This window comes from Typopeltis vanoorti, chromosome 15, assembly GCF_054136105.1.
Source record: "Typopeltis vanoorti isolate ZY-2024b chromosome 15, IOZ_Tvanoo_1.0, whole genome shotgun sequence".
NCBI classification, from domain to species: domain Eukaryota; kingdom Metazoa; phylum Arthropoda; class Arachnida; order Uropygi; family Thelyphonidae; genus Typopeltis; species Typopeltis vanoorti.
Genome location: NC_143563.1, coordinates 14,966,478 through 15,543,193, shown reverse-complemented (window position 1 = coordinate 15,543,193; position 576,716 = coordinate 14,966,478). Strand labels below are relative to the sequence as shown.

General features: G+C 36.0%; 5 protein-coding genes and 1 non-coding gene across 9 annotated transcripts; 3 read left to right on the top strand and 3 right to left on the bottom strand.

The window, feature by feature from the left end:
- The first annotated feature begins 6,902 nt into the window (after nt 1–6,902).
- Nucleotides 6,903–9,912, top strand: LOC150098412 (uncharacterized). The gene is made up of 2 exons (XM_090405202.1): nt 6,903–7,493; nt 9,334–9,912. The coding sequence occupies exons 1-2, from the start codon at nt 6,903–6,905 to the stop codon at nt 9,751–9,753; spliced, it is 1,011 nt and encodes a 336-aa protein (XP_090261328.1). The 3' UTR covers nt 9,754–9,912.
- A 55,818-nt stretch (nt 9,913–65,730) lies between these two features.
- LOC150098411 (core alpha-(1,3)-fucosyltransferase-like) lies at nt 65,731–66,849 on the top strand. The gene has a single exon (XM_090405201.1). It carries the CDS (start codon nt 65,731–65,733, stop codon nt 66,847–66,849), a length of 1,119 nt encoding a protein of 372 aa, XP_090261327.1.
- A 49,517-nt stretch (nt 66,850–116,366) lies between these two features.
- Nucleotides 116,367–116,439, bottom strand: TRNAK-CUU (transfer RNA lysine (anticodon CUU)). The gene has a single exon. It is a non-coding gene; the product is annotated as a tRNA-Lys (tRNA).
- A 5,700-nt stretch (nt 116,440–122,139) lies between these two features.
- LOC150098409 (syntaxin-6-like) lies at nt 122,140–215,308 on the top strand. Its single transcript, XM_090405041.1, has 8 exons — nt 122,140–122,364; nt 133,620–133,786; nt 136,801–136,895; nt 181,763–181,810; nt 186,656–186,757; nt 186,884–186,990; nt 203,063–203,157; nt 214,158–215,308. The coding sequence occupies exons 1-8, from the start codon at nt 122,330–122,332 to the stop codon at nt 214,232–214,234; spliced, it is 726 nt and encodes a 241-aa protein (XP_090261167.1). The 5' UTR covers nt 122,140–122,329; the 3' UTR covers nt 214,235–215,308.
- A 29,378-nt stretch (nt 215,309–244,686) lies between these two features.
- Nucleotides 244,687–500,570, bottom strand: LOC150098408 (uncharacterized). Of its 4 annotated transcripts, XR_016549454.1 has the most exons (23): nt 500,459–500,570; nt 495,714–495,814; nt 472,726–472,890; nt 454,407–454,467; nt 448,500–448,648; nt 444,406–444,492; nt 432,211–432,325; nt 428,661–428,737; nt 422,287–422,377; nt 410,333–410,412; nt 398,167–398,304; nt 393,219–393,277; nt 386,450–386,579; nt 366,609–366,773; nt 339,623–339,713; nt 339,415–339,512; nt 324,865–324,933; nt 309,947–310,021; nt 299,606–299,691; nt 293,349–293,448; nt 277,817–277,963; nt 248,207–248,313; nt 246,385–246,458 (listed from the first exon to the last, which is right to left on the bottom strand). XR_016549454.1 is itself a non-coding variant. In XM_090404682.1 (22 exons), the coding sequence occupies exons 1-22, from the start codon at nt 500,532–500,534 to the stop codon at nt 246,270–246,272; spliced, it is 2,349 nt and encodes a 782-aa protein (XP_090260808.1). In that variant the 5' UTR covers nt 500,535–500,570; the 3' UTR covers nt 244,687–246,269. The 4 variants fall into 4 exon arrangements, 1 of the variants encoding a protein (XP_090260808.1); XM_090404682.1 differs by lacking the exon at nt 248,207–248,313 and having other exon boundaries at nt 244,687–246,458; XR_016549455.1 differs by lacking the exons at nt 248,207–248,313; nt 293,349–293,448 and having other exon boundaries at nt 246,333–246,458.
- A 60,621-nt stretch (nt 500,571–561,191) lies between these two features.
- Nucleotides 561,192–561,578, bottom strand: LOC150098407 (zinc finger BED domain-containing protein 5-like). The gene has a single exon (XM_090405200.1). The coding sequence runs from the start codon at nt 561,576–561,578 to the stop codon at nt 561,192–561,194; it is 387 nt and encodes a 128-aa protein (XP_090261326.1).
- Between the last annotated feature and the right edge of the window lie 15,138 nt (nt 561,579–576,716).

Here is a 576,716-nt window from a genome sequence, read left to right as displayed (position 1 = left end):
AGTCTAGCTGACCCTGCACGCAGTGCAAGACCAAGGCAACTCATGGTAAAAGTAGAATAAGCTCTGATCACTAATCTTAATATTTACCCTTAATGCAAAGCACATCTCCTGGAGGCGATGTATCATGCTTTGCATTAAAGGCAAGGGGCCACTACCCAGACCGGTTTGCTTATGAATAAGTAAAGCCGTCTCTAAAAATTCGGACGATCCCTAGGCCACTCAATTGTGGGCGAAAGACCGTCCATCTCAGTGATGGCCTTCCACCCGCCACCACCACCACCACCACCGAGCAGAACCGCTCATATTCCGAAGAGAAGCATTCACTGACAAAGCCCCTCACCGGGCCCTGCCGGAAAACACTTTCCTCAGATACTCAAATTGTTCTCTTAAGGCAAAAACCTTAAGAGAGCGAACTCATAATAGCCCCCAACCGGTTTCGACCTTTATTGATGTCTCATCAGTGGGATCCAGGCTAGAAATACCAAGATTTTAGTAATACAGAGCTTATAAGTATTTTGCCAAAACAAGTTACCATAAAGTGTTTTAACCTTATTAAATAAAAATATCAGGAGGAGATATAAATGTAGAAAGTATTTTTTATACCTTGGGTATAAAAAATGTTAAAGATACCAAGCAATTTTAAACCTGGTTTACTCCATTTCCCAAGTAAGCAAACAGACAAACAAGTCAAGTTCGCGCCTGCAAGTGTTGCAAGTCTAGCTGACCCCGCACGTAGTGCAAGACCAAGGCAACTCATGGTAAAAATAGAATAAGCTCTGATCACTATTCTTAATATTTACCCTTAATGCAAAGCACATCTCCTGGAGGCGATGTATGATGCTTTGTATTAAAGGCAAGGGGCCACTACCCAGACCGGTTTCGACCTTATGAATAAGTGAAACGGGCTCTAAAACTAAGACGATCTCGAGAGATCGCCCAACTCAGCGTTGTTCCACTCGATGACAGGCCTCACCCCGTCACCGAGAAGAACTTCTCAGCATTGGCTCTACCCAGTGGCAGGCTCACTCCACCACCAAGCAGAGCCATAATCTCAGCGGTGGCCCCACTCAGAGACAGGCAAAAACCTGTTCCCAAGCAGAGGAACTGCCCGCACCGGTTTCGACCTTTATTGAGGTCTCATCAGTGGGAGCCAGGTTAGAAATACCCAGATTTTAGTAATACAGAGCTTATAAGTATTTTACCAAAACAAGTTACCATAAGGTGTTTTAACCTTATTAAATAAAAATCTCAGGAGGAGATATAAATGTAGAAAGTATTTTACCTTGGGTATAAATGTTAAAGATACCAAGCAATTTTACCAAGCTCATGCAAATTGTCTTACTTTGGACAGACAGGTAGACAGGTAGTTCAGAAACCCATCTCGGAACATCAAGACCACATTCGTCTTTTTAAACCTGAGAAATCTGGTCTCTCTCAACACGGAATTGAAAATCCAAACCATAGGATCCATTGGGAAAAGTCTAAACTTTTAAATAGATCTCTATATAAATATGAACGTTTATATAAAGAAAGTGCTGAAGCCTTAGTACATAAACCAAATTTAAACGACGTTCTTACAATTCCTAAAGTATGGGAAATTATCATTCAAAATTGTATAAAATAATTTTATTTTTTATCATCACTGTGTGTATATATATATATACATTTTTTTTTTCAACACGTTACGCACGCTTATTGAGATTCTATTTAATCATGCGCCCTAACCGCATGTTATTCCTATTATTGTTTAAATGACTGTACTGATGATGTTCTGAGACACTTAGGATGAAATATTTACAATTAAATAATTTTGACTGTGGTTAATACGTGTATTTGTTTAGTTATGAACTCACCACAGGTTTCGTTATATATATATAAAAACACTTTGAACAAATAAATCCTATACTTCTGTGACTTGTGGACATAATATATGAAACAAAAGGAACTAGCAGACCCATTCAACTACTCCTTCACAAACACTATCACACAACTCAAAAAAGAAAATCTAAAAACGATCAACAAAAAATCACCAACACAGTCAACAGCAAACCATGTATTTTCCACCATTAACAAAACAGGAACTGAAGGAAGCGCTCTTACAGCTAAAAACAAAGACATCTGCAGGAATAGACAAAATAAGACTCACAGACCTTTTAGCACACTTTGAACAAATAAATCCTATACTTCTGATGCTCGTTGACATAATATTTGACACTGGTATTATTCCACAACAACTAAAAACTGCAATAACTACGCCAATTTACAAACACGGCAAAAGGAACGATAGCCAGAACTACAGACCAATAGTTCTGTAGTTCTTCAAATTTCTTGAAAAAATAACACACACAACACTACAGAACTATTTACAAAAGTACAAATTATCTCACACAACCAATACGGTTTCCAGAAAACAAAAAGCACCATCATCTTATTAGAAGATATTGCCGACGCCATAAACATAGCTCTCGATAAAAACAAGTTCGCTCTCCTTATACTTATTGATTTAACTAAAGCTTTTGATGCGCTTGAACATACTACTGACTAAACTATACTCAATAATAAGAATAAAAGGAACACTGCATACCTGTTCAGGAACTATCAAACAGAAGACAAGTACCAAAAATAGACATGATATAGCCGGAGTATACAAATAAAACGTGTTGTCCCACAAGGAACCATATTATCACTCACTCTATTCCACGTATACATTAAGATGTTCATAATATGGCCACACGAAGTTAAATATTTCGGTACGCAGGAGACACCGCGCTATTAGCAGTCCACACAGACACCAACATGGCTCTCTCAAAAGCACAACAAGACCTGAACGAAATCCCAACTTACTTCTACCAAAACTCAATTATAATGAATAGCACCAAAACGCAGATGTTAATCATACATAATCCGTGAAACATGAGCCCCGCACCACTATCGCTACTCTGTCACACATGCAAAATACCTTGGCCTTTACATAGATTGCCACTGTAAAATGATAGAACATATAGAATACCTACATACTAAACTCCGCATCAATGCTGCAAAACTTTTCCAAGTAAAAGACATGATTCCATATAATGTAAAAAAACTCCTATATCACGGTATTTGGAAACCCTACTCAGGTACAGTATAACAGTCTACGCAAACACATCAAACAGCCATCTACCGAAAATATAAACATTACATTGGAAAATCTTTTCAACAGCGATTTGGAGGCCTTATATAACAAGGACTCTAAATTATTTCAACACCTATTGTAACAATAGAGCCACGTATCGCATAACACGACCCGCAACAACAACTCTTTACACCCCTAGATCCTTCAACAACTCATACGGTTCTACAGAGATCAGATCTCTAACCCCACATTTCCTTCGTTTTTTTTTTTTTTTAAGTGATAAATATCCATGAAATAGTCCACGTTTAACTTTACTATTTCAACTTTGAATTAACATATCTAGGATTTTCGACTCTACGACCTCAGATTCTTATCCGCATGACGTTTTAAAATTGGGTAGTAAACTGATTATACTTGTCTAAAACACAAAATATCATCATCAGTGGTTCTAACAGACCTTTAAAGTACCCACGAGCTTCCAAGTAGCTTTAGATTTCATAACCATCATAAAGTGGTCAGCCCTATGCTTTAAGTATAATTCTATATAAATTGCGTGTGTTTACCTGGCTTGTTTTCATGTTTGATTAAGGATGAAAACCCAAGTTTTCGAGAGAAAAAAACGCTTTCACATAGTCATCAATGAAAACAATAATGTCAGCCAATCAGCCACTTTTAGATTGCAGTCGTCTCCTGTATGCTCTGTATTTGCTTTATATGTGCTTTGTTATGCATAGGATATTTTATGAGATAGCATAGGAAATTTTTTTAGATAAATAGGTAAAGAAATCAAGAAATAACTGGTCGAAGACAGTTTAACGATGATATACGACCCAGTAAGGTATTTTGCTTTCATCTCCTTCATTATATCCACGTCCTTCATTTTGATTTGATTACGTTGAACTTTCAGGTGACCTTAAGCAAAAACAACAATACAAACCAAACAAAAAATATAATATAATATTACGATATTCTTAACTGAAATAACATTGGCTTAAAGATGAGACAGTAGAAGGGTTATCGTAGAAAGATCCCCGTCTCAGCCTTTATTGAGTTGAATTTGTGAATATCTCAGCAATTTATCAGGATCATCAGCAACACCAGAAAGAACTATTCCAAAATAGGCCGAAAGGATTTTGTAGATACTTATTCATTATTTTCAATGTCCTCTAGTTCTTTTATTGTTTAGAAGGAACATCACAAATGTGGAAGGAATTTCATGTTGAATACCTTTGTGTCGAATGAAGGGGAGCATCGATAATATTCAACTTAGAACCGGATTTACATCAATAACGGATCAACAACAAAAGAGTTCTTGCCAAGCATCAGAAGCAGACTCCGGCTGAAAAAACACGCCATTTCTCCAGGTTTAACCACGCTACTAACGGGACATGGAAAATTAAGACACTACTTACAGAGATTCCATATCCTGGAATCACCATCTTGGGAGAAGGAATAAAAAAACCAAGTTTATAAAATTACTTGGTATCCTTAGTATATATATATATATATATATATATATATATATATATATATATATATATATATATATATATATATATATATATATATATATATATATATATATATATATATATATATATATATATATATATATATAAAGAAACCACACACACACACACACATCCAGTGGCGCGCCGGCAATATGTGCAATGTGTGCGACGCACACTGTCGCCAGGATAGTAAAGGCGCCAAAGATTTCAGGCTAGGAGGAAATACTTAAAAAAAAATATTATTCATTAATTATATCAAAATAAATTACAATTTTGTTTAAATTTTAATTATATTTTATAGATTGGTCTTAAACAAATTATTTATGATCACTTATTTGTTATTATTCCTTAAGATCTTATTTTATTCTGATCCTAGTTCTAACAAGTAGTTTAAACAAGTAAAAACTTGAACTTGAGTGAGTTTACTGTTCACAGGAATGACGCGCGTTTGAATTTGTTTAATCTTGTTCACACTCACATTTGCTCAAAGCATATATAAGAAAATCTGCTGCAGTTTTTAACTTTAGGTAACATATAGGCATATAAATATAGGAAACATCTTGCAATGGACCTGAATCGTCATGAGAAAAATTTAAATCATTTGAACAATTACAAAAAATGGACAGAATTAATTACATCCTTAAAAAATAAAACTTGTGTTGATCATTTGCAACAAACAGTTTTAGATAATGAAAGGAAATGTTGGTGTGAAGTTATAAAAAGAATAATTTTTGTAGTACAGTTTTTAGGCAAACAAAATCTAGCACTTTGTGGTAAAAGTAATCAACTTCACTATCGCAACAATGCCAATTTTTTAAAATACACTGAGATGTTAGAAAAGTTTGTTTGATCCTTTTATATCGGAACACACGCGACGTGTAGCTAATGATCCTGACTTTAAAAATATGCCCTCCTATTTAGGAGATAAAATTCAAAATGAAATACTCACTTTATTGACATCAAATATTAAAAATAACGTTTTTATGAAGTGTTTTTTTTATTGGGGGGGGGGGGTATAGGGGCGCCAACTAAAGTTTTACACACAGGCGCCGGACAGTACTGGCGCGCTCCTGCACACATACAGTACATCATAAAACAACTCCAGCGACTTCATTTTTCATGGAATAACTTGAGTGGCATCTTGAAATCAGAAAATAACTCTAAGTCTAACTGAAGTCAAACCCGGGCTGTTGGGAGGATTTTCGACAACTTTGAATCTGACCTCTTCGATTGCAAAAGCAATAACGCAACTAATCCAGTTTCAATTTTCCATCGTACGTCACTGTATAGTCAACTCTAGCGGACAACGAAGAAACGAAATGAGATTAGATTAAGACCATGCGGAAATAATATATGCATTGTGTGCATTCATGCATTACTTTTGGAAGGAAAAAATCAACTATAGACTTCACAATATTTTACACATTATAATACCTGTTAGATTTAGGATCATGAGATAAAGGCAGTTGTCGGCTCACACTTTACCCTGAAAGTCTTGATTCACTGATGTCTTGAGCTCAGCAGTGAGTGAAGGCGCTGCAGGGTTGAGATTGATTACCCAGCTAACCCAAAAAAAGTTGACTAAAGGAAGCTGTGCTTACTCCCTTTGATGAATCAAGGGTATTAGAGGATTGATTCATTTTTTTTATAAAGAGAGAGGGAGTTGTTGATTTTGGAAAGACGGTAAGATGGACAATATGGTTCAAATGACCATTAAGCCAAATACTGGATGCTTGGGAACTTGATAAAAAATTGGAAATAATTCAATTTAAATATACATTAAATTTTCATGAGTTTTATTTTCTAAACAAATCAAATACGGTATTAGCGGTATAGAGATAATCCATTTTTTTTTTTTTTTTTTTTTTTTTTTTAAATTTGCGAACGCGTATAAGATACACTTCTGCTAACTTTTGATGATTCGATTATTTTTCCAGAAAATGTCAGGGGGAATAAATTCAGGGGAATTTTTAAGCAAAAGTAATGATAAAAAAAAAGGGAATTTCCCTTGTATTGGAGTTGGGGAACTATTTGGATGTGAACATCGTTATCCTGTAATGCTAATCTATATGAACAAGATAAGATAACAAAGAAAAGAACACCGATATCCATGAGAATTGTAGGTATGTACTTCGATTTTTTTTAAGCTCCTGAGAAGTTTCGATGACGACAGAATTCTAGACATTGTCCGATGACTAATGCAAAGAAGTTTATCTCAACGTTATCTGCTTCTAACTATGTATAAAACCTGATGAGAAGTCGCTTATCGTTTTAAAATGGATTTGTTGAAGTGGCTGTGCGACCTGAGTGATTCTGAGCAAAAATGCTATCATCTGACATACAGTGATATCGTTAAAGCTTTGACTTATCTTAAAAAGCAATACTCCCTTGAGGCACTGCGAGCTGGTAATTCATCGGTGGATTTTTCCCAGCCAGTTAACCGATGTGCCTACCTCTATAGATATAGTCTGTGTCATGTGTCTCAGGTACTGTTCCATATCATTGATGCAAGGCAATATATTGCGAAGAATACAACTAACAATGGTGTACTGAAGATCTGTTCTCTTGGTGGTGGTCCAGGAGTGGATCTTCTTGCGTTTCGCTGGTGGCCGCACTTTTCTCATTCTATAGAACTAACGGTGATAGACTTCTACAAAGAGTGGAGTATAACCTTCGAAAATGTCTTGCGTACATTGAACGAGCACTATATACATCAAGAATTTTCGGGATCTTACGTGGCAACTGATCTTCTACAGCCATTGGGAGAAGAAGCAATCAAAGCTCTAAAAAATGCCAATGTTGTCTCCATAGTCAAGTTTCTGTCAGTTCTTGAAGGCAAAAAAGAATTCGTTTGCAAAATGTTACAGGTAATTCATTTTTATTATTATTATTAATGCACTTGACGTATTTAGTTGCGAGCCCCAATAGCTGAATTGGTCTCGACGGAGTCCTTTGAAAAGATTGGGTTCGAATCTGTAACGCGAAGACCCTTTACCGGGGCTTTTCATTTAGAAAGTGAGTTAGCTGATCCCATACGGAGGCAGAGGTGTTCTCTCTCTTGGAAGCTCTGGGTTTTCGTCCCTATTACAGGAAAGCAATTGAAAACCATCTCGTTCCATAATAATTCCCTAGTAAAGTGGGACTTTTGTAGCTCAGTTGGTTTAAACGCGTCCTTTTGGAAAGATCTGGATTCGAGTCCTGTCTATGACGTGAGGATCGTTTATCAGGGCGTTTTCAATTAAATGGTGAGTTAGCTGGTTTCATACGGGAGTAGAGGGCCTCTCCCAGAAACTCCGATTTTTCGTCCCTCAAAATAGGCGCACTGACCAAGTAAACACACGCAATCTACAGATAAAAATACAATCTAACAAATAAATGGGTATTGGTTTCATGAAGATGGTGCTTACTTCCCTGTAGAGTCCTCACGGCCGTGATAACATTCATCATCATCATACGCTAATTAATTATCCCCTAGTAGTTGCATTGCTACCGCACCAATAGTTAGGTTAAGTACAAAAAAACCGACATATTTAATTAGAGAGAAAACAGGCATGGGAAGCCGAAACATCCGAGATAGACTGAAGCTTATGCTGCTTGGCAAATAATTTTCCAGATGTAAGAAACATAGGAGGGAAGAGTTTAAAAAAATGCCAACTTGTTATCTGATAGGCTTTAGCAAGTTTTACGAACAGTATATTATCTGCCTCTTTGGTCAAATGGTTAGCATATTCGTTTTACCAGCAAACAGACTGTGCGTTCAAATTCCATACTGGATCTTTAGATGGGAAAATGAATTTCGTTGGCCGGCGTGAGACCACCGTACCGCTTACTGGACACGAGAAGGGGGATGAAAAAGTTTCACATTTGATCTCCAGATAAGAGGTCACGGATTATGTAAAAAATAAATAAATAATGTAAAAAAAATAAATGAATCCTCAAACGTGCTTTATTCCTCAAGGGGGGGATAGGCAGAACTTTTCCTTTTGAAGTTAGGCAGGCAGTTGGTATCCAGATTTCAGTGATTGTAATGTGGCTCGCACCCACGAAAGGTTATTTAGAAACCTGTAGTAGATTTTGTACCTTGGATGGGCTAAGGATTTGTTTATATTTCATTTTTATCAATTTTGCAAAGTCGAAACCCTACTCTAGAAGCCAAACATGGAAACTTCAGGCCTTCCAATAAACAGGGTAGTAGTCACACTTGCCCGGTGTGAGACCACTTTAGTGGGTCGACCCAATTGCCACCAACAAATCGAGCCAACGACTTGTTGGTCGCAATGTTCCCGGTGTTCTGTTACGGTTGTATACAAGTATTTTTTAATAGACGATTCTTCACTGAACCGACCAGTCTTTTTTTACATTTTTTTTGCAAATATTTACAAACAGTTACTAAAGAGTTCATCGTCGACCCCGTAACAACTTCCGCCCCTTTCATTCAGTCTATCACTGTTCTTTGAAATAGATTCACTCCTTGTGTTTATCCCAAGGACTCGACCTCCAGAGAGTCAAGACACAAATCAACAGGTTTCTTCCATCTCTGTAAACACTTGTCCATAAAACATTCTTGTGTTATTCAAGGAGCAGAAATAATGATGGCACATAGCACATTTATTTAGATAGTATTTAATTAGTTCATAAAAAACTATACATAATGAATTTATTTATTGTTTCGAGTAGAAATTGGAATATTGTTCTTTTTTTTTACAGAAAGTATTTGCTGCTATAAGGCCTGGAACTTTTGTGTTCTTCTGCGACAGTGCAGCTGGATCTGCATTCCCTTGCATTGACAAAGAAGCTAAGCGATGTAGACTGCTACCGATCTACGGTCCTGTTCAGCATATAAGCAGCAAAGTGGCATTAAATTCCACAGATTCTTTTGAGGCTTTAAAAGCAATTCTAAAAAATCTCGGTGTTCAAAATGCACCTATTTTAGAATCCACTATTTCTGTGGCCATTTGGATGAAGCCTGGACAAGTTCTAAGAAACATATATCTATTACCATCCTTGGCATCTCCATGGCAACCGAATTTCTCTCCTGATAGATCTGGTGCCATTCCCAAACAATTCTTGTTCTATCAGAATGCAATGAACTATTTTAATTCCAAAGTATTGACTCCCTATGTTTAAATGGAACTAAAAATCCACGATATTATAACCAAATAAAGAAATATATTTTATTTTACAATTTTTTAATAATAACTGTCTCAAATTGTAATTTATGTTCTGTTTTTGAATGTTTTAATTGAATGTGGCAAAATATTTGAATAAACTTTAAGAAACATTGTACCAATGTATTTTTATAACCGAACTTCAGCATATTACATGTGATTCAGTTAAATAGTGGTTGCCGCTAGAGGGATTCGTATTCGTTTGTATTTGTGAGAGCTCCTGATAAGATAAATGTTATTTTAAGTTATCGTTGATAAATTTACTTGAATATTACGTAGTTTTGTTTGCCTTGCATATCTTAGTGTGTCTGTTTGTGTGTTTTTGGTGTTTCATTTTAAAATTTGATAAAATACGTTAGAAGTAGCTATGGCTCCGTACGAAGGAAAATGGCGGCCAGTAATGATGGTTCGCCATCTTTATTCAATAACGGTAACATAAAGGAGATGATTCAGTGTACTATCTGCGAAATGTACGCTTTGCGGAGTGCGGTCAGATGATAATAAAGGAGTGAATGTGTGTAGAAAATGTAAGGAGAATGAGGAATTAAAGTGTATTTCAGGTGGTGAGTGTGATTTTTTTGTAAAACTTCAGAATGAAAAATATAGTGATATGACAAGAAATGGCGAGGTTGTACCAAAGAACTGTGAGGGCATGAATGTAGAAAGTGTGAAATGGTATTAATTCAAAGCAAATTAATGGTTTTACAGAAAATAAAAAAGATGAGATAGATGCAATGAGTGAGATCGCGTTGTTGAGCAGAGTGATACAAAGGGCAAAGTGGCAGCTAGAGCTTTTGAGCAAACGTCGACTGAGTGTACCAGCCAATAATAAAAAGTATGACAGGAAAAATAAGCGTATGAGTGTGAACGTAAACAAAATGAAGGAGAGAGTGCTGTATGGAGACTCGTTAGTACGAGGTGTGTTAGTAGAGGATTTGACAAAATCGAGCCAACCTGATGCGACCATAAAGGATGTAACTGAGAGTATTAAGAGAGCAAAAGGAAAGGGTGAAAGAAATGATTGTTGTTGGCAGGTACGAATGATTTGTAAGGAGATAAAATGGAAATGATAGAGGACGTGAATGAATTGTTTAAGGTAGCAAAAGAAAAGTGTGAGAGAGTTAGGATGATTAGTCTTTTCTTCTGCGGTATGACAGTGACGTGTTTAAGAGGAGGGCCAAAATTGCAAATGACTTTATGCGTGGGTAATGTATGACGAGTGGTGTGGAGTGAGTTCGATGGGCAAAAGGATCTATATAAGATGGATGGCTTACATTTGAATGGATATGGTGTAAGGAGACTTGAAAAAGTGTTGCTGAATGTAGTGGATGTGCAAAATCAGGTAAACTAGATTTATTAAGGGGGGGGGTAGATATACAGACTTTAGGGAGGTAGTTGAATATATGAATCAGTATAATATGCCCGAGCAAATAAGGACAACAAATCAGAATGGGACAGTTAATATAAGGCATCAAGGTAGGGATGGGGCTAATGGGGGTATTAAATTCATATACACTAATCCTAAGAGTATTAGGAACAAGAAGGAAGAGTTTTTGTCCATGGTTGGCACTTCCAGACCACAGGTTATTGGTATTAGTGAAACATGGCTGACTGTAGATGATATAGCTAGTGGGATTGAATGTGAGGGGTATAGTGTGTTTAGGAATGACAGGGAGAATAAAATGGGGGGGAGTATTGTTGATGATAGCTGATGAGCTGCAGCCAAGGAAAATAGAAGTTGAATTGCAGGATAGAGAAAAGAGCACATTTGAGGCCATTTGGTGTGAGATTGTGGCTAGCAGAACAAAATATACAATTGGGTGCTGCTATAGACCAGGTGATGGAAAAGATGGTGGAGACAGTATGCACCAGCAAATAGAAGAAATGAGTGGAAGGAGGGTAACTATTATGGGAGATTTTAACTATGGTCGCATTGATTGGAGTGAGGAGAGGACACACGGGAGGAAGGAATTGGATTTTATGCGGTTATTAAGGGATAACTATCTGCGACAGCATGTAATGGAAAATACTACGGGTCAGAGAGTGCTTGACCTAGTAATTACATCTCAGGATTTGGCTGTAACAAATATGACAACATTGCCACCAATTGGTAAGAGTGATCATAGGGTCTTGACTTGGGAGGTGGCTAAAGGTGTGGAATTTACAATTAAGACCGGGTACATGTAGAATTATCGGGCTGGAAAGTATGACAATCTTAGGAGCTTGATTGGTTCAGAGCCATGGCATGTACAACTGCAAGGACTAGAAGATGATGGTGCATGGAAGGCAGTTAAGAAGTGTTTGCATGAAGCAATGGCTGACTGTATACCTAGAGTCCGAATAATAAATCAAGTAGAGGTTAAATGGATGAATAACACCATTAAGCTTGAGCTTCAAAAAAAGAAACAACTATGGAGGGAATTTAAGGAGAAAGGTGACCGACAGGCAAATGAACGGTATAAAGCCCAGGCGAGAAGGGTAACGAGTGTGGTAAGAAAAGCAAAAAAGGATTACGAAAGAACATTGGCCATGCAGGCTAAAGAATCCTAAACAGTTTTTTTTAGATATGTTGCAAGTAAAAGGAAAAATGTATATGGCAGAATGATTTTAAAGAATGCCGATGGTAGGGAGGTAACTGAATCAGTTGATATAGTTGAGTTACTGAGTGAGCACTTTGCAAGAATATATCATCCAGGTGGTGACTGCAGAAATGAATGAACCAGTAGATTATACGGGAATTGTGGTGAATGAAGTGGAGGTGAGTAGTTTATTGCATAACCTCAATGTCAATACATCTGTGGGATTGGATGGTATACCAGATCGTGTCCTACGAGAAGCGAGTAAAGAATTGTCAGTACCCTTGACCATTTTGTTTAATTTGGGTCTCGGGTCTGGGTTAGTTCCGAGGGGGTGGAAAGAGGGGAAAATAGTTCAACTGCATAAAGGTGGTTCCAAGACTGCTGTTTTAAATTACTGACTGATTAGCATATCAGAAATCGTTTGTCAAGGTCTTAGAGAAATTAGTCAAGAAAATAATACAGGATTAGATAGATGAAAATGGGATATTGTATGGGGGACAACATGGTTTTGTGAAGGGCAGATCGTGCCTCAGTAACTTGCTAACGTTTTATAACACAGTGGCGGTTGAACTTGATAAGGGTAATGGGTTTACAGTGATTCTACTGGACCTTGCCAAGGCCTTTGACAGGATACCAAATGGAACCTTAATCAGTAAACTGGAGCAGATGGGGATGGATATAGGGTTGGTGAGATGGATAAGAGGGTGGTTGATGGAGAAATACCAGAGAGTGGTTTATTCAGGAGTTGAGTCTAAAAGACGGCTTGTGACTAGTTGTGTGCCACAGGGTTCTGTTCTTGCACCACTAGTTTTCAATTTGTTCATCAATGATATAGGAAAGGATCTGAGAGGAAGTGTTCACTTGTTTGCTGATGATGCAAAGTTGGGTAGAGCAATTGTGAGTGTACAGGATGTCAAAATTTTACAGGGTGATTTGGACAGTTTGGAGGACTGGGCTAGGAAAAATGGATGTAAATTTAATGTGGGAAAGTGTAAGGTTATACATTTTGGGGTGAAAAGAATAGCAACAGTATATCGCATTGGTGGAACCTACTCCCAGAGATTGATGAGGGTAGGGATTTGGGAGTGTTGGTGAATAGGGAATTGAAGTTTAGGGGGACATTGCAAAATTGGCTAAATCAGCTCATCAAATCACTTGGCTTGTGAAAAATACTTGAACAAGCAGAGACAAACAAGTTATTGTTCCTCTGTATCGAGCCTTGATAAGACCCCATCTGGACTACTGTGCCCAGTTGTGGGCGCCAGGGTTTCTTCGTGATGGGGAGGAAGTGGAGAGGATCCAGAGACGAGTGACCAAGATGATAGCAGGTCTGTGGATTGAACCTTATGAGAATTGGTTGAAGATTTGTGGGTTGCAAAAATTGGTTGATAGGCGGAAAAGGGGTGATATGATTGAGACATTCAAATTACTGAAGGGTTTCTATAAGATTAATCCAGAAGATATTTTTGAAAAAAGGACTGGTGGTGGGAGGACTAGGGACCATGCATGGAAGCCGGGTAAGAATGTGGTTAACAAAGGTGTTAGAGCTAGGTTTTTACTTGGAGAGTGGTGAATGAGTAGAATAAGCTGCCAGAGTCTGTTGTGGGTGCTACGACCGTGAATGAGTTCAAGGCAAGGTATGATAGATACTGTGATGATAGCAGGTCTGTGGATTGAACCTTATGAGAATTGGTTGAAGATTTGTGGGTTGCAAAAATTGGTTGATAGGCGGAAAAGGGGTGATATGATTGAGACATTCAAATTACTGAAGGGTTTCTATAAGATTAATCCAGAAGATATTTTTGAAAAAAGGACTGGTGGTGGGAGGACTAGGGACCATGCATGGAAGCCGGGTAAGAATGTGGTTAACAAAGGTGTTAGAGCTAGGTTTTTACTTGGAGAGTGGTGAATGAGTAGAATAAGCTGCCAGAGTCTGTTGTGGGTGCTACGACCGTGAATGAGTTCAAGGCAAGGTATGATAGATACTGTGTGAATGTCGAATAGTTGTTCTTGACATGATGTTAGGGCCTCCCTCGATGAGTCTGTCGATTCCTTGGAGTTGCCCGGGATAATAATAATAATAATAATACGACAGAGCACATGAATTATATTTTAGTATTTCTGCTTGCCAGATGTTGAACACACAAATGTGATCTGGATCGCCTCCAAAAATATTATTGAATCCCATAAAAAACCAACTGGATAAAGAATCTGAGTAACTTATGAGACTGGAAGTCAGCTATCCATATTATTAGTCAAAAAAACTAAAAGAATAAATAGCAATATGTTCTTATAATTTCTCTAAATATTTTCAGAATCTATATTTATGAATGTAATTTGCAAAGGTAAGTAAAAATATCCGGTGTGTTATATTTAATTTTTATGTTTAATAAGTCAGTTCCAATGCTCATTGTACTGGCAAGCCTAAATCCAAAACCTCGATTTTATTTGAAGGAGATTTCGGTTTTGGATTTTGATTAATTAGTTGAAGCGGTTTATTGGCCAGGTAAATATATTGTTCTGCTGACTATAGCAACGAAGAAAAATAGCGTACAGTGATTCCATTTTTTTTTTTTTTTGGCTGAAGGTGTAGTAGATGTAGTTTCTTGGCATAAATACGAATGAAAACATTTACAGGATGAAGTTAGGTAACTTGGGGAGACCATTATGCGGAGGACCGACTGGACATCTATCCTGATGTTCAATAATGGATATGCATGCCAGTTTGGACATTACCAAGTTAAAAAAGACCTGTTTTCGTCAAAGAACCAGGATGAACAATCAAAAGTCATCTACCAGAACAATCTCAACATCTGCAGAAATCACGATTACTACCATCAGCCAAAGAAGTATCAAAATGGCAAGAATGAGAGAAATAAACTCGATATAATTGGTGCTACCGAAACAAAGAAAAAATACGTGAGGTTCTATTGAATAAAAACTACAAGATGTTACATTCAGGCAATGATGATCAGGGAAAGGAAGGAGTAGCTATAGTTGTCAACAATAAACAAGAAGTCTTCTTGTATGGAAGGCGATTTCAGGTAGAATAATATGGGCAAACATGAAAATGGTGAATTGGACAATGAGACTTATTTGTGCCTGCTACCTCTTAGTAGAAGACTCTACTAAGGAAGGAGTGAAGACTATCTTGAAACACTACAGAAGAAAGCTATAAAGAAGAAGTCATTTTGGTCTTCTTGTAGATCTAAACATATGAGCAGGAAATGAATACCAGACTTGTAGAAATATTTTTGAAATATCTGGAGAAAAGGAAAAAAAACTAATAATAATGGTTATATAATGGTTATATAACTAATAATAATCCTGAACCTTCTAGATTTATGTTCAAGACATGGACTAGCCATTACTAACACAATGTTCCAACATAAAGATGTGCACAAATTCACATGGCGCGAAGACAAGAAAAATAAGGAATTGTGATTAACTATGCTATTACTTACAGTGATGTCTCTACCCCGGTTTAGGATATAAGGGGTCTGAATATACACAGGGTTTGAAATAGGAAGTGACCACCATTTAGTTTGGAGCAGGTTGAAATTGAACTATCCGTTGAAAAGAAAAATATGTACCAAAGTTTTAAAAAATAATAAAAGTCTAGGAGCTTTTAGAGGTAAACTGAGACCCTATATACAAATATTATTCCAGTAAAAATGAAAGAATTCGATAACAAAAAAGCAAACGTTAACGATTCAGTCATACATTTGGAGGAAACATCAATTGATTTGGCCAGAGAGGTACGTGGTGAAATTATCTTCAAGGTTAGGAAAACCAGTCCTGCCTAGGAGAGTCGGGAAGTCAAGAGGCGAGCAATTCTAGAAAAGAAAAAAAGCATATTGAAACTTCTTAGCAAATAATTCAGATTGGTGCTTTCAGAGAATGCCGAGAAAAGTGTAAAAAAAAGTGAAGCAATGTATATTAAAGTAGCTAAAGAAAACTAATGGGAAGACCGGTAAAATACTGAAAATAAATATCAGGATAGTGTCAAAATATTTGGAGGCTATTGAAAAAGTTTACAGAGATGAAAAAGGGCACCTCAAAAATGAAGATTAAGATATTCTACATCTGGAGTAGTCACTTTGAAAGACTGTTAAATGAAAGAAGTGACAGGGCAATGGTAGAAAATATTCAAGAGGCGTGTGTACTAATTATCAATACTTGAGGTTGAAAAATCCATCGAAAACCTGCAATGGGAAGAAATAGCCGAAGTAGATGTTATTCACCCGAAACACTCAAATACGGTTATAAAAGTCTTTATAGTGGCCGCATTGCATAATTTAGAGGGCATGGTCGCAAGTTCGAATTCGGGGTGATTGGAGTGGAGCTCTAGTAGTAACTCATCTATAACAAATGAGAATGCGAGAATTACAGAGGAACTTCCTCACCGAGTGTTTCACGCCCCAATCAAGATTCACGCCAGCATACTCGTGAAGAGCTATGGAAAAAACTGTGAAAGAGAAACTTGGAAAAGAACAAGCTGCGCTCGGGCCAAATTGAGGTTGTCAAGATCAGATTTTCGCTTTAAGACATATAGTTGAGAAATCTTCGAAATATAAGAACGATCTGAAAACTGTTTCAAACTCTGCATATTATACTTATATCACGGAAATTATATAGAGCAAGAAGTAATCAATATTTAAGTCGTAAATCAACAGATAGAATTAAAAGAGGTAGAGAAAGATGGTTTGATGTAAAATCTGGTTCAGGGCAATGTGGTTTAACAATCTCTACTGTTAATCATCGTCTATATGGATTACGTTAGGAATGAAAATGGCATTAAATTTGATATCAAAATCGGAAATGACAATCTCAGCTCTTTACTTTACTTTATTCAATCATATAATTGAATATAAGTCTGTAGGATTCATTAAGTAAATAAACAACTGCTGTAACAAAATTGGTTTGAAACGTAGCAAAAAATAAATAAATAATAAAAAAGATCCTCTGCGCTTGGCCGCATGAAGACAGACTTATAGTTCGAGTCTAGTCGCCGACTGGAGGAACTTTTTCCTAAGCCTTTCTTCGACCGGTTCCCGAGTTTGTCGATCACTAACACGGGCAAGCGGGTTTTTTTCTCCCGGAAACTCGGGCTTTTCATCCCGTAAACTCAAGAAAATCGACCCCAGAACCTACATTATTTCAGACAGCAACATATCCGGTTAGGTACCAAGAAATGGCAGCACTTGTTTTCTGGTCTCTTCATCGGTGGCCGCTTACAATTAGTGACTAGTCATGGACCAGTTATCTCTGATTGGCTACCGGTGGAGATTGAACTGCGCGCTCAATCCCCAAAAGCTAGAGACGGTTTAAAGGCCTCGACTGCTCTCTATAAGGTAGGCCTACACAACATACGACCCGCGGGCCTCATGCCGCCCGCAATGCTATTATTTTGGCCCGTCTGCCTGATTGCTATTAATTAATCATATGGGGGAATATGAAATTAGACGATTTGAATTAAATTTTTACTAAGACTCTGCATGTTTACGTCCATGCGATTAATGTCACAATCATGTTTCTTTCAACTCGACAATAAATTGCATTTGGAGTTATTCCCACTGTCGTATTTAATAACAAATTATTACAATCGCTTCGAGGTTTTGTTAGCGCAAGTGTCGCTGCGGGGAAATTCAAAATTACATCTCTGTGATAACGACTTGATATCTACGAACGAGAACGAATCGTATTACACAAAGTTGGCCCTGCCTTGACTGGCTTTGGCAGTGTAGTGGTTGGTTGTAGCTGGAGCAATATATTACATAACTGTTATCATAACCTGAATTATTGTGAGTTTTTCATCATTAGTATTTTGTAATTAATATTGTCAATCTCGACACAATGAGCTTAAGTAAAAAAGCGTAAAATAGATTCGAAACATCGAGCATTTAACTCTGAGTGGACAAACAAATATTTTTTTACGTTGTTTAAGGACAAAATAGTGTGCATTGTTTGCCGGGAATCTATCGCTGTGCCAAAAGAGTACAATCTGAGACGTCATTTTGAATCATCCTAACCTTGGCAAGTTGAATGCAAGTGAAAAGCAAATAAAAGCAGCAAAGTTATTGAAAGTCCTTAACGGTAAGCAACAAGCCTTTAAAAAGGTGACATCTGCAAATGAAATTGCCACAAAGGTAAGCTTAAAAATATCACAAGAATTAGTTTGTGCTGGCAAATCATTTACTGAGGGAGAGTTGATAAAAAAAGTGTCTGATGATTGCCATTTCCGAATTGTGTCCTGATAAGAAAAATAATTTTGAAAATATCAGTGTCCCGTATGACTGTTCAGCGCAGGGTGGCTGATATTGCTGAGGATCTTAAAGATAACCTGCAAAAATCGGGTAGTGAATTTGTCTATTATTCGCTTGCTATGGATGAAAGTACTGACCTGAAAGATACTGCTCAGCTTAGCTTTTAATATATGTAAGAAGCGTTAATAAGAAGTTATTTGAGGTCACAGAGGAGCTTGTTGGTTTGTGTTCAATGAAAGGAAGAACAAGAGGAAAGGAGATTGCAGAAAATGTAAAGATGTGTGTAACCAAAAAAACTATCCTTAAATTTCAAGAATTTAGTAGCAGTTTGCACTGATGGGGCCCCATCTATGTGTGGAAAAAATGTTGGTGCTGTAACATTTATTGAACAGTATACAGGTAAACCATTGACAAAATTTCACTGCCTAATTTCATCAGCAAGTGTTATGTTCAAAGGTTTTGCAGTTTGATCATGTGATTAAAGTAGTATTTGCTCTGCTCAGCTATATTCGAGTTCGGGATTTGAAACACAGAATGTTTCAGGCGTTTCTGGAAGAAAATGATGCCGGGTACGGGGATCTACCATACCACACTGATGTACATTGGTTGAGCCACAGTAAAGTTTTGTCACGCTTTGTCGCTCAAAAAATGAACTAGTTGAACTGGAATCTCAGGTGGATATGGAAAAATTCCCAGAAATAATGGATTAAGAATGGAATCAAGATTTATTTTTCTTGTGTGATATTTTGGGTCACTTGAATGACCTTAACTTACAGCTTCAAGAAAAAAAATAAGTTTGTTTTTCAGTTAATGTCTCTAATAAAGGCATTCGAAATGAAATTAAGTTTATTTGAAAATCAACTTTCTAAGGGGGATATGTCACATTTCTTAACTCGTCGACAGAATATTCCATCAGAATATCATTCAATGGTGGGTGGAAAATATAAGAAGCACATATCACTTCTAAGTGAGGAGTTTCAGAAAAGGATGCCATTGAGTAATGAAGACGAAGTCCGCATAAAAAGTGATTGAGGATCCATTTTCTGTCGAAGCAGGAAATCTACCTGTCGAACTCCAGATGGAAGTTATTGATCTCCAGTGTTCTGAAATCCGTGCGGTTAGCCTAATGGCTGTGCGCTTCGCAACCACATGACTGGGGAAGGAGTGTCCCAGGTTCAATCCCCTTCGAAGACGTGAGGAATTTGAGGATCTGCCATAGCCAAGTTAGCCGGTCTTGGGCGCGGGCAGTAGGGTTTTTTCCACTAGTTTATCTGGTGTTTTTCATCCCGCAAGCAGGCAAACCGACCCTGTGAAGACACACGAATCTACAGTCATAAATAACTTAATCCTCCACGAGGGGACTCAACTCGCCCCAATAGGGACGGGGGAGAAAAAGGGAGGAAATTCCATACGAATAAATATAAAAAGTGTTCTGAAAACTATCGGGTCAAGCATAGGGAGAGTACTTTACAAGATTTTTATTCTATTCTGGATCAGGATAAATTTAAAAGTTTGTTGGATACTTCCTACCAGGTATTTTGTATGTTTTGGAGCACATATACTTGTGAACGAACATGTTCGGTCATGAACTTGAACAAAACCAAACAGCGTTCATCTTTAAGTGATATCAATTTAGAGGCCATATTAAGAACGGCCACTTCGAACATGACACCAAACTTTGATAAAATAGTGGCAACAAAGAAATGCAATGTATCACATTCTGACATTCTGAATGTCACAATGTGACCTTCAGTCACTGATATTTCACTGAGAATAAGTGTGATATTCATAGTGAAATTATTAGTAAACTTTGTATTTATATTTAAGTGGTTTTCATTAAGAAATTTTGCAGCTATATCTGTTTGTAAATAATTTTGATTATAATTTTAATTGTAACTCTCTAAAAAATTTAAAAATGCATATTAATTAGTATTTACTGTAGACCTACTAACAAATTTACTTAAGTTTAGCTGCAGTGGACTAGTCTAAGATTCTAGGTCCGAAGTGATCTGGTCCTTGGTCAGGTAGTCCAAGTTGGGTTTGGTCCTCAAAGACAATCAAGTTGGGCAGTCTGCTGTAAGGGAATGAAAGGCGTTAGCTTATTATTTATTTATTTTTTATTTAAAAGACTATGAAAATGACTAGGAAATGGAAAACATAGCTGTCAAACCTATAGTATGGGCGAAATATTTCAACTATCTAGGCACTATTTTTAGTAAATAATAATAATAATAATAATAATAATAATAAGAAGAAGAAGAAGAAGAAGAAGAAGAAGCAGCAGATAAATCCTCTGACAAATTTTAGTGATAATGGCAAGCAAATTAAATACTAACCTATTGAGTAGAATAAGAAAAGTTGGTATCGTGGGGATCTCATGTTGGTATCTCAGTATCCTGTTCATCCCTTAAAGATATACATGCACTGGATGATTGAGGAGGAGGAAAGGTGAATGCACATATTTAAGAAATGGCGAAACAAGACCTTAACGAGAAATATCTGGACACTCATCCCACATCAGTGACTGTTGAGAACATTACCGAATGCAAATTATTTCTGGCACTATCTGTAGGGTCATTAATAGCATAAAAAATGCATATAAAAGCTTACATATGGTTTGTTACTTTCGAACATATCCTTGTATACAGTGCATCTGAATTAAAAGAGTTTATCTTATGGAGATTTACTCAGTTTTCTCAAGTTGGGTTAACCCTTCAATAATAACCCTTCTAATTTTGCAACAGCACTTAACTAAATTTAACAGCGGTAAAACGAAAATGCATTTTTTAAATAATAAGGAAGGACATCAGAGAAAAAAAGAAAGAAGAAAAACGAATTAGAACTCTGTCGACGTCCACTTCATGCAAATAATCAAAATGCTATTTAATTATGCATCAGTAGATTGATTATTTATACCACTGTTATTAATATTTCATATTAAGTCAAACAAGAAAAATCAAATTGACATTTATTCAGTAATATGGATCCCACTCGTATTCCTTATGCATTTATCTCAAATTATCATTTTAAAATATTTAAAAAATAATTTTCTTTTTCTTTTTTTGAAACTCACTTTCTTATCCCGCTAATTCTGATAAATCGACCGTACTCATAGTGCTTTAGACAATCTTACCAGTTAGATTTAGGATCACAATATGACGGCATTTGTTTTATGACGGCAGATTTCCAAACGGTTAATTTGGGCTAAACGAATTTTACCTCTTCCCTTCGGAGAATAAAAAGGCGTTATAGGATTGATTTTAATTATTTTTATTACATAGCGCCTCCATGAATTTCAAGAACTAATCACGGGAGGTCACTCCATTCCATGAATTTTTTTATTTATTATTATTATTATTTTTTTTTTTTTTTTTTTTGTCTGTGCCTGTTCTCGAGCAGTCTGTTTGCGTTGATTTCATTTTTAAATAAATTGAATTAATTACTGTGTATTTCACATATTGAAATAAATTTCTTTTTTTTTATTTTATTTGAAAAATTTGTATGAATCTAATAAACAGAAGCTTGGTGAGGTATTTGGCGAGTGTGGTGAACTTCTTCGGTATCCGTACTGAAAATTACAGAACTCGGTTATTCAATCGTTCTTCAAGCTACGAATTATTTTGTACTGTAAATGTAATTCCCTTTTATTGTTTTGTAGCTATTCAATAATAGTTTCTGAAGTATAATTAGATTCGCAGATCGAAAAGCATAATCACATCGAAATATAAACCAAATCTCTTCCACAACCAAGCATGCGCAAATGCTCATAACGAAAGTACAAAACAAAACTTTATTTAATAAACCAATATTATTTTCAGTGTATAATAACGGTGCCACATCACAGAGGCAATGTTCTCTCCTTCTTCTTTTTCGTTATGGAATTATTTAAGTGGGTACGGGACATTTCTACTCAAGAACAAGTACAGCTTGACGTCACCAACAGAGACATCGCTAAAGCAGTCAGTTTTCTCCACTGGCGTTATTCTAGGCATTCACTTGCCACTGGTGAAGCCGTGGTAGATTTTTCACAGCCTGCAAATAGATGTGGCTACCTTTACTTGCATTCCACCTGTCATTTAATAGTGGTATGGCATCACGTGGCAAAAGCAAAGCCGGATCTTCAACGGGAATTCCAATCCCTCGGAGGATTTCCTCCTAATGGACGCTTAAATATTTGTTCGCTTGGTGGAGGCCCGGGGGCCGATCTCTTAGCATTTCAATCGTGGCTGGAAAGTCGCCATTACAATCGCAAGCTCCATATGACTGTTGTTGACGTCTATAAAGAGTGGACCATCACATTTAGCCACATTGTAGATGCCGTACAGGCTACTATGGAAGCACCACAGAATTCCACCCTTTCAAATACCAAGGTAACTGGATCGTTTTTGGAGGCAGATCTTTTAAAGCCCCTTGAAGAAAAAGTGACTGATGCGATCACAAAAGCTGATGTTGTTTCTATGGTAAAGTTCCTGTCGGTGTTAGAAAAAAAAGAAGAATCCAAAATCAGAAGATTGTTGCAGGTAATAACTTTAATTTTTCATTAGATTTATTTAATGGTTATTATATATGAATCCTTAGTTGGTCCTATACTACCAGATACATAAAAATAATATACTTTGGCTATGGCCTCACACGTCCGAAGTTCCACACAATGATTTTAAAATACCAAGAGATTTTACATATATGAATTATGATCTGTTAGAGATATCGGACATATTTAGTAGCAAGACAGTAGCGAGAACATATAAATTGCTTTTCAGTTCAAGGTTAAATGGTCGGTATCAACGAAGTGGCATTATTTACTGTTTAGCAGAAGGTAAAAGCTCATTTACACCTTAAAAAAAAAAAAAAAAAAAAAAAAAAAAAAAAAAAAAACATAAGATCGCATCATTTAATGTAATAGCGCTGTTCTATTAAGCGAGGGTGTGAAGGGTACTACTACTGTACCTAATGCTGTAAGAAGCTAAACAATTATGTTACCACGCTAATATCATGAAATTCAAATACAGGTAACCCTCGTATAACGCGGTACTTATACAACGGTCTAAAATTGTAGTAACCCTTGTTGAACGCGGTACTTATACAACACGGTTCCATAAAAACACGGTCTACAAATTGTAGTAAATCTTTAGTATCTTTTCATATGTTTCTCAGCGCGCGACTTAAAAATCAAATTTTATCTTCGCGTTAAGTTTGTGTCTGCCTGTATCCCGCATGTAATGATAAGTAGCGAATTTATATTAGGGGAAAATACCCTTTAGCACGCATGTACCTCAATTGTTTACCGTATAAAACGTTTATTGTTGAAAATTGTCCTCGTTTCTGCTAGGAAAGTGCATTAAAAATCCTAAGTGTGTTCATCTCAAGCTGAGCACTTTATTTTCTGGTGAGTTACATACAATATTTAATGCTTGCTTTTTTGTGTAAAAATTTATTTTTATAGTAATGGCCTCAAACGAAAGGGAAAAACCAACATTGAAAACAAAATTAATTTCTTTCGAAGAAAAATATTCAAAATCTTGGATCGGTTGAAAAATAGAGAAACCCCAGGAGTTTTTGCAGGGACTTTGAATTTAAATGAATCAACAATTCGAACAATCAAACAAAATGAACATAAAATCCGAGAAAGTGTTTATTGCTGGGTCAACGATAAGTGCAAAGCGCGTTGCTCGTGTACGCGGTATTCTAATGGTAAAAAGGAGAAATCTCCAATGATTTCGATAGAAGATTGCACCTCAAAAGAAAATTCCTTTGGATGGAAATCTTATTAAACAAAAAACTCTCAAAGTTTATAAACATTTATAGTGCAGACCAATTCAATGCGGATGAATCCAGTATGAATTGGAATATTTAAAAAAAGTGCAAAAACGTACCTATTTCGAAAAATGAAAGATCAGCTCCTGGATTCAAAGTTTCCAAAGATAGAATTACTCTGCTGTTTTGTAGTAATGCATCAGGTGATTACATGACAAAACCAGTGTTTATTAACCAATCCTCAAATCCTCGTGCTCTGAAAGATTAAAATATGCACTATTTTATTTTGCCTACATTTATGCATTATGTGCAATGAAGTTAAGTACAATTTGTAATATTTATACTTTTATACTATGTATTTGTTTCATAGTTTATGTTTTCTTAACTTACATGAATTAAATAAAAATATTTTTTTTCTTGGATATGTCATTGTTATCTATATAATTAAAAAAAAAAAAAAAAACTACTTTTCCTATGTGATCCGAGACTCGCATAACGCGATTTATATAACGCGGCATTTCTGCGGAACCTAACATCCGCGTTATACGAGGGTTATCTGTATCAGATACCAAGATGTTATATACAATATTAGTTCAGATCGATTAATGAAAATCATTAACCGATGCGAGACCACGTCTGATCTCTAGATCTAGCTCTGGGAATCACATAACAAAATAAAAAAAAAAAAATCAAACTGTCATTCTAACTTATCATAATTTTCAGAAGTACTAGGAAGACAAAAAAAAAAAAATAAATAAATATAATATAATAATTAATTAATCGCGACACAGATGAGACCATAAATGCAGCAAAATGAGGGTTTGAACAATTAAAGTGCGCGGTCATTTAATAATTTAATTTTTATATTAAAAATTATATTTATTTACTAAATATTTCCCTCTCTAACAGTAAGATAATCGAGAAAGAAATATTTAGTAAATACCAATCACTTTTTGTGATTTTAGCGGGTACTGTCATGCAACTATTTTTAACCGCTGTTACTTTTCGTAAAATTGATAATATAAATAATTTGTAAAAAAAAAAAAAACTAATTGAAGTTTGTACTAAATGATTACCTAACACTCTGATTTGTCAGTTAAAGCATGTAGTTTTCGTGTTATTTTATTTAGAAAAATAAGTGAACATCTATTCTCAACTAAATATTTCAAGAGTAATTTGCTACTTTTTGTTACCTTCAGCGATTACTGAACCCCACACATAAGAAAAGAAGGAAAATAAATAAATAAAATATCTCTTACTGTCGAAATTTTTTCATTAATGATAATAAAAATTCTACTATGCTGTTCCGAGAGAAAAATGATGTAATACTGCAGTATTGTACAAATGTGTGTTATGCGACCGTTATTACCGATTTTGGCCACCGAGGTGAAAAAGGCGCTGCGGATCACAGATAAAAGAATTTTTTTCTCCTGCCTGCAAATAATAAATTAATAACAAGTTTAGGGTTCGTTGCTGCCAAGAATAAAATAAAACAAATTAATAATAATAATAATAATAATAATAATAATAAGAGATACTGAGGACAAAATTGACGTGAACAAGACAAGGCAATGCTTCAACACGGATACATTAAAAAAGAAACAGAAGGATTTATTCTAGCAGCTCAAGAACAGGCATTACAAACTAATGCAATCAAAGCAAAAATTTTCAACATCAATAATAACAGCAAATGCAGATTATGCGATCAGAAAGATGAGACCGTAGAACATCTAATCAGTGCCTGCATCAAAATAACTCAAACTGACTATAAATACCGCCATGATCAAGTGGCCAAAATAGTTCACTGGCATGTATGCAAAAAATATGGCTTTCCTACTTCTGATAACTGGTGACAGCATAAAATAGAGACTGTATTGGAAAACGAAATAGCAAAAATTCTCTGGGACTTTAGAATACAAACTGATCGGCATTTGGAACACAATAGACCTGACATCACAATTATCGAACATCGACAAGTTTGGATTATCGATATTGCAGTACCCAGTGATAACAACATCAACAACAAAGAACTGGAAAAAATTACTAAATATCGAGATCTGGCAATCGAAGTTGGCCGACTGTGGCTTAAACACACCAAAGTCATCCCAATAGTTATCGGTGCACTTGGTGCAACTTCAAGGAAACTGTCCAAATATTTACAGAAATTAAAAATCAATGAAGTGACCCCAAATGACCTACAAAAAACAGCATTACTTGGAACAGTCCATATTTTATGACGCTACCTGACAGACTATTCTTAGATTCTTGGATAGAATCTGAATTGTTCTGAATCACCAGTCATATTTTTGTTTATATGATATCTTGTTTTGACTGTGTATCAATTATGTGAATAAAATAATAATAATAAAAAACTATACGCTCAGCACAGCCTATATCATTTCAGTGAAGCTTCGTTGCAAACCGAAAGAGCAAAAGCCGAGGATGAAACAATCTGCACAATGGAAAATCCGGTTAGAACGAAAGGTCATCAGGCTTCGAGGTGATCTAAGCAACTTAAAGAGTTTTAAAGAAGGACGGCTGAAAAATAATAACATCAAAAACAAACTGATTAACACATATAATTTGGCCAACAAAATAATTGCTGAAGTTACCGAAGGGCTAAAACAAAGAATTACAGCGACTGCACAGAAAATTAAAAGATATGAAGCAAGAATAAACCAATATGTACAAAATATGCTATTTCGACAGGACCAACGTCAGTTCTTCCAGTCTCTCCAGAGAAATACAAATGCAAACTATCATTCACCCGGAAAAGAAGAAACACTCAAATTTTGGAAGTCAATCTGGGATAATCCTATTGAACACAATAAAGATGCTTCATGGATTAATAAAATAGAATCAGAAATGAAACAAAAACAAATGCAAAATGCCATTATCACTAAAGAAATGGTCAGTTCTCAAGCTGGAAAATTAAAAAACTGGGGTGGATCTGGCAAAGACGAACTGCATAGATTTTGGTTAAAACATCTAACCAGTCTACATGATCGAATGGCAGAACAGTTTAATTATTTGTTGTAGTCTGGCTCAGTGGAAGACTGGATGATATCTGGGCGCACTTTTTTTCTTCATGAAAGATAAGGATAAGGATGCAGACCCAAGTTACTATCGTCCAATAACATGCCTACCAACTATGCTTAAGCTGTTCACTGCAATCATAGAAAATTCCATATACCGCTACTTATCAGATAATCAGATTTATCCGATTGAACAAAAAAGCAATTTTCAAAAATCTAGAGGAACAAAAGACCAGATCCTTATTAATAAAATGATTCTCAGAAACTCAAAAAGACGAAAAACTAATTTAAACATGGCATGGATAGATTACAAGAAAGCATTCGATTTCCTCCCACACTCCTTGATCCTAAAATCACTACAAATATTTGGAATTAGCAAAAATATATGTTCATGTCTGGCTACTGCTATGAAATCGTGGAAAACAACATTAATAGTGAATAGTGAAGGATTTGGAGATATCAGCATTAAACTGGAATTTTCGAAGGCGATTCCTTGTCACCATTGCTCTTCAACATTTCTTTGATACCTTTGTCTATGATTCTGAAGAAAACAAAACTTGGATATGAAATTCCTAAATGTAATATTAAAATTTCCCATCTGTTGTACTGTATATGGATAACTTGAAGCTATATGGAAAATTGGCCCAGCAAATAGATTCTTTATTGAACATAGTTCGTATTTTCAGTCAGGACATCAACATGGAATTTGGTTTAGATAAATGCGCGATTTTATCTATTAAACGAAGAAATATTAATGACACTTGCAATTTTAATTTTGATCAAGAGACATATATAAAAGCAATTTTGGCTGACGAACACTATAAATACCTAGGAATATTAGAAGCCAATGATATTCTCCACTCAAAACTTAAACAACAGGCAGCATCAGAATACATCAAAAGAGTTAGAAATATGCTGAAAACAACACTAAATGGATTAAACACAATTAGAGCAATGAATTCTTGGGCTATACCAGTGATCCGATATATAGTTGGCATAATAAATTGGACAAAAGAAGACTTGAACAAACTAGACCGCAAAACTAGAAAACTAATGACTATGCATCATATATCACATCCACGAAGTGATATTGACCGGTTATACCTACCGAGGAGAATAGGCGGACGGGGTCATCTGTGAGTGAGACAGACTGTGGAAGAAGAAGAAATTGGTTTAAGAAATTACATCGACAATAGCTCTGAGCCAATGCTTCAAGCAATTACACAAGAGGGCCTTCTAAAAGCAACAGGAAACAAATCCGATTACAAAAAGGAACAACAAAATAACCGATATGTGCGCTGGAAAAGTAAACCCTTGCATGGCCAATTTCTTCGAGATACTGAGAACAAAATTGACAATTGGCAATGGCTACAACACGGATACATTAAAAAAAGAAACAGAAGGATTTATTCTAGCAGCTCAAGAACAGGCATTACAAACTAATGCAATCAAAGCAAAAATTGTGAACATCAATAATAACAGCAAATGCAGATTATGCGATCAGAAAGATGACACTGTAGAACATCTAATCAGTGCCTGCAGCAAAATAGCTCAAACTGACTATAAATACCGCCGTGATCAAGTGGCCTAAATAGTTCATTGGCATGTATGCAAAAAATATGGCTTTCCTACTTCTGATAACTGGTGGCAGAATAAAATAGAGACGGTATTGGAAAACGAAACAGCAAAAATTCTCTGGGACTTTAGAATACAAACTGATCGGACACAATAGACCTGACATCACAATTATTAAACATCGACAGGTTTGGATTATCGATATTGCAGTACCCAGTGATAACAACATTAACAACAAAGAACTGGAAAAAATTACTAAATATCGAGATCTGGCAATCGAAGGCTTAAACACACCAAAGTCATTCCAATAGTTATCGGTGCAGTTGGTGCAACTTCAAAGAAGCTGTCCAACTATTTACAGCAATTAAAAATCAATGAAGTGACCTCGTATGACCTACAAAAAACAGCATTACTTGGAACAGTCCATATTTTACGACGCTACCTGACGGACTATTCTTAGATTCTTGGGTAGAATCTGAATTGTTCTGAATCACCAGTCAAATTTTTATTTATATGATATCTCGGTTTGAATGTGTATCAGTTATGTGAATAATAATAATAATAATAATAATAATAATAATAATAATAATAATTAAACTTAAAAAACTTTCCAGCATATGCATTGCAAATGTGAATATTTGTTTAAAAACTTATAATTATTAAAACAATACTTTCAACTTGCTATAAATTTATATAAAAAGTTATACTTTTACTTACAATACCTATTTTTATGTGAGACGTGGTTGAATACTGTAACTGAAAATTATTAACAGAAATAATTGCATATTGACTATAAACGAAAGGCAAAGAAATAAAACTAGTGCCTCTGTAGCGCAATTGGAAGAACAAAATGACATTGACAGACGAAAAATGACATTGCTGTTGGTGGTCGTGTCTGTTGATGGTAGTACTATAACTGTACATAGTACTACCATGGAGAATTAAGTAGTGGAGATGAAGCGTTGTATGTGTGCTTGTAGGTTGAAGGATTAAGTAAAATAGGGAAGATGGGTGAGATTTGTGTGCAGCGGAGTAGAGTACCCTCTCGTGATAAGTCCCTGGACTCCTTGGAAGTGTCCCGGAATAATAATAATAATAATAAGCGGAACACCTTTAGTCCTAACTAGCTTTTTGACAATCGATTTTGTAGCCCGCCTCCACACTAATGAGGGTTTAGACCTAGAAGATAGCAGTGCATGTATACCATAATATCTCCTCTAAAAAACATTGATTCATTGATAGCTTCGAACCCATTATCAGTTATAGAAAGTGAAATAATTCAAACAATAATCGCAGCAACGTTTCCTTGGCAAACTCGATATTCAGTTTTCTGGGGGGAAAAAAAAAAAAAAAAAAGGAAATAAATAAAAATACATAATTTATTTTTTGAAAGAGCTTTCAGGGACTCAAATGAATTCGCACAATAGAAGTGTTAAATATATTTAAATATTAAATACTAATATAAATATTTTTAAATGTATCCTGTTTTCTTTGCGAAAACAGACCACGTAATCAACAATGGATGAACAATCAATGAACCAGAAAATAATTTTCATATGAGGTTCAAAAATATTCTCCGTAAAATTTTAGTGGATCCAATCCATTTCATATATAATTAAATATGGGGAAGCAATTTGTTAATACACTTAACTAGAATGTTGTAAGTATTTTTGCTACAATTTGCAACTCCTTTTGCAGAACTATAAGAAGATATTTTTGTCGGAACATGAGTAAGAAAATTAATTATAGTCACTGCTCGAAGAAGCAATGAACACAAATGAAAAAGAAGTGTAACAGTAAAAATGTTTGGGGAAAAAAAATAAATAAAAAATAAATGCCAATTTCCCAAGTAGAAGTTGAAACGCTCAAAAAAAAAAAAAAAAGCTTCAAGAAGTTAATATCTTTTACGGTCAGTAATATTGTTTGCAATAAACATTTAAAAATGTTTTTAAATGTTTACAAATTTAATGTTTAATGTTTATAAATTTAATGTTTGCAATAGACACTTAAAAATATAAATATTTCTTCATTTTCTTCTGGTTTTATTATATTCATAATTTTATAAAATAATACTTATTTGATAATTACGTTAAAATAAATAAATCTGAGGAAATAAACAAACACAAGTACATATTCGTATTTGATTATAACGGTTAACATTTTTAAAGCATCTTAATTTCATTTTTTTTTTTCAATATCTTAATTCAAAATCTTGATTTCAAATTCTTCTAACCTAGTAACGCACTTGATTGTAATTTTTTTCTACTTATGCTTTAATTGGTGATTGAATTTCAACTTATTTTTCTGTGTCAGCTCACGTATAAACCAAGACGGTTTGTAGGATTATATAATTACAAAAGATGTATTGGAAACGCCCCATACTCCCACAGTTAATAATAATAATTGTGGGAGTATGTGGTGTTTGTTATACTCATACTCCTCAGGATAAAAACATCTGTATATACAGCAATATTATTTACTATAATGTATATATTTATTATTGGTTTAATTAAAATAGTTCATGTGAAAATCCCATTACATTCATAACGCTAGGCTGCACAAGGAAAGACAGTTCTAAGTTCGATTCTAATCGCAAACTAGAGAAACCTTTTCTAAGCCTTTCTTCGATCGGTTCCAGGGTTAGTCGATCTCTAACAATTGAAATCACTGATAGTCTTGGCCGTTTTCTTCAGTGGGACCTCCCACGATGAGTCTTTGACTCCATTGGATGTTTTTTTTTTAATAATAATATTTCTTTTATACTTTACACCGTTTTAAGTCACTTCAAAAAAAAAAAAAATAAAATAATAACTCTCCGAAAATACGTATCAAATTCTAATTTTAAATAATTAATTGCTTTTTATCGTTTATACTTAAAAAAATATATTTTTATATTTAAAATAAAAATTTTAATTAACTATTTTTATGAGAAACAAGCCAGGATTGTTGGTTTGTGTTAGAACCCAATCCTACAACAAACAACACTGAACTTGATTAGAGAAGTTTAAGTTTCAAATATTCGAAAAGGATTAATTTTTTTGGATTCTTGCAGTGGAAGGAAAGATGAAGCGAAAAACCCATCTATCGTGACATGCAGAGAGCAACTACAGAGGAAACTGACTATATTTTCTATCTTTTCAAAAATAAAAATAAAATAAAATAATAATATTTATTATTATCTGAGACCTCCCGGGAGTCAAGGACTCAGAGAGGGAGGCTATAATCACCCAAACCAGCTGTCATACCTTCCCCTAAATCCATTCACACTAGATGCACTCATTACTCACTACTCACATAATATATGAGTGTAATTGGATGGTTTGAAACAACAGCATGGTGTATATGGACTGACAAGCACAGAGCTCCAGTCCAGTATAGTAACGAGGGTATGAAGCTCCTGTGGCAAGTGTTTAACTTGCGTCCCCAACCCAAAAATGACAAAAATTTTGAAAAATTTAAATGTAGCAAGTTAAATTTTACTAAATGCAATATGTTAAATACTTACTATTAACCCAATCAAAATGATTATTATTATTATTATTATTATTATTATTATTATTATTATTATTATTATTATTATTAGGCACCTCCACGGAGTCCAAAGACTCATCGAGGGAGAGTGTGCCAACAGCATCGAACGATTGGTCCCCCTTCCAACTACTAACAGAATTGCAGTGTTGCAGAATTTGTGTGTCTAAAGAGGAGTATTGCCGAAATTTAAAAATACAATATAAAATAGCTGACTTTTATATCTATTTATTTATTTTTATTTTTTACATTTTGCGCCCCAAACCTAGTTGCGCCCATGGCGGACGCCTCTTTCGCCACGCTCTCGTTACGGCACTGCTCGTCATACGCATTTGTGGGAGAACTTTGTAGGGGTGTGTAGAATATTACTGTGGATGTCATCTTTACTTTCTACATTAATATATAATTTGTCCTAGAAACAACAATACATTTTAACCGCTATTGTTGTTTTATTTGGGATTATGGTTGAAACGACTAAGGATATAAGTCCAGTTCTTAGTGTCATTACCCACTATAGTTTTGTTATTTTACCTTATACTGACATGCATTATAATTCTGTTTTTTTTTTTTTTTTTTTTTTTTTTTTTTTTTTTTTTCAGGTTACTTTCAGTAAAATGAAACCAGCAGCTTTGGTGTTTTTCTGTGATAGTGCTGGTGGCAAGGCATTCAAGTATATTTCCGAAGAGTCTGATAAAATGGGATTTCAGTCTATCTACGGACCTTTTTGTCACCAGAAACACGTTACGGATTTAAATGTGATACGAGACTGTAAAACGTACAAGAAGCTGTTTGGAAGTCTACCGATTTTAACAACCATGATTTCTGTCGCTATCTGGATGAAACCGTCTGATCCCCAGCCTACGGAAAGCAACGAACTAGTACCGATTAGTCCCGAAGTTAACTTGGAACATCTTTTTGCCGATTTGAATTTATAATCTTGGTACCAAAGCTTTTAAAATAACGAAAAAATATTCAGCATGTAATAATATTACTGTATGCTGTTAAGTTGTAAATAAAATAATTCATAATAAGGATAATGTATCACTTGCGATGGTCGTAATGTTTTTGGTACTTTCGCAAGAAAAAAAAAAAAAAAAAAAAAATATATATATATATATATATATATATATAGCTTGAAAGCAACGCCATTTATCTAGGTAAGTTTTACCGCGTCTTTATTATTTATCATCTAAACAAATGACAAATTAGGAAGCAGCCAGATTAGCTAATAAATCACAATTTTGCTCGCTGTTTGGGATTGCTAGTGGAAATTCAGGAAATGATAAACGAGGGCGCTGCAAGCGTAATATTTACCTCTCCATAAGCAAAAGCATTCCTTTCATTTAGAGAGACCCTGTCCAGCTCAGTGGATGTGGCGTTTGCACACCACAGCGCTTGACCGCACGAAGGAAGACCTCGTGGTTTCGAATCCAGTCGGCGACTAGAAGAAATTTTTCTAAGCCTTTTTTCGACTGGTTCCCGAGTTAGTCGATCTCTGGCAAGGGAAAGCGGGTTTTTTTCCTGGAAACTAGGGTTTTTCGTCCCGTAAACTCAAGAAAATCGACCGTAGAACCCGCATTATTTAAGACATTAAATATATTGTGTTAAGGTTAGGGACTACGAGATGGCGGCACTTGTTGAGCCGTCTCTCTTCACTGTGTGCTGCTTAATTAGTGATAGCCTTGGGCCAGCTATCTCTGATTAGGTACCAGTGGAGACTGAACTACCCACTCAGTCTCCAAAAGTTTGATTGGGCTAAATGGCCTCGCCTACTCCCTATATACAGGAATAAAAAGGCGTTAGCTGATTTTTTTTTTCATTTAGAGAGGAATATAAAAATATAAGGAATATAACAGTGCCAGAAAATTTCCAGCACTGTTAGTATTCGTGATACGTTAGTAAAGTTGATTTGAAAGATTTATCTATTTGTCTACATCAGTGAACATTTTTGTATTGTACGGATAACATATTATATATATCTACCCTATATATATAAAATGATAAGCCTTTTTATATCACGTTTCTATGTCACATTTATATGTCACGTTTTTTGAAACGTTTTGAAACTCAGGGGCTGCCCTGAGTGTCGAGTCTTCAAAATTCGAGTCATCAGCATTCAAGGAGAACCGGCCTACCAGTCCGGAACTCGGGGGGTAGGGGGGTTGGATGCCGTAGGCGCCGGGGGGACGTATCCCCCCTATCACAGACACACACACACACATATGTATATATTACTGCCAAACACAAAAGGAAACCTACAGCACATTTATGTAACGTGGGTCGGTTAAGGAATTTTTTTTTATCAGTTTTATACAGTTTTTCGGTATTTTTTACATAGTCTGGAAAACTCCTCTAGAGAACAAACATGGAATTTTTTCAAGCCACTTCAGGACTCCAATAAACGAGGAGGTGGTCTCACAGCGGGCGATGAAATTCACCGCTTATTTAAAGACAATCACAGACATCCATGCCCACGGCGGGATTCGAACCAGCAGCCTGTTGTTTGGAGAACGGGTACACTAACCACTCGGCCAACCAGATCTGCATGTAAAACAGTCCATACTGAAAGGAAACAATGTTTAGTTGATTCATTTTATTATATATTATATTACAACTATTATATATAGTTGTATATTACGACTATATTACAAGTATTCTGCTTATAAGAAAAAGCGTATCGTGTGAAAAAAAAAAAAAACTGTTAAACAAAGAACATTTATCATAAAAAAAACCCGGAATAAACACAGCTTCTAAATCTCAAGATATCCCATATATTTAAGTATATGCTTTGCTTGCATCGGTAATATTATTAACATTAACATTCACTGTCACTCATATAGAAAGTAACAGATGAGGCTTACAAATGCTCTCTTAGTTTTGATCAGTTCCAATACTCTCCGATCTGTATCTCTTCCCATTACATGCTATCTCAGGTAATTATCTCTTAGCAGCTGTATAAATATCATCTCCTTCCCCCCATGTGACCATTCTTTTTCATTGAATTCATCATACTGAATTCAATTTGACAATTCATGCCTCCTACATTCTCTCTCTGTACACTTGGCCTATAGTACAAACAACTATACACTCCATTCTGATAGTCTCTATCTCACACCAAATAGTCTCAAATGACTTGACCTCTGCATCTCTGTCCGCCTAGTATACTGCTACTCAGGGCCGTCGCCAGATTAGATCGCTCCCTGATGGATTATAAGACAAAAATATAAGAAAATCTCCAATTGCTATTTTTTTTTATAACAAGAGAGACATTAATGAAAAACAATTGCATAATAATATTAATTAAATGTTTGCTCTACGGGATATCGCACAATGAAACTGCTTATAAGGCCTTCTAAATTTAAATTATAAGCTATGTCCGCCTCTATCGATGTAGTAGCTAGACCAACCCATCTTTCTTTGGTCGTTGCTGTTTGCAAATAATTCTTAATCAGTTTAAGCTTGGAAAAACTTCTTTCTGCACTTGCTACGCTAACAGGAATTGTTAGCGTAGCGACGGCGCCTACCTCAATATGGCTGAACGGGCGCCCCTATGAAGCTGCGCCGTGAGGCAGGCTGCCTCTATGCTACACCCTGTGGACGGTACTGCTGCTGCTCTTTCTGCTCCAACTCTGCTGTCAGCAAAATCCATCCTTCCATCTTGTTCGCTCTCTCATCTGTGCAAATATCCTTTGTATTCTATCCTTATGACTATATTATCTGCAGTCAACCAAGTCTTACTAATGCCTATAATCTCTGGATATGTTGGGCTTACCATGTCAGAAATTACTCGCTCTTATTTAGAACACTTCTGGAATTAAGATACATAAACTGCAATACTTGTTCATCCCACAACCTACGTTGCATCTGATGTTCATTAATTCACTAAAGATAAGAAACTGTGCGGCTACATTCCACATCATCTAATCAATCTCACACTTGCTCACCTCTAAAGTTCCTTGACCAACATTCTATTTCCCCTGACTCTACATCCAAATTCACACTGAACAACACCTTCTCAGGAATCATCATCATTACCGTCATTAAATTTCTGATATTACTATTATTATTATTACTATTATTACGGGCAACTCCAGGGAGTCATTAGACTCATCGAGGGAGGCCCCAAATCATATTCATCACAACTATTTGACATTCATACATTATCTATCATACCTCGCCTTAAACTCATTCACTGTCACAGCATCCACCACAGACTCAGGGAGCGCATTCCACTCATTCACTACTCTAAAAGTAAAGAACCCAGCTCTAACACCTTTACTAACCACACTTTTGCCCAGTTTCCATGGATGTCCCCTAGTCCTCCCACAATGTATCTACAGTGGTGTGTGCAGGATAATGATGATAGTATTACATGAAAAAGTTATATCTTTACTAACTTCCAATCAGCAATTTATCTCTGAACTAATCCGTTATCTATAGAAAGATGTTAGAAGTTTTTTTTCCACTTGGTTAGACTATAATAAATTTAGTTTAATCCTTTATCCAAGTGTAAGCAAACAAAGTTTGCACCTGAAGTATCTTCAGGGCTGAGGCAACTCGTGGTAAAGGTGGTCCAAGCTCTCACACTCCTTGTCTCAATATCTGCCACAATGCAAAGCACATCTCCTTACAGACATGTGCAGACAAGGAGTGATGAGAGCTTGGTCCACCTTTACCATCAGTTGCCTCAGTCCTGAAAATACTTCAGGTGCAAACTTTGTTTGCTTACACTTGGATAAAGGATTAAACTAAATTTATAATCTGTTATCTGTCGAGATTCCAGGAGTCTTAACTACAAATTCTTTGAAATGCAAGCCATCAGACTTGTTCAAAGTATTCCTCCAACTCGAACTGCGCATGACTCATTCGAAAACATAGCTCTTTTTCTCTGCTCACCTATATTATACCTTGGAAGCAGACTCACAACTTTCATTTTCCCTCTCTTTAGTTGTTTGTACAAGCTAATAGCTTGTACAAACAACTCTTTCATATCTTCTCGCAGTTTAAGAAAGTTATGTTGAAGAAAGTGCGAGGGTAAGAAAGTACACAATATCGATCTGATACCAACCAGATCGATATTGTGTAATAAGCGGTTACTCTTTCAAAGAAAGGATTGATTTTAAAGTGCTACAAACATTACACAAAAGGAGAATAAGAGACGATATGATTGAAGTCCATAAAGTTTTTAATTAAGTGATTAAGTTAAATTATAAGATTAGTTTTATATTTTCGTAGTGATTGCATAGTAAACAGTTTAAACTAATGCAAGACTCTCTAGGTTAGATTTGACAAAATATTCTTTCATGCGGAGCATTCAACAACTACACATACCAGCCACGGAATTCGAAATCTTTATGCAGATACACGTAAATCTTAGGCAGCGTATATGGAACATATTTGGTCACTACGTGTTCTAGGTCACTATGACTGCTGCTCAGTGATAGTCATTAATGTTGATTACAATGGGGAAAAATGATCTGTTAGAGTTCGATAAAGGGCTTATTTTGAGTGCACGTCTGGCTCGCACCACGATTTTGAGAACAGCAGAGCTGATTGGTTCCTCAAAAGGTGAAATGACTAAGCTTTTAATTGGTAAAAAATAGCTCACATTGCTTTTCAAGAGGCATAACTGTGGTCCTACTCGTAAGACAGTCTGTCAGGTACAAAATGGCCGTCGTCTGAGAAGGCTTGTAATTATAAAAATGGATAAACAGACTCCCTATGCACAGGGAATTGAAGATGATCAGTATTGGCAGTCGCATGCCTATACGGAAATCACTGATTCTTGCGAAGTATTGGAAAGTTCGTCTACAGTGGTGTCAGGAACACTGTCACTGGAAGACTAGAAAAAATGACATGGTCCGACGAGTGACTGTAGGCAGAGAGGTTTGGGATTTCTATGAAGAAATGAACCCAGCTTGCCTTGTAAACACAATTTAAGATTCTAAAGGTGGTGTAATGGTGTAGGGCATGTTCTGTTGGTATGTAATGGGTCCCTTGATATTACTGGAAGGTCGAGTGTCCTCCAAGGAGTATCTCAACATTGTTGTCAATGCAGTTCATCCTGCAGTGTGTATTTTTTATCTAGCAGGTGACCTTTGTTTCATGAACGACAATGCTACTGCCCATCTCGCAAGAATTGTTTAGCAATGCTTTATCGAGAATGACAGCGACTTCCACCATCTTTCCTGTCCACCATAAAGCCTGGTTCCAAATTCCCACCGAGAATGCATGGGATATGTTAGAAAAATAGATTTGAGAGCAAAGTGCTCCTTTCACAAATCTGAGCTATTTAACGGACTGTCTGATGAACTGGTATGTCTGGATATAGATGCAATCCAACTCGTTGTGTATGCCAATATACCTACTAGCATCTTGGTCACTATGCCAAGAGGCAAGTGACCAAGATGCTAGTAGGTATATGGAAAACCTTAAGAGAAAAGGTTGAAAATTTATGGGTTACAGAAACTGATTGATAGGTGGAAAAGAGGTTGATATGATTGAGACATACTGAGGGTTTTTTATAAGATTAATTCAGAGGAAATGTTTTAGACAAGTGTGTTGGTGGGAGAACTAGGGGCTGTTCATGGAAACTGAGTAAGAGTAGTTATCAAGGGTGTTAGAAGTAGTTTTTTTGCTTGAAGAGAAGTGAATGAGTGGAATAAGTTACCAGACTCTGATGTGGGTGCCATGATTGTGAATGAGTTCAAAGCAAAGTATCATAGATACTGCACAAATGATGGATAGTGAAATGATCTTTCGATGAGTCTAAGGACTCTGTGGAATATCCCGCAAAAATAAAAATAAATAAATAATAATAATAATAATCTCCGCGCGGTTAGCCTAGTGGCTGTGCGCTTCGCAACCATATGCCCTGGGAAGGAATGTCCTGGGTTCGATTCTCGTTGGTGACTGAGGCATAGCCAAGTTAGCTGGTCTTGGGCATGGCCAGTAGGGTTTCCCTCAGTTTATCCTGGAGTTTTCATTCCCAAAGCAGGCAAACCGGCTTTGAGAATGCAACACTACAGGATACACTGGGGTGTAGGGTTGACCACATTATCCTGTGAACGGTTTGAGGTCCGATGATTAATAAACCCTCGACACCACAAGGTAAAAAAGGATATAAAGAAAATGAAATGAGATAATAATAATAATAATAATAATAATAATAATAATCTGTTCTACAGAACCACTCGTATATTTATATTATATCTTCTCTTTTCTGCCTTGGGACCAATTTTTTTTTTTAACTCACATATCCTCAGAGTAAGAATTCCATAGTCCTGTTACCATCTTTGTAATCAGCTCGACCTTTCCACCTTCAATGAAACCAAGGCGATCAAATCAGAACTCATCTGGACTTTCATATCTCTATATTATTATTATTATTATTATTATTATTATTATTATTATTATTATTATTATTATTATTATTATTATTATTATTATTTGACACCTCCAGGGAGTCCAAAGACTCATCGAGGGAGAGTGTGCCAACAGCATCGGACGATTGGTTTCTTCCACCTACTAACCGCGCTCAAAGTTACTTAACTGAGCCATTAGTAGTAGAGGCTCTACCAATTGATCAACCTTTGCGGGCTATATCAGTGTATTTTTCAACTTTTAATGATCCTTAATCATATGGATCAATTGCTTTCAATATACTTCAATTGGTATAATTTATAGCTTGTAATATCTTCAATCCAGAGTGCATACCTTAGATTGTGCAACATTAAACTGGCTCATTACCCTTTTGAACCTATATCCATCTATATCTGTCTATCTATCTATCTATTTATATACACATGTATATACACGCATACAAAGATAACTGGCCCAAGATTATCACTAATTTTAAGCAGCAACTGATGAAGAGAATGACAAACAAGTGCTGATATTTCGTGTTCCCAAACAGAATATGCTATTGACTGAAACTGTGTGAGTTCCAGGGTCGATTTTCTTGAATATACAGGACAAAAACCCGCTTCCCAGTGACATAGATCGACTAACTCGGGAACTAGTCAAAGAAATGCGTAGAAACAGTTCCTTCATTCGGCGACTACGCTTGAACTTATGTCTAACTTTAACCAGACTAGTGCAGAGGATGTAAATGCCATTTCCACTGAGATACATAAGCCATGCACCATGTACAGGGTGATCAAAGTTAAAATATCCCTGTTTAAGGTCTTGTGAACAGCCATCCATTGATCCACATGCTACACAACTTTTCAGGAATACATAGTGCATCATGCGGAAACGGTATCTGAGGCAATGTATGATATCCTGAATGTTGATGTAGTACTTTTTCGTCTGTGTACGAAGGTGAAAGCGACACAAACATAAATAACATATTTTTATACACTTCCATTATGCATTCATAGGCTGTACTGTTCATGTATGCCTCAAACTACAGGGTGGCCATAATTAAAGAGAATGTGTTCAGAGCCCTGTAGCGAAAAATGTATTGGACGAAATTCAACCAAACGTGGTGTAATTACAATCTGGAACATGGAGTTTTTTATATATAGAATGTAAAAAAATTGTATAAAATTCTTGAGAGGAGATTTGGTGCTATAAACGCGTGGTTTGGTATTAATTAAACAGCAATGGCTAGAAGAGACACAGAGAATCAATTTCGTATTCATATACTTACAGATGTGGTTCAATATGACCTCCGTTCAGATGTTCTAAGAACTGCATTCTGTGAATGACATTTTCTACATTGCAATGCAACAGATCTGCATTGATTTGCCTCACATGCTGGGTCATTCTGTCTTTCGCGGTTGCTAAATCAGTATGAAGGACATGTTCCTGTTCTTTCAAGGTTGCTAAATAAGGAACATGTCCTTCATACACCACACGTTTCAGGTAGTCCCACAACTAAAAGTCAGAGACGTTGATTTCAGGTGATCGAGGTGGCCATGCTGTGAGAAATGCATCACTAATCTCTCTGTGTTCTGTGTGAAAGTTATGAAAACACTTTCACTGTACTGGTGATCCAATGTGAGGTGGTGCTCCATATTGTATGAATATGGTACCGTCAAGGCATCTTGGCCTTCTTTTGCGCAATAACAAAGTTGCGCAGCATCTCTCGATACTTAACAGCAGAGACAGTACATGTCACTGGTCATGTCGGGCGAAGTTCTTCGAAAAAGTATCGACCAATAATAAACGATGCAGTGAAACCATACCACACTACGACTTTTGAGGAGTGTAAGAGGCCTGATGGAACGCATGAGTTATTCGCAGCCCAAATGCGCCAATTGTGTGAGTTAACACTACCATTCAGATAAAAATGTGCTTCGTAACTCCACAAGATCTTCCATGGCCATGAATATTCATCTCCATTCGAGCTAAGAATGTCAGGGCAAACTGCAGTCGAGTTTCCGCATGTCCATAAAAAAAATAAATAAATTCCGTGTGATGATACAGTGTTCGCCCTTTATCTGGGAGTTCACGGTACCATCTAGTCTCCCCAAATTTTATCCGGGCTCCGGAACCGGCATAGGCTGACGAATCAGACCTATGGCTGGGCCAGTATTCCTGACTGTAATCCGTGTGTGTCCTCGGACCAGTTTGCCTGCTTGCGGGATGGAAAACATCAGATAAACCTGCGGGAAAAATCCTGCTGTCCACGCCCAAGACCAGCTAATTTGGCTGTGGCTGAGGAAGATCCTTGAGTTCCTCACGTCGTGACGGGAATCGAACCTAGGACCGCATGGCCATGAAACAAAGCTTGAGTATGGGAGATCTTGTAGGGGAAGAACCTCAGCATTAGACTCAGCATTTTTTACACATTTGACTATGGCATGTCCAGTTGCCTTGATATTGTCCAATCAGTGCTGGACCCTTCTGCATTATTCATTCCGTGTTCCACGACAGCAGTTGCAACTTTTTCATCTTATTGAGGACTAATCCGTTTTCGCGCTCGTCCTGGCCTCACTGTTAAGCAGCTGCTATTTTCAAATCATAAACCATTTTTCTAAGATTTGCAAATGTCACTTGACCATTCCTCCTGTCCTTCAGATGGAATTCTCGAAGCGCGGCATTAACATCACAACGTTGTTGATAGTAAAGCTTGATTAGATATGCACATTCCAGGAAGGTGAGAACCATAACACTTCAGTCTTATCAGAATGACGCGAATTTGTTTCGGTCTTCTTTATATTCACCAATTCGTCAGTAGTAATAGTGAGATTATGTACATATCACGCGATTTGCGCACCAAATATCCCCTGGTGACATAATTGTGTACTATTTTCGAAACCACATGTTCTGGAGTGTGCGTACATCAAGTTTGGTTGAATTTCGTCCAATATATTTTTTACTACAGGGCTCTCACACTTGATCTTTAATCATGGCCACCCTGAACATTCTTTGCACAGTATGTTCAACCACAGAACGTGGCTGGTCAGGACTAATCTTGTGCACATGCTGCGTTATGCTATCCTTCAGTGCTGGAAGGTTATCAGGATTATCCAGAGACAAACACTGTCTTTGAGAAATTCTCAGAGCTAGAATTCACAAGGGATCAGATCTGGTGAATGAGAAGGCCATGCAGTGAGGACATACGGCTATAGCCGATGTCTGGAGAGGGGCCCCATCCTAAATCCATGCACATACGTTGCTGTAATTCTGGCACAACAAAATTATTTATCATATCGAGATACACTCCCAAGTAGGTCACAGGACCTATCTGATGAATGTCCTCAAAGGAGAAGAATGGTCCAATGACAGAAGCTGTAAACCTGCACCAGACAGTAACTTTGGGTGAATGAAAAGGAATTTGTTGGATTGCATGCGGGTTTTGCGTAGCCCATACCCGACAATTGTAGGTATTAGTTGCTTCATTCAGGTCAAAGTGAGCCACATATCCCCCACAAAATAATCCACTGCCATGGAGCGTCCAACTCTACTCGAGCAAAGAATGATAAAGCGAATGTCAGTCGACTTTCAAAGTCCTGCAGGTGAAAATTTATTCTCAGAGTTATCTTGAATGGGTAGAAATGCAGACTCTTCCATAGAATTTTCCAGACATCTGTGTAAGGCATATCCACGTGTTATGCCTTACACAGATGTCTGGAAAATTCTATGGAAGAGTCTGCTCAAGAGTCTGTAAGGCATATCCACGTGTTATGCCTTACACAGATGTTAAAGGTGTTTGTGACGCAACAGATACTGAGTCATCCACCACCAGCCTACAGAGCGATCTCCAGGATGTACAAAAGAGAAGAAAACTACAAGCACACGGGAGAAAAAGTCTGCATTCACTTGTAAGTACTTATGATAATATCATAAATTTTTGGCGATCAGAATGGGATATGTCAATGAAAATCAGCACAAATTAATTTCATGATGTACTTTGGGGCTCACTTTAGTGAGTACGTGTGTGGCAAACCCAAGGAACCTGATGCTGGACGATGCCTTACTTAATGCAATATACATCTATTATATTATCTGTAGACTGGTCCCTCCTCTTCCTTCCTTGCTTCTTTCTTTCTTCTCTTCTTGCTCCTTCCCCCGAATGCTATTGGGGTATTCGAGGGGAATCTTTCCTATTTTGCTGTGTCATTTCGTCGCGTACTAACAGGACATTATCAAACGCTGTAACATGATCAAGCCATCAAAAAATGTTCATACCGCATCGTCCGTCGCACGGGTTACCTAGGGACGCGTGCGGGTTTTAGGCAGAGGGACCCGTTCGAAAAATATATTACGGTCTCCCTTAGACACCACTCCTCAGCATAGAAGAAACTCCACCAATGGGCCCGCTTCCCGTTTGGGGAGGTGTTTAGGGGAAGCGCAAAGAAATGGTTCTGCAAAAGGACGGAAATAGCAACGACAACGGCACCAGACTATGGCTTTAGGTAACTGGAACATCTTCTCTCTGACAGGGAAGAAGTTGGAACTGGTCGAAGAAGCCAAGCCCTACCGGCCAGACTTAGTCGGGCTTTCTTCGACCAAGAGGAGAGGCTCACCATTGGATCCCATTGGGGAGACTGGTATGTGTGTTAAGGCTTCAGATGAAAAACGATGATTTGGCTGTGGTGCAAGCCTCTGCACCTAATCTGGAGTCAGAATACTCTGCCTTCCTAGAGGAAGTGGATGCTGCTTTTGACAGGGTGGCAAACATGGAATCAGTCCTGCTAATGGGTGACTTCAATGCACATGTTGGAACAGATGACCAGATATGGAGAGGTGTGGTTGGGAGGAACGGCGCCCCTGACCTTAACGCGAATGGGTTGAAATTATTGGACTTCTGCTGTACTAACAGCTTGTCCATAATGAATACCTTCTTCCAGCACTGAGAAGTCCATAAATATACCTGGTACAGGGATACACTAGAACAAAGTTCTCTGATTGACTTCTTCATAGTCTCAGCAGACCTATTTTCCTCAGTGTTGGACGTTCGTGTGAGAAGAGGGGCAGAACTATCAACTGACCACCACCTTGTTGTGTGCACTCTACAGCTTCAGAAACTAGATGCTCCCATCAGCGCTGGTGGATCTAAGCAGCCTCATTTTCCAATGCCTCCCATTTTACGCGGCTATACCGCGTAAAATGGGAGGCATTGGAAAATGAGGCTGTGAGGAGGAATTTTGCAGATGACATTTCCTCCAGGTTCAAAGAGATTCCCAAGCATACCGCATATGTTGAGGAGGAGTGGAAGCTGTGACTGCCTCTGCACTCTCATGCTGTGGCAGAAAGCGGCTCGGCGTGGCAACGGGCAGTGAGAAAAGGACACCTTGGTGTCCTTTTCTCACTGCCAAAAAAGAAGTCCAAAAAACTGTCCGGGCTAAAAAGGAGTCCTACCTAACATGGCTTATAGTCAGGCCACCTGAGATGCGTTTGCGGTATGCTGAGACACGAAAAGCTGCTGCTGAGGCAGTAGGCTTGGGAATTTGCAGAAGGATTCCCAAGCCTTCTGCAAAGCAGAAGGCTTGGGAATCCTTTCGAGAAAGATTAGACTCATCCTATGCAAATGCAAACAAAGTATTCTGGCAGACCATCCGCCGCCTTCGAGGGAGGAAATCGTGCACAGCAAGGGCAATTAAGGCCTCTGATAGTGCACTTTTAACAACCGAGAAGGATATCCTGCACAGATGGAGGGTATACTTTGAGAGCCTTCTTAATCCGGGTGGCCCAGCAGTTGTGGACATCCAAGAGGTGCAGAGCGGGGCAATGACTAGTCTCACAGCAGAAGAGGTCCATTTAGCAATAAAATCGCTAAAATCGGGCAAGGCTGCTGGCGACGATGAAATTCGGCCCGAAATGCTAAAAGCCTTAAATTGAGATGGTGCTCTCTGGCTGACTCGAGTGTGTCAGGCTGCTTGGATATCTGGGCGAGCACCAAAGCAATGGCAGACATGCATAATAATACCAGTCTTTAAGAAGGGAGACCAGAAGGATTTCAGTAACTATCATGACATCTCTCTGCTCAGCCTGCCTGGGAAAGTGTATGCTAAGTGCTTGGAAAGACGGTGCAAGAGCATAGTTTAGTCAAAGTTCCAGGAAGAACAATGTGGCTTTCGTCCTGGGTGAAGCACAACTGACCAAATCTTCACTTTAAGGCAAGTCTGAGAAATCTTGGGAATATGCCAAGAATGTCTACACATGTTTTGTGGACTTGGAGAAGGCATATGACCGGGTTCCTCGGGATAAGCTTTCGCAAGTAGTACAGGAGTATGGAGTGAATGGCAACTATTAGCTGCCATGAAGTTTCTGTATGAATGCCCAGAGTTTTGTGTCAGGGTAAACAGCACAAAATCTGAACCTTTCACAGTCTCCGTTGGCCTCCGCCAAGGGTGTGTTCTGTCACCCCTCCTTTTCATAATATTTATGGACTGGATTGATAAGCACAGTCGAGGCAGTGAGTGTGTCAGAAGTGGAAGATGTAGCATTGGACGTCTGCTTTTTGCAGATGACCTAGTTGTGCTTAGATCTTCCACAGATGACCTCCAGCGGACCCTAGATAGGTTTGTAGCTGTTTGTGCAGACGCCGGAATGAAGATCAGCGTGGCCAAAAGAAACACTTGTGGTCTCAAGACAATCATCCCAGTGCACTCTAAATGTAAGTGGAGTCCCAATAAGGCAGGTGGAGAAGTTTAAATACCTTGGGTCCATATTCACGGATGATGGAAAATGGAACATAGAGCTAGATTCTCGAATTGGCTTATCAAGCTCAATATTGCGGGAGCTTGGCTGTTCGGTAGTATTGAAGCGGGAGTTAAGTCAGAAGGCAAAGCTGCCTGTCTTCAATATAGTCTACGTCCCCATTCTCACCTATGATTATGAGAGTTGGGTAATGACCGAAAGATGCGGACACGAATCCAAGCGGCTGAAATGAAGTTCCTTCGAGGGGTTGCGGGGCTGACAAGACTCGACAGGGTCAGAAGCTCTGCAATTCGGGAAACCCTCAATACTCAACCGCTGCTTCTCCATGTTGAGAGATCACAGTTACATTGGTACAGGCACCTGGTCAGAATGCCACTTGAGAGGCTCCCTCAGCAGGCCCTCTTTGCCAAGCCAGAGAATGGGAGGCCACATGGAAGGCCAACGACTCGCTGGATAGATTATATCCAAAACCTTGGGTGGACACGTTTGGGAATCCCACCAGAACACCTGAGCTTGGTGGCAGAGGATCGTGACCATTGGAAGTTCCTCTTGCAGTTGTTGCCCCCACAACCCAATTAGGAAAGGTGGGCCTTGAAGATGTATGTATGTATTAATTTAATGATGTTTATGTTTAATTAATAAATAATTAATAAATAATTAATAATAAATATCAGCAAAATTAACAATTAATTATTAATTAATACATTACAAAATAACCAAGGTGTTCCGTGAAAATTTCAGCATTTGTAAAGCATTCTGTGGAAGCAAAAGTTTGGGAAACGCTGGTTTAGTTTCTAAACCAGCTTTTTCTAAACTTTTTATAAACAGCTTTTTCTAAACAGCTTTTTCTAAACTAAACAACGGTAATAGTATTACCGTTGTTTAGGTTATGCAGCTTCACGAGTAGAGGACGTTGGGGAGAGGTTGGTGCCATCACTGTGGACAGCATTAACCACAATGAAGGAAAAAATCTTATGCCCGTCTTTTTAAGCCCTTCTGTCACTTGCCAAGTTCGTTGTATGCGAATTCCATACATTTGGTGTGTTTACAACGCCCTGGTGGCAAATTTTGTAACTAATAGTCCTCTTCCACCCCCCCCACACACACAGATATCTTTTTCACATGGCGACAATGTATTCCTTCAAAGTTTCAGCGCATTTGGATAACTGGATGGCATCCCACAAGGCCTTAAACAAGGATAATTTAATTTTGATCATCCTGTATATCAACTGGATATTCCTAATTAAATTAGAAATTCGTCATCATTCTCAATTGTAGCGCAGTGAAAGTGATGTTCGCTTCTTGGGCTAGTGATGAGGACGCAAAAGGCAGGGCACCCGAGGAAAGGCTTATATTCAGTTATAGTCGCTGACTAGAGGAACTTTTTCTAAGCATTTCTTTGACCGGTTCCCGAGTTAGTCGATCTTTGGCAGATGTAGGTAGGTTTTTCCTTCAGTACACGCGGATTTTTCGTGACGTAAACTCAAGAAAATCGAATGTAGATCCCACACTATAATCCACAGAACCCACACAATAACATATTGTGTTAGGGTTAGGGACCACGAGTTGGAGATGTTTGTCATCTCGTGGTCCCTAAATGACACGTTATTCTTGATGTCGACACTAACGGCGACACTTGTCGCTTTGCTTTTGTCATCTGACCCTTATTACTTATGACCTGATGTACAAATTAAACAACCGAGAACAAAGTCCTGACCCCTGTTGCACACGACTAGTCATCTGCCTTCTCTTGGATTCAATTCTTCCATATGCCACTCTTTGATCTATCCATTTGCAGCCTCTAATTTAAGTCTACAAATTCATAAATTAAAGATACCAAGAAATTATATACCTGGTTTAATCCTTTATTCAAGTGTAAGCAAACAAAGTTTGCACCTGAAGTATTTTCAGGATTGGAGCAACTCATAGTAAAAGTGGTATAGTACGCCCACAGATACGAGACACTTCTGCGCATTTCAAAAGAAGGAGAATCCATTCCGATAATAGAGTAATCAATTCGTATCGTGGGATGAGTGTTTGTTATTACATGTCGGCAAATTAACTTCTCTTTTATGATCATTGTAGTTTTTAAAGTGGTAACTATTTTGCTCGTATAATAGTTGGGAAATTTTATCTATCAAGCACGTGATTTCGCGTGTTGGTGACCAATACGTACATCGCTTTAGTTCTTTCTCTCCTTCAGCATGAATTGACTCTTCTTAGCAGTCTGCCAACGACAGCTCTCGCTTATGTGAGTGGACTATATGAATTCATGCCACTTGCCTTTGTATCCCATAATGCAAAGCACTATACTAAGACAAGTATACTAAGTATAGCCTTAGACTAAATCAAGTCATACCACTTTTACCAGGAGTTGCCCCAGTCGTGAAAATACTTGAGGTGAAAATTTTGTTTGCTTATACTTCGATAAAGGATTAAACCAAGTACCAATATATAATTTCTTGGTATCTTTAATTTATAGTAAAACCAAGTGAACAAATTCCCATCAACAAATTCATATTTGTACTTATTTGTTCCAATTTACGCAACAGAGTTCTATTCGGAATACTGTCAAATACCTTTGAAAGGTTTAGCAGTATCAGGGAGTAGCAGTTTCTCTTATCCAACTCTATTGTCACTAGTATATTATAATTTACCTGTTTCCACTTCATTAGCACTTCGCAGAACTGATACGTAAATTAACACATTGGTCAGAAGAGCTGATATTCCTTTTCACATTCTTGTAACAATGGCCCAACAATCCATTTAATCTCATCCAGTATTTGCATTGAAGTTCTGAAAAATGCTAAACGCCTCAATTTCTTCGCCATCTATTTTTACATATCAGTTAATATGAAACCTGCATTGCAGTATCGACCTGTATGATGCAATCTTGTACAACGATTACGTAGTAATTCAACTAATTGGTTTGCTTCTGTTACCCCCCCACACCATGAAAAAATTTTTTTGAAGTCACACACCCACAGTCATTTGACTCTTCAGCTATATTTCTCTCATAATTATCTTTGAACTCCCTTACCATACACATCACCCTTCTTACCTATGCCTTGCACTATTCATGGGCATACTGATTACTGTTTTTCTTTATTTCCTATCCACAACTTCTTTATCTACAACTCCTGCTTAATGATAATCAGCCATGTAACTCATATTGATTTATTCTTTTCAGAGTGTACGGTCCAATGCTGCTTTCTTCAAATAACCCTTAACCACTTCACATGTACCTCCAGCATTTCTCCGAATTACTATGCTATGGCACTGCTGAACGCTTACTCCTTGGCATGTCATAGTTATCTGTTTAGGAATTCCAGATACATCTCGTCTTAATGGAAAATGTTGCATGTTTAGCAATATCTCAGTTCATTAGTACATTATCACTTTCTCTCCAAGTGGACGCAATCCAGATCCAGATCCAGCACTCTCGAACCATGTGTCCCATCCATTACATGCTCCCTCTCAGGTAATCATTCCTCATCAGCTGTACAAATTCAATTTCCTGCTCTCCCTGAGACCAATTCCTCCTCCCAGTCAGTCCCTATAGTTGAAATCCGCCACAATAATTACTCGACCGGCACTTGTGCTATTTTATCTATGCACATCGCCAACATTCACCCTCACCTCAGTCTTTGGATTATAGCAGCAAACAATTATATATGTGTTGGCCTCTATTTGTTACCAGATAGCTTCAAATGAACTTCCCTCTTGGCTTCAGTTGTACCGATATCATTATCCACCTCCCCAAGACCATTCCTCTTACCTTCTCTGAAGATGCTATATCCTTTTCATTTTGTTCCTGACTGTATCATCCTTTGTCAACCAAGTTTCACTAATGCCTATAACTTTTGAATGTTCTATTGTATTCTATCACTGCACACGTAAAACACTAAAAATATATAGCAAGCAAACACTGAAATATGTTAACTTATCCTTAAAACACTAAAAATGCAGCACATCTGAGATGAAAGCAAGACTGAGGAAAGCGTAAATACGCGCCGCGTGGTATATCCCTCTTGTGAAGACCACCGTTAGATTTTGAGAATAAAGGAGGCGGTTATGGAAAATTTTTTATAATCAGCTATTTTCTAGTCTTTTATTGGCCTGTGTAGACTTGCCAATAAAAGACTTGAAAATAGCATTTGCACTCATAGTTCTAGGCCCCTCCCATAAAAAAAAACGGTTCTCACTTTATATAGTCGCCGACTAGAAAAACTTTTTCTAACTCTTTATTCGACCGGTTCCTGAGTTAATTGATCGCTGGCAAGTGGGTTTTTTCTTCTCTTGGAAACGTGCATTTTTCGTTCCTTAAACTCTGAAAAATCGACTGTAGAACTCACACTATTGCAGACAATAAATGCACTATCTACCAATAATTGTCCGGACACTTAAGCAATTTACAACTGATACCAGCAGGGGAACGTTAATATCGGCCTTTGGCTTTGATCACCTCCTGTGCCCTTTGAGAGAGGCTTTCCACCAATGTGTGGCAGACATCAGGTGGAATTTTTCTCCAACAAATCAGCACTGAATTGAGCAACAGATCGAGGACGTGCTGCTCTGGACCTTAATCGCCGCTCCAATTCGTCCCACATGGTGTTCGATGGGTTCAGCTCAGGACTTTGCACAGGCGATGGCAGTCGTTTAATGCACATCTCTTCACACCATTCTATAACAGCTGCAGCTTTGTGGTATGAGGCATTGTTGTCTTGATAGTAACCCGGTTCCGTTCCATAAAAACTCCACAGTGTCGGCAGTACCCAATTATCCAGAATATCAAGTAGTGCCACGTTGAAACATGGAAAACGACCAGTAGTCCCACTCCAAACCAGCTGAATGCACCCAACACCATTACTCCTTCACCGCCAAACTTTATTGTGGGTACAACACACTGTAGTAACAAGCGTTCATCCGGCTGCCTCCGTACTCACCCCCTTCCATCACAGCACTCCAGAGTCCCGTTTATTCTCCTATCAATTTTTCCACTGGCCAATTGTCCAGTTCATATCCTCTTTGCACTAGGCAGACGAGCTGCCTTGTGCGTTGTTGTGATGTTCGGCTTGTGTGCAGCTGCTCTTCCATGGAAACCCAGTAAATGAAGTTCTTTTTCATACAGTATTCGTGCTCACCATGGTGTTACTGGCTCTCTGGAACTCATCACGGATGGCCTGTGTCAATTGTAGCTGGTTTGTGCATGCCACCCGACACATTCCTGTCCCTATCAGTCATTTTTAGCAGCCGCTCTAGGTGTTTTCCTGTACTAGTGATGACAGAATGTCTCCATTTTTAAACACATCGCCAGTCATTAATTTTGGATGTGCCAATTCAGTAGCAATGGCATGTATGAACATGCTACAAATATGACGGCCCACGATGACACCTCTCTTGATGTCGGTGAATTCATGACATGTTGCCATACCACCTGTATTCAACTGTTACAATGAAATATTGCTTTCTTCAATCTGTACACCGGTTTTTATGTCATTAAGATACCTGGAATGCTCCATAACTTCAAATAATAGAGGTGTCTGGATAATTATTGGTAGATCGTGTATATTGTTAGGTTAGGATTTGGAACACGAGATACCGGTAGTGTCTACCGTCTTTTCACAGGATTCCATTTATAATTAGTGATAGTCTTGGACCAGCTATCTCTGATTGGCTACTAGTGGAGACTGAATATTCCCTAACTCTCCAAAAGTTAAATGTGGCTAAATGGCCTCACCATCTCCCTATAGATGAATAAAAGTCGTTAACGATTTTTTATATTTATTTCTAGCCTTTTCAAGGACAATTTGGGTGAGATAGAATTTATGTAAGACAGAGGCAGCACATGGAAGCCTGTGTAGATCAGCGGAGTGACGTTTGCTATCAGAGTGCTAGTTAACCTGAAGAAATACCTCAGTTCAGTTTTCTACAAAGAATAAAGAATCTCTTTCTAAGCCTTTCGTTCCCAAGTTAGTCGATATCTGACACGGACAGGTTTTTATTCCCAGAAATTCGCGTTTTGAGTCCGTAAACGGAAGGAAATCCACCGTAGAATCAATACTATTTCTGACAATACGAGGGTGATCTGAAAAGTTCTCAGCCTAACAATGTAAAACGAATTTATAATTTCAAAATTATTTTTATTTTTCCAAATAATTTCCCTTAATAATTTCCCTTCCTATATCCTTTATTATACTTTTATTCCAGCGAAGCTCCAATCCCATTATCCCATCCCTGTAGTGGTTCTCAGTAAGATCTACAAAATATCCTTCTACAGCTGCAATCAGTGCCGACCTGCGAAGAAGAGATTTGGGAGAGATAAAAGTCAGAGGGAGCCAAAACTTGGGAATAGGGTGGATGTTCCAACAATTCATAGTGCAGATCCCTTAATTTTCCCATTGCCGAAACACCTTTGTGCACAGGTGTAAGGCTCTAAATAGAAGGTACGCTTACTTGCCGCCATTTTGGGACAAGGGTCGCCCACAGTCGCATTCGTTCGAGCTCCTGATTTTTTTCGACTTTATAGCGAAATGGGAGGTTGCTCTGCTCCAAATTGTATGTATGTATATGTATCTATATATATAAACATAAATAATTTATAAATTATCATTGACCTGCTTGCTTTTTAAAAGTTCATATTGAAAATATGAACTTTTATATAGTTCATATTTTATATAAGAAAAATCTTATGAACTTGCATACAGTACATATATTGGAAATACAGTACTTTATTCGATTACAGAGAATCTCCCCCCCCCCCCACCGTACTTGCCGCCATTTTGGAGCTATCTTGGCAGTTAGAGCTCGTTTCATTTATCAGTAAATATAATGGCTGTAAAACGTTCATAAGCATTCATTTTTCGTGAATTCGTAAAGAAAAGACTTCCTATGTCCTTTATTATTGGTTGTACTGCTTTATATGAATTAGCGATTTTGATAAAACTGTTATTCATTTTAGAAATTCTGCATTGTCTAAATCCGTACTTTAAAATACGGAACTGAAAGTTCTGAGATTCCATGGAGGTGTCATGTATTAATATTAATAATAAAATAAAACAAAACTAGACATATGACACGTAATTATCTTTGAAACAATGAAATTCATAAGTAATTTATGTTTACATATATGTATACATACATACATACATACATACATACATACATACATATATACGGGGGAGATCTGTGTTTCCAGTATATGCTGTATGCAAGTTCATAAGATTTTTCTTATATTTCAATATGAACTTTTAAAAAGCAAGCAGGTCAATGATAATTTATAACTTATTTATGTTTACATATATATATACATACAATTTGGAGCAGAACAACGTCCCATTTTGCTATAAAGTCGAAAAAATCAAGAGCTCGAACGAATGCGACTTTGGGCGACCTAGACCCAAAATGGCGGCAAATAAGCGTACTTCCTATTTAGAGCCTTAGGCAGGTGTATTGTCCTGATGAAACATGAGATTTTTCTTCTGCAAACCGTGTCTTTTCTCGCGAACGTTTTCGTCTAGTCTGGTTAAAAGATCGTATTAATATTCCCCGGTTATTGCTTTACCTTTTTCAAGATAATTAATAAACAAAATGCCTTTAGCATCCCAAAACATCGATGCCGTGACCTTTCCTGCTGATGGAACCACTTTGTCTTCTTTGGTGCTGAACAACTGGCTTCTGTACACTCTTCTGACAGCTGTTTGGATTCTGGTGTCTAATAGTGAATCCAAGTCTTATCCATAGTAATAAATCGACGCACAGAATCCGTTTTATTCTTGTTAAAACATTCCAAGCCACTGTTCAGAATTTTCATGGGAGTGCATTTTTGATATGCTGTGAGCAAGCGCGGCACCCATCTTGCGCAAAGCTCTTTCGTATGCAATTCTTCATGAAAAATATATCCTACTCGTTCTTTTGAAATGCCTATAGTCTCAGAAATTTCACGCACTTTGACTCGCCCGTCATCCAATACCATATCGTGCACTTGATCAATGATTTCTGGTGTTGTTACACTTTTTGGACGTCCTTCACGTGGATCATCTTTAAGGCTGGTACGGTTACGTTTAAACTCGGAAGCCGCATTTCTTAATTGTCGAAAACGAAGGAGAAGAGTGCCCATAAACTTTTATGAACTTCGAATGAATTTCTTTTGGCTTTAAACCTTTTATAAAGAATTTTATAACGCACGATACTCAATTTTATCCATTTCAAGGGATACAGACAACAGTTTTGCTCAAGTCAGCTTTATGAAACAAACTACTTGATAGAATGACTTGCAATTTCACGTGGATACTTATGACAGATATACCAACATAGAAAAAGAACATTTCCGATAGTTTTGCAATCTATAGTCGAGGCCGACAACTTTTTCAGACCACCCTCGTAAATATATTGTGTTATAGAGTTATGGACCACAAGATGGGCACTTCTCTGCCATGCCTTCACTAGATGCCAACTAAAATTAATGACAGTCTTGGGCAAACTATCTCTGATTGGCTACCAGTGGGAATTGAACTACTCACTGAGTCTCCAAAAGTTAGACAGGACTAAAAATATCTTTTTTTTTTTTTACTCCCTTACAAGGAAAAAAAAATAAGGTACTGGATATACTGTATATATATTTGATCTACATCCATTCTAGATAAATGAAAGTGACTATGAGAATATGACAGAAAACTGCTGCGATCTCAGCTTCTTAATCTAGACCAGTGATTTCCAACCTTTTTCTACTTGTGTGCCCCTTTTAAACCCATTTCTATAAATTGTATCCCTTGTTTTTAAAATAACTGTTTTTAAATACTGACACTTTTGTTCAGTGCCTATCTTAATGTAAAATAGTTTACTTTACTTGTTTTTCCGCCATTACTGATTATTTTTCGTGTACCCCTGAACGACCCAGCACGTACCCCATAGGGTACGCGTACCACCGGTTGGGAACCGACGATCTAGACTATGCTGATGTGATATCAATAAAGGCTTCATACAACATTTGCATAGCAGTTCTCAGGTACGTTTTTTAGATTTGAGTCTCTTTCAATGGCTGTGTAGACGTTTTTGTGTATGGTAAGTCATTGTTCCCAACAATTTTATTCCATAGGAGCAATATTACTGTGCTGGAAAGCAGTATGCTGGTGTTGATCTTATTGTTCCAGAGATAAATCTCATGTCTTGGTTGGACATGACTCAGTGGAGTCCATCATGGGTATCACTCAGTGAGTGTAAATACTATTAGCCACAGTGATGAACATTATTTTGATGTGGGAATAATGTTCGTGATGATGGAAATGGACTGACTTTGCATACCGTGACTGTAGCAATGTAGCCGAAGCCATTAACAGTAATGTTAGTAATCTTGTGTTATTTTATCCTGAAACTTATATGTACTTTGATGTTAAACCTGAATCTTTACTGGGGATCGAGAATATTACTGTTAAACTATGATTCCTTAATAGTTGTTATTGTTATTATTATTTGACACCTCCAGGGAGTCCAAAGACTCATCGAGGGAGGGCCCCTGCTCTACAACTCTGTCTCCACCACTCCATCCACCAACTGACAGCAAATAAACCAACGCCACCTACTGCGGACCACCATCACTACTATTTCCACAGAAAATCACAAACATCCATGCCCACGGCGGAATCGAGCCCGCAGCCCTTTGACTGGGGAGCGGATGCACTGACCATTCGGCCAGCCAGGCTGGCGGTATACCACCTGTTTATTCTTCTATCACTTTTTATATGTACATTATTTGCTAAAGAAAAAATTCCTACTAGTACATTATGAGGTGTTCTATTGCCGATTTTTTTTAAAGTTGTGGGGGTTAGAAATGCTCTGCGTTTCTTCAGAATAATAATAACAAATGTACTATTTACCTGTGCCAAAAATGAGCTAACTTTGGAACAGGCTGACACCAGACCTATAAAAAGTTCCTGTACTTTTTAATAGTATCGAACTTGTTAGGAGGATCTTTCTTCTGTCAATACAGAGTCATGGACATTACCATGAGGATATGCTGAAACCCTAAAGTAAATGGCATTCTACTGTCGAAATTTTTTTTCCAAGCTATTTTTCCCCCCAAGCAACATGACTGATCCTAACTACACATATCTTCAAGAGAAGAAAAATAAAAAAGAATCATTCAAGCCCATTTTAGGACTTATGTCTTAATTACAAAACAAGGAATTTTATTTAATTAACACATATATTATTTTATTCATGCGTTATAGGATTTGTCAGTTACTGAAAGGAAATATATATATATATATATGTTAAGAATACCAAGCAATTTTTAAACCTGGTTTTACTCCATTTCCCAAGTAAGCAAACAGACAAATAAGTCAAGTTTGCCCCTGCAAGTAATGCAAGTCTAGGTGATCCTACAGGTAGTGCAAGACCAAGGCAACTCGTGGTAAAGGTGGCACGAGCTCTGATCACTAATCTTTATATTTACCCTTAATGCCAAAACACATCTCCAAGAAGGAGATGCATGATGTTTTGTATTAAAGGCAAGAGGCCAAAACAAAACATCATGTATCTCCTTCTTGGAGATGTATTAAAGGCAAGAGGCCAAAACAAAACATCATGTATCTCCTTCTTGGAGATGTGTTTTGGTATTAAGGGTAAATATAAAGATTAGTGATCAGAGCTCATGCTACCTTTACCACGAGTTGCCTTGGTCTTGCACTACCTGTAGGATCAGCTAGACTTGCATCACTTGCAGGCGCAAACTTGACTTATTTGTCTGTTTGCTTACTTGGGAAATGGAGTAAAACCAGGTTTTACTCCATTTATATATATATATATATATATATATATATATATATATATATATATATATATATATATATATATATATATATATATATATATATATATATATATATATATATATATATGTGTGTGTGTGTGTGTGTGTGTGTGTGCGTGCGCGCGCGCGCGCGCGTGTGTAAATGCAACCTGCTTTAACAAAAACGAATAGTGCTAATGTGTGTGAATATAGGGTTTCCAGCGATTAGCCTTCTAGCTCCATGGAGACACCCGTATAATAATCGTAATAATATTAATACTAATATGCGTAAAGATCAGACAGAATCCGAAATCGTACTGTCCCGAGAAGCGCAAGGAAAAAAAAAGTTTATCCAGCTTTCCATGTACAGTATTTATTTTATTATTGATTGAAGTAATTGTTTCTAAAAATTCAGATATACTTTGTGAAATGGAAAAGCAAGTGAAAAAAAATTAAATGTGCTTTTTTTTTTATTTGATTTTTATAATTTCAACTCAAGAATCTCCTGGGCTACCAGATATGCTACCAATAATAGCTGTGTGAGGAAGCGGTATTCAAGCGTTAATGATAAGTGTTACTTAGTAATGGGTGTTTCAGGTATTCCTATCGCACGAAAACAAATCAGGTGACTGGGCGTGTATAACTGTACGGTACTAATTAAACTTCATCGTTTTTTTACTTCAAAGCACTTGATGTGAATTAAAAATAATGGATATCTCGTTAGTGCAAATAACTGACAACTATTTTGGATAGTGATATATTATACTTCATATTTCGAGAGAGTACGTAAAGCATGAAGGTTTACATCCTTAGCGGTAAGTTTTAAATTATTGAAGTTCAGTTGAGAAATAATGACAACATTGAAAAACATAATGAAAAGAAAGCAATGTTAACCGTGTCTATGAACATTGCAGAATGTGGTATAGTAAGTTTCTATGAGTGCGTGTTTTCTCATTCTCATATAATTGTGTTTTTGTCTGTATTGTTCATATTAATATCCGAATTTTTTATAACTCCTTGCAACGACATGTAAATTAAAAAAAAAATGCTAACATTTATGTTTATAGACCTGACAGGGTCCAAAATTGTACTACGAAAAACGTAACTGTTAATGTCAGTCTGCAGCCATGACCCTTTTGAAGGTCTATACACATTTCTTCCCTCTCCCCGTACTACGAAAAACGTAACTGTTAATGTCAGTCTGCAGCCATAACCCTTTTGAAGGCCTATACACATTTCTTCCCTCTCCCCTTTTTTGTTGTTGTTTTATTTTCTTTGTTTGATACTTACGGAGACACTAGGTATATTTTCGATAGGGTTTGTAATTTTTACCGCCTAATCAAAAAATAAATACCCATGTAAATAAAGACCTGGATTACAAGAATTCCTTTTGTTTTTGTTACTAGGAGACATATCCAGGAATGAATTACTTACCTATAAAGAGATATGTAGGGATTAAATGCACACATATAAAGACTGCAGGCCAATGTTGCCATCTGGTGGTAATTTATCATGCAAGAGCGGGAGGGCAGACCTAATTTCGAAATGTTGAAGTATCACATTCCTTTAAATTGGGTAGATTAATTATAACAACCATCCAATTCCACAAGATTGTTTGAAACTCATTTGATTTAAGTGCATAACTTTGGCCTATTTCCTTAGGATTCTGTTGATCTCTGTACTTATTGTAGAAATTTATTTTTGTATAATTATTGTGTTCTCTTCAGAGTACATTTTCATGTTATATCTTTTTATCATTGTTTCAGTCTTTCAGCACTACTTATAATCTAAAACAATTTGGCTCAAAATCTTTCCACATTATGGTCAGGTTGGCTTATGGGATGGAAGATAATCATTGTGCAATCATTTGTGAATAGCCATTGTTGATTAAATGTCAAAATTCTTAATTCTGAAATTTGTTGCTCGAAAAAATGTTTTTGGCTACAGACAAAGGAGATTTTGATAACACAAAATGTCTGAAAAAAAAAATACTACTAACAAATAATAAAAGCACATTCAAAATTTGGGTACATTAATGTTGTGCTTGACACAGTATTTCCAAAATCTCTGTTAAGTTATTTTCATCTCACATAAATGCAGAAAGTCTTATCCAGAAATGAAACACTAAAAGAAAAATATTAAGGAATACACTAGGGTTTTTGCTAGAGACAGACAAGCAGGCATTTGCCTCTGGTATCAAATGGAAATTTGATACCAATTTTCAACAAATAAAAAAAATAAAATAAACGAATAAACAAGTTACTCATTTATTATATTCAGATCTTCATGGGAGGTTTCATTACCAGTAAAATGAAATCTGTAGTATTATGCCCTAAACTCATTCACACACTTCACATGCAACATATTCCACACATCTATCACTTAAAATCTATAAAAAAATAAATCCACTCCCAATTCTCTTACCATATTCTAATATAACTTCCAGGAAGGACTTCTTGGCATCTTGTATGAATAATCATTTCTGTATTAATCTTCAAATCTCCTTGCCCACTTAAATATCTTTGTTTACCTCTCCTATTGCTAACATTGCAGAGTCCTGATCAACATTTCAGAAACTAGGCAATTAAATCTGCATAATAGTAGTTTTTAGCGTGGCCTAATCAGTAACACAACTGCTATTCTTCTGTATTTTTGACTTGTCTTCCTTATCATAGCAGAAATACTGTTGTTCGCACAACTCTTGCAATGTGTCCCTTAACCTTTCAAGCCTCAGTTGACCATCATCCTCAAATCTGGAATTTCATCTGCTGAACAGAGCTCAGTTCAGCTAATACAGTATAAACATTTCCCTTTTTCACTCTGCAGTTTAAAATGAAAATAGCAGTCATGTTTCTAAGATACCAGCCTATTTAAATCTTTCTGAAGGGACTTGTCATTACTGTCGTCATTGTCATAACTCTTTCCAACCTTTATACTACACAAATATATTATATTTGTGCAGTATAAAGTATTAGTATTAACAAATCCATTTCTGTCCACAGCATTTAGAAAAGATTGAAATGTTACTTTAAAAAAAGTAATAAATGGTTGATTTATGAGATGTGAAATTATCAAAAAACAATTACAAAGGTACCTAATTATTATTTATTAGAATGCTTAACAATTATCCTGGCTCACATCATAAGCAGAGAAAGTAGTCTTTAATTATATAACTCCTAGACTGTATGTAACTGGTAATTAGTTTATGGAATTAACAATGCATATAAAGTATATTAATTAAAGGCAACTTTAATGAATAACTTCTATATTTCGGCAACGTCATGTTGCCATCTTCAGGAACATAAAGATATGGTATGTGCACGCAGACACTAACAAAAGCAAATGAGGAAGAAAGCAAGAAACTAATATTGTTCCTAAAGTTCTAATGGTGCCCTCTGGCAGGCTAATTTGGTTGTCTTGGCAGTTGGGCTGAAATTCTCATAATGTAAGTCTTCCAAATTTGGAGTAGTTTCATGCACCCAAATTTGTTGAAGGTAGGAACGTTTTTTAGAGCTGCTGATGATTCCTTGAATAATCTTTCATATTTAAACTTGCTGCGGTGTATTATTTTTGTTTTCTTCCAACGAATTCTATGATGGATATCTAAGGCATGGTCTGCCAGCCCAGAGCGGCTGTACTGGTGAAACCAGATGTAGTCTTTGTGTTCTGAAATCCTGATATTTGCTGTCCTGCCTGTTTGGCCAAAGTAGGACAATTTGCAGCTGCAATGGACCTGGTATGCACCAGGTAGCTCTAGGGTAAGTGGTTGGTCTTTGGTAGAGCGGATAAGGGATGCCAACTTTTTATATGGTCTGTAACAAAAGTAAGGTCATATTTTTTGAGGATATTGGTTATTTTCTCAGAGGTGCCCTGGATATAGGGGATGGTAATAGATTTGATGTAATCTTTATTGTGGTAGACTGTATGTGTTGGGGTAGACTGTATGTGTGAAACTAACACACTTATGAACGATTTTTAATTTTGTTTTTGTCCCCCTTCCCCCAGAGCATTCCTTCTAAACTTGCAGTAATATATTGTCAATTCTTACTGCCTTATTAACCTCAAGTTTACTTAATTCTTCATATATCTCCTGCTTGCTTTCCATATATCTTCTACTCTCCAGCCTCTCATGATGTCTTCATAAGGATGAAATATGCTGATAAACTGATTCACTCATTGAAAATCAACTATATTCTCTGCATCAGTCAACAACTAACATCCTCCTTCTATAGTTATTCTTTTGTCTACTTGACATATTGATTCAGTTCACTAGGAATTTTTCTTGGCTCAATTGCCTAAAAATTTGTGCTCATATTGCACTTTTGTTGTCTTTACTAACCAAGTCACCTTCCTGTCCTGCTCCTTGTACTTTTCATGCAGCTGATTATTACCAACATTCATCTTATGTTGCTTCCACAGTGTCTTGTTCTAGATTTCATGCTTAATCTCTTCATTCATCATTTCACTCCTATCTTGGAATAGATATTGTTGCTGTTAAATAGCACTTGGTCAGTGCCCAAACAGCATCCATCTCATTTCACACAACTCCTCTTTCCATGCTATAGCTCCAGGTTGTTTACTTAGCTTTTCATAATCACCAGCTCTGTAGTTTCACATATACTCTATCTTCACAGTTCTTGTATGACTGGCAACAACCCTTCTTGCCCACCCACAGTACCTAGTGTACTAAATGTGTTCTCCATAAAAAGGTGATCACTTCATGGTTACTCTTGCCAGCTAGGTGAAGATTAGACACTTCATTCACAAGCACATGCTCTTGATGATATCATATATAAGACTCTCACTCCCTCATGTGTCTAAGATAGTTGTCCCTTCTGAAATCAAGAAATTAATACTCCTTATTATGGAGTATTATAATGCTCATTAATCCTTATTAATATTCCTTATTAGGTGCCATCTTTTCATTCCAATCAGTATTGTCATAATTAAATCACTCATTCCCCTTCTTTTGCTTACTAAGTCAAGTTGTCTATGCATTTCTTTGTTTCCACTCTCAACATTCCCCAGCCTATATCAACTAGCAACACTTGGCTGAATATCTCATCTTATCAACATCCACCTCATGCCATACTGCATCACAGTCACTGCCACTATATTCCCCTTGTATCTCAACCTTGTGTAGACAGTTCCCTATATATAATAATAATAAATAAATAAAAACATTAGTTGGGTCATTTGTTATCAATATTGTGAGCATTCAAGTCCTTGTTACAAGTTTGGTTTTGGATCGGTGTGGAATTTGGTGCATAATGTTAGCTGATCTCATACGGAGGTAGCAGGGTTTTCCCCTCCTGGAAACTCGGGTTTTTCATCCTGCATACAGACAGATCGGCCCTTCATCATGCAATTTACAGACAAAAAATACTAGCTGTGGTGATGGTTGTGGGCGGTAGATGGCGTTGTGTAGATGCTTGGTAGTAGAAGTTCGGTATAGTATTGGAGACAGGGAGTTGTACAGTGGGTGTCCTCTCGCATTGATTCTTCGGACTCCTTGGAGGTGTCATGAATAATAATAATGTGTCTTTCAAGAAAACATACACCTTCCCCCCAATTTCAATGTATAGAATTATAATATTGAATTTTTTTCATCTACTTCCCCCCCCCCCCCCACCACCTCCCTCCAAGTACATAATTATCAAATGTTTGCAACAATAATTACAGAATTCTTGTATATTGCTTGAAGAAGTAAAGATGCTTCTATTTGGGACTAGTCTCTGTAGCACCTTTATGAGGATATTGCAGCATTTGTCCTGTGGTTGGAAATTTGGGGGTTTGTTGGTTATCTTGCACAACAGTTATACTGGCCCAATAATACATGAAATTAACAGACATAATATGTTAGTCTTATCTCTAGCGCCTCCGTGGCGCAATTGGAAGAACGACCGTACATTGCGCCCTTCGATTGGAATAGGCCTAAGTTCGATTCTCGTCGCGACGGGAGGAATCTTTATCTGGTCGATTTCAATCGATGGTGAGTTAGCAGATCTCATACGGAAGTAGCAGGGTTTTTTCTCCCGGAAACTCGGGTTTTTCATCCCGCATACATACAAATCGGCCCTTCAGAACACACACAATTTACAGACAAAAATTACTAGTTGTGGTGGTGTTGGAGGTGGGCGGTAGATGGCGTTGATTCGTAGTAGAGGTAAGGTGTAGAGACGGTTGAAGATGTCCTCCCGCGATGAGTCTTCGGACTCCTTGGAGGTATCAGGAATAATAATAATAATAATAATTATATCCTTGGTTGCTCTGGCCCTTATTCAAACCTTCCAGCTATTTGGGACTAAAGCCTGCAGTATGTGTTCTGATAGTGTTATTTGCCCTCTTAGCTTATAAGTGTTACACATTCTGAAGATAGTAAAACATAATATGGATTTAATTTACGTAAATATTTTATTGGTGTAAAATATTTGCCCTAGTATCAAGGTCATCTTCAGTATGATTTTCAAATTGAACAACAAGAACAAACTGGTAGATTCAACATGCAAAATGTATGTACCCACCAGCCTGGTTGGCAAAGTGGTTAGCGTACCCACTCTCCAACCAACTGGTCACTGGTTTGAATCCTGCTGTGGGCACGTTTGTGATTGTCTTTAGGTGGAATATGAATTTCATCGCTTGGTGTGAGACTACCGTCCCACTTATTGGAGGCCTGAAGTGGCTTGGAAAAGTTCCATGTTTGGTCACTAGAGCAGGATTTCTGGACCATGTAAAAATAAATTTAAAAATATTACAACAAATATATAAAATTGACAAAAATGAAAAAAAAAAATCCTTAGCCCATCCACTGTGCAAAGTGTACTATACGGTTGGTGATAACCCTTCATGGATGGTAACCACATTAAAAAAAAATGATATAGGTATCATGATCAAAATACATTAAAGTTCTAGTACAAATAACTTTAACAAGAGATTTTTTAAAAAAAAAATAATAAATAATTAAAATAATAATTAGATCATTTCTGGAACATGTGGAGAAGAACTATTTCCCATAAGAGGAATAATTTTAGTCCATCAGTTCTATTTAGATTTGGTCAGTATAGCAAGGTTTCATAACTTTCTTTGTAAAGACATTCCAAGAGATTATCACTTTATGGAGAACCTTAATTTTCTTCCATAAGATTTGATGTCTGGTGGTGATAGTGTATTCTGGAAGTCCTGATTGTTCTGGATCATGGATCTTAATGTAGTCTAAATGTTCATCATTATGTGCAGCTGACAATCTACCTGTTTGGATCAAATTACAATAATCCACACTGGCAAGGAATTTGATACACTTGTCTTTATCAAATTCCTAGAAAAGTAGATATCTTGTAACAGATCTAAATAGTTTGGCAATGCCATTCAAGACATCTTTAACATATGAAATGGTAACACCATGGACCACCTCTTTATCACTATTATGATAGAAGAAAGTTTATTTTTCACTTGGTTAGAATATAATAAAAAATTTTGGTGTTGCGCTACCTTACCCCAGTCCTGAAGATACTTTCAGGCGCAAACTTTGTTTGCTCACACTTGGATAAAGGATTAAACTAAATTTATTATATGATAGAAGAAGATGGCAGGGAAACTATAATGATCAGTTATCTTGTTTTCATATAAGATTCAGTAAGCATTAGTAAGGATGGTGGACTTAGTGTGATTTATTTCTTGAGAAAACAGCATTTCAGTAGAGCAGAGTGTGTGTGTGCGTGCGTGTGTACACTCAGTGTACTAGTGTCTTAATGGGGCCAGGTTTTTGGCAATTATGATAGTGTGAATGAATGTAAAGTTCGATATGTGTTTTCTTTCTAAAAACTGAGAAATGAAGGCTACCATCTGGTTCATGAATAACAGATCTAAAAAGGCAATCCAGAGTTAAGTGAAATGAATTTTGAATGAAAGTATGTTGTATGGTAAATTACCAAGTAGTATTGCAAAATCTTACACAAATAAAGCATGTATTTTCCTCCCTGAGACTTCACAGTTCATTCTATGGTTATATTTTATTTATAAGAAATAATTTGAAAATAAGGCATGAGAGTATCTTTTAATGTTTGCATCATTTAACTTTCAAAAAATATCTAATATTGGTATATTTTTTTATAGGTTTCTTAACCAATCTTTGAAGATGATGACTATTGGAAACTTGATCTCTGTCAGCTATCCTTACAACTAAGAAGTTCTGAATGCCCTTTGTTTATAATTTTTTTATATATATAAAAATAAAAATTAATATATATTACGATATCTGAATTTAATCCATAATCACTTTTTTTCCTTTCTACCAAAATGAAGCTGCCTAGAACACTTCTTGTTCTCATTATCAGTGTAGCGCTGATCTCTTTTTTCATGTTCAAGTTAATTTCATTTTCAGATGTTGATACTACTAAGCGTGAGCTGCTTCGGCATACCTACCGACACCAAAAAGGAGTTGAAGTCAAAGTGAATATAGATAAAAAGAAAACTGCTTTTCACACCGAAAAAATAATTTTGCTTTGGACAGCATTTTTTACAAAAGTTGATTATATTCCTCCTTTAAAATCCTTACAGTGCCCATTATCTAGCTGTCACATAACTTCCAACCGTAGTATGTTATCCAAAGCAGATGCTGTTATTTTTCACCTGAGAGATATTAATCTAGAAGATATGCCTCCAACAAAATTTTCATGGCAGTTATGGATTCTTCTACATCATGAATCTCCACCACATACACCAAACATTCTGACACCATTGAATGGTCTTATGAATTGGACAGTAACATACAGACTTGATTCTGAAGTTGTATTAAACCCTGAAATCTTTCACAGTCCTAGTCCTGTTGCACAGCTTCAGAATTTTGCACTGAACAAGACCAGAATGGTGGCATGGTTTTCAAGTAATTGCCACACACCTAGTAACAGAGAAGGTTTTGTTGAAGAGTTCAAGAAAAGCATTCCAGTTGATATTTATGGCAGCTGTGGAGATAAAATATGTTTACCAAAAATGTCCCAAGAGTGCTATAATCAGGTTGCCAAAGAATATCGTTTTTACTTTTCATTTGAGAATTCCATCTGTAAAGATTATGTAACAGAAAAATTTTTCTTCATACTTGAAACAAATATGATTCCTGTTGTTTTTGGAGGAGCAGATTATTCAAAAGTTGGGCCACCAAACTCTTATATTGATGCTTTGGCATTTCATTCCCCTCGAGAATTAGCACAATATTTGTTGTCAGTTGCCAAAGATGATAAAAAATACAATAGTTATTTTGAATGGAAAAAACATTATGTGTTAAAACACACACATTATGCTTGTGAAATTTGCAGGAAGCTATATGATACTTCTGGACGTCCATCTGTATATACAAATCTTCATAAATGGTGGTTTGATGAAGCAAAATGTAAAACTTGGAAACCAAAAGATAACTGAGTTTTTTTTTTATGTATGTGTATGTTGGTCATTGCTTTTTGTGGAATGGTACACAACAGTACAGCATACCAGCACCTTTATTAACAGTGATATATGACATATGGATGTGGTATGGTTTTAATTGTCAACTTTTCTTGCTAGCAAAGAATGAATCACCTACTGTTTTACAAGAAAAGCACTGAATGTTGGTTAATTTGTGTTATTTCTTGAGGTGGTTTTATAACAATAATTTGTTCATAGTTTTAAATCATTTTTTGTTTTGTGTACATATCATTGCATCTTTTTTTTTTCCCTCAGCATTTCCAAGTTTTTGCAATAGTCTATATGAGAGTTATATATAGCCTACCCTGCTCCTTCCCAAATTTTTGTATTAAAACTGTTAAGGTCCATTCTTAAGATAGTGCCAATTTTGGTCGTTAATTACATAACCCAGTGGTTCTTAATCTGCAGGTTATGAAAAAAATATTCTAGGGATCACAACAAGCATTGATAAACATGAGTAAATTAAATATTTATTACAGAACTATTCAAATTATTGTACAATACAACCTGTCATTTTACGTTTTCTAAATTTCTTATTTTTATATGCATATGAAAAGATTCTAAACTATAATAATTGAATTATATAATATTAAATATAACCATGTAAAAAAAAAAAAAAAAAAAAAACACCTCAACTTAACCAGTACTGCCAAGGGTCGGTAATATTTTTTGTCTTATGAAAAGGGGTTGGGGATAAAAAAAAAATTAAAAACCTGTGATATCACTTTTGGGATTAGGGATGGGGACTTTTGTAAATATAGGTTAAGAAAACATGCAAAAGTTTTTCTTACAAAATGAATCACGAAAATTCAGTATGTTGAAGATTGGGAAGAATTCTTCATCCTCTACGTGTTTATCCCTCTTCCAATGCACGGTCTGCATGTTACATTTTGATGTGACTTTTTGTTAGTACAACCTCCAACCGGCCTGCCGCTGGGGTGGATGTATTTTTTGACTGTAGGAGCGTGTATTCACGTGGCCGGTTTGCCTGCTTGCGGAATGAAAAACCCCAGATAAACTGGGGAGGGGGAACCCTGCTGTCCAAGCCCAAGACCGACTAACTTGGCTATGGCTGAGAAAGATCCTTAAGCTCCTCACGTTGTAGACGGGAATCAAACCTAGGACACTCCTTCCCCAGGTTGCGAAGCACATAGCCACTAGACTAACTGTGTGGACTGAAGATTAGGAAGAATATAGTATTTAATTTCTTTTATTTGTAAATACTGTATTATATAATAGTAACTTTCATAGAGTCAGTGTCATTGTGGGAGGTCTCACTTATTTTTTTAATTGTTTATTTATTTATTTTTATGTTAGGCCCATAGATTGGTTGGTCAATAGGACTTATTGAGCAGCATATCTTACATTCTTAACCTTAAACTTATTCCTGGCATTCACAACACATTTTGGTAGTGCATTCACACTTTTGTACAACTTTAAGGAATTCCTCTCATTCTTATCCTCTTGCTCTGTGTATAATCCCTTCTGTATTAATCTGGTAAAAATCTCTTGGAGAGGTGATATGATTGAGCTTTTAAACTGTTGAGGAGGTAGTTACAGGGTTGGCACTGGGGAGTTCTTTCGCTTGGTGGAACAGGGGAAGGAAGCGAAGACAAGGGACCATCCTTTGGGAGTTACGAAAGGAAGCTGCGAGCAAGAAGGTGAGATTTCTTTGAATGGAGGATGGTTGAACCATGAGATGCCTTGCCGGATAGTGGTGAGAGCACGATTGGCCAGTGAGTTTAAGGAATTGTATGATGACTTTGTTTTCTAGGATGGACCTCCTACAATGAGTCTTTTGACACCATGGAGACCTGAATCATCATAATAATAACTTAAATGTCTTTATCATATCACCTCTTTTCTACTTATACACTTGAACTCTGCAGTTTGCATTTCCTCAATCCCTCCATACCCAACACTCCAGATATTGTCTTAGTCACTCATGTCTAGACCTTCTCCACATCTAAAATCTGATCTTCATGGTATGAAGATCAGATTTTAGCATAACAGGCCGTGTATGGTCTGATCAGTGCCTTATACAGGGCATAGCTGCCACTTTATCCTTACTTATCACTGTGCTCCTTAAACCATTGAAACAATGTGCTATGTAGTTTTTTTTTTTTTCAACATTCACTATATGCCCACTGAACTTCAGGTGACATTTTCAAGACTGTACTAGTTATTTCTGATGTTGGCTACTATGTACTTAAATTGGATGATGTATTCATTTTTCAAAACTGGAATTGAAGGATCCAGGGATGTCGTCAGTGGACAGATCTGAACATGTACTTAATTTAATTCAGTAATTGAATACTGTATTAATATCAGAGAAAGAAAGGATCTTAGTCTTTGATCACTTTTGTTGGTATAAAATATACCCATGTATAAAAACTGTGGGAATGCAATAAAAATGTAAGTGATGTATGACCATTTCATTTTCATACTCTAAAGAAAGAAATTGGAATGATTTTAGCTTGGTAATATATGTTACTAAACAGATCAAGCAAAGGAAATTGTGTAAGACTGGTGGCATTAGAGATTAAAGATTTGTTCCTGTAAGGGACATGGTTCATCTTTCATTATAGTGTTTAAAAGCACATTAATTTAATTGCTGTGTTGGATCTTATTTGAAAATCCCCATCAAAACCCTGTAGGCATCCAGAACACCTTAAGTGAAAAATGATGTGACAAAATATATGAGCTATTAGGTAAATACTATTTTTTGTGCAATCAAAAGGTTAAAAATGCATTTCATATAAATTAGATTTAATTGAATCGGTTTTGATTTATTTCATAATTATAAGCTTAGGAAATGGGTAGTGGGGAGGGGGTATCTTCTCATACGCTAATCAATTTCCTATTTGTAAAATAATTTTTAAATGCTTTTATTAAAACTGCCACAAGTGAAAATTGGAATAAAAAATGCTCCATATAGAAAAATAGATTCACTTTATCTGAAATTGCTCTCAAGAAAAATTGACTCATGAATGGATTTAACAGAGCTTAATGGACCTCCTACATTGAGCTCTAATAATTCGTTTTACTCTAATACAGTAAAACCTTGATATATCGGACTAATTCAGGCAAGGGGATGTCCATTAAATCCAAAAGTCCACTATATAATAAAGTAGATTTTCCGAATGCGTATGTTAAAAAATTGACAAATTAGTTAATTTACATGTTTTTACTTATGTAGAAACTTTTATGTAATTAAAATTAAGTACTGTATCTATGAAAAGTTTAATTTCAAAAAACTTTTCTATATGTGTTATTGCTTATAACCTCGCTGTGGTTTTGAGACTCTAAAAAACAATTCTGCGATCTATATTGAAATAAACAAATGAACATTTTTCCAAAAATAACCTTTAATAACAGGAAATTAATAATAAAAAATAACCTGTTAATTTAATTATAAGCAAACCTTGGTTAAAAGCATTTTAAAATTAACAGGGTGTCCATTAAATCGAGAGCTTACTGTATTATAATTTTCTTAAATACCTAAATAATTTTTCTTCTAATTAAGGCAAGTAATTATATGTAGGCCTTCTTATTTATGTTCATACTTATTGCTACTGTTTCCTCTTTTATTTAAAGAAAGGGTTGATTAGATAGTATTTATTATTAAAATGTATACTGCTGCCTAATAAGAATATCTGGAAACAGTTCTGTAGCACTATAGAACATTGTTTCAAGGAATATATTACAGGATACACTCTACAGCTGATATGTTTGTAATTTAAATCCAGTCTCTCTGAAAAGTTGGAATTATCTGGTGAATTACTGATGCCAAGAAAACAGAAGTTGTGCTGAAGGAATAGTAAGCAATATCTAAATTAATGTATATTCCTCATGAGGAGTATGTTTCAATTTCCACTAAAACTTGGACATGTTTTTTTTTTTTTTTTTGTTGTCTTTAATTGATGTTTACACTGGAAAAATATAATGTATAATTTATAATCGGGGATCTGTATTTGTGCTATATATTTTTCTCTGCTACATATATTAGTAGATTTCATTTGGTTAAACCAAGTAGTTTTTTTATGTGTAGCTGTTTGCTATATGAATATTTTTTGATTTTGATAATTTATTTAACATCATAATCAAGAATGTTTTATTTGGATTTGTTTTGGCATTAATTTGATTCTTAATGAACTAGTTGAAAATACAAATGTGGGTCAGTAAACTAATTATTATATGTATATAATAATTAGTTTATCAGTGAACTAATATGTATAATATACTCAAATGATAAGAGATTAGGGAAAAAAGTGAGTTATAATCATGAAAAGTTAGGGTATTTTTATGAGATGATTGAAATATAAGTCAGCATTCATCATTACTGTTTACTTCTATAATGCTTGTAATGGCAGCTCTGGAGAAACCGTATATCCTTCCATATACGAAATATCTTTGGGCATGATTAGTAATGCTGATTTAGTTGCCAGCTTTAATAATAAATTGGTCCTTAACACTATTTATTTTTGTAAAAAAATCTTTTGTTGATCGTGGCTTCAAATTTCTCTTCTGTCTTATTTCTAGTAGAAAATCCACGTTGAATTATTTTTAAAGTCTTTATTATAGTTCTTGATTAATTTATTGTATGAAGCATAATGGATGGACCAGTCATTTACTGTGTTGGGGAAATGAGTGAGACTGAAATAATTTAGTTTTGAATACAGTCATCTTTCAATAAAATCTTGTTTATTAAATAACAACTTCTGCCTTTCAGAGTTTAAATATTAGTGTTAAAAAACCTGATAACTAACTTGTGATTAAAAAGATCATTTATGATGATGCTTGAGCAGAACTGTGAGTCAAGGAGTATAAATTTAGAATTGAAGAAGTTAGAGATGTGGACAAATAACACTTCATTCACAACTCTTGGAAAATGACATCATAATTGCTAATGAATTTTTAATCGATCTTTTTTTTTATTGAGGTTTTGCCTTCTTATAGAAAAAAATTCTTATGAAAATTGACAACAGATACTTGAAAGTATAATGATAATTTAATATAATTTTTTTTATCTCCGCTTCATAGGCATCTTCACTATAAACTGATAGGAACCCAAGTCATGCACATGTAACAAAAAATTCAGCAGCATAATATCAGATCATGAGATTGAGTAGGACAACTCTGGTCAGATAGTACTAAAGTCTGGTAAGTGTGATATTTAAAAAGAAAAAAAATATATTACAAACAGACAATTTGGGAACACTATTTCCTTTGAAGAAGATACATTCAATCCATCAGACTTCATGAGGATGAGACTGTGTAACAGTGCCTGACAACTATGCTTGTATATTTTTTTTTCGTAAGGAATCTGCTGATGTGAATGACTGAAGACCTTTTTTTATATGCTTAGAGTTGATAGCAGATTCACTTGATGAATTTTTTGTGGTTTTGCTACAAACATTATTTGCAATGGATCAGATTGGTGGATGTAGGATAGACCACAGAACAAAGAATCTTGTAAACATCTGGGAAGATCAACAGGAAAAGTTTTGCTAATAATACAAGAGAGAAGCAGTTTATATGGAATAAGTTGAAAAGCTACTTGAATTAGAGGAGGCCAAGTATCTTCACAATATATTCAAAAACACATCAGGAATGCATATATAATATACTAAATTTGAAGGAATTATTTAACTAGAATAAAGTCACAGCTATTTCTGGGTGCCCTCAGTATCTCATTTTCCTGAAATCTAGGTGTCTCTAGATTTATACACATAATTTTGGTATAAAATCCATATTGTCATAGCATCTGGTACAGTTATTTTCATGCTTCCAATGAGAGTAATTAGCCTTCTTTTAGATCTAGATGTTCACGATCATTAGGCAGCTGGTCTCCACTTCTGACTAAAGTTCAGTGCGTTCCTATAGCACACAAGATAATAGGCACTCTGTTCTTAATCCTAACTGATATATATCTTTTGTATATGCTCAGTTCTCTTATTGATTTTACTAAGTTATGGGATTAAAAACTGCAGGTTTCATCTGGGAAAGGAAAAAAATCCTGTTTGCCTTTGCCAAATATGGAGTAATTCTGGAATTGGTTGACAAAAATAGCCTCAAATGTGCTCTTTTCTCTATCCTGCAGTTCTACTTCTATTCTCCTTGGCTGCAGTTCATCAGCTATCATCAGTAACACTCCTCCCCCATTTTATTCTCTCTGTCCCTTACCTGAACACACTATACCCCTCACATTCTATCCCACTAGCTATATCATCTTCTTTCAGCCATGTTTCACTAATGCCAATAGCCTGTGGTCTGGAAGAGCCAACCAAGGCCAAAAATTCTTCCTTCTTGTTCCTAATACTCCTGGCATTAGTATACATGAAATGCAGAAGCCCGTTAGTCCCATCCTATCCTGATGCCTTATACTAACTATTCCATTCTGATTTGTTATCCTTCGTACCTGTTTGGGCATATTATACACATTCATAAACTCAACTGCCCCACTGTCTGCATATCCACTCCCCCCCCTCCCTCCTAATAATTCTGCACATCCACTTCATTCAACAACACTTTTTCCAGTCTCCGCACACCAAATCCATTCAGATGCAAACCATCCATCTTATATAAATCCTTTTGCTCATCAAACTCGCACCACTCCTCTTGAATAACCTGCGCAAAGAGCCATTTGCAATTATGGCCCTCCTTCTCACTCTTCTCTGTCATACCGTGGCAACAGACTCACTATCTTAACTATCTCACTCTTTTCTTTTGCTGCCTCTAGTAATTCCTTCAGGTCCTCTCTCATAGCAAATTTATCATCTTTTAAATCATTTGTTCCTGCCACTACTATCATTTCTTTTTCGCGCCCGGTAAGTACGATTTTAACAAACTCTCGTCTATTACACCTCTTACTAAAGAATCACCGTACAACACTCACTCCTTCATTTTTCTTACACTCCCGATCATAGTCTTATTTTTCTTATCGTACATCTGACTTTCATTAGCTGATGCACATGGTAAACAATTTTGCAAATACTCAAGCTGCTGTTTTGCCCTGTGTATCACTCCATGCGATCTCACTCATTGAAACTAACTCTTCATCCCCCCCCTCCCCCCGTTAAACCTTCACTCTCACTTTCAACACCACTCTCAAAGCTAACTGGTACTACATCGCAAATCCCTATTATATCACTATTTTCTACATTCTCACTTTCAGCATCGACATCAATCTCACGACCTGAAACACACTTTAAATCCTCACTTTCCTTACACTTTCAGCACACATTCAGTCCACTATCATTATCTAACCAAATTCCAACCGCTCTCTGCAAAGCGTACATCTTGCACACGTTACACTGAACAAACTCCCTTACGTTAAAATTTTTGAACAAAGATGGCGATTTGGATGCCATTATTTTTCTTTTCATTGGTGCCATGTGCACACTATCTATTGTATTTTATCAAAATGCTAATTAACTAATGCAGAAAACACACCAAAATCACACAGACACACTAAGTTACCAAAAGTAAAAAATACTACATAAGATTCAAGCAGTATTGCCAATTTTTACTCAAAATAACACTTATCTTTTCAGGAGCTCTCTACAAACACTACATACTATGTAGCCCTCTAGTGGCCAACCCTTTTTTTTTTTCCCCTTACATAATGCGAGTAGTATCTAGCAGATGCTGGAGGTCCATTGCTTCCTCTTGTTCACTGACTTCATGGTCAGGTAGGGGGGCCATGGGTATGGGGTGTGCAAGCCTTTCCTTGCGAAGGCCTACTCGCGTTGAAGAAGGGTATCTCGAATCCCCTGAATGGCAGGGGCATCTTCTGCAGTAATGCTCTCGATGGTTAATGCTCGTTTATACCTAGCTGCCACCTCTCTAGCTGTTCATACATCAGCTTGTTGATCTCTAAGAGATAATTTGTTCCAGAAATCTGCATCATTGGGTTTTCCAATAGCCGTGAACAAACAACAGAGCCACGGGTTGCATACACTGCTATAGTTGCTCAGATATGTATAGTCAAGACTCCGGCTCCATTTCCATAACCTGCGGTCTGTGACATTGGCTCTGAGGTATTCTGTCAAAAACGTCGCAAGTCGCTCACTCTCGTGGCTTTTGTTCCCCCACCAAAGGTCCCCTACTAATTTTCCATCAACCCATCCTGTCATTGCCACTGCACTCAGGTAGCTCTCCGGGAAGTAAAGGCCATTATACTCTGTAGTCATAGGTAGCCCAAACTTCAGGACTGAGATGTCCTCTGGAAAAGGGCCTCCTGGGGCATTGTCAAAGAACCTTAGGTAGGCCTTTAACCACCTTACCGGCCGTTATGGATCAAATACGCATCTGCATACGCTTCGTATCCATCATATATTTCATTGTTGTAACAATGGTATTATAATTTTAATAAGCACTTCGCATCCATGATAACGTGAACGTCTATAGACGTCTTGGCCGGTAGCGTGGTTAATAAGGCACTATCACAGTCCTGAGCTTGATAGAGCCAGAGTTGAATACATTGCTAATTTGAACTGTATGGCCCACCTTGACGTTAGGAATTCCTGAGGAATGGGCTCTTGCCTGATAAAAGGCAGAGTTAGTTTGCATGTTAGTAATTATAGTCTCAGGCATTGATGAGATGGATCGGAGTGCACACAGGGCCATGAAGGAAAAGAACTGGACCATTTTGTCCATGCTGGCACTCTCTACCCATGAGAAGAAGTCCACTGAGGCCCAGCTGGCCGGATCATCTTTGGTTTCATGTAGGATATAGGCTCGCATATTTATGGCCGTGAAGGGGGTCCCCTGTCTCTGTGAGAACCAGGCGCTCAGGGTATGCACCTCAGGGTCAGGCAGGGTGGGGGTTGTCAATAATATGGCATAAGACACTGTGGTATCTGACCACAAAAGTGGTATAGTCAGTGAGGTAATCCTGGTGCAGGCCAATTGCGGGGGTAATGGCAGCTGCTGCACGTGGGATTTCTGGCGGTGTGTGGGAGTGACTGCTTGGGCGCAATAATCTGCAAGGATTTGTCTATGGGTGATGGGGCTATGGATCGAGAGAGCTAGTATCCTTGTCCAATTAGTGATGTTGGCAGAGTGGTCAATCATGAGTGAGAGGGCCCAAGCAGTCCCCCATAGAGAGAGTTCAGCATTTGTGGCCTCTGGGATTAAGAGTCTGGGGATTGTCTGGAGGCTGGTGCCGTGCCAGTCTTGATGGCCTAAAAGATCAGATCCACAGCTTTATAGTGCCCTTCTTTAAATGTGTCCCTAAGCCTTGTCACTTGTTCTGTCATAGTGTCTATGGCTTGGGCCATCTTTGAATACCGAGATTTCCGGCAGTCAGCTATCAGAACAAGAAACCATGAACTGAGGTCTTCAGTCTGGGACTCACTGCTGTCAATCAATTGCGATGATTCAATTGTAATAATAATAATAACTTTTTCATATCATAATTTATTATTGTTATCAGAATTTAGTAAGTGTAGTTCATCAGCTTTTGGATAGGATTAACTTTTGGACACCCTTAGCTTTTGGGTGTCCAAAAGCTAAGGATGAACTGCATTTTTACTTGTATATGAAAAAATTTTCATGACTACAGCCAAATGTGGATATGAATTTATTGCCAGCATATAATAAATTATTTACACAAAAATGTGTTATAAATTTCATACAAATTAAATTGCAATATTGTCAAAAGTTACAAATTTTCTAAGAATATAGTTGAGGAATTAATGTACTGTGCTTACAGAAAGCTGTGCAGAGAGACTTTCAGTATGGAATATGGCCACCCCGAACTGTGATTCAGCTCTCACAACATCGTACCATGCTTAACACCAAGTGATTCAGGAGTTCCTGAGGCAAACTGGCCGACTCTTCCACAAAGCAAGTATAAGGCCTTATTTGTTTTCTGGAGGAGAATTTCAAGCAGCAACACATCTCCGTATTGCATCCCAAACATGCTTTATGGGTTAAGATCTGGACAGTCTGCTGGCCACTTGATTTGATTATTATCCTCAGTCTCCAGAAGTATGCTCATGTACAATGATGTGGTGTGGCATCGTCATCCATAAAAACGAATTCTTCACCTAGAGCACCATCTAACAATCGGACATGACATTAAAGAATTTCGTTGTAATATCGTTCACCATCCCTTTTTCCAGCACTTGTAGCTCGATGCATCCATTAAGCATAATGCCTCTCCACACCATGATCCCAACACCATCCTGTCTATCCCTTTCAAGAATATTCTTGTGATGGTAAGCAACCACTTTCATGCCAGATCCACTGTTGTCTTGAATCAGAAGAAAGACGAAAATGATGCTCATCTGTAAAGAGTACATTAGCCCATCGATTCTCTTGTCTAATTTTTATGGATACAGCACCAATGAAAACATGCTCAACGAAACTTTGGATAAAGGGATGCATACTATAGGCCTTTGGACATATAGACCTACTTGTAGAAGTCTTGTCATAGTTTGTCAAGATATCCATGTTCCTGTGATTGAATAGAGATGACTTGAAAGCTGGTCTGCTGTGGTGCATCAATTACATTTTACTGTTATAACCAAAATGTCTTCATGCTTCATGGTAGAGCAAAGGTTACCTTTTAACAAAGGTTGGAGCACATTCCATTGTTTGAAATGCTGCGCAGATAATGGGTACAATGTCATGTGAGATTCCAAACTCCCTGGTAATATCAATAATTCTACAGCCTTCTCAAGCTTTCCAATAATTCTTCCTTGGGTGGTGATGTTTTTGAGACATTACGAGACAATCAAGTTTGCAACTTTACTTCTTTACAAAAAGAGCTTCCTTCAAGCACAATTTGCTTAGCATAGCTTATTGCCTTTTATCTTGTTGAGTGCTACCACATGATCCCTTTGCGCATGATTTGAAAATTTGAATGTGTACTCGCTTTCTACTGTTACGTCTGTTGTTTCTCTCTAATTTCTTATTTTATATACTTCATTAGCCTCTATTATCTTTTCTTGTGTGTAGCCTAACTAGATTCTACCTAGGGATATTTCCTTTTCAGATACTGGCAAATTTGTATTTATACTGCGCCAGCCAGTATCCTATAACAGGAATTTATTCAAGTTCAGGGAAATATTCCTAGATTCATTGGCATACACTCTAACACACACTTAAATAGATATCGGTACTTTGCAGTCGTGACTAATGATCTATTACTTAAACATATATATCTAAAATTTCTCCCACTATGGTTCTAATTTTATAAGTGGTAATTTGATATCTCGAACTCAGGCATATGCAATAAAACATGTTTATTGGAACTAAATGACAATTACAACTAAATTGAATCAAATTACTAAAACTTCTAAATCTCTTGCTAGGTTAAATCTCATGCTAAGATAATTAAATAATTCTAAATTAATCAAGTTCACCCAGACAGATCAAATTGTTAATCACACAGAACAATAGAAAGTAATGACAATATTATACTAAAATAAGATTCTCTCATGCATTCTATTCATAGAGTACATACTACATAACTTGTTTTCTCAGTTAAGGTTATCTACTAAACAAAATCCACTTATTACTTCAGTCACATACAATTAGATTCGTTCCTGACAATTCCTTGTCCAACAGAATTTTGCTGTGTCAAATACGAAATCTTATCCAAGTTCTCTAAAGGATTGTCCATATTACTTAATCAAACATAAATTTCAATTTTCTATCACTTCCGTAACATATAACAAACATTACCCAGTTCTTTCCGAAGGTCTATTAACTACCACGTGTTGTTCTGGTCATCCTTCGATCGGCTATCTCAGCGCCTCGCTTTTGGCTATGTCGTCCTTTCTACTGCTGCCAGACTTGAACTATTTTCTCCCCTGACTGAGGGCTATCTCTGCTCCCTTCCGATGGGACATCCAGCTACTGGCACAATTTCTGCATAGGCTGATGATTCGCGTACGGCTCTGTGTGGAATCTTGTTCAGCATAATCAGGAAAACGGCCTGCTGTCCAACATCATAGAATCCTGACTCGTCCTTTCTCCGACCACTGGTCAAAAATCCTCGAGATGAAATCCGGAACAAAAAGCCTCTCAATATGGTACGCATTGCCTTATATCCTATGTTCTAGCGCCCTCTTTTTGCTGTATCCTTTTTTTTGCCCGACCCTTTGTTTCAATGCTCTTAAGATGATCCTTACTCTCCCTATTGCTGTTAGGTGCTGTCTTCGAGGAAAGCGCGCTTACGTTATTTTCCACGTACGCTTAACCTCTGCCGTTATGACCCATACGTGCGTTTTAGATGCGACCTTTGCACTGTTATGCACTTACTGTCTGTTGATTTACGTTATTTGAGATAGCTTAATAGGACACAAATTTAACTTGTTATTCCTTTCACATAGAATCATTAATCTGACATAATTCTCTAGTTTAGTTTTTTGTTTTTGACTACAAATATTTCTAATACAATTCACATATTAATACACAGTCTCTTCTTCTAACTAATTTAAGATAATACCTGCACACCAGCAGAAAGTAACAAGGTCTTATTACTTTCTGCTGGTGTGCAGGTATTATCTTAAATTAGTTAGAATTTTCATGTTAGATTCTGAATGAACAACTTCTTAGAAAATCCTCCATTCAGGATCTAACAAAGGTTAAAGGGGATCTTAAATGGGGGGTTTTAGGAAAAAATGGTTTTCTGTTTCATCAGAGAAACCTCTTCCCCCCCCCCTTCAATTCTCTGGGGTTGACTTACACTCTGCCAGATACCAGCATAGTTAATCACCAGTATATTCTCATTTGTTTCACACACATCCCTGTCTGCAACACCTTCATCTGATTGTCTCCTTTCTTCTGCATGGTCTAATATATCAGGGTTCTTTGAGACCAATGTTGAAAAGGCATCACTCTGTTCTGAATTTGTGAACTCTCTATGCACACCACTCCCTCAGTTGGTCTGGGCCTTCTCTCTCTCTCTCTCTGGTGTTTTCCATGCATATAAATACCCCCACCCCTTTTCTGTGCTTGTGATCCCCCCCCCCTTCCAAGCTCTATAATTTTTTTCCTCCTTTTGAAGCAAACTTCCCTACTAGCATAATTACAGGAGAAACTGTACTTAGATAGGAAATCATTTCCCAGGATTAATCCAGAGGGGAAGAGTATTTTGGCAAAATTAAAAACTGTGCCAAACGCACATGCCAAATACAGGTAGGTTGATCTTCAGTCTTACAGATCTCGTAGCTTGGGTAGTTGAGGAGGATATTCCCAAAAGTTTAATGGGCTCTCTTAGAAACTTTATCCTCCCTTTTACATTGGGTTCTAATTCCCTGATACAGTATTCTGATATGATCAAAGCCTATGAACCAGTGTCAGTTAACGCTCTAAGTTTTCTTCCGCATACCCTTCCTTTAACCGTCATCTCAAGGTTGTCTCTAATCCCCCCCCCCTTTTCTCCCCTCTTCTTGCTTACTGCAAACACGTGACTTAGCCTCTGAGAAATCTGTATTTGTTTTGCCTAGTCTGACGAAACAGTTTCTGACTATAGGTCCTAGCTTGTTGCAGCCATAACACCTTGGGGCTTCTTGATGGTATCCCCTTGTATTCTCTCCGTCCGAGGACAAAGGAAGATTGCTTTTGCACTGTGCAGATAGCTCCGTCAGTCTATTCATTATAGAGTCCATTTTGCTAAGTAATGGTTCTTGCATCCTTTCAACCTCCCTACGAATTAAGATAGTAGTTCTTTCATCTTGGGAGTGAGAATTCTCTGTATTTTCCGTAGAGCCTGACTAGTCGGTTAAGTTAAGCACTGCATCAAGACGTTCCATTACTGGCTGTTGCAATCTCTCAACCTCCTGCTTAATTATGGAATGGATTTCGCCTTGATCGGGAATGCCTGTTGTGATCTGACAAACTGACTTACTCTCCTCAAACTACTCTTACTCTCCTCACTCCGTTTTTGTGCTTTCTGTTGCTCACCCTTTTTCTTATCTCCCTTTGTAGTTCTTATGTCTCTACCATTATCTTTTTCTTCCTTAATTACCCTGACATGCACATCAGCAGCTGAGGGACTAATGTCTCCTAGCGACTGTTCTCGTTCTGTTACAGCCTTGTAGCAGTTAGCTAAATTGGATATGCCTTTTCCAAAGGCTGCCTCTCTCAACTCCTGTCTCAGGCCTATTCGGAAATGTTGGAAGACTGCCCAGTCTAGGTGACGCTTGTCTTTACTGGGGACGTCAAAGGTATTTGAGAGAGTGAGTAGTCTGTTGTAAAAATCCGATACCTTCTCCCTATCCCCTTGTATCATCTTTTGCAGCTTCCCAAAGGTTTGGCCCTACATTTTTCACTCTGGAAAATTGTGAGATTAAGATCTCTCTAAATTTTCTGTAATCACGAGTTTCTTTCAGGATTGCCGATGATTGAAAGTAAGTCTTGGCCTTCCCTACCAACTTGCTGCGCAACAGCACAAGAAGTTGGAAGTCAGACCATCTGTCAATCCTTCTTAGTTCTTCTACAAAATCGAAAAACGTGACCACTTCATCGGTCTCTTTCCCAGAGAACTGTGGAATTACTTGCTGGGGATTTATTATTCAGAAAAATTCTGAATCGTCCAATTCAGAACTGGTCGGATGAGACATACCTGTTATTAGCTTACAATTTACTAAATTTAACCTTTTCTCAAATTTACAATTCCAATAACTGCCTAATGAGAGTTCCAGACCAACATACAGTGCTTTATAGGATCTATTCAATTAAATTTTAGGGGCCCTAAACACATCCTCTCGACAGCACCATTGTTATGTAGTTGTTTTCTCTCTAATTTCTTAATTTTATATACTTCATTAACCTCTATTATTTCTTGTGTGTAGCCTAACTAGATTCTACCCAGGGATATTTCCTTTTCAGATACTGGCACATTTGTATTCATACTGCACCAGCCAGTATCCTATAACAGGAATTTATTCAAGTTCAGGGAAATATTCCTAGATTCATTGGCATACACTCTAACACACACTTAAATAGATATCGGTACTTTGCAGTCGTGACTAATGATCTATTACTTAAACATATATATCTAAAATTTCTCCTGCTGTGGTTTTAATTTTATAAGTGGTAATTTGATATCTCGAATTCAGGCATGACTCAGGCATATGCAATAAAACATGTTTATTGGAACTAAATGACAATTACAACTAAATTGAATCAAATTACTAAAACTTCTAAATCTCTGGCAAAGTTAAATCTCATGCTAAGATAATTAAACAATTCTAAATAAATCAAGTTCACCTAGACAGATCAAATTGTTAATCACACAACAGTAGAAAGCAATGACAATATTACACTAAATTAAGATTCTCTCATGCATTCTATTCATAGAGTACATATTATACAACTTGTTGCCTTCTCAGTTAAATCTACTAAACAAAATCCACTTATTACATACAAAATCACATACAATTAGATTCGTTCCTGACAATTCCTTGTCCAACAGAATTTTGCTGTCTCAAATACGAAATCTTATCCAAGTTCTCTAAAGGATTGTCCACATTATTTAATCAAACATAAATTTCAATCTTCTATCACTTCCGTAACAGTTCTTTCCAAAGGTCTATTAACTACCACGTGTTGTTCTGGTCATCCTTTGATCGGCTATGTCGTCCTTTCTACTGCTGCCGGACTCTAACTATTTTCTCCCCTGACTGAAGGCTATCTCTGCTCCTTTCCGATGGGACATCCAGCGACTGGCACGATTTCTGCATAGGCTGATGATTCGTGTACGGCTCTGCATGGAATCTTGTTCAGCATAATCAGGAAAACGGCCTGCTGTCCGACATCATAGAATCCTGACTCGTCCTTTCTCCGACCACCGGTCAAAAATCCTCAAGATGAAATCCGGAACAAAAAGCCTCTCAATATGGCATGCATTGCCTTATATCCTATGTTCTAGTGCCCTCTTTTTGCTGTATCCTTAGTTTTAATGCTTAGTTTTAATGCTCTTAAGATGATCCTTACTCTCCCTATTGCTGTTAGGTGCTGTCTTCGAGGAAAGCGCGCTTACGTTATTTTCCACGTACGCTGTAGCCTCCAGCATTATGACCGATACGTGCATTTCAGACACGACCTTTGCACTGTTACACACTTACTGGCTGGCGATTTATGTTATTTGAGATAGCTTAATAGGACATAAATTTAACCTATTATTTCTTTTACATAGAATCATTAATCTGACATAATTCTCTAGTTTAGTTTTCCTTTTTTGACTACTACAAATATTTCTAATACAATTCACATATTAATATGCATTCTCTTATCCAACAAACAAGGTCTTATTACTTTCTGCTGGTGTGCAGGTATTATCTTAAATTAGTTAGAATTTTCATGTTAGATTCTGAATGAACAACTTCTGAGAAAATCCTCCATTCGAGATCTAATACTACTCAAAATTGTTAATTATACAAATTGCCACAAGCTGATTCATCTGAACTTGCAGTTGTAATCTTCAGAAATAGTGTTCATCCTTAGATTTTTGGACACCACTGTATTATGAATACCAGATGTCTATAGAGTCAAAAGACTCATTGTGGTAGGTACACACTGTTATACACAAAGCTTATCAAGTTGTACTTCATTCGATGTGTCCACATCCAATACTCTCTCAGGTGATGTATTCCACTACCAACTACTCTCCATGCAAAGAAGATGCTTCTTATGCCTTTGCTCACATCCTCCTTACATAATTTCCAGGGATGTTTTCTTTGTTCTCTCCCCATCTCATTTTATGAAAAATTTCTTCTACATTAATTTGGTAACAATCCCTTACCAACATGATGCAATTTAAGGGAATACTTACAGCACAAAGAGAAATAATCGAACAGTAGGTTTTATCAGTTCAGTACCATATTTCATCTCTATCACATAGACATCTTCAGGAATGCAATGTTAAAATTGTAATAACATAACCTTGTAATAACATACACAAGAAACAATAAGTAGAAGAAATGAAATTAGAATATGGGTCTTATGAGGCGGTTCACGCAATGGGTGCTGTTGGCTAGTCATAGAAGGCACTATTCTTAGGCCTCTTGCCCAACAATTAGAAAGTTTCCCAAATCTTGGGAAGTTGAATACAACCACTTATTAAGATTAGGCTTATTTTTAAAATCTGCCACTGATTCTAAAAAAAGTGTTTCAAGTTTGTAGTTACTGTGATGGAGCATGATGGTTTTCTTCCATCTGATTCTGTGCAAGGTTCTATCCAAATCATAGTCTGATAGACCTGACTGACCACAGTTGTGGCAGCAGATGTGTTTTTTTTGTGTTCATCCAGGTGGTTGTTAGCAGATCGCCCAGTTTGACCATAATATGATAAGTTGCAAGAACAAGGAACCTTGTAAACATCTGGGATAGAGAGGGAAGGAAGTGGATCCTTAGAAGAAATGAGAAGAGAAGTCCACATCAAATGAGATTTGAAAGCAGTGCAGAGATTATATTTCTTTAAAGTTCTGGCTATTTTTTCTGAAGTGCTCTGGTTATAGGGAATAGTAATGACATTACTGTAGTTTTTATGTTGAGAGGGTGTGTGAGGAGATGTATGGGACAGATAATTTGATTGGCATTGTAACCATTAGACAGGAAGGTTTGGCAAATAAAGGCACAAAGGGAAGCTTAAGAAAGCAGAGGTTGGAATATCTGCTGACAAGGGTTGTGATGACATCATATTGTTGAGAAGGGGGATGATGGGGAAAATTGATGTATGTATCTACCTGTGGATTTTTGTAAACTGCAAAAGAAAGGGTGCCATTGTGCATATGTGTAATTAGAGTCTCTACAAAAGGCAAACTGTTGTTATTTTCTTTTTCAATAGTGAACTGGATTCCGTGTTGTTGACTATTGAAGTGGAGGAGGAAAGAGTCCAATCCAGGAAATCCGAAACTTTTTGTCATCACACTGCCCCTAAAAATCCAAAAACTAAAATGAACATAAATGAACAATGAAAACAATACAGTGAACTTTATTTTTAATAAAGATATAAACATGTTCGAATGAAACAAAAGTAAAACAAAATCAAATAATTATATAATTATACATAACCAATTTAATGAGATGGATATTGCTGCTTTTGACCAGGTACAGAAAATCGAGAAACTGTTTTTGACAGTGCTAGGCGAATATCATGTCAGGCATCCAATCAATTTCTAAACTTTGTCTCACTGACTAATGTTGTAAATCCAGATTTGCATAGATAGGTTGTAGCCAGTGGTGTAGCTAGAACTTTTGCTGCCCCTCTCAATACACATCAAAAATACTACAAAAAGTTAAAAGGATGTGCAGGGAAATAAATTAAAGACACTGTTTATTTTTGAAGTAAAAGTTTAATTTCAACATTCTAAAATGTTATTTTTCTTGTCTTTCTGTTAACAAAATCGTCGATGACATTGGGGAAGTCTATTTAATAGTAATGTTGATAATTCTTAATCAATTTTATTTAGAAAAACTCCTCTCACAACTAGCAACACTTACAGCAATTGTGAGGAAAATTTGCAGTAGTATTGCAATATTTGGAAATGTTTGGAAATGAGTTCTCGAGACTGTATTTTAGAATTAACTGCAAAAATTCAAAAAGGTTCAAAGTGCCGTCTGGGGTGGATCCTCCCCCCCCTCCCCCCCCAGCTACGCCTCTGGTTGTAGCAAATGGGATTAAGGCTAAAAGAGCATCACCTTGCCAAAATTGTGTATGCAGCTGTTTGGGAACACCAGAATTCATCAAGATTTTGATTAATGAAATTTTGCCTTAGCAGAGATTTGCTTTCTAGTTCAATGTGATCATCCTTCTCATCAGCATCATTCATCAAATCCAAATTGATTTAATTTGTAGGTGTATGATTTTGATAAGCTCACTGTAATCAAAAGCAATGTTAGTGCCTCCTCCACTACTTGTTATTCAGTTGAAACTAGTAATTTTGGAAAGGTAGATTTATTGTACCAATGTACAATTAAAATGTTATTCATACCTCACATTTTGGGAAACCCTGGTGTAATGTGTCTGAGCCATGTTGCCAAATAGAGAACACATCATCAATGTATCTTAACCAAATAGAAGATTTGAGACTGACAGTATCAAGAGCATGTTTTTCAAAATGCTCCATTGGCTGGGGGGGGGGGGGAAGAGCCCATGAAATTTCCTTCTGTCTGTTGATGTAAGGTGTCCTTCTAAGAGAAGCAACCAGAAATGAATAGCAAAATTAAAATCATCTATAATGTTGGGGGGGGGCATTTTCCATAAATTTGGAGTGTCAGAAAGGGGAATGTTTGTGAATAAGGAGGGGACATCATTACTCACTATGATATCGTTATTGTTTAAAACCAATTCTGGATTAAGTATTTGAAATGTTTGGAATTTTTTGTATAAGAAGTATGGCTGCCAGTAAGTCGTATTAAAGATTTAGCTAACTGTTTGGAATTTCAAGGAGCAGGAGTCAGTAATGTGTACTATGGGACAAAGAGGGTAATTGGATTTATGAATTTTTGGCAATCCGTGTATTGGTCGGAGGGGGAAACGGAAAGATTTGAGTTTTTTTTAAATAACTTCAGAAGGCCAAGATGTGACGTTTTTTTTTTTTATGTTTTTTCCCTGAGATTTGGCAGGATCATAATCTAGCAGTCTCTGAACAGTACATTCATTTTTTGATTATAATCACTGAAATTGAGAACAGTAGCATCACCTTTGTCAGCTCTGGTAATGATTATTTCCATTAAATTGTATCATGAATGTAAACCAGCATCTAAGCCTAAATACTTATTTAACCCCTTACCAATTTAAGTCAATGTTAATTGTTGGTTGATCCTACTGTATCAATCAGTCATATCTCCATCAATCATATCACCTCTCCTCCTATTCATGAGGCTTTGCAAATTGCATTCCTGCAATCTTTCTTCACATTTCACATTCCAAGACCACTTACCAGTTGGTCTTCTCTGGACCATTTTTAATATATCCTCATCACTGTGGAAACCAGGGGACCAAATCTGTGCACAGTAATCCATATGAGGTCTGATCAAGGCCTTATGCAGTGGAACCATAACCTCTTTATTTTTGCACTTTAAGGTTCTTGGCATCATTGTCATAATCTGCTTTGATGACTTCACAACTTTTGCAATGTGACCTTTTGAACTGATAGGTCACTCACTTGTCTACTTGTACAATCTGTTCATATCCTCCTGTAAAGGCCACAACATCTATTTGCTTCCTCGTTGTTCTCCCCAGTTTTGCATCGTCCAGTTTGACTCATCCCAATATCATTAATATAAAAGTTAAACAGCAATGACCTCAAAGCAAATTCCTTTGGCACACCACTAGTGACTTTCCTCTTTTGTGATACCACATCCCCCATACACAACTTGCTGATACCTCTCTGACAGTCAGTTACCTATCAAACTCAGTAATTTGCATTCCAGTTTCATCTGCTCGAATTTAGTTATAAATTGTCTGGTGGTCTATCAAAAACCTTTGCAAAATCTTAGTATACCACTGTTCACTGAGTTAGATTTGCATTAGGAACCCCCACCTTGATTTACATATTTGGTACTATATCATGTGGTAATGAAGTACCACATGATAACGTCATGTGCGACTACTATAAATGGACACACCTATCCTCTGTATGTAATCAGTAAACATTTGCCAGTAATGGGGAAAACATGGAGATGTAAGCCAATTTGATTGCAGCAGATAGTTGGGCTCGAGGGGCAGGTACCGGTATTTTGGAAACAGCTACACTTGTTGGTTGCTCCTTTACTACTATATCAAGGGTCTGGATTAACCATGAACACACATCCAGCAGAAGAGCTAACATTGGTGTTGGCAATGTGTGGTTGATCCTAGATTTGATTGTTAGGCAGTTAGTTGGGCTCGGAGAGCAGGTGCCGGTATTTTGGAAACAGCCACACTTGTTGGTTGATCCTGTACTACTGTATCAATCAAGGGTGTACCAGTCCTGGTATACACCCTTGATTGATACAGATAACCATGAACAGACAAGGGCTAACATTGGTTGGCTATGTGTGGCTGATCCTAGAGGTGAGCTTCAGGTGTCATGACTGGTATCTCAGCAACAACATGCAACAGTTACACAGCTCAGCCACCAGTACAACAGTGGAGCACTTCGATCCATTTCCACATGCACCCATGTGCCATACCTTGCTTCACTTGGGGTTCCACAGCCGGAGACCAACAATGATGCCCATGATGGTGGGTATCATTGTTGTAACAGCCAGTCATCACAAATAACACCTTGCATGGATCAAGGAATGTCAGCAATGGACCCTCGACAGATGGAAGAAGCTTGTCTGGAGTGATGAGTTCCATTTTCTGCTGCACCATGCTGATGGCCAGGTTCGCATTTGGCATAAACAGTATGCAACCCTATCCTCTGGTTGCACAGTTGGGGTTTAACATGCTGATGGCAGTGATGTTATGATCTGGGGAGCTTTTTCTTGACATGCCCAAGATCTGTTGGTTATCGTACCACAAACACTGAATGGTGAGTGCCCAGAGACCTGTTAACTGACCATTTCTATCCATATCTGCTGGATGTCTATTCTGACTACAGTGCCATCTTTCAACAGGACAACACACCTTGTCATGAGGCTTGTAGAACTCTGAGTAGTTGGAGGAACACAATAAATTCGCCACATTGCATTGGTCCCCAAACTCCGATGACTGTAATCCAGTTGAAAATGTGGGATATGAGAACTGCTGATCCTCCTCCTCCACGGAATGAGTGAACTGATGGAGTTGCTGCAGTGGACATGAGTCAAGTTATGCATGGAGGATGTGTGTTCGACATCTGGTGGAATCTGTTCCTAGGCATCTGCGAGCCATGATTGCACAGAGAGGTGGACCAATGCATTATTAGGTGGGTCTTCCTAATGCAAAGCTATCATATCTCTTTCTTTTCCAGTACATTCATCACCTTAGTATTATTATATAAGTAAATTGGTAGAGCATGACCTCTCTTTAACAAATCTGTGCTGACAATCACAGAGAATTGCTGTTATCATCCCACTTCTATATCCTAACTCTCACCAACCTATCCAACAACTGAACTACAACTCCAGATATATAGATTGGCATATAATTTGTAACCATATCACTACCTTCACAAAGGTGGTGATAAAGCTGCACCATTTGTGAAGTGAAACAGTTTTGCTTTCCTTGAAATCCTCTAGGTTAGTTAGTTATTTTTGATTTTTATAGTACAAAGACATCAAATGTCATACTGCACCAGGACACAGGTTACAGTAGTACATATGGTAAATGGTTAGTAGGACAATTAGAAGCATCCATGCCTCTGGCGGGATTCAAACCGACAGCCTCTCGGCTGAAAGGCAGATATGCTAATCACTTAGCTACCCAGGCTGGCGATATCCTCTTGGACTTGGGCTTTTGTAAGACCTGTTAAACAAGTAAGCCAAGGGTGATGCCCACTCCCTGGAACATAGAACATTTCCAAGTTCCAGGGAAAAGTTATGATATGTAATGTGTCACCATTTCTTTAGAAATGGATATGCCCAAGAAAAAACTCTTGAGGATTTTTCTTGGCCTAATGAACCTGATAAATACCTTGACTATATTCTCAGTTACCAATTTCATCCATTAACATCATCTTTGCCATAATTGTACTTCTTTCTACTTGCCGCATATTGAAAAAACTCCTTAGGATTTTTCTTGGCCTTATTTGTTAATTTCTAGTTATGCTGCTATGCAATTGATTACTACCATTATTCATTCATCATGCTTACTTCCTAATTTCATGCTTAATTTCTTCATTCATCTATTTGACATCTACCTTATTCAATATTTTGACCTTTGAAATACATTCATACATCAATGCAGTTAAATATCTCTTTGTCATTGTCCAAGCAGCACTTATTTCCTTTATGCTTAATTCCTCATTCCATGCTATATCTCCAAGCTGTCACCTAAGCTTATAAATCACTGACCTTGTAATTCCACGTCCTTTCCTCACAGAAGTACTTCGCTCATGTGGCTAGCTGCAACCCAGGTGACCACTTCATGATCACTCTCAACAACTGGAGAGAAGTGTGACATCCCAATCACAATCACATCCTTTGATGAGATGACTAGACCTAAACCTCCCAATCCTCACATGCCCTCCTTTGCATACTGCCTAAGACAGTTGTCTTTCATGAAATTCATTTTCCTTATTTTTGAATGGTATCTCTTCCTTCCAGTCTATATTACTATAATTAAAATCAGAAATTAGTTATAAATAGTTATCAGAAAATCCATATGAATTTAAAATAGCAATTATAGTAGCATGTATACATTCCGCGGTGGTATTTTCTAGTTCTACAAGATTATTAAACAAGAAGAACGAGGGGCTCTCAAATTTGAGAAAAATTTAACAAAGGGCTCGCATGAGCCCTTTGTTCTCCCTTCTTGTTCTTTCTATCTTTGCAAATTGTGTTTCACTTATTCCAATATAATGCCACCGAAATATTGCTCTTCATACATCCAATTGACCTTAATCTTCAGATCTCTGTCTAACTGGAGTGTTAGATTCTGAAAAGTAATTTGGCATCATGAACAAACAAACATAGCCATTCTGAGTACAGAAACTAAAAGTATGACAGAGTAGTTATAACATATTAGTCTCATAATTAGGTTTAATGAAAAGTAACCCCCCCCCCCCCCCGAGTTCCGGACTGGTAGGCCGGTTCTCCTTGAATTCTGATGACTCGAATTTTGAAGACTCAAAAGGGGCCGCCCCTATGGTGCCCAACCCCCCGAGTTCCAGACTCCAGACTAGTGGGCCGGGTCTCCTTGAATTCTAATGACTTGAATTTGGAAAACTCAAAAGGGGGGTTCCACCTCCCCTTCCAAGTTTTGAGCGCCCGACCCCCGAGTTCCAGACTGGTAGGCCGGTTCTCCTTGAATTCAGATGACTCGAAAGCGGGGGGGGGCTATGGCACCCATCCCCATGAGTTCCGGACTAGTAGGCTGGTTCTCCTTGAATTCTGATGACTTGAATTTCGAAAACTCGAAAGGGGGAGGAACCCCCTCCCATAGAAATCGAGTGAAATTTCTTTAGATTTGAGAATACATCTCTCAAGTTCATCATAAAATTTATGCATGTTTGAAGTTTGAGACTAGTCTATAAGATGCTGGTGGCCTTTGTTGAGAATAGGACTTGGCTGGAGAGAGCGCTAGTGTGGGTTCTGTTGTAGGAAATATCTCTTTTGTGTTCCTCAACACGGAAAAGGATAGATTTATCAGTCTGTCCATAGTAAGGCTTTCCACAATTACAAATAATCTTGTGAACTCCTGGGTACTGAAGTACACACACACACACACACACACACACACACATACAATTTTCCATTTACATGGTAGATTGGTTCCAGAAAAAATCGTGCAAATGAAAACCATGTGAAAAAGAATACAGTGCATATGAAAAAATAGAAGATGATTCCAGATCTGAAAAACCAATACGAACAATAAGTTATTTTCAAACAAAACACACACATACAAAACAACCGAGACAAAACACATTGTCTCGGTTGTTTTGATACATTTGTATAAAGAGAATTTAATGACTGAAACTGAGAATAATTGTAAGGTTTTAATGGTATAACACATTACTAGTTTTGGCTTCTGTCAGCCTTCCTCAGGTGTCTTTTAAAAATAGGAAACAGCAATAAAAAAAATTAGAAATATAGGAAAAAATTGCAATACATAATTAACATGAAAAAAAATGTTGTAGTTACATTTAAGTTGTTCTTTCAATCGTAACATTGTTTGGTGAGTTCTGTTGTGATTGAAAGAACAACTTAATCATAGCATTGTTTGGTGAGTGTGTGCTTGCAGTCTCTCGTGAATGCCAGTACTGAACAACAGCAGAATGAATGGCTATCTGGGAGGTTGCAGCTCAAATTGTTATTTAAATGTTCATGATTAAGGATGATTTCTCTGGACTCCACAATTTTTCTTCCAAACTCATCATGGCAACGAAAGATGTTTTTGGATCTATCCCAGCAGACTGAATGACCCTGTTGTTCATCATCAGGATTGTTCAAGAAAAAAACATGAGTAGACAAGGCACTGGTGCATGTTCTTTTGTAAGATATGTCTCTCTTATGCTCCTCTATACGTAATTCAATAGATTTATCTGTTTGACCAAAATAAGGGATATTACAGTCACACCATATCTTGTACACACCAGGATATTTGAGATTATGATGATGAGGCTTCGGATGGCTTATTAGAGAGCAGATTTTTGGAAGTGTAGTAAATAAAGACCTGATGTTGTATTTCTTAAGAACTCTAGCTAATTTTTGAAAAACTGAACTAATGTATGGGATAGAGATATTACCCTTAATATTGGTTATTTCTTCAGTGCGGTGGCTAGGAGGATCTAGAAGGAATTTTTTAATGGTTCTATAAGAATATCCATTTTATCTAAAGACATGAGAGGTCATTAATTTCTTTTTGTAGTTCATCCAGGTCATTTAGAAGAGAGCGTGTTCTATATCCTAAGGTAGAAATAGTTCCAAGTTTTTGTGGAGGAAAATGATCGGACTGACTATGACGATATCTATTAGTGCGTGTAGGTTTTCTATACATTGAAATTCTAAATTTTCCAGAGCAGCGGGACAGTTTTATATCCAGGAAAGGTAGGGAATTGTCATATTCAAGTTCAGCTGTGAATTTTATATTAGGATGTTGATTATTGAGATGATCAAGAAAATCCATGACAGAATTGTGGCCGTGGCTCCAAATAATAAAAATGTCATCCACTTAACGTTTCCAAAGTTTAGGTTTAAATGAGAAGGATGATATAGCTTTCGTTTCAAAATCCTCTAAATAAATGTTTGCAAGAATAGGGGATAAAGGATTGCCCATCGCTAGACCTTGGTTTTGTTTGTAGATGTTGTCTTGTTATCGAAAGTAACCAGACTTAATGCAATGGGTCAGTAAAGCAAACATTTTCTTGGATAATTTGTCTTTTAGTAATATCAGTCCTTCTTCCTTAGGGACATTTGTAAATAAGGAAACTATGTCAAAACTAGCTATGATGTCATTCTCTTTGATAGTTATATCCTTAATGTTTGATACAAAGCCCATGGTGTTGTTGATGAAAGACGAAGACTTGTTAGAAAAACATTTGAGGTATTTAGCAAGATGTTTAGAAAGTTTGTAAGTCGGAGAATCAATACCTTTCACAATTGGACGAAGAGGGATGTTTTCCATCTGGATTTTAGGAACTCCATAAATACGTGGGATAAGCGGATGAAGAGAGCGTAGAGAAAGGTGAATCTTGCGAGATAGTTCAGTTGTTGTTTTTAATAAGTTGTTGGCGTGTTTTGTAGTTCTCGAGTTGGATCTTCCTGAAGTATTGAATAGGTATTATTTTCAAGCAATTGAATCATCTTATTATGGTAATCTTCAGAACTGAGGTCAACTGTAGCATTGCCTTTATCTGCCGGTAGTATTATTATATCTCTGTTGTTTTTTAGGCTTTTTATAGCCTGTCGTTCAGCTGAAGAAATGTTATCTGTTGGAGGTTTTGCATTATTAATAATGAATATGGATTCATATATATATATATATATATATATATATATATATATATATATATATATATATATATATATATATATGCATCTCTTAAAGAAAATAGTGTCACTAATAAAACAGAAATTTAAAAAGGTCCAGATACACCTGTGCATATGGGTATTAGTTAAATTTTATGAGACACTGAAACACTTTGGCTGTCCTGTTCATACTGAAATGACAAAATGTTTTCTTCAGTAAAAGGAACTAAATTAGCACTAATTTCCAATAATTCTGAAGGTTGATTTTATTTTTTTTTTTTATCATGAACTCTGTAATTCAACATTGAAATCCTGTTTTGACTAGATCTTTGTGTAATTCTTCATATCGCACCATTCATGACTTCTTCAGTTCACGTTTAAACTGTTCAGCTCATTCAGTATTTGGATTATGTGTAAGAAAATGACTTTGCAATTTACTAGTCATTTGAAGCCCTTCTTTAATTAATCCCACAGTGAGCGGAATCTCTTCATCATCATCACCTTTTTCCTTTTCATCGAGATTCTCAAGGACAGCTTCTATCATCATCACTAACAGCCTTGTTAATCATCAGTTCTTCAATATCTGCAGACAAAAAATCATCAAATCCTTCTCTGCCAACTCTATGTGCTATTCTGATTATATTGGGATATTCAGTTGTATGCAAAGGTAAAGGGTTTTCTTTTTCACACATTCTGTTCTGGCCAAGTAGCTTTCCATCATGCATTTAAAGTTGATGATTTCAATTCTGATAACACCAACTTAGCAAGTTTGATGCAATTCAAAGTAGAAAATTTCTACCTCACATCAGTAACTGTCAGTAAATTATCCTTATCAAGTTTATCCAAAATGTATCGGAACGTTCTTTTTATGTAGTGAGTTTTGAAGGTAGCGATCACACCCTGGTCTAGTGGTTGTATTAAGGATGTTATATTAGGTGGCAGAAAACAAAATTCCACATTCAGATGTTCTAAAACAGGATTGACAAGCACATTGTCTATAATCAGAAACTTTAAGTCCAGATTATTTTTTTCCCATCAAATAGCATGTAACTTCTGAAACAAAACATTGATGGAACCATTCATTAAAAATTTCTTTTGTTACCCAATCTTTTTTATTTGCCTTCCAGTGCACTGGTAACATGTTCAAATCCACACCTTTCATTGCCCATGGTCTTAGGAATCGATTAATGAGTAATGGTTTTAATATACAATCTGAAGCATTGCTGCAAAATAATAGTCACATGATCCTTAGCTGCTTTAAAGCCACAACACTTTTTTGTGATTTTGCTATATATGTTCTACTTGGCATTTGCCTACATTCTGTAGCATAGAGTAATCCTTGATATTTAGAACTTCGAGGGGGGGGGTCCCCCAAAATTCAAGTTTAAGTACATATGTACCTTACTAGGAAATGATAATTATAATGGAAATGTCCATTTTAATAGGACTGAATTCAAACAGAAAGTTTAAAAATAAGCATCATTTGAACTGTGTTATTTCAAATTTGTGTAAAAAAAGAGAATTATATATATATATATATTTTTATTTTATTTTTTTTTTATTTTTTATTTTTTGGATGTAACCTGGATATATGAAATAGTAATGCCATTACTGTAATCTGTGCGTTGGAAGATGTGATCCAATGGGAAGAACAAGAATTTTGTTAATCTTTTTAGCATTGTAGCCATTGGGACAAGAAGGTATAACGAATAAAGGATAGTTTAGTGATGAAGGAAGCCAGACTAGAACAGAAGTTGGAGGCTGTGTTTACAAGGTTTTAATGATACCTTATTGTTAATCTACTGAAAACCTACAGGTTTTCTATAGACTAAGAAAGAAAGAGTACCGTTGAGAAGACATGATTAGCACACCTAGAAAAGACAACCCTTATTTCTTTTTCTGTAGTGAATTGTATTCTGAGGTATGGGCTGCTGAGGTGGGGAAAATCTAACGTGTCATGTGTTTGCCATTTGGTCACATGGTTCAAGTTAAAGTGATTTTAGAGGGGAAAAACAGTTTTAAGGAAGTTGGTGTCATAAAGGGGGGGGATATTAGTGAATGATGAAACAGTGTCTGTACTAACCATGGTATCATTATTATTTAAAACTAAATTTTGGATTCAAGATTTGAAGTAGGTAGATGAAGCATGACCTGTAAAGGAGGGGGCAGTGAAGATTAGCTAGCTCTTTGGGTTTAAAGGAAGGAAGAGATCAATAGTATCTCTATAAAGTGGAGGGATTATTTGGTTTATGATAGATACTGTACCGATTACAAATCCATTTTTAGTAACTGTCTCTTTTTGTGCATTATTTTCAAACAGAATGCTTTCTGTGCCCCTCCCCACTTTAGTTTTTATAGAGCTTGCTAAACTCTCCAGAGATCCTCTGTATTTTGTGGTTTTGCATTTGTCAGCAACACTACTGGTTTTAATATGAATGTTAAAGCATCTAGTAAGCTTTTATTAACTTGAACCTCTGGTTGCCTGATAATAGACAAAAGGATTATAAGGAAAGTAGTTGACAAATACTGTTGTTATAATGCTCTTCATTATGCCTAAAAGTATAATATAATTTGGAATATGTACAGTATTTACATTTAAGTGCTGATTGAAGCCCATTATTATCATTTAATGGAATGAGGATAGCACAAGGAATGAATTGAACATGAATCCATTTACTGGTCTTGATATGTTTACATGGATGTGAAGTGTCCTTATGAAATTGAATAATATTTTAATACCATTGAATACAAAGCATAAAATGAATTGATATTCATTCATATTGCTGTTTGAATGGTTAATAATCCCAATATTTCATCTCTATGACGGTGACAAAATTTTTTGTCCCAGTCATAGAGACGTGTCTTATGCAGTCTTCATTCCATGAAACCATAATGAGCATAATTTATTTAACACCCCAACTGGCCATGAGTCTATAGATGTCCAGCTAAATCTGGATACAATTCCATAACATCCGTTGAATAACATGGATAAGAAGTGCGATTTGGTCTCATTATTTCATTCCACCTTGGCCTAGTAGGGAGGTTAAAGGGCTCAAGAAAATGCAAAATGTTGTTAATGAATAATCATCTATTACTTATAGCTTGTTGTAATTGGACATTCGCTATCTATTGACTACCATAATTAAATTTTTAGGATGTTTTTTATGAAAGATTTTGTGATTATTACAATTCTTATGTGAGAATATCTGTGCGGCTATCCTTTTTTTAGGATGAAAGTACTTATCTTTTGAGGCAACTTTTAGTATTTCATCTAGTTTTAGTATTGCATATTACATGAATTGTTTTGGTGTCAGCTTGCAGTAAGTGTAATGTAATGCCAAAATTATTGTGCAAACAGCAAATCCTTAAAACATTAGCTGCTGCATGATGTATTTTTTAACTTTTTTTTGTGAAATGTTATACCCTGTATGTATATTTTCATACTATAACTATACTGTTGTTTGTATAGAGAGAGCACTGTAGAGTAAACAGGGTTTATGTAATAAAGGAAGAAAAGACTAGTTTTGTTCATTTTTTTTTAATCTTTTGTTTTTGCAATTAGTTCTACCATAGGCTGATGTATTTTTTAAAAAAAAAATATTTGTTTATAAAGAGAATAGTTTAAATTTGTTCTAGTTATATAGGCATAATGACAATTTTTAAATTGTCATTTATCTCCTTTATGACAAGACTTATTAAGCACATTGATAGTCATAAATAGAAAAATAGATACCTCGTTAGCTATTGTGACAATGATCATCAGAAAATCCTTTATCCATCACTGTACAAGATAACTTATCTTTTATGGTGATACTATAAAGGACAAAAACATAGCAGTTTTTATAAGCCTCAGTTCTCTGGAGAATATAAAATGAGAACGGCAGGTTCTGTTTAAGGGCCATTATTACTTAATTTATATTTTAATGATATTTTAGTGAAGAATATGCAATTGTTGTTTCCAAATGATGCATAGCTGGGAACTATGAAGAGCAAAGCACAGATTTAATCATCGAATTTTTGGGATAATAAAATGTTAACAAAGAGTGTCACTTTTGGCACTATAACTCGGCTTCTAATGAAACAAAGTCATAAACAGTTGACACAACACTAATGAAGGTTGCTACTTTCGACAACAAAAAGATGCAACAGATGGCACCACTAGTTTCTTCTATTTTTGAAAAGTTTGGTTTTTTTTGGACAGAGGGTATACAAGAGGAAAATGAGAAAACAAAAAATGAGACTTGCTAGGACATCTTTAATTGAAATTAAAGATGAAATAGCCAGTGTTGCTTAGAAGCAATAAGAATTTTCCTTATCTTGGGTTTATCATCCTGCATGATATTCAGGATTAGGGATCATGTGATATATATTTTTAATTAATTTGAAAACTCTGCTATAGAACAAACATGGTACTAATGAAGGCATGGCAAACATGACACAACAGAAGCAATAAGGAGTTTCCTTATTTTGGGTTTATCATCCTGCATGACATTCAGGATTAGTGATCATGTGATTGTTTTGTTTGGCTTAAAAATCATTAAAAACATTCTCACCCATAAAAGGTTGTAAACTTATGTCACATTAGGTATTCAGAAAAAACTACTTGTATAAGCAGATATTTTCAAACTTTTTCATTATCTCCTCTGTCAGCAGTACAGTATTATTAAGATTTACTAATGGTGCTATCAATCTGCTTTAATCAGGCATCTGTCACATGTTCTTATCTAATGGCTGTATACTTAACTTCCAATTCTTGACCTTCTTTACATACAGATTAAGAGTAACAGTATGATCACTATTCTTCTATATGTCCAGGAGATGAGAAGAAAATGGCCAGAATTAAAAAAAAAAAAAAAAAATACAATCTCTGCACTGTCTTGAAGCCCTACTTGTAACTGGCTGCCCTTATGCATGCTCTTAATGATTAACTCCTCTGTTCCTCTTGTTTTTTGGGTTCCTCATCCTTGCAAGTTGGCCTTCTGTGAGCTGACTGGAGGATAGTGGAGGAACATGTATATCATAACTGGACAGTCATGTCTAATGGATCATGTCTTGAGCACAGAATCAAAGGAAACTGCTGTGTTTCATTGTAGCAAGTTTGAATGTGAAGCTTTTATTAGAATCTGTCAAACTGTGTCCCACATTGAGAGAACTGTACTCCAGGAAACTGATGCCAGAGAATTGGGTTAGCAGTAGTAGAAAGAGTTGAAGTTTAGAAGGCATATTACTAAAGTAGCCAGGATAGCTCACAGGGTTACTTAGTTATTGAAGAACACACTAACAAGTAGAGACAATGGAGTTATTAACCCTCTTTGTAATGCTTTAATATGATTACATTTGGATTAATGTGCTCAGGTCTGGTCATCTGGGTTTCTTGGGGAGAGGATCCAGAGGCAAGTGACTAAGATGGTGAGTGATCTGTGAAATAGTCGCTATGAGGATAGATTGAGGTTTGTGGATTGCAAAAGTTGGTTGATAGGTGAAAAAGGAGGAAGAATATGATAGAAACATTTAAGTTAAAGGATTTTATAGGATTGATGCAGGGGAAATCTTTCAGAACTTGAGTAAAGGGAACAGAACAAGAGGTCATCCCTGGAATTTGGGTAAGAGTGTAGTTAGCAAGGTTGTGAGAACTAGATCTTTTGCTTAGAGAGTGGTGAATGAATGGAATAGGTTTTGTCTGAGTCAGTTGTAAGTGCTTTGTTAATGGTTTCAAGTTGAGGTATGATAGATATGTTCATAGTTTGGGTCTCCCACGAGGAGTCTTAGGACTCCATGGAGGTGGCCATGCAATAGTAATAATAAAATCCAACTTAGTTTACATAAGTATGGATGCAACGAACCTCTCAAAGTATGAAAACAGCTACCATATCCTTATAGGAATCCACAGAGATTGGCTTTCCTAAAGGACTTCAGTGTATTAATTCACTTTACTTCATGGTCATCTGTATTTGTTGCAATTTATATTGCACCTCCTAAAGTTGTCTGATGAAATGTTTGAAGCATTACACTGTCGTTTTCATTACATTAAACATCCAACATGAGTTTTAACCAGCATCTAAGCCTAAAAGTAAGGGAGTGTGACTGATGGTAAGATAGTGTAAATGGCAATGAGAGAGTGATTCAAAATGTGAAAGTGGAAATAGTAAAAGATAAAGCATATGCAGAATGAAATGAGAAAAATTGTAGATATCCATGGAAGAGTAAGGAATAATGGAATGAAAGATGACTATGAAAAAAGGTGGTGAATGATTTGAGAGTGGTGCTGCATGGAGATTTGATTATTGGCACTGTGGTGAATGAGAATTCTCACAAGGTTTGTTTTTCTGGAGGTAGAATGAACAGTGATTGTGGAGTAAGCAAGCAAGAGTTAATAACGGTAGTAGTTAGAATGATTTGAGATGATAACGAGAATGTGAGAATGGACATCAAAGTTGTTGAGAAGGGTAAAATAACTGGTAGGCAAGGTAGTCTGTGCATGTGCTTTCCAGGTGACAATTACAAACTGAAATAGCAAACAAACAACATGAATAGTACACTATTTTGCCAAAAGTGTCCAGACAGCATCTGTTTGTATTTCCCATTGCTATAGTGTTGCTTCAGTACAAGGTCAGTCCTTTTGTTGCTATTACAGTCTTTTCACTAAGTTCTGGTAAACTGCTGTTGGAATTTGTTTTCATTCCTCCTGTAGTATGGCAAACAGCCAATGAGTGTTGAGCAAGTAGGTCTGGCATGCAACCTTTGTTCTGGCTCATTCCAAACAGGTTCAACAGAGTTGAGGTTGGGGATTTAGGTTGGCCAGTTCTTCTGCCTTCATGTTTTCAATCCATGGAGCTAGGACCCTTTCTTTGTGAGCAGGTGTGTTATTGTGCTGATACAAGAAAGGGCCTTTTCCAACCTGTTGCCACAGTGTGAGAAGAACAGAATTGTCCAAAATATCATGGTAGGCATTAGCATTTAAAGATCTGGACAAAAAAACCAATGGGCCTAGTCCAAACCAGGAAAATCAGCCTACACCATTATGCTACCACCTTGAAATTTCATAGTCGATAAAAGACATTCCTGTAAGTATTATTTGCCAGGCAGACACGTCCATCAGATTACCAGATTGTGTACAATGATTCATCGCTCCACAGGACCCTCTTCCATTGATCCACATTCCAATGATGATGATTTTTTTTTTTTCCTCATTTCAGACCCCATATATTAGGTATGATCAAGGGCTTGTGAGCCACAGCACAACTGTGAAACCCAAGGGCAAACACCTCCCACTGAATAGTTGTGTCACTGATTTCTGTTCAAGAGCTCATGTGGAAGTCATTTGCGATGGTTACTAAGGCTGGCTGACAATTTACTGTGACAACATGCTTGGGAGTTTGCCAGTTCCGATTTATCAGTTTCTTTTGCCTACCAGTTCAGGGACAGGATTTGGTGGTTCCTTCATGTTTCCACTTCACGATAACCATGCTAACAGTTGAAGGCAAGTACAATGTGGCAGAAATCTCTTGGACTGAATGACTGTAACTTGTGGACTCTGACTTTCATACCACGTTCGAATGGACTCGATTCTTTTCGTCCAGTCATCCTGATGTCAAAGAATGTCTACATAGCTAATGCCCACATGCCTGTACTAATATAGTGTTGCAGACGTGTATCTGTGTCATATGGGCGAGGAAACATAGAGCGCTACTAGCATATACGTAATGTATATGCTAGTAGAGCTGTGTGAGGAGAGAGGAATGCAGTTTGTGAACATGGGATGATTTTGAAGGACATGGGACTGCATAAGAGACTGACTGCATTTGGTGTGTTAACTGAAGAGACACTTGAAGGATGAAAGCATAAAGACAACAGTAAATAAAATGTGAGGAAGCAGGAATAGAGGAGATTGAAGGAGTCCTTGTGAATGGTGAGGAGAATGAGAGAACAGCAACACGTGTGGAGTACATTCAAAAGTACAGGCTTTCTTTTCTTATGTAAGCTCATAAGAAAAGAAAGGCAGAAAGAAATGGGGAAGGATCTGCCGATGATAGTAGAATTGTGCTTATCCAAGGCAAAAACGCAAGGTACAAAGGATGGCAATTGTGTTATATGATATGCGATGTTGGTGGATTGGATAAATTTAAATGTGGCAGACTGAAATATTTAAATAGTCTTATAGATCTGGCAATGTGGAAAGTAGGGTAGTGATGAGAAAAGATGTGTGTGTGTGTGTGTGGGTAAATTATTCTAGCAAACAGGGTTATACGTATAGATTTTATACATTATCGATTTTAATTATGATAATATTGATTGGAAGGAAGAGGACATCTGTTAACAAAAAAAAAGAGTGAATTTCTTGAGTTTTTGGCAAAGAATGCCAGTATGTAACAATCATACAAAGATCAAGGATCTTGGATTTGACCATCTCATCATTGGATGTTATAAATGGGACGGCAATTTTCTTCTGTTTGGCGAGAGTGGCATTGAAGCGATTAATTGGGTGGTGGTGGCCAGCGGTATGAGAACTTCTTTGAAGAAGTGATATGTGGAACTGTGAAACTGGTGATTAATGAAAAGCTCAGAAAAGAGCACATGCAGCTATATCATGGAAGAAGAAATTCGATAGAAAGGATATCAGTGCTGCTCAAGAACAATCTAGAAGCAATGTCTGAATGTATTCCAAGCAGCAGGCGGTTAAATAAGTTAGATATGAAATGGATGAATGAAAGGAAATGAAACCTTGAAGTAGAAGGCATTATTAACACAGCATAAGACGAGTTAATCAGTTGCGTGATGAATACAAATGAAGATGGTGATATACTTGGTAAGTATAGCAAAAGTGCAGTAGGAGTAGCAGTTAATAAGGCCAAATAAATAAAAATTCTATTAATTTTTTAAAGTGCTATCAGTAAAAGAAAGAACGATTATCTAAGGATGACAGTTGAGATATATTAAATGATGCACCTGTGTTACTCAGTGGAAGTGATGTGCCGTTCACGGTGCTCGAAGAAAAGAGAGTCAGAAGTTCTATTCTAGTCTAGTCAACAACTAGAGGAATTTTTATTAAAGACTTTTTTTTTCTTGTCCGGTTCCCGAGTTAGTCGATATCTGGTACGGGCAAGCTGGTTTTTCGTCCTGTAAACTCGAGAAAATCGACCGTAAAACACTATTTTAAACAATAAGATATATTGTTAGGATTATGGATCACAAGATGGAGGCACTTGTTAGTCTCCCCTCTACACCAGACACCATGTAAAATTAGTGATAGTCTTGGGCCAGCTATCTCTGATGATTAGTTACCGGTGGAGATTGAACTGTCTCCCCCTAGTCTCCAAAAGTTAGAGCTAAAATGGCCACGCCTACTCCCTATAAGGGAATAAAATGCTTTAGATGAGCAGTTTCATAAAAGTATTCCATCCTCATTAAAGTGACATCATTCAGATTTAAGTGCAGTGGGAAAGGAAGAAGGAAGTATATAAGGAATCGAGTAAACCTCACGTAATAAGGCTGCAGCTTTTAACGATATATCACTATATGTTTTGACGGAATGTTCTAGAGAGTTAACTCCCATGTACTTGTTTAATACAGGTCTTACATTGCACCAAGTTCCAAAGAAGTGGGCAGAGAGAAAAACTGACTTCATTACAGAGGTGATAAAATTATTGCTTTGAACTACAGATCAATCTGTGTGTCTGGAGTTGTGGTAAAAGTGTTGGAGAAGTTAACATGGACTAAGGGTTAAGAATTGGGCTGCCAATAGCAGAAGCATTCTTTTTTATCGACAACATGGGATCTTTTAAAGGAGTATCATGCTTGAGCGACCCACTTTATCATAAGGTGACAAATGTATTGGATAAGTGAAAAAATTAGTACATGGTATTTTTCAAAGGCCATTAATGGATTGCCACAAAATAAGTTAAATTGAATTAGAAGGAGTTGTAGGGTAGATTAGCGCACTGAATTGGAAATTGACTGTTTGATAGGTATCAGCCAGTTATGTATGTGAAAGAATATCTCAGAAGTGGAAAGTCACTAGTTGTGTGCCCCATGCGTCTCTTTGGGCCATTATCATTTAACTTGTATGTTAAAAATATTGGAAAAGTGTTGAGTGAAGATATGCATTTGCAGCTGACCGTTATGAGTAGCCTTTGGTCGACTGAGAAGGGAATGTATTTTAGGCGGTATTGTGAAAAAGGTCCGAATGTTCAGTTTTCTTAAGATTTTTGCTAATTTTGGAGAGATACAGCTCATGTAAAGAATAGAAATACTGTCCTTAGAAACTATAGTATCTTCATTACGGCGTGAGGGAGGATTGAAAAGGAGTTTGTTGATAATTTTTTTTTTCAATAGCCATTTAACTGGAATGTGCTTTGAAGTGTAAGTTCGTTGCTAAGTTCCTGTTCATCCGAAAGAAGTGAGCGAGCTCAGTGTCCAAGAGTAGATATGATACCAAATTTCTGCTTAGGGTAATGGTGAGAATCAGCATGGAGATATCTGTCTGTATGGATCGGTTTTCTAAAAATAATGATTTTGAATTTCTCATTTAAATGGGACAGTTTTAGATCTAAGAAAAAAAAAACCTTATTTGTAGTTATAGATATTATAGTTGCTAAGGACAGTATTTCTATTCTTACATCAGCTCTATCTCTCCAAAATTAGCAAAACTCTTAAGAATATTTAACATTCGGACTTTCTTTACAAGACTGCCGAAGCTACTTTCCCTTCTCACTCGACCAAAGACTAATCATAATGGTCTCAAATATCCTGGGTTTATCAAATTTTCTGCAATTGTCGCAAGCCTTACTTTGGACAGACAGAAGAAAAAAAAACAATCGAACTCCCTATCGAAGAACACCAAAGAGACAACTGCAAAAGAACTCGAGCCAACGCCTTATCTAGCCCTATCTTGTTTTCAGCTGATTCGAACGAGGAGGATCTCCCACATCCAGTACTCTGGGAAAAGTCTAACAATCTATACCGTTGTTATGATGAGATAGAAAGAAAAATTTTGGAGTCAAGAGGAGTAATCCTAAACCCTGTTTAAATCAATAATTTAAGCTACAACTTATCAGACTGCCACAGCTCTGCTATTCAATACTGACGTGCGCGAGATCGTGGACTCACACATGTGCCTAATAATACAGTTGGAGATTGTTATTTTTTAAACTCATCTAGGCTTTAGCCTCTACATTGTTTTTTGCTGCGTTTTTTAATACTGTTCAGATCCAGTTCGTTGATAGTTCCTTACTGGCATTCTTATATGTTTTTTAGCAGCTGAAGAAGTCTATGTTTAGACGAAACTAGTTGTGCGATTAAAACTTTTTGTCTTTAGTCATTTAATACTTTTAATATGTCCTCCAACCGAGTAAATCTTCCTATATATATCAGAGATACTGAATACCAAAACAACATCTTAGCTTTGTCATCATATATACTCTCTTTAAATGATCCACACCACAGATGCATTGGCAGTGAGACATCAAGTGATGAGTCCGTATCACAATGTTCATACAACATAACAGAGAAATATTTGAGAATCCTTAGAAAAGGCATCGGATTCAAAACACATAAAGATGAACTTATCGGAATACATTCTAGCCATAACTTGCCAAACACGTAAACGTGAACTTGTAAGCATGCACAATGTGCTCGATACAATGCATAACTTTTTTAAATCATCACTATTGTATGGTTATATAATAGTTGTCCCCTTTTTTAATGTTTACCTCTTTTCTTTGGAAGTTTTCGTTTCACACCTGAAGGAATACTGTGAAATTACAAAGAAGCGTTTTTTTTTTTTTTTTTTAATTAATTAATAGCTTTCCTTGTTGGCCGTGTGTTTAGCGTATCTGCTCTCCATACAAATGGCTGCGGGTTCGAATCCCGCTGTGGTCATGGATATTTGTGATTTTCTTTCACCTTCATACATTCATTCATACACTATATATACTCTCTTCTAAGATGGAGTGGGTCATCATTGGAGAAGTAGACCCTGCTCTCCCGCAATGGGAGAGGCCTTTTCCTAGCAGCGGCGAAGATACAGGCAAAATCACAATTATTAATATCTTATTCCGGTTTAATGTGTTATAACTTATATACGTATTTAACCCCTCCCCCTCCAGCTCCAAAATTAAGGATAAAATAGTCTCGCCTACTTCCAATAGGTAATGAAAGGCATTGCCGGATTATATTATATTTACTTGTGTGTAACTTCACACCAGATTTTTTAAACATAAAACAGCAGGATACCATTTATCCTCTATTTATCCCTCCCGGTATGAATGTGCACGATTCTGGATGATGACTGCATTGCAAAGGGATACAGTAACACACACAACTAGTTTTCAGCTTTTCTCTTCTCTCACGTCAGTATATTTATCCCTCCCGGCATTCTTCTATCAGATATCTTTCGAAATATCACTGAATTGTGATTACCCCTGTCTAATTTTGTTTTCAAAGCAAGAATTAGGTGCACGTAGTTGACATGGTATTTATTCCAGTAGACAATGTTTATGTGGATTTTTAACCAATATGTTCGCAAGGGGATCGATTGCAACAATCATGAAAATTACCCAAAGGACCATTATCAATTAGATGAGGACATGAACTAGTTTCATTTTTTAAAATTTGTATCTGCCCCATACATGAACGGTCACAAGATCAGTAGTAGCATCTCAGTGATATGTATGCGCAACAGACGAAAGGTTTTTTGTTTTCTTAAGAACAGCCGAAAGCTGTATTCTTTGGGGAAGACAGAGTGGCGGAGGCAGCGAACTGGGTTCAGCCAGCTGGAATGCAAATTAGTGTTGGTTAGATATCAGCAGTTCTTGCGAATTTGGAGGAAAGTGGAGAAAATTATAGTGGACAGTTAAGCATTCTGTGTAAGTATCTGTAGAACAGGCATAAAACAAATTGAACGTTTATGAGAGAGAGAGAGAGATACAGAGGTCATTATTTAACTGGATTGCTCTCTCTCGTCTCTTTTGGATTGTTTTGGAATCGAGCAATTTTAGAGGAGTTTGGTGCACCACCTTAAATGTGAGCAATATTCCATAGCTTGACCGATTTAGAATTTGTATAGACTTAAGCAAGAAACCAATTCTTAATTCAGTACTTTCTTTAAATGGGAAACAAATAGAATGATCAGAAAAAAATCAGCTAACGCCCTTTTGGTCCCTTTATAGGTAGTAGGCAAGGCCGTTTACCCTATCTAACGTTTGGAGAGTGAGTGGGCAGTTCAATCTCCACTGGCAGCCAATCAGAGATAGCTGGCCCAAGGCTATCACTAAGCGCTACAAGTGCAGCATCTCGTGGTCCCTAACACAATATATTTAATGTCCGAAATAATGTGGGTTCTACGGTCGATTTTCTTGAGTTTACGGGACGAAAAACCCGAGTTTCCGGGATAAAAAAAACCGCTTGCCCGTGCCAGAAATCGACTAACTCGGGAACCGGTCGAAAAAAGACTTAGAAAAATTTCCTCTAGTGGCCGACTAGATTCGAAACAAATCTTCCTTCATTGGATGTGGCGTTTGCACACCACGGCCAAGCGCCGTGGTATGCAAATGCCACATCCACTGAGTTACACAGGCCTTCTTGGATGCTGGTTAAATGAATGCAATCCAGAAATGGAAATAAAAGTTAGAATTGAAATGGCAAGAAAATATTTTCTCCTGATTAAATCAACACTGTGTAACGGCAATTTAAATTTAGTGCTAAGAGTATGCATGATTAAATGCTATGTATGGTGTGTACTGCTGTACGGTGCAGAAACATGGATCTTGAAGGCAGCATCGATAAAAAATAACTTAAAGCCTTTGAGATGTGGTTATACAGACGAATGTTAAAAAGTCCATGGACAGCAACAATGCTTAATCAAAAGTACTGGAGCAAATGGAGAAATCATGGGAACATTTAGATAACATAAAAAAGAAGAAAAACTGCATATCTTGGTCACCTACTTCGCAATGAAAAATATAAGATTCCTCAATTGATTATAAAAGGAAAGATAAATGGAAATAGAGGACAAGGAAGATGAAGAAAATCTTGGCTGGCCGACATAAGACAGTGGACTCCCTTAAACTCTGAGGCACTGTTTAGAGTGGAGGAGGATCGCTTAAAAGGGTGTAAAATAATAAAATGAACTGATTTTTTGGCTGCTTCACAATCTATAGCTGAGATATATTGGTACCTAGAAAGGTTGTAGGTCATTTCAGGAAGGGAATAATAATGACTAATTCCCAGATGAGTCTTTGACTCCATGAGATCTTGGGAAATAATGAATAATCGTCTATGGATATCTGGCTATTATTGAATTGAATGTAAGCTCCTTCTGAGTCTTGGTGGCATTGAAGGCTACAAGGTGCCCTTACTTCATTGAATATAGTTAGGAGATTGCAGACTAGGACATTGGTCATGATGAATCTTGAGGGTCCTAATAATTAGACACTACAAGGTTTGTCAAGTGATAAGAAGGATTGAAGTGTACTGTCATCTGCAAAGCTCTGGAGAGGATTTGAAGTCCGTGACACTAGGTAATTTATGTACATAATGAAGAGAGTGGGTGAAAGTATGCAGTATTTCTGAATTGATGAGGAAATTTGACTAGAGGAAACCATTCATTACAACTCATAGTGAGCGACCAGAAAGCAAGCTAGCGATCCATTTGCAGTTGGTAGAAGGCAAAGTAGGCTCCTATGTCAAACTGATGAAATGCCTTTGAAACGTTGAAAACGACAAGGATATTTTCCTTGGCTTGAATCTAGAGGTAGATGACGAAGGCTGGAAGATTGGCTAATAATTGTGAGAAATCCATATTGCTGATTGAATTAGTTGGTAGCTATAGGTGGAGTAGAAGTTTGCTGTTGATGGTCTTCTTTATAGTTTTTTTTTTGTTTTTGTTTGTTTTGAGAGTACAGAAGTGAGAGCAATTGGATGGTAGGTTGTTGGCTAACGTTTATCGCCTTTCTTTGGAACCGCTGGATGTGAGCCTGTTTTCATGCTGCAGGATAGATGCCAGTCGAATAGAATAGAGGAAAGAGGAAATACAGGATTGGTTTTAGCTCTGGGGACACAGGTTTTTAACACAACTGATGAACAGATGCCTGGTTCGTGTTCAGGTTACAAACAATTCTCTTGATTTCCTACTAAGGGAATACTATAAGTAACATGGAGTGAGCAGTCCTTGGCAAAATGGAGAAAGGAACTTTCCCCCTGCTCATCAATTCAAAAATTGGTAGAGCAGAGTGATGTTATGGAAATGACTTCTATTTGGATTTATTGATCAAGTAATTTTTAGAACAACTATGTTATATCAACTAGTTTCACTAACTGAGGCTGTTGGCATCTTCAGGGTAATAACTGATTTAAGACACTTAAAGCTTAAAACTGTTACAGACTATAAATCAACCGATTCCAATTATATTTGACATAGCACAACGCGCACAATACATGCATAGCGCTTTTATGATCTCACTTGTTGTTTAGGAACGTTCTATAATTGGCACTATAATTCAGTTCTTGTATGTTTAGAGATCTAATGAGGGTCTTCCAGATCTCGGGCAAGATAAATCCTTGGTTCCTGTTAAGATTTTGTAGAGAACGGGCAACTGTTGCAGCTTCTTTAATAATCCTCTTCCATGTAAGGAATGGAGCTTTTATCCCACTCTGTGATATGGTTAGTTCTTGAGAAATGAAAGGATTAACCTGATTTTTCTTGTCTATTGTTATTAACGTCTCCAATGTACTCCCTTTGTTTAATCTCAAGGCTTCTTGAAGTTTAGCCGATGTAATTTAAACCGCACGAGCAAGGTATGTTGTAAACTCCAGAATATTTCAAGAAAGGATGGCTATCTTTTGGAGATCTTGAGAGTTGCCTAGTCGTTTCTGTAAGTTTAAAAGTCACTCTTATTCTACGGGGTTTGAAGAATCTTGCAGCCTTATTAGAAACTGTCCTCACGTATGGAATGACGATTGTAGAAATATACTGTTTGTTGTCTTTGTGTGTGGGGGGGGAGGGTCAGAGAAAAGTATTTTGTGGTCATGTCTCTGAGGATATCCATTCATGGTGAGGTTGTTAGATATCAGTGGTTATTCATCTTAGAGATCTTGTTGATCGGTTGTAATACGGAAAGCTCGCTTTTTTAGCATGTGTACAATGCTAAGTTTCTGAGAAATGTGGGGTAAGGGGCTAAAGTGCAAATAACCTCCCTTATTTGTGAGTTCTCGGTGAACTGAGAAGCTGAGACGACCATTCGTTTGCATCTTGGTTAGGGTGTCCAAAAATGATAATTTGTTATCTTTTTCAAAATCTAGAGTGAATTTGATTGTATGGTGTTAAGAGTTGATCTTGTAAAAAAAATCAAACGGGTCCTTTTTTGTATCGTTCCAAACAATGAAATTATCGTCTCCATATCTCCACCATACTGTAGGTTTAGGGTCTACTTGAGATGAAATTTTACTTTCAAGATCTTCCATAAAAAAGATCAGCACAAGATAGTGAGAGAGGGCTACCCATTGCAAGGCCAGTCAATTGCTGATATATGGTTTTATTCCATTAGAAAAAGTTAGATGTTAAACAATGACGGAACAGGGAAGTGATATCTTGCAGAAACAAACTTCCTACGATGTTGATAATTTTTTCCACAATGTTAGTGAATAGAGATGTAACGTCCAGGCTAGCGATTAGGTCCGTATTGGAGATGGAGATGTTTTTCAATTTCTCTACGAAATCTTGCGAATTTTGTACGTAAGCATCCGAGTTATGGATGTGTGGTTTGAAGAGGCTTGCAAGGTGATTTGGTAACAGATAGATTGGCGGATTGATACCATCAACAATAGGGCATAATGGAATTCCATCTTTGTGTACTGTTTTGAGAGCCATATAGTCTTGGTGTTTGTGGATGCATAGACTTCAGTCTTCGTTTTAAATCTGGAGGCGAGTTCGCCATGCGATGCAATAAATCGTTCGTATCATTGTGATTCTTTAATGCTGGATCTGTGACAAGGACGCAGTAAACGGACGTATCTGATAATAAGTTGCTAATTTCATCTTCGAAATCCCTGGTGTTTAAAATCCTGTGCAGTTGCCCTTATCTGCTTTTAATATAATGATATCTTTCTTTTTCTTTAAACAATATATTGTTCTTTTTTTCCAGAGGAGTGATGTTTGTGTTAGGAGTTCTTGAAGATGAGAGGATAATACGGATAACTTAAGGATAGTACGGACCTAATAGCTAACCTGGCCATTACATCTCTATTCACTAACATTCCTGTGGAAGATACATACATTCATCTTCAAAGCCCACCTTTCCTAATTGGGTTGTGGGCAACAACTGCAAGAGGAACTTCCAATGGTCACGATCCTCTGCCACCAAGCTCAGGTGGCAGAGTGTTCTGGTGGGATTCTCAAACGTGTCCACCCAAGGTTTTGAATATAATCTATCCAGCGAGTCCTTGGCCTTCCACGTGGCCTCCCACCTTCTGGCTTGGCAAAGAGGGACTGCTGAGGGAGCCTCTCTTGTGGCATTCTGACCAGGTGCCCGTACCAACGTAACTGTGATCGCTCAACACGGAGAAGCAGCTGTTCAGTATTGAGGGTTTCCCGAATTGCAGAGCTTCTGACACTGTCGAGTCTTGTCATCCCCGCAACCCCTCGAAGGAACCTCATTTCAGCAGCCGGTATTCGTGTCCACATTCTTTAGGTCATTACCCAACTCTCATTACCATAGGTGAGGATGGGGACATAGACTGTATTGAAGACACCAGCTTTGCCTTCTGGCTTAACTCCTGCTTCAATACTACAGAACGGCCAAGCTCCCGCAATATTGAGCTTGCTAGGCCAATTCGACTATCTAGCTCTACGTCCCATTTTCCATCTTCATGAATATGGACCCAAGGTATTTTAAACTTCTCCGCTTGCATCATTGGTACTCCACTTACATGTAGAGTGCACTGGGATGGTTGTCTTGAGACACAAATGTTTTCCAGAACTAGGTCATCTGCAAAAGCAGACGACCAATGCTACGTCTTCCAATTCTGACACACTCACTGCCTGGGATATGCCTATCAATCCAGACCATAAATATTATGAAAACGAGGGGTGACAGAACACACCCTTGGCGGAGTCCAACGGAGACTGTGTAAGGTTCAGACTTTGTGCTGTTTACCCTGACACAAAACTCTGGGCATTCATACAGGGACTTCATGACAGCTAATAGTTCGCCATCCACTCCATACTCCTGTACTACTTGCCAAAGCTTATCTCGAGGAACCAGGTCATATGCCTTCTCCAAGTCTACAAAACATGTGTAGACATTCTTGGCATATTCCCAACATTTCTCAAAGTCTTGCCTTAAAGTGAAGATTTGGTCAGTTGTGCTTCACCCAGGACGAAAGCCACATTGTTCTTCCTGGAATTTTGACCTAACTATGCTCCTGCACCGTCTTTCCATGCACCTAGCACACACTTTCCCAGGCAGGCTGAGCAGAGAGATGCCACGATATTTACTGCAATTCGTCTGGTCTCCCTTCTTGAAGACTGGTATTATTATGCCTGTCTGTCATTGCTTTGGTTCTTGCATAGACATCCAAGCAGCCTGACACACTCGAGTCAGTCAGAGAACACCGTCTCGATTTAATGCTTTTAGCACTTCGGGCCGAATTTCATCATTGCCAGCAGCCTTGCCCGATTTTATTGCTAAATGGACCTCTTCTGCTGTAAGACTAGTCATTGCCCTGATCTGCACCTCTTGGATGTCCACAACTGCTGGGCCACTCGTATTACGAAGGCTCTCAAAGTATTCCCTCCATCTGTGGAGGATATCCTTCTCTGTTGTTAAAAGTGCACTATCAGAGGCCTTACTTGCCCCCGCTGTGCACGATTTCCTCCCTCGAAGGCAGCGGATGGTCTACCAGAATACTTTGTTTGCATTTGCATAGGACAAGTCTAATCTTTCTCCAAAGGATTCCCAAGCCTTCTGCTTTGCTGTCCTTTACTCAGCAGTAGCTTTTCGTGCCTCAGCATACCACAAACGCATCTCAGGTGGCCTGAGCCTAAGCCATATTAGAGAGGACTCCTTTTTTGCCCGGACAGTTTTTTGGACTTCTTGGTTCCACCAAGGTATCCTTTTCTCACTGCCTGTTGCCACGCCGAGCTGTTTTCTGCCACAACATGAGAGTGCAGAGGCAGTGACAGCTGTTTTGAACAGCTTCCACTCCTCCTCAACATCTGCAGTATGCTTGGGAATCTCTTTGAACCTGGAGGAAATGTCATCTGCAAAATTCTTCCTTACAGCCTCATTTTCCAATGCCTCCCATTTCACGCAGTATAACTGCTTAGGCCCACCAGCGTTGATGGTAGCATCTGGTTTCTGAAGCCGTAGAGTGCGCACAGCAAGCTGGTGGTCAGTTGACAGTTTTGCCCCTCTTCTCACACGAACGTCGAACACTGTGGAAAATAAGTCTGCTGAGACTATAAAGAAGTCAATCAGAGACCTTTGTTCTACTGTATCCCTGTACCAGGTATACTTATGGACCTCTCGGTGCTGGAAGAAGGTATTCATTATGGACAAGCTGTTAGTACAGCAGAAGTCCAATAATTTCAACCCATTCGCGTTAAAGTCAGGGGCGCCGTTCCTTCCAACCACACCCCTCCATGTCTGGTCATCTGTTCCAACATGTGCATTGAAGTCACTCATTAGCAGGACTGATTTCATGTCTGCGACCCTGTCAAAAGCAGCATCCACTTCCTCTAGGAAGGCAGAGTATTCTGACTCCAGATTAGGTGCATAGGATTGCGCCACAGCCAAATGATGATTTTTCATCTGAAGCCTAAAGACGCATACCCGTCCCCCAGTGGGATCCACTCAGCAACAGCGTCTGACAGCTGAGGGCTTTTGAGTTTCCCTACACCCGTCTGAGCAGACATTGTCGTGCTCACACCAGAGTAGTAGTGCTTTTACCCCTTATCCAGGTCGACAGTTGCAGAGCCTCTCCTCTTGGACGAAGAAAGCCCGACTAAGTCTAGCTAGTAGCGCTTGGTTTCCTCGACCAGTTCCAACTCCTTCCCTGTTAGAGAGATGTTCCAGTTGCCTAAATCCATAGTCTGATGCCGTTGTCGTTGTCATTTCCACCTTTTTGCAGAACCATTTCTTTCCGCTGCCCCTAAACACCTCCCCAAACAGGTAGCGGGCCCATTGATGGAGTTTTCTCTAGCATAGTGCTGAGGAGTGGTGTCTAATGGAGACTGTAACATATTTTTCAAATGGGTCCGTCTGACTAAAACCCGAACGCATCCCTTGGTAACCTGCGCGACGGACGATGCGCTATGAATATTTTTTGATGGCCTTATCATGTTACAGTGTTTGATAATGTCCTGTTAGCACAGGACGAAATGACACAGCAAAATAGGAAAGATTCCCCTCGAATACTCTAATAGCATTCGGGGAAAGGAGCAAGAAAGAAAGAAAGAAGCAAGGGAGGAAGAGGAGGGACAAAAAAAAAAAAATCAGCTAACGCCTTTCTACAGATAATATAACAGATGTATATTACATGAAATAAGGCATGGTCCAGCATCAGGTACCTCGGGTTTGCCACGCTCGTACTCACTAAAGTGAGCCTCAGGGGCTTATCGCTAGCCTGGCCGTTACATCTTTATTCACTAACATTCTTGTGGAAGCAGTCGTCAATATTTTAGGAATTTTGTTTCTGCACGATATCACTTCCCTGTTCCGTCATTGTTTGACATCTAACTTTTACTTATGGAATAAAACAATATATCAGCAATTGACTGACCTTGCAATGGGTAGCCCTCTCTCATCATCTTGTGCTGATCTTTTTATGGAAGATCTTGAATGCAAAATTTTATCTCAAGTAGACCCTAAACCTACAGTATGTTAGAGATACGGAGACGATATTTTCATTGTTTGGAACGATACAAAAAAGGACCCGTTTGATTTTTTATACAAGATCAACTCTTAACACCATACAATCAAATTAACTCTAGATTTTGAAAAAGATAACAAATTATCATTTTTGGACACCCTAACCAAGATGCAAACGAATGCTCGTCTCAGCTTCTTAGTTCACCGAGAACCCACAAATAATGGAGGTTATTTGCACTTTATCCCCTTCCCCCCACATTTCTCAGAAACTTAGCATTGTACACATGCTAAAAAAGCGAGCTTTCCGCATTACAACAGATCAACAAGATCTCTAAGATGAATAACCACTGATATCTAACAACCTCACCATGAATGGATACCCTCGGAGACTCGTCCACAAAATATTTTTCTCTGACCCCCCCCCCACAAAGACAACAAGATGACACACAGTATATTTTTACAATCGTCATTCGATACGTGGGGACAGTTTCTAATAAATCTGGAAGACTCTTCAAACTCCGTAGAATAAGAGTGACTTTTAAGCTTACAGAAACGATTAGACAACTCTTAAGATCTCCAAAAGATAGCCATCCTTTCTTCAAATATTCTGGTGTTTACAACATACCCTGTTCGTGCGGTTTAAATTACATCGGCTTAACTTCAAGAAGCTTTGAGATTAGACAAAGGGAGTACATTGGAGACGTTAATAACAATAGACAAGAAAAATCAGGTTTATCCTTTTATTTCTGAAGAACTAACCATATCATAGAGTGGGATAAAAGCTCCATTCTTTACACGGAAGAGGATTATTAAAGAAGCTGAAACAGTTGCCCGTTCTGTATAAAATCTTAACAGGAACCAAGGATTTATCTTGTCCGAGATCTGGAAGACCCTCATTAGATCTCTAAACATACAAGAACTGAATTATAGTGCCAATTATTGAACGTTCCTAAATAACAAGTGAGATCATACACGCGCTATGCATGTATTGTACGCGTTATGCTTTGTCAAATATAATCGGAATCGGTTGATTTATAGTCTGTAACAGTTTTTAGCTTTAAGTGCCTTATATCAGTTATGTACCCTGAAGATGCCAGCAGCCTCAGTTGGTGAAACTAGTTGGTATCAAGAAATCCAAATAAAAGTCATTTCCATCGTTTTCATGGTCAAGAAAATAAGGTTTTAACATGAAGAGTGATGTTAGTAAGTTGACCTTTTGGGATGAAATAACTATGGTACATCATGATTAGACTGGTTGGAACATAGATTGAAAATCGCACCTAACGGCCTTGGCAGAAATGAGAAGGCTAAACTGCCAGGCAGAAGGCCATTTAACTATTTCAACATCTGATTTTGAATTTCGATATAGGCAAAGGTAGTTGAAGTTTTGGTCTTGGGTCACTCATGTTGTAGTGAGATTTTTCATGTACTTCACTAGCACACGTTTTTGAGAGCCAAAGTTCTACTATTCAGTCTGAGCAGGTGTTTGGAATGAAGAAATGAAGCAGTACTCAGACTATGGGAAAGAAGAGCAGAAGTCACAGAAATCATTTCATGTAGGACCATTGAATTGAAAAGGACCCAAGACTGATGACCATTGGGTGAAAATTGTTCCACGACAAAGAAGATTTCTATAAAGTTGTAGTCTGAATTACCAAGAGAGGAAATGATATCCGGAGTATATTTCAAAAGGAGCTTGTTAAGAAAAGATCAAGTGTGTTAGCATATTGAGGTTTTCAGGTATCCAGATTGGAGAATTCCGATATGAACGCGATTTTGTTATTGTATATCACATTGACCAAGCTTCACCAAGACTACTAATCACAGATCTGGTTTTCCAAAGATAAGAAAGAAAAAAAAACGCTATTAAGAATCCAAAGGCAGGTAATTCAGAATGTATCATGACTATGAAGCAGTGAATATAATGAATATATTGAAGTGTGGTTGCGGAGTGAGACAGATAGAAGGGCATATATGATTTACATATAATAAGGTGAGATGAAATCACCAAATATATGTATTTAAACTAAATAAAAAAATAATTCTGTGCGCCCAACGTGGGGCTCGAACCCACGACCCCGAGATTAAGAGTCTCGTGCTCTACCGACTGAGCTAGCCGGGCGTTGTATTTAAACTATTATGTAGAAATTGTTAACAACAAAGATCGTTCCTGGAAGTTATGAAATTATGCTGTGCGGAAACATCATGAATTCTAAATGTTAGATTTCAATGAGTACATACAGACCCAGCAATAATAATAATAATAACTATCAATCTAGGAAGTTTTGTTTTTTCCAATGCGAAAGAAAATAAATTAAGAGTTGCAAAAAATCCATCTTGTTTTCCTTCTTATTTTATCAAAGTGTGAACAAATGAAAGTTTACAAATGAATATTTTCGTCACTAATCTACCTTTATACAAAAACATTGATTTTACATGGCCAGGAAAAGGAGCGTGTGCTGTGCATTAGAGGATGATAAGGCAACTTGAAAGAAAGTTAGCTTATGCGCTTAAACATATTTTACGTGCAAACGTTTGTTGGCTCACGTTTTAGTAAAGGAGGGAGGAAACGAAGAATACATGTCTTACTAAGCATAATTTAAGAATTACAATCATATGAACACTATCAAACGAATCTTCAACAGAGATTTCCGAAGAGGATTGTTGTTTACTCATATTCTCGAACAAGTAAAAGTAAAGCACAGTAGCTTAGCAGAAAAATCAGAGGGCCCACAAAAAGTAGGTTGGCTTCTTCAAGAAGTAGACAAAGTTCAGGAAGATAGATCTTTTTAGAAAAAAATAAGAAAATCAACACCTTTATCTTCTTCTTCCTTCGCATCCGTGAGATGATGGGTTCAGTCCCCTATGAGCAAATCTTTGTCATCTAGCTCTATCTCTGGCCATTTCTACCACTCTCTCTCTCTCTCGCTGAAGATAATCGTGACCTTTCCTTCAAAGACTGTAACCAACTTCTTTTTGATTTGCCTCTTGACCGTCTTACTCGAATGATTCCATTCGAGACTAAATTTGGTAATCTCTGAAATGATATTCTCTGGAGGAGTACAAACCATCTTAATTGCTCTTTGAGAATAACAGCTTATGATATATTCTCTGCAGTTTAATTCGTGGCTAACGTTTTCATTGGTTTTGTGTTCTGACCAGTGAGTCTTATTTATTTTTCTTAAGCATTTCATTTCAAAGGCTCTGATTTTCTGTATTTCTTTCTGATTGAGAATCCATGTCTAGGCTCCATACGTTACTGTAGGTATAATTGGCCTGGTTATCCGAGTGGTTAGCGTACCCGCCAAATGCTGCGGGTTCGAATCTCGCCATGGGCATGGATGTTTATGAAAATATTGGTGGTGGTCGGCGGTAGATGGTATTGGGGTAGATGATGAAGGTTATTGGAGTGGTAGAGATGGAGAGTTGTAGAGTAGGTGCCCTCCCTCAATGAGTCTTTGGACTTCATGCAGGTGTTACAATAATAATAATGGTTTTATAAAGTTTTAGTTTAAGGCTTTTTGAAATGTTGTTGTTTTTCAATATTTTGCTTAATTTATTCATATTAGACCATCCTTTGTTAAGTCTGTATTTTGCTGTTTTTATGTTGCCGAGGTTGTCAGTAATGATACTCCCAAGTTATGTAAATTGCGTTGCTTGTTCAAGTATATGATTTTCTAAGTTTGTTGAAATTTTTTCCTGTAGACTGTTCGAAGAAAGAGCGTTCTGAGTTGAATTCTAGTCTCCGAGTAGGAAAGATCTCTGGCATGAATCAAGGTCTCTTTCTCTCTCTCTTCCTGGAGTGATTTTTTATCCCACAAACGCCAGAAAATCTAGAACTCGGACCACAAGAAGGTACAGTTGTCTGCTTTATTTTCTCTCTTCCTTGGCTGAGAATTAAAATCAATGATAATCCAGACCAGATTTCTGTAATTGGCTAAGGGTTGGCTGCTTGCTAATCTATAGTTATTTAGGGCTAACTTCTGTAGTTAGAACTGAACAGCCATGCCAAATTTCCTTGGGAATAAAAGGTGTCAACGGATTTATTTATTACTTATTATTTTATCTATTTATAAAATAAAATTCTCTTACATTTTTATTCCCAATGGGAGTAAGAAGAACTATTTTAGGTCTGACTTTTTAGAAAATTGGAGGGCAAGCAGAGTGCACCCTTAAGCATCGCTTGCAATTGAGCCTAAGCTTTTATGGTATTTTATGGTATTTAATTCATTAGAAAAATTATAAAAAACCCTTAGATATAATACAAGTAATAAAATCATATAATATAATACAAAAAGAAACAAAACCCATAGAAAGAGCATGTATTTTTTAAACCCAGTGCTTTTTTCATATTCAGAAACTCTCATCATCATCATCATCATCATCATCATCATCAAATTCTTGATATATAGCATCAAGGGGTATACAGGATATGATAGTACTACATGAAAAATTACATCATTACTAACTTCCTGTCTAAAATTTTCCTCCAAATCAGTCTGTTAGCTGTCAAGACTCTAACATAATCAGTTCTTATATTTCTATATTCCAAGGCACTTTTTATCCTCTGGGTCTTATTCCTGCCAACCTGGCAGGGGACAATTGTTTTTCCAATCTTTCCTCTCCCATTCTGTTTAAGTGACTATACCACCTGAGATTAACTCCGCTAACGCATTCCTGGATGCTAACAATGTCAAGTTCTTTCCTAATATCCTCATTTTTAATATGATATTGCCATTGATGCCATCTGTTCATGCCCCTAAACATTCTTCGAACTCTCATATCTGCGGTATCTCGTCTTTGGTCAAGTGTTTTACTTCTGACCCAGCTCTCAGATCCATAAGTTAAAATTGGCTTGAATACTGTCTTGTATACAGCTAACCGACTAATTTCTCTCTTATTCCATATGAATTTATTCAATTGACTTCCTACCACACCAGCGTTGTTGATTCTGTTGTCTATTTCCAAATTTACTTTACCATCTTTACTAAAAATCGTGCCTAAGTAGCTAAAATGTTTTACTTTTTCTATAGGTTCTCCATTCACAATGGAGTTGATATTTTCTGCCTATTTTCATTGTCTTTGTCTTTTTAATGCTGATCTTCATACCATATATATTACAACAGTTATTTACTTTAGTCAAGGAATCTTGCAGACTTGTATCGAATTTATTTAGAAGTATAACATCGTCCGCATAAAACAAAGAGCTGATATTAACATCTCCAATTTTGATATCGGGTTTAATACCACTTTCCTCCATAATGTGATAGATATAGATACTGAATAACAGAATTGTTATTCAGTATCTATATGGATAACCTTCTCTGACACCAGATTTAACATTGAACCACCTTCCTGTACTTCCTCCAATTCTAACTGCTGATTTACAACTCAAATAAAGACTGAGTATTTGTTTGATATAATGCCCCATTGACAGCGTATAACTGTAGCGTTTCGAACAGCTTCTCACTTGGCACCTTGCCATATGCCTTTTCCAGATCTACAAAACTTGAATACAGATCTTTTTATATTCCCATGATTTCTCAACTATCTGTCTTAAAGTGAAAATATGATCTTGACAGCCTCTATTTCCCTTTTGTATGTCGATTGTATTTCCCTGCTGAGTGTTCCTAGTAAGATATATGCAAGTATACTTGAGGAACGGTTGAGAAGGATTGTGGAAGAGAAACTTGGTGAAGAACAAGTCGGATTCTGGCTAAACCGTTCCTCAAATATACTTGCACATATCTTACTAGGAACACTCAGCAGGGAAATACCTCTGTCATGTTCAGTTTTATTTCCCTTATTATATATGGGTACTGTGAGAGCTCTACTCCAATCATCTGAAAATCGACCTTCTGTCCAGACCTTCTAAATTATACAGTGCAGCTACTGTTAGACTTTTATATCTCCATACTTGAGCTTTTCTGGTCGAAAATCATTTACTCCTGTTGCCTTTGCTCATTTCTGGCTTTTGATGGCTTTTTCTACTTCAAATATGGATAAGTAATATGGATAAGCATGCTTGGTCAGTGTTTTTTACCACTGTGTTGTTATCACTGCTTTTTTCATTTAGCAATTTTTCGAAGTAATTACTCCATACTTCAAGGATATTTTTTTCGCCTGTTTTCATGTTACTTCAGAAACCTTTACTATGATGATCGCTTTACACCACAAGCAATGCACCAACAATCTAAGTTATTATATCACAAGTGAGAAATTTGGAAAGTAATAGGTATAGACAGGCGTTTTCAGAACAAGTCATACATCTACTAAAAGTAAGGCCTCTACTAAATTAAAAAGAAAAATACCATAGGAATTTCGAGGAATATAAAAAAGCATTAGTATTAGATAATTTCCTGATATACTTAATAGTGATCTTAGAACAGATCATGTCGTATTTTATTATTGTTTTTATTATTAAGTCAAACCTCCATGGAGTTCAAGGACTCATCGCTCATCGCCGGAAGGAACTAGACTCTACTATGTGCAACTCAGTCTATCCTACTTAATCTTCCACCTATTGCTACTACTGCAACGACACTAATACCATCAACACACAACGTCAACTACAGCCCTCCCCCAGCAGCACTAATATTTTCGATTGTAAATTGTGTGTGTTTTCTTGGTTGATTTCGCTGTATTTGAGATCTGGGAGGAAAATCCCTGCTATTTCCGTATGAGATCCTAATCTGCCTTCACTTGAAAAAGACGACATAAAGATTCCTCTCGTCACTTTGAAAATCGAGCTCAAGTGTTTTTCCAATCGATGGGCGCAATGTTGTGTTGTTCTTGGAATTGCGCTACGGAAGCGGTCAATATTAATTTTTAGAGTCTAGAAATTTTTAATTTACAGAAAAACTTACAGAAAACATAGCAGCGTTTCTGAAGCACAAAGCACAAGGCATTGCATGCTTCTTTATTGTCTAACTTGATTTGGTTTATTTTGTGGAATATCAAAATGTAAAACATACTAATATGCAAGAGTGAAATCAAATTTATTGCAGAGCTATTTCTATAATACATTTTGTTACATTTTGTCATGACACCTTTTATTTTAGCCTGGGTGGCTGAGTGGTTAAGTTATTTTCTCTCTCCGACCAACACACTGTGGGTTGGAATTCAATGTGAACATCTTTAGGTGGTAGATGAACTGAATTGCCAGTTTGAAACCACTGTCTTACTTATGGAAGCCAGAAATGGTTGAAATATTTGGTCTCTTAGAGTATAGTTTATATATTATCTAATCTTTAGCTAATCTTTATATATTATCTAATCTTTATATATAATCTAATCAGTGGTTCAAATATCAAGGTGCTATAGGCTAAACGCTTTTCTTGAACAGAATTCATATTAAAAATGGGGGAAAAAATCCTGCAGTTAAAATGTTGAGGATTTCCCTCTCTTTCTCCGGGACTTCACGCAGTTTGAGCTCTTTCGCTATACCACTATGGAACACTTGACGCTACCATGCTAGAAACAGATAAGGTCGGAAACTTTTCCTGGATTACAGCATTTACTAAAAGTATATTTTAAAACATTTTCATAATTTTAATAAATAAATATCTGACATCAATAATATTCTTCATTTGACATTGAACATTTAACAATGTAAGCCATTATTTCATAATTTCGAAGGTTCAGCATCCCTATCAACAACATTTTTTTTTTTTTTGCAATTATGAATTGCAAAAATCCCCAAACTTTTATTAGGCATTGATAAGTATACGTGTGCAGATAACGTGATTAGATAAGCAGAAAATGTTTCTTGAAGTTAGGCGCCATCTGCTGTCATCACCGAATGACATTTAAAAAATAAACAAACAAATGTTATTATGCATCTGTATACAAACATCCAGTGCTGTCGGGAAAGTCGGTGAATCATGGTTCGCAGTTTTAATTTTCATTTAGGATCTGTAAAGAATTTTTACCCACACGTTGGCTTTTAAAGGAGCTTCACTTTGCACTCCTGTGGTATACCTCTCAGTTTTGATGGGCTTTTCTAAAGGGTCATGACTGTGGAAGATCCCTTCTTCGTAGTCAAAGAGTAAGAGGAAAAATCCTTATTCAGTATATGCCAAACTTTGAACTCGATGTTGGTATTTTCATCGGTAGATTGATTATGATATTTAGTTTTTATTACGATCTAAGCGTGCATGATTGACAGTAAGATGTGTTTCAAATATTGTTACGGCTACGATTGACAATGTTTTCCGCTATCGTTTTGGAACACATAACGATTGTTAACATTGTAGTTAATATTTTAATAAGGCAATTTTTCATACTCATATCTTTACTATTTTTTTAAGAGTTGAACTGGTATTTAGTATAAGTGAGCAGATTTACATCATAACCCAATTTACAAATGTGAAATAATTTATACAGTAGATAGCATAAAGTTGATGAACATTACTGAATGTTTTGAAGATTAGTACATAGGCCTTCATGACAGTTTTTGGTGGCTTTATTCTGGACCGCAGAACCTCTTCTTTTGCTTCAAAAAAAAAACCATGCCGTGCATTTAAAAAAAAAATTAAAATGCCACTTTCTATCTCTCTCGCTTGTGGTTAGTGTTAATAACTGGTTTGTGGATTGTCAGGGATAGTTCAAGCTTGCTATATTAATATTCCACCACGCTTGACATTTTCTTACTCTTTCCGCATAAGAATGCGAAATTTGTTTAAATGTGCTACCCGAACAGTCACCGTATTTATTCACAACACTAAACAAACACAGAATGAAATTTTTAGAGATTTTTCACGACCGTTAAACACGATAAAAATCAGTTCATATTAAGAGATATTTATGAAGAAATTACTGAAAATTGTCTACCATGGACCTCCATGTATGAGATCGGAACAACATAAAGTGCAAAATTTCCTGGATGTTTTAAACTTTATCCTTTCCTGCTTATAGATGAAGCTGTATATTCTGTGTACGGACTTTTTTTTTTTTTTTAAAGGCTGAGTAATCAGGCTTCTTATTGTCTCATATATGTGGGCAGCATCTCTCCTTGGATTAAACTTATCAGATCATTTGAAGGTTATTGGTCTCTTACCTCTGAAAGTCCCCCTCCGTTATGATCAGATATTTTACAAAATAAACAATTTTGATTGATGCACCTAGTTATTTATCTAGCAGCCATTTTGGGCCAGATGATAGAGAGGAGGGGACAGTAAAACAAAACAAACGTCCGCTCTGGAAATTTTATATAGTGCAGTCTTATTAAAAATTAGACACGCGCATTTTAAGTTAATATATTATTGCAGGATTAAAACAATTCAAGGTAAGTTATATCTGTAAAAGCTCTTGATCATAATAAATAGAAATTGAGAAATATTGCTTTCACCAGCTCAAAAATGAAATATCATTTAAGTATTCAGATGTTTAAAAAATAATGTCTTCAAAAGTGATTAAAATGGCACTCTATCATAGTTCTGAGTTGGAATTATATCTCTCTGACTTTGAAAAGGCATAACAGTAACCTGCATAGTTTTTGGTTTGGAAATTTTTAAATATTATTATTATTATTTGACACCTCCAGGGAGTCCAAAGACTCATTGAAGGAGGGCACCTTCCCTCCCTCGATATATTTGATGAAATTTTTTATTTCTGACTTTTATCGTTAATATGCACAAAGTTTAAAGTGTAATAAACATGCAAGACACAAAACTGAGCATTTTAAAGACTTGAGAGTCTTTAAATCTGAGAATACGATGATAGTCCTCTCTCTCTGTTAAGGTCATCTGAATATGTTGCTGATATTTTAACTACAAAAAAAAAAAAATTTCCATGGCAATGGCATGAAGCAATGATTATCTTATTATATAAAAATGGAAGTAGAAATGATGTCATGATTAAAGACCATCAGTTTATTATCACAGTTGTACAGAGTTTTTATATCTATTATTTTATATCTATTGATAAGATGTTCTGTGGGAATACATCATAATGTGGTCTCAATACCAAAAGCTTCCTACCGAACTGCTAAACCACAGAAACTTACATTTGCATCTAGAATTATAAGATTTTTGGATGATGCACAGCTATAAAATAATGGAAAAAATTTGGAACAAGCAGACGACTTAAGATGAATATTCTCTACAATAGATTACATCTACACTATTACCAAAGTAATAGACTGGATAAATGAATATCATCTTCCTGCATATTTAGTGTTGGTAGATTATTATTATTATTATTATTATTATTATTATTATTATTATGTGACACCTCCAGGGAGTCCAAAGACTCATAGAGGGAGAGTGTGTCAACAGCATTGAACAATTGATCCCCTTCCAACGTCTAACCATGCTCAAACTTGCTTACCTTTTTGCGAGCCATTAGTAACAGAGGCTCTACCAATCGACCAACCTTTTTTGGCACAGCTTAAAAAAACAGGCCATTTAAGCAAAATATATTACACCTCTATTATAAAACAGTATATAACAACTCAGTAGCCAGTATAAAGTTAGAACATAAAGAAAAGAATTCAGCATTTAGAGAGGAGCGAATCAGGGAGATCTGATATCACCCACATTTTTTCTCTCCTACATTAGAAGTCTTTAGAAATCATGGAAACTATAGAATTAATGTCAGTGGAAGAAATCTAACAAAACAGTCATTTGAAAACCGTTCTGTTTGCAAAAAAAAAAAAAGGAAAAAAACTCATCAAAAAAAGAAAATGCATAATGACTTTGAGAGAAAGTAGGTAAAAAAGACTTATAACTAAAATGAAATCTGTGGTGAATTCAGATCAAATGAAATGAAAATGAGCACATAATACTATTGAAATTGTGGTTGATTATTTTTATCTTTGACAGTTAGCTTCAAGGATAAACAAGATAATGAAATAAATAGAGCGGTATCATATAAGAAAACCATGCATTTTGGCTATATAAAGATTATCTGTTAGGAGATTTGCTTGTATGCTTAAAAAGAAAGGTATTTAATACTGCATTATTCCAGTGTATATCATCAGGCTACAAAATTTTATCTAATATTATACTAGAAAGAATCATACCTTCTGATGAAGAAATACAGGTGAATATCAAGCAGGATTCCAAAGAAAAGACCTAGTTGTACAGATTCTTACACTATGACAGATACAGAAAAAAAAAAGGGGGAATATAATCAGCAAGTTCATATTTTATGTATAGATTTTAGAAAAGTATATGATCGCATTCATAGAAAAAGCCTTTGGGGAGTATTAGATGAACTTGCATAAGATAATACATTTGATCAAAATTTGAACCACTGACAGCTGAAGCATAGTATTAATTAATGGAATCAGATCTGAACCTATTGATATTAAGACAGGACTGAAGCAAGGAGATGGCCTTTCACTCATTCTTTTTAATTTAGCGTTCGAAAAATGTATTCAGCAAGCTGTACAAGATAACACAAGCAGAACAGTAATATAGTAACTTAGGAGAATGAACAGATGGCATTGATGGCAGAATCATATTCAAAATGAAGATATAGAAAGGAAATTGGCATTGTTAGCATTCAGGCATTCAAGAATGTGTAAGTAGAGCTAATCTAAGGTGGTATGGCCACTTAAATAGAATAGGTGAGGACGAGGAAAGGTTAGCAAAACAGGTGTTTGATACCATGATGGCAAGAAAGGGACCCAGAGGAAGACCAAGGTCGGTGAATTGAGTCAGTCAGAAGTGCTTTAGAAGCACGATTTAAAAGTTCTGTTTCCTTCAAACATCTTAGAACATTGATTACTTGAGATAATAAAATTAGTACAGAAATACAAGGTGATGTCTCTGTTTGTAGAAATACAAACAGAGACATCATCAGGAATACAATATTAAAATTGCAATAACATGCACAAAAACACATAAAACAATAAGTGGAAGAAATTAGACTAGAAGCAAACTAGTCTTAACCTACACTTTCTATGGGTGCAATGATGGACACTTGCTGAAGGTCTCAAAATGATGGTATCTCAGATTTCTGGCATTGCGATGCAGCTGAATTTGTTTAAGGTTGGGGAAGGTTGTAGTGCTATGTAGGAGGATTTTTTTTTTTCCTATCAGAAAAACCTTCTTTCTATACAACACTACAGCCTCCTATTTCTATCTAATAGGTTTCTCTCACCAACTTGTATGTTTCAGTCATATGCTCTCTTCTTTTCTCCTTCTTCCTATATGCCAAGCTTTGCAGAGCTTGGCATAACAGGAAGAAGTGTCCTTGTACTTACTATTATTGACTCCTGAGACAGTTTTTACTTATCTTTGCACCCTGTCTGGGGTCTGATTAGTGTTTTATACAACAGAACTATCACTTTCTTATTCTTGCTTGTCATTGTCTTCATTATGACAGCAATTTTACTAGGTTAACTTTACAAATTTCCACTTTCTCATCAATTTCACTCCCTATCCCTTAGATCCCTTGTCTTCTGGAAAAAAGTTCTTCCACTACAATAAATCTCATTCCATCTTCCCTGGCCAACATGCATAATTTTACACTTAGCAGCATTGAACTGGTCTCCCCATTCACATATTATTCAAATCCTCTTGTAACAACATCACATCAGAGCTTCCTGAAATTGTTCTTCCCAATTTAGCATCATCAGCTGAATATTTTCTGTCAAACTTTGAACTATGTCATTGATATATAAATTAAACAGCAGCTGTCCCAGAATAAAACCTTGTGGTACTCCACTTGTCATCTTTCCCTTTCAAGACATCACGCCCTCATATACAGTTTGCTGGGTCCTATCAGCTAGCTATCTCTGTAACCAGGCTAATTAACTATTCATTCCCATCCTACCCAATTCTGACAGTAGTGTGTTATGTGATATTTTGTTGAATGCCTTTGCAAAATTGGGGGAAAAAAAAAAAAAAAAAAAAAAATATATATATATATATATATATATATATATATGTGTGTGTGTGTGTGTGTGTGTGTGTGTGTGTGTGTGTGTGTGTGTGTGTATATGATTCTCTCCTGTCCAATACACTTGTTACTCTGTTGTTATAAAATGTTGTCAGGTTACTGAAACAAGCCCTCTCCTTAACAGACCATTGCAATTCTCTGGGAAGTTATATATTCTCATCAATCTAAATTTGTATTCTTGAATCAGTGGTTTGTATTTGTATTCTTGAATCAACTTCTTTAACACCACCACCGTCACAGTCTTAATACACAAGTCATTCTATAGTTTGACACCACTGACTTGAATTCTTCATGTAGTGGCACTATTTATACACTCTTCTCAGACTCTTATTGAACAGCCAAATCAAGTGTTGTTCCTTGACTTAGCAGCTTCTTTGTTCTGGCAACTCTTTTGCACATTCTCTTAATATATTTGGCCGTATCCTATCATGTTCCACAGTCTTATTAACATTAAACTTACTTTACATTCCAAATACTTCACATTCCTGAGCTGCCTATATCTCCTTTTCCACTGTTATTCAACACTATTCCCTTTCTCCCCACAACTTGATTCAGTACACTGACAAATACTCATTCAATATTTCCACTATAATTTAGCAAATCTGATTTGCATGCCATCTTCAACAACACTATAGTAGTGCTCCACATTCACCATTTATTCTACTTTCCACATAACTGTAGTGTTCTCCAGAGTTTCATTTTGCTGCCTCCACCAGTCACTTTTCATATGCCAAGTTTAGTTTTCTTTCTTACTGCACTGGTACCTTTTTACCTTGTGCCACTGAAGAACATTCTGTTCATCATATCTCCTCCATTCTCCTAAATAATTCTGTGATTCATTCATTTCATCCCTATTCTATTTATCTTTCTATTCCTAGGAAAGATTAGCCAGGAGAATGTATTCAGGAAAACATTCTCTTGGCTAATCTTTCCAATTAGCCAAGAGAAAACATTCTCTTGGCTAATTGCTTCAACTCACACTGGCTATTGGCATTGTACTTTATACATAAGTACATAAGCACCATGGTGAGCTAAGGATTTTTTTATTTTAATTAGTAATTTTATTTTAATTATTATTATTTTTTGTATGTTTATTTTTTACATAGCGTAAAATCCTGCTCTAGAGACAAAGCATGGAACTTTTTCAAGCTACTTAAGCTCAGTGGTGGTCTCACACTAGACAGTGAAATTCATCTCCTATCTAAGGACAATTATAAACATCTATGCCCAAGGTGGGATTCCAATTTGTCTCCTCTTTGGAGAGTGTATACACTAACCGCTTGGCTAACTAGGCCAGCAAATGTGAGACATCATTACTAGACTATATTGGGCATTAATAAATTGAACGCTTGCACTCCATATGTTCTTCTGTCATATGTTGTGTAAGATAGTTATCCTAAAAGCTCAAGGAATTCAAACATGTTCTTTACTGCTTCCATGTTATGTCATCCATTATTTCTTTCAGTTAATCCTCATTCCCTAGTCCTATCCACTTTGTACATTACTCCTTACTCGACTAATCCGCAGTGCCTGACTACTATATCTTGTAAGCTTTAAGTCTTTTTCATTTCATTCCTAGATATTTTGTCTCCTGTTTCTTTCAGTAAACCCTTCCAAATATTGCAGCAAAAATATAAAAGTTCTTCATGTGAATTATCTTTACTCATCTGCAATATTGCTAGTCATATCAGATCTTTCTGAGTGCTGCATGAAGGTCATTCTTTATAATTTTCCCCATCTATAATAGCATTATCTATAACTAGCTGAATATCTCTATTCTGAACATTTGCATTATGATTATGAAAAGCAGCTCAACACAGCTCATTTTTACTTATCATATTACTTTACATTTCTAAGACCTGGCTCTCTTGTCCAGTTTGAATATATTTGAATGCCACCAAGTTTTTCATTCTTGTTTACCTTAATTTAAATACTACTCCAATCTTTGATAATCTATCAGATGCCGAAAAAAATAAACTTTCAACATCTTTCTCTAAATCCAGAGTAATTTAATAAAAAGGTGGCACACTATTTGGCAACTCCTATAGGTAAAGATGACCTGCCATTACTTCTGCCTGGTATCTCCACCTCTGGGCCTGGCTCCCACTGAAGAGACCTCAATAAAGGTCGAAACTAGTCTGGGTAGTGGCCCTTCCCTTAATGCATAACATTATACATATCCGTAAGGAGATGTGTTTTGCATTATGGGAGATACTGAGATAGGAGTGATGTTAGCTTGCTCCACCTTTGCTACGAGTTGCCTGGTGTTGTACTACCTTAACTGAAGTATTTACAGTCCTGAAGATATTTTCAGGCGCAAACTTTGTTTGCTCACACTTGGATAAAGGATTAAACTAAATTTATTATACTATCAGATGCCATTTCAAAATCTAAAAATATCACATTGCATGCATCACTTCCTTATCCAGTACAGTGTAATTTCTATTAGTTAAGTTTCAGATATGTAAATATTAAGCATTATTTGGAATTAGCAGTGAAAAATTATATTCCTAAGATTAGAAGAATAAATAGAGTAAAATGGATGATGAATAAAGTCATTAAGCAAGAATTAAAGAAATAAAATCCAAAAATATCACATTTGGCTATGGAAGAAGTGTGTGTGTGTGTGTGTATATATATATATATATATATGTAAAGTAGTGAGCATGAATGAAAAATAAAAAAAGAAAGCTAGGAAACTGACAGGAATAAAAATTATACATTAAGGCATATTTCAGAATGAGGTTTTCATTCCCATTAGTAAGGATGCATGGACCCAATGGGATATTACAAAAAGCATAATCTGATATGTTTTAATATTGAACTGGCAACCGTTATCCTTTACTCAGAATGGACAATGTGCATCATCAAATTCCTGACATGTACATGATATTATGATAGTCATTATCAGTGGTTCTAACAGAAACTTAAGCACAACCTTCCAGGTATCCTTGGATTTCGTAATAACTATAATTTGAGTATAAGGTAATTAGCCCTGCCCAAAGTATTCTTTTCTGTAAATTGCATTTTTGCTGGTCAGTTTGCCTGGTGCAGGATGAAAAACTTGAATTTCTGGGAGGAAACCCTTGCCACCTGTGTATGAGACCAGCAAACTCACCTCCAGTTTGAAAAGCCCTAATAAAAGTTCTTTGCATCCTAGATGGGGGTTCAAACGCATGCCTTTCCAACCTTTTATATAGTACTACATGAATAAGTTACCTCGTTAGTAACTTCCCATCAACAGTTTTCCTCCAAATTACTCTGTAATCTGCCAGACTCTAGTATTATCTGTTTTTATATTTCTGTATTCTAAGATACTTATTACTGTATCATTTCACCTAAATCTGTTCTAGATGGATTGATACAATAAGAAGTACCTTAGCCATTTTTGCTGGTCAGTTTGCCTGGTGCAGGATGAAAAACTTGAATTTCTGGGAGGAAACCCTTGCCACCTGTGTATGAGACCAGCAAACTCACCTCCAGTTTGAAAAGCCCTAATAAAAGTTCTTTGCATCCTAGATGGGGGTTCAAACGCATGCCTTTCCAACCTTTTATATAGTACTACATGAATAAGTTACCTCGTTAGTAACTTCCCATCAACAGTTTTCCTCCAAATTACTCTGTAATCTGCCAGACTCCAGTATTATCTGTTTTTATATTTCTGTATTCTAAGATACTTATTACTGTATCATTTCACCTAAATCTGTTCTAGATGGATTGATACAATAAGAAGTACCTTAGCCAGTAATTAAGTAAAAAGTGCTTTAGCCAAAACATATGTTACCATCTTGTGTAGGCTTCTGTGGAGAAAGAGCATGTTAGTAATATTATTTCCAGTATTATATCACACACAAGGATGTCAAATAGAAACTGTTTTAATTTGACTAGTTTTGTGAAAAACTTTGTTTCATTTCATCAGGAAATAGTAAATAAATGAAAAAAAAAATAGAAGGAAAGTACTAACAGTTAACATTTCTATTGAAAAATATTTAAAAATGTTTAAACAATGGAAAGCATGCATTCACTGCTATGCTGACTGCTGGTTCATGGATTGCTTAACAGCAGATGCAAGTGTGTTATGATGGATTAAGGAAGACCAGACTTGATGTAAAATCATCCCTTGTTTTTCGTTACACTGTAGAGGATGCTTCATCATTTCAGCTGATTCTTTGAAAGGTCTTGAGTAAAAGTGGTAATCAGTGTGGAGCATTTCAGTTTGTTGCCATTCTACTAGATATTTTGTATCTGTATGTGCTGCCAGTCCTAATTTGTGTTTTCTTTCATTCTCAACATCCTTGAAGTGTTTTGATCAGCATATCTCATCAGATCTTTTGTCTTGTATAGTGTAGACCACAGCTACAACTGATCTCGTAGACACCTGGTTTTTTTAAATGGCAGATGTCGAGGTTTCAGATAATTTAGAGATTTTGTTGATTGGGTAGAAAGCATCTTTTAAGGGGGGATTTTTTTTTGGCAAAACAATCTTGCTATTTTATCTGTGATCGATTGTGTATATATGGGAGAATCACTGCTCCTTTTTTTTTTTTGATTTATTTGTTCTTCTGTTTGTTTTGGAGGTTGAGATAGAATTTTTTTTTTTTTTTTTTTACTAATATTCTATAAAAACAAGTGAAATGAGATTTATGAGAAGAACTGCAAAATACACATTATTAGATCAAAAAAGGAATGAAGGCATTTTAAAAGAACTAAAAACAAAATCAATAGAAGAAAAACTAAACAATTATAAACAAAAATGGATAGAACATGTAAACCGAATGGCGAACACTGTGGAGAAAGATATCCTAAAACAAATATTAAAATATAAGCCAATTGGAAAGAGAAGGCAGCTAGACCTCAAAAAAGGATATTGGTAAATTACAGGTATAGACCAATATGGTCTATACCTGTAATTTACATAATGATGATGACTAATATTCTGTTGTGGCCATTTTTAGGAAGGACAGAATTAAGATGCTGTAGCTCTTGGTTTCTTTTATCTATGTTGATGGAAATTCTCTAGTCTCTATTGCATAAGGAATGGATGTCCAATTTTTGTGCTGGTGGTGATGTAAACTAAGCTTCTCACATATTAGTCTTGAGTGTGTGAGACTACTTCTCAGTCTACAGAAAACCAACTAACAGGATATTATCTACATGCAACTTCTCATCACCACCTAGCACAAAAAAATGGGCATTATTCCTTATGCGATAGAGCCTACAATATTTCCATGGCATTTTTTCCAAGGCATATTTTTTCAAAAATGTTTCCAAGGCATATTGTAGTCAGTTTTGATTTTCTTAGTTTTAGAGGTTATGAACATAAGTTGTCTGTAGAAATACTATACTTTCCTTGATACTGAATTATATCAAGAAGTTAGAGAGCAAGAAAATAATCAGATAAGTGCCCAAGCAAAGGTTGGTCGATTGGTAGAGCCTCTGCTACTAATGGCTCACGTAAAAAGTTAAGCAAGTTTGAGCACGGTTAGTAGTTGAAAGGAGATCAATTGTCCGATGCTGTTGGCACACTCTCTCTTTGGACTCCTGGAGGTGTCAAATAATAATAATAATATTAAGTTATTTCTAACCTAATATTTCTAATTCTGTATGATGTCAACAGCAATATTCAGTTATGAAAAGTAATCTCAAATCTCTGCTGAAATTATATGATCTTCTGGAATTAATTGTAGTTTCTAGAGAAATCTGGGGATAAGCTTTAAAAAGAGGTTGGCTCATTAACTGGATATAACCGATGGTTATCAGTTATATCCATAAATGGGTAGTTAAATACATCTGGTTGCTATGGAAAGAGCAGCTGTGTTATATAAACTTTGGGTGCGAGCAATACATGCTATAATATGAGAATAGTTTTATTATTATTAATGTTACCTCCAGGGAGTCCAAAGACTCATCGAGAGAGGGCATCTACTATACAACTCTGCGTCCACCACTCACAATCCACCAACTGACCATAACTACACTAATGCCATCTACCACCAACCACCACCACTAGTATTTCCACAGACAATTGCAAACATCCATGCCCACAGCCTCTTGACTGGAGAGCAGACACGCTAACCACTTGGCCAGCCAGGCTGGTAGTTCATATTATCTTTTCTTTTCTTGATAGTTCATATTATCTTTTCTGTCATTATTCCTTTTTCTTGTGGAATTCTCGTGGAAAGGCTTAGACGTTGGTTATACATTTTCATTATATTATTTAAGGAAATTACAACGTACTAGGATATACATTAAAATAAACTTTTCTGTCATTATAATTACAGAATATTTATAAAAACTATAAATATTGGAATTCAGTGCTATTGGAATTCAGTGCATTTTTTATGTTTACACATATTGCTAATTTACTTTATTCTGAATTTTTTTGTATTATAGTGAGGTAGTAAAAGCAGTAACCAAGACAAAAGATCTTTATCAACGCTGGTGTGAATTAAGAGATCTAAATATTGTTAGCAAGGAAGAATTGGAATGGACAACTAATGAATTACGCAATAGTCTTCGCAGTATTGAATGGGATCTAGAGGACTTGGAAGAAACTGTCAGTATCCTTTACTGAAAATGTTAAATTTAATGTAGTACTTTAGGATTTAGTTGAAAAAACAAAGAAATTAGGAGCCAGTACCCCTCCCCCCCCACACACAGATATATTTAAATATTTGGAATATCAGTATTTTTGACTTTATTTGAAATGCTTTTTTTTTTTTTTTATGTGAAAATGTCATTTATCTCAGGTATACACGTTACGGATGCTTGTCTCAACTTATATAACAGTTACATTCTGCAACTTTTACTTAAATTGGATTTAACCCACTGCACCTGTTATATCCTATTACTTATGTGTTTTTATTATGTGTATACAGTAGTACATGAGCAGGTTTTAAAGGTTATTTCTTTTTATTCACAGAATGCATACATAAATTGGAATTCAATATGTAATTATTAATGTGAAGTAATATAATAAATTAAAAAATTATAATAAAATTTAAAAAAAATTTAGTTTGGCTGTTTGATGTACGTTGTGAAATTATCAAGAGATGATTGATGGCTTCATTTTCTTTTCATAAATGTTTCTTAGGCTAAGTGTAATCTGTTTCTCTTTGAATTTTTAAGAACCATGAGGCAAGGATCCATCCTCTTCAGTCATACTCCTCCTGCTGAAATCTCATGGAATGTGATTGACATCTTTTCTTCACAAAACATCTTGGTTTCTCTTCTGATTCTGAAGTCTTGGCAACTTTTGCTGCTTCTAATTCAATGATTTCTTCATTTGATAAATTTATTCCCATGGGAGTCAATAAATTTTTTGGTATAATGTTTTTCAACTTCTAATTTTAGTAATTCAGCAAGTTTTAATATGTTTTCGGTCAAGCTTTTAAAATTTTTGTCACTACTGAACCTATGCACAAAATGCAGATATATTTTGTAATGTTTTATGTAGCCTGGTAAATATTATAGATTTTCAAAAATCTCGGACTGTTAAATTAGGATCTCTGTCCATTAAAGATGCCAAGAAATTATATTCTCTGTTTCATCCTTTATCCAAGTGTAAGCAAACAAAATTTTCACATGAAGTCACTTCAATTGACTGGATTACTTGTATATAGAGGCTAATGACTTCACATCAATTGCCTTAGTATCCCATAATGCAATGCACATATCCTTATGGACATGGATATTGATATGCATTATGGGAACGGTATAACCAATTCCATAGCTGCCAGTACCTGTGCAAAAGCCTTATGTAAATACTTAAGCTTTGAAGTTGGCAATCGCTCCTGGTCCTTGGACTTAGCAAAGTGAAGTAATGTTTGGTGAAAGGAAGAGTACTTTTAGGTTTGCATGAAAGTCATCCAAGTATGTAGGATGACAGGAGTATTATCAATGCTTTTGGGAATTGGTGTTGCATATCAAACCAAGTTATCCTTAAAATTTGTTGAGGCATCTCTTATTTTCATTTGACTTATATCATTTACACGTGCAAAATATTACAAAGCATTAACGCTGCTTTAGATATAAATAGAAGAGATAGAATGAAATTTGGTGTTTAGGTTATATCCTAAAATGTGCTCACTCAAACTCAGTTTTGTTTATAATTAGACCATAAAATTTATTGAGAAATTGATTTGAAATTATAGTAATCATGAACTGGTTGGAGTGAATTTAATGAAATTTCTTTTAGGATATTGACAAAAATTTATTATCGTTGGACTTTGCAGAGTGAAGTTTTTATTTCAAAAGCAGCGATCTTATCTCAGATATTATTATTATGAATGATATTACTGTACTTTTTTTTTTAATATCCCAAACTGTGGGAATTGTTTAACATCTGCTTTATATCCCTACAGAATAAATTTGCATCAAAAACCCAAGGCACATTAATGCTGCATGTTGAGAAGGAACCAGTTGATCGTTTTTGAGGTTGTAGTCCTCACAAAAGCTGTTTCATAGGATTACAGTAGTTGAAATGAAAGAATAGGGTGAAAGGCCCTAAACCAGATGGAAAAACTGATTTAGTGGATTGGTAGATGCATGTTGACCATATGCTGCTGTTTATATTTTTATAATGGGAGTGAAGGAATGATGATTATCAATTCACTGGAACAGTACCTGTGATAGCACATGTATAAAAGGCATAGGATAGCAACAGATAATCTCTTAGAATGGAATAAATCTGCAAGAAAGATCATCCATTAACTAAACTATCATCTTCTGGACAACACCATCAAAAAATTTTAGGCAGGTTTTGATGCAAATCAAAAATCTCTCCAAAATTGTAGACAGTTATAGGGTTATATAAAGCACATGAGATTGAAAGTAACTGAGAAATGGGCATTCCATACAAAAGGAAACTGTAAGAGGTTATGATCTCAGTTATCAAGAGGAAAGCAGATTTCTATAGTATGCTTAAGAATGAGAACTAGTTAACAAAAGAAATAAGCATGTTGGTACAGTGGTAAGTGCTTACTGTTATTCTGATATGTAAATGGACAATTTGTGTTAAGTTAGTAAATTATGTGTTGGGTCATTGTTTATGACAAATTATTTAGAATATCTTCTAGTTTGTTTAGTAGTATTGAGAAATAAGTTGGAGTTACCTACTTCAAAGTCATAAAAGAAGATGGCTGCACAGTTTGGATAGTTAGACTGCAGAAAATGAAGTCTTAGAAATAAATTAGTGAGCTTCAGAATTTTTCCAACTCACTATTGGAAAGTTTAAACCAAGAAGTTCCAGGTTTGGTTTCTATAAAGCAGGGATTATTTAACCCTTAGCTCATCCATTGCACTAATGTACTACATGTATACTGCTGAGATGTACATTTGAAAAAATAAAAGAAATAATTAACCTGATTTATGCTGTGGTAGGATAAACTATCTTATCACAGCATTAATTAGGTGTTTATTAAGCCAATTTACTTTGGCATGACAGGTGATTGATCATAACTGATTAAGGGGAATATGGGATAATAGTTATTTTGTTAACACTTTTATCATTTGTTTTTTTATACAGAATACTATTATAATATTTCTGTTTTATTTCCTTAACTAAACACTTCAGGTATTGTAGAAAAAAATCCCAAAAAATTTAAGATAGACGACATTGAAATCAGCAATCGTAAGACATTCATTGAAAGGACAAAGGAAGAAGTTCAGGTAATATTTGTATCAAAATATGATAATAATAAAAATTCTTCATTTCTCTACCTATATAGAAATTTTCTCTATTCTAGGAATTAAGCACACCTGCCAGTAAAGAACGATTTTACTGGTAGATTAAACTGAAGGATGAAACCTTCACATAGCTTGGTTCAGATTTTGAACATTTACCTAAGTGAGGTTGACTGAATTTTTGCTGCTATGTGTTATAATTAACACTTGATAGTGACAATGTTTTGTAGCCAGAAGACTAGGTTTTAAATACCAAAACCTCTTACAAGGACCTACTTGCTATTCCTCACTCACTGTTGGAAAGTTTGGACCATGAAGTCTTTAGAGGTGTTTTCATGCAGCAATTCCAAATTTCACTGGCATTATAATATATTGCAAATGTTTTGATTTATCTCTGTTCGTTCATGCATGAGCTTATATGACATAATCTAAAATGTGATCATTTTATCAGCACATAAATTGCTTACATTTCTTGTAATAATTTGCAGTTAACCCAAACACTTGTTTGTTAATATTCTTTATCCATTTAGAAAAATGTTTGGAGAAAGTGTCAGTGAAAGGTTGGAAGTGCAAAATCAAAGAAACTAGAGGTGTTAGGAGGTTGCAGTGAAGTGTGGGGTCCATCCATGCATGTGACAAATGAGATATGTATACAAATACCAGAAGCACATCAGAAATATAGGGGAGTTTTGGGTCAGCTTGACTTAGCCAAAAATATTCAGTATTGGTGGACCTTAGTTGACAGAAGATGCTTAAGGGATAGGCAAGATCAACAGCACAAAATATATATTGCTGGTTCTGCTGTAGGCTTGGGGGTGGGTAATGCAGATACCATGCATTGACACAATGAGTGCATGCTAAACAATTATTATGGGGGGGGGCATAGGTTGAGGGCAGGGAAAGTGTCCATGGCAAAATGGAAATGGAATTTATATAGTTATTATTAAGTAATTATCTGTAACAGCATGTGATGGAGGGGACCCAGGGTTTGAGAGTGCTGGATCTGGTAATAGATCATATATATCCATAACCAAAGAAGCCTCTTTGTTTAATCAAAACCAAGCTGTTTAATCTAAGTCTCAGTTTTGTAGGGTTATAAGAAAGTGGAAAGAGGGCAAGATAATTCCGTTAAGTAAAGGAAGCTCCAAGACAGAAGTTTGCAAATTACTGACCATTTAATATCTCAGGAGTTATTATTATGGGTATCTCCATGGAGTCAGACTCATCATAGACTCATCACAGAAGACCCAGTTATTATCAGGAGTTATTATTATGGGTATCTCCATGGAGTCAGACTCATCATAGACTCATCACAGAAGACCCAGACTATCATTCATTCTACTCATTCACCACCCTCCAAGCAAAACTAGTTCTCACACCCTTGTTAACCACACTTTTCTTTAATTTCCAGGGATGACCTCTTGTTCTTCCATTACTGTCACACAGCTGAAATATTTCCCCTGTATCAATCTTATAAAAACCTTTTAGTAATTTAAATGTTTCTATCATATCTCCTCTTCTCTGCCTATCAACCAACCTCTGCAACCCACAAGCTCTCAATCTGTCAATGTGGGGAGCATTTTTTACATCACTCACCAACTTAGCCACTCTCCTCTGAACCCTCTCCACAATCTCATCTCCAAGGAATCCAGGTGACCAGACTTGAGTACAGTAATCCAAATGTGGAAATATCAGTGCCTTATAAAGGGGAATAATAACCACTTTATCTCTGGATGTTAGTGTGTTCTTCAATAACCAAGTAATCCTATGTGCAACCTTGGACACCTTAGCAATGTGTCCTCTGAACTTCATCTCCTTATCCACCAACACCCCCAAGTCCCTAGCCTCATTAATCTCTTGGAGTACCGTTCCATCAGTGTGGTATACATCTGGTAATCTTTTAATCCCAAAATGCATAACTTTACACTTTTTCACATTGAACTGACATCTATTACCTTTTGTCCATTTTGCCAGCTTATTTAAATCATCCTGCAAACTCTCAACATCAGCTTGATTTTTTATTGTGCTACCCAACTTTGCATCATCAGCAAACAATTGAATATCTCCCTTCAAGCCATTTCCTATATCATTTATGTACAAAATAAACAATAACGGCCCAAACACAGAGCCCTGTGGCACACCACTGGTCACCTTCCTCATCCTGGACTGTGCTCCATTCACTACTTTCTGGTATCTCTCCATGAGCCATTCTCTTATCCATATCACCAGTTTAGTATCCATCCCCATCTGCTCTAATTTGTGCAACAGTATTCCATGGGGTATCCTGTCAAAAGCCTTAGCAAACTCCAGAAATATCACTGTGTAGCCATTTCCCTTGTCCAACAAATGTCATTCTATTATAAAACGTTAATAAATTGTTAAGGAAGGATCGACCTTTAACAAAACCATGTTGGCCCCTATAGAGTATCATGTTCTGATCCATCCATTCTTGAATTCTGTCCTTAACCAACTTTTCCAATACTTTACCGCCACTCCCGAGATGGTGATTGGTCTATAATTAACAACCGCAGTCTTAGAGCCGCCTTTATGCGAATGAACTACTTTGCCTTCCTACCACTGCCTAGGGACCATACCAGAGTTCAAACTTAGTTAAATAACCAGGTAAGAGGTGTTGACAAATTCCTTTGTACATTCACGCAACACCCGAGCTGATATTCCATCTAAACCTACAACAGTGTTTGCATTTAAATTCTGCAATATACTAAGTACCTCTGATTTGTTAACTTCAATTCTCACATTAGTTATTGCTACAGGTACAGAGATATCCTCACTTGGGTGATAGACTTTTGAAAAGTGATCACTCAGTAACTCTACTATTACATCTGAATTGGTCACCTCAATACCATCAGCACCCACTAAGGTTATCCTTCCAAAGTCATTCTTCCTTTTACTTGCCGCATTGCGCAAGAACTCTTTGGGATTACCCTTGATCTCTTTGGCTAAGGTCTTCTCATAATCTGATTTAGCTTTTCTTACTATGCTGGTACCCTTCCTAGTTTGAGCGTTGTATTGCTCATGGGTGTACTGATTGCCTTTCTCCTTGTAAATTCTCCATAACATTTTCTTTTTTTGCAGATCAAGACTGATACTACTACTACTCATCCGTCTAATGCCTATATTGTTTGTCTTCCTGACCAGGGAATACATTCTGATATTGCCTTCCTCAGATATTGCCTTTCTCTATCCATGCACTGCTAACATCTTTCCTCTGCAGTATGTTCTGCCATAGGACGGCTGTAAGCTCACTCTGAAGCTTGTTATGATTACCTAACCTGTAGTTCTGTATATATCCCTTCTTAAGAGAGAAATCCACAAATTTTGCAACCTCTCAAGTCAATACTGCACGATCGCTCTCACCAATTGGAGGTAACGAGGACACTTCAGAGGACACATAATTAAAATCCCAAATAATAATCACTAATCCTGTAACCCTGCACTCATTGCACTAATTTCCTGATGCATGAATTCAATATCATAGCAGCCTATAGCAGCAACAAACTGTATATTTGGTTGTGTTGGTCACTATTTCACAACAGACCACCTCAAATGAACTATCATTCCCAGATCTATCCTCTTGATATACTACTTTCTTTGGCTGCAACTCATCAGCTATCATCAACAGTACTCCTCCCCCGTTCTATCTTCTCTATCCTCCCTGAAAATACTGTACCTATCACATTCAATTCCAGTAACCACATCCTCTGCTGATAGCCAAGTTTCTGATCCCTACAACTTTTGGTGAGATTGCACTGACTAATGCCAAAAATTCTTCTATCTTATTTGAATGCTTCTTGCATTAGTTAGTATACAAAAATTGCTGATTCCTTTAGTTCTTGTACCAGCTTTAGAACTGATATATATATATTCTACTAATTTCAGTAGTCCCATGGCGATTTTTATCCACTCTATTCTTCAAATTATTCCGCAAAAAAGGATCAATATACAGGGTGTTCGGGATAAATTTGACATATTTATAATTAATTATATTTTTCCGTAAGTTACATGTATTAACACACACTTCTCTTCATTTAAAAGTTTGGACCCTTCTTCATTCACATACAAGATGTCAGAAAGGATGGATAGCTGGAACCCACCTGAATCATGGAAGAGAATAACTTGTATCATGATGATTCGTGCCCGCCATCAAAATAAGGATATTACGACTGCTGCCCAATGCTCCCTGAATACAGTAAAAACAATCAGGCATGAACTAGAGACTTGCAATGGTGACTACGAGGATGTAGCAAGAAGAAAGATCCCTAGCAGACGATCTGATTGCGTTCGTACAGCAGAATTCCTCGCAAATCTGCAGGAACAGGTGTTGAAGAACCCTGGCATTGGAATTCGGGCTTTGTTCGTGGAGTTGCTAACTGTAGTCAAGCCCTGGATATCAAGGGTAGGCAATGGTAGGCCGTATGTATGGCAGCAGGATTCGGCCCCTTGCCTCTGGGAAAAGTCAAAAATGGTTGTCTGAAAATTTCTATGACTTCACCAGTCCAAATGTTTGGCCTCCAAACTCCCCAGACCTTAACCCCATGGATTATTTTGATGGGGCGCAGTTGAAAAAGACACCAATCGCACTTCCAGTAATACAAAAGCCCAGTTAATGGATAAAATTAAAACAGTTTTTGCGGCCCTTCCCAGGGAGACTGTAGCATCAGCTTGTTCGAGGTTCCGAAGCAGAATTGAAGCTGTGATCGATGCTAATGGTGGTTATTTTGAGTAAATCTTGTTGATAGTATTGTAATTAACTCTGCCTGTAATGTTTTTTTGTCAATTCATTAAATTTAATAGATACAAAGAAGATTTTCTTTTTCCTTACGAAACTGTCAAATTTATCCCGAACACCCTGTATATACATTCACTACATAAGTTTCTCCCTCTTACACTCAACCTTTTCAATTTTAGTTTCCCTTCCCAATTACTGCAACTTCTTCAAACACTTATGACCTTCCATATTCAGATGCAGCTCATCTCTTGCATACAGCTGTCTTTTGCCTTCAAACACACTCCAGACATCAACAAATTCCAGACCACTTTTTTTTTTTTTTTTTGCACATTCTTGCAATCATATCATTTATTATCATTGCTCATCTACTTAACTCATAATTGTCAAAAAGAGGCAGCGCACACACTATCCTCCCTTTGATACTTTTCTTCTTCACGATATCTAACAATGTTCTTAAATCTTTTACCCACCATAACTATCATCTTTTCTGCAACATGCCCTCTCTTTATTGCTAAAGTCACCCCCTCTATTGTTCTGCCAGACAAGTACTCCTCAGGCATACCGCTTTCCATACCCTTAATCACCATATATTATACCACTCATAACTTCATTCAAACCCAAAGAAGCGTCACTCACGGCCTCATTTTCTACACTATTCAGCATGACTCTCCCAGTTTCATTACTTTCACTCAACACTCTTTTACTCACTCCCTCACTTTCACAACATCTCATTTCTTCTAGACCTCTTGTGCTTTCATTCTGTTGATTCCCAATCACTTCGATACTATTCATTACTTCATCATTCACCAAAGACTCTCCCTTACTTAAACCTGTTCTAGTTACTTCAGTTAAAGTAATCTCCATAGTCCTAATTTCTCTATTGAACACATTTAACTCAGTCTTAATATCCTGAGCCTCCTTACTGAGCACTTCCAATTCCTCTTGCAGGAGATGAAGGTCTCTTTTGATTTTCACGAACTCCTGCCGAAGCTCTTCTGCTATGGTCCCGTCATTTGCTTCCATTCCTAATCGCTCTAGTCTATCTAGACACTTTTCACATACGTTAACTTTTTCATTGTTCTCATTTAGCCACACAATTCACAGATCTTTTACATTTTTCAGTTCATACAGATAGCAATTTCCGCAACAAATCCACTGCGAAAAATCCAAGGCAGAGCTAGACTTTTGTACAGAAGCCCTCCGTGCTGCTGATGTAGGTTTCTTTATGGACGCCATCTTTAGATGCTGAAGTAGTGCAACAAACAAGTATCGAAAACACAATATAAACAACAAAGTTTCAATAATAACACCACTGAAAGACACTTTATCCAACTGAAGCACAACTGCAGCACAATTTGAGACAAAAAACTCGCTATACTTTAATTTATTATTATTATTATTATTATTGTTATTGTTCCGGGCAACTCCAAGGAGTCGACAGACTCATCGAGGGAGGCCCTAACATCATGTCAAGAACAACTATTCGACATTCACACAGTATCTATCATACCTTGCCTTGAACTCATTCACAGTCGTAGCACCCACAACAGACTCTGGAAGCTTATTCCACTCATTCATTACTCTCCAAGTAAAAAACCTAGCTCTAACACCCTTGTCAACCATGCTCTTGCCCAGCTTCCATTCACAGCCCCTAGTCCTCCCACCACCAGTCATATTTTCCAAAATATCTTCTGGATCAATCTTATAGAAACCTTTCAGTAATTTGAATGTCTCAATCATATCATCCCTCCTTTGCCTATCGACCAATTTCTGCAACCCACAAATCTTCAACCTATTCTCGTAAGGTTCATTCCACAGACCTGCTATCATCTTGGTCACTCGTCTCTGGATCCTCTCCACTTCCTCCCCCATCACAAAGAAACCCTGGTGCTCATAACTGGGCACAGTAGTCCAGATGGGGTCTTATCAAGGCTCGATACAGAGGAACAACAACTTGTTTGTCTCTACATGTTAAAGTATTTTTCAGAAGCCAAGTGATTTGGTGAGCTGTTTTAGTCACTTTTGCAATGTGCCCCCTAAACTTCAATTCCCTATCCACCAACACTCCCAAATCCCTGGCCTCATCAATCTCCTGGAGTACGGTTCCACCAATGTGATATACTGCTGCTATTCTTTTCACCCCAAAGTGCATAACCTTATACTTTGGCACATTAAATTGACATCCATTTTTCCTAGCCCAGTCCTCCAAACTATCCAAATCATCCTGTAAAATTTTGACATCCTGTGCACTCATAATTGCTCTACCCAACTTTGCATCATCAGCAAACAAGTGAACACTTCCTCTCAAATCCTTTCCTATATCATTGATGAACAAATTGAAAAGTGGTCCAAGAACAGAGCCCTGTGGCACTCCACTAGTCACAAGCCGTCTTTTAGACTCCACTCCTGAATAAACCACTCTCTGGTATCTCTCCTTCAACCACCCTCCTATCCATCTCACCAACCCTATATCTATCCCCATCTGCTCCAGTTTACTGATTAGGGTTCTATGTGGTATCCTATCAAAAGCCTTGGTAAGGTCCAGTAGTATTACTGTAAACCCATTACCCCTATCCAGTTCAGCCGTCACTGTGTTATAAAACGTGAGCAAGTTACTGAAGCATGATCTACCCTTCACAAAACCATGTTGTCCCCCATACAATATCCCATTTTCATCTATCCAATCCTATATTCTTTTCTTGACTAATTTCTCTAAGACCTTGAAAATGATTCCTGATATGCTAATCGGTCGGTAATTTACAACAGCAGTCTTGGAACCACCTTTATGCAGTGGAACTATTTTCCCCTCTTTCCACTCCCTCGGGACTAACCCAGACCGGAGACTCAAATTAAACAAAATGGTCAAGGGTACTGACAATTCTTTAGCTGCTTCTCGTACAACACGAGCTGGTATACCATCCAATCCCATAGATGTATTGACATTGAGGTTATGCAATAGACTACTCACCTCCACTTCATTCACCACATTTCCTGTATAATCTACTGGTACATTCGTTTCTGCAATGTCACCACCTGGATGATATATTCTTGCAAAGTGCTCACTCAGTAACTCAACTATATCAACTGATTCAGTTACCTCCCTACCATCGGCATTCTTTAAAATCATTCTGCCATGTACATTTTTCCTTTTACTTGCTACATATCTAAAAAACTGTTTGGGATTCTCTTTAGCCTGCATGGCCAATGTTCTTTCGTAATCCTTTTTTGCTTTTCTTACCACACTCAATACCCTTCTGGCCTGCACTTTATACCATTCGTGTGTCTGCCGGTCACCTTTCTCCTTAAATTCACTCCATAGTTGTTTCTTTTTTTGCAGCTCAAGCTTAATGGTGTTATTCATCCATTTAACCCCTAGTTGATTTATTATTCGGACTCTAGGTATACAGTCAGCCATTGCTTCATGCAAACACTTCTTAACTACCTCCCATGCACTATCGACTTCTAGTTCTTGCAGTTGTACATTCCATGGCACTGAACCAATCAAACTCCTAAGCTTGTCATACTTTCCAGCCCGATAATTCCACATGTACCCTGTCTTAATTGAAAATTCTACACCTTTAGCCACCTCCCAAGTCAAGACCCTATGATTACTCTCACCGATTGGTGGCAATGTGGTCATATTTGTTACAGCCAAATCCTCAGATGTAATTACTAGGTCAACCACTCTCTGACCCCTAGTATTTTCCATTACATGTTGTCGCAGATAGTTATCCCTTAATAACCGCATAAAATCCAATTCCTTCCTCCCGTGGTCCTGGTCTATAGCAGCACCCAATTGTATATTTAGTTTTGCTAGCCACAATCTCACACCAAATGGCCTCAAATGTGCTCTTTTGTCTATCCTGCAATTCAACTTCTATTCTCCTTGGCTGCAGCTCATCAGCTATCATCAACAATACTCATTCCCCCCATTTTATTCTCCCTATCATTCCTGAACACACTATACCCATCACATTCAATCCCACTAGCTATATCATCTACAGTCCGCCATGTTTCACTAATACCAATAACCTGTGGTCTGGAAGTGCCAACCATGGCCAGAAACTCTTCCTTCTTGTTCCTAATACTCCTAGCATTAGGGTACATGAATTGAAGACCCCCATTAGCCCCACCCCTGCCTTGATGTCTTATATTAACTATCCCACTCTGATTTGTTGTCCTTATTTGCTCGGGCATATTACATTCATTCTTACATTCAACTGCCTCCCTAAGGACTGTATATCTACCCCCCCCCTTAATAAATCTAGGTTCCCTGAATTTGCACATCCACCACATTCAGCAACACTTTCTCAAGTCTTCTTACACTGTAACCATTCAAATGCAAGCCATTCATCTTATATAGATTCTTTTGCCCATCGAACTCACTCCACAAATTCCACATCACTCATCATACATAACCCACGCATAAAGTCACACGCAATTATGGCCCTCTTTTTAAACATTTCACTGTCATACCTTGGCAAAAGACTAATCATTCTAACTCTCTCACTCTTTTCTTTTGCTACCTCAAACAATTCATTCAGGTCTTCTATCATTTCCATTTTGTCTCCTTTCAAATCATTCATACCTGCCACAACAATCATTTCTTTCACCCTTTCCTTTTGCTCTCTAATAGACTCAGTTACATCCTTTATGGTCGCACCAGGTTGGTACGATTTTGTCAAATCCTCTACTATCACACCTCGTACTAACGAGTCTCCATACAGCACTCTATCCTTCATTTTGTTCATGTTCACACTCATACGTCTATTTTTCCTGTCATACTTTTTATTATTGGCTGGTTCATTCAGTCGACTTTTGCTCATACGCTCTAGCTGCTGTTTTGCCCTTTGTATCACACCATTCAACAACGCGATCTCACTCATTGCGTCTATCTCATCTTTTTTATTCTCAGTAAAACCATTAATACTATCATACACACTTTCTACATTCACACTCTCACAATTCTCTGGTACAACCTCGCCATTTCTTGTCATATCCCTATTTTCTTCATTCTGAAGTTTGACAAAAATATCACACTCACGATCCGAAATATTCTTCAATTTCTCATTCTCCCTACATTTTCTACACACATTCGCTCCTTTATTATCATCTAACCACACTCCGACCGCACTCTGCAAAGCATACATTTTGTAGCTAGTACACTGAATCATCTCTTTTATACTACCGTTCTTTGATAAAGATGGCGAACCAACATTACTGGCCACCATTTTCCTTCGTACTGGAGCCATACTTACTTGCAACGTATTTAAAAACACTTTTTCCAGCATAGCTCAAAACGACTGCTATGTTCACTTGCGACACTAGAGTTGTGGTTAAACAGTCAACAGCATGACTTTGTGAAAACCAGGTTCTGTCTTAGTAATTTTATAATAGAGTACCACTGAGTTGGATGAAAGAAATGTTTACACCATGAATTTTTCAAAAGCATTTGACAGAATACTGCATAGAAAACTATTATGTATGTTGGAGTGAATGGGAATGGATATGAAGCTTGAGTGCCTCGGGTCTCTGTACTAGGGCTGCTGCTGTTTAATTGGTATATTTAGGAGTTGTAGAAATCCTGCAGGATGATTTACACATATTTGCAGTTTTGGCAAAGGATGGTGGTTGTCAGTTTAATGTGGCAAAGTGTAAGGTTATGCACTTGGAGATGAAAGATTACATACTGTGTATTGCATTGATGGTACTGGATTGCAGGAAATGGATGAGGTTAGGAATTTTGGGAAGGGGGTGGTGATGATGGATGAGAGTTGAAGTTCAGAATTATATTGTACAAAGTTGTCAAAATAGCTCAGAGGATTACTTGGATGTTGAAGAACACATTGAAAAGTAGACTGACAGAGAGAGAGAAAGAGAGAGAGAGAGGGGAGGGGGGAGATTATCCCTCTTTATAAGGCTCAGATATTGCTACATCTTGACGTGCACAGATTTGTTCACTGGAGTTTCTTTGGAATGAAGAGGTGGTGGAGAGGATCCAGAAATGAGTGACCAAGATGGTGACAGATTTATGGAATGCTCTCTATTAGGGTAGATTTGAAGGTGTGTAGGCTGCAAAGTTTAGTTTTGAGGCAGAAAAGAGGAGATGTGATAGAAACTTACTAAATTTACTAAAGGGATCCTATAAGATTAATATGAAAGAAATTTTTCAATATATGACAAGTAGGGAGAGAACTAGCAACCACTATGGAAGTTTATGTAAAAGTGTGTTTAATAAGGGTGTAAGGACTATTTTTTGCTTGTGGGTTGTGAATGACATGGAATGGATTGCCAGAGATGGTTATGAGTGTAATGACAGCAAATGAATTTAAGAGGAGGTATGATAGGTATTGTGTGAATGACGACTAGTGTGGGTGGGCCTCTCCTGATGAGTTTTTTGACTGGAAGTGCCCATGATGATAATACTTCAAAGGAGTACATAAACATATAAAGCACTTGTCTAATAAACTCTTTATTCATTGATTTTGTTCTACTTGTAAGTTGAACCAGGGTCAATTTAACCACAACTGTTTTTGTTGTGGTTTTTTATTAGGAAATGTTTCACTTGTACACAATATTTCCTCTGTTATCGGGGCCAGAGTTAGGCATTTTTCTGACCGAGGTAAAGAGTATTATTTAAATTGACAAAATATATAGTGAGTCACAAAATTTTTTATTTGGGAAGAACTATGCCTCTTATGAGTGGAATCATGAAGCAGCTGCTTGCTTATTATTCTTATTATTCCAATCTTCAGATTGGAAACCAACAAATAGAGGAGTCAGACAAGGCTGTAGCCTCTTCTCCCTTTTGTTCAATACGAGGTATGGCTATTAAATGAGTCTGGTTGAAAAATGTGGTTTATTATTACAATTGTACAACATAATTGTTATCCCCTTCAACATACTCCCCTCCTCTATCTATGCACCATTGCATATGAATTTTCCATTGTTGGAAGCAGTGCTACAAGTCATCAGGTGATATCTGCTTCAGTAGTGCTGCCGTTTTCTCCTTTACCTCATCTACTGACTGAAAATAGGTGCCCTTCAATGCGGATTTCAACTTTGGAAAAAGGTAAAAGTCGCATGGATCATTTATCGGTGAGTAAGGTGGATGATCCAACACTGGGATCTTTTTATCAGCCAGATACTGCTTTACAGACAGTGGGCTGGAACATTGTCCTGATGGAGAATCCAAGCATTGTTCTTTCACAGATTGGGTCTCTTCTTTCTCACTCGTTCTCTCAGCTTGGCCAGAACCTCAAGGTAATAAATAATGTTGGTTAACTGTCTGCTCCTCTGGTACCCATTCAACCATTACCACACCATTGATATATATAAAAAAAAAAACGATCAGCATTACCTTCAGTTTTGACTTGCTCATTCTTGCTTTTTTCATTCTCGGTGACCTGGGAGTTTTCCAGTGCATCGATTGTCTCTTTGTTTCTGGATCGTACTGGAAAATTCATCTCATCACATATGATGATCTTCTCTTGCAAGTCGACTCCGCTCTTAGCCGTTCCATGGTGTCAGTGCTCGAGTTTAACATTAGACATTATTCGGGCAAAGTGACTTCACACGTGTTTCTTTTATAACTGGCTACAGACTAACTTTTTTTTTATGTTGGGCTCATATATGAGAGGTTGGCTGGTCAACCTATAGTACTTTAGTACCATATATGGGTAGTGGGATGGGAAAGGAGAAACTTATTGACATTCCATTTAAAAGCCTGTATATTGTATTCCTTGGGAAATACATCAAGGGGAAGACTGTTCCACAGTACAGCAGTAGCAGGGATGAAGGAGGTGGAAAAGAAACTTGTTCTGTGGGTTTCAAGGTGTACTGTGAAAGGATTTTGGGCAGCGGCTGTACGTGTTCCAATGGGATTAGTACAGAGTGGGGGAATTATTGATGCTGTTTTAGATGAACATTTTCCATGGATATATTTATAGAATATACAAGTTGCAGAGACTAAATGTCTATGTGAAAGTGGGAGAAGTGAGTTGGTAAGAGATGGATCATTTATCAGTCTAATTGTTCTCCTCTGTATTGAGTCGAGCATTTTGAGGGAGCTTTTAGGAGCTCCACTCCAAATGTGAGAACATTATTCGATAGCTGAGTGGATTTGTGTAAGGTTAACAGCTGTTTTGAGGTGAAGTAACGTCTTGAGCGAAAGAGAAAGCCTAGTTTTTTGGAAGCTGAGGATGCAATGGTTGTGATGTGTTTATGCCAGGAGAGGCCTGATGTCAAGGTAATTCCAAGAAGAGAAATTTCATCTTGTCTGGGAATTTGAGTTTTATCAAAAATAATACTGGGGGAAAATGGTTCTTTTTTGTGGGAAATAAGACAGAACTGGGTTTTACTAGCATTGAAGTTGACGAGGTTGCTCTAAGCCCCATTAGAGGATGGCTTGGAGGTCCGAATTAAGAGAAGTTGTGGTTGATGTTCTGTGGGTTGAAGTGAGTTGTGTAGGGTAAGGTTTATCAAATGAAAGGGAGGAGTGCAATGTGCTGTCATCTGCAAAACTGTGTATTGGGTTGGAGGTCAACTGAAGTAGGTCATTGATATACAAAAGAAAGAGGGTCGATGAAGGACTGAACCTTGTGGGACTCCAGCATTAGTTGGATGGTGAGAGGATAGGGAGCCATCTGCCATCACACATAGTGTGCATCCAGACAGAAAGCTGGTAATCCATCTACAGAAGTCCTGAGACAGTCCAAATGATGGAAGTTTGCTTAGTAAGCCTTTGTGCCAGACCCAATCAAAGGCTTTAGAGATATCAAGTACAACTACTTGGGATTTGCTAAATTTTTCCATGGCATATGTTCAGAGATTGGTGATATATGAGAGCAGGTCACCTGTTGATCGGCATTGACGGAATCCTTACTGGTGGTTGCTTAATAGCTGGGTACCTTCAAAGTAGAGTAGGAGTTGAGAATTGATGGTTTTCTCCATCACTTTAGATAGGGATTGAGGTGAGTGAGATAGGGTGGTAGTGGCAACGATTTGTCACCCTTTTTAGGAAAATGGGTTGAATATAGGCCAATTTCCAGGCTTTGGGATATATACAAGTGGAGTAATAAAGTATGTACAGACGACATAGGATAGGAGTCGGTTCTGAACTACGTGAACTACTAGCAATAGCGAACAATGCTTATCTCAACTGCTTCTAGAACTTTCAAGGTCATTTACGTGCAAGTGCATCTCACTGCTACGAGTACACGATTCACAGTGCATCTTGTCTTGTTATTTAATAACACACCTCATATATATATATATATATATATATATATATATAAATGCTCTAATAAAAACTTGGAGACAAAAAATACAGGATTTATATATATATATATATATATATATATATATATATATATATATATATATATATGCTCTAATAAAAACTTGGAGACAAAAAATACAGGAAAAATATCCAAAATCAATTTTAGATACACTACTATATGCAGATGACCAGGTGCTTATAGCTTCATCAGAAAATGAACTTAATTATTTCATACACCATTTAGATATAATTGCAAAAAACTTTGATATGAAAATATCTGATAAAACTAAAGTCATGGCCTTTGCAGGTAATATCCCCATAAGAAGTAAAATTTGCATTGAAAACGAAATACTGGAACATAAGCAAATACTTTTAAATACCTCAGTTACCATTTAACCTGTAACGAAGAGAAAGATATTGATCATAAGATAATAAATTTCAACAGAGCACTAGGCATTATAAATCAAGTTTTCAAACCTTCAGTTGTTCAAAAGCACATCAGAATCAGAGCCTAAAACACCTTGGCAAGACCAGTATTATGCTATGGAAGTGGTCTGGATTTTAAAGAAAAAAGATGAACAGAGGATAATAGCAGCTGAGATGCATTTTATGAGAAGAACAATGGAATATATTCGTCTCAACCATAAAAGTAATAGTGATATTCTGAAAGAAATCATTGTAAAACCAATAGTCGAACACATCAAGCAATAACAGGGAAAACTGGAAGAATCACATGCAGAGAATGAATATTAACCGAATTCCAAAGAAACTCTTGAATTACAGGCCAACGGGCAAATGTTCAGTAGGAAGACCCAGACTTAGTTGGAGTGAGACCGTAACAGGCCACTAGGCCTAATAGTGGCCTAGTGGCCTGTTACGCACCCTTCACACAAGAGTGGTGAAGACCACTAGGTCTTCACCACTCTTGTGTGGGATTACCATACATTCTCTCCACTCCTGTGGAATCTTCCCTGTTAGGAAACTCAAATTATATAGCCTAGTCAAAAGAATAGTGTTCAGCTAAGCACTCTTAGCATCTGTGCTCCTATACCATCAGTCCCTATTCCTGAATTCTTATTCAGTTTATGCAACAGCTCTAGTTCCTCCTTCTCATACACTTGAGTTTCTTAATCCACCGAAGAGGTAAGTGAGTGTAATGCTGTATACACCAGGTTGATATCTTTAGCAAAATAGGCTGATTACTTGAACAATCACTTCTACATCTGTCATCCACATACCATCTGCATTCAGTAGCATTCTTTCATATTGTTTCTTTTACTTACAGCTTAATGATAGAATTATTTTTTGTTGTGTTTAGCTTGCAGAGCCAATTTCTTTTCATACTCAAGACTTAGCTTTCCATACAACAGTTGTGACTTTTCTAGCCAGCTCCTCATAATTTTCTTAACTGACATCATCCCTGGGGGATCCAGAGATGATCTGGAAGGCATGCATTGGGAAATTAGCACAATGAGTGCAGGATGAGTGATTATTATGGGAGACTTCAACTGTGGAAATGTAGACTGGAAGGAAGAAAGATCACATGGCACGAAAGAAATGAAATTGGAAATGAAACTGGTCATAGGATTACAAGAGCTATCCATAACCAAGGTGGCCACATTGCCTCTGATTGGTGAAAATGACCATGCATCTTGACTTGGGAGATTATAAAACATGAGGCATATTCTATCAAGAAGAGATAAATCTGGAACTACAAGGCAGGTGATTATGTCAACTTAGGAGAAAGCTTAAATCAGTTCCATGGCATAAACACTGCAAGGGATGGATGTTAATGGTGCATGGGAGATAGCTAAGGCGCATCTAGAGGAAGCAATATTAAATTGCATACCTAAGGTAAGGAGGGTTAATCAGGTAGGAGTTAGATGGACGAGTAATATCATTAAGCATGAGCTGCAGAATAAGAAAATACTACACAGGGTATATAAGGATAAAGCTTTTTAAAGGTTATTTTTCACTTGGTTAGACTATAATAAATTTAGTTTAATCCTTTATCCAAGTATGAGCAAACAAAGTTTGCGCCTGAAAATATCTTCAGGACTGGGGTAAGGTAGAACAAAACCGCGCAACTCTTAGCAAAGGTGGACCAAGCTAACATCACTCCTATCTCAGTATCTCCCATAATGCAAAACACATCTCCTCGTGGATATGTATCATGTTATGCATTAAGGGAAGGGCCACTACCCAGACTAGTTTCGACCTTTATTGAGGTCTCTTCAGTGGGAGCCAGGCCCAGAAGTGGAGATAAGATACCAGACAGAAGCAATGGCGAGGTCATCTTTACCTATAGGAGTTGCCAAAAGGTGTACCACCTTTTTATTAAATTACTCTGGATTTAGAGAAAGATGTTTAAAATTTATTTTTCACTTGGTTAGACTATAATAAATTTAGTTTAATCCTTTATCCAAGTGTGAGCAAACAAAGTTTGCACCTGAAAATATCTTCAGGACTGGGGTAAGGTAGTACAAAACCGTGCAACTTGTAGCAAAGGTGGACCAAGCTAACATCACTCCTATCTCAGTATCTCCCATAATGCAAAACACATCTCCTCATGGATATGTATCATGTTATGCATTAAGGGAAGGGCCACTACCCAGACTAGTTTCGACCTTTATTGAGGTCTCGTCAGTGGGAGCTACGAGTTGCATGGTTTTGTACTACCTTACCCCAGTCCTGAAGATATTTTCAGGTGCAAACTTTGTTTGCTCACACTTGGATAAAGGATTAAACTAAATTTATTATAGTCTAACCAAGTGAAAAATAAACTTTAAACATCTTTCTCTAAATCCAGAGTAATTTAATAAAAAGGTGGCACACCTTTTGGCAACTCCTATAGGTAAAGATGACCTCGCCATTACTTCTGTCTGGTATCTCCACTTCTGGGCCTGGTTCCCACTGAAGAGACCTCAATAAAGGTCGAAACTAGTCTGGGTAGTGGCCCTTCCCTTAATGCATAACATGATACATATCCACAAGGAGATGTGTTTTGCATTATGGGAGATACTGAGGTAGGAGTGATGTTAGCTTGGTCCACCTTTGCTATGAGTTGCGTGGTTTTGTACTACCTTACCCCAGTCCTGAAGATATTTTCAGGGGCAAACTTTGTTTGCTCACACTTGGATAAAGGATTAAACTAAATTTATTATTAAGGATAAAGGTAACCAGCAAACTCATGAACACAAGGGTCAGGCAAGAAAGGTAACCAGCATGGTAAGGAAGGAAAAATCAGATTATGAGAGGAATCTAGCCAAGCAAGTCAAAGGAAATCCCAAACTAAAAGGAAGAATGACTATGAAAGATTAACTTTAATGAGTGCTGATGGTGACAGAAGCAGATAATATAATCGAATTATTGAGTGAACACTTTGCAAGGGTATATCATTCAAGTGAAGTTACTGCTGTGCAGAAATTGATGCAGAAACAGAAATAGGTGAATTGGAGGTTCTTAGGATATTGCAGAATCTCGATGTAAATACAGCTCCGGAATTAGACGGGATATTAGCCTGGGTTTTGTGAGAATGTGCAATGGAACTGGCAATGCTCGTGACTAGGCTAACTCTGGCAGAGTTACTCTACCAGAGCTTAAGTCTCAGCTCTGGTAGAGTAACTCTGCCATAGCTGGAGCTTATGCTCATTCCTATGCCAGTCCTAAGCCCAGTTAAAAGAGGATGATTGAGCGATGGACTTAAAACCCATGATTACAGAAACCATGAGTGAAGCAAGAAATCCCTTGGGGCAGAGTGCTACGACCTGTGGTCTCCCAACAGACGAATATTTACAGGACTTTTGAGAGGAGCCAACATCTATGATGCAGGTGTGGCAAAGCCTTATGGAACCTCACTTGTGGATGAAGTCAATCACTCACCCTAAAATTAAACTTAAAATCGGAACATAGAATGTTTGCACAATGTACCAAATTGGAAAAACTAGGCAGATAGTCAACGAGATGAGTAAATACGGTCTTTGATATCTTAGGAAATGCTGAAACAAGATGGACAGGTTTTGGTGAGATAAGAACGACTGACAAATATTGCATATTGTATTCGGGAGATCATGAAAGACATGAGAAAGGAGTTGCAGTGATTGTAAGTGAGAAAGCAAAATAAAGTCTAATAGAATGGAACCCAATAAATAACTGAATAATTAAAGCTAGATTTTTCTCCAGGTTCATGAAATTGACCATTGTACAAGTATATGCACCCACAAAATTGATGCTGAAGAAATGGAGAAAGCACAATTCTATGATCAACTCCAAAAAGTGATTGATAAAGTCCCTAACATGACTTGTTAATTTTGATGAGAGACATGAATGCTAAAGTAGGGAAAAGAAAGACGGAAGACGAACATACTATAGGAAACGAAGCGAGTGGTGAACAAAATGAAAATGGAGAACTTTTTTTTTTACATTCTTTTGAATTAAATAACCTCATCATAGGTAGTATCTTTAAACAAGGAAATTCACAAAATAACATGGATCTTCCCTGATGGAAAAACAAAAAACCAGATTGATCACATTCCAATATGTAATACTTTTGAGAGGACATTACAAGATGTAAGGGTTAAAAGAGGAGCTGATGCAGCTTCAGACCATTTTCTGCTAACTGCAATAGTTAAATTAAAGCTAGCAAGAAATTCAAAATAAGAAACAATAAGAAAATTAAATATAACATTGATAAATTGAAGGAAAATAAAATAAAAGAGAAATTTACCAATGAACTGAAGAATAGATTCTCAGTTTTGGAAGAATCAAATGAAAATGATGATGAAAATAAGATTGAAGCAAACTGGGAAAAGTGTAAAGAAGCCTTCAATAAAACTGCAGAAGATATTTTAGGAGGGGGAAGTCACACAAAGAATGGATTACAGGAAATACATTAAAACTAATTGAAGAAAGGAAGAAGATAAAAGAGAAAATAAACAACTGCAAATCAGAAAGATTATGTGGAGAATATCAGAAGCAATACCAAAAATTATAAGACAACTTGGAGGAACCTATCAGGTGAATGAATGCAGCGTTAAAGATAAAAATGGTCAATTACTAACTCAAGAGCAAGAAGTCCAACAAAGATGGAAAGAGTACTTTGAAGAATTATTAAATGTTAAGCATGACTCTATAAATCCAAATATCGAATCCCCCTTCGAAGAGATACCAAATCAATTTGAATTTCATATAAACATGAGAGAGATCACAGTGAAAGAAATCATGGAAGCAATCAAGATCCAAAAGAATAGAAAAGCAAGTGATAACATTAGTGCTGAACTGCTCAAAGCTGACCTAAAAACATCAGCAACTATACTGTATAAACTGTTTAATATCATATGGGCATCTGAGAAGGTTCCGAGTACCTGGAAAGAATCACAAATAGTCAAAATTCCAAAAAAAAGGTGATGTTACAGAATGCACCAATTGGAGCGGAATCAGCCTATTGTCAGTACCATCAAAGATCTTCACTAGAATCATAATAAATAGAATAAAAAATAGCACTGAGAAAATTCTGAGAATAGAACAAGCAGGTTTTAGAAATGGAAGAAGCACAATGAATCAAATTTTTATTCTTAGAAACATAATTGAACAGAGTGTTGAACTAAATTCAACTATGTATCTCAATTTTATTGATTTTGCCAAAGCTTTCGACAGCATAGACAGAGAATGGAAAATCCTGAAAATTTATGGATTTCCTGACAAAATAAATATTACAAAAGACCTGTGTGATGGAAGTAAAGGACAAATTCTATTAAATGGAACAGCTTCCAAAAGTTTTTACATCAAAGCTGGTTTTAAGCAAGATTGTGTCATGTCTGAAACACTTTTCATCATTGTCATAGATGGGATAACGCAGCATACCCTGAAAAACCTGAAAACTGGAATAAGATGGAACATTGACACCACATTAGAAGATTTGGACTATGCTGACAACATTGTACTACTAATATCTAGATTTGAAGACATGAAAACTAAGACAGCAAAGTTAGAGGAAACTGCTAAACAAATGGGCTTACACATCAGTGAGAAGAAAACCAAAATATTAAAAATCAACAGTAAAAAGAATGACCCAATCTTTATAAATGGAAATCAAGTAGAAATGACAAACACTTTTAATTACCTCGGAGCAACTGTCAACACGGAAGGTGGTATCAACGAAGACATTGCAAGAAGAATAAAAAAATCTTGCTATGCATTTAAAACTTTTCAGAAAATTTGGAAATCATCCAATATTAAAACAAACTTAAAGGTGCAAATTTTTAACTCAACTGTTAAATCTGTATTACTTTATGGAAATGAATCATGGAAATTAACCAAACAAGAAAAAAATAAAATAGATGCCTTCCAAACAAAATGTCTTCGCAGAATTCTCAAAATTTACTGGCCAAATAAAATCTCAAATATTGAAATTTACAACAAAACCAAACCATTACAGTAGAGTTAAAGAAACACAGATGGACATGGATAGGCCATGTATTGAGAATGCCAACATCAGAACATAAGAATAGCATTGACATGGGCACCTGATGGTAAAAGGAAGAGGCAAAGACCCAAAATGACATGGTGCCAGTTGGTAATCAAAGAACAAAACAAACTAGAATGGTCGAGCTGGGGGGAGAGCCAGAGAAGCGGCACTGGACCAAAGAGGATGGCACTCTAAACTTGTGGCCTCATGCACCTTATAGGTGTAAAGAGCAATAAGTCAAGTCTGGTAAAGTTCCAAGGGAGTGGAAAGAGGGCATAATAATTCCCTTACATAAGGGAGGGTTTTAAGACTGCAGTAGCAAGTTATAGACCAATCAGTATCTCAGGAGTGGTGGTAAAAGTACTGGAAAAATTGGTCAAAAAGCAAATTCAAGAATGGGTGGATAAAAATATGATATATATGAAAGTCAACATGATTTTGTTAAGCTTTAGTAATTTACTAACTTTTTATAATAGAGTAACAGCTGAGTTGGATACAGGAAATGGCTATGATGATTCTGCTAGATTTTGCAAAGCCATTTGACAAAATACTACATGGAACTCTGTTATGCAAATTAGTACAAATGGGAATGGATATGACACTGGTTTTGCGAATAAGAGGTGACTGCCAGACAGATATAAAAAAGTGGTATATGAAGGGGCAGAATCAAGTCGGAAGCAGGTGATTAGTGGTGTACCTCAGAGTTCAGTGCTCGGATCACTACTGTTTAATTTGTAAATAAGTGATATAGGAAATAACCTGAAAGGAAATATTCAGTTGTTTGCTGATGATGTGAAATTAGGTAGAATAATAGTTGATCAAAGCAATGTGGAGATTTAAATCATCCTGAAAGGATGATTTAAATAGGCTGTCAGTATGGGCAAATGATATAATGGGTGTCAGTTTAATGTGGAGAAATATAAAGTTATGAATTTTGGGATAAATAGATTATAAACTGTGTACCACATTGATGGAACTGTATTCCAGGAAGTAGATTAGAGATTTAGGGGTAATGGTGTGGTCAGTGGCACACTCAGGATTTAATCTTGGAGGGGGCCCCGAGCACTCAAGATTTAATCTTTGGGGTGGGAATTGATTAGGCAATTTACAAATATACACACTACGCATTGCATACGACCATGACTCAGCAACTGCAGTGATCGCCAATACATGACAAATAGTATAGAAATAGAAGACACAACATAAATTTTAAAAAATCAATTTTAATTAGGAAAAGATTTTTGGAAAATTTTCTAGTGTTTATTTCCTTTTTTCTTTTGGGGGGGGCCAGGGCCCCTTGGCCCCCTCCCTGGGTGCACCACTGATGGTGGTAGATAGAGAGTTAAAGTTTAGAGGACATATTGTTAAGGTTGCTAGGATAGCGCATAAGATTACTTGGCTATTGAAGAACATACTAACAAGTAGAGATAAGGAAGTTATTCTTTTTAATAAGGCCTTGATATGTCCACATCTGGATTACTGTGCTCAAGCTGGTCTCTGGGTTTCTTCAGGATGAGGAAGTGATGGAGAAGATTCAGAGGTAAGTAATCAAGATAGTGAGTGTCTGTGGGATGTTCCCAATGAAGATAGATTGAGGGTGTGTGGATTGCAGAAGTTGGTTGATAGGAGAAAAAGAGGGGTATGATAGAAACATTTAAGTTACTTAAAGAGTTTTATAGGACTGATGCAGGGAAAATGTTTCAGCAGCACTTGGCTAGAGAGGCCAGAACAAGAGGTCATCCCTGGAAGTTGAATAAAGGTGGGTTAGTAGGGGTGAGAGGATTAGATTTTTTGCTTAGAGAGTTGTGGATGAGGGGAATGGGTTCCCATAGAAAGTTGTGAATTCTTTGTCTATTAATGGATTCATTAATATAATAACAATAGGAACACATTCTGTTATTGCATGCTTTAAGTATATTTTAAACACTTCCTGTGCACTGTTGATATTCTTCCCATCCAACAACTGATACCATGGCACAGAACTCAGCTTACTCCTCAGTTGGTCATAATTTCATGTTTTTGTAGTTCAGCATGTAACTTTTCCTAAATGGAACATTCATATATTCATTATACAAATTATGGAAACAAGTACAGTGTTAAAGTAAAAACTTCAGTTTAATATAAACAAAATATATTTTTGGCCAATATATATGTGCAATCTCTTATTATCACTCTTCACAAAATCTTGGAGTCATTTACACCCTCAAAAACAGAGCTATAACAGTTTGCTTTAATGAACAAGCTCTTAAATGAGAATTACAAGTTATTAGCAATACATTTATAAATAATGGTTATAGCAAAAATGCTATCAATCAAGTTCTTTATAAAATTCCATCAAAAAATACATTTAATATAGATTAAGTAAAAATTCCATACATTAAACGGTTATCAGAAAAAATAAATAAAATTCTACACCATTATAATCTTAATGCTACTTTTAAACCACCTATAAAATTAAAAACATATGCAACTCCTCTAATTATCCCCCTCCCAATTGCCTCACCCTGGAGTATCTCACATCCATTACACCTGTAACTTACCTTTTATATTGGTGAAACTGGACATACAATTCCTATCCATAAAAAAAAAAAACACAAATGACACATTAAATTTAGTAATTTTGGTGAAGGAGGTCTCTCAGATCATGCCCTATGCCCAAATTGATTGGAAAAGTACTTGCTCTTTATATCATACGAGGTGGTCTGAAAAGTTCTCGGCCTTGACCATAAATTGCAACACTATCAACAAAGTTTTTTTTTTTCTGAGTTGGTACATCTGTCATAAGCATCCATGTGAAATTGCAAGTCATTCAAGTAGTTTGTTTTATACAGCTGACTGAAGCAAAAGTATTGTCTGTATCCCTCGAAATGGATAAAATTGAGTATTGTGCGGTTATAAAATTCTTTGTAAAAGAAGGTTTAACACTAAAAGAAATTCATTCGAAGTTCATAAAGGTTTATGGGCACTCTTCTCCTTCGTTTTCGACAATTAAGAAATGGGGCTGCTGAGTTTAAACATGACCGTACCAGCCTTGAAGATGATCCACATGAAGGACGTCCAAAAAGTGTAACAATACCAGAAATCATTAATCAAGTGCACGATATGGTATTGGATGACCGGCGGGTCAAAGTACGTGAAATTGCTGAGACTATAGGAATTTCAAAAGAACGTGTAGGATATATTTTGCATGAAAAACTTTGCACAAGACAGGTGCCGTGCTTGCTCACAGAAGATCAAAAAAGCATTCTGAACAGTGCTTGGAGCGTTTTAACAAGAATAAACTGATTTTGTGTGTTGATTTATTACTATGGATGAGACTTGGATTCACTATTACACACTAGAATCCAAATAGTAGTCAAAACAGTTGACAGATGCTGGTTGTTCAGCACCAAAGAAGACAAAGTCGGTTCCATCAGCAGCAAAGATCATGGCATCGGTGTTTTGGGATGCTGAAGGCATTTTGTTTATTAAACAGTAACCAGAGAATATTATTCCGATCTTTTAATCAGACTAGGTGAAAAAATTCATGAGAAAAGACTCGGTTTGCAGAAGAAAAAAATCATCTTTCATCGGAACAAACGTGCCCACAAAGGTGTTTTGGCAGTGGGAAAATTAAGGGATCTGCACTATGAATTGTTGAAACATCCTCCCTATTCCCCAGATTTTGCTCCCTCTTACTACTTCTATCTCTTACCAAAACTAAAACTCTTCCTCGCTTTTTCTTCGAGGGGTGTTTTGTGGATCTTACTGAGAACCACTATAGGGACGAGATAATGTTGCCGGAGCATCACTGGAATAAATGTATTAGTGTTAAGGGAGATTATGTTGAAAAATAAAAATAATTTTGAAATTATAAATTGTTTTTTTTTTTCATTGTTAGGCTGAGAACTTGTCAGACTACCCTCGTACAAAAACCTGGTATGAATGCAAATTTAAACAAGCCTGTGAAATTTTGATCAACCATCCTAATCTTAACAATAATGGTGGCATAAAAATCCCAAGAATTTGGATAGCATAACTTAAGTGGGCTGAATGTATGCCATCCAAATTCTTGGATGGCATACATTCAGCCCACTCAAGTTCTCTAGCAAATCCTGACTTTAGGACTACTCTAAGCAATAATTGCAGGCTCTTATTGGTCACCATCCATACTTTTTTTGTTCTAATTTATATGCTTACTTATATGAGTAATTATGTGCGAGCATGTTGCTCTCTAGCTTAATTTATTTATTTTTAACCAAATAGATAATAACGATAATAATAATAAAAGGATTCCCACACTGATGTAGTAAGTTTTTTTTTTTTTTTTTTTTTTTCCACCAGAGGTCAGATCAGTAGTTTTAACGGTTGACCAAATGAATGTAACTTTGGCATATCATGTAGATTGTAGTGTAGCTTGTTTCTTTGGAAACAATCTTATTATGGAAACAACTACCATGTTAAAGTAAATACTTAAGTTTAATTTAAATCAAAATAATCACTCAATGTTTCAACCTTCACATCATGTGTATACTCTAGTTGATGACCTTAACGTGAAGGTTGAAACGTCGAGTGATTATTTTGGTTTATATTAAACTGAAGTTTTTAATTTAACACTGTACGTGTTTCCATAATTTGTATAATGAATGCTGATCACCGTGTAACCAGGAAGGAAAGGAACATTCATAAACTAAGCCATTTCGCAAGTGGGTACTGCATCATCACCGTAACCACCTGGAAGCACAATAGTTATGTCTTTAACTATAATATAGCTGTGTAATATAACTATAAAGTGTATAATAGCTTGAATTGAAAGACAGAATGCAGGAAAATGTTATTGGGAATGGCGAGGTTGATGTTGCATGTGATAGGTGACAGCAAGAATGAAACTAGAAAATGAAGAGAATGACCAGAGAATGTATTAGGAAAGATAGTGCACTTAAATGAAGTTCTCCATAGAACAGAATGTAAGATTGAATGATTAGACAAATGCCTCATGGATGAGATGACAAAAGCAAAGGGGGGGGATGCAAGGGGAGAAAAAGCAGAATATGAAAGAGCAAGAGAATATGGATCAAATTTTGTTTGGTGATTCATTGATAAAACGAATGCATGAGGAGAGTGTGATGAAAGTGTGTTTCCTGGAGCCAAGATTAAGGATGTTAGCAGTAAGGATACAAAGATTGAAGGCAAAGATGTTTATTTTGGTTGGTATGAATGAACTAACAGGTGACAAGTGTGGTATGCAAGAAGATATGAAAGTGTCACTGGTACAAGTAAATAAGAAGTGTGAGAAATTAAAGTTGAGTCTGTTGTCAGGGTATAATAGAGGCAAACTGAAATGAAAAGCAATGATTGTGAATGTGTCAGTATACGCATTTTGTGCAGGAGGAATGACGTGGAATTTGTGGATGTGTGGAGTGAGTTTATGGAAGCATTTATATAAGTGGTGGCTTGCATTTCAATGGATTTGGAGTCAGGAGTGAGAATTTTGGAAGCCCATAGTCTGAAAAATAGAATGTTGGGGGGGGGATGCAGGTGAATGTGGGTTCAGGCAACCTAAAGGTCCTTACGTGGGAGAGTAATCATGTGATGATGAATGTACTTCCTCAGATTCTTAACTTTAATTGGCTAATCAGTATAAGGAAGGCAGTATGATGAAGAGGTATTGCAGTTTATGTATATTAATGCCAGAAGTATTTGGAATAAGAGTGAGGAGTTTTTGGCATTGGTTAGTTCAGCTTGGCCAGAAGTTACATGCATTAGAGAGATTTGGTTGATTGAGGATGATGTAGTCATCATAGAGATAGAAAACAATGGATATAGTACCTTCATAGAGGACAGAGAAAACAGGACGGGGAGAAGAGTTTTGCTAATAATAGCAGAACTGAAGTCGGAAAGAATAAGAGTACATCGGAGGACAGAGATGCAGAGGACAGTTCACTTGAGGTTATTTGGTGTCAAGCGGAGGCCCACCGGATGAGATATATAATTGGCTGCTGCTATAATCCAGGAGGTATAAGGGAGAATGTAAATGGCATGCATTGGCAAATTAGCACAATGAGTGCAGGTTTAGTAATTAATATGGATGATTTGAACTGTGGGAACATAGATTGGGAGGAGGGAACCAAATTGAATTTATATATCTGCTAAGTGATAATTACCTGAGACAGTATGTTAATGGGGGGTACATGAGGTTTGAGAGTACTGGAACTGGCCATAGCATCAGAAAACTTAACAGTAACTAATCTAACTATGCTGCCTTCACTTGGAGAAACTGAAGAATTTTCTGTTAAGAAGGGATATATGTGGAATTACAAAAAAGGTGTTTATGACAGGAGGAGTCAACTTTCATCAGTGCATTGTATAAGAATTTGGAGAGGAGAGATGCTGGTAGTACATGGGAGGTAGCCGGGTGGGGGGGGTGTTTGGAAAAACATTATCAGACTGTATACTCAGTAAAGAGGATGAATTGGGTAGAGGAGTTGGATGTATAGCGTCATTAAGTAGGAGTTGCAGAAAAAAAAGTTGTGGAGGGAGGATAAAGAAAATGGTGACCATCGTACCCATGAACAGTACAAAACACAAACAAGAAAGCTAATTATGAGTGGGAAGCCAGCTAATGAGGCTAAAAGAAATCCTAAAGTTCTTTCACCGTGTGGTAAGTAAAAGGAGGAATGACTATTCAATGATGACTCTAAAAGTGTGATTGTAGGGAGGTAATAGAAGCAAACTAAATAGCTGAGTTACCGAGTGATTTTTCAAGAGTGTATCATCTAGAATGAAGTTGGCCACGCCAACTTCATTCTATACGAGGGCCAATATATGATGAGTGGTAGTGTTACAGGCCGCACACTTTTAGACAGAACTTAAATAAAAAAATAAACTCTGCAGTTTTTCAAGGCAATAGTTATATGTATTGAATTACTATATTTGTTAAATCATTTTACAACTGGGAGAACAATATAAAATACTTGACTGATTTAAATATAAGTTGTTAAATTAAATTTAATTACATATTTCTGGTTTTTTTATATGTAACACAACTTAATGAGAACACTGTGGGTTCATGTGCGGCAACAAGTTCATCAAAGTCGATTTTCAACGATGATGACGATATTTGTAACAAATCCTGAAGGTAGTCATTCCGTGTTGAGAATATAAATTGTTTCCGTCATCTGAAATAATGAATATAACTAGTATATCAATCAGAAAATCTGTGGTCGAAACTAATAGCTAATTTAATATAGTTTTTATCCTGCTTCAGGCTGCACAAAATCACGTTACAGGCCGAATGCGGCCTGCGGGCCTGCTATATTCTATGTTCTAGATCAGCGTTCTTCAACCTTTTATCAATTGCGAACCGGGGAAAATAGGAGAAATATTTTGCAGACCAGCTGACAGCTAAGACAGAAACATTAACCAATGTAGATAGTATTTTATTTATTAAATCAAAAGCTATAAAATACGATTTTTAGCTAGTGCAACATCTGCTGTTGCTGCTGCTGCTGCTGCTGCTGCTTAGAGGTTAGAAAATTTGATATACGTGGCCGGAGCATTTTTCTGAGAGACGAAGAAATTTTTGGTGGACCGCCAGGTTGAAGAAAATTCTAGATGGTGATATTGCAGTGCTGGATGTGACATTGACTGATGGGAGAATATAGAGGTTAAGGAATTGGAGATGCTTAGAGTATTGCAGAACCTTAATGCAAACACAGTCATGAGATTAGATGGTATATTGGCCTGCGTATTACAATCATGGACAATGGAATTATCAGCTGCTCTAACCAAGTTATTTAATTTAAGCCTTAGTACTGGAAAAGTGATAGTGGAGTAGAAAGAGAGCAAAGTAGTACCACCTCATAAAGGAGGCTCCAAGATAGAAGTAGCAAATTATAGGACAATTATTATCTCAGGACTTGTGATTCAGGTATTGGAGAAATTGGTGAGAGACTGAATTCAAGACTGGGTGGATAGGAATATGATACTAACACATGATCTTGTCTTAGTAATCTGCTTTCTTTTTATAATTAAGTGACAATAGAGTTGGATAAAGGAAATAGCTGTTCAGTGATACTACTGGACTCTATGAAGGCATTTGACAAGATTCCACATGAAACACTGTTGCATAAATTGGAGCAAATGGCAATGGATATGAATCAGGTGATTTGAATTAGAGGGTGACAGATATCAAAGAGTGGTTTATGGAAGAGTTGAGTCTAGAAGAAAGCAAATGATTAGTGGTGCTAAACAGGGACTTGGTCCTCAGTTGTTTCATTTGTACATTAATGATAGAGGAAATGATTTGACAGAAAATATTCAGTTGTTGGCCAATGATGCAAAACTGGAAGGAGCGATTTTCAGTGAATGCGATATAGAGATCCTGTAGGATGACTTAAATAACCTGGCAGTATGGGAAAAGGTAAATAGCTGCTAGTTTAGGGAAGAAGAGATCACAAGCTGTGTACTATATTGATGGAAATGAACTGCAGGAAACTGATGAAGCCAGGGACCTGGGGATTATTGTGGACAGGGAGTTGAAGTTTAGATGGACTATTGCAAAGGCAGCCAAAACAGCACATCAGATTATGTGGTTGTTGAAGAACACACTGAAAAGCAGGGAGAGAGAGAGAGAGAGATTGTTATTCCCCTATAAGCCGTTAAATAAGTAAAGCCACATCTAGCCTACTTTGTGCAGATCTGGTCACCCAGATTCCTTGGAGATGAAGTGGTGGAGAGGATCCAGAGGTGAGTGATAAAGATTATGGCAATTTTGAATGGAATGTAGGACAAATAGCTTCATTCAAGCAAGAATTATAGCAGGAATTCCTTCCTTTAGCAAACTCCAATTTCTTTCTTTTTTTTTTTTTTTTTTAATTGTAAACAACATCCATAGTATGCTATAGATGTTTGTCTTCTAGGCAATTCAGGTCATAGTCATGTTATTTGTTTTCTTCTATGGAGCATCACACATAACCAGTCTTATTCTGGTATCATAAGAATGTTAAACAGGATGATGATCCTGATTTCTGTGCTTTATTTTGATTACTGTTGTCAACCTTTTTATCTAAACATTTATTAACACACACCATGAAAACAATTCTTATCGGTATTGAAACATTCATTGCCCATTAATGCTTTAAATTTTCATCCTTTATCTTAGCCTTTGTTCTCTAAGAAGTGTGCAAAATGTGTACAAGAGAAGAATCCAACATGTTGTAACTGGCTCTCATCGTGGTTCTGTTGTATTGTTATTCACAAAAAACTGTCTCCTGATTTTCTTCAAATTCTTTCATTGATGATCTCATTAAATCTCATCCTCCTATGATTTTAAGTTTGCTTTTAACATTCTGTGCCTCCTTTCATATTTCTCCAGTTGTTTGAAGGATTTGGGCTCCTGGGTTAAATCCTGTTTTATGTTGTTTTTTTTATACTCTCCTATTCCACTTTAATTTACTCTGAAGCTTGGAAATTAGCCCATATCCAATCTACTCCTATGAAGGGTGGGAAATCTTTACTGTCCATTTGTTCTCATTTAGTTATTTTTTTTTTTTACAGTATGGCAAATATCATGCATCAGCTTTTATATCTAAATTTTCTCCAAACTAATAAATGTTCACCAGTGTAGCGTCTGCTACTGTCAATCAGCAGGGAATCTTTTGCTTATGTAACCTTTCGACACATGTTGTGATCTCTTGACATTGTGTCAGTGCAAACTGTTTTAGATTATATATAGAGTGGTATCTGGCTAATACGAACTTCTTTATCCGAACCCTCCAGTAATCCGAACTGCAGTTTGAAAGAAAGAAAAAAAAGTTTTATTTATTATGTTTAATATTATTAAGATAGTTATTTAGTAATAATTATTATTATTTTAACTGTTATTATTTATTTTATTATTATTACAATACAGTACAACTATGGTGATACACATAAAAGAGGAAATTCAAATCGTGCATAATTTGGTTAAAAATATAAATCCAGATGTTGAAATTTCACAAACAGATGTTATATTTCTTCTTTTCCTATCATCATATACTTGGTCTTCATTTTTTAAATTATGGATTCTACAACCGTGTTAGATTAACTCTTTTTATTATCCTGCCATTTCGATCTTCATATCAAGATCATCATTTGGGGCATACATACATAAATATACAAGACAAACTGCGTTACATTTCAAACCGTAAGCTAGAGAAGCAATGATTTGATCACATGCTACTCACTGGCATGACCTCTAGTGAAAAAAAAAAAAATTAATTGTATATATTGTAATTTATAATGTAAAATAATGTAATTTTTGATTACATGAATAAATATTCTTGCTTACAGATGGTTTTCCTTCCAGTAACAGTGATGTCCTATTTCTATTATTACAATTGTTATTTTTGATTTTAAAAAAAAAATTATAAATTACAACGTGAATAAACTTTCTTATAGTTTTTTTTTTTTCCCTTAACAGTGATGTCCTATTTTTCAGTATTAAAGTTATTATGGATTTAGGATCCTGGATTTTCTAGAGTACTGTTTATAGTTGTTCTTAGAGAGGAAGGATTCATGGGATGAATATATGCCTTCCAAATGGGAATGATTATAGTTTTACTATATGGTTATAGTTAATGTTATTTATAGGTTAATGGTTATAGTCTGGTTTGTCTTTGTTTTTTATTGAGGTCTTGTAGAGAATTTTGTTAATAGTGTTTTGGCTGTATCCATTTTTTTGAAAAATATTAATGATCACTTTAAATTCGTTTTTCAGTGCCTGTTCTCTGGAGCAGATCTTCAGAGCCCTGTTTTTTAGGGTATTGATGACACCTAGTTTTTGTTGGGTGGTGGTAGGAGTTTGTGTGTATATATTGGCCAGTATGTGTCGGTTTCCGGTAAACAGTGAAGGAAAGATTGCCTGAGGGAAGACGTGTGACAAGTGTATCTAGAAACGGCAGTGTGTTATGTTTTTCAATCTCAATTGTGAACTGTATACGTTTGTGTTGCTTGTTTAGGTGGCTAAGGAAAGTGTCTGGTGTCTGGCGGCCATGAGACCAAATCGCGAAAACATCGTCAACGTATCTAAGCCAAACTTTGGGTTTTAAAGGGGAGGAACCTAGAGCAAGTTGTTCAAAATGTTCCATATAAAAGTTAGCAATTGGGGGGGGGGGATAATGGCGAGCCCATGGCTGTACCTTCTTTTTGTAGGTAGTGTTAGATACTGAATGGAGAACTTCTTGACAAGTTATTCATTCAGGATCTAACATGTAAGCTTTACAAAATTGCATAGAAATTTGCATAATACCTTCTTACCAGCAGAAGGTGAGAAACACCTCAGTTGTTGTATGTGAAAGTGTGTATCAGTATGAGTAATATATTGGAATTTATTTATTGTAAAATGGAAAGCTAAAAATCAAGAATAATGTCAGATTAGCATTTCATGTAAAGGAATAATGGCTTAATTTATGTATTATCAAACTATCATAAAATCGTAAGTCGCTAGGTAAGAAATGACTAATAGGATCATCGGTCTAAGCCTGTTGTAACGCCGAAAGCTGTAGCTTACGGAGAAGGCTGACGTAAGCGCTTTTCCTCGAAAACAACACCTAATAGCAAGGGGATCAACCTAAGGGCGATGTAAGCTATGGATCGTGCAAAAAACAATACAGAAAAGAAGGCGCTGAGAAAAAGTATTTAAGGCAATATGTGCCAAGCTCAAGGCTTTTTTCCTGTTTTCTTTGGAGATCGAGGACTCTTGACGAGTGATTGGAGATAGGACAAGTCGAGGGTGCTATGTCGATGACAGCCGTCCGTATTTATGACCTGCGCTGAGAGGTATTCCGCGGAGATCCGTACGAGAATCAATAGCTCATGCAGAATGGCGCCAAACGCTGAACGACCCACCCTAGCGAGTGGAGAAAGCTCGTAGCAACAGCCATTTCTTGATTTTTGTGTCTGGTAGCAGAGAATGGAACAATTCAGTCACAAGACGAAGGATGACCTGAGCAACACGTGGCAGCTAGTAGACCTTCAGAGGGATTTGATAAAGTAAAGACTCTTTTGTTTTATATCTTGAGATATTGTTTGAAGGTAGAATTTGTGTCGTGATAAAGCAAGACTGAGGACATTTTAGAGAACTTTGATAGGATACAGTAATTATTACAGCCAATTCTATTAGACAAAGAATTGTATATCATAAATCTCTAATGTGTATATGATTGAAATAGTGAAAACCCTTTGTTAACTGAGTAAACTTAACTAAGAGAGAAATGATTTGAGAAGTGTCTATCTAAAGTAAATGTGAATGAAGGAACTTGACTTGAGTGTAACATTGTTTAAATTATCCATTTGTATTACGTGATTTTGCATGTCAGTTTATGTGAGAAAGTCAGATTAGTATTGAACAGTTTGTATAGATAAGCATAAGACATTAACTTAGCTAAAAATTCAGAAGTTTTGATAACTTGATACAACATTTAATGTACCTATCATGCATTAATAAACATGTTTTGTTACTTGAAACTGAGTCTTGCCTGAATTCAAGGTGTCAACCTACCACTTATAAAAATTCAAACCAAATAGCGGGAAAGAGTTTAGAAAATTATATAATAGAGATTAGATCTTAGATCACGACTGCAAGGAACTGAGATCTATATACTCGCTTGTGAATTTTGATTAACGTATATGCTTAAAGCCTAGGAATATTTCCCTGCGCAGGAATTATATTCTTGTTATAGGAAGCTGGCTGGCGCAGTTAAAATATAAATTTGCCAGTTTCTGAAGAGGAAATATCCCTAGGAGACAATCCAGGTTATATATGGTAGCCACGATATTAAGATATAAGATAAAGAGGTAGAGAACAATAAATATATAACGAACCATAAGTAAATACGTTACAGTAGAAAGTGTTTTGCCATACAAAATAACCAGAATGTAATACATGCGCAAAGAGCGCCATGATATCTGGAGGAAATTTGTTCTGTAAAAGAAGAATTGTGTCATTGATTGGGACATTCATAAAGAGGGCAGAGACATCAAAACTGACTAATAGATCATCTTTTTCTAATGTAATGTCTTTGATGTTTACGAAGTGTTGTGTGTTTCTGATATAGGAGGGGGAATGACCTACCAACTCCTTGAGTGGTGCCGCTAATTTTTTGGCTAAGTGATAAGTCGGGCTATCAATCCCTTCGACTATAGGCCTTAACAGTGTGTTTTCTTTGTGAAATTTTCGGTAGCCCGTAAATTCTTGTGGAGCGAGCGTAGTGTGGAAATAGTTTTTTGACCGTATCTTCGGGTCATGTGGTAATTGACTTAAGTAGATTCTCTGTTTTCTTTTTGATTCTATTAGTTGGGTTATAGTTAACTAATTTGTATGTGTTGTTGTCTGAGACGAGCAGATTCATTTTTTCCACATAAGTGGTTCGGTTTAAGATAACGGTGGCACTTCCTTTATCTGCTCTGGTTTTTAAGATGTTTGGATTTGACTTTAGTGATTTTATTGCTGTTATTTTGTGTTGAGTTAGGTTGCTTGTTATTGTTTTGTTATGATTTAAAATGCTAGCGGTTTCTAAACATATTTTTTCTGCTATGTTATTTGGGATGAATCTTAGGCCTCTTTCAATATTACAAATAAATTCAAGTTTGTTTATCGATTTGGGTGCTATGGCATAATTTAAACCTTTGTTAAGTATCAAGATTTCGTCTTTGTTTAAAGTGTGGTCGGATAGGTTAACTATATTATTGTTACATAATATAGTATATAATAATATGGTACATAATATCAAAACATAACACACTGCCGTTTTTAGATACACTTGTCCCACGTCTTCCCTTGGGCAATCTTTTCTTCACTGTTTACCAGAAATCGACATGTACTGGCCAATATATACACATAAACTCCTACCATCACCCAACACAAAAACTAGGTGTCATCAATACCCTAAAAAACAGGGCTCTGAAGATCTGCTCCAGTGAACAGGCACTGAAAACGAATTTAAAATGATCAGTAATACTTTTCAAAAAAATGGATACAGTCAAAACACTATTAACAAAATTCTCTACAAGACCTCATAAGGACCTACATTAAAGGGACATCAGACAAAATAAACAGAGTACTACAAAAATACAACCTCAAAGCCACCTTTAAACCTCCTGCAAAATTAAAAAGCTTACTCAACTCATCCAAAGACCCTCTCCCTCTGCTGGCCCACCCTGGAGTATACCGTGTTTACTGCACCTGCAACATACCATACATGGGAGAAACAGGACGCACAATTCCGATCAGACAAAAAGAACATAAACGACACATAAAATATAATAATTATGGTGAAGCTGGCCTTTCTGATCATGCTCTGAACACCTTACATAGAATTAACTGGAAAAGCACTAGTTGTCTACATCACATCAAAACATGGTTTGAATGCAAATTTAAGGAAGCTTGTGAGATCATTATCAACCACTCCAATCTAAACAATAACGATGATCTAAAAATCCCATACATATGGAAGGCATATATTCGTCCCACGAATCATTCCTCTCCAAGAACAACTATAAACAGTACTCTAGAAAATCCAGGATCCTAAATCCATAATAACAACTTTAATACTGAAAAATAGGACATGACTGTTAAGGGGGAAAAAAAAAAATCTATAAGAAAGTTTATTCATGTTGTAATTTATAAATATATATATATTTTTTTAATCAAAAAGAAGTAGGACATCATTGTTACAATCATTGTTTCTCTAGCTTATGGTTTGAAATGTAACGCAGTTTGTCTTGTATATTTATGTAAGCTCCAGATGATGATCTTGATATGAAGATCGAAACGTCGGGATAATAAAAAGAGTTATTCTAACACGGTTGTAGAATCCATAATATAAAAAATGAATGCTGATCACCGTGTAAAGGAATATACTTGGTCTTGTTTCTGTTAATTTTAAGTCCATATTTAATGCTCTCCCATTCTACTCTCCCGATAAGTGATATCAGTTCTCCTTCATACTGGCTATAAGCACAGTGTCATCTGCATACCTGAGGTTGTTTATCTTCTTACCTGCAATTGAGATACCACTTTTTCATCCATGAAGAGTTTTTCTCATTATGCATTCACTATAGCGGTTGAATGGGTCAGGAGATAGGATACATCCCTGTCTGACTCCTTTTTCTATCTTAAAACCATTCTGAGATATTTTGGCCTATCTTCACTGTTGCTGTGTTCCTGTCATATAAATGTTTGATTAAGTTGATTAGGTATTTTGGAATTCCCATTGTGTTTAGACATTTCCAGAGTACCCCCCAATTGACACAGTTAAATGGTTTAGTCCACAAAACAGAGATACATTGGTATTGAACTCATGGGTTTTTTCCTATTAGCTGCCTTATGTATGCAATTTGGTACCTCTTTCATTCCTGAAACTAGCCTGTTCATTTGGGATTTGTAGGTTCAGTGTAGTTTTTCAGTCTTTCTTTAATCACATCTAGCAGAATTTTGCTTGCTTGTGAAATCAGTACAATGGTCCTATAGTTGTTGCAATCATTAATATTTACTTTCTTGTGTGATGATATGAATATAGATCTTACCCAATCTTCTGGTCAAATACCTGTTTCCCAAATTTTGTTGCATAGTCTAAAGATAATTTCTGTTCCATTAGGCCTCAGGGTTGTGAGTTCAGGAGATAGGATTGGTATTTGATCGAACCCTGGTGTTTTACCTGTCTTAAATTTTTTTCAAAGCACATTCAATTTTGTCCTTTAAAATATTTGGTTCTTTTTGTATGAGTTCCTCTTGTCTTTCTTCAAATCAGATAGTAGCATCTTTATAAAGATTTTCACAGTAGCTTTTCCATCTCTTGAGTACATCACTTGTATCAGTTAAAATTTGGTTATTTGAATCAGCTACTAGAAGTATAGAGTATGCCAAACATTAAATTAGTTCAAGTTGAGATATGATAGATATTGCACTATGGTGAATGGAAGGACCTCTCACAATGAGTCTTTTTTGTGACTTCTTAGAGACCTAAAGGTAATTACATTCTTATGAATGTAAATATCTTTTTTTTTTTTTTTTTGAGTATGTAGAATTTCAACCACAAAACAAATGTGATGTAAAATAACTGATGTTTATTAACCATGCTACTGGCCAGGATGTATATACATCCACATTTCCATGGATGCAAAGTGCATATTAAAATTGTAATACCATTGATATTACATTGAAATTTATGATGGATACGAAGCTTTTGAGGGTGCGATTTGATCTTTAATGGCTGGTAAGTGGTTAAGTCATAAAAGTACAGGTGATAATACTGACTTTTGTGTAACAATTCCTACATGTTTTGTTTTTTAGTTATGACATTTACCCCTTTATTGTATTTTTTTTGTTCTTCCTAACCCAGAAGAAGCCACTAGCATATGTGACAAAACTAGTCAGTATTATTATTATTATTTACGGCATCTCCATGGAGTCCAAAGACGCATCACAGGAGACCCAAATCACCCATCACACACACACAAATCCTATAATTCCTTGAATCCATTCACCATCAGAGAACTTGCAACCAATTCTGCAGTCCATTTCACTCATTCGCCACTCTCCATGCAAACAATCTGGTCTGCATGCCCCTACTAACCATACAACTTCCACAGATAGCACCTAGTTCTCTGACTATTTGTCATATATTGAAATATTTCACGTGCATAAATTTTATAAAATCCCTTTAATATTTTAAAAGTTTCTATCATATCCCCTCTTTTCTGCCTATCAACTAAACTTTGTAGTCCACAAACCAACTTATCCTCGTAGGAAGTATTTCACAGACTTGTCATCATTTTGGTCACTCTTCTCTGAATCTTTTTGATCACCTCCTAGTCCCCAAGAAACCCAGGTGACCAATTTTGTGCGCAGTAGTTAAAATGTGGCCGAATCATAGCCTTATAAAGTGGGATAATGACTTCTTTATCTTGATTGAACCCTGGCGTTTTACCTGTCTTGAGTTTTTTCAAAGCCCATTCAATTTTGTCATTGAGCTATTTTACCAGCTTTTGCAATATGCCCTCTGAATTTTAACTCTTTGTTCCAATCCTCATCAATTTCCTGCAAACTAATACCACTAATAACCATATGCATTCCTTTTCAGCCTGAAGTGCATAACCTTACATTTTGTTATATTAAATTGGCAGTTATTATCCTTTGCCCAATTTCTTTAAATCATCCTGCAGGATATCTACATCACTTTTATGAACTATTGCTCTCTCCAGTTTTGCATCATCAGCAAACAACTGAATATCCCCTCTTAAATCTTTCCCTATATCATTGATATGCAAATTAAAGAGCCAGAACTCTGAGTCACCATCATTCTCCTAGATTTCACTCCATCCTATACTACTCTCTGGTGTCTGTCAGCCATCCCCTATTCATGTTACTAAATTCATATCCATTCCCATTTGCTCCTGTTTTTGTAATAGTTTTCTATGTGGTATTCTGTCAAATGCCTTGGCAAAGTTGAGCAGTATCATGGTGTAGCCATTATCTTTATCCAGTTCTGCTGTCACTTTGTTATAAAATGTGAATAAGTTACTAAGACAGGGTCTATCCTTTACAAAGGCATGCTGCCCACTATAGAGTATTGCATCTCTATCCACCCACTGTTGTATTTTGTATTTTATCTTTCACCAACTTTTCCAATACACAACCACTCCCGATATATTAATTGGTCTATAGTTTTTTCTGCCTCTGACTTGGATCATCCTTTATGCAATGATACTATTGTACCCTCTTTCCACTTCCTTGGAACTCTGGAAGTGGAAAGAGCTGGACTTTGATTGAACAACTTTGTCAGAGGCAATGCCAATTCTCTTGCACACTCATGTAGTACACAGGCTGATATGCCATCCAATCCCACTGCTGTGTTCACATTCATTTTTTTTAATATGCTAAACACCTCCTGTTCATCTACCTCAATGTTAATATGCATCTCTGTAACATCAGCAACTGTAAAATCACCACCTGGATGATTGATTACACCTTTTGCAAAATGATCACTCAGCAACTCAACCATTTCTTTTGGTTCATTATCTTCATTCCATGAGCATTGTTTAAAGTCATCCTATCATAATCATTTTTCCTCTTACTTGCTACATAATGAAAAAAACTCTTTTGAAACCCTGTTAATATTAATTTTATCACACTCATGAGTATGCTAATCACTTTTTTCCTTTATATTTCCTCTACAACTGTTTCTTTTTTTGCAGCTCGTGCTTTATATCTCTACTCATCATCATGCATGGCAGTATGCTATTCTGAAAGAATTATTTGATATGGTGAACAGGGTGCTATTAGCAGACTATTCCAAGTTCTCTAAGAGTTTGTAGTGAGAGTCAACTTTTTTTTTATTTAAATGTATTATTTATTTTAATAAAAAATATGATACCTCAACACAATTTTCTATTTAAGTTTAAATAGATGTGCCACGGCTTGTACCAGAAGTCCTAAAATACATACATTAATATCTCTGATTTCAAAAATGCAAACCTATTTTATACTCAAGGCAACATTTATTTTGACTCTTAAATTTCTTTCATAATGCATTACAACAGGGGTCGCCAAAGTCATTTGCCCGTCGACCCCTTCAAGCGTTTCTTGACTTTTTATCGACCCCCCTATATTTTACTATTACTTAATTATAATAGGACAAGCAAAAAAAGACACTTATGTGAGTTTTTAGATTGTTTATTTTATAGTTACAGTGTTTATTATATGTATAATATAGTATATATTATTATATTACTATTACTACTACTATTACTATCACTAGTAATATCACTGGTATTACTGCCAGCGCTGCTCAACTCTTCAACATAGAGAGGTTTAGGTCGTGAATGAATAACGATTGAGTTATAATATGTATGTTGATGAATTTTAGAACATTAACGCTCACTTGTATGTCGATGCGCAAAAATGAGACTGGGATCGAATACTTGCAAGTATCAGTAAATAAGAACCACACACGTGTTGCAATCTCGCTCCCACTGTGCCGGTCGGCAGGAACCACCAACATCCGTTTATTGGTAAATACGTCATTTTAGCCTACTTGATTGGCCTCAGTAACTATTTTCATGACCTTACTCCATCTTACTGGTCCTATTTCCTATTCATGGACCTGTATGATGGAGGTACTGATCCCACGATTCACTCTTAATTGCGTTGTCATTACCTCCATGTCTTTTGTCATGGAGGTAATCCAAGTTAACCGAATTAAATATTACCCATACAATGATGTCTTATATTTTTCTGTCAATCCCCAATCGACCCCTAACAACGTCATATCGACCCCTTTGGCGACCACTGCATTACAATATTCTGCACAAAAACTGGATTACTGTGACAGGGGTAATCTATAAAATGCCACCCCCCCTTTTCCCACCCTCTTTAGGAAACATGAGCTAATTTAATGTGACTGTAGTGGGGGGGTATAAAAATATGCTACATAATATTCTATTCATTAATATGTTATACTCAGTAGGGATATTAGAGAAGAATTTCCCTACTTAGGGGACATGGCAAGATGGAATTGGGATTTATATAGTTGCAAGGGATAATTATATGAAATTATATTTTAATTATATGAAACAATATGTTATAGAGGGGACAAGGAGTTTGAGGGCACACTCTGCCTCCAATTGGGGAGAGTGATCATTTAGGTTCCAAGTCTCATATCCATGTCTCTTTTAGAATAGTGCAAGTGCATCCAGAATCCTCAACTTTGTTCTTATGGAGATACATCTATCCTTCCAGATTTTAGACAAGTCTCTGATTGTTTTAGCCATTCATAGTCTTCTGAACAGCAATTCTTCACATTAATAATGGATCCCAGGTACTCAAACTTTATGACTTCCTCAATTCTGTCTCCATTAAGGTATACTTGTTTCTTAGTAGCTTCCCTGTTTGTATTTCCTTTGAGAACTATAATCTTTGTCTTGCTGGTATTGAGCTGAAGTCCTCTGTTCTTACTGATCTTGTTAATTTTATTATGCATTTGTCCTAGTTCTTCCATGTCATTACAAAGGAGTACTGTATTATCAGCACACCCTAGATTACTGATCAATCTACCAGCTATTCTAATTCCTGTCTTGAACTCGTCGAATGCTACACACATGTAAATATATCGAATATATCTAAATATATCAAACCAGTTCTTACAGTCTATTCAATATTGAATAAACTGTAAGAACTGGTTTGGACTGTATGTATATTGAATATACATATATGTATATTTAAGAAATATACATTAAATAACAGTTAAATTAGAATAAATATCAGAATGGAAAGACATATTAAGAGGAGTGCAGCAAGAATGTACCTTATCACCTCTGCTTTTTAATATATCAACAGCATAACCCATTTGGTATACAAATAAAGATACAATACACTATTATTTGCAGGTGATCAAATTGTATTAGCTAGATCAGAAGATGATTTACAAACATCAGTAAAATTATTAAATGAAATTTAAGAACAATATAATATGAGAATATCAAAAGTAAAGACAAAAATAATGGCTTTCAAAGGAATAAGTAAAAACCCATCAAGAAGTAAAATAGTGATAAATAATAAAATATTAGAACAGGTAAGTACTTTCAAATTCCTGTGATGTGACTTATCTTTATCATTTTCATATGAAAAAAATATTAAAATATCAAATTTAGTTAAAGTAAATGGCAAAATAAATAATATATTTAAGCCAATCTTGGTGCAAAAACACACTAGAATTAGACTATATAACATTCTGTCTAAACAAACTATTATATGGATGTGAAACATGGACCATAAAAAAAAATGAAAAATGGATTCAAACAGCAGAAATGAAATTTCTCAGAAAAACAGTTGGACTAAGTGGGAACCATAAAACAAACAAAGAAATTTTACAATCCTTGAATATAAAACTAATCACTATATAAGTAAATATAAACAAAAATGGTTAGAACATCTAAATTGAATGGACAATAGCAGACTGCCAAAAATAAATGGAAAAAGAATTGGAAGACCAAGAAAGTGATGAAATGAGACTGGAACAGGCCACTTTGCATACAATCCACGATAAGAAGGATTATTATAACCATCTGACCTCCATGGAGTTGGAGACTTATCATGGGAAGTACACATTATTACATGCAATGCTCATCCAACCATGCTTTAAACTGATTCAATGTGTCTACATTCACAGCACACTCATGCAAGGCATTTCATTGACCAACCACTCTCCATGCAAAGAACTCATTCCTCTGTTCACACCCTCCTTATACAGTTTCAAACAATGGCCTCTTGTTCTATCCCCCTCTCTCATTCTATGAAAATTCTCCATGTCAACCTGATAACAATCCCTGACTAGCTTTTATGTCTCTATCATACCCCCCCCCTTTCTCCTATTCACAAGACTCTGCAACTTATATTCTCTCAATCTGTTCTCATACGCCACATTCCAAAGACCACTAACCACCTTTGTGAATCTTCTCTGGTCTAACATATCCTCGTTACCATGAAAACCCGGCGACCAAATAATCCATATGAAGCCTGATCAAAGCCTTATACAATGGCATCATAACCTCTCTGTTTCTGCATGTCATGGTTCTCCACATCATTGCCATTATCCCATGTGATGTCTTCACAACTTGTGCAGTGTGGCCCCTGAATTTCAGGTCCTTGTCCACCATCGCTCTTAGATCTCTCATCTCCTCTACTTCCTTTAAAGTTTCCCCACCAAGTGTATACTTTGCATCCCATCATTGCTTACCAAATCTCAAAACCTTACACTTTGCAATATTGAACTGACAGTTCCGCTTACCTGCCCATTCATGCAGTCTATTCAAGTCCTCTTGTAAGGCCATAATATCCTCTTGACTTTGCATTGCTCTCCCCAATTTTGCATCATCTGCAAACAGTTGCATATCACAAGTTAAACTTATCCCAATATCATTAACATATTGGACAACAATGGTCCCAAAACTGACCCCTGCAGCACACCACTAGTGACCTTTCACTTTTGGGATACGGTACCCCCACATACAACTTTCTGATACCTATCCGACAGCCAGTCATTGATCCAACTCAGAAGTCTGTTATCCAATCCCATCTGTTTCAATTTATTTAAGAGCTTGTCGTGTGGCAGTCTATTAAAAGCCTTTGCAAAATCTAAGTACGCAACTGTGTGCATCTCTGTCGAAAGTATTTGTCATCTTGTTATAGTACAGTTAGTGAAACATTATCTTCCCTTAACAAACCCATGCTGATAACTACAGAGAATACTGCTGTTATCAACTCATTTCTGTATCCTATCTCTCACCAATCTCTTCAGTACCTTCAGCACAACTCCAGATATACAGACCAGCCTATAATTTGAAGCTACAGCCTTATCATCACCTTTATGCAGCGGAACAATTTTACCTTCCTTCCACTCCCTTGGAACTTGTGCTGTTGTAAGACTTTTATTAAACAGGCATGCCAATTCCCTGGAACATTCCCTTAAGATGTGTTTTGATATGTCATCAAATTTGCAACACATTATTGACATAGAGTTTATTTATTTCCTCAAATACCTCCTGCTCACTCACAATTAAGCCATCCTCTCCTATGTCCTCTACACTTTTCTGAAACACCGTTATAAATTGATCACTGAATACCTCAACAATGTGTTCTGCAGCAGATACCATTCTACCACTTTCAAACATTAACTTCATCTTACCATGATCATTCTTCCTCCTACTTGCCACACATCTAAAAAAAACCTCTAGGATTTTTCTTTGCATGATTTGCCACTTTCTGTTCATACACTACTTTTGATTTCCTTACTGAGTCATCACTCTCCTGGCTTGTTCTTTATACCCTTCATGTAACTGATTATTACCATTATTCATCTTTTACTTCCTCCAAAGTACGTTCCCACAATCACAACTAACTCTCTTGCTCATTTCTTCCTCATGTCCAATGCCTTAATTATCCTACTCATTCTCCACCTGGATAGCAGACCTTATGGTCTCTCTCAATAACTAGTCCTCTAATTATGGAGTCTTCATATACTGCTGTCCTAGAATCACTAGTCACCTCTTTTACTCTTTTTTTTTCTTTCATTCTGTTCTCTTGCATGCTTTCATTAGTGTCCACTAGACGTCTAACATCACTCTATATGTTCCTCATTTCATTTTTCATTTTCAATGACTGTTTCATTAAATCTTGCATTCCAACAATTTCACTCTCTATCATTCCCGCACTCTTGCTACCTTTCGTTCTGCCACACCTTACTTTCGTTTCCTCAGTCATACTTTCTTTTGCTCCTTTATCACTAACTTTTGCTTATTCTTTCATTCTCTCAGTTCTTCTAGCTTTCATTTCATTTCTTCGTAACTTTCATAACTTTTTGCATAACTTTTGCTTCTGTATCCTTGCATTCTTTTACTCCCTCAGTTTCTCTAGCTTTCATTTCATTTTCGTTTCTTTCATGTACACCATCTTCTATCTTTTCAGTCAGTTTCATGTTCTTTACCTAGTGGTCCAACAATATATCGCACTTCCAACAAATCCATACTTTCTCTCGTCTTTCATTCACTCTCTCTCTCCCCCCACAAACACATCTCTGCCACGCATATGTATTGCACTCATGACATCAAATAATTTTCGAAAAATATGTCTGCAATGCTGCTTGACTTTCGTGTTGCTCGCCTAGTAAAACTGGTCGATGTCTGCGTGGTTGACCTCATGATCGCCATTGTGTTATACTTAAAAAAAGGCAATTTAAACTAGTAAATCTGGCAAAAATCACGCAGACACACTTCATTATCAAAAATAAATAAAATCCTAAAATTCATTAAATATTGCCAATTATTATTCAAAATTGCACCTATCTTTCTGGAGCTCGTTCTAACACCACACAATTTTATTTGTCCAGGATATTTGTCCGTATCACTGTACTTGGAGACTGCCTCCAATCAAGATTATCTTTGGGTTTGGTGTTAAATATTACTTCTTTCTCTTTTCTCCTTTATCCACTTGAATTTATGTTGTAGTTTTGTTTAATGGGATGTCACTGGTTTAATCTTCATCTTGGTAACTCTAAGCTGAAGAATTGCAGATTTATTAGAGGAGCTAATAGAGGAATTACAGAAATATCATGCTGTCATGACATTTCTTTAAATTCCTCTGCTAGCTTCACCTCTTCTGCTGAACTTGATATCTGGTCATCTTGACTTATCATTTTGTGTACCACTGTTTCAAGCTATCATGACTTTATAATGCACAAGAGATTTTTGAATAAGAATCGTTTATGTATGGATAATATTTTAAAATGTTTATATATTTGGATAATAAGCATGGTTTAATATTTATTTCTTATATATTACAGTGCATGAGAGACAAGATGTTTGATAACCGAGAAAAAAAAATAAGGCAGGTGAGTTTATTTTAATCACTTTTTCTTTGTGTTCATTAAGCTCTTTATCTGTCATCATCATCATCATCAAATTCCTGCCATGTATCCTCAAGGGGTGTACAGGATATGACAGTACTACATGAAAAAATTACATCATTACTAACTTCCTATCTACAATTTTCCTCCAAATCAGTCTGTTACTTGTCAAGACTCCAACATTATCAGATCTTATATTTCTATCGTCTAAGGCACTTTGTACCGTATCAATCCACCTATATCTTGGTCTTCCTCTGGGTCGTTTTCCTGCCAACCTGGCAGAGAACACTTGTTTTGCTAATCTGTCCTCTCCCATTCTATTTAAGTGACCATACCACCTGAGATTAGCTCTGCTAACGCATTCCTGGATGCTGACAATGTAAAGTTCTTTCCTAATATCCTAATTTTTAATATGATATTGCCATTAATGCCATCTGTTCACGCCTCTAATCTTTCTCAGGACTCTCATATCTGCGGTCTCTAGTCTTTGGTCAAGTGTTTTACTTCTGACCCAGCTCTCAGATCCATAAGTTAAAACTGGTTTGAACACTGTCTTGTATACAGCTAATTTAGTGTTCTGACTAATTTCTTTCTTATTCCATATGAATTTATTCAGTTGACTTCCCACCATACCAGCTTTGCCGATTCTGTTGTCTATTTCTATATTTAATTTACCATCTTCAGTAAAAATCGTGCCTAAGTAGCTGAAATGTTTTACTTGTTCCACAGGTTCTCCATTCACAACACAGTTGACATTTTCAATGATTCTGCCTATTTTCATTGTCTTTGTCTTTTTATTGCTGACCTTCATACCATATCTATTACAACAGCTATTCAATTTAGTCAGAGAATCTTGCAGACTTGTAGCGGATTTATTTAGAAGTATAACATCATCCGCATAAAGCAAAGAGCTGACATTAACATCTCCAATTTTGATATCAGGTTTAATACCACATTCCTTCATAATGTGATCCATATAGATAATGAATAACAGAGGGGATAATGTACATCCTTGTCTCACACCAGATTTAACATTAAACCATCTTCCTGTACTTCCTTCAATTCTAACTGCTGACTTACAACTCAAATAAAGACTAAGTATTGCTTGATATAATGCCCCATTGACACCATATAACTGCAGCGTATTGAATAGCTTCTCTCTTGGCACTTTGTCATATGCCTTTTCCAAATCGACAAAACTTAAATACAGATCTTTGTTATATTCCCATGCTTTCTCGACTATTTGTCATAAAGTGAAGATCTGATCCTGACAGCCTCTATTTGGCCTGAATCCAGCTTGTTTTTCACCAAGCTTTTCTGCTACAATTCTTCTCAACCGTTTCTCAAGTATACTTGCATAGATCTTGCCATTAACACTCAGTAGGGAAATACCTCTGTAATTCTCACATTCAGTTTTATTTCCCTTTTTATATATGGGTACTATTAGAGCTCTACTCCAATCATCAGGAATTCGTCCCTCTGTCCAGGCTTTCTGAACTATGCAGTGCAGCCACTGTAAGACTTTTATACCACCATACTTCAGCATTTCTGGTCGAATATCATCTACTCCTGCTGCCTTTCCACATTTCAAGCCTTTGATGGCTTTTTCTACTTCAAGTATGGATATGTATTCCTGACTGCATGCCTGGTCAGTGTTTTTTATCACTGTGCTGTCATCACTGCTTGTTTCATTTAGCAGTTTTTCAAAGTTATTACTCCATACTTCAAGGATATCTTTTTCTCCTGTTTTCATGTCACCTTTATCATCTCTAACTCCTTTTACAGCACTCTTTCCTCCATTCCTAAGCTTCTTCAAGAACCTCCAGAATATTTTGCCACCTTCTTGATATTTATTTTCTATATTCTTGCTAAAGTCCTCCCATGACTTTTGTTTAGCTAGTTTTACACAGTGTTTAGCATTCTTGCATTTGTCTCTATATTCTCTAAGAGCACAAGCTGACTTATATGACAGGAACTTTTGGTATGCTTTCTTCTTTTCCTTCACTGCCTCTTTAACTTCCTGTGTCCACCAGGGAGTTCTGATTTTTTTTTTATCCTTACAGATAACCTCACCACATGCCTCTCTGGCAGAATCAATCAATGTTTTCTTCAGAGTTTGCCACTGAATCTCCAAGATTTGATTCCTGTTCTCAAACTCTTTCATTTTCTTTTCAATAATCTTTCTGTATTTTAGTCTACAGTTCACATCTGAGAGCTGCTCAACTTTTATTCGCTTTAAAACTTTCTTTATCTGTTAGTAATAGAATCTTTATCTGTTAGTAATAGAATAAATGTCAAATGGGTTCTGCTATGGTTTGAAGCATTCACTCAACCTTGATTAACTACGTTCATTGAAGAGAACTAAGTCTCTTTCGATGAATGTTTTAGTGATAAATACACTGTTTATATACCTAATCACATTTTGGTATCTACTTGTTTTAGTAGTTATTTAAAATTAGAAATCCATAATTTTAAGCTGCCCCAGATGAAATGCAAAAGTTTGAGTATTTGTAATTTAAGCTTCTTTTCACAAATCTCATTATCTTTGCACACGTGTGTGTGTGTGTGTGTGTGTGTGTGTGTGTGTGTGTGTGTGTGTGTGTGTGTGTGTGTGTGTGTGTGTATTGCAGATGTATCTAGGAAAGATAAAAGTATTGTTATTTAGGTAGTTTGCTATGATGAATACACTGCTGTTCATTGGTAATTAATTCTAAATTATTACTAACGTTATGTCAATGATTTTCTTCTCACTTAACATGCTAATACCTGTTGTATACATTGCTCATAAGGTGTTACTCACTTGGTTCAGCCTTAGTATCACTTCTGAGTCTGGCTCCAACTGATGAGACATCAATAAAGATTGAAACCAATCCGGGTAGTGGCCCTTCCCATAATGCCTAGCATTATACATGTCTGGAATGATGTGTGGCACATTATGGGATACTAAGGCAATTGATGTGAGGTCATTAGCCTCTATATATAAGTAGCTCAGTTGTGAAGTGACTTCATGTGCAAACTTTATTTGCTTTGGGATGAAGGATAAAACCAAAAATATAATTTCTTGGCATCTTTAATTTATAGATATGACATTATTGGAGTGCTCACAAGTAATAGACTGATTTTATAGATTTTAATAGACAGCAGACAAGTGACCAGAAAACCATTGTGTTAACTGCTCTATACATGTTGGAACAATGCTAGTCATTGCTGCTACCTTCTATAGCACGATGCATGTTATCATATTCCCATGTCTGCAGTTGTTAGATTTCTAAAGCAGACCAAAACTTGGTGACAAGCCTTGGTTTTTGTTGCATATATGCATTTGTGAAGCTTCTTTGAATTTTCTTGTAAAACAATTATGATCAATATAGGGCATTTTTTTCCCCTTGCTTATTTGGTGGCTTATGTTTGTTATATGGAAGACTAATCACAAATTTTGCTGTTTTAGTTTTTCAATGTCTTTTACATGTTCAGACGTGTGAATGTGGCCTACATAGCATAATGCAATGAGTGTGAATTTTGTAAACTCCTATTTTTTTTCATGAGAGGATGGGGAGGTTTTGGAGGATGTAAAAACCTTGAGATTTGGCAAAAAAAAAAAAAAAAAAAAAACCACTTTACCTTTGTAATCACAGAAGCAACATTGCAACTTTGTAATGTTCTTGATGTAAGGTAACATGATTGCATTCTTAAAATCTTGTTTATGTAAAGGAGCTGTCAGAGGTATATTAAGAATTTTGTTAATTTCTTCGGTCTGTACCCATTGAGGGAAAGAGTATGTCTCACCACAGTTCTTCCTTTTTTTTTTTTTTTTTTGATATACTGGAAATGTTGTGGGTTTTATCTCAAAATGTTTAATCATACCTATCTTTTGTAATAGATGGTGATGTGAAAAATCTTCCAGTTGCTGTAGGTTTTCTGTATGCTGAAAAGATCAGTTTTTTTTTTTCTACTTAATTTACTTCAAGAAGAATATCAAGGAATGGTAATTTTTTGTGATCCTCTAGTTTAAGAGTGTATTTTATGTTTGGGGGCAGTCTGTACAGATAATCTTTAAACTCAGTTAAGTCATTATTTTCCTGTCCAAACAATGAAAATGTCATTAATATAATGCAACCAAGTTTTTGGTTTTTGATGATAATTCAATAGCATTCTTTTCGAAATTCTCCATAAAGAGGTTTACCGATAGGGGAGATCCATGGGAAGTCTGGTTCCCAATATTTAACCTGAAATGTAAAGAGAGTGCTTTCCATGCAGTGTTTGAGTCGGACTGTGTCTAGTGGAAAAAGTTTTTGAAAAAGATCCACTGTGTCATCCTTAAAGATGGTAAACAGACTGGCAACATCTAAACTGGCTAGGATGTCTGAAGGTTTTATATTTAAATCTTTTTCATTGAAAGAATATAGGATTTAAATGCATGCACTTGTTTGTATATATAACTGTGAAGTTCTGATAACATCTGCTATGTGTAATTAATTTTTTTTTAGTCATTTTTATATAAATTTTGGTACCCTTGATGAATATAAGTCCAATGACTTATGAAACTTGTTGGGTTATATTGTTTATTTTATTAAAACTGTTATATGTTAAGAAACGTGGTCTCAATACCAAAAGTTAACTTTTGGTATTGAAGATTAACCAAAAGTTAACTTTTGGTATTGAAAATTAACCACTTCAATACCAAAAGTTAACTTTTGGTATTGAAGTGGTTAATTTTTGTTTTTAGGAAAGATGATTATTTTTTCATTTGTTCCTTTTTTTAATAATGCATTGTTTTCTAGTTAATTATTATGTAAAATTCTGTAATATACATCAGATTTAATTTTACAGAGCATTCTTAGTTCTGGATCTGGACAAGCAAAGTATACAAGACTGCAGAATGAATCAGAGAGTCCAACACATTTCATTGAAGAGAATCAGCAAAAGCAGCAGGTACAGACTTAATTTTAATATTGGTTATAGCTTCATTTTGCTACCTAATGCCATAGATTAAATTGTTTTTATTAGTGTTTTTTTTTTCTCTCTCTCTATAGCTTTTGTTTTTTCTTTATCTTCTAGTTAATTATTCATACACAAGAAGAGGATTTAGAACGTATTGCTGATTCAGTAGGCACATTAAAAACAATGAGTAGACAGATTGGAGATGAATTGGATGAACAGTCTGTGTAAGTCTTTAAGAATATTATCATTCAGTTAATGTTGTGAAACAGGTTAATGAAATGCTCTGAAATCTTTATTTTATTTTATTTTTTTTTAAATAGCACATTCATTGATTTAATATGCAAGAAAAGAATTCTTTTATGTATATTCATATCGGTATGGAAAAGTATAATTTTTCCATAACTACATCATCAAATTCCTATGTACCCTCAGGGTGTGTGTGAACAAGATATTACAATAGTACCACATGATAAAGTTAATCATTACTGACTTCGTATCAGTAGTTTTTCTCCAAATTAATCTGTTATCTCTCAAGACTCCAATCTTATGTCAGATTCTTTCTTGATATCCTTCTTTTTAATACAATACTGTCATTGATGCCATCTGTTGATTCCCTAATCTTTCTCAGAACTCTCATATCTGTGGTCCTCAATCTTGTATCAAGAGTTTTATTTCTAACTCAACTCAGATCCATAAGTTAAAACTGGTTTGAATGCTGTCTTATATATAGCTAGTTTAGTGTTTTGCCTAATTTCTTTCTTATTCCATATAAATTTATTCATTTGACTTCCTATCATACCAGCTTTGCTGATTCTGTTATCTATTTCTATATTTAACAAATTTGCTGTTGGAGAAACTATAGAACATAACTGAAATGTTTCATGTTCTATAGTTTCTCCATTCAGAATGCAGTTAATGTTTTCAATGTTCCTGCCTATTTCTGTTTTCATTGTCTGCCTTTTTATTGCTAATGTTCATGTCAAATTTATTATAGCAGTTATTCAATTTAGTCTGGGATCTTGCAACCTTATAGTGGATATTTAGGAGTATAACATCATCTGCATAAAGTAAATAGCTGAGATTAGCATCTGAAATTTTGATCATCATCATGTGTTGTCTCTGTTCAGGAGATTGACTACCATGTCTCTCCACCGACTTTGTTGCTGTGCTTCCCTTGCACATTCCTCATGTCAGATATGTCCAGTTCTTAAGGCTGCTGCTCCAAGTAATTCTTTGTATTCTTTGTTTTCTCTTTCCCCTCTGCCATTCCTTCCAGGACCACTTTTTTGTAGGCTGTCATGTCTTAGTATTTTGCATTTCTTCTTTTGATTATTTTAAGACTTCTTTTTTCTCCCGTCATTCATAGAACTTCTGCATTCGTTTTCTTCTGAGTCTGATACCTTCATAATTCTTAAAATCCACATCTCAAAAGCTTTAAATTTTATCTTCTGCTTTCTTTAATAATGTCCATTGTCTCAGTCCTATACAATAGCATTGACCATATAGCATTTTGTCAATCTTATCCTAATTTTTATGCTCAAATCTCTAGATGTCAGGATATTTTTCATTGTGTTGAATTTCACTATAGCTATTTCAGTTCTTTTTATTTCTCTTGTGCTTCTGTTATTATGGTGCCAAGATACATAAATTTGTCTGCTTACTGAATAGGCATGTCATCTACTTTGATATCAAGTTTAGGTGTTGTCTTTTTCCTGGTTATTGCCATGGTCTTGGTTTTTTTTGGTATTAAAAAGCAAATCATAACTCTTACTTTGTTGATTAGATTTTCGAATCTTTTTTTATTTTCTGCTAATAGAACTGTATCATCAGCATATCTTAGATTGTTTATGTTTCTTCCTCCTGTTGATACTTGTTGTATGTTTTCAACTTCCTTGTATGTTTCTTCAGTATATAAATGAAAGAGTATTGGGGATAGTATACATCCTTGTTGTACACCTCTTTGGATTGTAAATTCTTTAGACATCTCATTGTCAACTCTTATTGCTGCTGTTTGTTCCCAGTATAGATTTGTTAACAGTCTTATATCTTTTCCATCCATTTCAATTTTACTAAGGTACTTGAATCAAAAGCTTCGGTGTAATCCACAAAGCATATATAAATGTCTTTTTTTTTTTTTTTTTCTGGATATCTTTCTATTATTGTTCTTCAAGTGAAAATATTATCTCTTGTTCCATTTTTCTCTTTGAATATAAACTGATTCTCACCTATTTCCCAGTTGAATTTTCTTTTGTTTCTTTGCAGAATAATTTTTATCAGTATTTTAGCAACATGACTCATGATGCTAATTGTTCTATACACTGAGAATTCTGTAGCATTGTGCTTTTTTTGGAATGAGTATGAAGATAGTGTCTCAGGTCTTTTTGGAGTAAATTTGGTTGCATATCATTGAGAGCATTTAACATTTCCTCTGTGATTGCATTGCTTCCTACTGTTTTCCTTTAATCCCTTCATTGCATTATATACTTCACTAGCAAGAATATCAAGACCATCTAGGTTGTTTGTGTTAGGTTTTGCTTCTCTTTATTCATAGTATAGTTACTCTATGTATTCTTGCCATCTTCCTAGTATTTCCTCCTTATTAGTGATAGGTTTACCATTTTGTGATTTTAAGATATTACCCCATGTGCTTTTACTTTTTTTTTTTATATATGTTAGTTCATTTATTTTGTTATATAAGTCTCTTTCTTTGTGTACATTAGCCAGTTCATCTGTCTATCTCTCTGCATTTATCTGTATACCAGGCTTCCTTCTCTTTCCTGCATTCTTTTTTTTATGAGATTGTTCGCTCTCTTATAATCTCAGTGTTCTTCTTTCTTCCATCATATGGAGTATTTCCTTAGTCATCCATGGTTTCCTTTCAATTCTGTTTATCTTAGGTAATATCTTTTTTTTATGTTTCTTGGATATTTGTTCTGAATGCATCCCGGTTCTCCTGAGCTATTTCCTTCGTTACACTTATTACCAAGTATATTATTCACATTTTTATTGAATTCAGGCGCAAATTTATCCTTCGTATACTGGCTTCTTTAAGAATACTGGTGTCATATTTTGGACTTTCTTTGCTCTTTTTTTATGTTTTTTTAATTTTAATCTTGCTGTTTGTTACCAGTACTGGATTATGAACCGAGTTGATGTCTGCTCCCGGATATATCTTTGCTTGTTTAATGCATTTTTTAAATCTGTCCTTTATCTTGATATATTCAATTTGGTTTCTTGTTGGTCTCCTGGACTCTTCCAGGTGTAAATTCTTCTTGGATGTTATTTAAACATTGTGTAAGTTATCACAAGGCAATTTTCTTCACAAACTGGATACGTTTGTCTCCTCTGTCATTTTTGTGACCCAGTCCATAATGTCCCATGCAAACTTGATATCAAGTTTAATACTACTTTCCTTCATAATGTGATCCATATAGATGATAAATAACAGTGCAGATAATGTGCACCCTTGTCTCACACTAGTTTCAACATCAGACCATCTTTCTCTATTTCCTTCAGTTTTAACTGCTGATATATAACTCAAATAGACTATTTATTTTCCACTGTAAAATCCCATTGCACCGTATAAACAGTGTTTTGAACAGCTTTTCTCTTGGCACCTTGTCACATGCCTTTTCCAGATCTCCAAAACTAAATGCAGATCCTTGTTATATTCTCATGATTTCTGAATTGTTTGCCTTATGGCAAACAATATGGTGGAGTTACGTGGATGACATCTTCATTGTGTGGAACCACAAAAAATATGACTTATTTGAATTCCTAAATAAGATCAACTCCTTTCACCATTCAATCAAATTCATTCTGGACCTTGAAAAAGAAAAACTACCATTTCTGGATATCCTAATTAAGAAGCAAGCTAATGGTCATTTCAACCTCTCAGTTTATAGAAAACCCACGAATACAGGATGTAATTTACATTTCAGCTCCTCCCACCACATTTCTCAAAAACTGAACATTGTACATATGCTAAAGAAGAGAGCTGTCCGGATTACAACAGACCAAAAAGATCTCCAAAACGAATTGACACTGATATCCAACAACCTCATCTTGAATGGCTACCCCTGGAGACTTGTTAACAAGATTCTGTTCTCTGATCAACCACAAAGACAACAAGAAGACACTCAATATATTACCACAATCGTCATTCCATGCATGGGAACCTCTAACAAGGCTGCTAAACTCCTCAAACCACATAAAATAAGAGTGACCTTTAAACCTAAAGATACAATTCAAAAACTCTTAAGATCTCCAAAAGACTTCCATCCTTTCTTTAAATATGTCGGAGTTTACAATATCTATGCTCGTGCGGTTTAAGTTACATCGGCCAAACTTCAAGAAGCCTTGAGATAAGACAGAGAGAACATATTGGATATGTCAAAAACAATATATATCAGGATATATCAGGCTTATCTTCCCATTTCTCCAGAACCAACCATGTCATTGAGTGGGATAAAAGCTGTACTCTTTACATAGAAGAGGATTACCGCTCTCGTATTTTTAAAGAAGCCACAACAGTCACCCGTTCTGTAGAAAATCTTAATAGGAACCAAGGTTTAATCTTATCCGAGATCTGGAAGACCCTAATTAGATCTCTAAACACACAAGAAATGAACTTTAGTACCAACTATAAAACGTTGAACGTGTGCAATACAATGTGGTGTTTTGTTAGCTTTAGTTCCTATCGTCAGTCCTGTACCCCGAAGATGCCAACAGCTTAAGTTGGTGAAACTAGTTGTTATTAAAATAGTTTTTTCTCAGATACTTGATCAACATTTCCCAAATAGTCAATTTACATAAATGCAGATCCTTGTTATATTCTCATAATTTCTGAATTGTTTGCCTTAAAGTTTAAATCTGATTTTGATAACCTCTGTTTGGGCAGAATCCAGCTTGTTCTTCTCCAAGTTTCCCTTCCACAATTTTTCTTAACTTTTTTTCAAATATACTTGCATAAATCTTACCAGGAATAGTCAATAAAGAAATTCCTCTGTAATTCTAAAATTCAGTTTCGTTTTATTTTCTACTCCAATTATCTGGAATTCAACCCTCTGATCAGGCCTTCGGAAATATCCAGTGGTAACCACTGTAAAATTTTTATAGCCCCATATTCAAGCTGTCTGTTAATATATCACCTACCCCAACTGCCTTTCTACATTTCAGGTTTTTAATGGCTTTTTCTACTTCATGTATTGATATATATTCCTAGGATTCCTGTTAACTGTTTTTACCACTGTGCTGTCACTCCTTGTTTCACTTACCAGTCTTTCAAATTTATCACTTCAGACATCTAGAATGTCTTTATCTTCAGTTTCAAGTCACCTTTATTATTTCTGATTCTTTTTACAGTACTCTTTTTCATGTTCTCATGAAAATCATGGGTCTTCCCATGATTTTCGTTTAATTGCTTTTTTACATTTTTCTCTTTATTTTCTCAGAGCACAAGCTGATTTACTCATCAGGAACTTCTGATATGCTTTATTTTCCTTGACTGCTTCTTTAATGGTGGACTTCATGAGTCCACCACGGAGTTGATTTTTCTATTCTTGCAGACGACTGTGTCACATGCCAAGCTACTCAGTTTATTTTGTTTTAAAACTTTCTTACATACTTTTCAATATGAAATTCAGTTTTATCCTGCTCAAATATCCATTTCAAATCCTCTTTATGCTTGTGTCCTGAATCAGTAGGGAAAATGTCACTGTCAATGAGATTTTTATTTTTCACATCTTTATGTTGAAGCACAGTGTTAGTAATAACTAGCCCATGTCCTGAACAGAAGTTTAGCATGCACTTACCATTATTATTAGCTTTGTTTATTTTTCTCTGAGTTCTCCCAAGACTTTTATATAGGTTTAGTATTCTGTATGCCTGGAGGTCTCTTATAATAATAATATGAGCAAATAACAGTTTCCTTTGTATGTATGTGCATATTCATTTAATGTTAAGCACTCGGTGTGTTAGTTTTTAGACAGTAATTAATATTTTACATTTCAAACAAAATTATAGTTCAGGCGTATCTTTTTTTTCACATCAATGATTAAATGGATAGAACATTTTAAAAAATGTTCTATCCATTTTTTGTTTATATTTACTTATGTAATAATTAAGAGCATCATTTTCATTTCTGCTATTTGAATTTGCATTTCATCTTTCATTTTTATGTCCAAGTTTCACTTCCATGACAGGACATTATAGTTTGATTGTGATATGTTTTTTCTAACTAACAGTGTCTTAAATCTGTTATTTATTAGGTCATTTACTTTAACGGCATTTGATATTTTAATGTCTATCTTTTTCATCTTCATATGATAAATCACATCGTAGGTATCTGGTAAAATGTTAGAAAAAGTAAATATCATCTATCACTGTTTTACTTCTTAATGGGTTTGAAAGCCATGATTTTTGTTTTCACGTTAGATGTTCTCATATATTGTTCTAAGATTTCCTTTAACGATTTTACTGTTCTTTGTAAATCATCTTCTGATGTAGCTAATATAATTAAATCGTGCGCAAATTAAAACATATCTGTCTTTTTACCAAATATGCTGTTTTCAGATTATAATTTTATATATATGTATATATATTAAAAAGTAGAGATTATAGGATACATCCATGTTATATTTGATATGTTCAAAAGAAATATAAAAATGGAGGAAAACTCAAGTAAATATTTTTGCTTAAGTATCATAGGCATCATTAGTACAGGATCATAGAACGGCAATTAAACAATAAGGCATTTCTAAAAAGCACCACCTAATTAGCCAATGTAAGATAACTAAGTTAGGAAATTGACCTTATACACTCATAGTTATCTAACATTATCTACTTGGTGGTCCTTTATTTGACAGTGTTACTCTCAGGCAACATGACTTTATAGTTGTTTTTTTCCCATACCAATAAGGGTTTCCACCTAATTGTTATTATTGCTTCCAGGCAACATTTGTCTTCATGGATGCACTGTGAAACACTTTTTTTGAATCATGTTTTTGCTAACAAATAGTGCCACTGCTGTGTTCACTGGGAGAATGAGCAGGAAACAGAAGAAAAGTATTTGCCATTTTTTTCGTTTGTGATCTAGGATGTATATCAAAGTTAGTGTTATTATGTTTTCTTGATTTCAGCTGAGTATCATTTTCAAGTTTTTTTTTTTTTTTTCTACAAGAGGGAGAAGAGTGGGAAAATTGTTTTTTCTGCTCCTGTTGCTTCCAGTTAACATTGCCTTTACAGTTACTGTCTGGGAGATTACCTGCTACTGTGGTTATAAGCAAAGAACAAAAGGTATGTTACCTTTTAATGCTGTTTTTTTATGGAAAAAGAAAATGTCAAGTGACTGTCTTGCCCCCCATCAAATCCAAATATTTCAGATTCTGAGACCTGATTTATTGAAGAGAGCTACTTTATCAAAGAGAAATGGGAGACTAAAAGACCCTGCAAAAGCAACAATTCAGGCTTGACATTGCAGATGCACTGGTGCATGCAAATAAAACAAAGCCATTTTTTACATGATCAACCAGTACCAAAGTAGACGGCAGCAATGCAAGTACCCGTATGGTATATTGTATGGGGCAAATTGATGTTGACATTGTAAAAATACATTTTCAACTATAGGATGTACAAAATGTAATTTAGTTTTGTGCCTTGTCATACAAAGAAATTAAATTATGCTGTCAGACACATTCAGCAATTGTCATGTGAAATCTGGGCAATGTTGCTTCAGAGCAACATTGCATAATTACTAAAAAATATAATAAATAAAATTTTAAGTCACTTTTCTTACCTACTGGCTCATGTTGTATCTAATTATTCAAAAAAAAATTTTTTTCTGTTTTGATTTTCACATTTGCAAAACAAAGGGTTAATTGCCATTCTATGATCTTGTACTTATGATGCCTATGACATTTAGGCAAAAATTTTACATTAAATAAGTTTTTGTCTGTTTTATTTTCTGTATATATTGTAAGAGTTTGTTTGGTTTCTTTAACTCAGATGTTTTAAACAGTTTTTGTCTTTTTACTAAAATAAAAAGCCAAAGGCTTCAATTCAGCAATATAAAATTTATAAAAATTAAGTGGATGTTAAATCCAGCATTATTTCAAAGCCGAATACAGAAACTATCAAAGTTTCGTATGAAATTTGACCAGAGAGCTTAATTACTGTAGGCTCTCTGGTTAAATTTCATACTCAGCTTGTATAGTTTCTGTATTCGGCTTTGAAATAATGCTGGATTTAATATGCACTTAATTTTTATAAGTTTTTGTCTGTTAATTTTATCAAAGGCTTTTTTTGTGATCAATAAAGATCATGTGTGTTTCTTTATGAAATTCTCTTCTCTTTTCAATTATTAATTTTTAGAGTACTCTCAGGGGACCCTGTAACCCCCAGAGAGTGCGTCCCCTGGGTGGCGGATAAGGGAGCCCACCATGTGTGTGTGCGTACATGCGCGTGCGTGTGTGTGTATATATATATATATGGTGGGGTGGTCCGAATATACTGAATAAGGACTCGTGGACCAACAGGGCCATAAGGGGTAATCATCTTGATTGTAAGGGAAGCGGCACTCCCATGGACCCCAAGCTGGATCTATCCTCTCCTTCTTCTACTTTGAGGAAGACCCACTTACTTTAATCTTTCCTATAAGGCCTTATCAGCCAACTCTTCTTACTTTATGACCCTTGTGCTATTAGAGTACTCGAGAGCCATGGGGGTCTTTTCATTTCTGGCCTTACAACTATGTCCTCTCTATAAACCTTACTATATTTCTTCTATAATCTACCCTTTCCCCTTCAATATACCCTATTCCTCCTATGGGTTTAAATTCGGAAGAAGGCGAGTTCAGAAGCCTTAAGGTAGCAGCCCTACCACTGAACTATTCCATCGTCAGGCTAGTCCCCTGACATGGAGAACATAACCATACTTGTAAGCTGACAGAAAAAGATAATCGGATTGAATCTATGGGAAACGACCCTGGAATGGAAAAGGGAAAACGAAAATGGAAACGACAAAATATAATACACATAGCAAACTGGAATGTAAGAGGAATAGCATATAAAGAAATAGAATTAGACCAACTATTAAATGAAAGAAATTTTAAAATAGCAGTAATCACTGAAACAAAAAAGAAATTAAAAGGAATTATGAGAACTGAAAATTTTAATGTGATATACAGTGGAGTTGACAGAGACCAAAGAGCACAAGCAGGAGTCATGATTTGGATTCATAACTCCCTTTCAAAACAGTTAAAACATTATAAATTATGGAATGAAAGAATAATAGAAGCTAGAATAAAAATAGATAGAGGCTATTTAACAATAATTGGTTTATATGCCCCAGAAGAAGGAAGAGAACAGGATAATATTGATTTTTATAATCAGCTATAAAACATATATAATAAAATAAATAAAAATGATTACATAATTTTAGCAGGAGACTTAAATGCAAGAATTGGAAACACGAAAATTAATAATAATATAGGAATACATGGAGAACACACTCTAAACAGAAATGGTAAAAAATTGATTGACTTTGTAGTTTATAATAACCTAAAAATAATGAATTCCTTCTATAAACATAAAGACATACATAAATATACTTGGGCAGCAAGAGGATGGAAATCAATATTAGATTACTTCATATTAAATGAAAAGACATCAAAATTTTCACTAGATGTTAGAGTTCACAGACGATATGAAATAAGCAGTGACCACTTCCTTGTTAAAATAAAATTAAGATTACCACCTAAATGGCTACAAGTAACAAGAACAGAAAGAAAAATTGAAACATTTGTTTATAAAACTAGACTATTGAATGACACAAATGTACAATGGCTATATGAACAAAGAATTAACCAGTATCTAGATAAAATAAAACAAAATGAAGAAATAGAAATAGAATGGCTTAATATAAAAACGATACTAAATGCAGCAGCAAATGAAAGCTTAGGAAAGACCAAAAAATTCAATAAAAGAAAAAAACTGAAGATCTGGGATGATACAATCAAAGAAATAATCAAAAAGAAAAAAAGAAGCCTATCACAAATGGTTAAGCAGTAAAAGATTAGAAGATGAAATAGAATATAAAAGAATAATAGCCATAGCTAAAAGAGAAGTCAGAAAAAGACAGAGAATCATGGAATAAATTTGTTTCTAATTTAGAACATGATTTATATAAAATAAGACCCAATGTATATAAGATTTTGAAACACCTAAATGCAGATACCAAAGAAAACATAAAATTAAACACTGAATTGAAATTAGAAGAATTTCTAAATTACTACACAGAACTGTGGACAGACAAATATTTTAAAAAAGACAACTGGCAAACAATTAACGAAAATGAAAAGGAAATAACTGAAGAAGAATTAGAAATCAGTCTGAAAGAAACAAGAAATGGAAAATCACCTGGAGAAGATAAGCTAGGTTCAGAACTATATAAATACGCAGGAACAAGATTCAAAGGAAGACGCTTATTATTTTTAAATAAAATTTACTCAACTGGTATCCCCCCAATAGAATGGAAAAAAGCAATTGTGATTCCTATCTTTAAGAAAGATAATAGAGATGACCCTAAAAACTATAGAGGTATCAGTATACTAAATTCATGTTACAAAATATACAGCAGAATCTTAAATAACAAACTAATGAAATATTCCGAAAAATTTTATTCTAGAGGTACAAAATGGATTTAGAAAAGGACGATCATGTATAGACCCAGCCTTCTGCCTAAAAATAATAATAGAGAAAAGAAGAGAATATAATTTAGAAACACATATTGCATATATTGACTTTGAAAAAGCATTTGACAAAGTTAAAAGAAACATATTATTTAACATATTAAAAGAAAGACAAATACCAAATAATATCCTAAAAGCTGTCACAAGTATATCTGAAAATAATCAAATACAAATAAGATTAAATCATGAGCTATCATATACAAGAGAGATAAACCAAGGGGTCCGACAGGGATGTCCCCTCTCAGCAACTCTTTTTAATATTTACCTAAATGAAACAATAATAAAATGGAATATAAAAATTTCCATCAAGATATAAAACTTTTTCCTACTGTGAACTTAAACACTCTCCTCTTTGCCAACAACCAAATAATAATTACAAATTCTGACGATACCTTACAGAAAGCTATTTTAGATCTAAATGAGATATCCAAAGATTATGGTATGATAATATCAACGGAAAAATCAAAAAACTATGGCCTTTAAAGGACAAGATCCAGCAAGAACTAAAATAGTATTAGATAACAAGATCTTAGAACAGGTGAATTCATTTAACTACCTAGGATGTATGATCACTTATGAAAATGAAAAAGATATAAACATAAAAATTGCAAAATATTTAAAAATAACAGGAGTAATTAACTCTATATTTAAACCAAACCTAGTTCAAAAACAAACCAGGCTAAAAGTATACAATACATTAGCCCTACCGGTCTTAATGTATGGAAGCGAAATCTGGACAATAAAACAAAAAGACAAACAAAGATTAACAACAGCAGAAATGAAGTTTATGAGAAAAACTGCAAAGTATACCCTATTTGATCACAAAAGAAACGAAGATATTATGAAAGAATTAAAGCAAGAACCAGTAATTGAAAAAATTAAAAAATATAAACATAGATGGATGGAACACGTTCAAAGAATGAAAACAGAAAGATTACCAAAACAAGCCTTAAAGTACAAGCCATTAGGAAAAAGAAAACCAGGACGTCCTCTTAAACGATTCAACGATGACTTCTAAGGCCGGAACAGGCCATACTAGGCCTAAATCCTTGATACGTATGATGATGAATTTTTAGAGTAAAAGCTTCTATGCAAGATCAGTGCCTTTTTTCGAATCCATTTGGTTCTGGTATTTTGTCTTCTAGAATATTGTTAGTTTCTCTTTTTATTTCCCTGCATATATGCTCATGTTAATGGAAACCACATCACCTTACATAAATATAATTTTTAGTAGTTAAATGGCCATTTTCATTGCAATATCTTTAGATATTTTGTTGTATTGCATCACCTATAATTCCCACTTGTTTCTGTATGATGTAATAGTTGCTATTAATAAACGCTGTCAGAATTTATGCTATAAATAGACAGTGAGCTAGTTTCCCATTTCCGTGCCGAGACCAAAACACATCTCCTTGCGAATATGTATAATGTCATGCATTGAGGGAGGGGCCACTACCCAGACTGGTTTCAACCTTTATTGAGGTCTCTTCAGTGGGAGCCAGGCCCAAGTGGAGATACCAAGGCAGAAGCATTAGCAAGGTCATCTCCTCCTATAGGAGCTGCCAAAGAGACCACTGAAGAGACCTGAATAAAGATCGAAACTAGTCTGGGTAGTGGCCCTTCCCTTAATACATAACATTATACATATCCACAAGGAGATGTGTTTTGCATTGTGGGAGATACTGAGATAGGAATGTTGGTAGCTTGCTCCACCTTTGCAAGGAATTGCCCGGTGTTGTACCACTTTACCCCAGTCCTGAAGATACTTTCAGGCGCAAACTTTGTTCGCACACACTTGGATAAAGGATTAAAGTAAATTTATTATAGTCTGACCAAGTGAAAAATAAACAAAACAAAAAAAATAAACAAATAAACTTTCAACATCTTTCTCTAAATCCAGAGTAATTTAATAAAAAGGTGGCACACCGTTTCGCAGCTCCTATAGGAGGAGATGACCTTGCTAATGCTTCTGCCGTCGTATCTCCACTTGGGCCTGGCTCCCACTGAAGAGACCTCAATAAAGGTCGAAACTAGTCTGGGTAGTGGCCCTTCCCTTAATGCATAACATTATACATATCCGCAAGGAGATGTGTTTTGCATTGTGAGAGATACTGAGATAGGAGTGTTGGTAGCTTGCTCCACCTTTGCAAGGAGTTGCCCGGTGTTGTACCACTTTACCCCAGTCCTGAAGATACTTTCAGGCGCACACTTTGTTTGCACACACTTGGATAAAGGATTAAACTAAATTTATTGTATGAGGGGAAACATGGCTTTGTGAAGGGTCAGTCTTAGTAATTTACTATTTTTTATAATACAGTAACAGCAGAGTTTTAGGAAAAGGCTACACGATTCTGCTGGATTTTGCATAGGCGTTTGACAAAATACCACATGGAACTCTGTTATGCAAATCATAACAAATGGGGATGAATATAAGGTGGCTGCTGGACAAATATCAAAAAGTATTATATGGAGGCGAAAACAGGTGACTAGTGGTGTGCTGCAAGGTTCAGTGCTGGGACCATTGCTGTTTAATTTGTACATAAATAATATAGGAAATATTCAGTTGTTTGCTGATGCAAAATTAGGTAGAGTAATAGTTAATCAAGGTGATAATGAGAGTTTACAGGACAGTTTAAATAGGCTGTGAAATGAAATAGATGAAGCTAGAGATTTAGGGTTGGTGGTAGACAGAGTTAAAGTTTAGAGGACATATTGCTATTGTTTCTAGGTAGCCCATAAGGTTATTTGGCTATTGAAGAACACATTAGGAAGTTATTATTTCTCTTTATAAGGCGTTGATATGTTCACATCTGGATTACCATGCTCAAGCTGGTCTCTTGGGGATAAGGAAGCAGTAGAGAAGATTCAGAGATGAGTGACCAAGATGGTAAGTATTCTGTGGAATGTTCCCAATGAGGATAGATTGAGAGTGTGTGGATTGCAGAAGTTGGTTGATATTAGAAAAAGAGGGGATATGATAGAAACATTTAAATTGCTTAAAGAGTTTTATACAATTGATGCAGGGGAAATGTTTCAGTACTTGGCTGGAGGAGCAAGAACAAGGGGTCATCCCTGGAAGTTGAATAAAGTGTGGTTAGTAGGGGGTGTGAGGACTAGATTTCTTGCTTGGAGAGTTGTGAATGAGTGGAATGGTTTGCCAGAGTACTTTATCTGTTAATGGGTTCAAGGGGAGGTATAATAGATTGTGTGGATAGTTTTGGACTCTATGGAGGCACCCATGGAGGCTCAACAACAATAACAATAATAAACTTCTACTTTATCATCAGCCCAGCAATTTTGAAAATGGGTTACCCATTTTTCTAAATTTTTTGCTATATATATATGTTTTATTTCTTTGTTCATGTATTTTATTATTTTATAGGTTTTTGGCTTAGATATATATACTTTTCTACTTCTGTTACAGTATTGTTTCTCTCTAAATATTTTTCATATTTCTCCTTTTACAATTGCACTATTACTTTTGTACTCTATTTCTGCTTCTATGATCTCGGAATGTAGCCATTTCTGGAAACTTTTTTAAAGTTTGTTTTTATTATAATTTCTGTTTCTTCGTTCCAGTTATTATTATTATTATGATGATGATTTGACACCTCCAGGGAGTCCAAAGACTCATCGAGGGAGAGTGTGCCAACAGCATCGAACGATTGGCCCCCCTTCCAACTACTAACCTGTAGCCCTCATTTTCCATTCCATTTATTTTTTATTCCTAAGCATTCTGTTGCTGCTTTTGCCATTTGTTTCAGATTTTCCCATTCAATGTCATCTTATTCTTGTGTGGTTTCTTTTTTTCCCCATCAGTACATATTTGATATTGTTGCCTAATATGGGAATTTTCTAATGAAGAAATTTTGCAACTCTGTTTAAAGTCATTTTGGTTTAAATCAGATTTTTGCCATTACTGTTTTTTAACATATTGATCACTCACAAGAGGTCAAAGAACCTATAGGCACATTACTGCCATTCATATGTGGGGTGCAGGTGAGGAAGCTGTTTTAGAGGACAGAGTTAGGTGGAATAAAAGAAGAGAAACAGATTTGGTATCTGCACTGAATAGGGATGCCAGTTGCTACTCTTGTTTTAACAGGCCTGACAGAAATTGAAGGAGTGATGGTTGTCAGTTTGGCAGAGCAGTGATTATGTAAGTAACTGCAGAATATACAATGTTAAAACATTGCATCTGTAAGACAGTTTGAAGTGAGTCTCTAACAGGGAATCATCTGTGAGCCAAAATGTTTTCTTCTGGACAGCATTGATAATTTTTACCGAGGTTTTAGGTGCACCACCAGAAACGTGAGCAGTATTTTAAGGACAGGCAGATTTGTGATCTGCACAGAGTTAGTAGATGTGAGAGTATAAAATAACATCTTAAGCAGAAGAGAATGCTTAGTCTTTTGGAGGTTGAGGGAGCTATTGATCTGATGTGTTTATACCACGAGAGACTGGAGGTCAATGTTAGTCCAAGGAGAGTCCTGGGCTTTCCAGTCAAATGATATGTGCTGAAACTACCTAGCCATGGAAGCATCTGAAACACATATATTCATGAAATGCAAAAATACAAAAGATTTAAATTAATGTTGAAAGTTTTTTCACTTGGTTATACTATAAATTAAAGATGCCAAAAAATTATATCTTGGTTACATCCTTTATCCAAATGTAAGCAAACAATGTTTGCACATGAAGTATCTTCATGATTGGTCTACTTGTATATAGAGGCTAATGACTTTACAACAATTTCCTTAGTATCCCATAATGCAAAGCACACACCCATCCTTTTGGGTCTAGACAAGCTTATGCTTGGATAAAAGATTAAACCAAGAATATAATTTCTTGGCATCTTTAATTTATAGTATGACCAAGTGGAAAACACTTTCAACATCTATCTGTAATCCAGAGTCTTTTAATAATAAGGTGTGACACATTTTGACTAATTGTATATGCAAAATATATGGCTTCTGTATTACTTCCACCCTGGTATCTCTTCTGGTCTGGTCCTCTCCATAATGCATAGCATTATACACATCTTGAGTGTGTGTGTGTGTGTGTGTGTGTGTGTGTGTGTGTGTGTGTGTGTGTGTGTGTGTGTGTTGTATTATGGGATATTAATACAATTGATGTGAAGATGTTAGCCTCTATATACAAGTAGCCAAATTCTGAAAATACTTCATGCATAAACATTTTTTCTTATACTTGGATAAAGGATTAAATTAAGAATTTAATTTCTTAACATCTTTAAAATTGTATATATTTCTAATTGAAAATAATGTTGGTAAGTGAATTGGCTTTATTATCAATAAAGTCTAAGTACAGTTAGCTCTCACTAGAGTAAACAGTGTAACAAACTATCAAAAAATCTTGACCAAATGTGAACAGGTACAATACTGTGGCTTAAAAAAAGTAATAGAAATTCACTATAGTAAATTATTCCTGAGTTTGCTATAGTGAAAGTTGACTGCAACACATCTAATTAGTAAAACTGTATTGTCATTTTTTTTTACTAATTCAAACACTGGTATATGCATCTTTTGCAGTATGTTAGATGATCTTAGTCATGAAATGGAAACAACAGAGTCCAGATTGGATCAAACTATGAAAAAATTGGCCAAAACACTCCATCTTTCAAATGGTGAGTTTTTTTTTTTCCCCATAAAATATGCATCTAAAATATTTTGATAATTGATGAGCCCAATCAATAAGTGATTATTTTTAAAGGAAAACAGAAAGACGGTTTCTTACCTTGGATTAGTAGTTCATAATCCTGGATAATGAAATTTGGGTACTGAGCAACAAGACCAAATATATATATATATATATATATATGAATAAAAACTTCAGATTTACTAATAGATATCACTAATGTTAAGAAAAATATAAAAAAAGCAAAGCAGTGTGTAAAAGTAGCTAAATAAAAGTCACAAAGAATTTGGTATGTTAGATGAACACTATAGTGAATACCACTGAAATCAACGTACTATTAAAAACTAAAGAAAAGACATGGCCTAAGGCCCATGGAAGCTATTTTAAGCACACCATTGCAGACAATACAAAACTTCACAATAGACAAAGTTCCTCACAAAATACAGCTGTTAGGAGCAATCTTGTGGGAAGTGCTGCATAAAATTTATTTGTATTTTCTATTAAAACTGAAGTCAACAAACAAAGGAAATTATGGGAAATTGTACAATGACAGAAAACACAAAGGATAGGCAGGTATTTTACATAAAGCACACAGAATGATAACATGAAAAAGTACAAATGCATACAGTGAGGGAAACAAACATATAGGAGGGGGAGGGGTGAAAAGGTCTGATAAACACCTAGAACAAAAATGATATTAAAGTAACTGATATAACCATAAGAAAGAACATATCTTAAAACCCTTTCACTCAAATGTTTCATCAAATTGTAATAATTTGTTCTTTTTCTTTTAGGATATATAAGAAGACTTCAGAGGTTTTGAAGAAATTAGAAGACACAGAGGTGCAGGCCATCATCAAGTTTTTCGTGCTGCAAGAAAAGTCTGCAACTGAGATTCACCAAACTTTGTGTGCTGCAGCATATTGAACAGTTGCCAGATGGGTGGCCAAGTTTAAAATTGTCTATTCTGAGACAACAGATGCCTCTAGGTCAGGAAGCCCTTCCACAACAATCACACCTGAAAACATTGATACAGTGCATGCCATGATCCTTGATGATAGACAAATACTAGCCAAAAACATTGCAAAGACTGGGGATATCCAGGAAATGAGTTGAGGTCATTATCCACGATATCTGGACATGCAGAAGCTCTCAGTGAAGTGGGTCCCCAAATGTTTGAATGCCAAACAAAAGAGAGAACGTGTGCTCTCTCAATGTCTCAAGAGATTTTGGGTCATTTTGAGAAATCAGGTGCAAATTTTTTTTGGCTCATATTGTGACTGTTGATGAAACATGGCTTTATCACTATGACCCAGAGACCAAACAAGAGTCAGTTGAAAGGTTCTCCACAGCCAAAGAAGTTCTGAACCCAAAAGTCAGCGGGGAAGGTTCTTGCCATTGTCTTTTGGGATGGTGTAATCCTTACTAAGTAAGGATTACACTATCAAAAAAAGGTGAAACTGTTATAGCAGCAGTTTATTCAACAGCTCTGAAGGAAAAATGCCATAGGAAATTGTGCAGAGGTGTGTTGCTTTTGCAGGCCAATACACCTACTCACACTGCTCATGAAATCCAACAGACAATACAAAACTTGGGCTTTCAATGTCTGCCTCACCCACCCTATGTGCCAGACCTGGCACCAACTGACTATTTCTTATTCCCAAGTTTAAACACTTGAAAGGAACAAAATTTACCATAGATGAAGTCACATCTGCAGCTGAGGACTGGTCTGTGCAACAAGAGAAAGATATTTTTTCTTAGAGAAGTGCAAATGATCCAGCAGCATTCAAGAGTGTATAACATTTTGTGGGAAATATGTAGAATAATGTATAAGTTACATGGTGATTATCACCACTTTTCAGCATGCCCCAAGAAGAGAGTGAAAATCCAGATTTAACGTTTATATTTAGAAATCTTACATGAGCTTAAATTAATGTCACGTTAAATCTTAATGAATCTGTATGGTCTGTATGATTAAAATCAAAAATAACCTGTAAACTTAGGACAGTCAGTTAACTTTATAATTGGTCATATTTAGTTACAAAGTGGGAAGAGACACAAGTGATGAATACCTAGCTTGCATTAGTCATCTTATTCAAATCAGTTGTCCAGTTAGGAAGCTGACTTGTTCACACCATCTATGTTGGACTAATGCAGACTAGCTGTTCATCACTTGCATCCTCTCTCTCTTTTTTTTTTTTCACATTTGACTAAGTGAAGTATCTGCTCGAAGTAGTAGATAGATGCTTTCCACCCAGAATTAATAAGAAAATCACAAACATCTGAGCACATAGCCTGTTAATTAGAGAATGGGTTTGCAATCCAGTTGGCCAACTAGTTCAACCACTTTCTAATTGGAGGTAATCAATTTTAAAGTTAACTGACTGCTGATGCTTTTGGGTATTTTTGATTTTAATAGTGCAAACTGCATAATTAATTGAATATGAAGATTTCAGGTAAATTACATTAATTTAAGCTAGTGTAACATTTCTGGATTTTAATTTGTACAATTTCATGCTCTTCTAGGTCTATTTTTATTATTATTTTTTTGTCTTCTATTGTTTGCATTTGTTAGCGGTCTCATATGGAAGTAGAGAAGAGGCAAACTAGCTGTGAACACAGTTCTACACAGATAGAAGGATGAAGCAGAGGAATGGAAAGCTGGCTGCATTAAATTGCCTCAAGCTCCTAAATCAGAGGACTCAACCCATCTTGGACAGATAATAAATGGATGGAATGTGGGTTTAAAATGTATGCCATAGCACAGCTCATCACAATTCAGTTTGGGTGTTTAGTTTTTTGTTCATAATAAAGGGTTAATTTATATAAATGCTCCATAAACAATAATTTAATGGGAAAGAATAAGATCCATGAGAACAAGAAAGCAGGTAGCACTCACTGTGGAGCCAGACACTTTTCATGATGTCACATGATCCAGTCTTTGCAAGATAATTTTTTTTTAAAATAACAATATTAAAAAGCATTTTTGTTATGTAAAATTTTGCAAACTTTAATTACCTATTTGCCGGCATATAAGACGCACTTTTTTCTTTGAAAATAGGTCTGAAAAACAGGGTGTATCTTATATGCCGATACTCAGTTTTTTATTACTTTCATTTCTGGAAATTTTCTCTGTTCCGAGTTACGCGATTTCTTTCTTGCAGTGTGTGAGAGCATTTCAGTTATGTAGAGTTCAGTGGATGCACAGTCATAGACGATCACAGCTGTGTTCCTGTTCGTTTAAACTTTTCAATTGTTGTCGCGGTTGTTGTGAACAGTGATAAATTTCTGCCATTAAATTTTCTCTAAATTTCTTGGCAAATAATGAAGAAATGAAATGAAATGCTGAAAAACGTCGGCATTGCTACAATATTGCATACAAGCTACGTGTGATTGCGTATGCTAAAGAACATGAAAACAGCAATTTTAAACCTGGTTTTACTCCATTTTTTTCCAAGTAAGCAAACAGACAAAATGTCAAGTTTGCGCAAACTTGACATTTTGTCTGTTTGCTTACTTGGAAAAAAATGGAGTAAAACCAGGTTTAAAATTGCTTGGTATCTTTAACATAACTATACCCAGTTAAAAATACTTTCAACATGAAAACAGGGCTGCAGAGAGGCATTTCGGGGCACCCCTAACTGAGAAAATGATAAGAACTTGGTGGAATCAGGAAGAGATCTAAAATATCTTTCTTTTTTTCCTAAAAAATGTGTACAAAAAAGGGGGTGCGTCTTATATGCTGGCAAATACGGTAATTAACCTAATTCATGTTAACTGAAAATATTATTCAAATATTCATGTTAATTTAAAAGTAAAGAGAATTTCAAAAAGAAACGTGGCCTTCATTGATGATGAAAAAACCTTTGATAAAATTAATAGATAAAAGTTATTTAAAATATTAATTGATCTAAATATACTAAACTAGCTCTTAGTCTATTCAAGAATTACACAGGAAATAAAATAGCAGTCAAATTAGATAAAATATCAGAATGGAAAGACATTGCCTCTGCTTTTTAATATGCATATCCCATTAAGTATACAATAAAGATAAATACACTATTATTTGCAGATGACTTACAGAGATCAGTAAAATCATTAATGAAATTTCAGAACAATAGAATATGAGAATATCACAAGTAACGATAAAAATAATGGCTTTTGAAGAAGAAAACCCCAGGAAGAAGTAAAATAGTGATAGATAATAAAATATTAGAACAAGTAAATACTTTCAAAGACCTGGGATGCAACTTATCATATGAAGATGAAAACGATAGACATTAAAATATCAAATTTTGTTAAAGTAAATGGCATAATAAATAATATATTTAAGCCATTCTAGGTACACATCAGAATCAGTTTATATAACATTCTGTCTAAACAAACATTATGGATATGAAACATGAACCATAAAAAAAGAATAAAAAACTGATTCCCAAAGAGCAGAAATGAAATTTTTCTTAGAAAAACAGCCAGATATACCAAGTGGGACCATAAAACAAATGAAATTTTATAAAACCAATTAATCTTTATATAAGTAAATATAAACAAAAATGGTTAGAACATCTAAATCGAATGGACAATAGCAGACTGTTAAAAATAATAAAAAATAATGATATAAAATAAATTATTATTACTACCCATGGAGTCAAAGAGTCATCTAGGTCCTTTTATCATACACACAGAGCTCATCATACCTCACTTTAAACACACTCAAATTCTCTGCAGACACCACACTCTCAGGCAAGGCATTCCAATCATTCACAACTCTGCATGCAAAAAACCTGCTTCTTCTCACTCCTCTGCTCACATCCTATTTATATAGTTTCCTGGGATTATCTCTGGTTCTCCCCTGATCTCCCACTGTTTTCTGTAGAACCTCTTCAACACTGATCCTATAACAACCCCCTTACTAACTTGTAGGTCTCTATCATATCTCCTATCCATCAGACTGTAAATTGCATCTTCTCAATCTTTCCTCATATTCGACATTCCAGAGGTCAGAAACTACCTTAGTCAGTCGCCTCTGGACCCTTTCCAACATCTCTTTGTCCTTTTGAAAACCAGGTGACCAAATCTGGGCACAATAGTTCATGTGTGGCCTAATCAAAGCCTTGTACAATGGAACAAGAATCTCCCTACTTCTACAAGTCAGTGTCCTCTGCATCATTCCCAGAAGTCTTTGTATTGTCTTCACAATTTTGGCAATGTGTCCCCTAAATTTCAGATCCTTATCCACTATCACCGCAAGATCTCATTTCCTCCACCTTCGACAATATATCCTCATGAAGCATAAATTCTACATCCCATCTTTGTTTCCCAAATTTTAAAACCTTACATTTTGCAACATTGAACTCCCGTACCCAATCACTCAATTTATTCAAGTCTTCTTGTAAGGCCACAACATCTTTCCTACTCTTCATGGTTCGTCCCAACTTTGCATCATCTGCAAACAACTGAATATCTCCATCCAAATCTTCGCCAATATCATTAATCTACAAGTTAAACGGTAGTGACCCTAAAATAGATCCCTGAGGCACTCCACTAGTGACTTTCCTTTTCCTGGATATTGCTCCCCCATTCACAACTTGCTGATATCTATCAGATAGCCAGTCTCCAATCCAATGCACTAATCTAACATCCAACCCCATCTACTCTAGCATGACTATCAACTTAACCACAACGCCTTTGCAAATTCTAAGTATATTACTGTGTATCCCTCTCCTCTGTCCAAGGAAGCAGTTACCTTATTGTAATAAGTAAGTAGATTACTAAAACATGACCTCCCTTTAACAAATCAGTGCTGTCCATCAAAGATAATACCATTGTTGTCAACCCAATTCTGGATCCTAGTTCTCACAAGCTTCTCCAACAACTTAACCACAACACCTGACACACACACAGGCCTATAATTTGATGCTTCAGTTCTATCACCTCCCTTATGAAGCGACACAAACTTGCCCTCCTTCCACTCCTTAGGAACTTGACCCAGTGCAAGATTCATATTAAAAAAATATGTCAACGAAGGTGTCAGCTCCCTGGCACATTCCTTTAAAATACATGGTGATATATTATCAAGTCCCACAGCCTTATTAACATCTAGTTTGCTGAACTCCCCCATACATCTCTTGCTCACTTACAGTCATTATTCCCCCGCTCCATTATCAACTGCTCTCAATCTCTCCATGAAGTTACATTCACAAGATTGAAAGACCTTTATGAACTGCTCATTAAGTATCTCCACAACAGCTGTCTTTATACCATTTTCCCCAATCAATGTCCATAATCATTCTTTCTGTTGCTGGCTACATATCGAAAGAACTCCTTAGGATTCTTTTTGGCTTCATTAGCTAACTGCTGCTCATACCTCACTTTTGCTACCCTTACCAACCAAGTCACCTACCTTGCCTGGTCTTTGTAATCCTCATGGAATTGGTTATTACCACTTCTCTTATGCTGCCTCCATAATGCCCTTTTTCTCTGTATCACATGCTTAATCTCTTTATTCATCCATTTCACACCTACTCTATTTAACCTTCTGATCCTTGGAATACATTTAGACATTGCTTCTACTAGATAGTTCTTGAAAATCCTCCAAGCTGCATTGATCTCTTTTCCAGCTAACTCCTCATTCCATGCTACACCTGCAAACTGTCTCCTGAGCTCTTCATAATCTCCCCCCCCCCCCCACTGTAGTTCCACATATACCTTTTCTCACAGCGGTCCTCACACTGCTGGCAACCACACAGATAATTACTCATGGTCACTCTCACCAATTGGTGCGTGATTGGACACCTCATTTATAATTACATCCTCTGATGAGATGATCAAATCCAAGACCCTCAATCCTCATGTGTTCTCTGTTACATACTGTCTGAGGTAGTTGTCCATCAAAAACTCAAGAAACTCATTTTCTTTACTTCCAGTTGCTATCTCATCATTCCAGTCCTGTATTGCCATGATTAAAATCGCCCATAATGATCACCCTTTTTTATTTGCTTGGCTAATTTGATTATAGAGTCACTACCAACCACATTACCAGGTCTATAACAGCATCAACCAAGAATTTCATTCTGTTCACCTCTATCTCACATCATACTGCATCAAAACCACTGGCACTATTTCCCTCTTGCATCTCTACTTTGTATGGACATAACTCTTTTTCTATCATCAGTAGCACTCCGTCTCCCTTTCTACCCTCACGAAACACATCGTACTCTTCCATCTCTATTCCTGTCAGGATGTCGTCCTCATTTAACCATGTCTCACTTATTCCAACAATTTTTGGGTGAACAGATTCAATTAATGCAACCATTTCATCTGTCTTGTTTCTTACACTTCTAACATTTGTATACAAACACAACAGCCCATTCCTGGATCTACAACTAGTTCCACTGATTATACCACTCATTCAATGTGATTTCTCCATGCTCAACTGGAGCAATTTCCCTTTCTGCTTATTCATTTTAGAACTCTCTTCAAGTCCAACTGTTTCCTCTTGTTCTCAGGTCATCCCATTCCTGTCTACATGATTTCACATCCTCTTGGAGCATCCACCTTTCTCATGATGTGTTCCTCCTGAGTCTCCCCGTTTCCCTGTCCATCTTGCATACCCATTCTCTCATTTTCTATACTCATGCCACTCACTTCCTCATTCATAACCACCTCTCAATTTCTCCTGTCTTACTCTCCTGTCCTTCCACATCACTTCCTGCTTGATCAGCTTCATTCTCTGTAATCACTTATCTATCTTCCAGCAGCAGTCTCTCCAATTGACTCACACCAGAAACACTCAAATGCAGTCCATCACTCTTATATAGTTCACTTTGTCCTTCAAACTCATTCTACACATTAAAAAACTGTACTCCTTTCTCCTAACACATTTCAGCTAACATATCATTCATAATCCTTGTTCTCTGCCTCTTCTCATCACTGTCATACCTAGGCAACATGCTTATTACATTTCCTATCATATTATTCTCTTTCATCCGTCTAAGCAACCTCCCGATATCCAGTGTGACGTACTCTTTGTTCTCAGTCAAGTCATTCGTACCTATTAAAACTACCAACTCTTTGGCTTGCTTCCTTCTCATATCCAATGCCTCAATCACTCTACTACCACACATACGTTGTGCATCCTTTCGTCCAGCACACCTTTAAGAATTGAGTCACCATACAACACCACTCGCAAGTTTTTCGTTATTTGTTTTAATCATTTTCACTCTCCCATACATTTCCCAAATTTTCTTAATTTCGTTCTCCATCCATTTCATTTCTTGCTTCATCCTAACCAACTCAACTTTCAAATCTTGTGTCACATTTTCTCTGTTCGTTCATTCTTTCGAATTTTTGAACTCTGCATCACACTTTCACTCTCATTCATCCTTTCGAGTTTTTGTACTTTCGATCCTCACGTCCAACTTTCTCTGTCATTCATTCTTTTGATTTTTCCATCTTTTGAACCTTGCATCACACTATTTCCGGTTTCATTCATTCTCTCAATTTCGTTGCCTTCTGTCACATTTGCATCACTTTCGTCTCTTTTACAATCCAATAAGGTTTTTAATTCACTCATTTTCTTTTACAATAATTGTTTAACAACTTTTCGCTGTTCTTTCACACCATCCTTCTCTTTTGGACGAGCACTCATTCTCTTTGCGCCATTCTCACTACTAACACTTTCTGTCATCAACATATTAGCACTCATCAAATCCTCATTCAGCTCACATTTTGCACACACCCTCCTTCCATCTGCCTTAAATATCCACAATTTATCAATGTAATCAAATGAGTACATGCACACCTCGCATTTTACGAAATGACTGAAGTTGAAGTTAAATTCCTGCAATGACAAAGCTGCTGCCATATTACCTTTGCCAGTTACTATGCTAAGGTCCAATATCAACAAATTTGTAATTAAATTTAGACAAAATATCCCACACACTAATAACACTACAAGCTGACAACCTTTATAGCAACTCTTACTCATATGTACACACTTATATACAATTAATTATTTCAAAAATAACTTATCTGAAAACTGAGCTCAAAGAATTGGAAGACCAAGAAAACGATGGCATGAAACTGGAACAGGCAACTTGGCCTAAAATCCATAATAGGAAGAATCTAATTCATGTTGTGAGCTATGAAAATAAACTTAGGACAGTGCTATATTATATTAGAGATTTATTCAACTTTTCCAGCTATTAAAGAATGTGCACCAGTCTGTTTTCCCACAAAAAGCTGGATGTATTACAACAATTAGATTGTGCCCATTTTAATTTGTTTATAATTACCAGTTTATTTTGTTAAGTACAATTTAAATTATATTAAGTATACAATTTAAAAAAAAAAGAAAAAAAGATTGTCTATACATTGCTGTATATATGCTTACTGTATATGTGTGTAAGAGGAATACTGAATTTAGAAATGAATGTCAACTGATTAAAAATTAATTTATTGGAAACAATTAATTTAATTTAAATTATTCACGAGATTAAAAACTTATTTTCTCGCACACTTGAAGTGCGTTTTCTAGTAAAGTGCCATTACTCTAACAGGTGATAGCTAATTTTTCTAGCTTCAGAACTGAAATGAAAACTGGACATGTGACCCATAGTTTAGCATGCGTGGAATGAAAAGAATGCTATAAGAGAAACGAGGGGTTTTTTGGAACTCGATAATGGATATTTATTGAAGTCTTTTATATAGAAAGAAAAATGTTTAAAAGTTATCATTTATGTTACGACGCTGACAGAACAATTTTCGGAGTTTTTAATGACTACTCATTTTTTCGTAGTCTTTCGTATAGAAAGAAAAAGCAAAGTTCTGAATCTTAAGAGGGATAAAAAGGATGGAAGAAAGAACTCGATATCATTTATCATATCAAGAGAGGCTTAAGATCCCTCCCCACCAATTTAGCTGACAAAATACGCATGGAAACATCTTGTATACTAAATTCAAACATAAAACTAAGTAGCAACTTAAACAAAATGGAAAAACTGGCCCTCAAATCCCAGCTTGTCTACCAGGTGAAGACTGCATGATGCACTCCATTTGAAGACAAAGTGGTTTTCCTTAATTATGGAAAAAATCCTCTGATACTGTTCATCAGATCTGGCATTTCCTAACCTTGGTTCCTTTCTTTCCATGCCCATAGTTCAAATTTCCTAATCACTCAACTTTAACTTATTGAACAAACTTTCCAATGATCTGTCTCTCTTTTCACCTTTTGGCTTATAGCAGCAGATGACTGTACATTATGTCTTGCCTTTTATCTTGCACCAGTAATATTCCTCACTGTCTTATCCTCCCTGAAAATATGGTATTTACATTCCATACCACTAATCAGGTCTCACTTTTGCCTATAATTTTTGACCCAGTCAAGCTGTTCAATTAGTATTCATGAATTGCAGTATCCCACTTTGGATCCACAAGTATCCCTTGCATGGTTCTTAATGATCGTCCCAGTCAAATATGAAACCAAAGGAACCATTCGGCATTCTTTGATCTTACTCACCCACCTCAAGGGTTCTTGCACATATGCACTCCCTCTTTTAGGCCTTAATTTTCCCAGTTTTGCATTTTCTTTCTTTCTTCCCTGAACAGAACTTTCTCCAGGCATCTCATTTCAAATTCACTGAAGTACAGTCAATATTTAACACGAAAGCTAGAATATATTTATTATGATTAATTCTTCAGCATGACACTTGTACACTGACATGCATAATGCATCTGTCTGTAATGAGGAACAAAATCACTCCCCTCCTATCAATTCTTAAAAAAAAAAAAAAAAAAAAATGGCGTATGCATGTAACTAACATGTATCTGTTAGGTGATTGTTCTATTTTGTATTATTTTTAATTTAATTTCACTAAGCTGATTGATAAAGCATTATTTACTTTGTTATTAAGAGATTTCAGAGAAATTCCTGTTTTTAAATAATTATAATAACTACTTTATTTTGCTAATGTGCGTTTTCCTTTTCAGACCGAAGACAGTGGTTAGCAATTGGGATGCTTCTTGCTGTAATGGCAGTAGTGATTATATTATTTTTCCTTTTGTGATTGGTACAAAGAATGCTTCATTTTTTCACAGTGGTATGCAGCTCCATGTATAGTTCTCAACAGATTTTTTTTTAAAGAAACTGTTCTTGAAACTCTACCATTGTTTTGGTGTATAGTCTTCCGTTCCTCTACTCACATGACCTATTTCAACATTCCATACTTTAAGGAAGTGAACTCATGTTGTGAACCAAAGAGGCAGTATCAGTTGGTATAAACTGTGAACTGAACAAAACTGTAAATAGATGTGAAATTGTACAAATGTCTTTATAGTAGTAGATAACAATTTGATTAGGCTCAAAGTTAATCATTCTGTTGTAGCAATATTTCTTTACTTTATTTATTGAAATACTGATGAAAGTAAATGCTTACATATATTTCTTGATACTATGTAACTTTTTCAGAATCAGCTATAATTTTTGTTATGTAAATTATTTAACTGTACAGAAAGATGTATACACATTTGTACCCTTCTTACAAACAGAACAAGATATATAAATTAAGAGTCTAATCAAGTCCTTGAAAATACTTTATAGCATTTCTAGTCTTTATTTATTTTATAGCAGTAAAAATTAGTGTGTTTTTTTTAAAACTTTGGTTTGAATGACCAAAGTATTATAGACTAAAAAATAAATAAACTGCAGTAAAACAAAAGCATACATTCCTATTGATCTTTAAACCTGCGCATTCAACATTGAAATAAAATTTGACAGCTATGAAACTAGCAGCTGTGATGTGCTAAATATATATAACTATGCCTTGCAAAATCAGAATTTACACACATTGTCATATTGTAACACCAAGAACTACACAATAAGCATGATATTTGATGTTTTACTCTTTGTGATTTATATATATGCAACTATGTTAGTTTTTACAAAACAAGAAAATCAAAGGAAGACAATCAGTTCTCCAAAAATAGTTTGTCAGTGGACCTGAAAATTACAACTTGAAAGATTTTTATGAAGCATGGTTTATAAATGTTTAAGTATTAAATCTAAATTCTATATATAAATAACTTATAAATTGGGTCATGTGTATCTAAACTGTCAAATATAAATAAACAATAATTGTGAAATCAAATATAATTAATGAATCAGGTTTATTTTATACTATATTTAAGTTTGTTCTTATTCCTTTTTTTTTTTTTTTTTTTGAAAAAGTGTATTCCAAAAATATAATTCCACAAATTACTGGGATAGTTGGTTTGTCCATCATTAACTACTAATATCTGGAGTATTACTAGTATTTGCCTACTTTTGCTTCAATAAATTGGTATTTTTCTCTAAATTGTTTTATTTTGTATTTTCTGTAAATTAGTTCAGTTTTTTATCAAATAAAAAACTGGACAAAAGAGAAAATCTCATGAATGCAGATCCCAAGATTCTCCTCAGTATTTTGATTTTGTGTGTTAAGTTCTATCAAAGAATATTAACTCTGAGTGATGAGTTAAAAATACATTTCATCTTCTTTGACAAATACAAGAAAAAGAGAAATTGAGAAGGTTGCTAAGAGACCATCCCTGGAAAAACTCAAAAGATGCAAATTTACAGCTTTGCTGTAGTTAAAACTTTGAATGCATAGATATGTTGATACCATTCTGAAGATAGTGACACACACGTGTGTGTGTGTGTGTATCTCTTCTTCAAAGAGTTAATTGTTCATTAATCCTGCAAAACAGAATGTAAGTGAAAATGGGTGCAAAATGCTCCATTGTCTGAGATAACATTTTCTGTCCATCTCTTTTAATTCCGTTTCTGATTTGTTGGTTGGATCTCATGATGACACTAATTTCAAAATGGCTTGAAACTTGGAATGGAAAATTGGCACCAGACTTAAGTGTATCCTTCCCAACCAAAATCCAAAAGGGATTGAGATTCATCATCTATAGAAAAGCTTAAATAGGATACACACAGGACATGGTATCTGCACAGATAGCTTACACAAGTGGGGAAGATCACCTGCACCCCCCAATGTGACTATGGGGCCATAAACCAAAACATCAGGCACATTGTGGAGGACTGCAGCATAAGAGCCTACCCTGGTGACCCAAGAGGCAGATCCTTCAGCTCGTGAATGACTAGCTGAACTAGACATAAAATTTTACTGACTTTTTTACCTGTTATTTGTATATGTACGCTACCTGTCTCATTTTTATTGTCTGCACAAATATGTATTTATATATTTTGATGTCATGTGTCTTTATTTTTTATTATGCTAAATAAATACACTAATTTCAAAGAAATTATAGTCAACTCTCACTACAGCAAACACTACTATTGAATAGTCCTGACCAGAGCCCATAAATAAATATTTATTTTGTAAATATTTATAAAATATTTATTTTATAAATTTGGCACAGCATTGTATGCTGTGCCAAAAGAAATTCAGTGAAGCAGACTATTCCTGTGGGTGCTATAGATTTTCTAGAGTGAGTTAGCTGTATTGCTTTTTTTTTTTTTATGCATGAAAAGTCATTGAATAGGAATCTTCATCCATTAAAATTTAGATATGCTTTATTTTTCCAAATAGAATGCATACCCTTCATTGAGGCTTTAAGGATGTATATTGAAAGTGTACTTGTAATTGTAAATTTTTGAGAAAATATTTTAAGGTTTTATGACGAAGTTAATAATCATCTTGATCTTGTTATGAAGAAAAATATTCCTGCTTGTTACTGGCAGCACTGTGTGCTTAGAGAGTCATTTTTCTACAACAAAGAGAGAAAGAATGAAAGCTTGCCAAAATACAAATTTCGTATCAGTTGTAAAGATATGTATGCAAATAATTAAAATTTGCATACATACAGGGTGTTCGGGATAAATTTGACATATTTATAATTAATTATATTTTTCCGTAAGTTACATGTATTATATTTTCCGTAAGTAACACACTTCTCTTCATTTAAAAGTTTGGACCCTTCTTCATTCACATACAAGATGTCAGAAAGGATGGATAGCTGGAACCCACCTGAATCATGGAAGAGAATAACTTGTATCATGATGATTCGTGCCCGCCATCAAAATAAGGATATTACGACTGCTGCCCAATGCTCCCTGAATACAGTAAAAACAATCAGGCATGAACTAGAGACTTGCAATGGTGACTACGAGGATGTAGCAAGAAGAAAGATCCCTAGCAGACGATCTGATTGCGTTCGTACAGCAGAATTCCTCGCAAATCTGCAGGAACAGGTGTTGAAGAACCCTGGCATTGGAATTCGGGCTTTGTTCGTGGAGTTGCTAACTGTAGTCAAGCCCTGGATAACAAGGGTAGCCAATGGTAGGCCGTATGTATGGCAGCAGGATTCGGCCCCTTGCCACACCTCTGGGAAAAGTCAAAAATGGTTGTCTGAAAATTTCTACGACTTCACCAGTCCAAATGTTTGGCCTCCAAACTCCCCAGACCTTAACCCCATGGATTATTTTGTATGGGGCGCAGTTAAAAAAGACACCAATCGCACTTCCAGTAATACAAAAGTCCAGTTAATGGATAAAATTAAAACAGTTTTTGCGGCCCTTCCCAGGGAGACTGTAGCATCAGCTTGTTCGAGGTTCCGAAGCAGAATTGAAGCTGTGATCGATGCTAATGGTGGTTATTTTGAGTAAATCTTGTTGATAGTATTGTAATTAACTCTGCCTGTAATGTTTTTTTGTCAATTCATTAAATTTAATAGATACAAAGAAGATTTTCTTTTTCCTTACGAAACTGTCAAATTTATCCCGAACACCCTGTATATATATATATATATATATTTTTTTTTTGAAATACTGTAGAGCAGAGGTCTTCAATGCATGGCCCGCAGAGTTATACTGCGATATTTAGAATTGTAAGATGCTTTCCAGATTCACAAGGAACGTTGTGCATTTGATAATTTACATAACATCCTATAAAAATAAATATTAACTAGACATGCTTCTTCAGCCATCTACCGTTGCCAACTTACTTAAGTACTAATGTCGCAGGTAGATGGCTGAAGCAGTAGTTCATTCGAGTGCGCTCTCTAGTGCCTTTCAGATACATCTCGAAGATTCTCGATACTTCATTATTTTCATATAAATACAAGAGGATCTCATCCACAGTCAGTCAGTCGTGAACAGTGTGATATTCATGTATAAGCACATGTAGGTTTGTTGTCAGCCATAGCCTATTGTGGTTTTATATTGCCAGACTGTTTTCATTAGTGTGAGACATATTCAGTGGCTAATAACCATAACACAGCCATTTTGGATCACTTTTTGGGTTCACCTTCCATCACTATGGCATCTACGAGTAAAAAGCGTAAATCAAGTGATTCTTGTCGGGTTTTTAACGAAAAGTGGACCAATTTGTACTTTTTTGTGCTGATCGACGATAAGCCAGTGTGTTTAATTTGTTGTAAGTGTCAGTATCAAAAGAATACAATACAGTATAAAACAACACTATGAGACAAAGCATGCATCCAATTTCGATCACCTTCAAGTGGGGGGGCTTTGTGTGGACAAAGTGAACCATCTCCAAATTGATTTAAAATGCCAGCAGGGTACGTTTAAAAGGTACCCTGCTTGCATTTTAGAGGGAAGAGAGCGAAGCGTTCATCAAAGTAAGTGTTGTAATAGCTGAAAAAATTGCTAAAAAATCAAAAGCCTTCTTGGACGGCGAGTTTCTGAAAGAGTGTCTCATTGCTGTTGGGGATATTCTGTACCCAACAGCGATGAGTGTTTAAAAAACCGAGTTTGTCTGGGATAACTGTAGCACAATGTGTCGAAGAACTTGCCAATGTCATTGAAGGAACTTTAAAAAAAATGGTTGTCCGAATTTACATCATATTCACATGCTTTAGATGAGAGCACAGATGTGAAGGATACAGCGCAGCTGGCTATCTTTGTTCATGGCATTGATCAACAATTCAATGTGACAGAAGAACTGCTAGTGCTTTTACCTATGAAGGGAACAATGAAAGGCACCGATATTCTTGAAGCCATTACTACCACATGCATTACTACCAAGAGGAGTCCAGGTGTTTCATAAGGTTTTTTTTTTTTCATAAAAACTTTTTACTTTATAGATTTTGGGGTTTGGTTTGTCAAGTTCTCATTATTCACTGCCTCCCTCCCGTTTTTATCAAATCAACTCTTTCCTTCTTTATCAAGATCTGTTATATGCCAGACATTCCAGGTGGAAATTGATTTTTTCCATTTATGTTTCCAGAATACATTATCCAGTCCCACATCTTTATCCAAAAAGGAGTTTCTGAAATTTCTTTCAGAAAGTCTTTACAGACAAAATGAGAATGAAATGATATTCATTTCCATATCCAATCTACAAGCTCACCTCTACTCAGAAATTTCAGGTTCTTCAGTAACTACATCTGTTTTTACAGCCATCCATTCTTAAAAATGGCATTAGTGTATTCTCTAAATCCAGAGTAATTTAATAAAAAAGGTGGCACACCGTTTGGCAACTCCTATAGGTAGAGATGACCTTGCTAATGCTTCTGTTGGTATCTCCACTTGGGCCTGGCTCCCACTGAAGAGACCTCAATAAAGGTCGAAACTAGTCTGGGCCCTTCCCTTAATGCATAACATTATATATACATATCTGCAAGGAGATGTGTTTTGCATTATGGGAGAGACTGAGATAGGAGTGATATTAGCTTGCTCCACCTTTTCAACGAGATGCCTGGTGTTGTACCACCTTACCCAGTCCTGAAGATACTTTCAGGTGCAAACTTTGTTTGCTCACACTTGGATAAAGGATTAAACTAAATTTATAATATGGCATTAGTGTATGTTTGTGAAAGACCATGTCAGTGTCCAACTTAGAATGTATGCGTTTCTTTGTTTAAAGATCTCCCTTTGCATTATATGAAATGCAATTACTATTACTTATTGCTCTCCTAATACTACCAGCCCTTCTGATTTACATTATTTAAATATAAATCAGAAATCCAGCTGGCTTTCTTGAAACCTGCATCTTAGAGGCAAATTTTACAGAGGAAACTGAACTATTAACTCTAAAAATGCTGATTCAGTTAGGATGGTATGTGATGGTGTTTGCAAGAACAGAAAAATCTGAACATGATGTAAACTCACTGAGTTAAACAAGCAGTTCTATAAAAGAAGAAGTACATCTCAGGGCATCAAGCAGATGTCTTGAAAGAATACTAAGACAGTGTGACAATGCTATGCATAACAGTAGCTAAACAAACGTAATGAGAAGACTGGTAAGAATATAGAAAGTAAATATCACAAAGATGGCATAAAAGAAGAAGTACATCTCAGGGCATCAAGCAGATGTCTTGAAAGAATACTAAGACAGTGTGACAATGCTATGCATAACAGTAGCTAAACAAACGTAATGAGAAGACTGGTAAGAATATAGAAAGTAAATATCACAAAGATGGCAAAATGTTCTGGAGGAAAACATTTTACCACTCAGATGCCTTAGGTTATATAAAAACTGAAGATATTCTGGATAGCTAGAGTAATATTGCAAAGGATTATTAAATAAGTAGTGACAGAAGAGTAGTAAAAATATTCAAGAAGAGAAGAATGCAACCAGAGAATATTAGTACTTGAAGTAGTAAAACCCATCACAAATGTGGGCAAGCAGCTGTAGTAGGTGATATTCAACCAGAAATGCTCAGATATGGATTTATAAAAAGTTTTCTGGCTATTACTGCATAATTCAGGATGCCTGGCGTGAAGATCAAATTCAGATGATGGAGTAAGTTCTTATAGTACCCAAGTATAATAAGGGAAAAACTGAATGAAAGAATTCCAGAGGAATTTCTCTACTCAATGTTCCAACTAAAATTAATGCTGGCATACTTGAGAAGAGGCTAAGAAAAATTGTAAAAGAGAAACATGCAAAGAATAGGCTGGATTCATGCCAAACAGCATCTGTTAGGATCAGATTTTCACTTTAAGGAAAACATTTAAGAAATCATAAGATATAACAAAGATTTGTATTTATTTTTTTTGTAGATCTGGAAAAGATACCCTGGTCCTCCATATTGGGGGTTGTGCAAGAGGATGATAATCCTCTTCTTGTAAGAAAACAAACTTAGAAGCATTCAAAGGAAAAACAATACAGATTTACTGGAAACAGCAGCAAGAAAGAAGACAAAATTAGTAGCTTAACTGGGAAAGAAACTGAACTCAACAAGCAGTTAAAAGATAAATATAGCAGTATTAACTGAAAAACTAAGAACAAAATTAAAAGGAACTGTAGAAGGTTATGTAATGATATATATATATATATATATATATATATATATATAGTGGGGCAGAGTAGAATAAAAGAGAAAGCTGTGATGAAGTTATGACAGATCAAACATGAAAGAGCTACACTTATGAAAGAATAGAAACTGTGAAATTGAAATTCAAAAGAGGCTAACAATGATAAGAATATATGCTTCAGTAGAAGAAACCTGATGAGACATTGTAATGAAATTTATTTAATTGCAGGAGACATTAATACTAGAGTAGAGAACTAAAACATACCATAGATCAGGGGTTCTCAACCTTTTCCAGTGGCATACCACTATATTTAATTCAAGATATTAGATGTACCAGTAAGGTAGTGGTACGCATACCATAGGTTGAGAATCCCTGCCATAGATCATAGGTAGATATGGAGAACAACATTTAAATCAAAATGGAAATAAATTGAGACTTATAATTTCATGAATTAAAAATCACAAATATTTTTTAGAAAAAAAAAAAAAAAAACATCCATAATCTGTGGAGCACCAGAGGACAATGATCACTTATAGACTATAACTGTTAACAAAAAAAAAAAAAGCTATCTTTACAAGTAAAAGACAACAGTTTGTAGAGGCAATGACATATATTCAGACCATTCTCCGGTAATCTCAAAAACAGCAATATTATTATTATGTAACACCTCCAGGGAGTCCAAAGACCTCCTCTCTCCACTACTCCACCAACCGTAAAATACCTTCATCTACATCAACGCCATTTACCACCGAGACCACCACTAGTTTCTTCACAGACAATCACAAACAGAAATCCAGCTGGCTTTCTTGAAATCTACATCAGCAGTGTACACATTCAAATTTTCCACAGCAGAGGAGATCTTAGAGGCAAATTTTACACAGGATACTGAACTATTAACTTTAACCCCACGGTGGGATTCGAACCCGCAGCCTTTTATTTTGGCTGGAGAGCGGATATGCTAACCACTCGGCCAACAAGGCCGGTGTACCAATATAAGCAAGATGGAAATCACAAAAACCACGAGAATAACGAAAATAATGTAGAAAGAACTTATAAAACTTACCTATCCAAAAGTATTCAAAATCTGTATCAAAACTGACTGACTCAGTACTTCTCAAATTTCTATTCCGACATAAATGTAGAATGGATAAACATAGCAAATTAATAAAACCACATAGCAGAAGAGGTTCCTGGGATGAACCTCTTCTGCTTCATGGTTCCAGGTACAAACACCAAAATCATTAGTCACAGAACTAAAAGAAATATTGTATGAAAATCTCACTAAGATTATTGGGATAGATAGATTAGTAATATTGAACATAATCTGCAGAAAAAAAGATTAACAGAAATTTCAGGAAGTTCAAAGGAAGAATGGATACAACTATGGTACAATCCACAGTTTAAGAAATTAAAGAAATAGACAATAAAAATGTAAATAATATAGGAAGGGATTTATTGGAGATGGTGGAATTGGAAGAAAGCAGGAACAGATGGAATTAAGTACTTCAGAGTTAAGTACAGTGATACTCCACTTTAAAGTAAGATTCCCGAATCTGTTAAGTAACTGTTAGATCACCTGCAGTTATATCCCAAAAATGGAAAAGGCTAAAACAATCTCAGTTTTTAAGAAGGGAGATAGAAATTTATGTGAAAATTACAAAGGTAGTGAGATTTTAAATAAAAGATTTGCCACTATTGCTGATAGTTTATTAGAAGAACAGGCTGGATTTAGGAAGGATCAAAGTTGCATTGATGATGTATTTGCACTAAAACTATTCATAGAAAAAAAAAAAAGATGAATTTAATTTGCAGACTCATCTGGCATTTGGTACTACAAGATGAAAAACAAAAGGCAAAACAAGGAAGGAAACAAGATTTTATAGTCAGGGCAATATCAGCAATATGTGGTTCAGAAAGTTGAATGGAGAGAGGGGGAAAAAGATGAAAACAGAATATAAGCAGCTGAAATGAAATAAGGAAGGAATTACAAATACGGGTAGTAAATGATAAAATAAAGAAACCAAAAGAATTGGAGAGAACATTTAAGGATGGCTACTAAAGGAGATGCCAAAACAGGTTAACAAACTTCAGAATAATATTTTATTTCTTTTCCTTTCTTGCATTAAAATACTTGAATCTTGACTGTATGCCTGTTGAGTGTTTTTTTTACCACTGTGCTATCACTGCTTGTTTCATTTAGCAATTTTTTGAAGTAATTACTCCATACTTCAAGGATATCTTTTTATCCCGTTTTCATGTCACCTTTATCATTTCTAACTCCTTTTACAGCACTCTTTCCTCCATTTAAAATTGTAATACGTGGATGCTTGGAGTGCGTTTGAGAACAGAGAGGAATTGTATGCAAGAGACCGCTTGCATTCGAATGAGGAGGGACGTAGGCATCTGGAGAGAGATTGCTGTTCTGAACGAGTTAGTGTGTCCCAGTGTGGATGGTAGCAGGGGTGGCCTCTCTTGTGGGAATGGATACTTGGGAGAAGGGGGGAAGACAGCAGGTAATGCTGAGCCCAGTGGAGTATAGAGGGGATAATGCAGGGTATAGAAACAGTGGCATTTTTATGCTTTATACTATTGCCAGGAGTATTCGGAATAAGGGAGAGGAATTGGTGGCACTGATAGCATCAGCCTGACCAAAGATTATTGGGATCACTGAGACGTCGTTGACAGAAGGGGATATAATAACAGGAATAGAAGTTGCTGGGTACAGCATTTTTTGGCAGGATAGGAAGGGAAAGCGTGGTGGTGGTGGTGGAGTACTGCTTATGATAAGTGACGACCTATGTCCTCTAAGAGTGGAGTCTTTGGAAGGCTGTGACACTAATGATTTTGAAAGCATATAGTGTGAGGTAGAGGTGGGCAAGACAGGATATTTAGTGGGGTGTTGCTACAGGCCAAGGAGCACAGAGGATGGGGACCAGGAGATGTTGAGACAGTTGAATGTGGCAAGTGCAAGAAGAATGATTGTTATGGCAGATTTTAACTACAGTAGTATAGATTGGGGAAAGGAAGATGCATGTAGCAATAAGGGAATGGAATTTCTAGAATTCTTGAGGAACAAATGTCTTAGCCCACATGTAACAGAGGGAACAAGAGGTTCAAGAGTTTTGGATTTGGTTATAGCATCAGAAGAGTTGATAATAACTGAGATAACATCTCTCTCCCACCAGTTGGAGAGAGTGACCATATGGTTTTGACTTGGAAAATGAATAGACATGCAGGAGTATCAAAGAGACGGGAATGTATGTGGAATTATAAAGCAGGTGATTATAATAGTCTTAGACGTCAACTTGGAGAAGTTTCGTGGAGGGAGGAATTGGAAGGCCTGGATATCATTAGTGCTTGAGAAATTGTGAAGGAATATTTTTAGCGGCAATGGAAAGCTGTATTCCACGAGTGAAGAAGAGGACACAAGGTGGAGTAAAGTGGATGACAAACAATATTAAACAGGAACTGCATGCGAAAAAGAGGCTATGGAGATAGCCTCTTTTTCGTATGCAGAGATATCAGGAGACAGGTGAAAAGAAAATGCATGAAGAATATAAGACACAGGCCAGGAGAGTGACTAGTATGCTAAGGAAGACGACACTGGAATATGAGAAAAGATTGACCCTTAGATCCAAGGAAAATCCTAGGGAATTTTTTAGCTATGTGGCCAGTAGGAGGAGAAATGACTGTGGAAGAATGACGTGGGATAAAAATGGGAATAGAGTGACTGATGCAGAGGACATAGTGGAATTGTTCAATGAACACTTTATTGGAGTATTTCATCCTGGAGGAGTCAATTTGAATACTTAGAGGATAGGGCAGGTTTGAGGTGCAGGAGGAGTGTGTGTTCCAAATACTGAGTGCTCTGGATGTCAGTAAAGCTGTGGGACTGGATGGTATTTCACGAGTTTTGAGAGAATGTGCTAGGGAACTGACAGTACCTTTGACCTGGCTTTTCAGTGAAAGTTTGGCTGCAGGAAATATGCCCATGGAATGGAAGGAAGGTAAGATCGTGCCATTGCATAAGGGTGGTAGCAGACTAGAAGTGTCTAATTATAGGCCAGTTTGTGTGTCATCAGTAGTTAGTAAGATCTTGGAGAAAGTTGTGAGGGACTGTATACAGCATTGGGCAGATGAGGGTAATGTTATCTGTGAGAGTCAACATGGATTTGTGAAGGGGTGCTCTTTTTTTTAGCAATATGCTTAAGCGCCTTTTATAATAAAGTTACAAGAGCATTAGATGAGGGAAAGGCATATACTGCCATTTTCCTAGACTTAGCAAAGGCATTTGACAGAGTGCCACATGATAAGCTGATATTCAAGTTGCAGCTGATGGGTCTGGATATCAGATTGGTCAACTGGATTTAGGATTGGCTGTCTGATAGTTATCAGAGAGTTGTGTATGGTGGAGCAATATGATACCAGTGGGTTTCCACTGGGCTCAGCACTGGTACCTATATTGTTTAACTTTTATATCAATGACATTGTCCGTGGATTACAAGGGGATATTCAGTTGTTTGCAGATGATGCAAAGCTGGGAAGGGTTATTAGTAATAGTGCAGATGTGGTAGCCCTGCAAGAAGATTTGAACAAGCTAGATAGATGGGTAAATGAATGGGGGTGGGTATAAGTTTTAATGCAGCAAAATGTAACGTCTTGAGGTTTGGGACACATTGATGGGAGGAGTTAAACCTGGAGGAAGTAGGGGAGACAAGAGATCTGGGGTTGATGATTGATAGAAACCTGAAATTTAGGGGACATATTGCATGCAAAGGTAGTGAAGGTAACACAGAGGATTGCTGCAATAATGAGAAGGACACTGACCTGCAGAGATAAAAGGGTTATCATTCCATTGTGATCTGGTCCCCAGGATTTGAAGGGGATAAATTAACTGTGGAAATCAGAGGAGGATAACAAAGATAGTGTCGGGACTGTACAATGTTAGTTATGAGGATCGGCTGAGGGAGTGTGGACTGCACAGTTTGGCAGATAGAAGAAGGAGGGATGATATGATTGAGACTTTTAAACTGTTGAGAGCTGGTTACAGGATTGACACTGGGGAGTTCTTTCGCTTGGTTGAACAGCAGGAAGGAGTCATGACAAGGGGCCATCCCTGGAAGTTATGAAAGGAAACTGTGAGAAAGAGGGTGAGGAGTGGTTTCTTTGCACGGAAGGTGTTTGAACCATGGAATGCATTGCCTAATGGAGAGGTAGGAGCAAGAACGGTCAATGCATTTAAGGAGTGCTATGATAGACTTTGTGTTTCCTATGAGGGACTTCCCTCGATGAGTCTTGATAGACTTGTGTTTCTTAGAAAGGACCTTCCACCATGAGTCTTTTGACTCCATGGAGGCATGAATAATAATAATTTCTAAGCTTGTACAAGAATATTATAGCACACTGCTTGCACTAACAAAATGTGAAGACAATTACTGTCAGTTCTAGCCAGTTTCCATATATATATATATATATATATACAGGGTGTTCGGGATAAATTTGACAGTTTCGTAAGGAAAAAGAAAATCTTCTTTGTATCTATTAAATTTAATGAATTGACAAAAAAACATTACAGGCAGAGTTAATTACAATACTATCAACAAGATTTACTCAAAATAACCACCATTAGCATCGATCACAGCTTCAATTCTGCTTCGGAACCTCGAACAAGCTGATGCTACAGTCTCCCTGGGAAGGGCCGCAAAAACTGTTTTAATTTTATCCATTAACTGGGCTTTTGTATTACTGGAAGTGCGATTGGTGTCTTTTTCAACTGCGCCCCATACAAAATAATCCATGGGGTTAAGGTCTGGGGAGTTTGGAGGCCAAACATTTGGACTGGTGAAGTCGTAGAAATTTTCAGACAACCATTTTTGACTTTTCCCAGAGGTGTGGCAAGGGGCCGAATCCTGCTGCCATACATACGGCCTACCATTGGCTACCCTTGTTATCCAGGGCTTGACTACAGTTAGCAACTCCACGAACAAAGCCCGAATTCCAATGCCAGGGTTCTTCAACACCTGTTCCTGCAGATTTGCGAGGAATTCTGCTGTACGAACGCAATCAGATCGTCTGCTAGGGATCTTTCTTCTTGCTACATCCTCGTAGTCACCATTGCAAGTCTCTAGTTCATGCCTGATTGTTTTTACTGTATTCAGGGAGCATTGGGCAGCAGTCGTAATATCCTTATTTTGATGGCGGGCACGAATCATCATGATACAAGTTATTCTCTTCCATGATTCAGGTGGGTTCCAGCTATCCATCCTTTCTGACATCTTGTATATGAATGAAGAAGGGTCCAAACTTTTAAATGAAGAGAAGTGTGTGTTAATACATGTAACTTACGGAAAAATATAATTAATTATAAATATGTCAAATTTATCCCGAACACCCTGTATATATATATATATATAAATGAGAAAGATGATTATTTTTTATTTCTTTCTTGAAAGAAGAGCTGGAGAAGACACGATACTGATGCTAAAAGTAAAGGCATTTAGAAGAGGCAGTTAGTTACATTGGGTAAGCATTATGCAGAGCAATACATGATCTATATTTAAGTTGTAAGTCAAGCACAGTTAACCTTTTTTAATGGAAAACCTACAGAAAGATTAAATATTTTTGGTCTACTATGGAAATATTGTATCAAAATGCACAATAGAATAGGCAAAACTGAACTACCCCTCCATATATATATGGAGGGGTAGGTCAATTGAATACATTTATATGGAATAAGAGATATTAGCCAAAACACTAGGCTAGCAGTCTAAACGACACAGTTCAAAACAGTTTTGACGTGAGGATCTGAGAGTTTTTTTTTTTTTTTTTTTTTTTTTTTTTTTTATCATCAGCATCAAATTCCTGCCATGTACCCTCAAGGGGATGTACAGGATGTGATAGTACTACATGAAAAATTTACATCATTACTAACTTCCTATCTACAATTTTCCTCCAAATCAGTCTGTTACTCGTCAAGACTCCAACATTATCAGATCTTATATTTCCATCGTCTAAGGCACTTTATACAGTATCAAACCACCTATATCTTGGTCTTCCTCTGGGTCGTTTTCCTGCCAACCTGGCAGAGAAAACTTATTTTGCTAATCTTTCCTTGCCCATTCTATTTAAGTGACCATATCACCTGAGATTAGCTCTGCTAATGCATTCCTGGATGCTGACAATGTCAAGTTCTTTCCTAATATCCTCGTTTTTAATATGTTATTGCAATCAATGCCATCTGTTCACGCCTCTAATCTTTCTCACGACTCTCATGTCTGCGGTCTCTAGTCTTTGGTCAAGCGTTTTACTTCTGACCCAGCTCTCGCATTCATAAGTTAAAACTTTATACAGCTAACTTAGTGTTTCCGACTGATTTCTCTCTTATTCCATATGAATTTATTCAATTGACTTCCTACCATACCAGCTTTGTTGATTCTGTTGTCTATTTCCATATTGAATTTACCATCTTCACTAAAAATCAAGCCTAATTAGCTGAAATGTTTTACTTCAACGGAGAACTTGTTCCACAGGTTCTCCGTTCACAATGCAGTTGACATTTTCAATGATTCTGTCTATTTTCATTGTCTTTGTCTTTTTATTGCTGACCTTCATACCATATCTATTACAACAGTTATTCAATTTAGTCAGAGAATCTTGCAGACTTGTAGCAGATTTATTTAGAAGTATAACATCGTCTGCATAAAGCAAAGAGCTGAAATTAACATCTCAAATTTGGTTTTCATGTGTAATACCACTTTCCTTCATAATGTGATCCATATAGATAATGAATAACAGAGGGAATAATGTACATCCTTGTCTCACACCAGATTTAACATTAAACCATCTTCCTGTACTTCCTTCAATTCTAACTGCTGACTTACAACTCAAATAAAGACTAAGTATTGCTTGATATAATGCCCCATTGACACCATATAACTGCAGCGTATTGAATAGCTTCTCTCTTGGCACTTTGTCATATGCCTTTTCCAAATCGACAAAACTTAAATACAGATCTTTGTTATATTTCCATGCTTTCTCGACTATTTGTCGTAAAGTGAAGATCTGATCCTGACAGCCTCTATTTGGACTGAATCCAGCTTGTTTTTCACCAAGCTTTTCTTCCACAATTCTTCTCAACCGTTTTGCAAGTATACTTGCATAGATCTTGCCAGGAACACTCAGTAGGGAAATACCTCTGTAATTCTCACATTCAGTTTTATTTCCCTTTTTATATATGGGTACTATTAGAGCTCTCCTCCAATCATCGGAAATTTGTGTTTTATCTCTATTTTTATTTATTCTTTTTATTCATCTATTATCTCTAATTCTTTTTACAGCACTCTTTCCTCCATTTCTAAGCTTCTTCAACAACCCCGCAGAATATCTTACCACCTTCTTGATATTTATTTTCTATGTTCTTGCCGAAGTTCTCCTATGACTTTTGTTTAGCTTTCTTACATTTGTCTCTGTATTCTCTAAGAGCACAAGCTGACTTATTTGCCAGGAACTTTTGATATGCTTTCTTCTTTTCCTTCACTTCCCCTTTAACTTCGTGTGTCCACCATGGAGTTCTAATTTTTCTATCTTGCAGACAACCTCACCACATGCTTCTTTCGCAGAATCAATCAGTGTTTTCTTCAAGGCTTGCCACTGAATCTCCAAGGTTTGGTTGCTGTTCTCAAACTCTTTCATTTTTTCTTCAATAATCTTTGTGCATTTTAGTCTACAGTTCACATCTGAGAGCTGCTCAACTTTTATTCGCTTTAAAACTTTCTTACATGTTATTCTTTTCAATACGAAATTCAATTTTATCCTGCTCAAGACTAAATAGTGATCACTTCCAATTTCAAATCCTCTGTACACTCTGGTGTCCTGCACCAGGGAGAAAACATCACTATCAACATAGTGATGACAATAACATAGTCAATGAGACTTTTCTTATTCTTAGCCTCTTCTCTCCATGTGAATTTGTGCACATTTTTATTTGAATACGGTGTTAGTAATTACCAGTCCATGTCCATTTGGACATTATTATTATTAGCTTTGCTCTTTTCTCCAAATTTTCCCAAAATATTTTTGTATGTGTTATCACAATCATTTCCTACTCTGCTATTTATATCCCCAACAAGGGCCAGCTTTTCCTTTTTCATTATGTCAGCTGCTTTCTATAAAGCATCAAAAAATTCCTCCACTTCTACCTTAGTAGAACCTTCTGTGGGACCATAGGCACAAATAAGTCTCTTTGTCCAGTTCCCCATTCTCATATTTGCCCACATCACTCTACTTGAGACTGCCTGCCATTCAAGAAGATTAGCCTCGTATTTAGTATTTTTAGCCTCGTATTTTTTTTTTATTACTTGGTAAATTCTTGTTTAATTATGAAGATACTTCATGTGCAAATTTTTTTGTTTGTTCATACCTGAGTTAACATGTTTGTGATAAAGTGCTCTGAATTGTGTTGCAAGTCAGGTGGGAACTCACTTGATCATGTATCAAGTCCCTTCCACATCAAGCAGGTGTATATTTACAAAATTTTCTATATATGCTGTGCTAGTTTAAGTTTTTTGAGAGAGTAGAATTTGTAAAATTAGTATTTGTGAACTATTTAATGACATAGAAAATCTCAAATGTAATGTTACTTCATATCGCAAAAAATATTTGCTTTTGAAAATGTGCATTACATAAATCTGTTAGTTTCTTCACATACTTAAGTATATATGAATATACAAATGCCTAGGGATTTTCGATTTTATCTACAACAATAATAGTATCTACAAAAATAAACTTAAATTTCCCTGCATCACATTGGCAAAAAATCTCAGAGACCTTTAGCAAGATTTCATCACTGTATCCAAATCCAAAGAGGCCATCAGTAGAAGACTGCCTTTTACTGTACATGTTTTCCTTGTTGCTCTTGATCTCGCATGCACATACTTAGTATGTCTTTGTGTCGAAGTTACCTTGGTACCAAGGCAAAATATTGGCTCGGTATTCTAATTAGCTAAATAAATTTAGTTAATTATTATTTTTAGTTATGTTTCCTCCACTAAACATCAACATGACAAACTTTGGTACAGGCAGCTTCACGTCCATCGTGAAGGTGACATCACAAAACCAGTTCTAATTTCACTTGAAATACTCTTATGTTAATGATTTTATCCCATTTTTAGTGTTGGCTTGGATTCTAGTTCTCTATATATTCTATTGGAAATCTCTTGCTTGATTCCTACTATTACAGGTATTATTGTGATACCTTACTTAGAATGTAAAACTAATAATTTATATCTGGTTTCCCATGTCCCTCCATGCTTTGCAAGTATGAAGGAAAATTTCTTGGCTTTTACTATCTTGTTTTAAACCTTACCTTTTATCTTAGCCACCTTACCTTTTCCAGGACATACTGGAATTGAAATTCCTAGGGTTCAAAGACTTGGGGGACTAGTACCATCATCTCAAAATTGCAATCTATGTATTTATTTAAGCTACTTAGGCACGATTTTTAGTGAAGATGGTAAATTAAATATGGAAATAGACAATAGAATCGACAAAACTGGTATGGTAGGAAGTCAAGTGAATAAATTCATGTGGAATAAGAGAGAAATTAGTCGGAACATTAAATTAGCTGTATATAAGACTGTTCGAACCAGTTTTAACTTATGGATCTGAGAGCTGGGTCAGAAGTAAAACAGTTGACCAAAGACTAGAGACTGCAGATATGAGAGTCCTGAGAAAGATCAGAGGCATGAACAGATGGCAATATCATATTAAAAATGAGGATATTAGGAAAGAACTTGACATTGTTAGCATCCAGGAATGCGTTAGCAGAGCTAATCTCAGGTCACTTAAACAGAATGGGCGAAGAAAGATTAGCAAAACAAGTGTTCTCTGCCAGGATGGCAAGAAAACGACCCAGAGGAAGACCAAGCCAGGTGGATTGATACGGTACAAAGTGCCTTAGACGATAGAAATATAAGATCTGATAATGTTGGAGTCTTGACAAGTAACAGACTGATCTGGAGGAAAATTGTGGATAGGAAGTTAGTAATGATGTAAATTTTTCATGTAGTACCATCATATCCTGTACACCCCTTGAGGGTACATGGCAGGAATTTGATGATGATGTATTTATTTTAAAAAAATAAATAAAACTGTCATAAAACAAAAAAAAAAAACTTTTGATATAGAAAATTTTACACCACCAGAAAATATAGCTGAGGTGCTATGAAATTATGTCCATGATGTGGGAGAAAGAAAATCCTGTAGTGCAGATATAAACTGTACTATCAGCAATCCTATGAATGCTTGCTTGTTTGAATAATCCCTGCTGGACAGGGAGAACCACCACTAATACCAGTAAAATAAAGTTCATGTTGTTTTAGCAATACTTGTGCCATAATGATTGGCCAAGTGGTTAGCGTATCTGCTCTCCAGCCAAAAGGCTGCAGGTTTGAATCCTGCTCATTGCAGGATTTAAACTAGTGGTGAGCAGTAGATTGCATTGGTGTAGATTATCCGATTCGCTGTAATTGGTGATTGAGTGGTGGAGACGGAGAGCTGTAGAATAGGTGCCCTCCCTTGAGTCCAAAGACTCCTTGGAGGTGTCATGTGATAATAATAATAAAATTAACAAAGAATGATTTGGTAACTGGAGGGAAAATATTTGTGATAAAGTGTTTGTCTACTTCACCTGTTTGTTATGATAATCTGTAACACTCTGAAAGTACTAAGGATAGTTGTTACCTTGTAGCAGCATTTCTGTAGCACACACTTGGAAGGTTGTGATCTCAGGCTAGAAAGAGCTGGGCTTAAATCCCATATCAAATGCAAGTGACATTTCATAGAGCTTTCTGCATCTATTAGATGAGTTAGATCTCTAGTTGGTCTCATAGAATGGATGATTAAAGTTTTTCTTCCTTGAAATTGATGTTTTTCATCCTGCAACACAAACAGGTCAGAAATACATATCTTGAGAGACATACCAGACTATGACAAACTACTTTTGCTTGCCATTAATTAGGTATAATTGAAGCAAAGTTACTTGGCTATTACAGCCAGATGATTTGGCTTTGTAGTCTTAATTTTTGAATATATTTTATTAAAATTTTTCATATACATAACAATTTGTGAAAACTGTATTCAAACGGCATCATTAAATCTTGTTTAATCACCTGTGCTGAAGATTATTATTATTATTATTACTACTACTACTACTACACAGGCAACTCCATGGAGTCTGCAAATTCATCAAGGGAAGCCCTAAACATTATGTCAAGCACTCTCCAATGTTTGCACAATATCTATCATACTTGGATAGGAACTCACAATCATGGCACCTATAAGAGACTCCAGAAACTTATTCCAGTCATTCACAACTCTCCGAGGAAAAATTTTCTTCCTGAGAGAGTTGTGAATGACTTATTAATTAGTTCTCATAACCTTGTTGGTCACACTCCTAGAACAAAAATGATATTAAAGCACTGATATAACCACAAGAAAGACCATATCTTAAAACCCTTTAACTTCATGTTTCATCGAATTGTAATAATTTGTTTTTTTTCTTTTAGGATATATAAGAAGACATCAGATTTAAAGAAATTTGAAGACAGTGCAGGCCATAAAGTTTTTTGGCTGCAAGAAAAGTCTGTAACTGAGATTTACCAAACTTTGTGTGAGACTTTAGAGGACTGTGCTCAGCATATCCAACAGTTGCTAGATGGGTGGCCAAGTTTAAAACTGGGCATCCTGAGAAAACAGATACTCCCAGGTCAGGAAGACCTTCCACACCTGAAAACATCAAAGCAATGCATGCCATGATCCTTGATGATAGACAAATACCAGCCAAAAACATTACAAAAACTTTGAGAATATCCAGGGAACAAGTTGGGGTCATTATCCACCAGCATCTAAACATGCAGAAACTCTCAAGCAAAGTGGCTCCTCAAATGTTTGAATGCCGACCAAAAGAGAGAATGTGTGCTGTCATCTCAAGGCATTTGGGGGGTCAGTTTGAGAAATCAGATACAAATTTTTTGGCTCATATTGTGACTGTTGATGAAACATGGCTTCATCACTATGACCTAGAGACAAACAACAGTCAATGAAGTGAAGACAAAGGTTCTTCACAACCAAAGAAGTTCTGAACCCGAAAATCAGTAGGTAACAACTATCCTTAGTACTTTCAGAGTGTTACAGATTATCATAACAAACAGGTGAAGTAGATAAACACTTTATCACTTGCAATTATTTTTTGGGATATGGATGGTGTAATCTTTACTAAGTACCTCAAAAAAAGGTGAAACTGTTACAACAGCAGTTTATTCAACAGCTCTGAACCAAATAACAGTCAATGGAGTGAAGACACAAAGAAGTTCTGAACCCAAAATTCAGCAGGGAAGGTTTTCTTGTCATTGTCTTTTGGGATATGAATGGAGCAATCCATACCAAGTGCTTCAAAAAAAAAAAGGATGCAGGTGTGTTGCTTTTACAGGACAACACACCTGCTCATGAAATCCAACAGACAATACAACTTGGGCTTTCAATGTCTGCCTCACCCACTCTATTTGCCAGACGTGGCCCCTATCTGACTATTTCCTATTCCCAAATTTAAAAAAACACTTAAAAGGAACAAAATTTACCATGGATGAAGTCATATCTATCTATAGCTGACAATTTGTGCATCAAGGGAAAGACTTTTTTCTTAGATGATTGCAAATGATGCAGCAGCATTGTAACAAGTGTGTAACACTTTGTGGGTAATATGTATAATAATGTGTAAGTTACATGGTTCTACCTCAATTCCTTCATGGTGATTGTCACAATTTTTCAGCACCCTTATATATTAATCCTGTAAACACCTATCAGTAATTGTGTTTGTTATATCACCTGTGATATGATACATACAAATAGGGTGTAAAAAAAAAAAAAATCAGCTAATGCCTTTTTATTCCCGTATATACAGGGAGTAGGCGAGGCCGTTTTTAGCCCTAACTAACTTTTTGGAGACTAAGTGGGCAGTTCAATCTCCACTGGTACCCAATTAGAGATAGCTGGCCCAAGGCTATCAACTAATTAAGCGGTACGCAGTGAAGAGAGATGGCTCTATAGGTGCCGCCATCTCGTGGTCCCTAATCCTAGCACTCGTATTTAATGTCTGAAATAATATGGGTTCTACGGTCGATTTTCTTGAGTTTACAGGATGAAAAACCCGCTTGTCCATGCCAGAGATCGACTAACATCGGGAACCGGCCGCAAAAAGGCTTAGAAAAATTCCCTCTAGTCGCCAACTATACTTGAAACCAAGTCTTCCTTAGTGCGGCCAAGCACCGTGGTGTGCAAATGCCACATTCACTGGGCTACACAGGCTCTCGGCTGTATTCCATAGATAGGTCTAAGGAATGTTTATTGACACACTGACATTCCTTAGACCTATCTATGGAATACACCTGAGAGCCTGTGTAGCCCAGTAATTAATGATTATAAACAAGTAATCTGATGAGCTGTTTTAGTCACTTTTGTAATATGCCCTCTAAACGCTAACGCTCTATTCACTAACCACCCCAAATCCCTGGCTTCATCAATTTCTTGGGATATCCACTACTATGGTACACAGCTGATAATCTTTTCACCTCAAAATGCATAACTTTATACTCTGCCACATTAAATTGACAACTGCTTTCCTTTGCTCATATATTGTTAGTATTTAAAAGTTTATTTTTCACTTGGTTAGAGTATAATAAATTTAGTTTAATCCTTTATCCAAGTGTGTGCAAACAAAGTTTGCGCCTGAAAGTATCTTCAGGACTGGGGCAAAGTGATACAACACCAGGGCAACTCGTTGCAAAGGTGTAGCAAGCTACCAACACTCCTGTCTTAGTATCTCCTATAATGCAAAACACATCTCCTTGCAGATATGTCTAATGTTATGCATTAAAGGAAGGGCCACTACCCAGACTAGTTTCGACCTTTATTGAGGTCTCTTCAGTGGGAGCCAGGCCCAAGCTGAGATACCAGGCAGAAGCATTCGTAGGTCATCTCTACCTATATAGGAGTTGCCAAATGGTGTGCCACCCTTTTTTTAATAAATTACTCTGGATTTAGAGAAAGATGTTGAAAGTTTATTTTTCACTTGGTTAGAGTATAATAAATTTAGTTTAATCCTTTATCCAAGTGTGTGCAAACAAAGTTTGCGCCTGAAAGTATCTTCAGGACTGGGGCAAAGTGATACAACACCAGGGCAACTCGTTGCAAAGGTGTAGCAAGCTACCAACACTCCTGTCTTAGTATCTCCTATAATGCAAAACACATCTCCTTGCAGATATGTCTAATGTTATGCATTAAAGGAAGGGCCACTACCCAGACTAGTTTCGACCTTTATTGAGGTCTCTTCAGTGGGAGCCAGGCCCAAGCTGAGATACCAGGCAGAAGCATTCGTAGGTCATCTCTACCTATATAGGAGTTGCCAAATGGTGTGCCACCCTTTTTTTAATAAATTACTCTGGATTTAGAGAAAGATGTTGAAAGTTTATTTTTCACTTGGTTAGAGTATAATAAATTTAGTTTAATCCTTTATCCAAGTGTGTGCAAACAAAGTTTGCGCCTGAAAGTATCTTCAGGACTGGGGCAAAGTGATACAACACCAGGGCAACTCGTTGCAAAGGTGTAGCAAGCTACCAACACTCCTGTCTTAGTATCTCCTATAATGCAAAACACATCTCCTTGCAGATATGTCTAATGTTATGCATTAAAGGAAGGGCCACTACCCAGACTAGTTTCGACCTTTATTGAGGTCTCTTCAGTGGGAGCCAGGCCCAAGCTGAGATACCAGGCAGAAGCATTCGTAGGTCATCTCTACCTATATAGGAGTTGCCAAATGGTGTGCCACCCTTTTTTTAATAAATTACTCTGGATTTAGAGAAAGATGTTGAAAGTTTATTTTTCACTTGGTTAGAGTATAATAAATTTAGTTTAATCCTTTATCCAAGTGTGTGCAAACAAAGTTTGCGCCTGAAAGTATCTTCAGGACTGGGGCAAAGTGATACAACACCAGGGCAACTCGTTGCAAAGGTGTAGCAAGCTACCAACACTCCTGTCTTAGTATCTCCTATAATGCAAAACACATCTCCTTGCAGATATGTCTAATGTTATGCATTAAAGGAAGGGCCACTACCCAGACTAGTTTCGACCTTTATTGAGGTCTCTTCAGTGGGAGCCAGGCCCAAGCTGAGATACCAGGCAGAAGCATTCGTAGGTCATCTCTACCTATATAGGAGTTGCCAAATGGTGTGCCACCCTTTTTTTAATAAATTACTCTGGATTTAGAGAAAGATGTTGAAAGTTTATTTTTCACTTGGTTAGAGTATAATAAATTTAGTTTAATCCTTTATCCAAGTGTGTGCAAACAAAGTTTGCGCCTGAAAGTATCTTCAGGACTGGGGCAAAGTGATACAACACCAGGGCAACTCGTTGCAAAGGTGTAGCAAGCTACCAACACTCCTGTCTTAGTATCTCCTATAATGCAAAACACATCTCCTTGCAGATATGTCTAATGTTATGCATTAAAGGAAGGGCCACTACCCAGACTAGTTTCGACCTTTATTGAGGTCTCTTCAGTGGGAGCCAGGCCCAAGCTGAGATACCAGGCAGAAGCATTCGTAGGTCATCTCTACCTATATAGGAGTTGCCAAATGGTGTGCCACCCTTTTTTTAATAAATTACTCTGGATTTAGAGAAAGATGTTGAAAGTTTATTTTTCACTTGGTTAGAGTATAATAAATTTAGTTTAATCCTTTATCCAAGTGTGTGCAAACAAAGTTTGCGCCTGAAAGTATCTTCAGGACTGGGGCAAAGTGATACAACACCAGGGCAACTCGTTGCAAAGGTGTAGCAAGCTACCAACACTCCTGTCTTAGTATCTCCTATAATGCAAAACACATCTCCTTGCAGATATGTCTAATGTTATGCATTAAAGGAAGGGCCACTACCCAGACTAGTTTCGACCTTTATTGAGGTCTCTTCAGTGGGAGCCAGGCCCAAGCTGAGATACCAGGCAGAAGCATTCGTAGGTCATCTCTACCTATATAGGAGTTGCCAAATGGTGTGCCACCCTTTTTTTTAATAAATTACTCTGGATTTAGAGAAAGATGTTGAAAGTTTATTTTTCACTTGGTTAGAGTATAATAAATTTAGTTTAATCCTTTATCCAAGTGTGTGCAAACAAAGTTTGCGCCTGAAAGTATCTTCAGGACTGGGGCAAAGTGATACAACACCAGGGCAACTCGTTGCAAAGGTGTAGCAAGCTACCAACACTCCTGTCTTAGTATCTCCTATAATGCAAAACACATCTCCTTGCAGATATGTCTAATGTTATGCATTAAAGGAAGGGCCACTACCCAGACTAGTTTCGACCTTTATTGAGGTCTCTTCAGTGGGAGCCAGGCCCAAGCTGAGATACCAGGCAGAAGCATTCGTAGGTCATCTCTACCTATATAGGAGTTGCCAAATGGTGTGCCACCCTTTTTTTAATAAATTACTCTGGATTTAGAGAAAGATGTTGAAAGTTTATTTTTCACTTGGTTAGAGTATAATAAATTTAGTTTAATCCTTTATCCAAGTGTGTGCAAACAAAGTTTGCGCCTGAAAGTATCTTCAGGACTGGGGCAAAGTGATACAACACCAGGGCAACTCGTTGCAAAGGTGTAGCAAGCTACCAACACTCCTGTCTTAGTATCTCCTATAATGCAAAACACATCTCCTTGCAGATATGTCTAATGTTATGCATTAAAGGAAGGGCCACTACCCAGACTAGTTTCGACCTTTATTGAGGTCTCTTCAGTGGGAGCCAGGCCCAAGCTGAGATACCAGGCAGAAGCATTCGTAGGTCATCTCTACCTATATAGGAGTTGCCAAATGGTGTGCCACCCTTTTTTTTAATAAATTACTCTGGATTTAGAGAAAGATGTTGAAAGTTTATTTTTCACTTGGTTAGAGTATAATAAATTTAGTTTAATCCTTTATCCAAGTGTGTGCAAACAAAGTTTGCGCCTGAAAGTATCTTCAGGACTGGGGCAAAGTGATACAACACCAGGGCAACTCGTTGCAAAGGTGTAGCAAGCTACCAACACTCCTGTCTTAGTATCTCCTATAATGCAAAACACATCTCCTTGCAGATATGTCTAATGTTATGCATTAAAGGAAGGGCCACTACCCAGACTAGTTTCGACCTTTATTGAGGTCTCTTCAGTGGGAGCCAGGCCCAAGCTGAGATACCAGGCAGAAGCATTCGTAGGTCATCTCTACCTATATAGGAGTTGCCAAATGGTGTGCCACCCTTTTTTTAATAAATTACTCTGGATTTAGAGAAAGATGTTGAAAGTTTATTTTTCACTTGGTTAGAGTATAATAAATTTAGTTTAATCCTTTATCCAAGTTTATTAAAAAAAGGGTGGCACACCATTTGGCAACTCCTATATAGGTAGAGATGACCTACGAATGCTTCTGCCTGGTATCTCAGCTTGGGCCTGGCTCCCACTGAAGAGACCTCAATAAAGGTCGAAACTAGTCTGGGTAGTGGCCCTTCCTTTAATGCATAACATTAGACATATCTGCAAGGAGATGTGTTTTGCATTATAGGAGATACTAAGACAGGAGTGTTGGTAGCTTGCTACACCTTTGCAACGAGTTGCCCTGGTGTTGTATCACTTTGCCCCAGTCCTGAAGATACTTTCAGGCGCAAACTTTGTTTGCACACACTTGGATAAAGGATTAAACTAAATTTATTATACTCTAACCAAGTGAAAAATAAACTTTCAACATCTTTCTCTAAATCCAGAGTAATTTATTAAAAAAAGGGTGGCACACCATTTGGCAACTCCTATATAGGTAGAGATGACCTACGAATGCTTCTGCCTGGTATCTCAGCTTGGGCCTGGCTCCCACTGAAGAGACCTCAATAAAGGTCGAAACTAGTCTGGGTAGTGGCCCTTCCTTTAATGCATAACATTAGACATATCTGCAAGGAGATGTGTTTTGCATTATAGGAGATACTAAGACAGGAGTGTTGGTAGCTTGCTACACCTTTGCAACGAGTTGCCCTGGTGTTGTATCACTTTGCCCCAGTCCTGAAGATACTTTCAGGCGCAAACTTTGTTTGCACACACTTGGATAAAGGATTAAACTAAATTTATTATACTCTAACCAAGTGAAAAATAAACTTTCAACATCTTTCTCTAAATCCAGAGTAATTTATTAAAAAAAGGGTGGCACACCATTTGGCAACTCCTATATAGGTAGAGATGACCTACGAATGCTTCTGCCTGGTATCTCAGCTTGGGCCTGGCTCCCACTGAAGAGACCTCAATAAAGGTCGAAACTAGTCTGGGTAGTGGCCCTTCCTTTAATGCATAACATTAGACATATCTGCAAGGAGATGTGTTTTGCATTATAGGAGATACTAAGACAGGAGTGTTGGTAGCTTGCTACACCTTTGCAACGAGTTGCCCTGGTGTTGTATCACTTTGCCCCAGTCCTGAAGATACTTTCAGGCGCAAACTTTGTTTGCACACACTTGGATAAAGGATTAAACTAAATTTATTATACTCTAACCAAGTGAAAAATAAACTTTCAACATCTTTCTCTAAATCCAGAGTAATTTATTAAAAAAAGGGTGGCACACCATTTGGCAACTCCTATATAGGTAGAGATGACCTACGAATGCTTCTGCCTGGTATCTCAGCTTGGGCCTGGCTCCCACTGAAGAGACCTCAATAAAGGTCGAAACTAGTCTGGGTAGTGGCCCTTCCTTTAATGCATAACATTAGACATATCTGCAAGGAGATGTGTTTTGCATTATAGGAGATACTAAGACAGGAGTGTTGGTAGCTTGCTACACCTTTGCAACGAGTTGCCCTGGTGTTGTATCACTTTGCCCCAGTCCTGAAGATACTTTCAGGCGCAAACTTTGTTTGCACACACTTGGATAAAGGATTAAACTAAATTTATTATACTCTAACCAAGTGAAAAATAAACTTTCAACATCTTTCTCTAAATCCAGAGTAATTTATTAAAAAAAGGGTGGCACACCATTTGGCAACTCCTATATAGGTAGAGATGACCTACGAATGCTTCTGCCTGGTATCTCAGCTTGGGCCTGGCTCCCACTGAAGAGACCTCAATAAAGGTCGAAACTAGTCTGGGTAGTGGCCCTTCCTTTAATGCATAACATTAGACATATCTGCAAGGAGATGTGTTTTGCATTATAGGAGATACTAAGACAGGAGTGTTGGTAGCTTGCTACACCTTTGCAACGAGTTGCCCTGGTGTTGTATCACTTTGCCCCAGTCCTGAAGATACTTTCAGGCGCAAACTTTGTTTGCACACACTTGGATAAAGGATTAAACTAAATTTATTATACTCTAACCAAGTGAAAAATAAACTTTCAACATCTTTCTCTAAATCCAGAGTAATTTATTAAAAAAAGGGTGGCACACCATTTGGCAACTCCTATATAGGTAGAGATGACCTACGAATGCTTCTGCCTGGTATCTCAGCTTGGGCCTGGCTCCCACTGAAGAGACCTCAATAAAGGTCGAAACTAGTCTGGGTAGTGGCCCTTCCTTTAATGCATAACATTAGACATATCTGCAAGGAGATGTGTTTTGCATTATAGGAGATACTAAGACAGGAGTGTTGGTAGCTTGCTACACCTTTGCAACGAGTTGCCCTGGTGTTGTATCACTTTGCCCCAGTCCTGAAGATACTTTCAGGCGCAAACTTTGTTTGCACACACTTGGATAAAGGATTAAACTAAATTTATTATACTCTAACCAAGTGAAAAATAAACTTTCAACATCTTTCTCTAAATCCAGAGTAATTTATTAAAAAAAAGGGTGGCACACCATTTGGCAACTCCTATATAGGTAGAGATGACCTACGAATGCTTCTGCCTGGTATCTCAGCTTGGGCCTGGCTCCCACTGAAGAGACCTCAATAAAGGTCGAAACTAGTCTGGGTAGTGGCCCTTCCTTTAATGCATAACATTAGACATATCTGCAAGGAGATGTGTTTTGCATTATAGGAGATACTAAGACAGGAGTGTTGGTAGCTTGCTACACCTTTGCAACGAGTTGCCCTGGTGTTGTATCACTTTGCCCCAGTCCTGAAGATACTTTCAGGCGCAAACTTTGTTTGCACACACTTGGATAAAGGATTAAACTAAATTTATTATACTCTAACCAAGTGAAAAATAAACTTTCAACATCTTTCTCTAAATCCAGAGTAATTTATTAAAAAAAAGGGTGGCACACCATTTGGCAACTCCTATATAGGTAGAGATGACCTACGAATGCTTCTGCCTGGTATCTCAGCTTGGGCCTGGCTCCCACTGAAGAGACCTCAATAAAGGTCGAAACTAGTCTGGGTAGTGGCCCTTCCTTTAATGCATAACATTAGACATATCTGCAAGGAGATGTGTTTTGCATTATAGGAGATACTAAGACAGGAGTGTTGGTAGCTTGCTACACCTTTGCAACGAGTTGCCCTGGTGTTGTATCACTTTGCCCCAGTCCTGAAGATACTTTCAGGCGCAAACTTTGTTTGCACACACTTGGATAAAGGATTAAACTAAATTTATTATACTCTAACCAAGTGAAAAATAAACTTTCAACATCTTTCTCTAAATCCAGAGTAATTTATTAAAAAAAGGGTGGCACACCATTTGGCAACTCCTATATAGGTAGAGATGACCTACGAATGCTTCTGCCTGGTATCTCAGCTTGGGCCTGGCTCCCACTGAAGAGACCTCAATAAAGGTCGAAACTAGTCTGGGTAGTGGCCCTTCCTTTAATGCATAACATTAGACATATCTGCAAGGAGATGTGTTTTGCATTATAGGAGATACTAAGACAGGAGTGTTGGTAGCTTGCTACACCTTTGCAACGAGTTGCCCTGGTGTTGTATCACTTTGCCCCAGTCCTGAAGATACTTTCAGGCGCAAACTTTGTTTGCACACACTTGGATAAAGGATTAAACTAAATTTATTATGTTAGTATTTAAATCATCCTGCCAACTTTTATCATCTTTATTGACTACCCAAAATTTTATTTCATTGGCAAACAGTTTAGTATTTCCTTTCAGATCATCTCCTATATCATTAATGTACAAATTAAATAGTAGCAGTCCAAGTACAGACCTGCAGCACACCACTAGTCACAGGTCTTCTATTGAAGACCTGTGACTAGAGGTGAAGTCATGAAGTTCCTTCCCTCATGTGCTGTAATTTATCAGAACTCCATGCAGTATACTGTCAAAAGCCTTCAAAGTGCAGCAGTATCACTATATACCCATTACCTTTATCCAACTCAGCTGTCACTATTATAAAAGGTAAATTCTGAAAGTTTCTCCACTTGGTTATACTACAAATTAAAATGCCAAGAAATTATATTCTTGGTTTAATTCTTTATCCAAGTGTAAGCAAACAAAGTTTCCACGTGAAGGAACTTCATGACTGGACAACTCGTATATCCTTAGTATCCCATAATGCAAAGCACATATCCTTATGGACATGTATAATGCTATGCATTATGGGAAGGGTCACTACCCAGACCGGTTTTGATCTTTGAGGTCTCATCAATGGGAGCCAGACCCAGAAGTGATACCAAGTTTGAAGTAAAGCAGAAGTCATATTTCCAATACAAGTAGCCCAAAAGGTGTCACACATTATTACTAAAATACTCTGGATTAGAGATAGATGTTAAAAGTTTTTCCACTTATCAAGTAGAAAAACTTGCCATAATGCATATCATTATACATGTGTGGCGCATTATGGGATACTAAGGCAATTGTTGTGAAGTCATTAGCTTCTATATACGAGTTGTCCAATCATGAAGTTACTTCCCGTGCAAATTTAGATAAAGGTTAAACCACGAATATAATTTCTTGGCATCCTTAATTTATAAAAGGTAATTTACGAGGCGGCATATCCTTCACAAAACCATGCTATCCTCTGGATTTTTCCCTTAACCATCTTCTCCAGATTGTATTAATAAAGATGTTCCAACAAAATATCAAAATCATGTTAAGAAATGCCATGTCTTAATTAACACAACCACCATCACTGGAAACTATTATATAATAATATATAATATATAATATATTATGTTATATTTTAAAGTAAATGCAACAACAAGATTTGAGTATTACAACTTTATTTACAAGTATTTACAACCTTCTGAAATTAATTCTTCCAACTCTCAAAACATATACTGTACATAATGTATTACAGATATGACTATACATCGAAAAATCCATCACAAAAAATATTGTTCATAAAAACACTATAATACAGATAGGTATTTTTATTTTATATATTTTTTTTTATACTTGGAAACTTTGGTTGAAATAATAAATATGGTCAACCCTCACTGCAGCAAAAGTCCCAGCCAATGTTCCAGAATATGGTTATTTGAATAGAAAGCTCACTATAGCAAACATTCCATACGACTGACCCCCCCCCCCTTTACACACAGCAAATTTACTCATAGTGTATCTTTATGGCTAAGTATTCTAATTATCCTAAGGTAAAACAATTCTGAGACGGGCTTTATCCTTTTCATTCAGGTCTTGTTGGTAAAAAGCTAGGCCATGGAGATTCAGATTCTGCAAGCTAAACTCATCAGAATTAACCCCCCCACACACACACACAAAAAAGTATAACCACATTTTTACTATACTGAGGATTTGAGATAGTTGTAGAAAATTTTCCCATTGCATTTAGTATTCTTGTTATCCACATTTTATCTAGCACATGCAAACATGAGAAGCACCTTCATAACTTTTTAGACACTAAAAACAGTTGACGTAACACAAAATGCTTTACAGATTCCATAATGCATATTTCCTAAAAACTGTATATTCTCTCAAATTATATTATAGGATACTTAGGATTACTAGAACAAACCTGATCTTAGTACAAATGAGCTATTGAGTAATGATACTTGATGCAAACTTTTATGAAGTGCTTTGCATAGATTTACTATGGTAGTATATAAACAAAAACAGTTTTTGTCAGATATGATATAAAATCTAACAAGAAAGTTGCAACTATCTCAAATCCAGAATAGTGTGATAAAAAAATGGTTATAAAAGTAATGGTTATAAACTTTATTTTTGTGTATGTACACACATTTTTGTACATATACTTTTGAGCATTATAGTGCATTCTTCCTAAGTATAATTGGAGAGCAACATATGCTTTTATATGATAGCATACTTAAAGCAACTTGTGGTAAAATCAAATGTTCAGGTTAATTGCAAACATTCTTCACAAGCAAAATTTTATGATTTGCTCATACTTGAGTAAAATAGGGATAAAAACAAGAAAAATTTTCGCACGATAAACCTTTCCAGGTTACTTAAAATGCAAATAACAGATTAATTTGGAAGAAAATTGTTGATGGGAAGCTAGTAACAATGCGAACTTAGTTATGTAGTAAAATCTTTCCTTCCATTCCTGCATGTTCACTTCAGTGAGAGTTGACTGTATCAACATTAAAATTTACAATAAAACTCCAACTAAATTTAAATAACATATCAATGTGATATTTTACACTAAAATTTCTAATGGAAAAAAAATTAAACAGAATAGCTATACAATAAAGATAAGGTGCTGTCGATTCTAAATTTAATTCAAGAGCTTCCTAAAGGAAATGTAAAACATCTTTTTATATATACATCCACATAAAAAGTGCATAATCAATGTACTACCTAGTTAAAAAAAAAAAAAAAGAACTATATGTAAAACACTTGCTCATCACCAAATAATTTCAAGTAAACAGTGAAAACAGCCATTGAAAGAATCCAACAATGGATGACCACCAGCCAATCCTTGAATTTATCAGGTAATTAAGCTTTTCATCTGTAATTATATAATGTTCAACAATATCTTCTTTTAAAGTCAGCGGCCAGTGTTCAGGCTTACCTTCATTCAGATGTAATAAACATATTGTCTTCATCTGAAAGAAGGAGAATAAAGCATTTAAAATAATTTTGGATACTTTATAAATAGCAGCATTTAAAGTTTTACATACTGCCAGTAGAAAATGAAAAGTTAACAAATTTTCTCAAGTTCTGAAGTGTCTTAGAATTAATGAATTAAGCTTAGAAAAAAATGCCATGGGAGTATCTGTAGAAAAGGCACAAGTTATGTACCTGTGCGAGAGAATGGATTGTTCAGCCCAATATGTTAAACAAAATAATTTTTAATTAACAATTTTAAGCTTGTGTATTTGAAAATTGTCAAATTTCCAGATATGTAAGCAATAGTTCATAGCTCATTTCATTAATTATGGGAATGAAAAGGCAGAGGATTTATATATTTTTCCACAGCTATGGAAATTTTATGTTTTTTTTTTTTTTTGCTAGAGATTGCAAACATTATTGCACATTAGCGCTGTATTTGTGGTAGGAATTTGGAGAGAAGGAACCTATTGATATATTTCTTAAATAGTTGGATGATGTCCTTAAACAATTCATGGGGGAAGGTTGTTAGAAAGAATAAAAGCAGATGGAATGAAAGAATAGATGGAGAATTTGTGGGCTTGCACTAGGACTGTAAAAGAATGCTGAACAAATGTTGCTCATATTATAACCAATTTAACAAAGAGGTGGAAGAATATCAGTTTATCAAAATACCTAAGGAAGTACCAGCTGAAAGGGGAAGCAGAAACATTATGCGAGAAAGAAAGCACACCAGTTAGCTGAGCTGGACAGCAAGAAGAATTTTTATAGAGGTTTTCGTCCACTATTATTATTTAGGCCTCCAAGGAGTCAAAAGACTCATCACGGGAGGTCTTTCCTAGGAAACACAAAGTCTATCAAGACTCATCGTGGGAGGTCCATCCTAGGAAACACAAAGTCCATCATACCACTTCTTAAACTCATTGACCGTTCTCGCTCTCACCACTCTATCAGGCAATGCATTCCATGGTTCAACCACCCTCCATGCAAAGAAACCACTCCTTACCCTCTTGCTTACAGTTTCCTTTCGTAACTTTCAGGGATGGCTCCTTGTCATCACTCCTTCTTGCTGTTCAACCAAGCGAAAGAACTCCCCAGTGTCAATCCTGTAACCACCTCTGAACAGTTTAAAAGTCTCAATCATATCACCTCTCCTATCCACCAAACTCTGCTATCCCAAACATGAGAACAGGATTCTAAGTTCATATAGATTTGGAATTTGTACAGTATCAGCAAAGATACAGGTGATTAGTGAAACCTGGCTATCAAAATCATATATGATAACTGGGATCAAGTGTAATGGGTATACTATTTTTAGGAATGACAGAAGAGTACTACTAATGATATCAGATGACTTAAGTCCGGTTAGGTGGAAAACAAAGACGGCAAGAAAACAATGATGGTAACAATGTCCCATGTAGTAGTGAGTTTGATGCTACCTGGTGTGAAGTGGGGGCTAATACAATGAAACATGTGGTAGGATGTTGCCCTGGCGACTCAGTTGCAGGGGACGAAGAAATGCATTGCCAATTTAACCTTATGGTTACTAAATGAGTGATCATTATGGGTGACTTTAATTATCCAAACATTAATTGGGTAGAAGAGAAATCTTATAAGAATGAAAAGGAATTTATAGCACTGTTGCAAGACAGCTTTCTCAAGCAGAATGTGAAAGAAGGAACTCGAGGTCAAAGAGTGTTGGATTTGCTCATAGCATCAGAAGGAGTCTGTTAATATGACTTACCACCAGTTGGTGACAATGATCATGCCATGCTTTCTTGGGAAGTATCTAATAACAGTGGTATCTTGCTAATCCGAACTTCTTTAGTCCGAACCCTCCAGTGATCCGAACTGCGGTTTGAAAGAAAAAGAAAGTTTTATTTATTACGTATTATTATTTTGTGTAGTATTATTTTTATTTAATAACACAGGCCTGCAAAATTCGAGTCATGAAAAGGTGTCTGGAAACTATTAACTATTTCTGATTTATTTTTGGCAGCTGATTTCAAATATCTCTCAATTTTTCTCAATCACGTAAAGATTTTTCACAAAATGGATCTCAATATTACAGTATAATAACAGTATTTAAATTTTCCATAAATATTTTTGGAATGAAAGTATTGGGAAAAAAAAAATTTAATTAAAGTACTTCCTAATCTTTAGTACACACTTTATATATTTCATTGTGGCGTTTTTTTTCTTTTTCCTTCAAAGCTTCTTTTTGAACTGTTTTCTGTGAAATTCTTTTCCTGGTTCATCGCTGTGCAACATCCTGCAATAGTCTGCCATCAACGTTGGCATTCCACACCTGCCCTGATACCTTCTTTCGATCTCCTTGATGTCTTGGAATTGCTCTCCTTGGTCTTCGCTGACAGTTCCCAGATTCTCAGGAAAGTAGTCTAAATGAGAGTTGAGAAAGTGCACTTTTAAACTCATGGAGCATCCCAAATCTTTGAATTTCTATAGCATGTCTTCCACAATCATTTTATAGTTGGGGTCCTTGTGATTTCCTAAAAATCTGGTCACCACCTCTTTCAAAGCTTTCCACGCTTCTTTTTCAAAACAGTTGCCATTTTTTCTTCAGACAGTTTATCCTTCATAAGTTTCCTGATGTCCTGACCAATAAAAATACCTTCTTTCAATTTCGCTGTAGATAATCCCAGAAATTTTGCACAGATGTATTTAAAACACTCTCCTTCTCTCGACAAAGCCTTGACAAATTGCTTCATCAATCCCAGTTTTATGTGAAGCGGTGGTAAAAGGATTTTTTCCTGAGCAACCAAACATCTAATTTTTGTTTTGTAACACATTTTTAATTCCAGGTTCTAATGCGACTCTTTCTGGCCATTCCTTCTTCATTCACAAGCACGGATATTTGGTGTATCCTCTTTGTTAGGTGAATTTTTGCAACCTCTTGAAGCCAATACAAACACCACTTAAAACACAGTTAAATGAATTTTAACGAAAGACATCAACACTATTACACAACCCTACGTAAAAACATTAAAAACTGCAAACATGTTAAACTAATCTTCACGCTAACTTAGAAAATATGCTACCTTTCAAAAATATGATAACCTTAGTAGTCAATGACTAAAATTCAACTAAAGAATCACACTAAAAAATGTGTCTGTTACAACAGGAGAGTCATCCGTTATCTCGAAGAATCAGATTCAAAGTAGCCACCTGCACTTTTATTTGCATTCCTCACTCCCTCTCCTATCTTAAGAATGAGAAGTCTCGTGAAAATTTCTTTATTTACCATAAAAAAAAAGGTACTTCAAAAAAGCACTTATACAATTAATTGGCTATAAATAAAGGAGAATGAAAATAAATACCAATGCGCTGAATTTTAATCCAAATACTAATAAAAACGATAAAATTAGAAATTGGATAAAACTGGTGGGTGATGAAATTTTTTTACTATTTTTTCTGAACTCAGCACCTAAAATTCTATAAGAATCAATTATTACTTCTCAGACAACTTTTCCATCGCAGGCCTGTGTAATTGTTATTTTAACTATTATTGTTTATTTGATTGTTATTACAGGAGAGTGTTTTTTTCATACTGTCGATTGTACGGTTATACTGTAGGCCTATTTTGATTTATTGTGTATTCAGGTTTGCTTTCTTATACTGTACAGTACGTACAGTTTGTCAGCACGAATCACCATTGTCATTAATGAACTGATTAGTCACACTATTGCACAATGTTTGTGTATCTTAAAGTTCCTTCAACAACAACGATGACTTAGCCTAAAGCCTGGTTGTATATAACCACGGTGGCTAAACTGCAGCTTGCAGGCCGCATGTGGCTCTTCTTAACTTTTATTGCGGCTCAACTAATAAATAAAAAATATTTATAATTTTTCTTAAATTTCTATCAGACATGGTGCAATCACCTAATAAAGTTTTTCTGAATGATGATGATAATTTAAAAAAACTCGAGGCAAAGCCAAAAAAAAAAGGAAAAAAAAAGTGATATTTTTCTCTAAAAATCATCGATGTTTGTATTTTGCTGCTCGATTGGTCAATGTTTTTGAGTGGCTTGATGAAGTTTGCTGTTCATATGCTGTTCGGCAATGTAGTTATATTTATATTACCTTGTCAGAAAATTTAAAAAGATACATTACTGAATTTCGTAATTCTTATATTAATAAAAAGGTAATAATTTAAATTCTAAATGATTTAAATCTTAATATTTTATTTTTAAAATTTTATTATAGAATATTTTGCAGCATGACTCTTGAAAATAAACAGAAGCAGAAGTATATCGACGAACATAGAAATTTTAAGGAAGAATGGGAAGAAGAAGACTGCTTTTATTGAGGAAAATGGTACAGCTTTTTGCCTCATCTGTAGTTCAACAGTGAACAATTTCAAAGTAGGGAATTTAAAACGTCATTATGAAAAATTGCATTGCAAGTTTTTGTCTCAATATTCAGAAAAATCTGAAATACAAATTAAAAAGCTTGGCTAAAAAATGGTCTCGCCTACTCTCTATACAGGAACAAAAAGGCATTAGCTGATTTTTTTTTTTTTTTTTGAAATCGTTGAAATCTTCAGTTAATAACCAAATTAACTTCATGGTAAAATTTACTGAAGAATCTAAAACTGTAATAGAGGCTAGTTTTAAAATATCATGGAACATCACACGTGCAAAACGGCCTTATACCGAAGGAGAATTTATTAAGCAAAACATTCTTGATACAATTGAGTCACTGAACCTTAATAATTCAAAACTCTTAAAGTTAATTACCAACATTCCTACCACACGACATACAATTGAATGTCGAATTTCAGAGATAAATGTGAATTTATTATCAAAATTAGAAAAGGATATAAAAGATTGTGTAGCATTTAGTTTGGTGCTTGATGAATCAACTGACATTACAGACCAACCACAATTAGCAATTTTTATTCGTTTTGTTCTTGAGGATGGAGTGACGCAATAAGAATTATTAGATTTAATAGCATTAAAAGATAGTACACGTGGTGTTGATATTAAGGAAGCTTTTGATGTTGCCCTTAAAAATGTTCCAAAAAGTAAATTAGTAAGTATAGCTACTGATGGAGCAGCAGCAATGGTGGGTAAGAATGTAGAATTAATTGGACTTTTAAAAACAGATGAAAGCATTCCCGATTTCATTCCCATTCATTGTATTTTGCATCGAGAACATCTTGTTGCAAAACACTTTAATTCTGAACATGTGTTTACACCACTCATAAAAATCTTAAATTTCATTCGGACTAATGCAAAAAACCACCGTCAGTTTCGAAATTTTATTGATGAACTTGATTTGAATGAACAAATAAATGATTTATCATTGTACTGCATCGTGAGATATCTACATACTGTCGTGACGTTGTTTTCATGTTCTGTTCGAATCCGCCATCTTGTTACAAGTCACTTTCACCTAAATAAACACAACTAATTGTAAATTGATCACTAATCCAAGGGTAGAGAAATTTCTATTATACTGCGCCACTCTATCCTTAGATAAGTCTTACGATCAATTCAAAGTTGGTTAGCAGTCTTTTCATTCAATCAGGCCGAAGTATTTATTTTCTTTCTGGGATTCCCGCTAGATTCGAATTTTTGTGAACGGTGCAGTAAAAAGAAATTCAGGCAAATACAATAGATAGATTATCAAATGAACATTTAATGTAGGTTACATAACACATACATAATTATTACTTTAATTTTTATAGCAGAAACAGTCAAACATTAAGTCAAGTTAATCACATTAGCACAATCTTCTAAGTCTTCACATGCACATTCTCAGCTCTGGGTTACAAAGTTTCTACACTTAAATTAAACAAGCAGAATATCCAATCTAGTCAATTTTCACACAATTCTCAGTCATGCTATAAGTTCAAAATATCACAAGCACTAATAGCTGAAAATATCTTTCAAACAATTCTTATCTCCAACTCTCATTCACGAAGAGTTTCCACAGTTAAAGCAGCGTTAAGCATAGTGTAATCAACAAACAATCCTTCAAGCATTGAAATAATACACTATGATAAACCTTACCGGAATTAGTTCCTAGTACATTATTTATGTCGTGAGCAAACTTTTGGAATTTATTTATCTTACTAAAAAAAAAACACATCAACAAGACTTATCCACAGTTATACTTAAAGCACTATCAAACACACTTCAGAATTCTAGACTTCAATTATAGGGTACTTCATCTATCGTCGTTACCACTCATAAATCAATTAAAACGCTGTGAGGTTCCTTTAGGGCAAATTGGAAATAAGCCACAATTCTAGAATAGCCGGGTTCATTCAGAATTCTTCCTTAAATGTCCAGCTACTTATTTTACCCGATTGTAGCATTAATTTCCTTTCTATAATTACTGCTGATTTCACTTTCAGCTAACTATAAAATTCGTTTCTTCCTTGCTCACTTATAAAAATTATCCACTTAACTCCTACCCTAAGAACCTTTTATTTACTTCTACTTCTCTAGTTTATCTCCTTGCTACCTTTTAGTTCCAAAATTCCGTTCCGACTCCCCTACTACGTATATATTTTTTCTTCTTCTTTAGCCCACGCTCTCCTTCACTCGCGCTCGTTTATTTCATGCGTCTCTATGACAACTGATAAACGTAAACATTCTCGCGAATGTTACATTAGGCTATACAACTACATTGAGTTATTACATAACATTAAGCTTTCACAAAACAGGAATAATTAGAATATTTGCTTTTCAATAAATGCGTAATTAAATTACAAATATAAGTTCTTACAATATTGACATAACAATAAATAAAACAGCTTAATAATATTTAATATAGAATCTTATTATCATTAACATATTCCTTTAATTAAATAATTAAATATTTGTTATAATTAAGGTGGTTATATGATATCAAATTATAATTTATATTATTTACATTAAATATTATTTACAAATGTAGTTCTTGTGACGGAAAATCATGTTGGATTCTGAATCAAATAACATTTATTCTAATTTCCACATAATCAGAATCCAACAATACCGTGTATCGAACAAATTTGTAGCTTTATTGGAACCTATTATCGAATTCCTAGATATAAAAAAAAAAGCAATTGTATCTGCAATTAAAAAACAATGAATGGATCCAGGACTTAATGTTTTTACTAATATAATGAAACATTTACAAAATTTCAATGTGTCGCTGCAAGGCAAGAACATTTCAGAATTGAGTCAGAGCATTTTTAGTTTTAAAAAAAAATTACAGCTTTTTCAAAAAAAAAAATAAGTGAAAAGACATTCAATCACTTTCCACGTTTGAAAAAAGCAACTTCAGGATGTGATATTCTTCCTACAGCCATCAGTAACTATTGAGCAAAATTAAACAACCTGTTGGACGACTTTGAAGAATGATTTGTAGACTTACAAGAATTAAAACCATCTATTGCATTTCTATTAAATCCATTTGAAAATGATGTAATTAACAACGGTTTCCCACTTTTAAAAATCTTACTCCCTGGAACGGATCAGGAGAAATGGAGTTAATAGAAATGCAAGAAGACGAAGGTCTTAAAATGTTACATAAATCAGTAAATTCAATCAATGAATTTTGGAAATGTGTACCTACCATAAAGTATAGCCATTTAAAAAATGCAGCATATCGTTTATTATAAATTTTTGGATCGATGTATGATGTTGAATCACTGTACTCAACGATGAAATTTGTAAAATCCAAGTATCGTTCTCAATTAACAAACCAATTTGAAAGAATTAATAAGAAGTTCAATTACTAATTACAAACCAAATTATCAAAAATTAGTTGCTAACTTAGAAATAAATAAACCTTCTACTAGTAAAGAGTAAATAAAAAAATGTAAATACACAAAAAAATATGTAATAATAATAATATAATGTTTCAAAAACTTTTTTTTCCTTATTCCTTATAAATGATATTGTATTTGTGTGTGTACGTATATGACTGACATAGACCTTTGGAATGTGACTCTTAACAATTTCTGGTAGGTAACTAGGGCTCTTGCTGGCCACCCCTGGTATATAACACTCAGTTTTTCTTTGGTTATGGAAATGAAACGTTGTCTGAGTTGTCGTTTATTGTTTTGTATTTTTGTAAGTTTTCAGTGAATGATTATCGATTGTTTTAGTAAGTGCGATTTTATTTTTCAGATAAATTTTAAAACTGACAGTTTTATTGTTTATTAACTTCATATTTTATTTTACTGTTTTTAACACTAAAATTTATTTTGCTAAAATGGCTATCGGGTCAAAGCCTACCAAAAGAAAACGTGTAACATTATTACTATTGGATAAGTGTAAAATAATTCAGCATCTAAAAACGTGTGAAGCGGCCATACAACTTGCTAATAATACAATGTCGGCAAATCTACAATCAGTGACATAAACAAAGATGGGATTTTAACTTCAACCACATAAGAAGGACCAAGCAAGAGTTGTTATGTTCCATCCAGTCGTTTTTGACTCCTGGTGATTCTATGAACATACATTCTCCATTCAGATCTGTCCCTAGCCATATCTTTCAGAATTTCCAAGTGCATTCCAGTTGTTTCTTTAACTCTATCCACTCATCTAATTCTTGGTCTTCCTCTTCTCCTACTTCCATCAACTTTAGCAAGCATCTTCATCTTCTCCAGACTGTCATTTGCTCGCATAATATGTCCGAAGTATGACAATTTTTGCTTGATGATCATAGCTTCGAGGGAGCAAACTGGCTTTATTCTATCATTGATTTATTGGTTTGCTTTGCAGTCCATGGTATTCTTAGTAAGCATCTCCAAACCCATAATTCAAATGCACCTATCTATTTTCCTTTTTTCACTCTTGCTCAGGGTACAACTTTCACATCCATACAATACCACAGGGAATACCACTGCTTTCACGATTCTGATTTTTGTTGCGAAAAGATCTTGCTTAAATGTGTCATTGCTTTCTTTCCAAGTAATAATCTTCTGTTAACTTTTTCAGTACAATAACTATATTTATCAATTTGGGATCCCCGGAGCACAAAATTGTTAACCTTCCATTTTCTCCCCATCTACTTTGAAATCATTAAGTTCACATGTTGCCATAACTTTTGTCTTTTTGAGGTTAAGTTTAAGGCCATATTTAGCTTTTTTCTTTAACTTTCATAATAAGTTCCCCCAAATCTTCTTTGCATTCTGCTAGCAAGTTGGTATCATCTGCATACCTCAAGTTATTAATATTTCTTCAACCAATTTAATTCCAACTGAAGACTCCTCCAGCCCTGCCATCCTTAAAATGTATTCGCTGCACAAGTTAAACAGGTACAGAGATAAAATACATCCTTGTCACACCCCTTTACCTATTGTGAAATACTAAGTTTCTCCAAGATTTGTTCAGACAGTAGCTTCTTCTTCATAATCAAGATTCCTCAGAAGGATAATGAAATGCTCTGGTATACACCCATTGTTCTTAACACATTCCACAGTTTCACATGAGCTACAGAGTCAAAAGCCTTGCTATAGTCAAGGAAATAAAGGTAGACTTTCTTTTGATCTTCCTGTGCTCTTTCTGTTATCCATCTCACAGTGACAATTTGATCTCTTGTTCCTCTGCCTTTTCGAAATCCTGCCTGTTCATTTGGCATTTCTCTCTTCATGAATGGTTCCAGTCTTTTCTGAATGATCTTAAGACTTTTCATGCATGAGAAATCAGTGCTATAGTTCTGTAATTTTCACACTCTTGCATTGCCCTTCTTCAATAAAGGTATATAAACTGATTTTTTCCATTCCCTAGGCCATGTAGTTGTTATTCAAATTCGCTGACATAGAGCTGTTAAAATTTTAACTGCCTCTTCTCCCAGTGCTTTGAGCAGCTCAATAGGTATTCCATCTCCTCCTGGTGATTTCTTACTGGATAGCTATTGCAGTGCCCACCTCACTTCACTCTCCAGCGATATTGGCTCCTGTGTATAATCCTGCTCTTCAAATTTCTCAGTAATTTTGGAGTCCTTTCTGTAAAGGGTTTCTGTATACTCTTTCTTTGATGTACACAAATGATATCTTCTGTAAGATATCCTTTGTGTTTACTTTTCAATATTGTAACCTTGACACTCAATTTCCCTGTTAGTTCTCTAATCTTTTTGAAAAGATCTCTTGTTTTTCCTTTCTTGTTTTGGTCTTCTATTTGTTGGCATTCTTGGTTAAAGTTTTTATAATTTTTATATAATGGTTTTTATAATAGAATGACATCTAAGTTGAACAAAGGAAAAATCCAGAAATGCCACAAAGTGGTATTTCTGGATTTTGCTAAGGCTTTTGACAGGATACCCCATGGAATACTGTTGCGCAAATTGGAGCAGATGGGGATGGATACTAAACTGGTGATATGGATAGGAGGATGGCTTAGAAAGAGATATCAGAAGGTGGTGTATGGAGGAGCAGAGTCCAGGACGAGGCAGGTGACCAGTGGTGCACCTCAGGGCTCTGTGCTTGGGCCATTGTTGTTTAATTTGTACATAAATGATATAGGAAATGGCTTAAAGGGAGATATTCAGTTGTTTGTTGATGATGAGAAGTTGGGTAGTGCAATAACAAATCAAGCTGATATAAGTGATATACTGGGACTGGCAGATATGCAATGGACATCATCAGGAGAGATAAATGGATGCAAAGTCATATGGTCAGGGCATGACACCAAGCAGGAGTTGGTTTCCTTGTTAACAAAGAAAGCTAGAAAGGCACTTTTAGGCTACAAACCAGTCAGTGAACAAATCATAGTAGAGAGATTTCAAGTAAAAACCATTTAATCTATCAATAGTCCAGATATGTTCACCCACATCTGACAGAGACAATAGAAACAATACCAAAGCAAGTTGTACTAATTACTGAAGGAGATTGAAATGCCAGTCAGAATAGATTATCATCATTATTTTTATTTATTATTATTTTATTCAGGCCTCAGTGAAGTCAAAAGAAAGTATCATACCACTCCTTGAACTCACTGACCGTTCTCTCGCCACCATCAGGCGATGCATTCCATGGTTCAACCACCCCCCCACACACAAAGGAGCCACTTCTTACCCTCTTGCTCACAGCTTCCTTTCTTAACTTCCAGGGATGGCCCCCTCGTCATCACTCCTCCCTGCTGTTCCGCCAAGCAAAAGAACTCCTCAGTGTCAGCCCTGTAACCACCCCCTCAACAGTTAAAATTCTCAATCATATCACCTCTCCTTCTATCTACCAAACTCTGCAGTCCACATTCCTTCAACCGATCCTCATAACTAACATTGTACAGTCCTGAAACCATCTTTGTTATCCGCATCTGTACTCCTTTCCACAGTTAATGTATCCTCTTCAAATCCTAGGGACCAAATTTGAGAACAATAGTCTAAGTGTGGTATGATCAGGGTCTTATACAACAGAATGATAACTCTTATCTCTGCAGGTCAGCATCCTTCTCAGTATTGCAGCAATCCTCTGTGTTACCTTCACCACCTTTGCAATATGTCTCCTGAATTTCAGGTTTCCATCAATCATCAATCCCAGATCTCTTGTCTCCCCTACTTCTTCCAGTATGACTCCTCCAACAGAGTATGAAGTGTCCCAAAGTGTCCTCAAGAACTTACATTTTGTTGCATTAAACCAACATCTCCATTCATTTGCCAATCTGTCTAGTTTATTCAAATCCTCTTGCAGGGCTGCCACATCTGAACTATTACTAATAACCCTTCCCAGCTTCAAATCATCTGAAAATAACTGAATATCCCCCCCCCCCCTGTAATCCACTGGGAGAATATAATGATAGTTGGGAAAGCATCATGGGAAAATATGGTTTTGGAGGAAGAAATGAATGAGGTTTAAAAAATGTTAGATTTGCTGTGGACCACGAGATGATAATCTGTAACACAAGATTCCAGAAAAAAGAAGTGTAGAAAATGGACATGGTGATCACATGATGGGAAAATCAAGAACACGATCGATATGATTACAATTAAAAGAAGATGGATAACATCGGTACAGCAGTGTCGGACTCTTCACTTTCAAGGAGCAGATATAAATTCGGATCATGGTTTAGTGATTGCAAACATCAAGTTGAAATTAAAAAGAAAATATAAACCCCATCATCAGAAATGAAGAGATACAGCAAGAATAAGTGAAGCAGAAATAGAAAAAATTAGTACAGGAGAAAATAATGTTGAAGATAAGAAGGGATACATCAAAACAAATAGAAGAGCAATGGTAGCACACTCAGGATTTAATCTTGGGGGGACTCGAGTTGAGTAGACGATTTGAAAATACACACTACACCACATACGCCCTATGACTGAGCATCTGCAATGATTGCTAATTCATAAGTAGTATAGAAATAGAAGACACGACACAACAAATAAAAAAAGTGAATTTTAATTAGGAAAAGATTTTTGAAACATTTCTAGTGGTTTTTTTTCCTTTTTCTTTGGGAGGGGCAAGGCTTCTCTTTTATATTGCTTCTCAAGGCTTCTCTTCTATATTGCTTCTCAGTGGCTCACACCTCTGGGTGTGAGCCACTGAGAAGCAATATAGAAGAAAGTGTAATGAGGTGAAAAAAGCAGTGTCAGAATGGATAAAATGAAATGGTTAGAAGCTCACTGCAATAATATAGAACAGCACTACGGAGAGCATAAAACTAGGTGCAAAATGATTAGAACCATTAATAGAAGGTGGCAACCAAAACGTACCACAATTAAAGATGAAAAAGGCAAACTATTGATGAATAAAGATAAAACTGTATAACGGTGGACAAGATATTGTAGTGAGTTATATGAAGAAAAACTAGATTTAGATAGTGTTGGAAAACTAATTAAAGAATTGAAACAGATATCACCACCAGCTAATAATAAGTATGATATTGACATTTTAAGAGGAGAGGTAGAAAAAGCAACAGGAAGGGTAAAACACAACAAGAGTCCTGGTAATGATAGCATCACTGGAGAAATGATTAAATATGGTGGCAAAAGTATGGTTACAGAAATGCACCAACTATGTAATATGGTATGGAAAGAAGGGAAAAAGTCAGAGGAGCAGTATTAGTGATATTATACAAGAAAGGAAATAAGCTAGAATGTAAAACTTATAGAACAATTGCTTTGACAAGTCACCTTGGTAGATGATGATGACATTGACAGAAAGATTGAGAACACAGTTGGAAGCATACCTTACAGATGAGCAAGCAGGATTTAGGAAAGATAGAACTACAATTCAACAGATTTTGACAATGTAATTAATAGCAGAGAAAGCTAGGAGAAAAAACAAAAACATATATACTTGCTTTGATGATTTTCAGAAGGCATTTGACAGTATCGACCAGAAAGTGATATTAGCAATGCTAGAATCCTGTTGTATTGATGGAAAACTAATAGCTACATTAAAAGATGTGTATAAGAATGCAGTTACCACAGTTAGAATAGGTGATGATTTGGGGAAATGGTTTAGAACAAGCAGAGGTGCTAGACAGGGGGACCGAATATCACCAAGCTTTTTCTTCACACATTTAGAAAGAGCAATGGATGAAATGAAGGAAGATACAAAAGGAATATCAGTACATGGGATGAGGATGAGAATTAACAATCTGAGATTTGCAGATGACATTGAAGAAGAAGAAAGAGAACTACAAAAAATATTGAACCTATTAAATGAGGAAGGGAAGAGATTTGGACTTATGAATTTGGAAAAAACAAAGACAATGTATTTAGTGATAAGAACATGAAACAAAAGATACAAGTGGATGGAATTGATATAGAAAATACACCCTCTGTCCAAAAAGAAACCAAACTTTTGATAGAAAATAAAACACAGGCTAATTATAATTATTCAAATCATTTATTTCAATTATTATACTCTCCTCAGCTTCGATACAGCATTTGGCACGGTCAATTAATTTGTTAAATGAGTTTTTTCCTATTGGTTTTTGGGATACTGTTGAGGGTCGTGGTAACTGCCGCTTGAACGTTTTCAATGGTGTCATATCGCTTTCCTTTCATTGGCAAATGAAGTCGGGGAAAAAGAAAGAAGTCGCAGGGTGCTAAATCAGGTGAATACGGTGAGTGATCCAATACACAAACTTTGTTTTTGCTCAAACACCGTCTCACAATGTTCAAACGATGAGATGGTGCATTATCATGCAAAAGTGACCAACTGCCTACATCACGATATTCATTCTGTACATGATGAATTCTCACTATCAACTGCTTCAAAACTTCGAGATAAAACTTGCCATTGACTGTTTGGCCAGGCGGAATTCTTTTTTTGGATAATGCCCTTGGAATCATAAAAATCAGCATTGTCTTTACTTTTGATTTCTCCAAGCGACTTTTTTTTCAGATGCCCCTCTTCTAGTGGTCTCCACCCATCTGGTGCTTTGTTTCAGGCTCATACTCAAAACATCACATTTTAACGGTTTTAATGAGGTCTTTGCAGCGTTCAGTTCGATACATTTTTTGGTCGTCAGTCAACTTGTGGGGAACAAATCGCAAATTCAATTTATGAAGGCCCAAACTCTCGGTCAAAATGTTGTGCACAGTTGATTTTGGAATCCCCAATTCATCTTCAATCAATCTCACAGACAATTTCGGGTTTTCTTTGATGAAATCATGCACTTTTTGGATGTTAACTTCGGTCAGTCCAGTTTTTGGATGGCCCGGCTTTGTCATCCTCAAGCATCTTATGACCACTTTGAAATCGCTTAAACCACTCATAAACTTGAGTACAGGATAAGCATTCATCACTGTATGCTTTTTGAAGCATTTAATGCATTTTGTGTAAAACGTTTACCACGTTTAACACAAAAGTCAGTCGCAGTTCTCTGTTTGAAACTCATTTTCTGACCGTTCGTCAAAACACACTGTCACTCTTGGCACTATAACTCTGCTTCTAATGAAACAAATGTCATAAATAGTTGACACAACACTAATGAAGGTTGCCGCTTTTGACAACAAAAAGATACGGCCACTAGTTTCTTCTATTTTCAAAAAGTTCGGTTTCTTTTTGGAAAGAGGGTGTAGAACAATTCACATATTTGGGAAGTAAAATTACATATGATTCAGACTGTAAAAAAGAAATAAAGATCAGGATTGCAAAGGGAAGAACAAATCTGAAGACCATGGATAACATCTGGAAAAGTAAAGTGATCTGCCTGCAAACAAAACTAAGAGTACTGGAAACATGCACCTTCAGCAGTGTACTGTATGGATCTGAAATGTGGGTAATAAATAAGGAATCAAGAAAAAGAATTTTGGCATTTGAAAGAACTTGTTACAGGAAGATTCTAAGAATAGAATGGGTACAGAAAATCACAAATGAAATTTCTCTATTTGAAATTTCTGAAAATCACATCTCTATCTAAATCACAAATGAAATTTCTCTATCTGAAGATACAACCAAAGGAGAATCTAATGCAGAAGATTATACAACAGAAGCTGCAATTATTTGGACATATCTGCAGAATGAGTGAGGACCTGGTGTGGAATGGGTTTACAAAAATTGCAACACACTGTGCACTGGACAAAAAAAAGTGGAAGAAAAAAGTGAAGGAGGCATAGGACACCAACAGACAGTGAGCCCATGATTCATGATGATGACGATGATGAAAATAAAACGTGTATTGTGTCTCCATAAATTCTTCACTATGAATATAAGACAGTTGTTCAAAGCAGTTTTAAGTTATGGATCTGAGAGTTGGGATCTGAGAAATGAAATAATGCACTTGTTCAAAGATTAGGGACCACAGATGACTCATTAAAAATGAAGATATTAGAAAGGAAGTTGACATTGTTAGCATTCAGGAATGTGTGAGCAGAGCTAATCAGGTGGTATGACCACTTAAAGAGAATGGAAGAGGAAAGGTTAGCAAAACAGGTATTTGTTGCCATGGCAGGAAAGAAACCCAGAGGATGAACAAGATCTAAGTGGATTGATTCAATCCACCTAGATCTTGCATTTCAGTTGTCAATCATATTATCAAGTATTTCGTCTTTGAACTCATCATTATCATTCTTCTTACTTTAGCCACACTTCTGGCATTCACTCATGAAACACATGACAAACATGTTCTCCAGTTTTGTTCTTCTTCCATAAATCTCTTTCTATGAAGTATATACATTTTGCATATGTTGCCATGAACAAAATCATGCATGTTAAAATCTGTGCCATGACACACACAATACAGTTTACAATGAAACCTTTGAAAACCACAACCTATCCTTACAGTTAATCACACAAAAACACTCAAATATAATAATAAAAAAGTTAATTGCTAATTATTTTAAAAAAGAACTTATCTTTCAGCACCAAAATTCACCACATGTAGCACCTCAAATAGCACCTTATATGCTGCAATACTTTTTGAATTTTGCCACAGCACTTGAGATGATTCAATGCTGAAAGTTGTTATACAAATTCAAATGGATAGGCATGAAAAATAGGCTTGTGACACAGAAGCTTGACTGACTGACAGTTATCAAAGAGTAATGTATGGAGGTGTCCAGTCTAAGGGTAGGAAAGTAAGCAGTGGAGCAGCACATGGCTCTGTACATGGGCCATTGTTTTTTTTTAACTTGTACATTAATGATACTGGGGATTGGTCTGGATAGTAGTATAGCTATTTGATGATGATGAAAAGTTAGGAAGGATGACAAAGGGAATTTCCAGTGTAGAACCCTTGCAAGCTGATCTGAACAAATTGACTCAATGGGTAAATGACAATGGATATCAGTTCAGTTTTGCTAAATGAAAGGTTATGCATTGCATGCAAATATTGAACATATTGCAGGCAGAGTACTATATTAATGGTGCGTTGCTGCATGAGGTGAAATCACGATCTTGGATAAATGCAATATTGAAGAGAGCGTAAACTGTGGAATACGGAGGCTATTCTTCCCAGTAACAGGCTTTGATAAAACTGCATATTGACTACTATACTTCAACATGCACACCTGGTCCAGAGAAGACAACTGAAAAGATCTGGGAAACAAAGATGATATTTGGTCTATGGAATAGTGCATTCAACATTCCCTTACAATTGAGGGGGTGGACAGTATGAAATAGTGAAGAGTATGTATTGCTGCAATAGCAAGGAGGACAATAAACAGAGATAAATATGTGATGGTTCTAGACTTTGATCAGACCACATCTGGATTATTGTGCTCAGATCTGGTCAAACAGATCTGAAGATGATAAACTTCAGAACGTCATTCAGAGAAGTTGACTAATAGAAAACATAAGGATGATATGATTGAGATACACTACTGTCCAAAACCTAAAGGACAAACACTATTTCTGAAGATTACACGTCTGCACATTCAGACGAATGAAATTTTGAGTATACAAAGCAGGCACACATGGTAGCACTGAACAGGATAAAAGGCAAAAGGCTGTGTTAAGCAAATTGTGTTTGAAGGAAATTCTTTTTGTCAAGGAAAGCTGCAAACTTGGATGCCTTGTAATAAACAGTAATAAGATAATAATTTCACCTCCCACAATATCATGAATGCTCACTGCATGCTTTCTCTGACCTTTCAAGAGAAAGTTACCTTATTAGTCTGAAATGCTAATAGGCCCTATAGTCGAAGGGATATCCTATCCAACCATGATCAAAATTTGCATGCCAGAATAGATGATAACCTATAAAAGGAGTCTTATTTATCTGACATTTATCCAACAACATGGAATCAAGTCTATACACACCCAATCCCTTAAAAAAAAAGAGGATAAGTCAGCCATCAAACTTTTGTGCCATTTCTCATTATCTCAATCTTCTAAAGAATAATGGTCACCAGACAAATTCTGGCTCAATTATAATTGGTCATCACCAATGCAAATTTCTCCATCATTATTTCACACAAATCTCCTAGTTAACCATCTCGCCCACTGGACACAAGCGATGGAAAAGTTGGTGTCAGGTCTGACACTGAGGTCTCCTTACCAAGCTATATCTTGTGGTCTGCCTCTTGCTCTTCATGATTGCATTGCAGCTTCCTCTCTGGTCATTCACTATGTGCTATGGTGGATGGTTTACTCTCTTTGGGCTTTTTATATTGCTGATGATAGCTGTACTTTAACCCACACCCTTTCCTCTAAACATTCATGCACTCCCTTTTGTGAAGAGAAGTTCAAAATGAGCAAAACAGAGTAAAAAAAAGTTATACAAACACATCACTATCCTCAAATCTGATCTACAGATGCAGTAAACTCCATTCCTCTTCTTCTGATAAGGAAAAATCTGGTAGATTATATAGGTGATAGATTAATATCTCTACATGTAAGGTTTATGCATTGTGAAAAAAAGACATTGCAGTCAGATTATCATATTAATGAAAATTTCCTACAAGCAGACAATGAAGCTAAAGATGGGGAAATTTTTCCAATGTCCTTTTTCCATAATGCATAAACCTTATATTTAGAGTTATTAATCTGGCACCTATTGTATTCATCAGCGTGCAGGAATTTTATATCAGCTTTTCCCTTATTATTATTATGGACAATGAATTAAAGTTCAGTGGCCACATTGGTAAGGTGGTTAAAGTCATTGCATCAAATAAGTGCACTGTTGAAAAGACTCCTCCTAGAAGAGAACTGGATTAACTTGTTAAAAAGGTTTTCTGGAGTAGTGGAATTTTAGTTCTGAGGATATGATGAGACAGCTAAAAAAGACCCAGAGGCAGATGACCAAGATGTCAACTGGTCTTTGAAGACCTGAGAGAATGCAGTCTTCAAAGTTTGAGGAAGGGACAGATGAGAGGAACAATCACAGTATAGATATGAGTGATATATTGCAGCTTATTGCTGGTGCAAGCAGAATTTGAGATCATTCTTGGAAAATGGTTTTTTCCTTTCATGGCAAGCTGAAAAAAGAGAGGCATGACAGGTATTTAAGTATGAGTAACTAAAATGACCCTCTCTTGATGGGTCCTTGGAACAGCATACATAAACTTTGCAGTGCTCAGATGATTCATGCTTCAAAATCTTCCATTTCCATATCTGTGATTAAGAAATGCATTAAACTAATTTTCCTTATCATTCTTCAGTGAGGCATGGATAATCTTGTGCACTTTTGATACAATAAAGAAATATAATGCATTTCTCATAAGAGAGATTTTACTTCATCTGCCTTTACACTGATAATACTCATCTCTTTAAACAAGATGAGGTTACTCTTCTTGGGATGATTTAGTCTTTCTTGGTATAAATATATCACATCCAAAACATTCAAAAACTTTATGTTTTCTTCCACTGAACACATTACTTTTCACCTGCATAAATTCTAATATATAAATTCCAAATCTGCCCAACTTTAGAAAATTGGAATTTTGCACCAAAAACTTCCTAAAGAATAAATGTTTTGGGAGGTTTGTGCATCTAGAGAGGGACAAAAACACTTAAGAGATCATCCTCTTCTCTCTCTTTCAAACTCCTTCCAATCACTTTCTCATTTCTGTATTATTCCATTTCTACACGGATACTGTTCCTCCAAACTGGCCACCACCATTCCTCCACCTTCCTATAAATACATAAAAATGAGCAGTTTTGTATCAAATACTTCTCATTCTCCTCTTTCAATTCACCTAACCTCTCTACACAACTCTGCACATAGCTCGTTGGTCTAGGGGTATGATTCTTGCTTTGGGAGCGAGAGATCACAGGTTCCAATCCCGGACGAGCCTATTCTTCCTTTCAGATTGTAATGAACAGTGTGCAGTTTATTCATGTATGGAGTGAATTTTATAGACAAAAGAACATATATATATACCAGCTTGACTACATTTAAACGGTTTTGGAGTTAGATGTTTAGAGAAAGTTTGTTTGGTGAGTGTTTGGAAGTCCAAAACCAGAGAAACTAGAGATATTAGGGAGTGGAATGCAATCAAGCATGTGTCTCACCCCCCATGATAAATGAGTGTGTGTGCACAATGATTATGCAATGCTAACTGCAATTTCACAGGTTTCAAGCTAAAATGGGTTGACATTACACAAGGGGATGTTGAAATGCATGCACACAAATGTGAGTATCAGGAATAAGGGAAACTAGTTTTTGGCATTGGTCAGCTCAACTTGGTAAAACATTATAGGCATCAGTGAGACCTAGTAGATGGAAATCATAGTTACAGGGATAGAGTATAAAGGGTATTGTATTTTCAGAGAGGACAGAGGGAATAGGACAAGAGGTGGGTATTGCTGATGATAACTGAAGAGTTACAACCAAGGAGCTATATAACAGAGGAGTTATACAGCTCAACATCACCAGAGTTCAAGATCAGTACTATCAACATAAGAAGCTTGAATGGCAAAGAAATGGATCTAGCAGAAGAATAAGTGTCAGTGATACTTATCTCACCAGGATAAGTACTGGTGAGATCTTTCTAAGCAATAAATACAAAATGTTATTATTTTAATGGCTAATATAGCCTACTTTTTTTTCTTTTTTTTAACAATGTCATTGGCTCTTTAGCCAAAATCTAGGGCATTACTGAAGTGTTATAAAATTAATACATAAAGAATAAAAATAGGAGAAATTTTGGACATATCTTTTTTGGATGTTGTTTTCTGTCTCTTTATTCTGGCAATGTGCCTTCATATGCTGTTAAAGGATGGGGTTGTTTTGGGTAAGTGTACTTTATGGATCAAATACGCATCCTCATACGCCTCATATCCATCATATATTTCAATGTAATATCAATGGTATTACAATTTTAATATGCACTTTGCATTCATAGTAACTTGGATGTATATATACGTCCTGGCCGGTAAGCATGGTTAAACCCCTCCTTGTTCCCCAAAAAATAATTTCTATCTTCAGATTCTTCTCTCATCCCCTCCCCCAAATCCTCTCTACCCACCCTTAATAATAATAATAATATACATATATTACAAAAAAAAAAAAAACGTTTTTTTTTTTTTTCAAATTAATTCCCCGCTTCCCCAAAAAATCCACATCCTTTAACAGCTTAACAGCACATGAAAACACATCGCCGGAATAAGGAGACAGAAAACAACATCCAAAAAAAAAGGTATGTCCAAAATTTCTCCTATTTTTATTCTTCATATATTAATTTTATAACACTTCAGTAATGCCCTAGATTTTGGGTAAAGAGTCAATCACATTTTAAAAATTACTGTAAAAAAAGGGGCACTCCTAAATGAAAGTAGGCTATATTAGCTATTAAAATAGTAGATATATTTAGAGGAATACATGGAATTTTCCCAGGAATAATACCTACAAAATGTTATATTCAGGCAATAACAATCAGGGAAAAGGAGGAGTAGCTATAACATATTTAGTCAACACTAAATATGAGGCTTATCTTCTTGAATGGCAAGCAATATCAGGTAGAGTGATGTGGGCAAACATCAGAATGAGAAACTGGACAATTTGTGCCTATGATCCCATAGAAGGTTCTACTAAGGTAGAAGTGGAGGAATTTTTTGAAGTTTTAGAGAAAGCAAATAACACAATGAAAAAAGAAAAGTTTGTTCTTGTTGGGGATCTAAATAGCAGAGTAGAAAAATGTATGTAAGAGATACAGCAATATTTTGTGAAAATTTGGAGAAAAGCACAAAACTAACAATAATGGCAAATATCTATTAGATTTCTGCTCACGACATGGACTGGTTATTGCTAACACAATGTTTGCAACATAAAAATGTGCATAAATTCACACGGAGAGAGAAGAAGCTAGGAATCAGAAGACTCTTATTGACTATGTTATCACTGATAGTGATGTTTTCTTACTGGTGCAGGATCTAGAGTGTACAGAGGATTTGAAATTGGAAGTGATCAAAATTTAGTCTTGAACAGGATAAAATTGAATTTCATATTGAAAAGAAGAACATGTAAGAAAGTTTCAAAGTGAATAAAAGTTGAGCAGCTCTAAGATGTGAACTGTAGATTAAAATACATAAACATTATTTAAGAAAAAAATGAAAGAGTTTGAGAACAGGAACCAAACCTTGGAGATTCAACGGCAAGCTCTGAAGGAAAAAAACATTGGATTCAGCCAGAGAGGCATGTGGTAAGGTTGTGTGCAAGGATAGAAAAAAAAACAGAACTCCATGTGAACACAGGAAGCTAAAGAGGCAGTGAAGGAAAAGAAGAAAGCATATCAAAAGTCCTGGCCATAAGTTAGCTTGTGCTCTGACAGAATACAGAGAAAAATGCAAGAAAGCTAAACACTGTGTAAAATGAGCTAAACAAAAGTCTTGGGAAAACTTTGGTAAGAACATAGAAAATAAATAACAAGGTGAAGGTGGCAAAATATTCTGGAGGCTATTGGAAAAGCTTAGAAATGGAGGAAAGAGTGCTGTAAAAGGAATTAGAGATGATAAAGATGACATGAAAATTTGAGAAAAAGATATCCTTGATGTATTGAGTAATTACTTTGAAAAATTGCTAAATGTGGTAAAAAAAACACTCAGCTGACATGAAATCAGAATATATATATATATATATATATATATATATATATATATATATATATATATATATATATATCCATACTTGAAGTAGAAAAAGCCATCAAAAGCCTGAGATGTGGAAAGGCAGCAGGAGTAGATGATACTCTAACAGAAATGCAAAGGTATGGAGGAATAAAAGTCTTCCAGTGGTTGCACTGCATAGTTCAGAAGGCCTGGACAGAGGGACAAATTTCAGATGAGCTCTCATAGTACCCATATATAAAAAGGAAAATAAAACTGAATGTAAGAATTACAGAGGTATTTCCCTGCTGAGTGTCAGTGGTAAGATTTATGCAAGTATACTTGAAAAATAGTTGAGAAGGATTGTGGAAGGGAAGCTTGGGTGAAGAACAAACTAGATTCAGGCCAAATAGAGGTTGTCAGGATAGATTTTCACTTTAGGACAAATAGTTGAGAAATTGTGGGAATATAACGAAGATTGTATTTAAGTGCTGTAGACCTGCAAAAGGCATATGACAAGGTGCCAAGAGAGAAGCTATTCAATATGCTACAGTTATATGGCATCAATAGGGAATTATATCAAGGAATATTTAGTCCATATTTGAGTTAAGTCAGCAGTTAGAATTGAAAGAAGTACAGGAAAATGGTTGGATGTGAAATCTGGTGTCAGACAAGGATGTACATTATCGCCTCTGTTATTATCTATATGGATCACATTATGAAGGAAAGAGGTATTAAACCTGATATCAAAATTGGAAATGTTAACCTCAGCTCTTTACTTTATGCAGATGATGTTATACTTCTAAACATCCGCTACAATTCTGCAAGATTCCTGGACTAAATTGAATAACTGTTGCAATAGATATGGTATGAAGGTCAGCAATAACAAGACAAAGACAATGAAAATAGGCAGAAGCACTGAAAATATCAACAGCAATTTGAATGGAGAACCTATAGAACAGGTTAAACATTTCGGCTACTCAGGCACGATTTTTAGTGAAGATGGTAGATTAAATATGGAAATAGACAATAGAATCAACAAAGCTGGTATGGTAGAAAGTCAGCTGAATAAATTTATATGGAATAAGAGAGAAATTAGTCAAACACTAAATTAAGCTGTATACAAGACAGTGTTCAAACCAATTTTAACTTATGGATCTGAGAGCTGGGTTAGAAATAAAACTCTTGACAAAAGGCTAGAGACTACAGATATGAAAGTCCTAAGAAAGATTAGATGAGTGAACAGAATGGCAATATCATATTAACAACAAGAATATTAGGAAAGAAATTGCCATTGTTAGCATTCAAGAATGTGTGTGCAGAGCTAATCTCAGGTGGTATGGTCACTTAAACAGAATGGGAAATTATTAGCAAAACAAGTGTTCTGTGCTAGGTTGGCAGGAAAAAGACCCAGAGGAAGACCAAGATATAGGATGATTGATATAGTAAAAAAGTGCAATTAAAATCTGATAATGTTGGAGTTCTTGACAGATAAGAGATTGATCTAGAGGAAAATTGTTGATAGAAGTTAGTAATGATAAATATCTTTCATGTAGTACTATCATATTATGCTGTACATGTTAAGAATTTGATGATGATGATCACGCATCATTCATGGGGAGATTTTGCAGTTGCATATGTGACAGATGTTGGTTAAATAGTTCCATTGCATAAATGTGGCTGCAAGATCGAGGTAAAAAACTACAGACCAATTAAGGTACTGGAAAGTGGTTAAAGATAAATCCAACAGAGGGTGGATAGGGATGCAATACTCTATATTGGGCAGCATGGCTATGTAAAGGGTAGGTCCTGTCTTAGGAATTTATTCACATTTTATGTGAATTATGATTCACATAAAATGTGAATCATAATCATAAACACCTCACCGCAACTACATCAATGCCATCTACCGCCTATTCCCACCACTAGTAATTCCACAGATAATCCCAAATTATGAAAGTAAGATTATGAAAAATTATGAAAAATAACATGAAATGAAATGTTAAGCAAGAGGGAGATAAATGCTGAGCAGGAACTGACCGAAAGATATATAACATTGATGTGCGAATGTATTCCAGAGGTCAAAATACTTAATAAAATAGATGTCAAATGGATGAATAAAGATATTAAGCATGAAATTTGAAAGCAGAGGATACTGTGGAGGCAGTTGAAGATGGGAGCAATCAAATGCATGAGGAGTATAAAGAGCAGGCCAGGAAGTTGACTCAGTTGGTAAGAACAGCAAAACTACAGAGCCAAGAAAAACTCTAGAGTTTTTCTGATATGTGGCAAGTAGAAGGGAAAACGATTATGGTAAGATGGTGTTAATGGATAAAAATGGCAGAATGGTAACTGCTGCAGAAAACATCATTGAGGTATTCAGTAAACGATTTGTAAGGGTGTTTCATCCTCATTAAGGTGAAATGATGAATAACTGAAGTGTGGAGGACAGCTTAGTTGTAAGCAAGCAGGAGGTATGAGAAAATAGACTGGATGTCAATAAAGGGATTAAGCGTGAAATTTGGAAACTGAGGATACTGTGGTATTCTCTGCTTCCCTTCCAATGACAGTCTTAAGAGAATGTTCCAGAGAATTAACAGTAGCATGCATGTTTAATAAGTCTTACAACAGCAAGGTTCCAAGAGAGTGGAATGAACGTAAAACTGTTCCACTGCATAAAGGAGGTGATAAGGCTGTGGCTACAAATTGCATGCCAATCTGTATATCTGGAGTTGTGGTTAAGGTACTGGAGAGATTGGTGAGAACTAGGATACAGAAATGGGCTGATAATTGGTTGTCAGCATGGATTTGTTAAAGGGAAATCATGTTTTACTAACTTATGTATTATAACAAGGAGACAAATGTCTGGGATAAAGGAAATGCATATACACTAGTATACTTAGATTTTGCAAAAGCTATTGATAGGCTGAAAGAAATTTTTATCGTTATTAACATCTGACCTCAATGGAATCAGAGACTTATCATGGAAATGGATAACAGACTAGCGATTTGGATTTTGGATACCTATCTGGCTGTCAGATAAGTATCTGAAAGTTGTATATAGGGGATGTAGTGTTCTGAAGAGGGTCACAACTGGTGGTGTGTCACAGGGTTCTGCATTTGGGCTACTGTTGTTGAATTTCTATGTTAATGATATTGGGACTGGTTTAAGTGGTGATATGCAGCTGCTTGCAGATGATGCAAACTTGGGGAAAGTAATGCAGAGTCAAGTAGATGTTATCCTTATAGTAGGACTTGAACAGATTGCATGAATGGGCAGGTAAGTGGAACTATCCGTTCAATGTTGCAAAGTGTAAGGTTTGAAATCTGGTGAGCAACAATGGGATGCAAAGTATTTGGTGGGGAAACATTAAAGGAGGTAGAGGATATGAGAGATCTGGGGGTGGTGATGAACAAGGATCTGAAATTCTGGGGCCACACTGCACAAGTTGAAGACTCCACATCATTGCCATCAGATAATGGCAATGATGTGGTGAACCCCAACATGCAGAAATAAAGAGGTCATGATTCCATTGTATAAGGCTTTGATATAGCCTCATATGTTTTATTGTGAACAGAATGGGCCACAAGGTTTTCATGGTGATGAAGATATGTTAGAAAGGATCCAGAGAAAATTTTAGAATGTGGAGTATGAAGATGGATTGAAAGAATACAAATTGCAAACATTGTGAATAACAGGAGGAGGAGGAGGAGTGGGGTATGACTGACATGGAAATCATATCGTCAGGTATGGAAATATCAGGTTGACATGGAAATTTTTTCATAGAATGGGAAAGGAAGTAGAACAAGAGGCTGTTGTGGGAACTATGTAAGGAGGGTGTGAGCGAGGAGAAAGTTCTTTGCATGAAGAGTAGTCAGTGAGTGGAATACACTGACTGAGTGTGTTGTTAATGTGGACACACTGAATCAGTTTAAGGTACAGTTGGATTATCCTTATGTGTGATCCTTATGGATGATCCAGAGACTCATCGTAGGAGATGCACACAATCACCTACGATGAGTCTCTGACTCTATGGAGGTCAGATGTTAATAATGATAATTAATGCAGAAGTGTATTTTCCACATACAAGTAGGAAAAAAAGATTTCTCCATTGTTAAATCATATCAGCTTTCCTTATTTTATTATCAAATTATTTCCCTAATTTGATTTACCATAATTAAAAATTGTGTCTAAATATGCAAAATTTGCAATCTCTTACTTGTCTATTTTTATTATTGATTTTATATCAAATTTGTCACATTATTTAATTAGTTGACAAATTCTTCAACAGTCTTGAAGCTTGTTCTACAAGACTCCTGAAAATCTGCAGGTAAGTGAAAAAAAAAAGATATTTTTTATTTAAATATCAGGTTTAATACCCTTTTATTATGATGGTATCATAATAATAAATAATAACTAACACCGGAGATAGCATACTATTCTGCATTACACACCTAATTTAAGATCAAACTATCTTCCTGTACAGAATCCTCCAATTCTGCCCGCTGGTTGCAACTTATGTATAAACTATGTATTGCTCTGTATGAAGTTCCATTTCCACCACATTTCCACCTTAGTACATCATATGCTTTATGAGATCAAAAAAAACTTATGTTCACTGACTTATCATTAATTTAAAATAAGATCTTGGCAATTCCCAATCTGTTCATTAATTCTCTCTCAAATGACTTTTCTTAAATATATTTGCATAAATATTTTCTTCCTCTAATACTCAGTGAGTAAATTCCTCTTTAATTCAGTTTTACTTCCTTTTTAAAAACTGGTATAATGAGGGCTCTACTCTAATCATAATCAACTGAAATTTGACATTGTAACCTAGCCTGCCATATTATTCAATAGAGCCAATGCATGTTTTATATATCACCATATTTCTGAAAAGAATTGCCTCCAATTGCCATTCCATATTTCAGGTAGAATTTCAGAGGCTTTTTCTATCTCAAGTATCAAATATATTAGTCCTGATTGCATTTGTTCTGGATATTTAATACTTTTCTATTGTTTGTTAACTCATTTAATTTTTTTTTTTTTTTCAAAGTAACTACTCAAGATATCCAGAATATCCTTATTTTCCATTATCTGTATCACCTTTATATTTAATTCTCTTTGTGGTAATTTTCCTTCATTTCTAACCTTCCTTAATAGACTCTAAAGCTTTTAATTGATAATGTACATATTCTTTCCAAAGTCTCCCTATATGAAAACTTCCGTGAGGAAAGAACACATGTGGAAGTACGAGGCTGGTGATTATGACAAGCTTAGAAGACAGTTTGGAGCTATAACATGGAATGAGGAGTTGAGCAGTAAGGGAACAAATGCTGCTTGGGAACTAACAAAGAAATACATAAGAGCATCAATGTGTGAATATATTCCAAAGATTAAAAGGCTGAATAAGGTAAATGTAAAGTGGATGAATGGATTGAACATGACATTTGGAAGGAGGCACTTTGGAGGTAGCACAAGATGAATAATGGTAATAATCAGTTGCATAAAGAGTAGGCCAGGAGGGTGACTCAGTTGGTAAGGACAACAAAGGTGCAGTATGAGTAGAAATTAGCAAATCAGGCCAAGAAAAATCCCTGTGGATGAAAGTGGTGGTGACTGCTACAGAGGACATAGTTGAGGTCTTCAGTGAGCAGTTCATCAGGATGTTTCATTCCAGGTGTGAAATCAGATGCTCAAGAGTAGAGAATGAAATTAGAGAAGACTTAATGGTGGATGAGCAAGAGGTATACGAGGAGTTAAGTAAGCTAGATGTCAACAAGGCTTGATGACATCTAGCTTACTTGTTAAACAGGTAGGTCAAGACTGATGGTAACTCCTTGGAACATTTCAACTCCCAAGGGAGTGGAAGGCAAAAGTGTTCCATTTTACAAAAGTGATGATAAGGCTAAGGCAACAAATTACAGGTTGATCTCTATATATTGAGTTGTATTTAAGCACTGGAGAAGTTAGTGAGATATAGGATACAAAAGTGGGTTGACAACAGTGGTATTCTTTGTGCTTGCCAGCATGGGTTTGTTAAAAGGAGGTTGTGTTTTACGGACTTGCTATGTACTATAACAAGGTGAAGAATGAATTAGACAAGGGAGATGCACATACAGTGGCATACTCAAACTTTGCAAATGCTCTTGATATATTGCTGCACCACAAGTTGGTCACTAAATTGAAGCAAATGGAATTGGATTATAGACTAATGAGTCTATTCCATTTGCTTCAATGTATAAAGACACTATCTCGAAAGAGGAAAGTCACTAGTGATGTGCCACAAGGGTCAGTGTTGAGACCATTATTTAATTTGTATATTAATGATATTGGAATAAGTTTAACTAGTGATATATAACTGTTTGCAGATGATGCAAAACTGGAGAGAGAGATGAGGAATCAAGCAGACGGTGTGGCCTTACAGGACTTGAATAGACTGTATGAGTGGGCAACAGTATGGAGCTGTCGATTCAATGTTGCCAAAGGTAAGGTTCTGAAATTTGGTAGGCAACAATGGGATGTCAAGTATATACTTGCCAGGGAAACTTTAGACAAAGGTGAGGGGAATAAGAAACCTTGGAGTAATGGTGGAGGACGAAGATCTGAAGTTCAGAGGTCATATTGCACAAGTTGTGAAGGCCATAAGATTATGGCAATGATGCAGAGGACATCAACTTGCAGAAATAAAGAGCTTCTAGTTACATTGTATAAGGTCTCAATCAGGCTGCATATGGATTATTGTGCACAGATTTGGTCCCCTAGTTTTCATTGTGATATGATGGAAAGAGTCCAGAGAAGTGGGATATGAGGACAGATTGAGGGAATGAGTTTGCAAATGCTTGTTAATAAGAGGAAGAGAGGGGATATGATTGAGACATTTAAGTTGATAAAGGATTGTTACTGGGTTAATGTGGAAGAAATTTTTTGTAGAATGGGGGAGAAGGGAGGACAAGGAGACATACCTAGGTTGTACAGAGAGGGTGTGAGCAGGAGTATAAAGTGTAAGTTCTTTCCATGGAGAGTGGTTGATCAATGGAATGCTTTGCTTGACATTGTGGTGAATGCAGATACATTGAATGAGTTTAAAGCACGGTTTGATAGGCTTTGTAACATTGTTTGCCTCCCGCGATGAGTCTTTTGACATCATGGAGGTCTGGTGTTAATAATATAATAAATTTAGTTTAATCCTTTATCCAAGCAAACAAATTTGTGCCTGAAGTATCTTCAGGACTGAGGCAACTTGTGGTAAAGGTGGATTAAGCTCTCATCACTTGTTTTGTATCTCCCATAATGCAAAGCACAACTCCTTGCAGACATGTATAATTAATGTATAATTATTATTATGGGCGACTCCATGGAGTTCCTAAACATCATGTCCACACAACTATTCGACGTTCTCACAGTATCTATCATACCTTGCTTTGAACTCACTCACTCACTGTCATAGCACCCACAACAGACTCTGGCAGCTTATTCCACTCATTTACCACTCTAAAAGTAAAGAACCCAGCCCTAACACCCTTGCTAACCACCCTCTTGCCCAGCTTCTATAGATATCCCCTAGTTCTCCCACCACCAATCCTGATCTCAAAAATATCCTCTGAATTAATCCTACAGAAACCCTTCAGCAATTTGAATGTCTCAATCATATCTCCCCTTTTCTGCCTATCAACCAATTTCTGCAACCCACAAATCTTCAACCTGTTCACATAAGGTTCATCCACAGACCTGCTATAATCTTGGTCACTCGCCTCTGGATCCCCTCAACCTCCTCCCCATCAAGAAGAAACCTAGGTGACCAAATCTGGGCACAGTAGTCGAGATGAGGTCTTATCAAGGCTCGGTACAGAGGAACAATAACTTGCTTGTCTCTGCTCGTCAAAGTATTTTTCAACAACCAAGTGAGTTGATGAGCTGATTTAGCCACTTTTGCAATGTGCCCCCTAAACTTCATATCCCTATCCACCAACACTCCTAAGTCCCTGGCCTCATCAATCTTCTGGAGTACAGTTCCACCAATGTGGTATACTGCTGCTAATCTTTTCACCCCAAAATAATAGTAGTGGCCCTTCCCTTAATGCTATGCATTAAGGGAATGGCCACTACCCAGACTGGTTTCGACCTTTATTGAGGTCTCGTCAGTGGGAACCAGACCCAGAGGTGGTGATACTAAGGTGGAAGTGATGGAGAAGTCATATTTACCTATACAAGTTTCCAAAAGGTGTCTCACCTTATTATTAAATCACTCTGGATTTAGAGAAAGATGTTGGAAGTTTTTAATAAGATGTTAATAATAATAACAATTGACTGTATATGTACACATACTATGTTTATTCCAACTAAACATATATATATATAATATGTTTAGTTGGAATTATTGCCAAAGCTACTAAAGCAGGGAAGCTAGTATCTTATGTCTATGATCTGTGTTATTCAGTTGGTTTGTCTATTTTAGTGGGATGGAAAAAAAAAAAAAGTTTCTGGGAGGAAAATGCCTTACCGCCCACATATGAAACTGGCTGACTTGTCTTCAGCTGAAAATTTTTTTATAAAGGTTTCTCATATCCTGGATGAAATTTGAACTTTCCAAAAAGATTGCAGTAAAAAGGCACTAGCACTATTTATTGTAATGCTAATGACCCAAGACGTTTTATTTTATGTTAGTAGTTATATTCAGAATTCAAAAATGCTTGAATTTGTACTGGATACGTAAAAAACAGTGGTATAAATTCTATAAGATAGAACTATACATGCATCAAAGGCTATCAATTTATATTTTTTTCTTGGAAAAACTAGTAACTATATTTTACATATGCACACTGTACTAATTACTAACAATGTAATTATCAAATCACAAAGCCTGGTTAAAGCAAGTTATCCAAGCAACATATGAGTATATGAACAGAGGCTGTGAACGTACAGAAAGTAATTTTTAATACTTACATAATGTTTTAGACTAAATACTGTAGAATATCGGTCTGCAGACAACAAAATAATCTGCTTAGCTACACCCAAAGGTTTATTTACTTCACGAGCATATGCTCGTACATTTTCATTTCTGCGTAGTTCACACAGTGCATCAAGGCCTTTCTAAAAATTCACACACACAAAAAAAATAAAATAAAATTATATATAACAGCTAAAAGAGTAAAATTCAAACCAACTCATACAAATTTTAAATATTTGTTTACTTTATTCATGATTGAGATATTCCAGAGTAAAATCTTAAAGCCTTCAGTAATAATTCTCTGTAGTTTATGAATTCAACCATGAAGAGCATAATATTCTCTAATTCACTAAAGCACATGGGATGAAATTTGAAAAGAAAGAAAGAACAGGACATAACTAAAAAAATTGTCAAAGCCACAATGCAGAAAATGAAAAGCAACATTGGCCAACAAAAAGCTGTTGACTATTATTGAAGAATTAATGGGCTGAAAAATAGAAATTATATTACTGAAACTTATTTATACAGTAATTTGTGAAACATAAGATTTTGTACAATTACTAATAAATGCTAATATTAATTATTAATTCTTGAAATGCTGAACTTCCATTGGCAACTTACTCCAATTTCCTCCTTGCACACACTGAGAAAAACTTAGATCTCGCACACACTCTTACTGAGCTTTCTTAAATGATCTTCTGCTCTCTGCTAACCTGTCATAAAGTAAAAAATTCCTGTGTTATATAAATTATATAGTACACAGTTCAATCTATTAAGTTCATATTCCCTCAATCCTCTCATGTAACATTCTGCAGGCCATATTATTTTGGAACCTAGATGATCGTATCTATCCAAGCACAGTAGTCTTGGCATGGCCTTATCAAACAAAACCTTGTAAAGAAAGAAGAATTTCTTCACCCCTAAAAGACTTTTTTTTCAATATCACTGTGATTGATCAGATGAATTTACTACTTTAGCCATGTAACCCCTTGAATTTCAAGTCATTATTGTTCTTAAGTCTTCAGCCACATTAAGCTACTTGCAGCAAATTTCCATCAAATGACTGAATATTATAATATTGAGTCTGCAATCTCAAGTACAGAATGCTGCTGATGATTTATGGTTTTAATGGTGCAAGGACAGCAAAGGTTACCTGATTACCCTACCTATCTTTGCATCATCTGCAAATATCTGTATGTCACATGTCAAATCCTTCCCAATGTCATTAATGTACAACAGATTGAATAACAATGGACCAAGGACCAATCCTTGAGGAACATCACTGGTTACCTGGAATCTTGTAGATTCCTCCCCCCCCCACACACACATACCACTTTTTGATATCTGCCAGTCAGCCATCCTCTTATCCATGCAAATAGTTTATAATCAATCCCATATTCTCCAATTTATACAAAAGTATTCCATGCTGTATTCTGTCAAAAGCCTTAGCAAAATCCAAAAGTATCATGGTATATCCATTCCCCTTGTCTAATTCAGTGATAACATTATAGAATGTGAGCAAGTGACCTTCCCTTAGTAAACCAATGCTATTCATTGCAAAGTAGATTTTCTTTCAACTCATTTCTGAATGCAAGCCATAATCAACTTTTGCAAAATCTTGACCACCATTCCTGAGATACTGATTGGTCAATAGTGGCAACTCTTTTGACATCCAGTGATGAGTGAACTTTTGTTTTGATGTTATAGCCATAAACTCACATCTCATTCCTAGTAATGATGTTTTTTAAAAAAATTTTCATCCTCGTAAGCTCAAATGAAAAGCTCTTGGCTCACATCAACTCATATCTGTTTTTGTTAGTCAGTCAAAAAGCGAGGCACAAATTTGGGCTGCAATGTGATGCATGTCTAAATTTTGCATAAGAATCTCACGACAGACAGTTTTTGAGATGTTTATTCTTCAGCTATCTCATGAACAGTTAAATGAAGTTAGAACGAACGGATGACTTCATGAACTTTTGCAACATTTTCATCAATTTTCGATGTTGACAGTCATCTGGAATGGGGATCATCATCAAATGCAGTTCAGCCATCTTTGGAACATTTCCACCACTCATATGTTTCAGTCTACTCTAAAGCCTCATTCCCAAATGTGGTTTTATATTTCAAATGTCTCCTCGAAAGATTTTCCCAATTTGATGCAAAACTTCACGCAAATTCACTGATCATGAAAATTGCCCATTTTAAACAACAAAAAATCGCCAGATGCACTGAACACATGTTGACACAGACATAGTACAATAACATAGGTATTGAGGAGATGTTCCAGGGAGTTAACAATACATTTAACATATGTTTTCAACACAAGTCTTGGATTAATCCAGGTTCCAAATGAATGGAAAGATGGCAAAATTGTTCTACTTCATAGAGGAGGTGATAAGACTAAGGCTTCAAATTATTGGCCATGAATAAATGTGTCCTGGGGAAATGTTCCCAGGAGTTAACACTTTCAGCATACATTTTCAACACAAATCTTAGATTAACCCAGGTTCCAAAGGAATGGAAAGATGGCAAAATTGTTCCACTTCATAAAGGAGGTGATAAGACTAAGGCTTTGAATTACAGGAAGATTGTGTTTTAACAATCTTCTTATTTATTATAACAAGGTGACAAATACAGTGGACAAGGGGGAATGCATATATAGTAGTATATTTAGATTTTGCAAAGACTTTCAGTAGATTACCACATGATAAACTAGTAGTTAAAATGGAACAGATAGGATTAAATAGAAGATTAGTGCATTGGATTGGAGATTGGCTGTCTGATAGGTATTAACAGGAATGATATCACAGAAGAGGAGTCACTAGTAGTGTGTCACAGGGGTCTGTTTTGGGGCCATTGTTTAATTTGCATATAAATGATATTGGAAAAGAGCTTAAATGGTGATAAAGTAATTTGTAGATAATGGAAAGTTGGGGGAGAGTTATGAGAAGTAGGGCAGATGTAGCTTTGCAAGAGGACCTAATGTCTGAATGGGTGAGTGTAGGGGTTAACAGTTTAATGTTACAAAGTACAAGGTTTTAAAATTTGAAAAGCAAAGATGGGATGTAAAATGTATTGGATTGGTGGGAATATTTTGAAGGATGTGGAGGAGAGGAAGGATTTGGGGACTGTGGTGAATAGACTTGAAATTTCGGACATTTTGCTAAAAATGTGAGGACAACACAGTGGATTATGGAAATGATACAGAGAACACTTACATGCAGAAGTAAAGATGTTTTGATTCCATTGTACAAGCCTTTGATCAGGCCACATATGGATTATTGTGCACAGATTTGGTCGCCAGGTTTTCAAAATGATGAGGTGTTTGAGAGGGTCCAGAGACAATTGACTAAGTTGGTATCTGGTCTTTGGAATGCAAGGACAGATTGAAAGAATGTAAATTACTGAGCCTAGTGGACAGAAGGAAGATATGATTGGGACGTATAAGTCAGTAAGGGATAATTACCAGATTATTGTGGAAGAGCTTTTTCACAGAATATCTGGAGATGGGAGAGAATGAGAGATCATCCCTGGAAGCTGTATAAGTTGGGTGTAAGCAAGAGGGTGAGAAGTAGATTTTTTGCATGGAGAATGGTGGGTGAGATGCATTGCTTAAGAGTGTTATGAGTGTAGGGACAGTGAATGCATTTATGTCAAGGTGAGATGAGCTATGAATGTGAGAGTGGGACCTCCCATGATGAGTTCCTTTACTCCATGGAGGTCTGTTGATAATAATTATAATAAATTCCCCCACTATGGTAAAATGGGCCTGTCAGATTATGCACTTCAAACATGTCACAAAATCAACTTGAAAGGAACCAACTCCCTACACCCCAACTGGTTTAAAAGAAAGTTCCAAGAAGCTTGTGAGATGCTGAACCATCATCCAAATCTGAACGAGAATGATGGATTAGTAATTCCAAAAATCCAGAGGACCTATCTGCAACCTATATAGCATCCAGAACCCCATCACAAGAAAACCTTAATATAGAGGACTGCAGAGACGTGTTTAATTTAGTTTCACTATAAAACTTTTTTATTTAGTTTTTTTTTTTTTAATATCACCTGTATATTATTATACTGATATGTATAAAAAATTTTATTCTGTTAATTTATATCTATGTATAATTTTTTTTATTTATTATTATTATTTTTCTCATCAGAGGTCAAGCTAGGTAAACGATCAACAAAGTATTTACATTTATATTAAATTTTGTGTAGTGTAGCTTGTGTCCTGCATATATGTATGTTTTCCTGATGATTTATGGAGACAAAAACGTGTTTTTTTCTCCATAAATTCTTCACTATGAATGCTAACCACCGTGTAACCTTAAAAGAAAGAATTAGCAAACTAGCTTGGTGTTGAAAAACACCAAGCTAGTGTTTCACCCACCATTGACTCTTATTGGCTTATCCTTAACAAGTAAAGATATTGAGGTCTTTATATATTGGTTGCATCTTTCCTACTGTACATAGATTTGGTCACATACATTACTTGGGAATCAGGAGGTGGTGGAGAGAATTTCAAGATAAGTGACCAAGCTGGTGACAGGTCTATGGAATGCTCCCTATGAGAATAGATTGAAGGTGTGCGAGATTCAAAGTGGGAAAGAGGGGACATGATAAAAATTTGTAAGTTATTAAAAAAAGGTTCTATAAGATTGACACATATTTTTTCAATACAATACAAATTGAGAGAGAGAGAGAACTAGAGAAGTTGTGCAAGAGTGTGCAGACTAGATTTTTGCTTGGTGAATGGATGGAATTGGTGGCAAGAAGTTGGTGCCTTTACAGTGAATGAGTTTAAGGATAGGTATTGCAAGATCTCCCATAATGAGTCTTCTGACTCCATGAAGATACCCATGTAATAATAAGTAAAGCATTTTTAAATTCTAAATATTATGTTTTAAACTCTGCTCATTCTAGGCTAACACATCTACATCATAGCAAAGCTTATATCCATGTGCACTCCTTTTGCAACTGCTTCATTTTCCTATATTTTTATCATTATTTTCTGGTTAGCTACCATTTCATAATTTATTTCTCTAGTTAACCCTAATTTCTTTCAGTATTTCTAAAAGGCTTATTCCATTGTACATTATTGAATGCCTTTTCCAAATTGATTAAGGCAATGTATGTTGATACCATCATTTTATTTGTGGTTTAAGTGAATAAGAATACAATTTAGTTGGCTAAATCCCAAATTTCCAGCCACCTCATTCATTCAGTATCCAGGTAGATACATAACGCGGTGCACCCAGAAAAGGTGAGGATTGGACATTAGTTCAGAAGCTCTGGTCAGTTCTCCACATTCCTTTAAAGGCTATGCGGAGGTCTCCTCTAAGTTATACAGTTTTAACCCTTAAGCACCCCGTTATGTGGAATAAGAGAGAAATTAGTCAAAACACACTAAATTAGCTGTATACAAGTGTTCAAACCAATTTTAACTTAGGGATCTGAGAGCTGTATCAGAAATAAAACACTTGATCAAAGACTAGAGACCACAGATATGAGAGTCCTGAGAAAGATTAGGGGCATGAACAGATAGCATCAAAGGCAATATCATATTAAAAATTATTAGGAAATTAGGAAAAAACTTGACATTATTAGCAGGAATGTGTTAGCACAGCTAATCTCAGAAAACAAGTATTCTCTGCCAGGTTGGCATAAAAAAGACTCAGAGGAAGACCAAGATATAGGTGGATTGATACAGTAAAAAGTGCCTTAGAAAACAGAAATAACATAGGATAATGTTGGAGTCTTGACAGATAACAGATTGATTTGGAGGAAAATTGTTGATAGGAAGTTAGCAATGATATAAATTTTTCATGTAGCACTATCATACTATCCTGAATACCTCTTGAAGCCACATGTCAGGAATTTGATGATGATGATGATGATGTATGTTGATTTATTTACTTCAGCTTGTCTCTATTATTGTTTCCAAAGATAGTATTTGCTTCTATAGTTCTCTTCCATTTTCAGAATTCAAACTGGTCTTCATAACACTTAAATTTTTAATTTTATTCTACTAAATGAACGAGGATGGCCTGGCAATTTGGAATTTCGCCGACCAAATTGTATTCTTATTGGCTTAAACCAAAATATAAAAATGATGGTACAACATGACAGAATTTAATTCCGACTGGATCATCGCCAGGTTAAGCAAGGCCCATGTTGTTTTCGCAAGAACCTGGGTGAACAGCGAAAAATCAGTTACTGGAACAAATCCTAAAAGACACCCCAACTCGTCACCAGAGTTCAAGATACTATCAACATAAGAAGCCTGAATGGCAAAGAAATGCAGCTAGCTGAGGAATTGGATAAGTACCAGATATTGACATAATAGGGGTGACTGAAACAAAAAAGACAAAATCTGGTGAGATTTTTCTGAGAAATAAATACAAAATGTTATATTCAAGGCAATGACAATCAGAGAAAAGAAGGTGTAGCTATAGTATTGAACAAAATACGAGGCCTTGAATGACAAGCAATATCAAGTAGAGTGATGTGGGCAAATATCAGAATGGGGAATTGGACAATGAGACTAATTTGTGCCTATGGTTCCACAGGAGGTTCTGCTAAGGCAGAAGTGGAGGCTTTAGAGAAAGCAACTGACACAATGAAAAAGGAAAAGCTGATCCTTGTTGGGGACCTAAATAGCAGAGTAGGAAATGACTAAGACATACAAAAATATTTTGGGAAAATTTGGAAAAAAGACCAAAGCTAATAATAGTGGCAAATGCCTGTTGGATTTCTGCTCAGGACATGCAGTGGTTATTACTAACACAATGTTCCAACATAAAAATGTGCAAGGATTTATATGGAGAGAAGAGGCAAGGAATAAGAAAGTCTCATTGACTATGTTATTGTTGATAATGATGTTTTCCCACTGGTGCAGGCTGCTAGTGTACAGAGGATTTGAAACTGGAAGTGATCACCACTTTGTCTTGAGTAGGATAAAATTGAATTTCATACTGAAAACAAGAACATGTAAGAAAGTTTTAAAGCGAATAAAAGTTGAGCAGCTCTCAGATGTAAAGTGTAGACTAAAATACACAAACATTATTCAAGAAAAAATGAAAGAGTTTGGAACAGGAATCAAACCTTGGAGTCAGTGGCAAATCCTGAAGAAAACATTGATTGATTCAGCCAGAGAGGTATCTGGTGAGGTTGTCTACAAGGATAGAAAAATCAAAACTCCATGGCAGTGAAGTAAAAGAAGAAAGCATATCAAAGGTTCCTGGCAAATAAGTCAACTTGTACTCTTAGAGAATACAGAGACAAATGTAAGAAACCTAAACACTGTGTAAAACTGGCTAAACAAAAGTCATGGGAGAACTTTGGCAAGAACATAGAAAATAAATATCAAGAAGGTGGCAAAATATTCTGGAGGGTGTTGAAAAATCTCAGAAGTGGAGGAAAGAGTGCTGTAAAAGGAATTAGAGATGATAAAGGTGACATGAAAACTGGTGATAAAGATATCCTTGATGTATGGAGTAATTACTTCGAAAAATTGCTAAATTACATATCCATACTTGAAGTAGCAAAAGCCATCAAAAGCCTGAAATGTGGAAAGCAGAGTAGATGATATTTGACCAAAAATGCTGAGTATGGAGGTATAAAAGTCTTACAGTGACTGCATTGCATAGTTCAGAAGGCGTGGACAGAGGGACGAATTCCAGATGATAGGAGAAGAACTCTCACAGTACCCATATATAAAAAGGGAAATAAAACTGAATGTGAAAATTTATAAAGGTATTTCATTACTGAGTGTTAGTGGTAAGATTTATTCAATATACTTCAGAAACAGTTGAGAAGGATTGTGAAAGGGAAGCTTGGTGAAGAACAAGCTGGATTCAGGCCAAATTGCCATTTGGCCTGAATCTAGATGGCAATGTCATATTAAAAATGAGGATATTAGGAAAGAACTTAATATAGTTAGCATCCAGGAATGTGTTAGCAGAGCCAATCTCAGGTGGCATGGTCACTTTAAACAGAATGGAGAGATAAGATTAGTAAAATAAGTGTTCTTTGTCAGGATGAAATTTTCGTGTTACAACAAATAGTTGAGAAATCGTGGGAATATAACAAGGATCTCTATTTAAGTTTTGTAGATCTGGAAAAGGTGCATGACAGAAGCTGTTCAAAGTGCTACAGTTGCATGTTGTCAATGGAGCATTATATGTTATCTTTATTCGAGTTGTAAGTCAGCAGTTGACTTACAACTCAAATAAAGTTGTCATAAATTAGAATTGAAGTATAGGAAGATGGTTTTATGTTAAATCTGGTGTTAGACAAGGATGTACATTATCCCCTTTATTATTTATTATCTATATGGATCACACTCAGATGATGTTATACTTCTAAATAAATCTGCTACAAGTCTACAAGATTCCCTGAATAAATTGAATAACTCTTGTAATAGATTTGGTATGAAGGTCGGCAATAACAAGACAAAGATGATGAAAATAAGCAGAAGCATTGAAAATATCAACTGCATTTTGAATGGAGAACCTATAGAACAAGTAAAACATTTCAGCTACTTAGGCATAATTTTTAGTGAAGATGGTAAATATGGAAATAGACAACAGAATCAACAAAGCTGGTATGGTAGGAAGTCAGCTGAATAAATTTATATGGAATAAGAGAGAAATTAGTCAAAACACTAAATTGGCTATACAAGACAGTGTAAGGATTGTGGAAGGGAAGCTTGGTGAAGAACAAGCTGGATTCAAATCAATTTTAACTCATGGATCAGAGAGCTGGTTAAGAAATAAAACACTTGACCAAAGACTAGAGACCACAGATATGAGTCCTGAGAAAGATTAGAGGAGTGAACAGATGGCAATGTCATATTAAAATTGAGAATATTAGGAAAGAACTTAATATAGTTAGCATCCAGGAATGTGTTAGAAGAGCCAATCTCAGGTGGTATGGTCACTTAAACAGAATGGGAGAGATAAGTGTTCTTTGCCAGGTTGGCAGGAAAAAGACTCAGAGGAAGACCAAGATATAGGTGGATTGATACAGTAAAAAAGTGCCTTAGAAGATAGAAATATAAGATCTGATAATGTTGAGGTCTAGACAGGTAACAGATGGATTTGCAGGAAAATTGTAGATAGGAAGTTAGTAATGGTGTAAGTTTTTCATGCAGTACTATCATATCCTGTACACTCCTTGAGGGTACATATCAGGAATTTGATGATGTTTCAATTTAGTATAACCTTTGAAGATGAATGAGTACGGTTAGTGTCAATAATTATTAATTAGTTGCATCCTCTTTGCATCCGCTATGAGAGTCTGTCTGGTGGTAATTTTGGAATGTCCTTCTTGTCTCTATGATTTGCCATCTTGTTGTAATGTTGCTCTTGATAAAAACAATTATTTGCTGGTTGATTACTAATCAAAATGTAGGGAAATTTATATTTATACTGCACCACCCTATATTTAGATTAGTCTATGTAAAATAGTAGAATCAATCTTCAATTAACTTAGCAGTCCCCTTATTCATACAGGCCGAATTTAATATTTTTCACTTAGGGCTCCCGCAAGGTTCGAACGGTGCAATGAAAAAGAATCAGGCACACACAATATTGAAATCAACAAAACAAAACATTTAATACAAGGTTATATGACAAATACATAAATTTAACTCTGAAAATAAGATAATATAATTTACTTAGTTCTTCAGGTCAAAAACATTCATATTAAATTAGACTTCAAATCTTCAGATACAAAATTCAGTTCTCTCAATAACAAAGATTGTTCGCACTGATCAATACTACAGAATTTCTCGCTAAATAAATTTGCTGGTATCACTCAGTTACACTCTATATTTAACACTTAGCAAGCGCTTATAACATTATTAATCATGGCAGTTATTGCTTCAAGGGGAATTATTTTCAAACTTCTAACTTCGGCTAAATTCAGTGAAACACCACAGTAAATGTTAGGACATTCGAGACAGAGCTATCACTTAAACCTTCACACTGAAATAAAATAAAATAGGACTGTTCTTACCGGGATTAATCCTTAGCACATCAGATCAATGTGAGCACATTTCAAACTTATATTCACTTATTACTTCAATGGAACACTATTCAAAAGAATTCTTCAAGGAGATAACTGAATTATTATTTATTGCGCTACACAATTCTTGATGGGCTTACTATAGGGCAGAATAATTATTCCATGTTTACTACTATATAACAAATTGAGCTTTGTACAATCCTTCTTTATAGCGATATAGGAATACGTAGTAATTCTAAAACTTAGTGGATTTATTCTGAATCTTCTATTAATCTTCTGGTCTTTTAGTTATCCTATTACGGCACTAAATTCCTATTACTGCCACCGCTGACTTTACTCTCAGCTGTCTATAAGTTTTCTCCTCGTCTCCATACACTTCTGAATGCTACTCCCTTGAATTCCCTGCCCTTCAGTGTTTCTTGTTTACTTTTACCTCTCGCTTAATATGCCTTCCTTCCTCCCGCCTAAAACTTGTTCACTCCGTCCCACTCATTAATTTTTTTTCTCTCCCAATTATCGAAGCTCGCGCGTTCTATTTTATTTCTATCTCCATGGCAACGATCAAAACAGAACATTAGCATTACATAAGGTTATACCTTTACACTGAGTAATGAAAAATAATAATAAAAATATTATAGTTACTTAATTTCTCTTTCATTTCATTTACAAATAATAATAATAAAATATATGTTACAGTTTATATAAGGCACATAAAAGTTGCATACATAGAATTCCTCATAATATTATTGAAGGAATAAAGTAATAAGATAAATGTTATTTACTACAGAGTCCTTTCAATAGTATAATATACATTAAAATTATATAATTAAATAATAGCTGATAAAATTCAAGGATGATACATGAATAATAAATCTTAAGGGACTAACAAATAATATTTAAACAAGTCTTGCTTAGTATATGGTAGATTATGTTAAATGTGAATGAAGAATAAAAACATACAAAACAATTTCATTCACAGTTTAACAGTAACAATATCTAGATACCACCAGACAGACTCTCATAGTAATCATTACTTCCTTCTTGATAAAATGACTTATCTTAAAGCTTCCTCTGTTACATCTTGCAGATATTTCAAAATTTCAGTTGTTATCTCATCTGTTTCCAAAGTTTTCCCATTTAGGTAATTCATTGAATGCTCTCTTAATTTCTTAATCCAGTAACTCTGGATTTTATTTTTCAGTTTCACATTTAGATTCAATAATTTCAAGATTCACATTTACTAAAATGTCTTCAAGATATTCCTTCCAACTTTTTGCTATCTCTTACTACAACAGCAAACAATTTTTCTTTTAGTCTTGGTATGTTTGTCTCTGTTTTGTGATCAACAGTACATGCAACAATTATCTGATATATTTGTTGGCTCTTCCTATTTTTATGTTCAGTTTCTTTTATTTCTTTCAACCAGTGTTTCATTGCTTTTTTTTTTTTTTGGTAATCTCTCTTAATCTTATTCCTTAGTCATCAATTTTGTTCCTTTCCTCTATAAGTCTTTTTCCTTGCTGTATTTCTTTCTTCTATTACTTATCTTATTTGTAATTCACAGCTTCTTAGGTTACAATCTTCTTTTATTTCATTTATGATCATCCAATCTTTCTTTTCTCTATTCATCTTAAGCATACAATCTGTTTTTTCCCTTAAGTTCACCTTCATATATTCAAGGTTCTTAATAGTTTAATATTCCATCCTTTCTTCTTTATTTTATAAAACTTTTATTTACCATTTTGCAATAAGTGGTCATTATTACAGCTCTCAGATAGCTGTAACATGACTATTATTATTATTATCTCTTTTTACCTAATATAAAGTCATTCTGGTTATTTCCATGTATTGCATCTTCATTTGGTACATAAAAAGATATTATGTTACCAACTATCAAAACCATGTTCACAAAAGTCTAACAGTCTTTTTCTGCCTAGTTCAAATTGACCAGTTTCTTCATATTCATTGGCTCACCAACCACTACATTAAACTTGCGTATTAAAAAATAAATTATCTTTATCTAATGTTATCAGTTTTCTAGTTGCTTGTCATATACTTCTTCTATTTCATGATCTTCAAAGTTACTTGTTGGCATGTGCACTTGAATTATGATGGTCCCAGTAACAACAATCTCAGTGTGGATCTTGAATTGCAAGGTATACAATGGGATTGCTGCTAATGTCATCAATATCTGTCATTTAGATAGTAAGCATTTAAAAAAAAAAATAATAATAACCATAAGCAAAGTGGATTCCAACATTATTTCAAAACTGAATGTTTGCAAAAACCATGAAAGCTTTGCAAGTTAACCTGAGAGCTCATGAGAATACAACTGTTGGCATCCTCAAGTTGCCTTAGCTTAAACTACTTAAAAGATATAGGCGCTGCCCAAGCGTCTATACATTCGTGTTTCGTTAGTGATTTGATAAAGGTTTCACTGGCCAGACAGCCGTTTCAAACTGGTTGGTTCTCTTCAGAAATCAGGCAAAAACCTTAAGATAACAAAAACTCTCATTCAGTATTAAGGAAATCAAAATGTCAGAGAAATGTATTTTTTGTAAGTGAACTCTTGGTCGGTGCATAAAAGTAATTACTAAAGGAAGAGCCATAAGAATTCATTTCAACAATGTAAAATTACATAGGCAAAGTGGATACTAGATCCAACATTATTTCAAAACTGAATGCATTTGGCTTTGAAATAATAAATGTTGGATCTAGTATCCCACTTTGCCTATAACTGTACAAATGGGATAAAATAAATTAAAATCAAAAATAGTTTAAGTAGCAACTAAAGAAATCTGAAACATACATAATCCCCTATTCTGAGGATATCATTCTCTATAGAGGGCAACGTATGCCTTTGTCAAGAATAAGTCTTGCCTTAGCAATCTGGTTACATTTCATATTAAACCAACAACTGGACAAAAGAAAGATATACTATGATATTATTGGACTGAATACACAAAGGAGACTGTTATATAAACTGAAGCAGGGGATAGAAATATGCTGGTAACATTTTGCTGGCCTGGTTCAAATCCCACTTTGGACATGCATGTTTGTGAATGTCTTTAGGTGGTAGATCATGTAACAAGTACAACACACAAGACCTGCTTACTGGAGGTCTCAAGTTGCTTGAAAAAAGTTGCTTAAACATTTTATTGTGGTTACATGCTGCTTATAAACTGATTTCCCAAAGGTGTCTTTTCAACAACAACAAAAAAAGTTCCATATTTGATCTCTAGAAGGATTATCTAACTTAGTCCACTTGTTACTAATGTTATATAGGTTTACAGTCTCTTGTGAGTGGAATTCATATAAACATATAGGAGCAAAAGATGGAAAGGAAACAGAAACTAATATATAATTAAAGAGAATGGATGTCACCAATGGTACAGCATAGTAGTGATAATAATTACACTAATATGGACAGTAGTGGCCCAAGGATTCTATCTTTGGACCACTACTGTTCACATTAATGACACTGAGTATAGTAACATCAACTGTTTCATGATAATGATGCTAAATTATCATTATTATCCCAAGACCCCAAAGAGTCAAAAGACTCATCTAGGAGGTCCCTTTGTCATACGCAGCTCAATCATACCATGCCTTAAACATTGAAATTCTGCAGATATCACACTCTCAGGCAAAATATTCCAATCATTCACAACATGAAAAAAAACCTGCTTCACTCCCTTGCTCACATCCTCCAGGGATGATCCCTTGTTCTCCCTCAATCTCTCACAATTTTATGAAAAACTTCTTCAATGTTAATCCTATAACAACACCTTACCAAAAGGTAATAAATCGTTCTAATATGAAATCCTTATAGTGATTTGAATATACTGGTAGTACTATGAGTTATCGGCAAATCTAAAAACTTGCTAAGTCCATGGTTATGCATTTGGACTGATGATGCAGACCGAATATTACACTCATGAAAACTATAGATAGTTAAGGATAAAGAAGGAAATGGAATTCAGGAGCTTTGTTGTGAAGTGGTCAAGTCATCATAATGGAATACTGATAGTGTTACTAAGTTGTAGAGCTAAGGAAGTTATTTTTCTTTCTTTTTAAAAAAACTTGGATAAACACATCTGGACTATTGGGCTCATATATGCTGAATTAGATTCTGTGAGGATGAGAAGACAATGGAGAAGATTCAGAAACATGTAACTAAGATAATAACAAAGCTTGTGCTTAGAAATATGGCCTTAAAATGCTGGTAAACAGATGGAGGAGAGGAAATAAGATAGAAATATAGCAATTTGCAAGTAAATTTTAATAGCGGATATAGAACTTTTTCATGACAATTTTTTTGTCATGAAAAAAAAAAAAAAGAAAAGAAAAAGAAAAAGTTCTATATCTGCCTACTCCCTGTATGGGAACAAAAAGGCATTAGCTGATTTTTTTAAATTTTTTTAAGAACTTTTTCAATTTATGGCTGGTGGGAAGATAGAACAAGGAATTAATGAACATGATAACTAATATTTCAGGAATAGACAGCGTATACTAGGAATATAAATTAAATAAACTTTAATATATACTTTCCGATATTTCGGCGAACGTCACGTTGCCATCTTCTTGGGAACTTACTACAAAGATACGTGCACACAAGTACTAATAACAGCAAATGAAACTGAAGCTAGGAAGCTAACGTTTTCCTAAAGTCCTGATGGTGCCCCCTGGTGGGCTATATTGGTAGTTCTTGGCCTTTGGGCTGAAGTTCTTCTGATAAAAGTTTCCCAAATTTGGGGCAGTCTGCCCCAAATTTGGGAAACTTTTGGGAAATTTGGGAAACTCCCAAATTTGGGGCAGACTGCCCCAAATTTGGGAAACTTTTATCAGAAGAACTTCAGCCCAAAGGCCAAGAACTACCAATATAGCCCGCCAGGGGGCACCATCAGGACTTTAGGAAAACGTTAGCTTCCTAGCTTCAGTTTCATTTGCTGTTATTAGTACTTGTGTGCACGTATCTTTGTAGTAAGTTCCCAAGAAGATGGCAACGTGACGTTCGCCGAAATATCGGAAAGTATATATTAAAGTTTATTTAATTTATATTCCTAGTATACGCTGTCTATTCCTTAAATATTAGTTATCATGTTTAACCAGCGTATAAGCCTCTCAACAAGAATAATTAATGAACAAGGGAGCAGATTTTCTCATGATATGCAGCAGTGAGTGAAATGGGCTGTTAATAGGAGCGGTAAGTGCTTGCATGTGAATACAATAAGAAGCAAATGATTCTATTTAGTTACAACGCATCTAAGAAATAATAGTAGACTAATAATGTGGACATCAAAACTCGACTATAGTAAACTTACTAGGAACCACAGGAATAGTTTAATATAGTGGGAGGTTTACCATAGTGAATTTTCTTTAAAATAACACTTTACACATGGGAGGATTTTTTGATAGTTTGTTCTAGTGGGAATCAAACCATATTAGTCTAAAATCAGAATTTTCAGATATCTATCATAACACAATTCAATTTACCTGTAGGTCTCTAAGTCCCAAATTAAATGCATCATAAACACTGAATTCTTCCAGCTCAGCTGTAAATTCCCTGTGCATTCTATGAATTTCCAAATAAAGCCTATACGATACAAAGTATAAAAAAAATTAAAATGCGTATGTGAATTTCTCATCAATATAATTCTTTTTCTCATTGCTATACGAAATTTATTTCAGGCAATTATTTAGAGCGCACAAATAATACATTTTCAAATATGTTTTATATCTCAAAACAATTTAAACAGTTACCATTTTCTTGTCCTTACAGGTAATTTAAATTCAGTTAAACTTTCCCTTTGAAAAATGGAACATATCGGAAATAATGAATTGAGACCACTAAAGAAAAAATAACCAGCATACATGTTAGGCATGAACAAACTTAAAATTCTTCATAGAAACTAAAAATATTAATTTCCATTATGCATTCCTTTTATGAAAAAGGAAATTTGTAGGTCTCAAATTTGAATTTATAATCAAATAACTATGTTTTAAAGTGAAGGCAGAGACATTTGGGTAGAGAACTCTGAATGATCTGAATGCAGAGAACCAGATGAATAAATTCAAATTTAGATAACTCAAGATAATATAATACTTTCACTTTCAGATATTCTCACAAAAGTGCAATACACTAAAATTTTTAATGTGCATGCAACTGTGGTTCCTAGAAGTTATAGTTATCTGCAAATCTAGAAAGTTGTCATACTCAACTTATTAATGGCAAAATGAATCATAATGCTCCAGAAAACAATATAGAAACATAGCTAAACACTCTTTAATTGGAAAAACATGGATTCAGATCTTGTCTAGGATGTGAAAATGGGACTTTTCAACTGATGGCGAGTTAGCTGGTCTCCTGTGGAGGTGACAGGGTTTTCCCTCTTGGTTTCATCCTGCAGTACAAGAAAACCAGTCAGTCAAATACTAGCAATTAACAGACATAATAGCCTTTGTAGCCACTGCTTCAGCCATAATTCAAAACCACCCAAACATCCCACTGCATTCAATTTAGAAACCAGTTCAGTCACTCCTATTCAGTTTGCAAAAGATCAGTACCATCCAAAAAGTAGTTTACTAAATAAACAATTTGGTGCTTCTACAAAACATACATTACATAAAATAGACAATATCTGCAGATTTGAGTAAAAGAACATAAGAGTTAGGAGTACAATGCAACAGTTTTGGCCATACATGCCACTGTATGGCCAAAACTGTAAAAAACCATTTTTAATATGTTTCTGCCACCTGTTTACTCACCAAATGTTTTTAAAATGCCATATCTGTGGTCTCTAGTCTTTGATCAAGATTTTAATTTCAATCCAGCCCTCAGATCCGTAAGTTAAAATTTGAACACTGTCTTATATATGGCTAGTTCAGTTTGACTGATTTCTCTTATTCATTTTAAACATACTTAGTTGACTCCTTACCCCACTAGCTTTGTTAATTCTGTTGTCTGTTCCCATAATTTAGTTTGTCTTCTTAATTAAAAAATGTGCCTAAATAGCCAAAATGTTTTACATGTTCTGTAAGTTCTCCCTTCAAGATGCAGTCAATGTTTTCAATGTTCCTACCTATTTTTGTAGTCTGTCTTTTTATTGCTAATTTTCATACCAAATTCATTATAGCAGTTATTCAATTTACTTAAGGAATCCTGAAGATTTGCACTGGATTTATTAAAAATTATCACATCATCTGCATAAAGTAAAGAGCTGAGTTGAATATCAAGAATTTTGATATCACGCCTAATGCTAATTTTTTTCATAATCAGATCCATATAGATGATGAATAACAGTGGAAATATGCACCTTTGTTTCATAACAGATTAGCTCCTTCAATTCTAACTGATGTTTTACAACTCAAATATAGAGTATGTATTGCTTGATCTAATGTATCACTTACACCATAAAAGTTTTGCATTTGAACATCTCTTCTGGTACCTTATCACATACATTTTATAAATAATACAAAACACAAATACAGATTGTTATACTCCTATGATTTCTCAACTATTTGTCTTAAAGTGAAAATATGATCCTGGCAGAACAATATTGCTTTAATGATATTAAAAAAAACAATGATTCTATATCAATTGTTTACATTAGAAAAAATTTCACAATTTCTCACATTTACTTTTCTTTAAAAATATATTTTTTATGCAGCATACTAATTCATTTCTTTTGGTATTTTATATAAAGAAGGGGAAAGCTCACACTTTGCAATAGATTTTCTTGTCATAGATAAATTCACTTATCTATGACAAGAAAATCAGCAATGTTTGACAATGCCACTATTAGACTAGATATTAGCTGTAAAATTTTAATAAACTTTTGAAGTTATTTTCATAAACCATGTTTTTTTACCTGTTCTATATCATTAAAAGAATGTTATAAAAACATTTAAGCTTAAAATACAGAACACATAAATGCTTGTAAGAATGTGGAGACCTCAACAGGTCTTACTCAATCTTGCCTTTCTGTGATACACCCTGTTAGGTATTCAATATAATATTGAGTAAAGATGAGTTGGCAATTTATGAATTACTGAACTATATTCTGTATCAGGCTTAAACTACACAATATGACAGCAATTAAATGTCAGGATATCAGGACAAACAGTGAAAATTAACTTAATAATAACAATTAGAAAACCTATTCAGGCAACATGAAAAATTTCAAGAATGGCACACAATTTAGAGTAATATGGAAACATTTCCAAATGGGAAAGTAGAAAATAAAATATTTGTACCTATGTCCAAATGGAGTATCAGTACTGAAGAAATAGAGTGATTCTTTGAGTCATTGGAGAAGGGAGATGACAAAATATGAATATTAAATATGGGAAATTTTCTGGAGGAAGGAGCACTACAAAAAGAATTGGAGATGTTAAAAATGAAATGAAAAGAAAGATATTTTCGATGTCTGAATAATTACTTATCAAGACAAATAGTTGAAAAATCATGGGAATATAACAAAGATCTACAAGGTTTATAGATCTGGTCATAGCATATGATAATGTGTTAGGAAAGATTCTATACAGAGCAATATACAATTGAATCTCACAACAAAGTTGTCAGGACTTAGAACAGATTGTCATAGAGGATAATTTGCTGTAGTAAAATTTCCTTTAGAATAGTAGTACATCTAATAGGACTTTGGTTGAGAATTCAGTGCTTGTTATAATGGTATTTGCTATAATGAGAGCTAACTGTATAGCATACACCTTTCCATTCTGAATGGAAGATGCATAGGGAGATAATTTGCAGGGCAAGCATGCTCCACTATTGGTTGGAAGTTTTTTTTTTTTTTTTCCCCACTTGGTTAGACTATAATAAATTTAGTTTAATCCTTTATCCAAGTGTAAGGAAACAAAGTTTGCACCTGAAGTATCTTCAGGACTGAGGCAACTTGTGGTGAAGATGGACTAAGCTCTCATCACTTGTCTCCCATAATGCAAAGCACATCTCCTCGCAGACATGTATAATGTCTATGCATTAAGGGAAAGGCCACTATCCTAACCAGTTTGGACCTTTATTGAGGTCTCATCAGTTGGAGCCAGACCCAGAGGTGGTGATACTAAGGTGGAAGCAATGGAGAAGTCATATTTACCTATACCAGTTGCAAAAGGTGCCTTATTATTAAATTACTCTGGATTTAGAGAAAGATGGTGGAAGTTTTTTTCCCCCCACTTGGTTAGACTATAATAAAATTAGTTTAATCCTTTATCCATCCAAGTGTAAGGAAATAAAGTTTGCATGAAGTATCTTCAGGACTGAGGCAACTCGTGGTAAAGGTGGACTAAGCTCTCATCACTTGTCTTAGTATCTCCCATAATGCAAAACACATCTCCTTGCAGACATGTATAATGCTATATATTAAGGGAAGGGTCACTACCCAGACTGGTTTTGACCTTTATTGAGGTCTCATTAGTGGGAGCCAGAGTAGCCCATAACTTCATGGGCTACAGCATTGCCATCCATTACCCCTCTACCTGGGTAACAGCAACATCTGAGCCTCAGTTAGAACTTCATTAGCTACAGCATTTTCATCCATCACCCAAGCTTCCAACCAGTTTTGACCCTTGGGGGAGGGGGAGGTCTTGTTAGTGGGAGCCAGATCCAGTGGTGATATCAAGGTTGAAGCAATGCAGAAATCATATTTACCTATACGAGTTGCCAAAAGGTGTCACACCTTATTATTAAATTACTCTGGATTTAGAAAAAGATGTTGGAAGTTTTTTCCCACTCGGTCAGACTATGATAAATTTACTTTAATCCTTTATCCAAGTGTAAGGAAACAAAGTTTGAGCCTGAAGTATCTTCAGGACTGAGGCAACTTGTGATAAAGGTGGATTAAGTTCTCATCACTTGTCTTAGTATTTCCAATAATGCAAAGCACATCTCCTTGCAGACATGTATAATGCTATGCATTAACGGAATGGCCACTATCCAGACTGGTTTCGACTTTATTGAGGTCTCATCAGTGGGAGCCAGACCCATAGGTGGTGATAATAAGGTGGAAGTAATGGAGAAGTCATATTTACCTATACCAGTTGCCAAAGGTGTCTCACCTTATGCTCCACTATTATTCATCATTTGTACAAAGAACAGATGAAGTGGCAGCATTAAACATGATATCAAAATTGGAGATATTAAGCTTCGTTCTCTGCTTTATACAGAATATATAATATTCAGGACTGTTTACCTCAGCTAAATAACGGCTGCAATAAGTTTGGAATAAAATTAATCAGCAATAACAATGACAAACTAAGAAAATAGACAGGGATACTGAAAACAACTACATTCTCAATAGAATATGATATTGGAGGTTTAAGGAATAATTGGAGGAATATTTACAGCATTAGGACAGGATCAAAACTAATTTTAACACATCTAATATTTTGTCTCAGTCGCTGAAACATCTTCAGGGATTACAAATAATTTGTAACACACTCAAATACAACACATGGGCGACCTCTAAAGTCCTATCTAGGTAGTGCACCCACTATGGGTGTTTGTAGGTGGCCTAGGATGTAAAGTGGGATCTCTGATAATTAATGCTTCCCAAATTTTGGGAAAAGTTTTATGCAACTATATTTATTTAAATTCCGTTGATTTCTGAGTGCCCCTGCAGATTCTAAAAACAGCCTTTCTTTTATGAATTTACTATGGTGAAGCATGGTGGTTTTTTCCCAGGAGATCCTGGGGTTGTATCCAAAACATGGTTTGCAAGGCCATAGTGATGATTGCAGATGTATGATTTGCATTCTAAACAGATGGTTGCTGACTACCTGTCTGTCCGAAGTAAACCAGTTTGCAGGAACAGGTACTTTATATACTCCAGGCACTGAGAGAGGAGGCAGCTGATCTTTGGTAGAACGGATATGAGTAGCAAATGATGTGTGGAGGTTGTACTTTAAGGACCTGGCTATTTTTTCTGATGTATGATTCATAGGATGGGGGAAATACCATACCCTACATCCACCTGGCATACTTTGGACAGACAGGTAGATCAGCCACTATTCACTTAGATGCACACAAAACTTGCATTCTGCAATTATGACTATGGTCAGTCCGGTCTTACAGACATGTACTGGATACTACTCCCAGGATTTTCTGGAAAGACCACCATACTTCATTACAATAAAGTTAAGAAACTGAAATTATTTTTAGAATGTGCAGCAGCACTGAAAAATCAACTTAAACAAATATGGTTGCAAGAAACTTCCCAAATTTGGGAAACATTAATCATCAGGTCCCAAGTTACAATTTAGGCCTCCTACAAATGTTCCATAAAGGGTACACCACCCAGACAGGAGGAATTTAGAGCAATATCCACATTTCATTCAGTATTGTGTTGCCTTTGTGTGAGTGTTACAAGTGGTAGTTGTACTTATTGAAGATGTCTCAGTGACTGATGAAATATTGGAAGCATTAAAATAGTTTTTAATCCTTTTTTTAGTGCTGACAATACTCCATTAAACCTCCAACATGACAATGACATTATAGAAAGGGTCACATCAGTGGAAGCCAGAACTAAGACATACAAGGTATCTCTTTGGTATATTTCCTAACCATTTTTTAGTTAAGAAATACTGTAGAATGCTCACAGATTCTTCACACTGGCCATTCCATTTATCCACAAGTCAATTAATTGTAACTATACCATACCCAATGAATTTGTATTATAATCTAAAGTAAGTGTTTTTGTAAGTAATTTAAACTAAGAGTTAAATGAAGATCATACTTATTTTCTAGTTCTGTAGAATTCATAGGCAGTGGAAATCTAGAACTTGCAGTAAGCTGTTCAAAGTTATTCAACAACTGTATTACCTGTAAAATCAAAATTTAAAAAATAAAAATTAAAAAAAAAATATATATATATATATTGGAATTCAGTAATTATTCCATCAAATTATTACAGTAAAGCTGTATAAATGCAAGGTTTAAGAATCTGTACATGGAAAGTTGTAAACTTCTATATCATATTAATATTTTGTGTGAACTAATCTGGAAACTAAGAGACTAAAGATAGCCTTTTTCCAAGCCAGTTCAGTCTTTAGTAAACAGGGTGATGGAAACTATGAAAAATTCTACGAACAAGACATTTACAAAAATCTTATGCCACAGCAGGATTCAAATCCACAGTTCAGTCTTTAGTAAACAGGATGATGGAAACTATGAAAAATTCTACGAATAAGACATTTACAAAACTCTTATGCCACAGCAGGATTCAAATCCACAGCCTGGGGAGGAAGATTTTTATAGATGCAAAATATGCATAAAACAATTTTGAAATCACTATAAGGACCCTTTAAAATGTTTGTCATTTGATGGACAAAGTTTTGTCTGTCAAAACCAGTTTTGTGTTTACAACAAATATACGTAAGTTTTATATAATTTTCAGAAAATAAAATAATGCAAATATTTATTAAAAGATTCAAGAAATAATAGTAACACAATGTTAATGAGAGTCTGGAATGTAAAGGTTTTCATTAGGAATTATGAAAGAAGCAACTAAAGCTATGAAGCTAATGTATTATGTCTGTAACTGAATGCTGTGGACTTGTTTTAGTTAAATCAACAATAATTTGCGTGTGTGTGTGTGTCAAGTATAATATACAGCTGATCAGGTTATGGAATCCTTACTGTAACATGTCTGTCAATATGGCATTTACTGAAAATGCAAGCTAAACCAACAGTTCTTCCAGTGTATTAGGGTGATTTAAAGACTATTTCTTTAAAAATTATGCAAAATTTCCTATAAATCTTTATATATGTGTAATGTTCACTGCTTTTGCCCCTTCTTCAGCCCATCTGGTTAGGTAAGTCATTAAAATTCTCCAAGTTATACACTCTTTCTAGTTTTATATACATCTACAATACTAGTTTTCTTAAATTCGTCACAGGTATTTGATTATATGCTTGTCTGGCATCTCACTAATTTCATCTCTCTTCAAATTTTAATCCAGTAGTGTTTGTAATGAATGCACAATACCTTGAGTTTTCTAAATGACTATTCTTTGTTGAAGATAGTACATTGCATTGTTCTTAATCTGAAACAGACATTATAATTAAACAAGGGTTTATTTCTTTTTTTGAAATGCATGCTAAAAAATCTTCAAGTCTGAACAGAAATATGGAGTATATTAATGCAAGGAAAATACTGGAATCCAATCTAAATATAAAAATAAATTAAAAAAAAAACTTTTTTTCAGATTTTTTTTTTTTTTGATAATATCTGTAATGTTATTCATGCAAGTTTTATTGGTTGCATTTTTTTAATACATTGAATTCCACCTAGTTGAAGAGAGAAATCTAATTAAATTACACCATACCTCCAGGTCTTCTCTCCAATTAACTAATGAGTAGCAAAGAATGAGTAAGTGTATGGTTATATACTAGTTACCAGATTACTTAAGATTTAGTAATGTTTGTTAAAGTGGTATTTCAATATACTGTTGTCTCTGAAATAGCCATTGGTAGTACTGATGCATTACATTTATTTGTGTAACAAAGGGGTAATATGACAATAATAACATTTAAGAATACAGTTGATAATCCTTATGTTAACAGTTTCAAAAGCTGTGGTTAAATACCAAAATATCCTCAGGAAAAAGAACAAAAAATTTCCATAAAGAGAAATATTCCTATATGAATGTACGATTACCATTTCTGGGTAACCACAAGATTTATTCAGCACTTAATTAATGCTTGAAATTTTAAGTTAATTATCAACTAGATTTGTTACCAACTAGATTTTTTTTTTTTTTTGAGGTGGGGGAGGTACTACCCAAGTGCAACTGACATACCAAATGTGACATTTAAGCCTATTTTAAAAGACTACAAATAAATGCTAATCTTTTGGTTAATGAACATCATTACTTTAAAGAGACATAACAAATTTGATTCTTTGACTCAAATAAGAAACTCAGATTTTGTTTCCATTTCTGAAAACAGAAATCTACATTCCTGGGGCTAATAAATTCCACTACTGAAGATGAGATCTCAGAAGAACACCCAGTGGTTTTGATAAATTCATAATTAACAGAGGGAGTGAACAACTTAATAAAAAACTTACTTTCATAGATTGATAGCAGAGTAAATTCTGGAAGAGAGTAAGGCATTAGTTTAATGGTAGATTCTAAGTTTGAATTTGATATCAAATGTTTGTTTTGCATAACAAATCCAGATATATTAGTTAAATGCAAGTCACAATCAATTACATGATCTTCTAGTTCTTTGTGAATCATTGGTACATCTACAGTCATACTTTTTAGAATCACTTGAATCAAACTAATTTTAGAAGATACAAGATACAAGCACAAACTTTGTTTGCTTACACTTGGATAAAGGATTAAACTAAATTTATTAAAGTTACATTACAATTCACATAGTATGCCAAAGTATCACTAGCTTGACTTCTGATTTTGAAAAACACTACATCAAAGCTATATATGTCCTGTTTTTTTTATAGTCCAAAATAAAATTCTTCATATTATCCCATAATTAAAAATATCAGTAAATGCTGCAGTATTAGTGGTGGCCTAATATTCAAAATGAAGGTTGAAGTTGTTATATTCAAATTAATATCTGGAGTAATTAGTGACTGGTCTTGGAGGTAGGGGTTTAATATTGACCTGTTAGAAATAAAGTCTAAAAATTAAACCAATAAAGATTTTTATTATTAGACTAAATATTACTTCCACATTTTTCATGCTTTTTCTTTGGTTGACAGCATCTTCAGGAAGATTTACAAGAAATATACATAACGATCTAAATGCTTCAAATAGCTTTTTTTTTCTTTTTTTTTTTAACAAATTGAAAGATATCAATTAGTCACACATACCATTAGACACTTCACACACAGTCTGTATGTTTCTATGTAAAACTTGCAGGTGATTGCTGGCATAAAATAGATCATGTATGTTACATGAATTAAAGGCTTCCAGATGAATTATAAAGTACAATTTCCTAGTTTTTGTTTAACGTGTCATGTGAGAGAGAATCACTTCAGAAGACTGAACATTCTGGTGAATGAATGAGTTTTCCTCTACGTAAGGAAAACAAAACAAAACAAAAAAAAATCAGAAAATGAGAACAGTGAAGATGAGTAGAAAAGAATTAAAAAAATGATGCTTGCTTTATGTGATCTTGCTAAAGTTCATACTTTTTACAGATGTTTAATGTGCCTAATTGTTAGTAACTATGATGAAAACTTTCACAGTTGAATGAAGAAAGGAAAACCATTAGCATTATTTTGTTTTTCTGAATGTCAGGTGGAAATGTTCCTCAAAAATTTCTCTAAAGAGAATGATTCTTACAGAATCATAACTAAAGACCTCCTACTTTTATTATTATTGTTTTCCTGATCCCATGAAGTCACAAGACTCATCACGGAAGGTCAACACTAGTGAACACGAAGTCTATCATACCACTCCTTAAAATCATCTCCAGTCTGGACGTTCTCCACCCTCTCAGGTAATGCATTCCATGCTCCTATCACTCTCCATGCAAAAAACTTACTTCTTACCCCTTTTACTCACCACCTCCTTTTGCAACTTTCAGGAATGGTCTCCTCAGTGTTAATACAATAACCCTTCAAAGTGCTCAAATGTCTCAATCATATCTCCTCCCCCCCACCCTTGCTTTCTATCTGCCAGCCCACATACTCTGTCTATCCTCAAAATCAATGCAGTCATGACGTCATTTTTGTTATCCATCTCTCTCTGCACCCTCTCCAAGATTACTTCATTCCCTTCAAATCCCAATGACCAGATCTGAGCACAGAAATCCAAATGTGGTCTGATCAGAGCTTTATACAATGGGACCAGCACACTTATCTTTCATGATCAATGTTCTCCTTAACATTACTGCAATTCTCTGAGTCTTTACAACCTTTGTAATATGACCCTGGAACTTGAAATCTCTATCCAGAATCATCCCAAGATCCTTTGCTTCCTCCACTTCTTCCAGTATAATTCACCAAGTGAGAATGATGCATCCCTTCTGTGGATTCCAAATTTTAAAACCTTACATTTAGTTGCATTAAACTGATATCCCCATGCCCTTGCTCATCCATCCTCTTGAAGAGTCAAAATATCAGCACTATTACTAATAATCCTTCCAAGGTTTACATATCATCTGCAAACAACTGAATATCTCCCTGCGGTCCTGTGATAATGTCATTGACATAAAGAATGAACAGCAATGGTCCCTGTGGAACTCCAGTTGTAACCTTCCTATACATTGATACTGCTCCCCCATATACAACTCTCTGATATCTATCAGTGAATCACCAATCCAATCCACTAACCTGATATCTAAGCCCATATGATGCAACTTAAAAATCAGCATCATGTGGTACCCAGTCAAATGCTTTGGAAAAGAAAATAGTGTATGTTTTACCTTCATCCACTGCTCTTGTTACTCTATTGTAAAAGGTAACCAGATTACTAAAACAAGAGCACCCTTTAACAAATCCATGCTGGCTTGCATATGGTGAAACTCCATCTAGTTCCCCTGCCTTATTGACATTTAGTGTGCTCAGTATTTGAAATACATCCTCTTCATTCACTATTTCACTCATTATCCTTCTAGGAATAAAGCCTATAGTACCAGAATGGAACACTAATAAAGTGATCATTAAATAGCTCAACCTATGTCATCTGCTTTGGTCATCTGATTTCCATTTTTCCTCCTACTTGTCATGTAGTGAAAATACTCCTTGGGATTCTCCTTGGATTGCAGTGCCAGTCTCCTCTCATATTCTAATTTTTCTCTTTTACAATACTAGTCACTTTCCTAGCCTAAGCCTTATATTCCTCACGAAACTCTTCAACTCTCTTTATTTGCCTTCCATAATCTCTTTTTCTTCTACAATTCCCCTTTTATTCCTTTTGTCATCCATTTGACCCCAAATGGATTTATCTACTTCACTCGAGGTATACAATTTGTCATTGCTGTCAACAATTTTTTTCTTAGGTATCTCCCATGCACTAATGACCCTTCTTCCTTTAAATTCTTTTATTCATTGCAATACTTCAAGCTGGTTTCTAAGTCTATGATAGTCACCTGCTTTATAATTCCACATCATTTCCTTCTGTTTTGATACCTCCCCATGCCTATTCATCCTCCAAGTCAGGACTACATGGTCACTCTCATCAACAGGGTACAAATATGCCATCTCAGTCACAATTAGATCCTCTGGTGCTATGACCAAATCCAGAACTCTTGATCCTCGTGTTCCCTCCACTACATGCTGTCTAAGACAGTTGTCCCTCAAGAAATTTAAAAATTCAGTTCCTTTATTACTGCATTCTATCTCCTCTGCCCATCTATCCATTTATCTATCCTCAATATTCTATTCTTCTCTATAGTTATATTCTATTCTATTCTTCTCAACATAAAAAAAAAATAGTTGGAGTCCCCATAATGACTCCCTGCTTTGTGCTTGCCAAACTAATTTGCCTAAACATTTCCTGCTCATCAACCATCTATATTCCTGGGTCTGTAGCATCTTCCCACTAAATATCGTCCTATAAACATCCATCTCATACCACTTACTCTCAAAGCCATTAGTGTTATTTCCACTGAGATTCTCCACCCTGAGAGTGCACAATTCATCTCTTATGAGTTGAATCACAATTCATCTCCACCACCATGTTTTACCTTCCATATTCTGCGAAGTGTGCCATACCCTTCAATTTCTATCCATGTTAGAACATACTCCTCAGTTAACCAAGTTTCACTGGTACCAACAACTTTGGAGAAACTGAGTCGATCAATGTCACAAACTCATTCCTTTTATTCCTAATGCTAGCATCTATATACAGAAAAAAAAAGAGTATTGCCATCCTTCTTATAGTCATTATTACTCTCCTCAAACTCCACCTTGCTCTGGAATATAGTGTACACCCCCCTTCTTTCTCAAGTCACTATTCGCACATGAGGCCATCCCTCCAACATTCCACCAGTCCAATTCTAGTTTTGCTGTCTCAACATATACACTTGCCCAGAAAACAAATCTCTCCAAATGCCTTGCATCCTTCTCAATTCAAATGCAATCTCTCTCTCTCGCATACAGCTTTCTTCTATCCTCAAATGTACTTCACACATCCACATATTCCAGACCCTTTTCCTGCACATTCTCACTATCATCTCATTCCTTGTCACTGCTTTTCTCCTACACTCTGCATTATCTTAATGGGGCAGAATGTACACTATCTTTCATTGGACACATTTCTGCTGCACTATATCTACCATCAACCTCAAGTCTTGTACTACACAATTCATGCTACCTCTCAGGTCATTTGTCACAACCATTACTATCATCTCCTCCACATTTTCACCCCTCTTTACTGCCATTGCCACACCTCTGCACACCCCAAATTATTGAATCTCCATATATGACACTCCAAATAGATTCATTCTTCTTTCTCTTACTTGCATTCCTAACTCTTATGGCTTGCAATCTCTTCCTCCTCTCTCTCTCTCCCTCTCTCCCTGCTTTCTCTTCCACTCTCCCTCCTCTCTATCCTTTGCTTCCACATTTATCTTTCTGCAATTTCCTCTCTTCCGCTCACTCCCCTCCCCGCTGTGCTGTTCTCTTACACCTACTCTAGTTCCTCTCACACTAGCCAACCTCTCTATCCTCATACACCCTCCTCAACTTAGTCTTCATTTGTTCCATTTTCTTTCTTAGCAATTCTATTTCTCTCTCCACACATTCTGCTTTCAATTGCCATTCCCACACACAATCATAGCCATCAGATAAACCAGGAGTTTAGCAGATGGAGACATCCATTAAACTACCCAAAGCTAAATCTATATGTAGGTCTAACATTCTCGTCATCCTCCAACACACTACTAACATCCACAAACTGAAAATCACTCATTTCTCACGCACTATCTCTGCTGCTTCTAAATCCTGAGATCAAGATACTGTTTCCCAGCGCCTCCCACAGTCTACATTTCATGCATGTATACACATTCCCCATCTCGCACCTGCCACATTTTTAACATAATGTTGAGGCAATTGTATCTCTCTCTCTCTGACAACAAACCTAATCATCTAGTGAAGCAAGTGGAATTATTGGCAATTTCGTTCCTGCTTGTTGTTGGACACGCCAATTTTCATGATGGTTTCTTCGATTGTAACTAATCCCATGTGGTGGTGGTGGGGAGGGGAATGTAATGTGAAAAGGAATGTTATTTTCAGAATATATTAATAAACAATAAAGAGAATGATATATCTGATTATTAGTTACTATACTTGATTTACTAAAAGATGTAAAAAATAGCAAACATAAGGAAGAGAAAGAAAGACATTAATAAAAATACTTTCAGTACTGTAAAATGGATTATGAATAATTTACATCTGTGATATTATATCCATGCAGTTAGCCTAGTGGCTATGCACTTCGCAACCATATGCCTGGGGAAGGAGTGTCCTAAGTTCGATCCTGTCAGAGATGTGAGGAACTTAAGGATCTTCCTCAGCCATAGCCAAGTTAGCCAGTCTTGGGCACGGGCAGCAGGGTTCCCCCCCCCAGTTTATCTGAGGTTTTTCATCCCGCAAGCAGGCAAAGCGGCCCCGTGAACACACACGGACACGAATATTGCCCTTAGGGAATGCAGCAGAGGAGTGGAGAACGGGCTGCATTAATATGTCAGTAACTCCCTCATTAGGAGGGGACTCAACCTACCTAGACGGATGAGAAAGGAAGGAAGAAGGATATTATATATTTGTGTTATAAGTATCTAGGGATGGGATGAAGAATACATGATCATATGAACTATAGACTTTCATATTTGCATTTATGATGAGCATAATTTTAAAAACTTATGAATGGATGGAAAGAAATTTAAAAAATATAAACCACTAAACAATAAACAGCCATTGAATGCATTGCTAGCTCAGTAAATAACTATTAGGGAGGGGTTTAATCCTATGATCTAATAATGCTGATCAGGTGATTTTGATGGAGGAACAAATCATCTTGTACAATATATTATGCTTGTTATATGTCTTTGTTTCTTTTTCACTTTACTTTATGATAATTCTTTTATTTACTAATGATCAGTTTTTTTTTTTTACATAGTAGTATAATATATACATAAATAATTTTGTTCTTAATAAGTTTAATTCTTAGCATTCACTTGTCTACCTGGAGTTTCACAATCCTGAGTTGTAGATAAGCAATGATCTACATATCTGTTAGTTTCTCTTACCATAAATTCCATTAGATCATTAGAAGATCATTGGAGTACACTGCAGATGGATTTTTCCCCATCAAGTGGTAAAAGTAGCTCATCTTCTCTACTGTACTCCTGAACCAGTACTTTCATGTTACTTACTGGATTCCATTCATTTGAAACTGAAATTCAGATACCTTATATTGTGAAATATCTTCCTCGTTAGATGAGGAACTGCTCTGTAAATACAATACCTGATTGAAATCATTATCTGAATCATTCATTACATCTTCGAAAATTCCAACTTCATTAGACGCATTTTTTTTTTCCTTCCCTGACAGCAGTTCAGGAAACTCATCACTAGAACATGTAGATTACCCACATGTTTCTTATGTTTCTAGTGTTCTGGTTTCATCAGATCCATTCTTCTTATAAAATATAGGATTAATTTTCAGTTAGGAATAGATAAATTTTTACTCCCTATATAGTGAACAACACACCCTCCCTAACAGCTACTATACTGCAAATGCAAGAAAAACAAGTAGTTTTATTGTATCACTGAATAAGGTACAGAGACATCTGCAGTCTGTGTTGTAATTAGAGACAACTGGGATAAAAATGGCACTAACTAATGAAACATGTCCCCTCTCACAGAAACTATGCTGCAGGGACTCGAGCACAAACCCATTCATTGGACTGCCAAACACAGTATCTAACAAAAAAACAATTGCCCTAACATTTGTCCAAATTTTCAATTACATGAAATAAGCATTTGTTCGATTGTGTTTGAAATTTGATGCCATTAAGATCACAAACTAACTTCAAATAAAATTCTACCAAAAGAGTTGAAACTAACATGCTGTATAAATTTGTGTCAATGAGCCTGCCCACCCACCCAAAGCAGAAGAGGCACATAAATGGTAATGAGAAGTCCCGTGGGTACGATTAATGTGTGAAACACTTTCCAACGTGAACAAGTTAAAACAATGGGATGTGTACATAATGTGTGTGTGTAGTAAGCTACAAAATCTTCAACTAGGTTATGAATAGCATAGTCTTTAAATGGGGAGGAGGGCTAGGACTGTAACTGAAACTAGCAGCAGCCACCATGTTGAATAATCGCTACACATGGAGACAATATTGAGACTGTAAAATCCTAACTGAATACTAAACAAATACCACACAATTATACCAAAAAACAATATCCTCAATGCAAATAGTGCAAACTTAAATACCAATATTGTCACAAAATAGAATCTTTCCTTACTAGTAATACTTTCTTTTTTTTTTAACAGCTTGTGTCACTTGTTGCATCCATCTTTGCAACGAGTAATAGACCATCTATTACACTTATAGTCTCCCTTAATATTCATAAGCCTGAAAATTCATTAACATCTGATTCTGGATTGTGGCAAATACACTGACAAAAAAAATATTAAAAAAAGTCACAGATGCCCCATCCCTTTCATCAAGAATTTATTTTCACACACACTTTTTTTTTTTTTTTTTTTTTTTGAGATGACTACCTGCTTTATGTGTTCTGAGTGATCTTTTTCCCTCATTTTATACTCTATCCTGTAGGACCAAATAAAAATTTGAAATGTTTTGAGAAGTACTTTTGATAAGTGGCTATAAAGCAAATTTGGTTTTTGTTATTTTCAGTCTGAACAGACTTTGGAAAATTAATAAAACAGCAAAAGGCAGAAAACAGTGTGCGTGTGTGTAATAATGATTCTTATGCCAATTACAGTGAGAAAGTGCTTATAAATGTAAGCTAACTGTCAGCAGACAACAAATATGACAGAACAGCTCAGAAAATACCTTAAATCAGAAGTCCTACTTTAAAACTTTTAAATATATTTTTAATTTTATGTCTTATGATGTCACTTACCTTAGTTCTTATCAAATCATTTGCTAATCCCTCATTTAATTTCTGTACTACCTCAGCACCTTCTCTTAACTTATTCTACATAAATAATGCGAAAATTCAATAAGCATTTCATATAAAAACAGGAAATAATTTTCATAAGAACTAGAAACAATTTTCAATTTTCATATGAAAATAGGAAAACTGCTACCAATTATAGTATTGTACTTTATAACTGATGGATATAAATATTGAATATTATTAAATAATTGAATGCACCAGTGCTACAAACTAATACAATATACATTAAAATAATGAAACGCTACTTCGCTATTTCTAAAATAGTTTATTCAGAGCAACCAGTAAAACTGAATACAACTTATCTTCTAGTTGTCAGAAAAGGACTCATGTTAGTAAAAAATAAAAATGCTTAATAAATGAAAAAGATATACACACAATGAAATGAAACAATCTTTGCAATGAGTCAATTATTGTGATTACTGCTGCGATTATGACTGGCTAGTATAACTCATGAATGCTTCTTAGTCAGAAAATGCAAATTACTTAAGAGATATTGCTTACATCACTTTATAGGTTTCATTAATTAAATTACTTTCTTTTATGTGACACCTACCCACAAAAGACCTAGTGGTTGGGATTCATATATATATAAAATACCACTGTGGTGAAGATAGTTCAAGTGTTGTAAACCTATAATACATTAGTACTATATGTGGATATGCTAAGAATTTTTAAATTATTATTATTATTTGTATTTTTATATATTTATTTTTGGCATAATCTGGAATCTCTACTCTAAAAATCAAAATGGAGCTTTTCAAGCCACTTCAGGGCTCCCATGACAAGGACATCAGTTTTACACTGAGTGATAAAATTCATCTCTCACTTACAATCACAAATATCCATACCCACAATGGAAATTGATCCTGCAGCCTATTGCTTGGAGAGCAGGTATATTAACCATTTGGCCAACAAGGCGGGCAAAGAAAATTCTAAAACACTCTCTCCAGTTTCTTAAGATAACAATTATTATTCACTGAAGTTTTTTTTATGGATGTGGTTGCTTAAGGGTGAAAGTCATAACTGGGAGGTTCTCTGCATTCCTGTAAAAAATACAGAGAACAAAAAATTGGATGCGTACTAGAAATCTTACTAGTAGGCATCCAATGGGTAATGAACAAATGAGGATGGGCTGGCAATCTGGAACGTAAAACCAACCAAATTACTCTCTCTATTGGCTTAAACCAGAAACAAACATAATAATACAAAATGAGCATATTTCATGTCAGCTGGGGGCATTGCCCAATTAACAGAGCAACAAGATGTTTTCATCACAAACTGGGCAAACAGTGAAAGTCAGCTACTGGAATCTACACATACCAGAAGAATTCAAGATAGTAACCATCAACATAAGGAGCATTAATGGAAATTAAACGAACTTCCAGAAGAACCAGTAAAGTATCATATGAACATAATTGTTGTTGCTGAAACGAAATAGACAAACAAATAAGATCCTATTAAACAATAAATATAGGATGTTATATTCAAGCAACACCGATCAAGAAAGGAAGGATTAGCAATAGCATTCAACACCAAACATGAAGATACTTCTTGATTGGAAGGAAATTTCAATTAAGATTATGTTGGCAAACTTCAAAATAGGGAAATAGACAATGAAGCTTATTATTATTATTATGGGTAACTCCAAGGAATCCTTAGCCTCATCAAGGGAGGCCCTAAACATGTCAAGAATTATCCAACATTTGCATAGCATCTATCACTTTGCTTTGAACTCATTCACAGTCATGGAACCCACAACAGAACTGGCAACCTATTCCACTCATTCACTACCCTCCAAGCAAAAAACTTAGTTCATTTTAGAAATTATGGACTTTACAACCATGTTATAAAGTTATAACTATTTTAATTTCCTGATGTTTCAACCTTCATATTAAGGTCATCTGGAGTACACAAATATACAAGGACAAGCTGAGTTACATTTCACATAGTATGCTAAAGAGACAATGATTTGATTAACGGTTATTCTACTGGCATGACCTCTAATGAAAATATAAAAAAATATAATATAATATATATATAGAGAGAGAGAGAGAAAAAATAATTAAAAAATCACTTAGAGGTCATGCCAGTAGAATAATAATTGATCAAATCATTGTCTCTTTAGCACTGTGTGAAATATAACTCAGCTTGTATATTTGTGTATACTCCAGATGATGACCCTAATATGAAGGTTGAAACATCAGGAAATTAAAATAGAAATTTATAACACAGTTATAAAGTCCATAATTTCTAAAATGAATGCTGATCACCATGTACTAAAAGAAAGGACAAAAAAACCTAGTTCTAGCACCTTGCTAACTACACTCTTACTCAGTTTCCATGGATGGCCCTTGGTTCTCCAACACACTGAAAAATTTCCTCTGGATTAATCTTGTAAAAACCCCCATCAGTAATTTGTCTGTCTCAAACAAATTATGCCTTTTCCACCTATCAACCAATTTCTGTAACCCACAAATCTTCAACCTGTTCTCGTTTCATTCCATAGATCTGCTACCATCTTGGTCACTCACCTCTAGATCCACTTTACCTCCTTTAAATCCTGGTGCCCAGATCTGCATGCAGTAGTCAAGATGTGGTCTTATCAAAATTTGATAAAGAGGAACAATAATCTGCTTGTCTCTGCTCGTCATCAAAGTATTCTTTCGTAACCAAGTGATCTGATGAGCTGCTTTAGCTACTTTTGTTTTTTGTCCCATAAACTTTAACTCCCTATCCACTAACACTCCCAGTCACTGGCTTTGTCCCTGGAGTACAGCTCCACCAATGTGGTATACATCTGATAATCTTGACCCCAAAATGCATAACCTTACACTTTACCACATTAAACTGACATCCATTCTCCTTTGCCCAGTCTGCAATCTATCCAAATCATCATGCAAAATTTTGACACCATCTGTATTAACTACTGCTCCAACCAACTTTGTATCATTAGCAAATAATTGAACAGTTCTTCTCATATCCATTCCTATATTGTTAATGTACAAGTTAAACAGTATCAGTCCAAGAACAGAACCCTGTGGCATGCCACTAGTCACAGGGGCCTTCTTTTGGACTCTAGTCCTGAATAAACTACTCTTTGATAACTCTCATCCTCCTATCTATCTCACCAACCCCTATATCTATCCCCATATGCTGAAGTTTACTGATTAGAATTCCATGTGATATCCTGTCAAAGGTCTTTGCAAAGTCCAGCAGTATCACTGTAAACCCATTACCCTTATCCAACTCAGCTGTCACTGTATTATAAGACGTGAGCAAGTTACTGAGACATGACCTACCCTTCACAAAATCATGCTGCCCTCCATGCAGTATCCCATTTCCATCTATCCATTCCTATATTTTGCTCTTGACCACCTTCTCCAATACTCTGACAACAAATCCTAATATGATGATCAGTCAGTAATTTGCTATATCAGTCTTGGAGGAGCCTCCCTTATGCAATGGAACTATTTTCCCCTCTGTCCACCCTCTCAGGACTAACCCAGAGCTGAGACTTAGATTAAACAATATGGTCAAGGGCACTGACACTTACCTCACTGCGTCATGTAAAACTTGCACTGGTATGCAATCCAATTCCACAGTTGTATTCACATTAGGTTCTGTAATATGCTGTGCACCTCCATTTCATTTACCTGAGTTCCTGTATACGTCTTTGGCTCTTCTCATTCTTGCAAAGTGTTCACTTAGTAATTCTATTTAGTATTTCAACTGATTCGGTTACCTCCCTACCATTGGCATTCCTTAAAATCATTCTGTCATATACATTCTTTCTTTTACTTGCAGCATATCCAAAAGAACTGTTTGAGATTCTCTTTAGCCTGCATTGCTAACTTCCTTTCATAATCTGCTTTTGCTTTTATTTATTTTTAATTTTTATTTTTTTTTTTGCAGCTCCAGCTTGATGATGATATTCATCCATTTAACTCCCATTTGATTTACTCTCCTAAGTCTAGGTATGCAGTCTGCCATTACCTCTCTCAAACATTCCTTTACCACTTGCCATGCACTATCAACATCCAGCCCTTGCAGTTTTACATGCCATGGCACTGATCCAAACAATCTCTTAAGCTTACTTGTCATACTTACCAGCTCTGTAATTCCACATATACCCCATCTTAACTGAAAATTCCACACATTTGGCCACCTTCTTGGTCAAGATCACTCTCACCAATTAGTGACCAGGACATATTCATTATAGACAAATTCTCAGATGCAATTACTAGCTCGAGCACTCTCAAATCTCTAGTATATTCCATTACTGTCTCAGGTAATTATCCTTTTGTAACTGCATAAAATGATTTCCTTCCTCCCATGAGTCCTCTCTCCCTTCCAAATCTATGTTCCCATGGTTGAAATCCCCCATAACAATTACCTGTTCTCCATGCATTGAGTCCATTTGCCGATGCATACTATCTCCATCTTTTCCATCCCCTGGTCTATAGCAGCATCCAACTGTATATTTTGTTTTGCTGGCCTCAATCTCACACCAGATAGCCTCAAATGTGCTATTTTCACTGGCTTGCAGTTGAACTTCTACTTTTTGGTTGCAGTTCATCAGCTATCATCAATAACACTCCTCCCCTCTATTCTTTTTTCTCTATCCTCCCTAAACATGCTATACCATTCAGATTCTATCTCACTAATACAATTAATCAATGCCAAAAATTCCTCCTGCTTGTTCCAAATGTTCCTGGCATTAGTGTACATAAAATGCAAAAGCACCTTAAGCTTTTGCATTTTATGTACACTTGCAGTGGTACTAACTTAGGCATATTATATACATTCTTACACTCAACTGCCTTAATGATGTCGGCATATTCACTCAACAGCTTACTCCCCTCCCCCCAAAGATCTACTTTCCCTCATTCTGCATACACTTTCACTCCAGTTTCTGAACACCAAATCCGGTCAGATACAAAGAAATCCTTTTTGTATAAGTTCTTTCGCACATCAAACTCGTTTCACACATCCACAAACTCCACCCCACTCCTCCTGGATAATCTATACATTGAGTCATTCACTATTATGGCCCTCCTTCTCAGCTAAACTCTGTCATACCATGGAAACAAACTCATTATCTTAACTCTCATGCTCTTTTCTTTTGCTACTTCCAGTAATTCTTCCATGTCCTCTCTCATGCCATACTTTTCTTCTTTTAAATCATTTGTTCCAGCTACTATGATCATTTCTTTTACCCTTCTGTGCTCTAATAGCCTCACTAACAATTTTTGTACCAGGAAAGCACAATTTTGTCAAACTCTCATCAATCACACCTTTTATGATTGAATTGCTGTACAACACTCGTTCCTTAATTTTTCTCTCTCTTGGTCAAGCCATCATTTTTCTTATCTCACATTTCTTTCTGTTATCAGATGATCCACTCACCAGATATTCTTGCATTCGCTTCAGCTCTTGCTTCACCCACTATACCACTGAGCAACCAAGCTATCTCCCTCATTGCGGCCAACTCTTCATTCTTCATATCAGTCATACTATTCTTTCTCGTCTCTCTCTTCTTGCTTTTGCTATCTTTTGCTTCTACATTCTTGCATTCTTTCACTCCATCAATTTCACTAGCTTTTGTTTTCTTTCTGTTTCTTTCATTTACACCATCTTTTCAATCTGCTTTGCATTTATTGCCTTGTGGCCTAATATATCGCACTTCTTACAAATCCACACCTTCCCTCATCTCTTGCCCATTTTCTCCACAAACACATCCCTTACACTCCGCTATACATACATATTACAATCACAACATCAAATCAATTTTAAAGACTATTTCGTTAATGCAATTTGATTTTCGCACCCCTCACCTAGTCACACCATTGATACTCATGTGGTTGACCTTGTGAATACCACCATTGTGATCTGTTTAATAAATAAGCAATCCAACCATTTAATAAATCATGAAGCACACTTCATGATTGAATATTTCTTTGAATACAAGAATGTTTGAATATTTCTCAAAAATAAATAGCACAACTCTAAAATTCAAGAAATAATGCCGATTATTACTCAAAATACACTTATCTTTTTTGGAGCTCCTTACCAACACCACACATGTTACAGCCCTCTAGTGGCAGTTAGTAAGCTAAAAAAATCTGAATTGGCAGCTGTGAAATCTTTAAAAGCAAATCAGGACATCTTAATCACTAGAGCCGATAAAAGTAGCACCTATAGTCACACAGGAGGTTCCCAAGGAAGTGGAGGAATATTTCAAGTAAATAAAACAGGTAGTTGAGAAAGAAAATAGAAAAAGTGGTCCTTGTCGAGATCTAAACAGCATAGTAGGAAATTAGTCCCACAGGCATATAGAAACATTTTAGGAAATTTTTAGAGAAAAGTACAAAGTTAATAATAAGCATCCGCTTAGGATGAGGACTAGTCATTACTAAGTCATTGCAAGTGTATGCGGAAAGAACACAAAAAATAAGACAAGCTCCATTGACTGTGTTGATAGAGATATCTTCATGCTGATTCAGGATACAAGAGTGTACAGAGGATTTGAAACTGGAAGTAATCAGTAAGTCTTAAGTAGGACAAAAATTGCACTGAAAAAACATGTATGAAAGTTTAAAAAAGAATTAAAGTTGAGCAGTTTTACAGGTGAACTGTACACTCAAATATATAAAGATAGTAACCAGTGTTCCAAGAAAAAATGAAACAGTTTGAAAACAAGAATCCAACCTTAGAATCTGAGTGGCAAACTAGGAACAAAACTGAATGATTCTTCAGCTATGGGCACAGGAGGTGAAGTAGTATGCAAGGATAGAAAAATAAGACCAGCATGGTGGACACAAGAAGTTAAAGAAGTAGTCATGGAATGATAGCATTGTATCAATCCATCTCCTCACATTCCTCTCAACATGCTCACTATAGTAAAAAAAAAATCTCTGCACTGCATTCAAACCTGATCTAAAGTTAGCTACCCTCATCCACTCTCACTGGATCCTCTACCTCCTCCCTCAGTTCCAGGTGTTTCCAAAGTTCCTTGTTCCTGTAACTTATCTTATTATGGTCAAACTGAGAGACACCTGCCTAGAAGAATGTAAAAAATACATCTTTTGCTATAAGTATGATCAGTCAGAGCTTGCTGACCATCCAGATACCTTGCACAGAATCAAATGGAAAAAAACTACTATGGTTCACCACAAAAGCTAAAAATTTGAAAGACTTTTTTTTATAGAATCAGCAGCAGATTTAAAAAACCAACCTAATCTTAACAAATATGGTTGTATTAAACTTATCAAGATTTGTAAAGCTTTAATTCTAAAGCCTCCCACCCAATACGGCTAAGGCTCATAGGACTTTAAGCTTTCAGTCTAATCTTTTCCACTTATTGTTTGTGCAAATTTATACGTGTTTTTTTCAATTTTAATATTGTTTCCCTGATGCTGTTTCAGTGACTAAGATGAAATCACTGATATGAAGGGAGAAAAAGAGAAGAAAACTGGAGCACTCCTGCATCAGTAAGGAAGTCTGATGAAAAAGTCACCATCACATCCAGTGAGAGTGATGGCTAGTGAGAGGAGAAACCAGCTATGCTGTTGAAGATCACAGTAGTTAAATGGTTAGAAAGACTAGTTCACTAAATAAAAACCTTATCAAGTCTTGGAAATGTCAAAAGCCAATTATTAAGTTTCTCCAGACTTTTTTATGCATATGTTCTGAGGTGGGTGATACTGGATACTGGCAAACAGATCTCCAAGTGGACTGAAAGTACAGGTATACCCAGGATATACGATAAGTTAGGTTCCACACCACCATGGTATAGTGAATCTTTTTTTTTTTTTTTTTTGGAGATGCATGTAAGTTCAATAACAACATTTTTAAGCAGTCATATGTAGGTAGTGTGGCCTGAGTGGAACTCGCTATATGGCCAGTAGGATGAGAAATGATTGTGGAAGAATGACATTATGGGATAAAAATAGGAATACAGTGACTGATGCATAGGACACATAGTGGAGTTGTTCAATAAACACTTTATTGGAGTATTTCATTCTGGAGAAATAAGTTTTAATACTAGAGAGATAGAGCATGTTCAAGGTTTAGAGGTGCAAGAGGAGATTATGTTCCAAATACTGAGTACTCTGTATGTCAATAAAGCTATGGCACAGATGGCATTTTACCATGGGTTTTGAGAGAATGTGCTAAAGAACTGAGACAGCTCAGTTGACCTGGCTTTTTAATGAAAGTCTGGCTACAGGAAAGGTACCAAAGGAATGGAAGGAAGGTAAGATAGTGCCATTGCATAAGGGTGGTAGCAGACTGGATGTGTCTAACTATAGGCCAGTTTGTGTTTCATCAGTAGTTGTGAAGATCTTGAAAAAATTAGTGGGGGGACCATATACAGCATTGGGCAGATGAGGGTAATGTTATCTGTGCGAGTCAACATGGATTTGTTAAGGGGCGCTCTTGCTTTAGTAATATGATTGCCTTTTATAATAAAGTGACAAGAGCAGTTGATGAGGGAAATGCATATATAACCAGTTTTTTGGATTTTGCAAAGGCATTTGACAGGGTGCCACATGATAAGCTGATATTTAAGTTGCAGCCAGTGGGTTTAGATGTCAGGTTAGTCAACTGGATTCAGGATTGGCTGTCTGATAGGTATCAGAGAGTTGTGTATGGTGGGGGCAGTATCAAGGAGGCAGAAGGTTACAAGTGGGGTCCCACAGGGCTCAGTATGGGGACCTGTTTTGTTTAACCTTTATATCAATTGACTTTGTAAATGGATTGCAGGGGGACATTCAGTTGTTTGCAGTTGATGTGAAGCTGGGGAGGGTTATTAGTAATAGTGCAGATAAAGCAGCCATGCAAGAGGATTTGAATAAACTAGACAGGTGAACGAATAGGAGGGGGTGTTGGTTTAATGCAGCAAAATGTAAAGTCTTGAAGTTTGGGATAAATCGATGGGAGGCTGCACAATTGATTGGAGGAGCTGTAGTGGAGGAAGTAGAGGAGACAAGAGATCTTGGGGGGGGGGAGAGGTGATAGAAAACTGAAATTCAGGGAACATATTGCAAAAGTGGTGAAGGTAATGCAGAGGATTGCTGCAATACTGAGAAGAATGCTGACCTGCAGAGATAAAAGAGTTATCGTCCCACTGTATAAGACCCTGATCAGACCACACTTAAACTACTGTTCTCAAATTTTGTCCCCAGGATTTAAAGGGAATAAATTAACTGTGGAAAGGGTACAGAGGCAGATAACAAAGATGGTTTCAGGACTGTACAATGTTAGTTATGAGGATCAGCTGAGGGAATGTGGACTACAGAGTTTGGTGGATAGAAGAAGGAGAGGTAGTTACAGGGTTGACACTGGGGAGTTCTTTCGCTTGGCAGAACAGTGGGAAGGAGTGATGACAAGGGGCCATCTGTGGAAATTGCAAAAGGAAACTGTCAGCAAGAGGTTGAGGTTGAACCGTGGAATGCATTGCCTTTTAGAGTAGTGAGAGCAAGAACAATCAATGAGTTCAAGGAGTGGTATGACAGACTGTGTTTCCTAGGAAGGACTCCCACAATGAGTCTTTTTACTCCATGGAGGCCTGAATAATAATAAGAGAGTTATCATTCCTCTTTATAAAGCCTTAATACAACTACACCTGGATTACTGTACTCAGGTCTAGTCACGTGGGTTTCTTGAGGATTCAGAGGCAGTGACCATGATGGTGGTGGTCTGTGGAATATTCCCTATGAGAATAGATTGTGGGTTTGTGGATTACTGAAGTTGATTAATAAGAAAAAAGGGGGATGGGGGATATGATAGAAATATTTAAGTTACTAAAAGGATTTTATAAAATTAATACAAAGAAAATACAGCAATCCTTCAATTAATGCACCTCCGAGTAGTGCGTAATTTTTTTTTTTATACCCAAATTCGATTAGTGCACCAATGTACATCAGAAAAAAAAAAAATCAGCTAACGCCATATTATTCCCGTATACGGGAGTAGGCGAGGCCATTTAGCCCTATCTAACTATTGGAGACTGAGTGGGCAGTTCAATCTCCACTGGTACCCAATCAGAGACAGATGGCCCAAGGCTATCCCTAATTAAGCGGTACGCAGTGAAGAGAGACGGCTCAAATGTGCCGCCATCTCGTGGCCCCTAACACTAACACAATATATTTAATGTCTGAAAATAATGTGGGTTCTACGGTCGATTTTCTTGAGTTTACAGGACGAAAAACCCGAGTTTCCGGGAGGAAAAACCTGCTTGCCCGTGTCAGAGATCGACTAACTCGGGAACCGGTCGAAAAAAGGCTTAGAAAAATTTCCTCTAGTCGCCGACTAGACTCGAAACCAAGACTTCCTTCGTGCGGCCAAGCGCGGTGGTATGCAAACGCCACATCCACTGAGCTACACAGGCATCACCCCCAATGTACATGTACATCTTAAAAATAAATGTTACAAATTTAAAAAATTTTCTATCTACACATTTTTTATAGCTAACTATTTTAAAAAATCACTCACCAGGATGAAATAATTTAGTTACCGATTTAAAACATTTTACAAAGTTATTCTTTAATAGCATACAGTACTACATATTTCCATGAATAGTACATTTTAAATTTACTGCCAAAATTTATGTCGTCTGCTAATTACATAGCATTTTGATGATCATATCTCATACCTTCTTTGCAATTGCTTTCCTTATGTTTTTTTTTTTATTTTAAAGTAGTTTCCCAAGCTTTAATCATGAGTAAAAGAATTAGTAAGCAAAAAAGTGGAAGTGTGAAAAAGATTCAAAAAGTAATCTCACTGGAAGAAAAACTTGAAACAATAAAGAAAAATGAACAAGGTGAGTCCAGAGCAAAGATAGGACAAGAACACAAAAATGGGCGATTCAACTATAAGAGCAATTTTAAGCAAAGCTGCTGAATACAAAGAGAAAGGTAAGGCTGCTTCAAGTTCATCATGCATGCACTCGAAATCAAAGTATTATAATGATTGAATTAGAGAGATTTCTTTCTACAAGGATCGAAGATTGTGACCAAAAACAGGTCCTGCTAAGCACTGACCTTATTAAATCAAAAGTATTAAGTCTCTTTGCAACCCTGAAAGAAAAAACTATTAATAATGGAAAAGAAGATTTCCACGCTAGTGCTGAGTGGTTTGAGCGTTTCAAAAAGAGAAATAGTCTACATAATGTTCTAATCACAGGCAAAGCTGCAAGTGCAGATAAGGAGGTGGCCGCAAATTATTCAAAGATTTTAAAGAAAATTGTGGAAGAATGGGGCTATTGTGACCAACAAATATTTAATGTCGATGAAACCAGCCTTTTTTTTTGGAAGTGAATGTCTTCCAAGACTTTTCTTGGCCAAATCAGAGAAATCTCAGCCTGGTTATAAAGTTGCAAAGTCAAATGAAATTACTGCTAGCAATATGCATGCTGTTTGGAAGCACATTCCTCCACATTGTGCAAATGAATTTAGAGGCTTTTCAAATGAATCCAAGTTAATTAAATCTCATTCTGAGAAATTGAGTGATTCCGATCTGCTAAATTTAAATGCAGCAGAAAGATCCTGAAGAATATGATGAAAATTTAATCACTGACAAGCCCAAAGAGATTTCACAGAAACAATTTGAAAATATTTTTCTTAAAATCGAAATTTTTAAGCAGCAGTGCTTAGAGCAGTGATGGCGAACCTGTTTACCCAGGTGTGTCAAACATCTGTTTTTTTTTTTTTTTTTTAAATATTGACGTTGTTGATGTGCCATTTGCATACATGCATTATAAATTTAACTACATAATCATAGATGGTGACTTATACATATCATATTAGGCTATTTATTTAATAGGACATTGATGTACAATCTATGAATTCATATTATACAATTAATTTAATAAACTGAAATTACTGAAATTAGTTTTTTTATCAGAATACCAATATTTTTCAACATCCAAGGGGTGTCACCTGAAACCCCTCAAGTGTGTCAGTGCTGACACGCGTGTCATAGGTTCGCCATCACTGGCTTAGAGGCTGACCCTGATGAAGAAAGAAGTAAAATTTGCAGAAGTAGTAAAAGAGGCAATGGGGCCATACCGTCAGTTGTATGAAAAAAGAGAAATGCTTGCTAAACTACGTTAGCTCAATTCTTTGTTAAGAAGTAGAATAATAAATTTATATTCCGTTTTATTGTCTTTCAGCTTCATGGATTTCCTAATTCTTTTATAAAAAATTAAGGGTCAAAAAAGAAATCTGAGGAACAAATTATACTTTTCCCCATAGGTTATTGCATTTGATTAGTGCGTTTTTGATTAATGTGCCTGTTTTAAAGAACGCATTAATCGAGGAATTGCTGTATTTCAGCACTTGGCTAGAGAGGGTAGAACAAGAGATTATCTCTGGCAGTTGGGCATAGCTTGAGGACAATATGGCAGAGAACTCTTATCTATGTCAATCAAGATTCCTCTGATAAAATATCAAAGGAAAATGTTGTGGGATGGTATGTGATTGTTTGTCTTCAGTGCTGTAGACACAAGAATGATGTCAGGAAGTCATCTTTAAGTGATGTTACAATGGTACCATTTGGATGTGAAAGATAGTAGGAGCATAGATGGGCAGCAGTTTTAACCTAATGATCTTAGTTAGGGACCAAAAGATGACTGCCATTTGCTTAAGAGGAAAATCACTTTTAATCCAGATTTCTTGATACTATTTTTGCTGCTACTGTGATATTCTTTATAAGTTAAGAGCAAAGTTGAATTTTTATCCCAGTGCTCCTTAATGCTCTTGCATTTGAAAGTTTTAGTAACTAGATCAGCACAAGTGTACTGATCAGGAGAACAAAGAATACTGGCAAAAGATGAGCAGAAACTATGAAGATTATTCCATTAGACATACTGCTGAGAGATGTGAGATGGATAATACCCACAGAATAGGAAACTTGCCAGGTAGTGATCTGAGTTAAGTGAAGCTGCTATCTGCCATATACTTGGAAGTGTCAGTTAAGAAAAGATCATCACCTGTGATGATCTTTCCTGGCTGGAAATGGAATAAGTTAGGAAATAATCACTCTTCGATTCTAATCCATTTTTCATTGCTATAATTCACCTTTTCATTCTGACCTATATCTTAGAAACTCCAATATCTCATACACTGCATCCCTTCTATAGGTATTTTCATGAGTGCTGTTCTGTCAAATTGGCTGACACCATTCCTCCACTTTTGTACAAGCAGCTGGTCATTATGTATTCTCCAGCTTGAGACACTGAATCAGTTTCTCATTCTCTTCTTTTGTACTTTATCCCTCTGTACTTTGTAACATTCTTCCTCACAGTTTCCCTAAGAGCTACAATCTTCATCTGTTCAAAAAAACATAACAGACTCCTTTGTTCTTCTTTACTACTTGCCTGCATGCAGCAATGATAATTCACAAACTCATGTGTGAGACTGATATTGATACAAAAAAAAGAATGAACGAATAAATAAATAAAATAATATTTTATTTATTAATTTTAATAAAAATATTTATTATGAAAATATATAAAATATAAATAAAAAAAAAAACTGGCTTGTAGAATTGGCATGAGGACAGAATGAGGGAATAAAATCTTCAAAGGTTGAGGAATAGAGAGAAAAAAGAAGATATCACAGAAATACAGAAGTTAGAATACAGATTTTGCAGCTTATGGCTGGTGCAGAAAGAACTCTGTCATCCCTGTAAACTGGCTAAGCGTGTTGCTAAAAATCATGCGAGGTCAAGATTCTTTTCATGAAAAGTGCGTGTATGAAATGAACTGTTAGATGATGATGCGAGTTCAAGGAGAGGTATAACAGGTATATGAAGTGTGGGTAACTAAAATGCCATTCCCTTGATGAAGCCTTTGACTCCACAGATACACATACATAATATTAATTTATAGCACATAATCTGAATTCCTATTATAAAGAGGAATTGCTTATAATATTATAAGCAATTAATCTTAAAATTTCAAGTCCACCTTTCAAGTCCTTGAATCATCTAATGGTAAGAAACAATTTTTCAAATTTAAATAATAAACTGGAATGACTCAATAAAAGTTCTATCTTAGACCTTATGAATATTAAAATCAAATGCATCTTCATGTAATCATTTTCATCTGAGGACATACAATTATATTTTTATTTTGCCAAAATTACATAAAAACTTTCACAGCTCAATATCTTAGTTGTCACAAAGTTACCCTTTACACTTAATAAATGATCTCTCATGGAGGTGAAAGTTTTTTTTTTTTTTTTTTTTTTTTTTTTTACCAGAAGCCTTAGGATAGGTTTTTCAAAACAGACAAACCAATTAGAAAATATAATATTGAAGAATAGCAGACTATGGAGAAGAGAGGATAAAACCATACTACTGCCTTTCATTTAAAAATAGCCAAGTTATTTGGGTTGTGACAAGTCTGAGTAAATTATACTGATGAAAAATTTCTCCTAAGAAAAAAAAGTGTTTTTAAGTGGAGTTTTAATGAATTTTTCCCATTCATTTACTATTCATAGTAAATCAGTATCAATGCAGTTTTTTTTAATTTATTTTAAAACTCATGCTAAATTTTACCATTTCTCAGACTTTAACTAACCTATGGTACTTGCATATAATCTTTATAATCTTCAACTTTATAAAAAAAAATAAAACAGTGCACCATCCAACTATCTTTGCAAGATGCTTACATGGTGAAAAACTTTCTTACAAAGTGTCAAAACTGGAACAAGACAAAATACATAAATTTCAAAGCATTTGGCAACTCACCCTCTACCATCCCCAAAAATAGAATGACAACTGCCTGACCTTATTAAGACAAACTCTTGATTACAATAAATTATTCATACTGAATAAAAATAAATATACATATTTACCTTAAGCATATCTAAATATAAGCTGAAATAATCTTCCTGAATGAAGACTTTGCAATGTTCATTAAATGCCTATAACACAAAAAAAAAATAAATAAAATAAATAAATTTTTAATTGATAAAGAAAATAATTTTAGCAATTATGCATTTAAGAATGAAGAGTAGTCCCCCTCCCTTCAATATATAAAGAGGGGGGGATCAATAAAAATCATAGTTTGACACTCCAAGGTATAAAAAGCCCAAAATCTGGTTTTTCAAACTATTTGCAATTGCTTAAGAATGGCATTTTTCATAACTTAAGTATTCATCATATGGCTTATGGATAATAATGTAACTTCTTGCGTGTTTCAAATATTTTTGAAATTATATTTCATTACTTAATCAAAATACTAGCCTTGTGTTATCTTAAAATAACACAAGGCTAGTATGGTTTTTAAAATTAATATTTTAAAAACCATTTTCTCGAATTCTTTGTAGTCCCCTGTTATAACAGTTAAATAGGATAACTTAAGATTATTAGCCGGAACACTAAATTAGCTGTATACAAGACAGTGTTCAAACCAGTTTTAACTTATGGATCTGAGAACCTGGGTCAGAAGTAAAACACCTGACCAAAGACTAGAGACTGCAGATATGAGAGTCCTGAGAAAGATTAGAGGCGTGAACAGATGGCATCAATGGCAATATCATATTAAAAATGAGGATATTAGGAAAGAACTTGACATTGTTGGCATCCAGGAATGCATTAGCAGAGCTAATCTCAGGTGGTATGGTCACTTAAACAGAATGGGCAAGGAAAGATTAGCAAAACAAGTGTTCTCTGCCAGGTTGGCAGGAAAACAACCCAGAGGAAGACCAAGATATAGGTGGATTGATACGGTACAATGTGCCTTAGACGATAGAAATATAAGATCTGATAATGATAATATTGGAGTCTTGACAAGTAACAGACTGATTTGGAGGAAAATTGTAGATAGGAAGTTAGTAATGATGTAAATTTTTCATGTAGTACTATCATATACTGTACACCCCTTGAGGGTACACGTCAGGAATTTGATGATGATTATATACATTACAAAATCAGTATTTTTTTCCCCCTTCCCATTTGTTAATTTTCATTGTACTTCCATAAACAAAGGAGGAAACCAATCACTGTGATATAATATAGATTTGTATGATAGGTGTGTAACCTACTACTGTTTTATCAGATTTTTTTTCCCCACAATAAATATTATGTTGCTCATATTTCCATGCATACAACAGCAATGAAAAATAAGTTAATCAATAGTGGCATTTGAAAACTGTTATAGTTTGCCTTGCTCTTCATTTATTGTCAGTTTAATTTAAAATCATTTACAGTTTGTATATACTTGCATCCTCAAAAATGTTGAGAAGAAAAGTAAATTTGAGAAAATAAAATCTTTAAAGAAGTGAAAAAGAAGAGATACATGAATTTTTAATCCTTCAGGAATTCAGAATGAAAATGATGGTAATTGAAGTTTCATTTTCTCATTAAAAAAAAAGTAATGAAAAACAAGTACAAGTAACCCTCGTATAACGGGGATGTTAGGTTCCACAGAAATGTTGCGTTATATAAATCGCGTTATGCGAGACTCAGATCACATAGAAAAAGTAAAGTTATGTTCCGAAATCGTTTTTTTTTTTTAAATTTTATTTTAATTATATAAACAATGACATATCCAACAAAAAAATATTTTTATTTAATTCAGGTAATTCATGTGAGTTAAGAAAACAAACTATGAAACAAATATATAGTATAAGCTTATAAAAATACAAATTGTACGTAAACTTTATTGCACATAATGCATAATTGTTTTAGGCAAAATAAAATGCATATTTTAATCATCATCACTGTCTTCAAAAATAACATTTCGTAGATGGTCTTTATTTAGTAGTGGCTGGACATCATCATCACTTGAATCTCTTGTATATGACTTGTATAATTCTCGTTGCAGACTTCGGCTGGTTTAGTTATCAAAAAGTCAGCAATAAGACCTTGCTTACCACTATGCTGCAATTTTTTTTATTAAATTCATAATATGGAGCTAAACAAATATTCAATTGTCTTGTGAATTTTCTGGAGCACTCCATTGAGGGATAATTATCTGTAAAATAACTTCCTAACTTTCTTGCCAAGTCCAATCCTTCTGCTAATTTCTTTAAACTGAATTCTTTAATGGACTCATCACAATCAGAATCGTCGGCAGAACTTTCCCCATCATTTGGTTCGCCGTCATCTATTAATTGTACCAGTTTCTCCTCATTTAAATCTATTTCCCCATCAATTAATTCACTAATTTCATTTTCAACCATATCGCAAAATTTTATAAAAATAAAATTTTTACATAAAAAAATGTGAGTTACATACAATATGTATGTAACTCACCAGAAAATAAAGTGCTCAGCTTGAGATTAACATACTTATAATTTTTAATGCACTTTCCTGACAGAAATCGAAGACAATTTTCACCAATAAACACTTTATACGGTAAACAATTGACGTACATGACGTATAAATTCGCTACTTATAACTACATGTGCGATATGGGCAGATGCAAATTTAACGAAGATAAAATTTGATTTTAAAGTCGCCTGCTGAAAAATATATAAAAAGATAAAGGGTTACTACAATTTGTAGAATTTGTTATATCGAAACCGCATTGTATAAGTACTGCATTGAACAAGAGTTACTACAATTTGTAGACTGCGTTATATCGAAACCGCATTGTATAAGTACCGCGTTATACGAAGGTTACCTGTAGTTTGTCATTATAGATCAAGCTATTTCCAGGATCGCTTGTCTTATTTGTTTTGGATTTTATGGTCATGCTGCACTAGTACACAAGATAATAAACAGCAGCATATATGGGTATAAAAATCAATATATAAAGACAATTAACGTGCCTCAAGCTCAGACAGTACAAATGATAACAAACAACTTACGCGTATAAACAGATGTAAAAAAGGAGTGTAAAAGTATTAAAAAAAATCATAAAACAGGTGTTAACAGCACATATACAAAAAATTTAAATATTCAGATTTCTGTAGTTGTAATGATTCATGTTGAAGTTTCTACACACACAGGAATGAAATAATTTTTACTGACTAAATTAAATATTTAATTTAGTCAGTAAATTATCTCCTTCAGTCATTTTTCTGTGTAGGTTTTATTTCCCAAAACATCAATATGAAACAATAAATTAAACTTACAAAACTAATGACAAGATAATATAACACTGATACTCTGTAAAAATTTAAAAATGGAGGTAACACTTGAGTCTGATAAAAGCTGTCACGAGTGTCGAGGGTTCAAACAAATTATGAATAAAATAATGACTGTGCTCACTAGCAAAGTGAGGGAAGTTGATTAAAATATTAATAATTGTTAGTCTGGTATTACACAACTCTCACATAGGCATATCATCATCCCTCAATGGGAAGGAGTGTGTAAGATGACATTGACCTATGGAGGCAAGCAAGAACAATTTCCAAATCAGATTTGACTGAGCTTATTAATAGTCTATTCCATGATGACTATCTTAGGTTAAAAGTGAGCCTGATCACCTGCCAGTAACTGGTGTATGGGACAGGAAGATGGCAAAAGCTTGAGAAACAAGCTGACCTGCCTGTGGTATCTGCTGCCTCCTTTCCTTTAATCTCAGGGTGGCATGGGATCCAACAGAAGCATACATCCAAGTGAAGCTCCCATTACTGATAGAGGATATGTTTATATGGAATAAGAGAGAAATTAGCCAAAATGCTAAACTAGCACTATATACACAGTATTTAAACCAATTTTAACTTATGGATCTGAGAGAGCTGGGTTAGAAACAAAACACTTCATAAAAGGAAGACGATGAATGGTCGAAACGGCTCGCATCCAATTAACCACCTCACCTGACCCCTTCTCCCATAAACCTCCCCTTCCTCAAAAAAATAATTTCTATTTTCAGACCCCTTTTTTTCATCTCTTCCCCCTTCCAAAAAAGCGCTCTACCCACCCTTAATAATAATATATATATTATATTAAAAAACTGAGTTTTTTCAAATTAATTCTCCTGCACTGCCTCAACCCCCCTTCCTTTTAACAGCTGAACAGCAGAAGTATGCACATTGCAGAAAGAAGGCATCCAACAATATCCAAAAAAGGTATGTGTGAATTTTCTTCCTCTATTATTCTGCATATATTTGTCCCTATAATACATCTGTAATGCCCTAAGAATTCTTGAGTAAAATGCCAATGACATTAAAAAGGGGCACTCCTAAATGAAAGCAGGCAAAACAGCTGTAAAAATAACACTTCAACTGTGACTTCAACTTTACATCTGTTTATATGCGTATGTTGTTTGTTATCATTTGTACTGTCTGAGCTTGAGGCACGTTAATTGTCTTTATATATTGATTTTTATACCCATATATGCTGCTGTTTATTATCTTGTGTACTAGTGCAGCATGACCATAAAATCCAAAACAAATAAGACCAGCTACACACATGTAGTTTCTAAGAAAAATTAGGGAAGTGAACAGATGGCATCAATGGCAGTCATTAAAACTGAGGATATTAGAAAAGAACTTAACATTGTTAGCATTCAGGAATGTGTTAGTAAAGCTAATCTCAGGTGATATGGTCACTTAAACAGGATGGGAAAAAAAAAAAGTAAAACGTGTTCTTTGACAGGATGACAGGAAAAAAAGACCAACAGGAAGACCAAGATGGTTAATTGATACAGTAAAAAGAAGTGCTTTAAGGAGAGGGAGGGAGAGAGAGAGATCTGATAAGAATGGAGTCTTGACAGATAACAGATTAATTTTGGGGAAAATTGTTGACAGGAAGTTAGTAACTATTATTAAGAGAGATTTTCAGAGAGTCAGGAACTCATCAAGGGAGGAAACATATTACCCATACCAGTTGTCATACTTGTTCCTGAATCCATTCAAACACTACCTGCATTCACCACCTCCACAATGGCAATCTTTCTCAATCATGCACCAATGAGTGAGAAATCCAGCTCTCACCTGCTTCTTGACAGCATTTGTTCTTCCAAGAATGCTCTCTCATCTTTTCCCCACTCTCCAACTAGTGGCATACTGTATAACCCTTTCAGAGAAATGTAAGTCTCAACCATACCACCCCCCCCCACCCCGTTTGCTAGTGTCTGCAGTCCACAAATTCTCAAATCTGTCTTCAGAATCTATATTCCTCAATCCTGGTATTATTTTTAACTCTTCTTTGCACTATTTCCACTGTATCAGAATCACCGTGGAGACCAAACCTGCACACAGCAGGCCCAGTGAGGTATTATCAAAGCCTTGCAAAGAAGCAAAATGACTTCTTTCTTTACATGTCAAAATTCATTTCAGCATTGCAATTATCCTCTGAGTTGTATTCACAACTTCAACTTCCTGTTGCTAAAACCACAAGATCCCAAGTCTGATCAGTTTCTTCTAGCATAATCCCACCAATATTCATCATACTATGTGATACTGGATATCTAATCTCACAGAAATGCATGACTTTACATTTACTAACACTGAACTGACAGCCATTTCCACATAGCCACAATTCCAGCCTATTAAAATCATTCTGCAAGTACTGCATATCAGCCACATTCCTGATTACCCTGCCTATACCATCAGCAAAAGGTTGTATATCTCCTGCCAAATCCTTCCCAACATCATTAATAAAGACTGAATAACAATGGTTTCAGGATTGATCCTTGTGATACACCACTGGTTACCTAAATCTTGTATACTTGCATCTTCCATATACTACTGTTTAATACCTGTCAGTCACCTATCCTGTTTTCCACACTAATATTTTATAATTCAATCCCATACTCTCAAATTTATGCAACAGTTTTCCATGCTGCATTCTATCAAAAGCCTTAGCAAAGTTCAAAAATATCATGATGTATCCATTCCTCTTATCTACTCAATGTTAATAATAGATTTAGTTTAATCCTTTATCCCAGTGAGAGCAAACAAAGTTTGCGCCTGAAATTATCTTCAGGACTAAATATAGTGTTGTACTATCTTATCCAGTAAGTAGTGCAACACCAAGGCAACTCGTGGCAAAGGTGGAGCAAGCTACCAGGCACTTCTAACCCAGTATCTCCCATAATGCAAAACACATTTCCTATGTGGATATGTATACTGTTATGCATTAAAGGGATTGGCCATCTACCCAGACTAGTTTCGACCTTTATTGAGGTCTCTTCAGTGGGAGCCAGGCCCAGAGCTGGAGATACCAGGCAGAAGCAGTAGCAAGTCATCTGTGCCTATGGGAGTTGCCAAAAGGTTTATCACCTTTTTTAAAAATTTTACTCTGGATTTAGAGAAAGATGTTGAAAATTTATTTATCACTAGGTTAGACTATAATAGATTTAGTTTAATCCTTTATCCCAGTGAGAGCAAACAAAGTTTGCGCCTGAAATTATCTTCAGGACTAAATATAGTGTTGTACTATCTTATCCAGTAAGTAGTGCAACACCAAGGCAACTCGTGGCAAAGGTGGAGCAAGCTACCAGGCACTTCTAACCCAGTATCTCCCATAATGCAAAACACATTTCCTATGTGGATATGTATACTGTTATGCATTAAAGGGATTGGCCATCTACCCAGACTAGTTTCGACCTTTATTGAGGTCTCTTCAGTGGGAGCCAGGCCCAGAGCTGGAGATACCAGGCAGAAGCAGTAGCAAGTCATCTGTGCCTATGGGAGTTGCCAAAAGGTTTATCACCTTTTTTAAAAATTTTACTCTGGATTTAGAGAAAGATGTTGAAAATTTATTTATCACTAGGTTAGACTATAATAGATTTAGTTTAATCCTTTATCCCAGTGAGAGCAAACAAAGTTTGCGCCTGAAATTATCTTCAGGACTAAATATAGTGTTGTACTATCTTATCCAGTAAGTAGTGCAACACCAAGGCAACTCGTGGCAAAGGTGGAGCAAGCTACCAGGCACTTCTAACCCAGTATCTCCCATAATGCAAAACACATTTCCTATGTGGATATGTATACTGTTATGCATTAAAGGGATTGGCCATCTACCCAGACTAGTTTCGACCTTTATTGAGGTCTCTTCAGTGGGAGCCAGGCCCAGAGCTGGAGATACCAGGCAGAAGCAGTAGCAAGTCATCTGTGCCTATGGGAGTTGCCAAAAGGTTCATCACCTTTTTTAAAAATTTTACTCTGGATTTAGAGAAAGATGTTGAAAATTTATTTATCACTAGGTTAGACTATAATAGATTTAGTTTAATCCTTTATCCCAGTGAGAGCAAACAAAGTTTGCGCCTGAAATTATCTTCAGGACTAAATATAGTGTTGTACTATCTTATCCAGTAAGTAGTGCAACACCAAGGCAACTCGTGGCAAAGGTGGAGCAAGCTACCAGGCACTTCTAACCCAGTATCTCCCATAATGCAAAACACATTTCCTATGTGGATATGTATACTGTTATGCATTAAAGGGATTGGCCATCTACCCAGACTAGTTTCGACCTTTATTGAGGTCTCTTCAGTGGGAGCCAGGCCCAGAGCTGGAGATACCAGGCAGAAGCAGTAGCAAGTCATCTGTGCCTATGGGAGTTGCCAAAAGGTTTATCACCTTTTTTAAAAATTTTACTCTGGATTTAGAGAAAGATGTTGAAAATTTATTTATCACTAGGTTAGACTATAATAGATTTAGTTTAATCCTTTATCCCAGTGAGAGCAAACAAAGTTTGCGCCTGAAATTATCTTCAGGACTAAATATAGTGTTGTACTATCTTATCCAGTAAGTAGTGCAACACCAAGGCAACTCGTGGCAAAGGTGGAGCAAGCTACCAGGCACTTCTAACCCAGTATCTCCCATAATGCAAAACACATTTCCTATGTGGATATGTATACTGTTATGCATTAAAGGGATTGGCCATCTACCCAGACTAGTTTCGACCTTTATTGAGGTCTCTTCAGTGGGAGCCAGGCCCAGAGCTGGAGATACCAGGCAGAAGCAGTAGCAAGTCATCTGTGCCTATGGGAGTTGCCAAAAGGTTTATCACCTTTTTTAAAAATTTTACTCTGGATTTAGAGAAAGATGTTGAAAATTTATTTATCAGGACAAAATATATATATATTTAGTCCTGAAGATAATTTCAGGCGCAAACTTTGTTTGCTCTCACTGGGATAAAGGATTAAACTAAATCTATTATAGTCTAACCTAGTGATAAATAAATTTTCAACATCTTTCTCTAAATCCAGAGTAAAATTTTTAAAAAAGGTGATAAACCTTTTGGCAACTCCCATAGGCACAGATGACTTGCTACTGCGTCTGCCTGGTATCTCCAGCTCTGGGCCTGGCTCCCACTGAAGAGACCTCAATAAAGGTCGAAACTAGTCTGGGTAGATGGCCAATCCCTTTAATGCATAACAGTATACATATCCACATAGGAAATGTGTTTTGCATTATGGGAGATACTGGGTTAGAAGTGCCTGGTAGCTTGCTCCACCTTTGCCACGAGTTGCCTTGGTGTTGCACTACTTACTGGATAAGATAGTACAACACTATATTTAGTCCTGAAGATAATTTCAGGCGCAAACTTTGTTTGCTCTCACTGGGATAAAGGATTAAACTAAATCTATTATAGTCTAACCTAGTGATAAATAAATTTTCAACATCTTTCTCTAAATCCAGAGTAAAATTTTTAAAAAAGGTGATAAACCTTTTGGCAACTCCCATAGGCACAGATGACTTGCTACTGCTTCTGCCTGGTATCTCCAGCTCTGGGCCTGGCTCCCACTGAAGAGACCTCAATAAAGGTCGAAACTAGTCTGGGTAGATGGCCAATCCCTTTAATGCATAACAGTATACATATCCACATAGGAAATGTGTTTTGCATTATGGGAGATACTGGGTTAGAAGTGCCTGGTAGCTTGCTCCACCTTTGCCACGAGTTGCCTTGGTGTTGCACTACTTACTGGATAAGATAGTACAACACTATATTTAGTCCTGAAGATAATTTCAGGCGCAAACTTTGTTTGCTCTCACTGGGATAAAGGATTAAACTAAATCTATTATAGTCTAACCTAGTGATAAATAAATTTTCAACATCTTTCTCTAAATCCAGAGTAAAATTTTTAAAAAAGGTGATAAACCTTTTGGCAACTCCCATAGGCACAGATGACTTGCTACTGCTTCTGCCTGGTATCTCCAGCTCTGGGCCTGGCTCCCACTGAAGAGACCTCAATAAAGGTCGAAACTAGTCTGGGTAGATGGCCAATCCCTTTAATGCATAACAGTATACATATCCACATAGGAAATGTGTTTTGCATTATGGGAGATACTGGGTTAGAAGTGCCTGGTAGCTTGCTCCACCTTTGCCACGAGTTGCCTTGGTGTTGCACTACTTACTGGATAAGATAGTACAACACTATATTTAGTCCTGAAGATAATTTCAGGCGCAAACTTTGTTTGCTCTCACTGGGATAAAGGATTAAACTAAATCTATTATAGTCTAACCTAGTGATAAATAAATTTTCAACATCTTTCTCTAAATCCAGAGTAAAATTTTTAAAAAAGGTGATAAACCTTTTGGCAACTCCCATAGGCACAGATGACTTGCTACTGCTTCTGCCTGGTATCTCCAGCTCTGGGCCTGGCTCCCACTGAAGAGACCTCAATAAAGGTCGAAACTAGTCTGGGTAGATGGCCAATCCCTTTAATGCATAACAGTATACATATCCACATAGGAAATGTGTTTTGCATTATGGGAGATACTGGGTTAGAAGTGCCTGGTAGCTTGCTCCACCTTTGCCACGAGTTGCCTTGGTGTTGCACTACTTACTGGATAAGATAGTACAACACTATATTTAGTCCTGAAGATAATTTCAGGCGCAAACTTTGTTTGCTCTCACTGGGATAAAGGATTAAACTAAATCTATTATAGTCTAACCTAGTGATAAATAAATTTTCAACATCTTTCTCTAAATCCAGAGTAAAATTTTTAAAAAAGGTGATAAACCTTTTGGCAACTCCCATAGGCACAGATGACTTGCTACTGCTTCTGCCTGGTATCTCCAGCTCTGGGCCTGGCTCCCACTGAAGAGACCTCAATAAAGGTCGAAACTAGTCTGGGTAGATGGCCAATCCCTTTAATGCATAACAGTATACATATCCACATAGGAAATGTGTTTTGCATTATGGGAGATACTGGGTTAGAAGTGCCTGGTAGCTTGCTCCACCTTTGCCACGAGTTGCCTTGGTGTTGCACTACTTACTGGATAAGATAGTACAACACTATATTTAGTCCTGAAGATAATTTCAGGCGCAAACTTTGTTTGCTCTCACTGGGATAAAGGATTAAACTAAATCTATTATAGTCTAACCTAGTGATAAATAAATTTTCAACATCTTTCTCTAAATCCAGAGTAAAATTTTTAAAAAAGGTGATAAACCTTTTGGCAACTCCCATAGGCACAGATGACTTGCTACTGCTTCTGCCTGGTATCTCCAGCTCTGGGCCTGGCTCCCACTGAAGAGACCTCAATAAAGGTCGAAACTAGTCTGGGTAGATGGCCAATCCCTTTAATGCATAACAGTATACATATCCACATAGGAAATGTGTTTTGCATTATGGGAGATACTGGGTTAGAAGTGCCTGGTAGCTTGCTCCACCTTTGCCACGAGTTGCCTTGGTGTTGCACTACTTACTGGATAAGATAGTACAACACTATATTTAGTCCTGAAGATAATTTCAGGCGCAAACTTTGTTTGCTCTCACTGGGATAAAGGATTAAACTAAATCTATTATAGTCTAACCTAGTGATAAATAAATTTTCAACATCTTTCTCTAAATCCAGAGTAAAATTTTTAAAAAAGGTGATAAACCTTTTGGCAACTCCCATAGGCACAGATGACTTGCTACTGCTTCTGCCTGGTATCTCCAGCTCTGGGCCTGGCTCCCACTGAAGAGACCTCAATAAAGGTCGAAACTAGTCTGGGTAGATGGCCAATCCCTTTAATGCATAACAGTATACATATCCACATAGGAAATGTGTTTTGCATTATGGGAGATACTGGGTTAGAAGTGCCTGGTAGCTTGCTCCACCTTTGCCACGAGTTGCCTTGGTGTTGCACTACTTACTGGATAAGATAGTATAACACTATATTTAGTCCTGAAGATAATTTCAGGCGCAAACTTTGTTTGCTCTCACTGGGATAAAGGATTAAACTAAATCTATTATAGTCTAACCTAGTGATAAATAAATTTTCAACATCTTTCTCTAAATCCAGAGTAAAATTTTTAAAAAAGGTGATAAACCTTTTGGCAACTCCCATAGGCACAGATGACTTGCTACTGCTTCTGCCTGGTATCTCCAGCTCTGGGCCTGGCTCCCACTGAAGAGACCTCAATAAAGGTCGAAACTAGTCTGGGTAGATGGCCAATCCCTTTAATGCATAACAGTATACATATCCACATAGGAAATGTGTTTTGCATTATGGGAGATACTGGGTTAGAAGTGCCTGGTAGCTTGCTCCACCTTTGCCACGAGTTGCCTTGGTGTTGCACTACTTACTGGATAAGATAGTACAACACTATATTTAGTCCTGAAGATAATTTCAGGCGCAAACTTTGTTTGCTCTCACTGGGATAAAGGATTAAACTAAATCTATTATAGTCTAACCTAGTGATAAATAAATTTTCAAAATTTTCAACTACTCAATGTTAACTTTATTATAGAATGAATGGAAGTTGCTCAAACATGAACACCCTTTAGTAAACCTATGGCGTCCATTGCAAAGTATATTTTCTGTCAACCTATTTCTGTATACAAGTCCTAACCAACAAGAGGCATGATCTTAACCCCCATGCCAGGGATAGTGATAAGTCGATAGTTGGATATATCAGTCTTTGTACCACCTTTGTGCAATGAAATTACTATATATTCTTTCCACTCCTGTGGAATCTTCCCTGTTTTAAGACTCAAATTATATAGCCTATTCAAAGAAATACTGAACATTGATGCTAAAAGTGTTCAGCTGAACACTTTTAGCATCAATGCTGATATCCCATCTATTGTACTATTGCTGAATTCTTATTTAGTTTGTGCACTTGAAATTCTAATACCTCCTCCTTATGCAACTGAGTTTCTTCATCCTGTGAAGAGGTAGCAGTGAGTTCAATGTTGCATACACCAGGTTGATAGCTTTTAGCAAAAGAGGCATTAATCAGTTGAACAATCTCTTCTGCATCTGTCACTTGCATGCAATCTGCATTCAGCAGAGTTATTCATTCATATTGTTTCTTTTACTTGTAACATAACAGAATTCTTTTGAGTTGTGTTTAGTTTGCAGAGTCAGTTTCTTTACATACTCAGACTTTGCTTTCCATACAACAGTTGTAATTTTTCTGACCTGCAACATCATTTTCATAACTGAAGTCATCCTTATACACATGGTATTCTTTCCACATCATCTTTTTCTTAGGAATATCTTGCTTAACAATATTGCACATCCATATTGCTCCTACCCTATTTATTCTTCAAACTCTATCAACACATTTCAATACTGTATTATTTCAGTATTTTTTTAAATGCTTTCCATACACTGTTGATATCCTTCCTATCCAACTAATCATAACAACTGACACAGAACCCAGCATACTTCTCAGTTGGTCATAATTTCCTGCCTTGTACTTCAACATATAACCTTTTCTGAATGGAAGATTCATAAACTTTAGCCACTTCCTAAGTCAGTATCACATGATACAGCTTGTTCTTTTGCTTCAAGTTTCCCTTCCACAATTTTTCTTCTCAAGTATGCTTGCATAAATCTTATCTAGAATACTCGGTAGGGAAATTTTACTAATTCTCACATTATTTCCTTTTTTCTAGATAGCTACTATGAGAGTTCTACTCTAATCATTCAAACTTTGTCTTTATATCCACTGTAAAACTTTTATATATTCATAATTTGAAAATCTCTGGCCAAATATCTACTCCAGCTGTATTTCCATATATCAGGTTTGTGCTGGCTTTTCTAACTTGATATATACTCTGACTTACTTGAATATTTTCTACCACTGTTCTGTTGTTTATTTCATTTAGCAATCTTTCAATGCAATTGATCTAGACATCTTTATTGCCATGGATCTTTGGAGATTCAATTTCTTCATGTGTTAATTACAGGAGATTAATAGCATTGATTACATAAGTTATAATATCCTGGCAAATCTGCATGCAAGTTGTAAGCAAAGAAGGATTTCAGTTTTTTTTTTCTTTTTCCCTCCAACTGAGAATTAAATGAATCAAAAATAACTAAACAACACTAGTGATGAATAACTTCCAGAGCATGGTTCACCAGATCTGATTTGTCATACCCCCCTTCTCCCAACTACAGAAAAATTTTCTACTTGATCACTGTACAATAGTTTGAATCTGCATGAGAGGCTTTGTAGATGCTTTGATAAGAGACAGAGAACTGCAGTTGATCTATGTGGATAAAGGATGCTAGGTTTGTTGAGGTTTGGTAATTTTTTTATTTTTTTTGAAAGTCCCTATATGTACAGTACTAAGATGGCACTGCTAACTTAGTTGCAATCTATTTGGTAGAGGTAGGAGCAGGGCCATCGCCAAATTCGATCACGCTCTGAGGCAAACAATTAAATATCACCCCTGATGGATTATAAGACAAAAATAAGAAAATCTCCAATTGCTATTTTGTTTTTATTACAAGAGAAGCATTAATGCAAAACAATTGCATAATATTATTATGTAATTGTTTTGCTCTACGGGGATATCGCATAATAAAACTGTTTATAAGCTCTTCTAAATTTAAATTATAAGCTATGTCTGCCTCTAGGGTGTGTTGTTTACCCCAGGGAGCAAGTTACTATCACCTCGACAAGAACATTGGAGTGATAGAACTCGCAATTTGAGTAGAAGTTTAAATTAATTAACGTTAAAATTATTATTTTTTCTTAATAATGTTTCCATGTGTTAATGATGCATAGCCGAAAATTGCCACGTACCCCCTGAAGACCTTTCACATATCCCGGGGATATGCATACCACACTTTGAGAAACACTGATCTAATAAGTAGGTTTTAAAATGTTTAGTTTTAGTATATATGACTATAATTTTTTTTTTTAATTATTAACATCTAATATGCACATAAACTAAACGGCGTTTATTTGTAAAATATCATGTTGCCATAATACGGCACCTACTGCAATATGGCTGAATGAGTGCCCTTATTAAGCAGCGCCATGAGGCAGGCTGCCTCTATGCTACACCCTGCTGATGGTACTGGGTGGAAGGAGAAGAGACAATCACAAACATTATGCCCATGGCAGGTTTCAAATCCTGCAGTCCATAGTTGGAGAGCAGATGTGGTAACCACTCAGCAAACCAGACTGACAAATATCCTGTATAACAGTTCACAAAGTTAAAAAAAAAAACGAATGGATAATCCTCTATAATCATAATACAGTTTGATTAAAAGAGAAACTGCAAATTACTAATTAACATTAAATCAGTACACATCTAATGATGCTACCTTTATTGCATTTTGACTTCCTTCATCTATCAAATGGACTATATAAGTTGGGTTCCTTGGGATGACATCAAAGTTCTTTGTAAAACGAAGAAATTTTTCTATAAATAAAGATGGTATCAGATAATGTTGAAATAATTTTATAAATAACAAATAATCTACATGAAAAGTAATTATAGCATACATAAATGACAAAATTTTGTTTTCTCACCTAGAGAAGAATTCACTGCACCAGAAAAGAATGTTTCTAGAGCTTGATTATTCTGGAGTTCTAAAGCCTCACCAATATGCTGAATATTATTCTAAAAATATAATAAAGATAGCATTTAAGTTAGTAAGTTAATTCACAAACCAAATGATACAGTTGCCAATTTAAATGATAAAGACTTGCTTTTTCTTGGTACATTCATTGCAAATAAAGAAGTCATTATCCAAGTTTTAACTTTGAATTTGTTCATATCACTTATTGAGATCAATCTCCTATACAAAGCTTAAGATCTAAAGAAATCATTTTGTTGTTATGTTATTTAAAATGAACCCGCTCGTCAGTTTTTTTTTTTTTTTTTTTTTTAAACTAGTCTAATGAGAATGACAGTCCTTGACTAATAGGTGGAGGATGTGATTATCATTCGGATATGTCACGTGTTTAGATACTTTCAAAATTAAACTTTTTTTTTGAAAAATAGCTCTGTTAGCTCCTTTTCATTCTTTATGTGTCATAAGCATTGATGATGGCAGCCTTCAGTTCTACTGAATGTTCTGGCAGCTGACTTCACTGTTTTTTCTGGTCTTTCATTGGAAAGATAATACCACGTCTGCATTTTGTTACATCATAATACCATAATGGATATTATTTTTCTTTTTATTTCAATTTTCATTTATCAAAGAACCACTTTACAGGCTAATATGCCAATAAAAATTCAATTTGTCATCCTTCACAGCACAGAAATTATTTGGTGCTTTAAAGTTGTTTTCCTCCATTAAAAAATATATTTAAATGGTTATAGTCTTAATGCCCTCCAAAAATCAGAATGATAAGTTTTACTAATACCGATATATAATACTTGCATATTGAAAAGGGGTTCAATCCTGTACATCATTAGCACATTTGAATGAGTTGTATAGACATAAGGAAATTAGTTCACAACCCTTTAAGCTTATTCATAAACTAGCAGCTTCTCCTTAGTAAAAAATAAACATGCTATTATCTCTACCCAGAATATAGTGCAACACTCACTAAATATATCACATTTTGGTTAAACTAACCATTACAGTCAGTGGAGAAGACTGAGGAGCTTTCATGAAATATCAGGATTTATAAAAGAACATAAATCAGACTATTACATACACTAATCATGGAATCCTTTTAATAAATTATAAAAAAATTACAGAAGCAATTACACACATGAAAGGTCATGTAAAGAAAATTCTGAAGCATTTTCTTTACATGACTCTGACATTATGTTCACCTGAATTGCAATGACAATCTAAACATTCCCAAATCCTATTCTATGTAAAATTTGAGACTGGACATAGTGAAAGAATAACTATATAGTATTTCTCCATATAAATGGATAAAAATTACTTTAATAAATTATCAGTTTTGCTGGATTCTATAATCAGCTTACCTTCAGGATCTTGGACCTTAGCTGCAATAACACATTCTCAACAGACTACTCTCCCTGACTTTATAACAGCAACAAATTACAAATGACAATGCGAATTAAAAAATGACATATTAAAAACTAAAACATGCAGATACTGGTCTAATGAGAATGACAGTCTTCGACTAATAGGTGGAGTATGTGATTATCATTCAGATATGCCACGTGTTTAGATACTTTCAAAATTAAACTTTTAAATTAGATAAGTTGGAAAGATATTAAGAGGCAATTAAATATATCAGTTTTTTTCAACTTACATTAATGCAGCTTTTAATGCTATTTTATGTAAATAGTCCCTTAAAAATTTTAACTTCCTATAATGAATAAAGAAATTTACTTGTCTTTGTCACCATAAAAGAACAGGAGATATAGTTGACTCACTATTTAATATACTACTGAGAAGTCCTGACCAAAGCCCTGCATGTACAATGCATGATAAATGCAGCATATATAAAACTATTCCTGTGGTCCCTACAAGTTTTCTACAGCGAAAGTTTATTGGATTATTATGTTGTTGTTGTGGTGTTACTTAAGCTTGTTATCAATTATTGCTAAGCTTCATCAACATTTTGTGACAGCTACTTTGGTGATGCGTATCCTCATCCCCAGCAGATGAACTACGTCTGTAACAAAATCCCCCCCCCCCCACCCACACCACCGCATATTTCATTTTGTTAGCCTCCACTTTTATTCGCTATGCTTGGCTTCATTCAAACTCAGTGCCAAATGGAACATGATTACTATTTTTGCTTTTCAGTTTCTTCTCTGACTGGATTCAAACTATCCAGCACTCCCCACCCCTGTCTCTTCTGTCCTTTACTTAACTTTTCTTTATATCCTTTACACTCAATTCCAGTTACATCAGACTGAGAGCCACATTTCACCATTGCTAACGAACTTAGGACACAGTGCATTAACCAAAGCAACAAACTCAGTTACCAGCTTTTTTTTTTTTTTTTCATCTGCAGTCTACTTGACCCTGTTGGGCAGGTTTCTCATCTCTACAGTGTGTAGAGATGAAAAACCTTCTCATCTCTACACACTCAAAAAAGCCCAAAACACACAGGTCCACCACTTCAGATTCATAGCCAAGTTTATCAACATATATCATCACTAATGTTTACCTTAGCTGCAATAACACATTCTCAACATTCCTTCTACAGACTACTTTCCCTGACTTTCTACATTAAGTCTCTCATCCACAGTACTATCAATAACTTGGTGGTAAACAACTTTCTCTCTCTTACTTGGCCTGCTTTCTAAATTCTTTCACACATTCAAAACTCACACCTACTTCTACACAGTCTGGGAATCAAATCATTTACAGCCCTCCTTAACTCAGTACTATCATATCTCAGTAATAAACTTAACAATTTTCACTCACTCTCTCTCTCTCTCTCTCTCCACTCAGCAATTCCTTCACATTTCTCATACTGTATTTACTATCACTTAAATCATTTGATCTTAAGAGTGACTGTATTCATTATATACTTAATTTTCACTCCTTGAAAGCTTGAAGTAGTGAATCATCAAGAGCAAATTTAATAATCAAATCACTGTACCATATACATGACGGTATAAAAATTTAAGGGTGAATTCCAGATTATTAGAAAAGAGTGCTCATAGTACCCATTCAAAATTCAAAGGGGTTTCCCTATTGGGTGTTCCAGAAAAGATTATAAAAGCTTTGAGAAATTTGAGATAAATGGTCAAAAAACTGTTGAGAAATCAGAATAAGGTCAAGACAGATTTTACTTTAAAACAAACAGTTGAAAAAATCATGAGAATATAACCAGTTGCAAAATACATATGATAAGTACCATACATTCAAAATGTCAATTATATGGTGTAGACAGGATAATATATAAAGCAACATATATAGAATATACTTGTTAATCAACAGGTCAAACTGGGTGTATTCAGGAAAAAAGTTTGATGTAAAAGATGTAAGACAAGGGTACATGCTATCCTTGTAATTCCATTACAAGTTTTTAGGACTAACTCAACTGCATAACTGTTGTCAGAAAGCTAGTATGAAAATCAGCAACAGAAATACAAAGCAATGAAAAAATAGTAACATGGAAAACTGAACACATTCTTAATATAGAAAGAAAAAAGTAATGTACATTACTATTAAATTATTTAAGGAATTTACAACATATACTGGAATATTAATTAAAAGAAACTTTAATAAATACCAACTATATTTCGGCAATGTCACATTGCCATCTTCATGGGAACATACAACTATGACACGTGCACGCAGGCACTACAAAAAGCAAATGATGCGAAGAGAAAAAACTACTGTTGTTCCTAGAGTCCTAAAGGTGACCCTAGTGGGCTATATTGGGTTGTCTTGACTGTTGGGCTGAAGTTCTCAAGATGCAAGCTTCCCAAATTTGGGGCAGTCTCATGCACCCAAATTTGTTGAGGTTTGGAAAGTTTTTTTAGAGCTGAGGCTGATTCCATGAACAATCTTTCATATTTAAATTTGCTGCGGTGTATTAACGTGGCTTTCTTCCAGAGCATGGTCTGCAAGCCCAGAGCATGGCTGTATTGGTGAAACAGGATGTAGTCTTTGTGTTCCAAAATCCTGACATTTGCTGTCCTGCCTGTTTGGCCAAAGTAGGACAGTTTACAGCTGCAAGGGACCTGGTATACCACAGGTAGGTCTTTGGTGGAGCAGATAAGGGATGCCAATTTCTTATATGGTTTGTAACAAGAAGTCAGGTCATATTTTTATAAAATTTTGGTTAACTTTTCAGAGGTGCCCTGGATATAGGGAATGGTGATGGATTTAGTGTAATCTTTGCTATGAAGGGCTTTGTTATGATCCCACGAAGGCAAAATATAGGAAGTAAATAAAACATTGTGGGGTGCTTAAGGGTCAAAGCTGTATAACTAAGAGGAGACCTCCACATAACCTTAAAGGAATGCGGACAACTGACCAGGGCTTCTGACCTAATGTCCAATCCTCACTTCTCGTGGTGCACCCTGTTGGGTATCTATTTGGATACTGAACGAACGAGGATGGGCTGGCAATTTGGGATTTAGCCGACCAAATTGTATTCTTATTGGTTAAACCAAAATAAAAAATGAGTACAACATGACAAAATTTCATGCCGGCTGGGGCGTCGCCCAGTTAAACAAGAACCCCGTTGTTTTCGCCAGGGAACCAGGGCGAACAGTGAAAAGTCAGCTACTGGAACAAATCTGAAAGCACACCCCAACTCAACGTCACCAGAGTTAAAGTCGGTACTATCAACATAAGAAGCCTGAATGGCAAAGAAATGGAGCTAGCTGAGGAATTAGATAAGTACCAGATCGACATAATAGGGGTGACTGAAACAAAAAAGACCAAAACTGGTCAGATCTTTCTGAGCAATAAATACAAAATGTTATATTCAGGCAATGACAATCAAGGAAAAGAAGGAGTAGCCATAGTATTCAACACAAAATATGAGGCTAATCTTCTTGAATGGCAGCCAGTCTCAAGTAGAGTAATGTGGGCAAACATGAGAATGGGGAACTGAACAATGAGAGTTATTTGTGCCTATGGTCCCACAGAAGGTTCTACTAAGGTAGAAGTGGAGGAATTTTTTGAGGCTTTAGAAAGAGCAACTGACACAATGAAAAAGGAAAAGTTGGTCCTTGTTGGGGATCTAAATAGCAGAGTAGGAAATGATTGAGACATACAAAAATATTTTGGGAAAATTTGGAGAAAAGAGCAAAGCTAATAATAATGGCAAATATCTGTTGGATTTCTGCTCAGGATATGGACTGGTTATTACTAACACCATGTTCCAACATAAAAATGTGCACAAATTCACATGGAGAGAAGAGGCAAGGAATAAGAAAAGTCTCATTGGCTATGTTATTGTTGATAGTGATGTTTTCTCCCTGGTAAAGGACACCAGAGTGTACAGAGGATTTGAAATTGGAAGTGATCACTATTTAGTCTTGAGCAGAATAAAATTGAATTTCATATTGAAAAGAATAACATGTAAGAAAGTTTTAAAGCGAATAAAAGTTGAGCAGCTCTCAGATGTGAACTGTAGACTAAAATACATAAAGATTATTGAAAAGAAAATGAAAGAGTTTGAGAACAGGAATCAAACCTTGAAGATTCAGTGGCAAACTCTGAAGAAAACATTGATTGATTCTGCCAGAGAGGCATGTGGTGAGGTTATCTGCAAGGATAAAAAAATCAGAACTCCCTGGTGGACACAGGAAGTTAAAGAGGCAGTGAAGGAAAAGAAGAAAGCATATTAAAAAGTTCCTGTCAAATAAGTCAGCTTGTGCTCTTAAAGAATACAGAGACAAAGGCAAGAATGCTAAACACTGTGTAAAACTAGCTAAACAAAAGTCATGGGAGGACTTTGGCAAGAATATAGAAAACAAATATCAAGAAGGTAGCAAAATATTCTGGAGGTTGTTGAAGAAGCTTAGGAATGGAGGAAAGAGTGCTGTAAAAGAAGTTAGAGATGATATAGGTGACATGAAAACGGGAGAAAAAGATATCCTTGAAGTATGGAGTAATTACTTTGAAAAACTGCTAAATGAAACAAGCAGTGATGACAGCACAGTGGTAAAAAACACTGACCAGGAATGCAGTCAGGAATACATATCCATACTTGAAGTAGAAAAAGCCATCAAAGGCTTGAAATGTGGAAAGGCAACAGGGGTAGATGATATTCGACCAGAAATGCTGAAGTATGGTAGTATAAGAGTCTTACAGTGGCTGTACCGCATAGTTCAGAAAGCCTGGACAGAGGGATGAATTTCCGATGATTGGAGTAGAGCTCTCATAGTACCCATATATAAAAAGGGAAATAAAACTGAATGTGAGAATTACAGAGGGATTTCCCTAGTGAGTGTTCCTGGGAAGATCTATGCAAGTATACTTGAGAAACGGTCGAGAAGAATTGTGGAAGAAAAGCTTGGTGAAGAACAAGCTGGATTCAGGCCAAATAGAGGCTGTCAGGATCAGATCTTCACTTTACGACAAATAGTCGAGAAAGCATGGGAATATAACAAAGTTCTGTATTTAAGTTTTGTCGATTTGGAAAAGGCATATGACAAGGTGCCAAGAGAGAGAAGCTATTCAATACGCTACAGTTATATGGTATCAATGGGGCATTATATCAAGCAATACTTAGTCTTTATTTGAGTTGTAAGTCAGCAGTTAGAATTCAAGGAAGTACAGGAAGATGGTTTAATGTTAAATCTGGTGCGAGACAAGGATGTAACATTATCCTCCCCATTATTCATTATCTATATGGATCACATTATGAAGGAAAGTGGTATTAAACATGATATCAAAATTGGAGATGTTAATGTCAGCTTTATGCGGATGATGTTATACTTCTAAATAAATCCCCTACAAGTCTGCAAGATTCTCTGACTAAATTGAATAGCTGTTGTAATAGATATGGTATGAAGGTCAGCAATAAAAAGACAAAGACAATGAAAATAGGCAGAATCATTGAAAATGTTAACTGTGTTGTGAATGGAGAACCTGTGGAAGAAGTGAAACATTTCAGCTACTTAGGCATGATTTTTACTGAAGATGGTAAATTAAATATAAAAATAGACAACAGAATCAGCAAAGCTGGTATGGTAGGAAGTCAATTGAATAAATTCATATGGAATAAGAGAGAAATTAGTTGGAACACTAAATTAGCTGTATACAAGACTGTGTTCAAACCAGTTTTAACTTATGGATCTGAGAGCTGGGTCAGAAGTATTCTTGTGTAGAGGCTTAAGTGCTGTGAGGACATTATGTTGGAGGTTTAATGGATTTTTTACAACACTCAAAAAGAATTAAAAAGAATTTAATACTTCCTATATTTCGTCCTAGTCACTAAGACATCTACGGGGATTACAGAAACAATTAATGTAACATGCACACAAAAACTTACAATACTAAGCCCAACCACGTGGGTGACACTAAAGTCCTATCTAGGTGGAGCGCCCTCTAAGGGCGGTAGTAGGTGGCCTGGAATGTAAGGTGGGACCTCTGGTGATGAGTGTTTCCCAAATCTTCGGAAGCTTAATGCAACCGTATTTATTAAGATTTGGTTGGTTTTTGAGAGCTGCTGCCGCTGCTTCTAAGAAAAGTCTCTCTTTCTTGAATTTGCTATGGTGGAGCATGGTGGTTTTCTTCCATGATACTCTGTGGGTGGTGTCCAAAACATGGTCAGCCAAGCCTGAATGGCCATAGTTGTGTTTAACGATGTACGACTTGTGTTCCTCCAGGAGGATGGATGCTGATCTGCCTGTCTGTCCAAAGTACGCAAGCTTACAGGAACAGGGTACTTTGTAAACTCCAGGCAGAGAGAGAGGAGGGAGCTGATCTTTCGGAATATGCAAACCTGTTATTATCATCATCAGACCTCCATAGAGGCAAAAGACTCAGGGGTCCTATTTTCACATAATTTATTAAACCATGTCTTAAACTCATTTGCTATTTCAGCACTCACCACATTTTCCAGCAATGCATTCTGTTCTGTTCACCAACTATTCTCCATGCAAATAAACCTGCTCCTCACCTCTCTACTATTACCTTTCAGAAATGTTCTCTTGTTCTACCTGTCTTGCCTCTGTAATATTCCTCCTTATATGGGTTTATTTTTTTCTTACTCATTTCTACAGGTTAGCTATTTCTATTAACGGGAAAACTTTGGAAAATTTATTTAGAGTTAACGACTGCACCACCAGGATTCTCTTTGTGGTATTACATATATTTAAAACTTTCTATAGCGTTTATGCTGAGATTATCCAAAAAACTTATTTATCAGTTGTGGCTAATCTTTAATATTTTCATTCACAGGTCCGTAATTTTTTTGGATAAAGATTAGGCAGTACGATTCTTTAACAAAACAAGCATGTTTATTTCAAAATAAAAAGGCAAATACAAAAACACAAGATCATATACTTTTAAAAGGGTTCCACCTTAGCTCTATTCTAAAACTGTAATTGTAACATTTCAATATTTGAATACACACGTGCAATAAATATTATGATACATAAAGAAAACTGTCAACCCTTCTCAAACTAAGATTATCATGCTTTATAAATTCTAAGGCAAAATATCTCCTATTCTAACTTTTGTACAATTGGTCTTTAGTTTTACTTTTCAGTCTGGAACAATAAACTATATTTAAACAAAAAAATGTCTTGTGGACTTTCAGTCAATTTTCCATATCTTAGATAAACACAAAAAATTGTACTCATGAATCTTCATTAACACACAACACTATACCAGTTCCCATGAAGCACATTTTACCGATGTTTCTGAGTTGGCCAAAGGCATCCGCCATCCAATGCACGTTGCAGGTTCTCTCACTGGCAAGGCATGCTGGTTCGTCTTTCTTGCTCCTTCGATGGCTTCAAGGCTACACTCTCCCGGCTTCAAATGGGCCGACTATCACGACACACGGCAAGAGGAGATGGTCTGGAGTTCTCTACATTCCACCCTTTTTGTTACTTAGAGGACTTCCTATATACGACTCCTCAGGTCTCTGGACTAAGGGTTGAGGCCCCCGAATATGGCCACGCAAAACGGTCTTGATCTTTAACGTTAATGTTCACTTCTAATTCTCACGGAACACACACATAATCTTGTTTACAAAAAGCAGAACTAATTAAGATCTAAACCGTCTTTTATGATACTGTCTTTGAAGCTTGCATCTAGCTGCCTCCGAGCACAATTAAAGCACTTACTTTGTATATACAATTCCTAGATTTTTCTTTTGAAACTGAACTACATCAATACTGTGCTGATTTCTACTTTTGTCCTTGAATCATACAACTTAAACATTTGTTTGATATTTACAGTTTCTGCACAAACTTACATGTTACTTTCTTTAGAGTTAGCTGCATGGATTTTCACAAAATTTACAATGTTAATACAGAAATATTTACCTTGTTCACAAGTTGTGACCTCTGTAAAAGTCGATGCAAAAAAAAAGGAAAAGTCCTACTGCATCAAATTTTACACCTCTCCCCATTCTATGAAAATCTCAAAATCTCTTCCTGTTCTTGTTTTCAATATTATTCAATTTTTCAATTCAATTTTATCCTGCTCAAGACTAAATGGTGATCTCTTCCAATTTCAAGTGAGAAGATATCACTATCAACAATAACATAGTCAATGAGACTTTTCTTATTCCTTACCTCTTCTCTCAATGTGAATTTGTGCACATTTTTATGTTGAAACATTGTGTTAGTAATAACCAGTCCATGTCCTGATCAGAAATCCAACAGTTATTTGCTATTATCAATAGCTTTGCTCTTTTCTCCAAGTTTTCCCAAAATATTTCTGTATGTCTACTACTCTGCTATTTAGATCCCACACAGGACCAACTTTTCTTTTTTCATTTTGTCAGTTGCTTTCTCCAAACCCTCAAAAAATTCCTCCACTTCTACCATAGTAGAACCTTTTGTGGGACCATAGGCACAAATAAGTCTCATTATCCAGTTCCCCATTCTGATATTTCCCCACATCACTCTACTTGATACTGCCTGCCATTCGAGAAGATTAGCCTTGTATTTAGTGTTGAATACTATAGCTACTCATATTCCTTGGTGTACGGAGACTTGAAAGAGTGTTGATGAATGATGTGGAAGTTGATGTACAGACTCAGGGAAACTAGATTTATTAAGAGGGGGGGTAGATATGCAGACTTTAGGGGGGGCAGTTAAGTGTATGAATGAGTATATTATGCCCGGGCGAGTACGACGGACAACAAATCAGAATGGGATAATTAGTATAAGGAATCAAAGTAGGGATGGGACAAATGGGCTTCTGCGATTCATGTACACTAATGCCAGGAGTATTAGGAACAAGAAGGAAGAGTTTTTGGCCATGGTTGGCACTTCCAGGCCACAGGTTGTCGGTATTAGTGAAACATGGTTGACAGAAGATGATAAAGCTAGTGGGATTGAATGCGATGGGTATAGCGTGTTCAGGAGTGACAGGGTGAATAAAAAGGGGGGAGGAGTGTTATTGATGATAGCTGATGAGCTTCAGCCAAGGAGTATAGAAGTTGAACTGCAGGATGGGGAAAAAAGCACATTTGAGGCTGTTTGGTGTGAGATACAATCTAGCAGAACAAAATATACAATTGGGTGCTGCTATAGACCGGGTGATGGAGTGGATGGTGGGAATAGTATGCATAAGCAAATAGAAGAAATGAATGGAAGGAGGGTAATTATTATGGGTGATTTCAATTATGGTAACATTGACTGGAAAGAGGAGAGGGCACATGGGAGGAAGGAATTGGATTTTATGCAGTTATTAAGAGACAACTATCTACGGCAACATGTATTGGAAAATACCAGGGGGCAGAGAGTGCTGGACCTAGTAATTGCAACTGAGAATGTAGCTGTAATGAACATGACCATGTTGCCACCAATTGGTGAGAGTGACCATAAGGTCATGACTTGGGAGGTGGCTAAAGGAGTCGAATTTACAATTAAGACAGGGTATATGTGGAATTACCGGGCTGGTAAGTATGACAAGCTTAGGTGTGTGCTTGGCTCAATGCCATGGCATGTAAAACTGCAAGGGCTGGATGTTGATGGTGCATGGGAGGTGGTTAAGAACTGTTTGCAGGAGGCAATGGTTGACTGTATACCAAGAGTCCGAATAATAAATCAGGTAGGGGTTAAATGGATGAATAACACTATTAAGCTTGAGCTGCAAAAAAAGAAACAATTGTGGAGGGAATTTAAGGAGAAGGGTGACCATCAGGTGCATGAACAGTATAAAGCTCAGGCCAGGATGGTAACAAGGGTGGTAAGAAAAGCAAAAGCAGATTACGAAAGGAAATTGGCCATGCAGGCTAAAGAGAATCCCAAACAGTTTTTTCAATATGTTGCAAGTAAAAGGAAAAATGCTCATGGTAGAATGATCTTAAAAAATGCTGAGGGTAGGGAGGTAACTGAATCAGTCGATGTTGTGGAATTACTGAGCGAGCACTTTGCAAGAGTATATCATCCAGGTGGTGGCTTTGCGAAAATGGAGGAACCAACAGCTTATACTGGAATTGTGATGGATGAGGTAGAGGTAACTAGTCTATTACAGAACCTCAATGTCAATACATCTATGGGATTGGATGGTATACCAGCTCGTGTCGTACGTGAAGCGGCCAAAGAATTATCAGTGCCCTTGACCATTATGTTTAATTTGAGCCTCAGGACTGGGTCAGTCCCAAGGGGGTGGAAAGAGGGGAAAATAGTTCCACTGCACAAAGGTGGTTCCAAGGCTGCTGTTGAAAATTACCGGCCAATCAGCATAACAGGAATCATTATCAAGGTCTTAGAGAAAATAGTCAAGAGGAAAATACAAGATTGGATAGAAGAAAATGGGATACTGTATCGGGGACAGCATGGTTTTGTGAAGGGTAGGTCATGCCTCAGTAACTTGCTCACGTATTATAACACAGTGACGGCTGAACTGGATAAGGGTAATGGGTTTACAGTGATTCTGCTGGACCTTGCTAAGGCCTTTGACAGGATACCACATGGAATTCTAATCAGTAAATTGCAGCATATGGGAATGAACATAGGGTTGGTGAGATGGATAGGAGGGTGGTTGACGGAGAGATATCAGAGAGTGGTTTACTCAGGAGTAGAGTCCACAAGACGGCCTGTGACTAGTGGTGTACCACAAGGATCTGTTCTTGGACCACTGCTGTTTAATTTGTTCATAAATGATATAGGAAAGGATCTGAGAGGAACAGTTCATTTGTTTGCGGATGATGCGAAGTTGGGTAGGGCAATAGTGAATGCAGATGACGTCAAAATTTTGCAGGATGATTTGGATAGATTGGAGGTCTGGGCTAGGGAGAATGGATGTCAATTTAATGTGGCAAAATGTAAGGTTATGCATTTTGGGGTGAAAAGATGGGAGGCAGTTTACTGCATTGGTGGAACCGTGCTCCAGGAAATTGATGAGGCACGAGATTTAGGAGTGTTGGTGGATAAGGAATTGAAATTTAGGGGACACATTGCAAACGTGGCCAAATCAGCTCATCAAATCACTTGGTTGCTGAAGAATACGTTGACAAGCAGAGACAAGCAGGTTATTGTTCCTCTGTATCGAGCCTTGATAAGACCTCATCTCGACTACTGTGCTCAGATTTGGTCACCTAGGTTTCTTCTTGATGGGGAGGAGGTGGAGAGGATCCAGAGGCGAGTGACCAAGATGATAGCAGGTCTGTAGAATGAACCGTATGAGAACAGGTTGAGGATTTGTGGGTTGCAAAAATTGGTTGATAGGCGGAGGAGGGGAGATATGATTGAGACATTCAAATTACTGAAGGGTTTCTATAAAATTAATTCAGAAGATATTTTTGAGAACAGGGCTGGTTGTGGGAGGACTAGGGGACATCCATGGAAACTGGGCAAAAGTGTGGTTAGTAAAGGTGTTAGAGCTGGGTTCTTTACTTTTAGAGTAGTGAATGAGTGGAATGCGCTCCCTGAGTCTGTGGTGGATGCTGTGACAGTGAATGAGTTTAAGGCGAGGTATGATAGATACTGTATGAATGTCAAATAGTTGTGATGAAAATGATTTGGGGCCTCCCTCGATGAGTCTAATGACTCCCTGGAGTTGCCCGTAATAATAATAATAATAATAATAATTAATCTAATTCTTTATCAACTTAAATCTCAATCATATCCTACTCCTTTTCCAAAATTATTACAAAGTGCATTTCTTCTTTCTTACTCCACATTTCAGAAACTATCTTTGTCAAACCATCTCTGGATCTTTCTCATATATTTCATTCACATGAAAACTAGTGGACCAAATCTGCATACAGTAATCTGTATGTGGCTGGTAAAGGCTATAAACAAAAGAACCATACTCTTCTTACTTCTTCTACATGCCGATATCCTCTGCATCATTGGCACAATTCACTGTGATATCTTACAATGTTGTTGATATGCCAGCTAAATTTTAGGTCTTTGTCCACTATCACTTCCAGATCCTTATTTCCTGCAAAATGACCACACCAAATGAACTTTCTGCATGCCATTGTTTTAAATTTTAACTGACAACTCCACTTATGTGCCTACTCAAGCTGTTTTTTTTTTAAATCCTCCCATAAAGCTACATTTGTTTTATGCTTCATAGTTTTCCCCACTTTGAGTAATCTACAAACAACTGCATATACCCATTCAAAAAATTAAACAACAACAATGGTCCTGAAACAGTTCTCTGCTGCACACCACTAGTAACTATCCTTTTTCAGATACTGCTCTGCTATATAAGCCTGCTGATATCTAGACAGTCAATTTCCTATCCAAGACATTAATCTATTTATCGATATACCACATTTAAATATATCACAAGAATAAGCACTTTGCAATATGTAAGTCAGTTGCTAAAACAGGATCTCTTCTTAATAGAGTCATGCTGACTATTATACATAATAGTGAACTTAGCTCTCCAACATTACAGTTATCCCACACACAAACTGGCCTATATAAATTATTACCTCTTTATACAGTGCACTTGCTCTCTGGAACTTTGCTGGCCTGGTTGGCCAAGTGGTTAGCGTATCTGCTCTACAACTAACAGGCTGTGGGTTTGACTCCCACTGTGAACATGGATGTTTGTGATCGTCTTTAGGTGGAAGATGAATTTTATCACTCATTGTAAGACCACTTCCCTGCTTATCGGAGTGCTGAAGTGACTTGAAAAAAGTTCCATCTTTGGTAGGCATCTCTAGAGCAGGGTTTCTGGACAAGATTTAAAAAAAAAAAAAAAATCCTTAATTCTTAGTCCATCCCAAAATATGACCAACAACTTGAAGATTACTCAGAGGAAAATGGAAACATCATTATTCAGTATTACCATTCTAGTTAGAAAGCAGAATACTTGGGTCAGAGCTAAGACTAGGATTAGGGACATTATAACAAAGCCATTAAAAGATCCAAATGGCAATGGGCAGGTCATATTGAAAAGGTACCACTCAAAAATGGACAAATTTAATATCTGAATAGTATCCCAGAGACGGAAAGAGCTACAGGAAGATCAAAGAGATGGAAGGATGAGATTAAAGAGATGGCTAGAATTCAGTGACATGTTAAAGCTCAAGATAGGACTGAATGGAGACCTTTGGAGGAAGGTAGTGGACAGAAAATACTGATGAAGCTTACTAGAATACTCTAGATCAGAGATAGTTGCCAAAAGTTGTTTTGCTGGGTAAAAAGTAAATTATATCTCATTTTCCTTTTACCCTCTTTTACTTTGCGGTGCCAAGGGTTTATTAATCATCGGAACTCAAACTGTTCACAGGATAAGGTAGTCAAGCCCTACACCCCGGTGTATCCCATGTCAGTAGTGCTGAGTTCTCAAGGCCAGTTTGTCTGCTTTGCAGGATGAAAAACCCCAGGATAAACTGTGGAAAAAACCCTACTGTTCATTCCCAAGACTGACTAACTTGGCTATGGCTGAGGAAGATCCTTCAGCTCCTTACGTCTCCGACAGGAATTGAACCTTGGATACTCCTTCCCCATGCATATGGTTGTGAAGTGCACAGACGAGTAAATTATATTTGACAAGAAATTACATTCTTGATTCTGGCCCTTCCCATAATGTTTTTGCATTAGACAACTGATGTGTGAAGTGAACTGCTTCTATATAGAAATAGCCTATTTGTGAAGATACCTCATACCAAACAGTTTACTTACACTTGGGTAAAAGATCAAACAGAATAAAATTTCTTGTCAAATGTAATTCACTTTGTCATCACCAAATAAAAACTTTTTAGTCTATCCAAAGGAGGCTAAATGCACTCCAAATTGTGTCGGAGGATAAAGTTGATCCTCAGGAGAAAAAAAGAAAGTAACCAGCTGAATGAGAGGTTTGAAAATGGCATGGAGATTATATTTGTAGAGACCTCAGTTATCCTTTTCAATTCACCTGGAAAATAAGGGATGGAGGACATTTCCAAAAATTGTAAAATGTGTATATTTGTTTTTGAAAATTTGTTTTACATATATCTGTGTTTCTTGAATTACTATTATAAACAAATGTGACCATATATTTTCTGCAAGTGAATATTTGAAGGGCAACAACAAAGTTTTATTGTAACAATAAAACTTTGTATCTATGCATCATAGTGGCTGTGGAAAGGAAGAACGTTTTTCATACAGGGTAATTTTCATTCTATTTGTTTCTAATTACACTAATTGTCACTAAATGTAGTACATAGCATCTAATTGTCTCTATGATATTTAGTGATATGATAATACTCTGTTTTGCTTACATCTGTGCAGTACTGTGTCTATGGTAGAGGGATGTTTTTCCCTATATATTGACACTTTCATTTTAGCCTTTGGATACAAGTTAGTAAAAATGTTTATTCCTGTGAATAAAAATGAATTCTATGTTTTACAAAAAACAGACTGCATTTGATAATCCCCAACAAAATATTAGCATATCTGGAATTCATTATTATAAAAAAAAAGTGTACACTGATCATAAAAATCATTACTAAATAAAAGAAAATTCTTTTTTAGAAAACAAAAAAAAGCAAAATATAAATTTAAAAAATAGAAATAAATATATTACAAGCACAACAAATTGTAAAAAAATAATTTGCCTGCTCAGTGCTCCATCAATACGTGTAACTCATGCCACTCTTAGATGAATCATCTGATCAATATTATTAGTTCAATGAATATGCTCCTCACAAGTTTCTTTCCTCATAAGTTTTTTTTTTTTTTTTTTTTAATGATTCCCATCATAACTGTCAACATGTATGTCTAGAGATTATAGCATGATGTAATTTGTTCCATCTCAAAGCAACCAATGATCCAACACGTAGCATCTCATAGCAGTTCAGTGTTTAGAGAACTCTGAAATCTAAGTTGTTTATTTTAGAAAAACTAGCTATATTAGTTAGGAACTGTATTAAAATTAGATTATATTGTGGTGTTAATTATATTTATAGTTAACTGTATTCGACCAGAGCAACTTTTTTTATTTAAATATAAGTTAATAAGCTATTTTGTACAGTAAGTTATATAATCATCATCAAATTCCTGCCATGTACCCTCAAGGGGTGTACAGGATATGATAGTACTACATGAAAAAATTACATCATTACTAACTTCCTATCTATAATTTTCCTCCAAATCAGTCTGTTACTTGTCAAGACTCCAACATTATCAGTTCTTATATTTCTATCGTCTAAGGCACTTTGTACCGTATCAATCCACCTATATCTTGATCTTCCTCTGGGTAGTTTTCCTGCCAACCTGGCAGAGAACACTTGTTTTGCTAATCTTTCCTCTCCCATTCTATTTAAGTGCCCATACCACCTGAGATTAGCTCTGCTAACACATTCCTGGATGCTGACAATGCCAAGTTCTTTCCTAATATCCTCATTTATAATATGATATTGCCATTGATGCCATCTGTTCACGCCTCTAATCTTTCTCAGGACTCTCATATCTGCAGTCTCTAGTCTTTGGTCAAGTGTTTTACTTCTGACCCAGCTCTCAGATCCATAAGTTAAAACTGGTTTGAACACCGTCTTGTATACAGCTAATTTAGTGTTCCGACTAATTTCTCTCTTATTCCATATGAATTTATTCAATTGACTTCCCACCATACCAGCTTTGCTGATTCTGTTGTCTATTTCTATATTTAATTTACCATCTTCAGTAAAAATCATGCCTAAGTAGCTGAAATGTTTTACTTGTTCCACAGGTTCTCCATTCACAACACAGTTGACATTTTCAATGATTCTGCCTATTTTCATTGTCTTTGTCTTTTTATTGCTGACCTTCATACCATATCTATTACAACAGCTATTCAATTTAGTCAAAGAATCTTGCAGACTTGTAGCAGATTTATTTAGAAGTATAACATCATCCGCATAAAGCAAAGAGCTGACATCAACATCTCCAATTTTGATATCATGTTTAATACCACTTTCCTTCATAATGTGATCCATATAGATAATGAATAACAGAGGGGATAATGTACATCCTTGTCTCACACCAGATTTAACATTAAACCATCTTCCTGTACTTCCTTCAATTCTAACTGCTGACTTACAACTCAAATAAAGAATAAGTATTGCTTGTTATAATGCCCCATTGACACCGTATTGAATAGCTTCTCTCTTGGCACCTTGTCATATGCCTTTTCCAAATCGACAAAACTCAAATACAGATCTTTGTTATATTCCTATGATTTCTCCACTATTTGTCGTAAAGTGAAGATCTGATCCTGACAGCCTCTATTTGGCCTGAATCCAGCTTGTTCTTCACCAAGCTTTTCTTCCACAATTCTTCTCAACCGTTTCTCAAGTATACTTGCATAGATCTTGCCAGGAACACTCAGTAAGGAAATACCTCTAATTCTCACATTCAGCTTTATTTCCCTTTTTATATATGGGCACTATGAGAGCTCTACTCTAATCATCGGGAATTCGTCCCTCTGTCCAGGCTTTCTGAACTATGCAGTGCAGCCACTGTAAGACTTTTATACCACCATACTTCAGCATTTCTGGTCGAATATCATCTACTCTTGCTGCCTTTCCACATTTCAAGCCTTTGACGGCTTTTTCTACCTCAAGTATGGATATGTATTCCTGACTGCATGCCTGGTCAGTGTTTTTTTACCACTGTGCTGTGATCACTGCTTGTTTCATTTAGCAATTTTTCAAAGTAATTACTCCATACTTCAAGGATATCTTTTTCCCCTGTTTTCATGTCACCTTTATCATCTCTAACTCCTTTTACAGCACTCTTTCCTCCATTCCTAAGCTTCTTCAACAACCTCCAGAATATTTTGCCACCTTCTTGATATTTATTTTCTATATTCTTGCCAAAGTCCTCCCATGACTTTTGTTTAGCTAGTTTTACACAGTGTTTCACTTTCTTACATTTGTCTCTGTATTCTCTAAGAGCAAAAGCTGACTTATTTGACAGGAACTTTTTAATATGCTTTCTTCTTTTCCTTCACTGCCTCTTTAACTTCCTGTGTCCACCAGAGAGTTCTGATTTTTTTATCCTTGCACACAACCTCACCACATGCCTCTCTGGCAGAATCAGTCAATGTTTTCTTCAGAGTTTGCCACTGAATCTCCAAGGTTTGATTCCTGTTCTCAAACTCTTTCATTTTTTTTCCAATAATCTTTCTGTATTTTAGTCTACAGTTCACATCTGAGAGTTGCTCAACTTTTATTCAACAGTAAGTTGCATAGAGTGGCAAATGGAAGCGATGAAGCAGAACAATGTCATCCCAAGTACCATTGTTCAAGGAATTCGACCAGAGCGACTTTTATCGGTGCAATGTCTGTGAAATGTACTTATTACATTTCACAGACAAAAGCAAGAGTGGTGGAGGAGTATGCCAACAATGTTATGAAAGTAAGTGTTAATGCAGGTCAGGTCAAGAGATTGAAGTTAGATGGAATAGGGAATATGCATAAAAATGTGTAGGTGACAGTGTAATAGAATTGAGAGAAAGAGAGAGTAAAAGTGATGATAAAAAGAATAGTAATATGATATATATATATATATATATATATATATATATATGAAGAATTATGAGTTGGCTGTAATGAGGAAGATAGCATGGTTATGCCGAGTGCTACGTATAGGATGAAGCATTAGCTAGAGCTCTAGAGAAAAGAGAAAGGAATACTTGACTAAGAGAGAAAGAAAAATTAAAGTCTTGTACATTGATTCTATTATAAGATGTGTGTGCTTGATGAGAAAGTGAAAGAGTGCAAAGATTAACGATGTTAGTGAGGAAATCAGAATGCAAAAAGGTAAAAGTGAACAAATATTGTTTTGGCTGGAACAAATGATTTGAAAGGAAACAAGCATGGTATGAGTGAGGACATGAAAGAGTTAATAAAAGTAGCAAAAGAAAAGAGTGAGTTAAAACAGCGAGTCTGTTGCCATCATATGACAGTTGAGTTGAGGAGGACCATGAAAGCATGTAGATTGTGCAGAAGGAATGATGTGGAGTGAGTCTGATGGATAAAAGGACTTGTACAAGGTGGGCATTTACATTTAAATGGATTTCGTATTCAGTATGAAAAGTTTGAATGAAATTTTTTTACTTGTAAAAAATCAAAGAAACTAGAGCTTTTGGGATGCAATGCATTTGATTAGGCACAGATGATTTTGATGATGTTCAGATGATTTTGTACAGTTTCATGTTTCTAGGAAAAAGAATCAAATCAAATCAAATGAACTTGCTGGAATGTAAAAGTTGAGTCTGGTTGCAATTAACTGTATGCCTAGTGTCAACAGAAAGCAAAACAAGGCCAGATTCTTGAATCCCAAAAAAAATCTAATATAGTCTTGATCATCAATTATAATCATTGCAGAACAGCCAGTCTGCCCAAAATAACAAAGATAACATGAGCAGGGTACTTGATAGACACCTGGTAAGGAAAGAGGCAGTAATGCATCCTTTGTGGATGGTAGAAAGGAAGAAAGTTTCCAAGCTGGTTTGAAGGAAGTGTATACAAGGGTGGTCTGAAATGTTCTCAGCCTTGACAATAGAACACTATCGGCAAGATTTTTTTTTCTAAGTTGATACCTCTATCATAAGCATCCATGTGAAATTGCAAGTCATTCTATCAACTAGTTTGTTTTATACAGCTGTCTGAAGCAAAAGTGTTGTCTGTATCCCTTGAAATAGATAAAATTGAGTATCATGCAGTTATAAAATTATTTCTAAAGAAAGGTTTAACGCCAAAAGAAATTCATTCAAAGTTCATAAAAGTTCATGGACACTCTTCTCTTTCGTTTTTGACAATTAAGAAATGGGCTGCCGACTTTAAACGTGGCTGTACCAGCCTTGAAGATGATCCACGTGAAGGATGTCCAAAAAGCTTAAACACCAGAAATCATTGATTAAGTGCACGATATTGTATTGGATGACAGACGAGTCAGAGCATATGAAATTGCTGAGACTATAGGCATTTCAAAAGAACGCGTAGGATATATTTTGAATGAAGAATTGCAAACAAAAAAGCTTTTGCACAAGATGGGTGCCGCGCTTGCTCACAACAGATCAAAAATGCACTCGCATGAAAATCTCTGAACGTTGCTTGGAGCGTTTTAACAAGAATAAAACTGATTTCGTGCATCGATTTATTACTATGGATGAGACTTGGATTCACCATTACACACCAGAACCCAAACAGCAGCCAAAACAGTGGACAGAAGCTAGTTGTTCAGCATCAAAGAAGACAAAATCAGTTCCATCAGCAGGAAATGTCATGGCACTGGTGTTTTACGATGCTAAAGGCATTTTGTTTATTAATTATCTGGAAAAGGGTAAAACAATAACAGTGAATATTATTCCATTCTTTTAACCAGACTAGATGAAAAAATTCATGAGAAAAGATCCAGTTTGCAGAAGAAAAAAAAATCTTTCATCAGGACAATGCACCTGCTCACAAAGGTGTTTTGGAAATGGGAAAATTAAGGGATCTGCACTATGAATTGTTGGAACATCAACCCTATTCCCCAAATTTAGCTCCCTCTGACTTCTATCTCTTCCCAAAACTAAAACTCTTCCTTGCTGGTCAGCATTTTTCTTCAGATCAAGAGGTGATTGCAGCTGCAGAGGGGTATTTTGCAGATCTTACTGAGAACCACCACAGGGATGAGATAATGGCGCTGGAGCATCACTGGAATAAATGTATGTCTTAAGGGAGATTATATTGAAAAATAAAAATAATTTTGAAATTATAAATTCATTTTTTCATTGTTAGGCCGAGAACTTTTCAGACCACTTTCGTAGATTGAATTTTAAAAGAATCCCTACATTTGTTTAAAGATTTCTTTAAAGTAAGGTACTGAAATTCTTTTCACATCAGAGTTTTTTGTGATGAGTGATGGTGGGAGGATGAGTGAAGCTTGGCTTATGACCTGAAAATTTAACATGACCTGTGGGATTACCAATAATTAAGGTACCTAATAAAGGGTAGTTCGTTATTATACTCAAGTTCAATAGCGAACTTGATATGGGTACAAGGAGTTTATTTTCTGTAAAAACTGAAGCAATTCTGAATCAGTGTGAACCAAATTACAAAATTAACAATGGTTAATTCTGTAGAAATGCTACAAAGTAGGAAGCATTGCATTGTCCAGAATGTTCATATACCTCTTGGAGTTCAATGTTTGTGGCCAGAGCGCGAAGGCCAAACCTAAGAAAAACAAGACCATACTATCACACAACCACCTCCAAATTTCATAGTTGGGGTTATACAATCTGGTAAGAGATATTCACTGGGCATCTGCCACACCTACACCCATCCATCTGTTCAGCAGAGGGTGTTGTGTGAATTGTTACTCCATAACACAGCTTTCCAAGCTTCATGTCTCACTGTACACTCTTTTGTACCAGTGAAGATAACACTGCATGTTGGTTTGGGTAATGTGTGGCTTGCATATTAGAGTCCTATAATGGGAACCCATACTGTGAGCCTCGGTTGTGAATGTTTTTGTACAGATTTGTGTTTCAGTCGATGCCTGGAACTCTGCATTCAATGTGTCCGCCAATAAATGGTTTTTACATATTATCCTTCGTAGCATCCTACGGTCACGTTTGGTGAGTGGCGAGTCAGCCACTGCAAGTAGTACTTGCAGTTGACTCCCTGCACTTCCATCTCAGTATGGTATCACTGATACCATATTGACCTGGAATGGCCCAATTCGTCAACAATTTGCTGACTTGCAACATGCAATCCTATCACACACCTCCTTCAAACTCAGTCAGTTTCCTCCTCGCAGCCATTTCACCTGGATGCAGTTGCACTGATATGGGAGCATCATATTCCTCCAATTTATACTGGCTACAAACACGACTCATTACATGGCATGATGCACCTTGCCCATGTGGTATCCTTTGACTTCTTTCCAAGCATTGTATGCACAGGAAGGCACAACATGGACATGCAAGTATAACAGTTCTTTAAACCATATATATTTACTGTCCCTACAATAAACAAAACTAAAGTACAAAATCTATTTCCTCAATTCCCAATATGTATCCTAAAAGACTGTCTGGGATATTTGGATAGCACTGCATGATTAATTTTATTAAAATTAATTTAAATTAAATTAAAATTAATCTTAATTTATTAAGATTCCAACTTATCAGATCTCATATTTCAGTCTTCTGTTAACTATCAATTCATTCACATTTGAATAAGTTTCTACACATATTCTTTAATGCTGATGTGAAGATACTTTTTAATATCCTTTTTAATATGATTCTGCCATTGTGCCATCTGTTCACATCCCTAATTTTGTTCAGAAATGGTTAAAACACAGTCTTGTATATTGCTAGTTTGATGTTTTGGCTTATTTTCATCTTAATCTGTCATCATCATCATCATCTTCCTTATACCCTCTTTTACCTTGCGGTGTCGAGGGTCCATTGATCATCGGACCTCACTCCATTTACAGGATAAGGTGGTCAGCCTTATGCCCCGGTGTATCCTATGGCCTGTAGTGTTGAGTTCTCAAGGCCAGTTTGCCTGCTTTGCGGGATGAAAAACCCCAGAATAAACCGGGGGAAAAACCCTGCTGTCCACGCCCAAGACTGGCTAACTTGGCTATGGCTGAGGAAGATCCTTCAGCTCCTCACGTCACTGACGGGAATCGAACCTAGGACACTCCTTCCCCAGGCATATGGTTGCGAAGCGCATAGCCACTAGGCTAACCGCGCGGTATGTCTTAATCTGTCTAAGTTTATTATTATTAATATGCTCCCTGTCATATCCACTTTGTCTATTCTATTTCCAAATTTACTTTGTCATCTTCACTAAAAATTATAAATAAACATTTTAATTTCTAGTATGTCACTGAAAATGCAGTTTTACCTGCTTATTTTCATAGTTTGGCTTTTTTATTGCCAATTTTCAAACCAAATTTCTTACAGCAGCTATTCAATTTAGTTTAATTACCTTACAGACTTCAACTGAATTTATTTCAGAGTATAAGATCTTCATAAAGTAAAAAGCTGAATAAATGTGAGATTTTTTTTTTTTATCATGTTTAATGCCATTTTCCTTCATAATTACTGTCATTATAATGTGTAATTTTCATAGATTCCAAAGACATCTTGAGAGGCCAACATTTACCATTATTCACACAATACTTATCTTCCTTTAAACTCATTCAATGATAAAGTAATAATTACCACTTCTGGTAACCAGTTTCACACATTCACCACTCTCCAAGCGAATAATATTAATGTAATTCTTACACCTTAACTACACAGTTTCCATGTCTCACAGATCCCTCTACAGATCAGTCAACCATTTTAGTCACTTGCATGTGAATCACTTACATATTCTCAAGAATCTAGAAAACTAAATCTATACACAGTAGTCTAGATGTGTGACCATATCTAAACCTTACAGAGAGGAATAATAACCTCTATATCTTCCTATCAGTGTTCTCCAAAATCCCACTAATCCTATGAGTTATTCTGTCCACTTTTGCAATATCCCTCAGAATTTCAATTCTGTTAACCATCACTCCATTTTTAGCCTTGACCATTTTTTGCAGTCCAGTTCCTTCACATGAAAATACACAGCTCTTAATCGTTTCGTCCCGAAGTGTATAACTTTACACTATTATCACAATAACTATTATTCTCTGCAAAATGTCAGTCTAATTAAACCATCATGGAGGATCTGTCACTTTTAACTACTGCCCTCTCTAGTTTAGCATAATCAGAAAATGACCAGATATTCTCACTCAAATCATTTCATTAATAATTATGGCAGACTAATAGCTGCAAAGGATATAGTGGAATTATTGAACAAGCACTTTATCAGCATATATCACACTGGTGTAAATGATCTGGTGCAATATACAGAAGAGAGACAAGTATTAGGAGAATTGGAAGTGAAAGAAAGAGAGGTGTATCAGGTATTGGTTGGGTTAGATGTGAATAAGGCTATGGGAATGGATGACATATCACCATGTATGCTTAAGGAATGTGCACAGTTGGTTATGACCTGGTTATTCAATGAAAGTCTTGCAGAGGGTAGGGGATTCCTAAGGAGTGGAAAGAAGTCAAAATAATACCACTCCACAAGCATGGTTCTAAGATAGAAGTCTCCAACTATAGGCCAGCCTGAATAACTGCAGTCGTGATCAAGGTGTTGGAGAGATTGGTAAGGAATAGAATACACAATTGGGTTGATGGACATGGCATTCTTTATGATGGTCATCATGGATTTGTAAAGGGTAGGTCCTGTTTCAGTAATTTACTTGCATTTTATGATACGGTGACGAGTGTGTTAGATAGGGGAGAATCATATACTGTGATATTCTTAAACTTTGCAAAAGCATTTCATAGATTACCACATGATGTTGGTGTACAAGCTGCAGAGGATGGGAATAGACAGTATATTGGTTAGATGAATCAGAGATAGGCTCTCTGAACGATACCAGTAAGTTGTGTATGATGGAGCAGTGTCTCAAAAAAGAAGGGTAACCAGTGACTTGCTCCAGGGTTCTGTTCTTGGGCCCCTACTGTTTAACTTGTTTATAAATGATATATCATATGGACTGACTGGGGATCTTCAGTTATTTGCTGATGATGCAAAGTTGGGAAGAATTATAAGCAGAAATACTGATGCTGAATCCCTTCAGGAAGATTCGAATAGATTTTTTACTTGGACAAAAGTGGGATTGTAGTTTTAATATCAATAAGTGGAAGGTATTGCATTTTGGAGTGCAGAAATATAAAGCTTTGTACTATATCGATGGTGCCATACCGCAGGAAGTGGATGAGATTAGAGATCTGGGAGTGATGGTTGACAGTAGACTGAAGTTTAGAGGGCACATTGTAGTGCTGCTATGATAAGAAGTACTCTAACATGCAAGGATAAGGAAGTGGTTGTTCCACTGTATGAGGGACTGGTCAAACCACACTTGGACTATTGTGCTCAGATCTGGTCACCTGGTTTTCAATGTGATGTGGAGACATTGGAGAGGATCCAGAGATGAGTGACTAAGACAATATCAGGAGTTTGGAATGCTGGCTATGGAGAGAGGTTGAAGAGATGTGGATTGCAGAGTTGGGTGGATAGGAGGAAAAGAGGTGATATGATAGAGATGTTTAAGTTAGTGACAGGATTTTATCAGATTAATCCAGAGGGGATTATAAAAAGAGTAGAAAGTGAGAGGGGAAGAACCAGGGTCATTCCTGGAAGTTATTAAAAGTGTGGCGAAGAAGGGTGTGAGGAGTAGATTTTTTATACAGAGAATTGTCAGTGAATGAAATGCAATGCCAGAATGTGTTGTTAATGCAAGGAGTGTTAAGGATTTTAAGATTCTATATGATAAATATGTTGTCAGTTGAATGAACCTCCCACGATGAGTCTGTCAACTCCTTGGAGAGTGTAATAATAATAAACATATTAAATAACTCAAATACAGAGCCTTGCAGCTAATCATTAGTTACCTGCCTTCTCTTTTATATTCTAATCTACCACACACTATTTTTTTGCATCTTCATGATGTGATCCATATGATTCATACAGGTGAATAACAAAGAGAAAGGACCCCCTTATCATACATCTGATTCTACATTAAATCACCTTTCCTGTGCTGATTATGACTTAAGCAGAAGCTATATATGATGGTGCTACAGCTTCTCTCTAGGCACCTTGTCATATGCCTTTTACAGATCTACAAAAGTAAATCCAGATCCTGGTTATATTCCTATGATTTTTCAACTATTTTGTCTTGAAGTAAAAATATGATCCTGATAACCATTATTTGGCATGAACTCAGCTTATTACTCAAGTCTCTCTTCCACAACTGTTTTAATCAGTTATTAAATGTTTCTATTTCCCACCTAGCCTGTGATGATGCTGATGAAGACACTGTAAATGGTGCAGTTGAAGCAAAAACTGGAATGGGTCAGCAAATTTTGTTTTGAATTCCATATATCAAATTTTAATGAAACATGTCCATCCAAAGTCCCAAAATAACTTGCATATCTTTTTAGTGCTTACACATTTTACAAAACACATCTTAAAAAAAAAAAATAAAATAAAATAAAATAAAAAAGGGGGGGGATTAAAGGAAAGAATGCCACAGAAATATGCTGATGACCTGATACTTAAAAAACCAAATAATTACGTGCATTAAAAATTCCAATTAAAAAAAAATTGGAATTTTTTAAAAATTTATTTTTAGTGATAATTCCACCTACAAAACAAACTTGTAGCATAATAGTACTATGGGTGGGTGGACTAAAGATCAGGCATTTCAGTAACTCTGAAATGCCTGAGACCAAACATGGTAGTCTATCTAGTCTTCCAACAATTGGTTTCAGTGAAGGAGATGAAGATCAAAGAATTACCATTTTCCAGAAGAAAAATTATGTCAAAAAGTGATATCACAATGCTGTACATGGATATATATATATATATATATATAAAGCTGAAAAAATAAATGTGAACTATTTATTAAGAGTTACTTAGTAAGTTACTAAGAGTTACTTACTTTGAGGGAGATAAGGTATATCTCTCTTATGTTATTTGTAATGAGACTACCTATTTCAGACAGAAAACCTTCTACAGCTGTTTTGATTATGTTCTCAATACGCTTCTTTAAAGAAACTGTCGTCATTGGCAAAGATATAAGTTGTAGAGTTTCCTCAGCTGCTAGCTACAAGCAATATATAATTAAATCAGTTACTTAAAGCTGTTGCACTAAAATGTTTAACAAATGGCAAACAAAGTACTGATTCAAGTGTGATGAATCATTTTATTAACACCTGGATTTTAAGTATAGTTTCTGGGAAAATTCCCATGTTACTCCTCTTAAACACTATTAATATAATTACAGCTATTATAGCCAGTTTTTGTTTAGGAGTGTCCCTTATTTTAATGCACTAGTTAACATTATTCAAAAAAGGGTTATATATATATTTTTTTAGGGCTTTATGGGCGAGTATAGAAGGCAATTATGGCAGAATAAAAGAGGTGGAAAAATTTTGTACATACCTTGTTTTTGGTTCTATGATGCCTTCAACTTCCAAGATCCTGCTGAAGGCTGTTTATAAACGGGGGGGGGGGGGGGACATGAGGGTGTGTTTTGATGCGGAAAATAAGTTTGGAAACCCAGGTTACTATTAATAGTATATATATAAATATATATATTATTTTATTTAGGGCCGCATTTTTTGTGGGGGGGGGGACGAAGGGGAAGAGTATCCTTATGTGGAAACTGGGACAGGGTTTAACGGGGTATGGACCATTTCGGTCATCATCTGCCCATCATCGGAACCTTGTCAGAATGAGTGTAGGGCTATGTCAAGGCTGCAAGCATCTGCCAAATTAGGTCATTTGTGGTCGCAACATGGCCGGAGGCGTGGCTTAATTTGTAAGTTCTGGATCGTCCAACATTCGGAAAGTAGGTAGGGATGGTGGACGTTGATAGAATTTTCATCGCATTTTATGGCAATAGTTTCAGATATTCTAAGCATTGTTTCATTGTCTTGTTTGTCTATGATTATGGCCTTGTCAATTTGGGGGATATGTTTTAGTTCAAGGGCATGAGCTGCAATTTCTGTCTTCCCTGCACTCATTGTTTTGTTTCTCTTTTTGATGTTGCGATGTTTTTTTGTGTTCAGATATTCTGGAATGGGAATATTGCAATCCCTGAAGTGCTCTTGTAGTCTAGTCCATAAAGACCTAATTGTAGAGCCAGTGTAGGTGACGTCATAGTCTTTTTCACAAGGAAATTTGTAAACTACGTTGTGGTGCTCGAATATTTCTTTGTGAGTGAGAGATTTAATAGGTTTTAGGAGAGTTGCTAATTTTTGGTTCGTGGTGAATACTAGCTTATAGTCCGTGTTTTTTAAAATGTATTTGTAGGCTTTGTATGTGTTTTGGATGTATGGCAATTTGATGACCATATGTGTTGGGAAGTCTGTTTTGGTTGTATTATTGTTAAGACGGGATTTTGCCATTTTGTTCACGTAATTTATTAGATGTGTGGGGTAGTTGCGATTTTTAAAAACCTGTGTTAAATACTTTAGTTCCGTGCTAATTGCTGTTGGTTGAGAATTTGTAAGCATTGATAAATTGTGATAGGATGACTGATTTTTTTAACGGAATATGGGTGGTATGAATTGAAATGGAGGTAGTTTCCGATATGTGTGGGTTTGTGGAATATCTTCGTAGCTATCCTGTTATGGCTTCTGATTAATGTCAGGTTTAAGAAATTGATGGATTTGTTCTGTTTCCATGGTGAATTGTAGTCTGTTGCTATAATCGTTGAGGGATGTTTGTAAGGCGGAGATGTGTGAGGGTTTGCTAATGCATAGAATATCGTCTACGTATCTGCCATAAAAGGTGATGATGCGGGGGGGAGGGGTGGAATAGAAGTGATTCAATGTGTGCCAGGAATAATTCTGCTAGTTGTCCACTTATGTTTTATCCCATTGGGAGACCGAAAATTTGAACATATAAGGAGTTGTTGAATTTAAAGAATATTCCGTTGTGTGTCTCATTGTGGTTTTATCTATTTTGTTTTGACTTTTTAAGGTGTGTAGGGTGCTGTTTATTTGTTTTATGAGGTCGGGGGGTAGGATCATTGTGGATTTTTTGGTAGGTGTGTTGGTCGTTTAAGACGGCCATTATTTTGTTGTGGAAATCAGGTAAAAATAGGAGACATTGGCAGATATTGTGAGTTTGATCAAGCTAATGATGTCATTTGGTGTTAATTTTGTGCGTGTGTGTAGGGTGTGGTCCTCAGTGAGTAGTGTGTGTACAATGTCTAATGTTTTGGGGACATCCACATTGGTGTATAATGAAGTTGCATGAGGCGAGGATGTCATCATGGGATGGAGTAGCGTTATTTTCCAGAATAGGTCGTCCGTATTTTTGATCATACAGATAGACGTTGTTAGTAGTGGTTTGATGAGTTTGGCAACAAATTTTGATAAAGGAGCTGTGGTGATGTTCTTGTAGGAGACTATGGGTCGTATCAGATAACAGTCTTTGTGGATTTTGATGTTCCCGAACATATAGGGGGTGCGTGTAGTGCGGGTTGTGTGCCTCATTGTGGTTTTATCTATTTTGTTTCGACTTTTTAAGGTGTGTAGGGTGCTGTTTATTTGTTTTATGAGGTCGGGGGGTAGGATCATTGTGGATTTTTTGGTAGGTGTGTTGGTCGTTTAAGACGGCCATTATTTTGTTGTGGAAATCAGGTAAAAATAGGAGACGTTGTAGTCATCATCAACAAAACTGATTACCACAACAAAATAATGGCCGTCTTAAACGACCAACACACCTACCAAAAAAATTCCCAATGATCCTACTCCCGACCTCATAACCCTCACACATCTCCGCCTTACAAACATCCCTCAATGATTATAGCAACAGACTACAATTCACCATGGAAACAGAACAGAACAAATCCATCTATTTCTTAAACCTGACATTAATCAGAAGCAATAACAGGATAGCTACGAAGATATTCCACAAACCCACACATATCGGAAACTACCTCCATTTCAATTCATACCACCCATATTCCGTTAAAAAATCAGTCATCCTATCACAATTTATCAATGCTTACAAATTCTCAACCAACAGCAATTATCTTAACATGGAACTAAAGTATTTAACACAGGTTTTTAAAAATCGCAACTACCCCACACAATTAATAAATTACGCGAACAATATGAAAATCCAGTCTTAATAATAATACAACCAAAACAGACTTCCCGACATGTATGGTCATCAAATTGCCATACATCCAAAACACATACAAAGCCTACAAATACATTTTCAAAAACACGGACTATAAGCTAGTATTCACCACGAACCAAAAATTAGCAACTCTCCTAAAACCTACTAAATCTCTCACTCACAAAGAAATATTTGAGCACCACAACGTAGTCTACAAATTTTCTTGTCAAAAAGACTGTGACGTCACCTACATTGGCTCTACAATTAGGTCTTTATGGACTAGACTACAAGAGCACTTCAGGGATTGCAATATTCCCATTCCAGAATATCTGAACACAAAAAAACATCGCAACATCAAAAAGAGAAACAAAACAATGAGTGCAGGGAAGAGAGAAATTGCAGCTCACGCCCTTGAACTAAAACATATCCCCCAAATCGACAAGGCCATAATCATAGACAAACAAGACAATGCTTAGAATATCCGAAACTTGGGGGGGGGGTGGGGGGGGGGGGGGGTGGGGGGGGGGGGGGGTGGGGGGGGGGGGGGGTGGGGGGGGGGGGGGGTGGGGGGGGGGGGGGGTGGGGGGGGGGGGGGGTGGGGGGGGGGGGGGGTGGGGGGGGGGGGGGGTGGGGGGGGGGGGGGGTGGGGGGGGGGGGGGGTGGGGGGGGGGGGGGGTGGGGGGGGGGGGGGGTGGGGGGGGGGGGGGGTGGGGGGGGGGGGGGGTGGGGGGGGGGGGGGGTGGGGGGGGGGGGGGGTGGGGGGGGGGGGGGGTGGGGGGGGGGGGGGGTGGGGGGGGGGGGGGGTGGGGGGGGGGGGGGGTGGGGGGGGGGGGGGGTGGGGGGGGGGGGGGGTGGGGGGGGGGGGGGGTGGGGGGGGGGGGGGGTGGGGGGGGGGGGGGGTGGGGGGGGGGGGGGGTGGGGGGGGGGGGGGGTGGGGGGGGGGGGGGGTGGGGGGGGGGGGGGGTGGGGGGGGGGGGGGGTGGGGGGGGATCGATGCAGAGGACGACGTGGGACTAGCACTGCACAGAGGCCTCTACATGCTAAACCATGTCCGTGGAGACAAATTAGCAGATCTCATCATTAAAACCCACAACAATAGACAGCAGGAGGATTTAAACCTCGCCTAACAAGTCAGTCAACTCCTAGTATCGATCTGCCAGTGGAGGAGGAGGAGAAAAAAAAAAAATTCTGGTTTGTTTTTTCTTCTTTTTGTCCTCTTTCAGATTAGAATTTTTGTTGTAAAAAAGGTCTATGTCTATTCCACACAGGAGGGGGTATCCTGAGAACCTGGGCTGCGAAGGTTTACACCGAGGCGGTGCAGCTCCTTGTCGGCTGCATCACCCAGGCCAGGCTCTGCCCCTGCTCTTCTCAGTACTAAACTGGTCATTCAGGTTGAAATTTCAGAATTTACCTAGTTTCTTACAAATCGTTATATGTAATTTTTAATGTTATTTACTAGTTCCTCTTTTTCATGTGGTGCTTCTTTCATTTGTTTTTCCCCACTTTTCTCGGGCAGACACCTGAAGAGGTGACTGACCGGAGAAAGCTGAAAAGAACGGATGGAGGGAGATAATGTCGGAGATCTGCTTGGTGCTGACATTTAAGTCAGGCCAAGTAGATTGACTGAGGCTTCTTTTAACTATCTACTACTATCCACTCTGTCTTTTCTCCTCCTCTCTCACTATCAAGCTGACTCTCAGCACAGCTTTTTTTTAAATCTAAAGAGGCCAGTGATGAAAGGCATGAACTCCCATTCGACCTCAATAAAGGTCGAAACCGGTCTGGGTAGTGGCCCCTTGCCTTTAATACAAAACATCATACATCTCCTTCTTGGAGATGTGTTTTGGCATTAAGGGTAAATATTAAGATTAGTGATCAGAGCTTGCTCCACTTTTACCACGAGTTGCCTTGGTCTTGCACTACCTGTGGGATCAGCTAGTCTTGCATAAATTGCAGGCGCAAACTTGACATTTTGTCTGTTTGCTTACTTGGAAAAAATGGAGTAAAACCAGGTTTAAAATTGCTTGGTATCTTTAACATATCTATTCAGTACCTCTTTTCCTCTTGTTTGTAAATATATAATGCACTAGAATGATATCCCTGGGGATTCCATTCTAGTGCAATTTTTGTTATTTCTTTATCTGGGTTCCTGATTGTGTAACCTATCATAATCTATTTTCTTTTTAGTGATTTCATTTCTGATGCTAGCTTGACCTGTTCTCTCCCAAAGTTCTAGGTTTATTTTATTTGGCATTATTACTAGTATATTCCTAGCATCTTCCTCAAGCATCTGTTTATGTAGACCTGTATTTTATTTATGCTTTTCTTTTTTAATGACTGTCTCAGCTCTGTATAGTAAAACTGGTTTAACATTAGTGTTAAAAGGCCTAACTTTGATTTTTTATTTTATTTCTTTGGAGCTACAAATTTTCTTCATCATACTGAATACAATCTGTGCTTTCTGGATTCTATTTTGTATATCCTGTGTGGTTCCTCTTTGTGTGCTAATCACTGATCTCATTTAAACAAAGTTATCTACCTGTTCCAGTGTTTTCCATGGTTCTTGTTTGGGATTTATCTTCATTATGACATGATTATTTTCAATCCACATTTATTTGCTTCCTGATTTAAATTATTTTCTTTTATAGGTCTTGATGTTTTTGTGAGAAAAGGCATATATCATCTGTAAAATCTAGGTCACTGATTTTATTTAACCATCCCCAGCGAATGCCAGACCTATCTTCGGATGTTTTCCCCATCACCCAATCAATAACAATCAGAAAGACTGTCGGGGAGAGTATACACTCTTGTCTTACTCCTGTGTTTGTTGTAAATGGTTCTGATAGTTTGCCATTATTTATCATTTGGATTGTGTATTTTTCATGAGTTTTCTTTGTTATATTTATGATTTTCTGGGGAATCCCGTAGTGCTTCATTAATTCCATATAGTCTTTCTGTCTATGCTATCAAATGCATTCAAAGTCAATGAATCCCAAATAGACTACTCTGCCACTCTGACTGTTCAACAATTATTCTTAATGTTATTATCTGGTCAATACAAGATCTGTTTGGCCTGAACCCAGCTTGTTCTTTCTCAATTGAATTTCAATTTCTTGTTTCATTATTTCAAATAATATTCTAGTAAATACTTTATTTACAAGATTTAGAAGCAAAATCGTTCTCCAATTTTTACAAAGTGTTATATCTCCCTTTTTTGGTAGTTTCACCAGGAGTCCTGTATTCCAGTCTTCTGGCCATTCCTCTTTTCCCATATTTCATGAAATAAGGGGTGTAGCATTTCAACAGTGTTTATATCTGCTTTAAGTAGTTCAGCCTGTATACTGTCACTCCCAGCAGCTTTATTTTTGTTTTCTTTACTGCCAGAGTTATTTCTAGTTTAGTTATAGTTCCTGTACAGATCCCTCGATTAGTGCACCTAATGTGTTCTTTAAAAAATAGGCACATTAATCGAAAACGCAATAATCAAATATAATAACCTATGGGAAAAAGTACAATTCGGTCCTCAAATTTCTTTTTTGAACCTTAATTTTTTTTATAAAAGAATTAGGGTATGTCTCAGGGCCTAGTTAAAGGAAAACCATGAAGCTGAAAGACAAAACATATTCAGAATATAAATTTTATAATAATAATAATTGTATGATGATACACGGCCGTGAGTCTCCTTTACGGGGAGGTACAGCACCATCTCAGTCTCCCCAAATTTTATCTGGGCTCTGGAACTGGCATAGCTGACAAATCAGACCTATGGCTGGGTCAGTATTCCTGACTGTAATCCGTGTGTGTGTTCACTGGACTGGTTTGCCTGCTTGGGGGATGAAAAACCCCAGATAAACTGGTGGAAAAAACCCTGCTGTCCACGCCCAAGACTGGCTAACTTGGCTATGGCTGAGGAAGATCCTGAAGTTCCTCGCATCATCGACGGGAATCGAACCTAGGACACTCCTTCCCCAGGCATATGGTTGTGAAGCGCATAGCCACTAGGCTAACCGTGCGGACTTCTTAACAAAGAATTGAGCTAACGTAGTTTCATGGGCATTTTGTTTCTTTTTTTTCATACAACCGACGGTATGGCCTTATTGCCTCTTCTACTCTCCTGCAAATTTTACTGCTTCTCTCTTCATCAGGGTCAGCCTCCAAGCATTGCTGCTTAAAAACTTCAATTGTACGAAAAAATATTTTCAAATTGTTTCAGTGAAATCTCTTTTGGCTGACTATCAGTGGTTAAATTTTCTTCATATTCTTCAGGATCTTCCCGTTGTGCATCTAAATTTAGCAGGTCAGAATCGCTCAATTCTTCAGAATGAGATTTAATTAACTCTTGCACATTATCATTGAAGGGGAGAAAGAAATGAAGGACATATGAATTGGTCACCAACACACAAAATCACATGATTTATAGATAAAATTTCCCAACTGTTATATAAGCAAAATAGTTATCACTTTAAAAACTACAATGATCATAAAAGAGAAGTTAATTTTTCGACGTGTAATAATAAACAACTCATCCCAGAAGATGGATCGATTACCCTATTATCGGAATGGATTCTCCTGTTTGTAACATGTGCAGAAGTGTCGAAGGGTCTTGAATCTGTGGGCGTACTATAGCAGACGACATAGATTTTGGCGGTAAAAATTTGGAACATAGTATACATGGATGTAGTGTAGTATGCCATTAAAAATAACTTTGTAAAATGTTTTTCATTGGTAACTAAATGATTTCATTCTGGTGAGTGATTTTTTAAAATAGTTAACCATAAAAATGTATAGATAGAAAATTTTTAAAATCTGTAACATTTATTTTTAAGATGTAGATAGAGGCACTAATCGAATTTGGGTATCGAAAAAAAATGATGCACTAATCGAGGGATTACTGTATTTACAAATATTTCTTCTGGTATTTCTTGTTCTAGGTTTTCTATTTCGCCATTTAAAATTTCTTGGAAATGTTCTAGCCATTGTTTTTCTATGTCTGTTTCATTTGTGAGTAACTTTCCTTATTTATTTTTTACAGATCCTTCTCTTAAAACTTTTCCCAGCTAACTTTGTTATCTCAAATAACCTCTTTGAGTCAAATTTACTTGCTGCTTATCTAGCCTCTTTACACATTTCCTCCAGGAAATCTCTTTATCTTTCCTTGCACTTTTTTTTACCTGGCCATTTTTAAGCCTGTGTCTTTCATCTATCCTATTTCTTTCACTTTCTTCTGTACTTTGCAGAAGTATATTCCACAAAGCTTTCCTTTCTTCACATAAGTTGGTTTTTTAAGAGATCCATTGTTTGATTCCTGCTCTGCCTAGCCAGAACTTCTGTGATAGCATTATTAAATATATTCTTTATTTTTTTTCCAGTTTTCTTCAATGTCTATTTCCTTATATTGTTCTATAAGGCTTCCTTCCATATTTATTCCTTAATGTTACTTTATAATTGTCTTTTGTATCTTATTTTTCAGTTTGAATATATTGTATTTAATTATTTGGTTTCTGTCTTGAAATATTTTTCTTAGTTTAATTTTTATTTTTACAATCAATAATAAGTGGTCTATAAAGGCACCTGTACCTCTCTAAATTCTTACATCCATCAAAGAGGTTCTCCAAGGTCTGTTTATTAAAATATGGTCTATTTGGTTTTTGGATTTCTTATCAGGTATAAGAAATTTAAACGTGGTGTCCACTTTTAAAATTGCAACTTGGAATGTCAGAGCTCTGTATGAAACTGGCAAATTAAGAAATGCCATAAGAGAAATGAAGAGGCTGGGCATCTGGATTTCGGGCATTTGCGAGACAAGATGGCCAGGATCTGGAAAGTGTCAACAAGATAATACGACAATGTATTACTCTGGGAATGATGAGAACAAACATCGACATGGTGTAGCTGTAATAGCAGATGAAGAAATCAATAAATCAGTAATAAATTGGATTCCATTTTCTGAAAGGATAATGCTGTTACAACTTAAGGGAAACCCCATTAACATAAATATCATCCAAGCTTATGCACCCACAGCTGACAAAAGTGAAGTAGATGTTGAAGAGTTTTATGAACACCTAAAAGAGATTAAAAACCTAACAAAGAAACATGATAAACATAGTGATGGGAGTGACTTCAATGCAAAAGTGGGAAGAGGGGGGGGGGTGATGGAGAAATTGTTGGCGAACATGGCTTAGGCACCAGAAATGACAGAGGACATCGCCAGTTCTGTTAGGAAGAAGATCTAACAATAGCAAATACCTGGTTTAAACTTCCACCCAGAAGACTACACTTGGAAATCACCTCAAGATAACCAACATAACATTGTCAGAAATCAAATTGATTATATACTGATAAATAAAAGATTCCACAGTAATATAAAGAGTGCAAAGACTTATCCTGGAGTAGATATCTCATCAGACCACAATCCCATAGTTGCAGAAGTACGTCTTAGATTAAAATCAGCTAAAAAATCACAAAAGAAGAAAAAGAAAATTGATGTAGAAAAACTGAAAGACCCGAACATAAATAAAAGTGCCAAGACACAGCTTAACCTGCGATTACAACAGATTAACATAGAAGAAAATAAAAGTGTGGAATCTCTTTGGAATAGCTTAAAGAATGCCATTGTAACAACAAGTATTGAAGAAGTAGGTTATGTGAATAATATAAAACAACAGGAATGGATGACAGATGAGATTCTTTCCCTTATTGATACAAGAAGAATGTACAAAAACAAAGACCTAGCCAGGTATACAGAAACACATATCATCATCATCAAGAAAAAAATAAAAGAAGCCAAGGAAAATTGGATGAAGAATTTATGTAGTGAAATTGAACTGCTTCAGAAAAAACATGATAATTTCAATCTGTATAAGAAAATCAACGAAATTTCCGGAAAATTGAGGAAAAAGCAAATAGTGTTTCTAAGAGACGAAAATGGAAAAATAGTTCTAGAAGAAGAGAATAAAGAACAGATTTGGATAAAATATGTAACAGAACTTTTCAATGATACTAGACAGAAGCCTATAAATATAAAAGATAACATTCAAGGAGCAATCATGAAATGCGAAATAGAGAATGCTATATGAACAAGTAAAACAGGAAAAGCCAGTGGACCAGATGGTGTGCAAACAGAATTTTTAAAATTAATAGAAACCAGATAACATCAAACTTCTTGAAAAACTATTTAATAAAATATATGAAAGTGATGAATTTCCATCAGATTGGCTCAAATCACTATCCCAAAGAAACCAAAGCGAATTCCTGTGGTGACTTCCGACTTATTAGGCTAATGAGTCAAACATTAAAAATATTTTTGAAAGTAATTCAGAATCGCATTTATAGAAAAAGTGAAGAAACTCTAAGTGAAACATAATTCGGCTTTCGGAATGGTTTTGGTACTAGAGAGGCCCTTTTCTGTACCCAAATATTGATACAAAAATGCATAGAAAAACAGAAAACTGTCTTTGTGTGTTTCATAGATTTTGAAAAAGCATTCGACAAAGTCAGACAAACTAACTTAATAGAAGTCCTTCAACAAATAAGGCTAGACGAACAAGACATAAGACTAATAACTAATCTGTATTGGAATCAGTCAGCTACCGTTCAATTAAACAACATTACCACCAGTGATATTAACATCAAAAGAGGAGTGAGACAAGGATGTGTGCTCTCACCACTCCTGTTCAACATATATGCAGAGGTAATCTTTAAAAAAGCATTGGAAGAATGTCCAGAGGGAATCACAATAAATGGAAAGATTGTTAACAACCTACGATATGCAGATGACAGACGTGCTAATTGCACGTCTGTCATTCTGCTGAAACTGACACTCAATGGGAAAAATATTGATCAAGTGTCAAGATATAAATATCTTGGTTGCTGGCTTAATGAATAGTGGGATCCAGAAATAGATATAAAGACAAGGATTAAAGTTGCATGGCAGTCCTTCATGAAAATGAGAACACTATTCTGCAATAAAGACCTAAACATGGAAGTCAGATGCCGAATGCTGAAATGCTACGTGTGGTCTATTCTGCTCTATGGAGTTGAAACATGGACATTGAAGGCGACAACCATCAAGAAAATCGAAGCCTTTGAGATGTGGCTATACAGAAGAATGCTAAAGATATCATGGACAGAAAAAATTACCAATGAAGATGTCTTAAAATCCATTGGCAAAGTTAAACATCTTGTACAAATAATCAAGAAACGAAAAACATCATATCTTGGCCACATCATGAGAAACAGAAAATACCAACTTCTACAAACTATTTTGGTAAGAAGAATTGATGGTAAAGGAACTAGAGGAAGAAAAAGAATATCATGGTTTGACAACATCAAGATGTGGACAGGAAAGAGCAGTGCACAACTACTCAGATTAGCGCAAGAGCGCAGTTTGTTTGCCAAGATGGTCGCTGACCTTCGATAGAAGATAGCACAATAAGAAGATCAGGTGATATCCAAGTCTGTTTATGGATGTCTTTATGTTTAAATAAGATTCCTCCTATGATCATATCATTGTACGTGATAAAGTTTTTTAGGATTTCCCCATTTTCATTAGTTTCCTAAACCTTCTATTCCAATTATTCATTCATATCTGAATCTCCAAATTTGCATTCATGTCCTCTATAATTAAAAGCATCCACTTCTTTTTGCAGCATATCATAGAAATCTTCTCTGTCTTCTATTTTTGCATTGTTTGTTTGTTGGTCCATATATGTTTATTATAGTCACATTTCTGTATTTAGTTTTAAATCTAGCTTTGATGATTCTTTCAGAAACTGGTTTCCATTCAATTAGTGCTCGTCTAGCATCTGTTGTTAGCATGAAAGCTATACCTTTACCTTTGCTATGTGTGTGTGTCATCCTCATTCTGGTTTCCAGAATATACAATGCATTTGTTTGTTGTTAGCTGGATTTCTCTGCTACTATTCCATCTCGTTTCGTTTAGACCTAGCATTTCTATTTTGTATCTGTCCATTTCTCAGGTTAGTAAATTAGCTTTTCCACTTCCTTTTCCTAATATTCCAGCATCCAATTTTGGTTAAAAGTTCTGGGCTAAAGAGGTTTTTTCTTGGAGTTTTCTGTCTGTCAGTTTCTCCCATGAGACTTTCACTGGCTTGCTTCATTTCCCCCAGTACTTCTCCCTTGGTTTTGTGTCAGTTTTCCAACAATGGTCGAGGTTTCTGTAGCAATGTGTTTTTTACATATTGTGGTTTCTAGCTACAAACACAACCCTCCTCCTTTCTCATCCGAGCTTGGGACCAGCAATGGCAGAATTCTTAAGTACACAAGGCAATAAATAAAAAAACATGGCCTAAACAAATAAAAATCAGTGTAGAAAAACAAATGTAAAAGACAGATATAAAACAGATGTAAAAAGAAGTATAAAATAGTATTAAAATGCATAAAAATTAAGTTTTTAAAAGGATATATACAATAACTAATAAGTATGTTTCACACGAGACTGCAATATTAATGTTCTGTAAAAATAAAAATTTAAAAACCAGGGTGACACTCGATGAGTCTGATAAAATCTATCTAAGTGTATATGGGACAGATTACAAAAGTGACTAAAATAACGACTGCACTTTCACTTGTTTGCAAAATGGGGGCAGTCCATTAAAATACAAATGGACAGTCTGGAATCGCAAAATTTGCACACAGACATGCCGTCACCTACCAACAAAAAAGGAGATGACTGTGACCTATGCAGAGCCGAGCAAAAATAACATCCCCTGTTCGAACTTATACAGACTAGACTGACATAATTTAATTTCAGGCTTAATTTGGTATAGTTTTATTTAGTCTATTCTAAGATGACCACCATTGGGATAGAACTTTTTGTCTGATAACCTGCTGGTAATCTGTGTAGGATACAGGCAGATGGTGGATGTTTGAGAAACAAGTTGACCTAGTTGCAATCCTACTTTCCTTAATCCCAACATACTTTATGCTCCTACAGAAGAATATTTCTAAGTGTAGCATCCACAAATGAGAAAGCAGGTGTTGGATTTAAGAGATCACTGGATGTTTCTGAAGCTCTATACTTATTTCTGAAGAGAACTTTGTGAGACTGAATATATTATGCCCTTCTGGTAGTGATGCAATCTGATGTATTTTAGTGCAAACCATCACATACAGCTCAGCTGCAAAGCTGTTACACTCTATTGGGATTTGTGCAGATATAAGAGCTGTCTGGAAAGACAGAAGATCCAACCAGGTCCTCTGATTTTGAACTACCTGTGAAGACAGGCAAAAAATCAGAATATTCAATATTATGAGCTTCAAACAGCTGCTGGTAGACAACAAGAAAATTCCAGCCGCCTGCTGAAAAAGCTACATACTGGTACATTATGTCAGAATGCCATGATGGAATTGTGTTTGGTGGCATATGAGCTATGTTGTCTACTACAATCTCTAGAGCTTGTTGGGGAGCTTTTATCCACAAACCAAGGGTTTTATGGCAGTTTGTCATGTGTTGTTATGAAAAAAGTTGGCTACATGGGATGGTCTGGAATGGATTTTCATTGCATATAACAGAGACAGCTGTTGACATCAAAGCAATAAAGATTGTTCATTTGCCTCAGTATACAAACTAGGATTAGGTGACATGCGAAATGCTCCAGTTGCAATTCTGATGGCTTGATGGTGAATAGTGTCAGGCCATCACAGGGCAGAACTAAGTTTTGATCTTATCAATATCCTGTACAAACAAAGAAAGAACATCTGTCAGCATCCTAAAACGAGGAAGATAGGGTGCGTAGAATGTTCATTGCTTTACAGCACTTGTCTAGTAATTGATGTTATGTGAGGGAGGAAACTGAGTTTACTGTCAAATATGAGTCCCAAAAACTTGGCTTCTGATGCAAGAGGATTAATATTTGTCCTAGTTGGATTTCTGGGTCAAAATGAAAACCATGCACAAAAACTGTACTTTGCTGTGAAAATCTGAAGCCATTTGCAAGCACTCATTGTTGCAGCTGTCTTTCTATGACTCATATTACACATAAATGAGCGAATGCCCTCTATGAATAACAGATGGTGGAGTCATACACACAGAGGGCATTACTTACTGTTGGAAGAAGTTGTCCTGTTATCGATTTGATCTTGACTGTAAAAAGGGTGACATACTCATAAAACTGAACCTTGTGGCACTCCCTCTTCTTGGTTACACTCAAGAGAGAGAGAGAATAGGTTCCCACTCAGACTTCGAAGATTTGGTTAGATGAAAAGTTCTTAGTAAAAAGAGGGAGATGCCCTATATAAATCCAAAATTATAGGTCTTTCAGTATTCCAAATCTCCAAGCAGTGTCATATCAAAGAAAGCCTGATACTAGATGCTTATGTTTTAGGAACATCTCTAATGGATAGCTCCAGCCAGACTAGATGATCAGTAATAGAATGATATTTTTGGAAGCCAGATTGTGTTCTGGGAAAGAAAGTTCTCTCTTCAGAAATCATAAAAGACAAGATTTAACCTTTTTTTTTTTTTTTTCCAGAATCTTGCACCAGCAGCTGGTCAGAGCAATTGGTAGTTATTTGGAGATTTTGGATCCTTCCCTGGCTTAAGAAAAGGCAATAATAATTGCTTTTTGCTGAATCATCACAGAAAATTCTCTTGTAAAGGTGCAACAGTTGATCCAAGTTGCTTTCCATCAAATCTACTCTTAAATGCACATTTACTATTCCTTCCTCCCTTTCCCATTTTTCATACATCTAAGTCATTATAGTTTATAAGCTTTCTGATTTCATCCATTAGCACTGGGGATCTATACAAGTTCGTATAGCACTTGATTATGTCTGCTTATCAATTCCTCTCTGGTGTTATCCTTTACAAGTCCAAAAGGATTTTTATAAGGAATTTATTGTTGAAGATTTGGAAGTTTTTTTCCCCTGATACTGGTCTATTATGTTCTGGGTTTCTGCTCCATATAAACAAGGTTGAATGATTGTTATGTATATTTCTATTTTAATTCTGTCTGAAGAAATTTTAGAGATAAATAATGTAACGATGATAAGATTCATGCGATAATTTAATTCTAGCATGTATTTTTATACCAATTTTGTTATATGTAGTAATTAATGTTACAAGATTTAGGCAGTCCCCAACTTATGTAAGAATGAATTAAGTTTGCAAACTTTACGTAACTTGAATTTTACATAAGTTGGATTTAACCATACCTGTTAACCACACCCTAATTGCTTATGTGTTTACAGTATGTGTGTGTCGTAGTGCAACAGGTTTCAAAGGTTATTTCTGATAATTTCATTCAAGAAATTCCTACTCAAATTAGATTTCAGTATGCAATTATCACCATCACAAAAATCCTGATATGCACCATTAGGGGGTGTACACGATAATGATAGTACTACATGAAAAATTTACACCATTGCTAACTTCCGATCAACAAATTTCTTCCAAATTAATCTGTTAATTGTCAAGATTCCAATCTTATATTTCTGTCTTTTAAGGCACTTTTTTTTTAAACTGTATCAATCTATCTACATCTTCGTCTTTTCCCTGCCAAAACCTGGCAAAGAACACTTGTTTTGCTAATCTTTCCTCTCACATTCTGTTTAAATGACCATACTGCCTGAGATTAGCTCTACTAACACATTTCGGAATGTTAACAATGGCAAGTTCTTTCCTAATATCCTTCTTTTTAATGTTATACTGCCATTGATGCTATCTGTTTACTCCACTAATCTTTCTCAGAACTCTCATATCAGAGGTCTCCAAGTCTTGTATACAGCTAATTTAGTGTTTTGATTCTTTCTTATTCCATATAAATTTATTCAGCTGACTTCCTACCATACCAGCTTTACTAATTCTGTTATCTATTTTCATATTTAAGTTACCATCTTCACTAAAAATTGTGCCTAAATAGCTAAAATATTTTATTTGTTCTATAGGTTCACCATTCAGGATACAGTTGATGTTTTCAATGTTTCTGCCAATTTTCATTGCCTTTTTATTGCTGATTTTCATACCAAATTTATTACAACAATTATTCAATTTAGTCAGGGAATCTTGCAGACTTGTACTGGATTTATTCAGAAGTAATTATCATCTGCATAAAGTAAAGAGCAAAGATTACCATCACCAATTTTGATATCAAATTTAATACCACTTTCCTTCATAATGTGATCCATATCGATAATAAATAACAGTGCAGATAATGTGCATCCTTGTTTTATCCCCAATTTTACCATAAACCATCTTCAATTCTGTGACTTACAGCTTAAATAAAAACTATGTATTGCTTAATATTGGCACCTTGTCATATGCTTTTTCCAGATCAACAAAACCCATCCTAAGGGACAGAAGAAGAAATGGGTAGGTGGGTGAGGGAAAAGGGACCCCACACAAAATAAATGAGAACATAGTACTTTTGATATGCTTTCAAGAACTTTCAATATGCTTTCTTCTTTTCTTTCACTGCTCTTTAAACTTCTTGAGTCCACCATGGAGTTCTGATTTTTCTATCCTTACAATCTCACCACATGCTTTTCTGGATGAATTGATCAATGTTTTCTTCAGGGTTTGCCACTGAATCACCAAGGTCTGGTTCTTGTTTGAAATTCTTCATTTTTTTCTTCAATGATGTTTGTGTATTTCAGTCTACAGTTCACCTCTGAAAGTTGCTCAACCTTGATTTGTTTTAAAACTTTCTTACACATTCTTCTTTTCAATATGAAATTGAATTTTATTCTGCTCAAAACAAAACAGTGATAATTTCCTATTTCAAATACTCTGTATACTCTTGTGTTCTGAACCAGTGGGAAAACATTGCTATCAACTATAACATAGTCAATGAGACTTTTCTATTTCTCTGGTTGACTTTCTTTGTGAAAACATTAATAGATGACTAAACAGCAGCTTGTTTCTTCTCTTCATAAATCTCTCAGTAATAAGCTAACATGTGATATCTGGATTTAAGAACATGCCGAATTAGGATCCATGCAAATACTAAAAAATATGCAGCACTAAAAATATAGTACACCCACGTTGAAAGCAAGACTGAGGAAAGCATACACACATGGGTTGTCTGTTCTCGAAGAAGACTGCATTAAATGCCATGCACGTAACATACTCAGGTTAAATAAAATGTTATAATGTTTTTTTAGCTCTTTCTAGATATTTTGTGCATTTATGAATTTATGTGAATCACAGACTTCCTGTATTTGTGAAAAAAGTATTTTAAAATTTTTGAATATTATCAACAAACCAGTCATTTTCTCCTTGGTTGCTATATAGTTGACTCTTGACAAAACAGACTTGTGAGGACCACAGAAATAGTTTTAGTGGATAGTTTACAATTTTTTTTAAAAATTTTATTAGTCTAATTTTTTGTTAGAATAGCACTGTGCATATGGGACAAGGGTCTAGACTTTTAATAGTTTGTTATATAGTGGATTTCAGTGGCATACTCAGGATTTAATCTTTTTTTTTTGGGGGGGGGGGGGTTGAGTAGACGATTTGAGAATACACACTACGCATCGCATACGACCTATGGCTGAGCATCTGCAGTGATTGCCAATTCATTAGTAGTATAGAAATAAAAGACAACATAAATAAAAAAATGAATTTTAATTAGGAAAAAATTTTTGGAAAATTTTCTAGTATTTTTTTTTTTTTCTTTTTCTTTGGGGTGCCAGGCTCCTTGTCTCCCCCCCACCACCACCACCCTTCTGGTGGGTTTGTTATAATGGGTTTTGCTATAGTGAGACTTGACTATAGTTTTATACATTCACTCTTATCCTGGTTGATTTGCAATTCTAGTTTTTCAGTAGAAGTATCAAGCTTTCTGAAGATTATGTTTTCATTTACTCCATATAGCAAAATATCTGCAAATGAGGAATGCTTCCATTAATCACCTGTAATGTTACTGAAATCACATCACATGCCTTGATATTTTAATTAAATTTAAATATTTTTTAATTTGTTTAGCATGACTTAATGCAACATTATCAATGTATAGCCAGTGGCCATGACGACATATATTGGTCTACTAACAAACTCTAACATATATAAACTATGTTTTTATTTTATTTATCTTTATTGTTGAGAAATAAATAACTAAATCATGTGATTTTTTTTATTCCCTAAAGGAATCAGGAAGAACTCTTTCAAGCTTTAACTTTTCAGAAAGAGTACAGACAACTGATCTCTTTTCTATCCTCACTGTTCAAGATTGAATGCATTTTCACGGCTTTTAAATCTTCAAACCAGAAGACTGTAGGTTCAAATCTCACCCATGGCATGGATGTCTGAGTATCTTTAGGTGGTAAATGATTCGTGATACAATGTGAGACCTCTGCTTATTGAAGGCCTGAAGCAAAGTGAATACCACACTTAGTTTCTATACTAGAGTTCTGATTATCTATCTCTTGGCACACACCCACAGTACTAAATGTACAACAGGTTTACAACCTTTTGTGGGTGAAATCTAAATTTAATTTTTCAATTTATTTTAATCATTTAGCATCAAACTAATTGTGTGTTAATTTAGCTTGAAAGTATTACTGTTTTCATACCATTACATTCTAGTTTTGTGCTCTACTACTACTATTGCTAAAAAAAACAAAAAAACATGACATATGATAGTCGAAGCACTCAGTTCAACTTAGTGCTGATTTTAATAAGTTATTCCTTAAAATGGTATGTCCCATTAAATAATCTTAAATATTAATTTTTTATTCAGAAATATTACTTTATACTGTATCCCACATAACTGACAGATGAAATATTTGCATAATTAAATTTGTTCTATTCCCATGTGCTGTGTTCATTCCATTAAACCATAAGTAAGACCATTTATTTCATTTGACCTCAATTATGGCTGCCTAAATGGTTGATGACACTTTTATTAATACTGAATAGGAAAAACAGTACTAGTTATTTATTTGGTGTATGATGATATAACTGCCACCAGGCCAATAGATGGAGAGGGAAATTAGCACCATCATTATACCAATATATTTATTAGTTATAATGTATTTTTGTCTGTAAACTGGATGTGTTCTCTGGTTGGTCTGTCTGTTTTGCAGGATAAAAATCCCAAGTTTATAGAAACACCTTTCTGTTTTCATATGAGACTAGCTAACTCACCTTCAGTGCCCACATCTTCTTACATCTCAGATAAGATTTTGAACTTAGGTCTTTCCAACCAAAGGATAATCAATGTTAACAAATGAGCTACAGAGGCTCTAGCACAAGAGTTAAAATATTAATTCACAAAGTTCATTATATTACAAACTATCCACATCCTTGATTATCTAATTGATAGAATATATGAAAAACTAAATGTAAATTTAAAAAAATTACAACATCCAGAAAAACATGCATAATAAAAGATTTAGTTAAAAACCTCATTCACATTTCAATACAAGTTCTGAAAAATCAGAAAATCAGTACTAGTTTATGATGACAACTTAGACAAAAGTGAATGTATAAAACTATAGTAAATTTGGATATCCATATTTATATAAGCATGAAATATGTAACTAAATATGCTATGACCTTTCTTGTTCTACAGCATAGAAATACAGCATCTGAGCCATAAGGGGGTAATTTTTATATTACTGTTTAAAAAGTGACAGGCAAAGAAGATTAATTTGAAATAAATTATCTATTGATGAACCACTCACTTCTACTTTATTCTGCAACTCTGAACATTTGAGCTTTATTTTCTTTTCATTCACATCTTTCATTCTTTCATATAACAAGCTGATCTCTTGTTTAAGTTTTTCCTTTGCTTCAACTGTAGCTTGTCCTAAGCTGTATTTCCAGCAGAGAAAGTTAATTTTTATTAACTAGAGTTTTCAAAATTGAAATCTTTTTATGAGAAGCATTAAATGTTTTAATAATGAATTCATCCACACCACTAATTTTAAATATATACAATATAAATAAAATGGAATATTCTTAATGTCCTTTCATTTTCTCAAAGGAACTACTCATTAATGAATGTTAAGTTTCTTTCTAAGAGATAAAAGTTTATAATAAAAAAAGCAAGCATAAATTAGAACATTAATACAAGTTAAAATCAAATGATAAAATGGCAGGAATAAAAAAAATAAAAATAAAATAAAATTCGATAAATCCAACACTTATAAAAAACAACTTCAAACTTAACAGAATAAGATAGCTGCTATTAATGGAAAACAGCTGGTGGTGTATGTGTTTAGTCTTCTGAAAGCAACTAATATAAGTGATATCTCAGCTTTAATCAAAAGCAATCATTCAAAGAAGGTCAATTCTTCTCAAAATTATTATTAAACTCATTTCATTAAATTCCATTAAAGGCTTATTTTCACATTCAGTAGCAAAATCTTATTATTTTGCTATTCATATTTTCCTTTTGACCACATTTTTAGCATAAACACTCACTAACCAGATAGCCTTAATTTCTTGGATCTGCTTTACTTAAAAATCAACTCAGATGCATAAGCTGCCAATTTCATTTTGAATAACCTTACAAGAATGAAGTTTCCTTTAAAATTCTTTTTTCCAGCTTTCTTTACAGGCTCAAGCTACTACTTGCAACTTAATCTTTGATTACAGTTAAACTTAATGCAGTTTTACCAGTAGTAAATATCAATCACTATTTCAACAAGGCAACTTTAAAGAATTACAATTTGTACTGCCAGGTAACGTCTTTAGTTAAATTTCCTAGCTTTTCTTATTTTCAAAATACTGATTATCTGGTCCAGATATAAATTCAAATAAACAAAGGATGGACCACTTTATTCAATGTCTAATTTTTTTTCCTTATATCCCATTGCAATTGATGCTCCAAAAAAGTTACATTAAGCAACTTCAAACTTGCATACTCAATAATTCACCTCCGTACAGCAAGGGCACATAATGGCTACTGTGCTATTAAGGTGAGTTAAGCCATGACCATGTAAGTATAACATTTTTTTTTTTTTTTTTTTAAGTATTGAGTTCACTGAGTAAAATTATATGAGTCACTCTTTTATTTTCATTTCACAAGGTTCTTCTTAGAAGAATTTCATTTTGAACTTCAGTTTTCTTATCAAATGTTAAATAGAATTATAAAAGTCCTAACTTCAAATTTGGTGATATCCTCACAGGATGTGATTGTTAATGAGGTACTACCACTGCTGCCAGATGGTAAAAACGGTCATGAAGTACTGGTTTGAGAATTGATAAAACAGGAAAATGTTACTGTTAAAAAGGTATATCTGTGCAGTGGCACACTCAGGATTTAATCTTGGAGGGGGCCGAGTACTCATACCTTAATCTTGGGGGGGGGGGGGACCGAGATGAGCAGACGACTTGAGAATACCACTAAGCATTGCATATGACCTATGACTAAGCATCTGCAGTGATCGTCAATACATGATACCCGTGATCTCTGGCCCGGCTCGGGCAAACATAGTATCACCCAAGCACTACTTCGTTTACTTTGCGTTCACAATGGCCGTGATTCCCGAGAGCCAGAGGGTATTCCCACCTTATGCGACTGCTATTTCATAAGTACATTAGTATAGAAATAGAAGACATGCCACAACAGAAATAAATAAAAAAAAATAATAATAAATTTCATTAGAAAAAGATATTTGGAAAATTTTCTAGTCTTTTTCCCCCCCTTTCTCTTTTGGGGGGCAGCCAGGGCCACTTGCACCCCACCCTCCCTGGGTGCACCAATGCATATGTGGAATATAAGGTGGGTGATTTATGAGAAGCTTTATAGTCAATTAGAATCAATACAGTGGGTTGATAAACTATGTAGAAAAAATATAATAAATTTAGTTTAATCCTTTTATCCAAGTGTAAGCAAACAAAGTTTGCACCTGAAGTATCTTCAGGACTGAGGCAACTCGTAAAGGTGGACTAAGCTCTGATCACTTGTCTTAGTATCTCCCATAATGCAAAGCACATCTCCTGGAGGAAATGTATAATGCTATGCATTAAGGGAAGGGCCACTACCCAGACCGGTTTTGACCTTTATTGAGGTCTCGTCAGTGGGAGACAGACCCGGTGGCAGTGATACTAAGGTGAAAATGATGGAGAAGTCATATTTACCTATACGAGTTGCCAAAAGGTGTCTCACCTTATTATTAAATTACTCTGGATTTAGAGAAAAATGTTGAAAGTTTTTTCCACTTGGTTATACTATAATAAATTTAGTTTAATCCTTTATCTAAGTGTAAGCAAACAAAGTTTGTGCCTGAAGTATCTTCAGGACTGAGGCAACTCGTGGTAAAGGTGGATTAAACTTTCAACATCTTTCTCTAAATCCAGAGTAATTTAATAATAAGGTGAGACACCTTTTGGCAACTTGTATAGGTAAGACTTCCACCTTAGTATCACCACCTCTAGGTCTGTCTCCCACTGACGAGACCTTAATAAAGGTCGAAACTGGTCTGGGTAGTGGCCTTTCCCTTAATGCATAGCATTATACATGTCCGCAAGGAGATGTGCTTTGCATTATGGGAGATACTAAGACAAGGTGTGATGAGAGCTTGGTCCACTTTTACCACGAGTTGCCTCAGTCCTGAAGATACTTCAGGCACAAATGTTGTTTGCTTACACTTGGATAAAGGATTAAATCAAATTTATTATAGTCTAACCAAGCAAAAAAAACTTTCAATATGTAGAAAAAATGTTGAGAATGCATGAGACTTGATCAGACAGTGGATTATATTCATAATACATAACTGCATAGCAAGAGTTAAGCAAATAAATACAATAGGAGTGAAATGGATGAATAGTGAAATCAAGAAAGCAGTGTTGGAAAAGACATTATGAAGGAGGTACAAGACATTTGGTAACAATCATATGCATGGAGATATAACGTGCAGACTTAAAATGTGGCAAGCATGGTAAATATAAGAGGAAATTAGTCAGTCAGGTCAAGGATAATCTGAGAGAATTCTGCTATTCAAGCAAGAATTTCCTCATGACAAGCAAGAGTAAAAATAATTATGGCAGGGCAACACTGGTGGATAGTTATCATAACAGTGGCCATTGTAAAGGATATAGTGGAGTTATTTAATAATCAATTTATCAGTGTATATCATACAAGTATACATAATGATATGAAACATGTAGATAGGGAGAAAAATATTAGAAGTAAAAGAATCAAATGTGTATCAAGTGTCATTTGGGTTAGATGTTAATAAGGTTGTGGGAATGGATGACATTACCACATTTTTTAAAGGGATATGCAAAAGAATTAGCTGTACCCTTGACCTGGTTATTTAATGAAAGTCTTGTGGTTGGGAAGGTTCCCAAGTAGTGGAAATAAGGCAAAATGATACCACTCCACAAACATGGTTCTAGGACAGAAATTTTCAATCACAGACTAGTCTGTTATAGTAACGGTATTACAGAGATTGGTTCAGAATAGAATACAGGACTGGGATGACAACGCAGAATTCTTTACGATGGTCAGCAATGCTTTGTAAAGGCTAGATCTTGTTTTAGCAATCTACTTGCATTTTATGATAAAAAAATTTATTGGATAAGGAAGATTCATATCCAATGATATTGATTTATTAGACATATTCACAAGAATAAATTTTTTTTATTTATTACTGCAAACATTTTGACCAGAAACTCACTGACCGTCATCAGTGAATCAGCAAAATCACAAGATGACGCTAGAAGATAGAACACTAATCCTATTTACAGAGCTGAGCCACATACCAGAATGCCACCATACAGGTGGTTACAAAATAAAATTAGCTTATAATTAAAGCCAGAATTAAAATGATTTGAAATAAAATTAAAAAATAGATAAATAATTGAATGAGTTAAAAAATTAGTTTAATTTATTAATTCATTGATTAATTTAATTCAACAAAATTCAAAAAAAAAAAAATAGATAAATGAATGACACAGCATAGGCCATGTTATACAGCACATTTTATCTGCTCCAATTCTCAAGCTCCCCAATGAGAATTGAGCCATGCAATGCATCATACTACAGAACAACTTCACCTCAAGGAAGTTTAAATGCATCCTGGATACTTACAAGCCTACCCCCAAGAACCCTGAACCTGTATGGCGAGTCCCTATCCCATACGCATCTCAAAAACAATTGCAAATATCCTGAAGAGATACAGTTTAGTCCTTCAATTCTTCCTCTATCACCAAAATCTCCTATTGGTTAATATCTGTGAAAGATAACAGCCTCCCCTCGCTCCCAGCTGTTTACCGGGTTCAGTGCTAGTGCATCATCTCGTACTTTGGACAAACAGGATGTCCAGTCAAAAAATGACTACGAGAACACTACTATAATATCAATAATAAACCTGAAAAATCTGGCCTTGCTCAGCATGGAGTGGATACCGACCATAATATCCTCTGGTCCAATATTTCCTTTAACATTGGTACAGGTTTAAGTTTAAGTGTTTATTTAAAGAGAGTGCAGGTTAGGTTAGGTTAGGTTAGTACTTCTACACTACCAAAACTTAAAGTGGAATGACTGCCTCTCCATTGCCAAGATTTGGGAATTTTCATCCTCATAAATGGCAAGCTATAGCATTCCCATTTTTATATATAATGCTGTGTCATTCAAATTATCTAAATTTTGTTAATTTTTATTTCAAGTAATTTTAATTTTGGCTTTAACTGTAATCTCATTTTATTTGTGACCACTCGTATGGTGGCATTCCAGCACATGGCTCAGCTCTGTAAATACAATTAACCTTCTTTATTCTTACTTCACCATGTGATTATGCTGATGCACTGATGACCAGTTAACTTCTGGTTGAAATATTTGCAATAATAAAAAGTATTTATTCATGTGAATATGTGTAATAATCTTTATTATGTCATAAGTGCCATTAAATCATATATAGTCATATGCAGTGATATAGTGATGTGCCCAGGATTCTGGTCTTGTGCCCCTGCTGTTTAACTTATTTGTAACTGATATCTCACGTGGATTAAATGGAGATCTTCAGTTGTTTGCTGATGATGTACAGTTGAGAAGAATTGTAAGGAGCATTGCTGATTAATGTTAATTCCCCTTCTCTTCAGAAAGATTTGAATAAACTTTAACTTGAACAAATGAGGGGGTTATGGTTTTAACATTAACATGTGGATGTGCGGTGTGACCAGAAAGGATCGTCTGAGAAATGATTATGTAAGGGGAATGGTGAAAGTTACGAACTTAGGAGCAAAGATACAGGAGGCAAGGTTGAGATGGTTTGGTCATGTAATGAGGAGGGAGGAAGAGTATGTGGGAAGAAAGGTCATGGATGTGCAGGGAAGATGAAGCGCAGACAGCCAAAGAAGAGATGGTGGTGGAGGACTTGAGGATGAAGAACTTGGATGTGGCTACAGCCCAAGATAGGAGGTTGTGGAGGAGACTCACCACAAACAGTGACCCTACTTAAGTGGGAAAAGCTGCAGAAGAAGAAGATGTGCAATATGTTGCATTTTGGAGTGCAGGGATATAAGGTTGATGAAACTGTTAAGTGGATGAGATTAGAGACCTGACAGTGATAGTTGACAGCAGACTGAAGTGTAGAGGTCACGTTGGAAATGTTGCAAAGACCACACCGCTGCTATGTTATAGTGACATGTAAGGATAAAGAGGTTATTGTGTCACTGTATAAAGCAGTGGTCAAACCACACTTGGACTACTGCATTCATATTTGGTCACCTAATTTTCATTGTGATGTGAAAACATTGGAGAAGGTTCAGAGATGAGTGACTAAGGTAGTATCAGGACTCTGGAAAGTTGTGTAAGGTGGTGAACAAGGGTATATTGATAGGTTTTTTTTTTTTTTTTTTTTTTTTTACACAGAGAATTGTGGGTAAATGGAATACATTACAAGAATATGTTGCAAATGCAGGGAGTGTTGAGGATTTTAAGGTTCAGTATGGTAAATATACTGCTGATTATGAACCTCTCATGAATATGCCAGCTCCATGGAGGTAGTTGGTGTGTGATAACATAATTAGCAGCATACTTTCAACAGATGTCCAATATGAAACTCAAGCTTAGATATGCATATTGGAACCCAAATATTCTCATTTTGATTTTTTTTCATTTAAATTTGATCTTTATTTTCTTCTGTATCTTTTCTTCCAAAACAGTTACTTGCATATCTGTAATTTCCACACTATTTTTCTCATTATGGCATGTACCACCAAATTTTAAATAGCACAAGTTTATAAAATGTCATTAGTAGCATATGTAACAAACAGGAATCTATACAGGCATTTTGGCACACATTATATATATATATATATATATATATATATATATATATATATATATATATGATGAAACGCTTATAAACTAACTATTTTATTTGTGGTTTGACGTAGCAGGCTAATAACTGTTGAGTTCACACATCTCAATGATTTAATAAATTTTAATGCTTATCTGTACGAGATTTTAACTAAATTTTTTTTTTCAAAAAAACTTACCCAAGCAAAAGTTGATTCAGTAGATGATGTGATTTAGAAGAAGCATGATTATGCCAGCTCTAGGAAAAAATACTTATGTTAAATAATGGGATATCTGTAAGTAATTTATCTAATATAACAGAACAATTCACATGTACAGCCAAAGCCAACTCTCAACATAAATTCTAAGCGAATACACTATAAAATTGAAAAAAAAAACTCTCTCAAAAATGATTTCTGGCATTTAATGCTTTCTAAAGGAAATTCATTATTTAAAAAAAAAAATGGCATTAAAACAAACATTTCCTTTGGTCCATGTTCACTATATTGAAAAATGACAATATTATTATTATTATCCTAAGACCCCATTGCTGAGGAAAACTGAGCAGAGGCATGTTGCTTTTGCAAGACAATGCACCTGCTCATACTGCTCATGAAACCCAACAGACAATACACAACTTGGGCTTTTCATGTCTACCTCACCCCAAAAACTGACTATTTTCTATTCCCAAAATTAAAGAAACACTTGAAAGAAACAAAATTTACTACAGATGATGAAATCATATCTGCAGCTAACGACTGGTTTGTACAACAAGGGAAAGATTTTTTTTTTTTCAGAGGATTGCAAATGCAGCAGCAGCATTGTAACAAGTGTATAACACTTTGTGTGGAATATGTAGAATAATGTGTAATTTATATGGTTCTATCCCAATTCCTTCATGGTGATTATCACAACTTTCAAGAACACCCTTGTATAATGAGACTCAGTTTAGTTGGACCTTTCTGTTATTTGCAGAAATAAGTGGCTTCATACTAGGTTGACAACCTAATAAACCTTGTTCTTTCAGAAGTTGTTTTAGTTTGAACATGTATATTTAGTCCATAACTCTCACTTGATTCTTTAATAGTTCTAGCAAGCTTTTGAGGATCTTGCTTGGATAGCCTTTTATGTATTTTGATTTAGTTATTGTTTTTCCTGGACATTATTATTTAATTGTATAGTTTATGTTTTCTCTGGCTTTATAAAGTCAATTTCAAATATTTACAAGTTGTCATGATATGTCAAAATCATTAGCATCTTTTGCTTGTGTACATCCTTCTTGCAAAGCACAAATCACAGCTAGCTTCTTAAAAAGTCTGCAGAGTATTCTTTGGTCTTCAGCATGGCTTATTAACAATATATATATTAAAACAATATTTTTGTATATAAAATGTTTCAATAATAACTTGTCAATATATTTATGAATCCAACAAATAATGAAAACTCAGAAAAAATATGTACTTAACAAGTTTCAGTACTAAACTGTTCACATTGTGTATGGTTCTGATGAAACTACTAATATGACTGATGAGTACATTGTTTACATCTTGTCTTAAGGATTCAGGGTCAAATATTAGTTTATCAAAAATAATTTTGAGTGCTACTGTATATAATAGCAAACAAAGCAACATGCAATGCAGATCTTTTTGTAATTTTCTGTACTTTAAAAAAACTTTTTTTTTTGTAATACATAACCTTATGCAAGGTGGCCCACAAGTAATGAAGGGATTTAAACATTTAATAAGTATTTATTTCTATTCTTTTTTGTTAAAATGAAACACAGAACCTGAAGATTTTTTCTTATTAGTTAATAAAAATTACATCACTTAAATGCATTCCATTTTCAGCTTTACAAAAAGATGAGCACTTTCCGTGGCATGTTCTATGACAGCTGTTTATATTTCTGGTTGTAGCATCCTAATTTCTGCACGAATGTTCTCCTTCAGCTGCTGTTGGACTTGTTCACACACACACACCTTTTCCTTCAAGTAATTATATAGGACATTCAGCAGAAATTAGGATGCTGCAGCCAGAAATATACACAGCTGTCATAGAAAAAACTCATTTTTGCAAAGGTGAAAATCAAAAGCATTTATGTGTGGTTTTTCACATGTATCCTGTGGTACTCCAAGCATTGATAAAGAAATCTGATGACAGGAAACCATTCACCACACACACACAAAGCATGACTACAGGAAGTGAGCAATACAGTCCCAAATAGCAGGAGGAAGACCATAAGATTGGTAGCTTAGAAAGATGATATCAATGTCAGATAAACAAATGCTTTGGAAATATCAAGAGCAACCCCATGAGTTTCTCCAAACCTTTTCATGGCTTGTGTCAAAAGATAATTTTGTGGATCTCTAGGTAGTGAAGAAGCTGGATGTTGATGACCATCACTTTCAAGTGTACTGAGATGAGGGAAATGGGAGGATAGTTTGATGGCTGATTTTAACTCCATTTTTTTTTAACAGGCTGGTTAAAGACCCTAAAAGGGTGTACAGGATATGATAGTATTACATGCAAAATTTACACCATTACTAACGTCCTATCTACAATTTTCCTCCAAATCAGTCTGTTACCTGTAAAGACTCCAATATTATCAGGTCTTATATTTCTGTCTTCTAAGGCACATTTTACTGTATCAATCCACCTATATCTTGGTCTTTTTCCTGCCAACCTGGCAAAAGAAACACTTGTTTTGCTAATCTTTCCTCTCCCATTCTGCTTAAGTAACCATATCACCTGAGATTAGCTCTGCTAATGCATTCCTGGATGCTGACAATATCAAGTTCTTTCCTAATATCCCTGTTTTTAATATGATATTGCCATTGATGCCAACTGTTCATGCCCCTCATTTTTCTCAGGACGCTCATATTTGCAGTCTCTGGTCTTTGGTCAAGTGTTTTACTTCTAACCCAGCTATCAGAACCATAAGTTAAAATTGGTACCATAAGTCCTAATTTCTCTTATTTTTCCTGCCAACCTGGCAAAAAAAAAACACATTTTGCTAATCTTTCCTCTCCCATTCTGCTTAAGTGACCATATCACCTGAGATTAGCTCTGCTAATGCATTCCTGGATGATGACAATATCAAGTTCTTTCCTAATATCCCTGTTTTTAATATGATATTGCCATTGATGCCAATTGTTAATGCCCCTCATTTTTCTCAGGACTCTCATATCTGCAGTCTCTAGTCTTTGGTCAAGTGTTTTACTTCTAACCCAGCTATCAGAATCATAAGTTAAAATTTGAACACTGTCTTGTATACAGCTAATTTAGTGTTTTGGCTAATTTCTCTATTATTCCATATAAATTTATTCAGTTGACTTCCTACCATACCAGCTCTGTTGATTCTGTTGTCTATTTCCATATTTAATTTACCATTTTAACTAAAAATCATGCCTAAGTAGCTGAAATATTTTACTTGTTCTATAGGTTCTCCATTCACAATGCAGTTGAAATTTTCAATGTTTCTGCCTATTTTCATGGTCTTTGTCTTTTTAATGCTGACCTTCATACCATATCTATTACAACAATTATTCAATTTAGTCAGGGAATCTTGCAGACTTGTAGCGGATTTATTTAGAACTATAACATCATCCGCATAAAGCAAAGAGCTGACATTAACATCTCCAATTTTGATATCATGTTTAATACCACTTTCCTTCATAATGCGATCCATATAGATAATGAATAACAGAGGGGATAATGTACATCCTTGTCTCACACCAGATTTAACATTAAACCATCTTCCTGTACTTCCTTTAATTCTAACTGCTAACTTACAACTCAAATAAAGACTAAGTACTGCTTGATATAACCATATAACTATAGTTTGAATAACTTCTCTCTTGGCACCTTGTCATATACCTTTTCCAGATCTACAAAACTTAAATCCAGATCTTTGTTATATTCCCACGACTTCTCAACTATTTGTCGTAAAGTGAAAATCTGATCCTGGCAGCTTCTATTTGGCCTTTATCCAGCTTGTTCTTTACCAAACTTCTCTTCCGCAATCCTTCTCAACCGTTTCTCAATTATACTTGCATATATCTTACCAGGAAAATTCAGTAATGAAATACCTCTGCAATTCTCACATTCAGTTTTATTTCTCATTTTTTTATATGGGTACTATGAGAGCTCTACTCCAATCATCTGGAATTCGTCCCTCTGAACAAGCCTTCTGAATATGCAGGGCATCCACCGTAAGACTTTTACACCTCCATACTTGAGCATTTCTGGTCAAATATCATCTACTGCTGCTGCCTTTCCACATTTCAGGCTTTTGGTGGCTTTTTCTACTTCAAGTATGGATATGTATTCCTGACTGCATGCCTGGTCATTGTCTTTTACCACTGTGCTGTCATCACTCTTTGTTTTGATGTTGGAAGTTTATTTTCCACTTGGTTAGACTATAATAAATATTTTGGAGTAATTACTTCAAAAAATTGCTAAATGAAACAAAGAGAATCATAAATTCAGTTTAATCCTTTATCCAAGTGCAAGCAAATAAAGTTTGTGCCTGAAGTATCTTCAGGACTGAGACTACTCGTAGTAAAGGTGGACTAAGCTCTCATCACTCCTTGTCTCAGTATCTCCCATAATTCAAAGCACATCTCTGAAAACATCTTCAGGACTGAATATAGTGTTGTAGGTGCAAATTGTGTAGATTTGTTTGCTCACACTTTGTATGGCTACTTCTTTTCCTTGATTGTCATTGTCTGAATATAACATTTTGTATTTATTGCTTATAAAGATCTCACCAGTTTTTGCCTTTTTTTTTTTTGTTTCAGTCATCCCTATTATGTTGATCTGGTACTTATCCAATTCCTCAACTAGCTCAATTTGTTTGCCATTCAGGCTTCTTTTGTTGATAGTACCAATCTTGAATTGTGGTGATGTTGAGTTGGGGTGGATTTTGTGGCTGAATTTTTACTGTTTGCCTAAACTAAAATAATATAGACTAAAATATTATAATTCATAATTCTACAAGTCAGAAAGATCTGTAGATATCCTCCTAGTTCTAATTTATACTTTAACTGTGAAATACATTTGCTAAAGAAAACTAAAAGTAACCAGACAAAGATTTAACAGAATGATCACATTCATAACGTATTTTAAATTCTTTTACATAAATAAATTTACCTCTAATTCTTGTTTTCTGATTGCACCATTATTATATTTATTATGTAGTAATGTCATTTCCGATTCATAAAACTGTAAGCAATCTTCAGCAGCAGTTTGTTTAATCCTTTCAGTAAATGAATTCCATCGACTGGGAACCTAAATTAAAAAAAAAAAAAATGTTTAGAATAATTACTTATATATTTGAATATACAAGCTTAATATTTGATAATATTCACTATATCAAAATAATATAACCGACTATTTTTCTTTTAAAAGTTAATATTGAAAAAAAAAAAAAATTCCTTTGCTACTTTATTTCACCATAGCACACAGAAAATTTATTACTTCTGACATCGAGTAATCATCCTCTGGTGTATATCCTATAAGGATGTAGCAGATAAGACAATGCAAGGCAATATTTTATGAATAACTGAACAACTTTATTCTAAGCTGCAATATTAGGTCTCTGATTTGATAAGTCTTTGTATTTCATACTTCCAAAGCACTCCTAACTGCATCAACACATATACAGAGAAACCTGTGGAGAATTCATGACTAAGTTTAACAAACGTGAACCACAGTAGTAGTAGGTTTTTTATTACGTAAATATTTCGTCCTAGGTATCTTAGGACATCATCAATACAGTAAGGCAATACTAGGAATGACAAAAGAAATGGCGCGTATGTACAAAGGAATCCAAATTGCATGCAGTGGCGCATTGCGGCCTGAACTTAAATTAAATTAAAATTAATTACAGTTAAGTTATTATTTTACACAATTTTTATAACAATTTCCCATACTTTAGGGATGGCAAGAACATCATTGTGGTTTAGATTTGGTCTGTGGAGTAGGGATTCAGCACTTTCTTTATATAAACGTTCATATTTATATGAAGATCTATGTAGAAGTTTTGTCTTTTTCCAATGGATCTTGTGGTTTGGGTTTTCAACTCCGTGTTGAGCGAGGCCTGATTTATGCAGTTTGATAAGGCGGATATGGTCTTGATGTTCTGAAATGAGTTTAAAAACTGATCTGCCTGTCTGTCCAAAATAAGAGAGTTTACAGGAGCATGGAACCTCATATACACCAGGTAGCAGCATAGGTGAAAGTTTGTCTTTAGGTGAGGGTAACAAGTTTTGGATCTGGTTGATGGGTTTGTAGGTGGCAGCAAGATTGCATTTCTTCATAATTTTCGAGAGCCGTTCAGAGATGCCATTGATATAAGGTATGGGAATCCTATGGAGTTCTTGTCTAGGTTGAAGTGCGGAGAAATTGCTGATGATTTTTTGAGTTGTTTTGAGATTCTAACCATTTAGAGTGGCTGTGTTTGATTATTTCCAATTCTTGTTTTAGAGAATCCTCAGAGGAGCATAATCTGTGTGCTCTGGTTACCAATGATTTAATGAAGCCAAATTTTTGAGAGGGATGATGAGCTGAAGTATTGTGAATGTAGCGGCCTGAAAATGTCAGTTTGCGATAGATAGAGGTGGAGATGGAACAGTCTTCTTTTCTTTGGATGTGTAAATCCAGAAAGGGGATGCCTTGTGGGGATTCTCTTTCTAATGTAAATCTGATGCGAGGATGAAGAAGGTTGATTTTTTTTTTAAAACTGAAGTAGCTCTTGTTCGGAATGACTCCAGACTGTGAAGATATCATTGACATATTGAAGCCAGAGTTTTGGTTTGGGTTTGAATGGGAGGATTTTTTCTTCTAGATGTTCTATAAACAGATCTGCCAAGTTGGGTGACAGGGGACCCCATTGCTGTTCCCTCCTCTTGCTTGTAGATTTTTCCTTTTCATGTGAAGTAACCAGAAGTGATAACAAATTTGAACAGTTCAACAATGTCCGACAGAAATTTTTGATTTAATAGGTCTACAGTTTCTTTATGGGGGATATTGAAGAGAGAGACGATGTCGAAGCTAATTAGCATGTTTGTTGTCAGCAGTTTAATGTCTTTTATTTTGGTGTGAAAATCTGTGGAGTTTTTTATTGAAGAGGTTGAATGGCCTATGTGAGGACGGAGAAGGTTTGATAAAAATTTTGATAACTTCAAAATTTTTATCAAAATTGAATCAACGACAGGTCTGAGTGGGATGTTGTTTTTGTGAAGTTTGGGTAAACCGTATATTCTCGGAGGTCTAGCATGGTATGTTTTCAGTTTTTTTGAAGTTTTTTCATCTAACGACGTTTTCATCGAGTAGCTTGTTCGGTTTCTTCAGCTGTCTTTTTTGTGGGATCATAGTCCAGTTTTGCATAAGTATTTCGGTCTCAGCATAGTAGATTCAATTTTCGGTCATATGAAACAGTATCTAGAACCACTGTAGTATTTCCTTTGTTGGCTATGGTGATGATTGTTTTTATTATGTTTTAAGGAGGTAAGAGCTTTCAATTCTGATGGCAGAATGTTTAAAACTGAAGGTTTGGCATAAAAAATTATTTTTGCTATTTCAAAACGAAGTTTGTTGGCTTCAATACTGGGAAAGTGCTTGATGTTTCTTTCAATGTTGTGTATGAAATCTAGATATGGGAGACGTTTAGGGGGAATGGCAAACTTATGGCCTCTTGCTTAGCACATTTAATTCATCTTCTGTAAGTGGGCAGTTGGATAAGTTTACCACCCATTCTTTGGTCGGTAATTTATTGATATTTTTCTTAGATTGATTTAACAGGTTCAGGTATTTTTTCTGTAGGTTAATATTGCTTTTATCAAAAGCTTTGATCCCTGAGTTTTTTGAGACACTAATAATCACTTGTAGCAATTCTTGATTTAGCGTGTTTGACAAATCTGCTTCTAGTTCTATAATTTTTAAATTATTTGTTGCCAATTTATGTTTGCATCTCGTAACTGATTCAGAAGAGTGAATGGCTTGCTTTTTGATAGATTTTATGGGCGCTTGGTGATTTAATAACTTCATTTAGCTTAGCGAACATTGGAATAAGTTTATCGCATCTGCACTTTTTTAAAAGAGATACGGGCACGTAGCTTACCCTGTTTCAGTTGAAGTTTGCCTAGTAAGTCCGTCTTCTGTGCTGTCATTTCCCCATGTAGGAATAAGACTTGATTATATAGAGAAACCTGTGGAGAATTCATGACTAAGTTTAACACACGTGAACCAGAGTAGTAGGTTTTTTTATTTAGTTCAATTTAATTTAAGTTCAAGCTGCAACACGCTACTGCACACAATTTGGATTCCTTTGTATGTACACGCCCGTTCTTTTGTCATTCCTAGTATTGCCTTACTATACTGATGATGTCCTAAGATACCTAGGACATTAATATTTACATAATAAAAAACCTACTACTGTGTTTCACGTGTGTTAAACTTAGTGAAGCAATATATATATATATATATATTGCTTCAACCACTCATTTTGCTAAGCTTTCATCTTCTATTCTTAGATGATCCTACTATCTTATATTAAGTCTGTTCACACTCTTGACTACATCAATTCAGAAGAATGCTATGTAAACAAATTTTTATAGCATTCTTCTGACCGGTGCCCATTAGTTGGTCCTCCCTGCAGCAGATGTGAGAAATATTTTTGAAGTATTAATGAATTATGGTTTCCATGGTGTAATAACTAGTTTCATACAACATTTTCATGTACTTCAGATTAAAAAAACTAATATGAAAAAAAAAAAAAGGTATTCAAAAGAGATTTCTGAATTAACTGCTTTTATTATTCAAATTAAACTTGAACAAGATGTTGAATATCGTAGTGAGATGTCAAACATGCATGGCTTTGTTGTGATGTACTGTATACCTTCTTTCATAACCTAATTCGTTAATATACAGATCTTTTATATATGTTATCCACAGTTGAATTTAAGATTACACCTTGGTTTTTAATACATGAGTAGGATACTTTATCATTCTGCTTGCTTCTTTAAATATACATAACTGCCTTTTTGTTTGGGAATTAGAAATGTCAGTAGTGTTTTTTTTTTATTTATTTTTTTTTATGTTGGCCTATATACGAAAGGAGAAACTTATTGACATTTGATTTGAAAGGCTGTATATTGTATTTCTCGGGAAATACGTCAGGGGAAGACTGTTCCACAGTACTGCAGTGGCAGGGATGAAAGAGGAGGAAAAGAAACTTGTTCTGTGGGTTTCAAGGTGTACTGTGAAAGGATGTTGGGTGGCAGCTGCATGCATTCCAATGAGGTTAGTACAGAGTGTGGGAATTATTGATGCTGTTTCAGATGAACATTTCTCATGAAAATATTTATAGAATATACAAATTGCAGAGACCAAGTGTCTATGTGAAAGTGATGGGAGCAAGTTGATGAGAGATGAGTTATTTATCAGTCTAATTGCTCTCCTCTGTATTGAGTCAAGCATTTTGAGGGAGCTTCTAGGAGTCCCACTCCAAATGTGAGAGCAGTATTTGATAGTTGATTGGATTTGTGATTTGTATAATGTTAACAGCTGTTTAGAGATAAAGGAGTGTCTTGAGCGAAAGAGAAAACCTAGTTTTTTGGAAGCTGAGGATGCAATGGTTATGATGTGTTTATGCCAAGAGAGGCTTGATGTCAGGGCAATTCCTAGAAGAGAAATCGCCCATCTTGTCTGAGTGTTATCAAAAACAATGCTGAGGGGGGAAATGGTTCTTTTTTGTGAGAAATAAGACAGAACTGGGTTTTACTAGCATTGAAGTTGACAAGGTTTCAGATGAAACCTTGTCAACTTCAATGAAATCAGATGAAACCTTGTCAATTTGCGCCCCATTGGAGGATGGCTTGGAGGTCGGAATTAAGAGCAGTGGTGGTTGATGTTCTGTGGGTTGAAGTGAGTTGTGTAGAGTGGAGTTTGTCAAATGAAAGGGAGGAGGGTCGGCGAGAGAACTGAACCTTTTGGGACCCCAGCATTAGTTGGATGGTGAGAGGATAGGGAGCCATCTACCATCACACATAGTGTGCGTCTAGACAGGGGAAGCTGGCAATTCAGCTGCAGAAGTTCTGAGACAGTCCAAATGATGGGAGTTTGTTTAGTAAGCCTTTGTGGCAGACTCGGTCAAAGGCTTCAGAGATATCAAGTGCAACTACTTGGGATTTGCCGAATTTCTCCATGGCATTTGTCCAGTGATGGGAGATGTATGAGAGTAGATCTCCTGTTGATCGGCTTCGATGGAATACGTACTGGTGGTCACTTAATAGCCGATATCTTCAAGGTAGATTAGGAGTTGAGAGTGGATGATTTTCTCCATCACTTGAGATAGGATTGGAGTGAGTGAGATAGGGCAGTAGTTAGATGGCAGTGATTTATTGTCCATTTTAGGAATGGGTTGAATATAGGCCATTTTTTCCAGGCTTTGGTGTGTGTATGTGCGTGTATATACACACACATACCAGTGGAGTAAGAGTGTGTGTACAGATGGCATAGGATAGGAGTCAGTTCTGGTGTACACACCTTCAGGACAACTGGAGGAATGGCGTTAGGGCAAGGAGACTTTTTTTTTTGTGTCTAATTTAGACAACAGGTTTATGATATCTTTCTGGCAAAAAGGATACAGGGGGCATTGTATGTTGGGCAGTTGGAATGACTGGAGAGCATTTGCCATTTTCAGTTATGTGTGCATTGGAGGCAAAGTGTGGAGCCAGGAGGTTAGCTTTTTCTATGGATGATGTTGCAATTTGAGCCATCTGGGTATGTAGAGGTGGAAATAGTGTAGGGCAAAAGTTACAGCCAATTGTCTTGGCAAGAGACCAAAAGGCATGGCTGCCATTTGGACATGCTGCAAGCTTCCTGCTTTTTGCCCACTCAAATTCTGTTTTAGAAGCATTGATAATTTTCTTGTATCTGTTGTATCTTGTAGCTGTGGTATGCCTGATTTTTCATTTGTACAGCCTTGGCACATCTTTTGGAGAACCAGGGTTTGGTTAGGGAACGGCAGTTCTGAGTAGCATGGGGAATGTATGTTTTCATGGTGAGGATTACTTTGGTGATACATTCGGTGCATTAGCTTGCTCCACCTTTGCAACGAGTTGGCCAGTGTTGTACCACCTTACCCCAGTCCTGAAGATACTTTCAGGTGCAAATTTTGTTTGATCACACTTGGATAAAGGATTAAACTAAATTTATTATAGTCTAACCAAGTGAAAAATAAACTTTCAACATTTTTCTCTAAATCCAGAGTAATTTATTAAAAAGGTGGCATACCATTTGGCAACGCCTATAGGTAGAGATGACCTTGCTAATGCTTCTGCCTGGTATCTCCACTTGAGCCTGGTTCCCACTGAAGAGACCTCAATAAAGGTCGAAACTAGTCTGGGTAGTGGCCCTTCCCTTAATGCATAACATTAGACATATCTGCATGGAGATGTGTTTTGCATTATGGGAGATACTGAGATAGGAGTGATGTTAGCTTGCTCCACCTTTGCAATAAGTTGCCCAGTGTTGTGCCACCTTACCCCCAGTCCTGAAGATACTTTCAGGTGCAAACTTTGTTTGCTCACACTTGGATAAAGGATTAAACTAAATTTATTATTATATTCGGTGCATATGTTTGGACTGGAATACTGGAAACAATAGTCCAACCATGGGAATGAAGCATAGTAGTCTCTGAGACTGTACAATTTGGCACTGTTATAATGTCAAACTACTCTTGTGTGGGAGTGACTGTGTAAGCGTTGTTGCATGGGGAGGAGATGAGCACTAGGTTGTGGTCAGAATTACCCAGGGGCTAATAGGTAATTCTCATTTCTGGGCAAAGGTTAAATCAGGTCGAGCACGTATGCACAACTGGGGACAAGTGTCCTTTAGCTTGTTTATCACCATTATAAATTTGGATATGTTCGTTGGTGTGTCACGGGTCACTTTCACGAGACGTGAAAAGTTCGTTCTGTCCTTTCTTTTGTTTATGGATATGAAACAATGGCATTTGATGATATTTCTGGGATCAAAATTGTATTCTTCTACAAGATTGCTGACGTCTTCTTTTAAGGATTTTCTGTTTTCCATCGGAAAGTTCAAGATAATGGCATTGAGTCTCCCATTTTCGGCCTCGATGACTTGTGTACCGTTGATGAGATGAGTTTGCAAAGTTCAATAGCAGGCATGGATGTACTTGCGGTTGGGCACTGGTCTTCGAGTATCTTGAGCTTAGTTTCCAACTTTCCGATTTTGGAGGAGAAGGTATTGATCATAGTATTAAGCTGTTCGAGGTTTTCAACTCTTCTGCCTAGGTTTAGTAGCTGTTTTACTTCTGTATGATGTGCCTCACTTCAATAGGGCTGGTTAAGATTGGTAAAAAGCTTGTGCGCAGATTCATTTATTTGCACGCAGGAAGTATGTAGCCAGTTGCAAGAGAAATCATACAATATACTTTTTTCCTTTCTTTAACTTCACTTTCACAGCTGCGGCACTTCGTAATGTCTTTTGGTTTGTTGGCGATTGGCGACACTATGCTGACGGGACTCAAGGTAATCTTCCATTGTTAGCCACAGTCCATTAAATCAAACAGCTGATTTAATGGACTATGGGTACTTAGTCCATTAAATGAACTGCTTAAATAAAATAAAATTAAATTAAATGAAGTGCTGAAAGACCAAAACTGGTGAGATCTTTCTGAGCAATAAATACAAAATGTTATATTCAGGCAATGAAAATCAAGGAAAAGAAGGAGTAGCCATAGTATTCAACACAAAATACGAGGCTAATCTTCTTGAATGGCAGTCAGTCTCAAGTAGAGTAATGTGGGCAAATATGAGAATGGGGAACTGGACAATGAGACTTATTTGTGCCTATGGTCCCACAGAAGGTTCTACTAAGGTAGAAGTGGAGGAATTTTTTGAGGCTTTAGAAAAAGCAACTGACACAATGAAAAAGGAAAAGTTGGTCCTTGTTGGGGATCTAAATAGCAGAGTAGGAAATGATTGTGAGACAAAAATATTTTGGGAAAATTTGGAGAAAAGAGCAAAGCTAATAATAATGGCAAATATCTGTTGGATTTCTGCTCAGGACATGGACTGGTTATTACTAACACCATGTTCCAACATAAAAATGTGCACAAATTCACATTGAGAGAAGAGGCAAGGAATAAGAAAAGTCTCATTGACTATGTTATTGTTGATAGTGATGTTTTCTCCCTGGTGCAGGACACCAGAGTGTACAGAGGATTTGAAATTGGAAGTGATCGCTATTTAGTATTGAGCAGGATAAAATTGAATTTCATATTGAAAAGAATAACATATAAGAAAGTTTTAAAGCGAATAAAAGTTGAGCAGCTCTCAGATGTGAGCTGTAGACTAAAATACAGAAAGATTATTGAAAAGAAAATGAAAGAGTTTGAGAACAGGAATCAAACTTTGGAGATTCAGTGGCAAACTCTAAAGAAAACATTGATTGATTCTGCCAGAGAGGCATGTGGTGAGGTTGTGTGCAAGGATAAAAAAATCAGAACTCCCTGGTGGACACAGGAAGTTAAAGAGGCAGTGAAGGAAAAGAAGAAAGCATATCAGAAGTTCATGGCAAATAAGTCAGTTTTTACTCTTACAGAATACAGAGACAAATGTAAGAAAGCTAAACAGTGTGTAAAACTAGCTAAACAAAAGTCATAGGAGGACTTTGGCAAGAATATAGAAAATAAATATCAAGAAGGTGGCAAAATATTCTGGAGGTTGTTGAAGAAGCTTAGGAATGGAGGAAAGAGTGCTGTTAAAGGAATTAGAGATGATAAATGTGACATGAAAACAGGAGAAAAAGATATCCTTGAAGTATGGAGTAATTACTTTGAAAAATTGCTAAATGAAACAAGCAGTGATCACAGCACAGTGGTAAAAAAACACTGACCAGGCATGCAGTCAGGAATACATATCCATACTTGAGGTAGAAAAAGCCGTCAAAGGCTTGAAATGTGGAAAGGCAGCAGGAGTAGATGATATTCGACCAGAAATGCTGAAGTATGGTGGTATAAGAGTCTTACAGTGGCTGCACTGCATAGTTCAGAAAGCCTGGACAGAGGGACGAATTCCCGATGATTGGAGTAGAGCTCTCATAGTACCCATATATAAAAAGGGAAATAAAACTGAACGTGAGAATTACAGAGGTATTTCCCTACTGAGTGTTCCTGGCAAGATCTATGCAAGTATACTTGAGAAACGGTTGAGAAGAATTGTGGAAGAAAAGCTTGGTGAAGAATAATCTGGATTCAGGCCAAATAGAGGCTGTCAGGATCAGATCTTCACTTTACGACAAATAGTCGAGAAAGCATGGGAATATAACAAAGATCTGTATTTAAGTTTTGTCGGTTTGGAAAAGGCATATGACAAGGTGTTAAGAGAGAAGCTATTCAATATGCTGCAGTTATATGGTGTCAATGGGGCATTATATCAAGCAATACTTAGTCTTTATTTGAGTTGTAAGTCAGCAGTTAGAATTGAAGGAAGTACAGGAAGATGGTTTAATGTTAAATCTGGTGTTAGACAAGGATGTACATTATCCCCTCTGTTATTCATTATCTATATGGATCACATTATGAAGGAATGTGGTATTAAACCTGATATCAAAATTGGAGATGTTAATGTCAGCTCTTTGCTTTATGCGGATGATGTGATAGTTCTAAATAAATCCACTACAAGTCTGCAAGATTCTCTGACTAAATCGAATAGCTGTTGTAATAGATATGGTATGAAGGTCAGCAATAAAAAGACAATGAAAATAGGCAGAATCATTGAAAATGTCAACAAAATGGAGAACCTGTGGAACAAGTAAAACATTTCAGCTACTTAGGCATGATTTTTACTGAAGATGGTAAATTAAATATAGAAATAGACAACAGAATCAACAAAGCTGGTATGGTGGGAAGTCAACTGAATAAATTCATATGGAATAAGAAAGAAATTAGTCGGAACACTAAATTAGCTGTATACAAGACAGTGTTCAAACCAGTTTTAACTTATGGATCTGAGAGCTGGGTCAGAAGTAAAACACTTGACCAAAGACTAGAGATCGCAGATATGAGAGTCCTGAGAAAGATTAGAGGCGTGAACAGATGGCATCAATGGCAATATCATATTAAAAATGAGGATATTAGGAAAGAACATGACATTGTCAGCATCCAGGAATGCATTAGCAGAGCTAATCTCAGGTGGTATGGTCACTTAAATAGAATGGGAGAGGACAGATTAGCAAAACAAGTGTTCTCTGTCAGGTTGGCAGGAAAACGACCCAGAGGAAGACCAAGATATAGGTGGATTGATACGGTACAAAGTGCCTTAGACGATAGAAATATAAGATCTGATAATGTTGGAGTCTTAACAAGTAAGAGACTGATTTGGAGGAAAATTGTAGAAAGGAAGTTAGTAATGATGTAATTTTTTCATGTAGTACTGTCATATCCTGTACACCCCTTGAGGGTACGTGGCAGGAATTTGATGATGATGATGATGAAGTGCTGAAGTAATCGGCTCCTTAGTACCCTCTGTTAATTTTCCCATTTACTCGCAATTACGATAAAATGTGGGAGCACAAGTTTAATGTAACTTATTCACAGGAGCCACCTATACTACTCTTATGCATCCATTTTTTTTCCACTTCCTTGACATGTTCTTGTTGATGGATTTCTCCAGATTTACCTGTAACAAATGTAACAGGTAAATCTAACAAACACTGCAAGTACAAAAGATTTTGTACATTCTCAGTCATTTAAGAGGCAGGCATTCTTTTGGTGATCTTAGCATTATGGATATGTTTTGTAATGGTTAAAATGCAACCTTTAAGTTAATTGTTTTAAAACTTTTGATAATTTATCTGTACGTTTGTACAGATATTTGTCTTGTATTTGCTCTAGAATATGTGATGGCTTATTTAAGATGCTATTGATAGTTTTGAGATTGTATCCATTTTTTTTTAAGGAACATGTCCTTCAAATATGGTATTTCTTTTTCATCACTGAATTACAATATTCAGTGATGAAAAAGAAATACCATATTTGAAGGACATGTTCCTTAAAAAAAAATGGATACAATCTCAAAACTATCAATAGCATCTTAAATAAGCCATCACATATTCTAGAGCAAATACAAGACAAATGTCTGAGTTTTGAATACCTTATTTTTGCACTAGGTGATGGTGTAGCATGTAGATATCTGACATTCTTCTTTTTTTTTTTCCCGTAAACTTCAAATGAAGGAAAACCTTAATTTTCTACTGAGATGAAAACATTTAGGAAGGAAAGGAATCTGTTTTTTTCTACTTCTAATGTAGATTAAATTTTTCGGTTTAATCTGTTGAGGCATTCCATTAACTTGTGAAGGTTTCTTCCAAGCTTGGTCTAATGACGAAGATGTCAATGACATACCTAAGCCACAATCTTGATATCAATCAATAGCTATTTGTTTAGATATTCCCATGTACATATTGCTAAGTGAGTGAAGTGGACTCACTAGTGGCTAGATGTTCAATCTGTTCATAACAGAGATCTTGAAACTTGAAGTTAAAAATTAAAGAAATGTGAAGCAAATTTGCTTGGCTGTAACAGACTGTGGCAGATGAGATGGAATATTTAAGCAAAAGTAGCTTTTTAGGGGGAAAAAAACTAGTAACCACAGTAAAAATTTAATAAAACATTTAACATAACAGATATTTTGGATTTTGTATTACAAACCATCATCAATGCAAGAAGCACCATGAAAACTTTAAATAATTATATAATGGGTATCTTTTTATATGCAGTAGTGGATGTGTGCCAGGTTGTAAATCATAACACTATTATAATCCTCACAAACTAGTTACTGCAGTTTCTGATAATTTCCAAGCACTTTCTTTGAAAAAGCATTCATTTCTGAAAATACTTCTATGCAACAAAGAAAGTGCTTGGAAATGATCAGAAACTGTAGTAACTAGTTTGTTCGGATTATAATAGCATTTCAATCAAATTATTGCATTCCTCTTTCAAGGAATGCGACAATTCAGATGGTTAAATTTATAAAACAATTCAATTAATTTAGAAACTATTCTAAAGTATAGATCAATAATACTGTAACTGATCAGTATGAGATCAATATGTTCAAGCAAATTAACTTAATATCATTATTAATGGAATAACTTTTTTTTTGTTATAAATATCAAGGCTATTGTGTAATATTTTATATATTAAAGACAAATGAAAGTAAAACATGAAAAAATAGCTCAACGTTTTTGTTAATTATTCAAATTATGACAGTGAATACATACGTACTTCAGCCAATGACCCCTCATTAGCAGCATTAACTAAAATTTCAAATAAAGTGGCCAATTCAATTCCAGTAATTGGTTCATCTAATTAAAATAAAAAAATTAATTTTAAATATTTAATAGTGAAAAATATTTAAAGTGTAAAAGTAGCTAAACAAAAGTTATGGCAAGCAGAAGATTATATTAGGAAGAAGCAAAATGTTCTGAAAATGCTTAGAAATGGAGAAAAGAGAATTGCACGAAAACAAGATATTCTAGATCTCTGGAGTAATTACTTTGATTACTCCAGAGATGTTTGCAATTTTACAACAAATAAAAGCTTCTTGTAAAATTGCAAAATGAAAAAAGAAGTGACAGAACAGTTGTAAAGAATATTCAAGAGAAATGCAATCAAGAGTACATATCTGTACGCTGAAGCATAAACATCAAATTGTGGAAAGGAAGTTGCTGTTTGACCAGAAATGCTGTCAATGCATGATTCAGAAGACCTCATCAAAAAGCCTGACAGATATTTAAAGCAGTACTTACACAGTACCAATATATACATATATATAAAAAAGGGAAATGAAACATTGTGAGAATTAGAGGAATTTCCCTATTTAGTGTTGAATACCATATAAAAAGCTAATCTTCTTGAATGGCAGGCAATATCAAGTAATGTGGGCAAATATCAGAATGGGAACTGGACAATGAGACTTATCTGTGATTATGGTCCCACAGGGGTGTCAGTTGCTTTAGAGAAAGCAACTGACACAACAAAAAAGGAAAAGTTGGTCCCTGTTGGGGATCTAAATAGAGTAGGAAATGATTGTTAGACATACAAAAATATTTTGGGAAAATTTGGAGACAAAAGTAAATCTAATAATAATGGCAAATACCTGTAGAATTTCCGCTCAGGACATGGACTAGTTATTACTAACACAATGTTCCAACAAAAAAGTGCATAAATTCACATGGAGAGAAGAGGCAAGGAATAAGAAAAGTCTCATTGGCTATGTTATTGTTTTCTCACTGGTGCAGGACATCAGAGTACACAGAGCATTTGAAATTGGAAGTGATCACTATTTAGTCATGAGCAGGATAAAATTGTATTTCGTATTGAAAAGAATAACATGCAAGAAAGTTTTAAAGCGAATAAAAGTTGAGTAGCTCTCAGATGTGAACTGTAGACTAAAATACATAAATATTATTCAAGAAAAAATGGAAGAGTTTGAGAACAAGAACCAAACCTTGGAGGTTCAGTGGCAAATCCTGAAGAAAACATTGATTCAGTCAAAGAGGCATGTGGTGAGGTTGTCTGCAAGGATAGAAAAATCAGAACTCCACAGTGAACACAGGAAGTTCAAGAGGCAGCAAAGGAAAAGAAGAAAGCATGTCGAAAGTTCCTAACAAAAATAAGTCAACTTGTGCTCTTAGAGAATACTGAGACAAATGTAAGAAAGTTAAACACTGTGTAAAACTAGCTAAACAAAAACAAAACTAGCTATGTCCTTACTAAAGTCTTGGGAAGACATTAGTAAGAACATAGAAAATAAATATCAGGAAAGTGGCAAGATATTCTGGAAGTTGTTGAAGAAGCTTAGAAATGGAGGAAAGAGTGCTATAAAAGGAGTTAGAGATGATAAAGGTGACATGAAAATAGGAGAAAAAGATATTCTTGAAGTATGGAGTAATTACTTCGAAAAATTGCAAAATGAAATAAGCAGTGATGATATAGCACAGTGGTAAAAAACACTGACCAGGCAAGCAATCAGGAATACGTATCCATACTTGAAGTAAAAAAACCATCAAACACCTGAAATGTGGAAAGGCAGCAGATATAAGATTTTATTTGACCAGAAATACTCAACTATGGAGGTATAAAAGTCTTATAGGTGGCTGCACTGCATAGTTCAGAAGGCCTGGACAGAGAGACGAATTCCAGATGATTGGAGTAGAGTTCTCATACCACCCATATGTTATTTCCCTTTTTATATATGTGTGAAAAGGTGAGAATTACAGAGGCATTTCTCTACTGAGTGTTCCTGGTAAGATTTATGAAAGTATACTTGAGAAACAGTTCAGAAGGATTGCGGAAGAGAAGCTTGGTAAAGAACAAGTGGAATTCAGGTCAAATAGAAGCTGTCAGGATCAGATTTTCGCTTTATGATAAATAGTTGAGAAATCATGGGAATATAACAAAGATCTGTATTCAAGTTTTGTAGATCTGGAAAAGGCATGTGACAAGGTGCAAAGGGAGAAGCTATTCAAAACGCTACAGTTGTATAGTGTCAGCAATTAGAATTGAAGTACAGAAAGATGGTTTAATGTTAAATCTGGTGTCAGAGGAGGATGACAATTATCCCTTGTATTATCATCAAATTCCTGACATGTACCCTCAAGGTGTACAGGATATGATAGTACTACATGAAAAATTACATCATTAGTAATTTCTATCTACAATTTTCCACCAAAGCAGTCTGTTACTTGTCAAGACTCCAATATTATCAGATCTTATATTTCTATCGTCTAAGGCACTTTGTACCGTATCAATCCACCTATATGTTGGTCTTCCTCTGGGTCGTTTTCCTGCCAACCTAGCAGAAAACACTTGTTTTGCTAAGTTTTTCTCCCTCATTTTGTTCAAGTGACCATACCACCTGAGATTAGCTCTGCTAATGCATTCCTGGATGCTGACAATGTCAAGTTCTTTCCTAATATCCTTGTTTTTAATAGGATATTGTCATTGATGTGGTTATATCTGTAATACATCGGCTATGTTATTGTTATATTCTTACTTTCATATAATGTTATATCGCAAATCGTAAGTTCAATCCTATTATACATTAACTTACTGTCTCTAGAATCTATCCTTTTGCTTACTCAAAACTTTGTACAATCAAAGTCCTACCGGCTACTCTATTGTTATGTCGCTATCTCTCTATATTATATCTTATTCTACCTCTATAATAACTCTCCTTGTAATCTATTGTCGTGCTCCTAAAATACTAATTCAGATTTATTTCCTCTTCGGATATTGGCAAAATTTATATTTCGCTACGCCAGCCAATATCCTATAACAGAAGAAACCCTTGTTCAGGGAAATAATTCAAAATTTAAAAGGATACACACTTTAATTTATCTCACGCTAGCGCTGTGCAGATTCAGTTAGCAGTCGTAGACCGAATCTCACTTAAACAATTATATCTAAACTCCTTCCCGCCAAAAAGGTTCAATTTCATAAGTGGTGGTTTGAATTCGTAATCAGGCATAACTCAGGTATAAGGTACAAAGCATGTTTATTGGAAAAACATAAAACATTTTACAGTTATTTAAGTTTAAATACTCAATGGATCAAAATTCACTCTAAGTTAAGGGTTATACTAAATCACAATGAATCAGAGCAAATTAAATCCTTCAATTATGAAAGGATTAGGTTTAAGCATAATACTACTACTATATAACTCCTTTCACAAATTACTCACAGAATACTTATTGCACACTTTCATTAATACTCTATCAATGATTATCTTAATTCTAAATTTCATTTAAACAAGTCTAGCCATTCACAAATCACTGCCTATTTAACAACTCTTCTTTGTTCCACAAGGGCTTAATTAATTCAGTCAAATTCTCACTAAAAGTTCTCTACTAGTGTCCTTTAGTTAAAACACACAAATTTCTTGTTCTTCTAAACAAATTTTTAACATAGAACGAAAACTCTTACATTACCAGATCTTCTCAGATTTCATGCCGCCATCTCATGGAGGTCTGGATTACCTTACTGCATATTCTTCGGCTGTCTTTGCACCTGGTGATGTACTACACTTTTTCTTCTAATTGTTTCCGACTGCTGCGTGCTGTCTACCACTCCGCAGGAAACTTTCTCCAATGGGACATTCTGCTAAGGCACGAAAATAGGCTGTCATATCGCGATCAGCTCAGCTTGAAAATCTTCAAGCATTCTCAAGAAAAGAACCTGCCGTCCATCATTACCGTAGCCGACCCACTGCTCTCTCACGAATCCTCCGACCAACTCCTCCTAAAACTCAAATCCAGCACTCCAAGGTCAAAAGCCCCGTAAAACGGTGTGCCTCGTCTTTTATTCGCCCTAATCAGGCGCCTTCTATTCAATGCGGTTTTCACCCATGAACTCCATCGTTCATGCCCCTTGGGTGATCCTACACTCTCGCTAACCTGTCCGGTTACTTATTCTAGGTAGGTGCTCTGACGTCATATTTCTGCGTAGGTATAGCCTCCATCTCTATGCTCGACTCATACCGATTATACGCGATTATTCCGGATTACTATTATAAACTTTTCTCAGAATTTCGCAAGGTACTAGACAGCTTACTTGGGAATTACAAATAACCTAACAATAACTCTCACAATATCGCACACATGGACTATACATTATTACAAAACATAAAGCAACACTTTATAATTATTAGCTGATGTGCAGATATCTCCTAAATTAGTAGTAGTTTATTATGTTAAATCCTGAATGAAGAATTTGCTTGTAAAGCTCTGCATTCAGGATCTAACAATGCTATTTGTTCACACCCCTAATCTTTCTCAGGATTCTCGTATCTGCGGTCTCTAGTCTTTGGTCAAGTGTTTTACTTCTGATCCAGCTCTCAGATCCATAAGTTAAAACTGGTTTGAACATTTTGTATACAGTTAATTTAGTGTTCCAACTAATTTCTCTCTTTCTCCATATAAATTTATTCAGTTAACTTCCTACCATACCAGCTTTGTTGATTCTATTGTCTATTTCCATATTTAATTTACGATTTTAACTAAAAATTGTGCCTAAGTAGCTGAAATATTTTACTTGTTCTATAGGTTCTCCATTCACAATGCAGTTGAAATTTTCAATGTTTCTGCCTATTTTCATGGTCTTTGTCTTTTTATTGCTGACCTTCATACCTTATCTATCTAAAACATTATTCAATTTAGTCAGAGAATCTTGCAGACTTGTAGCGGATTTATTTAGAAGTATAACATCGTCCGCATAAAGCAAAGGGCTAACATTAACATCTCCAATTTTGATATCATGTTTAATACCACTTTCCTTCATAATATGATCCATATAGATAATGAATAACAGAGGGGATAATGTCCTTGTCTCACACCAGATTTAACACTAAACCATCTTCCTGTACTTCCTTCATTTCTAACTGCTGACTTACAACTCAACTCAATTTAGTTTACCATCTTCACTAAAAATCATGCCTAAGTAGCTGAAATGTTTTACTTGTTCCATAGGTTTCCCATTCAAAACACAGTTGACATTTTCAACGATTCTACTTATTTTCATTGTCTTTGTCTTTTTATTGCTGACCTTCATACCATATCTATTACAAAACAGTTATTCAATTTAGTCAGGGAATCTTGCAAACTTGTAGCAGATTTATTTAGAAGTATAAAGCAAAGAGCTGGCATAAACATCTCCAATTCTGATATAATGTTTAATACCACTTTCCTTCATAATGTGATCCACATAAATAATGAATAACAGAGGGGATAATGTATATCCTTGTCTCACACCAGATTTAACATTAAATCATCTTCCTGTACTTCCTTCAATTCTAAGAGCATACTTGCAACTGAAATAAAGACTAAGCACTGTTTCATATAGTGCCCCATTGACACCATATAACTGTATTGTATTGAATAGCTTCTCTCTTGGCACTTTGTCATATGCCTTTTTCAGATCGACAAAACTTATATACAGATCTTGGTTATATTCCCATGCTTTCTCAACTAATTGTCATAAAGTGAAGATCTGATCCTGACAGCCTCTATTTGGCCTGATTCCAGCTTGTTCTTCACCAAGCTTTTCTTCCACAATTCTTCCGAACTGTTTCTCAAGTATACTGGCATAAATCCTGCCCAGAACAGTAGGGAAATACCTCTGTAATTCTCACATTCAGTTTTATTTCCCTTTTTATATATGGGTATTATTAGAGCTCTACTCCAATCAAAGGAATTCGTCCCTCTGACCTATGCAGTGCAGCCACTGTAAGACTTTTATACCACCATACTTCAGCATTTCTGGATGAATATCATCTACTCCTATTGCATTTACACATTTCAAGCCTTTGATGGCTTTTTCTACTTCAAGTATGGATATGTATTCCTGACTGTATGCCTGTTGAGTGTTTTTTTACCACTGTGCTATCATTGCTTGTTTCATTCAGCAATTTTTCGAAGTAATTACTTCATACTTCAAGGATATCTTTTTCTCCTGTTTTCATGTCACCTTTATCATCTCTAACTCCTTTTACAGCACTCTTTCCTCCATTCCTAAGCTTCTTCAACAACCTCCAGAATATTTTGCCACCTTCTTGATATTTATTTTCTATATTCTTGCCAAAGTCCTCCCATGACTTTTGTTTAGCTAGTTTTACACACTCTTTAGCTTTCTTACATTTGTCTCTGTATTCTGTAAGAGTAAAAGCTGACTTATTTGCCAGGAACTTTTGATATGCTTTCTTCTTTTCCTTCACTGCCTCTTTAACTTCCTGTGTCCACTGTTAGATCCTAAATGAAGGAATCTTGGATAGAAATCATTCATTTAGGGTCTAACATATAAAAATGGCAAACATAGAGAAATAACTGCACATCAGTTGTAATTAAAAGTGAAACTTCCTTACTTTATGTAAAAATTTGTATATTTAAGCACCTCATATTTAAGCTATTGTGATTAATTTAAGATTTCATTTTATATGTCTTTAAAAAGATGGATAATGTGAATTAAATTTAAGCCTTACTTAAGCTATGTAAAATCTATTGTGAGTCATCATAAAGCTGTTAAGTATTAATTCCTGGAAGGCCTAAAGCTACACGCATACAGCGTAACGCTGGCGGGCATAGCTTATTCGGAAAATCACGTATTCCATGTATTCCATGATTCCGAGTATATCAGCGTCATAGAAACAAATGATAAGCCAAAGGATGAAATCAGTAAGGTTCGTGTGCAAAAAGGGGCTAAAAAAGAGGGTGCTCGATAGGAGTATAAAAGGAGGCTTTTTCTTGATCACTTGTCGTATCGTTTTCCATTGGGTGGTTCGAAAGTTGGAGGTCAGTTTCGTGTAAAGGGGGAGGGGGGAGATGAAGTCTGTGATGTCGGGCAGTGAGCGTTCATAAAGAAATGAAGCTGGATTCTATGCAAAGCTGAAGGAAGAAAATTCCAGTCCTAGCAGAATCAAATCGTCGCTGGAAAGCCCCCCATCGAGTTGTTCCTGAAATGCAAGGATTTGAGTCCGTTTCCAGCAGAAGGAATGAAGATAGCATAACCCCTACGTTGGCGTATAGACAGCCAAAATAGATGAGAAATATCCAAACAAGCACGTGGTGCAGAACGACGCTGAAAAAGGGTCAGTAAGGTGCTATTGCTCTAATTTTGTGTGAATGTTCATTAGAAGAAAGAAGATTGTTTACAAATTATGAAATTAAGAACTTTATAATAAGGACCTCTGTGGATAGTCACTATTTAGAAAATTAACCTCGTTTATGAGTAAGAAGAATTGTTTAGGAGAAAATTTTGTAACTTGTATGTGATAGAATTAACTTGATGCGATATGAAAGGTAGAATTTAGAGTCTCAGTAACATTAGAATGGTTGATAGTTTGTTCTTACTAGTAATACTTCTAGAAGGAATTTAGCTTAACTTATTATCATTTGATTTGTATCCCAATGCGTAATAACAGTGTTTAGCATTGGGATACAAATCAAATGATTTGTATCCCAATGCTAAATCTCTTAGTTCAAGTTCATTTAATATTGAACATAATTAAGTGTATGAATTTTGTATTGTGTTTTAGATATTCCAATAAACATGTCATATTTTCCTGAACCTGAGTCATGCCTGATTACGATTCCAAATTACCACTTATAAAAACAGAACCTGCTTTTGGCGGGAAGGATTTAGTGAGTGAATATAAATATAGATTTAGGTCATGACTGCAAGTTAAGTAAGAATCTAGTATTGTCTCCATGAGTAAGGATCTTTTCTACTATAAGATACTGGCTGGCGCAGCAAAATATAAATTCACCAGTATCCAAAGAGGAAACAATCCTAGATATAAAATTAAGTATAAAGAGATAAATAAATATAGAACATAGATATAATAATAAGCAGCAACTATTTTAACACCACCATGGAGTTCTGATTTTTCTATCTTTGCAGACAACCTCACCACATGCCTCTCTGGCTGAATCAATCAGGGTTTTTTTCAAGGTTTGCCACTGAATCTCCAAGGTTTGGTTCTTATTCTCAAACTCTTTCATTCTTTTTTCAATAATCTTTGTGTATTTTAGTCTACAGTTCACATCTGAGAGCTGCTCAACTTTTATTCGATTTAAAACTTTCTTACATGTCATTCTACAGTTTGTCGTTTTTTACAAGTACAAGCCATTAGGAAAAAGAAAACCAGGACGTCCTCTTAAACGGTGACTTCTAAGGGCGGAACAGGTCATGCTAGGCCTAAATCCTTGATACGCATGATGATGTCATTCTTTTCAATATGAAATTCAATTTTATCATGCTCAAGACTAAATAGTGATCGCTTCCAATTTCAAATCCTCTGTACACTCTGGTGTCCTGCACCAGGGAGAAAACATCACCATCAACAATAACATAGTTCAATGAGACTTTTCTTATTCCTTGCCTCTTCTCTCAATGTGAATTTGTGCACATTTTTATGTTGGAACATGGTGTTAGTAATAACCAGTCCATGTCCTGAGCAGAAATCCTAATTTTAGTTTGCTAATAATAATAATAGCAAACAGGTATTTGCCATTATTATTAGCTTTGCTCTTTTCTTCAAATTTTCCCAAAACATTTTTGTATGTCTGACAATCACTTCCTACTCTGCTATTTAGATCCCCAACAAGGACCAACTTTTCCTTCTTCATTGTGTCAGTAGCTTTCTCTAGAGCCTCAAAAAATTCCTCCACTTCTATCTTAGTAGAGCCTTCTGTGGAACCATAGGCACAAATAAGTCTCATTATCCAGTTCCCCATTCTTATATTTGCCCACATGACTCTACTTGAGACTACCTGCCATTCAAGAAGATTAGCCTCGTATTTAGTGTTGAATACTATGGCTACTCCTTTTCCTTGATTGTTATTGCCTGAATATAACATTCACATTCTGTATTTATTACACAGAAAGATCTCACCAGTTTTTGTCTTTTTTGTTTCAGTCACTCCTATTATGTCGATCTGGTACTTATCTAATTCCTCACTAGCTCCATTTCTTTGCCATTCAGGCTTCTTATGTTGATAGTACCGATCTTTAACTCTGGTGACGTTGAGTTGGGGTGTGCTTTCAGATTTGTTCCAGTAGCCGACTTTTCGCTGTTCACCCTGGTTCCCTGGCGAAAACAATGGGGGTCTTGTTTAACTAGGCGACACCCCAGCCGGCATGAAATTTTGTCATGTTGCACCATCATTTTGTATATTGCTTTAAGCCAATAAGAATACAATTTGGTTGGATAGATCCCAAATTGCCAGCCCATCCTCGTTTGTTTAATATCCAGCTAGATACCCAACAGGGTGCACCATGAGAAGGTGAGGATTGGACATTAGGTCAGAAGCCCTGGTCGGTTCTCCGCATTCCTTTAAATGCTATGTGGAAGTCTCCTCTCAGTTATACAGCTTTGACCCTTAAACACCCCCACCCCCTGTGTTATTCATTATCTATATGGATTGCATTATGAAGGAAAGGTATTAAACCTGATATCAAAATTGGAGTGTTAATGTCAGCTCTTTGCTTTATGCAGATGATTTTATACTTTTAAATAAATCCTCTATAACTCTGTAAGATTCCCTGACTAAATTGAACAAGTATTGTAACAGATATGGTATGAAGGTCAGCAATAAGAAGACAAAGAAAATAGGTAGAAGCACTGATAATATCAACTGCATCGTGAATGCAGTTGATATTATAATTGTGAATGGAGAACCTATAGAACAAGTAAAATATTTCAGCTACTTAGGCACAATGTTTAGTTATAATGGTAAATTAAATATGGAAATAGACAATAGAATCAACAAAGCTGGTATGTTAGGAAGTTAACCGAATAAATTTATATGGAGAAAGAGAGAAATTAGTCAAAACACTAAATTAGATGTATACAACACAGTGTTCAAGCCAATTTTAACTTATGGATCTGAGAGTTGGGTTAGAAATAAAACACTTGACCAAAGGCTAGAGACCACAGATATGGGAGTCCTGAGAAAAATTAGGGGCGTAAACAGATGGCATCAATGGCAATATCATATTAAAAATGAGGATATTATGAAAGAACTTGATGCTGTTAGCATCCAGGAATGTGTTAGCAGAGCTAATCTCAGGTGATATGGTCATTTAAACAGAATGAGAGAGGAAAGATTAGCAAAACAAGTGTTCTCTGCCAGGTTGGCAGGAAAAAGATCTAGAGGAAGACCAAAATATAGGTTGATACAGTAAAAAATGCCCTAGAAGACAGAAATATAAGATCTGATAATGTTGGAGTCTTGACAGGTAACAGATTGATTTGGAGGAAAATTGTAGATAGGAATTTAGTAGTGATGTAAGTTTTTCATGTAGTACTGTCATATCCTGTACACCCCTTGAGGGTATATACCAGGAATTTGATGATGAACATGGAACCTAAAGAAGTCTGATAAGAAAAGGATATGCTTTTGACATGTGATGTTACAGGAGACTTAATAATCTTATATATACTGAAAGGTAGACAAAATGGGTACCAGAAAGGATCAGTAGATCTTTAAGATTCCTTAAGGGTATTGACAGAAGAAAGCTGAAATATTTGGGACGTACTGCAAGTATGGAAGGAGGACTTTTCAAAATATTAACAGTATGCAAGGTTCCTGGAAAAAGAGGAAGTGGTAAAAGCATACAACAGGATCACTTGGGGAGGACTCATGTAACACATCACTGAGGAGCAGAGTGACCATATGGCACTCTGCTCTTTCATTGGACATCATTGGCATTTGATGTCCAATGAAACTACATGGCATTCTGGCTAGATAAATTATTTTTACAATAGCAATGATGCTATGGGGTTTTGGACAAAACTGCTTAGTAGTTGGCTGTAATGGTGTTTATTAGAGACATCTGACTACATGGCAAGATAACTAACAAGACCAAAATGAGAAGAATGGAAAGGGAAATAGCAAATCATAAATAAGAGAAAGCTAAGTCTAAGGATAGTATTAAAAACTATCTAAATTCAATATTTCTCAATGGGATAAGCATTAATATCCATGTAACAAAAGACAACTTTTAAAAGAATCTCAATGTTCATGAGAACTCCAATTTACTGCACTGCAAGAATGGGGAAGAAAGCTTCACCCTAGTAGCATAATTCAGTAAGAAGGAAAAAATTTATTTTTGAACAAACTAAATTTGCATATAACAATTTAGACAATACGGTGAAATCTAGTCTGATAAATTTGATTATCCATCTTTTGATGTATTATGCTCACCTGGACAAATACTTCAAATCGTTTAGCAAAATAAATAGTCAGTCAGTCAGTCAAACAGAAGTTGCAACTTGACAAGGTTACAAGTCAGCCTGTATACATGTTATTTTCACTTTCATTCCTAATTCAATGGTTTCTCTCCTTTCCACACCACTAGAACAACCACCTTTTCACTTGGCTATTTTCAAAGAAATAGCCATTAAAAAAAATTTGAAATCAAATTATCTTATTTGTACAGTGTATGGAGCAGTCATCATTAGACTTTATGACTAAGTTTCCAAAGATGTAAATAATATAACAAGATTAATGTGTTTTTCCATGAACAGGGAAAAATTGTTCTATAAATTGTCAATATTGTGGAGAGAAAATCCGTTTCAGGATATATTAGAAACCAATAAAAGTTAAAAAGTACAATAGCTGAAATAACAGCTATTAATTTTAAGCTTATATTTATAATAGGTTTGCAAATAAGAAATTTACTGTTCTTTTTCTTTGGAAGAATCTTCTTCAATTTAGTAATTAACTGATCCCTTTCATGCTTATAATCATCTGTCAAATCTTCTTCAGTAGCCTTAAAAGAAAGTTGAGAAATATTCACATTTTCGAAAAAAATCTATAGATTTTACAAATATTTTTAATAATTAATAAAAATTTTATATTATTTATATAAAGATATACAATGATCTCTCAATTATTTGACTTTCAAACAAAACAACATGATGCTTTCTTGGTCAATGGGTTAACTAAAGGCTTGGTTATTTGCTGTTTCCAAGTCATCTGACTCAAACAGTATTATATAAACATATATTCAGTTAATCAACCAGAAAGTGTATCCATTCACACTGAGTTAAAACTGGCTAAACAGCTGTCAGGCAAATTAATAAAAAACATGTACATTTAAATAATATTTTTTTAACTTCCTATGTACATTAGCAGGTATTGTGTATTGGTGTGTGTATGTGTGGGTATACGTGCTTTCCACACACAGATTATTTAAAAATAATCTTATGTACAGGATTAACTGGTTTTGGTTCTCTACAGTCAGAGGTTACATGCTCATTGATTGTTGAGATAAATTACATAAGAATAACAGTTATTATAGCATCATACTACAACTTACATGAAAATAACAATTGCTATAAGACAGCATTACATATTTACATAAAGTAACAAATGAGTAACCTGTTTTAATTGGAGCATCAATACAATTAGATACTTCCCAAGAAAGTACAGCATGATCACTGTCACCAATTGATGGTAAAATAGCTATATTCTTGACAGAGATCCCTTCTGACATCATGAGCAAATCAAACACTCTTTGACCTAGAGTTCCTTCTCTCACATGCTGCTTGAGATAGTTGTTTCACAACAATTCAATAAATTCCTCTTCTTTCTTATCATTAAATTTCTCTTCTACCCAATCAATGTTTGGAAAATTAAAATCACCATAACGATCATCATTCGTTTGGTGCCATTAAGTCTAAATTGGAGATGCATTTCTTTGTCTCCTGCAACTGAGTCACCAGGTCTGTAGCAACACCCTATCATATATTTCATTCTGTTAACCTCCACTTCACACCAGATAGACTCAAACTGACTGCTCTACATGGAACATTATTACCATTATTGTTTTCTTGTGTTTCTACACTAACTGGACTTAAGTCATATTATTAGTAGCACTCCTCCTCCTCCTCTCTCTTCTGTCATTCCTAAAAAAAATATATACTCATTACACTCAATCCTAATTACCATATCTGATTCTGATAGCCAGGTTTCACTAATGCCAACCATCTTAGGCCACATCATATTCAATAAAGCAATGAACTCAACCCCTTTGTTTCTAATGTTCCTGGCATTTGTGTATAGATACAATAAATTACCACCTAGCCAATTCTTATAATTAGATATGCAATCTATTTGGTCTTGTTCTAGAATTTTCTCTTTCTCCTCTCCAGACATACTTAAAAGGTCCGAGCCCAAAACATATTTTCCACTCCTTTGCCACATACATAACTATGTTCGAAGACATTCATATCTTTATCACGTTTGCATACCACAGCTGAACTCTCACACACATTTTTCCCATTCCTTCCTTGATGATCTAATTTCCCTGACTCTCTGCATTAGGTCTCATACCCAGAAGTAACTTCTCCAGGCTTCTAATGCCAAATGAATTCAAGTGTAGGCCATCCTTCTTATAGAAGTCTTTTCTGCCAACAAACACACCCCACACACAAAAAAACTCGCATCCATATTTCTACACAGCCTGCATGTGAAATCATTTGCTATCATCACCCTCCTCCTTAACACAGTACTATCATATCAGGGTAGTAATCCTACAATTTTTACTCTCTCACATTTTTTTCTCACATTTTCCAAAATACCTTTCATATCTTCCCTCATCCTATATTTGTCACTACTTAAATGATTAGTACCTAGCAGAACTACCATCTCTTTTACTTTTCTTTTTGGTTTTCAATTATGTTTGTCATATTTTTAATTTTTGCTCCTGGGAAACTAGAAGCAATGACTCCCTCAGCAAGCGCAAATTTTAAAATTGAGTCACTATATCACCTCTTTTTTCTTAGATTTTAACTGACTTACCTTGTTATTATTAATATTTTGATTACCAAGTTCAGCTTTCCTGCCTGTTCTTGTTCTGATCCTTTTTCTTATCCTGTCTAACATTTAATGTCTTGTCTAAGTTTCAAACATTTTTTTATGTTTAGTCAAACATAACTTGACATTGTTAGCAAGTATACCACATAATCTAAGATAGTATGGCCACTTAAATAAAATGTGTGAGGAAAGGTTAACAAGACAGTTGTTTGATGCAATGATAGCAAGGAAGAGATCCAAGGTCTAGATGGATCGATTCATTCAGAAGTATCTTAGCTATAATAATATTGGTGTGCTGACAAGTAATAGGCCGGCTAGCCAACCATTGGCATACCTGTTCCCCAACCAACAGGTGATGGGTTCAAATCCAGCTACAGGCATTGATGTTTGTGATTGTCTTAAGATAGGAGGTAAATTTCATCACCCAGTATTACATCACCTCCCTGCTTATTGGAGGCCAGAAGTGGCTTGAAAAAGTTCTGTTTTGAGTTCTATAGCAGGGTTTCCGGACTATGTGAAAATAAAGAAATTATAAAAAATATATAAAATTGAATAAAAAAAAAAAAAAAAAAATCTTAGTCCACTCATGATACAAGTGCACTATAGGTTTAATAATTACCTTTTGTGGGTCAGAAATACACACAAAAAAAAAAAAAAAAAAAAAAAACCGACTAATTTGGAGGTAAATTGTAGATAGGAGATTAACAATAATGTAAACTTAATCATGTAGTGCTGTTAAGTAGTCTGAACACTCCTTGAGTGAGTGACTGTGTGTATCAGAAAATTGATGGTGGTGGTTACTTTATGAGAAGATGTGGAGTTTTCAGTGAATGTAAGAACCTATAAGCTCTCCAGTCAAAAGGCTGCGGGTTTGAATCCTGTCGTGGGCATGGATCATCTGTGAAAGTGGTAGTAGTGGGCATTAGATGGCGTTGGTGTAGTTGAGGTTCATTGTAATTGGTGGATTGAGTGGTGGAGACAGAGCTGTAGAGTAAGTGCCCTCCCTCAATGAGTCTATCGACTCCCTGGAAGTGTCATATAATAATAATAATATAAATTTTATACATTGGGAAAGAAGTCGCTTTAATGTCATAATCATGAAGCAACATTGCAATTTGTGCATAAGATTCTTGATATAAGGTAATATACAGGGTGTTCGGGATAAATTTGACAGTTTCGTAAGGAAAAAGAAAATCTTCTTTGTATCTATTAAATTTAATGAATTGACAAAAAAACATTACAGGCAGAGTTAATTACAATACTATCAACAAGATTTACTCAAAATAACCACCATTAGCATCGATCACAGCTTCAATTCTGCTTCGGAACCTCGAACAAGCTGATGCTACAGTCTCCCTGGGAAGGGCCGCAAAAACTGTTTTAATTTTATCCGTTAACTGGGCTTTTGTATTACTGGAAGTGCGATTGGTGTCTTTTTCAACTGCGCCCCATACAAAATAATCCATGGGCTTAAGGTCTGGGGAGTTTGGAGGCCAAACATTTGGACTGGTGAAGTCGTAGAAATTTTCAGACAACCATTTTTGACTTTTCCCAGAGGTGTGGCAAGGGGCCGAATCCTGCTGCCATACATACGGCCTACCATTGGCTACCCTTGTTATCCAGGGCTTGACTACAGTTAGCAACTCCACGAACAAAGCCCGAATTCCAATGCCAGGGTTCTTCAACACCTGTTCCTGCAGATTTGCGAGGAATTCTGCTGTACGAACGCAATCAGATCGTCTGCTAGGGATCTTTCTTCTTGCTACATCCTCGTAGTCACCATTGCAAGTCTCTAGTTCATGCCTGATTGTTTTTACTGTATTCAGGGAGCATTGGGCAGCAGTCGTAATATCCTTATTTTGATGGCGGGCACGAATCATCATGATACAAGTTATTCTCTTCCATGATTCAGGTGGGTTCCAGCTATCCATCCTTTCTGACATCTTGTATATGAATGAAGAAGGGTCCAAACTTTTAAATGAAGAGAAGTGTGTGTTAATACATGTAACTTACGGAAAAATATAATTAATTATAAATATGTCAAATTTATCCCGAACACCCTGTAATTGCAATTTTTGGAATCTTGTTCATTTCAAGGAACTGTTGGAGACATTAAGAATTGTTAATTGTCTTCTGTTTATATCCATTGTGGGGAAAGATTTTGCCTAAGGTAGGAAATCTCATTTTTTATGACATACATGGAAATGTTGTAGGCTCTGTCCTGTAATGTTTTTATCATGTGTTTCTTTTCTAATGGATTATGGTTGGTTTTCCATATACTAAAAAGAACCTTTTTTCTTCAGATACTCCAAGAAGGATGTCAAGGAATGGAAGCTTTCTGTGATCTTCTAGTTTATGAGTGAATTTTATGTTTGTTGGTGCAAGCTGTTCAGGTAATCTTTAAATTGCTTTAAATCTTCTGTTGTTACCAACCAAATAATGATAATGCTGTCAATATAATGCAACCAAATTTTGGTTTTTTTGTGGTATTTTTCAATAGCATTTTTTTTTCAGACTTTCCCATAAAGAGATTTGCTAAGTGTTGGTGATGAGAAGTCCTCCTGTTTGTTCCCAATATTCATTCTGAAATGTAAAGAATGTGATTTCTATGCAATATTGGAATGGTCTATGTCTGGTGGAAAAGATTTATGAATAAGATCCAATGTGTTATCCCTAGGGATGTTGGTGAACATAGTAACAATATCTAAACTAGCTAGGATGTCTGAAGGTTCTATATTTAAATCCTTTACCCTTCCAATAACATGCAAGTTATTCTTTGCATACAATTCGGTCTTTCCTGTCTGTATGTGTGGGACTACCAGGCTCAATAGATTGCTAAGTTTGAGGCTGGGGAATCTCTCTCTCTCTCCCATCTACAATATGGTGTAATGAAACATCCCATTTGTGGATTTTTGGTGCTCCATTGCAACATGTCAAAAAATTCCTTTCTCTCTCTCTCTCTCTCTAATCACTTGCCCACATAAGGCACTGTCATGACATAGGTCTTGGTATTTCTTGTGTGTGGGGCTGATAAGAAAAATGTATTTTGAACAAGCCTGAAGACATCACTATCAACAATAACATTGTAAGAATTATTTCTTTTGTCATCTCCATGTGAATTTTTTCACATCATTATATTATAATATGGTGTTGTTACTGACACTTCCATGTATCAAGTACTCGCCATTATTAACTTTATTCTTTTCTCCAAATTTTCCCAAAACATTACATTCCTACTCTATTCCTACTCTTAGACAGCCAACAAGAAACATCCTTCCTTTGTTCATTATTGTCTTCTCCAGTGACTTGAGAAATGCCTCCACTTCTTCCTTAATAACATCTTCTGTGGGATTATAATCACAAATAAGTCTTATCGTCCAATTCCCATTTTGAAAACTGGCAGCTATTCATGAAGTTCATGTTCATTTTCATTCCTTTCCCTAATCACTACTGCCTGAATATAACATCTTATAATTATTTAGCACAATATCACCTGCTTTAGTTTTCTTTGTGTCATTAATAATATTTATATCAACATCGTAATTCTCTAACTCCAATGTCGATACTTCATATACCCAGATGCCTATTTTCAATTCTGCTGCTAAATACACAAAACGATTCATCACGATTGCTACAAATAATCTATTTCATAGCATCATCCCTTTTCTCTTTAACATCCAAATTGCTGTGATTTATGATCTAGTTAACGTTATGTACTTTTTTTGTCTAACTTTTATATATATATATAGTTTTTATTAGAAAATGATTACAAAATATCAGCTGTTTCTAGGTGCATTTTGCAACAATGCATTGGAAGTGGCTTTGTCCATGCATTTATGTTGTTAGTTGTGTAGTTTGAAACAAATTTTGGTTTAATGAGACAAATCTATAAATATTATTAAAATGCAAAACATACAGAAATTATATGTCATTTTTGCTACAGTATCACAAACTCCAAATTTTATATTTAACTAAAGGTATGTAACTGCTACAATGATAATAAACAACTTTTTACAAGAATACTATTGCCCTACTCTCCACTGACATGATTATTTTAAACTCAATTCTATGGATATAATGAGACCATAAGGCATCCATATAAACATACAAAGCACAGGATCCATGCTTGCCAAGAAAGATAATATTTGTAATGATTTTGTTAGATGATAATTTCTGTACTTTTTATATTTTCTAAATACATAATAAATGTAAAAATAAACTGATAAAAATAATACCTTGGAAAGATCCATAAGTAGATCTTTTTTAGTTGCCGGAAGGAACAGAGTGTGGCAATCAACTGATTTGAAAATATCTAAAAGAAAATTCCAAAAAACTATATTTTCTGAATTGTATCATAAAAAATAACTAAAAAAATTAAACATGCATTTAAAAAAAAAAAAACATCAATTTTCATTTTAGTTTAAGGTGTAAAATAAGTGAACATGGGTTCAGAGATAAAGAGTATAAGTGTTATTTTCTGGGATGGCATTACTCAATTCATTCTCAAAAGGAAATTTATCTTTGCTGTTTTTGATTTACAGCTGAAGCAACTGAGGTTGTAAAGCTGCTGTACTATGTAAACTACATGTGTTCTGGTCAGTGTGCCTTTTGTGGGATGAAAAACTAAAGTTCCAGGAGGAATAACCCCTCTATCTCTGTATGACTGGCTAACTTACCTACAAGTTGAAAACCTTTCAAAGATTCTTAGCAGATTAGTTAGAATTTGGAGTCAGGTTTTTCCTGACTAAAGGGCATCATAGATACCTACTGAGCTATGGAAGCTCCTGGAAATTTATCATGCAACCCAAAAATCATACTTAGTATCCTGGTTAGCATCTAACAGGCAGTGTATTTGAATACCAAATGTGACATGGATGTTTGTGAAAGTCTTTAGTTGGTAGATGTTTTTGCCTGTATAAGACTGGATGTCTGAAAAACTACTTGAGAAGTTCCATGGGAAACTATTTTGGCTTAAATAACCCTTAGCCTAGCCACAATATTATTATCCTATCTTGGATGGTGCTGAAAAACTTTTACAACTGATTCCAATATGGCAAACTACTGTAAACAGTTGTTATAGTAGTTTTTACTGTAGTAGTAAATCATCCTGCAGGATCTCTACATCCTGATTATTAATTACTATACTCAAAAGTTCTGAACTATCCTCAATATTATCTGTAAACTGGATATTCCTCCTCAATTCATTCCCTATATTATTAATGTACAATTTAAATAGCAATGGTCCATATACAGAGTCCTGCAGCACTGATAATCTGCCTTCTCTTGGATTCTACTCTATCATATACTATTCTCTGATGCCTGTCCATAAGCCACCTTGTTATCCATGCAACTAGACTCACATCCAATCCTATGTGCTCCAATTTATGGAAAACATTTTGATATGGTATCCTGTCAAATACCTTTGTGAAGTCCAGCAGCATTACGGTGTGGCCATTTAATGTAATTATAAAAAGTAATTAAGTAACTAAGGCTAGATCTACTCTTCACACAGCTATGCTGTTCCCCATAGAGTATCATTTTATATCTACCTACTCTGAATTCTGCTCCTATCAATTATTACAATGTCTCAGCCCCCCCCCCCTCCCCTCCTGGAATTAGTCCATAACTTGTTACTGCTAGAGACTGCCATGACTAAATATATACCTTATGGCAGTGGTTCCTAAACTTTTTCAGTTCACAGCGTACTTAGTGTATCAGGATTTTTCCAAGGTGCCCAAAGTCAGAACATAGGCCTACCTAACAGTTGCAGTGCACAGTTGGTGTGGTTAGGTTGATTAAGTTAAAAAAAATAAATGAAACACATATTTCAAATTCAGAAACAATTTATATAAAAAGTATTAAATAAGTACATATTTTGAACAATCAAATCATTGAATAAATAAATCATAATTAGCGGGATGGGTGAGCCTGTTCACTGCACATCTCAAATCTTGGAATCAAACTTGTACAGTGTCTGTTAGATGTCCTTCCTATCATTGTATTAACACATCGATGGTCCAATTCTAAAACCATGTGGACTAAGCATCATTTCAGTGAAAATATTGGAATATTTTGCAGCACCCTGGGGTGCTGCAGTGCACAGTTTGGGAACACTACTTTATGGCAAATAGCCCAGAAATCATCAGAGTATGATATGGATCTCATGATTTCTTGATTATCTGCTATAAGGCAAAGAAGATCTGATCCTGACAGTTTCTAGTAACAGCAAGTTATAGGCTAATCACAATATTTCAGGAGTGGTGGCTGAGGCATTGAAAAAAATTGGCAAGAGTAGAATTCAGAATGGATAGAAAGGAATACAATACTCTATGGGGAACAGCATAGCTTTTTTAAGAGTAGCTCTTGCCTTAGTGACTTAATTAACTGGGATACTCCCATCAACATGAGTATCTCAGAGCTCTATACTCTTGTTCACATTCTTCCTGCTATTTATCAATGACCCCCTCTCTCTCTAACTTCAAATCCAATCCAGTTCTGCTGATGACAGTATTCTCTATTCCTTTTCTTCATTTAAGAAATTGTGTAGTATTCAAATTATTCAAGTTTCAAGATCTTCCATAACCAATATCCTAAACATTGTTCTCTCCTCACCATTCTTAAGTGAGATAAAGATATCTAGTGAATTTCAATGTTATCAAAAAGATAGTCCTGTCTTATTTCTTGGATACAATCTAACTTCTGATAATGTTCCAATCTTTAGTCAAGATCAGTTTTTCCCTTCTTAGGTAGACTTTTGCATCTAGCTTATCCTGTCACAAGCGCATCACATCCATAGTCTCCAAAAAAAAAAATGGTATTATTTTTCGCTCAAAACACTGCTACTCTCCTATTCAACTTTTAACTTTATAAATACCAAATCTACTTAACAGACTATGTATTGACATATGAGGTGGTGTATTCCGAAAAGGGTAATCTGCTTAATAGATAAATCACTCTCTCACAGACTGTTTCCACATTATCTTCTTTATAGGTATGTTCATGGGTGCTGTTACTGCTGCATTGGCCACTACCACTCGTCCAAGTTCCTCTAATCATGTAAGAACATGGGCAGCCACTGGTCAACATCCGTATGTAGTTCAAATTCCAAACATATGGAAAATGAAACAGATGTTTGAAGCAAAAATGCAGTGAAAAGGATCCAGAGGAAGATTGAGATATAAACAACATAACTTGGTTAGGAATTTGAGATTGATTTGATAAACCTCTTACATTTCAAAGACATGACTAATAACAGTCCAGTTCAGAAGATGTTTATAAGGAACTAATGATTATTCCATAACAAAACAATTGAGAAAGAGAACTAAAGTGGAAGAACAGATGTCAGTTAAGAACAATTAGTATACATGACTGAGCCAGCTTTAAAATAAGTAAATGTACATTTTTGATGCACCCAAAACCTTACTTAGAATTCTAGGTCTACATTTACTGTCTCAATGGATACTAATGATACCACTATCATTTTGTATTTCCTCAAGAAAAATCTTGGGGGTTTGTGCTGGTAAGTGCCTTGCAAAATGAACAAAGTCTTTCTGCTTATTATATCAACTCTTTCTGTTTAGACATAACACAGGAGACTAAAGTGAAAGAGAGCTCAACTGCCAACTTATGCAGAGAAAAACAGCTTTATATCTCAAGTTTAATATTAATCAGTGAAAAATTATAAAAAAAAATTATGATTTAGTCAGATATATGTTAAATTACGTGTATCCGTTATTTTTAATTTTCAGAATTCTGTGAAGAGGTATACACTGAAGTGACACTTACCCAAAAGACTGATTTCATAATCTTCATTTTCTCTGGTATGAGTTTCCATTAAACGATGGAGCCACTGCTTAGGGGTTTCATCATCATCAGTTGCTTGTACAAAGTCTTGTACTATCTAAAAGAAATATTAATGGGTTAAAATAAATAAATATATTGAACAGAACATATATGACCACACTCTGTAGTGTAAATACCATCATCTGAAATAATCATAATCAGAGCTCCAGCCTTAAGTTAAATCAAAATGCATACAAAGTACTGAAGTATGAACATCAAAAACAGAAATTTACCATTAACTAAACCAAGAGATATTAATGTGAGTTAGCATCAATTTTTATATACTTGAAACAGGCAACAATTCACATGACAAAACAACCCCATTCAGTTGACTTTAACTGTATCAAACTTGTAAGGACCAAAAGGAATGGTTTATGACAGATGATTTGCTATGGTGAATTCCTTTAGCATTATGAAGAGAACTGTGTGGAGATGGGAGACGACATTGAAAGGTACATATTTGGCATGAAAGCTTTTCATGCCAAACATTTCTTGAACAATTTAAATTTTAATCTTTATTAGTTTCAATACAATACACTTTTCAGGACAGCAAAATAAAAAAAAAAGTTAACTGATATTACATTGAGTTTTGCAACAAGCTAATGGCATCCATAACACAGAACATTTGAAATAGACCAACACAACAGTGCATGCCTATGCAATTCACATTCCATTATAATGACTAGTAATGTGACATTTAGAATGCCTGATATCTGTACGCACCAGGTTTCTGATGAAAGCACACTTGATGAATGATCCTGATGAAGAAACTAAATGCCACAGGTCACAGGTCATTTCTGTATGCTGCCACATTTGATTTCTCCCTGTATGTGCTGCCAGTCATGATTTGTTTCCCCCACCACACACATCCTTGATGTGTTCTGTTATGTATAATCTCTCCAGAGTGATCCATCAGTCCACATAGCAAATTTCAGATGTACAACTGATCCCATAGAGGTTCTAAGGACAAAACAGACTTCATATCAGGAAGAAAGCCACCTTTGTCTGTCAAAGTACACACATCTTGCCCATGACTGAATGTACACAAGGAAGCAATACCATCATCATCATCATCAAATTCCTGACATGTACCCTCAAGGGGTGTACAGGATATGATAGTACTACATGAAAAACCATCATCATTACTAACTTCCTATCTACAATTTTCCTCCAAATCATTCTGTTACTTGCCAAGACTCCAACATTATCAGATCTTATATTTCTATCGTCTAAGGCACATTGTACCATATCAATCCACCTATATCTTGGTCTTCCTCTGGGTCATTTCCCTGCCAACCTAGCAGAGAACACTTGTTTTTCTAATCTTTCCTCGTCCATTTTGTTTAAGTGACCATACCACCTGAGATTAGCTCTGCTAACACATTCCTGGATGCTGACAATGTCTAGTTCTTTCCTAATATCCTCATTTTTAATATGATATTGTCATTGATGCCATCTGTTCACACCTCTAATCTTTCTCAGGACTCTCATATTTGCAGTCTCTAGTCGTTGGTCAAACTCAAACACCCCTTGAGGGTGTTTGAGTTCTTGTCTTTTCTGTACTGCTGGAAATGTTATGTTCCATCTATTGGTTTTATAGAATACCGATTTTTTTGTGATGAATGGTGGCATGACATTGTATTGAGGTGTGTGTGCATGCATATGTGTGTACACACACGTTTTCTAGAAGACTGAATATCTGAGGTTTATTCTGTTTGGAAACCTCCAGGATTGTGTCTGAAAAGTCAGGGATCTTGTGTTCTAATTTTACAGTAAACATTATATGGAGATGATTACAAAGTCCTGTAGGTGTTTTGTTGAGTGTACACCAAATGAACGTCATCCACAAAGCAGAAGCAAAGTTCAGGCCATAATTCTTAGTCTGCCTGAGACTGTTCTTCAAACAATTCTATAGATAAGTTGGCTAAAAGCAGAGATAGTCATGAGCTCATTGCTAGGCCTTTTTGGTTGTAGAATTCATCTTGGAATTAGAAGAATATGTTGATGTGACATTCAATAATATTCAGATCTTGTTTATCACACTTGCTAGTAGGTAAGAACTCTATTACAATATCTTTTATTATATATCCTCTATATCGAGCCCTGATAAGACCCCATCTGGACTACTGTGCCCAGATATGGGTGCCAGGGTTTCTTCTTGATGGGGAGGAGGTGGAGAGGATCTAGAGACGAGTGACAAAGATGGTGGCAGGTCTGTGGAATGAACCTTATGAGAACAGATTGAAGATTTGTGGGTTGCAAAAATTGGTTGATAGGCGGAAAAGGGGTGATATGATTGAGACATTCAAATTACTGAAGGGTTTCTATAAGAATGATCCAGAAGATATTTTTGAAAATATGACTGGTGGTGGGAGGACTGGGGGCCATGCATGAAAGCTGGGCAAGAGCATGGTTGACAAGGGTGTTAGAACTAGGTTTTTTACTTGGAGAGTGGTGAATGAGTGGAATAAGCTTCCAGAGTCTGTTGTGGGTGCTACGACTGTGAATGAGTTCAAGGCAAGATACGATAGATACTGTGTGAATGTCGAATAGTTGTTCTTGACATGATAGGGCCTCCCTCGATGAGTCTGTCAACTCCTTGGAGTTGCCCGAAATAATAATAATAATAATAATTTATTCATTGAAGGGTGAAGTGTTCTTCACATAGGTTTAGTTTACCTATAAGCAGAGCTACCAGATATCAAGATATTTAAAAGCGAGGTGGATGAATATCATATTGGCATCCATAAAGAAGCAAGGATACTTAGTATTCTTGAAGCAGTTTACAAGCTCTTTAAACAAATTGTATTGAAGTGCCAATGTATCTGTGGTATATCTTAGTCTGTTTTTAATTCTATGATGCCCTTGTGTCCATTTTTGAGATATGTCTGCATAGCTATTTGACTTTGAGAAATATAACTGCTGTTTGTATATGAATTAAATCTACATCATCTTCTGGCAATTTCCTTAGTCCCTTTGCTTTGTCAGCAATGATCTCAACATTGGAAAATATTTCCTCACCTGAGAAACCAGCCAAAATTAAAAAATTTACACTTATAGACCATATAAAAAATTCTCTTAGACATGGACAGCCAACAAGAGAATTGCTGAGCAAGCACAAGGACTACATCCATCTGGTTCCACCACTATGGCCATTCAGGACTTATAGAGCACACTCTGCCACTCACCATAAGAAAACCTTAAAAAAAAAAAAATAATAAAAACCTTACTTCCCACTGCAAATACAAATATCAGTTTTCCTTGAAGCTGTTGCAGCATTAAGAAAAATTATCCAAACTTCAACAAATTTGGGTGAATGAAACTGCTTCAAATGTGGGAAACACTCATTTTCAGAACATCAGCCCAATGGCTGAAACACCCAATCCAGCCCACTAGGGAGAACCATTTGGACTCATCCTTTGTTTCTCCTGCTGCATTGTCACTTACCCAATGTAGTGGCTGCACACACATATCGGTTTGCACACTGTTCAGTGATGATAGCAATTTGACTTTGATGAAATACCGAAGATATTAAATCAATACAGAAAGTTCCTGACAAGTAAGCAAGCTTGTGCTCTGAGGGAATACAGAGAAAAATGTAAGAAAGTGAAGCACTGTGTAAAACTAGCTAAACAAAAATCACAGGAAGACTTTGGTGAGAACACAGAAGATAAATATAAGGAAGCTAGCAAAATATTATGGAGGCTTATTGAAAAAGCGGGGCATGATGGTACTCTAGAGGAGCTTCCCAATATTATCTACTATCCTTGGAGTGAACAGCTGACTATAGAGCTTGCTTACTTGGTCACTAACATATTCTGAGGCAGAGCAGTGTAGGATGGGGAAGGAAGAGAGGCAGGTTACCTATCCTTTTAGATGGCAAGAGTGATAATATGACATGGATCACAGACAGGGCTAATAACCAAACAAATACTGGACAGAAATTAGGAAAAGTGAACTCAGAATGGAAAGTGGCATGCTAAACATCAGACTGGAAGATAAAATAAATAATGAAGATATAAGAAAAACAATTGGTGAATATAGGGGAAAGGATTTTAAAAAGGAGATGGGTAGAACATATCGAATGGATGAAAAGTGACAGATGGACAAAGATGATAATCCAGTGCATCTATATGAAGGAAGATGAATGCCTGGATGACTTGAGAGAAGATGGAGGGACAACATGGTAGAGATGGTTGAAAAATGTTGGCATTGGGATGTCTTCAACAGAAATAGATGGAGAAAAAAGGGGAAGGGCTATAACCACAAATGTTTATAAAAAAAAGAAGAAGAGATAGAAAAAGCTAAGAAATGAAGGAATACTATGAAAGGAATGAGATGATACACGACATGAAAACAGATGATAAAGATATTCTAGATATTTGGAATAATTACTCTGAAATATTACTAAATGAAACAAACAGTGGCAGAAAACACTCAGCAGGAATGCCATCAGGAATACATATCAATACTTAGGTACAAAAAGCCACCAAAAACTTAAAATGTGAGAAGGCAGCTGGAGTAATAATATTTGACCAGAAATGCTTAAATATGGAGGTATAAAGTTTTGCAGTGGTTATACTGCATAATTCAGATGACCTGGTCAAAGGATGGAATTCCAGATGACTGGAGTAGAACTCTCATAGTACCTATCAATAAAAAAGGGAAATAAAGCAATGTGAGAATTATAGAGGAATTTCGATATTAAATGTTCATGGTGTTACGTCGTTACTTTCTCTCTATTTTTCTATCTTTATTATCTCATTAAACGCTATTATCTATTCTATTGCCTAGCCTATCTTATTTCTATCTAGGGTTGTTTCCTCTTCAGATACTGGCAAATTTATATTATGCTGCACCAGCCAGTATCCTATAACAGAAAAGTTTCTTGTTCAGGGAAACAATCCTAGATCTTAAGGCATACACACATCATTTTTACACTTCGTTACGGTTATATAGATTTCTGGTACTTTGCAGTCGTGACCTGTAATCTATCGTTATATACTTTCTAAATTCTTCCCGCTAAGGTTCTATTTTATAAGTGGTAATTTGATCTCACAATCAGACATGACTCAGGCATATGTAATAAAACATGTTTATTGGAAAATCAAACATTTACAGTTAAGATGCAACATATATTCAATGCTAAAGAGATCAGTACATGCTAAGTAAATTCAGTTCAAGCTAAGTTAGTTCAAAAAATGCTATACAACATTACATAACCTGCAATCTCTTTCCACAAGTTATTCTTAAGTTACACATTTGCACATTCTCAAGGTTTTCAATTTAAAGCTCTCAGCAATACCCGTTTCATTTTTATCAGGTTCAATCTCATTCAATAACATAACTACCTCCAGACAATCTTTGCTAAAGGAAACTAGTTATTTCCAAAAGGAATTCCCATACTTTATGCTTACACACATTATTACTTCCTCTAACATTTCTGAAAACATACAATGAAATTTTCTACATTACCGATTCTGTTCCGGACAATATGTTGCTTTCACATGGTCTGGTTACTTTCTGATTATTCCGTCTCTGCGCCTGGCGTTGGGTCATGCTGTCCTTGAATTCTGCTGCTGGACACAAATGTGTTTGCTGCCGTGTCTCAAAGAAACTTTCTCAGCTCCTACCGATGGGACATCCAGCGATTGGCATGATTCTGCAAGGCCAATAATTCACGAACGGCTCCAAGTGGAATTTCTTAGGCATCTCCAGGAAAAGGCCCACTGTCCAACACTGCAACACCTATGCACGTCTCTCTCGAACCACCAGTCAAAATCACCAAGCAGGAACCAGGAAAAGGAGAAAAAAAAGCCTTGTAATATGGCGCGCATCACCTTATATTCTCACTTCGCTGTATCTTTCCGCACACCCCTCTTCATTTATGCCATCAAGTTGATCCCTTCCTCTCCCTTTGCTGTTAGGGTGCTGTTTTCGTGGAAAGCGTGCTAACGTCACTTTCCGCATATGTTGCCTCCGGCGCTACGCTAAACTGGATGGCTAGTACGCGACCTTTGGACTGCTACTTATAAGTTGTCTGGAGACTTACAACATACTGGATATTTTTCCTTACACAAATACTATATTATGATACAAATTCTCACTTTGATTTCTGGTTAAACAACAATAAGATCTTAGTAAATTACATACAAAAGAATATATATTTTCACATATAGTAACCAAGTTTTCTTTATTTTCTGCTGAAGTGCAGGTATCTCCTGAAGTTGTTAGTTTTTTCATGTTAGATCCTGAATGAATAATTTCCTTTCAAAATTTCCCCATTCAGGATCTAACAATGGTAAGATTTATGTAAGTACACTTGAAAAAAAAAAAAAAGGCTAAAAAAACTGAGAGGAAGCATGGGGAAGAACAAGATGGATTCAAGCCAAATACAGGTTGTCAGGATTCGATTTACTTTAAGAAATTATTATTTTCCTGATCCACACAGAGTCACAAGACTCATCGTAGGAAGTCAACACTAGTGAACACAAAGTATTATACCACTCCTTAAAATCATCCACGGTCTGCATGTTCATCACCCTCTTGGGCAATGCATTCCATGCTTCTACCACTCTCCATGTAAAAAATTACTTCTTGCTCTTTTACCGGCCACCTCCTTTTGCAACTTCCAGGGATGGCCTCTTGTCCCTTTCCCTTGTTCTGCCATATGAAAAATTTCCACAGTGTTATTACAATAACCCTTCAACAGCTTAAATGTCTCAATCATATCCCACCCTCTTTGCCTTCTATTCACCAAATTCTGCAGTCCACATGCCCTCAGTCTATCCTCATAATCAAAGCTGTACAGTTCTGACATCATTTTTGTTATGTCTCTGCAACCTCCTCAAGGTTACTTCATCCCCTTCAAATCCTGGTAACCAGATCTGAGCACAGAAATCCAGATGGGTCTGATGAAAGCATGTAGTATCAGCAATTCTCTAAGATGTCTTAGAGAATCACATTTTTAGTTACAATAAACTGACATCCTCATACCATTGAGCACTCATCCAGCATGTTCAAATCCTCAGCACACTATCACTAATAACCCTCCAAAGCTTCACATCATCTGCAAACAACTGAACATATCCATGTAGTCATGTGACAATATCATTAATAAAGAGAGTGAATAGCAATAGTCCCAGGACTGAACCCTGTGGAACTCCACTTATAACCTTCCTACTCCCTGATAACTATGGAACAAATACAAACAGGCCTATAGTTTGATACCTCCATTCTACCATCACCCTTATGGAATAGTACTATCTTATCCTTCTTCCACTCTCCAAGAACCTGCCCCATTGCAAGACTCATTAAACAGCCAAGTTAATGGCACAGTCAGTTCCACAGCACATTCGCTTAAAATTCATGATGAAATTCCATCTAGTCCCCCTGCCTTTTTGACATTTAGTGTACTCAGTATTTGGAATACATCCTCCTCATTCACTTCTAATACTTTACCATTCATTATCCTTCTAGGAATAAAGCATGTAGTATCAGGATGGAACACATAAATAAAGTGATCATTAAATAGCTCAACTGTTTTCTGCTTTGGTTACCCAATTCCCATCTCCATCCACAAACAGATGAGAAATCATATGAATATAATAAGGATCTGTATTTAAGGTTTGTAAAACCTGTGTAGTTCAGTGGAATGCCTGAATAGTGACTTGGGTTTGAATCTAGTCAGCAACTATAGGAATTTTTTTTAAGCCTTATTGACTAACTAGGACACAACCAGTTCCCTAGTTAGTCAATCTCTGGCCTGGGCAAGCAGTTTTTTTTTTTTCTCTCCCAGAAACTTGGATTTTTCATCCAGTTACTCAACAAAATCAACCAGAGAACTCACATTATTTCAGACATAAAAAATAGTGTTAGTTAGGGACCATGAGATGGCAGCACTTGTTAGCTGTCTCTTCATTGGATGTTGCTTACAATTAGTGATAGTCTTGAGTCAGCCATCTCTGATTGGCTACTAGTGGAGAGTGAACTGCCCACTCAGTTTCCAAAAGTTACAGGGCTAAAATGGTCTCACCTACAAGGGAATAAAAGGCATTAGCTGAGATGTGGAAAAGGCATATGATATTGCACCAATAGAAAAGCTGTTCAAAACTAGTTATACGATTTAAATGGGATCTTATATCTGGCAATATGTAGTCTATAACTGAATTCTAAATCAGTAGTTAGAATTGAAAGAGGTACAAGAAGATGGTTTAATATTAAATCAGGTATAAGAGAAAGGAGCACATTATCTCCACTGTTATTCATCATCTATATGGACTACATTATAAAGGAAAATGGTATTAAACCTGATATCAAAACTGGAGCTGTTAATCTCAGCTGCTCATGCAGACCATGTTATACTCCTAAAATCGCATACAAGTCCACAGGATTCACTGACTAAATTGAATAACTGCTGTAATAAATTTCCCATGAAAATCAGCAATAAAAAGACAATCAAAACTGAAAGAATCACATTGAAAACATTAACTACATCCTGAATGGAGACCCTATAGACCAGTGGTTCCCAACATTTTTCCACTTGTGTACCCCTTTTAAACCCATTTCTATAAATTATACCTCTTGTTTTTAAAAACTGACACATTTATCATTGTTTCATAACTAACGTTTTGCATTTTGTTTACTTGTTTTTCTGCCATTACATTTACTTGTTTTTCTGCCATGAATGGCCAGCATGTACCCCTCAGGTGTATACGTACTACCAGTTGGGAACTGATGCTATAGACCAAGCAAAACATTTCAAGCAAACCATTTTATTCCCAGGTTTTATTCCCTTGTAGGTGAGACCATTTTATTCCCAGGTTTTGAATCTAAATGGACACGTAATGGCATTCTGTAGGAGTAAATGGGGGCCCATGGGAATGTTGACATGCATGTACACAAATGCCCGAAGTATCAGAAATGAAGGAGAGTAATTTTTAGCATTTGTCAGCTCAACTTAGCCAAAAATTATTGGCATCAGCAAGACCTCTTTGTCAGAGAATGATATAGTTACAGGAATAAGATGTAATGGACACTGTATTTTCATGGAAGATACAGGAAAGAGGGCAGGAGAAGAAGTATTATTAATGGTAGTTGGTTGCTGCTGTAGATCTGGGGATCCAGAAGATGTGGACAATATGCATCAGCAGATCAGCACAATGAATGCAAGCTGAGCAATTATCATGGAAGACTTGATATACACTATCTACAAATAATTGTTCAGACACTTTAGCAATTAACAATTGATACTAGCAGGTGAACCCTAGTCCATCTTTAGCTTTGATCACCCCCTTTGAGGGAGGCTTTCCAACAATATGCGGCAGACATCAGATGGAATTTGTCTCCATTCCTCCATCAAAGCAGCACTGAGTTCATTGACAGATCAAGGATGTGCTCCTCTGGACCTCAATCTCCGCTCCAATTCATCTCACAGGTGTTTGATGGGGTTGGCAGGACTCTGCACAGGCCAGGGCAGTTGTTTAACACCCATCTCTTCATACCATTCCATAACAGCTGCAGCTTTGTGGCATGGGACATTGTCATCTTGATAGTAACACCTGTCCATTCCATAAAAGTCCAGAGTGTAGGCAGCACCTGATTACCCAGAATATCAAGATACTAAGCTGCCTTCATGGAACCATGGACAATAACCAGTGTCCCACTGCAAACCAGCTGAATGTACCCCACACCATGATTCCTCCACCACCAAACTTTACTGTGGGTACAATAGACTGTGATAACAAGCGTTCACCAGGCTGCCTTCACACCCACATCAGAATGGAAACAGGTGAACCTTGATTCATTGTTCCAGAGTACCATTTTCCACTGGTCAATTGTCCAGTTCACAAGCTCTTTGCACCAGGCCAGACGAGCTGCCTTGTTTGTTGCGATGTTTGGCTTGTGTGCCACTGCTCTTCTGTGGTAACCTAGTAAATAGAGTTCTTTTCTTACTGTATGTGCTCACCATGGTGTTACTGGTACTATGAAGGATGGTCTGTGCCAACTGTAGCCAGTTGGTGCGTGCCACCTGTTTTAACACCCTCTTATCCATGTCAGTCATTTTCAGTGGCTGCCCTGGATGTTTTCCTGTACTAGTGATGCCAGAACATATCCATTTGTTGATCACATTACCAATCATTGATTTTCGATGCTCCAGTTGAGTGGCAATGGCACGTATGGACATGCCAATGTGACAGCCCACGATGACACCTCTCTTAGTCACTGAATTCACATCGTTTTGCCATACCACCTGTATTCAATTGCTATGATGAAATACTACTTTCCACTATATGTACGCCAGTTTTTATGTTATTAACAAACCTAGAATGTTCCATAACTTCAAATAACAGAGGTGTCCGGACAATTATTGGTAAACAGCGTAGATTGGAAGGAGGAAATGGCACATGGCAAAATGGAAATGGAATTTATACATTTACTAAGAGATAATTACCTGAAACAGCACTTGATGGAAGGGACTAAAGGTTTGAGAGTGCTGGATCTGGTGATAACATCAAAAGATCCATCTATAACTATAGTAGCAACTCTACCTCATCAGGGAAAGTTATAAGTCTTGTCTCAAAAACAAACTCATACAATTCACAACTGAAACTGAAAGTCAAAACACAGTTCCATTTCTAGATACACTTGTCATATGTCTTCCTTCTGGCAGTCTTTAATTCGCTGTTTTTACCATATGCCTACACATACTGGCTAATACATACACAAACCCTTACCACCACTCAACACAAAAACTAGGTATAATACACACACTAAAAAAAGCAGGGCTTTAAAGATTTGCTCCACTGAGCAAGCACTTAAGCACGAATTAAAAGTTATCAGCAATACCTTCCAAAAAATGGCTAAAGTAACAACATTTTTCATAATAAAAATAAACTAAATTACAATAAAACTGTAGCCATTCCATACATTAAAGGGATATCAGATAAAATAAACACTATAGAAATGCCACATTTAAACCTCCTGCAAAATTAAAGAACTTATTCAACTCCTCCAAGGATCCACCCTGCAATTTGCCTTATACAGGTGAAACTGGACTCAATTCATATCAAATATAAAAAAAAAAAAACATCATTAACACATTAAATTTAATAACTATGATCCTCTAATCATGTCCTGAATACCCTACATAGAATTGATTAAAAGGCACTTTACATCACACCAAAACATGGTATGAGTGCAATTTAAAGAGGACTGTGAAATTCTAATCAATGATCTACAAATCCCAAGAATATGTATGACACATATTCTATCCACATAACTTTTTATAAATTAAAGATACCAAGAAAATTATATACTTGGTTTAATCCTTTATCCAAGTGTAAGCAAACAAAGTTTGCACCTGAAGTATTTTCAGGACTGGGACAACTCGCATATAGAAGCTAACAACTTTGCATCACTTGCCTTAGTATCTCACACTAATGTATAATGTAAAGCTATAATGCATGTTTATTTACATATATAATGCTATGCATTATACATGTCTGTAAGGATATGTGCTTTGCATTATGGGATACTAAGGCAAGTGATGTGAGGTCATTAGCTACTATATACGAGTTGCCCCAGTACTGAAAATACTTCAGGTGCAAACTTTGTTTGCTTACACTTTGATAAAGGATTAAACCAAGTATATAATTTTCTTAGTATCTTTAATTTATAGTATAACCAAGTGGAAAGACTTCCAACACAACCTTTTGTTATAACAGTTCATTATAAATTATAATTACAACTGTAGTAATCCAGGATCTTAGTCTTAATATAACAAACAATTATGTTAAATTATTGATTAGGCTACCACTATTGCTGTATGTGAATTTGTTCTCACACACACACACACACACATTCTCTCTCTCTCTCTCCAGATGATGACCTTCAGGTCTAAACGCTGGGAAATTAAAGTATTCTAAACATGGTTGTAGTCTCCATAATTTATCAAAATGAATGCTGATCACTATGTAACATTAAAGGAAAGACTATTCAATGAAAAGCTTAATTTAGTAGATTTTATTTAGAAAATTCTATACAATAAATAAGGTTTGTTATAGTCTCAGAACTCTTCATTTTGTGTCAAAGAATTAGTATAAAATAATGAAAAAAAAATCTATACAATCAACTTACCCACATAAGAGGGGGAAAAGTAAGAAGGTCATGATTGAATTCATTTGTCCACATTGCTTTAGACATCTGTGATCGTAAGGCAAAAAGCTAAAAGGGAAAATTTCTATTGTAACATTTAAAATTTTAGTTTTAAGGATAGTGAAGTACACAGAAAACTGCATGAGAAAGTAAGTCAAATAGTAAAAACTAGAACATAAATTTCTATCTGTGATGTCAACAGAACTATTAAATGTACTCAAATAATACTAATCCTTATTTTATCACACTCCATCTTGCATTAATATAGACCCCAGTTTGTATCAGTAACTTTTTCATAAACTTAATTTATTATATAACAGTTATGTGCTTCTTTGAACATTTATAATGAATTTGATCCTATGAACAAATTCAACTGTCAAAGTCCTTATAAATGTTCCTTGAAACCTAAGAGGATTCAAACCTAATCTTCCCCCTTCCACCCAAGTACAGTTTAATTTCCACTACACTTTTATGACAGTTTTATAACTGTTCTTAGTTGAGTCTCAACATTTGGTCAAGGTTACTTGTCTCATCATCTTCATTTTACCCTCTTTTACCTTGCGGTGTCAAGAGTTTATTAATCATTGGACCTCAAACCATTCATAGAATAAGGTGGTCAAGCCCTATGCCCTGATGTATCCTATGTCCTGTAGTGTTGAGTTCTCAAGGCCGGTTTGCCTGCTTTGTGGGATGAAAAACCCCAGGATAAACTAGGGAAAAAACCATACTGTCCACGCCCAAGACCAGCTAATTTGGCTATGGCTGAGGAAGATTCTTGAGCTCCTCACGTCACTGACGGGAATCGAACCTAGGACACTCCTTCCCCAGGCATATGGTTGCAAAGTGCACAGCCACTAGGCTAACAGTACAGACAAGGTTACTTGTTTATTATTAAATTTCACTAAATTATTATTATTTTTAACAGTTTGTGAATATACTGCCTTTGGCCTGAAAGTAGATTTTTGAGCTATTCAAGCTTGGATTTTCTGATAAATTTAATACTTATGTTGTTGTTTTTTAAATCAAAAACATTTTCAAATGCTCAATGTTAAAACAGCTAACAAACATTTCACATTTCAGTAAAATAACTGCTCTTCGACTACTTACTAGTCAAGAACATCTCTTCTTGATATTCTTGACTAGATTGCAGAAAAATGTAACTAAAATATGCAAATCCTTTTGACTAATCTTGTATGAACAACACACACAAGATTAAAAGCATTTTGGAGGAGAATAACAGTTTGGTTCTCATTTGCGAAAAATATCTGTGCATACTTTTGCACTCTCTCTCTCTGTGTTCACTGGGCATCTACAGATACCATATGGTCACTCCAATGCTTGATGATGTTCCACACTAGGCCTCGCCATGTAGTCCTGTTGTTTGCCCTTCTGGCAGCCTCAACTCTCTGAAGATCAGTCACTCCACACACGCCATCCATCTCATTGATGGTCTACCCCTGCCTCTTTTTCCAGGAACTTTACCTTCTATTACTGTTCTGAGAAGTCCTCCCTCCATCCTTTCTATGTGTCCAAAATATTTTAACTTTCTTCTGTCAATATCCTTACGGAGCCTTAAAGTTCTACTAATCTTTTCTAACACCCATTCATTTGTACGCCTTTCAGTGTATGATATCCTCAATAGCCTTCTGTAATACCACATCTCAATTCTTCACATTAATAATGGATCCCAGGTACTCGAACTTGCTGACTTCCTCAATTCTTTCTCCATTAAGATACATTTGTTTCTCAAGAGCTTCTCTGTTTGTTTTTCCTTTGAGAACCCATGATCTTTGTCTTGCTAGAATTGAGTTGAAGTCCTCTGTTATTACTGATCTTGTTAACTTTGTCAAGAATTAGTCCTAGTTCTTCCATGTCATTACAAAGGAGTACTGTATCATCAGCATACCTCAGATTACTGATCAATCTACCTCCTATCATAATTCCTGTCCTGAGCTCATCCAATGCTTCATGCATAATGTCCTCTGCATATATACTAAACAAGTGAGGAGAAAGTAAACATCCTTGCCTAACTCCTTTTCCAACTTGAAACCAGTCAGTCAATCCAACACCTGTTCTTACCGTGGCTTGTTGCTCCTTATACAAGTTGGCTATCAACCTGATAGTGTGTTGAGGAAAACCCATTCTTTTCATTACTTCCCACAGTTTCACATGCTCAACACAGTCAAAAGCTTTAGAGTAGTCTAAGAAACACATTACAAGAGGGAGTCTGAATTCTTTATATTTTTCTATGATCTGTCTAAGGCAAAGGATCTGATGTCTGGTGCCCCTACCTTCCTAAAACCTGCTTGTTCCTCGGCCATCTCTGCCTCAACTTTGGCCTTAATCCTATTTACTTTGCACAGCAAATTAAATATTCACAAGTCCATATATGATACACAGTCTAAAAAAAGATCAAGTATTCCTAAAATACTAACTGAAAAAAGCAGACTAGTTACCTCATTTCACCTTCAGATTCCAGAGAAACCTGTATTTGGAAATGCGGACAGACACAAGCAATCATAAATGTTTCCATGCTATATATAGAACTGCATGTTATAAATTTCTGTTTAAAAAAAAAAGTTGCAGCCTATGAGCCTTTGTTAATAACAAAAACTGTTCCCACTCCATGGAGATCAGGAAAATTCTTTTTATACTTTATGAAAGGTGGCAGACAACACATTTTGCAAATGTGTTGTCCACCACCTTTCCTGCAATCCACAGTGTAATGTAGAACTTGCTTCTTGTGGTATGATTAGGTCCCAAACTGATGTTTCACAGCAATTGTATCCTACACTGTGGATCTAGATCTTAACATTTCACCATAATTGCCCCATGTTATAAAGCATTATTATGGAAACACACACCAGTAGAGCCATGACTAAATTCAACATCTGTGGGGTGAACTGGATGGCCAAAATTGTCTTCATTAATAGAACTTCATGCTTTAAAGGAGATGTAGAGCATACTACCAACTTTCTATTGGACATTACAAGTCACAGATGCATTAAAATGGTAATGACCCAAGTCAGGAAAACATGTTCATTTCTATCAATAAAGAAATGTTTTGCTTTTATCTATCCCATAAAGTTTGGTAGGTACTGTATATTAATTTCATGTTTTATTTGATGACAACAGTCCCCCCCCCTCTATTTTCAAAGAATGCATAAGTAAATAATTCTGGTTAACAGAAATCTATATATAATGAGTATGTCAGTGAAATGCCATGCTCTAAGATGAAATTCATTCTGTAAATTTAGGATAATGGCAAAACATACATATCCATATCTGTTATGTCAACTGGTGTGTGACCTTTTCACTTTTTGCTATTTTTTTTTTTTTCCCATCATGATCAATTTCTATGTTTTGCATGAAGATAGGAAGGGTAACAAGAGATGGGAAGGGAGGGAGTGTTGCTGATGATAGCAGGGAAATTATGTCTGCACAAGGTTGAGGTGGTTTTGAGATGGAAGTTGATAAGGTATTACATGTTGCTATAGACTGAGGAATGTTGAGGATATAGACCAAAATGTATAAGCAATTTGGCTTAGAGAGTAAGAGCAGGTTATCATTATTTTAATTATGATGATACTGACTAGAATGAAGAGCTAGCATCAGGGAATAAGGAAAATTAATTCCATGAGTTCTTAAGGGACAACTAGGCAATATGTAATGGATGACATATGATGGGTTGCGTGTCTTCGACCTGATTGTATCATCAGAAGTTGGGCTTGTGAATGGTGTCTAATCTTCCCCCAGCTGGTGAGAGTACCCATGAAGTTATCAACTGCATTATCACCAACCATACAAGAACTTCTGTGAAGAAGGGATATATGCTGCTTGGACACTGATCAAGAGCTTTTAACAGCATCAACATCTGCTAGCAGATAAAATTATTTATAAATTCATTTGAAAAGTTTGTTTACTGTTTTGCACAGTCATCTAATTACTGAATACCCAGATTCTCAAAAGATAAAGCTAAAATATTCTAGATTTAACCATAGCTGTTAGTTTCTCTTAGTCTTTATCAAATATTTTATTTTAAAATATTCATATGCTAGAGTATTAATGCTATTTACCTGAGTTCGTCTTGCCAACAGCTCTAAATAATCAATATCAACTTGGTCAATGATTTTCACAGAATTGTAAATCAACTGTGAACTTATCAGTGTTGCTACAGCAAAAATCTTGGCATCATAGTTTTCAGATACATTGTTGGCAGCAAAACCTAAAAGTGCAAGACTGAAGATTTAAAAGAAATGGCTGCACAAAATATAAAAACAATTCAAAGATGGCTTTAACATGTTAATATAATAATAAATAGAGGCAACTCCCACTAGAGCAAACACTGCTATAATTAACTTGATCTCAAACTATGAAAGTCCCAAAGCTGCTTAGGAAGAATGTTATGTTGAAAGAAATTCACTATGTCAAACTATTCCTGCAGTCTATGAGTCGACTACATAAGAACTTTCTATCCTCAACTTTTTTTCTGATGTTATATTAAAAAATCTCACAGAATCAGCTGAATATTTCTTAGATGGAAATCACTTAAATTATTAAAATTTTTACTTATGTAAATTAGCAATTCAGTTAGAATATACAACACATTTTTAAAAAAAAAAAAAGAAGAATATTTTTGAGATCCAAGCTTTTCTTAACTCATAACATTCATTACTATGTAATAGAAAATTTACAAGTTCTTACAAATCAAATGCATAAAAGATCACAATGCAGTACTAAACAGTAAAATTTTTTAAAGTTTAGACAAAGGAAAATTGTACAGATTGAAAGCTTTCCTCCTCCACCCTCAATGTTCACTCATGCATCAAATTATGAAAAACTTGTTTATTGTAGAGTGTTATGTATTATATAAACTAGGGTGAGGCTCCGACTCATGCATGCTCCAACACACACACACACACACAATAACTAGTACCCTAAAGTGAGGATGAGGAAAAATTTGTCAATTTCAATGCCAATAAAACAAACTTGCCTTATTTTACATGACTGCACTTCACCTCTCCTGAACTTTGAGAATACTCAAATCTCCATGGAAAATCATGGAGATTTGTGTATTCATGGATCTTCCAAATGACCATGGAAGATCCATTGTGCAAATTCCAAATTCACCCTGTCTTAGAATACTGCACTCATATATGGGTAATATATCAAAAATCTCTTTAAATATGCTTGATGCTGTCCAGAAAAGGGCAATTCAATTAATTGGTAATCCCTTCCCCATCTCTCTCAGATTCACTCAAGTTAATCATATGACTTTTCTAATTTATGCCTTTTCTATAGGTATATTTGAGTCACATAGAACTGGTTGACACCATTTTCCACTTTCTCCTCAAACTAAAAACACACAAGCAACTGTTGGTCAACACCCATTCACTATCTAGCTCCAAAACACAGTGAACTGACTTCTCATTCTCCTCTTCTATATATTTTACTTTCTGTGATATGGGACTATCTTCCCTGCATAGTTTCAGAACAACTCCATATATTCAAAAAGCAAATTAACAGGTTCCTTCTTTCTTCCTGAACACATGGTACTGATATGCTATATGAGTTTCATAGCCTCTTATGTGTGGGATTGATATATATATATATATATATATATATATGAGTGTGTAGAATAATGAGTCACTAATGGGCAGGTGATACACAATATACAGCCTCTCTCTAGAGTCAACTCCACCTTGCCCTCATGTGGCCTGTTTCTGTACAAGGTGCTCTAACATACCTAATGAGCATTCTTGCTACATCTTTCTAGTTAGAAGAAATGTCAACTAGGCCAACAAGGTGGTAGATGACCTTCATTGCCTGGTGAAACATCACTTACTCTGCTTACTGGAAAACTGAAGTGGATGTCATATTTGGCCTTTTAGAAGTTCCAGTTTCTGTTTCACTCCTCTCTTCACCATGCAATGTCAGTAATACCCTTCAAGAGGTTACGAAACACATTCAGAGATCCTAAACTTCCATTTTGAGGGTACAACAGTAAAATGGCAGTGTTGCAGGTCAGTTATTATGAGCCTGAACCTTTCAGTAATGAGTCAGGAGAGTTCCCAGTCAGCTGGAATATAATCCAACTACCACATATTTGGTCAGGTCATGCCTGAAAGGGACCAAGTAGTAGTAGTATGTAGGTGATACTGTCAAGTCCATGATATGGCAAGAAGATAGGTGTCATGTTCAAAAGTATCACTTGACATTGCATGTCCCAACTCTATCCTTTCACCTAACTTAAATCAAAAACATACAAAAAACCATGACAGTGTCACTGCAACTGATAAATTTTCCTCTGAAACCTATCTCAACTAAAATGCCAAACCAAATACAACATGCAAAATTATATACTTGGTTCAATCCTTTATCCAAGTATAAGCAAACAAAGTTTGCACCTGAAGTATTTTCAGGACTTGGGCAACTCGTGGTAAAGGTGGTATAAGTTCTGATCACTTGCCTTAGTATCCCATAATGCAAAGCACTTATCCTTATGGGTATGTATAATGCTAAGTATTATGATAAGGGTCACTACCCAGACCGTTTTTGACCTTTATTGAGGTCTCGTCAGTGGGAGACAGACTCAGAGGTGGTGATACTAAGGTGGAAGTAAAGCAGAAGTCATATCACCATATACCAATTGCCAAAAGGTGTAACACCTTATTATTAAAATTCTCTGGATTAGAGATACTAAGGCAAGTGATCAGAACTCATACCACCTATACCACGAGTTGCCCCAGTCCTGAAAATACTTCAGACACAAACTTTGGTTGCTTACACTTGGATAAAGGATTAAACCAAATATATAATTGGTAGCAAAGCCAAGTGAAAAAACTTGCATCAACTATCGCTAATCCAGAGAATTTTAATAATAAGGTGTTGACACCTTCTGGCAACTGGACTATGATGATATGACTTCTGCATTACTTCCACCTTAGTATCACCATCTCTGAGTCTAGCTCCCACTAACGAGACCTCAATAAAGGTCGAAACTGGAGTGGGTAGTGACGCTTTCCATAATGCATAGCATTATATATACCCATAAGGATTTGTGCTTTGCATTATAGGATACTAAGGCAAGTGATCAGAACTTATACCACCTTTATCACAAGTTGCCCAAGTCCTGAAAATACTTCAGGCACAAACATTGTTTGCTTACACTTGGATAAAGGACTAAACCAAATATATAAATGATAGCATAGCCAAGTGAAACAACTTCCAACAACATGCAAAAACATACTAGAACTAAAAAACTCACTTTCATATGTATTTTATTAACATCCACAGCACATAAACAACATACATCACTTAGACATCCAAGACCTGATTTTCTACTCTTGACTGCAACCCAAACTGCAGCCACAGTCCACCTTTAATGTTCAAACTACACACCTCATGATTCAGTTTGCCACAAAGGTGGCACCTGTGATATCTGACATAGCTTGCTAGAAAATGTCTAACTTAGAATCATCTACTTTTAACTTCTAGCACAAGGTTTCCTCGCTCCATTCAGCAATATCATTTGCTGTATTTACCACTCTCCAAATTCCAAAAAACCATTCTGACCTTTTCACTTTCCTATCAACGAAGCTCAACCTTCTGCAAACCAGCTATTCAAATAGCGAAGTCATCTTACTATGTAATTTTAATGCCACCATCTGGCTACATTTTTCAAACACTACTGAGCAAGCTGAAAGATGCAAAGTTTTTGCCATAAATAATTATTATCTAATGCACATCTACCTTCTCTAATTCCTGATAATCCTCTCCACTTTTCCAATATCTGATCTTTTCTTAATCAGTTCTCCTTCCAGATACACCCAGAAGTCATCTCTCCTCTTATGATCTTATGCAAGTTTCCTTTCCCACAGAACACCCTCCATCCAACCACTACCAAGGTACCAAATGGGATGAAACTTGTACTCTTCTATTCCATGGTCTGATTATTGCTTCTGATCTTCTGACCCAAACACCCACTCTGAGCAAGCCACAGAAATTATCCTCACTGGCATGAAGGCTTTCATCCTTGCTACCCCAAATTCTTGTACACTTGCCAAACCCTGGTTCAACGAAAGATGCACCAAAGAAGTTTAAGAAAAAACTTAGCTTAATTTAATGAAATGGCTTGCAACTAACCCAGCTTCATACTCAGCCTAATCTGAAGCATGCAATAAATGCAAAACGAAGCAAATTCAAATCTGACTTCATGAAGGCTAAAAGCAGAAAACTCACTTCCAGTTCAAATGGAAGTTGTACCTTCTGATCTCTTGCAAAGACTATCAGATGCAACTTCTGCCCATCTGCACTTCCACCTCTCTCATCCAGACAGCACTACTGTTACTACACCTAAAGACAAAGCTAACCTCCTGGCATCACTCTTTTCCTCCAAATACTGAATAAATGACCAAAGCAAATTGCCTCCTACTATAACAGAAACTGAGCCAATGTACTTCCTGTGGTTTTTGTTTGGCAAAAAGGCATCAGAAGAATACTACACAATCTGGTCACCAGAGGCTTCTTCTCCTGATGTTCTCCAACTGTAGTCAAATGTCATGTTGGCAATTATTCCAACTTATGGAAGCAAGCATTTATCACACATATCTCAAGAAATGGAATAAAAGTCAGCTGTCAAACTACTACCAAATGATTACCATCACCTTGACTATCTTCAAAATAATAAGTCATCAACAGTCAACTTCTCTATTATCTAGAGATCCACCAGTTAATTAGTGACTACTAGTAGGGATTTCACCAATCTAGGTCAAGATCCAGCTAGACATATAACACAGAAAGGTTAAGAGAAACATTTGCTGTTACTCTTGACATTTCCAGGATTTTGATCATGTCTGGCACTAAAGCCTCCCAAGCAAATTGCCTTCCTTTACTCTACTTGCCACCCTTTGGTCACTTGCTGCTACTCTCTTGTCACTCATGATGGATGACATCCTCTTTTCAAGCTTTGTCACCAATGCAGGAATGTTATGGGATCTTTTCAGTCACCTATCCTCTTTCTCCTATACATAAACAACCAACTTTCAATCACCACCAATCCTATCTACAACTTATGTGATGATAGCACACTCCAGTCATTCTACTGATTTGCAATATGCAATCAGTGCCTTGAACACTGGCCTCCATAACATCTTTCAATATAGCAAGGACACCCTTATCATTTTCAGTACCACCAAAACATAGTCCCATCTTTTCTCTCACAAAAGGATTCTCAGCTCACCTTTTCTTACCATCAATAATACAAAATCACCAAACAGCATCGGATCTTTCAGACGCTTGAGCTTTCATTTACCTCCAACTTCTCCTAACATAAATGCATCACATCAATGGTTTCCTCAGCATCTAAAAAACTAGGAATTTCTTTTGTTCAAAGTGCTATTTTTCACCCAACTAGCTATTAATTATATAAATCTCAAATCTACCTATCATTAGAATACTGTTCATATGTTTGGGATGGCTCTTAAAACCTCCATAAAAATGCTCAACACTGTCCAATTCACAGATGTACTATTTCAGCCATGTCTTTTCTACAGATATTTCCATGGTCACTGCTCCACTGCACTGACAATCACCATTCCTCCATTATCTGTTGGGCCAGTTGAAGCAAGAGCAGCTGTCCAAAATTTCTTTTGAGTACAACTACAAACATTGAACCACTTTGTCTTCCTCATTTAGTCTGATTTCTGTCCTCCAGAACAGCATTTTTCATGAAGTGTTTCCCAACATCTACAATTACCACCTCTTCAAGAAAAATATCAATAGATTTTTTTCTTTCTCAGTCTGCATCCCATATGTGGCCATGGCATATACTATAAGTTCTTCTGCCTCTTATGTACTGGATTAAAAAAAATCCCTGAGTGATGAAAATACTACAAAAATGTGTTTATAACTGAATCTATATCTGAGATGCTAACTGTATGTAAAATATCTTGTAATAAAAATTTTAATTAGATGTTACCTACCTTCAGTATCCAAAAAAATTACAGATAATTTCTCTCCAGAAGTCATCTCATAAACTACAGGCTGCAAAATTAAGAGTATTTAAATTGTATATGTAGCATGATAAAGAAAAGTTCTACTTCATCCTTTCCACTACAAGTACACATTATGAAAATTCACAAAGTACTAATTATTTTTCTAAAATAATGACAGCTTATCTGTTCATTCTCCTCTCAACACAAAAAAATTATAAAATATTAGATAAAAAGTTGCACACACACACACACACACACACACACACACACACACACACACACACACATATATATATAATGTGTGTGTGTGTGTGTGTGTGTGTGGTAGATGCATTCCAGAAAAAAAGTTTCTTAAATTAAAACTGCAAAAATCAAGAGCTAATTTTCCATAAGAAAATGTTTTCTTATGGAAAATTAAGAAAGTGGTTTCAGAGAATTACAGATACTTATTTATAGGAAATGTTTTTCTTAGTTTGTTGAAAGGATTACTTCATATTTCATAATTAAATTTAAAACAAAATCTAGACAATTATATGATCTAGTTCCTTATCTCTTCCTTTGATGAATAGGAAGATTCTTCACTGCCTGAACAAAATAAGCTTTGATGATCTTGACAATGTGCGAGAACATGCAGTGGTATTTATTGTTATACTCAGTTTAAAATATTTTATCATCAAATGTTTTGGGTAATAATAACAAAGGATACACTAACTACAAAGCATAATGTTTAATGAGAAGACAGAGTTCTGAAGTAAATAGTGACTACAATGAAACAAAGCATGCTTCTTCATTCCTACACAAAGTGCCCTGACTACCATGTGAAGCTGTAGGCAGCATGTGATGGAGAGAACACAAGAATCAAGATTTTTGGATTAGATCATGGCATCACACATTATACAACTCTGACTGTGATGTCATCCTTGCTCCCACTAGTGAAAATGACTACGTAGCCATGACCTGCAAAATGAATAAATATACAGAAGTATGAAGGAGAAAAAAATTTATGTGTAATTATAATGCAAGTGATTAAAACTGACTTAGAACCAGTCTTCCCTAAGAATAAGTCTTCAATGTATAAAAAAAAAACCTCAACAGGTCCTTCTCTTCATCATTTGCTCACACATAACACTGATATAGGAGCAAATATTCCAGATGTGCTGGGTGTGCAGTGCACACCCACAAAATAGCAATATCATAGATATTATATTTTTATTTTTGCATTTATTCCTGTTAAAACTCCCCTATTTGTTTCCTGGTATTGTGCGATTACTACAATTAAATTACAATACACTAATGCCTAATGAAGAGGACACTTTGATGTGTAAACAATTCATCACATTTGTGTTAATAGCTCGGGTGTGCAGTCACAAATATAGATACCTTTGAGCTCTTTACACAGACATGCAGATGGCTCAGCATATCAAATTCTTGGTGTTCCAGTGGTTTAAAACAGCACAGAAGACAAGGCAGAGTGTGTGGCAAGACAAATAGCACTCAGAAGTTGTTAGCGGCTGTGAATAATTATATTGTGTGAAACAATCCAATTGAACATTGTCATTTGTAATGAGTTACTGTTTTTCTGAGTTTCATCTGTTTTATAAGTGTGAAATGACATGTTTATGACACTAATATAGACAAGATTTTAATACATATTTAAAATTTCTATAAATAATTTATAACTTTTTTGTCCATATTTACAATGGGAAATAGTGTTGACGATGTACTGAATGTTCCATTTTATGCCAGAGCTTTCGAGGATTGTATGATTAGTTGAATTAAGTTGGAATCTGTGTATAGTAAGTAAAATTAGTTATTTCAGAATTTCTTTGGTTCAATCCAGAAAAATAACAATTTCCCAAGTGATTACTTTCTCTGATTTCTGTGTGTATGATATGGCTGTATTTAAAAATCATATCAAAATTCAAATTACTCATGTCTCACTTTAGTATTTGCCAATGATAATCTAACTACCATGGGATCCATAGGGGCCTCATGCCAGTCCCAAGCCTGGATAAAGGAGGAGGGTCGGTCAGGTGAGTGTCAATGCTCTGACTGTAAAGAAAAAAAAACTATTATCTGATGCCTATACGATCAACAGTTAAAAGATACCAGCTTGGACGTCACCAGGATGAACAAGGTCCGTGGATACCAATCAAGCGTTCGGGGTTGGATCCAAAAGTGGGATACCGAAAGGAAACAAACTGAAACTGACAGAACTATTATCAGTAGGAACATGGAATGTATGGACACTTTAGATGTCAGGAAAACTAGAATTACTTTGTGAGGAAATGAAGAGATATCGGTGTGATATACTGGGACTAGCAGAGATGTGAAGGACGACATCAGGAGAGATAAATGGATGCAAAGTCATATGGTCAGGGTGTGACATCAAGCATGAAACAGAAATTGGTTTCCTTCTTAACAAAAAATCTAGACTGGCACTGATAAGCTACAATTCAGTTAATGAACAAATCATAGTAAGATTTCAAGCAAAACCATTCAAATCAATAGTCCAGATATATGTACCCACATTTGACAGCACAGATGAGGATATTGACTTATTTTACAAAGATCTGACAGAGACAATAGAAACAATGCCAAAGTAAGATGTAGTAATTATTGAAGAAGATTGGAATGCCAAAGTTGGAATAGAAAATTATGGTTGGGAAAGTGTCATGAGAAAATGTGATTTTGGAAAAAGAAATGAACAAGGTGAAAAAAATGTTAGAATTTGCTGTGGACCACAAGATGACGATCTGTAACACAAGATTCCAGAAAAAGGAGTGTAGAAAATGGATGTAGTGATCAAACGATGGGAAATCCATGAACATGACTGATATGATTACGATTAAAAGAAGATGGATAACATCAGTACAGCAGTGTCAAATTTTTCAAGGAGCAGATATAGATTCGGATCATAGTTTAGTGATTGCAAACATCAAATTGAAATTAAAAAGAAAACATAAACCCCATTATCAGAAATGAAGAGATATAGCAAGAATAAGTGAAGCAGAAATAGGAAGAAGGTACAGAACAATGTTGGAAGAGAAACTTAAAAGTGTGGACAAAGAAAAAATTCAAATTTAAGAGTGAAAGGAGTAATGAAGATGATAGAAGATGCAGTTGTAGAAACAGTACCAGAAGAAGAGAAGATCAAGAAGAAGTGGATTAGACAAGAAACACTGAAGTTAGTACAGGTGCAGAGAATGTTGAAGATAAAAGGTGACACATCAGAACAAATAGAGGAGCAATATAGAAAACAGTGTAATGAGATGAAGAAAGCAGTCAGAATGGATAAGATGAAATGGTTAGAAGCTCAATGCGATAATATAGAACAGCACTATGGAGAGCATAGAACTAGGGAAGTGTACAAAATGTGGCAACCAAAACAGAGTCCAATTAAAGATGAAAAAGGCAAAGTACCAATAAATAAAGATAAAATTGTACAGCAGTGGACAAAATACTGTAGTGAGATATGAAGAAAAACTAGATTTAAATGGAGTTGGGAAACTGATTGAAGAATTGAAGCAGATATCACCACCAGGCAACAAATATGACATGGACATTTTAAGAGGAGAGATAGAAAAAGCAATAGGATGGTTAAAACACAATAAGAGTCCTGGAAATTATAACATCACTGGAGAAATTACTATTACAGGTATCTCCATGGAGTCAGTAGACTCATCACGGGTCTACGGGTCTATAAAATTATAGAGACCCAAACTATCAAAACAATATCATATCTCTTCTTGAATTCATTTACAGATGAAGAACTCACAACTGAGTCAAGAATGCATTCCACTCATTCACCACCCACCAGCTGAAAAATCTAGTTCTCTCACCCTTGTTAACCACACTTTTCCTTAATTTTCAGGGATGACCTCTTGTTCTTCCATCACTATCACACAGCTGAAATATTTCCCCTGCATCAATCTTATAAAAACCATTTAGTAATTTAAATGTTTCTATCATATCCCCTCTTCTCCACCTCAACCAACCTCTGCAATCCACAAGCTCTCAATGTAGGAAGCATTTTTTACATCACTCACCAACTTAGTCACTCTCCTCTAAATGGTGACAAAAGTATGATTATAGAAATGCACCAACTATGTAATATGTTATGGAAGGAATGAAGGGAAAATGCCAGAGGAATGGGTGAAATCGATATTAGTGATATTATATAAAGGAAATAAGCTGGAATGTAAAAATTATAGAACAATTGCTTTGATAAGTCACCTTGGTGATGATGATGATACTGACAGAAAGATTGAGAACACAATTGGAAGAATACCTTGCAGATGAGCAAGCAGGATTTAGGAAAGACAGAAGTACAATTCAACAAAATCTGACAATGCAGTTAATAACAGAGAAAGCTAGGAGAAAAAACAAAAACACATATACTTGCTTTGTTGATTTTCAGAAGGCATTTGACAATATCAACCAGAAAGTGACATTAACAGTGCTAGAACCCTACGGAATTGACAGAAAATTAAAAGCTAAATTAAAAGATGTTTATAAGAATGCAGTTGCAGCAGTAAGAATAAGTGATGATTTGGAGAAATAGTTTAGAATGAGCAGAGATACTAGACGGGGGGGGGGAACCAATATCACCAAGCATTTTCATCGTGCATTTAGAAAGAGCAATGGATAAAATGAAGGAAGATGCAAAAGGAATATCAGTATATGGGATGGGAATTAATCTGAGATTTGCAGATGTTATTATTGAAGAAGATGAAAGAGAACTACAAAAAACATTGAAACTGTTAAATGAGGAAGGGAAGAGATTTGGGCTTGTTATGAACATAGAAAAAACAAAGACGATGATATTTGGTGAGAAGAACATGAAACAAAAGATAGATACGAGTGGATGGAATCGATACAGAAAATGTACATATTTGGGAAGTAAAATGACGTATGATTTGGACTGTAAAAAAGAAACAAAGATCAGCATTGTAAAGGGAAGAACAAATCTGAAGGCCATGGATAACATCTGGAAAAGTAAAGTGATAAGCCTGCAAATGAAACTAAGAGTACTAGAAACATGCATCTTTAGCAGTGTACTGTATGGATCTGAAACATAGGTAATAAATAAGGAATCAAGGAAAAGAATTTTGACATTTGATAGAACTTGTTACAGGAAGATTCTAAGAATGGGATGGGTACAGAAAATCACAAATCAAGAGAAAATCGCATATCTCTATTGAAAGATACAACCAAAGGAGAATCTAATGCAGAATGAACGTGGACCAAAAGATAAAGACATTCATTTTTGGTATTATGAATGCTGTAAACAGAAGAGGTAGACCATACAGAGAATGGATAGATGACAAAGGATTGATGTGGAATGAGTTTATAGAAACTGCAACACTGTGCACCAGACAAAGAAAAGTGGAAGAAGATAGTGAAGGAGGCATCAGACACCAATGGCAGTGAGCTCATGGTTCATCATGATGATGATGATGAATGATAATCTAATCTCAACACGAAGCATAAACCCTTTGTGCATCTCATAAACAATGCATGTGAAGCATAGATGTTGTTCATTTGACCTTTATGCTTTATTAATTAATCTTCAAACAGTCAAAGTCATCCTGCAATTAACTGCACTGGCCAATTAAGATGAGCATTGATAGACTAGGCACTCTTAAAACTTTCACATATTAATAAAAATGCAATCATACAGTCAAATTGACATGAATTTTGTAGTGCGAGTTACATAAGCCACATGACAGCACATCCAACCTAAATAAGCATGCGATGCTACTGTACTGATACTATATAGTTTACCATGGATGAAAGAATTTGAACGAGAGAAAAATCAGTAGTACATGGCAGTTAAGAAATATCTGTTACGTCGTGGTTTTCTTTAAATCTAAGTTACTATTATCCCCCTCTTGTGCCAACTAAGAATGAGATCGCCAGTCTATCTCTCTGGGGCTGTCTCCTTTTCAAACTCTGACAAATTTGTTTGTTCCAGCTGCACCAGTCAGAGTCCTAGGACAGAAGAATTCTTGCTCAGAGAAATTTTCCCAGAGTTTTAACAGCTACCTAAATTCGTTAAATATATATATAGTGTCTGTAGAGATCTCAGTTTGCAGTCATGGCCCTATCCTTTCTAATTATTCTATACCTTCCCCTTAAGCATAAGTTCAAACTTTTATGAATGGTAAATTAGTCTCGTGCTCAAGCAAAACTCAGGCTTACATAGTAAAACATGTTTATTAAAGATCTAATGAGTTTAGAATTAGGTTTAAACATATCAAAAGCTTATTAAAATACCTATACTAAATCAACTGACAATCAACCTCTGGTCAATTAAAACACACTTAGCATGGGAAAATACAAGTTTACAAATTTGTATAGATGTAGATTGACCTAATTAATTGACCCGTGTGTCAATTAATTAGGTCATTAATTAATTGACACACGCTAACACAGACCCCACCATATTAATTAGGTCTCACACACGAACTTAAGTCCTCCGATTACCAGTCCAATGGAGCTAACAAGTCACATGCATGTAAGTCATTCAAAAGATTCTCTAGGCAATTGTCCGTTTTTCTTCCAACTAGAAATTGATTCACCCCTTTCCTCTAATGCTAATTGTTAATAAAATAAGAGAATTCTGTACATTACCACCGCCGCATGAGGTTACTGTGTCCCCTTTGTCCATCCTTTACTGTTAGATACTTTACTACTTCAGTGGGTTGCGTCCACATGGAGGTCACTTCACTCGTCATGTACAACCATTTTCTGCACTCTGCTGGGCAAACGCTCATCTCGCTGGTCACTATCATTAGACTGCCCGTTTCCCTGGAAGAACTTTCCGTTGTCTCATTCCAGTATCACTTCTACCAATGGCCTGAGAGTCGGTGGATGCTGTCATCTTGCATACAGCTTGCCCAATACTTGCCAGTCAGCAACGGGGAAAAACTTGTCCGATGCCGTAGAATTCCCTTCTGCTGGTCAGCATCGTGGGTCCGAATCAAAAACAGGGACAGAAAAAATGGGGGGGGGTTGAAACCCACATTTATTATCTCTTGTTGTGCCCTCTTTTCGTTGCAGAAGTTTTCTCACGGAGCCTTCTTATTGGTCCTTAAGTTGTTTAGGCACAACTCTTCTCCTCAAGAGCACTCTTTTCGGGGAACGCAATCTCAATTCACTTTCCACGAATGCCTTCGCTTCGGACGTTACGCTTATCGTGAGTAATTAACACGCGACCTTTGGACTTTTGTTTGCATTGACATAGATTTTGCATAGAGTATTTTTCTTACTAGTGTTTTCAAACAACAATAATTCTATCTAGACAGAAATAATCCTTTTTTTTTGTACTTCATTTTAAGGTAATTCAATTATGTTTCTCTATTAACAATTTGTTTCGTTACTAACAGTAAAAGTATTTCTTGTTTATTATTGTATTCTTGTTAAATCTTGAATGAATGATCCTTTTGATGAAAAGGTCCTTATTCAAGATCTAACAAGCTGCAAGAGTAATTTAAGACTCAAATGAGGATAGAACTAATGACAAAGACAAAACTGGAACACGAGAGGAGCCTAATGCTGCAATCCAAGTAAAATCCCAAGGAATTCCTTCATTAAGTGGTCAGTGGGAGAAGAAATGACTGGACGAATAACCATGCTAGACAGAACCAATGGTAGTGACCAATGCGGATGATACTGGACTGACAGTATATGATCACTTTATTGAGTATTCAAACCTGGTAAAGCAAGTTTTATTTCTAAAGGGATGAGGAGGATTGAAGGCTTAAAAGAGCATAAAGAGAATGTATTTGAAATATGAAGTAATATATACGTCAGTATTTCATTAGATATAGTATATACTAATGAAATTTCACCACATGTTTTAAGGGAACGTGCTAAGGAAGTGAACAGTGCTGTTGATTTGACTATTTAATGAGCCTTGTAACTGAAAATTGACTCACGACTGGATATAGTCCTGATTCAATATAGACACAGATGAGATTTTGTGGCTTATGGAGGTACAACTCATGATCATCCCTTGAAACTGGCTATGGATGTTGTTAGAAAGCTTGTTAAGTCCAGGTTTTTCTTATGGCATGTTTGCAGAAAGAACTAATTTTAATGTTGCAAGTGTGCATTTTCAGTAAATGTGTTCAGTTAGAGATATGATAAGGATAAGACAGTGGGCAAATAGGGATATTCATCCACCTGTCTTGGAATCTGCAGATGGGAGAGTGTACACTGTATTGGCAGACCTATACTGGGGTGGGAGGGGTATCTTGGGGCAAGTGTGATAGACATATGAAATGAAGATCAAGGATAAAAAAAGGAAGTGCCTAATCCTCTAGGTTGGCGAAGACAATCCAGAGAATTGCCGCAATGATGAGAAGGACCAATGACTAGCAGGGATAAGAGTGTGACAGTGGTTCTGTTGCATAAAGTCCTGATCAGACCACATCTAGATTACTGCTCAGATCTGATTGCAGGACTTGAAAATAGATGAAGTGACTTCTGAGAGGATATGAAGATGCATAACAAAACTATATCAGAACTATATGGAGTGAGGGCACATAATCTGCAGTTTGGTGGATAGAAGATGTAGCGATATGATTGAGACATTGAAGTTGCTGAAAGAAAGATACCCAGAGGGTTTTTATGGAAGAACAAAGGGGCCATCCCTAGAAATTATGAAAGAAAGTGGTGAATGAGAGGATGAGAAGCAGCTTTTATGCATGTGTATGCTACCATTCCATGGTACACAATGCATAAAAGCTATGACTCTTACTACCATTTCATGCACTCCCATTGCATAAGAGGGTGGTAAAAGTACAAAAAGTGAATGAGCTGTATAATAAATGTGTTGTGCTTGGACTCCTTGGAAATGCATTAATTTCCAAGGACTTATTGATGGAGGACCCATTTAGGCACCCATACTTAAATACTTATCATATCTCTAACTGAACACATTTACAAAATGCACACTCACAACATTAACATTAGTTCTTTCTGCAAACATGCCATAAGAAAAACCTGGACTTAACAATCTTTCTAACAACATCCATAGCCAGCTTCAAGGGATGATCATGAGTTGTATCTCCATAAGCTGCAAAATCTTACTTGTGTCTATACCATAAGTTCCACTTACCAACTTGCATGTTTCTATCAACTCTTCTCAAACTTTAAAGGTCATATTCCCTCAATCTGTCTTCATATGTACAATTCCAAAGGCTAATTATCTTGATTTGCTACTAAGGCTTTTCAACTATTTTCATCTCCTTGGAAATCCACCAAGTGACCAAATCTACATAAAGATTTGGTCTTTATCCTTGCAGAGCAGAAGAATAACTTCCTTATTCCTACAAATCAGTGTTCCTTTTAACAGTGCTATTACCCAACGTGATGGCTTAGCAATGCGACTCCTCAGCTTTAACTCACTATTCACAATAATCCTCAAGTCTCTAGCTTCACTAACTACTTCCAACAAATTCCCAAATAATACTCTGCCAGAAATATCCTCCATCCAAAATGCATAACTTTACACTTGGCAAAACTGAACTCGCATTCAATCCCATTTTGCCCATATAACTATACACTAACTGATCAAAAATATCTGAAGACTTCTTTGTAGTAGTGAATATGGCTGTATACATCACAACCATGGCTGATAGTATAAAAAAAAGAATATAATCTTGCAATCTTTAGATAAACATTAACAGTAAAATGGGCAAAATGACGAGTTCAGTGACTTTCGAGAACTATCATAGGATACCACATTTTGCAAACCTATCGATCTCCTTTGAGTTTTATATAATAACCACTAATATGGAGTTCTGGCAAATGCCTTGGCAAAATCCAGTCTTCTGGATTTTGCCAAGGGATATATATCCATTTCTCCTATTCAACTCTGTTGTTGCCATTATAGAAAATGAGCAGACTGCTTAAGCAACACCTACCTTTAAACAAAGCCATGCTGTTTTCTATAGAGGATCCTAGTGTTGTCGGCCCATCTTTGATGCAATAACTAACCAATCTCTCCAATAATTTTTTGATCTCAAAGATACCAAATGGTCTGTAACTTGCTGCATTAGTAAATCCATAATGAATCTTGCATGTGCTGAAACTCAAACAACCAGGTCAAGGACAGTGCTAGCTGTTTTGCACATTCCCTTCAACATATGTGCTGATATCCAAATCCAGTTCAACTGCTGTATTTGAGTCAAGCTCTTAAAAATAGCTTTAATACGTCTAACTAATTTCTAGTCTTTTGCACAGTTCTCCACCACATCCAGAGAATGGATCAGAAGGGCACATACACTTTACTAAAGTAATCACTTAACCACTCAGCTATTTATGTAACTGACACTTTCCTACCATTTGCATTCACTAAGGTTATTCTTCCATGGTCATTACCCTTATTTACTTACTATAGCAATAAAATTTTTTCGGACTTCCTTTGGCTAACTTCTTTTCATTATCAAAGAATTATAAAAAGAAGTTATCCAAATTGTCCAGACAAAGAAATCATGCAAATAAAAAATAAAACTCACCATAAATCCAGTCTCGCCTTCCTCAACATGGTTGCCACTCTCCTAGCTCTTTGTATTATCAGAATGGTATAAAATTTCCAGTTCCTGCCTCAAGCAAACTGCTGTTCATATTAGTTTACTAAATTATATTAGACAAGAAATTATATTCTTGTTTTAATCCTTTACCCAAGCATAAGCAAACAAAATTTTGCATGTGAAGCATCTTCTGAACTAAGCTACCTGTATATAGACTTCACATCGATTGCCTCATTATCCCACAATGTACAGCACATGTCCTTTTAAATGTATATATTGTAATGAATTATGAAAAGGGCGACCACCAAGACTGGTCATGTCTTTACTGATATCTTATCAGTGGGAAGTAATCCTAAGGAGATACTAAAAGATAAATCAATGCATAAGTCATTTTCCATATGTGAGCAGCAAAATGGTATCTCACAATGTTAAGATACTCAATCAGAGATAGTTGCAGCAAACTTTTGTTTGCTATGCTTGGGTCAAGGATTAAAATGATAATATAATTTTCTGTCTAATATAATTTGCCTGAAAAGCAGCCTGCTTAAGTGTTGGCAAAATACTAGAAATTTGATATTGTTCTCACCATGATATTATAAAAAGCATTTTATACTATAGAGTGGGCTAGGAGATTAAATAGAAGTGATTTCTATTCTTTCTATTCACCAGTGTATTGCATATTACAATAGTGTGAAAAGAATCATATGATTACACCATATATAATTCATGGTTATGGCTGTATTTCTTTTCCAATCAAACATGATTTACACATAACCACTGAAGAATCAAGCGGGTAAATAGAAACACTGACAGCCAATTTGGTAGCAAAGTAGACAGAAACATCCTTGTCTAAACTAAGAAATTGTCATGCCAAATAAAAAATAAATAAAGTTAAAAGCCAATAATAAATCCGATCTCTCATATTAGATTTGCAATTAAGGAAAGAAAAACGTCAGATCATAAATTATATCTAAATATATACAAGGAACTACTGTTAAATGTGGGCAGCTTTCTGACAATGCTACTTGAGCAAAATCAGCATTCACTGGGTGAAAGAGATTATTTCCTCCCCTCCCCACCACAATTTTTAATTAAAAATTTTAGATACATTTTGAATATCATCGATTCAAATGTGAGAAATTTGTCAACCGATCCATGCCATGGAACAGATGAAAAATATTTTCATTGTTATTACACAAATGAAACTGAATGTTTTAGTTAAGTAATGTTTTGATTATAACATAATCAAAACATTACCCAACTAACCCTGATTGCAAGATACAAAAAAATACCCTCAAGAACTGCTGGTGGGGTAGGCTGAGTTTGTGACTGCTTTTTTGTGGTAGATAAATTTCATTACTTGATGTTAGACCATCACCGTGATTAAAAAGTTCTGTTTGGTCTCTTGAGCAAGATTTCCAAATACCAGGTAAAAACAATACCACAAAAATTAATAAAAAAAAATAACAAATCCTTAGCTTATCCACAGTACTAATATACTACAGGTTCATATTTTATTGGTGATAGTAAAAATTCAAATATCTATGAAATATTACACTTAGGAAAAACAATGTTTGAAGACCCCCCACCTCCAGGTCAAAACTTTTATACAAAGGAGGTGCTATCTATGAGCTCATATGTTGGTACAATCCACAATTGTGGTTGCCAGAAACTTACCTTTAAGTCAATTATCAAACTGAGTCATTAGTGTAATCTCCACACACACACACACACACTGAATTGAAATTATCCAAGTATACAAAATATATTGATAGAAAAACTAGAAAAACTGACCAGTCTGTAGGAAAGCCATGAAATGGACTGGAAAAACATATGTATTCCATTTAGAATATACCATCATTATGAGTATGGATTCAAAGAATCTGCAGAGGTCATACTCTCACATCACAACTGAAGAATCACAGAATCAACTATATAATGTTTCGGAAGGTACCAATGCCCTGTTCAGCAAAATGTTTTTCCTCAATATTTTTAATAGTATTTCTGAAGGTAAATATTTGATATAATAAGCATTCCAGAATATCCAATATAAAATGATCTACCACTCAACGTCTTACCACATTACTTCATTCCTGATTTTAGGCTTGTTCAGTGAGTAGCCTCATCTCCAGTACCCTCAGAATTGCAAGTCAGATTCTTTGAGATGGGAGGCCATTGAAGCCGAGTAGATGCAGGCAAAGGTAGCACATTGGTTTAATGTGTCACAAAGTGTTGTCTTAACACTATGGATGCCATTTCAGGAGACAGGAACCATTACAACTGGCCAAAGCTATCCAATGTCAACTAAAACAAATCACTATCTGGCTTTCAAAGCAGGATGGAACCTATGATGAAGTGTCACTGTCTCTTGAAGTTGCTGCAGCAACAGGCAAAAACATTTCCAACCAAACTGTGTTAAGAAGGTTCAACTCAAGTAAACTCTGTGCAAAGAAGTGAGTGGTTTATATCCCATTAACCACAAACTACTGCAGAGCTCATTGAAACTGGTGCTATGAATGTCACTCTAGGACTCTGATATAAGGGATATTTCTGGTCTCTAATGTCTCATTTTAGTCTATAAAAGGATTCAAGACATTGGAGAGAACAAGGAATGCAGTACCATCCCTCCAATGTTAGACAAAGGGCCACTGATCATTATTCTGACACACCCCTATTCATGATATGACAAATGCATAGTGGTACCCAGAACAGATCCTTGAACCTTATTGTGTGACTATGTATAAGCAGACCATTCTTTTCATGCATGACAATGCTACTGTCCACAGAGGTAAAGTGATGGCGAAGTATCTTGAAACATAATAACAACATCCATTGGCCTGTGGCCCTTATGATTACCAGACTTAACTTTGAATGTGTAGGTTGCCCTTAGGTGTTGCATGAATAGCAACAGCCATTGCCTCAGTCAGTTGGTGAGCTACTCTCTGGCAGAAAGATGGGATTTGTTGGCAGAGAATCTTATTGACACCTTTATATCAAGCATGATCCACCACTGTCAGGTCTGTCATTAGAGGGGTTTATAGCAATACTGACATTATGTGACATTTTCAAGCATATTGTGTCAACTTCAGTGATGCTTTTTAATAATGCCTATATACCCCCCATGTAATATTCTTTATACCTGTCCAACATTCAAGGGAGAAAGCAGAAGGCTTGCATTGTCAAATTAGCACAATGAGTGCAGACAAGTAATTATGAGTTGGGGGGGGGGCTTCAACTTCAAGGGAAGAAAATGGAATTTATACAGCTGTTAAGAAATAATTACCTGAGAAAGAATGCAATGGAGAGGAGACAGACTAGGGATTTGATAGTGCTAGATAGGGTGACAGCAACCTGAGTACCCACATTGATTGTGAGCAAGAGTGATCATGTGGTCTTGCCTTTAGAGATTACCAGAACTGGGGAATTTTCAGTTAAGAAGGGGTATGTGTAGAATTACAGAGCAGGTGATTATGATAAGCTGAGAAGCCAGCTGGGAGCATTCTTATCATATAAGAATCTGGATAATAAAGATGTTAGCAGTACATTGGAGATAGTCAAGAGGTGGTTGACAAGCAATATTGAACCAAGTCTCTGAAAGATAAACTAGGTAACAGCTAAATGAATGAATAGCATCATTAAGCAGGAGTCACAGAAGAAGATAAAAGTTGTAAAAAATATATAAAATAAAGGCAACCAGCAAATTGAGCAATACAAGAGTGACCAGTACAGTAAAAAAGTAAAGCTGATTATGACAGGAAACTTGCTGAGCAGGCTACAGAAAATAAGAAGGATAATTTTAATGAGTGTGCTGATGAAATAATTCGATTACTGAGTGATCATTCTGCAAGAGTGTAGAATCCAGGCAGAGATACTGCAGTGTGATCTGAGAATAGAATTAGATGAATTGGATGGGCTAAGGATACTGCAGAACTTTAATGCAAATATGGCCATGAGATTGATAGGATACTAGCCTATTATGTTGAGAGTTTATTTTTCACTTGGCTAGACTATAATAAGTTTAGTTTAATCCTTTATCCAAGTGTGAGCAAACAAAGTTTGCACCTGAAAGTATCTTCAGGACTGGGGTAAGGTAGTGCAACACCAGACAACTCGTTGCAAAGGTGGAGAAAGCTCTCATTACTCCTATCTCAGTATCTCCCATAATGCAAAGCACATCTCCTTGCGGATGTGTAATGCTATGCATTAAGGCAAGGGCCACTACCCAAACCGGTTTCGACCACCTTTATTGAGGTCTCGTCAGTGGGAGCCAGGCCCAGTAGTGGAGATACAAAGGCAGAAGCAATGAGAAGTCATCCTAACCTATAGGAGTTGCAATAATGCAAAGCACATCTCCTTGTGGATATGTACTTTGTATCTCCACTACTGGGCCTGGCTCCCACTGACGAGACCTCAATAAAGGTCGAAACCAGTATGGGTAGTGGCCCTTGCCTTAATGCATAGCATTACACATATCCACAAGGAGATGTGCTTTGCATTATGGGAGATACTGAGATAGGAGTAATGAGAACTTTCTCCACCTTTGCAACGAGTTGCCTGGTGTTGCACTACCTTACCCCAGTCCTGAAGATACTTTCAGGTGCAAACTTTGTTTGCTCACACTTGGATAAAGGATTAAACTAAACTTATTATAGTCTAACCAAGTGAAAAATAAACTCTCAACATCTTTCTCTGAATCCGGAGTAATTTAATAATAAGGTTGCACACCCTTTTGCAACTCCTATTGGTTAGGATGACCTCTCATTGCTTCAGCCTTTGTATCTCCACTACTGAGCCTGGCTCCCACTGACGAGACCTCAATAAAGGTTGAAACCTGTATGGGTAGTGGCCCTTGCCTTAATGCATAGCATTACACATATCCGCAAGGAGATGTGCTTTGCATTATGGGAGATACTGAGATAGGAGTAATGAGAGCTTTCTCCACCTTTGCAATGAGTTGCCTGGTGTTGCACTACCTTACCCCAGTCCTGAAGATATTTTCAGGTGGAAACTTTGTTTGCTCACACTTGGATAAAGGATTAAACTAAACTTAATACTAGCCTATTATGCAGAAGAACGTGCAAGTTAAATAGCCTAGTCAGAGGAGCTGCCAGTTAAGTCTCAACTCTGGGAAGAAGAGGGCAAATCAGTTCCATTGTATAACAGACTCCAAAAGAGGTAGCGAATTATAGACCAATCAGTATCTCAAGAGTGGTGGTTATTGGTATTAATAAGGTATTGGAAAAATGTAAAAGATGAAATACAGGAATGGGCAGAGAGGAAAATGATACTCTATAGAGAAGCAACATGTTTTTATAAAGGGTAAGACTTGCCTTAGTAATCTGTCATTTTTTAATGAAAAAGTAACAAATGAATGGAATAAAGGAAATAGTTACAACAATGATAATACTGGTGGAATTTGTAAAGGCATTCAACAAGTTACCACACTGCACTGTTACATAAATTGGAACAATTGAGGATAGATATAAATCTGGTGATATGGATAAAAGAGGATGGCTGATAGATAGTATATGGAGAAAATTAATCCAGGAGAAGGAAGGTAACGAGCAGCATACTTGGGCTGCCATGATATATGTAATTTGTTCATCAATGATATATGTAATGATTTAATGAGAAATATCAAGTGTTTGGCAATGGATGCAAAAGTGGGAAGAGTAATAGTCAAAGATGATAGAAATCTTGCAGGATTACACATTAGCAGCATGGGCAAATGATAATGACCACCAGTTTAATATAGCAAAGTGTAACACTGTGTAACAGTGGTAGCAAGTAACGATTAGATTTTTTGCTTGAAGGATGGTGAATGTGTGTGGAATGGAATGGCAATGAGCCCATCAATGAAAATACTCACACTTTTTTCAAATTTTTCAAATACTCAAAAGGAGTTTTCTGGCCTTCCCCAAAAGAGGAGATATGCACTTTAGCATATTAAGTAAAGCATATGAACTGTGCATGAAATTGATGAGGAAAGGAGATATGGGGGTGACTGTGGACAGGGAGTTGAAGTTTAGAGCATATCATATAGAGGTGGGCAAAATAGCACATTAGATTACTTGGTTGTTGAGGAAAGACTGATAAGTGTGGGAGGTTTTTATCCCTCTTTATAAGGATTTATAGAAGAGGCAAATAAAAAATCCTTGATTGCAGACATCAACTTGATTGGCTTGGACATCAACTGAGACCTTCTCCATACTTTGACATCTTTGTTTCATACACTCACTGAAATGGACAAAGATGGAGAGGAAGACCACTAAACAATTCTGGAAGTATATTAACCATCTTATCAGCACAGATACTCTCTCTCTCTCCATGAGAAAAAACTCAACTGGCTCAAAGCAGAGAAGCCTGGAAAGCTACATATAATAATCAACTCTTTCTTATTCCTATTTATTTAGTTTGTTTCCCTATTTACAAATTGTAAATAAACCAAGATGAAGGCTTTATAAGACCACAGACTGAAGGCCTGCAGGATAGACTGAAGGTCTTTTGAAGCCTTAAAAAGGCTAATTGATAGGCAAAAAAAGGGGATATGACAAACAGAAAAGTTAGTCAATCCTATAAAAGGGATTTTATGGAATTGGCAAAGGTGGCTTTTTTAAACACATGAAGAATGAGAAAGGGATCACCCTTAGAAATTGTGTAACAGTGGTTAGCAAGTAATGATTAGATTTTTTGCTTGAAGGATGGTGAATGTGTGTGTGTGTGGAATGGCAATGAGTCCATCAATGAAAATACTCGCACTTTTTTCAAATTTTTCAAATACCCAAAAAGAGTTTTCTCGCCTTCCCCAAAAGAGGAGATATGCACTTTAGCATATTAAGCATATGAACTGTACAGGCCACAAAGATATAATCATATCTCTACATAATCTGTAGGGTCCATTAATTGTGGGTTGCTGAAACATGAGGACCAATGTTTAAATGGTGTGTTAAGCTTGTTCTCCAATTATCCTGTGCTGGACATCACAATAATGATATGGAAGTGGATACACAGATTGGAGTATCTGTGAGAGAAGGATCATCAATGAACCAGCTTGTTTTTTTTTGCTTGATGCTATCCAAAAGGACAAACTGGTTAATTGATGACCCTTCTCTCCCAGATCCACTCCAATCTGTCTCTAAGATTTGTTTCTGCTTTATGCCTGTTCTATAGGTCCATTCATGGACAATGTTGAACTAACAACTATTATTCTCCCACTTTCCTCACAAACAAGAACAAGAGCAGCACTACTGGCATTCAATGCCCATTTACAGTCCAGCTCCAAACTTACTGATCAACATCTTTGCCTCCTCTTTCATTCCATCTACCTCTGTTCTTTGGAACAGCTTCTCTCACTCTGTCTTTCCCCAAAAAAGTGCAACCTTCGACTGTTCATAAAAGATGTCAATAGATTCCTCCTTACCCTCCTGGCCACATATAGCATCGATGTGCTATAGGTTTTGCAACATTTCATGAGTGGATCATATACATAAATAAAAAATTGACAATTTTAGCTGAGAAATGAATTTTATCCTCAGCCAGTATGAAACAACTACTCTGCTTATCAGAGGCATGAAATGGCTTGAAAAAGTTCAGTGTTGAGTTTTTAGATACTTTAGTTTATTTTTTGGTACACATTACATTACAATTTCTCATTCTTAATTAGTGAGAACCTGCACAATGTTTTGTATGAATACTCCAAATTGGAAAAGCTAAAAGAAAATGAATATCTAAAATTAGATTAAATAATTGAGAATTTGTCTTACCTTCCCCCACATCCATATTCCCATTGTCTTAGGCCTAACAGAAGGTCCAATACCAAACCCACCATGAGATTTGCCCATTATCTGATTCATAAGAAAAGATTTACCAGAATGAAATTTACCAACTACTGCTACTGTTGCAACTGAATTGTTCAATCTGTATAAGAGCTGCAAAAATAATACAAATATATGTAATAAAAAACAAGATTTATTTATCACATAAGCCAAAATTAGTTGAAGGGTTAATTTCTCAAATACAACTGTTATGAAAATTCAGTGCAAGTCACCGATATTACTTTTAAATTGCCAAGAATTAAATAATTATTTCATTTCTTTGTTGATCAAGTAAATGATATAAGTGGTGAGATCAATAATGCCATCACAATTTTTTTTTTTTTTTTGGAAGTTTTTTTCCACTTAGTTAGACTATAATAAATTTAGTTTAATCCTTTATCCAAGTGTAAGCAAACAAAGTTTGCACATGAAGTATCTCCAGGACTGTGGCAACTCCTGGTAAAGGTGGAGCAAGCTCTCATCACTACTTGTCTTAGTATCTCCCATAATGCAAAGCACATCTCTTTGCAGACATGTATAATGCTATGCATTATACAAAATACATTAAGGAAAAGACCACTACCCAGACTGGTTTCGGCCTTTGAGGTCTTGTCAGTGGGAGCCAGACCCAGAGGTGGTGATACTAAGGTGGAAGCAATTGAGAAGTCAGTCCTGAAGATACTTCAAGTGCAAACTTTGTTTGCTTGCACTTGGATAAAGGATTAAACTAAATTTGTTATTGCCTATCACAATTATGGTATTATGCAAGTAATATTATTACAGTAACAAAACTATTTTTTAAGAAAATTTACAATGTAGCCTAATATATTAACTAAAAGAAATTTAATACTTCCAATATTTCAGCAAAGTCAAATTATCATCATCAGGGAACAAAATATAATAGCGCAATGCATGCATGCACATATCTGGAGTAATGAGGTTTTGGAAGATTTTTTCACTTGGTTAGACTATAATAAATTTAGTTTAATCTTTATCCAAGTGTAAGGAAATAAAGTTTGCATATGAAGTATCTTCAGGACTGAGGCAACTCATGGTAAAGGTGGACTAAGCTCTCATCACTTATCTTAGTATCCCCCATAATGCAAAACACATCTCCTTGCAGACATGTATAATGCTATGTATTAAGGGAAGGGTCACTATCCAGACCGGTTTCGACCTTTATTGAGGTCTCGTCAGTGGGAGCCAGACCCAGAGGTCATGATACTAAGGTGGAAACAATGGAGAAGTCATATTTACCTATACGAGTTGCCAAAAGGTGCCTCACCTTATTATTAAGTTACTCTGGATTTAGAGAAAGATGATGGAAGTTTTTTTTTTTCACTTGGTTAAACTATAATAAATTTAGTTTAATCCTTTATTCAAGTGTAAGCAAATAAAGTTTGCACCTGAAGTATCTTCAGGACTGAGGCAACTCGTGGTAAAGGTGGACCAAGCTCTCATCACTACTTGTATAATGTATAGGTAAATATGACTTCTCCATTGCTTCCACCTTAGTATCACCACCTCTGGGTCTGGCTCCCACTGACGATCAATCAAGGTCGAAAAACCAATCTGGGTAGTGGCTCTTCCCTTAATGCATAGCATTATACATGTCTGCAAGGAGATGTGCTTTGCATTATGGGGGGATACTAAGATAAGTAGTGGTGAGAGCTTGCTCCACCTTTACCATGAGTTGCCTCAGTCCTGAAGATACTTCAAGCGCAAACTTTGTTTGCTTACACTTGGATAAAGGATTAAACTAAATTTATTAGAGTAATGAGGTTGAAATCCTAATAGCATCCCGGCTAAACTGGGTCTCCTCGAATGTTGGGCTGAAGCACGAAAATGAGAGCTTTCCAAATTTGGAATGGTTTCATGAAACCAAACTATATTCTTATATTATACAAAATCTTATCTTGGAATCAAACACCTGTTTTGAATCTTTTCTCTCCCATTCTGTTCAAGTGGCCATACCAGCTTAGATTAGTTCTGCTCACACATTCTTAAATGCCAACAATGTCAAGTTTCTTTCTAATATCTTCATTTTTATTATGATTCTGCCATTGCTACCATCTTCACTTTCCTAATTTTTCTCAGCACTCTCATATCTGTGGTCTCACGTCTTTGCTCAAGTGTTTTATTTCTAACCTAGGTCTCAGATCCATAACTTAAAACGGGTTTGAACACTATTGTATACAGCTAGTTTTGTGTTTCAGCTAATTTCTCTGGTATTCCATATAAATTTATTCAATTGGCTCCCAACATACCAGCTTTACTTTACTTATTTTGTTATCTAGTCCCATATTTAATTTGCCATCTTCACTAAAAACTGTGCATAATGGCTGAAATATTTTACTTGTTCTATGATTGTTCATTGATAATGGAGCTGAAGTTTTCTATATTCCTGCCTATTTTCAGAGCTTTACTTATTCTGTTATCTAGTTCCAAATTTAATTTGCCATCTTCACTAAAAACTGTGCATAATGGCTGAAATATTTTACTTGTTCTATGATTGTTCATTGATAATGGAGCTGAAGTTTTCTATATTCCTGCCTATTTTCAGAGTTTTGGTTTTTTACTGCTGATTTTCATGCCAAATTTGTTACAGCTGTTATTCAATTTAGTTTGAGAATCCTGCAGACTTGTACTGGATGTATTAAGTACATCTTCTGCATAAAGTAGATCTAACTTTGATATCTTTGATTCTAATATCAGGTTTAATGTCACTTTCTTTCATAATGCAATCTATATAGATAATAAATAAGAGTGGAGATAACGTGCATCCTTGTCTTACACCTGATTTTACATCAAACAATCTTCCTGTATTTCTTCCAATTATAACTGCAAACTTAGAACTTAAATATAGATTATGTTTTTTATTTTATGTTGAGCCCATACACGAGAGGTTGGTTGATCAACCTTTAGTACATTAGTACCATATATGGGTATGGTAATCAAATGTAAACAGTTCCTCCTTTCCAAACCCACTGGCTGGGAAAGGAGGAACTGTTTACATTTGATTTAAGAGACTATATTGTATTCCTTGGGAAACACATAAGGGGAAAGACTGTTCCACAATACAGCAGTAGCAGGGATGGAGGAGGAGGAAAAAAAACTTCTGTGAGTTTCAAACTGCACTGTGAAGAGATGTTGAGCAGCAGTTGCACGTGTTCCAACAAGCTTAGTACTAAGTGGGGGAATTATTGATGCTATTTCAGATGAAAATTTCCTGTGGAAATATTTATAGAATACATATACTGCAGAAACCAAACACCTGTGCAAAAGTGGGAGGAGTGAGATGGTAAGAGATTGGTCATTAATAAATCTAATTGCTCTCCTCTGTATTGAATTGAGCATTTTGAGGGAGCTTTTAGAGGCCATTCAAAATGGGAGAGCAATATTTAATAGAAGAGCAGATTTGTGATTTGTATAAGGTTAACAGCTGTTCAGAGGTGAAGTATTGTCTTGAGCAAGAGAAATCCTAGTTTTTTTACAAGCTGAGAATGCAATGGTTGTGATGTGTTTATGGCAGGAGAGGCTTGATGTCTGGGTAATTCCAAGAAGAGAGATCTCATCTTGTCTGGAAATTTGGGTGTTGTCGAAAGTAATACTGGGACAAAATGTTTTTTTTTTGTGAGAAATAAAGGCAGTATTCTAGTAGTAAGACTTATACGTTGGTTAGACATAACTGGTAATTAGTTTACAGAATTAACAACACATAAAGTATATTAATTAAAGGTAACTTTAATGAATAACTTCTATATTTCGGCAATGTCACATTGCCATCTTCAGGAACATAAAGATATGGTATGTGCACTCAGGAACTAACACAAAGCAAATGAGGAAGAAAGCAAGAAACTAATATTGTTCCTAAAGTCCTAATGGTGCCCTCTTGCGGGCTAATTTGGTAGTCTTGGCAGTTGGGCTGAAGTTCTCATAATGAAAGTCTCCCAAATTTGGGGCAGTTTCATGCACCCAAATTTGTTGAGGTTACGAATGTTTATTTAGAGCTGCTGAAGATTCTTTGAATAATCTTTCGTATTTAAACTTGCTGCGATGGATTATTTTTGTTTTCTTCCAACGAATTTTATGGTGGGTATCTAAGGCATGGTCTGCCAGCCCAGAGCGGCTGTACTGGTGAAACCGGATGTAGTCTTGGTGTTCTGAAATCCTGATATTTGTTGTTCTGCCTGTTTGGCCAAAGTAGGACAATTTGCAGCTGCAAGGGACCTGGTATACACCAGGTAGGTCTAGGGGAAGACCAACCACTTCCCCTAGACCTACCTGGTGTATACCAGGTCCCTTGCAGCTGCAAATTGTCCTACTTTGGCCAAACAGGCAGAACAACAAATATCAGGATTTCAGAACACCAAGACTACATCCGGTTTCACCAGTACAGCTGCTCTGGGCTGGCAGACCATGCCTTAGATACCCACCATAAAATTCGTTGGAAGAAAACAAAAATAATCCATTGCAGCAAGTTTAAATACGAAAGATTATTCAAAGAATCTTCAGCAGCTCTAAAAAACATTCCTAACCTCAACAAATTTGGGTGCATGAAACTGCCCCAAATTTGGGAGACTTTCATTATGAGAACTTCAGCCCAACTGCCAAGACTACCAAATTAGCCCGCAAGAAGGCAAGGACTTTAGGAACAATATTAGTTTCTTGCTTTCTTCTTCATTTGCTTTGTGTTAGTTCCTGAGTGCACATACCATATCTTTATGTTCCTGAAGATGGCAACGTGACATTGCCGAAATATAGAAGTTATTCATTAAAGTTACCTTTAATTAATATACTTTATATGCGTTGTTAATTCCGTAAACTAATTACCAGTTAAAGGCAGTATTACTTTGTATAACATTCTATTTAACCCCATATTATTGTAGTGTTTTGAAAAGCTTTTCTCCAGGAACCTTGTCATATGCCTTTTCCAGATCTACAAAATAAAGCCCAAAACTATTTGTCATTAAGTGAGAATTTGATTTCAATGAACCTCTATATGGCCTGAGGTTGTTCTTCTCTAAGTCTCCCTTCCACAATATTTCTCAGCCTCTTTTCAAGATTTCTTGCATAAATCTTACTCGGAATACTTAGTAGAGAAACTCTAATTCTCACATTCAGCTTTATTCTTTTAATACATGGGAACTATGACAGCTCTACTCCAATATCTGGGATTTGGCCTTCTTAAATCCTCTGAATTATGCAACACAGCCACTTCAAATCATTTTTACCTCTATTTTGAGCATTTCTGGTTAAATATCAATTACTCCAGCTGACGTCCCATACTTCAAGTTTTTTTATTGTTTTTTCTATAAAGTATTGATATGTACTCCTGTTTCCATTCCTCCTGAAAATTTTCTAGTATTGTTCTGTCACTGCTTGTTTCACTTAGTCTTTCAAGGTAATTACTCCAGACATCTAAGATATCCTTATCTTCAGTTTTCATGATCCCTTTATCATCTCTGATTCATTTTTCAAAGTAATCTTTCCTTAATGTAAGCTTTTTTCAATAACATCCAGAAAATGTTGCCATCTTCCTGATTTATCTTCTTTATTCTTATCAAATTTTTTCCATGACTTTTGTTTTATTACTTTTACTCAACTTTCCATAACTTTTGTTTTACTACTTTTCTCTGTATTCTTTTAAGGCAATTGCAGATTTATTTGTTGGGAACTTTCAGTATGCTTTCTTCTTTTCTAAGACTGTTTCTTTAACACCTTGTGTCCACAATATTTTTATTTTTCTATCCTTGCAGACAATTTCATCATATATCTCCCTAGCTGAATCAAGCAATGTTTTCTTCAGAATTTGCCAGAATGTGAGTATCAAAGGTTTGGTTCTGGTTTTCAAATTGTTTCATATTTTTCTTCAATAATGTTTGTATAGTTGAGCCTAGAGTTTACATGTAGAAACTGCTCACCTTCAATTCTTTTTAAAATTTTCTTACATACTTTTCAATGTAATATTCATTTTTATCCTACTTAGAACAATGTGATGGTCACTTCCTATTTCACATGAGACCTTAAAGGTTTAAACTAGTCTGGGGAGTGATTTTTCATAATGCAAAAGATACCAAGTTATTTTAAATATAAACCTGTCTTTTTTTTTTACTCCATTTCCCAAGTAAGCAAACGGACAAGTCAGCCAAGTTTGCACCTGCAAGTGTTGCAAGTCTAGCTGACCCTGCACGTAGTGCAAGTCCAAGGCAACTCGTGGTAAAGGTAGAATAAGCTCTGATCACTATTCTTAATATTTACCCTTAATGCAAAGCACATCTCCTGGAGGAGATGTATGATGCTATGTATTAAAGGAAAGGAGCCACTACCCAGACCAGTTTCGACCTTTATTGAGGTCTCATCAGTGGGAGCCAAGCCAAATGGAGATACCAGGCAGTAGCATTAGCAAGGTCATCTCTACCTATAGGAGTTGCCAAACGGTGTGCCACCTTTTTATTAAATTACTCTGGATTTAGAGAAAGATGTTGAAAGTTTATTTTTCACTTGGTTAGACTATAATAAATTTAGTTTAATCCTTTATCCAAGTGTGAGCAAACAAAGTTTGCGACCTCCATAAAGGTCAAAATTAGTCTGGGTAGTGGCCCTTCCCTTAATGCATAATATTATACATATCCGCAAGGAGATGTGTTTTGAATAATGGGAGATACTGAGACAGGAGTGAGGTTAGCTTGCTCCACCTTTGCAACGAGTTGCCAAGTGTTGTACCACCTCACCCCAGTCCTGAAGATACTTTCAGGAGCAAACTCTGTTTGCTCACACTTGGATAAAGGATTAAACTAAATTTATTATAGTCTAACCAAGTGAAAAATAAACTTTCAACATCTTTCTCTAAATCCAGAGTAATTTAATAAAAAGGTGGCATACCGTTTGGCAACTCCTATAGGTAGAGATGACCTTGCTAATGCTTCTGCCTGGTATCTCCACTTTGGCCTGGCTCCCACTGAAGAGACCTCAATCAAAGTCTAAACTAGTCTGGGTAGTGGCTCTTCCCTTAATGCATAACATTATACATATCTGCAAGGAGATGTGTTTTGCATTATGGGAGATACTGAAATAGGAGTGATGTTAGCTTGCTCCACCTTTGCAATGAGTTGCCCGGTATTGTACCACCTTACCCCAGTCCTGAAGATACTTTCAGGCGCAAACTTTGTTTGCTCACACTTGGATAAAGGATTAAACTAAATTTATTATTTCAATATCAATGTACCATTTTCAATGATACATAAGCATAAAATTTTACAGCTAATAAATTTATTTCACATTAGTAGTTTTTGGTATTGCAACCGCATATTAATATAAAGAGCTTATTAAAAATAAACAATTAAAAAAACCTGACAAGTCTCATGCACTGTAAGACTTGCATCATCAGGGGTAATGATATATAAAAGTTTTACACACAACAAAAGCTTATTGAGAATTAATTACACATCTTAGATGTTTTTAATAACTTCAACTGTTAAATAATTGATATATTCATTACTGTATGCATGTTGGAACATTGGTAGTTGTTGTCACATTCGGTGGTATACATGTACTATATCCTAGGTCCACGGCAGTTAAATTTTTGATGAAGGCAGACCACACTTGATGTAAAATCAAGCCTTGATTTTTATTGCACTGTGTAGGGATCCTAAGCATTTGTGTGGCTCCTTTAAATTTTCTTGTGAAACAGTTTATATGACATGTTTCTCTGCTTGCCAGAGTACTAGATGGCCAGTAGTGGCTGTGTGGAATGCTGAACCCAATTTGTGCTCCCTTCTTTTTTCAACATCCTTTACATGTTCAGACATGCAGATCTCTCCTGACCTTCTCGTTTGGCCTAACATATCAAATATCTCAGGTCAGCTGCTATACAGAACACATCACCAAACTTGTCTTGTTGGCAACATTTCAAGAGGCTTCCTGATCAGGTGGGGAATAATTCTACTGCTTACAGTGCAAGCCTGTGCATGAAGTCTGGGCACTTCCTATGTGGTAGTCATGTCCACAAGTCCTTCACTCCTACTGCATGCCTCTACACATTAAAGTTTTTTAATATTCTGCTACCATGAAAGACAGCATAAAAACATTAAAATCCAAGTTTAAGTGAGCTGTATGACTACAGCTCACTTAAATGATTGTAAGGGAAGCAGCACTCCCATGGACCCCTAGCTGGATCTATCCTCTCCTTCTTCTACTCTTTGAGGAAGATCCACTTACTTTAATCTTTCCTACAAGGCCTTATCAGCCAACTCTTCTTATTTTATGACCCTTATGCTATTAAGAGTACTCGAGGGTCATGGATCTTTTCATTTCTGGCCTTACAACTATGCCCTCTCTATAAACCTTACTATAATTCTTCTATAATCTACTCTTTCCCTCCTTCAATATACCCTATTCCTCCTATGGGTTTAAATTCAGAAGAAGATTAGTTTAGAAGCCTTAAGGTAGCAGCCCTACCACTGAACTATTCCATTGTGAGGCTAGTCCCCTGACATGGAGAACATAATTCTACTTGTAAGCTGACAGAAAATGATAATCGGAGTGAATCTATGCGAAACGACCCTGGAATGGAAAAGGTAAAACAAAAATGGAAACGACCAAATATAATACACATAGCAAATAAAGAAATAGAATTAGACCAATTATTAAATGAAAGAAATTTTAAAATAGCAGTAATCACTGAAACAAAAAAGAAATTAAAAGGAACTATGAGAACCAAAACTTTTAATGTGATATACAGTGGAGTCGACAGAGACCAAAGAGCACAAGCAGGAGTCATAATTTGGATTCATAACTCCCTTTCAAAACAGTTAAAACATTATAAATTATAGAATGAAAGATTAATAGATGCTAAAATAAAAATAGATAGAGGTTATTTAACAATAATTGATTTATATGCACCAGAAGAAGGAAGAGAACAGGATAATACTGATTTTTATAATCAGCTACAAAACATATATAATAAAATAAATAAAAATGATTATGTAATTTTAGCAGGAGACTTAAGTGCAAGAATTGGAAACACAAAAATTAATAATAATACAATAATACATGGACAACATACTCTAAACAGGAATGCTAAAAAATTGATTGACTTTGTAGTTTATAATAACCTAAAAAGAATGAATTCCTTCTATAAACATAAAGACATACATAAATATACTTGGGCAGCAAGAGGATGGAAATCAATATTAGATTACTTTATATTAAATGAAAAGACATCAAAATTTTCACTAGATGTTAGAGTTCACAGAGGATATGAAATAAGCAGTGACCACTTCCTCGTTAAAATAAAATTAAGATCACCACCTAAATGGCTACAAGTAACAAGAACAGAAAGAAAAATTGAAACATTTGTTTATAAAACTAGACTATTGAATGACACAAATGTACAATGGCCATATGAACAAAGAATTAACCAATATCTAGATAAAATAAAACAAAATGAAGAAATAGAAATGGAATGGCTTAATATAAAAACAATACTAAATGCAGCAGCAAATGAAAGCTTAGGAAAGACCAAAAAATTCAATAAAAGGAAAAAACTGAAGATCTGGGATGATACAATCAAAGAAATAAAAAGAAAAAAGAAGCCTCTCACAAATGGTTAAGCAGTAAAAGATTAGAAGATGAAATAGAATATAAAAGAATAAGAGCCATAGCTAAAAGAGAAATCAGAAAAAGACAGAGAATCATGGAACAAATTTGTTTCTAATTTAGAACATGATTTATATAAAATAAGACACAATGTATATAAAATTTTGAAACACTTAAATGCAGATACCAAAGAAAACAAAATTAAACACTGAATTGAAATTAGAAGTTCTAAATTACTACACAGAATTGTGGACAGACAAATATTTTAAAAAAGACAACTGGCAAACAATTAACGAAAATGAAAAAAACTAAAGAAGAATTAGAAATCAGCCTGAAAGAAACAAGAAACGGAAAATCACTTGGAGAAGATAAGCTAGGTTCAGAATTATATAAATATGCAGGAACAAGATTCAAAGAAAGACTCTTATTACTTATAAATAAAAATTTATTCAACTAGTATCCCCCCAAAAGAATGGAAAAAAGCAATTGTGATTCCTATCTTTAAAAAAGGTAACAGAGATGACCTTAAAAACTATAGAGGTATCAGTATACTAAATTCTTGTTTCCTGTTACAAAATATATAGCAGAATCTTAAATAGCAAACTAATGAAATATTCTGAAAACTTTATTTTAGAAGTACAGAATGGATTTAGAAAAGGACGATCATGTATAGACCCGGCCTTTTGCCAAAAATTAATAATAGAGAAAAGAAGAGAATACAATTTAAAAACACATATTGCATTTATTGACTTTGAAAAAGCATTTGACGAAGTTAAAAGAAACATTATTTAACATATTAAAAGAAAGACAAATACTAAATAATATCCTAAAAGCTATCACAAGTATATATGAAAATAATCAAATACAAATAAGATTAAATCACGAGCTATCATATACGAGAGAGATAAACCAAGGGATCCGACTGGGATGTCCCCTCTCAGCCTATTTACCTAAATGAAACAATAATAAAATGGAATATAAAAATTTCCATCAAGATGTAAAACTTTTTCCTACTGTGAACTTAAACACTCTCCAACAACCAAATAATAATTACAAATTCTGAAGATACCTTACAGAAAGCTATTTTAGATCTAAATGAGATATCCAAAGATTATGGTATGATAATATCAACAGAAAAATCAAAAACTATGGCCTTTAAAGGAAAAGATCCAGCAAGAACTAAAATAGTAACAGATAACAAGATCTTAGAACAGGTGAATTCATTTAACTACCTAGGATGTATGAAACTTTTTCATTTTCATATTCACATATGAAAATGAAAAAGATATAAACGTAAAAATTGCAAATTAAAAATAACAGGTGTAATTAACTCTATATTTAAACCAAACCTGACTAAAAGTATACAATACATTAGCCCTACCAGTCTTAATGTATGGAAGTGAAATCTGGACAATAAAAAATACAGACAAACAAATATTAACAACAGCAGAAGTGAAGTTTATGAGAAAAACTGCAAAGTATACCCTATTTGATCACAAAAGAAATGAAGAAATTATGAAAGAATTAAACCAAGAACCAGTAATAGAAAAAATTAAAAAATATGAACATAAATGGATGGAACACGTTCAAAGAATGAAAACAGAAAGGTTATCAAAACAAGCCTTAAAGTACAAGCCATTAGAAAAAAGAAAACCAGGACATCCTCTTAAACGATTCAACGATGACTTCTAAGGCCGGAACAGGCCATGTAGGCCTAAATCCTTGATACGCATGATGATGATGAATAACTACAGCTCACTTAAACTTTCCACATCATGCATGATTCCTTCTGGAATAATTATGAAACGTGCTTTTGTCAGATATCCCATGCCATAGGTTATCAGACATGAAATCTCTTAAGATATGCTTTGGATCAATAGATTTTGCCTCATTTTTTGTTTTCATTTGCTGCTTTATTAATTCTGATAACTATATTGACCATTAATATTTATCTCTGAAAGTTGATCATATTCAGTTTAATTATCCATACAGCAAGATAATCTTCCCCGAGGATTTCATTGTCCATAATGGCAGCAAGCTCCCCTTTAACTTCACACTGGATAAGAAGCTAAACTGAAATGTTTGCTGTCAGTAATGATCTAATGCAAACTGTTCACGCATGAAATACCACATAATCATTACAACACGCTGGATTTTTTCTTAACCAACTTTCCCTCCAAATACACCACTAATGTTAGCTCTCCTCAAGGCAACTCTGATCAGAACCTCATCCATGTTTCTTTCTCCAGACTGTTTTTCTCTTAGTCAATCTCAGGCTATATCCTATGGCACTAAAATGGTGCAAAATGAAGATCAAGGATTTCTAAGCCATGGTTATTGCTTCCACTCTCCTGATCCAAGAGACTAATCTAATAACTGAATTACTTTTGCTGGGATAAATGCCTTTATTCTTCACTACGCTCACCCCCCCCCCACCGCAACAAATTATCCAACAAATGTGTCAGAGCATTCCAAGCTAAAAATGAAGCATATACTCAATGATTCAAGTTAAAAAAACTCCAGGTTCTCACTTACTTATGTTATAGTCCATGATTTCAAAATAATCAACAAATCTTAAGCAGACTTTTGTAACGGTCAAATGCACTAAGCTTGCTTCCTGCTTAAATAGCAATAGAGGCTTTTGATCCCTTGCCACAGTTGGGCAAAACGTCTGTCTACTATTTTTACATCTCTCTCTCTCTCAACCTGATGAAATAATGGTAACATTTCCTAAAGATAAGACAGATCTCTTGGTGTCAGTTTTCTCCTACGACCAAGGCAAATCTCTTCCTATTCCACAAATCCACAATATGCCTGTTCTAATCTTTTGTCAAAAGGGCATCAGAAAAAATTACTTAATAGCCTTGATACTAATAAGTCTGCTGGCCCAGATGTTATCCCTCCAGTTATACTAAAAGCCTGTTCTTCAAAAAACAGGCTTTTAGTACAACTACAGAAAGACTATGCCATACATATCCTATGTCACCTTTACAAGCTCTCATACTCATCTGGCATCTTTCCAACAGCATGAAAAGATGCTCTTATATGGCCTATTTCTAAAAAAGAGAGACAAGTCTTCACTATCCAGACTCCATCAGTTAATTTGTGATCACCAATATGGATTCCATCATTATCATTCTACAGCAGACCTAATCAATAACCTCACCACCTTTGGACAAATGCCATGGAAAGATTTGGAGATACTCATGTGGTCACTCTTGACATTTCCAAGGCATTTGCTTGAGTGGCATCACAGCCTTCTTACCAAGCTGCCATCTTGTGGTCAGCTTTCTATTCTTCGTGATGCCAACTTCCTCTTTGGTTGTTCACTGCATGTCATGGTGAATAGTTTTCTCTCATCTGATTTTTTCCATCAATGCTGGAGTACCCTAAGGTTATGTGCTTTCACTTATACTCTTTCTTCTATATGTTAACAATCTCTCACTAATATCCATTCATGGCTATGTTTTTTGAATGACAAAGAGACAACCTCTTTGTCATTCAAAAATCTAAATGACAGAAGACAAGCTTCAAGATCTATGGCTAATGCCTTAAAAACCAAAAGTTTTAATGCAACCAAAATAATCATTTCCTGGAAGAAAGACCATGCCTAACTTTCACTCACTTTTGATAACATTCTGCTTACCAACAAAGATCAATTTTTCTCTTCTTTGGTTGACTTTAGTATCTAGCTACCTGGCATAAACACATCCATAGAATTTTACCCTCCGGAAAGCTTTGTATATGGGTGTGTGTGTTTTCATTCTAAACAATACTTCTCTTCTGCTTAATACCTAACACTATATAAATCCCAAAATCCTCTCTCAAAATGCTTGATTGTTAAATGAATAGCTCTCCAGAAGAGAGCTATTCATTTAACAGATGACCACTCTCTGACTGCTTTCCCCATAGATATTCTGTTTCTGCATGTCTTTTCTATGGGTATTTTCATGGCTGGCCACCATTCCTCTTCCATTTTCCTCTAATCATGTACAAACACAGGAAGCTAGATGCTGATCAACATCCGTATACCGTTTAGCTCCAAACTCACTTAATTTCTCTTACTTCATTCCATATGCCTGTCCTTTGAAAAAGTCTGCTCCATACAGTTTTCCCCAATGAATACAACCACCAGCACTTCAAGAAATACATTAACAGATTCCTTGATCAGCAGCCACCAATGAAAAATCTACTGTGGCTGTCAACTGACATGGGCAACCATGTGATTTTTAGGTGAACCCGGATTTTCTATCAGTACACTGAAAAAAGGCTGCATTCCTATAAGTTGACATACATACTGTTTCAAGTTTAATTTCTTTTGATAATTGAAAGGTAATAATAAAAGAGAATAAATTGAAGCAATTTCACTTGATTAATATGGAAGGAATTATTTGTCAAACATAGGAGAGAGAGAGAGAGAGAGGACAAGAATGAGAGGTCATTCTAAGAACAACTGAGTAGCAAACTTTATCTGGAAATGACAGATGAGTGAAATGCATTACCAGGAGTGGTGAGTGCAGAGATTATGAGTTTAAGGAATGGCATAACAAGTGGTATTTTGAAATGGAGTTCTAAAAATGAATCTTATTGGCTTAATGGAATCTACTGGTAACAACACTGACCTCTCAACTAATCTGGCCATATTAGGAAAATGAGTTGCTGGTCAGTTAATTGAGGATGTAGTTAGCTGAATGTATGTTTTTGTTGTAAGGGTCAGTTCATACCCTAACCCAGTGGTCTCAAATTCAAATAGCATGCGGGCGAATGCACGATGTGAAAGCAGCTGACTGGCCGGAATTTTTTTTTTTTTTAAACAAAATGAGAGTGAATATATATATATATATATATATATATATATATATTGAACCGTATTTACCCCTCATGTATGGATACCACCCCTTTATAACCTTTATAATTATGAAACCCTTTTATAACCTTTATAACTTGAGAATAAATAATGACAACCTATTCTCTTTCTTTTATTTATTAAATTTTTCTTCAACACATACAGAAAAATACATATGTTTGTATGTAAATAATTATAAACTTCTTTATTTCTTACTGCAACTTGACACTTGATGGCATTTCGATTTTGATAAAGTTTGTAGCCTTGGAGAAAAATTACTAGAAACTATCTTCATCACGGATTGCAGATGCTCATCGGTCAATTGGGTTCTTTTCTTAGACTTATTAATTTTCAACTGCGAAAAAACTGTTCACATATAAATGTACTCCCAAACAAAGTGATTATTCTTATTGCAAAAATTCACAACTGAGGGTATTTATCTTTTGACAAGTATGAATAAAAGTTAATCAAATCTGTATCTTCAAATCTTTGAATAAGATTTATATCACACTGTAAATTAATTAGCTCCATTTGTAGATTTTCTGGTGCGTTATTCAAGTTCGTTTTTAATGGTAATGAAAATAATGTAAAATCGGACTAAAATCTTTAAATCTTTCTTCAAATTCTTGTCATAATAATGCTATTTTTCTTGATATTTTTGAGATTTTTCATTTGAAATAATAAGGCAGGATTTAAGATGTAGGAAATGTACGAAATTTTTGATTCCAGTTGTGTTTCCCATAATTGCAATTTAACTTTAAAAGCTTTAATACAAGCATACATGTCAGTGATAAGTTTATTCTTTCCTTGCAGCTCTTTATTGAGAATATTTAAATGGCTAGTTAAGTCAACAAGAAATGCTAAATCTGTTATCGATGTATCATTACGAAACTCATCGATGGTTTTATATTTTTGTGTCATGAAAATTTTGATTTCATTTATTAAATCAAAAAACAGTTTTAATACAGCTCCTCGACTTAACCACCTCACCTTGTTATAATAAATCATTTCTCCGTACTCACTTTCAATTTCTTCAAGCAATGCAACAAACTCTTGATGATTCGGAGCTTGCCCACAGATAAAGTTTACTGTTTTAGTTACTGTTTCCATAATATTATCCATCTGCAAACATTTGGTACAAAGTGCTTCTTGATGAATAATGCAACATATAGTGCAAAATTTATTCTGAAATTTTTCTTTTTTCACTATATATCTTAATTTTACCTCTACCCCATTTTTTTTTTTTTTTTTACTAACATTAGCAGCTGCACCATCACTTGCAAATCCAACCATTTTATCCCAACTTAATTTATATTTATCTATTAGTTTTTATTTCAGAAAAAATATCCTGTGCACCAGTTTTTCCTTTCATAGGAATTATTTCCAATAATTCCTCAATTACTTCAAATTCATCAGTAACACCTTGTACAAAAACGGCAAGTTGTGCTATATCTGTGATGTCAGTACTCTCATCAACTGCTATTGAGAATGCTGCAAAATCTATACTTTTTTCTTTCAACTGACATCATAAATCGCCAGCGATTTCGTTAATACGTTCCGCTACCGTGTTGGCTGACAAACTAATAATTTTAAATAATTGTTGTTTGTCAGGATAAAGAAGTTCAGCAGACTTAATCAAACAATCTTTAAGGAATTTGCCATCAGTAAATGGTTTTCATCGTTTTGCAATGATGTGCGCGAGAGCAAAACTTGCGTGAACTGTTGCTTCAGTAAAAAAATTTTGTTGTCGTTGTAAGCCAGATTTCAGAAACTGTAACTTTTCTTCCCTCAATTTGCCTTCCAACATTTCAGATTTTTCTTCATAATTCGTTTCATAATGACGACGTAAATTGTATTCTTTTGGAACTGATATTTCCTTATTACAAATAAAACATACAATTTTATTGCGCACAATACCACAAAAGTATAATTTCCCATTTATCTTGAAAAACACACCCTTCTTCGTCCACTTTTCTTTTACTCTTTGTTAAAGACATGGCTTGCAGTTTAATCTCTTAATCAAAATCACTATTATAATTTTATTTACAACTTTAATTCAACAAGATGGATTTTCATATGAAATCAACACTCAAAAGTTATGCACAATTCTAAATGATAGGTACTGATATAATGTAGATCTAACAACAAGACAAATAAACAGGTTTTATAAGCCATACGTCAGTTTGTCTCCATCTATATAAGTGAATGTGCAGAATCAGGGAAACTAGAGTTATTAAGGGGGGGGGGGGGTAAGTAGATATGCAGATTTTAGGGAGACAGTTGAGTGTGTGAATGTGTGTAATATGCCCAAGCGAGTAGGAAAGACCAGAATGGAATAGTTAGTATAAGGCATCAAAATAGGGATGGGACAAATCGGCTTCTGCAATTCATGTATACAAATGCCAGAAGTATTAGGAAAAAGGAAAAATTTTTGGCCTTGGTTGGAACTTCCAGACCACAGGTTATTGGCATTAGTGAAACATGGCTGACAGAAGATGACACAGCTAGTGGGATTGACTGTGAGGGATATGGAGTGTTCAGGAGTGACAGGGAGAATAAAATGGGGGTAGGTGTGTTATTGATGATAGCTGATGAGCTACAGCCAAGAAGAATAGAAGTGGAACTGCAGGATAGAGAAAACAGCACATATGAGGCTATTTGGTGTGAGATTGAAACCAGCAGAACAAAATATACAGTTGGGTGCTGTATATTTTATATGTAAATATATATAATAATTGATGGAATAGATGGTGGAGAGAGTATGCATAAGCAAATAGAAGAAATGAGTGGAAGGAGGGTAATTATTATGGGAGATTTCAACATGGTAACATTGATTGGAAGGAGGATAAGACATATGGGAGGAAGGAATTGGATTTTATGCGGTTATTAAGGGATAAGATAACTATCTGCGACAGCATGTAAGAAAATACTAGGGATCAGGGAGGGCTTGACCTAGTAATTGCATCTGAGAATTTGGCTGTAACAAATATGACCACGTTGCCACCAATTGGTGAGAGTGATCATAGGGTCTTGACTTGGGAGGTGGCTAAAGGTGTGGAATTTACAATTAAGACAGCCAAATTCTCAGATGTAAATCCCGATAATACATGTGGAATTATCGCGCTGGTAAGTATGACAAGCTTAGGAGATGGATTGGTTCAGTGCCATGGCATGTACAACTGCAAGGGATAGAAGTTGATAGTGCATGAGTTAAGAAGTGTTTGCATGAAGCAAAGGCTGAATGTATACCTAGAGTCCGAATAATAAATCAAGTAAGGGTTAAATGGATGAATAACACCATTAAGCTTGAGCTGCAAAAAAAGAAACAACTATGGAGGGAATTTAAGGAGAAAGGTGACCGACAGGCACATGAATGGTATAAAGAGCAGGCCAGAAGGGTAACAAGTGTGGTAAGAAAAGCAAAAAAGGATTACGAAAGAATATTGGCCATGCAGGCTAAAGAGAATCCTAAACAGTTTTTTCGATATGTTGCAAGTAAAAGAAAAAATGTATATGGCAGAATGATTTTAAAGAACCGATGGTAGGGAGGTAACCGAATTAGTTGATATAGTTGAATTACTGAGCGAGCACTTTGCAAGAATATATCTTCCAGGTGGTGACATTGCAGAAATGAATGAACCAATAGATTATACAGGAATTGTGGTGAATGGAGTGGAGGTGAGTAGTCTATTGCAAAACCTCAATGTCAATACATCTGTGGGATTGGATGGTATACCAGCTCGGGTCGTACGTGAAGCGGCTAAAGAATTGTCAGTACCCTTGACCATTTAGTTTAATTTGAGTCTCGGGTCTGGGTTAGTCCCGAGAGGGTGGAAAGAGGGGAAAATAGTTCCACTGCATAAAGGAGATTCCAAGACTGCTGTTGTAAATTACCGACCGATTAGCATATCAGGAATCGTTGTCAAGTCTTGGAGAAATTAGTCAAGAGAAGAATACAGGATTGGATAGATGAAAATGGGATACTGTATGGGGGACAACATGGTTTTGGGGAGGGTAGATCATGCCTCAGTAACTTGCTCATGTTTTATAACACGGTGACGGCTGAACTGGATAAGGGTAATGGGTTTACAGTGATTCTACTGAATCTTGCCAAGGCCTTTGACAGGATACCACATGGAACTCTAATCAGTAAACTGGAGCAGATGGGGATGGATAGGAGGGTGGTTGATGGAGAGATACCAGAGAGTGGTTTATTCAAGAGTGGAGTCCAAAAGATGGCTTGTGACTAGTGGTGTGCTGTAGGGTTCTGTTCTTGGACCACTACTTTTCAATTTGTTCATTAACGATATAGGAAAGGATCTGAGAGGAGGTGTTCACTTATTTGCTGATGATACAAATTTGGGTAGAGCAATTGTGAGTGCACAGGATGTCAAAATTTTACAGGATGATTTGGATAGTTTGGAGGACTGGGCTAGGGAAAATGGATGTCAATTTAATGTGGCAAAGTGTAAGGTTATGCATTTTGGGGCGAAAAGAATAGCAGCAGTATATCACAGTGGTGGAACCATACTCCAGGAGATTGATGAGGCCAGGGATTTGGGAGTGTTGGTGGATAGGGAATTGAAGTTTAGGGGGCACATTGCAAAAGTGGCTAAATCAGCTCATCAAATCACTTGGCTTCTGAAAAATACTTTAACAAGCAGAGACAAACAAGTTGTTGTTCCTCTGTATCGAGCCTTGATAAGATCCCATCAAGACTATTGTGCCCAGATATGGGCGCCAGGGTTTCTTCTTGATGGGGAGAAGGTGGAGAGGATCCAGAGACGAGTAACCAAGATGATAGCAGGTCTGTGGAATGAACCTTATGAGAACAGGTTGAAGATTTGTGGGTTGCAAAAATTGGTTGATAGGCGGAAAAGGGGTGATATTATTGAGACATTCAAATTATTGAAGGGTTCCTATAAGATTAATCCAGAAGATATTTTTGAGAATAGGACTGGTGGTGAGAGGACTAGGGACCATACATGGAAGTTGGGCAAGAATGTGGTTAGCAAGGGTGTTAGAGCTAGGTTTTTTACTTGGAGAGTGGTGAATGAGTGGAATAAGCTGCCAGAGTCTGTTGTGGGTGCTATGACCATGAATGAGTTCAAGGCGAGGTATGATAGATACTGTGTGAATGTCGAATAGTTGTTCTTGACATGATGTTAGGGCCTCTCTCGATGAGTCTGTCGATTCCTTGGAGTTGCCCGAAATAATAATAATATATTGCAATATGAACTGCGCAGCTGTGCATCGAAAACACCAGAATACTGAAGCACCACCAACTGTCAGCTGGCGAACTAAATTTACTGATTTTAAATTGTAGATATGGACTGAGCTTATGTGCACATAAGCTCAGTCCATATCTCTATGTCTCTAAAACTATAAGCACCGTATTTACAACAAATACATAATCGAAATGTATTCGCGGGCCGTGTAAAATTGCTTTGGGGGCCGGATGCGGCCCGCAGGCTGCCAGTTTGAAACCACTACCCTAACCTATTCAAGGTTCGGTTACCTGAGATCATTGCATATTTCAAATGTGTCCTGAATTGTTATACTTCAAAATTAAGCATTTAAACAAAATTTAATATGCTGAAGTAAGCTGAGTCTACTGAACATATTAGCACATATTGGAAAATATTAAAATGGAATAGTAGCACAAAAAGATCAATGGTAATATAAATCAGGTGAACATTACTCTAATGTTAAAAAAATAACTACACACACACACACACACACCAAATAATAGTTATTTGATTAAACCTGCTAGTTTTGCCACATGTGCTGGTGGCTTTGTCTGGATTAGGAAGAACAAATACACAATAAGTGGTAAATATGAATCATTGCATAACTAAAAACAGAATATATAGGAACTGTTACACAAAAATAAAAGTAAAAACAGAAACACATGGAGCATGGGATTCAGTCATTGTTCAGTAAGTGTGCACGATAGTTTGCAGAAAAATTAAAGTTCAATGTGTTGAAAGATGTAATAAGTGACTTACAAATGTCACAAAATCATTCCGTGGTTTCTGTTGAGAGTGCCTTGTGAGTGGATTACCATCGTAGCCTCTTTGATGTTGCAGATGCTGAAGTCTTATATGTAAGGCATGGAGCTTGCCTTACAGGCCTGAGCTATCTTCTTTGTTGTTATTGATGTCGTCAATATTCTCCTTTTGCCTTATTATTAAATTTCTAGATGTTTGTCCTATGTAAGGCCACAAGAACATTATTATCATCATCTGAGATCTCCAGGGAGTTAAGGACTCTCATTGAGGGAGGCTATAAATCACCCAAACCATACCTTCCCTTAAATTCATTCACACTAGTTGCACTCATTATCACTAAAGGCAAACTATTCCACTCACTCACTGTTCTGTGAAAGAAAAACCTAGCTCTTATCCCTTTCTTGACTGTAAACAAATTTAAGTTCCATGGATGACCCTGTGTTCTCTCCCCACCTTCCATATAACGAGAAACTTCATCAGATATCCTATAACATCCATTCAAAAGTTTAGAGACCTCTTTCTCCTATTAACCAGAGTCTGCAATCCACATGCTCGCAACCTGTCCTCGTAATCTAAATCCCATAATCTGGATATAATTTTGTAACTCTTTTCATCCTTTCCACAGCTTCTTAATCCCCCTTGAAACCTGGGAGACCAAATTTGCACACAATAATCCAGGTGCAGTCTTATTAAGGTCTTATAAAGAGGTTGTATAACTCATACAGATTGTTATCTACATTTCTCTTCATCACAAATTAGATAATGTACATAGACTGAAAAAGAGGGGGATCTCTATTATAAGAGATGAACACTAAAAGAAAAATTACATTCTCTTCTCCAACTATTAGTTAGCAATATATATTCTAAAAAAAATTATAGAAAGAATACTATTCCATACTCCCTTTCTTCACCAGGTTCATGACATTCACCACAGAGCCTGGGTTTACATCTGTTATATTGGCAAACTTTCTTTAAAAATTGCCAATCTGCTGAAATCTCAGGACATAAGTGTCCTTCATACCCACTGTAACTTTACAAACTCACCTAAGCCAAACAACCTTTTCAACAAACATTCTAGAGTTTAGAAATAAGGCAAAAGGAGCACATTGGAGATGTCAATAACAACAGAAAAGACAAATCAGACTTGGCATTCCATTCCTCCCACACTCGCCACAATACAGAATGGGACAAGTGCTCCATGCCTTACACAGAAGACAACTTTAGCACCTGCAACATCATTGGAAGTTTATTTTTCACTTGGTTAGACTATTATAAATTTAGTTTAATCCTTTATCGAAGTGTAAGCAAACAAAGTTTGTGCCTGAAATTATCTTCAGGACTGGGGTAAGGTAGCGCAACACCAGGCAACTCCGAGCAAAGGTGGACCAAGCTCTCATCGCTCCTTGTCTCAGTATCTCCCATAATGCAAAACACATCTCCTTGCGGACATGTATACTGTTATGTTAAGGGAAGGGCCACTACCCAGACCAGTTTCGACCTTTATTGAGGTCTCGTCAGTGGGAGGCAGACCTTACCCGCACCCTGAAGATAATTTCAGGCGCAAACTTTGTTTGCTTACACTTGGATAAAGGATTAAACTAAATTTATAATAGTCTAACCAAGTGAAAAATAAACTTCCAACATCTTTCTCTAAATCCAGAGTAATTCAATAATAAGGTGGAACACCCGTTTTCAACTCCTATAGGTAAATATGACCTCTCCTGTTGCTTCTGCCTTAGTATCTCCACGTTTGGGTCTGCCTCCCACTGACGAGACCTCAATAAAGGTTGAAACCAGTCTGGGTAGTGGCCCTTCCCTTCATGCATAGCAGTGTACATGTCCGCAAGGAGATGTGATTTGCATTATGGGAGATACTGAGACAAGGAGTGATGAGAGCCTGGTCCACCTTTGCTCAGAGTTGCCTGGTGTTGCACTACCTTACCCTAGTCCTGAAGATAATTTCAGGTGCAAACTTTGTTTGCTTACACTTCGATAAAGGATTAAACCAAATTTATAACACCTGCAACATCAAAGAGGCTACAGTGATAATCCACTCACAAGGCATTCTCAACAGAAACCAAGGAATGATTTTATGTGACTTTGGAAGTCACTTATTGATGTTTCAATATGTGACTTCCAAATTTCTAGATCTTTCAACACAGACTAATTTTTCTGCAAACTATCATGCACACCTGCTGAACAATGACTTACCCATGCCAGCTTCCCATGCTCCACGCTTCTGTTTTTGTTTTTTACCTTTATTTTTGTGTAACAGTTCCTATATATTTGATTTTTTGTTATGTAATGATTCATATTTACCGCTTATTGTATCTTTTTTTGTTCTTCCTAATCCAGATGAAGCCACACGCATATCTCGTAAAGCTAGTAGGTTCAATTAAATAACTATTACAACCTATAAACCCAAGTGTTACTTATTTTTGTTACATTCGTTTTTGGTCAAAAAAATCAACACTCATTACCCTAATGTTATCCTTCAAAAGAACTAAGCTTTTATGTTTTGCATCTGGTGCAACCAATTGAAGAGGTTCCTCTGGAAATTCCTGAAGTTCATTCTCTACACCTGAATAAAAGAAATGTTTAAATATGAAAGAAAATATTGCTGAGTAATCAATCTAATGAGCATCTAAATAATGTAGGGAAAAAAAAATTCTAATGGCAAGGTCTCAACCTATTGATAATACAGTACTATTAGCATCATACTTCCATGGAGTTATCACAGGTCTCCACTGAAATGCACAAAACTTATCAAACCAAGCCTTGATCTCATTCACTATTTCTACATTCATTACATTCCCAAGCAATGAATTCCAATCACCAACAACTCTCTATGCAATCTCCTCTTATTATATCTATGTCTCCCTTCAATATATGAAAAATCTCTTCCATGTTAATCTGGTAACAACCCTACATCAACTTACACATCAAATTATATCATATGATCCATCATGCTCTGCAACTTGAAAGCTGTCTTCATACTCAACATTCCAGAGATTCAATACCACCTTAACTTCTCTAAACCCTCTCCAACATATCTTCATCTCAATGAAAACCAGGTGACCAAATCAGCACACAGTAATCCATATGCATGATAATCATAGACTTATACAATGAAAACAACCTTTAGTTTTATATATGTATGTTCTCATCATCATAATCCCTTGTGTTATCCCAATTCTGACAACATGGTCCATCCTAGAATTCCTCTCTAGAATTCCACAGCCTGCTGGAGAGCAGATAATGCTCACCAGCAGACTGTGGAATTCAAATCCCAAAATGGGCATGGATGCATACAATTGTCTTTAAGTAGTAGGTGAATTTCGCTGCACAGTGCGAGACCATGCTCTGCATATAGGGTAGCCTGAAATGACTTTAAAAAGTTTCATGTTTGGTCCCTTGGAGCAGTTTCCAGAACAGGTAAAAAATGAATAAAAAATACAAATATATATATATATATAAAATAAAAAATCAAAGAAAAATCCTCAGCCCATCGACAGTACTAATGTATAATAGGTTTGTGGGTGAGGGTCACAAAAAATTCTACAAAACACAATAACAACAACAAAAAAAAAAACTGACTTCTTTAGCATTTACTCTTGCTTTTGCTAAGATACAAAATTAATTATTTCTTTTCTACCTTTATTTTTAATGGAAATTACATGTAATCACCCGAAACTTTTCAGCACTATTGTAGCTCATAACATATAATCATCTTTAATAGGCGTCCCAGAGGAAGCTATATTCACAAACATAGCTAATAACATGCTGAGGGATATATAAAATTTTGCAAATTGCTAACTCAAGAAGTAAAATGAAATTAAATTACACTTCACAATTCACAAAAGAACTGTGTTCTTGTTCTAACCTTTACTCAAGCTGTGAATAAATAAGTTTGTGCACAAAGTATCTTTGTACACAAAGTATATAGGAGCTGTGACTTCATTTACAATTTGTCTCAATATCTCATACTGTTTGGCACCCCCCTCCCTTCAGACATGTATATTATGATTCAGGCCTAAATGGAGTCAAAAGGCTCATCATGGGAGGTCCTTCCTAGAAAATACAAAGTCATACCACTCCTTGAACCCACTGACCGTTTGTGCTCTCACAACTATCAGGTAATGCATTCCACAGTTCAACCACCCTCGATGTAAAGAAACCACTCCTCACCCTCTTGCTCACAGCTTTCTTTCGTAACTACCAGGGATGCTCCTTGTCCTCAATATTATCATGCATTATGGGAAGAATCACTACCTAAATCAGTTTTGACCATTACTGAGGTCTCCTCAGGAGGAGCTGAATCCATGGAGTTACCAAGAGCTAAATTGATGCATAATTCATATTCACCCAAAATGAAAATAATACAAAGAAGCTGCTCTGAACATCAATAAATTTCAGCAATTGAATTAATGCTTAAAATTGTAGTCCACTCTCAGATGAGCATGGAGTTTAGTGCAGTGCAACACAACACAGCACAGACATCATATTCTCCCCCTCTCCATGGAATCAGACTCATCATGGGAGGCCCATACTAACTATTATTCACACAATACCTATCATGCTTCTCCTTCACACAATACCCCTCTAGCAACCCATTCCCTCTTTTACTAAAGTAAAAAATCTAGTTAACACCTACATGAGGCAACTCTTAGCTCCCTCCCTTCCTGCCATTCAAAGATGTCTTTAGTATCAATCCTATAAAACTCCTTTAATAACATGTCTGTTATGTCCTCTTTTTCACCTATTGAGTCTTTGTAACCCACAAATCTATCAATTCTGATAAGGAGCATTCCAGAAAACTATCATGATCTTGATAACTTGCCTCTGGATCCTTTCTACTACTCATACATTCCCGAATTCAAGCAACCAGATCTGTGTGGAGTAGTCCAAATGTGATTATTAAAGCCTTGTGAAGTGGAGTGCACAATATGACCCCTAAACTTCAACTTCCTACCCATAAATCTCTGGTCACATTAATTTCTTAGTCCAGTCCCATCAATGCAGCACAGAACTTGTGATCTCTTCACCCCAAAGTGCATGGCATGACCTTATACTTTGATATGTTAAATTAACTACCATTATCGTGCCTATACTAATAGTCAATTTAAGCCATCTGTAGGATTTCTACATTATCTTTATAGGCTACTGCTCTTCCGCATCAGCCAAAAACTGAACATTTTCCCTTAAATCACTTCCTATATCACTGATGTACAAATTAACAGATTACTATATACTGAGCCTTGCAATAAACCATGATTCACCTACCTTCGACTGGATTCAATTTCCCTATATATTACTCTTTGATGTCTGTCAATCAGCTTTTTTTATTTTTGTTTATTTATTATTAGTATTATTATTATTATTTTTTTTTTTTTACCAGAATCACTAGATTCACATCCTCCTCATCTGCTAACAGATGGAGAGGATGTGAATCTAAGAATTCCATGTGATATCATGTCAAATATCCTTGCAAAGTCCATTATCACACTGTGTGCCAATTTCCTTTATCCAACTCAAGCATTACGATTAAAAAGTGACCAATTCATGTCTTATCAGAACAGTAACTTACTGATTTAATATAATATATTAAGGCAAGAACTCTATAAGTGCAATTTACTTTGTTTCTGTAATGCTGTATTTTGCAAAAGCATCTGACAAGTTGCTGAATGGAATCTGTTAAGTTGAAGCAAATGAGGATGGCTATGGGATTGATGAGATGGATAAGTAGATGGTTGTCAGTCAGGCATCAATGAATAGCATAGAGTGAAGTTAAACAGTAAGTTTAACTTCTATACTAATGATATTGGAGAAGATGTTATGAGTAATATTGAGTTGTTTGCTGATGCTAAGTTGAGGAGAAGCAACAGTACATGAAAGTGATGTAGCCAGCATTGTAGGCATAATAACTTTTCTTTTAATATGGAAAAATGTAAAGTCATGCACTTTGGATTGAAAAGTTTCAATAAGTGTATTCTATTAATGAGGTTTCACTGCTGGAAAATTATGAGGCTAAGAATCTGGGAGTTATGGTTGATGGGGAAACTGAAGTTCACAAACTATATTCCTTAAAAATTGACAAAACAGCACAGGGGATCATTTGGATGCTCAAATATACACTGACTATTATGGACAAAAGTCATTATTTCGCATTAAAAGATACATCCACATCTGAACTGCTGTGCTCAAATTTTGTCACCTGGGTTTCTTGGGACATGGAAGTGGATTCAAAGATATGTGATCAAGATGGTTTTGGGAGTGGAATGTTCTTTATGAGGTCAGACTAAAGATTTCTGGTTAAAAAAAAAAAAATGACACAGATGGAAGGAGAGGAGATATGATAGAAACAAATATAGAAACTGCTAAAAGGATTTTTTAGAATGGAGGTAGAGGAAAGTCTTCAGTATATATGGCGGGGGGGGGGGGATCACATTGAGTAATGCTGCAGTTAGTGGAAATGTATCACACCATTTTTAGAATTTTTTGGGGAGGTACTGTGTAAATAATGGTTGGTTTGCGCCTCCTATGTTAAAAATTGCACAGTGCATGCTGAGACAGAGTCTGAATGCACTGTGTTATGTTAGGTATATTGTGAATAGTGTCAGTTGGACCTCCTACACTGAGTCTTTGAGCTCTGCAGTGGTACCCGTTTACCATTTTTTTTTTTTTTTTAAAGAAGAAAAAAAAAATTAACACAATCAGTCTATGACAATTTTCTGCCAGGTAGTCAGTTGGTCTGGCAGTGCTTTTTCACACAAACAAAAACCAATAGCTTGATTGACTACCCAACATCAGTACATTATTAAGTGTGGGCTTTTTTTTTTTTTTTTTTTTTTTTACTTAAATGCATCTACCATAATAAAAACAACACAAATAAAATTATAAAAAAATAAATAAATACAACAACAACAAAAAATAAAGCTCCATTGCTAAATAAATGCCAAAGTTAGAGAATGAACGGCTTTCGAGTAACACAATTTGTTTCCAAGTTTAGCGAATTAAACTTCGCGCTCAAAGATTTCTCCGAGACTGCTTTGGATTCCGTATACTTTTTATGGAGACAAACTGTACCCTTGCTGAAAGACAGTCTGATACATTCCGGAAAAAGAAGGGGATTGATTACATCAGGTTTCTTTAGAAATTATGTACAACGCAAAATCATAATAAATGAATCAAAATAACCACAAATTCAAAAAAAAAAATTCCTTACTTTGTTGCAGTTGAAGAGAGAAAGTGAAACAAAGTACAAAACAAAAATTAAAAAACATATAACCTAAATAAGACATGAGACTAGTATTATAAAAATTATCCTCCTACAAAACGACACCGAATATGACATATTATCAAAACCAAAAAACCGGCTGAAGGTAAAATCACCTGTTCATAATTGAAAATACAACGCTACGCCATCTGTAGTCATAAAAACAACTGAAATATTAGAATATTGAGTATATAATTATAAGGATTGAAGAACAGGGCCTTCAAAACTGCAAGCAAAATTATAATCGATAAATTGTTATATTATACCTAAGTTGGTAAACAGTGTTTGCCTTTGAACTTTACAACATTTTGAAAGCAATACGCAAAGTATTAGGTTTGAAATTTGCTTCAGCGACTACACGGAAGAATTAATTCATGAAACCACCGAAAAGCTTTTTGTAAAAGCATAGCCGACTCAATGTTTTGGGGAGATCTGTACAAGATGCAAATACAGACCCACAAATTTCTTCGGTGGGGGAGGCCTTAAATTTTATGCGCCAAAGAAACTAGAATTTTTTTCTCAGTGTGCATACATTTTATCACATTTGGAAATCCGATTACAGGAAATTTTTCTAAGCTTTTTTTTTTTTTAGCAGTTTTCCAGTTAGTCGATTTCTGGCAGCACGGGTAAGTGGATTTTTTCTCCCTGAAACTCTGATTTTTCGTCTCGTAAACTCAAGAAAATCGACCATAGAATACACGCTATTTCAAACCAAAAATATTATGTTAGGGTCAGGTACCATGAGATGGCAGCACTTGTTGAGCCATCTCTTCACTGCGTGCCGCTTAAATTAGTGATAGCCTTGGGCCAGCAATCTGTGATTGGCTACCAGTGAATGTTGAGCTGCCCACTCAGTCTTCAAAAGTTAGATAGGCCTAAAACAGCTTCGCTTACTTCCTGTAATGGAATAAAAAGATGCTAGTTTATTTATTTTTTTCTTGAACTACCAAAGTAGAAAATTCCTTTGCAACAATATTTCTAGATATATTTATTTCTTCAAAAACTCGGTTTAGATCGGATTTGAATTTAATTTTAAATATAAATTTCTGTAATGAAATTTTAGTACTTGATCAGTTATTTCTTGTAATATGTAGATGTCATACAAAAATCCATTTCACACACCACTGAAGCCAGCCTTGCCCATGGCTTCACTTAGATCACGATAGCATCATCTGCCTATTTCTCGCCTCCTTTCGCAATGACAAAATCAGTTTTCAGGAGCTCTTTATGCCACGCCATTATGCTATGTCGCTAAAGTGGATTCTTTCAGCGTACTGCCTGGATTTCCTTTGTACACAATAACTAGAAAGTTGATATTTGCAAGCGAAATACAATTGCTTTGCACACAATAACTAGAAAGTTGATCTGTGCAAGCGAAATACAATTGCTTTGTACAGAAGTGACTGCGAGTGATATCATTTTAACACTGATTGACGCTAAGGCACAACAAAGTAGCAGATCACTTGCTCCATGAATTAGTAAATTTAGCGAGTTTACACGCGAAAATCATTTGCAAGTAAAAAATGCAATTTCATCGATGTAACTTTAAGAATATATCTCATCTCCCAGATTCCAATGTAACTATATGGAAATGGTATTAGATTCCAGCACTAGACCGCCAGAAAAATATATTATAGGTTTGATTCTAGGCGCCAATTCGAGAAATGCCTTCACGCTTTCTTGGACAGATTTCCGTGTTAGTCACTTTCATAACAGGCAAATATAGTTTTTTTTTTTCAAAAAACTTGCGAATTTTAACCCCCACAGTTCAAATATATCGACCGCAGAACTCACACTTTCTGACATACTATATATCTGTTGGCACTTACTGTCATAACCTCTCCGCTGATGTTTTATTTATTAACACTATTAAACTTGCTATCAGCTATGCCTGAAGGTGGTGACTGGCTTCAAAGCAACCGTCAAAAAGTTTGTTCTGGCTAAAAGATTCGTTTATATGTTCGGCTTAATGGCTTGTCACAGTCAGTATATGGCCTCACAGAAATCTAATGAAAACATTTGACATGAACATGCACGATGACAAGCATAGCTTGTCATCGTGAATGTCCTTCGGTCAGTTTATTTTCTTGTAAATTAAAAAAATAATAATAATTATAACCGAGTTTCCAGAAAAAAAACTCTCACACTCCATATAATATTGGCTAACTCCTCGCCTCCTGGTGAAAAAACTATTTTAAGGATCCTTCCTTTGCCTGATAGACAGTATTTGAATGCCACACCTAAATAGCAAGTAGCTGCACACCATATACATAATACTCCAACAGATACTGTAATTGTATATGATAGACTTAAGGCTGTGGATTTCTTTGAGTGTTAATCACGCTTATTTGTGTGGTTTTAATGTGACACCACCAAACGGTCTAATGCTGATGTTTATCAGAATATCTGAATTGGCAACCGTGAGATTAGGGATGCTGCAAACAGACACAAGACTAATTTACTAGTTTTTTTTTTTTTTTTTAATCTTTCATGCAGTTGGCTGACCGCACTTTGATTCGATTTACAGTTTTAGCAATTAGAATGTACCTTAGTTAAAATGAATGCGATGGATTTCTATTCCTTCCACTTCCATTATGGAGGCGATATCGTTTTCTGTTTTTGAACATTCTTCTCACTTCTTTATTTCGCACAATAACACTGTTACTTTCTTAACAACTGATGATAAAAAAAAATATTTCCTCACTCTGATTAAGTTGCGCTGAAACAAAACAAAAAAAAAAATCAGCTAAGCTAACACGTTTTATTTCTCTATACGGATTAATTATAGATATTAATTATATTAATTATATTAATTAATTATATTAAATAAAGACATAATTAGCGATATCTCTATATCTCTAATTATATGCCGCATCTGTAAAGAGAGGCGACTGATAAGTGTCGCTATCTCGTGCTCCCTAATCCTAACACTATGTTTATTGTCTGAATGCTGTGGGTTCTACGGTCGATTTTTTTTTTAAGTTTACAGAATGAAAAACCCGACTTTCTGGGAAAAACCCGTTTGCCGTACTAGAAATCGAGAAACCTGGGACTGATCAAAAAAACATAGTAAAAATTCCTCTAGTAGGCAATTAGAATTGAACTTACGATGCTCTTTCTTCTTGCAGTCAATCGTTACAGACGGCATACCCAACTTCCGCTGAGATACACATGCATATATTATTTGCCAACCTTAATTAATTCATACAAGAAGATATTTGGTATAAGCCTTTGCGTTAAAAAGAGTTACGTGATTAATATTATACAGAAATATGTCATCATCATCATGCATATCAAGGATTTAGGCCTAGCATGGCCTGTTCCGACTTAGAAGTCATCGTTGAATCGTTTAAGAGGACGTCCTGGTTTTCTTTTTCCTAATGGCTTGTACTTTATGGCTTGTTTTGGTAAGCTTTCTGTTTTCATTCTTTGAACGTGTTCCATCCATTTATGTTCATATTTTTTAATTTTTTCTATTACTGGTTCTTGGTTTAATTCTTTCATAATTTCTTCATTTCTTTTGTGATCAAATAGGGTATACTTTGCAGTTTTTCTCATAAACTTCACTTCTGCTGTTGTTAATCTTTGTTTGTCTTTATTTTTCATTGTCCAGATTTCACTTCCATACATTAAGACTGGTAGGGCTAATGTATTGTATACTTTTAGTCAGTTTGTTTTTGAACTAGGTTTGGTTTAAATATAGAGTTAATTACACCTGTTATTTTTAAATATTTTGCAATTTTTACGTTTATATATTTTTCATTTTCATATGTGTTCCTAAATCTTAGGTGGTTAAATGAATTCACCTGTTCTAAGATCCTGTTATCTATTACTATTTTAGTTCTTGCTGGATCTTGTCCTTTAAAGGCCATAGTTTTTGATTTTTCTGTTGATATTATCATACCATAATCTTTGGATATTTCATTTAGATCTAAAATAGCTTTCTGTAAGGTATCTTCAGAATTTGTAATTATTATTTGGTTGTTGGCAAAGAGGAGAGTGTTTAAGTTCACAGTAGGAAAAAGTTTTATATCTTGATGGAAATTCTTATATTCCATTTTATTATTGTTTCATTTAGGTAAATATTAAAAAGAGTTGCTGAGAGGGGACATCCCTGTCGGACCCTTTGGTTTATCTCTCTCGTATATGATAGCTCGTGATTTAATCTAATTTGTATTTGATTATTTTCATATATACTTGTGATAGCTTTTAGGATATTATTTGATATTTGTCTTTCTTTGAATATGTTAAATAATATGTTTCTTTTAACTTGGTCAAATGCTTTTTCAAAGTCAATAAATGCAGTATGTGCTTCTAAATTATATTCTCTTCTTTTCTCTATTATTAATTTTAGGCAAAAGGCCTGGTCTATACATGACCGTCCTTTTCTAAATGCATTCTGTACTTCTAAAATAAAGTTTTCAGAATATTTCATTAGTTTGGTATTTAAGATTCTGCTATATATTTTGTAACAGGAATTTAGTATAGTGATACCTCTATAGTTTTTAGGGTCATCTCTATTACCTTTTTTAAAGATAGGAATCACAATTGCTTTTTTCCATTCTTTTGGGGGGATACTAGTTGAATAAATTTTTATTTATAAGTAATAAGAGTCTTTCTTTGAATCTTGTTCCTGCATATTTATATAATTCTGAACCTAGCTTATCTTCTCCAAGTGATTTTCCGTTTCTTGTTTCTTTCAGGCTGATTTCTAATTCTTCTTTAGTTTTTTCATTTTCGTTAATTGTTTGCCAGTTGTCTTTTTTAAAATATTTGTCTGTCCACAATTCTGTGTAGTAATTTAGAAATTCTTCTAATTTCAATTCAGTGTTTAATTTTATGTTTTCTTTGGTATCTGCATTTAAGTGTTTCAAAATTTTATATACATTGTGTCTTATTTTATATAAATCATGTTCTAAATTAGAAACAAATTTGTTCCATGATTCTCTATGTCTTTTTCTGACTTCTCTTTTAGCTATGGCTCTTATTCTTTTATATTCCATTTCATCTTCTAATATTTTACTGCTTAACCATTTGTGATAGGCTTCTTTTTTCTTTTTGATTATTTCTTTGATTGCATCATCCGATTTAACAATAAACCACTTATTGTTAAATAGCCTCTATCTATTTTTATTCTAGCTTCTATTATTCTTTCATTCCATAATTTATAATGTTTTTACTGTTTTGAAAGGGCGTTATGAACCCAAATCATGACTCCTGCTTGTGCTCTTTGGTCTCTGTCGACTCCACTGTATATCACCTTAAAATGTTTGGTTCTCATAGTTCTTTTTAATTTCTTTTTTTGTTTCAGTGATTACTGCTATTTTAAAATTTCTTTCATTTAATAATTGGTCTAATTCTATTTCTTTATTTGCTATGTGTATTATATTTGGTCGTTTCCATTTTTGTTTTACCTTTTCATTCCGGGGTCGTTTCGCATAGATTCACTCAGATTATCTTTTTCTGTCAGCTTACAAGTAGAATTATGTTCTCCATGTCAGGGAACTTGCCTGACGATGGAATATTTCAGTCGTAGGGCTGCTACCTTAAGGCTTCTGAACTAGTCTTCCAAATTTAAACCCATAGGAGGAATAGGGTATATTGTAGGGGGAAAGAGTAGATTATAGAAGAATTATAGTAAAGTTTATAGAGAGGGCATAGTTGTAAGGCCAGAAATGAAAAGATCCATGACCCTAGAGTATTCTAATAGCATAGGGGTCATAAAATAAGAAGAGTTGGCTAATAAGTTCTTATCGGAAAGATTAAAGTAAGTGGATCTTCTTCAAAGTAGTAGAAGGAGAGGAGATAAATCCAGCTAGGGGTCCATGGGAGTGCCGTTTCCCTTACAATCAAGATTATTTCCCCTTATGGCCCTGTTGGTCCACGAGTCCTTATTCAGTATATTCGGACCAGCCCACCATATATACACACACGCACGCGCACACACACACATGGTGGTTTCCCCTATCTGCCACCCAGGGGACGCACTCTCTAGGGGTTACAGGGTCCCCCGAGAGTGAGTACAGAAATATGTACTCATCTAATAACTGAGATAATCTAAATCTTTACAAGGGAGTAATAATTTAAGGGCTATTTACAAGGGGTTGCTATTCGTGTTTAAACAATTAATTATCAGTCAGATATGTCATATCTATTGAATGTGTTTTATATAAGCCATATTCCATATGAAAATTATATTTCTTTTATTAAAACTACAAAAGTTCAGTAAGAGCCTGATTCACCTCAACTCCTAATTATATTATAAATAAATACTTTCATCGACTTCACGGAGCATTTGGAAGATGGTAGACCCGGGAATTAGAGGAATCCTGACGAACACGCTGTTTGTTCCAAATTATAAATCATTTTCGTGGATGTATTGCGTATTTTTCGCGATAGATAAATAATCCACTCTTTTATTGATGGTTTCATGAAGTATGGGGTGCGATTTCACGTTCTACATAACGCTGTACTTTTTTAAAATTTTGTACCAAAAAGAATTCTGCCTGTTACAATAAGGAAGCTCCTACAATCGCGCAGAAACGTTCGGTATTGCTTGATTTTATAATAATAACGTATCATCCATGGAATGACCAGCTTAAAATGCTGATCTAAACCTCATATTGATACCAGTTTAAAACGAAAGTGATTGGGAAAAAGGTTTATTCTCATAACCTCTCTGATAAAATTGAAAACTTTAATGTTTAGTTTAAATCATTTGGTTTTAAAAATGACAGATAAATAATCCCCTTAATATCTTTGTTCTCCCTGGAAATCTCAGGCAAAAAGAATGGGCCTAAAGATTAATTAAAAAAAGACAAAATACACCGTTCCAAGCTCTAATAATAATAACATGAATTTATTTGGCCGCCTACTCCCTATACGGCAGTGTTTCTTAACGTGGGGCGTACTGCCCACAGGGGGAAAATTTGAATATTTTGTGGGCAATTAGCAAATGATGTTGCATTCGTCACCACAACACTGATTTTCTCAAAACACTGTTACACCTGATATCTTAGGAATATAGTATTCTCAGCTATCATGGTGTAACATGAAGAATAAATATCATAAATTAAAACCCCTGCATAAAGAAATGAATTATTTAATGGAAAATTTTTTGCATCCAGTAATAAGTATAAAACGTAAGGGTTGTTGTTAAAGTAGCTGATAAAGGAAGGAATGTATTAATATTGTAATATGACTTAAAATAAGGAATTCTAACTAAATAAGTAGCTAACAAAGGAAAGTATAGATTAATATTGTAATACGATTAAAAATGAGAGAGTTAAGTAAGTAAGTAGAAAGGGGTGAGTCATAAAATACGTTATGTGAGAGATTAAGTTATTAAGTAGAATTCATAGAAAACTTTTGAAAGGGGATTAAGTCAGGCTAGCACAAGAAAAGCAAAGCTATTGCTTAGGGCCGATCCCCGGATTGAAACATTGATAACGAGCTTGCCGATCAAATGATGTTTGGCGAGAAAACGTCACCCTGATTGGTCGATGATTAAAAAACAAGTAGAAGGAGGAGAAAGGAAGTAAGAAAAGGTGCCGTTAGGAAAGCAGCTATATAAGGGTTGGTAACCCCCTGGGGAAGCTTTTTTTTTGGATAGTCGCTTTTGGCCTTGGAGTTTGGTTTTGGTTCCGGTGGAGTTCACGGGGTTTTCCTGAGTGGCGACAAGGGTGATATCTCCTCGTCACAACACGGAAACAAAAGTGAGCGGGATTTCGATTCCCGTTTTCCCGAGTAGGAAGCAAAGGAAAAATTGCCATAGAGTCCTAGAAAAGGAGGGATCTTCTTTGTTTCGACGTCAGTGATAACTACGCAAAGCAGAAAGCTGTAAAGAGATCGATGTCCTCGTTGCTGATAGTAGAGCAAATATATGTGTGTTAAAGTATTCCAGAATTACGAGAAGTTATACCAAAGGTTAGTTTGGAAAAGAATAAAGGCCCATACGAAAAGCTCAAGAAAGGTACTGTAAATCATAACCTATGTTAGCTAGAAATTTGTCTGTGAAAAGAATCGTGATTCCAATATAGAACTGTTGAAGTTATACTAGGACTTTAGTATATGATAGAATGTGTTATATGTAGATTGACTAGTGTTTAAGATTTGTGACTGATTAAGAGTCCTAAGGTATTTTTGCATGTCTAATAAATTGCACAAGATATTTAAATGACATATTTGTGTGTTAGTGCAAATAACGGTATAACGGAATAGTGTGAATTAAGTAATTACGTATCCTAAGAATTGAATGCCTAATGTAATGTATAAAATAATTGAAATGTCACAAGTATGTGTTAGCAGTGAATGATTTGTTAATCTACTTCAGTATGAATAATCAGATAGTGTGAATTGATCTAATTTGTTCACATCAGGTGAATTTATGAATTAATGTGTATGGCGGCATAATCATAAATAGCCATATTGCTTGTAATAATTTAATGTTAGTCTATAAGTATTTTAGTTTAGTATTTGAATTGTACCATGTTTAGAAACTTAATAAACCTTTTGTTCAGTGATAAAAGAGTTGTCTGATGTTGCTAATGCAATGCACCGCTTAAAATCATCGTACCTAATCACGCGGGAAATTTAATGTTGAGGAAAGAGATTAAGAGTCACGACTGCAATAATATTTAAATACTAAGAGATATATTCGAGATTGACTTTCTTTCCATTTATGACAACATAAATGGTGCAGTTGATAACCACTTGAAAATATTGTACTTAGTCACGCGAATAATTTAAGTAGAGAATCGAGTTAAGTGTTACGACTGCAATAGTTACACTTTCAGATATATTTGAGTTCTTTCTCCTTGTTTATGTATGTAATATCCTAAACAAAATATCCCAAAAGGCGCAATATAAATACACATATTAGGAGTACTACGGGGAGCAATAACTTAGATATCGGTTTAAGTTTTGGAAAAATCTCGGGCATAGAAGTTAGAAGAATATAGATAAAAGGAATTTGTAAGATTAGAGTAGAAATCGTAAATTGGGACACAACAACAACACTCATCATTGTCGGCGAGGGGTGGGGTGGGGACATCAAAATCTTTCAGGCGTTGAGGTGGGGAATGATCCAAAAAACGTTGGGAAATACTTCTATACGGGAATAAAAAGGCGTTAGCTGATTTTTATTTTTATTTTTATTTTTTTTCGAATTATAAAAATGAACATGTGCACAACTTTATATATTTAGGTTCCATGATCAATCATGGTAAAGACACAAGCCTTAAAATTAGAAAAAGAATATCTGTAGCAAATAGATATTATCATGGACTTTTCATGACATAAAATCAAGATTATTAACTCTACGAAGTAAAATTAGGGTTTATAAAACCTTACGACCTGTGTTAATGCATGCATTAGAAACATGGAGCATGATCGACCAGGATATAAGAAGAGTAAGTATCTTTGAAAGAAAAATACTATATATATGGACCAGTTAAAGTGAATAAGGTATAATAATGAACTGTATGATTTGTTTAGAAAAAAATCATCAGCTAGCACCTTTTTGTTCCTGTATAGGGAGTAGGCGAGGCCGTTTTAGCCCTATCTAACTTTAGGAGACTGAGTAGGCAGTTCAATCATAGATAGCTGGCCCAAGGCTATCACTAATTAATAGTATTTCAGTGAAGTAGGAGTTTAGTAACTGCCGCCATCTCGTGGTTCTAACAGTTACACAATATTTTTAATGTCTGAAAATAGCGTGGGTTCGACGGCTGACTTTCTTGAGTTTATGGGACGAAAACCTCGAGTTTCCGTGAGAAAAAATCCGCTTGCCCCAGATCGACGAACTCGAGAAGCAGTCGAGAAAAGACTTAGAAACTGTTCCTCTAGTCGGCGACTAGATTCGAACTAAAGTCTTTCGTAGCGCAATCAAGCGCTGTAGAGTGCAAACGCCACTTCTACTGAACTACAAAAGCTTTGATTTGTTTATGGAACCGGATATTATTTCATTCATAAAAATTGGTCGCCTACAATGGGCTGGGCATTTAATAAGAATGGAAGACCTAAGACCAGTAAAAAAAGTCTTCCTCTCTAACCCAGGGGGTAATAGATCTAGGGGAAGATCAAGAATTAGGTAGGAGGATAACGTGAGGGAAGACGCCAAAACTATTGGAGAATGTAATTGGATGACTAAGGCGAAAAATAGAGAAGAGTAGCAGAATCGTCTGAGGAAGACTAGGACTCTCAAAGGTTAAGCCAATGATGATGATGATGATGATCATGTAATATATTTGTTTGTATTTCTAGAGTGTTTCAATACTTTTTGCAGACTCACAGTGTATATCTCTTTCAAGGATATATTATATTCTTTCCATTTCGTCCATCACCTCATTGGACTTCTAAAAGAAATTTCAGTGTACTAAGGATGTATCGAGGTCATCATTTATGCATTTGAAAACAGTATATGCTTGTACACGCTGCTTTAAGGATTGGGTCATATTGTTTTGAATTATACAGGAAGCGACAAAGGCCAGCGTATTATACCTGACAGCTGTGAGTTCATCTGGCTTTGCTTCTTTTGTAGGATAAATTTTCCGTGTTTTCGAAAAGAGAACATTCTACTAAAACTGTATGAGACCCGTGATTTTAGTTCTTTCAAGTGAAATGCATCGTCATTACTGACAGAACTATAACGTCTGTCTATTTCTGGCTGGTTAATCTATGTAATGAAGCCAATGCAGAAGAGATATATATATATATCTGAGGGTCAACTGTCAGGTGAAAGTGTGCATATGGGTGTATTGTCTTGTTCAGTGTCTGATGCTACAGTTGATTCTCACCTAACAGTCACAACCTTGGGTTGTGATGACAACAGTCCTTTCATCAATTCAGGTGAATGTGTGCATAACGGTATGTTGTCTGTTTCTGATGCTGCAATCACGGTTTTTAGCGGTGATGATCGTCCTTTCATCAATTCAGGTGAATGTGTGCATGGCAGTGTGTTGTCGGTTTCTGATGCTACGGTTGATTCTCACCTGCCAGTCACAAACTTGGGTATGTCATCTGAGTCAGCTATTTCTTCTGTGGTTGCTGGTGATGTCAATCCAGATTACTTAACATCTTGTGTTTCTATAGTATCCCCTCTTGAATCTGATGTCAAAGTAGAAACGAAAGACTGTGCAGTCCATTCCACATCTAATATATCAAATGTTTTGCCTGTATTAAGTGACTCGTATGATCGCAGAAGTTTTAATGTAATATATGATGATACATCTGGTTTGACTAATATCCCAAGTTTAAGTGATCATCAAGACTTCGCAGTTAGCTACCATCAGTCACATAGGGAACATACATGTTTTATACAGCCATATCCCAATGTATCGGATAGAAGCATGTGGAGTAGACTGTGTTGTGCAAGTTCTCCTCAAACAAATGAACGGACATTTTTAAATGACTGTAATATATTTTATAATTTTGATCTGACCAAATTGTATAATCTATCTTTTAGAATTCCAATATGTTCTAATATTTTTTATGGAATAGGAAGTATGGGGGGATTAAGAATGACAAAGTATGAGAATGACAGAAGTGAATATGTGCACGGAATAAATAGTGCAGAAATAGATACACACATATTGCTGAGTGATATACTAAAGAATGTGAGAGAGGTTCAGGAACAAAAACAAGCATCAGTGGGAGTAAACGATGTCAAGTTAAGAAGAAGCAAAAAAGATGTTGTGCTGTATGGGAATTCTATAATTAAGGGTGTGAAGGATGGTAGAGTAATTAAAGCGTGTTACCCAGGGTCAAAGATTAAGGATATAACTAAGGCTGTGAAATTGCAGAAAGATAGAGTGAGTGAGATTATTGCAGTTATAGGGACGAATGATCTTCGTAGCGAAAGATTTTCTGCAAGACGGGATTTGAAGAATTTAATGATTGCAATGAATGCAAAGAGTGAGAGTGGAAAGATCATGAGTGTGCTACCACGATTTGATTGTGATGAAATGAACAGAAGAGCAATTATAGTAAATGGAATGGTGTCCAGATTGTGTAAAAGGTTTTGCAAAGAAATGAAACTGAATATTCATTTTATGAATGTCTGGGATGAGTTTGATAAAAGGAAGGAGTATTTTAAGAGAGATGGTTTGCACTTAAATGGATTAGGAGCTTGGCATTTAGAACATTTATTGATAAAAGACAGAGTAAAGGGTCATAAACAGGGAAATGGGATTTGCTAGGGAGGCAGGTGATAGAGTTAGCTGTAAATAGTACTAAGGTCATTAATCGTTGTGAAACTGGGATTAATTGTTAGCAGAATGTTAACAGTAGACAGAGTGGGGTAATTCGCACACAGGGATATTATGGGAGGAAGGGTGTATTGCAGTTTATGTATACCAATGCTCGAAGTATTAGGAATAAGTGTGAAGAATTTTTGTCATTACTGAGTACAACATGGCCAAAAATTATAGGAATTAGCGAAACTCGGTTAACCAAAAATGATATAGTTATTGGGATTGAATGTAAGGGGTACAGTATTTTCAGGCAGGACAGAGATGGCAGAATGGGGGGAGGGGTTTTATTAATGATAGATGAAACATTAAAGCCAAAAAAGATAGAAGTACCTCACTGTGACAGGTATGTAGAGGGCAGTTCATTAGAGGCTGTTTGGTGTGAGATAGAGATTAACAAGGCGAAATATGTAATTGGTTGTTGCTATAATCCAAGGGGAATAAGGGAGAATGTACATAGCATGTATTGGCAAATTAGCACGATGAGTAAAGGTCAAGTAATTATTATGGGGGATTTTAACTTTGGGGACATAGATTGGGGGAAGGAATGGTCACAAGGAACAACGGAAATGGAGTTTATACATTTGTTAAGAGATAATTACCTGAGACAGCATGTGATGGAAGGGACAAGAGATTCTAGAGTGTTAGATCTGGTCATAAAATCGGAGAACATATCAATAAGTAATTTAGTTACAATGTCTCCACTTGGGGAAACCGATCATGTGGTCTTGACCTGGGAGATTGAAAGACGTACTGAATATTCTAATAAGAATGGGTATATGTGGAATTACAAGGCTGGTGATTATGGCAAGCTGAGAAGTCAGCTTTCAGCTGTATTATGGCATGAGAAATTCAAGGGGAGAGATGTTGATGGTGCGTGGGAGATTCTCAAGGAGTATTTGAAGAAAGCTGTATCAGACTGTATTCCCAGAGTCAGAAGGAGAAATCAAGTAGGAGTAAAATGGATGACTAATACTATTAAACAAGAGTTGCAGATAAAGAAAAGGTTGTGGAAGACATATAAAGAAAAAGGTGATGAGCGTTCCAATGAGCAATATAAGGTACAGGCAAAGAGAGTAACCTGTATGGTAAGGAAAGCCAAAGCTAATTATGAGAGGAAACTAGCTAATGAATCCAAAAGAAACCCTGAAGAGTTCTTTCGCTATGTGGCTAGTAAAAGGAAGAATATCCATGGAAAGATTACTTTAAAAAGTGTTGATGGTAAGGAAATTACTGAAGCTAATCAAATAGTTGAGTTGCTTAGTGATCATTTCGCAAAAGTGTACCATCTTCGTAGTGATAGTGCAGTGTCAGATGTGCCATTGACAGATGAGAGTATAGAGATAGATGAAATTGAGGTGCTTAATGTATTAAAGAACCTTAATGCTAACACTGCCATTGGGTTAGATGGCATATCGGCCCATGTGTTACGAGAATGTGCAAGAGAATTAGCAACTCCTCTAACCAGGATGTTTAATTTAAGCCTCAGTTCTGGTAAAGTGCCAATAGAGTGGAAAGAGGGGAAAATAGTTCCATTGCACAAGGGAGGCTCTAAGACTGATGTTGCAAATTATAGACCAATCAATATATCTGGAGTGGTGGTTAAGATTTTGGAGAAATTAGTTAAAATTAGAATTCAGGACTGGGTGGACAGCAATATGATACTTTATAAGGGGCAACATGGTTTTGTGAAAGGTAGGTCTTGCCTAAGTAATTTGCTTACGTTCTATAATAAAGTAACAGTGGAGTTGGATAAAGGAAATCCTTACTCAGTGATACTGCTTGACTTTGCAAAGGCTTTTGACAGGATTCCACATGGAACTCTGTTATATAAATTAGAGCAAATGGGTTTGGATCCGAAGATGGTGATTTGGATTAAAGGATGGCTGGCGGACAGATATCAAAGAGTGGTTTACGGAGGAGCTGAGTCCAGGAAAAGGCAAGTGACTAGTGGTGTACCTCAGGGCTCAGTTCTTGGTCCTCTATTGTTTAATTTGTACATCAATGATATTGGAAATACCTTGAATGGAAATATCCACTTGTTTGCTGATGATGCAAAATTGGGAAGAGCGATAATCAATTCAAATGATGTGGATATTTTACAGGATGACTTAAATAGGCTGACGCTATGGACTGAGGTAAATGGCTGTCAGTTCAACGTGGCTAAGTGTAAGGTGATGTACTTCGGGAGGATGAAATCGCATGCTGTTTACTATATTAACGGAACTGAACTGCAGGAAGTTGATGAGATAAGAGACTTGGGAGTTATTGTGGACAGAGAACTTAAGTTTAAAGGGCATATTGCTAAGATTGCCAAAACATCACATCAAATTACATGGTTGTTGAGGAACACACTAACAAGCAGGGATAGGGAAGTTATTATTCCACTCTATAAGGCATTAATAAGGCCGCATTTGGACTATTGTGCACAGATCTGGTCGCCAGGATTTCTTGGTGATGCGGAAGTGGTAGAAAGGATTCAGAGGAGGGTTACAAAGATTGTTGCAAGTCTGTGGGATGTTCCCTATGAGGATAGATTGATGATCTGTGGGATCCAAAAACTAGCTGATAGACGTAGGAGAGGAGATATGATAGAGGTATTTAAATTGTTAAAGGGATTTTACAGGATTGATACTGATGATATTCTTAAGACCAATGCAGGATGTGAGAGAACGAGGGGTCATCCCTGGAGATTGTGTAAGAGTGTGGTTAACAAGGGTGTTAGGACTAGATTTTTTACTTGGAGGGTTGTGAATGGGTGGAATGCTTTGCCAGAACTGGTTGTGAATGCTTCAACTGTGAATGAATTTAAGGAGAGGTATGACGGGTATTGTGTAAATAATGGTAAGTGTGTCAATGTCGGGTCTCCCGCGATGAGTCTTTTGACTCCATGGAGACACCGTTAAAAAAAAAAAATAAATAAATAATAATAATAATAATAATAATAATAATCTTCAGCCAATTATGATGATAATCTAGCCAATACTATATGGCTAGGAATCGCATTTTAAGAGGCACTTGTGACATTCCATCAAAAATCAGCAAACGCATTTTATTCCCATATAGGAAGTAGGCCAGGCCGTTTTAGCCCTAACTTTTGGAGACTGAGGGGGTAGTTCAATCTCCACTAGAAGCCAATGAGAGATAGCTGGCCATGACTGCCACTAATATATTGGTGAAGAGAAGTGACCGACAAATGCCTAAATGTCGTGGTCCCTAATCTTAAGGGTGTTTTTTTCTTGAGTTTGCTAAACGAAAAACTGGAGTTTCAGGAAGAAAAAACCTACATGCTCTTGCCAGAGAGCATGTAGGTTTTTGAACTCGGTAACCAGTGGAACAAAGGTTAAGAAAACGTTCTAGTCGGCGTTTAGAACTTACGACGTTCTTTGTTCTGGCGGTCTAGAACAAAGGATTGCACATGCCACTTCCATTGAGCTCTAAATACTGTATATGACTGAATTTTAACATCTATTTCTCATCTGTCCGTCCGCGCGGTTAGCCTAGCGGCTTTGCACTTCGCACCATATGCCTGGGGAAAGAGTGGCCTAGGTTCGATTCAAGTCGCTGACGTGAGGAGCTAAAGGATCTTCCTCAGCCATAGCCAAGTTAGCCAGTCTTGAGCGTGGACAGCAAGGTTTTTTCTGCCAGTTTATCTGGGGTTTTTCATCCCAAAAGCAGGCAAACCGTCCCCGTGAACACACACAGGGATACAGCCAGAAATAAGAGGCATAGGGGTGACCATCCTATTCTCGTACTTCAGTTACGAATCCAAGCATGCTTGGAAGGTTGTGGGCTTTAAAGGCCTGTTAAAGCCATAGGGATAGGATAGGATTTCTCATCCGTCCAAGACAGTTTGATACCCATGATATCAGAATCTTTAGGCAATTTAATGCAGATAACTCGCCATTCCTCTGCTGCATCCCCTCTAGGGATAAGTATCTATGTCTGATAACTATGTGTTCTAAGGTCCGGGTTTCCTGCTCCGAGGAACGAAAATCCCGAGTTTGCATGAGAAAAAAAACTCTACTTTTGCATGAGACCAGTTAACTCATCATCTAATTGAAAATACCTTGTGCAGGTTCCTCACATTGCATTGCAGACAGGATTTGTATCAAGTCATTCCAGCCAAACGGCTAGTTTATACCAAATGATATAGGGACTGAACGCAAATATTAGAAAATAATTCAGCAAAGAAAGTTACAAAAGCATTATATAAGAATGCAGATAAAAAAGTTGCACATTTATCTGATATCATTTTAAATCCCTGATTATATTTCTAATTTTCCCAATAATCTAAATAAATATTTAGATAATTATGAAATAAATAAATAAAAATAAATCAGCTAACACCTTTTATTCCCTTATAGGGAGTAGGCAAGGCCTTGATACCCTATCTAGCATTTGGAGACTGAATGGGCAATTCAATCTCCACCAGTAGCCAATCAGAGATAGCTGGCCCATGTCTATCACTTATTATAGCAGCCACTGATGAAGAGGCTGGCAAACAAGTGCTGCCATCTATTGGTACCTAACCCTAAAGATATGTTACTGTCTGAAGTAATGTGAGTACTATGGTCGATTTTCTTGAGTTCATGGGATGAAAAATCCGAGTTTCCGGGAGGAAAAACCCGCGTGCCTGTGCCAGAGATCGACAAACTCGGGAACCGGTCGAAGACAGGCTTAGAGAAAGTTCTATACATGTATAATGTATATGAAAAATGTAAAAAAAAAAAAAGTTTACCGAGTTATTCTATCTATCCCAATGGCTTTAACAGGCCTTTAAGGCCCACAACCTTCCAAGCATGCTTGGATTTCGTAACCGAAATACGAGGACAGAATGGTCACTCCTATGCCTCAAGGTATTCTTGGCTGTATCCCTGTGTGTTCACGAGGCCGGTTTGTCTGCTTGCGGGATGAAAAACACCAGATAAACTGGCGGAAAAAACCCTACTGCCCGCGCCCAAGACCGGCTAACTTGGCTATGGCTGAGGAAGATCCTTCAGCTCCTCACGTCTCCGACGGGAATCGAACCTAGGACACTCCTTCCCCAGGCATATGGTTGCGAAGCGCAAAGCCACTAGGCTAACCGCGCGGACACCGAGTTATTCCCTGATGCTAAAAAATGGTATAAGAAGATAGTTTCGATTTGGGGAATAATTCTACGGAAATATTTCAGCTAATTAAACAAATGCTTTTTCAGTGAGTTCAAATTTTATTTATGAGTAACGTGATTAGTGTTGTATATCAGCTTTCTCCTTCTTTTCCTTGCCTTGTTTGTTTTCATTTGTTTCTTTAGACATGCTTAGCTGATTAGCTTTGAAGTTCGCTGTTTGACTGAAGTAAGTAAGATGACAATGTCAATTTATTATGTCTTTCAATTGCGTTTGTTCTTCTGTCCATTTTGTCTGTTTTTAGGGGGGAAAACCGACTTAATCCGGATAAAAACCTTGCCTCTTCCGCATGAGACAGGTTAATTCCACTTCAAAAAAAAATCGCTAAGGTGTAGTCCTTAACTTTCCTTTCACAGCCCAATTTGTGTCGAATTTCATCTTCCGGTGGTCTTCGCTTTCTTTCGGCCTTGATCTCAACTCTTTCCTTGGTTTCTCAGTACGACCTAGATTATTTTTCTTTCTTTCTTTCTTTCTCCAGAAAGTTGAGGATAGCACTCCCCTTCTCCTTACTGCTTTGAATGAGAATAATCTTCTTAACACATCTGAAATTTCAGAGAACAAAATCAAATCAGAATATTATTTTGAAAACAAAAACCTTACAAACTACAATAGCCTGAACAAGAAACACGCACTCAAAATACCATACAAATGCAATGAAACACAATATATTCCGTTCAGGCTTCCAGTTCAGCAAAGCATCAAGACATTCCAAATTGTCGTGTGTGTGTGTGTGTGTGTGTGTGTGTGTGTGTGTGTGTGTGTGTGTGTGTGTGTGTGTGTGTGTGTGTGTGTGTGTGTGTGTGTGTGTGTGTGTGTGTGTGTGCGTGCGCGCGCGCGCGTGCGCGTGTGCGTGTGCGTACGAATTTCTCAATTCAACGGCTGCAGCCAATTAAACATAGATTTGATTTCATAGCTTCCCAGCACAGCAAATAATAACTGGTGTCATCCTCATAAGCTCACAAATAAGCTTCGAGGATGAAAGCTGAGAAAATACATCTCATCTCAACCAAGATAAAAAAAAAAAAGATAAATAAATAAAATAAAAATAAATAAATAAATGCATCATATATAATCAAATGCATGTAATGTACATATCACATGTAAACAAATGTATGTAATGATAAGTATGTAATGTATGTATGATATGTTATAAATTATTATAATTATTATTGCGAAAATAATTATTATTATTATTATCAGAATACATGAATGTATCAAATGTAAAGAAATGTATGTAATGTATCATACGTAATCAAAACTATGTAATGTATGTATCATATGTAATAAATTATTATTATTATTTTAAAAATTTATATTATTATTATTATTATTATTATTATTATTATTATTATTATTATTATTATTATTATTATTATTATTATTATTATTATTATTATTATTATTATTATTATTATTATTATTATCATTATCATTATTAATAACTTACACATCAAACCTTGTTAGAAAAGCTGAGGCATGTTGGAATAGACGGGCCTCTTCACAGGTGGTTTACAAACTACCTTCAAAATAGAACACGTATCGGGTCAAACCGAAGCAGAGAGCTACCAGTAACCTGAGGAGTACCACAAGGAGCTGTACTCTCCCCAACTCTATTCAACATTTACACGCAAGATATTAATCAGCTACCACTCAAAGGTTGGATATTCCAATACTCAGACGATACAGCAATAATATCCATCCATAACAACGCAAGCATAGCCCAAACAAATATGTAACATGACATAAATCTGATCAACGACTGGCTCACGAAATACTCCATATACCTAAACTCAGAAAAGACAAAATTAATAATATTCAGAAATCCACTGACTCGACCAGTTGATAACAAATATATAACCATCCAACATCCACTTTCCAACATAAAAAACACACAGAACAGCAAAACCACTACAATCACTCAGGTTGAAACAATACGATACCTTGGAATTTACCTCGATGCAGATATTAACTGGAATAGTCACATAAACCATCTACACAACAAACTCTACAGGTTAAAAGACATAGTTCCCAAACGCCTAAAAACACTAATATACAAAGCACTATGCCAAAATATACTAAGATACGCTATAACAACGTGTGCTCTCTGTGCACCCTACAAATTAAATAGATTAATGTCGCTACAGTACAAAATGATAAAACTGATCTTTTGGGAACAAAGAGAAAATAACGACCTTATATACATTGCAATGTCAGAACACAAAATACTGACAGCAAAACATTTATGTCACTATGCAATTTTGCTAAAACATTATTTCGATGCCAACTACAAGACAGTCAGAAATACATACCGTATAACAAGATCTCAGGCTACTAATTATATTACATATAAATACAATAATCACTACGGAAAGGCCACGCGAAGCTTCTACATCCCAGACATGATAAACAAATTACCTTTTTGAATACAGAAACCTTACAAACTACAATAGCCTGAAAAGAGCTCTAAGGATATACTATGAACAAGAAACATGCACCCAAAATACCATACAAACTTAATGAAACACAATATATTCGTTCAGGCTTCCAGTTTAGCGACGCATCAATACATTCCAAGTTATTGTGCGTGTGTGTGTGGGGGGGGGTGCGTGCGTGCGTGCGTGTGTGTGTGTGAGTGGACGCGCGAGAATTTCTCAATCATAGATTTCTTAGCTTCCCAACACAGCAAAAAAATAAAAATAAAAATCAATAATAACTAACTGGTGTCATTCTCAGATAAGCTTACATATAAGCTTCGAGGATGAAAGCAGAGAAATTTGTTTCCAAGATGTATCACATGTAAACCAAAGTATGTAATGAATGTATTATATGTAAACAAATGTAATGTAATGTAAGTATCATATGTAAACAAGTGTAAGTAATGTATCATATGTAATCAAATGTATGTAATGTATGTAATAACTGTAACAAAAGTATGCAATATAGAGTGATTATATCCATTGATATTGTATATATAGAGTGTAAAATTGCAAAGAAACATCTGTAATAATAATATATGTTGTAAACAGTTATTGTTATTATTATTATTATTTAAAAAAAAAACTTTATGTACGAGAAAGTATTTGTTATGCATAATTGTCTTCATATAATGTATGTAATTTATCTGAGAAATAAAAAGAAAAAAATAGTATTATGTAACTCTGAACAATATAATTGTAAATTATTATTATGACTGTTATATAAAAAAAAACTGTTATCATCATTACTATTTAAATCTCATTATATGTAGCACAAAGTGCTGAACCTTGTAAAATAATATACTGAATAGATGATCATTGTACATATGTCAATATTTGAAAGAACAATAAATAAATAAATAAATTATGAAAAAAAAAAGAGATACCTCCAGGGAGTCAGAGAGTCATCGAGGGAGGCTACATACTACACACACCTGCTACCATACTTATTCTTGAATACATTCACACTGCTTGCATGCGCAACATCTAATGGCAATCCATTCCAATCACGCACCACCCTTTGAGAAAAATATAGTCTCAATCATATCTCCCCTCTTTCTCTTGTTTGCTAGTCTACAGTCTACAAATTCTAAATCCGTCTTAATAATCAGTATTTCACAATCCTGAGATAATTTTAACACTCTCCTTTGCATTCCCTCCACTTTATCAGAATTACAACGCAGACCAGGAGACCAGACCTGTACACAATAGTCCAAGTGAGGTCTTATTAAGGCCTTGTAAAGAGGCAAAACAACATCCTTATCTTTACGTGTGAACGTTTGTTTCAGCATTGCAATTATCTTTTGTGTTGTATTTGCAATCTTTGCGACTTAGCTCCTGAACTTCAATTTCCTATCCACTAACTCTTCAAGATCCCTAGCCTCATCAGTTTCTTCTAGCATAATCCCACCAATATAATACGACATTGGATATGTAATCACGCCGAAGTTCATGGCTCTATATTTACTGACATTGAACCGATATCCATTTTTCCATGCCCACAATTCCAGCCTATTCAAATCATTCTGCAAGTACTACATATCAGCAGCTTTCCTGATTACTCTACCTATCTTCGTATCATCAACAAATAGCTGTATCTCGCTTGTCATATCCTTCCCAATATCATTAATGTACGGAACAGTAGACCAAGCACTGATCCTTATAGTACACCACTTGTTACCTTAAATCTTGCAGACTCACATCCCCCGTATACCACTTTTTGATATCTGTCAGTCAGCCATCCGCTCATCCAAACCCATTTTCTCCAATTTATGCAACAGTCTACCATGCAGTATTCTGTCAAAAGCCTTAGTAAAAACCAAAAGTATCATGGTGTATCCATTCCCCTTGTCTAGTTCAATGGTAACATTGTTACAGAATGCGAGCAAGGTCCTAAAACATGACCTTCCCATAGTAAACTCATGTTGTTCATTGCAAAGTACAGATTCACTGTAAACCCATTTCTGAATGCGAGCTCTAACCAATTTTTCGAAAATCTTCACCACTACACCTGAGATTCTAATTGGTCGATAGTTGGATACATCGGTGTTTTCACCACCCTTTTGCAATGGAATTACCATACATTCCTATCATTCCTGTGGAATCTTCCCTGTTCTGAGACTGATATTAAACAGTCTGGTCAAAGGAATAGTCAGTTCAGCTGAATACTCTTTTAGCACACGTTCTGATATCCCATCAGTCCCTGTTACTGAATTTTTATCCAATTTGTTCAACAGCGCTAATACCCTGGCCTCACAGACCTGCGTTTCTTCATCTAGTGAAGAGGTAACAGTGAACTCAATGTTGTCTACACCACACTAATAGCTTTTAAAAAAATGGGCACTCATTAACTGAACAACCTCTTCTGCATCTGTTACCCTCATGACATCTGGACTTAGAAGAGTTATTCTTTCATATTCATTCTTTCTTTTACTTGCAGAATATCGATAGAATTCTTGTGGTTCGTCTTTAGCACGCAGATCGAGTTTCTTTTCATACTCACAATTTGCTTTTCGTACAACAGTTGTGAATATTCTAGCCTGCTGCTTATAACTATCATAATGGACGTCATCCTTATGCAGTATTCCTTCCACATCGTCCTTTTCTTACGAATCCCTTGCTTAATAAGATTAACATCCATTTGACTCCTACTCTATTTATTCTTCGAACTCTCGGGACACATTCCGATATCACATCTTTTAAGTATTGTTTAACTGCATCCCATGCACTGTCGATATTCTTTCCATCCAGCAAACCGATCCCATTCCACTGAAATCGGTATACTCCTCAGTAGGTCATAATTTCCTGCTTTGAAGTTCGGCATGTAACCTTTTCTGAATGGAACATTCATAACCGTAGTCACTTGCCAAGTGAATACCACATGATTACTGTCACCAACCGGATCAGAATAGTTACGTCTTTAACTGAAATGCCCTCTGACACTATAATCAAATTTAACACTCTTTGCCCTCCAGTTCCTTTCGTCACATGCTGCTTGAGGAAGTAGTCCTGCAACAGCTCAATAAATCATTTTCCTTCTTCTCATAAGATTCTATTGCTACCTCATCAATATTTGAATAATTAAAATTCTCCTATTATGATTACTCTTCACGCGCTCATCTTTTCTATTTGGTTATGCATTTCTTCATCACTAGCAACCAAGCGATATTGTTAACAGCTTAAGTGTCAGTTATCTGTAAATAAAGAAATATATTTATATATAAATGTATGTGTGTAGCTCAGCGGATGTGGCGTTTGCACACCGCCGCGCTTGGCCGCACGAAGGAAGACTTCATTTCGAGTCTAGTCGGCGACTAGAGGAAATTTTTCTAAGCCTTTTTTCGACCGGTTCCCGAGTTAGTCGATCTCTGGTACGGGCAAGCAGGTTTTTCCTCCCGGAAACTCGGGTTTTTCGTCCTGTAAACTCAAGAAAATCGACCGTAGAACCCACATTATTTCAGACATTAAATATATTGTGTTAGGGTTAGGGACCACGAGATGGCGGCACATTTGAGCCGTCTCTCTTCACTGCGTACCGCTTAATTAGTGATAGCCTTGGGCCATCTGTCTCTGATTGGTTACCAGTGGAGATTGAACTGCCCACTCAGTCTCCAAAAGTTAGATTGGGCTAAATGGCCTCGCCTACTCCCGTATACGGGAATAAAAAAGGCGTTAGCTGATTTTTTTTTTCTGATAAATGTATGTAAATATATATCATTTTTATGTAAACTGAATGCATTGGTTTGTGTCAAACACTTTTAAACTAAAATAATGATTAGATGAACAGTTTCATTATTTTTATGCTTCTACAACATCTTATTTATAGAGACATGAAGCAACAAGTTTCTATACAGGAAAGCATTAGAAATAAATATGCTTTTAATTCATGATGGAAATTGTTTATTTATAAGAAATTCAGCTGTACTTTCCCTCCTCCCTATATATAAAAGTATATAGCTGAATTTTATCCCCAGGTGGGAACTGTTCCTGCTCATTGGTAGCCTGGATTCGCTTGAAATTGTTGCAGGTGTAGACTCTAGAGCAGAGGTGTCGGATGAGATTAAAAATAATATAATATAATATACTGGTAGATTTTGATAAATAATTTGATAGGGTTGGGGGTTTCATTTGAAGTCTCATCTACAATATTACCTCCGTTTGAACTGAAGCCTACCTTCCAGTTGCTCTATTCCATTCTTCCTCATACAATTATTTTATTTTAATAAGTAAATCAGAAGAAATGTGCGAAGCGGAGCGATAATTGAATATTTTTTGTTATATGAATGTCCTGTGTAGCTATTTGGGAATGGCACTTGCTGTCATATCACTAGGATGCCTGAAAACGGCCAGTCTTAGGTGTGATCCTAGTAGACAACTAGAGGACATTTTTCAAGGGGTCTATTTCTCTGCTAATTCGATCTTTGGCACAGAAATAGTGTTTTTCTCCCAGAAACGGGGTATTAATCCATGCATCTTATATCGATGGTAGAATTCGTAGCAAAATATTACCGACAAGAACACAAATTTTGAGATTTAGAGCCACAAAATGGTGGTGGTTACTCAGAATCCCTCTTTATATTCTTAAAGGCTTGTTTTTAATTGATAGTTTGGTCTACTTCAAGATTGGCTGCCAGCCTCTTTTTAGAGAGTTAAGGCTGAAAGGAATTCGTCCTATTCATTTCGTAATAACATGAGGAAGATTATGATGTATGTTTTTTATTTCCGTTTGTGGATTGAATTTATTTTTGAATATTATATTTTAAAAGGATAAGCGTGAACATGCGAGATCATCAGAATGTCTCAAGTCAAATCGAAATTCGAATTTAACTGCTTAAAAATGAAAAAGAAAAACGAAGAAATGAATAGTATAAAACAACTCCGGTAGACTCAGGATAAGGGTGTATTAGAGGTTTCTAAAATATTTTGTGAAGGGAATGAGATAAAAAAATAAATATAATTTCTGAAAATAGAAAATGTTTCTGAATTAAGTTGAACTTTTATTAATATTTTTTACTTAGACAACATCAGCTATGCAGACATTCTTATTAAATAAATAAATTGATTCACATCCAATTTACGAGTGTGAAAAACAACGATGTCGGTGTGTCCTTTAACGCGAATATTTTGACCTGCTTATTCAATCATTAAAATCAGACACACACACACATCAAGAATACTGGGCCATTTATTCTTACACGTTGAACTAAACGAAGCCATATTTCAAAAAGTCTTGAAAGGAAAGGATTAATGTAAATGGTGAAATCATCAGTAACATCCGATATGCTGATGACACAGCTATCCTGGCTGACAATATTCAGGATCTTCAAAATCTTCTGAACTAGTGAATGAAGAAAGTGAAAAAATAGGATTAAGAATAAATATCACCAAAACTAAATTCATGGTCTTAAGCAAGAAACCAATTTTTAATTTCACACTTTTTTTGTAATGGGAACCAAATAGAAAGAGTGGCAAAGGTTAACAATCTCGGATGCTGGTTAAATGAAGATTGCATTCCAGAAATGGAAACAAAAGTTAGAATTGAAATGGCAAGAAAAATTTTTATCTTGATGAAATCAACGCTGTGTAACCGCAGTTTAAATTAAGAGCTTAGAGTATGCATGGTTAAATGTTATGTATGATCTGTATTGATGTAAGGTGCCGAAAATTGGACCTTGAAGAAAACATCAATAAAAAGACTTGAAGCCTTTGAGATGTGGTTACACAGTCGAATGTTAAAAATCTTATGGACAGCAAAAACGTCCAATCAAGAAGTACTGGCACAAATAGGGAAATGAAGTGCACTTTTAGATACCATAAAAAGTATGAAAACTGCATATCTTTGTCACCTACTTCGTAATGAAAAATATAAGATACTTCAATTGATTATAAAAGGGAAGATAAATGGAAGAAGTGGACAAGGAAGATGAAGAAAATCTTGGCTAGCAGGCACCAGACAGTGGACTGGCATGAACTCTGAGAGACTGCTCAGAGTAGCTGAGGATCGCTCAAAATTTGCAAAGGTGGTCGCCGACCTTCGATAGGAGATGGCACTCAAAGAAGAAGAGGAAGAAGCAGAAGAAGGGCCATTTATTCTTACACCTTGAACTAAACGAAGAGCAAACAAAAAGTAAGAGGGCTTTTTTTAAGAAAAAATATTAATAAAAATCTCTTCAGTGGTGACATAATATACCTTTCTCTCTATTCAATATAAAAAAAAAAAAAAATTATTATTAGTGTGTTCTTGTATGGCCAAGTAGTCGTATGGGCTACCTTAGCAACCTTAGCAATATGTCCTCTAAATTTACCTCTCTGTCTACTACTACCTTAATCCCTAGCTTCACTACCTCCTAGAGTACATCAACATGATACACGGCTTGTAATCTATTCGAAGGATAGATTAAGAATTTAGAGGGAGATTTACTACGACAGTTTGCACTAACAGTCAGAAATATTTATTTATTCTCTCCCTTTTTACAAAGAGAATTAAATGCCATTAAAAGCAGCAGAAAATGTTAAGGAACCTGTCCTTTTTTCCTCAAACATTCGAGGACTCAAATCTTTCAGTATTTTCTTTATTCAACATCAGTCAAATTACCAACAGTCAATTCCTGGGATACTCGGACAGATCCCTTGAATATCATACTTCGACTTCGGTAATAATGATATTCATCCTTTGTAAACTGTTTCTTTCTTTCTTATCCGTTAGTACAAAATATTACAATTAATTCCCAAAACACCTTTTATATCCATATTTCTCTCTATTCTTTTCGGTATTTCTTCCTTATTTTTCAATCTTTTTCTGAACGCTTTTCAGATCGGGACGTCAGTTTCTCAATCAAAAAGAATTTCGTTTTCAAAATGAAATGAATAGAATAGTCCTCTTTACACTTTCTATTTCTTTTGCGTCAGAATACATTTTATTTCATCTTTCTGTAATAATTCTTTTTATTGTCAATGTCTCGAATTCTGTGAGACAAAACCACATTAAATCTTAGTCTTGTCTTTCTTCTCTTCTTCTTCTGCAGCTTCTCCCACTTAAGTAGGGTCACTGTTGATGATGAGTCTCCTCCACATTCTCCTGTCTTGGGCTGTCACCACATCCAAGTTCTTCATCCTCAAGTCCTCTTCTACCAGCTCCCTCCATCTCTTCTTCTTCGGCCGCCCACGCTTTCTCCTTCCTTGCACATCCATCTGTATGACCCTTCTTCCCACATATTCGTCCTCCCTCCTCATCACATGACCAAACCATCTCAACCTTGCCTCTTGTATCTTCGCTCTTAAGTTCGTAACGTTCACCATTCCCCTTACACAGTCATTTCTCAGACGATCCTTTCTGGTTACACCGCACACCCACCTAAGCATTCTCATCTCTGCTACTTCCACCCTGCTGATGTTATTTTTCCTCAGGGCCACAGTTTCCATAGCATACGTCATAGCTGGCCTCACTACTGTCCTATAGATTTTGCCTTTCAAATTAATAGGCACCCTCTTATCGCATAACACTCCAGCCATCTCCCTCCAGTTCCTCCATCCCGCTTATATCCTGCATCCCACTTCTTTCTCGGCCTTGCATCTTCTTCCACTGTTAAACTTAAGTATCTAAAGTCCCTCACCTTCCTGATGACATTTCCTTCCAGATCTGTCTCCTGGCCGCCGCCCACTGTGCAACACATATACTCTGTCTTACTTCTGCTCCGTCTCATACCTCTCTCTTCCAGTACTTTTCTCCATCTTTCCAGTCTAGTTCCCACTTCTTCTCTTGAATCTGCACACAGCAAGATGTCATCTGCATACATTGTCCAAGGTGCATCTTCTCTCACCTCCTCCGTCACCACCTCCATCACAATATTAAACAGAAAAGGACTTAGTGCTGACCCTTGATGCAAGCCAACTGTTACATGTACTTGAAAATTTTCTGTCTGTCCCAGACAAGTCCGAACTCTTGTCCTCATATTTCTGGACATCTTCCGCACCAACCTGACATATTTCTCCGGTACCTTCTCCCTCAGACACCTCCAGACTTCTTGCCTTGGCACTCTCTTGTCTTGTCTTTCAATTCCGTTTATGTTTCTATTATTTAATATATTTTTGGTTTTACAACTTGAGCAAGTGAACTTTTATTTTCGCACTGTTGAACTAAGTATTTTTCTCTTTTATTAGTTTATCTCGTACAGCATTCTTCACCTGCTTTATTTAGATCAAGATCGTAAACTGTCAAGATATTGCAGTCCTCCGCTAACTTGTATCTGTTCTATTCTTGTCTCTGCTTTAGAGACCTTATAAATACTATTATATAACAGTTCTAACGAATGGAAATAAGGAATCAGGTGTGTAAAATGTATTACTTATTTATCCATTTTTATTTTTCATGTTTTAAAAAATATATATCCATCATCAATAAGTAAAACAACGCCACTGTTGTTTTATTTATTGATTTATTTTTAGTTTCATTACTTCTGTCTGCAAAACATCGGAGATTTTTGTAAATCGATTATATTTCCTTACTTTATTTTTTCTTATTTTTATATTTTATTTATTTATTTATTATTTTTAATTACACTTAATTTAAGTTGGAGGACGTGACTACTTCTCACGCAAACGCACTCCATCGTGTCCTCCATTGTTTCTATTTATAGACGTTTTATTAAATACGGTCATATTTTACTAACAACCAGGGTGACCACATCTAGTACTTTTTATAAATTTTTAGTGTTCTAGTACGTTCACCAACAGAGTACTTTCTTCCTTCCGAATAACAATAATTCAACACTTTTCAAACGCTATTCAAACACTTCTCGCGCGTTATAAGATCATTACAACAATGAAAACAAGTGGGAAAATTAAATATTGATGTAACCACCTTTTATTGACGTACAGCGTAATTTGGATCTACAGCGTAAAAATTTTGCTCCACGTTTAAAACCTATGTTTTAAAACCTGTGTAGCTCAGTGGATGTGGCGTTTGCACACCACCGCGCTAGGCCGCACGAAGGAAGTCTTGGTTTCGAGTCTAGTCGGCGACTAGAGGAAATTTTTCTAAGCCTTTTTTCGACCGGTTCCCGAGTTAGTCGATCTCTGGCACGGGCAAGCAGGTTTTTCCTCCCGGAAACTCGGGTTTTTCGTCCTGTAAACTCAAGAAAATCGACCGTAGAACCCACATTATTTCAGACATTAAAATATATTGTGTTAGGGTTAGAGACCACGAGATGGCGGCACATTTGAGCCGTCTCTCTTCACTGCGTACCGCTTAATTAGTGATAGCCTTGGGCCATCTGTCTCTGATTGGGTACCAGTGGAGATTGAACTGCCCACTCAGTCTCCAAAAGTTAGATAGGGCTAAATGGCCTCGCCTACTCCCGTATATACGGGAATAAAAAGGCGTTAGCTGATTTTTTTTCTGATTTTTTTAGTTTAAAACCTAGCACAGAACATTGTTAACTGTTATGACAAGATGGGTGACATTCCCGTGGATTTTTATCCCTTCATCGCTTAGAAGTTGATGATGTAGAGGAAAATTTATCGAGGGCTGTGTGAGAGCGCGTGTACCGACGAGCAGAGTTGCCTTTGAGAGCTTGTGTTTCCATCTGTGGTTTTCGATATAATTGGATGACTCTTGAACGAGTTGGTTTGGATGGAGAGCTGCCTGTACAAAGGATTTGGAAGCCATGTCAGGGAGTAATGTAGAGATATTTGGTATGGCTGCATCTCGATGGAAGAGGACATTTCTGACAAACCCCGGGGCATCAAAGATAATTCGGAGACATTTGTTTTGTAGAACTTGCAGTTATTTGATGTTACTGGGGGGGAGTGTGACTCCAAGAAAGTGATCCATAGGTTAAATTAGGTGTGATGATTGTTTTATAGATGCGCAGCTTGTTCTCGGTGCTAACGTGGCTTCTCCGATTGATGATAGGATAGAGCTGGGCAATTGCTAAATTGGTTTTATTGCAGGCAAATAAAATGTGGGAGATTAAAGTTGAGCGACTGTCTAGTTGTAATTCCTAGGTATTTGACTTTGCTTTGTCATGGGATAGCAACATTGAACATTTAAATTACTCCGTGATGCGATGTTTCTCTTGTAAAAAAGTATAGCGAAGCTTTTGTCAGCAATGACGTCGATCCTCCATTTTCTGAACCATTTTCAAGATTTGTTGCTGCGTTTTGCATCGCTGCGTTGCTATGTCCGGCCTGAGCGATCTGGTCATAATTGCCATGTCGTCCGTATAGAAAGCCATAGTGGTTGATACTGTGCTTGGGACATCAGCAATAATAGATGATGAAAAGTAGCGGGGATGGCAAGGAGCCGTGTGGGTTACCTGCTGTGATTCTTCTAGAGGATCGGAGCACACACAATTTAATTTGGAATTTCCGGTTTTTCAGGTAGGAATCAATGAGCTTGGTGAGATATAATGGAAAATTAGCAGTTATTTGTAAATGAGGACTTTGTGCCAAACCTTATCAAAGGCTTTTTCCACATCAAGAAAGATTGCTCTTGTATGTTACTTCCAATTAAACCCAGTTGTAATGCACTCTATTAATCTGTGGGCCTGTTGAATTGTGATTTGACCTGAACGAAATCAGTACAGTGAGTTTTGAAGTCCAGTGTTTTTATTAATTTTATTAAAAAAAAACTTGTTTAGTTCTTCATCAAAAATATTATTATTTAGATTTTCCCTTTAAAAATGGAAAAGTGACAAGAAAAATTTTCTAAATTTAAATTTGATTCTAAATCTCAGGGGGACAAAGTGCAGTGCATCAGTTAGGAAGGTACATAAACGAGCCAATGAAAGCGAAGATCTCAATGCCACCCCTTCCCACTCACAATAAACCACTTCTGACACAGTAATTCAGATAAAAGAGAAAGTGATGCTAGTTATGATTCAAATTCATATTCAGGTTTACAAGGTTCTTCTAAAAAGATCAAAAAATCATATATAAGCAAAAATTCAAAGAAGACTGGTTTGAAGATCCCCTTCTTAAATCATGGATCAGTTCAGGTAAAAGTAAGGGACAAACTGCTTATTGTATATTTTGTGATAAAAGCATTAATGATAGCAAAAGTCTAATGAGTCGTCATGCAAACACTCCAAAACACAAGCAGAATGTAGAATCTTAAAGAAGCACAGTAGGTATAATGTCATTGTTTAAATCCAGTTTCAAATACCAGTCCGGAAAAAAAAAATGAAAGAGACAGAATTAAGATTAGGTGTATATGTTGCAGAACACAATCTGCCTTTGAGGCTTTTGGATACTCTTCCAACTCTATTGAAAACAATTGCCCCTGATAGTGAAATTGCTAAGAAAATAAAATACAGTGTGAACGCACTAAATGTAACTGTCTTATGAAAAATGTTTTGGATGTAGATTTACTCAATGAAACCTCAAAAAAAAAAAACTTCAAAATACTTATTTTTCTTTAATTATTGATGAGTCAACTGATATGACAGCAAATAAATCTCTAGCAATTGTGGTTCGTTACTACGATCATTCCACAAAATCAGCAGAGAATTCGTTTTTAAATATCATTCATGTTAGTGATGAAACAAGTTCAGCTTTGTTTGAAGCTCTAATAGAATTATTAAAGAAGCTGAAGGCGCCTCTTGCAAACTTAGACTTTGCTGCTGATAATGTTTCAGTTATGATGACACAATATTCTGGGATTCAGGCTCGCCTTAAATCATTAAATGAACATTTATACTGTATGTCGCCAGATTCATACGTCACAGCTTTAATTAGAAGAAATATGTGCAGATTAAACAAGAGAAAACCAAAGAAACAGAAAAGATTAATAGAATTTAAACAAATTCAAATCACATAATTTCCTGAGATTGGGCAAAACTCGTTGGCTCTCAATGCATGATGTTGTGCAAAGAATAGAAGAACAATGGAATGCTTTGGTTTCATATTTTATCTTGAGCGCAGTAGAAGATGGGATTGAGTAAGCCAAATCAGTTTTAACTGCTCTACAAAATGACTTAAGGCATATTTTCTCTTCTTAGCATTCTTCCTACCAACAGTAGTAAATCAAAATTTAGATTACCAAGGCTGAATATCGTCTTCATCTTCTAATTTCATCAGTAGGATATAAAATGAATATCGTCTTCATCATGACATCTCGATAGGTTACAAATACACCAATTGAAAAGATAAATCCAGTTGACACTGGTCACTTTTTAGACATAGAAAATGTATATCTAGTGGCGAGAGTGGAAGCCCTTCTAATGAGTATAGATAAGAATGAAGTTCCAGAAAGAGACATAAGACACTTCAAGGTGAAATGTTTGTCCTTCTATGTTGAGTTCTGTAGCCAAGTTTCAAACGAATAAATTTCGAAGATCCTGTATTGAAAAGTTTAAGGATGCTGAATCCTGAAATATGCAAAACAGACTGTTTTTACAGTATAATGCCAGTTGCTGTAAATTTTCCTAATGTTATTGAAGAAAACATTTATGAAGATCTCGATAGAGAATGGTAACTGTTGAAGACTGTAGAAACATTGGAAAAAGGTAAAGAATTCATGGTTTTTTGGAATATAGTTTTTGAAATGAAAAATGCGATAGGAGAAAAAATGTTTCCTAATTTAACAACATTAGTTAATTGTGCCTCCCTCATTCATCAGCGGCAACTGAAAGAATATTTACAGGAGTGACAATAAATAAAAATAAAATAAGAAATCAACTACAAACTCCCTTGATGAATGGACTCCTTTTGACAAAAGAAAAATTGAAATATTCATCAGCTACAGATTTTACTATTTCTGAAGAGTTAATCAATTTAGCGAAATCTGTTAAAAATAATGAATAAATACTTCCAGTGTGTTTCTTGTGAGTTGTAATCCCTCTCTCTCTCTCTCTCTATATATATATATATGTAAATAGCATATTAAATAATGTTACATTATTTACATAAAATGTTACATAAAAATCTAGTACTTTTTTTTTCAGATTTAGTATGTTTTTCCTGCAAAAGTTGGTACAAAATGTTTTTCGCTGGGTGGTCACTCTGACTGGAAGTCATCCTTCCTAATATTGACAAATTCATATTCATGAAAAACGCTGAACTTCGTTGCAATAGTTTAGAAATAATAACGTTTTAGATGAATGGGATGGTTTCTTATTAATAGCATTTATGTCGTACTCTTAGATCATTTGTTTATTCCCTCAAAATAAAAAAAAAAATGCCAATTTTGTTTTCATATATTTATTATTTATTGTAATACAGACAAAAATCGATACTTCAAGGCGTCTTTTTGAAATTTATAATATTTGGGTATTTATTTATTTATTTTCGTATATGAAAATTCGCATATTTTGTATATTTTCGTATTGACAACTAGTTTCTTGCTGTCAACTAAATGCTGTGAACAATTAACGATTTTAGGCAACCAAAGTTCACATTTCCCAAACTTTGTGACGTCACAATTAAACTGCCAATATACAAACGATGAAACCTCGAATTCTTCACTTTTGAGTGAAGGTCTCCTGGCGTTAGTCAGTGCTATTTAACTCGCATTTAAAAATTATAATTGCAAGCGTGTAAGTACATCACGAATTCTACTGTATTACTATACTATGTTAGCTTATTGGTAAAATGTATTAAATACAAAATATCTCTTTTCTTTTCTTTTTTTTTTTAAATGTTAAAGAGAGAGAGAGAGAGAGAGAGAGAGAGAGAGAGAGAGAGAGAGAGAGAGAGAGTGTGTGTGTGCATGGTACATCATGAATGAATTAATCATTAATTGGTTATGAAAATATTGAGGAGTTAAATAAATATTTAACTCGTACCTTCGCTTTTACAAATTATTATTGGGTAGCAATCCACACTAATGTGGTTGGATGTCATAGCTGTATCACCTTGCGTCTGAAAGGTGGCAGGCAGGTCAGCAAAAACAACTGTTTTGTTGTTGTCTAAAGAGCGCTAATTAAGATTATCACTAATTAAGATTATCACAATTAATATTAATAAAAACATACGAGTGTTTTTCCGTTACTCTTCCCGTGAACTGCACTGGTTTTTGACGACACGAATTTGTTTCTGAAGATGAGGGATGTGTACCTATTTTGTTACGAAATCGCTCCCTAATGTGGTTGATGAGAGGGGCGTAGCTATGGGTCTGCACTTGCTAACTGAATTTCTTTTTCCTCGTGCGTATGCTGTTCTGATTATTGTGGTCTTTAACATGTTCGGTGTATCTTCAGTTTCAAATCTTTTCTTTCTTAATTTTATCATGAATGCTTCGAGATTAGCTGTACGTAGTTTAATATCTTTGGATAAGTAGCTTCACCACTACAGCTATCGTTCTTTTAGGAAATGCGGTTTCTTACTGAAATATGGTTCTGTCCTCTATAATTTATAAATAAAAATGAATAAATTCATACTTCATATATATTATTTACATTTTAATTCATATTTATTTTATCAAATGAATAAAAATATTTCAGTTGCTTTTTATTATTTATTATTATGATTTGTTCACTGCAATCCGGCGGTTTTAAGAAATTAGCTTTTTCATAAATCCTGATCTCGTCCTTTCTTTCAAAAAGTCTTCACGGTTTATTAAGTGGATCTGTGAGAGCACGTTTAAGAACACTGCATGCTCTTATTTTTGTATGTTTATGTTAATACATTCTAAATGGCATCAAGATATTAATTTTACTTAAAAGTTTCAAATTTTAACATCAATGACGTGTTATGTTCTTTAACACTGAGCTATCTTTATTATTTATTATTGATTTTACCTGTTATTTATCAGTTCTGCATACTGAATTCTGATGTTGACTTTTATTTTATTTTCTTTTTTTATTTATTAATATGTTCATATGGTTTTTATTTGAGCCACTAATTTCATTATTTTAACATCGGAAGTATTATTTATATAACCTAGAAGAATACGCAGTGTCGAGTTTAAAATTTCAGTCACGGATCTCCCTCACACACACACCTTCACTCCCATCAACTAACTAAATAAATAAATTTTTAAAAAAACGACATCGTCCTTGGCGACGTGAACATTCAAAAACAGTAACACCGAATTGACCTTTCATCGTTGATCTGGGAAATATCTTCTTTTTTTTTTTTTATGTCAGTATATTGCTTGAAAAAAAAAAATCCAGGTTGATACTTGAAGCTAATTTAGTATACTCTAGGATAATTTAAACTACGCGATTTTATTATTCAAAGTGACTTTAATTCTAAGTAATCATAAATTTTCTATATTTAAAGATGGAAGAGAAAAGAAAGAAACAGAATTACAAAGTGAAACAAAATACTGAAACAAACATGGAGAAAGAAGATAGTAAAACAGAAAGGTGAGTCCAATTGTGACAGAGATTTTGAAATGTTAATATCGAACTATTTCTTTTCAATCCTCATTCATTCTCCCTGCCTGATTGATGTGGCGACTGAAGCGTCCACTCACACATCGCATCTTCGTATCGGCTCTAATATATTTTTCATTTTCAGAATTAAATGTTCTTCTATTTATAATACGCTTTTTTGTGATAACTGAATTATTATTATTGATGGAGATCTGAGTTTCAACGTTGAGAATTATGCCCGTGGAGAAAAACAAGCTGAAGAAACACATGAACTGAGCCCACGAGCAATATATTCGTATATCCGCTTGTAATTAGCAAAATTAATCCAAAATTAATCCTCTTAAGAGGCACCACAACAGAACTCGTTGCTATTATTTGATCCAATTTTGCATCGCTTCTAAAAATCTGAATATCTTCCTTCAGGGTGTGCGATGGATCGTTCAAATGTAAAATAAACAATTTCATATCTAGAACAGGATCTTCCAATAACACGTTCTCACTTTTCTTCAATACACAGCTGTACATAGCGCATCTCTCACTTCCAGCAGCTAACCACATTCGAATTTCCTTAATTTTGCTACCACTTTTCATGGGTTTTCCTAACAAAATCCAGAACCCGTACTCCAAATTCATTCCCTCTGTTCATTTCGATAGTCAACCTGCAGCCAACTGTAACTAGCCTGCTGTTCACGATAAATGTGGCTTGTTTGGCCAAGTGCAATGAACTTTTTTTTTTTTTTTGCACTGAAAAAAATACAAAAACTTTTATGTACGATAGTATAAAAAAATGCAACCAGAAACAAAAAACGAAAATCAGATAGGATAATTAACAACATATTTATGATGCTGCATGCTAGGAAACTGGATTGTGAGTGAATTCACATATGGCTTGATATCTGTTTTAACATCAAGCCATATGTGAATTCACATATGGCTTGATGTTAAAGAAGCCAAAACTCCCTTCAACCTGGTAAAGAGAATTATATCCCAAAAAAAGCACCTTATGTACCTTTGGCTCTTCCAGATATTGCATTTCTTTAAATTATTAGATAAAAAATCAACTTGATGATGATAACTGATTCATATATCAAACATGTTATAATAAATAAACAGGTGAGTATGATAAAATCAGTATTCCTAAATAAATATTAGCAATTAATATTCCCCGTTAGTTGAGCGTGAAAGGGTTATTTCATGATTAATATCTTTGGACACGACTGAGGAGGACTGCTTATATAAGTCCACGACGAATAGCAGTCCGAAACTTCTTACCCTCACTGTGGCCTTAATCCAGGCCTTGATACATTGTTATTTGTTAACATATTTGGATTAGAAACACTTGTATTCGAAACGTATTTAGGATATGTGGAACCATTAGAAAGACAAAAATTATCTTTTCGCCGAACAGCTAGTCCCATCCCAATGGAATTCGAACGCAGGATTGTCCAACGGAAAAGCATCATGGAAACCAAATGAGTTATGGAGGCACTCAGAAATGCATCAATTTTCGGTTTGGAAGATCCTGGGTTCGAATTCAATTTATTAAGCAAGGAACATTTACCTAATAGAAGTGAAAGTAGGTTTCACTTCTATTAATATCCAAGATATTAATTTATTTCTTAAAACTTTTATTTATTTACTTTACTTTACTTAATCCAATATTTACCCCTCGGCATAATGGTCTCACAATGGCCAATTCACATTGCACTTAAAACCAATTCTTTCCCACTTCGGTATCTGAACTCACAATTTGTAGGTTGGTAAGGGATACGCTAACTACTCGCCCAACTATGCCAAACAGATGGACGAGTAGTTAGCGTATTGGGCAAGCAGGCGATTACTCTGAGACTATTACACAGCCGTATCACACTGGGTAGTGAAATTCATCTGCTCTTTCAAAACATTCACGGAAAACCTACTTCCACTTTAGGATTCCAATCCACAGTTGTACTTGCTGAATGGAGAGCAAATACTGCAACCATTGTGCTGGTCCAAATAATCCAATTTAGCTCAAAGTTATTTAATTGCATCGTCTGGTAACGTTTGGATAACAAATGCAAATCTGATATTCATTCTATTCGAATAACAATTGTAACAGTAGCGATCTTCGGTGGAAGTCACGGCTAATCTTTATATGGAAAATCATATATTATTTTAATAATAATAAACTACATAGTAATATAGTATTAAGTTTATAAAGTAGCGTTCTGTATGTCTTCCTCAACAATACTTCTAATAACATTTCTAAATCATATATCTAAAACTTTTCAGGATTTACCACGAAAATAGGAAAGAAAATGGCAGTAGTAGGGGTCCCACTTCTGACCAGATCAAGATCAAGATAAGATAAGGAAAGTGGGCGTGGCTTCCTGACGTCATTGTGAGTGACGTCATGAGTTTGGAATTTCCATGTGAGCAAGTGTGTGAATGGCTTCAGTTCTTGTGTTTTGGTTCGCGTATGGGATTATGGGGGATTTTTTCGGTTCGCCTATGGAATTATGGGTGATGGTAGAGATAAGGATTCGTGTTGTGATTGGTGGGACAGTTTAAACCAAATGCTTCCGGTGTGCGTGGCTTCATGAGTTTGGAATGTTTGGAATTTCCATGTGGGCAAGTGTGTGAATGGCTTCAGTTCTTGTGTTTTGGTTCGCGTATGGAATTATGGGAGATGGTAGAGATAAGGATTCGTGTTGTGGGTGTGTGTTGTTTTCAGATGTAGATACGTGACGTCATTTGTTATTTGTAAATAAATGTCGTCATTTGTTATTTGTAAATAAGTGACGTTGTTGTTTTGAATGGAAAGGATGATATTAGTGGATAAGAAATCGTGTCGTGATTGGTGGGACACTTCTGACCAGATCAAGATCAAGATAAGATAAGGAATCGTGACGCGAATGTTTGTTGTTATTGAGTTTGGAATTTCGCTGGGCCCCCCCTTCTGTCAGAAATATCACGTGGTGTGATGATAAGATATCTTTGAATTTTCCCAGGGTGGCACATGTGGGGGGGGGGGGGGGTGGGGGGGGGGGGGGGTGGGGGGGGGGGGGGGTGGGGGGGGGGGGGGGTGGGGGGGGGGGGGGGTGGGGGGGGGGGGGGGTGGGGGGGGGGGGGGGTGGGGGGGGGGGGGGGTGGGGGGGGGGGGGGGTGGGGGGGGGGGGGGGTGGGGGGGGGGGGGGGTGGGGGGGGGGGGGGGTGGGGGGGGGGGGGGGTGGGGGGGGGGGGGGGTGGGGGGGGGGGGGGGTGGGGGGGGGGGGGGGTGGGGGGGGGGGGGGGTGGGGGGGGGGGGGGGTGGGGGGGGGGGGGGGTGGGGGGGGGGGGGGGTGGGGGGGGGGGGGGGTGGGGGGGGGGGGGGGTGGGGGGGGGGGGGGGTGGGGGGGGGGGGGGGTGGGGGGGGGGGGGGGTGGGGGGGGGGGGGGGTGGGGGGGGGGGGGGGTGGGGGGGGGGGGGGGTGGGGGGGGGGGGGGGTGGGGGGGGGGGGGGGTGGGGGGGGGGGGGGGTGGTATTTGAAATTAAAAATAAAATAATATCATATAAATATATTAATCCTTAAACTCTTTTTCAGTTACTTTTATATTATTATTATTACTTTATTCCCACAACTGATACACAATCAAAACAAGATGCCATTCAAACAGCAATTTCATTGGTAGTACAGAGCAATTTAGCTTCTACGCAAGAATCTAAGAATAGTCTGTCAGGTAACGTTGTAAAATATGGGCTGTTTCAAGTAATGCTGTTTTTTTTTTTTTTTTTTGAAATTGCGCCAAGAGCGCCGATAACTATTGGGATGACTTTGGTGTGTTTAAGTCACAGCAGGCCAACCAAGGTTTCGATATTTACTGATTTTTTTTTATTTTTAATTCTTTGTTGTCGATGTTGTTATCGGTGGTACTGCAACGACAATAATCCAAACTGTGTATGTTCAATAATTGTAATCTCAGGTCTCCTGTGTTCCAAATGCCTATCAGTTTGTATTCTAAAGTCCCAGAGAAATTTTGCTGTTTCGTTTTCCAATACTGTCTCTATTTTATGCTGCCATTCACCAATTATCAGAAATAGCAAAACCATCTTTTTTGCATACATGCCACTGAATAATTTTGGCCGCTTGATCATAGCAGTGTTTACGATCAGTTTGAGCAATTTTGCTGTATTCATTGATTTGATCTTCTACAGTCTCATCTTTCTGATCGCATAATCTGCATTGACTTGCATTATTGATGTTCAAAATTTAAATTTCCAGCGGAAAATATCACCGGCATCAAATATGCTTAGGAATCTAGTTTCCGTTAGCTGAAATTTCGTTTATTTATTTCTCTTGATCAAAATTAAAATTACGAGTATTTATTAATTTTTCCTCGCTTAATAGATAAAATTGCACATTTTTCAAAACCAAATTCGATATTGATGTCGTGACTGAAAATACGAACTTCATTCAGTAAAAAATCTGGATGTCTGTGCCGATTTTCCATATACCTTCAAGCCGCCCATATACAGCAGATGGGAGTTTTAATATTATTTTTAGGAACATCAACCAAAATTTGATATCCAAGTTTGGTTTTCTTCAAAATTATAGAAATAGTTTTCAATGAAATGTTGAACAGTAATGGTGAATAGGAATCACTTTGGAAAAGTCCACGTTTAAAGCTATTTTCTCCGAATGGTTCGTATTCACTATCGAAGTAGTTTTCCATGATTTCATAGCAGCAGCCAGAAACGAACGAATGTTTTTCTAATTCCAAATATTGGTAATGATTTTAGGATCCAGGAATGTGGAAGGGAATCGAATGCTTTCCTATAGGCTATCCATGCCATGTTTAAGTTAGTTTATCGTCTTTTTTAATTTCTGAGAATCATTTTATCAATAAGCGTGTGGTCTTTTGTGCTTCTAGATTTTTGAAAATTGCCTTTTTGTTCAATCGGATAAATTCCGATTATCCGATAAATAGTGGTATATGGAATTTGCTATGATTGCAGTGAACAGCTTAAACATGTTATTGGGCCATAGTTACTTGGGTCCACACCCTTATCTCTATCTTTCACGAAGAGAAAAGTACGCCCAGATACCCAGATAGTCTTGCAATGTGCCTGACTGCAACAAATAAATAAATTGTTCTGCCATTCGATCATATAGACTGGTTAGATGCTTTAATCAAAATCCATGTAGTTCGTCTTTGCCAGGTGCGCTCCAGTTTTTTTAATTTTCTAGATTATGCACGGGCCATTTCTTCAGTGATAATGGCATTTTGCATTTGTTTTATTTCTGATTCCATTTCCCTAATCCATGTGGCATCTTTATTATATTCAAAAAGTTTATCGCAAATTCGTCGAAATTGTGCATATTTTGTAGGTATTGGTATATTCTTAAACTTTTTGTATTTTCATTTTATGTCCAGTGGCTATAATTCTTTGTTTTAGCTCTTCAGTAACTTCAGCAATTGTATTGTTAGTCAAAGTATATGCACGACTATTAATGAGCTTATTTTTAATTCATTCGTCCTTTAAGACTCTTTAAGTTGCTCAGTTCGGCTCCAAGTTTGTTGACTTTTCATTCCAACCGGATTTTCCACGGTACAGATTCCTACATCTCGGTTTTTGCGCTTGCTATTCGTAACCAAGCTTTATTGTAAGGAAGGTAATGCCCTGGTTGCCTAGCAGGAACAGCTGGTTTTTGCAGCCTACTAATCGCCTGAATTTTTTGAAAAATTTTTATGTTGATCCCATACACGAAGGGTTGGCTGGTCAACCTATAGTACGTTAGTAGCGTTTATGAGTAGTTTAATGGGAAAGGAAGAACGTATTAACATTCGATTTGAAAGCCTATATATTGTATTCCTTGGGAAATACCTCAGGGGGAAGACTGTTCCACAATACAGCAGTAGTAGGGATGAAGGAGGAGGAAAAGAAACTTGTTCTGTGGGTTTCAAGGTACTGTGGAGGGATTTGGGAGGTGGCTGTATGTGTTCCAATGGGTTTAGTACAGAGTGTGGGAATTATTGATGTTGTTTCAGCTGAGCATTTTCCATGAAAATATTTGTAGAATATAGAAATTATTGCAGAGACTAAACGTCTATGTGAAAGTGAGGAGAGTGAGTCTGTAAGAGATGGATCATTTATCAGTCTAATTGCTCTCCTCTGTATTGAGTCAAGCATTATGAGGGAGCTTTTAGGAGCCTCTCCAAATGTGAGAACAGTATTCGATAGTTGGGCGGATTTGCGATTTGTATACGGTTAACAGCTGTTTTGAAGTGAAGTAAGGTCTTGAGCGAAAGAGAAAGTCTAGTTTTTTGGAAGCTGAGGATGCAATGGTTGTGATGTGTTTATGCCAGGAGAGGCCTGATATCGAGGTAATTCCGAGAAGAGAAATTTCATATTGTCTGGGGATTTGAGTGTTATCAAAAATAATACTAGAGGAAAATAGTCTTTTTTGTGGGAAATAAGACAGAACTGGGTTTTACTAGCGTTGAAGTTGACAAGATTATCTGAGCCCCCATCGAAGGATGTTCTGGAGGTCTGCATTAAGGGAAGTTGTGGTTGAGGTTCTGTGGGCTGAAGTGAGTTGTGAAGGGCAAGGTTTTTCAAATGAAAGGGAGAAGTGCAACGTGCTGTCATCTGCAAAACTGTGTATTGCAGATGACAGCTGTGTATTGGAGGTCAACTGAAGTAGGTCATTGGTGTATAGAACGAAGAGGGCCAGTGAGAGAACTGAACCTTTTGTGACCCATCATTAGTTGGGTAGTGGGAGGATAGGGAGCCATCTACCGTTAGAATAGTGTGCGTCCAGATAGGAAGCTGGTAATCCATCTGCAGAAGTCCTGATACAGTCCAAATGATGGAAGTTTGCCTAGTAAGCCTTTGTGCCAAACCTGGTCAAAGACTTTAGAGATATCGAGTGCAACTACTCGGGATTCGCCAAATTTTTCCATGGTATATGTACAGAGATTAATGATATATGAGAGCAGGTCACCTGTTGATTCGGCATCGGCGGAATCCGTACTGGTGGTCGCTTAAAGCTAGGTACCGTCAAGGTAGAGTAGTAGTTGAGAATAGATAGTTTTCTCCATCACTTTATATAGGATTGAGGTGAGTGAGATAGGGCGATAGTTAGATGGCAGCGATTTGTCTCCCATTATGGGAATGGTTGAATATAGGCCAATTTCCAGGCTTTGGGATATATACCAGTGGAGTAAGATAGTGTGTACAGATGGCATAGGATAGGAGCCAGTTCTGCTGCACAGACCTTCAGGACAAATAGAGGACTGCCATCTGGGCCAGGGGCTTTTTTTGTGTCTAATTTTGACAACAGGTTTATGATCTGTTTCTGGCAAAAGGATACAGGGGGCATTGTATGTTGGGCAGTTGGAATGATAGGGCGCATTTGCCATTGTCGGTTATGCGTGCGTTGCAGGCAAAGTGTGAAGCCAGGAGATTAGCCAGGAGTTTATATCGTCGAAATGATGCCTATTGGCTCTTTATATTTAAGTAACTTAATGGTTGCACCTGTTCGGAAACTCGTATAGCAGAGTATATAAGTTCTTTTCGCTATACACTTTGGTATTAATTTGGTCCAGCTACTCACTGATGAAGCCTCAAAAAAGGCTGAAACCGGTCTGGGTAGTGATCTCCCACCATAATGTAATAACAGCATACATTTCCTAGGAAATGTGTTTTTACATTATGGAAAATACCTAAGAATAGCGATCAGAACTTTACCACCTTTGCTACGAGTTGTCCGGTATTGTACTACGTACTAGGGTCGCTTGCATTTAGCTAACGCTAGTGGTCGCCGATACTTTTATAGTTTACTATATTCGGCAAGAAACTCTCTGATTCCAATCTTTGAGTTTCTTATTCGGTTTTAAAACAATGTGGGATTTAATATCCCCTTAATTGAAATAGTGTTTATATCGCCGAAATGAAGCCTATTGGCTCTTTATATTTAAGTAATTTGAAAGTGTTTGTCGGTGTATCACAGATCACTTTCACGAGACGTGGAAAGTTCGTTCCGTCCTTTCTTTTGTTTATGGGACCAAAGCGATGACATTTGATGATATTCCTGGAATCGAAGTTGCATTCACCTGCTAGTTTGCCTGATGCGTACGATTCTAAACATTTGACAGTCCTTGAAGACCCGGGCGTCGAATGATCCGATGTGGATTTGTTTCTGCTTTCCAAAATCTGGCTTCCCAGTTGAGATCTGTCTGAAAAGGGTGGCCTTACTGGTAGCTATGCTGCTGTCAGCATAGCTCTGAAGTTCATTGAAGCACGAAGCCGCACCGCTACGACAAAGCATTGTTCCTCCTGGGGGGGGGAGGTATTATTATTATTATTGAGGTCACTAGATGTATTGCTAACCCATCACTACCTGAATTTCAATGAGTTATTCGCTAGAAATAAATTCGCGTGTTATTTTTCATGGAAATAGGTTTCGCTTTTTCTCTCACAACAACCTTACAGAGCTTTTAGGAATAACCTTTTCCTTTATTTTCTCATCACTGATATCGTACAAGAGCTTCTCTCACTAATTTGCAAGTTTCAATCATATCGTTTTCATTTTACTATCGCTGTACAAGTGATGATCCGTCGATCTACTGTTACTCATCTCTGGATATTCAGGAAAGCTGATAAAACCCGATCCGTCCCATATATGCGATTGGGCAATGAAATCTTGCCATATTGCCTGTGGCGCTCCCCCCAATATGACATCAATTCTATGATGATTTACCAACTGTTGCTATCTTTTCCTCATCCGCAAATTCCTCACATACTTCATGCACAGAAAGCAGCTTTCAGATTAATGTTTACTTTGGATAATGTGAGTTACGTGTCACCGACGTACATTGGTGAAATCCACTTCCAGGACATAACGCAGACGAGGATTATTACGTCCCTTCAAGGGAAACTACAGGAGTATTCTTCGCTATTATTCTATCCGATTTTGCATCGATAGGTCAAATTGCAATGGCAAGGAGCATGAACCATGTGACTGTGAAACTGGAAAGTACCGAAAAGTACTGATTTATTCCCAAGTTCAGTGATACAAAAATAGATACATTGTTTAAATATAGCATATTCTTCGTATCATACTTTCATTTATTGTTATTTTAAGAAATAGAATTTTCAATTTATATTTAAAACATCAAGACAATAAATGTACATAATTTCATTCAACAGGGTAGATGAGCTAAACATCAATGCCACTCATCACTACAGTGACCAGACAGATGCAAATTCCAAAGAGAAAGATGAAGATGAAAATAAAGGAGACCCTGACACCAACTTTAACAGGGCAGGTGATGTAATCACCCTTGCTAATCATCACTACAATGACCAGACAGATGCAAATTCCAAAGAGAAAGATGAAGATGAAAATAAAGGAGACCCTGACACCAACTTTAACAGGGCAGGTGATGTAATCACCCTTGCTAATCATCACTACAATGACCAGACAGATGCAAATTCCAAAGAGAAAGATGAAGATGAAAATAAAGGAGACGCTGACACCAACTTTAACAGGGCAGGTGATGTAATCACCCTTGCTAATCATCACTACAATGACCAGACAGATGCAAATTCCAAAGAGAAAGATGAAGATGAAAATAAAGGAGACCCTGACACCAACTTTAACAGGGCAGGTGATGTAATCACCCTTGCTAATCATCACTACAATGACCAGACAGATGCAAATTCCAAAGAGAAAGATGAAGAGGAAAATAAAGGAGACGCTGACACCAACTTTAACAGGGCAGGTGATGTAATCACCCTTGCTAATCATCACTACAATGACCAGACAGATGCAAATTCCAAAGAGAAAGATGAAGAGGAAAATAAAGGAGACCCTGACACCAACTTTAACAGGGCAGGTGATGTAATCACCCTTGCTAATCATCACTACAATGACCAGACAGATGCAAATTCCAAAGAGAAAGATGAAGATGAAAATAAAGGAGACGCTGACACCAACTTTAACAGGGCAGGTGATGTAATCACCCTTGCTAATCATCACTACAATGACCAGACAGATGCAAATTCCAAAGAGAAAGATGAAGATGAAAATAAAGGAGACCCTGACACCAACTTTAACAGGGCAGGTGATGTAATCACCCTTGCTAATCATCACTACAATGACCAGACAGATGCAAATTCCAAAGAGAAAGATGAAGATGAAAATAAAGGAGACGCTGACACCAACTTTAACAGGGCAGGTGATGTAATCACCCTTGCTAATCATCACTACAATGACCAGACAGATGCAAATTCCAAAGAGAAAGATGAAGATGAAAATAAAGGAGACGCTGACACCAACTTTAACAGGGCAGGTGATGTAATCACCCTTGCTAATCATCACTACAATGACCAGACAGATGCAAATTCCAAAGAGAAAGATGAAGAGGAAAATAAAGGAGACGCTGACACCAACTTTAACAGGGCAGGTGATGTAATCACCCTTGCTAATCATCACTACAATGACCAGACAGATGCAAATTCCAAAGAGAAAGATGAAGATGAAAATAAAGGAGACGCTGACACCAACTTTAACAGGGCAGGTGATGTAATCACCCTTGCTAATCATCACTACAATGACCAGACAGATGCAAATTCCAAAGAGAAAGATGAAGAGGAAAATAAAGGAGACCCTGACACCAACTTTAACAGGGCAGGTGATGTAATCACCCTTGCTAATCATCACTACAATGACCAGACAGATGCAAATTCCAAAGAGAAAGATGAAGAGGAAAATAAAGGAGACCCTGACACCAACTTTAACAGGGCAGGTGATGTAATCACCCCCATTAATCATGGCTACAATGACCAGACAGATGCAAATTCCAAAGATAAAGATGAAAATAAGGAAGACGCTGAAACCAACTTAGAAAAGTAAATTATTTACTTTATCTATCTTTCTTTTATACTGTATTTTCCGATACCTTTAAAAAATTGAATTGAATTACTTTCCATGAAAAGAATTTTTAGGGTTTTGTTCTCAGTACCGTTCTATTGCTTTAAGAAATGATCGCTTGTTCTTTCATTCATGTCTTAAAAAAGTATCTCAGCCTTATTTATATAACAGGCTTTTCTGTATCATATCACTATCCTCTTACTATCTGTCTAGCTTTTCAAGCTTTACTTCAGAAACTCACTCTACTCCACATTCAACAAGTCTAATACACTTTTATTCATCTGGCAATCTTTACGATAGCAGACACGTCCTGATCAATATCATTTACGATGGAGAAAGCAAATCCTTATGCCAACAACGCTCTTTAGATTGTTAACTATTTCTATTCATCCCCTTAGCCGTCAAATTTCCTCGCCTCTGGGAAGAAGGCTGCTGTACATAGCCAATTGTATTTCACTTTGTCTAACCGTAGGTGCAAACGTTACACAAACAACCATTAATGTGAAATCCCATTCATCTGCCTACCCTCACCGAATTCAGCTATCCAGATCCCTGTAACGAAAAACCTCATCTGAGTGCTTTGATATTGTTCTCACCATTTTTACACCTTCTGAAAATCCGAATACCTACCTTCAACATGTTTACTAAACATCTTGTATCGAGAACCAACCTGATGACATCGCTATCAGAAATGACATAGCCAATGAGGATTTTCTTAATTCTAGCGTCTCTTCTTCCCGTGTGCACATCTTTATGTGAACCATGGAAAAATGTCCCTCACGTCGTAGACCGGATTCGAACCTGGGCCTAATAAGCTGTTGATGTAATTCTATGATAAATTATTATTATTATTATTATGTGACACCTCCAGGGAGTCCAAAGACTCATCGAGGGAGAGAGTGCCAACAGCATCATCGAACGATTGGTCCCCTTCCAACAACTATAGTAGTCGACATTTCTTAATATCATTTCTGAGTTTGTCAAGGCACTGATAGATTATTAACAGTAATACATTTGAATTAGAAATGCCTAAACTGAAATCTATTTAGGATATGAGGAACCATTATAAAGACTTGTAAACGAAGACATAAAGTCGAAGGGAAATCGTGTTCGCCAGAAAGCAAGTCTCCCCCCCACACACACACCCTATTCTCTCCCTTCCTTAGAAACTGACAACTGATGCATTTTTAAGTGATTTCATACTTTACCATAGAGCAGTATAGTTTTAACAGAAGCCGAATTGCATGTAAGGAATGATTTGTATTCGGTCTTCTGGATCTTACAGTCTGGAAAGGATGATTTTTATCAGTTATTTTTCATAGACTGGATAACAAGCTGATGGGAGGATAACTTTGAGGTAATCGTGGATCTTTGTCCAGTTGCGAATAGGTATAGGTCCGCAGTTTTCCAGTTTGAAGGGAAATACTGTAATCATATTATTGCATTTACGATGCTAACAAGATCCTCAGCTTTTCGGGATAGCAGTTTGATGATTTTGTTTGTGACGTCATCCGGTACATTTTTGTTTTTGAGATGTTTGATGATGGTAAGTAGGATTGATCAGTAGAAGGAGAAGTAGGATTGATCAGTTTTAAATTGTTGTTTTAAGGTGCATCTAACATGCTGATGAACCTTGTAACTTAGATTGATATTTATATTATCACATGCTGGACTCCACTCTTTTTTTTCCAGATTGCTAAACACAGTTTCGGCTTTTTCACAATTGTGTGTACCCGTGGCCTTTGCATAGAGAGGGTGGAAATTTATGTGTGTTTCTGAGATTTAAAAATAAATAAATTCCAACGAGGATAATCTTAAGGATTAAGAGATGTTAACTTATTTACGATTGTTGATTTCTGAGAGCTCATCTGGTTGAAGCAACGCTGTTTTTATTGTGAGATTTAACACATTACCAACCTCGGCTTAATATGAAATGGTATCCGATATATTTCTTTGTTACGGATTTGCAATCAGAGCAATTCATTTTCTTCAGTTCTTGTTCTTCTCGAACGGAGATGGCGACGGTTTCCTTCTCAGAAATTCGGGTTCTTTCATTCCTCAAAGCAGGCAAATCGGCCATTACAATATACGCAATTAACACACACACAATACACTGGCCTTAGAGCGTGGGTTGCTTCGGCAGTGAATATAAATAAACCGATTTTGTTCTTCTGAACATATAGAATATTGAAATTAAAACCAAAGATAATTTGATAAAGATAAACAAAAGATTAAAATCAAAGATAATAAGAAGAAAGGCTTTTTTACCGGCGAATTTGTTAATTAAGAGGGAGATGTTAAATCCCGTTTTATTTTATAGCCGGGTACGAAATAATCTCCCTCTTAATTAACAAATTCGCCGGTAAAAAAGCCTTTCAGCTTATTATCTTTGTAGTTAACAATATTTGACATTATATAGGACACCACTTCGGCAATTCGATAGTAGAGGTATTTAAGTTTCTGTTCACTTAAAATCTTGATATTTCAGGTCTACCTACTCACTGATGAGACCTCAAAAAAGGTTGAAAGCGGTCTGGGTAGTGACCTCTTCTCATAATGTAAAACAGTATATATACATCTCTTAGGAGCTGGGTTTTACAATATGAAATAATATTAAAGTTAGTGAGGGATCTTGCTCCACCTTTGCATGGAGTTGCCCTGGTGTTGTACTGATCATTTACACTTGGTATCGCCGATAGTTTTTTCGGCATCGAAACTCTATAGAGGTCGATGGATTTCGACCCGAGTTTCGTACCCGTCTATAAAATAAAACGGGATTTAACATCTCCCTCTTAATTAATAGGTTAAAACCATTTAGAGTGCATTTACAGAGTAATGAAAAAAAAGTTTGAGATTTATATCCACAAGCATGAAGTTCATCCAAAGCAAGAAACATCCAAAAGCCAAACGCAGAATACTGCGTGCCTTGAGCTTAACAGTGTTCATATTTCTACGTAGATGTAAAGATAGCGACTTACAATAGCCACAATCAAATCCTACAGGGATTTCATTCCAAAAGAAATATTTCGAAATAAATATTACCATTTATTACCATTTAATATTTTTTATTAGTACGGTGCCAAATATAATTCTATATGCAGTATATAGCAATTTATTGGGTCTTATAAAAAAAATAATGTATTTAATTTCATTTAACAGGACCGCTGTACCCAGAACTAAGGAAAAAACTGAAGAGGAAGGTGATGGCGAAGAACACGTTTTTGGTGACATGCCAGAAGACCTTCGCGTACCTAAAACTAATGGTGCAACTGGAGATGTAGAATCACTACACGCAACCATGGCTTCTGAAATGCAAGTTTCTGTTCTTGTTTCTTACATTATTTTAAATGCAATATCTTCAATGTTTAAAGCGTCGATATCAAAGTTTCAAATGGATAGCGACGCCTATAAAAATCCGACTGGAACTTTGATTATAAGTAAAATACACGCAGTGAAGAATCGACCTACATATACACGAAGAAAATCTTTGCACCTGAAGGGCATAGTCCCTGTTGATTTGAAGCTGCTGACGTTAGTCTTATGATTTATCGTAGCAGCCTCAGATGATCACAAATGACAAAATAACTTATCAAAATTTGATAATAGAAGAGAAGTGAACGTAGAGTTATCTTAGTTGTGGAATAAGGCGCAACTGAGATTTTCATTTTTTCTTAACAGGATCTTAATAACCAGGGTGTCCTTGGATTTCTTAACTATGATTTCATGATAATGTTGGTAGCGCTGTGCCTATAAATACGCCTTTATATGTAAATTGCGTGTGTTCTCCTGCCCAGTTTGCCTGTATGCAGGATGCAAAACCAGATTTTTGATTCGAATCCTGGTATTTCCGGCATTCGAATACCAGGATTCCAGAAGGGCGCCGAACCAGAATATCAGAAGGGCGCCGTCGAAATTGCATGAGCGACGGAGGCTTCCAAAGGCGACTTATAATGCCACACTGTTACATTACATTACGATTGAGAAAATAATCTGATAATAACTCCCTCAATACAGCTTATTACTAATTTATTGCAACTAATTTGTTGCTTTTCCAATAATCGCGTACTCTGCTATCTAAAATATGACTCCAGTTGTTATGCATAAGAATATTTTATGCTCTTCTGCCTGTTTAACACAACAGTTCATTTCTTGCAGAGCTAGCAGAAATGAATTTACCGTATGTTTTTCAAAATTTTTTGCTTGGCGTATAGAAATAGTCCAGAATGCGTGATCATTGAAATGGAGGTCGTAGAGATTAATTTTGCATAAATTCAGTAGTAAAATTAAAGAAGTATGTGTGTATGTTCCCTTTGTAATATATATTTCTCTTAACACTATTTTGATTTCTCTCAATAGGTATGAAGATCCACTCAGAACTAGGAAAAGCAACATCAAAATACCAACGGGGGTAAGGATTTTTTTTTCCTAGTAAGACCCCCCCCCCCTTTTTTTTTTTTTCCATGCTCGGGACTGGCATAGGGCTGGGGTGTATTCAGGGGTGTAATCCATCTGTATTCACGGGGCCTGTTTGCCTGTTCTGTAGGACGAAAAACCCGATTTTCCGGGTGAAAATCCCACTGTTCAAAACTTCCCTGTTTATACTGACTGAGATACGGAGGCTCAAGATAATGAATGGTTGCAATGAATTCAAATTATTTTACGGGAAGATGCAGTGTTTGCGGTCAGGGACGACTTCAGTGATTTTAAGCTTTCAAATAAACTAAAATAAATAGATAAAAAAGCTTCTATCTAGGCTTTATTTCACACAGTCATTGGACTGAACAGCTGCTTTCTGATTTATCGGTGTGAATTCCAACTAATGCAAGTGCCTCAAAGTGCGTCCTTTTGATTGGTTGCTACATGATATTGTTGCTATGATGTTACTATCAATATAAATTATATATAAAGTTCACTTGCTCTGGTCCTATCGTCGTGTGTCAACTCGTAGCAAATAAATCAGACCTGCTATGCAGATAAACGCAAAACAGTTCACGAGCTCTTCATAAGGCGAGATTTTTATGCGGAATTGAAAAGATTCTCTTGAAAAAATACGAAATGAAGTAATTTTAGCACTCAAAGGTCAAATTCTGCTGGCCTGTTTCAGCAAACTTCATTATTCTTTCAACTGTTGGATAGAATAAATGTCTCTGGAAAGTTAACAGGCTGCATGGTATTCTGTAGAAGTTGGGTTTCTGGTGTTAGCCGTGAAGAACTCCACCGGGTTACATTCAGCAGAATTTTCCCGGTGGTGCAGTTTAAAACGTTTAGAAAATTTTCTTACTCTTAAAGGCAAAAATGCTCAAATGAGCTTTTCTTACTTGTAAGTTTTTTTATTTTATTTTTATTTTTTTTTTATTTATAAAAATGGTCTGAGCAGGTGAACTGTAATTGTAGATATGTAATGTTTTATCAAAATACATTAATCCGCATCCGTTTGTTTCGTTAATAGATCAAATTTAACTACTGGGAAATCCTCACTAACGAAAAATCCGAGGATTTTTCATTGAAAAATTTTCCACACGAAGCCAAAGGCTTCAGAAAGGTATGTGATTATTTATTTCTTCAGTTCACCATATTCTTCTGAGATTACTAATCGAAAAGATTTAATAGCAATGTTGATATAACAAAATGTTTAAACTTGGTAGTATCTTTTAATTAATTATTTAATTATTTTAGCTAAACAGTAATAAATAAGTAATAATTAGCGAATCGCTGAGATTGGAATAACATTCACAGATTGGAAGTTTGCAAGGGTTATTCCAGTTCACGAGGGTGATTCAACACAAAAGTCGAAAATTATACAGCAAGGAATCTTTGTCAGAATAACGGAAAACTCATTCCTAATAATATCCCGGATATTCGTTTTAGGTTGAGGGAGGTACAGCACAGGTTCGATAAGGGGAGAATTGGAAACATGAGAAACAGACAAAGTGATGGCTGAGCAGTAATTTATTTGGATTTTTGCGACACCTCTGTTGGCGTTTCACAAGAGATTACCGATTGACATGTACCCAATGAGTGCTGATCATCACCTGGTGAGATAAATAGAAAATTCGTTCACCAACACAGTAGATGTAAGAAGACAGGAGTCTTCGAAGAGGCAGGTTATCTCAGGAACGGGAATTTCAGGGTTCCGTGTTAGGACCCCTAATTTTTAACATATTCGTAAAGAATATGTTAAAAATTAGGGAACTTAGGTACTACTAAAAAGAATGCATTTTCTTTCTTTGTTGGTGATGTATAATTGAAGACAGTCAATTCTTAAGATGAACTGATTTCTGCACAATAAGATGTTAAAAATTGGAAAAACGAACAGACACAGTGACTTAAATTTAATGTAAACAAATGCAAGTAAATCAACTGAATGAGCAGGCATTAGAAAATGTTAATAAACCCAAGAATTTGAGAAATCTGGCTGATCGGAGTTCAGGGATTATATTAAAAAGAAAACGGCTCAATGGATTACAGGATGAACTTGTAAGGAAAAATGAAGTACTGATATCAGTCATGCAAGTTTTGGTCATCCTGCGTATTAGATTAATGGTGAATTGTTTTATTCACGGAGGTTCTTAGTGATTGATGTCAAGAGAACTGGGGTATTCAGACAAGTTAGAATAAATACGTAGAGGAACTGCATCATGATAGTGAGGAAAATGGACTGGTTAGTTATCGTCTGATGAATTTATATAATTAGCTGGAGCAGAGATTTAATAGAAATTTATAAATTACTGGTTGGCTAAACTGGGATCTATTAAAGGGCATAATAAAGAGATAGCGAAGAACAAAGATAGAACAAATATACTAATTTCAGTTCTTTGAGTAACACGATATTCTTGGCAGAATAATAGATTATTTAAATTTATATATGATGACTAATTTGACACAGTTGAACAGGTCGATATTATTTTGCGTTTCCGTATAAATATGTGAAGAACATAAAAGAAAATAACATAGCAATGCGAGAGAATGACTGAATGATAAGAAAAATCTTTCGAATGGCTGATTAAATTAACGCACGCCATCTTTAGGCATGGATTTGAACTTCATTGTGTACGTTTCCGTTTGGCCACAGCATTTTTTTTTTTTTTTAATTTCAATCTTTACAAAAATGCTCCGGTTTTCCCCTCATACACACACACAAAATAAAATAAAATAAAATAAAATAAAGAAATAGCTTTGAACACAAATGGCGGTAATTATGGTTGTGTATTGATGGAAATACGAATTTGGGTAATTCGTGAAGTTCATGTCATTGATTGATTTATGTCTCCTAGAGGAAGGCTAATAATAATAATAATAATAATAATAATAATAATAATAATAATAATAATAATAAAACTGGTGACAGCATAAAATAGCGACTGTACTGGAAAACGAATCAGTAAAAATTCTCTGGGACTTTAGAATACAAACAGATCGGCATTTAGTACTCAATAGAGCTGACATCACAATTATCAAACCTCGACAAGTTTGGATTATTGATTTCGCAGCACCCAGTGGTAACAACATGAACAACCAAGAACTGGAAAAAAATGACTAAATATTGAGATCTACAATCGAAGTTGGAAGGCTGTGGCTTAAACATATATTATTTATTATTAATTTCTGTAATCAGCTGTTCTGGTTATTTAAAATACAAACTGTTAGCTGCTTATTTTGTCGTTTTTTAAAAAAATCTCTCTAAATTGGTTTTTATACTGCTAGTGTTTATCAATTACACCCGGGTTCGATTCCGATTGGTGCAATGACTTTCAACTATTTCTTTCAGAATCCGGTTTTATTGTAATAAAATAGCAGCAATAGCTATAAAACTATTTGGATCCAAGGCCTTCTAAAATAAAAATCTACTTTAGAGATCTCCTATAACTTAGAGAATACATTCATTCTCTCTCTCTCTCTCTTTTTTTTTTTTTTTCACTCGATTCTAAATATTCTTACCTCAGCCAGTTTTATTCCGAGATGCTCAAATCAAAAACTCATTAGAGAAAAACAGTTTCCTTTCCTTCTTCGTGAACTCCGTGTTAAAGTAGAACTCTTCATTGAAGCCACTTTACAGTTTCCTGTTCCTCTAATTCCGTCACTTGTTCCGATAAATCCAAATCACCGCCGTCCTTGAGACAGAAGGCGAAACTTTCGCTCAGCTTTTCTTGGAATGTCGAAATAAAAAAACATCTCCTTTTATTTGCTCTTCACTTGTTGACAGTCTCACCAATCGAGTCAAAGGATTCGCCTTGTCTCTACTGGTTGGTAGAGACACAATGTTCCATTCTGTCTCTACTGGTTTTCTTCGTTCCCCGGCTACCAGACGCTCTGTCAGCTGACAACCTCCTCGGCGAGTGCGCACTCCATGTAAATGGCAAGCGAGAAGTCACTTTAATGACTGACAGGTTGACTTCGATAGCGTAAACAGAATGTCTACAGAAACCGAACAAATATCTCAATACTTAACAATTTTATATTACAATAAAGAAGATTAAAAATCATTACAAACTATCAAAATCTTGTAAGTACATCGATTTCAAATGGTTTCCATTTCATTCGAACAGTAAGAATATCAACAAAGGCACACGCAAGTCCGATATATGTATTACGAAACCGAAGTTAATAATATACAAACATAGAGAAATAATTGTAAACAGATTCACATTTATAAATTATAATTATTTTTCATACATCAAATATAAAAGGATTTTATAGGATAGATACAGGGGAAATGTGTCAGCATTTGGGTAGAGGGACCAGAACAACGGGTCGTCCCTGGAAGTTGAATGAAGGTGTGGTTAGTAGTGGTGTGGGGACTCGATTTTTTTGCTTGGTTTGTGGATGAGTGGAATGGGTTGTCAGAGCCAGTTGTGAGTGCTTTGTTTGTCAATGAACTCAAGGAGATTGTGTGGATAGATTGGGTCTCCCACGATGAGTCTACGGACTCAACTGAGGTGCCCGTATAATAATAATAATAATAATAAAGTATACAATGCATTAGCCCTACCAGTCGTATTGTATGAAATCTGAACAACAAAACAAAGATTAATAACAGCTGAAATGAGGTTTATGAGAAAAACAACTGCAAAGTATACTCTATTCGAGCACAGTAAAAATGAAGACATCATGAAAGGGTTAAACCAGGAATCAGTAATAGAAAAAATTTAAAAATATAAACAGAAATAGATGTTGACAGAAAGATTACCAAAACAAGTTTTAAATTACAAACCATTAGGAAAAAGAAAATCAGGACGTCCTCTGAAGAGATTCAACTCCGATCACTTCTAAGGCCGCTCTACGCCGAAAAATCATTGAAAAGAGTGATCATCATTTTCTATAGGCATCTTCTATACCAGCTAACACCACGGAGTCTCCGAAGCTCAGTCCGTATAGACGAGACCCTTTGGTCAGAAAAACCAGGGTTCGATTCCCGTCTATGAAGACAGGAATTTTCTCAGATGTTTTCGACTAAAGGTGGGGTAGCCGCTATCCATACAAAGGTGCAGCGTTTCCCCTCCCGAAACTCGGGATGGGGAGCGCTGTTTTCAGGAATTTTCATTCCTGAAAACAAGCAAACTGGTCCGTGACCACACACACACATCTATATACACAGGTTCAAATCCGGGATATCTCAAACAACCGAACCTCTCAAATTCCTATTTAACTCACTTATACACAAAATAGGTCATTCTCTTGTAAACAAATGAAAAATCTTTAATTTACAAAAATCACTTCCATATACAGCATCAAATCAACTTAAAAAAACTACTACGCAAGCGCCAGCATTTTTTTTTTTTTTCGATTTCAACAAGATAAATACTATAACTCTATTAAATTCTTTACCATCACATAAACCAATAGATATTGTGCGACATTAAGAAAAAAAAAAGAAAGAAAGAAAGAATCTTCTGTAACCTTAGTCTCTTGAGACCAGCTAACTCGCCTTCAGCTGAAACTCTCTGATAATGGATGGTCCCTTGTGTGTGCCCAGAACCGAGGTTTTTGCAACCACAGCGCAAAATCATTACCAAAGTCGTTTCGAGAAACAATCTCTGACTCGAAAACAATTCCGTCCGTCACACTAAAGGCTTATGCGTGATTCTGACTAAAACGAATAATAAACGTAGTCAGTGTCTGAAGAATCCAATTGTTTAAAATCGCATGCGTCAATCTTTATGTATTAATATTATATACTTTTCTTTTAAAGAAAAAAATTGTTCTTGAGATTAATTTATATAACTTGGACAAACAACTAGTTATTAGTTATTCGTACTTTACTTGTTCATTGAGTTTAATTTTTGAGTTATTTAATGGAAAGAAAGAATCATAGTTTTCAGATAGCGGGAAGAGGAATGGTAAAGTTTAAACCATGTTTTAAGTCTTCGGTTGAATTTGAGATTTTTTCCCCAGTTTTTGTGACATTAAAAACACTAACAACTTTGTATTCTTTCTAGAATCTCCAAGCTCTTGTAAATGCTTTCAAAGGATGCTTTTGTGGCCCACAGCGTGTAAGTTGCTTTTTGGATTTTTTTTTTTTCCCTTAAATTTTTTGTAGCAGTCATGGAAGCACTCTCCATAGGCGACTGTCTTCCGCTATTTTAAATTTCTGTTCTAAGTTTATTCTAATATAATTCTTATCTTTTTTCTTTAGGTTCCACGTTTGGAGAACCTGAGAGTAATGGAGGAGAAAATGCTGATAGACAAGCACGCAATACTTCATGCACAGGACTGGGGTACAGGCGAAGAATACGAAATGCTAGTGTATTCAAAAGGAAATTTAAATGCTGAAGACAAAGTAAGTTCTTTCTATTTGTTTTCTTAAGTTCTCATAATTAAAACGATTTTAAAAATTATCTTTTTTCCTTTCTCTCTTACACTAACAGTTGGCAAGTAAAATTTCATCTTTAAGCAGACTGACGTTCAATATGTTTGGGTTGATGTCCTGAATCGTGAATGAAGCGACTTTGTGTGCTAAATTTTAAAAATTCGTTAAATGATGAACTGGTGTGAAAAAGAAAATGTCAGTTTGTGTCTTCAGATTAGAATAATGGTCTCAGACTGAATGATAAAATTCATCTACTACCTAAAATGTATGAATCAAGGAATATAAGATGGAATTCCCTGAACTCAATGATTACAGTTTTCCTTTTGTACTGCATACTCCTTCAGTGAGATTTTTCAGTTTCCCAAGTTGTGCGTTTTTTGTTTGATTTCTGCGGCAAAATAAAAAAATTAAAATTGAAATGAAAAGATTTCACTAATTGATACCGAATAAACATAAACTTTCATAGTGCAGAGATAACTTAGGAATCATTCTCATCTACGTAACTTTTATTTCGTAGGAATATTTGCTTAGTCAGTACGAAACCATCAAGAACGACCACAAAACATATATGCCAAACTTTCTTGCAGCCAGACAGACTGAACGATCGTGAGTTTTTGTTTTCTTATTTGTATTACTATTACTGTAATGTATTATTACACCTTCTAGTGTACATTCATTTGTTTCTTGCAGTGGAACATGTCGAGTTGATGTTAGGAAAATCTTTTAAAGAATGATAAAAAAAAAAAAAATGAAGGCCGTGTAGCTCTCTGGAAGTGACGCATACACCCTCTGCGCTTGGCCATACGAAGATAGACTTGTGTCGCCGACTGGAGGACTTTTCTAACCCTTTCTTAAACTGGTTCCGGAACAGTCGGTGTCTGGCTCGGGAAAGCGGTTTTTTTTTACTCCCAGAAACTTGCGTTTTTCGTCCAGTAAACGCAAGAAAATCGACCGTAAAACCAGGGCCTCCCCTAGGAATTTTGTCGCCCTGTGCAGTAGCATATTTTTCCGCCCCTTCTCCCTTATTTTTGGTATGGTTTATGCCAACTTTGCTGCCCCGTGCAAATGCACGTCTTGCACCGTCGGTAGAGCTGGCCCTGCGTAGAACCCACATTATTTCAGATAGTAGGATATCCTGTTAGGATTAGGTACCAAGAGATGGCAGCACTTGTTTGCCGGTATTTTCAAAGACAGTCGTCTATAATTAGTGATAGACATGGGCCAATTATCTCTGATTGGCTACCGGAGGAGACTGAACTGCCCACTCAGTCACCAAAAGCTACGCAGAATTTAAAGGCCTCAACTATTCCCAATAAGGTAATAAAATCTGTTAGCTGATTATTATATTAATAAAACAAATCAGCTAATGCCTTTTCGTTCCAGTATAGGGATTAGGCGAGGCCGTTTTTTAGCCCTATCTAACTTTTGGAGATTGAGTGGGCAGTTCAATCTCCACTGGTAGCCAATCAGAGATAGCTAGCCCAAGGATATCACTAATTAATTGGCACGCAGTGAAGGCGGCGGCTGGTAAGTGCCGCCATCTGGTGGTCCCTAACCCTAACACACTGTTTTTAATGTCTGAAAATAGTGTGGGTTCGACGGCCGATTTTCTTGAGTTTACGGGACATAACACCCGAGTTTCCGGGAGAAAAAACCTGCTAGCCCGTCCCAGAGATCGACTAACTCTGGAACCGGTCGAGAAAACGCTTAGAAAAAGTTCCTCTAGTCGACGACTAGATTCGAACGCATTTCGTCATGCGGTCAAGCGCTGTAGAATGCAAACGCCACTTCCACTGAGCTACACATTAAAACCGTCAAGCGTGTCATGTTATAAAAACCATACACGTTTCCTTTTTGTACATATTGTACAAAATATAATGCTTATCAATTTGTGCAGATGATTATTCAAAGAATAACCTGAAGAAGCCTTCATGCTTAGGCTGTTAGTATAAACATGTTCCTGTGTAAACATAGAACGATAAACGATCTTTCTTTATGACTGAGTAATATATTATCAGAGTTCATATCTAATATTCCACAAAGTGTAACAACTTATTCTCTGTTTTCTTTTAGCATAATTTTAATTATGGAAGCAAGTTAAGAAACCGCAGCAGAAAGCCCATCGTAAGTAACTTGTGTATCTATCTTTGTGCAAATAGAAAGAAACAACTGTTTTTACATCGCTATTAATTATATTTATTTATCTAGTGGCATGTTTTTCCATGAGCCTTGGTAGCTCAGTCGATCTAGACCATTGACCCCTTCATGGAATCCTTGATCCCTCATCGACCCCCATCATGTTAAATAAAAATAAATGTTTTCAATAATAAATTTCTCAATTTAAAAATAATAATTTCTTCACCCGTTTACTTCATTACTGATTCTCGATAAGAGATATTTAAAGAAAATCTTAACGAAATTTATAAAGAACATTAAAAATTCACTTACGTTTTATTAATTTACTTGGAATGGTTAATGAGAGGGGTGTGTTTTATGAAGAGCAGCCATTGCATCAATATTTGGTTGGGTATTGGTGAGTTTTAGCCTTAAGTCATCACCTTCTACCAGGTTCATTCTGTTCCTCTCCTTCGTTAAAAGTGAATTTGCATCGCTAAAACCTGCTTCAACCGTGTATGAACTTGGGAATGCAAATAAAAAACGGTTCAACTGCTGTATAAGTTGTATTTGTTATTGGTGTATTAGGATTATTGGTGTATTTGTTATTAGTATTTACATTGCTACAATAGTCACTGAGGCTTTTGTTTCTAAACAAGCATTTAGCTTCGAGATCCACACACACATATCAACGAGCTCATCCTGTAAGTCAAATTCAATGTCTCCATTTTCTATTTCCAAATCAAACTGTAACCATCCATTCCTTTACGTGCATTTTCTCCAAGTCCTTGAAACGTGCTTTAAAGTTTTACTTTTTTATTTTCCTAGGTGATTTATGTATATCTCTAGGTAAAGGTCTAAAACTTTTCCCTCTTCTCCATCTTCCAGTTGCCTAAGTTCGAAAAGTAGCTGTAATCTTTAGTTGCCAATGAAGATTTAATATTTTAGCTTGAACGCCTGTTAGGATTGTTTGGGCTTGAATAATTGTAACATTTTACCTTGCAGTAGTTTCTGTATTTCGTTAAATTGTCAATATAGGTCTGTCAAATAGGAAAGATGATTTTTACCCTTTTCAACTCGTCACATAGGGATTGGGCGACATTCGTAAGAAGCTCGACAGTGGAGTCATACACGGAAACAAGTCTTTGCAAGGAATCACCTCCTTTTGACAATCACCTTACCTCCGGGTGCAAAAGAAGTTGGTTAAGGGTTTCGTCATTTTTTTTCACACGACATTGCAAACCGTCGCGAATCCAGATGATGCGTTTTAATTTTATTCAGTGACCTGATACACACTTTTAAGGCAGCGTGCAGTTCGCCACTTGGATTCTTGGCTACAAGATGGTTTCTGTGATACACACAGTAAACAATATGCACGTCGGGAACCTTTTCTTGAGTAAGGATGCAAATAGTCTGTGACGGCCGCCAATTGCGGGTGAACCGTCGGTAGCCACTGCAGTAATATTTTCGAGGGGAGCATTAACTTTCTTTAGACAATCCTCTAGGCATCGCAAAATTGTCTCTCCTTTTGCATCAGCTTTAAGATAGTTGGCAAACAAAAATTTGCCAACAGTGCGCTTTAGGATTTGACTATTATACCTCACATAGGCCATGAGAATATTTGAACTACAAATTTTCTTCACATCGTTATCTTCACATCGATATGTCGATCACTGTCCTTGAACTAAATGAAATACATTTTAAAACAGGTTGGGAGTCTTTTTTCATAACAGTTTCAATCACATCTTTAATGGATGGTATAATCATCTTCTCACCAATGGTATCTGGTTTTTCTTTCTTTGCTACATTAAGAGAGATACTGTATGATGCCTTCAGTCCTCCTTCACAATCTCCACTTGCAGGTGCTTTTAAAAATGCCTTTAGATTTCGTCGTTTTATGATCTTTTCTTTCAGTGCCTTAAAAAACTTAGGATCTTTGTTCTTCTTATCAGAACGAACCCTTTCGAGATGGTCTTTCATCTTTGGAGGCTTCATGGCATCACCACTGAAAGTCTTCTCACATAATAGGCACACAGGCATTGTTTCGTTGGTAAATGATGGTATAAATCCAAATTTTAAATACTCTTACAAATACTGTCGGCACTTCTTACTATCAGGGGCCTTCATTATGGACACTATAACTTTTAAAAAAGTAGGCATTAAATTCAAAGTTATCAGATCACTGAACACCACCCTAATAGCTAAGGGCGATAAATGTACACGAGCTTTGATTATTTCTGTTCTGGATGTCTTCATCGAGGAGAGCGTGCACTTCTCCCTCGTTGGCTCAACCGATCAGCCAGTTGGCGTTGCATGTTATCTAGGTGTTACTCAAAATCATTTTGGGTGTTTATTGTCCTCCTTTTTGACATGACACCTACACATTTATTGACCCCTTGGATACCCACATCGACCCCCAGAGGTCGATATCGACCATTTTGCCGACCGCTGATTTCGACTAATCGTACAAATTCGATTTATATTAATTATCATCAGAGCTGTTAATCTTCTCTAAACAGTCTGCTATGTGAATTCAATGCATGCGTTACTCGAGTAGCCCATTTTTCTGGAGAAAAAACCCTGCCCATCTCATTAAGAGCATAACGGCTCATCATCATTTTACAAGCCCTTATTGAACACTCCTTTTCGCATCCTAGACGAGATGCAAACCAGAAGAGAGGTTTCGTCTCTTCCGACTTTGCCAGACATGTTTTAGTATCTATGTGGAAAAGAAATACTGTATTCTGCCGTTTCTAAGAGGTCGTGGATTGTAAGACGCACGATAATGTTTAGTGTCACTAAGAAAGGAAAAACAATCATTACAACAGAACACCACTTATTGACAATATCTAAACTATAAAGAACATTTAAATATTTGCATATTATTCTCCAAGTTTTTCTACAGTACATTATCGAGCAAATTAATCCGAACAAGGCGAATGTTTTCAATTTTTTGGTTTTAATTCACAATTATTTTGGTTTCGGTTTATTATTTTCGGTTTTACTTTTAGTTCACTATTTTGGTTGAGTGCAGCGTGTTTTAACTGTCTCTACGATGTTTATTAATAATGTTCTGCTTTTTTTCTTTTTGTCATTCTTTCTTTCTTTCTTTTCTTTCTTTTTTTTTTGAGGTAATCTTTCTCAGCACGCATCCATCACTCAAAGACCAATTGCCTACGAGTGTGGTGTTGGTTTGCGTGTAATTAGTGCGATTTTAAAGATGTTTAGGTAGATAGTACCTTCAGCTGACAGAAAAGGAAAATGAGTGAGAAAAAGGAAAACTCCACTTACTCGAGATTGTTTACTAGTTATAAAAGCAAAATGAATCCAAAATTGTCTGCTGTGCCCTTAACAAAGACTTGGTAGCTAGTGAGATTAATATTTCTTACATGCCAGTCCATCGAAGAGTGTTAGAAGCAGGGAGGACGACCCACACACCCAAAAATAAACGTGTTGACGAAGAATATGCACGAAAGAGGCTGAAGTGGCCAAAAGTGTACAAATATTGGACTGTTGGGAGCGAGTACCCTATGTTCGCAAATCAGCGACTGAGAAGACTTCTCGCGCCCACCTTCAACAAGCTCCTAAATGCCCAGCCAAAAAGATGTTCTGGAGTTATGTCACACATGACGGTCCAGGATCACGTGTGCTTGTTGACGGTATGATGACAAGTGACCAACACCTAAAATTATTGGAGAAAAAAGTGGTCCCACAGATCCAGAAAGAGAAAGCACTCCTCTTCCAACACGATCTCGCCCCATACCACACTTCAAACAAAGTGAAAGAGTTTTCTATAATCACAACATCCAATTGCTTCAGTGGCCAGTAATTTTCCTGTCATTAGCCTAATACAAACTATAGGGGCTATAATTAAAAAAAAAAAAGGACTTGGAAAAATAATTATGGCAGTTGTTATTTATTCAGAAGCCAGAATTAAATGCAGTAATCACAGTCTACCCTATGTAGTCATTAATAATACCAGAAATTAGATGTTTACAAAACTTTATCTGAAAAACCAGCACCAGGAAATATATATATATATATATATATATATATATTGGATTGTCTTTTTTATATACCTAATGTAATTAAATCAGAGAGATTAGCAACTTAACTTGATCGCAACTAAATCTGTTCAGCTTTTATTCTTGAAACAAGAAATGTTCTTTATTGTTTCTCTTAATTTCAGAAAGGGGATTCAGACGGGTGATTTGCAATCGACTCTTTGTTTTCCACCAGAAAATAATTTTGTTGAGAGTAAGAAGGAAAAATTCCTTATTAAGCGTAGTTAAATTTGCTCTTATATTTCGCAGCTGCATCGCATAAGATGGAAATAGTAAATCTTATCTCAGCCTTCAGGTATGTATAGAATTACAAAGTACAAATACAAAAATCTATGTATAGTGTCTGGTGATAAATTTATTATTATTAATAATAATAATAATAATAATATAAAACTACACAGTCATATTAAAACACTACTACAGCCCAACATATAGAGTAACCAGAACAACATATCAAATAACAAGACCACAGTCAACAAACTACAAACATATAAGTACAACAATCACCACGGCAAAGCCACCCAAAACTTCTACATACCTGACATGATAAACAAACTGCTGTTCGACAACAGAAACCTAGGAACATACAGAGAGCTGAAAGAGGCACTATATAAATATTATAGCGAGAATGAAAATTAGAGCAATTCCTGTTTCTCTCTCCCCCACCACACATACACACACACAAACCTATGACAACCCCCCTCTCAAAAACTATCACTACAAGAACACAAAGAAACAAACACACCATGTCTAAATCCAACCCTATTTGCACACAAAAAAAAGAAAGTTAAACTGTAATAGCAGTCGAAGTCTTTCAAGCACGTACCAACAAACAGTAAAATCAACACCTGGCTTGTGACCACTATAGGAACAGAACCATGAAACCACCACCCTCTGTCATCTATTATCTTCCTCAGATAAGCTCTGCTAAGCTTCGAGGAAGAAAATTACTAACTTGCAAGTATCTGTTATACACACTTGTAATGCGTTATAAATATTATATATATATAATTACTACAGCAACTATGTATGCAATTCATCTGAGACATAAAAAAAAAAAATAAAAAAAATTCTGTATAATCCTTATTGTAAATACTGGAAATATTATTATTGTATGTAACTTATACTGAGACATAATAAAATGTTTAAAAAAAAAGTTAAACTGTAATAGCAGTCGAAGTCTTTCAAGCACGTACCTTCTTCTTCTTATTGTGCTATCTTCTATCGAAGGTCAGCGACCATCTTGGCGAACAAACCGCGCTCTTGTGCTAATCTGAGCAGTTGTGCACTACTCTTTCCTGTCCACATCTTGATGTTGTCAAACCACATTCTTTTTCTTCCTCTAGTTCCTTTGCCATCAATTCTTCCTACCAAAATAGTTTGTAGAAGTTGGTATTTGCTGTTTCTCATGATGTGGCCAAGATATGATGTTTTTCGTTTCTTGATTATTTGTACAAGATGTTTAGCTTTGCCAATGGATTTTAAGACATCTTCAGTGGTAATTTTTTCTGTCCATGATATCTTTAGCATTCTTCTGTATAGCCACATCTCAAAGGCTTCGATTTTCTTGATGGTTGTCGCCTTCAATGTCCATGTTTCAACTCCATAGAGCAGAATAGACCACACGTAGCATTTCAGCATTCGCATCTGACTTCCATGTTTAGGTCTTTATTGCAGAATAGTGTTCTCATTTTCTTGAAGGACTGCCGTGCAACTTCAATCCTTGTCTTTATATCTATTTCTGGATCCCACCGTTAATTAAGCCAGCAACCAAGATATTTATATCTTGACACTTGATAAATATTTTTCCCATTGAGTGTCAGTTTCATTGATGAGGCTGGATGTCTGTTGATGATCATGTATTTTGTCTTGTTGATGTTTATATCAACAAGACAAACACGTACCAACAAACAGTAAAATCAACACCTGGTTTATGACCAGTATAGGAACACAACCATGAAACCACCACCCTCTGTCATCTATTATCTTCCTCAGATAAGCTCTGCTAAGCTTATCTGAGGAAGATAAAAAAAATTATTATTATTATTATTATTATTATTATTATTATTATTATTATTATTAAATGAGTATCTCCATGGTGTCAAATGACAAATTGCAGAGACCAACGAATCATTATTTACACACCAATCACGCCTCTCCTTAAACTTATTCACCATCGCAGTGAATACGTTTAAGGAGAGACATGATAAGCAAGTTTAAACTGGGGTTTGTTATTCCGAAAAACAGGCATTCTGGCCACGCGCAATTTACAGACATGACGCTCTAACGCTCCAAATCAAAAACAACTCACCAAATAAACTGGTCTCTTTTCCGTGCATTTAGTTATTCTGTTTCTTATAATGCTGTCCTTCTTTCTCTGAATTTTATGTCGGTTACAAAAGTTACTTTTTTATTCCTATTCCAATTTTGACTAATTCATTAGTTAACACTTAATCAACAGTGATTTGGAAATAATGACCATTTAAATTCATTCACATGATTACACATGAAACGCATTATTTATAAGTATATTCCTTCAATACTACCATTTACACGCCACACGCAAAGTGGTGTTTTCAAGTTCTGAAGAGGTTTTCTGCTAATTTTACTCCTGGTAGAATTTATAGATTACACCGCAATACTTAATTACGATTCATCCTTTTCTTTTCTCTCTTTTAAAATTACGTTCCTTTAAAGATATACAAACACATTATGAGTTGATTGAAGAATTATGATAGTGAATGTTATCGGTTATTTATTTCGTTGTCAGCATTGGTTGCACAATTTAAACCTATTAATCAGGTTTATGATTCCCAAATGAAATGTGGAAAACAGATGAACTTAAAAAATATAAACCGAATATATAATGCATGATTAAATTTGTGCGTGTGTGTGTGTTTGTGCGCGCGCGCGCGCGCGCGGGCGAATGACGTGGTAGTCATCTCTACACATATAAAGTAGTATGCTTATGAGAATACTTCAAGAGATAACCTTTATAATTGAAGTTTATTAAATTTTCTCTAACATTCTCTTTGCATCTCTGTCGGAATATTGCTGTTTTATTCTTCCAAGTTTACCCAAACCTCATACGAGGGTTGGGTAAACTTTTTTTTTCAACTCTGACGTGTAATGAATTTCCCACTTTGATCAGGAATCTCATTATAAAAGAAATTTGCACCTTCCCATCCCTCTTCTCCCCCTCTCATGATTAGCTCCCCCTGACGTGTGAACGAAACATTAGTCCTACATACGAAAATGAAGAATGCTTTGTTCTTCATTAAAACACATTAAATTCATCTTCATGATTATTTAATGAAATGTGTGTCTACCAGATCGATTCGCTACTATTGCACTGACTTGAAAAGAGACTTTGGTTCGAATTCCATCAGTCAGTCATCGTAGAAAAAATGTATGAATACCTTTTGGGAAGGAGGCAAATTTAACTAGCCTTGTGTTATGAACTGGACTTCTTTCCCCCAAAATATTTGAATTCAGAAACTTGTTCAATTGCAATTATTGTTATTATTAGTAGTAGTACTAGTAGTCAAAATATTAATTATTATTAAATATTTATTAAATTATCATTATTATAAAAATAACTTAGTTTTATTTTTTTCTATTAGGTATTATTCAGCCAAAGGCAAAAAAATGACTTCGTTAAATGGACGCTGAAAATTATTTAACGATCAGGTTTGAAAAAGAAAGCATCTAACAGAAATGTTGATACAATTGAAGGGAATACTCCTTTCGCAAAAAACGTTTCAATGAAATGGTGTAACTTGATGAATTATTGGAAATGAAAGAGAGGAATATGTAATAAAAATGAAGAAGCTTCAAAAGAGAACGAAAGGAAATTGAATAAACTCTGAACTGTTGACGTCTACATTAAGGGATTTTGTAAAAAGATTAAAGGGAAATAAAATAATAAGAGCTATAGAGAGCTCTTCAATAGAAAGGAATGTTCAATGATCGAAAGATGAAGAAATCTGTAGGCTCAAAGAAAAACAGAAAAATTTAGCGAAAAAAATAATAATCTAGCAGATCTCATTGCAAAATATTAATATTTTCCAGGGTGTCTCAGCCCAGTTTTGGACTCTTCTGGCCAGATTCTGATGGCACGAGATGGATCTGCAAGATTGGCAATACTGGGTGCAGCTAATTAGGAGCTACTTGCTGACTCGATAAAGGAGATAAATCAATGAATTTTACAGAAGATAAAAAAAAAAAAATTATATCATTATTATTTGACACCTCCATGGAGTCAAGACTCATCGAGGGAGAGTGTGCCAACAGCATCGAACGATTGGTTGCCAAACGGCGCTGAAACTTACTTAACTGAGCCATTAGTATCAGAGGCTCTACCAATCAACTAACCTTTACCGGCACGGTAAGCAGCTTGCAGAACTGCAGAAAAGATGTGAATGTACTGAGGGTGAAGCGAAGATATATAAACAGTAAGTATGATGACACACATGGGAATATTTTTATTAGAATATAACCTTTTTAATCCATGTTTTTATATTTCCTCAAATATTCTATTTACATCTCAATCGGAATATTCCTGTCTTATTCTTCATTGAGTATTATATTTTATTATTAATTTTAACAATTTACTGTCTTTGATTTTTTTTTTTTTTCCTGAACAATTCTGCCTGCTCCGTCAAAGCATATTTCATTCAAAATGCAGAAGGCATGCAATCCATTCCTTGTCGGTATTTTTCAATGGCTAAATCTAACTGCGCATGAATAATGCTTTATTCTCGGGTTGCGTAAATTTTTTTCAACCCAGCCGTGTAATGAATTTTCCAATTTTATTATGAATTTCATAATAAAAGTAATTGCTCGTCAAATATTACAACAGTTGTTATTTATTTCGAAGATAGAATTAGGTGAAACAGTCCTTCATCATCAAGGCAAACAACCATCAGAAGTTTTTCTATTTGTGTGTTTTTTTCTATTAGTGAGATTCACCGCGAAACGCTAAATAAGACAAGCTGGGAGCGAAATTATCTTCCAACACTCGTGTTTCGATGTGTTCAAAGTTGGTTGGAATTTCGGCAACATTCTACCCTTCCTTGTCGAATGCCTTCCCTTCCCCCCCCCCCCCCATCTGCTGTGTTTTCTACACCACGTGTAGCGGTAAAAATTGGTGATAATATATACATGCGCCTCAGTCGTTTTAAGAAATTTTCGTTAGAATTAGTATATGTGTATTAGTCAGCGTGTTATTAAGCTATGCTATGAGGGAGTTCAGCGCTTGGATTAGCGATTTATAATTGAGGTTCCATTCTGGATTATAGCCGAGTTTCTTTTTATCAACAAAATGACAAGTTGTTTTACTCACGATTGGCCTCTAAGAAATCGCTTCTTTCTATCTGCAATTGAAACATTCTACACTTCCTTTGCTGTTAATTTTGTCAGTTGCACTTACATACTATATAACCCTAAAAACATTACAATTTATGAGGAACGTTCACTTTAGTAGACTTGCACTTGGGCTGATCACAGCGCCACAATCATATTTTTTATTTGTTTATAATAATATTTTTTTTTTGAAATTTTCTCTCTTTCAAAGAAATTACATATACACTAAAGTAGAAAAACAAATGAATACTGGAATAAAAAAAGTGTTTGTTACATTAAGAAGAATTGGTATATGTTAACAATAATAATAAGTTCTTTTTAAAACTTATTATTATAAGTTAAAAAAAAACTTATAATAGAAAAAAAACTATTCTCGAAGACCCATAAGACCCATGGATCTTCGAGAATAGTTACACTTAAAAAAAAAGTGTCTTTTTTTAAGGAAAGTAGAATTAATACGTGTTATTAATAATAAAAAATAATATTTTTTAATAATATTCTCTTTGAAATAAATTACATCTACACATAAATAGATAAAAGTAAGCATTGTGATACATTTTTTTTCCAAGTTTGAGAAAGTGTGATCATTCACACTATTCACATATACAGTATACAATTAAAAGATTATATTGTCTATTTCGTACAAACATATGAAGAGTATTGTACAAAGTAAGTTCATTTCCATAAATATTTAGTAATATTGATGTTTAACAGTACCAGTCTAGTTGGCCAAGCGGTTAGCGTATCCGCTCTCTAGTCAAAAGGTTGCTTGTTCGAATCCCGCTTAGGCAGGGATGTTTGTCATTGTCCTCCACCTTCATACAACTGAATAAACCACTCTCCCAAGATGGAGTGGGTAACCATGGGGGAAGTAGACCCAACCCTGTCGCAATGTGAAAGGCCTTTACCTCACCAGTGGGAAATGTTTCAGGCTGGTAAATGTTTAACAGTTTGTAATTAATTAATGGTTTAATGGGGATTAATGTAATATTAATAGAAACTGTCTATCGAAATAAAACAATTTTTCGTCGGAATAAAAGTTTTTTTTTTCCTTTCTGTTTTTGTTCTCCTTGCCTGATTGACGTTGTTGGCTTCGCCTTCTTTCTTGCAGCTAGGATCTCTTTGGCTTTTACTGGTGAAGGGAGCGATGACTGGCAGTGATCTCTTATTTCGTTGTGATGTCTGTGTTTGTTACCGTACACCGATTGCTGTGCCGATCGATTGTATTAAAGAGTTCGGATCTTCTGACACGACTTTGGGTATCGCATCAATTGCAGTTCTTTCTGCAAGGTGTTTTCCATTTGAGATTGAAAATTTTCACTTCTTTTCTCAGTTCTTCGTTCTCGCGCTTAAGAGATTGCTGCTCTTCGATTACTGCTGACAGATTAATTTTATAGCACGGACAGTTCCGGGCACTTCTTCTACACCATCATCGCTTATTGTAAGTAGTGTTCATACTCCTAAAATGTTTGGCTGATTTACTCCATGTAGAATTAAGTCATTTATAATAATATGAGAATAATGAATTCAATGTTTAAACACAAGGAAATACATAAATATACTTGGTCAGCCAGAGGATACAAATCAGTAATTGACTATGTTATCATAAATTTTAAATTAGCGGAGTTAATTTTAGACGTAAGAGCATATCGAGGCTTTGAATTAAACTCTGATCATTATATGGTATCAGCAAAAATTCGTTTTAAACCAAAGTGGCTAAAAACACATAGAATTGAAAATTCTTACCAGCCAAGTTACAAAATTTCTTCATTACAGGATCCTCAAGTTAGACTACAATATCAGAAATGCACAAACTTAAAAGCAGAAACCACACATGAATCAAGTGACATAGAAGATGAATGGGAAAATTTGAAACAAATTCTCACAAAAGCAGCAACAGAAACCTTAGGAATAAAGCACAAATGGATTAGAAAAAGAGGACTGCGAGACTGGAACAAAGAAATAGAAAATATAATAAAAACCAAAAACGACAGTTACCAGAAATGGCTAAATTCCAAAACAATAGAAGCAGAAATAGAGTATAAAAGAAATGGTGCAATTGCAAAACGAGAAGTAAGGAAAAAACATAGAGAAAGATGGAACAATTTCGTAACAGAACTAGAAAAGGATTTATTTAAGCCACAACCCAAAAACACAAACCTATAAAGTAATAAAATACATGAATAAAGAAATAAAAGAAAAGATAAAAATACAAACAATAGATTTAGAAAAATGGGTGACCTATTTCCAAAATCTCTGGACAGATGAGAACAATGAATTAAAATTTTATAAGACAAAGAATGACCTAATAGAAAATATCACAATGTTAGAACTGAAAAATATAATAAAGAAGATGAAAAATAGGAAAACGCCAAGAGAAGACAATATAAATATAGAACTATACAAAAATGCAGGTGAAAAATTTAATGAAAAACTTTTGAAATTTTTTAATATGGTTTGGATATCCGGAAAAACCCCTAACTCTTGGAATAAAGCACTGGTCATCCCAATCTATAAAAAAGGAAATAAAGACAATTGCAATAATTATAGGGGGATTAGCCTGCTGAACACAGAATATAAAATATATGCAGGAATATTAAAAGAGAAACTAAGCAGCATTGTAGAAAACAAATTACTAGAAGAACAAAATGGCTTCCGAAAAGGCCGATCCTGCATAGATCCAATTTTTACTTTAAAATTATTAATAGAAAAGAGAAGAGAATTTCAAAAAGAAACACATGTGGCGTTTATTGATTATGAAAAAGCTTTTGAAAAAATTAGTAGACAAAAATTGTTTAAAATATTAACCAATTTAAACATACCAAACCAACTTTTACAATCTATTCAAGAAATATATACAGGAAATAAAATAGCAGTTAAATTAGAACACACTTCAGAATGGAAAGATATATCAAGAGGAATACGACAAGGATATATATATATATATATATATCCTTGGATATATATATTATATATCAATATATATATAAATGAAATATTAACAATCTGGAAACAGCATAACCCATTTGGTATACAAATGACCCCGCAAATGAAGATAGATACACTACTATTTGCAGATGATCAAATAGTATTAGCTACATCAGAAGATGACTTACAAAGATCATTAAAATCATTAAATGATATCTCAAAGCAATATAATATGACAATATCCAAAGAAAAAACAAAAATAATGGCATTCAAAGGAGAAAACCCAATAAGAAGTAAAATAGTGATAGATAATAAAATACTAGAACAAGTAAACACTTTCAGATACTTGGGATGTGATCTATCATACGAAGAAGAAAAAGACATAGACACTAAAATATCAAACTTCGTCAAAGTAAATGGCATAATAAATAATATATTTAAGCCATCCCTGGTACAAAAACACACTAGAATCAGACTATATAATCTTGTCAAAACCAACTCTACTATACGGAAGCGAAACATGGACCATGAAAAGGAAAGATGAAAAACGAATTCAAACAGCAGAAATGAAGTTCCTCAGAAAAACAGCTGAATATACCAAGTGGGACCACAAAACAAATGAAGAAATTTTACAATCCCTAAAAATAAAACTAATTAATTACTACATAAGACAGTATAAACAAAAATGGCTAGAACATTTAAATCGAATGGACAACAGCAGCTACCAAAAATATTATACAGATACAAAATAAGTGGAAAAAGAAGAATCGGAAGACCAAGAAAGAGATGGCATGAGACCGGAACAGGCCACATGGCCTAAATTCCATGTTAGGAAGAAGAAGAAGAAGAGAAGAGAATTAAGTATTTCTTTCCCCATATGTTTCAAGGAATCTACTTATCAATAAAAGTTAGATCGGGAAGGGACTTAGATTTCTGTAATTCGCTGTTTATATCCGATGACTATTTTTTTTGTATTTCATTTTTTGTTCGGCATTCTGGACTTTTTTTTGCCTTCCACGTGGTTTCCGAAATTGCGGAACACTGATGGTGTAGCCGCTGTTGACAATGAGCAATGTGGCCCTTCCACTTCATACAATGGCTTCCGGCATTTGTTACAAGACATGGTTCCAGACTTTGATCTTGACTCCTTCTCTTTGACCTTTGGTCTGGACTTCTGTGAATCATCAGCAGGGAGTTCACGCTATCACTGAGGCAGTATGGCAGTTACATAACCATATAATAATAATAATAATAATAATAAAACTGCAAAAAAGGTGAACTGAAAGGTATTATTATTTAACATGTCCGACTGTGAGTTATATAATTGTAAATTATTAGTGGTTATTATTAACAATAGTAAGACATCATTGATTATTTTATTACAATTGTGTGTTATTTAAATTAGAACGATATTATTTGAAATCTGTACTGAGCAACATGTACGAGTTGTAAAATGTAGCATTGTGGTCTAAATTGTACAGGAAAGAAGCACGTGCTTACATTAATTTGTGTGAGAGATACTAAAGTATGTTTCAAAGTTCTTCTTCTTCTTCCTGTTATTATTATTACTCGAAGTAATTAATATATTCTTTTATTTTTCATTTAGCATTAGTAAGAAGAAAAAGTCAAGATAATGAAGCAATAAGAGAAAAATATGGACAACGTTTTCCATAAGCGAGAATTATCGAAGAGGAAAAATATCAAGACCTCTTGGTAAGGACCGACGTTTTAAAGTAAAATTTATAAAAAGTACTGCGATTCCCCCTCCCTTTCGAAAAACACGGAGAGTCTAGAAGTTGTCTCCCCGACAGGAAAAATGGCATCTTCAGGATGAGAAGAGTGGAAGAATTTCCGCATACATAGAGAGAACAATTAAGAAAGTACCTAAGGGTGGAGGGGGAACTCCAATAAACTGAAAAAAGAATTGAAGCATGGATGATGTGAAAAAGGGAGTTCCCCTATCGTAGGTGGGAAAATCCCCCCTCCACAACAAAAGAGAAGCACTGAAGATGCGAAAACGAATACTGAAACTACATGAAGACGAAGAAACGACTGAAAAGAAGAGGTAGTAGTTCTCTAACAGAAAAACGAACGAGAAAAGTGTTTATCTCGTAAATTTTGGAAAAAAGGGAGTTCCCTTAGGGTGGGTGGGTGGGGAACTCCCAAAAATCTCAGAAAAAAATAGATCGAAATATAAGAAAAATAAGGAATCGCCGAAGACACGAAAAATATTCCTGAACTGAATGCACTCGAAGAAGGCGAAATTCCCGAATTAAAAACGTAATGTCTTCTCTTCCGTGAAGTAGAAAAGTTTCTGTATATAAAAAGAAATAAAATCATTTGATCAAAACACCCGATTTTCTTAGATTATTGATAAAGTCGAATGTTTCACAAAATATAATTAAAATGTTGACTGAAAAATTCGATCAACTGATTAAGAGTTGAAACTTTTAATTGAAGAGTCGGTTGGTACTTTTATTTTCGTTTCTTTGGTTTCACAGAATTGTTCTAAATTTACGTTGTATTCATGAGAAGTATATTAATTAAAATGAATGTATTGATTAAGAATTAATAGGTTGAAGAAAGATATTAATATATAGATTGTACATCGGTACCAGTTTACAAGACAGATATCTTAAAGAGGCATCTTATGAGTAAACTTCAATTTTGTGTATTTGTAAAATTCTCTTGTGTGAGAGCACACTTTATTCATCTACGAACCGACGTTCACTCGAAGCTGATTGAATAAACTCGTATGGAACATTAGGGGCTTGTGAAAAATCGTCGTGAAACAGTTGAATCGAATTACCAACAACAGTTTTCCATGAGTGTTTAGGACACACTTGTTGGGAACAATTGATGCGACCATACACGTGTGTGTGTGGGGGGGGGGTATCTAGGGAGAAGGCAATTTTAATAAAAGTAAGAGTTCCAGTGATGCTAATTGCTTGAAATAATTGCTTTTACTACCTCAGAGCAAGTTTTTACATGATATCAGATTTAGAAGGTGAAAACTAAAGTTTAAAAAATATCATTGTGATTATTGAACTTTAAAAAATTAGAATTTTTTAAAACTTCAAATCAAAGCCATCACAGTCGGCTTTGATTGGAAAGATCAGAATTCGAATCCCGTTTAGGACGCAAGAATCTTTTTCACAGCGTTTCAAGTGAGGGTGAATTCGTGTCTCACTAGAAGATGACTGGGTTCACCCTCCCAAAAATTCTGGTTTTTCATCATACAAAAACAGGCAAACTGGCCACAGGAAGAACTTGAGACAGGATGCTGCAGGAATAACGATTAACCAACACATGCTTTCGGATACGAATCCTGTGGAGTCTACGCTTGAATCAAGAACGAAGGAAGGAAATACTAAAATAAAAATGTCACTTTCTTGCAGTGTCGTGGTTGTTATTACTGCATACAGTTGACAATCAGATCCGGGTTGAATATATTTTTATTTTTTTAAGTCGCTTACGGAATCAATCCCTGAAATTTGGGAGCTCTGTATAAATAGTTTAAGGAAGTATGATAATTTTTGAACAACATGCTTTAATTGATGGGTTTTTGTTTCTTTAATCATTTCGAATGCCTAAGAAACACGGCTGATATTTGCGAATCTCTTTAATGTTATTATTATTATTATATGGGAATCACCATTCCAGTTGCTTTCATATCACTTTTGTTCTTGCTGTTTGGCAGAACTTTTCAGCTCTTCTCGTATTTAAATAAATTTAATATATATATATATATATTAAATTTATAAATATATATATATATATATATATATATATATATATAATTTTTGAACTTGGGGATACTGTATATTAAGGTTACCAAGTAATTTTATAAACTTGGTTATTTAACTCCTCATCCCAAATATGCAAACAATTAAGTTTGCGCCTGAAACAGTTCAAGTCTAAAGATAGTAAAACACCAGGGCAACTCATTGTAAAGGTGGGTAAAGATCTGATCACTATTCTTAGTATTTTCCCATAATGTAAAGCACATCTCACTATAAAATATATATACTGCAATACATTATGGGTGGGATCACTACCCAGACCCGTTTCAACCTTTTTTGAGGTCTCCTCAGTGAGTAGCTAGACCCTAAATACCAAAGTTATATATAGTCCTTATAAGGCTGGCTTAAAGGGGCAAAACAAGAATGCTTTTCATCTTCCCCGTTATCTGTAGAGCACAGTGTAGGGATAAGGCAAAAACCTCAAGAGAGCAAACTCTCGAAACTCATTATCCAAGGGGGTAACAGCAACAGCCGAACCTCAGTTAAACTTCATTGGTTCAGCATTGCCATCCATTACCTCCAAGGGTATAAAATCAATCACCGTATGTGTAAGTAAAGGTGATATCTCAAAAATATCGGACGATCTCTAGGCCACTCATTCGTGGGCGAAAGACCGTCCAAATCTCAGCGTTGGTTCTACTCAGTGAAACTCGAGTACTAAGCAGAACCGCTCACATTCCGAGGAAAATAATTCACCGGCAAGTACCCCTCAGCGGGCCGTGCCGGAGAACACTTTCCCCGGAGACTCAAAGTACTCCCTTAGGGCAAAACCTAAGAGAGCGAACTCATTTACCCAGGATAACAGCAACAGCCGAACCTCAGTTAAACTTCATTGGTTCAGCATTGCCATCCGTTACCCTATATGGGCATCTCATATAAAATCAATCACCGCATCTCACGGTCGATTCTCACCTCCAAAATACCATACCAAGGTTCTTAAAGTTCTTAAAAGAACTGGGCGATGGACTGAGTCCTTGACTCTTTATCCCGTCATCTGAATGAAGAAAATCTGTGTGGAT

Coding starts and splice junctions, on each gene's coding strand:
- LOC150098412 (XM_090405202.1), top strand. CDS start 6,903: ATGGATTTGTTGAAGTGGCTGTGCGACCTGAGTGATTCTGAGCAAAAA. Junction 7,494..9,333: donor TCGTTTGCAAAATGTTACAG/GTAATTCATTTT, acceptor TTTTTTTTACAG/AAAGTATTTGCTGCTATAAG.
- LOC150098411 (XM_090405201.1), top strand. CDS start 65,731: ATGAAGCTGCCTAGAACACTTCTTGTTCTCATTATCAGTGTAGCGCTG.
- LOC150098409 (XM_090405041.1), top strand. CDS start 122,330: ATGACTGTGGAAGATCCCTTCTTCGTAGTCAAAGA. Junction 122,365..133,619: donor CCCTTCTTCGTAGTCAAAGA/GTAAGAGGAAAA, acceptor TTTGTATTATAG/TGAGGTAGTAAAAGCAGTAA. Junction 133,787..136,800: donor GGACTTGGAAGAAACTGTCA/GTATCCTTTACT, acceptor TAAACACTTCAG/GTATTGTAGAAAAAAATCCC.
- LOC150098408 (XM_090404682.1), bottom strand. CDS start 500,534: ATGTCTTATTTAGGTTATATGTTTTTTAATTTTTGTTTTGTACTTTGT. Junction 495,815..500,458: donor CTCTCTTCAACTGCAACAAA/GTAAGGAATTTT, acceptor TCTTTTATTCAG/GTGTAGAGAATGAACTTCAG. Junction 386,580..393,218: donor CTGAATCAACTTTTGCTTGG/GTAAGTTTTTTT, acceptor CTGGAAATACAG/CTTAGGACAAGCTACAGTTG.
- LOC150098407 (XM_090405200.1), bottom strand. CDS start 561,578: ATGCCTGTGTGCCTATTATGTGAGAAGACTTTCAGTGGTGATGCCATG.